This window comes from Leopardus geoffroyi, chromosome D1, assembly GCF_018350155.1.
Source record: "Leopardus geoffroyi isolate Oge1 chromosome D1, O.geoffroyi_Oge1_pat1.0, whole genome shotgun sequence".
NCBI lineage: Eukaryota > Metazoa > Chordata > Mammalia > Carnivora > Felidae > Leopardus > Leopardus geoffroyi.
Genome location: NC_059329.1, coordinates 73,987,541 through 74,543,177, shown reverse-complemented (window position 1 = coordinate 74,543,177; position 555,637 = coordinate 73,987,541). Strand labels below are relative to the sequence as shown.

Genomic DNA, 555,637 nt, shown 5'->3' with positions numbered 1-555,637 from the left:
CATTGCGTCTCCAAATCCTGGGTTTTTTCCACTGTATCAGAGCCTCTTCCAAGAGCCTATGATTGAGGCTGGCACTTGGCAGTGAGGCCTCACTGTGCAAGAGGCCACACCCCAGCCATTAAAGCTACAGGACTGGCAGGAGGCCACCTCAGCCTCAGCCTTCTCTCCAAGCCCCCCCCCCCCCCCCGCCCGCCAGCAGCAGACTCATGATATCACAGACCCTCCCCTTAATCTCAGCTAGTTCTGAAGCAACTGCATTTCTCCTCCTCCTTCTCCATCAGCCTCGGGTGGGCACAGACTGTGCCAGCATCTCCATGGTAACTGGGGCCACAGCTTCCTGCCTTGGGCAATAATCCAGAGCCAGCACCCTTGCAGAGCTCCTTTGTAGACGCCAGGATGGCTGACTGTCGCTGCAGGCCCCACCACACCTCAGTGCCATCCCTGGGGACAGCCCGGGGAGGCAGCCAGGCTGGGTTGCACTGGAAGACTTTAAACCCATCTGTTCTTTGAGAAAGGTCTTGAAATGGGGTAGGCTGGGAAGCCCACCCCCTCTCCCCCACGTGGAATTGTTTCCTCACGGCAGGCCGCGGGGCTCTGGTGTTAAACTCTCTTCAGGGCAATGGGTGAAAGTTGAAAATTCCACAATATGTTGGTTGGCTTTAGACTTTGCTCTCCCTGGCAGAGGGGGTTGTGGTGGTGCAGGAGACAGAGTGCAATAGATTAGGCAATAATCCCAGTTCCTTGCATCCCTCACCCCACAAAATGGCTCCTGGGGCAGGTGAGGGGCTGGCAGGCTCTCAACTAGAGAGGGTGGTTATCAACGGGGAGTCAAAGACTCCAGAGTGAGACAGTAGGCAGATCTGCTCCTTGCCAGCTCTCCTAGTGGGGGAGGAAGATGGGGGCTGGCAGCACACCCCGGAGCTGACCTCACTGCCACCATCCGAAGGACTGGGGAGAGTCTTCAGAGAGGTTCTGTCTCCAGGAGAAAAAGAAATCAGAATGCAGAGTGGAACTGCTCCTGGTTCCTCACACTTCCCTTCTCAGCCCTCTGTGCACATCTCTGCTTCCACAACAGCACTTCTGGCAGAGGAGAGGAGTGGGCTTGCAATTCAGTTGTATATACACAGTATATAGAGTTCACAGGGCCATTCCTGTTCACCTCCCCCCCCCCCCCAGTCTCAGAGGGGGGTTTGTCTTTAGCTCAACCTGTTCTTTGGGCTTTTTTGATGGGCTTTTTTGAATCAAGAGCACCAAGTTGGCCCTAAGACTATACAGGAAGGTTGAGGGGAGGATTTAGGTCTACAGGCTGTTAATCCACATAATAAAGAGGAAGAAGACACATCTGAAGGGAATTTGAGAGGCAGTGGGGATGGGAGATTTAAACAGAGATGCCCTGACTCTGTGGTCTGTTGAAGGTAGGTGGGCTGCAGAGGAAAGGCGATTCTCAGTTTGTGCTGCTGTGATCCCCACTCCCACTTTGCCGAAAGGCCAGCCTACGATTCGAGCTATTTTCAAATTCCTTGTGACTGCTGAAGGGTCAGTGCTGGGAGACCAAACCTTGTGGGTCCAGACTTGGTGAGAATTGCCAGAATAATCACTCCCATGTTTACTGAACAATTAATATGTACCTAGCCCTCCTACTAAACCCCTTAAAAGCATTACCTAATTTAATGCTCACAACTACCCTTTGGAATAGGGAACATCATTATCATCATTTTAGAAATAGGAACTGAGTCTTAGGGAGGTGCTGGCACTTGCCCACAGTCACACAGCCAGATGTGCTGTGGCTAGGCTTCGAAGGCAGGAAATCCAGGTGGCATCTGGGAAGGTCCAGCGTGGATGTCAGGAGCAGCTACTGCCTCTAACAGCAGGAACAACAGAGAGTTCCTCCCAGTAGGCTCTCTCAAGGACATTGCCAGGCCTTGCTGAAGAGGGCTCTCTCCAGAGCCGCAGACTCTCACTGACCTAATGAAGCAGAAAATGGATGAGGTTTACATGAGTTATTGGTGGTAGATGCTGCTCCCTCACTGTTGTGAGCAGCAGGAATGCACCCGGAAGGGTGTGTGTGTGTGTGTGTGTGTGTGTGTGATTATCTGGAGCAGCTCCTGTCAGCCTGTTTCTGTGCCATTTTGCTAAATCCTGAGGGTGGAGGAGAGTGAGGAACACAAAGCCCAAGTGACCTCCTCTGAGGAGGCCCTTTGTATCTTTCTCTGTCCAGGCCTTTTAGAATATAGGCATCTCCCTCCTGCCCCTTCCATACAGAGAAATGCTTTTCACATCTCCTCCAGGACAAGGAGGCACAAAGAGCAGGGCCTCAATCTGTGCAGCGTTGCTCTAGCTTATATCGAACCCACTATCCTTCAGCAGGATAGACTGTCTTAGTGGGAATCTCCAGTCTGGCAGCCACACAGACCTGGGTCCCAACCCTGACTCTACTCCTACTGCCCTTATGTCTCTGAGCAAGTCCTTTAATCTTTCTAAGCCTTATGCAGCTGTGAGATAGGAAAAATAATAGTACCTCTCTAATAGTTTTATTTTATGTTATAAAAGTATCATTATTTTTAGAGAGAGCGAGAGCATGAGGAAGAAGGGCAGAGGCGGAGAGAGAGAGAATCCCAGGTGGGCTCCATGCTGAGCATGGAGCCTGATGAGGGTCTCGATCCCACGAGATCAGGACCTGAGCTGACATCAAGAGTCAGATGCTCAACTGACTGAGCCACCCAGGCAGTGCCCCCCCCCCCCCATAGTTTTAATGCAAGCAAAGGGACTCAGCACAGGGGAATTGCTCAGTATACCATTTCCTTATCTCAGGAAATGAGCTGAGGAGAGGAGGGTTTGTGGTCACCGTTCTGACAGTTTGTCATCTATTTTGGACTGTAACTGGTTCACAGAATTATTCTTGGCCCTGCACCCAAGCCTAGTCTGACCTCTTCCTCAGGTGAAGGCTTTTCCATAACCTGTACATTCTGCCTGCCTTATCCAACTTTGTTTTTTTTGTTTGTGTGTGTGGACTTGTTTTGGCTTTTTTTTTTTTAGAGGAACGCTTTATTACTTAGAACTATAGTAAGTTATATATACTGGGCTAGGCTGGCCAGGGAGGGGCTACCAGTTTCCTAGTTTTTTATGGTGTCTCTAGACTATGATATAAAACACATGGGTGTTCCTGGCCACCCTAAAATGGCCATGCTGCCCGGCCATTGCCACACACGCCACATTTCTGCCTCTTGCATGGATTCAGAAAGGCAGCCTCTGCCTGGGAGGTCCTGGCTTTCTGCCATTTTCTTTTTCTCACACGTTTGAAGACAGACAGCCATGCAATGTCCAGACAGCCACCAAGGGAAGCATGCATCTCCAGGCAACAGGTTCTGCTTTGTGTCTTCCTGTCACTATGGCTCTTTGCTTTGGCCTCATACTACTCTGGGTTTGACTCCTGGCCCTGCCACTTATTATAAGAACTTGGACAAGTTACTTGATCGGGAGCCTCTGTAGAATGGGAATGATACCATTTGCATAGACCGTTGTGAGGTTTAAATGTAAAAAGCTCTGGGGCATAATAAATGGTGCCCAATAAATATTAGTTCCCTTTTCTATCCTTTTGTGTCAATCTGGAATGTTGAACTTTTGGGACACTTTCTGGGAAACTCTCAAGAGCCCAATCTAATAATGGGGACCAACCCCCAGGAGCCAGGAGAGACCTTTGATACCAGGTGTTTCCCAACCTGCACTGCCTTGTCTGGGCTGGCGATATGCCAGGGGCAGCAAGACAGGCAAGGAGCCAGTTGCCTTCCCTGAGGCTAAGAACTAAACATTCCAGCTGCCAATTACCCTCCATTCCCATATGCTCACCTTGCATCTCAGGGCAGCAGGAGAAAGGTGCAAAGGAAGGAAGGTCCCTGGGAGCAGAAATTCAGCCCTAAGAGGGAGGGGGTTTCTAGGAGGTCTGCTTTGCTATTGTAGTTCATATCCTCTGCACATAGCCTCTTGCAATTCAGAATCAGCTAACTCACACCAGGGCAGAAGCATTTCTACATTCATTCCACAGAATCAAACTTGATTTCTGTGGGGAAGGCCAGCACTGGGCAATCCTTAGTTTTCATTCCAGTTTGGGGACCAGCAGGTAGGAGAAGAGCACACGTCCAGGGCTTTCTGGAAAGAAATGTGCTTCTTGGGGTGCCTGGGTGGATCAGTCGGTTAAGCGGCCAACTTCGGCTCAGGTCACGATCTCGCGGTCCGTGAGTTCGAGCCCCGCATCGGGCTCTGTGCTGACAGCTCAGAGCCTGGAGCCTGTTTCAGATTCTGTGTCTCCCTCTCTCTCTGCCCCTCCCCTGTTCATGCTCTGTCTCTCTCTGTCTCAAAAATAAATAAACGTTAAAAAAAAAAAAAAAAAAAAAAAGAAATGTGCTTCTTCTTCTTCCCTTTTTTTTTTTTTTTTTTTTAGGTTTACTTATTTATTTTGAGAGAGAGAGCACAAGTGTGTGGGGGGGGGGGCAGAGAGAGAGGGAGAGAGAGAATTCCAAGCAGCGTGGAGCCTGATGCAGGGCTCCATCCCACGAACCATGAGATCATGATCTGAGCCAAATCAAGAGTGGGATGCTTAACCAGCTGAGCCACTCAGTGCCCTGGAAAGAAACGTGCTTCACAAGTGTCCTTTCTGGATCATGTAGCACTAGCTAGCTGTAACTCAGCAGGATTAGTGTTTACCACCTTTCAGTCATTGGCATATTGTTTGCCACTCCTGAATAGCACCTATGTTATTATTTATTCAACACTTTTCTTTAAATTGACTCGCTATTTTATTTAGACTCATCCTTAGCAAAATATGGTCCTGATGTGCTAGTTACATTTTATTTTTTAGTTTTGAGATCAAGAGTCAGAGGCTCTACTAAGAGTGCCAGCCAGGTGCCCCATGCTAGTTACATTTTTTAAAAATATATACAATAAAATACGTAACTGTTACAATTACAATTTTGAAATGATCATTCATCTAATACTTAGCCAAGCCCTTGGAGGTATGCTAACCACACTTTAGAAAACACTGGGCTAGGGGCACCTGGGTGGCTCAGTCAGTTAAGCCTCCGGCTTTGGCTCAGGCCTTGATCTCATGGTTCACAAGTTTGAGCCCCGCATTGGGCTTGCTGTCAGCACAGAGCCCGCTTCAGATCCTCTCTTCCCCCCTTTCTCTCCCCGTTCCCCATGCGCACGTGCTCTCTCTCAAAAATAAATAAATATTAACAAAAAAGAAAGAAAACACTGAGCTAGTGAAGAACTCAGTGGTAGAATCATGTGACATGCTCATGCCATGGGAAGAAGCTAGGTAACTGGCTTCCTGTATCACAAAGAGCTGGGGCTACCTAATAGGGTTTTGGGTGGTATTGATTTGGATCCATCACCTTATGGGGCCTTTAGGCATGAACTGATGAGCATTCATCTAGACCTAAAATAAAACATCTCCAAAATTCATCACTAGTGGCTCTCTAGTTAAGCATGGTGGATTGAACTCATACGTTTATCTTAGCTAAACTAAATTGATGGTATAATCACACAAAGATGAAGAGACTGGAAGAGGAGACGACCGCAGGTGACATCTGCCAACAATGTTTCAGAAAGCTGAGATCAGTGTAACTCACACTGGAGTGAAATCCAAGAGCCCACAGAAGGACGCAGTGAAGAGGTGGGAGCTGGTTTACCCTGCAACTAGCAACTGGAGGTAGCAGGTACTGTGGAAGGTAGGAGTAAAATTTGGGACTGGGACAAGGGATCTAAGGGACAGTTAGACTCCCAGACTCCTATCGCCACCCTTTGAAACAAAACACCTGCCTCTTGTCTCTACCCTCACTGAAAATGTGAGGTTTATTCTTTGGGAAAGTGAACCAGGACCTAAGCACAGGGAGAGGTGTAGTGAGAGGTACTAAATACAGGAGCGTAAGACCATGTCTACATGCTGAACAGAGAACCTCATTCCCGAGGCAATTCCGGAAAGCTAGCATCTCGGCTCACATTCCCAGGGAGAAACGCGGAGGCACCTTCTCTGGACAGACTGAGTGGCCTCAGAGAAAAGTCCCCCAATACGGACACTTGAAGAGTCCTGGGTGGAAAAGCAGGCTTCCCTCCCCAGTAACCCCTGGGAATCCCTCTACTTGACAGGCCTGCCTCTGCACATTGAGCTTCAAAAATCCACTTTAAAGTATCTCACTCGTATATAAGGGCTAGTTGAGGGGGTTTATAGTTCTTTCACTGTGAAGTACAAGTAACCATAGGCATGTTAGAAGATCAGGCAAACTGCAGACTGTAGTGAAGTTTTCCAAGAAAGACAAACAAGTTGGTCAGTGCTAAGTGACATAAGTCAGAGAAAGACAGACCATATAATTTCACTCATATGTGGAATTTCAGAAAGAAAACACACACGCAAAGGGGGAAGAGAGGGAAACAAACCAAGAAACAGACTCTTAACTATAGAGAACAAACTGATGGTCACCAGCGGGGAGGTGAGGGAGGGGGTGGGTGACATAGGTGATGGGGATTAATGAGTGCGCTTGTTGTGAGGAGCCCCGGGTGACGTATGGAAGTGTTGAGTCACTACATTGTACACCTGAAACTAATAAAACACTGCATGCCAACTAACTGGAATTAAAATGAAAACTTAAAAGAAAAGAAAAAACCGGTTGAGAAGGTGGAGGGAAACAGCCCCTCGGCCAGGCCGCAGCGCTAGACTTCTATTTGCCCTGCAGGTCCACTCTCCCCTTCCCTGCTCTGCTCTGGGCTGTGGGGGACTGACCTGAATGACCCACACAGCAGTGGTGTCCCATGCCCTCTGCCTCTGCCTTCACTGGCAGAGACTGGGAGAGAGGGAGGGGGAGCTCTTCCCGTGGGACCATGGGTGGGCTGCGTTCCTTAACTCGCGTCTCTTCTGTCCTGGTAACTAACGACTCCTTTCCATCACCTCATCAGGCGTAGGCCTAGTAAGCTAGGGTACTGCCCTATTCCTTATGGTTTCTCTATGCTCTGCCCCCACCTTTGGAAATAGTCTCCTTATGAATCCCCTCAAATTACCCAGTTTGAGGGTGCCATTTGTTTCCTGTCAGGACCATGACTGAGGCTGTACACAATATTTACATAATCAAAATGTAAGCACTGACTATTGATTATCAAAAAAAACTGAAATATTGGGAGGATGCAGAGAGGGATATGGGAATAATGGTATAAGAACACTAAATCCCCAGGGGCACCTCGGTGGTTCAGTCGGTTAAGCATCTTGATTTGGCTCAGGTTATGGTCTCACGGTTCGTGGGTTTGAGCCCTACATTGGACTCTGATGACAGCACAGAGCCTGCTCCTGATTCTTGCTCTCCCTCTCTCTCTGCTCCTCCCCCTCCTTCTCAAACTAAATAATTAAAAAAAAAAAAAAAAAAAAAAAAAAAGAACACTAAATCCCCAACTACCAAAATAGAAAGTCAGATAATAATAAAATTGATAAATTAAGGGGGCGCCTGGGTGGCTCAATTGGTTAAGTGGCCGACTTTGGCTCAGGTCATGATCTCACGGCTAGTAAGTTCGAGCCCAATGTCAGGCTCTGTCCTGACAGCTCAGAGCCTGGAGCCTGCTTCAGATTCTGTGTCTCTCTCTCTCTCTCTCTCTGCCTCTCCCCTGCTTGTGCTCTGTCTCTCTCAAAAATAAATAAACATTAAAATTTTTTTATTTTTAAGAAAAAAAGAAAATTTATTTTTAAGGAATAAAAAGACATTTTACTTTTATTTTTAAGAAAATGAAATTGATAAATTAAGAATGGTATATAAGCAAAAGGAGTTGAAAGTGACTGATTCTGTGAAGAAGGAATAAAGAACAGGGAGCAGTGGGTTGGTGGACATAATGTTCTGGTATGTGCCTTTTAGTGCTTTTGACTTTTTAAAATAATGAACAGGTTGGGCACCTGGCTGGCTCAGTCGGAAGAGCATGTGGCTCTTGATCTTGGGTTCATGAGTTCAAGCCCCATGTAGGGTGTAGAGATTAAATAAATAAAAAAAATTAAAAATTAAATTATGAACAGGTATAACTTCGCTTAGAAAACACAATTAAAAAAAAATCCAGTGTCAGGAGAAAATAGGGCAAAGGCCCTTTTATTCTTTTGAGGACCTAGCACATAATGGATACTTAGTGGCACCAACAGCAGAGTTCAAGCCCGTGTGGCTATCCCTAGCAGCTTTAGATCCAACAATCTGTCTCCTTCATTGCACATCAGGAGCATGAAGCAGTCTCTCAGCCTTAGAGCCATCTGTGCTTGTCAGTGCGTGGCCAGACAGAAATAAAATAGCTTTCCCTCTCTCCATTATTTATAGCAGGTAGAAGAGAAAGTTCCAGCCTGCCTGAGCAGGGTGGGGAGACAGTGAGTGGGGCAGGGAGAGGTCAACAGTTTGCAGCTACACAGATTTACATTCAAGAACGGCATTTGAATCCGCTCTCCACACCCAAGTTGGGAGTCAGGGGCTTTAGGAAAGTTGTTGCACCTTTCTGAGCCTCGGTTTATTCTTTTTTTTTAAAAAAAATTTTTTTTAACGTTTTTATTTATTTTTGAGACAGAGAGAGACAGAGCATGAAGGGGGGAGGGGCAGAGAGAGAAGGAGACACAGAATCGGAAGCAGGCTCCAGGCTCTGAGCCATCAGCCCAGAGCCTGACGCGGGGCTCGAACTCACGGACCGCGAGATCGTGACCTGGCTGAAGTCGGACGCTTAACCGACTGCGCCACCCAGGCGCCCTGAGCCTCGGTTTATTCTTAAGCCTGATTAGGGCACAATCTATTTTACCCATCATCTAGGACAGTGCCTTTTCATGATTGGAGATTATAAGGTGGGGACTGTGGACTGACACATAGTAGGAGCTTGGTAAATAATTGTTGAATGAATCCTAAGGATTAAATAAGAATATATTTATGCACGGCAAATGTTTGGCAAATAGACCTAATAGGTTTCCTTTATTCTCTGCCCCAGCTGCCTGTCTGTGTTGATATTATATACTGGCCTGAGTCAATAAGCTTCGAGCTGAAGCCTGGTGATGATAATGATGATAAATGCCAGGAAGAACATGTATTGCTTAATGTGTGCCAAGCACTGTTCTAAGCACTTACACTTATTAGCTCATTTAACAATAATAAATCTACAAGTACTATTAGTATGCCCGTTTTACAAATGAGAAAACTGAGGTGTGAAGAGATTAAGTAATCACACCACTTGTAAGTGGCAGGGCTGGAATTTGAACTCAGCTCAGCTGTACACTGTGTTTAATCACTTTTTTTTTTCCTTTCTATTCATGTAGAACAGAAAATGGATCACTATTATGCTTTGAAAGAAATTCTCTCTTGCCTAAGCTAGAATTGTTGAGATGTCAAATAACCATATTTAGCTCTGTGGATATGTTCACTGAAGCCTGTTAGTGACCTTGTTTCGCAGAGAAACCCTTTACACCTACCGAATCAAGTTTCAAGGTTGCTCTCCTGATAAATTTTTTTTTTTGCCTCAAGTTTGGGCCCAACCTCTTTTTATTTTTATTTTATGATTATTAGTATTTTATTGTTAAGGAGCCCAGTTCTATGACCATTATCCATTATCCTCACAATCACCTAATCAATGAAGTACTACTATAATGCCCATTTTACAGATGAAAAAATGGAGGTACAAATTAAATTGTTCAAGGTCACACAGCTAGTGAACTATACAAGTCCACCAAAGTCTGTTCTAACACCTCTGCTAGAATATGTCTCTACTGTTCATGAGGCTGCAATCAATCCCGGTTAGGCCTACGGGAACACTCTTTCTCTCCTCCCTGTATCTGTGGGTGTAAATGTTCTTGGTGATAAGGATCTTGATTGCACATGTAAAGCCCAAAGAATTTTTGTATTCAGGTCAGGCATAGCCTCTTCTTATGGATAACCAGGTGCCAGAAATAGCCCACTAACGGATAGGACCATAATTCACAAAAATTTGGCTTACAGAATTAGGACCATGAATGGATTCTGTAAGATGAGACCCACTGTCAAGGTTTACCTTAAAGGGCATGAATGTGTACACAGATATCTCTTGCCAGAAATATCTCAGGTTGTAGGTTAGAAAAATAATTCAGTGCATAGAAAAATGTCCCTAAGAAAAAGCACTCTCAGCAGAGTGAGATTTGGGGGTAAAGGTACAGAACCATCTTCTATCTTACATACTTCAGTACTATTCACCCCTTAAAAAATTATGGCTCTGTTCACCAGACAGCTGCTAGAATGAGAGAAATAAATCTGAGTAATAAAGGACTTTGAACTCTAATACCTAGTGAACCTGAATTTGATACTTGTTGAGTGGGCAAGTCCAGTGAGCTAAGTGATTTATATAATCATTTCTGTGATTATAACTAGTGTATAGCTGAGGCTTGTTTTTTAATCCAATCTGACAAAATCTTTGTCTTTTAAAGAGTTCAGTGTGTTTCCATTTAATGTAATTGCTAATAGATTGGGTTTAAGTACCATCTTGCTATTTGCTTATTTCTATGACTACAGAAATGTAAAATTTAAAAGTTAAGCCAGAATTTATCTTTAACTTGTCTGTTCTTATTATCAGCCATCCCAATGAACACAGCAGGTTATCAGGTGGCCAGAGAGAAAATAACATTTTTCAGGCTGTATTCTTAGTGTACTGCTGGGGGGGCAGTGCATGGAGAGAGAAGCTGGATCTGTGGCTCTATCTCAATAGGTGCAAGTCCACGTTTGTTGTATTAGGAATTCCATGTAAGACTATGAACACAGGATTCTGTGGTTACAAAGTCGGAATTCTTAAGCCTTTTCAGGGACTTTAATATCCTCAAGCAATATGGACTACAAACTAAGGCTGATCACCCCTGAACCAATCCTCCAACTCTGGACAGTTTAAGAGCTGAAAATAACTTGGGTTTCCTTGGCCTCAGGAACTAGGAGAACAGCTGAGTCTTCAAGAAGCTAAACTGGGAAAGGGCAGAGGTAATGCACTGAGGAATCTCGTGCAAGTCTTGACACTGGAGACAGCAAATCTAAGTTTAAAATAGGCAGCTTTCCATCCCAGGGCCACTGTCAACTCCAGGTGGTGTGTGTGTGTGTGTGTGTGTGTGTGTGTGTTATATATATGCAGGAAATCACTTTCTGGACTCAACTCTCCCCCTGGATGAGTGGGCTACCTTTCTAGCACAGATGTTAAAGCATTCTTTTAATTTTTCAGACTGAAGTGGGGGTCACGATGTAGCTATTCATTTTGCAGTCTAAGTCCAAAGCAGACTAGTACTACTGACTTCCTGCTTCTCTCAGGGAGAAACTCATTCTCCTAAAGCAGGACATGCTGTATTACATTTTGCAGCCCTCTGGACCCATCAGGCAGACTAACTCCATAATATGATTTGCCAGAAAAGCAACGCAGAATAGAATCAGAGAGGCAGGAATAGCAGGGCAGTCATAAGAAAAACTAATCAAGGGGCGCCTGGGTGGCACAGTCGGTTAAGCGTCTGACTTCAGCCAGGTCACGATCTCGCGGTCCGTGAGTTCAAGCCCCGCGTCGGGCTCTGGGCTGATGGCTCAGAGCCTGGAGCCTGTTTCCGATTCTGTGTCTCCCTCTCTCTCTGCCCCTCCCCCGTTCATGCTCTGTCTCTCTCTGTCCCAAAAATAAATAAACGTTGGAAAAAAAAAAAAATTAAAAAAAAAAAAAAACAACAAAAAAAAACTAATCAATGGAGCTGTGGGTTGGGGAATAAAAGCTTCCAACTTCACAAGCATCTTATCCCTAAGGGACTTGCACCTTGCAGTTTGGGGCAAATCCCAGCTCTGCCACTTATTGGCTGTGTGTACCTGGATAAATTACATAACATCTAAACCATTTCTAATTTGTAAAATAACCTGTAGCACCTACCTGCTTCACTGGTTATTGTGGGAATGAAGTGTGACATAGCAGGAAAGGTATTATCGTTTTCCACAATGGGAAGGTAGGAAAATAATAGGGCTAAACAGCTGCCAAGATTCACTCTGAAAAGAGTCCAAAGATCAAATACTTTATTATTTTTATTTTTTTAATGTTTATTTTTTTTAAGAGAGAGAGAGAGAGAATGTGAGTGGGGGAGGGGCAGAGAGCAAGCCAGAGAGAGAGCGCGAGAGCGAGCGAGCGAGACAGAAAGAGAATACCAAGCAGGCTCTGTGTTGTCAGTGCAGAGCCTGATGTGTGGCTTGATCCCACAAACTATGAGGTAATGACCTGTGATGAAATCAAAGAATTGGATGTATAACCAACCGAGCTGCCCAGGCGCCCCCAAGTATCAAATACTTTAAATGCAAGCTAGACATGAAATTGACCATTAACTCTGGTGAAATCACCCTCAAATCCTTTATTTCCTGTGAGACTTGGTCACATACATTAGGAATGTCTTCACCCAACCCCTCCCATTTACCAGAACTACACTATAATTTGGACATAGTTTCCAGTCTGGATTGTTCCAAAGGCCTTTTAGGTTTGGCCTTCCTAACTGCCAGACTTTTTATCTATAGACCAACCAACCCAGACTCTCATAAAAACAACTTACTCAAAGTTTTCTCTGACATAACCCATGCCGAATGGATAAGGTCTGAATTTCTTACCTTGGCATACACAGCTATTTGCAACTTGATTTAAACTGATTATCCCAGTCACTTACTTGTCACTCTCAACCCTCCAATCTAACAAACACACTGGGGTCTTTCCAAGGCCTCACACTTTTATCATGCTTTTCTCTATTCAATATTTAGTAAAGCCTACCCAGTTCTCCAAAATGGTTTCTTTCTTCAGTCTCCGTTACATTTATCACTTAATCTTTAACAGAGCATTTTATTTGTTTATACCTGCCTTTCCCAACAGACATACTCTTCTATTTCAAACATTTTTCTACCTGCTCCATTGTTATTGCTTAGAGTAGCTGTAGTGATAATACACTTGAAAAGCACTTTGTAAAACTGTAAGGTGTAAGGGATTATTACACCATTACTATATTGATCTGAAGGAGAGATGGGAAGACTGAAGCCAAAAGGGATGTTGCCCCTTTTCTTTTACTAGTTCAATGTCCAGGTTTTTGACCTGCTGTAGCCATTATATGAAAGATAATCAGGATTTCCAGTTACGGAATCAATCAGCCACAAGGATGAAAGGTACAGCATACAGGAACAGTCAATGGTACTGTAATAAATGGTGACAGATGGTAGCTACACTTGTGGTGAACAAATAGCGTAACATGTCAAGTTGCAGAATCCCTATACTGTAAACCTGAAACTAATATAACATTGTAGGTCAACTACACTTCAATAAAAAAGTTATTTTTTAAATAACAGAAGAAAAAAAATAAAACGAGCTTGTACAATGGCTTTAAGAGTAGCCCACCCACGTAAATATAACATGTGAGAAACCATACGATGTCTTAATAGTTAAAGGAGTATCTATAAAAAAGTTTTACTTTTTTCTGTAATTTTTAATACAAGACATCTAAAATCTAGATAAACAGTGAGTTGATCCTATTAGGAACAAAATATGGCATGATTCCAGAAACAAGAATGAAACTTTTTTTTTTTCTTTTGCCATTTAGGCTTTTCAGTCACTATGCAATGATTATCGATTCGCCAAGGACAGTAACAGTCAGATACTCGAGAAAAGGAGATATGAGAAACATCTTTTATTTTTTTCTAAAGAGGTGAAAATAAGTAAGATTTCTTATATTTCTCACTCATACGATTTTTAAACTCTTAAAAATGCAATTTCCTCTTTTCAAAGCACATGCCATCTTAAAAAAAAATCTTAGCAATGTACATTTGCACTCAAAGAAAAACATGCAGCGCCATTGTCTTCTGACAAAAATCTGCATAAAAAATCCCACGCAACTTTCTGCAAATATGTTCCCTCTTAATCATTTAGGGACTCCAAACCACAAACATTCAGTGCAACATTTATTGTTTCTTATTTCCGTAGGAAACACAGGACCAATGATGTCTTCTGACTACAACTGTTTCCTGATGGTTGAGCAACAGTCTCCTGCTTTAAAGTACTCTCTTTAACTTGCTGATGTAAGGTACGACTAGAATTCAGTACAACTTGAGGATCCAAGTGGAGGATGGAGGAGAAATACTTAAGGTGTACCCTGTGCCATAAACTTAGGAAAAAAATTTACAAAGAAAAAAAAAAAAACCTCAGATTTTATCAATGCACCCTTTTAAAAAGTTTTTTTTTTTTAAATTTCTGAAAGCAGCTTAATGTGAATCAAAAGCAGTTCCTGAGTAACTGCAGTAAACAGTGTCTCTTTAAAATATATATATATGTATATATATATATTTGCAACTTAGCTCATTTTGGTTCTGCCTTAATTTACCTCCCCAGCTTCGAGTTTAGTCACAGTTCCTTTCCTTTCAGTTCACAATGTGCAAGTACAACAGCATCAGCTCCGAGAGTTGGCATGGTGCAGATGTTTGTCACTGCTGTGTGATCATCGGCATGTCTCAGGCCAGGTTTCCAGAGTCACTGCAGGTCACAGTTCTCTTACTCTCACAAAACCTGTGAGAGTCACAGACACTTCACGTTTTCTTCATCAGACGCCGTGACTGCCACTTGTGGAGCTTGTTGTAGGCTGTCTGGAGCATCTCCTCTATGTGACTTACCAACTGAAAAACAAGCAAGAAACTTCAGCAATAACTGGGCAAAGGCTGGGGAAGTTAATGCTTCTGATCCAGATCTGGCACATACTTCAGTGTAGTTTCTATGCTCATTTGTATTACCCCAATGAGGCAAAGGGCAAGCCCTCTGTGAAGGTATTACCAGACCCGTTTTGTATAAAAGGGAAGAGATGGTGGGAGAGATGGAAATTCACCTGCTCTATCTGGGTTGTAGTGTCTGCCCTGCCATTAAGCAGCTAAAGGACAACATGAAAGTTGAACCTGCCTGGAAAGGATATAAAAATAATTTACTTTACTGGATGGGCATAGTGGTTCCATAGTGCCAATTAGAAGAGATGAATGGCAAGCCCTCCTGTAAGACTGTACAGGTATATCTTGTTTTACTGTGCAAAGTTTTATTATGCTTCTCAGGAATGGTTTTTTTTTTTTTCTCTCTCCAACAAATTGAAAGTTTGTGGCAACACTGCATCAAGCAAGTCTCTCAGCACCATTTTACCAACAGCATTTGCTCACTTTGTGTCTCTGTGTCAGGTCACATTTTGGTAATTCTTGCAATATTTGAAACTTTTTCATTATTATTATGTTGTTACCCTAATCTGTGACTAGTGTGACTTTGATGTTTTTGCAATTGTTTTTGGGCACCACGAACCATGCCTGTAAGATGGTGAACTTAATAAATGTTGGGTGTATTCTGACTGCTCCACTGACCAGCCATTCCCCTCTCTCCCTTTCCTCAAGACTCCTTATTCCCTGGGACACAACAATATTGAAATCAGGCCAATGAATAATCCTACAGTAGCCTCTACATATTCAACTGAAAGGAAGAGTCACATGTTTCTCACTTTAAATCAGAAGCTAGAAATGATTAAGCTTAGTGAGGAAGGTGTGTTGAAAGCTGAGACAGGCTGAAAGCAAAGACTCCTGTGCCAGTTAGCCAAGCTGTGAATGCAAAAGAAAAGTTCTTGAAAAAAATTAAGTGTTATTCCAGTGAACACATGAAATGAAAAGAAAGCAATACAGTCTTATAGCTGATATGGAGAAAGTTTTAGTGGTCTGGATAAAAACTCCAACCAGCCACAACATGCCCTTTAGCCAAAGCCTAATCCAGAGCAATGCCCTAACTCTGTTCAAGGCTGAGAGAGGTGAGGAAGCTGCAGAAGAGAAGTCTGAAGCAGCAGAAGCTGGTTCCTGAGGTTTAAGGAAAGAAGACAACTCTGTAACAGACAAAAAAGTACAAGGTGAAGCAGCAAGTGCTGATGTAGAAACTGTAGTGCGTTATCCAGAAGACCTGGCTAAGATAATTAATGAAGGTAGCTACATTAAACAACAGATTTTCAACACAGACAAAACAGCCTTCTATTGGAAGAGGCCATCTAGGACTTTCATAGTTAGAGAGGAGAAGTCAATACTTGGTTTCAAAACTCCAAAGAACAGGCTGATTCTCTTACCAGGAGCTGATGCAGTTGGTGACTTTAAGTTTTAGCCAATGCTCATTTAACATTCTGATTATCCTTGGGCCCTTAAAAATTATGCTGTATCCCCTCTGCCTGTGCTCTATGAATGGAACAACAAAGCCTAGATGACAGCACATCTATTTATAACACGGTTTAGTGAATATTTACGGTCACTGTTGAGATCTCAGAAAGATTCCTTTCAAAATATTACTGGTCATTGACAATGCACCTGGCTACCCAAGAGCTCTGATGGAGACATGATGAACATTGTTTTTATGCCTGCTAACCCAACATTCATTCTGTAACCCATGAGTCAAGGAGTAATTTTGACTTTTAAGTCTTATTATTTAAGAAATACAATTCCTAAGGCTATAACTGCCATAGACAGTGATTCCTCTGATGGATCTGGGCAAAGTAAACTAAACACCTTCTGGAAAGGATTCACCATTCTAGATACCATTAAGAATATTTGTGACTCAGGGGGAGCCTGGGTGGCTCAGTCGGTTGAGTGTCCGACTTCGTCTCAGGTCATGATCTCACAGCTTATGAGTTCGAGCCCCACGTCAGGCTCTGTGCTGACAGCTCAGAGCCTGGAGCCTGCTTCTGCTTCTGTGTCTCCCTCTCTCTCTGCCCTTAACCCATTGGCATTCTGTCTGTCTCTCTCAAAAATAATAATTTTAAAAAACTTAAAAAAAAAAAAAAAAAAGAATATTTGTGACTCAGGACGCCCAGGTGGCTCAGTTAAGTGTCCGACATCAGCTCAGGTCATAATCTTGCGGTTTGTGATTTTGAGCCCCACTTCGGGCTCTGTACTGACAGCTCAGAGCCTGGAGCCTGGTTCGTATTCTGTGTCTCCCTCTTTCTCTACTCCTCCTCCCCCCCTCTCAAAAATAAACATTAAAAAAAAATTAAGAATATTTGTGACTCATGGAAAGAGGTCAAAGTATCAATATTAACAGCAATTTGGAAGAAGCTGATTCCAACCCTTATGGATAACTGTGAATGGTTCAAGACTTCAGTGGAGGAAGTAACTGCAAGCTGGTGGAAAAAGCAAGAGAACTAGAAATAAAAGTGGAGTCTGAGGACATGACTGAATTGCTGCCATCTCATGACAAAACCTGAACAGATGAGGAGTGGCTTTTTTTTTTTTTTAATATTTATTTTTGAGAGACAGAGAGAGAGAGAAAGCAAGCGGGGGAGGGGCAGAGAGAGAGGGAGACACAGAATCCGAAGCAGGCTCCAGGCTCTGAGTTGTCAGCACAGGGCCCGACGCAGGGCTCAAACTCACGAACTGCGAGATCATGACCCGAGTTGAAGTCGGATGCTTAACCGACTGAGCCACCCAGGAACCCCAGGAGTTGCTTCTTAGGGCTGAACAAAGAAAGTAGTCTTTTGAGATGGAATCTACTCCTGGTTGAGGATGCAGTGAAGACTGTAGAAGCGACAACAGAGGATTTACAATATTACGTAAACTTAGTTGATAAAGCAGCAAGCAGGGTTTGGGAGGGCTGACTCTGAATTTTGAAAGAAGTTCTACTGTAGGTGAAATGCTGTCAAATAGCATCGCATGTTACCCAGAAATCATTTGCAAAAGAAGTGTCAATCGCTGTGGCAAACTTCACTGTTGTCTTATTATTTTCTTAAATGTTTATTTTGAAAGAGAGAGACAGAGTACAAGCAGGGGAGGGGCACAGAGAGAGGGAGACACAGAATCTGAAGCAGGCTCCAGGCTCTGAGCTGTCAGCACAGAGCCTGACGTGGGACTCAAACTCACGAACTGTAAGATCATGTCCTGAGCCGAAGTCAGACACTCAACCAACTGAACCACCCAGGCACCCCTACTGTTGTCTTATTTCAAGAAATTTCCACGGCCACCCCAACCTTCAGCAACCACCACCTGATCAGTCAGCAGCCACTAACAGAGAGGTAAGGTGGATAGCAATTTTAGCAATAAAGTATTTTCTTATTAAGGTATGCACAATGTTTTTTTTTTTTTTTACATGCAATGCTGTTGCACATTTAACAGACTGCAGTACAGTGTAACCTAACTTGTACATGCACTAGGAAACAGAAAAATTCATTTGACTCACTTTACTTCAGTGGTGTGGAAACAAACCTGCAGTATTCTCCAAGTTAATGCCTGCACGTGGCCTCAGAATCCTTTTTACCATAGTGCTCCAGGCAGTTATAATCAAGAAAACACATGAACTGAAACCTATGTGTCACTCTTGCTCTGTTGTTGGGAAGATACTCCAAGTTTCTTTTCTGATTGTAAGTACTACTGTTATATTTTGAGAAAAATCACTGAGGACATTAGGGAATAAATACTTACTAAAAACCTTACTGATGAAGAATTTTTCAGCTTTCAATGATAAAACTCCCTCTTTTGATTATGCTACTTACTCGAATACTAAATCCTGAATTTGTATATACTCTTCTTGCCCAGTCATCTCAGAGAGGACTGCGTAACAAATGAAAAACCATCTCGTGTGGTTGCTTGTAGCCTTGCATTCAAAAAAATGTTAAAAAACCTGGGCACCAAGTGACACTCTGCACTCACTACCTCACCCACAGCCCTGCCCTGCTGTAAGCCATCAGGGAAGGCAAAGGCAGACCATAAGGCAGCAACTGTACAGTTTACTGTTACAGAGTAGCAAGTCTGCCTTTCTTTGCAGGGTTGGGTTTGTGTTTGCTAGTCAGGTTTTCTAAATAATTATTTTTTTAGGAACATACACACAGGTTGTCAATCTATAAAGCAAAACACGGAGATGATTGGAGCACTTGGCTGGCTCAGTGGGTAGAACAGGCAACTCGATCTTGGGGTTGTTGAGTTTGAGCCCCATGCTGGGGGCAGTTTACTTAAAAAAGAGAAAAACAAACAAAAACCATGGAGATGATGATGATAAATTCCTGATTAGTTGTGGTCCTGAAAGAGTGCGAAGGAGGGGTACGCAACTGGACAGGGAATACCTATGGGTACCGGTTTTGTTCCATTTCTTATGATTTGTTGGTAGATACTCGTTTCATTGTTTTAAAAAGTGTAAGTATTTTATACACTCTTCTGAATATATGATGCATTTTACAATTAAAAAACAGTCCTGTGAGAGGTGCTTGGCTGGCTCAGTTGGAAGAGCACGCCCCTCTTGATCTTGGGGTCATGAGTTTGAGCCCTATGTTGGGTATAGAGATTGCTAAAAAAAATAAAATAAACTTAAAAACAATAATACTGAGTAACAGAAAAAAAATAAGAGCCAATGTATCTACTCATTTACATGAAAACAAAGTTAATTTCATCATTTTGCTACACAGAGAATGAGAATCAGGCCAATCAGATTGTTGCCTTACGTTTGTGCTTAAATACTGTCTCCGAATTTTTTCTTGGAATGGGCAGAGCTTTGTAACTTGAAATCGTTCCAAATTACTTTTCATTTTCACTACCTAAAAAAAGATGAGAGAAATTAATAAAATACAGAGAAATCTCAAAGAACCTTTAAGAAGCAAGAGAAAAAGATAGATAGGAAGGTTACTTTTTTTTTTTTTTAATACATTAATTGCCTTCAGGCAGAGAAGCAGTATCTACCACCCCTCAGAGATAATTAACACTTTGGTTCATAATTCATATCCCTCTCAATATTTTTTTGTATATGTGTATAAATGCATTTATTATACTGTTTTAAAATTTCACTTGGTTTAACGTGAACATCTTTCGATCATTAAATACTCATCTAAGTCACTGTTTAAAATGGATGCATTGTATTCAGTGTACGGGCATACCAAATGCTTCTTTAACCAAGCCCCTTCTGGTCAAGAGTTAGGCCAGTTCCACATCTTTCGGAGACAGTGGTAGAGGAACATCTCTACTGCTAAATATTTATAAATATTCTTAATTACTTCCTTAGGTTAAATTTCTGAGTGTTGAATTTCTGGGTCAAACTTTTTTTTTAAAAGGTAGTATGAATAATAAAAGAAAGAACTCTCGGCAACTCAGCCATCACTGATCACTTAAAATTTTTTCTTTTAAAAATCATTGATAAAAAAATAAAATAAAATAAAAAAAATAAACAATTGATAAAAAAATGCTCTTTTGCTGTAGCGTTAAAGATGAACTTATTTGAATACTAGTGAGTATGAAAATTTCCTCTTAGGTTTCCTGAACCACCCGCATTCTTTAGTGAGGGGCCTGTTAAAAGTCTCTTGCCTATTATTTTTAATGGGGTATTTACCGTTCTCTTAAGAAATGTTTATAAGCGTAATCTATATAGTTAAGCTATTACTATTAAAGCTGTAAATATTTTCCCATGTATCAACTGTCCTTTAATTGATTAAAAGGGTTTTAGTGTTAAACAGCTAGTGCTGTATTTGTTGTCAATTTAAGTTTGAATTTAATTACCTCTAAAAAATATACCAAATAAATAATTTTACTGATGTGATTTGTTTTGCATCTGTGTTCTTCAATTATTCCCAGTGGCTTAGAGGTAGACACAAGTTTTAAGACGTACAATCATAAGTTATAGAACTGGCCTGTATCTCAAATTTCTTCATCTATAAAATGGGTTTTAATACCTACCTCCATCAGGATGCTGAAGGCTTAAATTAACGTATGCAAGTGCTTATCCCAGTGTCTAGCACATGGTAAACAATACAATTTTCCAATTTCAAAACAGTATCTCACTAAGTCACACTACCACTGAGCTGGCTGTGTTTGGAATTAATTCTGACCTTTTCTTCTAGGAATGGTGTATTAACGGGAAAGCAGGACCAGAAGTGCCGTAGAAGTTCCCCAACAGCCACATACAGGTGTTTCAACTCAGACTGAATATCATTTGGCACCATCTCTGCAGAAGAAACAAGAGGTCTATAGGATAAAGGTTATTTTTACATATGTATAGCTTCTGAAAGAACGACCACTCATAGAATAAATCTGAACGTGTGTTCTCGGCCAATGCCAAACCAGGATGTGCTATTCTGAGATAAGTTACCGATTTTGTGGCTAACAGATCCCAGAGTTTAAATTCCCTTGGATTTTGGAGCAATTTTCAGATTTCCCTTTATTCTAAGAGGTGTAAAGTAAAAAAGAAGGCTTTTGGTATGCTATAGGGAGACTAGCAATGCACCACTCTTTGTACTATTAAGACAATTACGAAACCTAAGCTCTTGTCTAAATAGATCTCAGGATCTATATGCACAAAAAAAAAATTTCAGAAAGCTCCAAACAAAAACCAATGTAACTTTAGCATTCCTCTCAAGCTGCTCTTTAGAGCTCATTTAAATAAAGGGGCAGCAACAGAAAGCCCAGCACATACGGTTTATGGCTTGCTGTGTCCCTCCCTGCATAAGTGCTCCTCCAGGTGACAGTGTTGTGATAGTACTGCTGGCAGCACTACTTGAGAGAACCTGCAAGAAACGAAGACACAGAAAGTGATTTCCTCTTCCTGTCATCTTTCTTACCTAACATTTCAGTTTTACAGCAAAATGGTCAGTGCATCTTTACTCCTGCATAAACACATAATCTACAGCCACTAGAGTGAACTACTTTGTGTGAGGCCAGAAACACAGTGTGCATAGAAACAGAATACCTACCAGTCTTCCAGTAATGCCTGGCACGTCTTTAGACCTCAAAAGTCACACTTTTGCCCTTCTTAAGTACCAACTCAACTTGTGAACTCTACAACTGAAGCTAAAACTGAGCTTAAGAAAACAACTAAAACAACATGTTAACATGTATACTTACTGGCAGCTAGGGGGAAACAAGAGAAAACTCAACAAGAGCAGAAATATATCATTTGTAGTTTTCCAAGGAAGTGAATACTTAACCAAAAGGGGAAAAAACACACTCCCCACTGTATCAGTATCAACAGTTAGGAAAATAATTCACATATCTGAATATTCAGTGAGTGCCTAACAAGTGCCAGGCACTGTGGTTATAGAGGAACAAGTCATTTGTTGAATAGCTCAAGTGCAGGGTTACCCTCTCTAAGGCTTTTCAATGGAGTTTTTATTAAGTAGAAATCCATGGTATATGGACTGGGTGAAAACAAAATTTCAACTTGGTGTAAGAGTACAGGATATGACCACCACAAGTTAAGGGGACATGGGAGTTCATGTTATTCTTATTTACTTTTGTCAGAAATTTTATAATGCTTTGGAACTAGAAGCTTCTGTGATTGCTGAGCTGGCTGACTAGCCACGGGCCGTACTCAGGTATATACACCCAGACAATTGATTTCTTGGGCCTTCCTAACTCAATTCATGTGTCTCAGATATGAAATCATTTTTGGCATGCAGGGTGAGTATGGGGAAGAATTTAAGTATCTAGGATTGACCACAGCTTGAAAAAGTTAGGAGGATCTACTTAGGCCCAAGGGCCAGATGCTGGGTTACACTACAGATGAAAAAAAGGAGTCAAATTATCCCACAATTGTTATGTGTACATATATGAACATATATGTATTTCCTAGCTCTGTTCGCGGAGGGGACGATAAACCAGTAGCAAATGACACCCCAAGAGCAACCAGTACACCACACCCAGATCTTGGTTTCTAAGTGTACCCAACCTTAAAAAAGATTCTGTGGCTGGGGCAGGGCAAGCATAAGACGAACCTGAAACATCTATCTCATCGTTCCATAAAGTAAGGTACTCAAAAGGAGGTGCTCAAAAATTGATGAGGACATTGTCAGAAAGCTATAGGAGCCAGTGTGAAGGGTGTGGGAAGGGTCTGATTGCAAAGAGGCATGAGTACATTTTTGGGGGTGACAAAATTTTTTTTTTAATTGTGTCAGTGGTTACACAACTGTGTTTATTAAAATTTGCAGAAGAGACTAAAAAAGGTACATTTAACTATGTAAATTATACTTTAGTTTAACAAAAATACAGCAACAGTTCATAACCCACAAAATAATGTAAAAACCCATGAGTCCATTCTATTATAAATAAACACAGAAGGAAAGGGAAGCTCTTTGTCTTAGCAAAGTGTCAACTGACAAATGTAGAAGGGATGACGGAATTAGAAAATCACCACTTCACCACCACCACCACAGAAGTAAGTGTTTTGGTAAGAATCATCAACAGATTCTAAAAAACTAGTGGGTAAAAGTTTGATAGGAAATAGAATATTTATATGGTCTTAAAATATCTCTCGAGATACTCATTACAGAGGGAAAAATATTAACTTTTTGGTGGAAAAACCAGGTAGATACTACCCTACCCAAGTGATCAAAAGTTAGGACAAATTAAGTATGTGCTCCTGATACGATACACTGAGGATGACACATCATTTCTGTGGTATTCTTGCCCAAAATGCTTAATGTGAATCTAGTCATAAGGAAACATTAGAGAAACTCAAAGTGAGGGTATTTTACAAAAACTGGCTTTTATTCAAATATCAAGATCATGAAAAACAAAGAGAGATTGAAAAACGATACCATTTTACCTTATTTATTTATTTATTTATTTATAAAATGATACCATTTTAAAAGAGACTAAAAAACATGAGAACTAAATGCAACTCAATGAACTTGACTTGGATGCTGGACCAAGAAAAAAAAAGTTTTCTTTTGCTCCAAGGGACACTGGTGGTACAACTGGTAAAATTTTTGTTAAGACTTATAGGCTGGATAATACTTTATCAATGTTAGGGGCACCTGGGTGGCTGAGTCGGTTAAGCGTCTGACTTCAGCTCAGGGCATCATCTGGTGACTTGGGAGTCTGAACCCCATGTCAGGCTCTCTGCTCTCAGCATGGAGTCTGCTTTGGATCCTCTGTCTCCCTCTCTCTATGCCCCTAACCTGCTTGCACTCTCTCAAAAATAAACAAATATTAAAAAAAAAATTCTTTATCAATGTTAACTTATCGTTTCTGTAATTGTACTATGTTATGTATGAGAATTGTACTGTGTTATTTATGAGAATGTCTTGTTTTAGGAAATACACACTGAAATATTTGAGTTTCTATCTCAAAACAGCCAGAAAACATTTTTTTGGAACTTTCTGTAAGTAAAAAAAATAAGTTCCAATATGTGGTAAGCACTACAAGACAGATGTGAACTCTGATTCAGAGTTTACAAAAATAGACAAAAGATGTGCCCCACCCCCTCCCCACCTCCAAAACTTGCTACTGGGCATGCTGAGGATTGCTTTACTGAGACAATGTAATTTGAGTTCAGTTTTGAATAATTATTATTAGGTCCTCAGGGTCAGGAAACAGGCTAAGAGAGAAAGTATGACTTTGTTTTCTAGGCAGTTTTGTGTGTTAGGCTGGAGAGAGGACTCTTGGTTGTGTGGAAAGGAATGGTGGAAATGCAGCTGGAGATGTGGGTTCGGGCCAGACGTAAAGATTCTGGCACACCAGATGAGGTATCCAGACAGTAACTATAGCAACAAAAGGGGGCAGTAAAGGATTCAAGCTACAGGGTGATAAATTTGTTTTTAGAAAGAGAACTTGTAGTGGCATTGTGGAAAACTACTCAGGTTTGCTTAAACCAAGGTGATAGGAGTCAAGAAATAATGAAGAATGGACAGAACTTGCTGATCCATTTAAGTATGAATAAGAGCAGGGAAAAATAAAGACTAGATAATAAGATCTATTTTATATATTCTAGTTTAAAGTCATGCAAAATATTTAGACAGTGATGTCCACAAGTTTTCTGGAAACCTGGGAAATTTCCCCAGCAACACTATGTATACAGAAGGGAAAAAATTGGCACAAAACTCATTATTTTATTCTTCATTACCACCTTAACTTCAGATGCTTCTTGAATATGCCAAATACCTTTTTCTTCCTACCTCTTTTTTTCAATTTATTTAGTGGCAATATGTCTTTAAACGCAATTAAAACAGTTTATATAATTCAATGTGTTTGTCCTCATAAATTGAGGAAATATCTAAGGGAACTTTGGTTTTCAAACAGTACAAGTCACCTACCTGAGTTAATTTGGGTGTATAAGCTTCCATTTCTTGCCTAATACTTTGAAAAGAATTAATAATGTCCTGACTTGTTGCATACTGTAGTGACTGGATTGGAGTTGGACCATGATAATACCTGAAGATTAGCAAGGAAGAAAGAAATGACTCATAACACAGAATAAAGGCATGTAACATTTGTCCTTCAAATATTTTAGCAGTCTCAATATAACATTATCCCCAAAGCAAAAAATAATATAAGCTAAATAGATTTCAATAAAGTAACTTAATTCCTATATGGGCAGTAAGCAAACAGTACAGAGAACACATTTTTATCTTGGCTTTGATCATTTAGCATCCTTTTCTGAAATGCACAAAGTAAATTCTCAAAGAAAAAGATAATATATTTTTATGGTAAAGTGATTTACAACTGGAATGCTATACTTGCAGAATATACTCTGCAGTGACTTGTGTTATAAAACTATTGTGTCTCAGGTTAATTTAATATTGACCAAACTTACCTATCTGACTTCTTGAGGTTTAGTGCAATTGTTTTTATGGAATTATTTTTTCCCAAGTCTTCATATTCAATGGACTCTTGTAACTTCGCCTATAATTATTAACACAGCACTTTATATGGAAACTTTTCCTTACTAGAGTAATGAACATGATTGAAAAAGTACAACTCTACAGAGAGTAAAATATGAAGTCTTCCCACCATGAGCTTCAGTTCCTAGAGATAACTGCTCTACAATTGGTTGAACTCATTTTCTCACCAACTATTTACAGAATACCTGTTTTCCTACACTCTGACCATATTATTACTGAACCTTTAATTTTTAATAGTCTGGCAGATGAAAATGGTATCTTTTACTATTTTTCCACCACATAAGACTATTTTTTTTTTCCTAAGTAGACTTCACACCCAGCACAGAGCCCAATTCAGTGCTTGAATTCACGACCCTGAGATCAAGACCTGAGCAGAGGTCAAGAGTCGGACATTTAACTGATTGAGCCACCCAGGAGGCCAAAAGACAAATTTATTGTTTAAGTGTTGTAAATACGTTTTCTTCCAATTGGGCGTTTTTTGGTTTTAACTATCCCTTTTTTGCTTATTCTTCTGTGGATTAATATTCTGCTTAAATCTTTGATCCACTTAGAATTTATTTTGGAATAAGAAGTAAGGCAGGGAATCTGAGCTTCCTTTTACTAAATTATTAATCAGTCCTCTTAACACTTGTTTGTAGAATAATCTGTCTTGTCCCATTAATTCTGAAATATCATGTTTATCATATATATATTTAATTCTTCCATGTATTTGGGTTTACTTCTGTACTCTTTACTTTGTTTTGCTCATCTTTCTCCTGTACTAGTAACAAACTGCTAAATTTCTACAGCCTACTTTATAAGACACAAGAAAGCAATCTACATGGACATTTGTGAAAATAATTCTACAACATTTCAGCCTTTACACAGCAATGAAACCTTTCTTTTTTAGTTTTATTTTCTTAATGTTTATTCATTTTTGAGAGACAGAGAGGGACAGACTGTGAGTGGAGTAGGGGCAGAGAGAGAGGGAGACACAGAGACCAAAGCAGGCTCCAGGCTCTGAGCTGTCAGCACAGAGCCCAACACGGGGCTTGAACTCACAAACTGTGAGATTGTGACCTGAGCTGAAGTCGGACACCCAACTGACTGAGCCACCCAGGTGCCCTTTTAACAATGAAACCTTCTGGTCAACCCTCACCTGTAGTACCAGGACTAGGATTAAAACATTTAGGTTATTAAGTAACTCTCAAAAAGGATTTGAAAACTTAGTATTTTAATTTTTTTTTTTTTTTCAACGTTTTTATTTATTTTTGGGACAGAGAGAGAGCATGAACGGGGGAGGGGCAGAGAGAGAGGGAGACACAGAATCGGAAGCAGGCTCCAGGCTCTGAGCCATCAGCCCAGAGCCTGACGCGGGGCTCGAACTCACGGACCGCGAGATCGCGACCTGGCTGAAGTCGGACGCTTAACCGACTGCGCCACCCAGGCGCCCCGAAAACTTAGTATTTTAAAGTGTCCCTATTTTGACAGTCTGAATAGTCCTCTTGTAGTTTAGGAACAGACCTGACAGTAGAATATTCAAAGTAACACATTCATCAGCCCCACTTTACCTGGACTCAGCCTAATTTTTTACTACTTTCTCAACTCTATACCCTTCAGCTAAATTCAAGGCATACCAATATCTTCATTACTTTCCATGTATGTCAAGCTCATTTCTACCCCTGCTGTTGCCTAAGTCATGTCCCTCCCTAACCTCCCGTAACAACCCAAATCCTACACCTCTGCTAAGGCCTCGTTAGGCATCCTGACTCACATACCTAAATGAAAAATCTATAAAGTAAGGACTTTGTCTATCACTACTTCTGAATCTCTCATTCTTTAAGACCCTTTTGCAGAACATAGAGCAGACTATTTCAAACTATTGATTTGAAAGAACAGAGTCAGTAATATTGAATATTGTGAAAACACAACAAACCATGACTTTTGACAACTCTTTAATTACCAAGAATCAAATGTACTTAGTGCACAGTACTGCAAAGAGTGTCACTTCCTGTATTTCTCCTTAAACTCCTCTCTATAACTTTCATTTCATTTTTTATTTTATTAACGTTTATTTACTTATTTGGAGAGAGAGTGCATGCATGCATGTGAGGGGGAGAGTGAGAGCGAGAGAATCCTAAGCAGACTTCCACACAGTTAGTGTGGAGCCTAATGAGGGCTCGATCTCACTAATCGTGAGACTATGTGACCCGAGCCGAAATTAATGGTCACTCAACTGAGTTCAGTCAACTGACTGAGCCACCCAAGCGCCCCTGTAACTTTAATTTTCATTTCACTTTTCTTAGTCATTTATTTATGGCTTAAATAAGTATTTTTTTTTCAACGTTTTTTTATTTTTTTTTATTTTTGGGACAGAGAATGAACGGGGGAGGGGCAGAGAGAGAGGGAGACACAGAATCGGAAACAGGCTCCAGGCTCTGAGCCATCAGCCCAGAGCCCGACGCGGGGCTCGAACTCACGGACCTCGAGATCGTGACCTGGCTGAAGTCGGACGCTTAACCGACTGCGCCACCCAGGCGCCCCTTAAATAAGTATTTTTTAAAGGAGTACACCAAGTGATGATCACCAAGCATTGTATGTAAGTACTGAATCACTAAATTGTACACCTAAAACTAGTATTACATTGTACGTTAACTAACAGGAATTTAAATAAAAACTTGGGGCGCCAAGGTGGCTCAGTCGGTTAAGCATTCAACTTCAGTTCAGGTCATGATCTTGCAGTTCATGGGTTCAAGCCCTTTGTAGGGCTCTGTTGACAGCTCAGAGCCTGGAGCCTGCTGCAGATTCTGTGTCTCCTTCTCTCTCACTCCTGCCCCGCTCATGCTCTGTCTCTCTCTCTCTCAAAAATAAATAAACATTTAAAAAAATAGTTAAAAACTTAAGAAAAAAAATAGTTTCTTGGGTTTGTTAATTTTAAAAGTGTATATGCCTGTAAAAACATATTAAGTTACTGAAACATGAACTCAAGTTAAAAATCACCCATAATCCCTTTATGGAAAGATAACCCCTTAGCGTATGTTTCTGAGGTCCTTTTTAAAAATTTCTTAAAAGTTTTTTTTACATATGAAATTGTGTCACATAGTCTGATCTGTGAACTTTTTATTTAATTCATTAATTTTTATTCTGGTTCCTATTGTAAATAACACTACTATACTTTTTTTTTTCACATTTACTTTTTATTTATTTTGAGAGACATACAGAGCAAGTGGGGGACGGGCAGAGAGAGAGGGAGACAAATCCTAAGCATACTCCACAGTGTCAGCACAGAGCCCGATGCAGGGCTTGAATTCACACAACGGGCGATCATGACCTGAATCAAAGTCAAGAGTCAGACGCTCGACCAACTGAGCCACCCAGGCACCCCCACAATTACTATACCTTATTTTGAAATTGTTCTTTTGATTTTGTCTTCCCTATAGACACTGAACGCTGAGAATAAGAACTGTTAAATTCATTTTTGTTTCCCACCCCTTAGTATTTTAGGCAACTCAAAAATGGTTTCTTGGGTGCCTGGGTGGCTCAGTCAGTTGAGCCTCTGACTCTTGATTCTGGGTCAGGTCATGATCTCATGGTTTGTGAGATCAAGCCCTACGTTTGGCTCTGCACTGAAAGCATGGAGCCTGCTTGGGATTCTCTCTGTCCCTCTCATGCATGTACGTACTCTCTCTCTCAAACAATTAAAAAAATTGGTGTCTTTAATTTTTTATGAACTACACTACTGTTATGGTAAATGTGAACTCCTTTCAATTCAGTAGGTCATGAATCCTTTTCAAGTTATTCATGGCTGCATCAATCTACATTGTTTGGACACACCACAGATATTATTAGGATATTTGTTATTTTCTCTATTATGGTACTGTAATGAATATTTATATCTAAATCTTTTCACATCTTTACCTTTTTAAATAAGTGTCCAAAATGAAATGCTGTCCCAAAATGGACAGGGCAATAAACCTTTAAAATTTTAATATATATTGCCTAATTGCCCTCTAAGAAAACTTTATCATATTCATTTTTTGTAATTGGGAAGGAACTTTAAAAAACTGAAAGAGTAGTTTGGCAAAGTTGCAAAGAAAGAAGAAATATGGAAGTAGACAATTGTGTCCTTATTCTCTCATAGCCCTAAATGATTTCTTCAATATCTAACGAGAACACATTTCTAGCGCTGAAATATATAAGAGCTTAATATATAAGAGCTCTAGCTCTTAATATAAGGCCCAAACCCTATCTTCTAAAATCATATACACAGACCTTTAGTTTTTATTCTTGTCATATTGCCTTTGTTGATACTCTTGCCCACAACACAAACTGTATGTGTAGATGTGAAGGAAAAAAAGAGAAGAAAGCCAATAAAAACAGTGAATAGACAGGAGTTCATGGAAAGGTGGCTGGCAAGTTAAAACCAAGAAAGTGTTCTTTTAAGTGTTCTATAACTTATGCCAAACACCTAATGTCTCGACCAGAAGAACGGAGTCATTTTAAATAATCAAGGATCAACATAAAGTACTAGTAAGTTATACAAGGTTTCTGGAGAAACCTGAGTTCTAAACGTTCCACACTTTTTACTCATACCCTTTTGACTGCTGGTTGGAAGCAATCTGCATCTCCAGAATTTCCATCAATGCTGCTGGGCTCACCATTTTGTTCATTTTGTGCTTCTCTTAAAACAAAGTGGGAAAAATGTTAAAAATCACAAGCAGAGCAACAATACAACTCCATCTGGCTATCTTGAAAAGTCCAGTTATTGAACCTTTGCATGTATACTTAACTGTTTCCTGAGACCTGCTGCCAGGACCATGGCACTGTGATGGTTAAACCTCTTGATGATGGCAGCATTACTATTCTCCTTTATGGATTTGGAATTAGAAGCAGATGGCACAGAAGAAATGCCATAGCCCTAGGAGAAACAATTTAGAGGATTAAAATTCAAAATAAAATTCTAGTTTTCTTACCCATTATGAGAGATATGCTGGCTGAAAACACTGGATGATGGGACTTCATTAATTCTGAGAATTACTTAATTTTTACAGGTAAACATTTAAAAATAAGTTACAGATTAAAAATATGACATATTCCTTCTGGCTTCACAAAAATAATCTTAACCTTAAACCATGCATTTGTTTTTAAGATTTTATTTTTAAAAGTAATCTCTACACCCAATGTGGGGCTCAAAGTTGTTCACATCCTTTAGATCAAGAGTTGCATGCTCTACCGAGTCAGCCAGGTGCCTCGAAACATGCATTTTTTAAAGACCAGTTTTAGATATAGCTAGCAAAATATTAAATGAAGTAATAGAATATGGTAGGGGGAAAAAAAAGCATGGACTTTGGAGTCAGATAGATATGTTTTCAAATTCTGGCTTTATAACTTTGCTAGTATTAGTGTAAGCAAGTCTAAGCTATGTAAAATGAGATACTGGAGAAATAGATATTTTCAAACATGTATTGAGTTTATGCTATGTGCTAGGCCCTATAGACAGAAACTTAATATGATCTTGTGCCAAAGGAGCCAGTATAGTAGTTAGTGGGATGCTGGGCTGTAAGTGTACACGTAGTTAAAACTTATATGATGTGCTGTAATAGAAAAAGTAGCCAATCCCACTGGAGGAGAGCAGAGGTAGATTCAAAAAAGCTTCAAGAAGCACCATAAGTTGAATAAGTGCTTGCAAGCCAGACATAGAGACAATGATACTTTAGGGAGAAAAATCTGCTTAAACAAAGGTACAGAAGCAACAGAATACATATTATGAGTTTTTTTCTGTATTGCAGTACACTTGGAATGAAGGGTGGGCCAGGGATTGGTAAGACATAAGACTAAAGATGTAAAAGAAAAATGACAAAAAGACTCATATACCATTCATTCATTTATCAAATAACTACTGACTGCCTAATACATGCCATGTATGGGTGACGAGCCAATACAACAAGAAGAGTCACCCTCTGACAAGATAAAAAGATCACTTTTGAAAATGACTGATGGTATGAAAAAAATAAAGAGGGGTGGCATGATATAGTGACTAGATGGAGAGGAGGAGCTACTTTAGATAGAAAGGTTAGGGAAGGTCTCTCTTGAGGAAGTAGCATTTGAACAGATGTCTAAAAGATGAGTAAAAGCTAGTTAGGTGGAAGAACAGGGGGGAGAAACAGTAAGTGCAAAGACCCTGAGGTAGAAAAAGCCTGGAACAGACCTGAAAGAAGGTGTAGCCCAAAGTGAGGTAGAAGCAGACAGAGTCCAAGTCAAGAAGAGCCTTGAAGGAGTTTTGATTTTTATTTTAATTTCAATGAGAATCCATCAAAGAGTTTTACATAGGAAACTATTATGATCTGATTTATAACTCTTACTGCTAGGGGAGAATAAATTATAGGGAAAAACAGTGGAAATAGGAATACCAATTAGGAGGCTAACGCAAGCAATCAAGACAAAAATGGTGGTAGCCTAATAGTGAGGGTGTAAGGGTACAGATGGACAGATGTGGACAAATCAGAGATGTTTTGTAGAGGACTTACTGATGAACTGAGTTTTGGAGGTGAAGGAAAGGAAGGAATCAAGGAGACTCCCAGGTTTTGGCTTGAGCAACTGTGTCTATGGCAATGTTTTTTTTGGTTTTTACTGAGATGGGAAAGACTCAGAAAGAAACAGATATATGAGGAATAAAAGGTTCCAGTTTGGACATGCTATGCTGAGATGTCTGAAATATCTAAGTGAAGATATCAAGTAAACAGGCAGATGTACGATTTTGGGAGTTCTGGGGTTAGAGAGACCACAGCTACCTGGGATTCATCATTTCATATTCATCATCATCAATATTAGTATTCAAAGCAATGGAATGAAGAGAATGTATTCAGAAGGTGGCCCAAGGCCATACCTAGGACAGTTATAACACCTAGAGGATGAAAGAAAAAGGCACCAAAGGAAAAAGTGAATCAACCAAGATCTCTATTAAGGGGTTTGGTTATATATATGTTTACATATCCATACAATCAAATATTGTATAGCACTAAAAACAGAAATTATAGTAACACCTATTATTTGTTGAGTACTCACTGTGTACCACACTCTTTTAACTCTTGTAGCAATCCCATAAAGTCCGCACTTTTTTGGTTTTGCATTTTTTCCAGAGATATAATTGACATGTAACATTTTAGAAGTTAAAGGTATAAATGTGTTGATTTGATACTTACGTGCTCCGACATGATACCCTACAGCTAACTAACATCTCTATCATGTCACATACTTACCATTTTTTGTTTCAAGGTAAGGGCAATTAAGATGCAGCGACTCTGAAGTTTATAACACAGCACTGTTGACTCCGCTGTGCATTAGATATCTAAAACTTATTTATCTACTAGTGGCAAGTTGATACCCTTAAACAACATCTCAACTTTCCTACTCCCTACTAAGATCAGTACTATTAACCTCATTTTATAAGAAAACTGGGCTTGAGGGCAGGGGGAAGCACTAAAATCTTTTCCCCATATTAAGCTTCATTTTTTTCGGGATGACTTCAGAGGGTCATATTTTAATGTGTTGAAATTCAGCAAGGAAGTGCCTGAATGTGGAGAATTACCAAGAAAACTAAATTTCATTAAGGAAATGACTTATCTGGGCACCAAGGGTTATTTTCTGTTAATTTATAATCTAGACTGTAGGTCAAAATTTTAACATTAGTTTCCTCACTTGGAGAGTACATACATGAAAATAAAGGAAAAAGTTAAGAAAAATAAGATAGGAAGGTATAAGCATGTGTATATGGCCAGCAGAAGAGAAACCAAAAGAAAGGTAAGAAAATGAAAATATAAGTGTGAAGAGAATACCTGAGGAAGGCAGGTTCCTACCCTAGAAGATACAAACAGGAATGGGATTTGCCCTAATCAGAAGGGATCATATCTCTCTCCATGACTGGATAAATCTGTAAGTCTGGAGACACGATGCAGGGGTAGGTAGCTCACACTTGATGGTCTAGTTGTTGAAACATATTGGAGCTAGCATAGGGTAAGGGTCATGAGTGTGTTCAAGGTCTGCCAAATAGTGGGCTATGGAAAAATGCTTGTTATCTTTTCTTCATCTACTAATATTTATCCGCATTTCTTTAGATTAATGTCAGCTAGAGCATAAAGCTGGACTCACAAATACATGTTAAGCCTTCACATTATTACCTAGAGAATTGCTATGTGGAAGCTAGAAAATTCTTTTATTTTTTATTTTTTTATTTTTTTAAGTTTATTTAATTTTGAGAGAGAGAGAGAGAGTACAACGGGGGAGAGGAAGAGAGAGAGGGAGACACAGAATCTGAAGCAGGCTCCAGGCTCTGAGCTGCCAGAACACAGCCTGATGCGGGCTTGAACCCACAAACCATGAGATCATGACCTGAGCTGAAGTCCAACACTCAACCGACTAAAATTCTGTTACAAAAGTTTTAGCAACGCCTATAAGTTCAATTCTCCAAGGCAATTTTAATAGCAAACAGTGCTAAGAAGCACTTCTGATAAATCACTCCAAGTAACAGTACTTTGTGTATTTTATTCTCAGAAGTGGAATATCTACACGGAAGGCAATTTTTAAACTAGTTGAAACTAGGAAGACTGTTTTTTCTCATAAATTCCTTTTTTTAACTAAAATTTATGGGGCACCTGGGCGGCTCAACCAGTTAAGCGTCTGACTTCGGCTCAGGTCATGATCTCACAGTTCGTGGGTTCGAGCCCTACATCGGGCTCTGTGCTGACAGTTCAGAGCCCGGAGCCTGCCTTGGATTCTGTGTCTCCCTCTCTCTCTGCTCCTACCTCTGTCTCATGCTCTGTCTCTATCTCTCAAAAATAAACAAAAGTTAAAAAAAAAATTTTTAATTTGTTTGTTTTTTAGTAGGCTCTATGCCCAATGTGGGGCTCAAATTCACAACCCCTAGATCAAGAGTTGCATGCTCTACCAACTGAGCCAGCCAGGCACCCCTCTCATATTCTTTTGGTACTGCTTACCTCATCTAACGGTTTATCTTCCAAAGCTGTCAAGTCAAGCAGTGGGTTTTTTACTCCTAGTGAAACCATGGTTTTTAACCCTACAAAATCAATGAAATAAAAGTTGGTCAAGTCTTACCTTTCTCAAAAATAAAAAAAGTCATTAACAGCACTATAACTAGAGGACTAGAGAACAGCAAATTAAATTTTAGCATGTGAGGGATAAGCAGTTACCTTTTTCATCTATTTTGGCACATTCTGCAAAGAGGTCTTTTGACCCTGTATTCAGCCGGTCCCTGTGAAAATAATGGGACTGAAAAAAACGTGTCCAAAATTCCTTTTCTGTCATGTTGTGGGGAACATTTTCTGCATATTTCATTTTTACTGTGGAAAAAAACCGTAATAGTTACATGCAGAGTTTCCATTTCTTAAAACTTCTTAAATTAGTTGAAATACAGAATAGCAAAAACTAGATTACTAAACTGCTCAACTTTACATACCGTATATAATAATCTAATTGTAAATTTGAAATATAACTTGAGAGACTAGGTGAGGCACTCACTACTGTATAAATCTTAACCAATTACAAACGAAACCTTATTTTGCACCAGAAGAATTAACAAGTTTCAAAGTTTTAGTAGAAATACCAAGAATCAATACCCACTAGGACTATCAGTTCAGCACACCCCAGAAGCTCACAATCCAGTGAGCAAAGAGGTTAAGAGCATGGTCTCTTGAGCCAGAGAGCCTGGGTTTGAAATTCTAGGTCTGCCACTTACTATCTATAACCTTGTGTAAATTACTTAATCTTTCTCCATCTCGGTTTCCTCATCTGTCCTATGAGGGTATTAACACTGCCTACTTCATAGGGTTACTTGTGATGACTAAATGACTTAATATATATCAAGGCCTCGGAATGGCGTCTGGTATGTAATATGCACTACAGAATTACACTCTTATCAGAAAGATATAAAAATTACAACGTGATAACTTGTTGAGGCAGACACAAGCCCCTACAGAAGCAAAGGGGAGATGTATACCTGCCCAAAGAAGTCAGGATTTTACAGAGGTGGTAGTGAGGCAATACTCGTGTTGAATCCTATGGGGGAGTTATGTTTGTGAAGGACTAACGGGGCACAGTGAGGAAGTGAGAAGAGAGAACAGCATATGCTTTGAGACAGAACTGTTTGCTCAGCAGAATGACTGAAGTGGTGGGGTTCTCAACCTCAGCTGCACACCTTCAATTAATAAAGCTGGGATCAAGTCATTTATACTTTTAAGATGGTTTCTGCAAGGGTAATGATTTGTGGGTTAGAAAGGTCACTTTGGAGGCAGCATGAAGATGGATCTGAGTTAGCATTGTAGAAACTATGTACTGATACCTCTGGAGTAGGCCATCTTGTGCAGGTTTGCTGAAGGGTAAATAGAGTTTAAGAACCACTGATGGAAGAATGGAAAAATCATCATACCAATGAACTGATGACAGCACATTATATACTAAGCCCTTAATAACTATTATATGTCAGACGTTGGGTAAGTACTTCACGCGTATTTTATTGCACTTCATCAGGAATAAAGGTAAAGCTTTCTTTTTTTTAAACTAACAACTTTGACTTTTAATAATGGAAACAATTTGCCATTCCAGAATCAACTGTAGGGAAGAAAAATCTCCCCTAAAACAATAAACTCAATAAAATCGTAAGTACTGTAACTTTTTTACTTTGGCTATTTAAAATGCTCCCTTGCAATACTTGTTTTTCACTTAAGTATTATTACTGAATTCATCCAAATATTTCTACTATGTGGAAAGACTGATTCTTCTTACCTGCTGGATAGGTCCTAAATATGGACTCAATGATATCAGAGGTTAAATTGTATCTCAGACCATTACATCCGTCTGTTTGGGGCCGGACATCAGCCTAAAATAAAGACCACACGTATATATTTACTAGAATATTGGGGGAAGACGTGTAAACATACAATAGACACCGGACAAAGGTGGAAAAATAGACTTTCTGAATAAACTAGAGAGACAGAATACGTCCCTCACCTTTATTTTTGGCATAGAGATAGGGCTCAAAGAAGCCTGGCTTGGTTTCACATAGTCTTACTGATGTGAAATCAGTTTCCTTGAAAATTCAACATGGTCAAATAGGTATGTGTAAGTGTGGCCAAAGGAAGATAGCTAGTGGAGCTTTAACATAACACTTGTACAGTTACCAAAACAACTATAAACCTTGGTTACTAAATAAATAAATATTATCTGATTGGTTTCTTTCTTTTTTTTACTATTTTATTTGTTTTAATATGAAATTTACTGTCAAATTGGTTTCCATACAACACCCAGTGCTCATCCCAACAGGTGCCCTCCTTAATGTCCATCACTACTTTCCCCTCCTTCCCACCCCCCATCAACCCTCAGTGTATTCTGTTTTTTTAAGAGTCTCTTATGGTCTGACTGGTTTCTTTAGGAAAGGCCTCGTTCATTCAATTTACTACTAAGTGCCCAGAAAGATGCTAAACATATAACTGGTACTCAAATTCTTGTTAAATGCATAAACACTGCTTTGGTTCCACCAAAGTATAGACTAAATGAATACCATTTTCTAATTCCACAAGTAGGGTATTCTCAATCTTTCACTAAAATACATTTTACAAGTCTTTTTCTGTCATACCATGGTCATTCCACATTTAACTCTGCATTTATATATATAGCAATCATAAAATAAAGTATCAGAAAGCCCTAACTTTAAAAGAATTTGGGGAAACAAGTATTAGTCCAATTGCTAAAAGATTCTCTTTTATTAAACTCCACTTAATTTCCAGCATATTAGGGTCAAGTCCAAAAACCAAAAAAAAGTTAACTGGCAAGAAGAAGCATCTATTTAAAAAAAAATTTTTTTAACGTTTATTCATTTTTGAGAGAGACAGAGTGTGAGTGGAAGAGGGGCAGAGAGAGAGAGGGAGGGAGATGCAAAACGCAAAGCAGGCTCCAGGCTCTGAACTGTCAGCATAGAGCTTGACGGAGGGCTGGAACTCTTGAACCGCGAGATCATGACCTGAGCCAAAGTCGGACGCTTAACCGACTGAGCCACCCAGGGGTCACAAGAAGCATCTATTTAAAAAATACTGCATCTATTTTTAAAATACTTTAGAATACCATGGATACCAAAGTAACTACTGATTTGCTTTAAGGAAATGCGAAGTTTTACAAAAGAAATGGCATTGCTAACATATCTATCAGTTGTTTTTTTTTTTTCCCTTCAGAAGTCTAGAAGGGTCACATACCAGAAATGCTGCAGAAATGCCAACATCCTGCTTATGATTGGATGTAGAAGAACTCTCTGTCGCATTTATATTTAAACGATTGGCCCAGAATTCCTCAGCACTGATCACTTGACTCACAACAAGGTCTTTATAAAGCTGAAACAAAACAGGATCTTCTTGCAGCATTCTGGTGATAGAATATATTGAATATATTGAACTTCTAGAATAAAACACCATTTATGTTAACACTTTAAAAAGACTTAAAAAAAAAAAAAGACTTTAACAACACAAAACAGTGAGACCCACAACTTTCATTTTATGATGATGGAGCAGCAGAGGTCATTTAGTTCATCTCTTAATTCAAACTAAAAAAAAAAAACTTTTGGAGGAACAAATGAAGATAAATGGAAGTAAGTCTTTAGAAGCAAAGCCTAAATTCTCTGAGGGTTATTGGTGTTATTCATCTCAATATCCCAGTGATACAAAGATCACTATGTCTGTACTTGTATTGTACTGTATTCTCTTTTATAAATAAAGATGAAAGGGGAAGAGAAAAGGTATGCTTGAGATTTTCTGGACACTAATTTTTCATGGTGATAAGCACTTGGAGACTTAAGCATGGATGGCCTGGAAAATACTGGCAATGGAGTAATTCACCTTATCAGAAATTCTCATTACTTTACACGCTTTCTCAACTTTTTTATAGTGTGATTTTTCAGGTTTCTCATTTACAAACACATTCCTAATAGTTCAGTGTCTTCTCTGTGACGGAGAACTGGGAGAAGGAATTAAAGGCCTTGGCACCTCTGAATCTCAGTTCTGTTCCTCACCCGATTATTAGAGTTGAGGCAGTTAATTTAATGTAGTACAAGGGTTGAGACATAACAGCTGTTACTCTACTAAGAGACTGGAGAGAATCTAGTGTCCCTTCAAAAGGCTATTCTTTTCCTCCTTCACCTGTTTTTCTCTTCCAGTTCTTTATTTGCTTTCCTCTTGAATTTGGGCAGCAGCTGCTGAAGAAGGTCTTTCACTGCATCTCGCTCTTTCACAGCTGTGCTTTCATTGGAAAAATGGAAGTTAGTTGTGTCCCCTGCATGCAACACCAGCTGAAGTTGAATTTTAGCTTTTCCTTCTGGACTAATTTTCTGGCCTAAAAAGAAACATGAGACAAATTAGATGAGGACACCCACATTGTGGAAATCGTCCTACAATACGCCACTTCTCCTCCCAAGAAGATTCAGAATTCCTTTGGGCTTTAGCTGCCCTGTTCCAATCTTAATGCTTTTGCAGAAATGAACTCTTCTCAAATAATCCCATATAATCAGAGAATAGTTTAACAAATTCACCGCTAACACTCTGCTTCCTTCTTCAGCACCCTCTTTGTGTGGCACTTCTCACCTACTGCTTCCATCGCCAGATATTAAAGGGCTTTTGTTTCCACTCAACTGGGGAAAATCTCCAAATAGCCAACTAGGAGTCCTGACCGTGAACAGCTACCTCCAATCATCATTATCATAAATAAAAATGATTTGTCCTAATTCAAAAAGCTCCAAATCACAGCCCATGTCTTACTAACTGCAAAGAAGAATACATAATTTTACATTTGAGAGATCTGGTGTCATCACTTCAACCAAGTGATCAAACTTCATCTCATCCAGAGTCGGACAACCTGACACTACAGGCTTTCTCAGGGAATAGAATAGTAAGTAAAGACCACCACCTATGTGTTGTTCTTGCTGCAAATGTTTAACTTGAGTATAATCAAGCCTGTAAACTTTTCAGTTTATAAGAAACACAAGTATGCATGAAAATAATTTTCAAAAAACCTTGAGAGGATAAGCAGACATAATCAGAATGTATGATATTTGACAAGTCTATAAAGACTGAAGGTACTACAACTACATATGTGAACCCAGACTGGATAGGGTTTAAAAAAAAATCATTACTACAAAAGAACATTACTGGGACAACTGGGGATGTAACAATGTCCTGGATGTTTACTATTAAAATTTTCTCAGTGCGAAATATTACAAAGCAGAGTGTATGCACACGTAAGTCAGATATATTGTATAGTATGCATTGTACCATTCTTAAAATTTTTCTGTAACTTTGAAAATTTTCATAATAAATAGATGTTGGGAACCTCAAAATACATCCACATTATAGACAACTTGTACTCTTAAAGAGTGGGCCTCATGGCAACAGTAGTCCTTGTCTTCCACAGAGGGAGAGGGATGGAGGGGTTCTGTCTCATGAAATGGGAGACTCATGACAGTGTGAACATGCTGCCTAGAGCTCATGGTCCAAACCACCTACTAATCCCTAAACAAACTTTTTCAATCAAGATGCTGCTTCCAGACCAACAGTCTAGATGAAATATCTAACTACCAAAAGCAGCAATACGGAGCAATGTAGGCTGTCAGCCAGCCTATTGTGTCTTTCCATTTCTCCAAAACAAACCATCACTCCTTTTTATGCATCTTTTCTCAGTTACTGCTGTAGCCTGGCTCTTGCCTCTAAGAGGCCTATTTCTGAAGTTTTGTAATTAGCTAACCTAACTGCTGATTTTCACCTTAGTAATTTATTACTGATAATTTTCAATGGCTTCTTTCAGAAATGGGCTTTATTTCAAATATTCAACTTAAAATGAATACTGATCTGGCGCAGATCTAGATTTGAGTATGTGCTCTCCTTCCCAATAACAGAACTGTCAAGAAATAGGAGAAGGGTATATTCTTTACTGTACGTTGTGGGTATCACAATGAGTGCATGTTTTACAGAGCTACAGGACCAACTTCCTGTTGAAGAGAAATGCTAACAGAGGAAGTTCCTAATTTATGAGTCTCTTCTGGTACAAATGTTAGTTTGTAAGAGTACTATGAGGAACTTGGTGAGTCACTTTTCCACAGAAACAAAGTTTTAAAAGGAGGTAATATTATCAGAATAGCGGACAAAAGACCAGACAGCTTAGGCAGTACTTAATTATGATGAATTTCAAACAGTCTTTCCTTTTGAAAGTAAACATTCTAAATTATTTCAGTGAAAATGGATAAAAATCTTGGTCATTTCCAGTAGCAAAGTTGAGGTAAGTCCTTAGGGCAACTGTTCAAACACAAAGGACATTTACAAATCTAGCACCTGCAAGGTGAAGAGTGTCTTATTTTTTGAGGTATCACATTCCTTGAAATCTACATAAGATTTTATCTTGGAGAAGAATTTTATATCCAAGAAAATAAATGAATCCATATTAAGGTCACAGTTCAGACACCACAACATGTTAAGGATACTGTGCTCTGTATTTCTCCTATCTATATCCAATAAAAAATTGAGTCTATCTTCTCAACAGACAATGGCCACATAACCAAAGATTAACTACACAACTTTCTTAAACAATACAATTTCGTTAAAGGGCAATCTGGCATCAACCAACATTTTTTTTTTTTTTTTTTCCAACATTTATTTATTTTTGGGACAGAGAGAGACAGAGCATGAACGGGGGAGGGGCAGAGAGACAGGGAGACACAGAATCGGAAACAGGCTCCAGGCTCTGAGCCATCAGCCCAGAGCCCGACGCGGGGCTCGAACTCACGGACCGCGAGATCGTGACCTGGCTGAAGTCGGACGCTTAACCGACTGTGCCACCCAGGCGCCCCTCAACCAACATTTTAAATGCATGAACCATCTGAATCAGTAAATCCACTGCAGGGATGTATCCCACATATACAACCTCACAAAGATATTAGTACACAGACCTATACTGCAATACTGTTTGCAATAAAAAGAATTCTGAAAACTTCCTAACTGTCCTTCAAGGAAACTGATTAAATTATGATTCTATATCCATTCAGTGGAGTATTATGCAGCTCTTAAAAGTGGCGATGTGTGGAGACTTTTACATGATGTAGATTCACATGTGTAAAACTATATAAACTTTTATTATTATAAAGTGGGAAAGGCGGGTTACAGAATAACATATGTTCAGCGATCCCACTTTAACATTATTTCCATACAGCTGGTTTTTTGGACACTATAATAAAAAAATCCACAAAGATCATATAAGCAATCTTCTTATAAAATTATTAGCAAATGTTACATCAGGCCTTAGTATAGCTGACTTACATTTAATATCTGCATACATATGGCTGATTGTAAATCTATCTTTGCCTTCAGGTGCCCAAGCAATCCTTTCTGCCATGAGGTATAAAGCTCCATCTTGCTTCTTTTGACGCACCTTCTTTACAATTAGCAAAACTTCTTCAGATGAAGTTGCCATGATGCCTAGAAAGTGCTAGGAGAGACAAAAGATTTCACATCTCAATTAGGATCAAATTTGTTGACTTTTGGAGTCCTTTCCAAATTAAAAAAAAAAAAAAAGGTTTTAACATTTATTTATTATTGTGAGACAGAGAGAGACAGACCGTGAGCAGGGGAGGGGCAGAGAGAGAGGGAGACACCGAATCTGAAGCAGGCTCCAGGCTCTGAGCTGTCAGCACAAAGCCCAACGTGGGGCTTGAATTCACAAACCGCAAGATCATGCCCTGAGCCGAAGTCGGATGCTTAACTGACTGAGCCACCCAGGCGCCCCTGAGTCCTTTCCAAACTTAAACCTAAATTGATACTAAGGAAGAAAAAAGTCCCTGATTCAAAGTTGAAGATAAAGTTGTCTAGCATTATCCTTTAAAATAAAATTTAATTTGCTCATTATCACAGGTTTGAATTTACACAACAGTTTATGACACTTGGCAGTTTTTAAACCATTTCTACATATTCTAATCAGAGTATTTTCAATTTACTTTAGTTCCTTAGTAATATTCTTAAATCTTAAATCTTAAATGTATGATTTGACTATAGATATGTTGTCTTTAACCTACATTTAAAATTGTAGAACTTTAGGGACGCCTGGGTGGCTCAGTCGGTTAAGCGGCCGACTTCGGCTCAGGTCATGATCTCGCGGTCCGTGAATTCGAGCCCCACGTCGGGCTCTGTGCTGACAGCTCAGAGCCTGGAGCCTGTTTCAGATTCTGTGTCTCCCTCTCTCTCTCTGACCCTTCCCTGTTCATGCTCTGTCTCTATCTATCTCAAAAATAAATAAACGTTAAAAAAAATCATTAAAATTGTAGAACTTTAGAATTACGACTCTACTGAATATTTAGTTCAATTTTGTTTCAACTGAAACAACTAAGAGCCACAGGGTTTGTGTGACCTTACCAGAACCACTCTCAGAGCTGAAACCACACCCACATTTCCTGATTCCTGGTCTAAGTTTCTTCCTGTGTACTTTAAAAGAAAACCATTAATACTTAACACCTCATGCAACAATGTGGATGGAACTGGAGTGTAATTATGCCAAGTGAAATCAGAGAAAAATAAATGTATGATGGAATCATATGTGGAATTTAAGAAACAGATGAACATAGAGAAAGGAAAGGAAAAATAGACAGGGAGGCAAACCATAAGAGACTCTTGAATACAGAGAACAAACAGGGATGCTGTAGGGGTGTTGGGTGGGTAGACAGGCTAAACAGGTGATGGGCATTATGGAGGGCGCTTCTTGGGATGAGCACTGGGAGTTATAAGTAAGTAATGAATCACTAAATTCTACTCCTGAAATCATTATTGTATTATATGTTAACTAACTTGGATTTAAATAAAATTTAAAACATTAAAAACAAAATAAATAAACATTAAAAAAATAATTCTACTTAAAAAAAATTAACACTTCAGATGCTACTTCCCCCACCTTTTAACAATCAAATTGTCTTCAACTGTTCTCCAGGTCTTGGCCAAAGATTCACTTGTACATGGCTAATTCATTACCTAGGAAACAGCCTTTAGTTACCTCCACCTCCTTCCTCCCCAGTTCTGGGGAATCTTAAATATTCAACTGAAATCCTAGAGGCTTAAGTGTGGCTGCCTGGAATATGAGGCTAAAAGGGAACTGGAAGCTATAAGGCCTTAACAGGAAAGAAGCCATGATTGATGGTGATGTCTGCCATGGGATGAGATGGGAAAAAGTGGTAGCACAAATACCCCATATAGGTCATTTCCGGTGAAGTTATGACTAAGATTTTATTCCCAAAGAAATGATTCAAAGTATAATTTTAAAACATTAACTTCTTCAGATATAGTTTAAAATATAATTTTAGAGAAATTTGCATATCTAGATATTTTAAGAATTAAATTTGCCCTGAGAAAACAAGTGAAGTCTTATTGAAACATTTTTCCTGGAGGTTAAAACAAATGGGAACAATGAAATACTGGATCTGCCATTAGTTATTCAAAATAATTGAGGAATGTTTTTTTTTAATTGTTTTAAGTTTACATCTGAGTTAATTAGCATAAAGTTCAATAATGATTTCAGGAGTGGAATTGAGTAACACTTCTATTTGGATTAAGTGGGAAAGTAAGCATCAGAAGAACGGCAGGCATTAAAAATAATGGAAACCAGGGGTGCCTGGGTGGCTTAGTCAGTTAAGCATCTGGTTCTTGATTTCAACTCAGGTCATGATCTTGCCATTTGTGATATTGAACCCCGTGTTAACTGGCGTTGACATGTTACATTAGTTTCATGTGTATAACATAGTAATTTGATGAGTCTATATGTTATTTTATGCTCACCACAAATGTAGGTACAATCAAAAAAGTCATTCAAGCAGGAATTTAGAAATAAAAAATACAAATTAAAAAAAAAGCAAAATCTTAATTTCTCTGAAGCTGATTTCCTCAATTTTGAGTAGTCAAATATTCCCTTTCATAGGTACCCTTACAGGCTACTCTACCCCAGGAATGGAAAGAAAAATGGTCAATGTGAACACATTTATTCAATAAATGTGTGCTGAGCCAACAAGTCTAGGGTTATCAAAGATGAATGTCTGACAATAATGATTTCTGCTTTCAAAGAGGTTCCAGTTAGCAAGATTATTTGTGTGTCAGTGTATACAAATAAGAACACGTGATGCTCCAAAAGGGAGATAAAAAATGTTCTGAATTAGGACTCAGAGGCCATTTCTTCACAGAGGATACTTCTTTTATAATAGATTTTTTAGTGCAAATAAAAAAAATTGGGGTATAATTAACAAATCATCAAAATACATACATCTTAGGTGGTCTGTTTGATGTATTTTGACAATTGAATACACCCACGCACCGTTACTTGAAATAAGAGAACATTTCCACCACTCCCCAAAATTCCCTCATGTTCCTTTCCATTAAACTCTCTTCCTCTCCCCCTCCAGCAACTATTTTCTGATTTCTATCACCACAGACGAGCTTCTGTGTCTTCTGGGTTTTCACAGAAATGGAATCACGTACTATGTATTCTGTCTCTGGCTTTCCGCCTAATCTGTTTCTCGAAATTCACCATATTATTACATATATCAGTAATTTGGTTTTTTTACACTTAATAAGTTAGTTATGAATTGGGTCTTGAATGAGGATTTTGACAAAGAAAGGGAAATAGGCATCACAGGCAAAGGGAATGCTTTGGGGCAAAGGCTTGAGACTCTGGGAATGGTAAGTAGTTTGCGCTGGATGTAGTATAAAGTTCATGATAAAGATCAGTGGGCTGTGGAGTTCGGTGGTTAAGACGGAGACAGTGCAGAATGCCACCCTATGTGGTAGACAAGAAAAAACCTCTAAGGACTTTTGAATAGGGCAGCAATTTCTATTTTAGGAAATGAATCTGTGGACAGTATGAGAGAGACTTAAGAAAAGGACTAGTAGGGTCTGAACCAGGCTGGTGGCAGCAAGAATGGAGAGGAGGGAACGAGGAGGAATACTGAGGAAGCAGGATAAATAGGCGAGTGCTGAAGGAGGTGTCACAGCTGCTTGCTCACACCCCACTCCTAAGCCCTACTGACACGAGCACAGTGTAACAGGTTTGAAAGTGAAGACAAGGAATTCAGTTCTGGACATGAAGAGTGTGAGGTGCTGTTGAGTCATGCAGGTGGAGATTAATTAACTTGTTTTTCACTTGCCACTGAAAACACTTCCTTATGTTGTTTTATAATCTCCAGTTTAGATATCTATAAAACATATATGATAAAGGTTAAAATTCTTAACATATACATAATGCCATCTTTTAAATGATACACTTATTTAATATTCTCCTAAGATTTTCATTAGAGGGTTACTGCTGCTTAAAAAGTTTAAAAACCACTGTTTCAAAACACTATTTAATGATATGAAAAGAAACATTGTCAGGTGATCAAAGAAAAAAAAGCTTGTAGTTTGATTCTATATTCTTAAATTAAAAAAAAATAATCTAAAATGTACTCAAGAGGCGCCTGGGGTGGCTTGGTCAGTTAAGCGTCTGACTTCGGCTCAGGTCATGATCTCACGGTTTGTGGGATTTAGCCCTGTGTCAGGCTCTGTGCTGACAGCTCAGAGCCTGAAGCCTGCTTTGGATTCTGTCTCCCTCTCTCTCTGTCTCTCCCCCGTTCACGTTGTCTCTCAAAAATAAATAAATCATTAAAAATTTTTAAAACATAAATAAAATGTACTCAACGTGGCGAGCCTGACTGGCTCAGTTGGTAAAGCATGGAACTCTCGATCTCAGAGTTGTGAGCTCAAGCCCCACACTGGGTGTAGAGCTTACATTTAAAAAAAAAAAAAAAAAAAAAGGGCGCCTGGCTGGCTCAGTCAGTTGAGCCTCCGACTTTGGCTCAGGTCACGATCTCATGGTCCGTGAGTTCGAGCCCTGCATCGGGCTCTGTGCTGACAGCTCAGAGCCTGGAGCCTGCTTCGGATTCTGTGTCTCCCTCTCTCACTGACCCTTCCCCGTTCATGCTCTGTCTCTGTCTCAAAAATAAATAAACATTAAAAAAAAAAAAATACTCAATGCCTAGTATGTGCCAGGTACTGGGCTAATTTCTTTGTAGGTATTAACTCATTCAGCCCCAGTTAACAATCCTGAGGTAGGTTATCAGTCCCATTCTGCAGATAAAGGAAACTGGGTCTAAAAAATAAAAAAAAATAAATAAATAAATAAAAAAAAATCAAGATGCTTTCCCAAAGCATCAAGGAAGTAGCTAGGTTTCAATGTGGGTCAGTCTGACCTTGGACTTCCACCATGCTATTTTGCAAATACGTATGACTTGGAGGAATATACACCCAACTTCACAGTGGTTACTGATGGGTGATAGGATTACAGATGACTTAAATGTTCTTTTTGTTTTCTGGATTATCTATATTTTGTAATGAGAAGAGTAGCATTTTAAAAAATATTTATTAATTTATTTTGAGAGAGAGAGAGCATGCCCATGTGCATGTGGGGGAGGGACAGAGAGAGAGAGAGAAAGAGAGACAGCGAGAATCCCAAGCAGGCTTTGTGCTGGTGGCGCAGAGCCTGACATGGGGCTTAAACTCTCCAACTGGGGCTTGGACTCTTGAACGGTGAGATCATGACCTGAGTCGAAATCAAGAGTCAGATGCTTAACTGACTGAGCCACCCAGTTGCCCCAAAAAGTAGTTATTTAAAAAGTCTTTCCAAGAGTTTGTTCCCTATCAAACCACAGGCTTATAAGGTAACACAGGAAAGTGTTGCAGGTATTAGTGTGGGTAAGAAAACAATTGTTATTTTCAATTTCTGTAATAAGTGTATGTGAATTTATTTTTATTCACTTTAAAATTTAATGTACAAAAGAAATTTCATATATGTATGGAACTAATTAATACCTTACTATTAATTTTGATATTCATTATAATAAAGATTATAGTAATTTAAAAAAATAATCTGTATTACTTGAAATTATACTGCATATTATATGAACCACATTTTAGGAAACGTGAATTAAAATCTGAAAGATAGGAGGGGAGGTTTTGTTGACACAGAGAAAGCAGATAATTACAAAACAATTTTAAGTATGTCCATATACAGAGGAAAAGCACTGAAGGAGTTTCCAATTAACTGGGCTTATAAGCACAAGTAAAGTATAAGCTCCGGAAAAGAACAGAAAAACTTCTAAGATAGGAAGGTAAGAAAGAAAAGATGAGTGAAGACAGAGAAACTGTAAAACGGAGAGGAAGTTAGATGGAGAGAAAAAGCCACTTGGGAGAACACTGAAAATAAGTCAGGGGTAAGTAACTGAACATTGGAATGACTAGTCAGTGGTCTCATAGCTAACTTGCTTGGCAAATTTCCTTGTTCGTCCATAGCACCTGTTAATTGTACGAGGACCAGTTTTAGAAAGTTTAACAGAATCAGTGGGGCTATCCTACAAAGCCCTACATGGTTTTCAGATGTTTCTTGAAGATGGCTCCTTGGGTGGCAAAAAAATTCTTCTTCCCAGTAGAATTCTAGAAGAGCCACAGAATATTTGTTCATGAAAAATATCAGTTAGTTCCATTTAAACAAATTGACCCGATGAAGATCTAGCTTTACTTAAAAGATTTACATTATGAAATCATCTGCCACTTCTTTAAATACCAAGATCCTCCAGTAAAGACATTAATTCATTTGCAGTTAAATATTTGCCTGAAGGTAAATGTACATGCTTTGCTCTGAGCCTTTGCACATTCTCCTCCTCCTTTCCTATCACCTGGCTTTTACTCATTTTTTTGTCTACTCTAAGTTTCAAAGTTACTAGGCAAGACCTTCCATTCTTTTCTTGATAGCACTTACCACAACTATAATTAAATTTTAAAGTAGTTCTTTGAATGTCTGTCTCCCCTGACAGACTGCAAGCTTCATAAAGGGAAGAGGATGCATGTGTTGTATTCACTGCAATACAGCACCCAGCAGCATATTTAGCCCATAGGAAGAGTCCAATAAACATCTGTGATTATCTATTTAAGATATTTGGTGTTAAAAGAACACCATCCTGGTAAGATACATAAGACACCTTCGTACATATATCCTTGGCTAAACTCCAGGAAGCATTATAGCTCTCTACTCAGAGATCACAGTATCATTCCTCAGGGATTCCAATAACTGGGTTTTAAGGAAACAGGGATAGGAAAAATTTCAAACTATTCAACAGAAATCTTTAAATTGCATTTCTCTTCTAATATGCACAGATAAATGGGGCAGAAATAAGGACAACAAGTGAACTATAAACTCCACATCACCCTCTAAAAGGAGGATTATTAGAGAGAGCTGCTGTATCTGCCAGGATACAAAATGGAGATCTGGAATGCTGCTTGCTGTGAGGCAATCCAAAAAAATTTTAACAATCCAGCATTACAGAGAACAGGACCTTGGAAGTATGTAAAAAGTGACCAAAATTTACCATTTCAATGGAAGTTACACACACAATGAAGCTATTAAGGGGAGTAACTGATGTAGCAATTTTAAGACCAAGCACTTTTTCATTTTTACAGCAGTGCAGGGAGAGGCAGAAGGAGGAAAATGCGACAGACACAAGACAGAACGAAATGTATGCTCATATTCACTAATAAATACTGCATGCTGACAAGAGTATAATATCCAAATCAAGAGAAGAGCAATCAGTCTGTAATCAAAGTGGGGAAGAGAGGGACTTACTAGTTATTAGCTGGACGCCAGATACTGCCACACTAAAGGCAAGCTAAGAGAGAAAAGAGGAAGGGCACAAGGGACCTCCTCCAGCAGTATCCACAAGGTAGAAACACTGGTCAAAATGCTAGGAAAGCTCAATGGTAGGGGAAAAACCTAGCAGCACAGAAAAGTAAGGCTAAAAAGTGAAAAGATTAACCAGCAGGGAGAAGATATATGCCTCGAGGGCAGTATGTGCAGGAAACTGATCATTTGGTTTATTAAACCGATTTGTCTCTGCACCAATCTTCCTAGTATTTTTAAAGAGCCCTCTCTGCATTTGCATGAATAATTTTTTTACAGTTGCACTACCATATATATTTAATATCACCTAGGAGAAACTCAAACTTTCAATCTGCTGCTAAATGTCAGCTGAGTGAGGGTAAAGGACAGGTTTAATAGCCCCAAATTATCTCTCCCTCCTTCCCAAATGAAGGATTTAGGTCTGCTAAAAGGTACAAAGTTCTCTCCAGAGTCCATTCCTTCTGCAAGCCATAGGCCTGATACTAGAGGTTATCTTCTTTTCTGTCGTGACTTCTCCATCTCCTTTGTTCTACTTTTGACTTTAAAAAGCTACGTTAGGATTGGCAATTTTGGCTTATTTACCAAAGCCCAGTTCAGTGGTTTTCAAACTGTGTTCCAACAGGGGAGGCCGACTGGGTGGGGCTCGGCACTCCCAAATTCAATTCCATCAGAGCATGCTGTTTTGTATAACGGAGTTCCCAGTAAGAATTAGTGGGGAGAAATTGTTCCACTCCTTTATGGAGTTAATACTTACTACAGTATGTATTTCAAACCACTTAGTTTTTGTATGTTTTTCACATTGTCTTCTAATGGGCTAACGATTAAGTTTCTGGATCTTTTCCCTCTCCGCAACCATACAGACCCCAAAATGAGTGTTTAAGAATCAATGGAACACACTGCCTTAGTCGACTTAGTCTTAGAACACTGGGGGCTTTATAAAATAATTACATATTTCCATAGGTTAGTGGTCTATTTTTCATCATTACAAGACATTCAAATTGGGCAAGGACCAAAGCCGGGGGTGTGGATTGGCACATGTGTTAAGAAGCTTTTAGGAAGCCGTAGAATTGACAGGTCAAGCAAAAGATGTGTGGACACTACAGTGAAAGGTGTTCTCCTACAGAAACCGAAAGACTTAAGAGCACATTTCCTAACGGGAAGGGCTCCTCTGTCACTCAGAGGCCTCCACGTCCTTCATTCTCAAAAGCTAAGTCTAACCCTTGCTTTGGGGAAATTTTCGAGTCCCTGCTCTTAGTAAAGGGGCAGACTTCCTATAGGCCAGCAGATTAGGGGTCGCCTATTCCTCGCTTCAGGACAATAAAAGGCTACCGAGATGGCAGGCGTAGGAGCTGTGGCGACGGCAACAGGGACACTGGGAAAAGGGGCAGAATCCGCGCCGTCCAGCGGCCCCCAGGCCTGTCAGCTCCTCACCCACCCTCCCACCCGCCCCCATTCTTCGGTCTAAACTTACCAAGTGAGAGCTACGGCCCTGGGCAGGGAGTAACTGGGCTGGGTCGGGTCGAGTTCCGCTGCGCTTCTTAGAGACGCTGCCGGGAAGAGGCTGAAACCCAGTAGCCACCACCGTCGCCACCGCCTCTGTTACTGGGGGGTCTCGCCTCCATCGCTGGCTGCGAGGACTCTGAGGGCACGTGACCGGACGTACCAAGGCGGGCCTGCCGGGCACGTGACCCAGAGCGCGGCCGCCATGACACCTTCCGCTAGTTCCCTCCCTCCCCCGCCGGTTCCCGCCTGTTTCATTTCCTTTCGCCGGCCTCAAGCTGTGAAAGGTCCGAGGATCCTGGCTGGCTCACCCCTTTGGCCTAACGCTCCTCCGGTCTCCGACGGCGCTGTGTCTTCGGCCAGCAGCAGCCCGCTGACTGCAGGCCGCAGAGAGCGTAATTGCGACCGCGGCCGGAGGGGGAGGGACCACGCGCAAGCAGGGGGCGTAACCCGTCACGTGACAAGGAAGTGCCGTTAATAGCGGTGTCCCTGCGTCCCCGTCGCTTCTGGATGACGTAAACGCGGGAGGGGCGGTACGGAAGGAGGGAAAGACTCTCCGGTATCGTTCTTAGTTGCTCGTTGAGTGTACGGCTTTTAGTTGCTCGGTGAGTGTCCCAGCGGCCATCCGTGAGAGAGGGTCTGATCTATTGAGAATTGGGGGTTTCCGGCCTTGGAAGTGGTGGAGCGGAGCCGAGACCTCTGGGTTGCTGGTCTGTGAGCCTGGCTTGGAAAACATGGTTACCGAAGCTTCTCTCCTCAAGAGATCTGAATACAGTGTTAAAGATATCGCTGCAGAAAAGTTACTAGTTCCGCTAGGGAGCTTCTTGTGGCCAGGGACTGTGTCCGTCGATGGGTACAAAGAATGTGGACTGCATGATGCATGTATGAATCGCCATTTCTCTGTGGTGTAGCGTTCTCTGATTATTACTTCTCGGGTAGAAAGATCCCACTATGGAATGGTGGAATCTCGTATTTACCCTTCGCATAGTATCTTTACTTTTTGCTTGATTCCATCTTTTCCGTCCACCTAGCTAGTGGGGGGAGAAAGAATGCTGTGATTTGCTTTTAATGTGTAAGCAGCAAACACTGTGGTCCGTTGGTGAAATGAGTACTAGGGCGATGATAAAAAGCCTTTTCTTAATCCTACTACTCGTTTATGTTACCATAAAGGATTGCATGAAAGTGGGAAGGTGATTAGATTAGGACTCAGGAGAAGTGGATTCTAGTCACAGCTCTACCTCTCAGGAGCTCTGTAACCTTGGGTAAGCCAACCCCTCAAGAAGTTGTTTTACTGACTTTGGTAAGCATTTATAGCCACCTTCTAATTGTTTAGTTGTTTGTTTGTTTCTGGCTAGAGGTGTGCAGGCTTGACAGAAGTAGTATTTAAACCCAGCTTTGCAGAAAGGTAGGATTTTATTAGATGGATGAAGATTCAGAAAACAGTATCTATTGAACCACAGAGGCACAGGAAGTTTATACAATGAAAGAGAAACAAAAAATAGCAAGGGATAGTTGGACAATAGGGGTAGAGTGGAAGATGGGGCTGGAAAAATAAATAAGGATGAGATCATAGATTAAGAGGGGGAGCTTTGGAAGGTTTGTACACTGACTGATTTCTTTTTAAAAGTAGGTACTGAAAAAATCTTGTGATTATGGAAAATTGCAAACATAGACACAAGTAGACAGGATAGTAAAATGAACACCATGTACTCATAACCCATTTTTAACATTTGTCAACATTCTACTGTTTTTATTACAGAGAATTTAAATGTGTTGGTACTTTTTATATGCATTGTCACATTTGATTAATAGTAGATTTTTATTTGAGCTAAATTCTATGGTATTTAGGTACCAGCTAGGATGATTATATTTGTGTGAAAATTCCTTTGGGTTTTAGTTGAATCAAAAGTGTGACATGGCTACTTTAAAAATGGTGCTGTTTTAGGTTATAACATAGAAATTTAATGTCCAGATCAAGGAAGTTACTGTTTCTATTCTAGTCTTTGTTATTCAGCCACTTAAGGTGTATTATGTTCAGTTCTAGGCATCATATTTTTGGGCAAACTAAATGGCCTTTGTAGAAGGTTGACAAGAATAGAGGAAGTTAGTAATTGTCGTGTCAGAAATTATCGAAGAATTGGGAATGCTAAATTTTTAGAAGACCTGATAACACTTTTCAAATACTGAAGGGTTGTTTTGGGAGAAGTAAACATTCCTTTAAACTGCAGAAGACACAATTAGAAATAATTAGTAAAAGCTCTAAGTGAGCAGATTTTAATATTAGAGAGAGAAAAAGAACAAAGGAAAGTATAAATATAGAGTTGGCTTAACTCTATACCATCTTATTTTTTTTTTTTAACGTTTTATTTATTTTTGAGACAGGGAGAGACAGAGCATGAGCAGGGGAGGGTCAGAGAGAGGGAGACACAGAATCCGAAACAGGCCCCAGGCTCTGAGCTGTCAGCACAGAGCCCAACACGGGGCTTGAACTCACGGACCGCGAGATCATGACCTGAGCCGAAGTGGGCCGCTTAACCGACTGAGTCACCCAGGCGCCCCATATACCATCTTAATTCTTAACCATCACCCCGCAACTTCTCCTGAGAACTGACATTGCTGACGCTGTTTCTTTTCCGTTCTCATTTCCCATTAAATATATATTTTTTGAAAATTAGGAACCTGTTAGTTTAGTTTTTTTTACCTCATTAAATTATAACTTGCAGGACACTGAGATCAAGGCCCGATGGCCTATCCACTTCAGAGTTTAAGATCACAAGTGGAAGAGATAGACAATGTGGACTTGATGTCATTCCTTTCCAGCTTCTTTAGGATCTTATACCATGGTTTTATCTTTTTCTTGTGTCTTCAGTCTTTTTCATTCTTTTTTTTTTTTTTTTTCAACGTTTATTTATTTTTGGGACAGAGAGAGACAGAGCATGAACGGGGGAGGGGCAGAGAGAGAGGGAGACACAGAATCGGAAACAGGCTCCAGGCTCTGAGCCATCAGCCCAGAGCCCGACGCGGGGCTCGAACTCACGGACCGCGAGATCGCGACCTGGCTGAAGTCGGACGCTTAACCGACTGCGCCACCCAGGCGCCCCAGTCTTTTTCATTCTAAAGACTCTTAGCTACTATTTACAAATCTGTTTGAGTCTCTCCTGGTCAGAAAGTCCAGAGAGATTTTCTCCTTTTCCACCAGATTTCTTGAGTAATTGAAAGGCCTTGTCTTTACTACCTTACTACCCACCACTTTTCTTAAGTCTTTGTTTTCTAGGGTGTGCCCACAGCGCTTCACAGAAATTATGTGATTGCCTAACACCAAATCCTTTGATGTCTTTCTGTTGCCTACCAAATTAAAATTTCTTCAGGTTCTTTGGTTTGAAATTAGAAGTGTTTCATGCTTTGTGTTGAATTACTATTCCACTTTTATTTTTCATTACTCTGTTCCTTGTATCCTGTGTCTCAACCAAAAACTAAACTTGTATTCTCCAAATGTATCCTCTGTATTTTTGCTTATTGCTGCCCTTACCCTTTTCCTTCTGATAAAAGCCTATTCAGCTCCAGTGCTGCTTCCCTTAGGAAGTTTTCTACAGTTCCCTTTAACTCAGTGTGAAATATGATTCTTCTGTCCTTTAAGTTCCAACATAGCATTCTGCTTATGTTTTCCTTATTAGGTGTGTGTGTGCGCACGTGCATGTTCTTTTTCTCCCTGTTTATAAAGTGACTGATTTCCAGAATTATTTTGTCATTTCTACCACTGTGTCTCATATTTCACAAGGAACTCAATAAAATGAATGAGTGAAAAGAATGATAGTTTTTTTCTTAGGTCAAGAATTCTCAAAAGAAGTCTTTTTCAAAGATTTTATTTTATGTTATGTTATGTTATGTTATGTTATGTTATGTTATGTTTATGTTGGAGAGAGAGAGTGAAAGAGGCAGAGAGAGGACACAAGAGAATCCCAAGCAGGCTCAGCAATGTCAGTGCAGTGTAGCTCAAACCCACGGACCATGAGATTATGACCTGAGTGGAAATCAAGGGTCAGGATGCTCAACTGACTGAGCCACCCAGGCATCCCTAAAGATTTTAAGTAATCTCTACAGCTGACATGGGCTTGAACTCAAAATTCCAAGTTCAGGAGTTGCATGCTTCACTGACTGACCAGCCAGCTGCCCTGGAATTCTTAAATATTTTGAGTATAGGACTACTAAAGATTTGGTTTTCTTTTTGGAATATTATTCTTATACTAAGAATAGTATAACGAAGAGGAGATAAGACTATATTATGTGTATGCAATAAAAAACATCGTAAGCTTATGTGTGTTTTGCCACTGGAAGGTACACTCCATGAATGTTAGGACTTTGTTTTGTCCTCTGTTTTATCTCTCCAACCTAGAACAGTGCACAAGTTGGTGCTATTGTAACTGAACAAACATGAGTTCCCTCCTGTGAGTCAAGGTAGAAACTACAATGGGTAGAGTTGTTGCACAAAGGAAACTTCATTTGCAGCAAACAAGGAGATCACAGGGAATAACTTTCGAAGCCATGACTCCCTGAGAAAGAGTGAATGTTTGTTTGTTTTAGAGTTAGAATGAGTATTTGGATAAGGGAGACTTGTCACCTCTGTGTAGAGGCCCACGCATGCTCCTTTAGGAAATATGCTTATATGTACATAGTATATCATGTAAAGGAGGCTTGTGCTTCTGTTTAGGTGGAGATTTTCATATTCAAATGAGGTAAAAGTAACTGTCGGTCACTCCACTCCCTGGATTACTCCGTAGTCCATCTGCACTGGCGTGAGTCGGGAGGTGAGCTCAAACTGGTCAGGGTGGTTTGGGCCACCAGAACTCCTATCCAGGCACTTGTTGCTTGAGGGGTTGTTTCAGTTTGCATCACATGATGCTATGCCCATCCGGTCTTTTGCCTGAGTTAAGAGGTAAGCTGGAAAGAAGGGCTTAAGGAAAAATGTGGGACAGAGGTTGGTAGGAGCAAGCAGGTGAGCAGTAAAGGTCGAGGTTTGGGGTCTTGCTGGTAACACTATGTACATATTTGTTGAATAAATAAATAAGTGAATACATGTTCTGAAAAAAACCTGTAAATTAAAAACAAGTATAAGCAGTTGTTTCTGAATTTTTCAGTAGTGTTCGCTTTTTTTTTTTTTTAACGTTTATTTTGAGAGAGAGAGTGGGGGGGGGGGTGGGGAGAGGCAGAGAGAGAGAGAGGGAGAGAAAATCCCAAGTAGGTTCCGTGTCATCAGTGCAGAAGAGCCTGACACAGGGCTCGATCTCATGAACGCTGAGATCATGACCTGAGCTAAAACCAAGAGTTGGGCACTCAACCTACTGAGCCACCCAGGTGCCCCTGTAGTGTTTGCTTTTATTCTTAATTTGGCATGTTACAAAAAATGGAGAAAAGTTAAATTAACGGGTAAGAATTTTCTTGAATTTTGTTTCTTTTCTGGAAGCTGGTGCAATTTGACAAAAATATACACTTGAGAGTTGCTGAACAGATAACTCTTGTGTTAGTGTACAAAGTCTTCATTGGTTATTTAGCATTTGCTGCTTTGTATTCCTATTCCTATTCATTCCTATCAGTTTTCTTTTTTTTTTTTTTTTTGTATATACCCTTTATTTCTTTTTTTTTTTTTTATAATATATGAAATTTATTGTCAAATTGGTTTCCATAAAACACCCAGTGCTCATCCCAAAAGGTGCCCTCCTCAATACCCATCACCCACCCTCCCCTCCCTCCCACCCCCCATCAACCCTCAGTTTGTTCTCAGTTTTTAACAGTCTCTTATGAGACAAAGTACCAGAGACATCACTACAAGCATAAAACATACAGACATCACAATGACTCTAAACCCGTATCTTTCTATAATAACACTGAATGTAAATGGATTAAATGCGCCAACCAAAAGACATAGGGTATCAGAATGGATAAAAAAACAAGACCTATCAGTTTTCTTATTGAAGCTCTTACTTTGAACTTTAATTCTCTGTACCTTACTTCCCACTTAGTAGGTGCATTCATTCATTTAACAGATACTTACTGAGCCCTTGATAGTGTGGAGAAAGAGATCCAGAGGTGTGTTTCTATTGAGCACAGTTAAATTATTGGCTGATAACTATTGAATTTGCTCATAAGGGTTTATAGTTTGAAGCCTTTACAGAATGTTGCCTTTTAATGAGAGACTCTGAAAGGTAGAGGAAGATTTACAACTCAAAAAGTACAACTGAGGTTGCTATTTTACCAAAGAGGAACTTGACCAATTTTTCTCTTACATCCTCCGTTCTACCTACTCACGCTGTTAGATAAATAGAGTGGGACAGGATTATGGAGGGACCTTGAGAATCTGGGCTTGATTCTCTGGGAGCTTCAGAGTCAGGGAATGATACAGTACGTGCTGATGGTTGCATATAATGTTATCTATGTGTGTTTTCTTTTTTCGTAGATGCTAAGTACCTCCAAAGTAGGGATCCTTGTTCCTTTCTCCTGTTTCTCCATGGTCTCCATATATCCATTAAATGCTTGCTAACTAAGCAAGGAGCTTCTAAAAATTATGTTTTTTTGCAGGTTTTATTCAGGAATACTGTGCCTGTCACTCAACGCAGTTTCACGATTCCAGCTAAATGACTTTTGTGCCAGTGATACCGGAGTCCTACAGCCATGTACTGGCAGAATTTGAGTCTCTGGATCCATTACTTTCAGCCCTGAGGCTGGACTCCAGTCGTCTAAAGGTGAATTTCTTGATCCGTGTATCTGTTTCATGTTCATATTTGTATATTTTGTGCACACTGTTGTATATGCTCCCTGCCGTCTAGTTCTTTATGTTTAATGGAATCATGGGTATTCTTCCCTGTGCTAGTAATACCTTACATACAAGTAGCATGTTCATAGGTCTTTCTTTTTTCTTTTTTTTTTTTGTATTAAAACAATTTTTTTTTATATTTGAGAGAGCGAGAGGGAGACAGAGCGTGAGCGGGGGAGGGGCAGAGAGCAAGAGGGAGACACAGAATCTGAAGCAGGCTCCAGGCTCTGAGCTGTCAGCACAGAGCCTCATATGAGGCTCGAGCCCACAAACCGTGAGAACGTTTCTGGAGCCAAAGTTGGATGCTTAACCGACTGAGCCACTCAGGCGCCCCAACTCTTTCTTTTTCTTTTTTTTTTTAACTTGTTTTATTTTTTATTTTTTTAAATTTACTTCCAAATTAGTTAGCATATAGTGCAACAATGATTTCAGGAGTAGATTCCTTAGTGCCCCTTATCTATTTAGCCCATCCACCCTCCCAAAACCCCTCCCGTAACCCTCAGTTTGTTCTCCATATTTATGAGTCTCTTCTGTTTTGTTCCCCTCACTGTTTTTATATTATTTTTGTTTCCCTTCCCTTATGTTCATCTGTTTTGTCTCTTAAAGTCCTCAGATGAGTGAAGTGATACGATTTTTGTCTTTCTCTGACTAATTTCACTTAGCATAATACCCTCCAGTTCTATCCACATAGTTGCAAATGGCAAGATTTCATTCTTTTTGATTGCTGAGTAATAAATACTCCATTGTATATCTATACCATATCTTTTTTATCCATTCATCCATTGGTGGACATATGGGCTCTTCCCATACTTTGGCTATTGTTGATAGTGCTGCTATAAACATGGGGGTGCACGTGTCCCTTCGAAACAGCACACCTGTATCCCGTGGATAAATGCCTAGTAGTGCAATTGCTGGGTCGTAGGGTAGTTCTATTTTTAGTTTTTTGAGGAACCTCCATACTGTTTTCCAGAGTGGCTGCACCAACGTGCATTCCCTTCCCAACTCTTTCTTGATTTACTTTCTGAGCTATCATTTGAATTCTTTCCCATTCTTGAAAACCATGATATTGATTGTTCAGATTTTTTTTTTCCTTTACAATAATCTTGCTGTTTTTCCTACGAAAGTAATGTATTTGGTTGAAAATAAATAGTATAAATGAGCATACCATGTTGCATTTTAAGCAACATGGACCACTGCAGTTATACTAAGCTCATTATAGAACAAGGAGTTTGATGTACCCTCCATTTTAGGGAACAGAGCAAAAGCCATTAGCTGTGTGGGATAAAGTATGTGCTTCCCTCAAACCCTGAGTTCTTTTGATAAACTCAGGAATGACATAGTGAAGAACAAATCTTATGACCAATTCCAAAATAATTTCATTCTTATACTTTTGCTCCCCCACCCCAGTAATTTTCTAGCTTTTAAGCAGAAGAATAGGATGTAATAGGCAAAGTGATATGAGCAACACTCATGAGGGGTTGATTTCAGTTAGACTTTTTTTTTTTTTTTTTTTTTTTAAGTTTATTTTTGAGAGAGAGAATGAGCAGGGGAGGGGCAGAGTGAAAGAATCCCAAGCAGGCTCTGTGCTGTTAGAACAGAGCCTGACACAGGGCTTGAACTCATGAATCGTGAGATCATGACCTGAGCTGAAATCAGTAGTTGGATGCTTAACCTTCTGAGCCACCCAGGCGCCCGTCTTTAATCCATTTTGACTTTATTTTTCTGTAGGTGAAAGAAAGTGGTCCAGTTTCATTCTTTGCCTGTTGCTGTCTAGAGTCCTCAATACCATTTGTTGAAGAGTATCTTTTTCCCATTTATTCCTCCTTTGTTGAAGATTAATTGACCATATAATTGTGCTTTTATTTCTGGGTTTTCTGTTCTATTCCCTTGATCTGTGTGTCTATTTTTATGATAGTACTATACTGTTTTAATTACTACCATTTTGAATATAACTTGAAATCTGAACTTGTGATACCTCCAGTGTTTCCAAAATTGCTTTGGCTATTCAAGACCTTGTGTAGTTCCATGCAAAATTTAGGATGGATTGTTCTAGTTTTGTGAAAAATGCTGTTGGTGTTTTGATAGGGATTGCATTTAAACTATAGATTGCTTTGAATAGTATAAACATTTTAACAATATTCTGCCAATCCATGAGCATGGAATATCTTTCCATTTCTTTGCATTGTCTTGAATTTTTTTCATCAGTGTTTTATATAGTTTTCAGAGTACAGGATTTTCACCTGTTTGGTTAAATTTATTCCTAGATATTTTATTGTTTTAGGGGTAGTTGTAAACGGTATTGTTTTCTTAATTTCACTTTCTGCTGCTTCATCGTTAGTGTATAGGAATGCAAAAGATTTCTGTACATTGATTTTGTATCCTGTTAGTTTACTATTCATTCATTTATCATTTCTCCTGGTTTTCATTTATCAGTTTTAGTGGTTTTTTGATGGTGTCTTTAGTGTTTTCTCTATATAGTAACATGTTATCTGCAAATAGTGGGAGTTTTACTTTTTCCATACCAATTTGGATGCCTTCTATTTTTTTATGTTGTCTAATAGCCGTGTCTAGGACTTCCAGTATTATGTTGAATAAAAGTGGTGAGAGTGGATATCCTTGTCTTGTTCCTGACCTTAAGGGGAAAGCTCTGTTTTTCACCATTAAGTATGATGTTGGCTGTGGGTTTTTCATATAAGGTTCTTATTGTGTTGAGGTATGTTCCCTCTAGACCTACTTTGCAGAGGGTTTATATCATGAATGGATGTACTTTGGCAAATGCTTTTTCTCCATCTGTTGAAATGATTATATGGTTTTATCCTCTTATTGATGTGATGTCACATTGTTTGTGAATATTGAACCATTCTTGTATCCTGGGACTAAGTCCCACTTGATAAAGATGTAATATTTTTTTGATGTGTTCTTGGATTCAGCTTGCTAATATTTTGTTGAGGATATTTGCATCGATATTCATGAGAGATATTGAACCGTAGGTTTTTGTTTTTGTTTTTGTTTTTTTGTGGTGTTTTTATCTGGTTTTGGTGTCAGGGTGATACTGGCTTCATAGAATGAATTTGGAAATTTTTCTTCCTCTTGTATTTTTTGGGACAATTTGAGAAGAATAGGTATTAACTCTTTTTTTTTAATGTTTGACAGAATTTGCCTGTGAAGCCATCTGGTCCTGGACTTTTTGTTTGTTGTGAGTTTCTTATTACTGATTTAATTATTTTGCTGGTAATTGGTCTCTTTAGATTTTCTATTTCCTCCTACTTTAATTTGGGGAGGTTATACATTTCTAAGAACTTATCCATTTCTTTCAAGTTGTCCAACTTGTTGACATACAGGTTTTTGTAATATTCTGATATAATTGCTTGTATTTCTATGGTGTTAGTTGTGATTTTTCCTCTTTCATTAGTGGCTTTGTTTATTTGGGTTCTCTCTCTTTTTTTTAATGAGTCTGGCTACAGGTTTGTCAATTTTGTTGATCTTTTCAAAGAACCAGCTCCTGAGAGCCCCTGGTTTGAGTGTCTGACTCTTGATTTTGGCTCAGGTCATGATCCCAGGGTTGTGGGATCAAGCCCTACCTTGGGCTCTGTGCCGAGCATGGAGCCTGCTTAAGATTCTCCTTCTCTCTCTCTCTGTCTCTCTCTCTCTCTCCCCCTTCTTCTCTCCCCCACTTGCATGTATGCACTCTCTCTCTCTTAAACACACACACACACACACACACACACACACACTCAAAGAACCAGCTCCTGGATTCATTGATCTGCTGTATTGTTTTTTTTAGTTTCTATGTCATTTATTTCTGCTCTGATCTTTATTATTTCCTTCCTTTTCCTGGGTTTGAATTTTATTCTTCTTTTTCTAGCTCTTTTAGGTATGAGGTTATTTTTCCTGCTTCTTGAGGTAGGCCTGTATTGCTATAAACTGCCTTCTTGGAACTTATTTTGCTGCATCCCAAAGATTTTGGACTGTTGTGTTTTCATTTTCATTTGTTTCCATGTAATTTTTAATTTCTTCTTTAATTTCTTGTTTGATCCATTCATTGTTTAATAGCATGTTATTTAACCTCCCTGTATTGTGCTCTTTCCAAATTTTTTCTTGTGATTGATTTCTAGTTTCATAGTATTGTGGTCAGAAAAGATGCATGGTATGACTTCAATTTTTTGAATTTGTTGAGACTTGTTTTGTGGCCTAATGTGTAATCTATTCTGGAGAATGTTCCGTGTGCACTTGAAAAGAATGTTGCATTCTGCTGTTTTAGGGTGGAATTTCCTGAAGATGTCTGTTAAATTCATCTATTCCAGTGTGTCAAAGCCCCTGTTTCCTTGTTGATTTTCTGTTTGGATGATATGTCCATTGATCTAAGTCAGGTGTTCCAGTCCCCTGCTATTATTATGTCACTGTATGTATATATAGTGTATATGTATTTGTATCCACACACACACACACACACACTATTAATATATATATTGATTGTTTCCCAAAGGCTTTCTTTTTTCTGACTCTTCCTTTTACCTGGTAAGGTAAACCTTTCTAAGAAACCCCAGCAGGCTTAGTTTTATTAGCTGGAGTTTAGTCAGATAGCTCTCACTAGCTTCAGGAAAAACTGAATAAATGAATATTTAGATTTTCCAGCTTCTGTGGTGGAAAGCAAGGTTGAAGAGAGTTGGGCGTGTCTGTTCATCAGCAAAGCAACAAATTTTGCCACAGGGTGTTGGGCACAGCATGGCCACTGTTTTCTGTGGTAGATAAGGAAAGGAATTAGCAGGCTGAGGGTCTAACAGCATAGTGACCTGCATCTGTGTCCTCTATAGTCTCACCCATTCTAAAAGCTGTGGGTGATTTGTGTGCTAATTATGTGGACTAGAAATGATTCAAGTGAGTAAATGGTTAAAGCAGTTGCTTTATCTCCTGGGGACTTACTTGGTCTTTCATCTTTGTGGTCAGCAGTGAAATGATTTAGCCAAATTACACAAAAGATGAATGATCTGATAACTGGATTTTGCCAAGGGAAAATTACTCATTTGTATAATTGAGCCTATTCAGTCATTTTGAGATTTAATTAAAAATTTAAAACCACAATGTACTGTCTGTGTCTTGTGCTCAAATGAGAAGCTGAGTGCCGTAACATGGTGTCCAGCTGGGCAGGAAGTGGGGTGGGGGAGGAACCTGCTACACAGATCTTAGTATTTATGTCTAGTAGTTTCTTTTATTTAGTTACGTGACTACGATCATCTCACCCTTGTCTGTTTACATGTTTTCAGTGCACGAGCATAGCTGTGTCTCGGAAATGGCTGGCTTTGGGCAGTTCGGGAGGAGGACTCAATCTCATTCAGAAGGAAGGCTGGAAGCACAGGCTTTTTCTTTCACACAGGGTAAGCTTAATTAATCATAGTTCTGTCATACCATTCAGAGTATCTTTCATAAATCCCAATTTCTCCATTATGAATAATCATTTGGAGTAAAAGAGGAATGTAAATCTTGAGATTTAAAAGTAAAAAAATTACCATTTTTGAGAAGCCTAATATTTTTCCTTTTGTGTTCTAGGAAGGTGCAATTTCTCAGGTTGCCTGTTGTTTACATGATGATGATTATGTTGCTGTAGCTACCAGGTAAGAAACTGCTTTAAAATTATCTGATCTTTTCTAAGTACATTTTAAATGGCAAGCCCTAGTTATGTGTTTTTTAGGGTGGCTAACCATCCTGGTTTATCTATGACTGTCCCAATTTTAGCACTGAAAGTCCTGAGTCCTAAGGAAATCTCTCAGTTCCCAGCAAACCAGGACAGACATTTGGTCACCCTATGGTTTATGGAAAATGTCAGTATGACACAACAACATTTCAGTGGCCTTAAAAGCGAAAGGTAACAGATAATTTAGAACATCTTAAGTTCTCTTGTACTGGATTTGTGGACTAAAGAAAGGAAATTAGTACCTTGACTTCCTACTTCCTTTTTTTGACAAACAGGAGTTTGCATATGTATTTAATATAACTGATATTGTGATACAAATATATTGTACCTTTTTGACCCTTGCCAAAAATTTGCTTCTGTGATTCAATTCTTACAGTCAAGGTCTCGTAGTTATTTGGGAATTAAATCAGGAGCGTCGTGGGAAACCAGAACGAATTTATGTGTCTTCAGAACACAAAGGCCGAAAAGTTACAGCTCTCTGTTGGGATACAGCTATTCTTAGAGTTTTTGTAGGTGATCATTTGGGGAAAGTTTCTGCCATCAAACTCAACACTTCTAAACAAGTAAAGGTGAGAGCCAGTCCAATTCTTTGTGTATGTGGTGAGATAGAAGATACTGTCTTAACAGAATTTCAGTTGAGGGACACAATTTTATCTACTCTTTCTTGGGGAACTGATCTAGAGCCCACACTATTAATTTTGTGGAGAACTGTTTATGTGTAGCCTGGTTTAGCTTAATACTGTTGCAGGATGGCTTCTGTGAGCTAACTTCAATAATTTGCACATTGTCTATTACAGTACTCTGTAATTTACCTATATGGCTCACTTAAATAAAGCATTACTACTAAACTGTTAATAAAGATAAGATGCTGCTTTATTAGTTGTGTGAATAAAATGACAAACATAGAAATGGTACTACTTGCCCAGGCTCCTATTCCTTTGGTCCCTGATTAAAAGAAACTCATGAGTCTAGGTATATTTTTTTTTTACAATGGATGTAACTTACTGTGAACTGAATCTTAAAGGCACCTCCTGGATTGTGCTCAGCTGCACGGGTCCCAGGCTTCCTGCCAAAGTTGTTGCAGTAGAAGGGTTGAGTATCAGGTTACCCTGACAGAATGCTCCAGTCTCTCATTAAGGCAGAGCAGACCAGGGGTGCCTAGGTGGCTCAGTCGGTTAAGTGTCCGACTTAATTTCAGCTCAGGTCTTGATCTCATGGTTCATAAGAGCTCCGCGTCAGGCCTTGTGCTGATAACACAGAGCCTGGTTGGATTTCTCTTTCTCCCTCTCTCTCTCTGCCCGTTCCTCGCTTGTGTTCTCTCTCTCTTTCTAACTTAAAAAAAAAAAAAGGCAGAGCAGACCAACTTCTTACAGTGCCTCTCCTCCAGGACTGTTAAAGTGGGGAACTTGGCTTATTTCCATGTAGGATCTTGGCAAAAAAGAAGAAATCTAACTACCATTGGCTAAATTATTTTATTTTAATTAACATATCAGAATATTCTTCTGGTTTGGTCATGGTGACCCTTCAAAGTTGCCACTTGATTCCTAACATATTTTTGATCCCAAATATAGTTGGAACGTTATAGGTAGTATAGTCCTAATTTGTCTTTTTTCCGAAGGAAGAAGTACTGTCTTCTGTGTGACAAAATTCTCTCACATGTTCCAAAACTTGTTTCACCTTGTTATTCCAATTTCTAAGATTAGATAACCAGAAACAGTCTTAAGAGTTGTCTTCCACAGTTACGTAACAAATTATTTCACAGAACCTTTAAATGAGTGAAGCTTTGATATCCTAACAGGCAAATTAAATTTTGACCCATTAAAAATTTTTCTTTTGCTGTCCAAAGTTATTTTCACTTAAAAGGTAAAGGAGATCACATGTATATGTAAAGATAAATCTTCTTTCCTTATCATGTCTTTTTTAGGCAGCTGCTGCTTTTGTGATGTTTCCTGTTCAGACAATAACAACAGTTGACTCCTGTGTTGTCCAGTTAGATTATTTGGATGGAAGACTACTTATATCCTCACTTACTCGATCCTTCTTGTGTGACACTGAGAGGTATATTGACCAACTGTGGGTCATAGGTTATGCAGAATTCTAGAACTTTCGGAGACTTAGAAGTCATTTAGTCCAAACCCCTCAGTTCAGTAATACAGATGTTAATGAGGAACAAGCTGTGTGCAAGCTGATGTTAGGGAGTAGGAAAGACATAGAGGAGACTGAGCCAGTGGGCGACGAAGACAGATGTTCACTTAACTCTCCATGAAGTGTGGTCAAAGAGTCATGAGGGAAGGCCAAACAAAGGCCTGTTTTGATATGGGGAATCAGGAAGTCTTCCTTGATTAAATTTGTTGTTGTTTAGATTTGTTGTGTGTTTAGTAGAATGTTACTAATGGGTAAAACTGGGTGAAGAATAAGAACTTTGTGAATATCTATTTTATTGAAATCTCAAGGGTGGAGTTAAGGTTCAGTGAATGGCAAAGACGTGTATTGGAGGTAGCTGTGAAACACCAGAACAGAAACATCTTGAAATCAATATTATGTGTGACTGTGCTGAAGTTCCTCAGCCATTCTCACTGCAGGGAAATTTTCACTGGTGGTTCTTTTTTCCCCACTACCATATTCTTTAGGACCAGCCACTCTTTAAACTATTTATTAAGGAGAATTTTGAGCATACATAAAAGAATTGTATATTGAACCCCCATGAACCCACCAGCCAGCTTCAATAATTTTGATGATGATTTTGGTAGGCTAAATTTGGAGTAAAACAGGAAGGAAGGGACATTTTAGCAGGAAGGAACAGTCTCTTGTGGAAAAGTGAGAAAGAATTGGGCATATTTTAAAACCTTCCAGTCTGGCGTAAGTAGGGGAGTTGTGGAAGATCGAGTTGGTAAATTGGTTCCACAGTGAGAGTGACAGCCTTAAATGTCACATTAATTAGGTGGGGTTTTAGATCATTTTAAGAAGTGTGCTTAAAGAATATCAGGGTTTGAGGGGCGCCTGGGTGGCTCATTCGGTTGAGCGTCCGGCTTCGGCTCAGGTCACGATCTCGCGGTCCGTGAGTTCGAGCCCCGCGTCGGGCTCTGGGCTGATGGCTCGGAGCCTGGAGCCTGCTTCTGATTCTGTGTCTCCCTCTCTCTCTGCCCCTCCCCCATTCGTGCTCTGTCTCTCTCTGTCTCAAAAATAAATGAATGTAAAAAAAAAAAAAGAATATCAGGGTTTGAAAATTGATTTCATTAGAACTATCCAGGCTTGGAAAGTCTTTATGTAGTTCCAGGACTTCATGTATCTGTTAGAAGGCTGCTATTTTAGAAAGCAGGAGTTGTTTATTACAAAAGGTTTGAAGGAGTGTTTGCTGACTGTCAGGGATGGTAGAGGGAAGGTTGGGAAGAAGGTGTACTTTGTATTTTTTTGGATGGGGAAAGGCAAGTGGGAAGGAGGCCAGTTATAGCAGGTGGTAGGTGTGTGATATCAGAGAACCTAGCTGGATAGCAGAGAGGCAATGGTCAGTTTACATGAAATTCATGGGAAGGAGGATGTATCTGGTTCTGACTTATTTCAGACTATATACATCAGTGATGAAGTTAGATTTGGAGAACTGGAGATCACCTAGTGCCACCCTTTCATTCTTGGAGCTTGTCTGATATCACACAGCTGAGAAGAGACAGGCGAGACTACAACGTTTCTGTCTTGATTCAGTGCCCTTGCTCTTAACCTCACAGTTACCTCATACATCCTTTGAACATTGGACCTTTGGTCATTAACTCCACGCTTGAGATTTTGGGGAAGTATTTGTTAGTTTCACCAAATTGGTAACTATTCTTCATCTGTAGGTTTCCAAGTTTACAAAGTGGCCCTGTGTAGAAAGCTATATGATAGACTTTATAAAAAAAGACCTAAGTAAGTAGAGGTTTATTTTTCCTTCTGTGCAGTGGAATTGCTGATCTTCATTTTCCCATTTCACAGGGATGTAGCTAGAGTTGGTTATGAGAATAACATAGATTCTGCTGCTAAAATAACACATTCTAGAAATGCCCACTTCCTGTTAGCTAGAATTCAGTTTGGGGGGACATGAATAGTACAATAATTTTAAAAATTCATTTATGTTTAATTTTTTTTTTGTTTGTTTCAACTTATATTCCCTCCCAACAAATAGCATTAAAAAAAAACAACAAAAACCAATGGGGGCTCCTAGTAACTAACGGAAGTGATAGATAAGAATTTGCTTCTCTTGCCAGCCACTGGCTACTTTGTCAATATCATTGATGAGCAAGGTGGATCCTGGGAAGAAATAGAAGAAATAGAAACAAAGAACTATGGTATAGTGGAGAGAACACTGACTAATGGAAACGGGCAATATGGTTTCAAATTCTGGTTCTGCCACTTTTTAAACCTTGCTAAATGTTGGTTTCCCCATCCCCCATCCAGAATAGTAGAAGTAGTATTAACTAAGATAACATATATGACATACTTCATCTTGTGCCTGTTACACATTGTTTGAAAATGTAGAAAGCAAGGTTAATGAGTATACAAATAAGAACGAATTGCCTGTATTTGTTCACTCAACAAACATTTACTGCACTCTTCTGGATCCTTAGTATTGTATTAAGCACCATAGAAGATATAAAGTAAGCAAGGAATATATTTTATTTCCCAAATAAGGAATATAAGTAATAAATCCATAACTTCTTAGATTGCTCTGTATACATTTCAAAGCACTTTCATATCCATGTTCTCGTGGTACACATAGTTGTCACAGTTTTTCATAGTACTAAAGCTGTGTTACTTTTTACCCATGAAAACAGATAAGTACAAGGATATTGAATTATCTAAGGTCACCTAGTAAATTCACACTAGAGGGCATATTAGGTCATTCTCTAATAGAAGAGTTTGAGAGCATGGAGCACTATAATGTAGTTAATGCTCTCTGTGGGTCAGACACTGTGCTATATATTGGGAATTTAACTAAAGAAGAGAAGCAAATGGCCTTTGTCTTAAGGAAAGTCATAATCTATTGTTCAAAGAGACACAGTTGCCATATATAAGGTAGTAAGTGCCATGGGAAGCGTGTAATTCAGCTTACGGGCATCAAGGAAGTGTCTTGTGGAAGAATGGTGAAGTCATGAAGAATACTTAAGTAAAGCAGGTTTTAGGAAGAGATTATCACCTTCCATTGTTCCCAGGCAGTGTACTAAGCACTTTTGTGTATTTAGTTCATGTAATCATAAGGAAACAGAATGTTCAAAGTTAGAGTTTCAGAAGGACTTGGCATTTTGAGGAAAGAGCAAAGAGTTTACTGGGTGTTTGTGGCAGGAGAATGGCTGGAAGACAGGGTTGCAGAGGTAGCTTAGTAACTTCCACGGAGTGTCCAAAGAACCTTTTGCAAGGTGATTTGGGATAGATTTTAAACCACTTCATAATAGGATTTAAGGATGTATGAAATGGTTTGCTAGCACTCATTTTGTAGATTTGAAAGGGGCCTTCACATGAATTCTGAGCCCCTCATTCTGTGGATAATACACTGAGCACTAACGTGAAGTGGTTTGCTTCCTGTTACAGAAATCGTTAATGGCAAATCAGAACCAAAACCCTATTTTGACCTTTCCATGCTGCTGTTCTTTCCAATATATTGCTGATATGAATACAGAGAGGATATTGTGGGTGTGGTTATTATGGCCATAGGGTTATTATGTCCATTAGTAGTGCCATTTGTTTTTGATTTTTTTATAAGTAAACGTGCTTTTTCTTTTGGGGGGACTAGAGAAAAATTTTGGAAAATCGGAAGCAAGGAAAGAGATGGAGAATATGGAGCTTGTTTCTTCCCTGGAAGATGTTCTGCAGGCCAGCAACCCCTAATATATTGTGCTCGCCCTGGCTCTAGGATGTGGGAAGTGAACTTTGATGGGGAAGTTATAAGCACACATCAGTTTAAGAAACTCCTCTCGTCACCACCTCTCCCTGTGATTACTCTAAGGTAATGATTTGTATTGCTGATAGGGACTATCTGAGGAATTTACATGCAGGAGTTCGGTTGAAATCTCTGATATTCTAGACGCATTAAAGATTATGCTTTCTAAAAGTGAAGTCGAATTTTTACTCAAGATTTAGAGAAACCAAAAAAAGCCTTTAACCAGCTATCTTTGATACGATTAAAGTAGATTGAATAAAGGCAGATGAGTTAGATGCTGCAAAACTTTTCCTACGTAGGGAACAGCATACTTTTTTGTTGTGGTTAATTCATTAACAGACTGTTTACTTCCTAGATCTGAACCTCAGTATGATCATACAGTTGGATCTTCCCAGTCTTTGTCTTTCCCCAAACTCTTGCACCTTAGGTAAGTTCTCCTTTTGATCGTTCAAAAAAAAAAACACGAGCACTTAACTTTGTCTCTTTGTTTCTTGTTCACGGGTGGGTTTTTAAACGTTGTTTTTGTACTAAGATATTTTTGGAAAATCAGGAAATGACTATGTTACATGACGTGTTCTAAGAGGAATAAAAAGATCATAGAAGTATGCTTCTTTTTTTGTTGTTTCAAATTGACCTAAACCAATTGGACAGTCTATAATTGTCAGGGAACTTCTGACAATTAGAGCTAAGAACTGTCAGTACTCTTTTCTTTTCATAACCTCCCCTGCCTGGTGGGAGGTTAAAATGAAAGCAAGTCTCAGACTGAAGTCAGCCACACAGATGTATGCTTCTAGCAAGTAGGCACAAAAATAATTGTAGAACTTGTTCTTGTAAGCTTGGTGAACTTTCAGCTTCTGTCCTTTAGGTGCTCCGACAAGTACCTTGCATGAAAGATCTGCACATTCAGCTGTATTCTAACATCAGGGTTTAGCTAGCCTTCCAGTTGGATTAGGTGCTAAAGTCCTCTATTAAGGGGCAGCACACAGTGTCACTAAAGGCTGGGTTTGCCAATTCTTACACCTTGTTCTTCAAGCATGGGGGTGCCAGTGTATGATTTCTAGCCAGTCTGTATATCTTGAGCTCATTTCATCAATGGATATTATTTCCAGTATCCCTTAAGCTAACATGTTAAGATCTCTAATGCAGATTCAGAGAATGTTATTTAGAGATTGTTTTACGGTGGTCTGTTATAGGGACTGCTGATTGGGTTCTTTCAAAGGCTAACTAACCGCTCTTAGAATGTGATTTTTTTTAAAAAACTTTTGAAACGCGAACTAATTGCCCCTAACTAATGTAGGTATATGTCACACTGCCTACACTGACGTATTTCACATTAAATTATAAATTCATAAATCACGTTAGTAAATTCATGATTCTCCCTGAAAATTAGGTAAAGCATATTAAAAACTCTTCCTTTATGGTACTTTTTACTATTTCTAATTACATATTCATACAGCATTTACGTTTGTCTTACTCTTAGAGGGTAAGTTCTATAAGGGCTTTGTTTCTGTTTGGTTCATTATATTATTCTTAGTGCTTGGCATAGCATCTGGCACATAGACACTTCTGACTGTGATGTGATATGTGAGGAAGTCCTTTACTCAAGGGTGTGTTTTCTAATGGCAAGACCATGGTCTGCTTGGCTCTTCTGGTAGAGTTACTCTTTTGAGTTAAGCTATTTAAAGCTCCTGTTACAGTTTCTGCCATAGCAAACAAAGCCCTTGATGATCTGGCTGTGCCTACTCTTCAGCTTAAGCAATAATTAATGCCAGTTTGAAGCCTTTGCAGACTCTTCCAGCAGGCTTAGATTAGACACTTACTCCTGGGCACTATTGTCACCCTTTTTCATTACTCTGTCACCACCCCTATTTCACTGTACTTTGAATATCCATCCCAGCACCAGATTGTCAACTCCTTTGCTGTGGGCACAGTGTTACTCACATAGTAAGCTCTCAAGTAATAGCTCAGTTAAAGAATTCAATGAAGATTTTTTTTTTTTAAATCATGAGTAGGAGGGCTTTTTGTTGCTGTTTGTTTCCTTTTCCCCCCTCACCTATACACTTGTGTCCTATGGTAACCTTTACTGTTACACCCGCAAATCCCACAGGGAGGCAAATTTATATGCTTAGTTTTATTTTGGGTAAATAGTATCCCTTTTCCCTCCTTGAGTTTTTAACCAATGCTCTTAGGCTACCTTCTAGTCCCTTTATTATCAAAGAAAGGACAAGGGGATGAGGGATGTATAAATTACAAAGTATCAGCTTTTACCTGAACCTCTCTCCTAAGATTTCCTAAGGAATCTTTTCAAGCTGAGTATCACTTTCAGTGTCAAAATCATGATCTTATAACTCTACTCAGGGGTCCTCTGGCCTCTTGCTTTTTTCTCCTCTGGCTCCTGAAGGTAGCCTTCCAATTTTTCTTCCTTTGGATTAGCATTCTGACCATTTCTTCCATCTTTGTGTCAAAGATTATTTTCCCATAGGGACAGTGATCTGGTCTTATATTGGCAAGATGTTTAATATTTGTGTGAGGATCCAGTTCCTGTTAAATACCACTCCTAGTTTCATAGCCACATAGTACCATGTTTAGTACTCTTGGGGGTATAAAGAAAAAAAAGGTTCCTGTTTTTAAGATTATAATTTGTTGGAGAGATGTGGTATTTCTACAAAAATCTGAACAATAATAAAAAGGGTTCCAACAGTACAGTTCATGACTAAGTGCCATATGAACAGGGTTGAGAAGAAGTAGGATGAGTGCAGGAGGAAGAGTAGTTGCCCTTGGCTCTCGGAGGATTCCAGAGGGGCGTGGCACTTCTGTGATCCTTGGGAAATGGCTAGAGTGAGAGTATTACAAGCTCGGCTGCCCTGACCAAGGGGAAGAAACAGAGTTTACCAGTGGTATATGAGAAATAGTAGCAGCCTTGAGAGGGTAAATGAGATACATAAGCAAAGGAGTATGAAAGAAATGAGAGACGTGGAGAGGAGCAGAGGACTGGGGAAGGAGGTGGACCAACAAAGTGCAGTGTCCCGGAGTCCAGGGAGGTGAGATTCAGGAAGGAACAGTCCGTGGGGTTTGGCCCCTGCATGAGGATCAAGAAGAAAGGATAAGGAAGAGTTATTTCATTTGGCATTTAGGAAATCTATGACTTTTTGAAAATGCAGTTTCGTGGAATAATCAGGATTCTAGATAATAATAATTGGTAGATGGGTCAGTGAGGATAAATGAGAGAAAAAGTACATCCTGTGAGGTAGAGAGAGAAAGGTCCAGGTTTTGGAGACAGACTGTCCTTGGGCATATTATTTAAGTTTTAAGTGTTTATTTTTATTTTTATTTTTTTTTTTCAACGTTTATTTATTTTTGGGACAGAGAGAGACAGAGCATGAACGGGGGAGGGGCAGAGAGAGAGGGAGACACAGAATCAGAAACAGGCTCCAGGCTCTGAGCCATCAGCCCAGAGCCTGACGCGGGGCTCGAACTCACGGACCGCGAGATCGTGACCTGGCTGAAGTCGGACGCTTAACCGACTGCGCCACCCAGGCGCCCCTTAAGTGTTTATTTTTAAGAAAAAAAGAAAAAACACTTCTATCTTGATGGGCTGCCACAAGGTTAGATAATAGGTAGGGACTTTGATAAAGCTCCTGGCAGATAGTGGACCAGGAGTTTTCAACCTTTTATTGCCTGCTCACTACTACGGACATCAAAATATTACCATCCCTAAAAGTGTTTCACTAGAGCAGTGATTTGTGGTGAGGTATGTCATCTGTTTTAAATGTGCCCATTTCATACTAGTTATGGGGAATTCGGCTGCTTTAACAAACATTAGTAAGATAACAGCCTTTTCTTTTTCTAGAAGATTTTTAGTGTATGTATCTAAATTTTTCCCAGTTTGGCATCATATTTTTTAGGGGGCCTTTGCTACAGACATAAAAGGGGTGTCAGGACTTGATTAACTGGATCACTGTTGTGATTTTTTTTTTTTTTTTTGTACAGTCTCAATTTACTTTTATAGCTGATGTGAGGGTCTGAGTTCAGGGAATTGTATCACAAACTTCTGTATCCAAGCAAACTAGAATTCTCTTAACTTCTCTTTTCTTTTGCAGTGAGCACTGTGTGGTGACGTGGACAGAAAGAGGAATTTATATTTTCATTCCTCAGAATGTTCAAGTTCTTCTTTGGAGTGAAATCAAAGGTAATTGTATTTTTCTTCCTTATGTAATTTTTAATCTCATGCTTGTGAAGGATTCAGTTATTGTAGGAGAATTCATTTGCAGTGTGAAAAGTAGAGAAATAGAATGAGGTGACACATCTTATAAAGGTTAACATCATAGACATTTCCCACCACAAGGTATAATGCAAGCATCCACTTGTGAATTTGTGGTCAGTTATTTAGTTTTTCATGGGTAGTTTTAAATACAGTTTCCATTTATTCTTTAATATTAGTAACCACTGCTAAGGATTGAATGAGTTAATCTTTTCCTTCTGTTTACCCTGAATTTTGATGCCTGTTGGAAGTCTTGCTTGAACTTCCATTTTGTGTCTTAATAGTTTGAGGTTCAAGAAGTCCTTGTGAGAGCAACAGCATTTTATGTGGCTGAGGCAGAGAAAGTCAATCTCTCTGTTTTTTTAGTTTAAACCAGAAATAGAAGACATCTAGCCGTGTTAGCATTGCTACTCAGAGAGTGTATCTTATCTTTTTGGGTCATTTTTTACCTTGTAGAAATATAAAAAAGAGGAACCATTATTTACCAATCTGATCAATATTGATTTCTTGTGGATTAAGTTCACTAAGCTTGTCCCTTTAAAACGAGTTTGTTTTTTCAAAAATTGACATATACACTGTATAAGTTTAAGGCATACAAAGTATTGACTTGATACAGTTACACAGTTAACCCCTGGACAACGTGGGAGTGAGGGGCACAGACAAGTCGAAAATCTGCATGTAGCTTTTGACTCCCCACAAACTTAACTACTAATAGCCTACTGTTCATCTGAAGCCTTACTAATAACATAGTTTACATACTTTGTATGTTACATGTATTATTTGCTGTATTCTTACAATAAAGCTAGAGAAGAAAAAATGTTAAGAAAATCATAAGAAAGAAAATAGATTTACTGTAGTATATTTTTTGAAAAAAATTCACATATCATTGGACCTGTGCAGTTCAAACTCATGTTGTTAAAGGGTCAACTATATATTGTGATGATTACTATCTTTTATGATGAGAACATTTAATATCTAGTCTCTTAGCAGCTTTGCAGTATGTGATACGTTATTGTTAACTATAATCACAATGCTGTGTGTGCGTTAGATCTCTAGAACTTATTTGTCTTCTAACTTTGTACCCCTTGACCAACATCCACTACCCCTCCAGCCCCTCCAGTTACCACCATTCTACTCTGCTTCTACTTGTTTGGCTTTTTTTAGATTCTACCTATAAGTGATATCAAAAACTAGTTTTTTAAGTCCTTTTGTGATGTTCTGCCAAGACAGGTATTTTTCTCATGAATTGTTTGTCAATTTACATGCTGTGTTAAAAATCCATTCATTGGGGCGCCTGGGTGGCTCAGTCGGTTAAGCGTCCGACTTCGGCTCAGGTCATGATCTCACGGTTCGTGAGTTCAAGCCCCGCGTCGGGCTCTGTGCTGGTGGCTCAGAGCCTGGAGCCTGTTTCAGATTCTGTGTCTCCCTCTCTCTCTGACCCTCCCCTGTTCATGCTCTGTCTCTCTCTGTCTCAAAAATAAATAAAGGTTAAAAAAAAATTAAAAAAAAAATCTATTCATTGACACTAGATTGTAACTCTCAGAACTGTTGTAGTCTGGCCTCTAATGTAGAGTGCTCTTTTAAAGTCCCAATTCCTTTTCATAGAAAGTAGCTTTTTATTTTTTTATTTATTTTATTATTACTTTTCAAAATTCCAGTGTAGTTAACATACAGTTTAATATTAGTTTCAGGTGTACAGTATAGTGATTCAGCAATTCCATACATTACCCAGTGCTCATCAGGACAAGTACACTCTTTAATCCCCATCACCTATTTCACCCATCCCCCACCCGCTTCCCCTCTGGTACCCATCAGTGTGTTCTCTATAGTTGAGAGTCTGTTTCTTTGTCTTTCTCTCTTTCCTTTGCTCATTTGTTTTGTTTAGAACAGTAGATTTTAAACATAGAATTTTAGATTAAACAGATGCGTTTGTCTCTTATTTTTTTAGAAGTGTCTAAAATATGATTTCTTCATTGAAATGCAAGTATAAGTGAGACGAAATTCAGTCAGGTCAAACTCATTGTAAAAAATGAATTTCTTAGAATAATTGCAGCCCTTGCCAAAATGGAAAAGGAATATTTGCTTAAACTTCTGTGTGTTCACCCCTGTGGTTTTTGTAGATATTCAGGATGTGGCCGTCTACAAGAATGAGCTGTTCTGTTTGCACCTGAATGGGAAAGTCTCACATCTTTCTCTGTTATCTGTGGAACGCTGTGTGGAGCGCCTGCTGAGGAGAGGCCTGTGGAACCTGGCGGCTTGCACCTGCTGTCTTTTCCAAAACTCTATCATTGCCAGCAGAGTGAGTCAGAGAGCTTACATACTCATATCAGTTGTTAAAACCACCCTAGCCTGCAGGATTGTGTTACAAAGTTGCTTGTCTTTATTAGCAAATGAAGCCCCCATAAATCCCTACAGGAGGCATGGCATATAAATCTAGGGGTGGGTGGAGGGTAAGAAAAAGGGAATACTTCCCACGTAAAAGAAAATTAAATTTTCTCATAAACTTACTTGAATTTCAGACCTTGTTTTAAGGGGGAATGATTGTGTGTACAATAGCATTTAATTCTTAATTTCTAAGATAATTCTCATTAACTCTTTTACTACCTTGTTAAACCTTTTTAAAGCAACTTTGAGGTTTTATGGTCTCTGTTAGATCTCTTTCAGTATATTGGCCACTGAATTTAGATTTCATTATAAATAGTAAGCTATTCTACTTGGTTTCTACTTACCCTTTCATTAGGGAAGAAAATCTTTGACTGTGGATAAGTTGGAGCATTTGAAATCTCAGCTGGACCTCACAACCTATAGTGATCTGATTTCTCAACTGGAAGAATTGATCTTAAAATTCGAACCTTTGGATTCAGCTTGCAGCAGTAGAAGAAGTTCCATTTCATCACATGTAGGTGTTTTTACTTTTCAAAGGGTTTATCTGTACAGTAAGGCTTTTCTTCCTCAGGTTGTACTCCTATATCTCCTGAGATCCCAAAGCTTATCTTCTTTCCATGTGATAGATTTAGAGAGAGGGGAGAGTTGTCAAGAGGGCTTTCTTTCAGCTGTTGGGCAGCCCTATGAAGCCTCCACTTAGGTATGTCTTGGAGCCATATTTTGTTTCGTCATTGTTTATTATATTCTGTTTTAGTACCTCATATAGCTTCCAGCACAAGTTAAGTTGCTCCTAATCTTTGATTTCAGATGCTTCGTGCTAATGTGAGTCATAGTGCAGCTCAGGGTTGTCTTCGTGACTCCCCGTTCTCACAGCCAGGATTCATGGAGGCAAGCTAGAGAAAGATATGTTAGTGTGACGTCATCAGCATGTGAGGGTGGTCCAGCTGCCAGAAGCCTAAACCTTGCTCACCAGTCTGTTCTATTAAGCCATAATTGTTGTTATTGACTTGCTACTTACTCGTGTTGGTTTTTCTCTTTAAAAACCATTTTTTGTGTTATGAAGGAAAGTTTTATTTTGATTTTTTTGGGATTCTTTTTATTTTTAGGAAAGTTTCAGCATCTTGGACTCCGGTATTTATCGTATCATTAGTAGTAGAAGAAGCAGTCAGTCAGATGAAGACTCTTGTTCTCTTCACAGCCAAACTCTCTCAGAAGATGAGAGACTCAAAGAATTCACCTCACATCAAGAAGAGGACCAACCGGATCAGAGTTGGAGCTCACACGGGAATGAAGGTGATAACGGTGCATTTTGTTGGTTGCTGACATGAAGCAGTTATATTCTGTGACTTCTCTTTGCCAGGATTAACTTGTGCATTGAGTTTTCTCCATGGTGTTAATAATTTTAATTATGTTGACAGACTTTCCACTCAAACATGTCGATCTGTTTGTCATAGAAGAATGAGTTTAGGTTTAGTTGTGTTCCCCCTCCTGTTTAGGTGAATATTGATACAGTCTGTAATTTTAATCACACGTCAAAATGCTCCAAGAGTTAAGAAAGGAAGTCATTAATCAAAGGAGCAGAACAATTTTATCTTGACTAACCAAATTATTTTCCATCAGGAATGAAAAATTACTACAGTTTTGGAGGCCATTGCCTTCACTTTTCGATGTTCGAGTATTCCTGTGACTCAACTGTTGAGAAGAGCTTAATAAAGACTCTAAACTTCCTTTTTGACTTATGGGGATTCAGGGTTAGTAGGCAAATGAAGGTACCTGCCTCAGTGTTTTATATGTGGACCATCCCGTGCATCTTGTAAACCTGTGTTCTGCTCATTTGTATCTGGCTCAGTTGTGATTTCAGTATTGAATCCTTCATTTCCTTTGGTTTATTCATTTTAGAATTTTTTTAAAGATTAAAAAAAACTCCAGTGTGATTAAATTTTGTTTCTTTTTCCCCTGATTACATTCATCAGACAGTGTTTCTCATGTTCCTGTGACGTTTGAGACAGATAAGAATGAAACATTCCTTCCCTTCAGCATTCCATTACCATTTCGTTCTCCTTCTCCTCTTGTGTCTCTTCAGGCGGTCAAGGAAAGGTAAACTAATTAGTCCTGTCCCTTAATCCTGTTTCTGGTTTCATTTCAGTTGTCACATTAGGTACTTTTGTGCTGAGGATGGAAAGACATTTTGAATAAGAAAAAACAAGTCTTTAGGTTATTTCTCATACGACCTGTTATTTCCATCTTCGACAGTTTGGCTTCCCTCTTTGGGTAGTTGGGTATTTGGGTTGTTACAAATGTGTCTTCCATCCCAGACAGAGTAAAATTTTGAAAAATCTGTTTTTTCCTCATCCCTGATAGTAACAGTTTCCATATATCATTAGTCATTTTTTTTTTATCCTTTTAATTTGCACTTAGAATTAGAGACTCTTTGGAAGTCTTTCCAACTACTCCATGGGCCTAGAATTGGCATTCCAGTTTGAGAGCAAAGACTTGTATAGCTACTTAACCACTTATCTGAGTCTTACTGGATACTGTTTTTTTGTTTTTTTTTAATTCCAGTAGAGTTAACATACAGTGTTGTATTACTTTCAGGTGTACAGTATAATGATTCACTTACCAGATACGGTTTTGCTTGTAAAGGAGGTTATAATGTGACTAGTTAGCCACTGAATTTCATGAAGAAATTCTGTTAATTTGCTGGGCAGTATGGGGCAGGTGGTTACATGGCCTCCTTTGCCTAAGTTATAGAAACATCGCAGACAGAGCTGGAGTTAAAGACTTTTTCTTTAGCACTGAATCAAGGCAGTTTAGTAAATGAAGTGAATTTTTATTGTATGTTTTATGTGGGCCTTATATGAAATATGTAGCTGATTAAGGAAGTTGCTATAAATATAGTCTTTCTTTTTATTAAGTCCAAGTTGCTTTTCTAGGACTAATGGGAACAGAGAGAACTCAGGTACTGAATTTTTGTTCTTGGGAGTAATGAGGTGTTTTTCATATTAGTCTTTTGGTATTTGACTTCCAGTGTCTCTAGCTTTGTACGTAAAACTACTGAGAAGATTGGCACCCTTCATACAGGCCCTGATTTGAAAATAAGACCAGAACCCAGGGGTGATGAGCAGTTGTGTGAAGAGGATATGAGTCCAGTCACTTGCCCAAAAGAAGAAGACACTGAGTAAGCTCCTACATATAAATCTGGGTAAATTCTAGAGGACTGAACTGTCATCTTGAAGAAAGCCATAGACTGTGTGCTATTAGAGAAGGCACACATCTGACCCTGTTCATTGTAGATTGTGTAGCTCCTAAAAAATGTGAACACCGTAAAGTAAGTTTTGGAAAATGACACCTACCCATAGCAAGTCTATTGAGAGAGAGTTTTAATTAGGACCTCTTTCATCTGTCCTCTGCACAACATCCCTCCCCTCCAAATCCCTTCAAACTTCTGGGATGTTAGAGAAGACTATTAGATTAAGAGTAGGATTACCAAAGATCTAGGCCTTGTCCTTGCTGTGCTTCTGACTAGTGTGTGGCCTTGGGTAAGTCACTAATGCTCTCTGGCCTGTAGGATGAGAGCATTGGCATTGATGTCATGTCAGCATGATATGCTGGTGGCATAGTCCTTATGTAGTGGGGTTGTAGCAGAGCCCTTGGTCTGGCACAGTGTGAAATGTCTTGTCCATCTGGTCTCTGCCTTAACTCACAGTTCGTAGGATCTGAGCATTAGAAGCACACCAGCTCAGTACTCACCCAGGAATTGAGAGACCCACAGGCCCAGTTGTAGGTAGGCAGTCAGATAATTTAGGATAATTTCCTGAATGCTTACATTTACAGGACAAAAAGTACAGGTATTGTTGTGGCATTTAAGGCAGTCCTCACTCTGACCTTAGCCCACCTTTCCAGCCTCATTTCCAACTGCATGCTTCTAAGTGTTCTCTATTCTGGTCCTGTCAGAGCATTGGGTGGGTACACTTCACTACCTTTGTTCATGCTGTTTCTTTCACCTGTGCTATTCCCCCCCCCCCCATTCTTTTTATTTTTAAGTTTATTTATTTATTTATTTTATTTTATTTATTTATTTATTTTTTTAATTTTTTTTTCAACATTTATTTATTTTTGGGACAGAGAGAGACAGAGCATGAACGGGGGAGGGGCAGAGAGAGAGGGAGACACAGAATCAGAAACAGGCTCCAGGCTCTGAGCCAGGAGCCCAGAGCCCGACGCGGGGCTCGAACTCACGGACCGCGAGATCGTGACCTGGCTGAAGTCGGACGCTTAACCGACTGCGCCACCCAGGCGCCCCTATTTATTTATTTTGAGAGAGAGAGAGGGTGCACATGTGAGAGGGGAGGGGTGGGGGAGAGAGGGAGAGAGAGAATCCCAAGCACGCTTTGGGCTTGAACTCATGAACCATGAGGCCATGACCTGAGCTGAAATCCAGAGTCGTTTACTTAACCCACTTAACCACCCAGGTGCCCATCCCCCCTTTCTTCCTAATACACATACCACCTCCTTGGGAACACTTCCCTTGATTGCCTTATCAGAAAAATTACTCCTTTTTCTGTGCTTTACGAACACAGTGTTTGTGCCGCTCTTTAGCGTTCATTTTATTCTCATTTATGTTATGGTTAGTTGTTTGCATGCCTTTCTTTCTCTCTTGAGTTTACTCATCTTGAAGCCGTGGATCATTTTTTATATTCATCTGTTTGTGTCATGTAACGTTCAGTACAGTACGTGTCACTTAGTAAGCACTTAGAAATATTTGTTTAAGGAAGCTCTGATCCCCTCTAACTCTTTTCACACTTCTCTAGGGAGAAAAAAGAAGTAATTAGTCAACCTCCAGAAGAGGACAAGTTCCAAGACCTCAAAGTAGCAACAGCAGAAGCAATGTGAGTATTTATGAACAAGAGAGGTTTTTTTTTTTTATGTTTGTTTATTTTAGAGAGAGAGAGAGAGAGAAAGCCAGCGAGTGTGAGTGGGGAGGGGCAGAAAGAGAGGGAGACAGAATCCGAAGCAGGCTCCAGAATCCGAACTGTCAGCACAGAGCCTGGCATGGTGCTTGAACCCACAAACCATGAGATCATGACCTGAGCCGAAGTTGGATGTTTAACCGACTGAGCCACCCAGGCGCCCTGAATGGGAGAGTTTTATAGTGAATGGGAATGACTTCAAGGTCATCAGGAGTGGTCCTGAGACCATGTGGGCAAAGGTAGTCTCATTTGTAATTGAAATTCAACAATTAGTATTAAAGTTACTCTCGTATTGTCATCTTGCTGAGATAATTGTTAAAAGAGTTGAAAAGTAACATTTATTCCAGATAAGTATGTTATATCCAGTAGGTTTGCTTAGCATGAAATAATTTGTTTTAAAAAAAAAACACATGAAACATAAATTTCATACTTGTCTGTCTTGTGTAGGACCAAGCTACAGGACCCACTGGTTTTGTTTGAACCCAAGTCTCTGAGAATGGTTTTACAGGAGTGGCTTTCGCAGTTAGAAAAAACATTTGCCATGAAGGACTTTTCAGGCGTTTCAGATACTGGTAACTCATCCATGGCATCAAACCAGGATGTGCTATTGTTTGATGAGTCAAAAAAGGGAGTATTAGATGAAGATAATGAAAAAGAAAAAAGAGACTCTTTAGGCAATGAAGAAACTGTTGATCAAAGAACATGTGAATCTACAAGTAGTCTGAGGGAGCCCTTGGATGACCTTTTCCAAGTGTGTTCTCCATGCAGCATAGCTAACAGTCTTCAGAAGGATCTGGCTGAATTGGCAACGTTGTGTTTGGAATTGAATGTATTGAATTCTGAGACCAAAAGCACAAGTGGACATGTGGACCACACTTTGCAACAGTACTCTCCTGAAATTCTGGCTTGTCAGTTCATAAAGAAGTACTTTTTTGTCCTGGACTTGAAAAGAGCAAAGGAGAGTATCAAGCTTAGTTACGCTAAAAGTCCTTGTGTTTGGGATACTTTTATTGAAGGATTGAAAGGTAATAATCAGATTGCCTTATCAAATAGAAATCAGTATAGAGGACAATAGCATCTTAGCATTTTTGCATTTTAAAAAAAAGACTTAAGTACAAGATTATTTCCATTTTGGTCAACCTCCATTCTGTTTCCCACTCAATTTAATTTTTATGGTTTAATTTGCAACTGTATTATAAGAAATTCATTTTATTTCTCTTAAAGTCATACTCAGAAAACATATATATAGCAAAATTGGAGAAGTTGGGATTCAAATGAAATGTGTTACAAATGCAGTCATATAAAAACAAGAAAATCATTTATGTAACTTACTAATGTAGAGATAATATATGCCATATTTTGAGTACTTACTGTGTGTCACATATTGTGCTAAACACTTTAAGGAGGTTTCATTTCCTATCTTAGAATTATTTTCAGAGTGGAGGGTGTTACTCCATTTAACGGGTGAAAAGAGTGAGGCACAGAGAGATTTTTTTTTTTTTAATTTTTTTTTTTCAACGTTTTTTTATTTATTTTTGGGACAGAGAGAGACAGAGCATGAACAGGGGAGGGGCAGAGAGAGAGGGAGACACAGAATCAGAAACAGGCTCCAGGCTCTGAGCCATCAGCCCAGAGCCCGACGCGGGGCTCGAACTCACGGACCGTGAGATCGTGACCTGGCTGAAGTCGGACGCTTAACCGACTGCGCCACCCAGGTGCCCCAGGATTTTAATAATTGAGTAGTCTAAACTGTTGTGATAAATGTGTCACAATAACTCAGATGTAGAAGTTTATTTCTTGCTCATATAATATCCAGGACACGTTCCAAGTCATTGGGAAACTCGCTCCCATGTGGTAATCTAGGTTGATTTTAAGGTCCTTAAAAGTAGAGATTGTGTCCTGTCCTTTTTTTGTTTGTCCTCCAGTGCTTAACCATTGTGCCAAGCACCCAGTAGGTCCATAACTAATGACTGTTGAATGAATGTGTTCATGAACTGTGTATTTACAGCTACAAGATGAAAGGAAAAGGGTATGCTTTATCTTTCAGAAATGGCAAGTTCCAGTCCTGCGTATATAGAGATAAAGGAAGGAGACCTACCAACAAGATTAAAGTTAGTGAATGACTCAGTCCCCTTTGACAGTCCTTTGTTGATTGCTTATGCCGCCAGGTAAGTTGTCCTCTGCCATTTATATGAACTAAAGTCATGGTGTTTTGTTTTGGTTTTGGTCTTAATCTCTAAAGTTTTACTCAGTCGTATGGTGGGCAGCTTCTTGTCATTTTTTTTTCTTTTTGAAAAAATTGTTTTTTCTTTTTGAGAGACAGAGAGAGCACGCAAGTAGGGGAGGGGCAGAGAGTGAGGGAGACACAGAATCTGAAGCAGGGTCCGGGCTCTCAGTTGTCAGCACAGAACCTGACTCGGGTCTGGAACTCACCATGAGATCATGACCTGATCCAAAGTTGGAAGCTTAACCACCTGAGCCACCCAGGCACCCCGATTGTCATTTTTATTTCTAATAAATGCTTAGATAATGTAACCAAGTTACATCATCTCATTGAAGTTGGAGACTAACTGGTTTTGTTTTTAAATGCAGATTGTATGAAACGTTTGGAGAATCTGCTCTTCGGTCCTTAATCAGGTTTTACCCATCTATTTTGCCTTCGGATGTCATGCAACTTTGTCATCATCATCCTGCTCAGTTTTTGGCCTATTTAGACAGTCTGGTGAAATCAAGGCCTGAAGATCAACGGTGAGAAGGCGAGAATATTTGCAGACTCTCTTTTCTTTTGATAAGGCATTGTTTCCCTTGTATAAGCTGTTGTTATGTTCTTACTGACACCTGCCACACATTTGACACACCTGTTATGGAAAGGATGATTTTGGCAGTCATGTACCGTTCTTTCACAGTCCACAACACATACCATAAATGTGCACATAGCTAGTGTACTTCTCTTCACTCTGTCTCAGGGATTCTCAGTGAATCAGTGATGATCAATGTAAAATTAAACCCCTGCTTCACGTCCTACACTAAGGCAAATAAGCTTCCTTGTTGTCTCTGCTGGTGAGTGGATTTATTGCCACCTCTTTGTTGATAATATCCCAGCTTTTTGTGGATCTCAGTCCCAGATCTCATCTCTTTTTTAGACTGAGGTCTCATTTCCTATTTCCACATGGCCCTTGGTTTCAACACCTGCCCCCCCCCCCCGCCCCCCGCCGTTTCTTCATCTCATTGATTTACATTTGCCCTACTGGCTTTCATTTCTCTTTTTGTTTTAGGCCTTTTGGTATTTTCCTTATTATCTTGAGCTCAACTGTTCATTTAATAGGCTATTAGATTTTCACCAGCATTTCTAGACATTTTGTAGCGGAGGGTTTTCAAGTCATTTCATCTACTATTTTGGTCCCCTAATAACATTTTCTTCACATTCCTACATTTTATGTTTCCTTTCTCAGCATGAAGATTGGTGATTTTTCTCCCCAACTTTCTTTTAGGCCATCTTTCCTTGAGTCCCTTCTACAACCAGAATCTTTAAGATTGGATTGGCTGCTTTTAGCAGTGACCCACGATGCTCCCCCAAGCACAAGTACTATGGATGATGAAGGAAACCCCAGGTATAAAAGTTCTCCTTCCAGCTCCGATGTTCTCCTAGAATGGAACTGCTTTATTCATTCATAGCATTCTGGGCTTACTTCAAGAATAGCTATGGAAGAGACTGACCCAAGTCATAGTAGTAAGGAAACTGAGTGTACTTCTTAGTGGTTCTGAACATTTTTTGAGTTACAGATTTCCGATGATTCCTCTCAGAAAAATGCACATCCCTGCACAATTTTGTACATGATTTCAGATAATTAAGCTCTTTCATGTATCCCCATTAAGAGTCCTTGATGGTTAAACCATTGTATTAGAGGGAGGAAATTGTATGTTTTCTTCCTGGAAATTTCTTGACATAGCTTGATTTGGGACTAAAAAAAATAATCCATAAGAAATACATACTGATACATGTAACGTATTAGAAATGTCTCTTGTGTTTACCTCTAAGAGAAGCTTTTTAAAAGCCCCCCCTCCCGCCCCGCCATATGCCTATCATATATGCCTAGACAAAAGGTCTAGAAGGAGATACAGTGGCTATGAGTGAGAATTATAGGCTTCTTTCTTTTGCTTTTTATTACCTAAAATGTCTAATTTTAAAAAATAAACAGGTATTTGTTACAGGAAAAATAGCTATTTTTAATTTTTCAAAAGCCAAGTAAAAATGTTTGAAAAATATAATAATAATTGATATAATGATATAATGGATATTATAATATAAAAATATAATAATGGGAAAAATAAGTGACAATATGTTAATTATGTGACAAATATAATTAAACTCTATACTTCTCTATTAGATGGTGCATAAGCATTTTGTAAAAAGTGTTTCTTGTCTAATTCACTGAGAGTTGTTCATTTCACAGGCCCCATTCACACTTGCTTTCCTGGGGTTACAATCAGCTGCTGCTCCATCTCATTAAACTCCCTGCAGATTTTACAACCAAAGAGAAAATGGCTGACATCTGTAGGTCTCATGGGTAAGTGAGAATTGTTTTAGAAGCTAAAGATTAGCTTCTTAGTTCATAACTTTATAGTGAAGGACCTGAATTGATATGCTTTATCATTTGGGAATTCTCTTTACTACAGAGAAGTGACTTTTATTTTAAGTGATAGTAAAGTAGACGTCTTTTTCTTTTAAAATTTTATACATATTTTTCTTTTGTGTAGAAGACATTGGCCTTTACTAATTCCTCTCTCCCCCTGGTCCTTGGTAGCTAACTCCAGTTCTCAGGCACTTGGATGGTATTTAATTAAGCACCAGACTATGTGCTAAGAGTTACAGTTGATACAGGGTTCCTGAGAAGGGAGAGATTAGAATGTGCTCAATAGAATTGTTGGTGAAGGACTTAGGGAGGAGGGAGGAGACTTTGGAGGTAAAGCCTTGAAAGCTGGACAGGATTTGTATTGATAAAGGAGCCCAAGAGGAGGGTGGGTCAGATGAGAGAAACAGCAAGAACAAGGGCATGAGAAACTGACCATTGCTTTTTATCCATACCGCATATTAGTTAGTTATTGCCTGGCAGTGTTATCTTATGGCTCTACCTGGATTATAATCTTTTGGAGATAGGGACCTAGGTCTTTCTTTTTCTTTGTAATTCCTAATTCATACAGTGATAGGTACTTGATACATATTTGTTTATTGATAATAAGGGATGAAACTAGCCAGGTGTGGTAGGTGATGAGATCATGTAGGACCTTGAAAGCTCATCAGAAGAATTTATTGGTACAGAAATGACATGATAAGAATGGAGCTTTCTGAAAATCATCTCTGGTGTTGGAGATAGGAGGGCCAGCTAGGAAGCTGTCACAGTAATTCAGGCATGACTGAATTGGTGATGAGTATGGCAGCAGAAGAAGCACATCCAAGGGACATTCTGAGGGAAAATACAGTGGGACTTATAAACCATGGGTATAGCAAATAAAAGAGAGGGAAGAGTCAAGGAGAACTTACATAGTTTGCATATTTGGGGAAGAAATCTGAAAGTTTATAAAGTATATATAAGCTTACACATCTCATAACTAGTGCTTGGCCTCAAATATCAGTATTTATCTCTAGCTTTTATTCTTTTTTTCGTACACACTCTAGATCGAGGCTGTCTAATAGAATTGTCTATTAGATAATAGGAATATTATCTAGTTATTTCTAATTATTTCTATTATCTAGTAGATAATAGAATAATGCTACCACATTGTCCAATATGGTAGCCATTAGCCACTTGAAAACTTGAAATATGGATTAGTCCACTGAAGAACTGACTTTTTATTTAATTTAAATTTAAGGCTAATGTCTACTTTATTGGACAGCACAGCTCCAGATAAATTCCTTTTTATTCCTTTCTTCAATTTTTGTTTCTTTAAAGTTTCTGGCCTGGGTATCTTACTCTTTGTTTGGAGCTGGAGAGAAGAAGAGAGGCCTTCACCAACATTGTGTGTCTTAACGATATGAGCCTGATGGAAGGGGACAATGGTATGTAAGTCCCAGTTGGTTACTTTTGGTTGTAGTATATTAGAAGCCACTGCAGAATTTTCAATAAGGATACTTGGTTGAACATTTCGGTGATCCTGTATGTAATCCTGGTTAGCTGTCAAATTTGTGGAGGTTTGTTTTGTTTTGCTTTGTTATTTATTTATTTATTTACTTATTTTTTATTTATTTAATTTATTAAGAGAGAGAGCATGAGCTGGGGAGGGCAGAGAAAGAGAGAGAATCCCAAGCAGGCTCTGCACTCTCAGTGCAGAGTGCATCTCAGGGCTTGATCTCAAGAACCATGAGACTGTGACCTGAGCCAAAATCAAGAGTTGGACGCCTAAGCAACTGAGCCACCCAGGTGCCCATTGTTTTGTTTTGGTTTTTATCAGTACCACTTAGTATATTATAAAATCATAATTAGAATAAACTATAGGCAATTTTTCTATTAACAAGTGCCTACTATGTGTTAGTCACTACACTAGACACTTTTCCATCTGCTGTTTAAATAACAAACCTTTGGGATATTTACTGTTATTTCTGTTTTACAGAAGTTATAATTGAGGTCTGGGGGAAGGACAGTTAGTTTCCCCAAAGCTATACAACTGGTGGAGCAGGTGTTCAGACCCAGGTCTCACTGACTGTCTTTAAAGTTTATGCTCAGAGTCTTTTCTTTGCACCATGTTGCCTTTTACACAGCCAACAGTTCGGTATCATTAAAATGAACTTAAAGTGGAGTGGCAGCCAGCTTTCCCAAGTATTTAAATACTTAAAAATTGTTTTTAAATTTTTATCAATCCAACACAGATAAAATGACAGAAGGCCAGGGCTTTGACACACTGATATCTGAGGTCTGAGAGTCCATCTTGGTCTGTTTTCTCATGTTGCTTTATTCCTCTCAGTGCAAAGATGCCAACTGCATGACATCAGGGTCCTTCATTCAGCAGTGTGACCTATAGCCTTTTGCAGCTCTATTGGTGTGGGAGAGAGAAAGTTAGAACAGAGCAAAAAAGCCAGTTCACTGGCAAGTGTTAGTTAGCTTCAGATGTCCCAACTATTGCAAAAATAATTATCATCTTTGTTTCAGAAATGAAGAGGAGGGGGGCGCCTGGGTGGCTCAGTTGGTTGGGCGTCCGACTTCGGCTGAGGTCATGATCTCGCGGTTTGTGAGTTCAAGCCCTGCATTGGGCTCTTTGCTGACAGCTCAGAGCCTGGAGCCTGCTTCAGATTCTGTGTCTCCCTCTCTCTGCTCCTCCCCACTCACACTCTGTCTCTCTCTCTCTCTCTCTCTCTTTCAAAAATAAATAAAGCTTAAAAAAAATTTTTTTTAAAAAGAAATGAAGAGGAGGGCCAGGTGATTCTGCAGTACTAAAACTATAAACATACATATCCTTCTGAAAAATAACAGAATAGTTAAGATGATATAGTTAACAGATAATAGTTAAGATAATATCTTAGCAGAATAGTTAAGATATACGTGGTTTACATTTTTAAAGTCATGATACAATGTTTGTTATAGATAAAAACTGAAAATTCAAGAAGCATAAACAAAATAAATCCCACTTAAAATCCTTTCTGCCCATTTTGTTAATAAAATAATAGCTGTTCTTACCCTTGGTGTGTTAAATGGGGGTCTTTTCTTGACACTTCTCTTTTCCCCATAACTCATATTAATTGCTCTTCAAGGCGTTGTTAGTTTTATTGCCGGATGTGTATCTCATATATCTGTCTACATATTTTTGCTCCACCACCAGCTCCCTGGTCCTAGCTACTCGCCTAGATGGCTGCAGTCACCTCAGAATAGTCATCTGGTTTCCATTCTCTCCCACCTTTAATCCATTTTCCCTGGAGCAGCCAGAAGGGTTCTTAAAAACAAAAATTGGATGACGTGGCTCCCTTCCTTGAAACATGGTACATGGAAATCAGAATAAAATCCAGGCCTTTGTGCACTGTAGGCCATTCTTTGAGTTCCTTGAATTCCAGTTCTGTTCTGTGTCAAGTTGCCTTCCATGTTTCCTTTGTCAGAAATGCAGGCTCCTTCACCCTCCATTCCCGACACCCTGCGACCTCACGCTTGTCCATATGTGAGGCACAGGCATGTGCATCTCTGAGCTTGCCCGGTCTTTCAGCTATTTGCTCATCTATCCCATCCTCACAGAGCCCTTCTCAGACTCCCCCTAAACATGCCATTCTCTCTGATGGTTCCCTGACCTTTTCCTTTAATGCACTTAGCCCAGTTTATAAGTATAGATTTAGGTCTGTGTTTACCTCCTTTACTAGACTGAGCTCCAGAAGAGTGTAGGGGTCATCATGTCTGGTTGGTCTCCCACTGCACATCATGTGCCTAGCCTAGACTGTACCCAAGGAGTCCTAAGTGAGCGAAATGAAGAATTTTGAAGCTAATGTTGTGACCTCTCCTTATCATGAATTACTTATTCAACAAATGTTCAGAAAACAATTTTGTGTTAGGATGATATTATGTTCTTATGTTTTGGTTTTAAATGTTTTCACAATGGTTCTGACTGTCTCCTATATGCAGGCAGAGCATTAAGAGCCATTAGAGCCAAAATTGTGTGTTTCTGTGTGTTTGTGTAGGTTGGATCCCAGAGACTGTGGAGGAATGGAAGCTTCTCCTACATCTCGTACAGAACGAGAGTACAAAGCCAGCCCCCCAGAAGTCACAGAATGGGAACTTCAGTGATGGGCCTTCTCCCATCAATGTGGAAAACGTGGCACTTCTGTTAGCTAAGGCCATGGGCCCAGATCAGGCCTGGTCATTGCTACAGGAATGTGGTTTGACCCTTGAGCTGTCACAGAGGTTTACTAGAACCTGCGATATCCTAAGGATTGCGGAGAAAAGACAGAGGTAATAACCTGTCATGCCCTTGTCATGCCGTCTCCACAGGTGCTTGGGGAATGTGGAAGCTCAGAGATTTTCAGAAGGGGGTGGGGCTGTACAGATCATTCAGTCCCAGCCCCTCACTAACAGATGAGGGGAGTGAGACGCCTCTGCTAATGAAGGTGATTGAGGGAAGAGGCTAAAAGTAATTATTGTGTCTCATACTTGTGACCAAGACACTCTGTAAGTTCATGTGAATACCCAAATCTGGTGTGTACTCAGTTCTTGAAGACAGTTATTAGTACCAAATATCAAGTTGTCTCAGGGCTTTTTTTGCTTTTGTTTTAATTTTGGTAACATACAGATAAAATTCACCATCTTACCCATTTTTAAGTTTGGTTCAGTAGTGTTAATTATGTTCATATCATCTTGAAAACCTTAAACTTTACCTATTAAACAACAACTCCTCGTGACCCCCTCCATGTAGCTTCTCGTAACCACCAATCTATTTTCTGTCTCTATAATTTTGACTACAGTAGTCTCTTTGAGACCCTGCTTTCAATTCTTTTGGGTGTATACCCAGAAGTGGAATTGCTAGATCATATGGGATTCTAGTTTTAATTTTTTTTAGGAACTGCCATACTGTTCTCCATAGGGGCTACACCATTTAACATTCCCACCAATGATGCACAAGGGCTCCATTTTCTCCATATTCTCACCAACAGTAGTTATGTTATTACTATTATTTTTTGATAGTAACCATCCTAATGGGCATGAGGTGAGAAGTATTTTGGTTTTTATTTGCATTTTCTTAGTGATTAATGATGTTGAACATCTTTTCATATGCTTGTTGGCTGTTGTATATCGTCTTTGGAGACATTTCTATTCAAGTCTTTTTGCCTGTTTTTAAATCACGTTTTTTTGTTATTGTATGAATTTTTTATATATTCTGGATATTAACCCTTTATCAGATATATGATTTGTGATATTTTCCCCTATTGGATAGGATGCCTTTTCACTGTGTTGATTGTGTCTTTTGATGCACAGAATCCGTCAGCTTTTTGAATCCTTTAATTCTTTGTGGGTTCAAAAAAATTTTTTTTTGTAAATAGAACAATGAAAACTAAATGTGCTTGTTTCTTTTCTTTGGGATTTCAGAGCCTTGATACAAAGCATGCTTGAAAAATGTGATCGGTTTCTCTGGTCTCAGCAGGCCTAGTGGAAGAAGATTCATCACAATGTCATAATATTTTGAGAAAAACTGAGTCATGCTCCTGAGCCTCCTGAACACATTTGCTGTGGAAGGAAAGGTACCGCCTCAAAACCCTGCCACCTTCCTGGGAATACTTTTGCCAGTGTCCATAACTTCTGTATCTGTGGCTCTGTGAACTCAGTGTTTGTCAACCAGGGTTGAATTTTGAAAGGAATCAGTCCTTGTTTGCTGAATCGAAGTGTCCTGGAGTCAAAATGTGAAAGTTCACAGCTGAATTACAGTATTATTTTCCCCTTGCTAGTGAATCGGGGGAATTATTTTCCTATTGTGACTCTTCATGTAGGAACAGAAGTTTCTCATCCTGCTTGTAATGAAAACAGATAAAGTCATTGACAGGAGTTGAATTTTTTTTATATCTTACCTGGGATAGTTGAGAAATTTATTGACATAAGACTGGGCATAACGGAATTAACACATAAAATACGCGAAACACTGAAGATTCAGATTAGATATTTACATGAAATGGCCCCATATTTAAATTGAGCTAATTTAAAATAGATTTTTCTCCAATATTTGACATTTTCTAATCTGAACATATATACAAATGACTAATTTATTACCAGAAATGTTTTATCTCTAATCTTTCCTAAACAGTGGTCCAAAGGAATCATGCACTTTTAAAAATTATTTTTTTTAAAGCCATAATAAAGGAAAGCTTAAGTACTAACAAAGACTGCAGCGAGCACTTGTGTCATTGAAGCCATGCACTAGAATGCCTCCCATCAAGCTCCTGTATGTTTGCATAGCATGTCACATTAATGATACATGTAAAATCTGGTTAAGTTTTTATTTGAATAGAATACAGACATGAGGTTTATTGTGAGCAATTTGCAGGAAGGTGTTGGAGTAAGCTCAACGTGGAGTAAGAAAAGTGTTGGATACGTTGAATGATTCGCTTCTTTTTTTCATTCAGAACACAGCCAAAGAACTATAGACAGAAATTGCTGTCATGCTTCCACATGATATTCAGATATCATGTCACCAGATGGGTTGAAGACATTATCAGAGAAAGGAGGCTTCACAAAGTTTCTTAGAGTTTTGGGAAGCTTGGAAAACCTAACAATTGTGGTCTACAGTGGGGGTGGGGGTGGGGGTGGAGTGTGTGTGTGTGTGTGTGGTGTTTCCCCTTACCAAACAATTTCCTGACACCAGTTGGGTGTCCTATAATGCAACCCAATTCTGACACTATTGACCCAAAGGCAGCATCAGATCCCACAGGTAAAGGGCTCAGTCCCAAAAAACTCTCCTCCACTTTAGACACTAATTCCAAGTCCAGGTTGTTAACTATACTTCTGACCAAGAAGAAACATTTTATTTACTAGATTGCCAACTTCTTATAAAAGGATGTAATTTAGGAACAGCCAGATAGAAGACACATGTAGGGCAGGGTACGGGGAAAAGCATAAGGAGCTTCCATGTCTGCTCTAAGCGCCACCTTCTCCAAGTCTTTATGTGTTCCCAATCTAGAAGCTCTCTGAATCAAGTTCTCTGCGGTTTTTTTATACCTTCATTACAGGGGCGTGATTAATTAAATCATTTGTCGTTAGCTATTGAACTCAATGTCCAGTCCCTTTCCCTTCCTGAGGTCAGGGGTGGGGCATGGGGGATGAGACTGAAAGTACAAGACACCTCTATGGCACTCATCACTTGGGAAATTCTAAGGGCTTTAGGAGCTCTGTGCCAGAAAAGGGAGGAAGACCAAATATATATTTCTTACTGTAAGTCACAATATCATACCTTCCCACTAGCATTAGCTGGATTTTGGCTGTATTGGATTATGTTGAATGTGAGTCGGTACTAAGGTAAAGAGCAAGAACCCTCCCTTCACTGTCTCTCAGCTTTTGTCATTACATAATGACATACTGTCCACAAGAGAACAGAAGAAATCTCAGGAGACAGCCTGAACTGGCACAGTTGTGCAGTCATTTCCTAACAGATTATTCTAGGGCATATTACAGCAATCCTCATTTGCCAAAAGGGTACAGAGAAATTTATAACACTGAAAAACATAATCGCATCATCTGAATTTATCTTCCAAAGTAAACCAAGCAACAACAACAAAAGTCCCCTTCAGTTAAACATTTAAATTTCATCAGTCTAGTTGGCTATTAGGCAGTGTTTTCAAATACAACTTGTATCTTTGACTTCCCTGAAGATGGCTGGACAGTGATTCATGGTTGCCTCAGTTTTAACAGGGCCACAGATTCGCATAGTGGCTGAGAGCTTGGGTTCTGAGGCACACTGTCTAGCTTTGAATGTTGCTGTGTGTCTTTCTAAGTGACCTTGGGAGAGTTACTTTGTTTTTCTGAGTTTCAGTTTTCTCATCTATATTATGGGGACAGTAGTAGCACTCAGTCAGGATAGTTTGAGAATTAACTGAGGTCATAAATGTGAAGCACAAAACACAGTGCCTGGCGCATAGGTTAGAGCCAGCTGTTAGTGACACATGAGACTAGAGTGCAGGGCAGTAGTGCTTGTGACCAGTGCACGGGTAATAAATATTAGCTGTCATTTGAAAGGTATGGAATATCCTTTTACTGCTTTTACCCTGTAGTGATCAGACCCATGTAAACTGGTTTGTATGAATCTGAGAGAGTGAGAAGACCAAAATTGAAGTTAGTAATTTCCTTGTATGTGTTAAATCTGTCCCCGTTCTGCCCAAGGCTCAAAACCTTGTAGTCATCCCTGCCTCTCCCGCTCCTCAACCCTCACTTCCAGTCACCAGATAAATCCTCTCAATACTGTGTTGGTGGTGTTCTCCAGAGGTCGTTTTTTTCTCCAGTCTCTGTTGCTGCCCATCCACATTCTCGTTACTCCTTGCTTGCCTGAATGCTTGGAGCAGTCTTAGTGACCTTTCTTTCTTCACGTCTAAAGTCTTGCCTTCCCCACTGCCGCCACTCAGTCTCAGCTCCTCAAAGTGTAAGCACCTAGGTATCACCCAAGTGAGGTGATTGACAAACTTGCTATATGTCAGAGTCACCACAGGAGCACGTGAAAGATAACTGATTTCAGGGATCCTGGCCCAGACCTGGAGTCTGTACATCTAGGGTCTAATTTAATCCTCAATTGACCTCCCACCCCCATATCATTCCTAGATTTAGATACAGAGTTATTTATCCTGGCTTATAGATGAACCCCTGTCTTGGTCCCATGGGAAGTTAATTAGACATCCACTGTCAGAATCCTTGTCCTCTCGAGACAGCCTTAATCATGCCTCTTCCCAATCAGAAACTTTCAGACTCCCCTCTGCTTTCAAAATAAAACCCAAATCCTTGAGCCTGTCATTGAAGGCCCTCTGTGACTTGTTTCCAAACTCCATTTCTCGGCTCCAGAGTTTGTCCTTCATCCTGGGTTCTCTGTTTCTTGGATACACTCTGCACTTGGACCTCTGGTTGTGCCTCTGCTTAACCTTGACATGTTCTTTGCTCCAGTCCCCACCTGCTGAAACCCACCAGGGTTCTGTGCCTTCCAAGTTCTATATGTCAAGTTTGGTTGTTTTAAAATGTGATAACATACAGGTAACTTAAACCTTACCATCTTAACCATTTTTGTAGCAGAAGAAGGGGCTGAAATCTCTCCTCCTGCCAGGAAACAGTAACTTTAGAGTGGGTTCAGAGCTTTCCCTACCCTTTCATTTAGAAGAAACCTGCATACCACTAAACTTCCCGAATAACACTACAGAATTACAACACACGCTGCTGTGTGAGATGGGGAGTCTGGAGTTTCCAGTCAGCCCTGGTCTAATGGATCAGATACAAACCACAGAAGAAGGCTGGGAAAATTTCCACTTGATAATTCTTTCCAGAGGGCTCAGAGAAGTACTACCTGGCACCACTGTGTCCTAAACAGAGAATGTTTTCCCATCTTGCCCAAGTAATACATTATTCCAGCTGGGCGACTCTGAGTCAGTGTGAATATTCAAGGTGATGGTTCCCGCTAGTGATGTGGCACTGTTACCGTTAGGCAGAGCCTGGGTTTAGTGACATCGTGTCAGTGGTCTTGATCCCCCTGTAGCTTTTCCTAATAAACCGCCTGTCTTTATAGCATGAAGCCTGTGTAGTTCTGCAGAGCCCCATACTTAGCCAGGGCCCTGGGCCTGCTTGAATGCCCTGCTTTCATCATCTTGGAATTTTTAATAATTTCTGAACACATTTTTAATTTGCATTGGGACCCATTACGTTAAGTAACTGGCCCTGGCTGCCACAGTAGATCTGAGGTGGGGCCTGAGATTTTGCATTTTTTAAAAAATTTTTTTAATGTTTATTTATTTTTTACAGAGACAGAGCATGAGTTGGGGAGGGGCAGAGAGAGAGGGAGACACAGAATCCGAAGCAGGCTCCAGGCTCCGAGCTGTCAGCACAGAGTCCGACGTGGGGCTCGAACTCACAGGCCGCGAGACCTGATCTCACAGATCGTGACCTGACCTGAAGTCAGATGCTCAACCGACTGAGCCACCCAGGTGCCCCTGAGATTTTGCATTTCTAAGGGGATCCCAGGTGATGCTTCCTTGAATCACCCTTTGAGTAGCAAGGCTCAGTCTGAAGTCTGGTAGCAACTTAGAAGGAATCTGAAGGACAGTATGGATCCAAGGCCCCTGGCAGCTGGATTACTTGCCACATTAAGGGAAACGTGAATTTTTGTATTCCTTAAGCTTCTGTGTTTTTGTTACAGCCAGTTAGCCTTACCCTAATTAGAGGAAGTGAGGTAGAGCCAGTCTCACAACTTGTTGCGTTCTCAGTTTGTTTAGGCTTAAATAATTTTGGAGAAAGAGCCTTCTCTGAAGTATGCCTGGAAACTTGCCTCCAAATGTGTCAAACACAAGCTCAGGCTCTCTGGTTCCTCCTCCAGTGTTGGTGGGTGCCGATTGGAATGGCCTTTTTAATCTTGGAGACTGGAGTTGGAGTTTGAAGTTAGAGGAGAAGAAGATGAGGCAGTGTGGCCCAGGTTTACCAGAATTTGGTTTTGATGTTTGGAGGCAAATCCTAACCAACAAAAACTTGCTTCTCCTTGTCCTTCAAACCTGTCTCCCGTGGGGACCTTGTGGCTCGTATATTCCTTGGATCCCCTAACCATAATGGTCATTGTATCACCTTAATTTTACTCCAACCTCTAACAAACTACTTTTGTTGTAGGAAAACAAAAATAAGTTATCTTAACCAAAATATGAGGTGGAATGTAGCAGATCCAACCCCGTTGCTAAGAATGTCTCCATATCCCTACCAAGCCCCGTAGCACTCAGTCCCTCAAAGAGCACTGTGCTCCAGATCACATCCCCCTGGGGTGGCATCTGGTTTGTGGCAGTACCAGGCTCATGGCTGGTTCATTCCACAAGTCCGTGGTAGCTTACATTTCTTTGTCCTTCCTAGTGTCCCTGCCTGTCTCCCTCTTTTGGCTAACCAGCTTCTTTCCCTCTTCTCTCTTTTATCCTCAACCTAAGATCCAATCAATCCCTTCATTCGTGAGTGAATTTACTGTCCATATGTTGGAGATGCCTGTGCTTTTCTTTTTTCTTTCCTTTTTTTCAATTTTTATTAGTATAAGCGAGAGGGGGTAGAGGGAGAGAGAGAGAGAGAGAGACAATCTTAAGCAGACTCCATGCTCAGCACAGGTCTTGATGTGGGGTTCAATCCCATGACCCTGGGGTCATGACCTGAGCCAAAATCAAAGAGAGTTGGATATTCTACTGACTCATTCACCCAGGCACCCAGCTGCGTATGTTTTTTCCATGAGCTTTAGAAAAGCACAAGGTTTTGGTATATCAGATATGGCTTACGTACTACTTCAGATCCTCTGGCCCCCTCCTTTTCCTGCAGCCACTTCTACAATGATGATTCCATCGTTTATGAGCATTGATCCATTTCATGCAGGTGCAACCTGCTTTGGGTCTGTTCCACAGCCTTCTGTTCCATACACTAGGGAAATCCACAGGGCACTGAGCATGTGCACAACCATGGAATGTAGAAAGGTTAATATTCAAGGGGTCACACTTAACCACTGGAGATGGAAGCCAGTTGATAGGTGCTTTTCTTTTTGAATCGTGGTGGATAGTGCTCAGGTATCTTTTATGACATTCCTCAGAAGTCGCAGTGGGATTGAGCTCTGGGTATAAGGCTCTTAATTATGGCCTGCTCCGTTATGCATCCTTATGTTGACCATGCTCCCTCCCTGGTCTACACCCCTGTCTGTCACTCCTGCTCACTGGAGTTGTTTCCAAGTAAAGTACCAGAGAACCTGAGGTGGTGGGGGTGAGGATGGCAGGAGGTGAGGGGATTCTATTCTTTGAGGCTTTATCACGTAGACTTAGTCTGTTATTGAAGTGAAGGATCCATTAGGTAAGAAATAGCAGGCATCCAGCCATCATTGCTGGTTGGATTGTCTCTCCCCTGACATGACCTGCTTCCTTAACCTTCCCCCTACTCTGATGTCCTCAGATTCCCACAGCTAAGCCCCCTGACTTCCCTACCTGCAGGTACAGCTCAGCTCATGGCTTGGTGTAGAAAGCACTGAAGAATCCTCAATCTAACCTCCAGGCAGCCCTCCAACTACAGCCTGGGGTACCGGGGAGAATGGCACATCCATACTCACTCAATAGTGAGAGACCGCACGGGCCCAGGGCCCATCAGATGGTGCCCCAGATGCCAAACAGAGTCCAAGTTGTGACACAGCTGGGGCTCTATACGCACCCTCACTGCTCACCTGCCCACAGACCCTAGCTGGATCTTGCCTAGACCAAAAATGTTTCCATTTCTCCCCAAACAATTATCTCAGCAGTGGAGGCTTTTATCTCACTGACCTATTAACTGTAAATCCCCATCAGAGAACTAGGGACTATTATTACTTATTAGTACTGCTCAAGGAAGTAGTGTGGGTGAAGGGAAAAGCCTTAAGCCAGACTGCCTGCATTCAAATCCTGGCTTTACCACTCACTAGATCTGTGATCTTGAGCAAGGTACTCAGTCTCTCTGTCCCCCAGTGTCCACATCTGAGAAATAATCTACATCTGTAGAGTTGTGGCACAGTGTGGGAATAGAATAAGCTCAGTAAATGAGCCATTATGACTAGTGTTATTATTCAATAATCTTCTGGCCAATCCCAGTAATCCTGGTTTTTATTTTTTAACTGAAATATAGTTAACATTTCACACTAATCATAGCAAGAGTTTTCCTTTTTTTTTTTTTTTTTTTTTTTTTTTTTGTTTATTAAAAAAGCGCCAGCATACGCGAGCAGGGGAGGGGCAGAGAGAAAGGGAGACAGGATCCCAAGTGGGCTCTGCGCTGACATGGAGAGCCTGATGTGGGGCTCAAACCAAGAAACCACAAGATCCTGACCTGAGCTGAAGTTGGACATTTAACTGAGCCACCCAGGCACCCTTACTTTTCTTTTTTCATAAGGAGATGATAATAGTATTTTCTAGAAAATTTCCCTATGCATAAGATAAACAACAGATTCTTTTGTTGTCTTACCAAGATAATATTAAACAGAATTAAAAAAAAAAACTCTCCTATGTAACATGGATATTATCTGAGAAGACTGCATAGTATTCCATCTTATGTGTGTGATACACATTACTTGATGACTGTTCTTTTCCTTTTCCCCGCTAGGCCCTAATCTATTATTTACATTTTTTTCCTCATACAGTTTTTAACTGAGATATAATTCACATACCATAAAATTCACCCTCTTTATCCTATTGAGGGGTTTCTTAGTATATTCACCAGGTTGTGTAGCCATCACTTCTGTGCAATTCCAGAATATTTTCATCATCCCAGCAAGAAACTTCATACCCTTTAGCAGTCACTCCCTCTCCCCCACTCCTTCCAGGCCGTGGCAGCCACTAATCTCTCTGTCTCTGGACTTGTCAAGTCTGGACATTTCATACACATATATTCATATTATAAATAGCCTTTTATGTCTGGATTTTATTTAGCCTAATGTTTTCAAGGTTCATCCTTGTTTTCAAGGTTCATTCTGCGCTGTCAGCACAGAGCCAGACTTGGGACTTGATCTCCTGAACTGCGAGATCATGAACTGAGCCAAAGTCAAGAGTCAGATGCTCAACCGACAGAGCCAACCACGCACCCCTACACAGTATTACTTCTGATTAAGGAACTCATTTTGCAACAGATAAAACATGACAATGGGCCTATACTTATGGAGCTCACTGGTTTAACCATGTTCCCCATGATCTTGAAGTAGCCGGCTGGGTAGAATGGTGGAATAACCTTTTGAAAACAGTTACAGTGCTAGGTAGATAGCAACACCTTGCAGGGATAGGGCAATGCCCTCCCCACCCTCACCAAGGATATGGTATGTGCTTTAGATCAGTGTCCAATATGCTACTGTTTCTCCCATAGCCACAATTCATGGGCCCAAGAATTAAGGCAAGGAAGGGATAGTGACTTCTCTCACTAATACCCCTACTGACCCACTAGCAAAATTTTTGTTTTCCATCCTTGTGACTTGAGGTTCTGGTGGTCTAAAAGACTTAGATCCAAAGAGAGAAACCACCCAAGGGTGGGAAGAGTCCACCTATGGACGACAGCTTGCGCCCATGCCTGTGGAATTCCAACCCATTTGTGATCCTCCCTGCTTGGTTGAATGGAAAACAGGTCTTCTTTATAGACTTTGAACCTACTTAGTCAGCCCTCACCGTTGCATAAGCAAATTCCTTGTGAGAAATCTAAATCTGTCTTTATGATCCTGTTCCTGTAAACAACTTATAGTACCAAATTCTGAGTCAGAGTTCAACCAGAGGACCGGAACCAATAGGATATGTATATGTATATATTAGTGGACTTATTACAAGAACTGGCTTACACTGCTGTAGGGGCAGGCTAAGCAGTCAGGATAGGCAGTCAGGATGGTGCCATATAGAAGGAAGGAGAGCAATTGTAGGCGACTACTTGGATACCAGTTTGGGGAAGACCTAAGCCGCCTTCTTCTTCTTCTTTCTTCTTTCTTCTTTCTTCTTTCTTCTTTCTTCTTTCTTCTTTCTTTCTTCTTTCTTCTTTCTTCTTCTTTCTTTCTTTCTTTCTTTCTTTCTTTCTTTCTTTCTTTCTTTCTTTCTTTCTTTCTTTCTTTCTTCTTCTTCTTCTTCTTCTTCTTCTTCTTCTTCTTCTTCTTCTTCTATCCAAGTTAGTTAGCATATAGTGCAACAGTGATTTCAGGGGTAGATTCCTTAATGCCCCTTACCCATTTAGCCCATCCCCCCTCCCACAACCCCTCCAGTAACCCTCTGTTTGTTCTCCATATTTAAGAGTCCCTTATGTTTTTATCCCCCTCCCTGTTTTTATATTATTTTTGCTTCCCTTCCCTTGTGTTCATCTGTTCTGTGTCTTAGAGCCCTCATATGAATGAAGTCATATGATATTTGTCTTTCTCTGACTGTCTAATTTCGCTTAGCCTAATACTCTCTAGTTCCATCCACGTAGTTGCAAATGGCAAGATTTCATTCTTTTTGATTGCCGAGTAATACTCCATTGTGTATATATACCACATCTTCTTTATCCATTCATCCATCGATGGACATTTGGGCTCTTTCCATACTTTGGCTATTGTTGACAGTGCTGCTATAAACATGGGGATGCATGTGTCCCTTCGAAACAGCACGCCTGTATCCCTTGGATAAATATCTAGTAGTGCAATTGCTGCGTCGTAGGGTAGTTCTATTTTTAATTTTTTGAGGAACCTCCATACTGTTTTCCGAAGTGGCTGCACCAGCTTGCATTGCCACCAACAATGCAAAAGAGATCCTCTTTCTCCACATCCTCGCCAACATCTGTTGTTGCCTGAGTTGTTAATAATGTTAGCCATTCTGATAGGTGTGAGGTGGTATCTCACTGTGGTTTTGATTTATATTTCCCTGAGGATGAGTGATGTAGAGCATTTTTCATGTGTCAGTTGGCCATCTGGATGTCTTCTTTGGAGAAGTGTCTATGCATATCTTTTCCCCATTTCTTCACTGGATTGTTTTTTTGAGTGTTGAGTTCGATAAATTCTTTATAGATTTTGGATACTAAGCCTTTCTCTGATATGTCATTTGCAAATATCTTCTCCCATTCCTTCAGTTGCCTTTTAGTTTTGCTGATTGTTTCAGAAGCTTTTTATTTTGATGAGGTCCCAGTAGTTCATTTTTGCTTTTGTTTCCCTTGTCTCCAGAGACGTGTTGAGTAAGAAGTTGCTGTGACCAAGATCAAAGAGGTTTTTGCCTGCTTTCTCCTTGAGGATTTTGATGGCTTCCTGTCTTACATTGAGGTCTTTCATCCATTTTGAGCTTATTTTTGTGTATGGTGTAAGAAAGTGGTCCAGGTTCATTCTTCTGCATGTCGCTGTGCACTTTTCCCAGCACCACTTGCTGAAGAGACTCTTTATTCCATTGGATATTCTTTCCTGCTTTGTCAAAGATTACTTGGCCATACGTTTGTGGGTCCATTTCTGGGTTCTCTATTCTGTTCCATTGATCTGAGTGTCTGTTCTTGTGCCAGTACCATCCTGTCTTGATGATTACAGCTTTGTAATACAGCTTAAAGTCTGGGATTGTGATGCCTCCAGCTTTGGTTTTCTTTTTCAAGATTACTTTGGCTATTTGGGGTCTTTTCTAGCTCCATACAAATTTTAGGATTGTTTGTTCTAGCTCTGTGAAGAATGCTGGTGTTATTTTGATAGGGATTGCATTGAAAATGTAGATTGCTTTGGGCAGTATTGACATTTTAACGATATTTGTTCTTCCTATCCAGAGCGTGGAATCTTTTTCTTTTGTGTGTGTGTGTGTGTCTTCAATTTCTTTCATAAGCTTTCTATAGTTTTCAGTGTATAGATTTTTCACCTGTTTGGTTAGATGTATTCCTAGGTATTTTATGGGTTTTGGTGCAATTGTAAATGGGATCGATTCCTTGATTTCTCTTTCTGTTGCTTCATTGTTGGTATATAGGAATGCAACCGATTTCTGTGCATTGATTTTATATCCTGCAATGTTGCTGGATTCATGAATCAGTTCTAGCAGTTTTTTGGTGGAATCTTTTGGGTTTTCTTACCTAAGCCTTTTTCTAAAGGCCTTCCAACTGATGAAGCCAGTCGCACGTAGGATAACCCCTCATTTGATTAAAGAGAATTTATTAAGGACTTTAATCATGTCTGCAAAAAAAACCTCACAGCAGCATCTAAATCAGTGTTTGAATAACTGAGGGAAGATGTGTGTATACAACAAAGTGACTCCATTTCCCTTCATCCTTTCACTCTGGACAGAATAGCTCTTACAGCCCATCCACCTGGACTCACAGTCAAAGGTGTAGTTCAGCCTAGCCAAGTTGACACATCGAAAAGCCATCACTGGGCCAGGGCAGGGATGGGGGGAGGCAGGTGGATGGGGGGATGCAGGTGGATGGGGGGATCGAAATTTTCATGTCTAATGAGAAAGCTTGCAAAACATTGCTAGGAAACTAATTTTTTCTAAGATCAAGTGAAATTATGTCCACCTTAGATGGTACTTTAGTATAGATTTTGGTATAGATTTGGGTATTCATCTTTAAGTGAAACATTTCCACATTCTGCAGACCAAAACCTGTATCAAATCTCCCCACCCTCTACAAGTCCCAGACACCACTCCCAGATCTGTCATCCTGTGCAGAATACTTTTCTTTCTGCTTCATTCATTCACTCAGTGAATGTTTACCGAGCCTCTACTATGAGCCCGGAGCTGTGGCAGGTACTCTGGATACAAGGATGACATACAGCAAGATAGACATGCTTTTGCCCTTTGTGATGAGTCCTGGGGACAATAATGTACAACCATAGCAGGTACAACTGGACTCCCTCAGGTTCCTTCTCCCTCTGAAATGTTAGGTATCTCCTGACTACATTCTCTTTACCTTCCTTCCTTTCTCAGGAGTCACTCCTTACTCCTTTTCAGGTTAACCCATCATCTATGAGCCTACCCCATCCCCTCCTTTTTACTAATTAGTTAAAAAATAAATTATTTCAATCATTCATTTATTCAGTAAGTGTTGAGGTTCTAGTATGTTACCAGATACTTTGCTCAGTGCTAGATATTTAAAGTTAAATAAGACAGAAATTGTTAACTAGGATGGAAGACAGACCAAGAAAACCAAACAAAAACAAAACAGAATAACAGAAAAATGTAAAGCAAAAAATAAGAAAAATCATCCTAGATATTGATGCCTGGTAGGAAGGGGAGAATAGCATGGTAGGTGACTCAGAGCAGTCAGAGAAGGCCTCTCTGAAGAGCGATTTCACGCGAGAGACACAGGATGAGAAAGAAGCAGCCGTGTGAAGAGCAGGTGAATTGAGTGTTCTAGGCAGAGGGAACATCACGTACAAACATCCTATGGCAAATTAGAGCTTGACTTTTTGGTGGAACTGAGGGAAGACCAATGCTGGAGAGCAGAGGGCGTAGAGGGTGTGACAAAGAGGGTGATATAATGAAGACAGTTGACATCTCTCAGGAAGGTGGGAGAAGGCAGGTGTGCTGGACTTTGCTCAGAGGCCTCTTGATACGAGGACGAATATGTCACTTGTTTGGGGCCACACCCCAAAGTCCGTGGTGGACAAGAGCTACTTTCCCGGAGCGGTGGGTACAGAGGCCAGACTGGAGCAGGTTCAAGTGTGAGTCTGAAGGCAGGAATCAGACAGTGTAGGTGGGTGGCTTTTTCAACAAGTCAGACCAGGAGGAGGAAGAGGAGAAGGTGCAAGAGTGAAAAGTGAGGTGGGCTGAGTCCGGGTTTTCAATGTGGTAATTTTATCGGGGAAACGGTTGGTGAGTGCCTGGACCGTGCGAGGTGTAGCACATTCGATGATGAGCAAGCTGCGGTGCCCGTCCTCAAACAAGTCAGGCATCTCCCGATTATAAGTGCTCTCCTGCCCGTTTAAACCTGGTGCTGAGATCCAGGAAGGAGAGAGAGGCCTCCTCCCTCGCCCCGCTGAAGCCCTTGGCCTTGTACAGCACATCCCAGGTTCTGGAGGCAGACACACCAGCCTGCAGTCCTGGCTCTGCACCCTTACGTGGGCAACACTGCACAAGGTCCTAATTGTGTGCCTCTAAACCTGGTTCTCCAGCTGAGAACTGCAAAGACTTTCTGTGGCTTAAGTCAAATAAGGCAGGGACAGAATAGAGCACAGTTTGGCATTTGCAAACGAGGAAAATGGCAGCTACCTTATTAATTAGTATTCACCAGCCTCCCACACCCCAGCAGAGTTTGGATTGTCACCAGCGTGCGCTTCAGTGGAGGCTTTTATTAAGTTGTAAGTGTTTATCTACAATCTGACTTTCTAGAACATTAGACATCATCAAAAGAAAAGTTATGTAGAAAGTAGAAAGGGGGTGCCTGGGTGGCTCAGTCGGCCAAGCATCTGACTCTTCATATCGGCTCAGGTCATGATTTCACGGTTCGTGAGTTTGAAGCCCACATCGGGCTCTGTGCTGACAGTGCAGAGCCTGCTTGGGATTTTCTCTCTCTCCCTCTCTCTTTGCCCCTCCCCCGCTTGTACACACACTCTCCCGAAATAAACTTTTAAAAGTAATTATCTTACTAAAAAAAAGAAAGTAGAATGAAAATGTTTTATGAACTGTAAACTACTGTTCAGATATGAGTTATGTTAGAGAGACTTGAAATCTATTAGGGGAACTGACATATTGAAGAAGCAGAGGGAATGCGATAAAGAGGCCAGGAGGTGTGAATGAAGCTCTGTGAGAGCCCCAAATTCTGCCCCAGAATGGAGTGAGTGGGCTACTGGGATGGTTCTTCAAGAAAGTAGAAGTTTTATCTGGATCTGAGTTCAACGACAGTAGGAATAAAGATGAGAGAAACTACTATGAGAACCATTCCTCACGTAGGACCAAAGGAACTGGTTAAAACTGTCACTGGGGACAGGGGTTGGTGTTCGGGAAGGCAAGACATCAGTTGCCGGAACCCCTGGGATTAGACTTCCCAAAGCCTAATGGAAAGAGGCCACTGAGGGACAAGGTGCAGAGGCAGAAGAGAACACAGTGACTGGGCAGTGAACAGGTGGGGACACAGAGAGGCCTCAGCATGATAAGGGTAGGAAGTGGAGAGAGGTATGAGAGGAGATATCAAAGGAGAGATTCCATGTAGAACTTCCAATATATTGGAGACCCCTTATCAGTCAGGGGGCAGTCAGCAAACAGAAACCAGGCAGTATTTTCAAGAGGAAGGTTTATGGGTTTTGTTTTGTTTTGTTTTGTTTTAATATTTATTTAAGGGGCATCTGGGTGGCTTGGTCAGTTGAGCATGCGACTTCAGGTCACGATCTCATGGTTTGTGGGCTCAAACCCCATGTCAGGCTTTGCGCTGACTACACGGAGCCTGCTTTGGGTTCTCTGTCTCCCTCTCTCTATGCCCTTCCTCTGTTCACACTCTCTCTCGCTCTTTCTCAAAAATAAACATTAAATTTTTATTACAGTTTTATTTATTATTAAGTAACCTCCACAGCCAATATGGCTCAAACTCACACTTCAAAATCAAGAATTACGCTTTTCCAACTGAGCCAGCCAGGTGCCCAGAAGGAGGGTTAACATTAAGAATTATTAAATAGTTACAGGAGTTGAGCTATAAAGCGGTAAAAATGAAGGAAGGAATAAATTAAGGGAAGGGCCTTCACGAGGCTGGGATTAAGGTCTGTTAGGAAGTGTGTGTCGATAGTCCAGGTCTATAATCTTGTCAAAGTTGACAAGAGAGCCTCCGCTGAGGTGACAACAAAACCTGCTAGAGGTTGATGTTGTCACTATGCCACCAATTTGCTGACGTATTTTGTTCCTGGGAGCTTTTGTGGAAGGCGTGATATATGGCGAGAAAAACTGCTTTGGATGCAGGTCTCAGATGGCATGGACAGGAACTGGTTTTCACTGGATTTGAAGGTTCGGCTGGGAAACCAACACAAGATCAAGATGGCAGTAGCTGGAGCAGGATTCCACAAACCCATCCTCCCATGGCTGTGTCCCCTGTCCTCAGGGATAGAGACCATGAGGAAAAAAACCAAGGGGGACTGGAAGCTGAGGACAGAGAGGGAGACAGGACACAACTGGCAGGAGAGAAGGGTCTGGACATGGAAGAACCTGGAGAGAGCACCAGGGCAACCAGAGAGGAGTGGACAGGGCAGCAGATGTGATCTGGGAAGGGTGGGTGCAGGGCGTCTGCCCTGTGTGACACTGACATTGTCTCCCCCACACCAACCGCATGGGCACTCCCCCGGCCTGCACCTGGGTGTCCGTCCATCACCCCTGAGAATGAACAAACAGTCCTTACACCGAAGAATAACACACACTTTCCAACAATCTCTTAAGCATTTATTAGACACCTGTCAGGTGCCCTCCATCAGCCTCTGTGGACAGAGAACTCAATGACTCCGCGTCCCTGCCCTCAGAGGGCTCCCAGCCCCTCTCCTGAGTGCTGAGCAAAGAGGAAGCTCAGTACTTGCTAGGCAGGCCAGCAGGTCGAAAGTGGTTGGGGTCTTTGCCGCTCCGGCCCCATTCATTGGCGGCCTGGTCAGCCTTGGAGTCCTCTGCTCCGTGGCCGCTGCTTCCGTGCCTGAAAAAGTCTGTGACTCTCTGAGAATTCTCTCTGGCGTCGCTGGAATGGAGGAAGGCAGGTAGGAGATCAGTTAGGGAGCTGATGAGGAATAGCCCCTTCCCCCATCACTCTTCTTTGCAAGGGAGAGCTGACTGGAGCCAAGGAAAGAGGGGCTAAAACACTGACCCCCTGGCCCAGAAACAGAGCATCTCAGCCCAGGCTCATCCCTTACTGGGTGAACAGCACCCATAGGGGGAGGATCGGGAATCACCCATTGCCACTGGCCTTGCTCTGACCCCATCAGCCACTCAGGCCAACACTGGGCGCAGAGGGGAGGGTGGGCAAGAGAAGGAGGAGCCACAGTGTCTACAGGAGACTTCTCCAGGGCTTGGCCACTCCTGGCTGTCCAAGGCAGCCAGGCTCAGCTCACCCAGCCCTGCATCCCCAGGAGCCCGTGTTACCTGATCACTTTGGCCGCCCAAGCGCCCCCAGGTCCCCTCTGTGCGGCATCATAGTTCCCCCGGGCGTGGAAGTATTTGTCTGCACCTTTGTAATTGGCTTCTCTCATGTCAGAGTAGGCTCTCCACATGTCTTTAGTCCCTGGAAAGGAAACCAAATGATGAGATGAAGGTGATCGTGTCTTGGCAAAATAGAGGAATAAGACATTTTCCTGCCACCGATTCTTTTTTTTTTTTTTTTTTTTTCCTCCCACCGATTCTAAGATCTCAGTCTTTGACAAAATCCTTGGAGAGGATGTTGGCTGGGATGAGTATTCCTTTACATTCACTTCCCTGGGTGAATGTTATGAGAAGCACCCTTGGTGCATTTTATTCTGCTTGATTCCATTCTGAGTACTGTTTCTACTTTATGTTTGGCTGTGTGATGTGTGTGAACAAGAGGTGGGATGGTCTTTAAGCGATGCTTTCTCCTGCGATGACCTCTACCTGGACAGATGCAGGGAACCCTGTGACTGGGGCCCCTGCGACTGGGGCGTGAGAACAAAGGCAAGTCAGAGGGAGGCTGCTGACACAGAGGGCTCCCAACCAGGTCAAGGGGAGAAATTCATCCCTGTGGGCAGCTTGAAGACAACTTGGTGCTAAGTATTTCTGAAAGCCTGGGGCATATTTGGCACCCAGGCAACTGTCAGAAGTCAACCAGCAGGTGGTAAAGGGGAGTTCCCCTAGAGAGATTTATAAAAACAGGTCATCAGACGCAGAAAAAGTACAACTGGTCCCCCACCTCTAAAGTTCAGTGTCCTCCCAGTAAATGCAGGAGTATATTGCCATCCGCAGGGTGGTTATGCAGATGTACTGAGACAAATGCACGTATAACTTCTAGAAGATTGTAGGTGTTCAATATGCTATCACTTCTCTTGGCCTTCGGAGGGCTGGGACAAAAACAGTAAAGCGACTAAGCTAAGAGGAAGATCAGACAGTTACAGACTGAAGGAATCTGAGCAGGCTACATAAAATGCAGACCCTGAAAAAGTAATGTATGGGGTGCCTGGGTGGCTCAGTCAGTTAAATGTCCTACTTCAGCTCAGGTCACGATCTCACGGTTCATGAGTTTGAGCCCTGCATCGGGCTCTGTGCTGACAGCTCAGAGCCTGGAACCTGCTTTGGATTCTGTGTCTCCTCTGTCTCTGTTCTCCTCCCCTGCTCACACTCTGTCTCTCTCTCAAAAATAAATAAACATTAAAAAAAGAATTAATGTAGTAGGCAAAAGAGAAAGACCTAGTGTCGAGTGTAATCATAGTTTATGTAATATCCATGTAATGCCTTATCTTCATTTTATGTGTTATTATTTCTACTGTTTAGGATTCATTCATACATGTAAAGCTCTTAGAACAGTGCCTGGGACAGGCTGAGCTCAGTTACTGTTGGTTGTAGTTACTAAAAGCACAAGTTTGATGCACCGGCTTCATGACTGAGACACAGCAATGAGCTGTCCCCGGATTCCCACTAGGTGGCAATGGAGTCCCACTTGTGAGTGGGGAGCAGGCGCCCTGGGCCCCAGATGTCTTCTTCTCTGCTGCAAGTTAAAACCCAAAGCTTATGTGACCTTCGTCCTGGGGATCCCCATTGAACAGTGCAATGCTGGCCAGAAGGGCCAGGGCTGGAGGGATAGGACAGATGTCATTTAAGGGGAAAAACCACCAGTAGAAAATAAGCTCTAGACATCTAGCGCACAGTAAAATGAAGGCAAATCAATACCATATCATAATTAGGAAACTTGCTACAGTCTAGAACTTAATTATCTCAACTACTAAAGGGAAAGGATAATTATGTCACGTGATAGAGGTGCTCTCTAGAGCCAAAATGTCAATCATATTACGTAAACAAATGTGTCATTAACATGCATTCACCTTAAATATACACAAAGTTATAATGCCAGATGTGGTTCAATTGTTCAAAAAAGCCTGGGAAACTGCTATCTTGCAAACCGTGCTGCTTTTCGTCCCACTTGTGGCCTTTGCCCTGTGGAGATGTGGCCTCCACTGTGGTCAATACTGGTGGGGGGCCAGTTGCTGCCTTCCCCGGACCGCCATCCTTTGGTCCTTACCTTGACCAGCTTCCTTGAGGAACGTGAGCCATCTTTGGCTGCTGACGCCCAGGACCAGGGAGCACAACAGGATGCCCACGAAAAGCTTCATCCTGCAGCAGAGTCACAGAAACACACAAGGACGACACACTTTTGGTTTGGTTTGGTTTAGGGTTTTCGGGGGGAGGCACGTGGACCCACACCTGTATCTTACCTATTACCTACATCTACTTATTATTAGATGTTACCGATATCTATTTATCTATACACATACCTGCATATATACACACATATGTGTACGTATACACCCGTGTATATACACATGTGTGTATAAATGTAGGTAGAAAGAAATAGGCAATGTGTATACACATATATACGCAGGTGACACACGATACATAGAACAGAGGGTCCAGTTCTCCGTTGCCATTTGCCCCATAGGAATCCCAGTAAGAGAGATCGCGCTGCACTTCTAATATAAACCACTTGCCATTTCAGTCGTCCCCTAGGAGCCCTGAAACCCGCTGTCCGGAAAGTTTCCAAAGAGGCCTTTGGGGATTTAGTGACCATGCACCCATCTGTAAAATGAGGATTGTGGGACATTGCACACATATTTGCAGAACGCCTGCTCTACCCATCCGTGAACTCCCACAGACAAAGTACACGACCAAATCCCAATCCCAGAAAGTATTCACATCTGGAGAATTCAAATTGCCAGGAGAGTGTATTCAGGAAGGAAGCAGAGAGTGAGGACACAGCCCAAGAATGCCTTCAGGTAAGAGAATCTGCAAAGAAGGAAAGTGTAGGCAAGTCTAGCACCTCACCTTTGGCTGTCCCTTCGTGCCGAGGCTCCTGGTGAGGCTGAGCTGCCCGTGTCTCCTGCCTGCGAGGGGGGCTGGCATTATATATACTGACACTGTGCTAGGGGAGTGGGTGGGAAAGCAGGTGTGAAGCAAAAACACTGAGATTTGGGAAATTCCTTTTGGCCAGCACACAGCATCCAGAACATCAGGCTCCTTCTTCACGCCCATCTACTTTCCAAGGTTATGCAATCTGGCAGCTTTGAGGCAAGTAGCAAACTTGGAAATTTCTGCCTCTTTCCAGTGTCACTCCTGGTAACAAAGGTTTTCTTCCCCACACAATAGTGTATTGAGAAATGCTGGGCAGGGTAATCAAAGTTAGAAAGGAGAATCGATTGCCTGAAGAATGAGAGAACAAAAGGCAAATGGGGGAGCAGCAGGGGCTCCATTAAAGGGGTGGCTCAGGATAAAGCTGGGACCCCAGGGAGCAGAAGTTGGAGAGGAAGGACAGACAACCAGGAAAATGGAGCGTCCAGCACCTAGTGGGTGGACTTGACCCTGATCGGTTGCTATGGAAGCTCCTAATGGCAGGTTACAACTGAGGAACTGCAGTGTAGAAATGTGATACAGTGTCACATGGGAAGGGCGCATTATAAAATGGTCAGGAAAAGGGCATCTGGATGACTATGTCTGTTAAGCATCTGACTCCTGACTTTTGCTCAGGTCATATCTCCTGGCTCATGAGTTTGTTGAGCCCTGCATTGGGCTCTGCACTGACACTATGGACCCTACTTGGGATTCCTTCTCTCCTTGTCTCTCTCTCTGCCATTCTCCCTCTCTCAAAAATAAATAATAAACATTTTTAAGGAAATGATGAGGAAATAGCCCACCAGCTGCTAAGATATCAGACTAGAAGATTCAGGAAGGGTGCAGAGAAAGCTGGGATGCTGCCCAAGATGGGCGGTTGTGATGATACAGCTGTTTCAGCTGGAAAAGCAGGACTGGGCTTCACTGTGGGAGTTGAGGAAGATTATGCTGGGAAGAAATTGCACACAGGCGCTATTAGCCTGGCGGAGGCCATGGTCCACTCACCAACCTACCCATCACTGCCCCTTCACGAGAAAGGGAAAGTTTCAGGTCATTGGATTTCCCTGGAGGTGAGAGAGTTATGGATGTGTAATGTGTCAGCAATGATGGGGGACCTAGAGGACAGACCTGCATCCAGTGTCCTTCTTACAGTGGGCTCCAGGGCTGGACACCTGAGGACAGTAGTAGGGCAAGGAAGGCCCCTGGCAGGGAGCGCCAGCTCAGGGGTTCTGCCCCGATTGTGTCTGGGAGAAGAAGTATATGAGCAGACACTGGAGATGCTAGGGCCTCCAAGCTGATGCAAGCAAATCCTGGAGACTGGACAGCGCAGAGCTGGGAAGATGGCGAATCACAGCCAGGAAGGAGGTGGGCCCCGTGCTCCCGAAGTCACCCAGAGAAGAAGCAGGACGCGGACCTTGGATTTGTTACAGGACAGGAGGAGTTCTGAGCAGGACGTGGCAGAGGGGAGGCTGACCCAGGACGAAGCAAATCAGGCAAGGACTGCACTGGTGTGAGGATGTCACTGTCTTAGATTGGAGCCTGCCACTCTGGGAGTGATGCCTCTCTCTGGGTCTGGCGTTATGTTAATTCTTGCAGATACAATGAGATGAATGTTGTAAGGCAGACAACTGTCAAAGGATCTCTCTGTCCCTGTGGTTCTCTTATCCAAGGCAATGCTAAGCGACATTTAGATATTCTGCATATAAATCATTACCTGGGAAAGGTGGGGTCCATGAGCTCTGCCCAGGCCAGGACCCTCAGCCGCTTTGGCTCCCTGGGTCCTAGGAGTAGACATGTGGGGAGAGGGGCAGTTATCAACCTTCCACAGCCCTTGGTGACAGGGAACTTGGGGGGCCGCTTCACAGAGGAGGCCATGTGATGCCCACACCCCTCCTCCTGCATTCCCCAGGGCAGATATCCTGGTCCAGTGGTCACCCCCTCTGACAAGTCTTTCACTCCCTTTGGGGCCATTCCGTGCTGGAAAGCCACTGCCCACTTTCCGACATCATTCAAGTCATTGCTTTCTTTGGTAGAAACATTGCAGAGAGAGCAAAGACAACAACATCTAGACACGAGCGGGGCCCCTCACAGGGACCTGGAGAAGCACTGCAAGTTCTCCTCCTTTGTCACTTGTGTACTGTAGCTTCTTGGAGGGACACTCCGTTCCCTGCAAGGCCATGCTTACAACAATAGACAATAGTGGCAGGTGGCTCTTTCCCCTTGTGTCTCCTGCAAAAGAAAGCCGTCCTGGCATGGTGGTATGACACTCTCCAGGCCTTAAAGAGACACCCCCAAAGTCTCCCATGAGTCCCTGCGTCCCAGCTTGCAGGGACTGTCTCCGTTAGGGCCCGATGTGCCGGCTTAATACATAGTGACAACCCCCTTCACTCTCAAAAGTGACCTGGTTTCCATAATACATTAGATGCTACCCCTCCTCTATTGGCCACGTGTGACCAGGCTGTCGAGAGGCCTCAGACACCTCCCTTTTCTGTTACAATTAATTTAAGTGGATGAGAAGAACGCCAAGGTTATGAAGAGTCAGAAAACCAAAGTCAAAAAAGAAGCCCCACAGGTACCGTGGCCAAGCATGGCATGTGAAGCGTAGGTCCCACACGTGCAGGGACAGAGGAAGGAATGAGGAACAGTTTCATGAATTTAAAATGAGAAAGACAGTGATATCTACCTCAGATACTGTCGTGTTTGAGAAATAAAAATTTGGTCATTCAGATGATAAAAATATGTGTGGTTTTTATCTGGTCTTTCACAGTGCCTGCCTCCCAAACCCTTGGAATTTCCTGAGTGTTGAGAGTGACAGTGGTGTCTTTAGTTAATGAGGTGATCTTTGACCTCACTAAGGATGGGAGCTGATCACCAGGAGGACCAGCCATGTGATCGGAGGAATGGACCTTTCATTCCCTCCTCCTGACCTCCAGGCAGGGGTCAACGGCTGGAGGGTTCAATCAGTCACCAATGGCCAAGGATTTCATTAATCCTTATGCATTGAAGCCTCCATAAAAACCCAAAAGGGCTGGGCTTGCAGGGCTGCTGGGGTTGGTGAACATTGGGAAAATGGTGGGCCTGGAGGGGGCGTGGAAGCCCGTGCTATCTTCCCAGTCCTTGCCCTATGTATCTCCTCATCTGGCTGTTGATTTTCGTCCTTTTTCGTATCCTTTAATAAACTGGTAAATGTGACTAAGTGTTTTCCCCAAGTTCTGTGAGCCACTCTAGCAAATAATGGTACCCAAGAAGGAGTCACTGGAACCTCCTCTGATCCAGTGGGTCAGTGAGAAGCACACATAACAGCCTGGGGTGTAGTCCTATAGGACTGAATCCTTCCTGGGGTGTAGTCCTATAGGACTGAGTCTTTAACGTGTAAGATCTGAGCCATCTTTGGGAAGAGAGTGTCAGAATTGAGAGGAATTCTTGTACAACCTGTTGGGGTCTGAGAACTGCTTGCTGATGCATGTGGAGAACGCCCCCAAACACGGGAACTGGGCGTGGGAGCCCTAAAAGTCTACCTCATCAGGTTGTATCAGGGTGGAACGCTTAAGGCTGTAAGGGGCTTGGATTAATTCTGAACACTTACAGAGCACTTTATACATTGAACTCTTCTGGCTTCGCCAAGAAAATTCATAATCATTTATACTTTGCCGGAGACAGGAAGATTAATTAATATAGTGTTACCAAGTCCACACATTATTAACACATTAATAAGTAAGATTACCAATCAGAGCTGCAGTTTTAATGGTCTGGGATTAATTTTTCAAGACACAGGAATATTCTTTCAAGTATGGGTGTCTGTCAAGGTTCCTTTGTTAGAGGGGCGCCTGTGTGGCTCAGTCGGTTAAGCATCCGACTTTAGCTCAGGTCATGATCTCACGGTTCCTGAGTTCGAGCCCCACATCGGGCTCTGTGCTGACAGCTCATAGTAGCCTGGAGCCTGCTTCAGTTTCTCTCTCTGACCCTCCCCTGCTTACATTCTGTCTCTCTCTCTCTCTCTCAAAAATAAATAAATATTAAAAAAAATTTTTTAGGAGAAAAAAATTGAGTCAAAAATTTCTATATATTTGCATGGGACCCTGACTCATTTATCAATTGGTAACTTAAAATCTTCATTAATTTGGGTAAACCGTTGTTGTGCACGGAGGTGTTTGCACATTTAGTGCTGTTGTGGGGGGGGGTGTTTATGTGATGAGAGACACAGGCACATACATGTAAATTATATGATGCATAGACATTTGCTGCTCTTCCTGATCTCAACACTGGAATCCCAATCAGGATAGGAACTGGGCTGTTGGTTTTTTCACCACTAACGCTCAGTGCCTAGGAGATGCCTAGAATATAGTCAAGCTAACAAAAGTTAGTTGAACGAACGTGTTTACTGAAGAGAACTTGAAAAGTATTAAATAAATATAAAGAGAAAAAGAAAAGGCAGTAGTAATTTCACCAGCCTGGATTGGGGGAGGGGGCGGGAAGAACCTCGTTAGATCCTCCACTTTGGCCTCCAGGCTACTTTCTAAGTGTCTGTACATATGCGAAGACATAAACTAAGACAGGGATATAATACTCGTCATTTTATATTCTGCTTTTACCCTGAACGACTTACTGTGACCATTGGTCCTTGTTACTATGCTTACCCACCACAAAGTCAGTGACAAAGCTGAAGTTCACATCTGGTCTGCTAAGAGTGAGCATTTGGAATCTTAGCCATCTGCTATGCAGCTGCCACCTGAACTTGGCAGAATACAATAATTGTACGATACCATTTATTTTATTTTATTTTAATTCAATTCTAGTAAACATGCATGAGCTTAAGAATGGCTCTCTCAGGAGAGTGATCCCTACCAGGGAACGCCGAGGTCTTCTGTGCCATTGCCTGCTCTGTTCCCAGGGCCTGGCTCAGTTCCTGCCACATAGTGGGAGCTCATTCAAGAAGTAGTGGATAAGGGGATGGGTGGATGAATGAGTTTTGCAAGCATCTTTGCTGACAGTGCAAACAGTTGGAGGCTTTTGAAGGCTCTGAGTTAAACTGTTTGGACTTTCCAAGGTCAAGGCGTGCATGGGAGGAAGGGAAGACTTGCAGTGCTGAGCGGCTCCCTCTGAGGTTATGTCATTCAGGAGCAAGGCCCGTTGGCCAGCCTGGAGTTCTTGTCACTTTGCCCAGCTCTTTCAGCAGAGGGACAAGTGGGTCATTAACAGGAGGCTTCGTAAACATGTTTTCAACAGCATGGTTTGACAGGACTCCATAAATCATGAATTGTGTGTAAAGCACACTTTTTTTTTTTTTTTTTTTTTCAGGAAAGACTTGGATTTTCCTCCCCTAGTTACAGATTCCAAAAAGCAAACCTGGGAAATTAGAGAATTGTGAAAGAGCCCCCTTTGCACCTGAGTTTGAAAAGCAGGCTGTTGAGCGACACTTCTTCCCTGCCTCCCACACCTTGAGGCCCAAGAGGCTCCATGTACCCCACATCCCAGGGAGAGCATCCAGGAGGCACCAGATCTAATGAGCCGCCACGATGACTAGGTAGCACTGCAGACCTGGGCAATCGCCACCACCTCGGCCACCCCTGGACCATATGGGAAAGGCCTGGGCAGGTGGAGAAGAGGCCCTCGGTCGCTCTGGGGGTCTGCCGGGAAGACCACTGAGGTTAGAGGAAAGGCAGTGACTGGGCCAGCTGAGGCAACACCTTTCCTAGAGAGGGGCTCGGAACATGGGCCACTGTCAGGACCAGTGGTGGATACACCAGCACCTCTTGGGGGAGGTCCTGCATGGCTGGGGGTGCTGGTGTAGAGCTGAACTTCACCTCAGGGACACTGCCGGCACACTTTGTGATTCACAATAAGTAAAGCCTATTACTTCTTCCTGGTCAATACAATGAGAGCAAACCTGTATAGGCTTAAATGGTATTGGCATATTTCATTATTTCTAAGATACGCATTTCTTGAGTATAATTTCCTGAGATTAGGACGTGTCTTACAGTCACTAATGACCAGGCAGCATTCATAAAATAGTTGTCATTGCTTTAGGAATCCGTTTTGTGTATTTTTTTTCCCCTTTTTTGCTTATACACAAGGGTGAGAGAAGATATAAATGTGCGCCTAAGGAGGTCCAAAGGGTCTCTTTCAATAGGTATAAAATAAGAATGGTGAATGATAAGAAAAAATGTTACATCTTCACTTAATTAACAACACTTTTTTCTTGGTGGTTGATAAAAAAGAATGCTTCTTGCAACCCATGGTGTCTTGCACTCAGGGAAATGCAGTGTGCCTTTTCATCTCCTCTGTTCTCACAGAGTGCTCTCTGCTAACCTGACCCTCAAGTTACTCTGGACGTTTAAAATATGTATTGCTGGGGCGCCTGGGTGGCGCAGTCGGTTAAGCGTCCGACTTCAGCTAGGTCACGATCTCGCGGTCCGTGAGTTCGAGCCCCGTGTCGGGCTCTAGGCTGATGGCTCAGAGCCTGGAGCGTGTTTCCGATTCTGTGTCTCCCTCTCTCTCTGCCCCTCCCCCGTTCATGCTCTGTCTCTCTCTGTCCCAAAAATAAATAAACGTTGAAAAAAAAAAAATAATAAATAAATAAAATAAAATATGTATTGCTTTCTCCCAAGGCTTCTCCTCAGAAACCGTACTAAGAATTTATGTACACCTGAGGTATCTAATTTGTATTTCTATGAGAGAGAGCACAAAGCACTCCTAGAGAGTGTTACATACTTTCTGTGATAAAGTAAAATTTGGTATTCTTTGTGTATCTTAGCAGAGATTTTGGTGTAGATTTCTGTAGTCACCTCCGAGTGCCTCATGGCCACATTCTGCACATCAAACCCTGTAGCAAACCTCTGTACTTTGTACAATCCCAACCTCCCTCCTGGTTCTGGCTACCTTTGAACACTACTTTTCTACATCATCCATTCATCTCAACAGAAATTTATTAACCCACTCCTATTCGCCAGGTGCTATGACAGGTACTGTGGCTACAAGGCTGACATACAAGAGGAGAGCCATGGTCTTTGCTCTTGGGATTCCTACCTGCTTGCCCTAAAGACAGCCACGTCCACAGACAAGCACGGGCGAGCATGATGAGTCCTGGGGTTGGGGTACAGCAGGAGCAGGTACAGCTGAGTTCCTGAGGTCCCTGTCCTCCATCTCAAGTGTGCTGCCCGCCTCTTGTCAGCTTTCTTCCTTCTCAGAGCACAACATGTTTCTTCTCCCTCCGGGGTTACCACCCCTGTGGGCTTGACCCCACCCCCTCCTGCTTCCCCTTGACTTTGATGCATCTTTTGTCCCCTCCACTTTATCTTTAGTGTGTACAAGCAAGAAGAGAGCGGAGTGAACTCTTTAAAGTGTTTGGAGGGAATAAAAAAACCACCAGCATACCTTCTGTATGCTGTGTAATTATCCTACAAATTGAATGAGAAATAAAGACTTTCTCAAAAAAAAAAAAAAAAGGTGTGGTAGGGGGTGCTTGAGTGGCTCAGTTGGTGAAGCGTCTGACTTCGGCTCGGGTCGTGGTGTTGTGGCTTGCAGGTCTGAGATCTGCTGTCAGCACGGAGCCCTCTTTGGATCCTGGGTCCCTCTCTCCCTCTGCCCCTCCCCCATTCATTCTCCCTTGCTCTCTCGCTCTCTCTCTCTCTCTCTCTCTCAATAATACACAAACATTTAAAAATTTAAAAAAGGTAGGTGAGGGGGGTTGTTGGCATACACCTGCCTTGAAAAAATGTTAGAAGCTCTTTAGAGAGAAGTAAAAGAAACACTGAGATCCTCAGGAAGAAAGGACCAGCCTTGAGGAAGGAGTAAATAAAGGTAAAACAGGGGTAATAACAGCCCGTACATCTCATTAGGTCCCTTCAGGCTGGACACACTGCACACCCATCTCCCCAGCACGTGGAGCCTGCTGTCACTAGCCAGTGGCCATACTGTGGCCTTCACCTCTTTCTCCTGCTCCTGCCTCATTTTGACGTAGACTCACTCGTGTCGCACTAAGCCTCAAGCCTCCCACACCTCCTCCACCTGCACTGCCCCTAGTGCTTTCTGAGGGGCACCAGAAGTCTGTTGGGACTAACCGCTTCCCAGCCACACTTTTATTTAACAAGAATGAGATTTGTCATTGACCCTCATCCATTAGGAGTTCTCATCGGTTCCCTTTTCAGAGACGAGTCGCATTGCAGTTATCAATTTCAGAGACGAGTCGCATTGCAGTTATCAAGCTTCATATCCGCCTTTCTTTGCCCTGTTTGTGATACTGGAGCTGGTCCCTGTTATAGTTCTCCTGTGCCACCCAAGCACGATGCCAATCTTTGTCAGTAGAGGGCGCGGGAGGGACGAACGGGAAAGAAAGACTCTCCCAGGCCTGAGCTTTGCCTCCTTCTAGCTCCTGGGCTGCTGTTCTCAAGTGCGGGGTACCCAGTGACACTCACCACAGGCAGTTTTGTTGGTATCCCACTGAAGTTTCTGGACAAGTTCCGGGATACCTCCCTGGATTTCCAGGGTGTTCTATGGCACTTCGCCTGTGTTGGGGGGCTGCCTATCCATATGCCACAGACTGAGTGACTTAAACCACAGAAATGTAGTTCTCATATTTCTCGGAGCTGGGAAGTCCAAGATCAAGGTGCAAACTAATTTGGTGCTTGGTGGGCGCTCTCTTCTTGGATGGCAGATGGACAGACAGACACCTTGCAGCTGTGTCCTCACAAGGCAGAAAAGAGGGAGCAAGATCTCTGGTATCTGATATTACAAATACATTAATCCTATCTGACCAGCTTCCACACTTCTGTCTTATTTATCCTTAGTTACTTCCTTATAACACCATTAGGAGTAAAGCCTTCAACATATGAATTTGATGCGTGGGGGATGCAATTCAATCCACGGCACTGCCCCTTCAGGACTGGCCTTGGGCCATCAGCAGCATTGTCCCTCCTGCCCCCATGGGGGCTGCCTCCCGTGAGTTTGCGACATCCCCCGCTGTGTCCCAGTTCAGCTGCATGCCCACGCGGTTTCCTGCCAAGTACCCTTGGCACCTCGGTGGGAGAGTCCTTGCTTGTCAGCTTTGGCTTGGGACACCCAGCAGTCTTTATCAGCCGTCCAACGGGCTGCAGGATTTCCAACCAATCTACATCTCAGCTTTGTGTGTTCTGTGCCACTTAGAACTGAATCGTGTACCAGTTAAGAATTCCTTACATTATAATTTCCCAACTCCAGTTACTAACTGGTTTCTGTCTCCTGATTCCGCTCAACTGATAAGAGAGGTCTTCTCGTTCTGCTGGCTCTTCACTAGAATTTCCCTAAGTTGACTGGTTAACGTGCAGAAGCTGTGAGGGAAGAATCACAAGTGAGGTGGATTGATGCCTTCATTTAGGCTTGAGTGAGGCAGTGAGGTGACGCAGAGAAAAACTGCTTTGGACACAAGTCTTACATGGCATGGACAGAACTGGTTTTAATCAGATTTGAAGGCGCTGCTGAGAAACCAACACGAGGGCACCTGGGTGGCTCAGTCAGTTAAGCGTCTGACTTCTGCTCACCTCCCGATCTCACAGTGTGTGAGTAGCAGTGCTGCTTAGGGCTCTGTGCCAACAGCTTGGAGCCTAGAGCCCGCTTTGATTTCATCTCTCTTGCTCTCTCTCCTCCTCCTCTCAGGGAGCAGGAGTTGGAGGACAGACAACCAGGAAAATGGGGCTTCCAGCACCCAGTGGGTGAACTCGACCCTGACCAGTTGCTATGGAAGCTCCTAATGGCAGGTTACAACCGAGGAACTGCAGTGTAGACATGTGATACAGTGTCACATGGGAAGGACGCATTATAAAATGGTCAGGAAAAGGGCATCTGGGTGGCTCAGTCTCTTAAGCGTCTGACTTTGCTCACCTCCTGATCTCTCGGTTTGTCAGTGGGAGCCCTGCATAGGGCTCTGCGCCAACAGCTCAGAGCCTAGAGCCTGCTTCATTTCGTATCTCTCTCTCTCTCTCTCTCTCTGCCTCTCCTCCTGCTCTCTCTCTCTTTCTCAAAAATAAATAAACTTACAGAAATGTAAAAAACAACAACAGCAGCAGCAACACAAGATCAAGGTGGCCGTGGCCAGAGAAGGATTCCATAGTAGCATCCTCCCATGGCTGTGTCTCTGCCCCCAGGGACAGGTACCACTGAGGAACAAATCAAAGGGAACTGGAAGCTGAGGACAGAGAAGAAGACAGGACACGATTGGCAGGAGAGAGGGGTGTGGACACGGAGGGACCTGGAGAGAGCACCAAGGTAAGCAGAAGGGCCTGGACAGGGCAGCAGGTCAGATCCGGGAAGGGTGGGTGCAGGGCGTCTGCCCTGTGTGACACTGACATGATCCTCCCCACACCAACCACACGGGCACAGGCCCGGCCTGCACCTGGGTGTCCGTCCATCACCCCTGAGAATGAACAAACTGTCCTTACACCGAGGAATAACACACACTTTCCAACAATCTCTTAAGCATTTATTAGACCCCTGTCAGGTGCCCTCCATCAGCCTCTGTGGACAGAGAGCTCAATGACTCCGCGTCCCTGCCCTCAGGGGACTCCCAGCCCCTCTCCTGAGTGCAGAGCAAAGAGGAAGCTCAGTACTTGTCAGGCAGGCCAGCAGGTCGAAAGTGGTTGGGGTCTTTGCCGCTCCGGCCCCATTCATTGGCGGCCTGGTCAGCCTTCGAGTCCTCTGCTCCGTGGCCGCTGCTTCCGTGCCTGAAAAAGTCTGTGACTCTCTGAGAATTCTCTCTGGCATCGCTGGAATGCAGAAAGGCAGGTAGGAGATTAATTAGGGGGCTGAGGAGCAATTGCCCATAACCCCCATCTCTCTTCTTTGCAAGGGAGAGCTGTTGACAGGAGCCAAGGAAAGAGGGGCTAAAACACTGACCCCCTGGCCCAGAAACAGAGCATCTCAGCCCAGGCTCATCCCTTAATGGGTGAACAGCACCCATAGGGGGAGGATCAGGAATCACCCACTCCTCCTGGCCTTGCTCTGACCCCATCGGCCACTCATGCCAACACTGGGCGCAGAGGGGAGGGTGGGCAAGAGAAGGAGGAGCCACAGTGTCTACAGGAGACTTCTCCATGGCTTGACCCCTCCTGCCTGTCCAAGGCAGCCAGGCTCAGCTCACCCAGCCCTGCATCCCCGGGAGCCCGTGTTACCTGATCACTTTGGCCGCCCAAGCGCCCCCAGGTCCCCTCTGTGCGGCATCATAGTTCCCCCGGGCGTGGAAGTATTTGTCTGCACCTATGTAATTGGCTTCTCTCATGTCAGAGTACGCTCTCCACATGTCCCAAGCCCCTGGGAGAAAAGGTCACAGCAAAAGGGATATCACGTGAACAGAAAGCCTCTGGCACACCTCAGAGAAGAATCAGGGACGACAAATCTGCCACCGACTCCAGATTTCTGCCTGGTCCCCTTGGATAGCACAGGCTGAGAAGAACAAGTCTGCATCCTAGGTGGTTTCTCCAGCTTTCTCTAGTGGGAGTCGTGTGGGTGGGGCACAGCTGTGTTGTCCCTGCGGGTCTATGTCTGCATCTCACTTAGGGCTCTGCCTGAGCTGTTTAAATGAGAGAAAGGAGGTATCACAGAACAGGACTTGTCAACTTGAGCGCCCCTGAAATTTGGGGCAATTCTTTCTGCTCAGGGCCATTCTGATATTGTAGGATGTATAGCAGCATCCCTGACCTCTCCGCACTAGAGGTGGGCAACATATTCCCTGAGGGTCACAAGCAGAAGTGTTTCCAGACATTGCCAACCGTCCCCAGGGCCCAAAAGTGCCCTCGGTCAGGCAGCACTGCTGTCAAATGAAGCCGCGTGTGACAAGGTCCAGGGGACGTGGTAAGTGAGGAGGTGACAAGAAGGCACCTTCTGGGAAAGGCCCAGGCATACAGCACTTCTGCCCTGAGGCCCAGGAGATGTATACTTGCAGAATGAGGGCGCGTAACTGGGACCTGAGTCCCTCTGGGTGTTAGGGGCATAAACGGCATCCTGAAAACCTTCTACACAGGCTGTACCGATGATATCGGCAGCTTGAGGAAGCAAGGGGTCGAGCCGTGGCCCATCAGCCCTGCTTGGCTGCACCTTCTAATGACCTGGGAGCCTCTGAAGTCCCGGTGACCAGGTCACACCCGGCCCAAGTACCTCAGACTCTGGGGGTGGATCTCAGGCATCACTAGTTTTCATGCTCTCTGAGTGATTCTGACCCGTAGCTGAGATCGATAGCCACCCAGCTTTAGGAAGCTGCCTGGCAAGGACTCGGGCCTCACGCGCAGCTGGGTTCCAACCTCCTCTTGGCCACCTGCTGACTGGCAGTTAGTCCCTGGACAATGGACTCGGCTGCTCTAAACCCGTTTTGTCCCCTTCAAGTGGACGACGATGTCTTCCTCCCCGAGGTGTTCCGAATTCAGAGTAAGTGACCACGTGTCTCAGCTTGACCAGAAGTGTCCCTGTTCGCCTAGAACTATCCCAGTGAGCCCTGAGAGTGTCACAGAAAACTCCTCAGGCCCAAACAAACCAGGATAGTTGGTCATCCTAAATTGCCTAGTGCAGGCTTGGTAGATGTTATTAGTTCCTCATTTTTATTTATTTTTTATTTTGGTCAAGTAAAATGCTAGGCAGGGGTAGGGAACAGGGGCAGTGTCACTGAGGATAGGAAGCATCAGTGAGAGCTGAGCTGAAGGTGCCTCTGGTTCGATCCAGGTAGGAAATGGAAGGAAGGATGGAAGGGAGGAAGGAAGAAAAGGAGGAAGCAATGAACGAAGGGAGAGGCAAAAAAGAAGAAAGGACAAACGGTTTTAATCATACTTTGTGCAATGTGTCTGCGGAAAATTCTCTGCCATTGCAAGACTTACTCTGTTTCTACTATCCAAACTGAAGCTTCAGCTGGGAATGATGATTGCTCCTTCTCTAGTAACTGACGGACACAAATCCTCTGGTTTTCAATCCGCTTGATCAAAAGCTCCCCAGACACGGGCACCTTCTAGCACTTAGGACAACACACCTAAGGCAGTAGGTCCCCCCCCTTGCATGTGCTCGGGGTGAGTCCCAGTGGCCCACGGATGCCACCCCCCCTCCAGTGCTTACCTTGAGCAGCCTCGCTAAAGAACGAATACCATTCGCTGCTGACACCCAGGACCAAGGAGCAGAAGACGAGGCCCGTGAAAAGCTTCATGGTGCTGAAAGGAAGGAGAGGTCAGGGGGCAAGGACAGGGCCCGCGCACCCCGCTTTGGGAGTTGCATGTCACAGAGCCACTGCTGCAAATTCCAGTGGTTCTCAGGAGACTCTTAGGAGCCCGCGTGGGAACCCTGTAGCAGGTCCTCACTCAGAGCCGCAGCCCTAATTCTGGCCCCGTGAGCCCTGACTGCCCGGCTGGCTGAGAGTCCCCAGGGTGGCATTGATGGAGGAAGAGGGCAGTTGGGACCAGATTGTCCCTGCCTGGAGCGGCTTGTCATCAATCAACAAGCATTTACTGTGTGTCATCCTGCCAGCTCAGACCTCATACAGGACAAATACAGAAGAGAATGATTATTTTGAAAGGAATTTTCAGTCAGTTCTTTTCCACAAATCAGTCCTTGGAGTCGCCCCTCACCTGAGTCCCAGTGGAGCAGAGCTGCCGGTCCCTGCCTGCTGGGAGAGGTGGCCGGGATTTATACTGTGCCCTCCCCATTGGGCGCCCCATGGGGACGCAAGAAAAGTCAGACCTGGTGCCCGGAAAGGTCCCTCCAGGTCATGGCCCCGAGAGACCTGCAAAGGAAAACTTACCGGACACCTGTGGTTTTCTTCATCCACGGGTCAACTTCCAGTTGTGCAACTGTGAGGAAGCAAGCTTGGCTGGTTCTGCCTGGAAGCTGAGTCGGAGGGGCTGTGGAGAGGAAGGATTGGAGCACCGGGATGGGGGCTGGGGGCTGCTGGCAGGTGTGTGGTTGGGGCAGGTCCTTGCTTTACTGATCATTTCCTCCTGAGCATGAAGCCTGGTTAAGATTCTCTTTCTCCCTTTGCCCCTCTCCCCTGCTCATACACTCTCTCTCTGTATCTAAAAATAAAAAGAAAAGAAAGAAAGAAAGAAAAAAAGAAAGAAAGAAAGAGGAAATGTTAAAAGTAAATAAATAAAAATAAACGTTTTTAAGAAAATATAAATTCCAAAGTGGATCTGAGAAGAAATAGAGAAATTAAATAGAACAATGTATATAAATAAATTGAAACGATGAAGACTGTCCCCTCAAATTCCCAAAATGGAGTTCAGTTTTGCTGATGCCTTTTATCAAATGTATACATATCATTTAATAAATTAGAAAAAGAAGCAAACCTACCACCCCTAAGCCTGCTTTCCCTGCTTCGCTGCTCCTTCCCTTGGAAATCACAATAAAGGCCCTTGTCCACATTTCGGAACCTCACTCCCTCTGCCTCCTGACCTGGGCACATCACTGGGTGCTGCCAACCCCACCCCGTGGCATGGGGTGCCCCATTTCTTTGGGATCTGTGAGTAAAAACCTATTTTGTTAATGGCAGCATTCTCTGATCTGTTGGTCTTGCCATACCTGAATAATACTAAAATCTTTATTTTAAAAACAGAAATATTACTGTTACAAGTGTTTCATGCAGAAAAGAGAGCCCAAACTGTTGAGAATAGAAACAAAACAAAACAACAAACACAAAAGTCCCCCCTCACATCATCCGTGGGAGGGGAAGCATCTTGAGTCAGCCAGGCAGGAGTACGAGTTGAGAGGCAGGGCAGGGTGTTGACCCTGATGCATTGAAGAAAGCCAGGATTTGGAGCTCTTACAACTCGCTGGGGATGCAATGGGGCGAAGTCCTGAGGAAACTCAAGGTATTTCCTTCCCTGATGACTCCCCACCTGTTGGGAAGTCCAATCCCACAGGATTGGAAAAATGTTCCCACAGAGTTGGAAAAATGGGCAGTTCTGATGGAAGCTGGGAAGCAGATTTGGGACATGCCAGAGGCAGTTGGGCTATAGGGAGCCATAGACTCACTTCTTCACTGACCCTCAAACCCTTCTCACTGGTCCAAATACCAGCAATTCCAGACTTTCCCCCCAGTGTGCCAGGCCTGGAGGTGAACATGTGTGTATGCGTGCCAGGCCTGGAGGTAAACGTGTGTGTGTGTGCGTGCCAGGCCTGGGGGTGAACATGTGTGTGTGTGCGTGCCAGGCCTGGGGGTGAACATGTGTGTGTGTGCGTGCCAGGCCTGGGGGTGAACATGTGTGTATGCCAAGAAGGGCAGATGCCAGCAGCTGAAGTCATCGTCATCCCCACTCTTCCTGAGTGGCTTGCCCTAGTTTCCCTTCCAAGATCTGGTGGGGACGGCTCTCCTTGCTGGGAGCTCCCCAACCCTGGTGAGCCTGGAGCTCCTGAATCAGATTGAAGTCTTCTGAAAAGTGGGGGGCCCTGCTCTGGGCAGTATGCCCATCAAGCATGTCTGGCAAGAATATATCCTAATGGAATTATGGAAAGAGACAATGTGTCAAGAGAAATGGGAGTCTCCACGTAGGCAGAGAATCAGCTTTCATTAAAGGAAAACTGGAAGGCAAATCACTTGGGCCTGAAAGTACTTTCTGTTTATTGAACAGAATTATCATATTCTGCTATTCTGAACAGAATTATCATATTCTGTAATTCTGAACAGAATTAATCATATCTCTATGAAGGTAAGAGAAAGCAGGGAGTTCCAGAATGTTTAGGACACAGAGAGCTAAACATGCTCTCCTTATTTTCCTAACTAATCAGATTGAGACAGACTGTCCAGTAAATCTAAAAAATTGACTTTGCCCAATCACAAGCGGTAAGTTTCCCAAGTTGGATGTTCCTGCCAAAGAAAGGAAAAGGAGCCTCTTTTTGACATAACATTTTATTGTCCCTCTAGGATGAAAACTTTTTCTCTTTTATAAGACTGAAAAACATGCTTCATGATCTAGAGGGTTGAATAGCCTGATGAGTACCAAAGGTTTAATGATGATGTGTGAGGTGCCCTTCTTATTAACACTTGAAATTTATTTATTTATTTATTTATTTATTTATTAATATTTTAAGTTTTAATTCTAATTCCAGTATAGTTAACATGCAGTGTAAAATTATTAGTTTCAGATAAATATAGTGATTCAACACTTCCATACAACACCTGGTGCTCCTCATGACAAGTGCACTCCTTGATCTCCATCAGTCACAGAAAGGTAAATACTATATGATTTCAATCATACGCGGAATTTAAGAAACAAAACAAAGAATCCAAGGTCATCACTTGAAATTTAAACAAAACTTAAGAAAGATTACCAGGACTTAAAAAACTTCCCCTCCCCAGAAGAGTTCTTAGTTTCGCCAACACTGTCCAGTTCCAAAAGAGATTTGGGGTTTTGAGTTGTCTCTAATTCACTACTCCCTTTTGCAAATGTTTAAAAAGAAAGGGAATAAAATATTTTATTTTATTAAAAAACCTTTTTAATGTTTATTTATTTTTGAAGGAAAGAGAGAGAGAGAGAGAGAGACATAGCGTGAACGGGGGAGGGGCAAGAGAGAGGTAGACAGAGAATCTGAAGCAGGCTCCAGGCTCTGAGCTGTCAGCACAGAGCCCGACGCGGGGCTCGAACTCATGAGCTGTGAGATCATGACATGAGCCGAAGTCAGACACTTAACTGACTGAGCCACCCAGGGACCCTGAGAATGAAATATTTTAAAACATGAGGTAGTGGGGGTTTTTTGTATGTTAACAACATCAGTTCCTAACTCTGACTCACTGTTGCTGACACTGGCTCATGACTGAATCCCACCATGTCCCACTGCGTGTCCTTTTCCTTTATCCATTCCATCAGGTAGAGGCCAGGAGGCTTCAGAGGCTCAATAAGCCCCACCTAACAGTCCTTGGGGGAAAAGACCCAGACCTGAGTACAGACAGTTTTGAATCAGGGTTTTCTGGTGCCTCGAGAATGCAAATTGGGAACTCCAAACTAGGTGGAAAGGGTTCTGTCTTCAGGAGGATGCGTGGGCTTTGTAAGAAGGGACGCACACCAAACAGAATTAGGAGTCCATGTCTTTAATTAAAAGGGTTAGTTATTTTACATTCCTGATGATTAGCTTGTTAAGTAGAAGTGATGGAAGAGAAATCATTTCTCTTGCCCTCTCAACTGCAGCAATCAATAGCCTGGTGAATAACCAGTAAAGGGTCAGGTGATCTTTTGACAGCTGAGCCATTTATGATTTATTAATTTTGAGGAAGACACAATGGGAATCCTCAGGAAATAGGGTCTGGGGTTTATTGTTCTTTGAGGGAGACAAAAATCTTATGAGGATTAGTGACACCTTGCCTCTCTTTTCTTTCATTATATTTTCTGTACCCATAACCTTTTCCATTTATTTATTGGAATCTTATTGATTTTACCATTACATAAGTATGAACCTTCTCTCTATGCATGTATAATATAATCATTTTTCTCCTTTGTCACATGACTCATTTTCACAAAGGCATAGCCTGGATCTGGTTATTTCTCACCCCACCCTTAACCCCTAATGTGTGCCCAATAACTAATCTAGTGATTGTTGCATAGAAGGCACTCAATGAATAGTTGATAAACGAATATATGAACAACATGTTATCATAGGGAATTTCGAAAACCTAGAATAACACGAACAAAACCTACTACCTGGAAACATGGAGACTGTCTGATGTGGAACTTCTTAGGCTGTGTGTCACTGTGGGAAAATGTCCTTGAACGTTTGAAAAATGGAATTGTATTCTATTGCACTCTTTCTCTCTCTCGTTTTTTAATGTTTATTTTTTGAGAGAGAGAGAGACAGAGTGTGAGTGGGGGAGGAGCAGAAAAAGAGGGAGACACAGAATCTGAAGCAGGCTGCAGTCTCTGAGCCATCAGCACAGAGTCCAACCCGGGGCTCGAACCCACAAGCTGTGAGATCATGACTTGAGGCGAAGTCAGACGCCCAGCTGACTGAGCCACCCAGGCACCCCTGCATTCTTTTTCTCTTAAGACATTATCTATGCTTCTCCAGGTCATCAAGTGCTCTTCCACAATATAAGTATATGGCAGACCAGAAAGCATACTAGATATGTCTGAATCCAGGGCTTGGCTCTTGACTTCAATGCCATGCTGCCTCCAAGTCCAGGAAGCTGGGATTTAGGATTTGTAATGGGAACTCAGTGTCACAATCTGTACTGGAAAAGTGTACATTCTGGTGTTTTGTAAGGGGAAATTCTGTTAAAGATAAGCATGGAGTAGTAATGGAATGGGGCAAAGTCCAGATTTGTACTACCAGAAGCTGAGATTGCTGTGTCCGATGGCATTCTCCCAAATCAAATTATCCAACCTAGAATTACCATAAACCACCTTTAAAATTTTTAAGGGCTGTACAGTTTCCCAGAAAACAACATTTGCTAAGTTATGGAGGCAAGGAGCTAGAGTAGAGAGAGCACTGGCCCAAGGCATTGTGTGGTTCTGGTCCTTGAGTGACCCATTTATATTCTCTACAGCTTCTCCATCAGAAAGGGGTTTCGAGGTGGTTTGTTTCTTAATGAGCAAAAGAGAGTCACTCCTGGGATCTGTGGTGTGTGTGTGTTTAAAAGAATAAATTGGCTATGACTCCATAAAGGATGAATTTATAGATAAACAAAGCACCCCTATCCTAGGGAGAAAACTTGGATCCTCTTTTCAGTAATTAGAGATCTCAAAAAGTAGAAAGACCTGGCCTATTATGCCTATCATCTCCAAGTTTGAAATCTGTGTGTCAGCTTAAAAAAACTAATTTTTTATTTATAAAATTTTCATATTAAACATGTAATGGGAGTATCCCTTATCTATCCTACTAACCACTCTTTCCCCCACCCTTCTCCTTTGTTCCTCCATTCTCTCTAGAACTCGTGTCAATAGTAGACTCATCACCTTTGGGAGGAGATCAGAATAGCATCCCCATTGTTTCTCTTTACAGTCCATTTGGGCTTTGGGGGGTAGTTTTACTGGCTCAAAAGCATCAGCCTTCCACTGTACACACCCCACACTCAGCCCAAAGCAATAGATAACCCCAACCTGCTGTCACTAACCCATGTGCTAAACCACTGTTTCCTTTACCCCTGTTCTTATGTCCCTGCTTTCACTTAACATAAACTAATTTTTTATGGGTCAGTCTCAACCCTGTCTATACTCTATCTGCTTATTCACCACTGCCTTCCAATGAGCCCTGGGTGAGAAGGCTCTGTGGTGAGTATTCCCCTTTATCTTTGCTTATTTCCTTCCCCTGTTACAAAAAGCTGAAACTCGCCTTTCCCACGTTGGTTCCATTTGATTGTCATCCTTTCCCATGGGGTAGACCTCCTGTAATTCCTGAACAATAAAATGGGAAAGAGGGGTCTACATCCTCTTTGCCCCTCACTGCCATCCCTATATCCCTGTTAGAGTAAGCAGTTAGGTTTTAACAGGATGCTTGGAAGCCAGCAAAAGGGAAGTCATGGCCCACTAGCTGGGGGGTGGGGTTGGGGGAGTTAGAGACCTGTCCTGGCAGCACTCCAAATACAAAAACAGGAAGTTGGGGCGCCTGGGTGGCTCAGTCGGTTGAGCGTCCGACTTCGGCTCAGGTCATGATCTCTCGGTTTGTGAGTTCGAGCCCCGTGTTGGGCTCTTTGCTGACAGCTCAGAGCCTGGAGCCTGCTTTGGATTCTGTGTCTCCCCATCTCTTGGCACCTCTCATGCTCATGCTCTGTCTCTCTCTGTCTCTCAATAATAAATAAAAGTAAAAAAAAAAACAAAAACACAGGAAGCCGGATCAAACCAGACAGGCCCAAGACAAAGATGGCCAGAGACTCTCACCAAGTAAGGGAGAAAAGATGCAAAATCCTGCTCCCCCCAAAATCCCCTACCCAACTAATAAATATTTCCCACCCCTAATTAACAACTATCAATATAAGATAGAGACCCAAACCCCAGGCGCACAGCTTTCCCTTGAGCATGCCTGTTCTCACATCTTGTGAGTGTGGTCTCACTTTAATAAACTTTCCTTCTTACACCACTCAACTGTTGTGTCTAGTCTCTCTTTGAATTCTTTCTTGTGACAGGACCAAAAGCCTCTGGCCACATCCTGGGGTGGGCTGAAGAGGCCTCAGGGCCCCGGGGTCTCCTTAAGTTCACCTGGCAACATCCCCAGTGCTCTTTGGAATGCCTTCTCCTAAGTCCCCATCAAATTCCTTACTACCCACTCTCCACCCTTACCAATGTAATTTATTTTCAAACACAGGCATTCCTAAAGTCCACTCCAAACTTGCTATATCAGAATTTTCAAGATTCTGGCCCAAGAATTGGCATTCATAAAATGCCGACCAGATGCTCTTGATATAGACAATCTAGTTACTACTATTTAGGGACAAAGCATCTCTCAATTATACCTGTTGATAGATCTCTCCACTCTTCTCCCACCTTTGTGGAAAATTTTCACGTGTCACAGCCCTCCTGATATACTCACTGCCAACTCTCTTCGTGATGTTAATAAGATTGCTGAACCTTCCAACACCCTGAAATCTAAGTTCTTGCTCTTCTTAAAACCCCAAAATACAAATATCTGAGCAAAGAATATTCTAGATGAAAGGAATAGTTAATCCAAGCCCCTGAGGTGAAATATGCTTAAGAGTTGGAAGAACAGGGAGGGGGCTAGTGTGGCTGGAGCAAAATGAATGAGAGGAGAAAAGTAGGAAATGAGGTGTGGGTAAGACAGAGTAGAGTCTTATAAGCTACTGTAAGGGCTTTTAGCTTCACTATGGGTAAAACTGAGATCTTCTGGAGGGTTTTGAACAGAGAGTGACACGGTTTGTCTGGTGTTTTAACAGTCTGGTTGCTCTATTGAGAAGATACTAGTTGTGGGCAAGTGTGGAAACGTGGAAACCAGTTAGGGATTCATTACAATAATCCAAATGATGGTGCATAATAACAGGATGGAAGTGGCAGAGGAGGTGATAAGTGTTTGCTCTCTGGATATATTCTTTGACAATGAATTCAGTCACTCCAAGTAGGCTGGGATTTTACTACTTATAAACAATGTCCATGTTCATCTCTAAATGACACATCATGGTTTCAAAGTTTTCCCATTCTTCTTAACCTCCAAACTCCACCATCACCCTACTTCTACCCATCCATGCAGTTGCTTCTCCTTCATTCACTCACTGATTCATTCAATCAATAAAAATTACTGAGAACTTATTATAGGTGGGGTGCTCTGCTACATGTAAGAGGTTTAGCAGATTGTCTGTCAGTAAACCAGACAGGGTTCCTATCCCTGGGTTTTGTGCACTGTGGGGCCAAACTCCAAAATGCAAACAGGTAGAGACTGATGAATCCTGAGAGAGGTGAAGGATGGGTGGTTCTGGTTTCTTTCAGCTCTCTGTCCTTCATCTCAAAATACATCTTCCTCATCCTCTTTCCTTTCTTTCTTCTATCAGAGAAAGATCTGCTCCTGCTACATTCTAGGTAACTCCATCCTCAGTGGTCCGGTGGGCCCTTGGACCTTGGAGTATATTTATGCCCTCACTCACTCTCTCTTTGTTAATTCTCTCCCTATCCCCTATAACCCTCCCTCATCTTTAAATGAATCCTCCTTTGACTTTTGCATGTGTTAATTCATTAAAAAAATGTTTTGATGTTTATTTATTTTTTGAGAGAGAGAAAGAGACAGTGCACAAGTGGAGGAGAAGCAGAGAGAGAGGGAGACATAGAATCTGAAACAGTCTCCAGGCTCTGAGCCGTCAGAGCCAGACACAGGCGTTGAACTCACAAAGGGCAAGATCATGACCTGAGCTTAAGTCAGCCACTTAACCGACTAAGCCACCTAGGTGCCCCCTGCATATGTTAATTCATTTGATAATTTAACAAGTATTTACTGAGCGGTAAGATCCAGTTTCCCACTGCTTCAAGTCTGCACTTTGGCAACTGAATGTGGTCGAGGAAAAATACAGAGCCGCGGTGATTAGTTTCACTTCAAGTTCATGATCCTTATCCTCCAGCCTCCTTGCAATCCTACTATGCTTCCCAAGCCTGTTCACCTTGCCATTCTCCTAGATGACCACTTTTCACTCCTCTCCTAGAACTTCTACCATGTGTCCTCCATCCTCCTCTCAGTTGATGACTTTGCTTCCTATTCCACTGAAAAATGGAAGCAATCTGAAATGAACTTCCATGGGCTCCCACCACGCATTTATTCCCAGGAAGTCTGCTGTCTCTCCTGTTATTGGGTGGTGACCTGCCACCCTTAGGTTTAAATCACGCAGACAATGGTGACACATGTTGCTAGTTGAGTGACCAAGACATAAACACTAATATCCATTCAAAACTTTAACTGCAGGGGCGCCTGGGTGGCTCAGTTGGTTAAGCATCCAACTTTGGCTCAGGTCATCATCTCACAGTTCGTGAGTTCAAGCTCCGCGTCGGGCTCTGTTTCGGATTCTGTGTCTCCCTCTCTCTCTGCCCCTCCCCTGATTGTGCTTTCTCTCTCAACAATAAATAAATAAACATTAAAATAAATTTGTTAATAAAAAAAGAAAATAAAAATAAATTAAAAAAAAACTTTAACCGCAAACCCAGTCTCACACTATCAGGACTTGGGTGATAGAAAACAAAGGAACACAGACATCCATTTTACCTGCGTGTTTCAATAATTGCATCATCTATAGCTTTAGAACAGTGTTCCCAGCCATCTGGATATAGAATATGCAGTGCCAAGCGGAAAAGACTATCACTCAGCCCCTCGAATTTGGACATAGACAAATCTTAGATGTGTAGTTTTTCATTTACTCTGCCACCCAAATTCCGGTATATTTTATGAAGCAAAAATTATTTGCATTCAGGATCTCTGACATTTTTTATTTTATTAAATTTACAGTACATATTTGTCACAGTATAGAAAGGAAACAGAATTCATGTCCAACTTTCTAGAGTATTATTGTATTGCGGACAGAACACCCACAAATGGGCTCATTAGTTATTAAATAATTAGGTAATTGGTGTTTTAATTGTTTTATATTGTATAGCTATCCTTCACAGATTGTTGAGCAGGTATTTGAATGGTTCAGATCATATTTGTGAAAATTGGCTAAGAAGGGATTCTTATTTTTTTCTCTTGTAAAATAAAATAATTGGCATTCAAAAATTTGCTGTCTTTAACCCTCTCCCCCCCAAAAAAATTGCTATAGGGATATTTTAGAGTTAAGGAAACAGAAGTTTGACTTGACATATCTTAAACCATCAAGGCTGCTTCTGAAGTTCACGACAGGCCTCTTCTGCTTTAATCCATCCCGACCTGGTGCTGACCTTAGCATTACCAATAAGACAGTGCTGTGGACACAGTGCTGATTGCATGCCCTCGAGAACATGGTGAACATTCCCCAAACCCACTCGACTTTCTGTTAGAAAGCGGCAGCACCAACTACACAAAGTGACACAGCACAAGAAGGGCAAGGATCCTCTGCATGGCTACAGAGAGTGGTATTATGACCCTAAGCAGCGTGGCTGTGGAGGGCAGATGACGCAGATTTTCCTGAACAAGAGAAAATCAACCAGGAAGATGGTGCTGAGGTTGGAATGCATTGAGCACAACTGCAGATAAAAAGTAATTAAAAAAACAATTGCTACCCAACACGCTGTCGGGGGGAATGGGTGAGAATTAGATAATGTGGGATGTCACTGTGTTTATACTTACAGATCGATCGCTGCAATGTAAACACATGAGGCTAGACACATTCCAGCACATGGAACAGCACTGGAGTGTATGAAAGCTCAGCAAGTACTCGTGAAGCACGAATAAAACAAAGAATGAGTGCCGGTTATTCACCAGAGTGTGATAAACACTGCATATACAAAGGTGACAAAAGAGACATAGTTTCTGTTTTTTGTTTTTGTGGTTTTTTAAAAAAATGTTTTATTTATTTTTCAGAGAGACAGAGACAGAATGCAAGTGGGTTAGGGGCAGAGAGAGAGGGAGACACAGAATTCAAAGCAGCCTCCAGATTCCAAGCTGTCAGCACAGAGCCCGACATGGGGCTCAAACCCACGAGCTGTGACATCATGACCAGAGCTGAAGTTGGACGCTCAACTGACTGAGCCATCCAGGCGCCCCATTTTTTTTTTTTTTGAGAGAGAGCATGCACTCGGTGCAGGAAAAGGGCAGAGGGAGAGAGAGAGAGAATTTTAAGCAGGCTTCACACTGAGCATGGAGCCTGACGGGGGGCTCGATCTTATAACCCTGGGATGATGACCTCAGCTGAAATCAAGAGTTTACCCAGGTGCCCCTAGTTTCTGTTGTTAACTTTAATTTAAATCAGTCTTTTGGGGCACCTGGGTAGCTCAATCAGTTAAGCAACTGACTGGCTCAGGTCATGATATCGAGGTTCGTGAGTTTGAGCCCCTCATTGGGCTCTGTGCGGACAGCTCAGAACCTGGAGACCACTTGGGATTCTGTGCCTCCCTCTCTCTCTGCCCCTCCCCCCTTCATGCTCTGTCTCTCAGAAATAAACATTAAAAAAATGGTCCTTGGAAGTTTTTTGAAATAGTCTTATAATGTCAATGGACTTCAGAGATTGCATTTCCTGTACTCTGGACCCCCCCAAAAAGAAGTCAGCTTGGTTGTCTGGACCCATGATTTGTCACCCTGTCAATAATGTTATAATGGATGTAATTGATATCCTTTGTTCCCAAATGGTTCTGGAACATACAAGATATCTTTGTAAAGTTGAAAGAAAACTTAGCATATCACTCTTCTCCCATATGCTAGATTTCCTATTCAAACCAAGAGTTTGAGAATTTGAGATTATGTATTTCATTTACAAAGCAATAACAACAAGATATAATAGTTGAATAAAGAGGCAGGGCATTGAGAGTCAAAAAGAATAGTTCTTACTGGCTTGTCCAAAAAAATCCAGTAGAGGGAAAGAGTAATAATAAGTTTCATTATGTTTCAGACAGAGAATCAGCTTTTTGTTCAGTCTTTAGACAGCTTGGAACAATGTCAACTGTCTATGCTGAACTACAGTCTCAGGCGTTCTCTTTCTAGAATCGTTACAGTTAGGAGGCACAAGGGATATCATCTTTGAAGAGTAGGAGGCTCTGTTCATTTATACACAGGCCTCATCTTGCTGGACAGACCCTGCTGATATTTCTGACTAACAGTGAGAAGAGGGCAGACAGTGACCCCCCTGCACCCTACAAAACATAGCAGACAGTTTTCCCTCAACATTCCCCTCACTGGGAGCCTGGTACTTATCCAATTGGACTGCCATTTTCCCATAACAGATGGCCTATTATAGGTTTCTAAGAGTTTACATTTTAGTTCCTTGCACCACTCATTTCCACTCTGATGTAATTCCAAAATTGAGTGAGGGGAGACAGAATCCCTCCAACTAGATACATCCAACCTGGGACCCGGCTGAGGTAATATACTTCCTCATGGGCTCAACCAGCTGAACGGGGCTTTTCAATGCCTCGGTGCTGAGAGCTTAGCATGGGCACACAGACCGTTGGAAGGATCTTCCCGAGACACTTGTTGGGAAAAGCCATCAGTTGGGAACTCAAGACCTTACACATGAACTCAAAGGGTGTCACATCTGGCATATGGACCATCTGACCCGGCAGGGACCATCCTGAGGAAATGATCAGTAAAGCAAGGCCCTGCCTGGAGGAGCCGTCCCCAACCACACACCGGCCAGCAGCCCCCAGCCCCCAGCCCCCAGCCCGGTGCTCCAATCCTTCCTCTCCACAGCCCCTCTGACTCGGACAGCAGAGCCCTCCTCCTGAGTCCCAGCTTCCAGGCAGAACCAGCCAAGCTTGCTTCCTCACAGTTGCACAACTGGAAGTTGACCCGTGGATGAAGAAAACCACGGGTGTCCGGTAAGTTTTCCTTTGCAGGTCTCTCGGGGCCATGACCTGGAGGGACCTTTCCGGGCACCAGGTCTGGCTTTTCTTGCGTCCCCATGGGGCGCCCAACGGGGAGGGCACAGTATAAATCCCGGCCACCTCTCCCAGCAGGCAGGGACCGGCAGCTCTGCTCTACTGGGACTCAGGTGAGGGGCGACTCCAAGGACTGATTTGTGGAAAAGAACTGACTGAAAATTCCTTTCAAAATAATCATTCTCTTCTGTATTTGTCCTGTATGAGGTCTGAGCTGGCAGGATGACACACAGTAAATGCTTGTTGATTGATGACAAGCCGCTCCAGGCAGGGACAATCTGGTCCCAACTGCCCTCTTCCTCCATCAATGCCGCCCTGGGGACTCTCAGCCAGCCGGGCAGTCAGGGCTCACGGGGCCAGAATTAGGGCTGCGGCTCTGAGTGAGGACCTGCTACAGGGTTCCCACGCGGGCTCCTAAGAGTCTCCTGAGAACCACTGGAATTTGCAGCAGTGGCTCTGTGACATGCAACTCCCAAAGCGGGGTGCGCGGGCCCTGTCCTTGCCCCCTGACCTCTCCTTCCTTTCAGCACCATGAAGCTTTTCACGGGCCTCGTCTTCTGCTCCTTGGTCCTGGGTGTCAGCAGCGAATGGTATTCGTTCTTTAGCGAGGCTGCTCAAGGTAAGCACTGGAGGGGGGGTGGCATCCGTGGGCCACTGGGACTCACCCCGAGCACATGCAAGGGGGGGGGACCTACTGCCTTAGGTGTGTTGTCCTAAGTGCTAGAAGGTGCCCGTGTCTGGGGAGCTTTTGATCAAGCGGATTGAAAACCAGAGGATTTGTGTCCGTCAGTTACTAGAGAAGGAGCAATCATCATTCCCAGCTGAAGCTTCAGTTTGGATAGTAGAAACAGAGTAAGTCTTGCAATGGCAGAGAATTTTCCGCAGACACATTGCACAAAGTATGATTAAAACTGTTTGTCCTTTCTTCTTTTTTGCCTCTCCCTTCGTTCATCGCTTCCTCCTTTTCTTCCTTCCTCCCTTCCATCCTTCCTTCCATTTCCTACCTGGATCGAACCAGAGGCACCTTCAGCTCAGCTCTCACTGATGCTTCCTATCCTCAGTGACACTGCCCCTGTTCCCTACCCCTGCCTAGCATTTTACTTGACCAAAATAAAAAATAAATAAAAATGAGGAACTAATAACATCTACCAAGCCTGCACTAGGCAATTTAGGATGACCAACTATCCTGGTTTGTTTGGCCTGAGGAGTTTTCTGTGACACTCTCAGGGCTCACTGGGATAGTTCTAGGTGAACAGGGACACTTCTGGTCAAGCTGAGACACGTGGTCACTTACTCTGACTTCAGAACACCTCGGGGAGGCAGACATCGTCCTCCACTTGAAGGGGACAAAACGGGTTTAGAGCAGCCGAGTCCATTGTCCAGGGACTAACTGCCAGTCAGCAGGTGGCCAAGAGGAGGTTGGAACCCAGCTGCGCGTGAGGCCCGAGTCCTTGCCAGGCAGCTTCCTAAAGCTGGGTGGCTATCGATCTCAGCTACGGGTCAGAATCACTCGGAGAGCATGAAAACTAGTGATGCCGGAGATCCACCCCCAAGTCTGAGGTACTTGGGCCGGGTGTGACCTGGTCACCGGGACTTCAGAGGCTCCCAGGTCATTAGAAGGTGCAGCCAAGTAGAGCTGATGGGCCACGGCTCGACCCCTTGCTTCCTCAAGCTGCCGATATCATCGGTACAGCCTGTGTAGAAGGTTTTCAGGATGCCGTTTATGCCCCTAACACCCAGAGGGACTCAGGTCCCAGTTATGCGCCCTCATTCTGCAAGTATACATCTCCTGGGCCTCAGGGCAGAAGTGCTGTATGCCTGGGCCTTTCCCAGAAGGTGCCTTCTTGTCACCTCCTCACTTACCACGTCCCCTGGACCTTGTCACACGCGGCTTCATTTGACAGCAGTGCTGCCCGACCGAGGGCACTTTTGGGCCCTGGGGACAGTTGGCAATGTCTGGAAACACTTCTGCTTGTGACCCTCAGGGAATATGTTGCCCACCTCTATTGCGGAGAGGTCAGGGATGCTGCTATATATCCTACAATATCAGAACGGCCCTGAGCAACAAAGAATTGCCCCAAATTTCAGGGGCGCTCAAGTTGACAAGTCCTGTTCTGTGATACCTCCTTTCTCTCATTTAAACAGCTCAGGCAGAGCCCTAAGTGAGATGCAGACATAGACCCGCAGGGACAACACAGCTGTGCCCCACCCACAGGACTCCCACTAGAGAAAGCTGGAGAAACCACCTAGGATGCAGACTTGTTCTTCTCAGCCTGTGCTATCCAAGGGGACCAGGCAGAAATCTGGAGTCGGTGGCAGATTTGTCGTCCCTGATTCTTCTCTGAGGTGTGCCAGAGGCTTTCTGTTCACGTGATATCCCTTTTGCTGTGACCTTTTCTCCCAGGGGCTTGGGACATGTGGAGAGCGTACTCTGACATGAGAGAAGCCAATTACATAGGTGCAGACAAATACTTCCACGCCCGGGGGAACTATGATGCCGCACAGAGGGGACCTGGGGGCGCTTGGGCGGCCAGAGTGATCAGGTAACACGGGCTCCCGGGGATGCAGGGCTGGGTGAGCTGAGCCTGGCTGCCTTGGACAGGCAGGAGGGGTCAAGCCATGGAGAAGTCTCCTGTAGACACTGTGGCTCCTCCTTCTCTTGCCCACCCTCCCCTCTGCGCCCAGTGTTGGCATGAGTGGCCGATGGGGTCAGAGCAAGGTCAGGAGGAGTGGGTGATTCCTGATCCTCCCCCTATGGGTGCTGTTCACCCATTAAGGGATGAGCCTGGGCTGAGATGCTCTGTTTCTGGGCCAGGGGGTCAGTGTTTTAGCCCCTCTTTCCTTGGCTCCTGTCAACAGCTCTCCCTTGCAAAGAAGAGAGATGGGGGTTATGGGCAATTGCTCCTCAGCCCCCTAATTAATCTCCTACCTGCCTTTCTGCATTCCAGCGATGCCAGAGAGAATTCTCAGAGAGTCACAGACTTTTTCAGGCACGGAAGCAGCGGCCACGGAGCAGAGGACTCGAAGGCTGACCAGGCCGCCAATGAATGGGGCCGGAGCGGCAAAGACCCCAACCACTTTCGACCTGCTGGCCTGCCTGACAAGTACTGAGCTTCCTCTTTGCTCTGCACTCAGGAGAGGGGCTGGGAGTCCCCTGAGGGCAGGGACGCGGAGTCATTGAGCTCTCTGTCCACAGAGGCTGATGGAGGGCACCTGACAGGGGTCTAATAAATGCTTAAGAGATTGTTGGAAAGTGTGTGTTATTCCTCGGTGTAAGGACAGTTTGTTCATTCTCAGGGGTGATGGACGGACACCCAGGTGCAGGCCGGGCCTGTGCCCGTGTGGTTGGTGTGGGGAGGATCATGTCAGTGTCACACAGGGCAGACGCCCTGCACCCACCCTTCCCGGATCTGACCTGCTGCCCTGTCCAGGCCCTTCTGCTTACCTTGGTGCTCTCTCCAGGTCCCTCCGTGTCCACACCCCTCTCTCCTGCCAATCGTGTCCTGTCTTCTTCTCTGTCCCCAGCTTCCAGTTCCCTTTGATTTGTTCCTCAGTGGTACCTGTCCCTGGGGGCAGAGACACAGCCATGGGAGGATGCTACTATGGAATCCTTCTCTGGCCACGGCCACCTTGATCTTGTGTTGCTGCTGCTGTTGTTGTTTTTTACATTTCTGTAAGTTTATTTATTTTTGAGAAAGAGAGAGAGAGCAGGAGGAGAGGCAGAGAGAGAGAGAGAGAGAGAGATACGAAATGAAGCAGGCTCTAGGCTCTGAGCTGTTGGCGCAGAGCCCTATGCAGGGCTCCCACTGACAAACCGAGAGATCAGGAGGTGAGCAAAGTCAGACGCTTAAGAGACTGAGCCACCCAGATGCCCTTTTCCTGACCATTTTATAATGCGTCCTTCCCATATGACACTGTATCACATGTCTACACTGCAGTTCCTCGGTTGTAACCTGCCATTAGGAGCTTCCATAGCAACTGGTCAGGGTCGAGTCCACCCACTGGGTGCTGGAAGCCCCATTTTCCTGGTTGTCTGTCCTCCAACTCCTGCTCCCTGAGAGGAGGAGGAGAGAGAGCAAGAGAGATGAAATCAAAGCGGGCTCTAGGCTCCAAGCTGTTGGCACAGAGCCCTAAGCAGCACTGCTACTCACAAACTGTGAGATCGGGAGGTGAGCAAAAGTCAGACGCTTAACTGACTGAGCCACCCAGGTGCCCTCGTGTTGGTTTCTCAGCAGCGCCTTCAAATCTGATTAAAACCAGTTCTGTCCATGCCATGTAAGACTTGTGTCCAAAGCAGTTTTTCTCTGCGTCACCTCACTGCCTCACTCAAGCCTAAATGAAGGCATCAATCCACCTCACTTGTGATTCTTCCCTCACAGCTTCTGCACGTTAACCAGTCAACTTGGGGAAATTCTAGTGAAGAGCCAGCAGAACGAGAAGACCCCTCTTATCAGTTGAGCGGAATCAGGAGACAGAAACCAGTTAGTAACTGGAGTTGGGAAATTATAATGTAAGGAATTCTTAACTGGTACACGATTCAGTTCTAAGTGGCACAGAACACACAAAGCTGAGATGTAGATTGGTTGGAAATCCTGCAGCCCGTTGGACGGCTGATAAAGACTGCTGGGTGTCCCAAGCCAAAGCTGACAAGCAAGGACTCTCCCACTGAGGTGCCAAGGGTACTTGGCAGGAAACCGCGTGGGCATGCAGCTGAACTGGGACACAGCGGGGGATGTCGCAAACTCACGGGAGGCAGCCCCCATGGGGGCAGGAGAGACAATGCTGCTGATGGCCCAAGGCCAGTCCTGAAGGGGCAGTGCCGTGGATTGAATTGCATCCCCCACGCATCAAATTCATATGTTGAAGCCTTTACTCCTAATGTGGTTATAAGGAAGTAACTAAGGATAAATAAGACAGAAGTGTGGAACCTGGTCAGATAGGATTGATGTATTTGTAATATCAGATACCAGAGATCTTGCTCCCTCTTTTCTGCCTTGTGAGGACACAGCTACAAGGTGTCTGTCCATCTGCCACCCAAGAAGAGAGCACCCACCAAGCACCAAATTAGTTTGCACCTTGATCTTGGACTTCCCAGCTCCGAGAAATATGAGAACTACATTTCTGTGGTTTAAGTCACTCAGTCTGTGGCATATGGATAGGCAGCCCCCCAACACAGGCGAAGTGCCATAGAACACCCTGGAAATCCAGGGAGGTATCCCAGAACTTGTCCAGAAACTTCAGTGGGATACCAACAAAACTGCCTGTGGTGAGTGTCACTGGGTACCCCGCACTTGAGAACAGCAGCCCAGGAGCTAGAAGGAGGCAAAGCTCAGGCCTGGGAGAGTCTTTCTTTCCCGTTCGTCCCTCCCGCGCCCTCTACTGACAAAGATTGGCATCGTGCTTGGGTGGCACAGGAGAACTATAACAGGGACCAGCTCCAGTATCACAAACAGGGCAAAGAAAGGCGGATATGAAGCTTGATAACTGCAATGCGACTCGTCTCTGAAATTGATAACTGCAATGCGACTCGTCTCTGAAAAGGGAACCGATGAGAACTCCTAATGGATGAGGGTCAATGACAAATCTCATTCTTGTTAAATAAAAGTGTGGCTGGGAAGCGGTTAGTCCCAACAGACTTCTGGTGCCCCTCAGAAAGCACTAGGGGCAGTGCAGGTGGAGGAGGTGTGGGAGGCTTGAGGCTTAGTGCGACACGAGTGAGTCTACGTCAAAATGAGGCAGGAGCAGGAGAAAGAGGTGAAGGCCACAGTATGGCCACTGGCTAGTGACAGCAGGCTCCACGTGCTGGGGAGATGGGTGTGCAGTGTGTCCAGCCTGAAGGGACCTAATGAGATGTACGGGCTGTTATTACCCCTGTTTTACCTTTATTTACTCCTTCCTCAAGGCTGGTCCTTTCTTCCTGAGGATCTCAGTGTTTCTTTTACTTCTCTCTAAAGAGCTTCTAACATTTTTTCAAGGCAGGTGTATGCCAACAACCCCCCTCACCTACCTTTTTTAAATTTTTAAATGTTTGTGTATTATTGAGAGAGAGAGAGAGAGAGAGAGCGAGAGAGCAAGGGAGAATGAATGGGGGAGGGGCAGAGGGAGAGAGGGACCCAGGATCCAAAGAGGGCTCCGTGCTGACAGCAGATCTCAGACCCGCAAGCCACAAGACCACGACCCGAGCCGAAGTCAGACGCTTCACCAACTGAGCCACTCAAGCACCCCCTACCCCACCTTTTTTTTTTTTTTTGAGAAAGTCTTTATTTCTCATTCAATTTGTAGGATAATTACACAGCATACAGAAGGTATGCTGGTGGTTTTTTTATTCCCTCCAAACACTTTAAAGAGTTCACTCCGCTCTCTTCTTGCTTGTACACACTAAAGATAAAGTGGAGGGGACAAAAGATGCATCAAAGTCAAGGGGAAGCAGGAGGGGGTGGGGTCAAGCCCACAGGGGTGGTAACCCCGGAGGGAGAAGAAACATGTTGTGCTCTGAGAAGGAAGAAAGCTGACAAGAGGCGGGCAGCACACTTGAGATGGAGGACAGGGACCTCAGGAACTCAGCTGTACCTGCTCCTGCTGTACCCCAACCCCAGGACTCATCATGCTCGCCCGTGCTTGTCTGTGGACGTGGCTGTCTTTAGGGCAAGCAGGTAGGAATCCCAAGAGCAAAGACCATGGCTCTCCTCTTGTATGTCAGCCTTGTAGCCACAGTACCTGTCATAGCACCTGGCGAATAGGAGTGGGTTAATAAATTTCTGTTGAGATGAATGGATGATGTAGAAAAGTAGTGTTCAAAGGTAGCCAGAACCAGGAGGGAGGTTGGGATTGTACAAAGTACAGAGGTTTGCTACAGGGTTTGATGTGCAGAATGTGGCCATGAGGCACTCGGAGGTGACTACAGAAATCTACACCAAAATCTCTGCTAAGATACACAAAGAATACCAAATTTTACTTTATCACAGAAAGTATGTAACACTCTCTAGGAGTGCTTTGTGCTCTCTCTCATAGAAATACAAATTAGATACCTCAGGTGTACATAAATTCGTAGTACGGTTTCTGAGGAGAAGCCTTGGGAGAAAGCAATACATATTTTATTTTATTTATTTATTTATTTTTTATTTTTTTTTTCAACGTTTATTTATTTTTGGGACAGAGAGAGACAGAGCATGAACGGGGGAGGGGCAGAGAGAGAGGGAGACACAGAATCGGAAACAGGCTCCAGGCCCTGAGCCATCAGCCCAGAGCCCGACGCGGGGCTCGAACTCACGGACCGCGAGATCGTGACCTGGCTGAAGTCGGACGCTTAACCGACTGCGCCACCCAGGCACCCCAGCAATACATATTTTAAACGTCCAGAGTAACTTGAGGGTCAGGTTAGCAGAGAGCACTCTGTGAGAACAGAGGAGATGAAAAGGCACACTGCATTTCCCTGAGTGCAAGACACCATGGGTTGCAAGAAGCATTCTTTTTTATCAACCACCAAGAAAAAAGTGTTGTTAATTAAGTGAAGATGTAACATTTTTTCTTATCATTCACCATTCTTATTTTATACCTATTGAAAGAGACCCTTTGGACCTCCTTAGGCGCACATTTATATCTTCTCTCACCCTTGTGTATAAGCAAAAAAGGGGAAAAAAAATACACAAAACGGATTCCTAAAGCAATGACAACTATTTTATGAATGCTGCCTGGTCATTAGTGACTGTAAGACACGTCCTAATCTCAGGAAATTATACTCAAGAAATGCGTATCTTAGAAATAATGAAATATGCCAATACCATTTAAGCCTATACAGGTTTGCTCTCATTGTATTGACCAGGAAGAAGTAATAGGCTTTACTTATTGTGAATCACAAAGTGTGCCGGCAGTGTCCCTGAGGTGAAGTTCAGCTCTACACCAGCACCCCCAGCCATGCAGGACCTCCCCCAAGAGGTGCTGGTGTATCCACCACTGGTCCTGACAGTGGCCCATGTTCCGAGCCCCTCTCTAGGAAAGGTGTTGCCTCAGCTGGCCCAGTCACTGCCTTTCCTCTAACCTCAGTGGTCTTCCCGGCAGACCCCCAGAGCGACCGAGGGCCTCTTCTCCACCTGCCCAGGCCTTTCCCATATGGTCCAGGGGTGGCCGAGGTGGTGGCGATTGCCCAGGTCTGCAGTGCTACCTAGTCATCGTGGCGGCTCATTAGATCTGGTGCCTCCTGGATGCTCTCCCTGGGATGTGGGGTACATGGAGCCTCTTGGGCCTCAAGGTGTGGGAGGCAGGGAAGAAGTGTCGCTCAACAGCCTGCTTTTCAAACTCAGGTGCAAAGGGGGCTCTTTCACAATTCTCTAATTTCCCAGGTTTGCTTTTTGGAATCTGTAACTAGGGGAGGAAAATCCAAGTCTTTCCTGAAAAAAAAAAAAAAAAAAAAAGTGTGCTTTACACACAATTCATGATTTATGGAGTCCTGTCAAACCATGCTGTTGAAAACATGTTTACGAAGCCTCCTGTTAATGACCCACTTGTCCCTCTGCTGAAAGAGCTGGGCAAAGTGACAAGAACTCCAGGCTGGCCAACGGGCCTTGCTCCTGAATGACATAACCTCAGAGGGAGCCGCTCAGCACTGCAGGCTTCCCTTCCTCCCATGCACGCCTTGACCTTGGAAAGTCCAAACAGTTTAACTCAGAGCCTTCAAAAGCCTCCAACTGTTTGCACTGTCAGCAAAGATGCTTGCAAAACTCATTCATCCACCCATCCCCTTATCCACTACTTCTTGAATGAGCTCCCACTATGTGGCAGGAACTGAGCCAGGCCCTGGGAACAGAGCAGGCAATGGCACAGAAGACCTCGGCGTTCCCTGGCAGGGATCACTCTCCTGGGAGAGCCATTCTTAAGCTCATGCATGTTTACTAGAACTGAATTAAAATAAAATAAAATAAATGGTATCGTACAATTATTGTATTCTGCCAAGTTCAGGTGGCAGCTGCATAGCAGATGGCTAAGATTCCAAATGCTCACTCTTAGCAGACCAGATGTGAACTTCAGCTTTGTCACTGACTTTGTGGTGGGTAAGCATAGTAACAAGGACCAATGGTCACAGTAAGTCGTTCAGGGTAAAAGCAGAATATAAAATGACGAGTATTATATCCCTGTCTTAGTTTATGTCTTCGCATATGTACAGACACTTAGAAAGTAGCCTGGAGGCCAAAGTGGAGGATCTAACGAGGTTCTTCCCGCCCCCTCCCCCAATCCAGGCTGGTGAAATTACTACTGCCTTTTCTTTTTCTCTTTATATTTATTTAATACTTTTCAAGTTCTCTTCAGTAAACACGTTCGTTCAACTAACTTTTGTTAGCTTGACTATATTCTAGGCATCTCCTAGGCACTGAGCGTTAGTGGTGAAAAAACCAACAGCCCAGTTCCTATCCTGATTGGGATTCCAGTGTTGAGATCAGGAAGAGCAGCAAATGTCTATGCATCATATAATTTACATGTATGTGCCTGTGTCTCTCATCACATAAACACCCCCCCCACAACAGCACTAAATGTGCAAACACCTCCGTGCACAACAACGGTTCACCCAAATTAATGAAGATTTTAAGTTACCAATTGGTAAATGAGTCAGGGTCCCATGCAAATATATAGAAATTTTTGACTAAATTTTTTTCTCCTAAAAAATTTTTTTCAATATTTATTTATTTTTGAGAGAGAGAGAGACAGACAGAATGTAAGCAGGGGAGGGTCAGAGAGAGAAACTGAAGCAGGCTCCAGGCTACTATGAGCTGTCAGCACAGAGCCCGATGTGGGGCTCGAACTCAGGAACGGTGAGATCATGACCTGAGCTAAAGTCGGATGCTTAACCGACTGAGCCACACAGGCGCCCCTCTAACAAAGGAACCTTGACAGACACCCATACTTGAAAGAATATTCCTGTGTCTTGAAAAATTAATCCCAGACCATTAAAACTGCAGCTCTGATTGGTAATCTTACTTATTAATGTGTTAATAATGTGTGGACTTGGTAACACTATATTAATTAATCTTCCTGTCTCCGGCAAAGTATAAATGATTATGAATTTTCTTGGCGAAGCCAGAAGAGTTCAATGTATAAAGTGCTTTGTAAGTATTCAGAATTAATCCAAGCCCCTTACAGCCTTAAGCGTTCCACCCTGATACAACCTGATGAGGTAGACTTTTAGGGCTCCCACGCCCAGTTCCCGTGTTTGGGGGCGTTCTCCACATGCATCAGCAAGCAGTTCTCAGACCCCAACAGGTTGTACAAGAATTCCTCTCAATTCTGACACTCTCTTCCCAAAGATGGCTCAGATCTTACACGTTAAAGACTCAGTCCTATAGGACTACACCCCAGGAAGGATTCAGTCCTATAGGACTACACCCCAGGCTGTTATGTGTGCTTCTCACTGACCCACTGGATCAGAGGAGGTTCCAGTGACTCCTTCTTGGGTACCATTATTTGCTAGAGTGGCTCACAGAACTTGGGGAAAACACTTAGTCACGTTTACCAGTTTATTAAAGGATACGAAAAAGGACGAAAATCAACAGCCAGATGAGGAGATACATAGGGCAAGGACTGGGAAGATAGCACGGGCTTCCACGCCCCCTCCAGGCCCACCATTTTCCCAATGTTCACCAACCCCAGCAGCCCTGCAAGCCCAGCCCTTTTGGGTTTTTATGGAGGCTTCAATGCATAAGGATTAATGAAATCCTTGGCCATTGGTGACTGATTGAACCCTCCAGCCGTTGACCCCTGCCTGGAGGTCAGGAGGAGGGAATGAAAGGTCCATTCCTCTGATCACATGGCTGGTCCTCCTGGTGATCAGCTCCCATCCTTAGTGAGGTCAAAGATCACCTCATTAACTAAAGATACCACTGTCACTCTCAACACTCAGGAAATTCCAAGGGTTTGGGAGGCAGGCACTGTGAAAGACCAGATAAAAACCAAACATATTTTTATCATCTGAATGACCAAATTTTTATTTCTCAAACACGACAGTATCTGAGGTAGGTATCACTGTCTTTCTCATTTTAAATTCATGAAACTGTTCCTCATTCCTTCCTCTGTCCCTGCACGTGTGGGACCTACGCTTCACATGCCATGCTTGGCCACGGTACCTGTGGGGCTTCTTTTTTGACTTTGGTTTTCTGACTCTTCATAACCTTGGCGTTCTTCTCATCCACTTAAATTAATTGTAACAGAAAAGGGAGGTGTCTGAGGCCTCTCGACAGCCTGGTCACACGTGGCCAATAGAGGAGGGGTAGCATCTAATGTATTATGGAAACCAGGTCACTTTTGAGAGTGAAGGGGGTTGTCACTATGTATTAAGCCGGCACATCGGGCCCTAACGGAGACAGTCCCTGCAAGCTGGGACGCAGGGACTTATGGGAGACTTTGGGGGTGTCTCTTTAAGGCCTGGAGAGTGTGATACCACCATGCCAGGACGGCTTTCTTTTGCAGGAGACACAAGGGGAAAGAGCCACCTGCCACTATTGTCTATTGTTGTAAGCATGGCCTTGCAGGGAACGGAGTGTCCCTCCAAGAAGCTACAGTACACAAGTAACAAAGGAGGAGAACTTGCAGTGCTTCCCCAGGTCCCTGTGAGGGGCCCCGCTCGTGTCTAGATGTTGTTGTCTTTGCTCTCTCTGCAATGTTTCTACCAAAGAAAGCAATGACTTGAATGATGTCGGAAAGTGGGCAGTGGCTTTCCAGCACGGAATGGCCCCAAAGGGAGTGAAAGACTTGTCAGAGGGGGTGACCACTGGACCAGGATATCTGCCCTGGGGAATGCAGGAGGAGGGGTGTGGGCATCACATGGCCTCCTCTGTGAAGCGGCCCCCCAAGTTCCCTGTCACCAAGGGCTGTGGAAGGTTGATAACTGCCCCTCTCCCCACATGTCTACTCCTAGGACCCAGGGAGCCAAAGCGGCTGAGGGTCCTGGCCTGGGCAGAGCTCATGGACCCCACCTTTCCCAGGTAATGATTTATATGCAGAATATCTAAATGTCGCTTAGCATTGCCTTGGATAAGAGAACCACAGGGACAGAGAGATCCTTTGACAGTTGTCTGCCTTACAACATTCATCTCATTGTATCTGCAAGAATTAACATAACGCCAGACCCAGAGAGAGGCATCACTCCCAGAGTGGCAGGCTCCAATCTAAGACAGTGACATCCTCACACCAGTGCAGTCCTTGCCTGATTTGCTTCGTCCTGGGTCAGCCTCCCCTCTGCCACGTCCTGCTCAGAACTCCTCCTGTCCTGTAACAAATCCAAGGTCCGCGTCCTGCTTCTTCTCTGGGTGACTTCGGGAGCACGGGGCCCACCTCCTTCCTGGCTGTGATTCGCCATCTTCCCAGCTCTGCGCTGTCCAGTCTCCAGGATTTGCTTGCATCAGCTTGGAGGCCCTAGCATCTCCAGTGTCTGCTCATATACTTCTTCTCCCAGACACAATCGGGGCAGAACCCCTGAGCTGGCGCTCCCTGCCAGGGGCCTTCCTTGCCCTACTACTGTCCTCAGGTGTCCAGCCCTGGAGCCCACTGTAAGAAGGACACTGGATGCAGGTCTGTCCTCTAGGTCCCCCATCATTGCTGACACATTACACATCCATAACTCTCTCACCTCCAGGGAAATCCAATGACCTGAAACTTTCCCTTTCTCGTGAAGGGGCAGTGATGGGTAGGTTGGTGAGTGGACCATGGCCTCCGCCAGGCTAATAGCGCCTGTGTGCAATTTCTTCCCAGCATAATCTTCCTCAACTCCCACAGTGAAGCCCAGTCCTGCTTTTCCAGCTGAAACAGCTGTATCATCACAACCGCCCATCTTGGGCAGCATCCCAGCTTTCTCTGCACCCTTCCTGAATCTTCTAGTCTGATATCTTAGCAGCTGGTGGGCTATTTCCTCATCATTTCCTTAAAAATGTTTATTATTTATTTTTGAGAGAGGGAGAATGGCAGAGAGAGAGACAAGGAGAGAAGGAATCCCAAGTAGGGTCCATAGTGTCAGTGCAGAGCCCAATGCAGGGCTCAACAAACTCATGAGCCAGGAGATATGACCTGAGCAAAAGTCAGGAGTCAGATGCTTAACAGACACAGTCATCCAGATGCCCTTTTCCTGACCATTTTATAATGCGCCCTTCCCATGTGACACTGTATCACATTTCTACACTGCAGTTCCTCAGTTGTAACCTGCCATTAGGAGCTTCCATAGCAACCGATCAGGGTCAAGTCCACCCACTAGGTGCTGGACGCTCCATTTTCCTGGTTGTCTGTCCTTCCTCTCCAACTTCTGCTCCCTGGGGTCCCAGCTTTATCCTGAGCCACCCCTTTAATGGAGCCCCTGCTGCTCCCCCATTTGCCTTTTGTTCTCTCATTCTTCAGGCAATCGATTCTCCTTTCTAACTTTGATTACCCTGCCCAGCATTTCTCAATACACTATTGTGTGGGGAAGAAAACCTTTGTTACCAGGAGTGACACTGGAAAGAGGCAGAAATTTCCAAGTTTGCTACTTGCCTCAAAGCTGCCAGATTGCATAACCTTGGAAAGTAGATGGGCGTGAAGAAGGAGCCTGATGTTCTGGATGCTGTGTGCTGGCCAAAAGGAATTTCCCAAATCTCAGTGTTTTTGCTTCACACCTGCTTTCCCACCCACTCCCCTAGCACAGTGTCAGTATATATAATGCCAGCCCCCCTCGCAGGCAGGAGACACGGGCAGCTCAGCCTCACCAGGAGCCTCGGCACGAAGGGACAGCCAAAGGTGAGGTGCTAGACTTGCCTACACTTTCCTTCTTTGCAGATTCTCTTACCTGAAGGCATTCTTGGGCTGTGTCCTCACTCTCTGCTTCCTTCCTGAATACACTCTCCTGGCAATTTGAATTCTCCAGATGTGAATACTTTCTGGGATTGGGATTTGGTCGTGTACTTTGTCTGTGGGAGTTCACGGATGGGTAGAGCAGGCGTTCTGCAAATATGTGTGCAATGTCCCACAATCCTCATTTTACAGATGGGTGCATGGTCACTAAATCCCCAAAGGCCTCTTTGGAAACTTTCCGGACAGCGGGTTTCAGGGCTCCTAGGGGACGACTGAAATGGCAAGTGGTTTATATTAGAAGTGCAGCGCGATCTCTCTTACTGGGATTCCTATGGGGCAAATGGCAACGGAGAACTGGACCCTCTGTTCTATGTATCGTGTGTCACCTGCGTATATATGTGTATACACATTGCCTATTTCTTTCTACCTACATTTATACACACATGTGTATATACACGGGTGTATACGTACACATATGTGTGTATATATGCAGGTATGTGTATAGATAAATAGATATCGGTAACATCTAATAATAAGTAGATGTAGGTAATAGGTAAGATACAGGTGTGGGTCCACGTGCCTCCCCCCGAAAACCCTAAACCAAACCAAACCAAAAGTGTGTCGTCCTTGTGTGTTTCTGTGACTCTGCTGCAGGATGAAGCTTTTCGTGGGCATCCTGTTGTGCTCCCTGGTCCTGGGCGTCAGCAGCCAAAGATGGCTCACGTTCCTCAAGGAAGCTGGTCAAGGTAAGGACCAAAGGATGGCGGTCCGGGGAAGGCAGCAACTGGCCCCCCACCAGTATTGACCACAGTGGAGGCCACATCTCCACAAGGCAAAGGCCACAAGTGGGACGAAAAGCAGCACGGTTTGCAAGATAGCAGTTTCCCAGGCTTTTTTGAACAATTGAACCACATCTGGCATTATAACTTTGTGTATATTTAAGGCGAATGCATGTTAATGACACATTTGTTTACTTAATATGATTGGCATTGTGGCTCTAGAGAGCACCTCTATCACGTGACATAATTATCCTTTCCCTTTAGTAGTTGAGATAATTAAGTTCTAGACTGTAGCAAGTTTCCTAATTATGATATGGTATTGATTTGCCTTCATTTTACTGTGCATTAGAGGTCTAGAGCTTATTTTCTACTGGTGGTTTTTCCTTTTAAATGATATCTGTCCTATCCCTCTAGCCCTGGCCCTTCTGGCCAGCATTGCACTGTTCCATGGGGATCCCCAGGACGAAGGTCACATAAGCTTTGGGTTTTAACTTGCAGCAGAGCAGAAGACATCTGGGGTCCAGGGCGCCTGCTCCCCACTCACAAGTGGGACTCCAGTGCCACCTAGTGGGAATCCGGGGACAGCTCATTGCTGTGTCTCAGTCATGAAGCTGGTGCATCAAACTTGTGCTCTTAGTAACTACAACCAACAGTAACTGAGCTCAGCCTGTCCCAGGCACTGTTCTAAGAGCTTTACATGTATGAATGAATCCTAAACAGTAGAAATAATAAACACATAAAATGAAGATAAGGCATTACATGGATATTACATAAACTATGATTACGCTCGACACTAGGTCTTTCTCTTTTGCCTACTACATTAATTCTTTTTTTAATGTTTATTTATTTTTGAGAGAGAGACAGAGTGTGAGCAGGGGAGGAGAACAGAGACAGAGGAGACACAGAATCCAAAGCAGGTTCCAGGCTCTGAGCTGTCAGCACAGAGCCCGATGCAGGGCTCAAACTCACGAACCGTGAGATCGTGACCTGAGCTGAAGTAGGACATTTAACTGACTGAGCCACCCAGGCACCCCATACATTACTTTTTCAGGGTCTGCATTTTATGTAGCCTGCTCAGATTCCTTCAGTCTGTAACTGTCTGATCTTCCTCTTAGCTTAGTCGCTTTACTGTTTTTGTCCCAGCCTTCCGAAGGCCCAGAGAAGTGATAGCATATTGAACACCTATAATCTTCTAGAAGTTATACGTGCATTTTTCTCAGTACATAACCACCCTGCATAACCACCCTGTGGATGGCAATATACTCCTGCATTTACTGGGAGGACACTGACTTTAGAGGTGGGGGACCAGTTGTACTTTTTCTGCATCTGATGACTTGTTTTTGTAAATCTCTTTAGGGGAACTCCCCTTTACCACCTGCTGGTTGACTTCTGACAGTTGCCTGGGTGCCAAACATGCCCCAGACTTTCAGAAATACTCAGGACCAAGTCGTCTTCAAGCTGCTCACAGGGATGAATTTCTCCCCTTGACCTGGTTGGGAGCCCTCTGGGTCAGCAGCCTCCCTCTGACTTGCCTTTGTTCTCACGCCCCAGTCAGAGGGTTCCCTGTGTCTGTCCAGGTAGAGGTCATCGCAGGAGAAAGCATCCCTTAAAGACCATCCCACCTCTTGTTCACACACATCCCACAGCCAAACATAAAGTAGCAACAGTACTCAGAATGGAATCAAGCAGAATAAAACTTGCACCAAGGGTGCTTCTCATAACATTCATCCAGGGAAGTGAAACGTAAAGGAACACTCATCCCAGCCAACATCCTCTCCATGGATTTTGTCAAAGACTGAAATCTTAGAATTGGTGGGAGGAAAATGTCTTATTCCTCTATTTTGCCAAGACACGATCACCTTCATCTCATCATTTGCTTTCCTTTCCAGGGACTAAAGACATGTGGAGAGCGTACTCTGACATGAGAGAAGCCAATTACATAGGTGCAGACAAATACTTCCACGCCCGGGGGAACTATGATGCCGCACAGAGGGGACCTGGGGGCGCTTGGGCGGCCAAAGTGATCAGGTAACACGGGCTCCCGGGGATGCAGGGCTGGGTGAGCTGAGCCTGGCTGCCTTGACAGGCAGGAGGGGTCAAGCCATGGAGAAGTCTCCTGTAGACACTGTGGCTCCTCCTTCTCTTGCCCACCCTCCCCTCTGCGCCCAGTGTTGGCCTGAGTGGCTGATGGAGTCAGAGCAAGGCCAGGAGGAGTGGGTGATTCCTGATCCTCCCCCTATGGGTGCTGTTCTCCCAGTAAGCGATCAGCCTGGGCTGAGATGCTCTGTTTCTGGGCCAGGGGGTCAGTGTTTTAGCTCCTCTTTCCTTGGCTCCTGTTAGCAGTCCTCCCTTGCAAAGAAGAGAGATGGGAGTTATGGGCAATTGCTCCTCAGCGCCCTAATTAATCTCCTACCTGCCTTCCTCCATTCCAGCAATGCCAGAGAGAATTCTCAGAGAGTCACAGACTTTTTCAGGCACGGAAGCAGCGGCCGCGGAGCAGAGGACTCGAAGGCTGACCAGGCCGCCAATGAATGGGGCCGGAGCGGCAAAGACCCCAACCACTTTCGACCTGCTGGCCTGCCTATCAAGTACTGAGCTTCCTCTTTGCTCTGCACTCAGGAGAGGGGCTGAGAGCCCCCTGAGGGCGGGAATAGTTCCTAAGTATAATTACTGAATTCTAGATTCCCTCCTACAACATCCTTTATAAAAAGCACATAGAAGCATTAATAAATGGTTGTGAAATCCAATTTGTCATTGTCATGTGGAAACATCAAATGACAGCCTTTTGGGTCCCTTTAATGCCATGAAGATGATCAATTTACCATATCACTTTTTTTCCAAGGAGATAAGGCACTAAAAAACCATAATACTAATTTCGAGTAAAATATATGCCCATAATAGGGAGCATACAATGCAGACTATATATTGACCCTACAGGTCAGGCCCTGGCCAGAGAAAGTTCTGAACCCTTGTTTTCAACAGGCCAGTGCTGCAGCCATCCCCACCCTAGCTTTTGGGTATATCTGCGGATAGTTTTGCTTGACGTGTGATTGGAGGTCATTGCCATATGGGCCAGAAGTACACACAGCTTAGGATGTATAGAACAGTGCTGCCAACAGAGAATCATCCTGAGTCTTGCTTGACCTCTGCAGTGTCCTATCAGACATGTATTTAGACAGAGTCACATTTACTGTGAATCTGATGAAGCTTCAGCTTCAAAGTCTCTTCACTTCTACAGAACTATTCCAAGACCCATGGAGATGCCCTTGGAAAGGATTCATATGGTCAATTACTTTGTAAAATCTGCAGAAGTGAAACATTTTAACTGAAGCAGTTAATGCCTCTGTGTTCACGCCAGCATTCTACCATCACTTTTCCTCTTGTGTTGAGTGGGACTGGAGTGGGCACAGGCATTTTGGGGATCTGACTAAGAAGAAGTTGAATTGGAAGTAGAAGTTGTTTGCATTTAGTGAGACATATTTCTGTGATATTTAAAAAAAATGTTTATTTATTTAGAGAGAGAGAAAGAAAGAGAGTGCATGTGTTTGCATGACTGGGGGGAAGGGCAGAGATTGAGAGAGAGAGAGAATCCCAAGCAAATTTGGTGTTGTCAACATGATGTGGGACTAGGTCTCTCTAACCAGGAGATCATTACCTGAGCTAAAATCAAGAGTCAGATGCTTAACTGACTGAGCCACCCAGGCATCCCTATTTTTGTGGTTTTCAGCTACTTCCAAGTATAATTAAAGGCAGAATTATCTTTTTATTTGTCATTATAAAAAATTATCTTACGAAGTCATTGTCATATAAAGAGAAGATCAAAGATAACTCAGAAAACACTATATTAAAAATGTTGTAAGGGTGCCTGGTGGCTCAGTTGGTTAAGTGTCTGACTCTTGGTCGTGACTCAGATCATGATCTCGTGGTTCATGAGTTCAAGCCCCACATCAGGCTCTGTGCTGATGATGTGGAGCCTGCATGGGATTCTGTTCCTCCTTCTCCCTGCCCCTCCCCTGCTTGCGTATTCTTTCTGTCTCTCTCAAAAAAATAAACGTACAAAATTTTAATAAAATTGTTGTAAACATGCAAAGCTCAGAGGGTTTTTAGAGCATGGTGCAATAAAGATGGATATACATTATTATAAATTTGCCCAAACCCATACAGGGTACAATACCAAGAATGAACCCTAAGGTACACTCTGGGTGATAATGATGTGCCAGTATAGATTCATCAATTGTATCAAATATCCCAGTCTGGTGGGAATGCCGATAATGAGGAAGCTATGCATGAGGTCAGTTTATATGGGAAATTTCTGTACCTTCTGCTCTTAATATTGTTGTGCACCTAGAACTGCCCTAAAAATAAATCTACTAAAAGAAAGAAAAAGGATTGTAGAAGTGTTTTGGGCTGTTTATTAATATAAAATATTTGGATATTTTTCTGGATTTTGTGATGTTTTATTTATTTAAAAAAAGTTTTTTTAACGTTTATTCATGTTTGAGAGACAGAGAGTGAGTGGAGGGGAGGCAGAGAGAGAGGGAGACACAGAATCTGAAGCAGGTTCCAGGCTCTTTGCTGACAGCACAGAGCCTGACACAGGGCTCAAACTCGCAGACTGAGAGATCATGACCTCAGCTGAAGGCGATGCTGAGCCACTCAGGTGCCCCTTTTTTTGTGATGTTTTAAATATTATTTGGCTATTTAAAATTGATCACTTTTTTCCTATTCTAAATAAATATTTCCTATTGTAACTAATTTAATATTTGTAATTTTATATTGTTCTTCCTAAAGGAGGCTCCCCAAATTGCATAATTCAGGCCCCACAAAACCTGGGTCTGCCTTTACCTACACACACAGTGAAAAAAATGTTTGTAATTATTTGAACCTGGGATCCAACTGTATTTTACATGTTAATATAGAGGTTTAAAAAAATTTTTTTTAAACGTTTATTTATTATTGAGAGACAGAAAGAGAACAGAGCATGAGCATGGGAGGGACAGAGAGAGGAGTAGACACAGAATCTGAAGGAGGCTCCAGGCTCTGAGCTGTTAGCACAGAGCCCGACGTGGGGCTCGAACTCACAAACCCAGCGAGATCATGACCGGAGCCAAAGTCAGACGCTTAAGCGACTGAGCCACCCAGGCACCTCAGCATGGATTATTTTTTGTCCAGTTTTAATATACCTTAGAATTTTCTGGAAGTGCAATTGCTATGTAAGCTGGAACTTCGTTTTGGTAGAAATTTTATCATTTTTTGTGTATGATTTTGAGAAGCACAGTCTGGGGGGTGCCTGGGTGACTCAGTCGCTAAGCGTCCGGCTTCGGCTCAGGTCATGATCTCACAGTTTGTGAGTTCCAGCCCCGCGTCGGGCTCTGTGCTGACAGCTCGGAGCCTGGAGCCTGCTTCAAATTCTATGTCTCCCTCTCTCTCTGCTCCTCCCCTGCTCACGCTTGGTCTCTCTCTCCTTCAAAAATAAATAAAAACATTAAAAAGAAAAAGAGAGAGAAGCACAGTCTCTGATGCAATAACACCTCTGTCATTCTGCATATCTAACTGGTGGGTCCACAGTGATTTGATGTAGCTGTGCTAACACTGGAGACTTCTATTATGTCTTCTAGTATTTAAAATATTAAAATACGTGTCGTTTTATTTTAAATTAATTCTACTTCCTTTAGGGAATCATTAATTTAAAAATCTTAAAATACATAATTTTAAATTAATTTTATTTTTCCTTTATGTGAGGGAATGATATTAATATTTTTGAAATTACATGTTGAGGTAGATAATATCATCTATAAACGTCTTTCATCAAAGTAAAGTAGATATGGGAAAATATTTATTGCAGGGTGGGGGTAGTAGCGTTGGGTCTGCGGTTGAATACCACCGAACTAAATAGAAACACGAACTGAAAATACATGGAGTTGTAGTGTTGACGATCTTCCTGGTAACTTATATCTTTCCCAGGATTCCAACCACACCTGGGAGAAGAATGAGCGCCTGATGTCTTTAAGAATGCCAATGGTGCCCAGAGATCAGGGGGTCTACGACAGCTTCGAGATTCATGTCTGTACCAGAGACCGCTGTCCCCCATTGCCTGTCCCTTCCAATCTGGCTAAGAGCTCCTGGGGAGGTGGAATATCTGGTCCGCTGAAACTGGCAAATAACAGTTATGAATATGACCGCGGTTGGGTCCCAGAAAGGGTGGGGTCGTTGGAGATTAAGTCATCTGGGCTCCCAAACCTGTGGGCACAGAGCAGGTACTCAGGCCGGCAGGGCTCCGGGCAGCAGAGGGCGCTGTAGCGGGAGCCGCACCAGGCGTGCCGGGCCCTCTGGCGCCAGCAGGCCTATCGCCTCCTCCGGCGGCTTCCGGCGCGGCTCCTCAGAGCGAGTGGCGGGGAAGTCATGGACCGCAACCCTTCGCCGCCGCTGCCCAGTCGGGATGAGGAGGAGGAGGAGGGTGCTGGGGGAGACTGCATAGGGAGCACGGTCTACAGCAAGCACTGGCTCTTCGGTGTCCTCAGCAGACTCATTCAGGTGTGGAACGTCTCGCCTCGCGTGGGCTCCCTCCCTTTGCCCCAGCCCTTCGTCCACGCCTCTGGCAGCCCCCTCGGGCCCAGGGAGCCGCCATCCCCTCTCCCACCCCGACGACTCTTCTCGGGGCCTCGCGCTTAGAGTCCTGGCCGCCTCTGCGGACCCCAAAACTTCGGGAGCCTTTCCCAGTACCTCTCAACATAACGGGAGATAAGTGACAGGGAGACTAGAATGCCTACGGTTAAAATATTTTACTTTTGGGGCGCCTGGGTGGCTCAGTCGGTTAAGCGCCCGACTTCGGCTCAGGTCACGATCTCGCGGTCCGTGAGTTCCAGCCCCGCGTCGGGCTCTGGGCTGATGGCTCGGAGCCTGGAGCCTGCTTCCGGTTCTGTGTCTCCCTCTCTCTCTGACCCTCCCCCGTTCATGCTCTGTCTCTCTCTGTCTCAAAAATAAGTAAACTTAAAAAAAAATTAAAAAAATAAAATATTTTACTTTTACAAATTCTCCGAAAATGTCTGACCACGTACATACATTGCTCGTGTTTTTGCTCTCCATTCCCAGTGTCGTTTCTGAAGCCTAGGGCCCAGTTTATTTCGTGGACGTTTGTTGTAGAAAAATAAATGGTGATTTGGAAGTCCTTCAGCTCTGATACCAATAGCGTGGCTTCGGCACCTGTTTTGGGCAAGTCACCTAACCGTTCAGAGCCTCGGTTTCTTTCTCAATTTCTATAAAGTGGGATGAAAATACCTTTGTTATTGTATATAGCGTTATTGGGTAAGTTAAATAAGATTATCGTGGGCACAGAATGCTCACCGTAGTGTTTGGCTTGTAGAAGCTCTCAGTACATGTGAACTTTCTTCTCCCACGTTTCACTGACTTCTTCCAGTCTCTGTCCTCTCCAGTGCATCTTCTGTCTAGATGCCAGAATAATCGTCCTTAAACAAACCAACTAAAGAAAAAAAAAACCCAAAATGTTTTTGGGAACTCCTTTTAGTTTCCTTTGCCTGCAGGAGAAAAATGCATATTTCTTAGCTTGCAAATACAGCTTTGCAACCTTCCCAGACACATCTGCCCATAACACACTCAACTACTCACCATTCCTCAAACATTGCCAGGCCATTTTCTTAAATCTGAACTCTTGCACTTTCTTAGGTATGTTCTTTTCCCCCTCTTCACAAACTCCTGTTCTCCCTCAGAGGTTTAGCTTAAAGATTACTTCCTAGGAGAAGTTTGCCCAAACTCTCCAGGCATAGGTCATTGGTCCATTGTTTTGCTTTCACAACTCTGCCCACAATTCACTTGACTCCCATGGTCTTTTGCTGTGATTATTAGTTTACATGTGTTTTCCTCTCTAGGGCCTAAACTGCTTGAAAGCAAGGGCTTAAATTAATTCATTTGTGTATTTCTACCCCAGTGCCTCGTAACAGTATTTACTCCACGAATGTAATTTTTTTAAATTTTTAAAAAAATGTTTATTTATTTTTGAGACAGAGGGAGACAGAGCGCAAGTGGGGGAGGGGCAGAGAGAGAGGGAGACACAGAATCTGAAACAGGCTCCAGGCTCTGAGCTGTCAGCACAGATCCTGATGCGAGGCTGGAACCCATGAACCGTGAGATCGTGACCTGAGCCAAAGTCAGACGCTTAGCTGACTGAGCCACCCAGGTGCCCCAGGTAGTAATTTTTTTTAAACAAGGTTTCTGCAAGAGAAGATACTTTGAGGACAGGATAATATTACTTGATGAGTACTACGGGCAGCTTTTATCCTTGTCTTTTCTTCCTTTGTGTTGAAGATGGTTAGCCCTGAAAACCCCAAATCCAGCTCAGACGAGGAGGAGCAACAGATGGAGCTTGATGAAGAAATGGAGAATGAAATTTGCAGAGTCTGGGATATGTCCATGGATGAGGTATGGGGTTGGAAATGAAACCGAAAAGACTGTTGGGGAAGGAGATGGTGAATGGATTTTTTTTTTTTTTTTTAAGTTTCAGTTCTTAAGTCTCTGGGGAAACACTTTAGTGTCTGTAGTCATATGGTACAGGGAATGAGCTGTAAATGCTAAACTTTTGTCTTGGAGGGTAGACGATCTGAGCTGTCACTAGATTGGGGCTAAATATATAGTTCTCATGAATGCAGGAATGCTTGTAGTCCAGGAAAGTTCTGATATTTATCTATGTAAAGAGAATGCTGACCTTGTGTAGGAGACCACTGATGTACCATAATTAAATTAGAAAGGGACAAGAGGGAACCATGTGTGTATAAATTGCAAAATAACATTTTAACATTTGCATTGTACTCTGTAGCTCAGTGGCATTTTCATATGTATTATTCCATTTGTTTTTCACAATAACCCTGTGATACAGGTAGTACCCTTATCTTACAGGTAAGAAAAGAGGTGAGGGTTGCCTGGGTGACTCAGTTGGTTTAGTGTCTGACTCTTCATTTTGGCTCAGGTCATGATCTTGCAGTTTGTGGGATCCATCCCTAAGCTGGGCTCTGTGCTGACAGCGCAGAGCCTACTTGGGATTCTTTGTCTCCCTCTCCCTCTGCCCGTGTACACACGCTCTAAAAATAAACAAACACTAAAAAAAAAAAAAGGCGAAAAGAGATTGACATACATAATCTCTCACTTAATTACTTGACTTTTCCACTAGCTTCCTGATTAAAATCCTTGTTCTGGTCTTTTTACTTCCCTCTGTCCTCCACATTGCCATGAAAGCTCTCTTTTTCCTAAACACAGATTTAATTGTGTTCTGTCTTAAAAATTGTCCATGGCTGTTCGTTATCTTCAGCTGTTTTTTTGATACATTTTTATTGAGGTATAATTGACACCAAAAAAAGTGTGTATTCTTGAGGTGTAATTGATGTACAGAAATTGTTCATATTTAAAGTGCATAATTTGAAAAATTTTGATGTGTATACATGCATGAAGCCATCACTGTAATTAAGAAAGAGACATATCTAGGGGCGCCTGGGTGGCTCACTTTGTTGAGTGTCCGACCTCGGCTCATGTCATGATCTCACAGCTCATGAGTTCGAGCCCCGCTTCAGGCTCTGTGCTGACAGCTCGGAGCCTGAAGCGTGCTTCAGATTCTGTGTCTCCCTCTCTCTCACCATCTGCCGTTCATGCTGTGTCTCTCTCTGTCTCAAAAATAAATAAACATTAAAAAAAATTTTTTTAAATAAAAAAAAAGAGAGAACATACCTCTCACCCCCAAAAGTTTCTTTGTCTCTTTGTAATCCCTTCTTCTTGCCCTTCCCAGCCTCCACCCTCTCTGGGCAATCACTGATAGTCATTCTCACTTCAGAGCAATTTGCATTTTCTAGTGTTACATAAATGGGACCCCTTTTTTTGGAGGGGTCTGGCTCTTTCACTCAGCATCATTGTTTTAAGATTCATGCATTTTGTGTCTTTCAGTAGTTTATTATTTTTTTATTGCTGAATGTTATTTCATTTTATGTGATTATCATGATTTATTCATTTATTTCTCGGTTGATGGATATTTGAGTTGTTTGTAGTTTATTATAGTTAAAGCTGAATTTTTGTGTATAAGTATGTTATGGACATGTGTTTTCCTTCCTCTCGGCTAAATATCTAGAGTAATATGAGTCGTATGGTAGGTGTATGTTTAACTTTTTAAGAGAGTCTGAATTGTGTTTTTTACAGATTGTGTAAAAAAATGTGTATTTTACAAAGTGGTTTTTATATTTTACATTATCATAAGCAGTGTATGAGATACAGTTCCACTTTCTCCTCTTCCTCACCAACACTTGATGTCAGTCTTTTGATTTTAGCCATTCTAGTAAGTGTGTAGTGATTCTCATTGTGATTGTGATTTGGATTTCGCTAATTACTAATAATGTTGACAATATTTTCATGTGTTTATCTGCAGTCTGTGTATCTTTTGGTGCCTGTTTGAATCTTTTGCCCACTCTTTGTGTTGTTTTCTTAGTTGTTTTTATTTTTTTCTAAAATTTTTATAACTTTAGGTTTTACTGGTAGGTCTGTGATCCACTTTGAGTTAATTTTTGCATGTGATGCAAAGTATGGATTGAAGTTTACTTTCTTTGCATATGGATGACCAGTTGTTCAAGCTCATTTTTTAAAAAGACCTTCCTTTCCCCACTGAATTGCCTTTGTACCTTTGTCAAAAATCAGTTATCTGTATGTACATGTGAGCCTCTTTTTGGATGCACTCTTCTGTTTCATTGATCTATTTGTCTGTCTTGATTCTGTTTTGATTGTTTTGATTTTTGTTGATTTATAATAAATCTTGAAATCAGGTAGTGTTAATCTTCCAACTTTGTTCTTTCTCAGAGTTGTTGTGGTTGTCCTGGGTCCTTTGTATTTTCATACTAATTTTACTATTTAAAAAAAAATTTTTTTTATGCTCTGGTTTCTCTTCAAATTGCATAAATCTTTCGCCTTTCACTAAAAAAAATTTTTTTTAATGTTTATTTATTTTGAGAGAGAAAGAGAGAGAGAGGGAGAGCGCCTGAGTGCGCACGCAAGTGTGAGGGAGAGGCAGAGAGAGAGAGAGAGAGAGACAGAATCTAAAGCAGGCTCCAGGCTCTGAGCTGTCAGCACAGAACCTGACGTGGGGCTTGAACTCAAGAACCATGAGATCATGACCTGAGCCGAATTTGGAGGAGGACTGAGCCATCTAGGCGCCCACCATACTAATTTTAGAATCAGTTTGTCAGTTTCTACAAAATGCCTGCTAGGATTTTGGCTGAGATTGTGTTGAATTTATAGATCATTTGGGGAAAGGATTGATAAATTGAACAGGTATATCTTTCCATTTATTTAGGTTCTCTCTAATTTCAGCAAAGTTTTATAGTTTTTCATGTATAGGTATGTCACATCTTTTCTCAAATTTATTCCCAAGTATTTCATATTTTTGGATACTATTGTAAATGGTATTTTTAAAAATTTCAATATCTGTTCATTGCTGGTATTTAGAAATATGGTTGATTTTTTGTGTCATATCCTACAGCCGTTTTTCATTTATGAAGAGAAGTTTTACTACTTTTTCAATTTGAATTGCTTTTATTTCTTTTTCTGACATTTACTCTGGCCAGAACTTCCAGTATGAAGTTGACTAGAAGTGGTTAAGGGGGGCATCTTCTTGTTCCTAATATGGTGGCAGAACACCTGGTCTTCCACCGCTAAGTATGATGTAGTTACAGATTAAGAAAGTCCCCTTCTTTCCCTAGTATGCCTAGAGTCTTTATCAGGAATGGATTATGTATTGTGTTACACTTTTGATGAGTCAGTTGAGATGATCACGTAGTTTTTCTTTTTAGTTTGTTAATATGGTGTACTGAATTGATTGATTTTCAAGGTGCTAAAATCTTGCTTAGAAAGTTTATCTATCTTCGTGAGAGACACTCGTTTTCTTGTCATTGTCTGGTTTTGGTACCAAGGTAATGCTGTCCTCATGGAGTGGGAACTTTTCCCTCTTCGTTTTCCAGAAAGAGTTTGTGCAGAATTAATAGTATTTCTTCCTTAAATATTTGGTGGAATTCACCAGTGAAGTCATCTGAGCTTGGAGTTTTCGTTTTTTGTTGTTTGTTTACTTTTAGTTTTGTATATTTACTACTTTTAAAAAAATAAGTTTTTTTTTTTAAACAACAGTTTCATTAAGATATAACTCACTACAGGGGCGCCTGGGTGGCACAGTCGGTTAAACGTCCGACTTCAGCCAGGTCACAATCTCGCGGTCCGTGAGTTCGAGCCCCGCGTCGGGCTCTGGGCTGATGGCTCAGAGCCTGGAGCCTGTTTCCGATTCTGTGTCTCCCTCTCTCTCTGCCCCTCCCCCGTTCATGCTCTGTCTCTCTCTGTCCCAAAAATAAATAAACGTTGAAAAAAAAAATTTTTTTTAAAAATAAAAAAAAATAAAAAAAAAGATATAACTCACTACCATAAAATTCACCATTTAGTGGTTTTTAGTATATTGTAGGAAAGATTTTAAATTCAATTCCTTTAAATAGGTATAAGGCTATTCAGGTTACTTTGGTAGTTTATGTTCTTCAGGGAATTTATCCATTTTATCTAAGTTGTCAAGTTTATTGGTGTAAAGTTCAAAGTATTATGTTATTGTTATTTAATTATCTGTAGCATCTGTAGTGATGGCACCTCTCTTCATTCCTGATCTTGGTAATTTGTGTCTTCTGTCTTTTTCCCTTCATCATTCTGGTTGGAAGTTTAATTTATTGATTTCCCTAAAGGCTTTGTTTTGTTGATTTTCTCTGTTGCTTTCCTGTCTTCTATTTCATTGATTTCTAATTTGCCCTTTTTTATTTTCCTCTATTTACTCTGGTTTAATTTGTTGTTCTTTTTTAATTTCTCAAGGTGGAAGCTGAGGTCATTTGATTTGAGACCATTCTTCTTTTTTAATATAGGTGTATAACACTATAAATTTTCCTCTAACTATTGCTTTGGCAGTATCCAACAGATTCTGATATGTTGGGGTTTCCTCTTCATTTAGTTTAGTTCTAACTTTCCTTTAATTCTTCTTCAGCTGCTGAGTTATTTAGCAGTACATTGTCTAGATTTCAAATATTTGGGGGTTTTCAGTTATTTATCTGTTACTGGAGTCAGTGAACACTCTGCGTCTTTTTAAAACTATATTTAGGGGCGCCTGGGTGGCGCAGTCGGTTAAGCGTCCGACTTCAGCCAGGTCACGATCTCGCGGTCCGTGAGTTCGAGCCCCGCGTTGGGCTCTGGGCTGATGGCTCAGAGCCTGGAGCCTGTTTCTGATTCTGTGTCTCCCTCTCTCTCTGCCCCTCCCCCGTTCATGCTCTGTCTCTCTCTGTCCCAAAAATAAATAAACGTTGAAAAAAAAATTTTTTTTAATATATTTAGACTTGTTTTATAGCTCAAAATGTGATCTTGGTAAATGTTCCATGTTCACTTAAAACAAATGTGTATTTTGCTCTTGCAGGGTAGAGTGTACTATAAATGTCAGTTGGATCAAGTTGGTTGAGAGTATTGGTCAAGTCTTTTTTTCTACTTTCTCTACAATTATTGAGAAGCTATGATTTTTAAAAAATATTTTTTTAAGAGCTAGAACCCATTTTTTAAAATGAAATCTTAATGCGAAATCCTCAAATACATAATCGGTAAAACAGAGCTGCTCTTTGGAAAAGATTGTTGGTGGAAAGGAGGGTCATGTTCTTGGCCTCCTTTTCACCTTCTTAGGATAGCTCTTGAAGCACTGCTAGAGAACTGAGCTGTCCACCAATAACTGGTATAAAGTCCTTCCAGTGTCACAGCCTTATCCCCTACCATTAGCATTTGAGCAGGACCAGAGACTTGCAGATGCTTTCTGCATTTTCATGTGTTCATGCTCTGTTCATGCCACTGTCTGCCTGGAATGGCCTCCAGCCAGCAAAATCTTTCTCATCTTATATGACCCAGCCTAAATGTCACCTCTCTGTGACACCTCCACAGACACTCCAAACAGAATTCGTCTCTTCTGGGCTCTCATGAAACCTGTTCACTCTGTTGCATAACACTTACCTCGTTATTTGGCCTTTGTGTCCTCTGATAGATTAAGTTCCTTTTCTTAAAAACTTAATGTCACCTCTTTAGAGGTACTTTTCTCTGATACATCTGAAGTAGTCCCCTCCCATCTTGGCTTCTAGCACATACTATCTTGTTAATCTTATTTGTAGCACTTAGAAATTATGTAGTTCAGTTGTTTATGTGTTTATTGTTTATTTATCTTTCTAGAATAAAAACTCCATGAGACTGGGAACTTACCTAGCTTGTTCACTGTTGTGTCCCCCAAAGCCTCAAATAGTGCCTGTTACTTGTGTTTTTCAGTAAATACTTGGTGAAGAGTGAATGAATGAATGCATGAGTTGAGTGAATGAATGAATAGCTGAGAGGTAGCATTGGTGTGCTGGTTAAGAGTATGACAGTCACACTCATCTGGATTCTGTTCTTCTGGATCTGTTCTACTGATTGTATAATCTTGGGCAGGTTGCTTAACCTTATAAAACCTGTTTATTAGTGGAATGGGGCCAATAATAATGACTACTTCATAGGGTTTTGAGAATTAAATGAGATAGTGTGCAAACCACTTCACTGTACTTGGTATTTACAACTTGCTCAATAAATGTAAATTGCCATTATTATTATTATTATTATTGCTGTTGATATTGTTAGGTCACCTAACTCTTTGCTACCCTAGGAATTATTAACTGTCATTAAATAAATCAGTCCCTGCATGCCCTAAGAGTTGGCCACGTGACAAACAGCACTTTAAACACTTAGAGTGGGGAGCATCTGTTGCTGTGACTTTCAGTTTGGAGTGTATCTTTGAAAATACTGTTTTCTCTGACTGTGCTCTCTTAATAATTATAGGATGTCGCTTCCAGTCAACAGTCATGCAGGTTACCTTGGTTCCAGCTGCTATGAAGGATTACTGCCTCTCTCTTTGAGGTGCCTCCAAGTCCCTTTGAAGAGCTTTTTCACCATAGCCTGGGTTTTAAGTTAAGCTATCGCAAATATACACTTCAAGTTTGGTGAAAATCTAAGGCAATAGACCACCAGAAACTTAATTTTGTTTAAATATTGTGCAACACAGACATCCACAGCAAGGTGATTCAGTCTTGGAACATGCAAGATTGGGTCACATGTCCACTCCAGGTTCATTCACCGGTATGGTGTGTCCCTCTCGGCAGTGTGGCCTGGGCAGACTCTAGGAAGGAGGTATGAAGCTGTAGTAGTTACGTCATGATCAGAATTATTTTCTGTTGAGAATTTTGAAAACACAAATTCTCATTTGGGGCATGACCCAGTAGGAGTTTTTACCTGTTTCCCCCATTGTGTTTGAAGCTCTTAGAAGACACTAGTTAATGAGTTTTACTCTTTTTCCTTACCTCGCCGTCTATCAAGATACCTGGCAATCAGCAAATGTGTTTGAATGAGTTAATGAACATTGCTGGTAGATAGAAAGATCATTAAGGTAAATACATTTAGGGCAGAAAAAGAAGACAATCCCCTGGAATATCACAGTTTAGATTTGTTATGGATTTATTCCATTGCCTTGGGACCAGATAGCACAAAGACTCTTGAACGCTACTTTTGCATAATGATACAGTTCCTAACCTATGGCTTTTTTCCTTGAGCCTGAAAGGAGTTACACATAGAATTATTTTTTTTGGGGCGCCTGGGTGGCGCAGTCGGTTGAGCGTCCGACTTCAGCCAGGTCACGATCTCGCGGTCCGTGAGTTCGAGCCCCGCGTCAGGCTCTGGGCTGATGGCTCTGGGCTGATGGCTCGGAGCCTGGAGCCTGTTTCCGATTCTGTGTCTCCCTCTCTCTCTGACCCTCCCCCGTTCATGCTCTGTCTCTCTCTGTCCCAAAAATAAATAAACGTTGAAAAAAAAAAAAAAATTTAAAAAAAAAAGAATTTTTTTTTTTTTTTATGTTTGTCTGTACTATGGGATTTAAAAAGGACTATTCAGCATCCAAATTAATACTCACTTTTTAATTTTCAGGATGTGGCTTTATTTCTCCAAGAATTTAATGCCCCTGACATATTTATGGGAGTATTGGCCAAATCCAGATGTCCTCGATTAAGAGTAAGTATGTACATTTTGAAAGCTTCCCCTTTAGAGCAGTAACAGTAGAAGTGCTAGAAAGATAGTCTTTAGGGACGCCTGGGTGGCTTAGTCAGTTAAGTGTCCAACTTCAGCTCAGGTCATGATTTCACGGTTCGTGGGTTCGAGCCCCGCGTGGGGCTCTGCTGTGCTGACAGCTCAGAGCCTGGAACCTGCTTTGGACTCTGTGTCTCCCTCTCTGTCTGCCCCTCCTGTGCATGTGCTCTCTCTCTCTCTCAAAAATAAATAAACATTAAAAAAAAAATCAGTAAATCAGGAATCAGGTTTAAGAACCAAAAAATTAACTTTGTAAAAAAAAAAAAAGATAGTCTTTAGTTTTCTTACTGGCCACAAATCAGTCTACAGATTTTTATTGAACATTGCCTGGCACTAGGTAATATGCTGTTTGAAATTATTAGAGTCAAATCTTTAGATTTCGGTTGGATCAGGGAGATCAGTACTTTCATTTAACAGCTGTGGAAATCAGGCATAACCGAAGTTATGTTGCTAATATGTGGCAGAACAGGGAACATTGCCTGGACCTCCCATTTCTGTTGATTGCTCTTTTTTATAAATAAAATCCTCTATTCTTAAAAACCTTCATTCTGAACTCAGCCTGACACTGAGGACTTTTCCATAATCTGAATCTAATTCATCTTTCCAGCATAAAATCTACCCTACAGATGGTCCTTCTAATTTAGCAAGGCCTGTCTACTCCTTGTCTCAGCTTACTGTGGTCATCACCATCTCCATGCCTTCCTTTATACGCCGTCCATCCCCTCTCGGTATTCACATTTGTTATCCCAGGGGTTCTTTTCATCTAAGCCTTCCTAAATAAGTAAGCTCTCAGTGGCCATTGCTGCTGGTCAACTCCTCAAAAGAATTATCTGTGCTTCTTCTTTCGTCTTTATGTTGTGTTCTTGTGTCATTTAGGTTGCCATATGCTATGCATATCATGGGTGATTAAGAAGTATTAAGTAATTATACTTATGAATAACTGCTGTTCACTGGGTATTTGGTTTTACTACTCTATGAGATAGGAACTTATCTTCACTTTATAAATAAAAGAACTAAGTCTTTGGTTAATTTTTCCAGGGCCATACAGCTGGGAAAGCTGGGGTGTGAGCCTAGGCCGCTTGACTTCAGTATAACCACTCTATTTCTTTGCCTCTCTTTTTTTGAAAGTATGGAGAATTCTGTAGTATATTTTTACAAATTGAATGCTGAATTCAGATTTTATTTAGGGCAGTGTTTACCTGAATTGGGGCCTAATGAACTGATGAACTGTCTTTTTCTTGGGTCATTAATATAATGACCCAAGAAATTAATTAACAAAGATTTGACAGTTACATGATTTTCTCCTGGATCATTCTAATTTAAATACATTGACTCATGATTAGTACTTAAAGAAAATAAGCTAATGTCAGTAATGGCACCTTTCAGGAATTAGTCATATCATTATATATGTCTGTGAGTCACACCCTATCTACTGCAGTGGTCCTCTGACTTGGCCATATGTTAGAATCATCTAGAACACAGGCTCTCAAAGTTTGGCATGTCCCAGAACCACTGATTACTGGGCCCACCTCCAGAGTTTCGGATCCATCAAGTTTGTGGTAGAATCGAGGGTTTCTAGTAAGTTCTCAGATGATACTATTGCTCTGGACCAGGGCCCACATTTGAGAAGCTTTGCCCTTGGGACCTTTTAAAAAATCCTGAGTTAGGCCCTACCCAGATCAGTTAAAACAGAATCCCCAAGGGGGGCCTGGGTGGCGCAGTCGGTTAAGCGTCCGACTTCAGCCAGGTCACGATCTCGCGGTCAGTGGGTTCGAGCCCCGCGTCGGGCTCTGGGCTGATGGCTCAGAGCCTGGAGCCTGTTTCCGATTCTGTGTCTCCCTCTCTCTCTGCCCCTCCCCCGTTCATGCTCTGTCTCTCTCTGTCCCAAAAATAAGTAAACATTGAAAAAAAATTTAAAACAGAATCCCCAAGTGTGAGACTCCACACAGCTTTTAAATTTCCCTCAAGCTGATTCCAGTTAGCAGCCAAAACTGAGAAACTTGGTCTTTGATTGGAAGTTCAGTTATTCTCTCTTTAGTTTGTAAGGGAAATTTATGTTTCTTTGCTGACCCTATTCTCTTTTAATCTTTTCCCAACATTTGACAGCCGTCGTTTTATTGAAACTTTCCCTTCCTGGAGCATTGGTGCCACCTCATTCTTCTAGTCTCTGACCTCTTCAGTCACTTCTCTGTCACTTTTACTGGCTTTTTTCTTTCTTCCTACAGAGTGTGGACTTCTTCTAAGGTGTAGACCCAGAACCCTCGTCCTCTTTGAATTCATTTCCTTAGTGAGCTTATCCACACTTTACAATCTTTAAGTTGTGAATCTGTGCCTGTGGGATCAAAGCTGTGACATTCCTTCTGACTTCTGGTGCCACATCTTCAACTTTCTTCAGGCGTTCTTTGCTCGCATGCTGCATTTTCCTGTCCAGGGTCCTGCATGTTGTAACTCAGTGATTAACACACTTACCTGGTCATAAAATTTATGTGTTGTGTTTTGTAAACAGTAGCCTCCTAGACCCTACCCTGGAGATTCTGATTCTGTAGCTCTGAGATGGGACTCAGAAATCTGTATTTTTAACACGCTGCCTGCCCAAATGATTCTTATGTTCCAGTAAGTTTGGAAACACTATCCTAACTAAACTCGTGTCTTTTCCAACACTTCTTTTCCAGTTTTCCTGTCAGGGGGATCAGTATCTCCCACTGGGGAAATGAGAAACTTGAAACCTAAGAGTCATGTAAAACTGCCTTCTCCCTTTGTCTCCCATCAGATTATTTTGCTTTCTACCTTGAGTCTTCTCAGCTTCATCCCTTTCCATGCCTTCCAGCATCACCCTCATGTTGCATCTTGATTACTGAGATGCAGTATGGCATAGTTGATAAACGCTCAGCCTCTGGAACTCTGCTGTTGCCTAGTTGGGGATCCTGACAAGTTGCTTAATTTCTCTGTGCTTTAGTTCCCTTGTCTGAAAAATAGGGATAATAGTACCTGTCTCATAAATTATTATATGAAATTGTATATGGAAAGTGCTTGGAGTAGTACCTGGGCATAGTAAATGCTAAGTAAACATTGACAGTTATTACTGAGATTATTAACTTCCTTTAACATATTTTCACTATCATGCATTATGCATTTTGCTGCCAAAATAATCTTCCTAAAATAACATTACAGAATGCTGCTCCCCTCCTTGAAGGTCTTTATGGATCCAAATAGCTTCCTAGATTAAATCTAACCTCTTCCAACATGGCATTCAGGTCCCTTAATCCTGATCCTTTTTGCCTGCTGTATTTATTTATCTTGTGCTATTCTTCAATTTTGTGCAACAGCCAGGCTGCTCCCTTGGTATTCAGTGTATGAGCCATGTGCATTACTCCCTCCCTGCCTTTGCTGATCTTTTCCCCCTTGTCTGAATGACTTTCTTCTTCTTTGCATGTCTGAATCTTACTAATCATTGAACGCTCAGTTCATCCATAAGATTTCTTCTTCCATAACTTGTGACTGCCTTTGATCTTTCTTTTTCTTGTCAAATACTGTAATCTTGTCAAGATTAGGGTGCAGGCAGTATATATATTTCTATATGCTACCTCTTCTCCCCCCAAACTTGACTCAGTGAAAGTTTTTTTCAAGTTATTATTTTTGTATGTGTCTTTCATCTTAGAGCCATTGTGACCTGTGACGTTTAATTTGGCAGGAAATCTGTGTGGGAATTTTAGGTAATATGGCCTGTTTCCAAGAGATCTGTGTGTCCATCAGCAGTGATAAAAATCTTGGGTAAGTTTTATTATATAAGAATTATGTTTTTACAAAATAAATTAACATTTCATATCTCTTAAGAAATCCTAATACATAAGAGATATAAGAAAATTGTATGAAATGTAGTGCTTCCTTTCTCCTGATGAATAGTATCTAGGAACTTCATATATTGATGGTAGCTAGGGCTTCCACAGTGTTTATTGGCTGATTGAGGATTTAGGCCTGTTTATTGGTAGTAAAAGGATCTAAACAATCAGCAGAGGGTAAGCCTGACTGGATAAGACCCAGCAGGGCAAAGCTTGGTGATGGGGCACCTGACCAGAGTCTCAAACAAGTTAGGCTTAGGGAATCCAAGGGCCCAGAGAGCCAGTCTGGAAAAACTAGATTTACTGACCAGGGTGACCCTGAGAACTCTTAAGATTGGGGAACGGGATTTACCAGTAAACTAGAGAATACAGGGCAGCCTCTGTGATTCAAAGGCTTTCTTACTTTTTTTTTTTCAATGTTTATTTATTTTTGGGACAGAGAGAGACAGAGCATGAACGGGGGAGGGGCAGAGAGAGAGGGAGACACAGAATCGGAAACAGGCTCCAGGCTCTGAGCCATCAGCCCAGAGCCTGACACGGGGCTCGAACTCCCGGACCGCGAGATCGTGACCTGGCTGAAGTCGGACGCTTAACCGACTGTGCCACCCAGGCGCCCCAAAGCTTTCTTACTTTTGCTTGGAGGCTAGTTCTCTTTCCTGTGCAGGAAAGTTTTAGGCAGAGGGTTTTTTAGTGGTGGAAACCCTAGTGGTTACTTTAAGAGGTCTGAGAATACTCTAGAATTATATGCTAAATATTATGAGTGTATACATTTTCTAGGCAGAGGGTTCATGGCTATTAAATCAGAATTTTAAAGAAATTCATAATAGATAAGTGTTCTGGATGGTTATTGTCAGCTAGGGCTGTGAGGCTTTATCATAGGATTTAAGTACCTGGGTCTCTAAAATAGAGCTGACTACCTCTTCTAGGTGTGGAATGACTTTAAGATCCTTGTTTAAGGGGCTCCTGGGTGGCTCAGTTGGTTAAGCATCTGACCTCGGCTCAGGTCACAATCTCATAATTCGTGAGTTCGAACCCTGCATTGGGCTATGTGCTGACAGCTCAGAGCCTGGATCCTGCTTTGGATTCTGTGTCTCCCTCTCTCAACCCCTCCCCTGCTTGCGTGCACGCGCACGCGCTCTCTCTCTCTCTCAAAAATAAGTAAACATTAAAAAAAAAAAAGATCCTAGGTTAAGGTATTTATTCCTCCCTCAGTAATTTAACAATCATTCATGGTGTGAATGACCTAGGATTATATTTGGTCTCTAGTGGTTCCTATCAAAAATCTGAGGACACGTAGGGCACCTTGGTGGCTCAGGCTCAGGTCATGATCTCGTGGTCCATGAATTCAAGCCCTGCATTGGACTCTGTGCTGACGGCTCAGAGCCTGGAGTCTGCTTCGGATCCTGTGTCTCCCTCTCTCTCTGCCCCTCCCCCACTCACACTCTGTCTCTCTCTCAAAAAAAACTAAGAATGAGTCATGTTAAAAATAATATGAAACAGTTTACTTTGGTGATAGGATATAAATTTGTTCAGCCACTTTAGAACAGTTGGGCATTATTTAGTCAAGTTGGAAGATAAGCAACGCAGATGTTGTGACCAAGCAATCCCATTCGTGTATATGGTAGGATAAACCGTGCACATGTACATCAGAGGAGAAGTGTTACAGGAGCATTGCTTGAAGTGGCCCTAAGTGGAATTAATCCATATATCCATCAGTAGTAGGCTAGAAACATAAATTGTTTTATATTCATATGATGGAATGTTCTGCAGCAGTGAATCAAAGAATGATCGCTATAGGAAAACATGGGTAGATTTTTTTTTTTTTTTTTTCAACGTTTATTTATTTTTGGGACAGAGAGAGACAGAGCATGAACGGGGGAGGGGCAGAGAGAGAGGGAGACACAGAATCGGAAACAGGCTCCAGGCTCTGAGCCATCAGCCCAGAGCCCGACGCGGGGCTCGAACTCATGGACCGCGAGATCGTGACCTGGCTGAAGTCTGACGCTTAACCGACTGCGCCACCCAGGCGCCCCAAAACATGGGTAGATCTTAAAGACATGGTGTTGAACAAAAGAACTAGACTCAAAAGAATATATATAGTATAATTTTTTTCACAAAAAACTTAAAGCCAAAATATATGGAATAATACTAAGAATAAAGCAAAGAAATAATTGCTGAAAAAGTCCAGAAAGTAGTCATTTCTAAGTGAGAAAGAGAATTGGGATTTGGAAGGGACACACAGGAGCCATGGAGATGAGACACTGTTCTGTTTTCTGTAAACATAAGTGTTTGCTTTGTAATTATTCATTAAGTATAAATTTGTATTTATAGGCCTTCTTTTATATGTACTACACAATGAAAATGTTGAAAAAAATTAAAATGAAAACCCTACCTTGATATTTGAAATGAGAGAAATGATGCATATTGGGTTAACTTTTTTGTTTTTATAGACAGGTGTTACTGCACTGTTTGTATGATTCAGACCCTCCTACTCTGCTGGAAACAAGCCGGTATGCTTTCTTCTTTCTATGTATTCTATATGCTCATTCATACATGAATCTTGGACAATAGAGTTAATTCTTCATTCTTGAATTTCCTTTAATGTTTTTCAAAATAGATACTAAGTTCACATTTATTTTGTAGGTTGTTGCTTACTTGTCTTTCCCAGACAGAAGTGGCCAGTGTCTGGGTTGAAAGAATCCGGGAATATCCAGCTATTTATGATAGTATTTGTTTCATTATGTCAAGTTCAACAAATGGTAAGTCACCATGTAATCTTGGAAAAATTTTTGGTTCTATTTAATTGTTAGGAAGCCATGTAACTATTTCTGGAGGTTGCTTAAAAAAATACATCTAGTGTCAGGTGAAAAAGTATTTCGATTCAAGATATAAAATTTCTTCTTAAGCTGCCAGGATACTGATCAGTCCCCCATTTAAAAATGAAGGAAGAGGTCACCTGGGTGGCTCCATCATTAAGCTGAGCTGACTTTGGCTCAGGTCATGATCTCACAGTTTGTGAGTTCGAGCCCCACATCAGGTGAGCTTGAGCCCCACTTAGGATGAGCTCAAGCCCCGCTTTGGGTGAACCCTGCTTCTCTCTCTCTCTCTCTCTCTCTCTCTCTCTCTCTCTGGCCCTTGTGTGATTCTCTGTCTCCTGCTCACTTGAGCCTTCTCTGTCTCACTCAAAAAACAAAAAAAAGGAAGACAAATTTAAACAAAGGAGGTGAATAAATCTCCCTTAATAAGTAATACTTTGGTAAGATTTGGTTTTCTTGGAATAGCTTTAGGAATGTTGGTTAACCTTACTGCTTTTTAATTTTTTTTTTTTTATGTTTATTTGCTTTTGAGAGAAAAAGAGAGACAGAGTGTGAGCAGGGGAGGTGCAGAGAGACAGAGACACAGAATCTGAAGCAGGCTCCAGGCTCTGAACTGTCAGCACAGATCCCATTGGGGGTTTCAAACCCACGAGCTACGAGATCATGACCTGAGCCGAAGTCGGACATTTGACCAACTGAGCCACCCAGGCACACCTAACCTTACTGCTTTTAAAATTTTGCTTCTCATTTCAATAACTATTTTATCATCTGCAGTTGACTTGCTGGTGAAAATAGGGGAAGTTGTGGACAAACTTTTTGATTTGGACGAGAAGCTAATGTTGGAATGGATTAGAAATGGGGCTGTTCAGCCTCTGGACCAACCCCAGGAAGATGCTGAAGAGCAGCCAGTGTTTAAAATTGTGCCCTGTGTACTTGAAGCTGCCAAACAAGTACGGTAAGCGAGCTTTTTGTGCAAAATGTTTTGGGAAAATCCAATTGCTGGAAATATCCATAGATGTAAGTTTTAGTTTCTTTTTGACAGGATGAATAACACCCCATCAGTCTTTGTCAGGTTGGATTCACTACTAATATTTGTGGTAACCCTGTGTTTGCTCTTTTTAAGAATCATAATGGTTACAAAGTACCTATTCTAATATTAGTCAGCTATAGGCTATTTTCCAGCATTAATTATGATTATGGTCTTAAAATCTTCTGCAATTTTGTGTAATTTAAGTCAAATAGGAAAGATTTTTCTGGTGTTTATTTTCCCTTAAACATTTAACAACTTTTTTCAGTTAACGTCAGACGTCATTTGTTTTCTTGCTTCTTACGTTTACATGTCAGTCTTAGATAAGTGACTGAATTTTGGGCTCTGATGTCTTGCCAGGAGTGATTACTAGGTGTTGTAGGTCATTGAAACGGTTTCTTGCTAGTCACTAGAAAATTAACTTGTGAATTGATCTGCTTAATGTTCAGTCGTATGACGTTGGTGGTTAATAACCCACCTAAAGTCTTTTATGTCCTTTATCCAGGTGGATTAAACTTAACATCTTTTCTCCAAACCTGCTTCCTCACTATTCTCAATGTCAAATATCAAAGTAGAGTTTTCATTTAATTTTTTCAACACTTTCATTGTGAAGTATGGTATATATACAAGAAAGCCTATAAAAACAAATTTATACTTAATGAATAATTACAAAGCAAACACTTACATTTACAGAAAACAGGGCCTCATCTCCGTGGCCCCTGTGTGTCCCTTCCAAATCCCAATTCTCTTTCTCACTTAGAAATGACTACTTTCTGGACTTTTTCAGCAATTATTTCTTTGCTTTACTCTATAGTTTTATTATTCCGTATATTTTGGCTCTGAGTTTCTTGTGAAAAAAACTATACTGTATGTATTCTTTTGAGTCTTAGTTCTTTTGTTCAACACCATGTCTTTATGATCTACCCGTGTTTTCTTACAGTCATCGTTCAGGCCACTGTCTCTCAGCTAGACACCTATGGCATTCTCTCACCTGAGTTCCCTACCTCAAGGCTTCTCCTTCCAAGCCTAGACTCTAGAACCATCTTTCCAATACACATACTCATCATCTCACTCGCGTGCTTCAAACTCTTCCATTGTCTTCCTTAGGATGAGGTCCAAATTTTTTTTTTTATATAGAGAGCATGCAAATGCTTGAGCAAGTTGGGGAGGAGTTGGGGGGGGGGGCAGGGAGAGGGGTAGAGAGAGAGAAAATCGTAAGCAGGGTCCACATTTAGCATGGAGCCTGATGAGGGGCTTGATCGACACCCCTGGGATCATGACCTGAGCTGAAATCAAAAGTCAGATGTTCAACTGACTGAGCCACCCAGGTGCTCCAAGGTCCAGGTTTTTAACAAGCATGGCTTACAAGGCTCTGCAGTACCTCCCCATCCTTATTACTTGTTCTGTGTGTTTCAACCATGTGAAGTTTCTTTCATCAAGGGAACCAACCTCTCTTGGCCTTCAAGCCTTTGCGTACCATGTCTCTTTTACCTCAAACATTTCTCCTTCATGTCTGTGCTTAAATATCATTTCTCTCTCTCTTTTTTTTAATGTTTATTTTTTATTTTTGAGAGAGAGACAGAGCATGAGCGGGGGAGGGGCAGAGAGAGAGGGAGACACAGAATCGGAAACAGGCTCCAGGCTCTGAGCTGTCAGCACAGAGCCCGACGCAGAGCTCGAACTCCCGAACTGTGAGATCATGACCTGAGTCGAAGTCAGATGCTCAACCAACTGAGCCACCCAGGCGCCCCATAAATATCATTTCTCTTAAGATGCCTTTCTCAACTCTCTAAACTTAGTTAATACTGCTTGCCATGTGGTTCTCTGGTACCTTAGACTTCCTTTAGTGTTACAGTCCTATCATTTTATCATGATTGCTCCTTTAATTATCTTCTTTTCTTTAGACTGTAAACTTTGTGAAGATACAATGTTTTACACGTCTCTTTTCCCATCTGCTAACATAGTGCCTGAAAGTAGTAGGTACTTAAATATGAGCCTTCTTTTTTATTGTTCACTATATTTTCACTTAATCATTTGAAGAACTAAGATTGTGAGCTTCTAGGAATCCAAACTGTTGATCACAAAAATTATACTTATGTGCTTTTAGTATTCTCAGCTAAGGGAGCTAGGGGAGTCCTCTGAAGTTTGGAGGACATTGTTACTGTTGATGCTTGCTTGCTGCAGTGGGCCTATCGTTCATTCTATAAAAGTTTCAGTCATTTTTCATCCTGATTATTTAAGTAAACCAGGATGATAAAGTATCACCTCAAAGGTTTCTGCATTGTTGCTTTTGTGGGACAGGGCCAAAAGGAATTTTTACTTCTCATTCTCGAGTGTTGATTATATTCCATAGTATCTCTTTGTTTTTTGACTGTTTTTGCCATTAACATGTAAGCTCTGGTGAGCACCAAGTCTTCGCCCTTTTCTTGTTTTATCCTTAGCACCTGGGACAATGACTAGTACAGAGTGATAAGTATTTGTTGAATGAATGAATGATTGCAGTCCCACAGAGTTGTTGACTCAGTGTTTTTGTTTTTTGAATTTAGTTCTGAAAATCCAGAAGGGCTCGATGTTTACATGCATATCTTACAGCTGCTTACCACAGTGGATGATGGAATTCAAGCTATTGGTAAGGTGTTTTATAGGGAAGCACAGGAATTACTCATTGAATTGTTTTGTTTTTATATAACTACTTTTTTTTTTTTTTATCATTTCTATTAAGTACAGTGTCCTGCTACTGGAAAAGACACTTGGAATTTACTTTTTGACCTGGTCTGCCATGAATTTTGCCAATCTGATGATCCACCCATCATACTTCAAGAACAGAAAACTGTGCTAGCCTCTGTTTATTCAGTGTTGTCTGCCATCTTTGCTTCACAGGCTGAACAGGAGTATCTAAAGATAGAAGAAGGTAAGTATCATTTTCGTTCACTAGAGTAAATTCTAGTCTGTTAGATTTTAGAGCCCTGGCTTGGGATTATTGTTCATTTGGTTTGTTTGTTTGTGTTGGTACTTTTATTCCCCTGATTATAAAAATATTACATGCTCACCACAAAAAAAATTTGCAAAATTTATAGAAGGAAGCATAGTGCTTATAATCCCACCATCCAGAGATAATTACTATATACTCACATGCATATATATTTTTAAGTCCTGCTTTTTAGGCGACTTTTTAAATTTAGAAGTATAATATGAATATTTTCTATGTAAACGAATGGTTTTTCACAGAGTGATTTTTTTTTTTTTATGACTACAATTAAATTCATGATCCATTTAGAATCTAATCACTTGTTACATGTGAGGTATGGCTTCAGCTTTTTTCCAGATTGCTATTCCGTTATCTCAACATCATTTAGTGAATAATCTGGTTTATCCACACTGATTTGAAATTTTGTCATTTACTGTGTTCTGAGTTTCCCTATATGTTTTATTCCCTTCTATTGCTCTATTCATGTATCAGTAGCTATAGTTTTTAAATTATTAAAACTTTACGTTTTAATGCCGAGTAGGGCTAGTCTCCTTTCATCCTAATTTTTCAGAATGTTTTTGACTATTATTCTTGTTTAACACTGAATTTGACAAGTTACAAAAACAAATCTTTTTTTTAAATTTTTAGTTTTTATTTATTTTTTATTTAGTGTTTTTTATTTATTTTTGAGAGAGAGAATGCTCTCTCTCTAAGCCTAAGCCACCCAGGCACCCCTAGTTTTATTTTTTATATTCATTAAAAAAAAATTTTTTTTCAAAGTTTATTCATTTTTGAGAGAGAGAGAAAGAGTGTGAGCAGTGGAGGGGCAGAGAGAGAGACACAGAATCTGAAGGCTCTAGGCTGTGAGTTGTCAGCACAGAGTCCAACGCGGGGCTTGAACTCATGAACTGTAAGATCATGACCTGAGCCAAAGACAGATGCTTAACTGACCGAGCCACCCAGAGGTGCCCCTGTATTCAGTTTTTACTGTAGGCTAATTTAAATGATTATTCAGTTTTTGAAGAAATCACAATCTTTTTGAAATTTAACTTAAAGAAGCATACAATTTAAAAGCTTTGTTTAGGATTTTATTGATAAAGTTGAAAATTCAAATTCTTTTTCTCTATGGCCTCCAAAGGCACTGCATGATAGGACTGTTGCCCAACTGTTGAAATTTGTTTTGTGCCCTCCTTCCCCCTTGCTCACTTGGCTTGAGCCATAATGGCCTTTTAGTTCCTCAGACCGTTTCCTCTTTGGGGCTTTTGCACTTATTGTTTCCTCTACCTGAAACGTTTTCCTGGGCTCTTTACCTTGATGCTTCTCTATTAGTTCTCCCCTCAAAGAGCCTCCTCTGCTGGCCGCTTTATTATATTCTCTTTTAATTTTCTTCCTAGAACTCACCCAGAGTTGAAATGATCTGTTTTATTCATTAGTTTATTTGAGAGCCTCTTGAAGGCTATGGCCTGAAAGATCTTGTTTGCCACCATATCTGTAGTACCTGAAATAAAATATCTAGTAACTAGTAAGTTGTACTTAACTTACAGTACTTATAGTACTTACAGTACAGTACTGTCAGTACTTTTTTTTTCTTTTACTTATTTCTTTTTATTTTTTGGTAAATTTTTTTATTTTTTAAAATTTACATCCAAATTAGCATATAGTGAAACAATGATTTCAGGAGTAGATTCCTTAATGCCCCTTACCCGTTTAGCTCATCTCCCTCCCACAACCCCTCCAGCATCCCTCAGTTTGTTCTCCATGTTTATGAGTTTCTTCTGTTTTGTCCCCCTTCCTGTTATATTATTTTTGTTTCCCTTTTCTTATGTTCACCTGTTTTGTCTCTTAAAGTCCTCATATGAGTGAAGTCATATGACTTTTGTCTTTCTCTGACTGACTAATTTCACTTAGCATAATACTCTCCAGTTCCATCCACATAGCTGCAAACGGCAAGATTTCATTCTTTTTGATTGCCGAGTAATACTCCATTGTATATATACCACATCTTCTTTATCCATTCATCCATCGATGGACATTTGGACTCTTTCCATACTTTGGCTATTGTTGACAGTGCTGCTATAAACATTGGGGTGCATGTGTCCCTTCGAAACAGCACACCTGTATCCCGTGGATAAATGCCTAGTAGCGCAATTGCTGAGTCGCAGGGTAGTTCTATTTTTAGTTTTTTGAGAAACCTCCATACTGTTTTCCAGGGTGGTTGCACTAGCTTACATTCCCACCAACAATGCAAAAGAGATCCTCTTTCTCCACATCCTTGCCAACATCTGTTGTTGCCTGAGTTGTTAATGTTAGCCATTCTGACAGGTGTAAGGTGGTATTTCATTGTGGTTTTGATTTGTATTTCCCTGATGATGAATGATGTTGAGCATTTTTTCATGTGTTGGTTGGCCATCTGGATGTCTTCTTTGCAGAAGTGTCTATCATGTCGTTAGCCCATTTCTTTACTGGATTATTTGCTTTTTGGGTGTTGAGTTTGATAAGTTCTTTATAGATTTTGGATACTAACCCTTTATCTGATATGTCATTTGCAAATATCTTCTCCCATTCCGTGGGTTGCCTTTTAGTTTTGCTGATTGTTTCCTTCACTGTGCAGAAGCTTTTTATTTTGATGAGTACTCTCAGTACTTTTGAATGAATGAATGAATCAACACAAGGAGGAGAGACCAGATTTAACTGGCTAATTCCATGCCTCTTTTGTACACTAGATCTTCCTCTAATTGACAGCTTGATTCGTGTCTTACAAAACATGGAACATTGTCAGAAGAAGCCAGAGAACTCAGTAGACTCTAACACAGAAGAAACGAAAAAGTCTGATTTAACCCAAGATGATTTCCACTTGAAAATCTTAAAGGATATTTCATGTGAATTTCTTTCTAATATTTTTCAGGGTTTAACAAAGGTAGGAAAGAAATATTGATGGTTTCATCAGCAAAAGAAAGTGTGGGTTGCTTAATGCTTCAAACATTATTATTACTGTATTGTTTTTTTAATATAAAATTATAATTATGTTATATAAATTTGGGAAAATAGAGAAAAAAACTTATCAGTGTAAGCTTATAATTATAACCCAGGAACTGATGTAGTTTGGTATATTTATATATGTGTTTTTCACATGCTTTTAACCCAGTATATAGAATTTTTATAGACTGCTGTTTACACCAAACATTATATTATGAGCTCTTTTCCAATTTTAGTATATATGCTGTTGAAGCAAGCACTGTGAGCCCTTTTCCAGACTCTAAATTTACTGACAGACTTTTCACCCAAAAGCCAGTTTATTTAATACCCAGTTTGCCAAAAAGCCAGTTTTCAAAATTTACTGCAAACTTGTTTTAAGGAGTATTCTTCCTGAATATGCTCAGGATTGTTAGCATATTATTCCTTTGGGCATACTTTCTTTCCATGTATTTTAGAAAAAAATATAAATATAACCATTTAGAATATATTCATATTCATTGAATTTTTTTAAGAAGAATATTTCTTTTTTTTTTTTTTTATATTTTTTTTTTCAACGTTTATTTATTTTCGGGACAGAGAGAGACAGAGCATGAACGGGGTAGGGGCAGAGAGAGAGGGAAACACAGAATCGGAAACAGGCTCCAGGCTCTGAGCCATCAGCCCAGAGCCTGACGCGGGGCTCGAACTCACGGACCGCGAGATCGTGACCTGGCTGAAGTCGGACGCTTAACCGACTGCGCCACCCAGGCGCCCCAAGAAGAATATTTCTTAAAAGAAGTTTCGGTTATTCTGGTAATTTTCTTTTTTTGGAGGGGGGTGTGCGGGGTGTCAACTATCCTGCTTCCTTTTCCAGATTTGGGTTATTAGTTTGGCATAGATTTTCAGAAGTCAGATTACTGGGCTTAGCATTTTTAAAGTGAAGATGACTGAGGCTTAATGACTACATACTACCAAATGCTTTCATATGAAAATGCTGGGTTTACATGATTATTACTATTGGGTATTACAATTTTTATATTAAAGTTCAGTGGGTGAGAAATTATGCCTTATTTTGACTTGCATTTTTTTTTTATTAGTGAAGGTGAACGTCTTTCCATGTATTTGTGTATTATTTGTGTTTCCTACTTTATAGATTTATCTATTTTGATTATTTACATAAACTCCTTGGGCAATAATATGTCTTGCATATTCATTGCAAGTATTTTTCCCATTGTTTACTGTCACTTTTATGTGATTTTGTTTTTAGAGGGATTTTTTTTTAAGTGGCAGGAATGTAGAAGGAAGGTGGACTGAGAATAAACCAGGGATATGTCATGAAAATTCTTATGTATTGTACTTCATGGAATATGGATTTAATCTTGAGGAAACTGAGGAGCTACTGGAGAGTTCGGTTTTAAGGATCAAGTGATATGATCTGTTTTTTAGAAAGATTACTCCAAAAGCAAGAGAGAGGATTAGAACTGGAGACCTACAGACCAACAGGCTCTTATGGGTGGTAACCTTTAAGAGTAATCTGAAAAATATTGAGAGCCTAAACAGTGAAAGTGTGGATGAAGAAGGAAGGATGGGATGAGAGAGATTTGGTAGAGTAGAATTAAACTCTTAGGAGGATGGGTCAGCAACAAAGAAGGAGGAAAAATCTTGGCTGTATCCCAGGTTACTGCTTTGTGCAGCAGGGTGGGTGGGTGGTGGTCTCCTTCCCTAAAATAAGATTACAGTGAAATAGTGTTTGGGTTTACATAAGGGGGGGATGATGCTGGGTTCAGTTTGGGACATCTGAAATGCCCATAGGATCAGTAGGGAATTATATATACTGATTCATATTTATTAATCAGATAAAGCTTTAGAAATTTTCCTCTTCTGGGGCACTGGGTGGCTTAGTCAGTTTAAGCCTCTGACTTTGGTTCAGGTCACGCTCTCATAGTTCGTGAGTTCGAGCTCCACATCGTGACAGCTCAGAGCCTGGAGTTCTGTCTCTCTCTCTCTCTCTCTCTCTCTCTCTCTCTCTCTCCCTCTCTCCCCTACCCACCCCCCCACCCCCATCTCTCAAAAAGAAACATTAAAAAAAAATTTAAAGAGGTTTTCCTTTTTTACCAAATCTTTTTTTGTTTGTTTTAGGAGACTGTGGCTCAGGGAGTAAAGGAGGGCCAGTTAAGCAAACAGAAGTGCTCCTGTGCATTTAAAAACCTTCTTCCTTTTTATAGTCCTGTGGTGAGTATGAATAAGCGTACAGGTGGCTGAGTTTTAGAGGATTACTAAATGTTTCTATGTAAGTGCTTGATCTCTGAGACCATTGTCAAAAAAGATCGTGCCTGCAATTCACATGACTTAGTGCCCTTGTCAGATAAATGACTGCTGGGTAATTCACGAGACTAGCCTGAATAGCTATTCTAATTTTAAGAGAATGGAGTCAGCACTGAATTTATTGGACCCCTCACTGTTATGAAGTAAGCATATATATTAAAGATAAGATTCTTAGGTGAGAATGGTCAGTAGGTTTTTATCATTCTTCAAATTATATCACATTTGCTACCATTAGAGGCAATTTCAAAATAGGAATTTTTTTAGGAAAATGAAGTATGGAATGTGGGAGGGAGAGGCCATGTCAGAAAGGAAGAGGATAAAACTCCAGTAGTGGACCCTAAAGGGGAAGCATTGGGAGTATAAATACTCAAGAATTTCAAGAATAAAACAGAGTGGTATGAGCTAGTCCCTTCTTTGATGTTTCAGAGAACTGAGAATGACTGTAATAGTCTTTATTGTCATCTGGGGATTTGTCAACATTTGTTTTTCTTTGGACTGTTTAGAAACCACGGGTAGAACATTTTTATAGTCACCAATCAGTATCGTAAACCACCTTTTCTTCTACTTCCATTTATTTGGTTCTTTTGTTTGACTCACAGATAGAAGACTTTCTCAAAATTCTACATGAAGTTGATAAAACTCTTGCTGATGACCTGGAGGAAAGCTTCCCAAGTTTGAAAGTTCAGACTTAATAACTGAATTAAGTTTCCTTTGCCCAATAAATGAACTTTATTTTCTTCACTGACCGTTGATATTGACATATAGGAGATGTTAGGTAAAGCCTTTTGGACCCTTATTGTCTGGTGCTACACTCATGCTCTTCTCCCTGCCCCAGTCTTACCTCACTTCCATTTGGCATTGGAATCAGGAGTTTCCTCTGCCATCAAATCCCCACCTCCCTTTTATGTATGGTTTTGTGTTTATTTGCCCTCTTCAGGTAAAGAAAACAAAAATACAAGCTTATCACTGAGGTTCTTTTTAGATTGAGGAGTTGGTGAAGATTTTCTTCATACCTCTTAATTTGATTTTTATGTGAGAAATTTGTATTTGTATCCACTAAAGTACATTCAGCTGCACTATAGAAAACCTTATTGTAACAACTTAATCTGATAGCTTTTATGTTTCTAATGCAATAAGAAATCCAGAGGTGGGCAGTCTAGACCTGATTTATTTGACTCAGGGATCCTGATTCTTTTCCTCTCCACGTGGTCTGCTGTGTAGGCCTTTGTGTTTGTATTTATTGTCTTGTGGTTAAGGGGGTTATAAGACTAAAGGACAGCCCTCCATGGCCAGAACTGTGTGGCAAGGCCATTCCTAACTGCATGTATTTGAAATCAAGTACATACTTTTTTTTTTCTAAGATCTGTACGAGAGAGAAAGGCAAGAAGAGAAGGGAGATGTGAAAGGCTTTTTGATAGTCTGTGGTGTTTGCTACAGTATGAAAACACATCTTAGCCATTCTGTGACTCTTAATTGTGTCACTTAACGTGCCAGATTGTCAGTAACAATTCAAAGGCAGTTTTTAGTTTAGCTTTGTTACAGTTCAGTTTTTCTTCAAAGTTGTAAGTATGAAGATAAAAATTAACATTTTGATGAAAGTACATTAGCAAAATTCTCTATTTTCAGCGTAATTCCAGTGGTTGAATTTCAGAAAATGATTTGCTTGAGTGAATTCACATTTTTAAAATTAAGATAGAGGGAGCTTAAGAACTTCTGATTGAATACAGACTGCTATACATGATTTCCCTCACATACTTTTATCATTCTTTATAGTGCTCCTGAATTAAATATATTCAGAGAATCAGTCAGGTACACTTAGGGAAGCATTCAGTTTGCATTATTTTAGTTACTGAAAATAGAATTTTTAATAAGTTTTCAGAAAATATCAGGAATAACAAAGCCAGCTTTTTACCAATCTTCAGGTTTTTTTCTGGGTTATTTACGCTAATGTGACTATTAATCTAGTGTTACTTGTGGGATGAAGTGAGGTTAGGATCCTCTTACTCTGCCATCTTCCCAGCCTCCTCTGCAAAGCCAGCTCTTTAAACCTCTCTTCTGGTATAGCCCCTTCCCAATTTACTGCAGAATCTTCTTGGCTCTAAAGCATTGGCCTTGTCTCACATTTTGTATTTTTTCCTTAAGTGACTTTTACTGATAAAACAAAGGATGTAGCGTTATTGAGAAGAGTTACACCCTTTCCAGTTTGGTGCTCGTTTTATTATTGAAAGTGTCCCTGTTGGAAAGAATTGAACTATAAAATTAAAATCTTACTATTGAAACTGTAACTGGTAGGTTTACTCTGTATGTTCTCACGTCTTCCATGCTGACCTTATGCTAGGCTGAATGTCACTATATTTAACATGAGATCTCAAAGGCACTGATGAAATCACTCGTGCCTGGGTAAAAAACTAACGTGAATTTGCTCCTTGGTAAGTTATGGGTAGAGACTACACCAGGTGGAGCTGTCTCACAAAGTAATCTTTATTTGCAGCAGATAAAGAGATCACAGAATAATTTCCAAAGCTGTGATCCCCAAGAAGGGGTGAGCGGGTTCTTTTTATTTAAGGTTTAGGATGAATATTCATAAGGGGACCTTTATCATCGCAAATAGAGGTGGGTATAAGGTCACATGTGTGTACTTAGAAGATATGCCTATATGTACATTGTGTGTTATGTTATGAAGCTTGGGACCCTTTTTTGAGCAAAGATCTTAATGTTATAATGAGGCAGAGGTAACTGATAGCTTATGACCCATCTGCACAGGTGTTGGCTTGGTGGTTGAGCCCAAACTGGTCAAGGCTAGCTGGAACTCATTTCTTTTCCTTTTGTTAGTTTCTAAAAGGTAAAATGAACAGTTCCTGAAGGGTGAGCTCAACGGATCTGGCAGTGACATCTGCTAGCAGTGCTAGGAATTCCAGGTTATTTCTTAAAGTTTAAGGCTAAAGATACAAATAACCCCACAAGAATAATAGTTCCAAGTTATTAGTCATGTTTTACTCCAGTGCATATGAATTTCACATTTGTTTTAGAAAGAGCACATTTTAAAAGGGGAACACAAGGCCCCTGGGTATCTGAGGGAAAGAGTGCCACGCAGAGTGGGTAAGAGAGTGTTTCACACCAAGGGAGAAACAGGATATACCTGGGAAGGCTAGGGGTGTCCAGGTTATTTTCTGTTTCCCATTTCTGCCTTGGACCTGCCCTATTACTTGTTACTAGTTGCTACTGTAACATTATGAGGTAGTGTATATTTTCATATTTTGATGTATTTGAAAACTTCTAAATCTATACATTATAGTAGTTTTTTAAAGAAACAAAGCATAAACAATGTTAAAACTTTTTTAATGCTGTGCAGTCTGATGAATTCACCTCCAACATTTAGCACTTGCATTAATTACAGTGATGTTTTGAAATGGTGCTTCCTCTAGGAGCCTAACTGAAATTTGGAATTATATGTATAAATCAAATTGAAACTTTTCCCTATACTTTATTGCAGAGGAGGGGAGAAAGTACAAAATGAACTTGAGTTAGCATGTTAGATGTATTATTCTATTTCTAATTAAATTTGAGTTTGATTTTTGAAGTACTAAACCACTTAAAGACAGAACACATAAGATATCTTCCCCTTCTAACTCTCCCCCCTTTTAAAGATATTTTATCTTCTACAGTTAATGGAGTGTAGCTAAATTGTTTTCTCAGCTGATCCAACTTTCTAGATCAAAGACTTTTTCTACTCTGTCTTTAACATTTCTCATTGCTTTGGCTTTGAATTAGTTACCCTGAATAACTGGAAGTAAGTGTAAAAAAGTTTAAAAGGCACCTGTAAGCATATATACATTTGGTTATGAGGCACGTGCAGAAACAAACATATTAAGACATTAGAAAACAATCTCTGTTTGGGATTCAGAAAATCTTAAATGCATTAAATGTTGAACACATTTTCTATTCTTTAGGACTGGGTTGTAGTGGTACTGTGTCTGAGTTATTTGAATAAATTGAAGAAAAGGAATATTGAGGTTATAGATTAATTTGCCCATTTTAATTAGTATTTAAAATCAGTAGCTTTTTTTTTTAAGACATAGGTTCATATTAATTTAGGAGTGAACTGTGTATTGTACTTGAGCTTATATTCTTTTGCCACTTTACAACTCCAATCTTTCTGCTCGTGATAGAAGTTTTTTTTTAAATTTTTTTTTTTTCAACGTTTATTTATTTTTGGGACAGAGAGAGACAGAGCATGAACGGGGGAGGGGCAGAGAGAGAGGGAGACACAGAATCTGAAACAGGCTCCAGGCTCTGAGCCATCAGCCCAGAGCCTGACGCAGGGCTCGAACTCCCGGACCGCGAGATCGTGACCTGGCTGAAGTCGGACGCTTAACCGACTGCGCCACCCAGGCGCCCCTCGTGATAGAAGTTTTAAGAAAGAAATAGGTAACGACACATCATGTGTTAGACCAGACTAATAGTTTTCTTTTTATTGCTGGTATGAGATCTAATTTAAAAACTGTTATTAAAAGTCATATTTATAGTGAAATGATATGATGTCTTGGATCTGCTTCAAAATAGTTTGGGGCTAGGGGAATGAAATGGGTTATAAGAGTAGATGAAACAAGATTGACCATGATTTGGAATTGCTGAAGCTGGATGATGATTATACTATTCTATTTCTGTATATAGTTGAGGATTTTCTATTAATTTTTTAAGTATTAACTTAAAAACTAAAACAATCATTTTACCAGGAAGAAAGGGTTTATTTGGGAATAGCAGAGACTTGAAGTTTGGGACATGCAAGCTATAGTGAAGTCATAGGCAAGTCCAACAAACAGAGGAGAGGAAGAGAAGGCTGTTTTATGGAAGAGGAGGAAGTTGGGAGGGGTTTTGAATGAAAGTCCACTGGAGAAAAGTAAAATCCAGGTGATGATAGTTTCTCATTGGCTGACTTGTAGTTGATTTCTTGTAGAAGATTCTATGTGCATTTTTTCCTGTTGGGACCTGTAATTGAGCGTTCTTTCCTGTTGATTCTTCTATTGGAGTCTGTAAGTGACGCACAATGGTGGGGCTCCTCCTCCTAGCCTCCTATTCCACTTTAGTGAGGTTTCCCTTTATTAATTTTCGCAAAAGCAACTCAATCATACACACAGTTTTAAGCCTGAATTTAATTATGAATGGTGCTTGCTCCTTTTTGTCTAAATAATACTCGAAATATTGTATTAGCATTAAATACTTTTGAATTCAACACAGTTGAAACCAACACAAATACTTGGCTTGCATTATCATCATTATGTAACCAATTATGTAAAAATTACTATCTTCATTGTTTTAGCTGACTCAGCAAGGCAACTTTTGTCATGCAGTTAGTGACTACTAACCAGATAGGAACTGATGTCGTATATGTTTTACCACCATAGTGGGGTGTGTTTACTAACAAGTTCTTATTGGTGATCTTCAGTGGTGTATTTTGTAGGTAGAGGTGACTACAGGAGAGAGACAGACTCATAGAATTTTAGAGATGGAGAGATTGTTAGAGATTAGTATCCAGTGCTAATTCATTGGACTAGTCAAGCCAACAATAGTCTGGACCAATAAAGTGCCAGGCCAGATCTAAAGCAGCAACCAAAGGAAACTAGGTAAGACTGGAAGTAGGAAGACACCTTGTGGTGGATGCTTCTAGCTTTTCACTCACCTCATGGTATTTGCTCATCACCTTGACTATTCTGTATCTCTGTATAGAATGCAAAGTTTCCATTGCTAAAATATTATGATGTACCTTAAGTTAATATACATAAAGTCAGATTTGCTTAAATCCAGTTTTGTGAGACTTAGGGAACATTTGTAACATAAAGGCTAAAGAGCCTTCATAGGTTGCTAGTTAGTTTTCAAAGCCAGAGAGTTTGGAATATTAGGCTACTCTTTATACCATGATTATCATACCCATGTGACTGCTCTTTTTTAACAGCTGTATATTCCCTGGAGGTCCATGCCTCCAAGACTTAAATAATTTAGTGGCATCATGGACTATACCATTCTCGTTTTACTCTAATTTTCCATGTCACAGGGCCCTGGCAAGGAACAAAAATCTGGGGAAAGGTCATGCCACACTGAAACCAGACTTGGAAGAGAGGATCTGTACTTCAGGCAGTGTGGGTCACTGACTAGCCTGTGGATTGGCTACTATAGGCTAAGTGTGCACATCTAATGCAGTCAATTGAAGTTGAAATTAAAATGAATGTGATACAAAATTTGCCTAAGGACACAAAACGGATACCTGGGATACCAGCTTATCTGTGTCCCCCTCTCTGAGAATTGTCCCTAAAACTACCTGCATTCTTTCTCTGGTTACAGTATATGGCTAAACAAAGGATGGATTCCTGATCCAAACTGGGCAAATCTCGTTGGTTCAGGAGTACTAGACTGTAAAGATCATGTAGCCTATGGGGCGCCTGGGTGGCTCAGTTGGTTAAGCGGCCCGACTCTTCATTTTGGCTCAGGTCATGATCTTACAGTTTGTGACTTTGAGCCTCGCATCGGGCTCTGTGCTGATGTGTAGCCTGCTTGGGGTTCTATCTCTCTCCCTTTTTCTCTGCTCCTCCTGCTGTCTCTCTCAGAATAAATAAACTAAAAAAAAACAAAAACAAAAAAAAAACATACAATTTGCAAGGATGAGCACACTGAAGGTAGCCAGTCATGTATTATCTACTGTGTACCAGGCATTGTTCTAAACATTAGGAAGATAGCAATGAACAAAGCACTGGAAATACTGTAGTGGACAGAGACAAAAGTCTTGCCAAATAGAGCTTGCATTCTAGAGAGTCACGTGTGAGGGGTACAGAGGAAGAAGCTGGTCTGCACAGAGGGACAGATAGAAATCATGCAATCTGCAGCAGATTTGATCTCAATTTTTCACCTCTGTGTACCCATTCTCATGCCATGGATTCTTAGTGGATAGTAGATTCTTCCCTGTTCCTTGACTTTGAGCTTGGCCAAGTCATTTTGCTTTGGCCAACAGAATGTTAATGAAGCTGGTGTAAGCAGAGTACATGTACCATTCTTTTTCTAAGGCTTAATATTCCTTTGTATGCATATACCTCATTTTTTTTATCTTTTTGTTTGTCAGTGGACATTTAGGTTTGACCTGTGCCTTGGCTTTGTGAACATGGGAGTGCAAATATCTCTTTGAGATCCTGATTTCAATTCTTTTGGATATATACTCAGAAGTAAGATTGCTGGATCAATGGTAGTTTTATTTTTTATTTTGTTGAGGAACCTCCATAATATTTCCATAGTGGCTACACCAGATTACATTCACAGTAACACTATACAAGTGTTCCCTTTTCTACACATCTTCACCAATACTTGTTATCTTTGTTTATTTGTTTGTTTTAGTAATAGCCATCCTATAACTGGTATAAGGTGATATCTCATTTTGGTTTTGGCTTGGATTTCTCTAATGAGTAGTGACAATGACCTTTTCATATACCTGTTGGCAATTTGTATATCTTTGGAGAAATGTCTGCTCCTTGTCGAATTTTTTACTCAGGTTATTTGGGTTTTTTGCTGTTGAGTTGAAGGAGTTCCCTATATATTTGGATATTAACTCTTTATCAGATACAAGGTTTGGTAGTATTTTCTCCTATTCCAGAGGTTGCCTTCTCATTTTTTTGTTTCCTTTGTTGTGCAGAAGCTTGTAGTTTGCTGTAGTCCTGCTTACCTAGTTTTGCTTCTGTTGCCTGTGCTCTTTGTGTCTTTTTAAAAAATGATGGCTGATGTCAAGAAGCTTCTCCCCTCTTTTCTTCTTGAGTTTTACCATTTGGGGTCTTACATTTATGTTTTTATCCATTTTGAGTTAATTTTTATGTATGGTATAAGATAAAGGTTCAATTTCCCTCCTTTTTGTGGGTATCCAGTTTTCCCAACACCGCTTGTTGAAGAGACTATCCTTTTCCCATGGTGTATTCTTGGCATCATTGTTGAAGATCAGTTGACTGTGTATGTGTGGGTTTATTTCTGGGTTCTCTATTTGGTTCCATTGGTATATGTGTTTTAAAACAATCCTATTTGTAATAGCATCAAAAAAACAAAACACTTAGGAATAAACTTACTCAAGGAGATGAAAGACTTAAACATTGAAAACTATAAAACTCTGACCAAAAAAATTAGGCAGACACAAATAAGTGGAAAGACATCCCATGACCATGAATTGGAAGAATTAATATTACTAAAAATACTCCTACTTCCCAAGTAATCTATAGATTCAGTGCAATCCCTATCAAAATCCTAATGGCATATTTTACAGAGATAGAAAAAAAAAAATCCCTCAAATTCAAATGGAACTATAAAAGACTCCAAATAGCCAAAGCAATTTTGAGGTAAAGGAACAAAACTGGAGGTATCACACTTCATGATTTCAAAATATATTACGATATTACCAAGCTTTTTAGGGTTTCATGAGTAAGATTCAGAAAGTCTCAAGCATCTGAAAATTCTACAACTACATTTATTTTTCACTAGAGATAAATTAAGTGAAGGCATACCATACTTGATACTTCACTGCAGATACGATTTGTACTAGAACATGAAGAGCTCTTTGGCTGCCGCCTGCTGTATATACCTTTTGCTGCCTCTGAATACCTTTCTTTGTGAAATGATTTTAAATTTACCTTGGAAATACCAGTTTCCTGTGTTCTGCTAAGGGTACGGTATATATTTATAAAAACTTTTCTGTTCACTAGCACACCTCGTTCATTACATATTGAGCTTGTATCAATATTGGGCTTGTTTGCCTGCAGGCTGTTGAGAAGTTGAAGTCCTAACCAGACCATCTGCCAAACCCTGCCCATTGGAAATGTTTTTCCCTATTACTGTAATGAAATCACTAAAATCATTTCCTGTTCTCGGTCCTTGTTTAGATCTTCTATCTATTGTCAATAAGAGGATATTAAAGTACTTAGGAAAGTCCACATATCCTTTTCATCCTGGTCAACGGTGTAGCACATGGCTTTGTGTTTTAGTGCTGGAAATAATAAATAATGAAGTCAAGCCTATTGTAATAAAAAAGGGCTGCTTATTAAACTCTTTCTCCAGCTGGTTTTCCTTTGACATCATGGGATCTGTTTATAATGACTTTTATGGGTTTTCCCCCTTACTGTTCAGGGTTTACGTGATTACATGAGAAATTGAAATGTTTTGGGAACACTCCTTTTATACAACTGAGTTTCCTGCTCAATCAGTCCTGTTGTGCATGCAGATTACAACAATGGGATCGTGGGAAGAGAGGATGAAGAGAATTTTTATATTCTCCTGGAGAGTTTGGTTTCCTGAAGTGTGGGCTTGCTTCTAGGAAGGAGTATACATTGAAATCATGGTGGGTGGGTGCATGGGGATTATGTATTTATTATAGTCCACAATTCAAGAAAATGCATGTACATGGATGGCATTATTATAAGTCACTCAGTCAGTGTACAATCACATAGTTTTGAGTGGTGTCTATTGACCCCATGCCATTTGAGGAATTCGGCATCTCTGGAAATTCACTCTTCCTTTGGGTCTATATTTGGAAGGCTGGTGGCATTTGTAAATCCATGAGTATGCTTTCTTGAAAATGCAACTGGCGTTGGACTTTTCCTTCCTGTACCCTAGAGGAAGCATTCATTTGGCCAACACTAAGTACTTCTTGGAGAAACCGAAATCCTTTAATTCCTCCATCACAGAGAAGTCTGTAGAGTGTTATCATTGGGAGAAGAAAATCTGATATTGTGGATTCTGGACAAGGTCCCTAAATTGAATTCCCTAATTTTTTTAAATGTTATTTTTAGGTTTACATGAACCAGGTAATGTCCCGTTTGTTCCAAATCAGTTCTAGAAGTTACTTCGTTTTTTATGATTTTAGTATTCAATATTTAAAGTGATTTGGAGACTTCTTGGTCCAGATCAACCTTTTGCTTGTTGCCCACTGCAAGTGATATATAAGTGGTCTTCAAAGACCCAGATTGCACATTTTCAGATGAGCCTTGAGTAATCTGAAAATCTTAGAATTTTCTTCATTCTGTTTGGATATATGTTTTTAAATATAATTTATTGTCAAATTGGCTTACATACACCACCTAGTGCTCATCCCAACAAGTGCCCTCCTCAATGCCCATCACCCGCTTTCCCTCTCCCCAACCCTCCCCATCCACCCTGTTTGTTCTCTGTATTTTAAGAGTCTCTTGTGGTTTGCCTCCCTCCCTTTCTGTTTGTAACTCTGTCCCTTTCCTTTCCCCCATGGTCTTCTGTTAAGTTTCTCAAGATCCACATATGAGTGAAAACATATATCTGTCCTTCTCTGACTGACTTACTTCACTCAGCATAATCCCTTCCAGTATGTCTTAATGTGGGTTGCTATTTCTTTAGAACAACTGTATGAAAACACACGATTTTTCATAACAATTCACGAAGCATTTTCAAGGATTATTTTATGTTTGAGGAAGTGGTCACAGGTTGTACCCTGAACTCTCATGGCCCCTAAGGGAAACCAGGAGGATCATGCTGCAGAAGCCCTTTGGAGGAACGTGCCGATTGCTCCGTAGCCAAGAGTTGACTCTCCTTTGATGGAGAAATTAATAGTTTCCATAATCATATCATCCTGGTTGCTCTGTGCCCAGAGTTTACTCAGACCTGAAAGAAATGGAAATTAATTGAAAAAGAAAAAAAATTGTTCCTCCAAAGCCTCTCATCTGGAGAAGGGATGAGAAAGAGATTCAAGAGTGTGTTGCCAGTGGGAACCAACATGTTTGTTCTCTTTTGCAACTCTGGATGTAAAGGTCCAGAAGAAAGCATTTGGTCGGGGGAGGAGATAGGCATGGGAATTGGGGCACAGCTTTGCATAAATAATTCCAAACAGAGGAGAAACATTTGGTAGTGGACCCAACATATACATGGAGAGTTGTCCTATAAAGCTGTGAGCATCTGCTGCTGGAAGTAAGTGCAGAAGGAGCAGAAAAGGGGTTTTGTAGCTCATGTGATTGTCATCAGACAAATTGAATTGGTCTACTTCTGTTCCAGAGGGGCTTATTTGCCATATCCTGGAGTTTGAAAAATACTCTTTGGTTAACATCTATTTTTTTCTGGCTCTGAAGTTTGAGCTCAATTCTTTTTTAGCTCCCTTCATCACTCTAACCAGTTCTCTCACCCTGTATACCAGTGCTGATTTCTATAATGTTGCTGTTAAGCCTTGGAGTTATTTCAGTGGCAGAGAATTTGGTTCTCCATGGGAGCATTGGGACATTAATAGAACACAGGTCTCTTGTCATGTCTTCAATCTGAAGTGAACTTCCAATAGGTGCTCAGTAAGTGCTTTGTTTAAGTTTATTTAGCCAGTAAGAGAGAGACTGAATTGTAGATGAACACTTCTCATTTATTCATTCATGCTGCAGTATGTTACGATTTGTTGAACTTGACATGTGTTAAGCTCTGTTTGGTTTGTGGGACTAAGAAGATGACAATTCAAAATAGGAAGAAAATGGGAGCTAGTTAATAGGTATTCATTCCATCAGCTTCTGAAAGTCAAGGTCCATGTCACTTCCCCTGAAGTGATGTACTTTTGTTACTAGACAGAGAACCAGTTCCAAACTCAAGTTCAGCTGCTTGCATTGCATTTTGGGAGGAATCCATAGGGACCACCTAATATATATGCCATGAAGCATCTTTATCTTGGAGTAAACCCAGAGTGTCTTTGAAAGCTGACACATTTAAAGGAAAAGAAATTGGAGAATTCCAAATCTAGTTTATAACCAGTCTCCAATGTAAAACAGGAGAAACTACCTAACTAGTGTTCATTTATATATTCAGCAAGTAGATATTCCCAGATACACGTCAGACACAGTGCCAAGTGCTGGGGATACAGTGCTTGGAATATGGCAATTGTTTCACAAATGTTAGTTATCTAAATGAATGAAAGCTATACTCCCTATCCAGAGACAGAAATACCTGAAGCCAATAAAGCTTAGCCTTTAAGCAGTGGTTCCCAAAGTTTGATGCACATAGGAATCACCTAAGATCTTTAAAACATACTGATAACTGGCTCTCATCCCCAGATATTCTGATTTAATTGATGTGGGATACAAACTGGGCATCAGGATTTTAAAGCTTCCCAAGAGGTTCTAATGTACAACAAAGTTTGGGAACTACTATGTTAAAGGCCTCAGACTTGCTAAAGCCCCTGGGAGGTGCTTACAATTTCAAATGTGAAATTTTGTATTATTTTTTCTTATATTTAATATTTTTATATTTTAAAAATGATTTTGTTAAGGTTTATTCATTTTTCAGAAACAGAGACAGAGCATGAGTAGTGGCAGAGAGAGAGGGAGACACAGAATCTGAAGCAGGCTCTAGGCTCTGAGCTGTCAGCTCTCAAGCCTGACACGGGGCTTAAACTCACAGACCGTGAGATCATGACCTGAGCTGAAGTTGGATACTTAACCGGCTGAGTCACCCAGGCCCCCCTACTTTAAAAACAATTTTTTTAAGTTTATTTATTTTGAGGAGAGAGAGAGTGCGCGCACATGAATGGGGAGAGTCAGAGAGGGAGAACGAGATTCCCAAGCAGGCTCTGCACTGTCAACACGGAGCCTGACATGGGGCTCAAACTCACAATCCGTGAGATCATGACTTGAGCTGAAACAGTAAGAGTTGGCCGCTTACCCACTGAGCCACCCAGGTACCCTGAAATTTTGTATTCTTTTTCTTGAGCAGGTTTTCCGAACTGAGTAAGTTTCAGGTGGCACAAAACCTGGATCTGACCCTCTCTATCCTTGAGGTGGTCTTAGTCCAGTCAGTGGGTTACTTAGCCAGCATGAACTTTTCAGAGATAGAAGTTGCCTGAAAGATGCAGATTAACAGTCCTCTTATGGCTATCACCACGTGAAAGCTAAACTATTGTAAGCAATACATTCCACTTTTTGTGGGCTTGTTCCTCTTGGGTTTTTTGGTCCATGACCTTGGCGGTAATTTGCAGCACTTTCAGAAGGAACTCCATTTCGGAGCAGAAGAACTGATTGCTACAAGTGGCAGGGCTCCATAGGTTTTTGGATTTTGCATTATGATTGGATTTCATGGTTAGTGCAAGGTTTATAGCATTTCTGGCACCAGTCCTTTGCAAGAGACTCACTGGTCCTTTTCTGTGTCCCTGGAGCTCTGTACCTCACCATCCCCCCTATCTTTCCTGGGGGAGTTGCCTGGTGATTCTTATGAGGCTGATTTAAAGCTCTACAAAATTTAGTCAGTGATTTTATTACAGAGACAATAACCATTTCTGCTGTATATGTGGGCCAGTTGGCAAACAGAATGGCCACATGTGGAATTTCCGCTTCTTTGCCTTCGGCCAGGTGAATACCCAGGAGTGTTGTTTCCTGGACTTTTCAATGGGATGAGTATGAACACAGCCTGAAGAGGAAAGAATGGGGCAGCTCACTACGCAGGAGTGTTTTGAAGTGGCTCTGAACTTGCTAAGTGGGCGTGTGAGGTGATTTATCCATATCTACAAAGTACAAAGGCTACTCCTGGGTTCTTTGAGGCTTCTTTTACCTGGCCATGTTTTGTTGTGAGTCCTGTTGGCCCCTTAAATGTATCGAACACCTACTTAGCAGGTCATTTCCAGGTTATTTACACATCTAATTGTGAGTGGCTTTGTTACCCTCCAAGGAAAATATTACATAATACATACGCCAGAGTCCCCAGTGATGACTAAAGGCAGATTAATTGCCTGGTTGCTTCTCTTTGTAAGGAAAGAGTAGGGCTTTCTAAAATTAATTTCTGTCACAATGGAGCCTGTAAAGTCTTCTAATATCTGACCCTTAAGAAAAGGTGCCTTCCACTAACCTCTTCCAGTGTAGAGTCCTGGGGTATTAATACCATGTAAGTAGGATTTCCCCAAAGATGAAAGGATGTGTCCATTTGGAACTCCAGGAGTGGCATTCCTTTTTTTCTCTATATGGTGTTTTATTCTTGACTTTTCCAGATGGTCACATTTAGATTCTTACAGAATCTTCCTGATTATTGTAAAACCTTGGCCACACCACCATGAGCTCAGTTAGAAATACAAAGGAGAAAGAGGCTAATCGCATTTGCTTATTTTCCCTGCTGTAAACTCAGTGATACCATTTCATAAAAGCTTCATTAATTAGACAAACATTCCTGGCTTTGCTTTTTGCAGCCCCAACAAATGCTGTTTGACTTGTAGGAGAAATGACTGGTTGCACTGAATGAGAAGGGTGATAATGCCTCTGAGCAGTGCAAAGCAAACATTAAGACAGCAGACACTGGAGAAACCAAGTGCACCTGAGCAGCAGGGCCCATTTCTCCAAGCACCATTGTTTCCTCATACTGTAAGACAGCCTCCTTCCTCCTTGAAAATATGAATAACCAGCACTTCCTAATGATTTAGAATGCTCCATATTTCCATTGTTAGTGGCATTTTCTCATAGTTTGCTTTATTAGTGTGAGCAGGAATGCTGTATTGCACACCTCCAAGGGGCGGCATTCACATGGTTTTGTATGAAAGTCATGCCTTCTGGACCTAGAATGTCATTGGCTCTTTTGGGTGGTATTGGGTGCTTCATAATTATCTCTTAATAACAGACGAGGAGGCTTCTGTATGACTTAAAACCCAAAGTCAAAGAAGGCTAAAAACCTGAGGAAAGTAAAAAGTCCTTTGGGTTCCATAGTCCATTTATTGAAATTTTGTGATATGCTGAGGTGAAATATTCCCTGGGATAAGCGAGGCCTTGGATTTTGGTCCGCCTCTGTCACTCTGAATTTGGGTAAGCTATAATATATAGCAAATGGAAGGCTTTGTTGTGGCCAATACTAATTGGGCTATTGTGCTCAATGTATTTGAAATGATCACAAGCCAACATTTCTTGGAGTAATATGGTGAAACAAAGTTGTTCAAATAAAAAATAGGGTTTCCAATTGTAATTTTTATAAGTGTAATTGAGAATTGAAGTAGATATGGAATGAAGCTTGCATAAATCTGTGTGTAAACAGACTTGTACCAAGCAGCTCTTCCTGTAAAGCCATTCGGGTGTTATCATAGATGAGTGTTGACTGAAGGTATCATGTGAAGATTACTGTGCTTTTTGGAGGAAGATTTAATAGATTTGGATCTTGAGGACTCAACTGATTATGTCCTGGCCTGATCTCTCTCCTTCATCCCTTTGCCTCATCAGATTACTTTCCATTTGAGCATGGGTGGAATCCCATATGGCCTGTAACATCTGAGGTATTGTAGAAACAGCCTCTGATTCATACTCAGATACACACATGAGGCTTTGACCTTTCTGATTAAGGATTACAGACAACATTTTGTTTTATCATCATGTTTCCCATTTCTCTCACATCCACTTGCTCATTTTTGTATTCATTCTTTCTCAACAAATATATATTGAATAATTATTTATTGAGCACCTCTGTAACAGGTGCTGTGCTGAATCCTGGGCTATAGGGATGAAAAGCATGGTCCTTGCTTTCAAGGAGTTTATGGTAAAAGAAACAAGGAAACAAATAATTGTAATCCATACAGGAATAAGCTCAGGCGGCATTCCTGCTGCTATTGTAGCTTCTGGAGGACGGTTGCAGTTTGTTTCAGAGATTCCCCTTTAATTAAATGGCACAATCTGAACTAAACACATATTCATTCATGGGAGTTGAAACCTAGTTTCCTCTTAGAGGTGGTAGCATGGCAAATAGCACAGCTGAGCAAGAGAACAGCTAGTTTCAGGTTTTTCTTATGCCATTTACAAGCTGTGTAACTTTGGAAACAGTAGCAAAGAACCGTTCTGAGTCTCTGTTACTCTAAGGACAAGTAAACAATATAGGGGTGCCTGGTGGCTCAGTCCGTTAAGCGTTCGACTTCGGCTCGGGTCATGATCTCATGGTTTGTGAGTTTGAGCCCTGCATTGGGCTCTGTTTGGACAGTGTGGAGCCTGCTTGGGATTTTCTCTCTCTTCCTCTAACTGCCTCCCCCACTTGTGCTCTCTAAATAAATAAATAAATAAATAAATAAATAAATAAATACACACAAAAAAGTAAACAATATAAATAAATGTACTTTGTGAAATGGAAAACACTATATAAATTTAAGAATTTTTTAAGGAGAAAAAAGCAGTTGGCCACATGCAGGCACAAACCAAAGACTAATAAGCACAACTTTTACTTTGGGCCTAATTTTTTTTTTTTTTTTTTTTTTTTTTACCTGAAAAGACATTCTTTTTCTGTCTGAAAGGATCTTTTAATCATACATATAAACCACACTGTGATAGGCAAACCAGTTCTTCCTTTTGCCTAAGTCTCCAGTCACATGGGAATTAGGAAGTATGCATTTTAGACCCTCAGTTTGTGTATAATACAGTATTAAAATCCCCATAGATGAGCCTTAGAATAACTGCAGAGAATGATTTTCCCTAAAGGGGTGCATACTGTATAGCTGGGCTGCACTTCAGTCTTACTGCACACACACAAAAAGTTCTCCATACATTCTGTACAGTATACACCCACATTTAATATATTATTTAATAACTCAGCACTAAAAATTCAACATGCCTGTTGCCATCTTAGAAGTGTAACATCTTGGTACTACAACTTTTAAAAGATAAATGCTAGTTATCTAGTTACATGAATGCTAGTGTGACTTTTCAAACTTTGATGAGGTATTTGTATAAGGATTTGGAGTTAAAACATGTAATAAAATAAGTGTTCTTGCCTGTGGTGATAGTATTCTGTATTGAAGAGCCACAAGGAAAGGGAAAAGGAAGGAAACTTGCAATTACCTAGTGCTTCTTATATGCTAGGACCTGATCTAGGGAATTTACATACATAATTTTACGTGTGTATGTGTGTGTGTGTTTAATGAAAGCACCTGGCTAAATCACATATAAGAATAATGAGAATTAAGATGTATATAGGGCTAAATGTTTTATATCAGTTTTTGTGTGCACTGCTTTAAAATAGGACAGGGGGGAAATAGGAGTTGCCAACATGTGGGTCAACAGTTGTATCTAGAAACATCATTGTAGACAAAACTGCATTAGCACAGCATTAAAACTATACATTTCAACTTTGTTCTCTCTCCTGAACTGCCATGCATGTAGCATAGTTGCTGGGATGAAAATAAAATGATGTTACAGGCTAATCTCAACTGCTTGCCAAACACCTCCCTAGAATGATCCACATACAATTCAAAATCAAAATACAGCATGTTCATACTGAATTCATCTTCCTCTTAAAAACTTTTGCTCTTGTTTTCACCTCTTAATTAATAGATTCCTATCCAGTGAGGTGCTTAATTTAAAATTTAGAACCATCTTTTAAAATCTTTCTCCCTAGGGGCACCTGGGTGGCTCCATCGGTTAAGTGTCCGACTTCGGCTCAGGTCATGATCTCACACCTGTGAGTTCAAGCTCAGACGCTGTGCTGACAGCTCAGAGCCTGGAGCCTGCTTCAGATTCTGTGTCTCCCTCTCTCTCTGCCCCTACCTCACTCACGCTCTGTCTCTCAAAAAATGAACAAATGTTAAAAATTTTTTTTTTTAAATCTTTCTCCCTACCCAAATCTCCAATAAAATATACTGGGCAGATTTTATACTATATAACGCCTGGACATCTTTTGCTTTCCTGCAGTCCTTCCTTAAGGTGTCATTACGTTTCTTCAGGGTTATCAGGATGGCCCAACTTGACAAGCAACTTTCCTCTCCACCACAGTTTATCCTTCATTTGCTAATTTGCCCAAATCTCAGACTGACTACAGCCTTTCTTTGGTTTACAGCCTGTTTGCAGAGAGAAATTTGTCCAATCGACCAATGATTTTGAGTCCAGCACATCTCTTATTTACCACTCCAGCTACAGGCATAATCTTATTAATACAAGAGCCTCATGAGGGAGATAATAATATTTCTATTTTCTGGATGAAGAAAGGTTCAGAATGGTTAAGAAATTTGATCACACAGTAAATAGAGTAGTTGGAATTTGAATTGAAATTTCACTGTAAAACCCACTTTCTTACCTAAAAATGCTTCATTTCCTATACCTATATTGCACAAACACTGAACTGTGATCACACAAAATGCTGTATTAGTTTTACTTGTTATTTTCCTGGAAGAGACACATGAAAGGACAAAGACAGCAAGTTTCCAGATTTGGAACACTTTTGGTCACAGGAGTATTCTGAAGGTATGATACCCATGCAGTCTTCCAGAAAATTGTTTTTTCAAGGATTTACCTCAAGAAAATAGAAAGTTCATGGCATAGAAGAAACAGTAACTTATGGGTCAGAACCCTTTTGTTTGATTAAAAAAAAGGGGGGGGATCAACCTTCAGGTGTGGCTGGTTCCAGATACTCAAACAATGTCTTAAGTCCTGCTTTATTTTTCAGTGTGCTCTTCTCCTTGTTGTTATCACTCAGTAAGTCTTCACTGGATGACCTCCATTAGCTACAGGCTTTTATCATTCAAGTGTAAAGATAAAAGAATCTGTCTTCTTCTAAATTATAAACAAGTTCTTGGGCCTGATTCTCATTGGTCCAAACTGGGTCATATGACCATCACGGACCCCACCCCCACCCCCACCCCATTAATCTGGCTAAAGGCTGGCAATCCTCTGATAGGCCAGTGTAGAGCGATGAGACTACCCTGGGGCTAGGTGGGCAGGATAGAATCAGGTTCACCAAAACCAAGTGGACTGCGAGTAGGAGTCAGGAGGAGTCTCCAGAAGCTTCTGTTAACAGAGGAAGAGGGAATAGATGTAAAATATAAGGAACAGCATTATCCTTTATAAGCAATGAACCAATAAGCCAGGAAAATTGTAGTTAGGATCAAATAATCACTGGTAATGTGGCATTTGATGCAATTATTAGATGTTAATGTACTAACAATTTGCAAATGAAATTCCAGATGATTTCAACACAGAGTTGAGGCTCAGTAAAGATTTGTTGAATGAATGCATGAGACATTTGGAAGTTTGGGATAGAGTGGGCAGGGGAAAAGAGAAGCAAGGACCTTCTAAATTCCTTGTCTTGTTAAGGAGAGAGTTGTAGATACTGATTAATCTTGGTGCTGACAGGATTATGTACATTGAAGTGTGTTTATTAAGCATTTAGGGATAATCACTATTAAAATAGGAAAAAAGATGTGGAATTTCTAAACCACTAGAATACAAAAGGGAGGGGAAGCAAAGAAAATTTGGTCAATCCAGCAAAAATCTGGTTGGAAAAGAAATAGTGCATTTTAAAACTAAAGATATCCATGATATAAATGTGTTAAATTCTCATTATTAAAAGGTAAAGATTTTTCTGTTGAGACAAAATCAAGTTTTATGTTGTTTAAAATTTTTAAGTTTATTTTTGACGCACAGAGAGAGGGAGCATGAGCTAGGGAGGGGCAGAGAGAGAGGGAGACACAGAATCCGAAGCAGGCTGTAGGCTCTGAGCTGTCAGCACAGAGCCTGATGTGGGGCTTGAACTCACGCACCATGAGACCATGACCTGAGTCAAAGTCGGACGCTTAACGGACTGAGCCGCCCAGGTGCCCCAAGTTTTATGTTGTTTAAAGGAGACAAATGTGACAACACACAATAAAGGGATGGATAAAGAGAAACTAGGTAAGTGATAAAATAGAAGGCAGGAATCGAAAAACAGAATTCAAGGCAAAAAAATTAAAGGGACTTTTGGTCTAACTTATAAGTGATACAACTAATATGATAGCATGCCTGTCTCAAAGGCTTGTATGAGGATTACAATCCTTTGAGAAAGGCTTGCTACCTAATCTTCATTTTACAGATAGAAAAGCCAAGGCATAGAAGAGTTAAGTAACTTGCCTGAGGCCACCGAGCTAAGTAAATGGCAGAACTGCATTTGGCCTCAACAGTGCGTGCTCTTAATTCCTATGCTCTAAATGCACACATGTATAGATCTTTGTATCCTACAGTGGAAAAAAAAAATATTTGGGCTCTTCATATTTTGTTCCCATCTTCCTGGATTTCTAGGGAGATGGTAGCTATCTTGCACTAAGGAGGGGCATTGTGATTAGTTGTAGTCAATGAAAGAAAAGCCATAGCATTTAAGAGCTGGCATGCCACCTCACAGCTCTTTTCTCTCTGGTGACAGCCACAGATTGAGACAGTAGAGGCACAAGGTGGAAGTTACCAGAGTCCCTGAGTAAGCACCCACCCAGAGAAGCACATGGAGAGAAGCTGCCCTGCAGGGTCTTCCAGTGCATGTTGGATTTAGAGTGAGAGAGAAATGAACCTTTATTGTGTCAGCATAAAAAAAGGATAACTTGTTATTGCAGTTATCCTGATTATTACATACCCCCAAATGAAGAATTCACATTCTTTTCAAATTTAATGGAATATCCATAATGTTTGATAATGTGATGAGGCACGAAGAACATCCTCATAAATTTCCCTAAGTAGAAATAAGATAGGCACATTCTCTGACTCCAGTGTAGTAAATAAAAACATTTTTTAAGGGAGAAACCAAAAGAACACAACCACATGGAAACCTTTAAATAGTGGATAACTTTCTAGGAAAATAGTCAATACTAAAATACTCAAAAAGAGACAGAAAACCTTGAAAGGTTAATAATATTCACACTGGAAAGATAGTAAAAGAACTACCCTTGTTTCTATCTCAAGGCAACAGAAAATGGTGGGAAATTTCTGAATGCTACAGAGATAACAAAATGCTGTTTACAAAACTCGGTAAGAACAGTCACACACACAAAAGAACTATAGGCCAGTTTTTCTATTAATATGGATGCAAAAATTCTAGACAAAATGCCAGCAAATAAAATTTAGCACCATATTAAAAGATATATAAAAATAGACATTTTAAATAGACATAAAAAAAAAAGATATATAAAAATAGACATCATGACCAAAGTGAGTTTATCTCACAGGTGTACAGATGGTTTACGTTAGGAAATCTTTTTTATTTTTTTTTATTTTTTACATTTATTTATTCTTGAGAGACAGAGACAGAGCCCAAGTGGAGGAGGGGGAGAGAGAGAGGGAGACACAGAATCCAAAGCAGGTTCCAAGCCCTGAGCTGTTAGCACCGAGCTCACAAACGCTGGGCTCGAACTCACAAACCATGAGATCATGACCTGAGCCGAGGTCAGATGCTTAGCCGACTGAGCCACCCAGGCGCCCCAGGAAATTTTTTAATGTAATTCACTATATTAATGCATTAAAAAAAGAAGAGCTGTGTGATCATTTCAGTAAGTGCCAACAATTCATTTGATAAAATTTAACATCTATTTCTGAGAAAAACCCCTTTGTAGTCTGAAATAAGAAAACTTCATTAATATGATACCTATAGCAAATATTCTTAATTAAAACATTAGAAACATTCCCATTAAAACCTGGAACAAGGGGTGCCTGGGTGGCTCAGTTGGTTGAGCGTCCGACTTTGGCTCAGGTCATGATCTCGCGGTTTGTGGGTTCGAGCCGTGTTGGGCTCTGTGCAGACAGCTCGGAGCCAGCAGCCTGCTTTGGATTCTGTGTCTCCCTCTCTCTCTCTGCCCTCCCCTGCTCATGCTCCATCTCTCTGAAAAATAAACATTAAAAAAAAAAAAACCTGGAACAAAACAGGATATTATTATATTAAACATTGTTCTGACAGCCCTACCTAATACATTGGATGAAAAACAAATAGGTATAAGGTATAAATATTAAAAAGAAAGGATTAAACAATGCTATTATTTTTACAGTTTATTTTGTTTTTCATTAATCTTTTTCTTGTCAAATAAAACACAGAAACAGAAAACTGCGTGAAACCAATGTGCATCTTATTGAAAAAGCAAATACTGCGGTATCCATCACCTAGCTCAAGAAATAGAGAACTTTGTCAGTCAACCAGAAGCCCATCTATATGCCTGCTCTCAGTCGTAACTCCTGCCTTCCCCCAAAACAAACCACCCTGCTGACTTTTATGATGATCACTTATTTGAAAAGTGCTGTTATTTTTTTTTCATGTGCCTTTTCAGAGGATATGACTGTGTACCTATGAAGTCAAGAGACTCAGCTGACTGACCTATTAGAACTAATGAGATCACTAGGATGGACTTTGCTCCTACAGTTATTCTCTGACTTTCTAAATCATCCATTTCTTCTGCCCTACTGGATCATTCGTTCTTTAGTATTTCCTATCTTAACACAACAACAAAAATTCTTCTCTTTACCCCATATCCCCCTCTAGCCGCTACCACATTTTTCTGCTCGTCTACAACAAAACTCCTCTGAAAGGGTTGACTCTGTGACCTAATATCACCTCTGCTCATGTAATCTGGATTCCCTCTGTCCCACACCACCAATTCCCAATTGTCCCACAATTGCTCTTATTGGTAATCCCAGACTTCCCTGTTGCTGAATCCAGTGGTTACATTTCTGTCCTTGAGTTGAAGTAGCATTAAATGCAATTGACGATTCTTTCCCTCTTCTTAAAACACTTTCTCCTCTTGGCTTCTGGACACCACCTTCCCCTGAGTTTTCTCCCTCCCTGGTGTCCATTCCTTCAGCCTCCTTTTCCTCCTCTTTCTGGCCTCTGAACATTGGCATGCCCCGGGGCCCAGTCCTGGGCCTCTTTCTTGTCTCTTGACACATTTTCTCCCTAGAAGTTTCATCCAGCCCTGTGATTTTATATACTATCTTTATATATGATCATTATACCAGTGACTTATAAATTTGTATCTCTGCCTGTGATCTCTTTCTGAATTTTGGACTCCCACTGCTTGATGCCTACCTGACATTGTCATTTGGAAAAAAGGAGGCATATCAGACCTAACAAGTTCAAAACAGGATTTCATTTTCTACCCCTTACCAAACCTGCTCCAAATGCCAAGCAAAGAGCTTATACATCATCCTTGAAACTCAGGTTCCCTTACCAGGTCCACCACCCCTGTCATCAGCTGATCCTATGGACTCCACCTCTGAAGTTGGTGGGTATTTCATTCTTTTTGTCCATACCCACCATCATATCTCTCAGCTGGACCCCTTCAGTAGCCTTTCAGCCAGTCTCCCTGCTTCTACGCTTAACTCCTTACACCACACCCACAACAAATCTCCCCTTGTCCACCTTAGAACTGGAAGGAGGGAGAAGGGGGTGACCTGGGGGCCCCTTTAAACTCCAGCGTAAAAGATTGATTTGACTTTATAAAAACAAAAACAGTTGCAAAGTATAAGACATCTGTAATGAAGTTAAAGACGAATGAAAGGCTTAGGGGATAATGATGCATATATAATAGTTACTATCCATAATATTTAGACAGCTCCTCCCTATTAAGAAAAATATAGCCTGATTAAAGAATGAGCAGTGACAGGAAATTCACATGTGAACAAATGTCTGAAAAGATGCTCAGCTCTGCTAATAATTAGGAAAGAGCTAATTAAAAATTAGATACTTGTCTTTGCTACTCAGATTATCAAAATTGAGATTAATTGCATCCACTGTTGGTTGGGATGAGGATGTTGTTTTATATCCTTGGGAGTAGGAATGTAAGCTGATACAATCTTTTTGGAAGGCAATTTGGCAGTATTGCACATCTGGGAATGAGTTCTACAGAAATGCTAGATCGAATGCATATATGGGCACATATTTGCAAATAAGTTCTATCATTCAGTTGTCATTAATTGAACAAATATATTGAGAAACCCCTATGTGCCAGGCACTGGGATAGCCATTGGAGACTTAACAAAAAAACAAAAGCAAAAAACAGAAAATTTTTTCCTTGTGGGAGATATAAGTAAATAGAATCACACAAATAACGGATAGCTGTTGTTACAAGTGCTCTGAAGTAAAAGGGCAGGGTATGAAGAAAGGGGCAGATGAGAGCCTAGTTTAGACTGGGGGATAGTTTACTTCAGGGAAGGAATTGATCCTTACGTGAAAACTTAAATAAGGGATGAGAAAATATAATCAGGTGAAGAGTCAGGGTTGGAGTGTGAGGGTGGAGATCTTCAGAGTAAGGATGTGGGAAGGTCCTGAAATGGGAAGGAGCTTTGCAGAGAGGACTAGAATGCAATAGTAGAAGGAATGTGGTGAAGAAAGGGAGAGTGAAAGGGCAACAAGCCAGAGAGGTGCATACGGGCCAGACTGGAGGCCTTTGCAGATGATGAAAGACTTTAAACTTCATCATATGAATAATGGGGAGCCTTACATGGTTATGATCAGTGTAGTGACATGATTGTGTTTGCATTTGTAAAGTGTGGCAAAAATTATTGTGTAGACTCGACAATAGTTTTTGGCATATTTAAAAAATGAGAATGGAGCGGGGCACTTGGGTGGCTCAGTCAGCTGAGCATCTGGCTTCAGCTCAGGTCATGATCTCACAGTTCATGGGTTTGAGCCCCACGTTAGTTTCTGTGCTGACAGCTCAGAGCCTGAAGTCTGCTAAAGATCCTGTGTCTCCCTCTCTCTCTGCCCCTCCTGTGTTCACGCTCTTTCTCTCTCAAAAATAAACATTAAAAAAATAAAATAAAAATGAGAATAGAGGAAGAGAAAGGAAAGCCAGTGAGGAGACAATTGCAGTATTTCAGAGACAAGATGGTGGATTGGACTGGCAGAGTGGCAGAGGAGATGGGGAGGAATGCATGAGTTCAAGTCTGTATTAGAGATAGAAGAGACCAAATTTCTTCATTTGTGAAATGAAGGAGATGAGAAAGAAGAATATGCAGGAAGGACAGAGACTTGAGGGGGGGCAGGGAAATCATTTACCTTTTCTATTGAGGTGAAGTTCACATAACGTAAAATTAACCGTTTTAAACTGAACAATTCAGGGCACCTGGGTGGTTCAGTTGGTTGAGCGCCTGACTTCAGCTCAGGTCATGATCTCACGGCTCATGAATTCGAGCCCCGTGTAGGGCTCTGTGCTGACAGCTCGGAGCCTGGAGCCTGCTTCAGATTCTGTGTCTCCTCTCTCTCTGTCCCTCTCCCTGCTCATACTCTGTCTCTGTCTTTCTCTCAAAATAAATAAACATTAAATTAAAAAAAATTTTTAATTGAAAAAGAACTGAACAATTCAGTGGCATTTAATAAATTGACAATGTTGTGTAACCACTACCTCTGTCTACTTCCAAAATATTTGGAATCAGATCATTCCAAAATAAAACCCTATACCCATTAAATACTTACTCCTTAGCTCCTCCTCCCCACCCTTGGCAGCCACCACACTGTATCTGTTTCTCTGGATTTACCTATTCTGGATATTTCCTATAAATCGAGTCATACAATATGTGGCATTTTGTGTCTAGCTTCTTTCAGGTAGTGTAACATTTTCCAGGTTCATCCAGGTTGTAGCATGTATGAGTACGTCACTGTTTTTTGTTGTTTTTTTTTTTTTAAATCACTGAATAGTATTTCATTGTATGTATATACCACAGTTTGTTTATCCATTTATCCACTGATGGGCATTTGGATGGACATTTGTTTCTACCTTTCGGTTATTGTGATGAATGCTGCTGTGAACATTTGTGTATAAGGATTTGTCTAAGAATCTGTTTTCAGTTCTTTTGGCTGTATACCTTGGTGTAGAATTACCAGGTCATATGTTAATTCTTTAACTTTTTGAGGAACCACCAACTGTTTTCTGCAATGGCTGAGTCATTTTATACTCCCACCAGCAGTGTGCAATGGTTCAGATCTCTCCACATCCTCACCAACACTTGTTACTTTCCCAGGGTCTCTTTTGGATATGTTAAGATGCCAGTGTGTTACAGAAGTGGAGATATAAAATAAGCTATTAGACATAGAAGATCTGGAGTTCAGAAGGAAGATTTGGGCTTTGAATATATATTTTGGAATTGTTGGCTTACCAAGAGCACTTAAAGACACGAGAGAAGATGACATTGGCAAGGAAAAGTGTATAGACTGTGAGGAGAAGAGGGCCTTAGATCTTTGCTCAGAAGAACCATGGGTATCTGGAGGGAAGAGGAGAAGGAGCTGGCAAAGATCAAGGGGGGGCCAATCCAAACATACCACCAAGTCAGCTTAGCAAATGAGAAGTGGAGTTGGGTTGTGTCCTGTCTCAGATAGGTTCTGCTGAAGATCCAGGAAGTGCAATGAGGTGTTTCTTCATTACCATCCATGGCACCAGTACTTTTAATATCTCAAAAGGCACATCTCAGGATCAGAAAACTCCTTGCTATAGATTTCCACAGAAATACAATAGTACAAACATAAGGAGAAAGACCCTTTCCCATCTTCTAATTTTGGTACAGATACGTCCACATCCTAATCTTTGGAACCTGTGAATATGTTATTTTACATGGCAAAAGCGACTTTGCAGATGTGATTAAATTAAGGATTTTGAGATGGAAAGATTATCCTGGATTATCTGAGTAGCCACAAAGTAATCAGAAAGGTCCTTACAAGTGATAGGCAGGCCAGTCAGAGATTTAAAGATGCCACATTGCTTGCTTTGAAGATAGATGAAGGATTAAGACAAGGGAACTTTTTTGAGGTGATGGAAATATTGTATATTTTGATTGTTTGGTAGTCGCACAACTGTATATGTTTGTCAAAACTCACAGAACTGTACATCTCAAAAGGGTGAATTTTACTGTGTGTAAATTATACAGCAATAAACTTGACTTGACATGATCTCAGTTTGCAGGACAGAGTCCTTCCGGCTCCGTGCTTTTAGCAGAGCCTGCTTGGGACTCTCTGTCCTCTCCCTCTCTCTCTGTCCCTCCCCTGCACGCGCTGTCTCTCTCTCTCTGAATAAATAAACTTAAAAAAAATAAACTTGACTTTAAAAAAATTGAAGAAAAAATGTCCTACAACTATAGTCTTCAGTCCCTAGACTGAGCACCCAACCAGTAAATAACTTCGTCCAAATTTTTGGCTTCTGTGCCATGTTGTTCACATATTTTTTTCTACTAATACAGCATGCTTATCTGCCTGCAGCTTTAAATTTTAATTGGAAGAGTAATGAGCATTTCCCTTCTAAAAAGTTCAACAATTGCTCTGCCTCAAGGAATAAGGGAAAGCACCAAAAGAATGGTGACGAAATAACCTAGAAGCACAGAGGCTTGTGGGAGGTGGGGGAATCCCTGTCTGGTGCCAATCTGGAGAAGCAGGCAAGCCTATAGGAAGGAGGTCATTATGTTGAAAATAGACGTCATCTTGGTTTGGAGGGAATTTCCAACTCCGGATTGTTTAATGTTAGACTTATGTAGTTAAGGATGGCCTGGCATTAGCTTAATTAAAACACCAGTCCGTTGTACCTAAAGGCTAAGGCGCGCGAATCTCTGCACAGGCTGGCAGGGACGGTCCCCACCGAGCAGGGGTCAGCTCTCGGCCAACTCTCTCCAGCCCGGCAGGCGAACGGCCTTCTCATTGGCCACTGTCCGGCTGCCTCGGGCGTTCATTGGCCCGCTCCGAATCCCGTTTACTATAAGAGGCGGGCAGCCCTGGTCCGCCGGCAGCACTAGTTTATCGCCGGCGGCAGCACCACAGGTGAGTGGGGTGGCTCCTACTGGCGGGGATCTGGTACCACCGTCGCGGATCTGGGGACGCTGGGCCGGCACGGGGCGGAGGCAGGGTCACTCCCCCAGGAGGTAACTAGTCGTGGGAATCTGGATCTGGGGAGTGGGAGTTGTACCCCTGTGATGACTTTTCTCCTTTCCTTCTACTCTCTTTGGGGAGAAAAGGCACAATTTTTGAGGGCCTGCTGTGTGCCAAGAACAGGCTCTTTACACATCATCTTATTTCACCTTCACAACAAATCTTGTGAGGTGGGTATTTCTTGCATTTTACATTTCTCAGCAAGTTCACAGTTGAACTGAAATCTGTATGTATGAATCCTTTATGTTAGCAAAAACAAATGCATTCTTCTTTCTTTCCTTCTCAAATAGCAACATCTCTTTCTTCCTTCTTTCATTAAAGGAACCATCCCTTAGGGGCTCCTGGGTGACTTAGTGGGTTAAGCGTCTGGCTCTTGATTTCAGCTCAGGGCATGATCTCATGGTTGGTGGGTTTGGGCCCCAATTTGGGCTCTGTGTGGATAAGCACGGAGCCTGCTTGGGATTCTCTCTCTCTCCCTCTCCCTCTCTCCCTCTCTCTCTCTGTCTTTCTGCCCCTCCCTTCTTGTGCTCTTTCTCAATAATAAATACACATTAAAAACAAAAAAGGGAACCATCCCTTAGACATTTCCAAAGGAAAGAGTATTTCAGCTGCAAAGCCTCTCAGGCTCACATCCATCTTTATCGCTGGCACCCTAACACAGTACTAAGAGCTTTGGTACAAAGTTACAACTGACAAACAGTGCTAGTGGTTCAGATTCAACAGGTAAGCTTAACCTTGCCTCTGACCGTTTAGTTTCAGTGGTTTAAAATTAATTCCCAACTGATGTTCTAGTCTAGTTGGCTTGAGGGGTGGGGTGGGAAACTAGAGTTAAACTTTCTGGTCCAGTAAAAGTTTGTGCCTGTCAATTAATTATTAAAGAAGAATGGAATTCATTTATGTGCTTTAAAAGGAGATGCGAGCACAGCTTAAAGTAACTACAAGTGTTTGCGTGAACCCATAATCTGTGGTTTATGAATTTCAGCGCTGAAGTTCACTTGTATACATGTTGTTATCATATTAGCTTATCTTCAGATAAAGATGTGGCTTCTATTTCCATTTTCTTTGCCAGTGCCTGTATTCCCTAGAAAAATGCTTTTCATGGACACTGTTTTCTTTTGTGTTTCATTTCTACTTTCATTTTTATTCCCTTCCCCCAGTCAGAAAAGAGAATCAAGATTCTCTGGAAGATTCTCTCCCTCCATACCAGTCCTTCCCACACAATTTAATTCTGTCTTCAAACAGCATCTGTGCTTCCAAATATTTTAATTTGATAGTTCTTTATGATTATTAGATCAGATAAATTTAAATTATACTTGTTACTGATTAAACTGAGGGGAGAAAAGAGTTAGTCAATGTAAACACTTTGACCTCTACTCTTTAAAGAGACTGTTGATCTTCTGACCTCCTTCTTGGGATGTCCTCCATATTTCCAATGGTATATCCTCCACACCAGTGCATCTTCAGTCAAGCCAGGAAATGCAGCAGGAGAATGACTCCCTGCCTTTTTCAGGAAAAGGGAAAATACCAGTTGGCATTGGCTCATTAGAGTGTTACTTTAAAAATAAAATCTATACTTGTCTTGATGAGATATGGGTTTAAACAAGTGTGACCTTTTGGACACTCGATAGCTTTTATCTTACCAGTCTGTGCTGTGGTTTTTCCTTCTGAAGGAGTAGGAGGGGATAGGGATGTTAAAGGGGGGGTGGTGAGGAGGGAAAAAAAAGTGACAAGAGAAAATTTTGAGGTTCTGAAAAGGCTTTGGGGTAATTGAATAAAGGAAAAAAGAACTTATGCTTCATAAGCTCAACCAGGCAAAATTATGGCCAACTTTCAGTGGAGATCAAACCCCTGTGCTCTGTCAGCTTATTTGGGGGGATCTGGTGGTGGGTGGAGGGTGGCAATAGGGGAGTGAGTGAGAATTGTTTTCTTCTAGTTTCTTAGCAAAAGTTCCTTTTGAGAAACTTCATTCTTATCTTGACTTAAACAAGAGGGATAGGAATGTTTCAAAATCTCAACATAAAATGCCTTGTACATAATAAATATTCAACTAATGTATCCTTCACCCTTCTCTGCCCCAACCCACTAAAGAGATATTGGTAGCAAAACTAGATCCATTCCAGAACCAGGGAAAGAAGAGAGAATTATGAATCCCAAAAAGATGGAGTGAGATCAACCATGAGTGTTAGTGCCTTTTTACAGTGGTTCCCCGAGGAACTTAAGGATTGGTTTTGAAATGTGAAAGGAAATCTTTATATAGTTTTATATGAAGAGTTGTATTCTAATCTCTAAGAGAGCATTGAAGGGTGAACTGTCAGGCTATCTGAAATTCTGTCAGTTTTCCCACTGACTGGCAAAAGTCACCTTTCTTTGCTGTTCCCTGATCCTTGCTCCCAGTTGTTAAATTTGCTTTCATTATGAACGTGGTGGTGGTCTAGGAAGTAGCTTATATTTGCAGAATCCTCTTCCTTCAGCATGTCATGGTGACAATATCAAGGAAAATGGGGACTTAGTAAACAGAGGCTGACCGGAGTCTTCATCTGTTTGTTTGCAAAAGAATTGCTAAATTCTTCACTTGTGATTTGGAACAGTACATTTTAGGAGTTTCATAATAAAAGAACTAATGAAACTGAAAATCACCTCAAGACAAAAGAATACTTACATTTTATGTTGCAAAACAACCTTTACCCTCTTGTAAAATGCTTAATTCCCAGAGCAAGAAAAATTCTTAGCTAAGGTAGTTGAGAATGTCAATTTTATTACATTTAACATTTTGTCTTTTTTGGAAGATGGGGAAATTTGGGATGCACTTCCCATTGGTACAGCTAATATTTATTGAGTACTTGGTGTAGGTTAACAACTGTTCTAACAGTTTTATACATTATATATATATTTACTCCTCCTTATAACCATGAGATTGATATCAATTATCCTCCCTCCAATTTTGTAAATAAGGAAACTGATGCACATAGAAATCAGAACTTGTCTAGATAAATTTGTAGATGAATTTATTACTAGCAATTTGCTATCTGGTTTTATGTCTCTCTTATTGTTTGTATCTGCATATAACAGGACAAAATCACCCATGCTCTGGGTGGAACAAAAAGAATGACAGTTAGATAAGAATGTTTCCAAAGATTTTCACATCTCTAAAAGCAGTGTGAGAATGCATCCCTGAATTTTTAGCCCAGAGCCACCAGTTCAGAATTTCCTGTGTATACTTAAAGTTCACCAAAGGGTCAGTTTCTTTGAAGCCGTAAGTCTCTCTTAGGATCTCTTGTTTCTCATCCATCAATCCTTTCTGATCAGACTTATGGATGGGCCAGAAGCCATCTCCAATTATCTTTAGGATATTGGTCATGGCGTGGGGGAAATGAGGGGGTGATGTGCTCCTCAGATATCATAGCTGGATCTCAGGGTCCCATTCTCTTCTGCTTATTTGTACTTATTGGGAAGTCTGCCTCTCCTTCCCCCACCCCTCATACATAAGTCTGTGAATTCTTTGGAGGCAATTTGTCTTATTTTTTAATCTTTACTGCCTTAACACTGACTATGATACTTCATACACTTGAATGCACCTAAGTTGAAATTTCATTTACCATTAGTAAACAGTTGAGCTACAGAACAATCCAGATTATTATTAAATTTAACTGGAGTGTTTGGTTTTAAAGTATTTGACATAGAGATTGTTTTAGTTATAGAGAATAAATTGACACAATTAAAAATATTTAGGGGTGCCCGGGTGACTCAGTCGGTTGAGTGACTGTCTTCAGCTCAGGTTATGATCTCACCATTCATGGGTTTGAGCCCTGCATCGGGCTCTGTGCTGACAGCTCAGAGCCTGGAGCCTGCTTCAGATTCTGTGTCTCCCTCTCTCTCTGCCCCTCCCCTGCTCACACTCTGTCTCTCTGTCTCTCAAAAATAAATAAACATTAAAAAAATAAAAAAAAAAAAAACTTAAGCAGTTTTGATTTTAAATCCAATGAATAAATAAGTATTTGTTAAATGTTGAATTATATATCTCAGTCTTTTCTTGGTGCCCTAAGTAGCCTAGTTTCTTTCTTCTGTGGGGAAAACATCAGGATGCCAAGTCACATTTTGTGTTTTAAAATGGGTGAGAGAGTACTGGGTTTTTGAGTTCCAGTGAACTGTTTGGTAATTTTGCTGTATTAGAAAGGTTAAAAGGCACCTGGTTGGCTCAGTCGGTTAACCATCCAACTTCAGCTCAGGTCATGATCTCACCGTCTCATGGCTTGTGGGTTCTAGCCCTGTGTCAGGCTCTGTGCTGACAGCTCAGAGCCTGGAGCCTGCTTCGGATTCTGTGTCTCCCTCCCTCTCTGCCCCTCCCCTGTTTGCACTCTGTCTATCTCTCTCAAAAATAAATAAACATTAAAAAATAATTTAAAAAAAAGGTTAAATAACATGCCCAAGGTCATATACTGATAAATATCAGACCAATGAATAGATATGTCTGACTTCACCTTCCAAATATTTCTGTACACTATTTAGCAATGTAAATAGGTGCTCGAGAAGATGCCAAGGTAGATCTCTAGTTCATCTGAGAAGACAGCTCTCAACTAGATGCCAGGAATTTTATACTACCTTCTATGTTTCTGAACATAACCAAATACTCACTGAAACCGAGCTACAACTGCATCTGTGACCATTGCTATAAACAGGAGGTATATGTTGTGGCGATCTTGAACTCTGAGGGGAATGGACTTGGGGAGATCGGGGAAGGCTTCCATGAGTTAATGAAGTTTGAGCTGTGGGGGATTTGACACAGTCTATGTGACTTCAAGCCACAGCATCATTCTATACCTGTTCTGGGTGGTACCGCTTCAGACTTGGATCCATGAGTGTGAGCAGCTAAAAGGCAGTGGAATTGGTCACATCCATCTAAGTTGTTAAAAGTTAATTCCACTAGAACTGCAACACAAAACTGGGCAATTAGGAAGAATTAATAAGAAAACTGATAAGAATAAATACTCCATATACTGTTTCCATTTATTAATCCAGATCTTATTTTTCAGGTGAAAGTTATTATACTCCACTTTCATGCCCACAATATCTTTACCTCCCCCAACACACATACACAGAGTTGGATTTATAATCACATAGCTCTTGTAGGCTAATAGGCTAAATGGCCTTTCAGGGCCCACAGCCTGGGGGATTCCAAGTCGGAGAAGAAAGAAGATACTTAATGTGGAACCAGAATTCTCTTGGCTAGCTGTTATTCTTGTAGCCCCCATGTGTCCAGAGCTGCCCAGGCTCTTGAATTTATGGAAAAAAATAGAAGGCCTTGTCCTTGTTCTAAGGGGCTTGCTGCCCTGTTAAAAGACAAGACGATGGGAATGCAAGCTGGTGCAGCCACTCTGGAAAACAGTATGGAGGTTTCTCAAAAAACTAAAAATAGAACTACCCTACGACCCAGCAATTGCACTACTAGGCATTTATCCAAGGGATTCAGGTGTGCTGTTTCGAAGGGACACATGCACCCCAATGTTTATAGCAGCACTATCAACAATAGTCAAAGTATGGAAAGAGCCGAAATGTCCATCGATGGATGCGTAAAGAAGTTGTGGTATATATATACAATGGAGCATTACTCGGCAATCAAGAAGAATGAAATCTTGCCATTTGCAACTACATGGATGGAACTAGAGGGTATTATGCTAAGTGAAATTAGAGAAAGACAAAAATAATATGACTTCACTCATATGAGGACTTTAAGAGACAAAACAGATGAACACAAGAGAAGGGAAGCAAAAATAATATAAAAACAGTGAGGGGGATGAAACATAAGAGACTGTTAAATATGGAGAACAAACAGGTTACTGGAGGGGTTGTGGGAGGGGGATGGGCTAAATGGGTAAGGGGCACTAAGGAATCTACTCCTGAAATCATTGTTGCACTATATGCTAATTTGGATGTAAAATAAAGAAAATTAAAAAAAAAAAAAAAGACAAGACGTGTGCGAATAAAACTTGAATTTAAGACCCAGTATAAATAAATGAAGTGCTGAAATTGTTGCGGGAGAGGAGGTAGGCTTTAACAGAGAAAGGGTGGCCAGTTCAGGCACAGTAGGAAGACTGTAAGAAGCCAGTAGGCATGAATCATGCCCTGAAAGGATTGAGTTAGAAAAAAAGAAAAGGAAACTACTAACATGCATTGTATGCCTATTATATTCCAGGCACAGTTAGGCAATGTTTTATCTTATGTTGGTCTCATTACAGTCTTGCAAAGCATATCTACAAATCCATGTTTCACAGGTGAGGAAACTAAAACTTGGTTAATGTTATCAAGTATTGTCTTTCGTTTCAAATATTGTCAAATACAGCCTCTCTTGCACAGCTTCTTTTTTAGACCTCTCTATTTTCATACTTTGTTTTTAGAGAAGTACACCAAACTCATCATGATTGAAGACAATAAGGAAAATAAAGACCATTCCCTAGAAAGAGGAAGGGCGACTCTCATTTTTTCCTTGAAGAATGAAGTTGGTGGACTAATAAAAGCACTGAAAATTTTCCAGGTAAGCACTCTCCATATTTTTATACTTTTGCATAAAATCCTTCTAAAAGGAGTCTCCAGAATTACATTTAAAGTGTAAATTATTGTAAATTCTTCTTAAGCGCTTAAATTTCTAAAAAACTGCTCAATTCTCATTTATGGAAGAAAAGATACAAATAACTAATAAAGGAGCCGAGAGGAAAGAGTCACTTCACGGATTTCAGAGAAGCAAATTTTCATTTTATTTTAATTAAATAAAATATTAAAATTTAATATTTAATGACATATTCATAATATATTTAATGATATTGTTAAGATAGCAAAATAACAAAGATTCTACAGTTATACTGTTCCCTACTGTCAAAGCTTTAATGCATTTGGGACTTAAATACACCTTTGGTATGAGGGTAACTTAGTATAATGCATAGGGAAACAATAGGCGGAAAAATAGGTAATGCCTTAAAATGTTCTTGTATTTTGAGGCACCTGGGTAACTAACTGTCTGACTCTTGATTTGGGCTCAGGTCATGATCTCACTGTCTTGAGATCAAGCCCCATGGGGTTGGGCTCGGCACTGGATATGGAGCCTGCTTGGGATTCTCTGTCTCCTTCTGCCCCTTCCTCACTTGCTTGTATTCTCTCCCTCCCTCTCTCTCTCTCAAAAAAAAAAAAAAAAAAAAAAAAAAAAAAAGTTCACATATTTTGATCCAGTAATTTCACTTCGATAAACCCATCCTAAGGAAATAGGGGTCAGTCAGGCAGATCATGAATATTTACTGAGTACTTACTGTGTGCCAAGTGCCCTGCTAGAATCTAAGGATGTAGACCTGAACAGAGTAGACACAGTACCTCCCCTCACAGTGTATATAATCTAGGGAGAAAGACAGAAAATAAACAAATAATGATAGTAAATAAATAGTTACATGTGTATAAAGTGACCTAAAAGAAATACCAGATAGTACTATGATAGCATTGAACTGGGGGACCTAACCTGGTTTATGGGCTTAGGGACACAAAGACTTATTTATAAGAACTAAAATTATAAACAAAGTACTTGTCCAAGGGGAGGGAGCAGGTTAAATTATGCTAATAGAACTTCACTGGCATTAAACTCTTACGCTCTGGAGGCAGACCACCTGAGTTCAAATCCTTGCTCTGTCACTTATTGGCTGGGTGACCATGGAAAAATCAATTGGTCTCTCTGTGCTTCAGTCTTTGCATCTATAAAGTGAGAACCCTGCCTCCCTCATAGGGTCATCGTGAGAAATAACAGAGTTAACATATGTAAAGAGCAGATGTTAGCTCTTTTAAAAATCAAGTTTATATCATATGACATGCTTTTTTATAGCCATGTGAAAATAATACTTCAAGGAATTAAACATTTTACATAGAGACCAGTAGTGTAGAAGAGTTTGCAATGAAAAGCATGTTTCTCTACTCAATACACCAACCATATCCTAGTCCCATTCCCTAGAGGCAACCATTTTCAACTATTTCTGGTGTTTAATTCCTTTGACGCCAAATTTATGATATCTAAATATTGTTTTGATCCCTCTCTTGGAGTTATCAACTTTACATGATATTCATTTATTCTCTCTTGTGAATGATACTGATAACCATCACTTCTTCCTCTTCCTTCTCCCTAAATTTGATAATTACATGATTATTTTAACTTCTTTATTGATTACCTTTGAGTTTTTAAATAACATACCTTTATTTCTTCTTCTATCCACTGTCTTTTTTATTTTATTTTTAATCAAAGAATGTGTGTGCATGGTTTAAAAAGTGAACCCACACCATAAAGCTTATAAAGAAAATAGTAGTCTTCTGCTTCATGTCGTTTCATTTTTAAGGTAAGTTTAATTTATTTTGTTAACCTTAGGGCGGAGGGTTGACTTAGTCATATATCTTAGATCACCTGTAAACGATCATCATCGACTTATACAGCCTCCTCCTGTTTTTTTTTTTAATTTTTAAAAATTTACATCCAAATTAGTTAGCATATAGTGCTAGCCTCCTCCTATTTTTTATTTTTTATTTTATTTTTTTTAACGTTTATTTATTTTTGAGACAGAGAGAGACAGAGCATGAACAGGGGAGGGGCAGAGAGAGAGAGGGAGACACAGAATCTGAAACAGGCTCCAGGCTCTGAGCAGTCAGCATAAAGCCCGACGCGGGGCTCGAACTCACGGACTGCGAGATCATGACCTGAGCCGAAGTCAGACGCTCAACTGACCAAGCCACCCAGGCGCCCCTCCTCCTATTTAAAAAAAAATTTTTTTTCTAACGTTTATTTATTTTGGGGAGCTAGAGAGAGCAGGGAAGGGGCAGAGAGAGAGGCAGACACAGAATCCAAAGCAGGTTCCAGGCTCTGAGCCTGTCAGCACAGAGCCTGACGCGGGACTCGAACCCACAAAGTGTGGGATCATGACTTGGGCGGAAGTCATTCAACCGACTGAGCCACACAGGAGCCCCACCCTCCTCCTGTTTTATTTTATTGTTCCATTCGATCTCCATTTCTCCCGCCTGATACACAACTGCTCTGATATGTTTGATCTGTACACTGAGTTATTTTCATGTGCACTTTACAATATGTGGAGTTTTTTGTGCGTGTCTTGTAATGCCCGAAGTTCCTAAACCTCCCACAAAAGACCACCAGAGTCGTGAGTCAAAGCCAAGCGGCAAGGGGCGTTTATTGCAGGTTCGAACCTGGACCTCTGCGCACTCGTTGCCGGTGACGCTAAGAGGCCTCGATCAGAGTTGGTATAGGGTTTTTATAGACAGGGACAAACAGCATAGGTGAGTGAGGGTCCTGATTGGTAAATTCTAAAGTAAGGACATTTGTGGTTTTCTGATTGGGCGTCCTTTGTCTGTCCTTCGGCGAGAAGGCTTTGTCCGTTACTTGTGGTGGGAGGAGAAAAAGGGGGAAGGGGAGGAATGTGTTAAGCAAGCAAGATTACAGAAGCGAAGGACGCCAGTTAGTTTGTGTACAATTACTATAGTTACTCATTTCATTACATATCAGACTACATTCATTTAGGGAGATTTACAACCCATTCTACTACACGGCGGGTTACATCCAGGAAAGGTCTCACAATGCTCATAGCAACAGCAAGCAAAACAGACTTCTCAGCAATTGTATTTCTTGTCAAAGATCCACAATACGGGAAGAGAGAACTTAGCTTTAAACTATTTGGTTTGTTCTTTTCATTCCCCCCTTTTTCTTGTGCCTAAAGAGCCAATCTTGGATCTTCAGTTTTTTATTTGTAATGTCTCGAGTGGTTGGTATTGAGTTCGTAAGACCATTAATTGTACAGCATTGAACCTGTCTTGGACAAAATTAATAATTTTGTTTATGATGCAGGGGCCGAATGTGAGAGCGAGAAGTAGGATGGCCAGAGGCCCGAGTAAGGCGGAGAGCAGGGTAGTTAACCATGGGGACGCACTGAACCAGGATTTAAACCATCCAGCCTCTTGTTCTCTTTCCTTTTTTCGTTTATTTAGCCCTTCTCGGACCTTGGCCATAGAATCTCTTACTATTCCTGTGTGGTCAGCATAGAAACAACATTCTTCTCCTAGTGCTGCACAGAGACCACCCTGCTGTAGGAACAGCAGGTCTAATCCTCTCCTGTTTTGTAAAACTACTTCCAAGAGGGAGGTTAGGGACTTTTCAAGCGAAGTGATGGCAGTTTCTATTCTTTCTATATCTTTGTCAACCGCTTCTCTAAGTATACTAAATCCCTTGTTTTGTATAGTTAAGGCCGAGATCCCTGTCCCGGTTCCGATGGCCCCGAGTCCAAATATGGTTGCCAGAGTTAGAGCCCCTGCAGTAATGAGTTCTCTTTTAGTCACTTTTTTAGGTGTTATCCACATCTGGTCTACATACTCAGCTGTGTGGTATATGATTTTTGGGAACACAATTACCATTACACAGAATTCTGACTGATTGAACATGTCCTTATAGAGGCAAGGGGTTAATCCCGCATGAGAACAGAGCCACCATGAGTTATTTGGTGGAATAATCCAGTTTTCTGAAGTATTGAATATATTCCTGTTACTTATGCATAAGTGGCTATATTTTGTTGGCACTGTTCCTATACATGTCCCATTTCCCGTAAGTACTGGTAGTGTGAGGCCGGGTTTTCTCTGTCCCCAACTGCAAGCGTCTGAGTTGTTTGCAGTGCTATAATTTCCTATTATTGCTACTGACTCGTAAAATGGAGGTTTTATGGAATAACACAGCCAACAAGCTTCTGTTTCCTTGGGTTTAGTATGGTTTAAGGCCTTATAAGTGGTATTTATCATTACCCATAAGGGGTCATCTTTGAATGGGATTTGAATTTTTGGGGGTTTTTTCGGGGTCACCTGAGTGGTCGAAGAACTAGTACCCTTGCCCGTGGGGTCAGTAGGCTTACTAGTGGGCCCTGGAGTAGTAGTAGGCTCACTTGTGGCCCTTATTACTGGATTCGGTCCTACTAACACTGGTGGAACCTTGGGTTGTACCTTTAGTTTTATCTGAATAACAGTTGCATAGTAGGGTGGTCCCCGATATAAATAGATTCCCCAATTAAGCCCAGTGGTCCATCTAGTATCTTTTTTCCCGTCTTCTAGAAATTTAATGCGGATAAGGTTACAGGGACCTGTTTCAAAATATTGACCTGCTAGCTCGCGTTTGGGGCAGGGGCTAGCAAATGTCATGTCAATATAATGGGGGTTTACTTTCCATTTGGAGTTCCCATCATTGGAAGTGATGCAACTCCAGGACTTACAGTAGTACTTTAAAATTCCTCCACATGTGGTGTCAGCGTTCTGTCCGAACCCTGGGCATGCATAGAATCCCTTCTGGCTTAGAGATCCTCGTTCCCCAGGTATGCCGGGGAGTAATCCCATGGAGACAGCTACATCCTCTAGGTTGAAAAATAGGTCGGGCCACCAAGAATTTAAGGGGGTATCTGGTTTTGTGGTGGTATTATAGACTTCATGGGTTTCCCAATTAGAAACTTCCCAAGTTAAAGTATAGGGTATATGGGGGTTGCTCGCAATACTTATCAGTCCGTAGGAGGTGAGCAGGAGCACGCTAATGAGTGTTCCTCCGATCATTGTGGGTCCAGAGCTGCTGCAACAGTCTTGGTATGGGACACCCAGGCCTTTGGTCTTAGCCGGTCTTCGGGATCAGGTTTTCGACGCAGAGTCAATTTTAAAGGATGGGTCTTACTCTGGTCAACCGTCCAGGCGGTGTTGGCTTCCGGCACGAAGTCTTTTTGAACCGCAAAGGGATCAGCTGGTCGGGCGTGGGTGTAATGGATCCAGGTAGCAATCTCGTCGACTTTGAGAGCAGTGGGTGTGGTTAGGATCACAATGTAGGGTCCCTTCCACCGTGGTTGGAGGGTCTCTTGCTGGTGTCTCCGCACGTATACACAATCTCCGGGTCGGTAGTGATGCGGCTCAGGAGGGGGCCCGTTCTCATAAATAGCTCTCAATCTGGGCCAAACTTCCTGGTGGGTGTGCTGGAGTTCCCTCAGGGAAATAAGAAGTTCATGATCATCAAATTCAGTTAACACATTAGACTGTAGGTTGGGAATTATAGGGGGGGCACTCCATACATGATTTCAAAGGGGGTTAATCCAAGTTTATAAGGGGAGTTCCGTACCCTGAACAGAGCGTAGGGGAGTAAGACTACCCAGTTAGCGCCAGTCTCCATGGTCAATTTGGTTAGGGTCTCTTTTAGGGTTCTATTCATTCTTTCTACCTGTCCTGAACTTTGGGGTCTATATGCACAATGTAGTTTCCAATCGGCCCCAATAAACTGCGCTATCCCTTGTATTACCTTTGAAATGAATGCTGGTCCGTTGTCTGATCCTATTAGGGTAGGGAATCCGTACCTGGGCATGATGTCTTCCAACATTTTCTTTGCTACTACCTGCGCAGTCTCATGCTTGGTGGGGAAGGCCTCTGTCCATCCTGAAAAGGTATCTATAAACACTAGCAAATATTTGTATCCATATTTTCCAGGCTTTACCTCGGTGAAGTCTACTTCCCAATAGGCTCCCGGCCTGGTTCCGCGAGTTCTGGAGCCAGGGTTTTTCCCGTGGTTGGTGGCGTTAGTTAGTTGGCAAGCTTTACAGCTAGTAACTATCTGCTCAATTTTTGTCCTAGAGTTTTTAATGGTGATCCTAGCATGTCTTATTAAGTCTTGCATTTTTCTCGTGCCCATATGAGTGGCCCGGTGCATTTTGGATAAGACTTTATTTCCCATTTCCTCTGGGAGGATTATGCTGCAGTCCGCTGCTCTCCACCATCCGTTAAGGCACTGAGTCATAGGCAATTTTTGGATCCAGTCTAGGTCTTTTTTAGTGTAGGTGGGACTTTCTGGTAAACTAGCTGGACCGGGGTCTGGTAGGGTGGTCATTAAAGCACAGTCCACCTGTAAGGCCACCTCTCGGGCCACCTGGTCAGCCAGATTATTTCCTCTGGCCACCGGTGTGATCGGTTTTTGGTGGCCTGGGCAATGTATGATGGCTAGTCGTTTAGGCAGCCAGAGTGCCTTTAAAAGAGCCAATATTTCTTCTTTGTTTTTGATGGTTTTCCCCTCTGCAGTTAACAGTCCCCTCTCTCTGTATATAGCTCCATGTATGTGGGCCGTAGCAAAAGCATATCTGCTATCGGTGTACACGTTTAGTCTCTTGTCTTTTCCCAAAGTCAGTGCCTTGGTTAAGGCCACAAGTTGAGCTCGTTGGGCAGAGGTGCCAGCTGGCAAAGGCTCTGCCCAAACAGTCTCAGTTTCAGTTGTGACTGCTGCCCCCGCGTACCGTTGACCCTGATGTATAAAGCTGCTGCCGTCAGTGCGTACCTTTGACCCTGATGTATAAAGCTGCCGTCAGTGAACCAGGTAACTTCGGCGTCTGGCAGTGGATAATCTTGTAAATCTTCCCGAGCTCCATGAACCTGTGCCAATATCTCAGCGCAGTCATGGAGAGGGGTATCCAAGTCCGGGTCTGGTAATAGGGAGGCAGGGTTTAGTGTTCGGGTGGGAGCATAAATGATTCTGAGGGGATTTAATAATAGTCCCTGGTAGTGAACCAGTCGGGCGTTACTAATCCATCGGTCAGGAGGTTGTTTGAGGACTCCCTCGATGGCATGAGGGGTTGTGATATGTAACTCTTGTCCCATAGTTAACTTATCAGCATCCTTTACCATTAGAGCTGTAGCAGCGATCATACGGAGGCAAGGGGGCCAGCCAGCCGCTACTGGGTCCAGTCTTTTTGAAAGATAGGCAATGGGCCTGGGCCATGGGCCAAGGAGTTGCGTCAGCACTGCTTTGGCTACCCCTTTATTTTCATCTACGAAGAGATGAAAGGGTTTGGAGACATCGGGGAGCCCTAAGGCTGGTGCCGACAACAGGGCGAGTTTAATTTGCTGGAAAGCCTGCTCAGTTTCCTCTGTCCACTCAAAGGGCGCCTGTTCTCGGGTGACCAAGTAAAGAGGCTTAGCCATCTCGGCGAACCGAGGTATCCACAAGCGGCAGAACCCGGCTGATCCCAGAAATTCTCTTACCTGCCTTCGGGTTGTGGGTCGGGGGATGCGGAGAACGGTTTCCTTCCGTGCATCAGTGAGCCATCGTTGGCCTTCCCTTAACAGATAGCCCAAGTAGGTTACCTCGGATCTGCAAATTTGGGCTTTCTTTGCTGAAGCCCGGTACCCCAGGGCACCAAGTGTCCGGAGGAGATTTTTGGTGCCTTGCAAGCAAGCTTCGGCAGTCTCAGCGGCGATTAAAAGATCGTCAACGTACTGCAAGAGAGTCACTTCGGGGTTTTGATTCTGGTACTCACCCAGATCTTCGTGAAGTGCCTCATCGAACAAGGTGGGTGAGTTTTTAAATCCTTGGGGGAGCCGGGTCCAGGTGAGTTGCCCATTTATGCCTCTCTCATGGTCGGACCACTCGAAGGCGAAGAGCTCTTGGCTTTTGGGGGCCAGAGGCAGGCTGAAAAAAGCATCTTTTAAATCAAGGGCAGTATACCATTGTCTTTCTGGGCTGAGGGCACTTAGGAGGGTATAGGGGTTGGGTACTGTTGGGTGTATGTCCATGACTCGGCGGTTAACTTCTCTCAGATCTTGTACCGGACGGTAGTCTGCACTGTTAGGTTTTTGTACAGGCAGCAGGGGGGTGTTCCAGGCTGAATGGCAGGGACGCAAGATGCCTAAGTCTAGGAGGCGACGGATATGTGGTGTGATGCCATTTTTGGCCTCCATTGACATCGGGTATTGTCGGACCCGAACTGGATCTGCCCCCGGCTTCAGCTCTATGAATAGAGCTGGGCGATGTTTAGCCAACCCCATACCCCCGGTTTCAGCCAATGCTTCTGGAAACTGTTGGAGCCAGGGCTCTATGTTTTGATTTTGTGAGGGTGGCCCCTGATGGAGTCGATATTCATCTTCTAATCTTAGAGTAAGTATGGTAATGGGTTGGTTGTGAGGGCCAGTCACTTGGGGGCCCCCTGGCGTAAAATGAATCTGGGCCCCCATTTTAGTGAGTAAGTCTCTTCCTAATAAGGGGCACGGGCTGTCAGGGATGACTAGGAAGGAATGGGTGACCTTCCCATTTCCTAGGTCCACAGTTCTTTGGGTGGTCCAGGGATATTTTTTTATTCCAGTAGCCCCTTGGACCCAGGCAGATTTTTCAGAAATTTTTCCATGGGGTCTGATCAAGACCAAATGTTGTGCCCCTGTGTCGACTAAGAATTGAACTGGGTCCCCCTCCACTTGTAGCGTTACCCTAGGTTCGGGGAGGGGATCCGAACCCCGTCCCCCCTATTCTGCATCTTGAGTGAAGAGGGCGGGTGTGGTTTTTGGCTGCCACGGTTTTTGACCATGATGTGGCTTTTTTTTTTTTTTTTTAGGGCATTCTCGGGCCCAGTGGCCTTTTTTTTTGCAATAGGCGCATTGGTCCTTATCTAGGGGCCTGTGTTTATCCAGGGACTTTTGGACAACAGTAGCCAGGACTTTGGTCATTTTCTCGGTGGCTTTAAGTTGCCTGTCCTCTGGAGTCTTTCTATTATTATAGACACGCTGGGCAATGCGGAGTAAGTCCTGAATCTGTTTTCCCTCCAGGTCCTCTAGCTTCTGGAGTTTCTTTTTAATATCAGTGGCTGCTTGATTTACAAAGGTCATTACAACAGCAGCTTGATTTTCGGGGGCCTCGGGGTTCATGGGGGTATACTGTCTGAAGGTTTCCATTAATCTTTCTAAATAAGCGGCAGGGCTCTCTGTCTTACCTTGTATTATTGAATACACTTTTGCCAAATTAGTGGGCTTGCGTGCAGCAGCCCGGAGACCCGCCATTAGAGTCTGGCGATAAATGCGCAGCCGTCCCCTACCTTCTGCCGTGTTGTGGTCCCAGCTATCCTGTGGGGGTCGGGTCAAGGGAAAAGCTGCATTAATGAGATCAAGGTTAGCAGTGGGTTGGCCGTCATCTCCAGGAACCAGCTTTCTTGCCTCCAATTGAATTCGTTCTCGCTCCTCGGGGGTGAACAGGATTCGGGGGAGCTGCTGACAATCATCCCAGGTGGGTTGGTGAGTAAACATAACGCTGTCTAAGAGACTTATTAAATCTTTAGGGTTGTCAGAAAATCGGGCATTCTGGGTTTTCCAGTTGTATAGGTCACTAGTAGAGAAGGGCCAGTATTGAAGTCAGGGATTCCCCGTATCATCGGGAGGCCCTATTTCCCGTAAGGGTAAAGCTACGGTGGAGTCAGGAAGGCGGAGTCCTGGCTCACGTGGGGCCCGCCTACGGGTATGTCCAGCCGGCCTTTGGACTTCGCCCCCACTAGGCATCTGCGCAGGTTGAGCCTCCCTATTCTCCAGTTCTCCTATGGGTAAGGCTACGGGAGGCTCTGCTGGCGCAGCAGGGATAGGGGCAGCTTGCGGAGTACGAGGAGGAACCTGGTAAGGGGGAGGGTCAAGGAAAGGTAAATCTTGGCTGTCGGGGAGAACAGGGGGAGCAGCTGGAGTTGGCGGCTTGGGAGGGCTGATAGGTTTAGCCGCTAGGATTTGACATGACTCTGCTATTAAGGAAGAGGCCATCCAAGGAGGAGGGTTTTCTACTAAATCTTGCCACACCAGAATATAGGGAATCTGATCCGAGTGACCTTCTTTCCCTGGTAGGAAAATTTTTGATTTTACTTTAAGGACCACAGGGAGGCAGAAGGTTCCCTCTGTAGGCCAGTTAACCCCAAAGGTGGGCCATTCAGAGCGGCAATAGGTAATTAACTTCCTTTTGTGAATGTCTAGGCTTAAGCTGTGTCCTCTAGCCTTTACGTCCCTGAAGTTGGCGAGAAGGAGGGAGAGAGGGGTGCTCTGCGTTTGGCCCATATTATGATTCTGAGGAAGAGGAGAGGAGAAGGGGGGCGCCACTGGCCAGGGGGTGAGAAGGAAAGCCGCAGGGAGCTGAGAAAGGAGGAGAGAGGAACAAAGGATGGAATAATTAATTTTGATCAGCCGAGAAAACACTTAATTCCAATAAAACATCCGACCCATGAAAGAAAAACAAGAACTAACAAAAATCTTTCGCAGCGGTTTCAACTTTCTGGTGCCGTCTCGGCCAGCCCAACAGAAAGGGTTATGGCTAGGACGGCGGTAATTACAAGGGCCCAGGGGTGACAATACATTTAGACTGACAAAGAAGCACTCTTTAGACTGACAAAGAAGCACTCGCGTACTCGCCCTTCCGCGTCCCTCGCGGGAACTTAGGTGCCTCTTAGCATGGGCGGGCAGGTATAAACCCCCTGCTCGGATCAAAAAAAATTTTGACCGCCTTAAGCCGTATGAGGATCACCGCGGAAATCAGGTTGGAGCCCACTCGAATCCCGTAGCTTATGCTGTGGGACTACACATAGGGTAAGTCAGGCGCGTGCCCCTGACTCCCAACAATCATTCCATTCAACAGACAGACACACAGACATACATCACATCAAAATACCGGTAACAATTGGCATGCCTAGATGGTTTTTCCTTTTTTAGATGCCTAGAGATATTTCTTAGCACTCTGGAAGTTCATAGAGAAAATGAAAGTATTTAGTTCGCAGGCGCGTTGGGCGTAAGCAGCCCACAGAAAAGAATCCTGATGGGCCAAAAAAGGCCCCCCGATGGACCAAGCAGGTCCCCAGATGGGCCAAGAAGGCCCCCAGATGGACCAAGCAGGTCCCCAGATGGGCCAAGAAGGCCCCCAGATGGACCAAGCAGGTCCCCAGATGGGCCACGAAGGCCCCCAGATGGGCCAAGAAGGTCCCCAGATGGACCAAGCATGTATCCCTTCTAATTATTGTTTTTGTATCTTTTTGTGTCAATACCCAGTAGTGTCATTACCGGATTATAGGGTAGTTCTGTTTTTAACTTTTTGAGGAACCTCATACCGGTGGCAAGTGGCTGCACCAGTTTGCATTCCCACCAGTAGTGCAAGAGGGTTCTTTTTCCTCCACATCCTTGACAGCACTTGTTATTTATTGTGTTTTTATTTTAGCCATTCTGATAGGTGTGAGATGATATCTCATTGTGGTTGTCGGGTTGTTTTTTTTTTTTACAAACTTTATTTATTATTTTTTTTACGTTTATTTATGAGACACAGAGACAGAGCACAAGAGAGAGAGGGAGACACAGAAACCAAAGCAGGCTCCAGGCTCTGAGCCGTCAGCACAGAGCCCCATGCGGGGCTTGAACTCACAAACTGTGAGGTCATGACCTGAGGTGAAGTTGGTCGCTTAACCAACTGAGCCACCCAGGTGCCCCTCATTGTGGTTTCAATTTGCATTTCCCTGGTGATGAGTGATGTTGAGCATCTTTTAATGTGTGTGTTGGCCATCTGGATGTCTTCTTTGGAGAAATATCTGTTCATGTCTTCTACCCATTTTTCAATTGGATTATTTGTTTTTTGGATGTTGAGTTGTATCAGCTCTTTATTATACATTTTGGACACTAACCCTTTATCAGATGTATCATTTGCAAATATTTCCTCCCATTCAGTAGGTTGCCTGTTAGTTTTGTTGATTGTTTCCTTCACTGTGCAGAAACCTTTTATTTTGATGTAGTTCCAAAAGTTTATTTTTGCTTTTATTTCCCTTGCCTCAGGAGACATATCTAGAAAAATGTTGCTACAGCCAATGTCAGAAACTCTCCTGTACCTCTGATCAACTCCAGTATATTTTGTAACTGGCTTTCTTTCATTGATTCCATGATAAAGTCTATATTCCAGGATAAACCTTGCCCATTCCAATTTTCCAATATCCCTGATACTCTTTTTTTCTTGTCAGTTCATGTTCCTAATAGTTCTTACTGCATCCCTACCTTTACATATGCAGTTCCTCCTGTTTTGAATCCGCCTTCTTCTTTTCTGTCTTCCCACTCTATCTATTTCTTAAGACTCATTTCAGTTCCTATCTGCTCCATGGAAACTTCTACTTTCTCCAGCCCATAATGCTTTTTCCCAGGACATCTCTGCACCCAAATGCTTATTACTTCTATTTCTCTTAGTCTTTCATGTGTTAGCTAACCAGATTATAAACTCCTTGTATATCTTACCTTTCTTTGTATGCTTCACAGCCTTTACCTGGCTACGTAGGTGTTCACCAAGTTAATTCAAATTGAACTGGTTAGTGTTGGAGATTAGCTATTCCAACCTTGTAATTTTTTTTTTTTTTTTTTTTTTTTTGATGGAAAAACTGTTGGGTAATTGGTTCTTATGTTTCATTATTATGTCACCGGTGCTGGTCCTCAGCTATCCAAATTGGTAAGAGAAGATATCCTCCTCCCACAGGCTTGCACATATGGCACCCAGCTCAGGCTGGCATGGGAAGAGAGCAGAAGAAGCAATCTGCTTCAGCTGGTTACTAAGTTTGTAGCTTAAGAGATTTGAGGTATTAAATACTCTGTTCAAGCTGTTCAGCTAATTTTATTAAACACGTATTCGCAAAGGAAACTTTTCTTTCTAAAGGACTAACATTAATATCCCTTTTTGAAAACTAGCTTTTATTTCTGAGAATCTTTGAAAAGTTCTTTTTATCTAGGAGGTTTGAGAATTCTACCACTGAACCACCAGTGCTCACAGGTTTGATATTTTGGTTTGAAGGCCATTCATTTCTGGCAATTCGAGGGACTTTCTAGTGGGTGATTAATTTTTTTTTTTTTTTTAATTTTTTTTTTTCTTCAACGTTTTTATTTATTTTTGGGACAGAGAGAGACAGAGCATGAACGGGGGAGGGGCAGAGAGAGAGGGAGACACAGAATCGGAAACAGGCTCCAGGCTCTGAGCCATCAGCCCAGAGCCCGACGCGGGGCTCGAACTCACGGACCGCGAGATCGTGACCTGGCTGAAGTCGGACGCTTAACCGACTGCGCCACCCAGGCGCCCCGGGTGATTAATTTTTCAAACTTTTTTGAACAGTACCTAATATTTAGGGGGAATTACTTTGCTTGTTGCATCAAAAACAGCCTCTTTCTCCTTTGATATTATGGTGAGTGTGGAATTGATTTTTAGTGGTAATGAATGTGATGAGCTCAGTGACTAATACCATTTGAGGCTGTCATATGTGTCTTCACTCTCTGCCTTACACAGGAGAAACATGTGAGCCTGTTACATATTGAGTCCCGAAAATCAAAGAGAAGAAACTCAGAATTTGAGATCTTTATTGACTGTGATATCAACAGAGAACAATTGAATGATATTTTTCATCTGTTGAAGTCCTACACTAACGTTCTCTCTGTGAATCCACCAGATAATTTTACTGTGAAAGAAGACGGTAAGTTCGAAAAGTGAAAATCCCCCTGAGAAGATTAAGTACATCATGTGTGTCCAATCTTGTATTTCTCTTGGAGGCATGAAAATAAAAATAAAACACTGTCTCCTCAAATTTCTTACAGTCTAGTAGTGAAGGAAACCCCAAATGTAATTGCTTAAAATACTACAGAACAATTATAAAGCAACATTTTTATCAAGTGTGAGGGAACGTGAAAAGGAAACGTTGGGTGCAAGAAAGAATTCAGAATAGTTAGAAATTGATTAAGTTTTCTCAGTTTCCAAATCATCAAACATTTCTTGATTTCACAAACCTTCAATTTACAATCCCCGAGCCCTTAGAGACTCCCACAGGGCCTACCATCTGGCAGATATTAAGTGAATGTTCAAATTTGTTGAGAATGTTGACAGTTGCTGATGATTATGGTATGAATACACTCTTTACATACTCCTCCCTGTCCCCACTCCCACCAAAAGCAAGTGAAAAGCAACACAGCCTTCTAAGGTTTCAGATGGCTAAGATCTTCTGTTGTGAAAAAAAATCCTCATAGTTTACTTGGGACAAAAGACAAAAGGATAATCCAACCACATTATATATATGTTACTTAATTTAAAATAGTCTCTTTAGATTATGCACGACATTAGGGTATAATCAGGACTGATGCCGATCTGTTATGCATTTGCATGGCTGTGTAAGTTATTAAAATACTAATATGCTTCCATTTCTAAGTGGCAGATAGCTGCTTCCCCAAATCCCTTGAGTGTCCTCACCACGCCCAAAGTCCCTGTGCTCCAGATGCTATCCTAGGTGTCCCAGGCCCACCACAAACAAACAAAGGATTAACATCTGGCAGAGCAGGAGCCTAGGACTGGTGCCCCTGTGGTATTCGGGGTTAAATCTGACTATCAATTCTGGGTATGTTACAAAGAGCATTAAATGGCTAGAACAAGAAGGATTGAATTCTAGTCCTCTCTCTTCCAATAGAGATGAGTTACCTTGGATAAATTACTTCTCATCTCTGAGCTTTGGTTGCCTCATCTATAAAATGAAGAATTTTTTAGGGGCTAAATGGTTCAGTTGGTGTTTAGGGAACACCAAGTTGTGTCAGATGTCTCTACTAAGAAACAGGGATACAGATATACATAGTCCCTCCCCTAGAGTCCTTCCCATTCTTTCCTGTAAGACACAGATATGAACAGATAATGTTTTAAAGAATCAGAAACAGTGTCACAGGAGCCCAGAGGACAGAGAAATAGCTCAACCTACAAGGTCAGGGGAGGTTCATTAGATCTGAGTCTTGAAGGAAGAGAAGGATATTTTCAGGAAAACAGAAGGATGGGGTGGAGGAGGAAGTGGGGGTGGGGTATAGGTATTCCAGGGAGGAGAATAGCATATGCAAAAACCCCGAGTTCTCAGAGGGCCTGTATGTCTCAGGGAGGGTGAGAGATCAGAGTGGCAAAGACATAAATGGTCTCTAAGATCCTTTGCATCAACAAAAATAAACATTCATTCTTATTAAATTTGTACCTTTGGTCTGCAAAGTTGTACATCCTTACTCTGCTTTTTTAAGGATAGCTGGGTTTTAGTTTTTTTTTTTTTTTTTTTTTTTTGTACTTTAGGTCTATTTCTAAAGTACAGCATTTCTCCAACACCTAGGAACTCAAGGAAATCAAAAAAAGTTTTAAACTCAAAAATTGTGGATAAACTTTACTTATTAAGAGATAGAGCAATATACTTATATAAATTTTGCCTCAAAGTACAAGCTAAAATTAAAAATCTCCTCCAAATGTATCCATGACTTTCTTAATTTCTTCTTCCTTCTTGCCTTATTTAAGATCATCTATTCCACATTCAGTGGTTTTGTATTTTGCAGGTATGGAAACTGTTCCTTGGTTTCCAAAGAAGATTTCTGACCTGGATCATTGTGCCAACAGAGTTCTGATGTATGGATCTGAACTGGATGCAGACCATCCTGTAAGTATCTTAATAAATCTTTTCAAGAGAATATTTTAAAGCAAACTAAAAATTAAGGGAAATTATTTTCTCTTTTGGAGATTGTGGTTATTCTAGACTAAATAGGATCTTGTTTCACTCTGGATTTTGGGAAGTTCCGGTAGTCTTCTTTGTTGGTGGAATCCAGACTAAAGGCCTGAAGAGCATCCAACCTCAGTGGCTCCAAAACACCTGTAGTATGCCTGGCATTCCTATTACTAAGAGCTATTCCAAAAGTTATTCTAAAATGAAGACAGAATCTGAAGCAGTTTTTATTTATTTATTTATTTATTTATTTATTTATTTATTATTTTTTTTTTAATGTTTTATTTATATTTGAGAGAAAGAGACAGAGCATGAGGGGGAGAGGGACAGAGAGAGAAGGAGACACAGAATTAGAAGCAGGCTTCAGGCTCTGAGCTGTCAGCACAGGGCCTGATGCAGGGCTCAAACTCACAAACTGTGAGATCATGACCTGAGCTGAAGTCGGACGCTCAACTGACTGTCCCACCCAGGCGCCCCTGCAGCAGTTTTTACTAAAGTGGGGCATGGATTGTTGGAAAGGCATGTAAAGATAGGAACGAGAAAGACTGCCCAGCACGATTGATTTATTAGGTGGTTGATGAACTACGAAATTGTTTCTTTGGAAAATTACCTGGGAGACAGTATAGGCATGAGTTGGAGAATTAGTAAGCCCAAAGCATCAGGGTTGTTTATGGAGCTCTTCGGTCCTGGGAAGGTGGAGAAAAAAGATCGCAATTCTGGAGTCAACACCAAGGTTTTGATCTGCCACTTACTAGCTGTATACATTGACTGTGTATTGCCTTAGCCAGTCCTCAGCTGATCTGCCTATTTTTTTTTCTATAATATCTTATTAGGCAACTTATTAATTGGGATTAATACATTGCCGTACTTGCTCAGTTGGAAAGATAAAGCACACATATATGAATGAACACAAGATCAAATTGTGAAAAGTGCTAAGTGGCACGGATAAATTGCTTTGAGCTGTACACAAGAGGACAAACACGTCTGGTTGAAGAGGTCAGAGGTCAACCTCTTAACTAGGCTTTGAAGGATTTCTAGGCAGGAAAGAGATGGAGAGGAAAGATAATTCATTGCAACATGAGCAAAGGGTCAGAGGCAAGAAAATCTGGGTCATATTTATGGAGAGGTGACTAAGTCAGTTTTACTGATCTACTACCAAGTACTGCTGATTTTGATATCCTAAATATTGCTTAAATTTGTTCCTTATTTATACCACACCTTTAACTCATCTCCCAGCTTCCAGCTTGCCACCTTAAACCCATACTCCTCATAGTCACTAGAGCAATCTAAAACCTCAGGATGAAAAAAAAAAAAAAAAAAAAAAAAAAGGAACGGGGCACCTGGGTGGCTCAGTCGGTTTAGCATCCGACTTCAACTCAGGTCACGATCTCGTGGTCCGTGAGTTCGAGCCCCGCGTCGGGCTCTGGGCCGACGGCTCAGAGCCTGGACCCTGCTTCCGATTCTGTGTCTCCCTCTCTCTCTGCCCCTCCCCCGTTCATGCTCTGTCTCAAAAATAAATAAACGTTAAAAAAAAAATAAAACCTCAGGATGATCATTATCCCTTTTCTGACTAAAGATCACCACTGATACCTAGGTACACATCTAAGAAAATTGAAAACATATGTCCACGCAAAAACTTGTACACAAATGTTCATAGTGGCAAAAAGTGGTCCATCCACTAGTGAATAGACAAGTAAAGTTTGATATGTCCCTAAAATATAATATTATTGGCCATAAAAAAGCATGAAATACTGATATATGCTACAATATGAATGAACCTTGAAAACTGAAAGTAAAAGAAGCCGGTGACAAAAGACCATATGTTATATGATTCTTTTTATATGAAATGCCCAGAATATGCAAATTCATAGAAACAGAAAGTAGATTAGTGGCTGCCAGGGTCTGAAGGTGAAGGGAAATGGGGAGAGTTTGTGAATGAGTATGGTGTTTCTTTTGGGGATAAACATTTTTTGAAATCATAGTAGAGGTAGTTGCACAACACTGTGAATGTACTAAAAATCACTTCTCTGTACACTTTAAGATTTTATGGTGTGTGAATTATATCAATAAAGCTGTTACTCACTCACTCATTCACTGATTGATTGATTGATTGATTTATAGAAATCACCAGTGGCTTCCTATTACCCGAAGATGGAATCCAGGCTGTTTCAGACCTTTACTAGCAGACCTCAAACCAGTCCACTCCATGCCCCACCTCCTCCTCCAAACTCCAGCAACACTGGATTGCTCCTGTTTCCCTAGGCCCAGAATGCTGTTTTTCAGCTCTGCACTGTCACTGCTGCTGTCCTTTCTGGACTTTTACATCCAGCTATCTCCTTTCCTCTTTTGAGACTTAGCTTAGGAGTCATTGTTGGGAAACCTTTCCTGACCTACCCCCCGTCCCCCATACTCTTTCACATACTGTCTGGGTTGGGACTTTCTCTCTCTTTCAAAGTTTCTCTTTTGAGTCCCAGTGGCATTTTGTGCATATCTCTAATAAGGCAGTTATCATATTGTTTCATAATAATTGGTGGATATAAACTCCTTGAAGATTCAGATTGTGCTTCATTCATATTTGTTTCTCTGGATTTTAGCACAAGGCCAGGTGCATAGTAGGGGTTTGTTAATCTGTGTTAAAGAGAAGGAGACTCATTCTCCCCTTTCATTCTCCCCTTGTTTCCTATTTTGCATTATTGGCTGCTTTCTCCTGGGTTTTGCATTTTGATGTCTTATTTTATCTATTTTTTAAAAAATTTTTTCCTAGGTATAGATTCTAATGTTACTATTTTATCTTTTTATTATCATTGTTTGCCTTTGCAAATATGATTATGTTTGCATTTTGCGATAAAATCTAAGGCTAGATTAAGTTGTCATGATTTTGTGTATTAACTACTATTTTATTAGTAATTACTATTACAGGAGACTATAACTGAAGATGTAGTCAAACGATCAAGAAAAAAAGAATCTCACCCTTGGTAAAGAGTCGTGTATTTAACTAGGATGCTGCTTTTCTTATTCCTCAAACTATTTTATTTTTGTAGCCACTATAGGATTTTTGTGTCTTTGTATCTATAGAATCTTTTGTCCTGGTAGCAACTATCGCATAAAGCTTTCATGTAACATCGACTTTAAAATAAAAATGATCATCAATTTCTAAACAATGCTTACTCAAAATAATTCTGTAGCCCTTTAATTTCATAGCTTGAGTAAAAGTGAAATGTTTCCTAAAGATCATTTGTCAAGTATTTTTTAGGGTGGATATTTAAAAACTTTTCTTTAATTATCAGGGCTTCAAAGACAATGTCTACCGTAAAAGACGAAAGTATTTTGCAGACTTGGCTATGAACTATAAGCAGTAAGTATATTATAAATAACACATATAAAATAAATGAATAGAACAAGTTATACTCATTTAGCAAATAGAAAGTGAGTGCTACTATTTATTGAATGCTAATTCAAAATAACATCTGTGTCTCATTAGTGGAGACCCCATTCCCAAGGTTGAATTCACTGAAGAGGAGATTAAGACCTGGGGAACCGTGTTCCGAGAGCTGAACAAACTTTACCCAACCCATGCCTGCAGAGAGTATCTCAAAAACTTACCTTTGCTTTCTAAATATTGTGGATACCGGGAAGATAATATCCCACAATTGGAAGATGTCTCAAACTTTTTAAAAGGTAATAAGTGAATTACTTTTTTGTAAGGGGAATGTTGAACTCTGTTGTGATCATGACAGAATTAAAAAAATTTTTTAATGTTATTTTTGAGAGAGAGAGAGAGAGAGAGAGAGAGAGAGAGAGACAGAGCTTGAGCAGGAGAGGCGCAGAGAGAGAGGGAGACACAGAATCCGAAGCAGGCTCCAGGCTCTGAGCTGTCAGCACAGAGCCCGACATGGGGCTTGAACTCATGAACCGCGAGATCATGACCTGAGCTGAAGTCGGACATTTAGCCAATTGAACCACCCAGGAGCCCCATCCATGACAGAATTTTTAATAAAAGAATAAAGTCAAGGGGCTCCTGGGTGGCTTAGTCAGTTAAATGTCCGACTTCAGCTCAGGTCATGGTCTCATGGTTTGTGGGTTCAAGCCCTGCATTAGGCTGTGCACCAACAGTGCAGAGCCTGCATGGGATTCTCTCTCTCTGTCACTCCCCCCACTTACATTCTCTTTCTCTGTCTTAAAATAAATAAATAAACTTAAAAAATTATTAAAGAAGAAGAAAGTCAAGTATATAGGAGGTCAGATTTTCCTTACTCCGTCCTGGAGTATTGGATCCAGTATGGGGCACCCCATTTGAAGAGGGACAATCATAACCTGGAGCCAGTGTAGAGGAAAGTGAGCAGAATTATAAGGGGATTGGAAAACATAGTATATAAATAAAATTTGGAGGACTCTTAGGATATTTAGCCTGGAGATTTAGAGGACATTATAGCTTTATTTAGGTACCAGATGATCATCTTATATAAGAGAGGAATTACTATGTGGTCCTAAAGTAAATGACAATTGGATTGAAACTGCAAGCTTTTGGCTCAAAATGGAGAAGACCTTGTGTTAAAAGAGCCATTTAGAAATGGAACAGGCTCGTGAGATGATTATTTCTGCCTCCCCAGAGGTTTTCATACAAAAGCCCTATACCCACTTGTCTGGGATATAGTAGAGGAGATTCAAGCTCCTTAGGGGAAGATTGGTGTAAATGATCTCTGAAGCTCCTTTCCACACTAAGACTCTCAGTTTCCCAAGGAAGATGTGCAAGTAGAGGCATTAACAGAGTAGGTTAATTTTTTTCCTTTTAGTTCTTCATGCTTCTTTGGTTCAGGTTTCCTTATTTTTTCTAGCTAGTTTAGGATGTAACATGATCAGTAATTTCCAGGGTTTACAGTGTGTAAGAAAAATATATATCCCCTTTGATCTCAGGGAACAAATAGAAGTTATGCTTTTCACTCAAATGGTTTAGTTTATTTCCACCGTGGTCTGAAATTCCTATCACTGAATTTCTTACATAGATTGTCATAAAAGTCTATGAATTTACTCAGCTCCATAATTCTTATTAGTCAACCACTATGCGCAAAACTAAGAACTAAACAGGAAAAGGCATGATAGTTTTACAAGGGAAGATTTCGTGTACATGGTTCCTATAAAAACCAGATTTAAAAAATAGTGATGAAGGATGACAGAGAACCAATGCACATGACCTCGTGGGTCTTACAAAGATGGACAAGTATATGCTATGGAAGTTATCAAATTAAATTTGCTTGAGATTTGGAGGAAATATTTTGTTATGGGTACAAAACTGAAAGCTGTTCACTTGGGGTCTGGAGCTTGAATTGTCTGCAGAACATGTTGCTACAGGTGTTTCAAGAGAAACTGCCAAAGAGGGAAACCAAACTTAAATGATACTTCAAACAAAACATCAGTTAGAAGGAGCTCTCTGCACTGTCAAATATGGTAGTCCCTAGACACATGTGGTTGCTTAAATAATTCAAATTAATGTAAAGCAAAATGTTAGTTTTCTATCCACCCTAGCCACATTTCAAGTGCTTAATAGCCATATGTGGTTAGTGGCTACCCTATTGGGCAGCCTAGATATAGAACATTTCCATTATCATGGAGAGTCCTATTGGACCATGAAATCTACCCATCAGAGTGGGAGAATCCAAGTACAAAGCAATGGGGTGGAACTGGAAGATCAGAGGGCGAGGGTTTGAAATGAATGGAAAGAGTAGAGCTTATAGAGTTCCCCTGAGCCACTGTGGCCTACTGGCTGGTCTCTTTTTATAGAGGGCATACGCAGTTATAGCTGTTGGGGAATAAACGAGCACCATCCAGTTTAGAGAAAGTATAGAAACTACTTTGCAAGAGGTAATACTGGCTAAAAATGGCATAGATTAAAAAATCGTTCTGATTTCAATTAATAGATCTTCTTAGTTTTTTTTTTTTTTTTTTTTTTTTTTTGCAAAAGGAAGTAAGATTGTCTAAGAGATGTTCTAAACCCTTTAGGGAGACAATAAGGTGTAATATAAGGAGACCTGGGCTCCCTTTCTACCTTTATTATCTACTGTGTGACCTTGGATACTTACTAAGTCTCTGAGCCTCAGTTTTATAGTCATCACAATGAGGAGAACAAACTTTAATTCAAATTGCAAACATCAAAGGGGGTATGATGTATAAGGTCTAACTCATTGCCTGACCATAGTAAGTGCTTAATAATTATCACTTCCCCTTAGTGCACACATGACACATTTTAGTCTCCATGTTCTCCCTCAAAGTGTTACTTGGTACCACTGGCAGTATTAAAGCGTGGTGGTAACTGGTCTGTTTGGGTGAAGATTTTCTTCATTTTCTCCTTTGCTTTGCAGAGCGCACAGGTTTTTCCATCCGTCCTGTGGCTGGTTACTTATCACCAAGAGATTTCTTATCAGGTTTAGCCTTTCGAGTTTTTCACTGCACACAGTATGTGAGACACAGTTCAGACCCTCTCTATACCCCAGAGCCGTGAGTACTTCTACTTCAGTCTTGATTCATCAAATAGTATTTGTCATAGTGGTTCTCACGTCATGAGTTTTGTGTGAAGATTAAATGAATGAACGCATGTGAAGCATTGAGAATAATGCCTGGCACATGATACATGCTCCATGCTCTGCATATGTTAGCCATTAGCATTACTATTAGTAACTGACAACCTGTTAGGTGCCAGGTGCTATTCTAAGCATAGGGAGTGTAGCATTGAAAAAAATCAGGCAGAAATTTCTGCCTTCATAGAATTTATATTCCAATGGGGGATAAGGATAATAAACAAGTAAATAACAGATTATATTTGATGGTGAAAAGTGCTATGGAGAAAAGTAAAGCAGAGCAGGAGGAAAAAAGTGTTATGTGTGGAGTGTTTCTGTTTTGAAAAGGGTGATCAGATAAGGACTCACTGAGAAGGTGAAATTTGAGCAGAGACTTGATTTGGTGGGGGTGTGGGGGGCACATGTCTATGGGTATCCTATGTGTGTATGTTTCTGAGTGGCCTAGGTTTTGAACCAAAATAGTTTCTCTACTAAATTGTTAGTGTCCTTTGTGATCTATTTCCAAGTAATACCACCTGAATAGAAGGAAGATGAGATTCTGGCTTGATTGAATTGTTGATTTTGCATTTATGTGTGACATAAGCATCACAGTGTGACAAACTTGTACCTCTTTTTCAGAGATACCTGCCATGAACTCTTAGGTCATGTCCCCCTGTTGGCTGAACCTAGTTTTGCTCAATTCTCCCAAGAAATTGGCCTGGCTTCTCTTGGAGCTTCAGAGGAGGCTGTTCAAAAACTGGCAACGGTATAAATCTGAAAATAGCTGTGTAGATCAGTAATTCTTATCTGGGGTGGGATGTGAGTGTCAATTTAAAAGTACAGATTCAAGATGGCTGTTAGATTTGTCTTTGTTCATATTTAATTTAATTTAAATTATTTCTTATTTATTTATTTATTTATTTATTTATTTATTTATTTATAATATGAGATTTATTGTCAAATTGGTTTCCATACAACACCCAGTGCTCATCCCAACAGGTGCCCTCCTCAATGCCCATCACCCACTTTCCCCTCCCTCCCACCCCCCATAACCCCTCAGTTTATTCTCAGTTTTTAAGAGTCTCTTATGATTTGGCTCCCTCCCTCTCTAACCTTTTTTTTTTCCCCTCCCCTCCCCCCATGATCTTCTGTTAAGTTTCTCAGGATCCACATAAGAGTAAAAACATATGATATCTGTCTTTCTCTGTATGACTTATTCCACTTAGCATAACACTCTCCAGTTCCACGTTGCTACAGAAGGCCATATTTCATTCTTTCTCGTTGCCACATAGTATTCCATTGTGTATATAAACCACAATTTCTTTATCCATTCATCAGTTGATGGACATTTAGGCTCTTTCCATAATTTGGCTATTGTTGAAAGTGCTGCTATAAACATTGGGGTACAATTGCCCCTATGCATCAGCACTCCTGTATCCCTTGGGTAAATTCTTAGCAGTGCTATTGCTGGGTCATAGGGTAGATCTATTTTTAACTTTTTGAGGAACCTCCACCCTGTTTTCCAGAGTGGCTGCACCAGTTTGCATTCCCACCAACAGTGCATGAGGGTTCCCATTTCTCTACATCCTCTCCAGCATCTGTTGTCTCCTGATTTGTTCATTTTAGCCACTCTGACCTGTGTGAGGTGATATCTCAGTATGGTTTTGATTTGTGTTTCCCTGATGAGGAGTGATGTTGAGCATCTTTTCATGTGCCTGTTGGCTGTCTGGATGTCTTCTTTAGAGAAGTGTCTATTCATGTCTTCTGCCCATTTCTTCACTGGATTATTTGTTTTTTGGGTGTGGAGTTTGGTGAGTCCTTTATAGATTTTGGATACCAGCCCTTTGTCTGATATGTCATTTGCAAATATCTTTTCCCATTCTGTTGGTTGCCTTTTAGTTTTGTTGATTGTTTCCTTTGCAGTGCAGAAGCTTTTTATCTTCATGAGGTCCCAATAGTTCATTTTTGCTTTTAATTCCCTTGCCTGTGGAGGTGTGTCAAGTAAGAAATTGCCGCGGCTGAGGTCAGAGAGGTTTTTTCCTCCTTTCTCCTCTAGGGTTTTGATGGTTTCCTGTCTCATATTCAGGTCCTTCATCCATTTTGAGTTCATCTTTGTGAATGGTGTAAGAAAGTGGTCCAGTTTCATTCTTTTGCATGTTGCTGTCCAGTTCTCCCAGCCCCATTTGTTAAAGAGACTGTCTTTTTTCCATTGGATATTCTTTCCTGCTTTGTCAAAGATTAGTTGGCCATACTTTTGTGGGTCCAATTCCGGAGTCTCTATTCTATTCCATTGGTGTAGGTGTTTGTTTTGGGGTCAATACCATGCTGTCTTAATGATTACAGCTTTGTAGTAGAGGCTAAAGTCTGGGATTGTGATGCCTCCTGCTTTGGTCTTCTTCTTCAATATTACTTTGGCTATTGGGGGTCTTTTGTGGTTCCATGCAAATTTTAGGATTGCTTGTTCTAGCTTCAAGAAGAATGCTGGTGCAATTTTGATTGGGATTGCATTGAATGCATAGATTGCTTTGGGTAGTATTGACATTATAACAATATTTATTCTTCCAATCCATGAGCACAGAATGTTTTTCCATTTCTTTGTATCTTCTTCAATTTCTTTCATAAGCTTTCTATGGTTCTCAGTATACAGATCTTTTACATCTTTGGTTGGGTTTATTCCTAGGTATTTTGTGATTCTTGGTGCAGTTGTGAATGGGATCAGTTTCTTTATTTGCCTTTCTGTTGCTTTATTATTAGTGTATAAGAATGCAACTGATTCCTATACATTAATTTTGTGTCCTGTGACTTTGCTGAATTCATGTATCAGTTCTAGCAGACTTTTGGTGGAGTCTATTGGGTTTTCCATGTATATCATGTCATCTGCAAAATGTGAAAGCTTGACTTCATCTTTGCCAATCCTCTTACCAGGCTTCTCAAAAAGAAAAGGGAGATGACCCAAATAGCTAAAATCATGAATGAAAATGGAATTATTACAACCAATCCCTCAGAAATACAAGCAATTATCAGGGAATACTATGAAAAATTATATGCCAGCAAACTGGGCAACCTGGAAGAAATGGACAAATTCCTAAGCACCCACCTGCTTCCAAAACTCAAACAGGAAGGAATAGAAAACTTGAACAGACCCATAACAGCGAAGAAATTAAATCAGTTATCAAAAATCTCCCAACAAATAAGAGTCCAGGACCAGATGGCTTCCCTGGGGAATTCTACCAGACATTTAAAGCAGAGATAATACCTATCCTTCTCAAGCTGTTCCAAAAAATAGAAATGGAAGGAAAGCTTCCAGACCCCTTCTATGAAGCCAGCATAACTTTGATTCCCAAACCAGACAGAGACCCAGCAAAAAAAGAGAACTACAGGCCAATATCCCTGATGAATATGGATGCAAAAATTCTCAACAAGATACTAGCAAATCAGATTCAACAGTATATAAAAAGAATTATATACCATGATCAAGTGGGATTCATTCCTGGGCTGCAGGGCTGGTTCAACATTTGCAAACCAATCAATGTGATACATCACATTAGTAAAAGAAAAGACAAAAACCATATGATCCTGGTAATCGATGCAGAAAAAACATTTGACAAAATTCAGCATCCTTTCTTAATAAAAACCCTTGAGAAAGTTGGGAATGAAGGAACATACTTAAATATCATAAAAGCCAATTATGAAAAGCCCACAGCTAATATCATCCTCAATGGGGAAAAACTGAGAGCTTTCCCCTCTGAGATTAGGAACAGGACAGGGATGTCCACTGTCACCTCTGTTGTTTAACATAAAGTTGGAAGTTCTAGCATCAGCAGACAACAAAAGGAAATCAAAGGCATCAAAATTGGTAATTTAAATGATTTCAATAACATTAAAGGACGATGTAAGATTTTTAAGGTTCATCAAAAGGAGACATGGGCCTTAAAAAATGGTAGAGAAACACTAGAGTTCAATAACAATAGTTTGTAAATATTTCTTTGGTAAAAATGATAGGCCCTCTAAAGATGATGCTAAAAATATTCTTTGAGCACTAGGTACAAGATGTCGTGCTGGAAATACAAAGATGAGGAAGGCCTGGTTCCTGCCTTCAAGGAATTTATACGCTACTTAAGGAAGCTGTTGTGTTAGGATGGGATGAACTGTACAGCGAAGTTCAGGCAGAGTGGTCTGGGAGGACAGAGAACTGCTTGGGGGAGGTTTCATGGAAGAGGAACATCTGGACTAGCCCAGGGAAGATGAGTCATGTTTTCACCTGCCAAGAAAGGGAGGAAGAGCATCTCTGGATGAGTGCACACAAGGGAAGACAGGAGGTGCTTGGTGTGTCTGGGGAAATGATGAGAAGCTGGAGCAGAGTGTGTTAGGGTCGGGGAGATAGTATGAAATAGGCTAGACAATTAGAACAGTGCTTCTCTAGTTGTGGGTCGGGGACCCCCTAGAGTCCCTGCAACCCTTGCACAGAGTCCTTAAGTGAAAGACCCACTCAGAGTGCAAAGTGGCTTTCAATATAAGAAAGGCTAGAGTTCATTGATATAGTTTCAGACTCCACACTACAGCTGAACTCTAAGAAATTGCCACTTGTTGAGTTCTGATGTGTCAAAGAAGAATACCCACAATTGTCTGAAAAGGCTATTAAAATATTTAGCCTTCTTCCAACTACTTTTCTGTGTGAGGCTGAATTCTCTTTGTATACTTGAACCAAAACAACATATTGCAACAGGTTAAATGCAGTAGCAGATGTGAGAATCCATCTTGCTTTCCAGCCAGACATTAAATAATATCTAGCCAGATGTTAAAAAAGATTTAGAGCAATGTAAAACAATGCCTTTCTCCTGACTCTTTTTTGTTTTATACAATATAAGTCACTTTGCATTAAATTGTTATGTTACCATAACATGGTTTATTACATTTAAAATTTAATCAGTAAACATGTAAATGTTTTCAGTTTTAACTTTTACTGCCGTAAATATAGTAAGCTGTAACCCACATAAACAAAAAATCTTTCAGGTCCTGAGTAATTTTTAAGAGTGTGTAAGAGTCCTGGGAACAGCAGTTTGAGAGGGGCTACCTTAGAACAAGCCCAGATTGTAGAAATACTTGTGAACTGGTCTGGGGGTCTTGAACTTAATTCCAGGACACTTTGGGTCAATCTCTAAGGGTTGCAGTTTGTTTTAAATTGAGCTAATTCAGGATGTGAAAGTAATATCAATGTCCTTTTGCAGTGCTACTTTTTCACTGTGGAGTTTGGTCTCTGTAAACAAGATGGGCAGTTGCGAGTCTTTGGTGCTGGATTACTTTCTTCGATCAGTGAACTTAAAGTAAGAGCTGTAAACCTCTGCATATAGTCATGTTCACTTAGTATGATTGATACGACCAGAAAGAGTTTTTGGATTTGAACAAGTGTCTACTATGGAAAATACTTGGGGTGGCAATAAACATTACTTAAGAGACAATTTTCTCTATTTCCCAAGTTTATAGCGATATCTTAAATTGTTTTTTTTATTTATATGTGGACTTTAATTACTTAATTTCTCTTTTTTGAGTATAGATGACACACTATAATATATCTTTTAAATAAAAAGTACTTTAGAGCTTTTGCTTGCAAAGTCTTGCTGTTCTCTCACCATTTTTAGTGTGCTAGCAATAACTTCTCCTAAATTCTAGAGAATTCTTTGAGATTGATTATTTATCCAATAAAGGAATGAACTAAGTATGTTTGTTGAGTAATGGGTGTGTGTGAAACACTGTCCATGGTACTGTCTTGCTCTCAAGGAGCCTATGACCTGATGGTGGGTACAGTCATGTATAGGAATAACTAGTACAGGATGGAAAGTAGGTGTCCTAATGCAGGAATATATAAATAAAGATCACTGGGGGGCTCTTACATGGAAAGTGTGTTAGAACAATGCTATGGGATGATCTTGGGGCACTTATGGGGAACAGCAGTTTGTTTTGCTGAAGTATATTGTGGGTTAAATAATGCTGTAGGAAATAAGTTTGGAATTGTAGGTTGGGGCCATTGCATTAGTACATTCAGAGGTGTGCTGATTGTGGTGGTTGTGTGTAGGATGTGATCCATAAAATTAGACAATATTCTTTGATTCACTGACTATCTTCTAGCATTCACTTTCTGGACATGCCAAAGTAAAGCCCTTTGATCCCAAGATTACCTGCAAACAGGAGTGTCGCATCACAACTTTTCAAGATGTCTACTTTGTATCTGAAAGCTTTGAAGATGCAGAAGAGAAGATGAGGTAAAGTATATCTTCCTCATGCCTAACTTTCCTCTGCAAAAGATAAGTCTAGGGGTGCCTGGGTGACTCAGTCAGCTGAGTAACTGACTCTTGATTTTGGCTCAGGTCATCATCCCAGGGTCATGGGATCAAGCCCCATGTCAGGCTCTGTGTTGAGCATGGAGTCTGCTTGGGATTTTCTCTCTCTCTTCCTCTGCCCCTCCCCCACTCACGTGACCTCTCTCTCTAAAATAATAATAAATAAATAAATAAATAAATAAATAAATAAATAAAAAGATTAAAGAAAAATATAGGTCCAATAATGGTAACAAATCACAGAAGTAAGCAGCTGGATAATTAGAAGCCTACTAGGTACCTTCTGCCTGTGATGTATCTCCCTTTCACAACAAATATTTAGAGTATGTTGTTTATGGTGATGTTTGGTGACTGCATATATAAATCAGATACGTTGAGAAATTGGTTTCTTCTCATCAGAGTTTATAATCTAATAGGAAAAATAAACTATATACAAATTGCTACGTAACAACATAGGAAGCCTTACAGCGATACAGATGAAACTTTGTTCTCCATTTTATTCAGAAGCAATTTGTTCCAGATGGAGGAACAGGGAAAGCTTAATGACATCTGAAAAAGCACTTGGAGGATAAGTAGGATTTAGGTATGTTAAGTTTTAGGCTAAGGAACAGCATAAAAAAGGTAAGGAGATGGAAACATACAAGAGTGTGATGCAATCAAGCTATGTGTTATTTAACTATTGATCAGCTAAGTGTATTGTTAAGAAAGAAGGACATTGGAGGCAGAGAAACTACTTAGGAGATTTTTGTAATACTTCAGGTGAAAATAAGGGCCTGGGCCAAGACTGTAGGACTATAGAAGCAGAATTAACAAAACATTTGTTGGAAGGTGTCATGAGGTCACATTGTGAGATTGTTGTGGGATAGATGGGGGTTTAAGACATGCTCCTTGTCTTCCAGGGATTTTCTGTTACTCGAGGAGTTAGGCCATGCACAGAACTAAATAACAATACTAGCAGGGCTTCCTCTAACACATATGACCCCTTTGTGCAGACTAGAAAAAGGGGTCCCTTCTGGGTAGACCAGTTGGATTGCAAGCTGCATTTCAGCCCTTACTCCTGTACAGCTGTCTTCAGGTGTGTTCCTAGGGGTCCTGAACACAATTGTTCTTGGGGGTGCCAAATGAGAGGTTCAAATGTTGGCCTGATAAAGAAGGCAGAACTTTAATGTGTGAAGAAAGGGTAGAAGTTAGGTCATTTGAGAAGAGGCTAGAGGATGACATTCTAAACAGAAAGAATGTCCATGTGCAGGAGGCAGGCCTCCTGGCCTGTTTCTGGCCTGTTTCCATGTATGTGTGTTTGTGTGTGTATAGCTGTAGTTATGTAAATCACAGCTGAGGAGTCTGTTACTAGGTGGTCAAGGGCTACCGTTGTCTACTGATAAAGCTACTGTAGTTGGTCTCCTTAGTGTAGCCAAGAGATATATAAAGGAATACATCATTAATACAGTCATCCACAGGATCTTTCCCTAGAAATGCAGGGGTGGATGTGTCTATGACAATTTTAGGTTTCCTACCTGTGTAGGATTCCAGGGGATCTCTGCAAAGGCAGTGTAGGGAAATAGGTCAAATTGGCTGTGTCTTTTGTCTAGTGTGTGAAATAGGTTTGCTATTGCTCATTCCGTTTTCATCATTCTGCCTCCTAGAAATTGATTGCCTCTTACTTGTTTTCTTCAATAGAGAATTTACCAAAACAATTAAGCGTCCGTTTGGAGTGAAGTATAATCCATATACACGGAGTATTCAGATCCTGAAAGACACCAAGAGCATAACCAGTGCCATGAATGAACTGCAGCATGATCTTGATGTTGTCAGTGATGCCCTTGCGAAGGTCAGCAAGCAGCTGAGCATCTGATCCTGAGAGCATCTGAGCGCCAATTCAGAGAGAGACCTGTGGGCCAGCTCCTGCTTTTCTTGAAGACCTGGTCATGGAGGGACAGTAGCCAAACAACATTCTCTACTCCCATTCCTTAATTAGTTCTTTGGAAATTTGTACCTGGATACTCTATACCAGTACCTATTTTTTTTTTTTTTTGTAACAGCTTAGTGAAATATGATTCACATACCATACAATTCATTGACCACTCATTTAAAAAATTTTTTTTAAACATTTTGTTTATTTTTGAGAGACAGAGACAGAGAGTGAGTGGGGGAGGGGCAGAGAGAGAAGGAAACACAGAATCTGAAGCAGGCTCCAGGCTCTGAGCAAGCTGTCAGCACAGAGCCCGGTTTGTGGGGCTTGAACCCACAAACCGTGAGATCATGACCTGGGCTGAAGTTGGACGCTTAACCAACTGAGCCACCCAGGCGCCCCTGACTGACCACTCATTTTTTACAGAGAAGTTTTTTAACCCCATGGATAGATCTAATACCGGCTTGATTCTCTTTTCCCTAATTTTTCTTGAGTAAAATGACCTTTATGATCATTTAAAATGCCTTGGTGGGTATCATGGAGCTGACCCATATTGACACCTAAGATCCTTTTATTTCTAAAGTATCTTAGTTATCATTGGATTTGTGCCAAGCTTGATCCCATTCAGAGCCATAAAGTTAATAGGAGACCCACTGTCTCCATTGCTAGCATGGGCAGAAGTATAGAGACCTTTCCACATGAAGCACACCTCATAAAGAACAAGTAGTCTAGTTTCAAGTATGGTATCTTGTAAGGAAATAGGAGTAGCTAAATCTGGAAAGATTGATTAGGGCATCATCCTCAAGACCAGGTTATGAATTTGGGACTTTATTTGGTGGGCACTAGGGAGCCCCTTCCCATGTGACCATCCTCCTTGAGTGAGACCCTTTGTTTTCTAAGGCACTGCATGATGCTGGTTTTGTTTTAAAACTTTTTTTAAACGTTTATTTTATTTTTGAGACAGAGAAACAGGGCATGAGCAGGGGAGGGGCAGAGAGAGACGGAGACACAGAATCTGAAGCAGGCTCCAGGCTCTGAGCTGTCAGCACAGAACCCACTGTGGGGCTCGAACCCACGAACCATGATATCATGACCTGAGCCAAAGCCAGATGCTGACTGAGCCACCCAGATGCCCCATGCTGATTTTGTTTCAGATTATCTGTTCTACTCATGGGTCCAACGGGGAACTTGGAGGCCGGGCATTTGCAAGGCCCTATACTCAGACGTGTAGCGTATCATGATGGGATTTGCCCTTAGGTTAGCAGAAGATGATATTGTCAAATGGAGAGTTCAAACTGAGACAGGTGAGAGAAGCACAAAGTTAATGTTGGAAAACTGATGTTGGGCACTTCATTTCCAAGGTTTAAGGTGAGACTGTAAATAGGGAGTCAAGGCATAAGGGCGGAGGGTGGGGAAACGGCTGAGGAAATGGGATGTGAGAAAGGTCAAGAAGACCATTTTAGGTCTGACACTAATAATGCAAGGGTGCAAGGACTGGTTTTTATGTGGTGTCTGCTGTGTAGTACAGGGAGTGGGCCTGATACAAGCAGGTGAAGCTGGACTCCTTAATACGTGCTGTGTCTGTTTAATTTTCTCCTTTTCTCTTCCCCACTCCCTCCTCAAGTTTCTTCTGTCTTTGGTCTTCTCTTTCTGCCATCTCTTTATGGGAAATGTTATCCACATCCATGACTTCAATTATTATTTTGTATGACTCCCATGTTTGCAATTCTAACCTTGAGATCTTTGTTGAATTTTTGCCTCTTAAGTCCATCTGCCTGCTAGATATTTTCCATCTAGATGTCCCATAAATCAGGCCAATGTTGTACAACTTCTTGTGGTACCATCCACATAGAACGAAACGGGTTTATACAACACGGTAGACCTGCCAAGTATTTCACACTCAGTAGGTTAAAAAAAAAAGAACCCATGAATAAAAACCTCAGGATCACCTGAATATTACACCCCACCAGCTTCCTCTCCCAATGATGTCATTTCTGTTAATGATATATTATGGGTCATATTTTTAGCCAATTCTTCATTCTTAAGTACTTACAAAACTGTCTTTACTTTTTTTCACATTAATAGTCAAATGGTATACCATTTAACACATTGTATCTCAACAGACCACTAGATCTTTTCATTTATTTTAAGGCCACAAAAGAAATTATAGAAACTTAAAAAAATTTCTTTTATTTTAGGTCATACAAGGAAATAGAGCTGGGAAGAGTAATTCATGCTATTTCAGATTTTTACATTACTTATAATTTTAGTTAAGTATAACTTAATATACCTTTGATAGTAATAGATCTAAGTCAGCTAATCTAAAATCATTTAAAATATTGATTAGCTAGTTTATAGTTAGTGTATTTGGTTGCAAGGAAATCTGTAAGAAAACCATGATAGATAACAATAGCAAGTTATGCATATCATATTTGGTTATTTTCATATAACTTTGATCATGGTATAAAGAATCATAGTTTTTGAATTTTAAGATTGTGGTATTTAAAACCACTCTGCATAAAGCACACTAAAATCAGTGTTAGAGCACAATCAATATTACTTATAACTTCAGAATAATGGAAATATTTAATGATTGATTTTAGTTCTTCTAACCTCTGGGCTTGTGATATTTATTTGGTACATCAGGAGTCCTGAGAGTCTTAGAATTTTAAATAAATATTTTAAATATATGTCTTTAAGTCATCTAAGAATATGTTAATATTTACTCCAATATGAGAATAGAATTGAGTCGAAAGTTTGGTTTATAATTTTTTTTTTTTTGTAATTATCTCAGAAGGCTAGGGCTTCTTTTTTAAAAAATTTTTTTAATATTTTAATTATTTTTGAGACAGGGAGAGACAGAGCATGAACAGGGGAGGGTCAGAGAGAGGGAGACACAGAATCTGAAACAGGCTCCGGGTTCTGAGCTGTCAGCACAGAGCCCGACGCGGGGCTCGAACTCACGGACTGCGAGATCATGACCTGAGCCAAAGTCGACCGCTTAACCGACTGAGCCACCCAGGTGCCCCTGGTTTATAATTCTTAATCAGTGACTTAATACTTAAAGATGTAGGTGGTATCTTTCTGACTTTTTGAAGAAAGCTCTAAAAGCTAGCTGGTTGTCAGAATACCTATATTTCTTAATCTGCCTATGTTGTAATTTGGAGTTATATATTGTAATGACACACCAGAATGTACACAATTATACTTAATTTGTAAGTTGGCTTCAAAACTGAAAAAGGAAAAAATTCTGGAGTTCTTTAAAGGCACACATAATAGAGTCCATATAGTAATTTCTAGGAAATGTATAAAGATGCTGTGGTCCATTTCAGTCTAGTGTTTATTGTACTATGTAATATACATTTATGATTTGCAAGTTTGTTATTCAACCAGATAATAATAAATGGACACAAAATTCATGTTCTTAATAAGCCTTTTTTTGTCAAACATGTTAAAAACGGATTTAAATATATATTAGCAATTTTATAAGTTTAAGAAATTTATAACATCCTATACTTCTTGAAAAGCTTGTGAATATGAGATATAAGGGAAACCCAACACACTTGGAACTTAGTAACTACTTTTGGAATTTTTGATAAAGTCTCAATCTCATGTTTCTCATCTGAATCATTAGCTAAATCTACTTCATTGAGTTATTGGAGGAATTATGTTGTAAAAGGACATTGTAAAAAGAAACTTGTTATCCAGATGTAAAGAATCATTAATACACTCACTGTCCTGATCCAGGATCTCCCATAGCTTCTGGATGACTTTATCTTCTTCCAGAAGGAATTCACTTTTGCTTCTAACAGGCAGTATATAATGGCATGCAAGATCTTCTTAGTCCAATTAGGGATTAAGCTAATTTGAAGCTGAACTTCAGTCTTTGTGAGGGCTGGTCTATTTCCAGTTCACTCTACTCTCAGGGTGCAGTGCTTTAGGGATCCCAAAGGAAAGCTATGGGTGTGTACGAGGGCTTCTCTTTGGGGACCCTGGATGCCTACTTTTGTCCCCTCCTCCTGTCATTCTCCTCACCCGTATAAGATTGCTGAAAGTACTGTTCAGCTTCTCAGCTTCTCAGCTGCAGCTTTCAGCCCAGTTTCTTAGCCTCCAAGTCACTACTTGCTAATTAGCAAACACTTCAAGTGGAAAAGCAGTGCCAAATATAAACTCTCAGCTTCCAGATCTTGGCCCTTCAAGTTCTGGCTGCTTTGATAATTTTCCAATGACTTGAAATAGATTTTTAAAATACTATCCCCCAGCTTTTCTAGTTGTTCTTGTGAGAAGCTTGATCTGCAGCTAACTAATTCGCCTGTCTCAAAAATGGAAATCTGGGGCGCCTGGGTGGCTCAGTCGGTCCGACTTCGGCTCAGGTCATGATCTCACTCTTCGTGAGTTCGAGCCCCGCATTGGACTCTGTGCTGACAGCTCAGAGCCTGCAGCTTGCTATGGATTCTGTGTCTCCCTCTCTCTCTGCACCTCCCCTGCTTGCACTCTGTCTCTCTCTCTCTCTCTCTCTCTCTCTCAAAATTAAACGTTAAAAAAAAAAAATGGAAATCTAACCTGGGAGTAAATTATCTAACTTCCTTGAGCCTCGGTTTTTCTCATCTATAAAATAACATAATCTAAAGGAAAACATTTCTTAATTTGCATGGTACATAGATATAGTCTAGGTGGTCCCAAAGTACTTTATACTTTCCTCTTAAGGGGAAAAAAGGCATTTGAAATTGATATCATCAAATAGTTTGGCCCCATTCAGGAACTGCAACTCAACCAGGCTGCTAATGGGAAGAGGCGCTCAGTGACATGTATGTAGTTGAAATAGTGACAACATCTCAACACTTCCAAGAAATTGTATTAAAAGATATAATAATATAACTGTAAGTTAACTGAAATATAGATGCATGTACATTCAAGGGGTGAAATTGTATCCTTCCAGATCCTCTGTCTTCAAAACTGACTCTGTGGATAGTTCTACTTGCCCCTTCAGCTGAAATCTCAGGTCCTGGCCTCGAATTTTCTGCTCATTTTCAGTCCTTGGCTTCTAATTTCTCTCTTTCTTGTTCCTCTGTGCCCACTCACTAGGATGCCTCTGGCTCCTCCAGGGTTTGGGAATGGTGGTGGGGAGGAGAGGCAATGAATAGAAAGTTCTGTTTGGTTTGATACTGTCGTGAGTTGGCATCAGTGCTTTCTGTACTTGGTAAGTATTTAACGCTGACTCATTCTCTGTGGGTGTTTTGGAAGACCTTCCCACCTCCTTATTTCTTGGGAATCTCTGGATGTGGGTAAATCTACCTCTCTGACTGGGCTGTTGTATTCATCTCCCTCACTCTCTAGGAATCTAGTGGTTAACTCTATGGGGGTGTCCCTTCACCCTTCCAGAAATTCCTCTGGACAGGGTCTAAAACCACCCCCTGGCCAAACTGCTCCAGAGTGGGAAATACTTGCCTGGGAGATACTCTGGGTATGAAAGACCTGTCCAAAGTATCAATCTCTCTTTGCTCAACTATCAGAGTAGTTATCTGACCACAAGCCACCAGATTTCTCAGCACAAATCTACAGACTGCCCAGGCTTCAGACTGGAGGGTTACATACCAAGCTCTCTAAGTGGTTCTGCAGAAGCACCCTTTCCTGAGACATGAGATGGGTGGAGCTCAAAGCACATTGACAACAGTCCCCCTATATCCTATCAGAATTCTCTCTGCCTCTCCAACCTCTTTATAGACTGGAAGTCATATGCTGGTTTCTAGACATCTCTCTCACAAATTTGTATTTTTCTTAGCATGGTCATGGATGTTCTCAAGATGCCTCAGTCTGGGAGAGGAAAAAGTGAGGTGCTGCCCTCAAGTGGACTTACAGGCAGAAATGCTAAGGAATGGTTGGTGTGAAAGAACAAGAAAGGTGTGTTCAGAGCTCCCTGGAGATACATACATTCCAGGGCTCCCAGGCATAAAGGGTGGTGAGGACTGGAGGCTTATGTCAGCAGAGGAGGTCAAGAACTAGTGAATATGGATTATCATCTTAAAAAAATTTTTTTAATGTTTATTTTTGAGAGAGAGAGAGAGAGAGAGACAGAGACAGAGACAGGGAGCAAGCAGGGGAGGGGTAGAGAGAGGGAGACCCAGGATCTGAAGCAGGCTCCAGGCTCTGAGCTGTTAGCACAAGCCCGACATAGGGATTGAACCCACCAACTGTGAGATCATGACCTGAACTGAAGTTGGAGACCTAACCGACTGAGCCACCCAGGTGCCCCTGAATTATCTTTAATGTGACCCATTTGTACCCACAAGATTATGTATGTCTTGGAAAATGCAGGTTATGTACAAAAAAAGTACAGCAAAGAAAATAAAATTCAGCTGTAATCCACCACCCTGAGTCTATGTGTTTGTGTGTGTGTAGAATTGCTATAGTATATTGCTATAATACTTTTATGACATATCATGAACGCTTCCCTTATTTAATATTTTCCAAAACATATTTTTTTTAAATGGCAACCTAGTATTCCACTCACTGTATGGCTATGCCATAATTTAATCAATTTAATTTTGGACTTTCAGGTAATAAGTTCTTTCCTATTATGTACAACTCCCTAACAAATAACTTGCATTCTAAGACTTAGTGCAAGGCTCTGATTATTTTCTTGTGATAAATTAACAGATGTGGAATTTACTGGGTAGTTTACATTCATATTCCTAATATGCATTACCCCATTTTCCTTCGGAAAAATTGTACTTGTTTAGCTCCCACTAGTAGTGTAGAAGGGTATCTGATAAAAGCCATTTTATATGAAAATCTTTGGTGGGTGAATATTATCCAGTATTGATGATCGGAATCAGGGCAGGACCGTGCTCTGCGCGCTGAGGGTTAGAAGGCTGCCCTGGCAGGAATCCATGAGAACCAGCCTCTTCAGTTCAGTGTCCCGAGGTCTAAGTTCCTACATACTCGTTTATCAAAGAGCTTTCTCAGATTTTGCAAACACACACCAAAGCAGATCCAAAGGCAGCTCCGCTAAGACACTGGAGAGGACCTTTTCCACCTGTCCCAGGCTCAATTTCTTCCCGGTCAAAAGGTGATACAATCCCTGCCCTGTCTGTCCTTCCAGGCTATCTTGGGACTCCAAAGAAATAAAAACGTGAAGGAGCGTAGTGCACTCGTATATTACTAAAAATAGAGTGCAAGGGAAGGGAGAGAGAAGTAGAGAGGCACTGCAAGGCTGGAGGCGGGAGGCTGACTCACTCAGAGCGCGCCCGGGCGGAGCGACTGGGAGGCGACTTCACAGCAATTAAGGGGCTCCCGCGGGCCCTTCTCCGCTCCGGCCCCGCCCCCACAACAGACCACGCCCCCGCGACGGCCCCACCCCCGCGCCCGTCCCTCTCCCTCTGCAGACCCTTCCCCAGCGCCCGCCCCGCGCCCACTATAGACCCCCTCCCTCGGGCCAGCCCCGCCCCCACCTCATTCCTCTTCCCAGCTATGGCCTCGCCTTCGCCGCAGACTCCGCCCCCTCATCGGCTCCTCCCAACCACAGACCCCTCCCCCGTCAACCCCACACCCCAGTTACTAATCCCTCCCCTGGCGGGCTCCACCTCCGACCCCTCCCGGAAGCGCCGGCATAGAGTCCACACATGGAGCGCGAGCCAAGAGCCTCCGAGGCCGCCCCTGAGGGGGCCGTGCTCTTCGCCTGGGTACGTGACTCCGCCCCCGGGCCGGGGCCGCTGGGACTGAGGGGCGCTGAAGGGATGGGAGCTGGAGGCCTCCGCGTGGGCTGTCGTGGGCTGTCGTGGGCTTGGTGGCTGAGGTCCCGGCCGGGCTCTGGGCTGGAGGACCCTGGGCTGGGGCCTGAGGAGGAGAGGGTCGGGAGGCAGGGGTCCTCACGGGTGACTTAGGGGCCTGCTGGCTGGTGGGGTCCGAACCCAAGGGGCTGCGGCGCCGGGGGAAGCATCTGCCTCCTGGGCAGAGCGTGTGGTTCCGCCAGAGCCCTCAGGCCGGGCTAGCGCCTGGAGAGACGGCGTGGAGGTATCGCCCCGTCCCGGAGCCATTGTAAGGCCACCTGTGCTCCTCACCCTCTCGTTGCCCAGAGGATGCCGGCCCCTTCCCAGCCCCGCCCCAGCCTGGCGGGAGCACCGTTTGCTGCGAGGCCTGCAGTATTTGGCCGTGCACATTTGCTGATCTTCGTCTGTGACCGGATCTTGCCTGTGTTGGGGGCGTGGGTGTCTGCTTAATGTCAGTCTCTTTCGCTAGAAGCGTCACGAGGGGGGATGTATTGTGCCTGTCTTGTTCACGGTGCCTAGCAGATATTTGGACGGATGAATGAATGAGACCCTTTTGTATGCCTATGTGCTGGTCTTTGGGGGAAAAACACAAAACTGAAAGACCCAGCTCTGGCGTTGAGAGAGCGGGATAACACCTAGATTACTATTAAAACTACCATGTATTTGACTAGTCAAAAAAAGGTAATGATCAGCACCAGGCAGCACTTGTTGAGTGTAAGCCTGCATGTAACCGGCAGAAGGGAGATCGTGGGGCCTGAGGTTGGCTGGCTGGCTGAATACTGTCTTTGGGGTGGCACTTGAGCCGGGGGTGGAGTTGGGGTTGAATGTGTGCCTGCGGTGGGTGCTGGTGCTGGCTTTTCCCAGGCGGGAGACTGGGGTCTGGGTGTCAGATAGGGCCTTGTCTACTGCTTGGAGGCCTGATGGCCTTCCCGCTGCATTATATGTGTGGAGGGGTGTGTTAGTTTGCTAGGGCTGTCATAGAAAAATACCAGAGACTGAGACGTCTTAAAAAATGGATTTTATTTTCTTGTAGTTCTGGAGGCCAGAAGTCCAAGAGCAAGGTGTCTGGCAGGTTTACTTTCTTCTGAGGCCTCCTTCTTTGGCTTGCAGATGGCCGCCTTCTTGCTGTGTCCTCATGTGGCTTTTTCTGTGTTTGAGAGCATCCCTGTGTCTCCTTCCTATATTGGATTAGAGCCATACCTTTATGACCTCATTTAACCTTAATTATCTTTTAAAAGGCCCTATCCCCAGATACAGTCACCTTCTGAGGTACTGGAGTCTAGGGCTTCAACAAATTAATTTTAGGGGAACACAATTCCCCTAACAAGGGGAAATTTACCTCCTTGGGGTTGTGTGTGTGTGTGTGTGAGCGTGTGTGTGTGTGTGTGTGTGTGTGTGTAGTATGTCTGGAGTGTTTGTAAGGAAGGGAGGCAAGTATGGCTAACATGTTGTATTGAATTTTTCTTTGTTTTGCTTTATCCTGGATTTTGGGCCTCTTGCTGTGTTTCAGAAATTGAGTGCCATAATTTGAGCCCCAAGTGCATGTGTCTCTCTCACTTTCTGTTCAACAGCTTGTAGTCCTGGTAATGGGGCAGCCACAGAGATCTCCGGCCTGATGGAGACATCCTGTGTATATGTACTCCACAGCATGCACATCTTTCATTTGATCTTTCCTAGGTAGGACCTCATCAGATCATATATTCATTCACTATATTCATTCTAAAATATATATACACTTTCTCTGGGGCAGCATAGTTTCAGATGCATTTTCAGGGAAAATGGCAGTGAACAAAACAAAGTTCTTGCCCTCATTGAGTTTGCTTTGCAGTAGGGGAGGTAGATAGTAAACAACTAAGCAAATGTAATGTCAGGGAGTTCTATGAAGAAAAAGCATAAAAAGGGAATAAAGTGATGGGGTGCTATTGTAGATACAGTCATACAGTTAGTGTCTTGCCAGGTAAGCTCCGGGCTGAATTTCACCAAAAATCCTTAGGGACATGGTATAGCTTAGTGAAAGGAGGAGGGCATATCTGACTTCTTGCCTTCCCAGCTATGCAACTATGCAACTTAACCTCTCTGAGACTTAGTTTCTTCATCTGTAAAATGAGAGCCATAAATGTCTATCTCCTCTGTTACTGTGAGAATTAAGGGTGAATACTAAGTATTGAGGAAGCAGTCAGTAATTGGCAGCTAATACTGCCCCTGAGGGCCTCTTGGACCTGTGCCCTTGCCATAGCTTGCTTTTTCAGCTTGGAGTCCTTGCAGCCCAGGATGGCTATGAAATAGACCATGAGGGGCAGGAGTTTGTATGTATGTATGTATTTTGGGTAGTTATTTTAAATTATTTTTCCTCATTAAAATATCTTAGAAAACAAACACATTTGGAAGGTTTTACTACTTATCTCTAGGAAGAACCAGCCAGGAGTAATTATAAGGAATTATGAGGACTTCTGAAATCTAAAGATTTTTCTGCAGGTCTACAATTCTTTATCTTCAAGTTTGAATACAAAAAACAAAACAAAACAAAACAAAAACCTCCAAAACTCAAACTGACCTGCCATAATGCTATTTATAGTCTATGCGCAGTTAATGTATTTGTACCTTTTACTGCAGAAATAATACTATTTTGCTTATGGGGTGCTGCTCCTGGACCTTGCAGCAGTATATATGATTTATATACAGTACTATTTTTTTTTAAGTCTATAAAATCCTGAATCTGAAATACATCTGGCAGCAAGAGTTTTGGATTTGGGATTCTGGACTGTTATTTCATAATAACAAAGATAGACATATTGCCCACCAAGGGGAAATCTGTTCCCTTACAGGAATCTCACCATGTGAATCTTAGAGTCTCAAAACATTGTACTTGGAAAGGCCCTTAGAGATCATTGCCAACCTCTTTCACTGTACAATGAAATAACAGTGAGGTGACCTGCTTGAGGGCACAAAGCCCTCAGCTAACTTTGATTAAAGAAGTCCTTGCCAGTTTTCTCAGTGAGGGCATGAGAAGGGACAAGTCCAGTGCATTTCCCACCCACTTGGCTGCTATTTCCTTTCTTTATTTCTTTTCTTAGCCTCCCTAGAGAATTGGCTTTTATCACAAGGAACTCCCATGCTGTCTCCCAGAGGCAACACATGTGGGCTGGGGCATTAGAAGGAGAAGGCGAGGAATATCTTTGGATAAATAGTGGATGCTAAGAGCTCCTCTCATGTGGAAATCGTCGTGTTCTGGGTATAGGGCCACTGTCTAAGTATGGGTTGCATATAGCAACCTCTTAAGAATGAGCTTATGAAATCTCATCTGTTAGAGGCTCTGGGAGGTATGTCAGGATGAGAAAGATAGGGACAGGTAAATGCACATTGACAGTTGTGTTTCCTGTACTCTTTCATCCTTGCCTTATTTATCCCTAGGGTGCAAATAGCTACGGGCAACTTGGCCTTGGCCACAAGGAAGATGTGCTTTTGCCCCAGCAACTGAATGACTTCTGTAAACCTGAATGTGTTAGGAGGATCACGGGAGGAGGGGGCCACTCTGCTATTGTCACAGGTAACATCCTTCTGGAGTAGATATTTCTTATTTAGACATTTCTCCCTAGCGTATTGTATTGCCATCTTTCATCCTTTTGTATTTTGCAGAGGAAAACATTTTTTGTGAAAAAGCCAAGTTACCAGTAGAGAATTCTAGATTGTCAGAGCTGAAAGCCCTTCAGAGATCTAGGCTCTCCACCCCCATTTATACAAATGAGGCTTGGAGAGGAAAACCAGTTGCTTAAGGTTACAAGACAAATTAATGGCGGAGTTGCAACATATACCACATTTCATACAATATATTGCCATTTAACTTTCACATGTTAGAGTTAGAAGTCTTTGCAGTTAGAGTGAATATTCCTTGAGAGCAAGAACTTTGTATTTTCTTTAATTTCCTTCATAGTACCTATGATAGTACTTAATGAGTACTCCAGGTGCCATGATATTGGAAAGGATGGTGTATTGAATCCTGATTAAGAACATGAGTTCTGGAATCAACTGCCTGGGTTCAAATCCTTGTTCTGTTATTAGCTGTGTGGCCTTGGGCAAATTAATTTCTCTGTGCCACTTTCCCCTCTGTTACATGGGGATAATAATGATGAATGAAGCGAATCAGTGAACTACAGGGCTGCATTATGACTTTCATGGGTCCTTGGCACTCTTGCCTTTGTGGACCCCTTCTTCCTTAAAGAAATATTAAGAACTATATTTTACAACAGCTTTGATATAAAGATTAGTATAATCCAGGCTAGATTTAGCATTGTATATTCATTATTATTGCATTTATTAATTTTTTTTATTTTAGAAGAATATAAGATTAAAACATTTTTGTGGGCCTCTGAAAGTATTGTGGGCCCTAGGCATTCTGCCTAAAGGATAAATGGGCCCCACAGATAAAGCTCTTACAAGAATACCTGGCATATTATAAGTTCTAAATAAATGTTGGCTTTTCTTATTATAGTAGATGCTCTATTTGGTGATTGGCCACTGCTCTAGGACTTGGAGTTTTCATGTAGATGCTAGACTTGAGCCCCTTCGCCCTATGCCATTTGGGCCAGTGCATATTAACGTACATGGCTTATTAACGCGGGTGGGAAAAAATTCATTGGGTTTGTGACTGCAGCTAATTAGTAAAATCCTTTTACTCGCTTTGACAGTTGTAATTTCCCCTGTGCACACCATCACCAAAGCTTTTGCTTTCTGCAGATGAAGGAGGCCTTTTTGTTTGTGGCCTGAACAAAGATGGGCAATTGGGGCTTGGTCACACAGAAGATGTTCTGTATTTTACCATCTGCAGATCCCTCCTTGGCTGCCCTGTCCAACAGGTTGCCTGCGGCTGGGATTTTACCATTATTCTCACAGGTGAGTTCACTCATGGGTAAATCTTTATCACCACAAAGGCATTGGGTGAGAAGAACTCGATGGTGGTGATACTGATTAAGTGAAAGTCTCTTTATGTGTAAACACACATACAAATTTCTCTTTGGTTGTTGAGGAAAGTTGTGGGTGCCTTTTGCAAGGAGAGTTTGAACAGCAAAATTTTGGGCTGGAAAACTTTTACTAGAGACTAGGGAAGAGACTGGATCACCTTTGGTGGCTACTTCCTGTCCCAGAAATTCATGATAGCTGTGTGCCTGGGCTAGCTGGCCATTAGTACCGGTGAAGGGTTACTCATGGGGACATGTGGTGGGGAAGCAGGAGGAAGTCAGTGGTCACACAACAGTGATGGCAGCTTTTCCCCCACTGAAGGATTAAAAAAAAAAAAAAAAAAATGGTTGGGCACAACTCTTTGCTCTCTGCAAAGCCGGATAGCAGAATAGGGTGTAGAGGGATATGGCCAAAGGGCTAATAGGATAATGCTCTTGGGAGCAGCTAGCAATAGTTACTTTTTGTCAGCTGACTTCTCCCCAGAAGTAGTTTTGTCCTGTCTAGCTTGCCATTCTGGATGGGGAAGACCATGTATAGTTTATGACTAGACTCCCTCTTTGACACAGTCATCTGGCAAGGGCATTTTCTGACCAAATCCTCCCCACCCCACCCTTGTAGATTCTTATGTGCACAGCTCAGATCCCAAACTTCCACACATAGCTTCAATTACTGTTCCCTACCTATCCCTGTTGTTGCCTTGTCTTTTATTCTCCACATTCTCCATACTTTTCTTTCTAGAAATACCAAGCAGAATGTTGTTCTCTCTCTGGAACAGTCCCTTTTTCTGATGACTCATATCCTTTCTTCAAAACCCAGCTCAGGCATCAGCATCTCTCTTTTGCAGTGGGATTCTGTAATAGGTGCTGAATTCGGTACTAATAACCCTGAATAGTAGCCATCATTTCTGAAGTGCTTTTTGTGGACCATGTTGGGGTTGTAGGGAGTCTTTGAATAACACTCTATTTCCTGCTCACTTTTGGAACCAATTGTGAGAAAGGTGGAGAGCAGTCAGATAGCTGGAGATCACACTGTTGGCTTTTCACTGACAAAGGCTATGTTGGAGAACAGGGTTAATGGTCAGGCCAAGTGCTTCTGCTAATGCTCCTCTGATCCAGAGTTATTCTGCAAACAGTAGGTTATCTCTGTAGGGGAAACACTTACTGTGCATCAGTCTAGAGTACCTGAGAGGAAGGTGCCAAGCCACACATGCTATTCCTTCTCCCAAACTTATCAGTTGGTTAAGTTACCCCTTTTCTCCTGGAAAGCAGGGAGCATACGAAGGGGCAGGGAGAGAGGCCTGGAGTGTTAAAATAATGAAAATTATGTCACATGGAAACATGAAAAGTGGGGCGTGGGGCATCAGTATCCCATCCCAGCACCAGGCTAATGTTCTATAACAGATAAGCTGCCATTAATTAGGTAGTGTGATAGAGAATCTGTAAAATGCTTAGCCCAGTTCCTAGTGTTTTTTTTCCTAGAGGAACAATAAAAGCAGGGACTGTGGTTTGAATGTGCTAAAGTGTAAGCCCCTCTTCCTCCTCTCATTCCCTTTGCTCCTCCCATCCTTCAACATTTACTCACTGGTCAAAGTATCTTACTTCTGAGGTTATGATTTAAATATTTGAATTTTGCAGAAAATGGTCAAGTTCTGTCATGTGGATCCAACTCCTTCGGCCAGTTAGGAGTTCCTCATGGACCTCGAAGATGTGTGGTTCCCCAGGGCATTGAGGTAAGGATGGCACCTCATATATAGCTGACCCACATACTATTGAAGCGTTTCCCTCCCCAGACTAAGAGACTGGCTGGGTCCCTGAAAAGCCATGGGCCACTTAGAATTTAAGTTGAAAAACTTAGGTTCTTCTGGGAAGGATTAGGTTGGGGAGATGGAAGCTGTTAGTGAAAAACCTCTGTTAGTCCTCATACACATTATGAATGTTTGTGAAATAAAACAATGAAGTTAATATATGTCATAAAGGCATATTAATGACATTTTACAATACTAAAATTAGTAATAATGGGAACTATGTTAGAAACAGGTCCTGATAGAAGCGACTTACCTAAAGACACTAAGCTTGGCAAATAGTATATAGGCCAGTAGCGCCCAATAAAAATATGGTGTGAGTCACATACATAACTTAAAATTTTTAGTAGCACTATTCAAAGAGTAAAGAGAAACAAATGGAATTAATTTTTTAAAATAACAGCTTTATTGAGATGTAATTTACATGCCATAGAATTTACCCTTTAAAAATGTATAATTCAGTGGTTTTTAGTAGATTCACAGAGATGTGCAGCCATCAGCATTATCTAATTTTAGAACATTTTCATCACCAAGAAAGAAACTGTGTACCCAATGGCAATTACTTCCCATTCTGCCCTCCCCCAGCCCCTGGCAACCACTAATCTGTCTCTGTGGATTTGCTATTCTGGGCATTTCATATAAATGGAATCATACAATATGTGGCTTTTTGTATCTGGCTTCTCTCATTTCATATGATGTTTCAAGTTTCATTCATATTGTGGCGTGTGGGTGAAATTAATTTTAATAAATCCAATGTATTCAATGGATTATTTCATTTTATATGTCACTAATGTAAAAATTTCCTAATGAGATACTGTATATTCTCCATTTTTTTAAAGATTATTTATTTTGAGAGAGAGAGTGTGTATGTGTACATGCTAGTGGGAGAGCGGCAGAAAGAGAGGGAGAATCTTAAGCATGCTCTCTCCTATCCGCATGGAACCTGATGCAGGCTTGATTCCATGAACTGTGAGAACATGATCGGAGCTGAGATCAAGAGTTGGACGCTCAACCAACTGAGCCACCGAGACGCCCCTATATTGTCTACTTTATACTAAGCTGAACTCTGGTGTGCATGTTGTACTGTGAGTGATCTCAGTTCATACCTACTCACATTTCGGCTCTTTAGTACCTGCATGTAGCTAGTGGCTTCATAGTGGACAGCACAGGACTAGACAGGACTCCTGGCCCTAGTTCAGAGCCCTTTCCTCTGCATCATATTTAAAATGTACACATTTTTGTGACATTTATATGATAAGTAGTCATAAGAGGGCTGTGGAATTTTGAAAGAAATATGCTGGGATCTAAAATGAGTTCACCACCTAAGCTGCTCACGTCTAGCTAATTTTCTTGAACTCTGACTCAGAGTGGGAGATCTGTTTTCACTGGAGAGAGCTTGGTCAGCTCCTGTCATGTTGCTGAATTACAATTGCTGGTCTGTGGGATAGTATTTGAGGTCATGATCTCCACAGTGTTGTAGTGTGTTTGGGCTGCTGTAACAAAAATACCATAGATTGAATGGCTTAAGCAACAAACATTTATTTTTCACATTTCTGGAGGCTGAGAAGTACAAGATTGGGGTATCGGCAGATTTGGTGTCTAGTGAGGACCCCGTTCCTTGTTCATAAACACTTATTTCGCTGGACAGAGTTGCCCTCTGGGGCCTTTCTTATAAGGGCATTTATCCCATTCATGAGGGCTCCATTCTCATGACCTAATTAATAACCTCAAGAAGACCCCATTTGCAAATACTATCACATTGGGTAATAGGTTTCAATATATGAATTTCAGGGGCACGGAAACATTGAGAATGTAGCACATGATATGCACAGAAATCTAGACTCTATAGTCACTTGTAGGAAGTGCTACAGTTGCCAATTACAAATGGATGGTTTTTTTAAGAACCTATATACATTGTAATTAATTTAGCTTGGGTCACATGATTAAAGAAGACAGAGGAAACAATGGTTAAAATATGTTGGATGACAGAATCAGGAGGTGAAAACATTTGGGATACATCAATGGGAGGAATGTGGCAAAGTGAAATATAGTAGAAATTCATTCATTTATTTAATAGCAACTATTGGGTATATAGGTGCTGGGTTTAGGCAGTGGGGACAAAGGTGAGGGTCTTAGTATTTGAGGTCTTAGAATTTAGTGGTACATGTTAGCATTTGAGAGTCTTAGAGTTTGGTGGTACATATTAGATATAGAGACACCTAAATATTAAACTATGGTAGATGCAGGTGTAGCCTCAAAGGAGGGAATATTTTAAGTCTTTCTAGGGGGAGGTGGAGTGAGAACAGGCTTATGCAGAGTCTTGAAAGTTGAGTAGAAATTTACCTGACTTGAGATAGGATGCATAGAATAGATACAAAAGAAGAGCATTCCAGACAGAAGGAACTGTGTAAGCAAGGGTGTAGAAGCATGAAATATCAGGGTTTGAGATACTGCAAGCAGTTTAGTATGACTGGAATATAAGGAAGTGGTAGAAACTCTATTGGGGAGGGGACAGTCAGGGAGGTGGTGCATGCCAAATGGTAAGAACAGTGTGTTAGGTCGGGGCCCGAAGGGGTAGTGAGGAGGAAGATTATTCAGGACACTCTTGCTAATAATCCAGACAAGAGGTGATCCTGGTCCAAACTAAAGCCATGGCAGTGGAGATGGAGAGGAAGGAATGGAGGTGAGTTGAAGAGATGGAAGAGATTGAATCTACGTGTAAAGCCCTTTAGTTGTTGTTGTTTTAAAGAGAAAATACTTAAAGGACAATATGTTCAAGTTGTATTAGTAACATTTGATATTCCCCAAAGCTAATGTGGTTGTGGGTTGTATTAACAGAAATATAGTCTCTAAAAGAAGGGAAGCCAGAGTCCTGTCCTTTTTTGTGCTAATCAGACTGCATATGGGATGTTGTATTCTGTTGATTTAGTGCTTAGGTCCTGGGCATAAAGGTGAATAAGACTTAGATCCTGCCATCGAGGGTCCTAAAGTTTAGGAAGGCCATGTGGATCTGTAAATAAACACATGTAGTAAAGCTGCACAGGGGCCATGATTGATGCATATACAACCCCCCCCTCCCCCGCCCCGCTTTTTTTTGACAGAGAAAGAGAGAGAGGGAGCATGCACACGCACACACACATGCACGCATGCCCAGGGGAGGGGCAGGGAGAGAGAGAGTCTTAAGCAGGCTCCATGCCCAGTATGGAGCCTGACTTGGGGCTCGATCTCATGACCATGAGATCATGACCTGAGCCAAAGTCAAGAATTGGACGCTTAACTGACTGAGCCACACAGGTGCTCCTATACAGTCTCTTTTAAAAGAGGGAGATTGAGTAACCAGAGCACATTTAGAGGAGAGAAACCAAGAAGGGAATGGAATTTGAAACCAGGGGATCACTGATGGAATTGGGGATGTTTGGCCAAAAGAAGAGATATGTATTAGTTATCTATTACAGTGTCATAAATTACTCTAAATTTAGCAACTTTAAACAACAGGTGTTTACTATCTTAGTTTCTGAGGGTCAGAAATCTGGGCACAGCTTAGCTGGTCTCATGAGGTTGCAACTCATGAGGTTCAGTGCCTTTCTATGGGGTTGTTCAGACATGGCATCTGGCTTCCTCCAGGAGTGATTTGAGAGTGAGGCCAAGCAGGAAGCCTCAATGCCTTTTATCACCTAGTCTCTAAGCCACTCATCACTTCTTTATTCTTTTCACTAGAAGCAAGTTGCTTAGTCCAGACCACATTCAGCAAGAGGGGAATTAAGCTCCAGCTCCACATCTTGAAGGGATGGGTCTCAAAGAATTTGAAGACTTAGTTTTAAAGTCACCACAAGATATCTTAGCGAGGACATGACAGTGGTCTTCATGTCTTTGGAAAGCATTGTGAAAAGCTGTAGGCAGATGTTTGGCTCCACCTAAGGAGATAAATGGAACTGCACAAAGATGGAATAGGCACCTGGGGAAGTAGTGAGGCTGTGCCACAGGAAGTAGGTGCTTGGCAGGGGTTGGATGATGATTTGTGGGGGGTTGTGGAAGGGATCTGGCATTGAATAGAGATTGGACTAAATCAAAGGTCGTCCAGCTAGAACCCTTGGTAAATAAATCTTCATTGGAACGTAGCCATGCCCATTCATTCATGTATTGTCTGTGGCTGCTTGTATGCTACAATGGCAGAGTAGAGTACTATGACATAAACCATATGGCCTGCAAAGTCTAAAGCATTTACTATCTGGTCTTTATTGGAAACATTTGCCAACTCCTGGACTGGATGACTTTGAAGGTCCCTTGCCGCCCTGAGACACATTGTGATATATTATTTTTAAAAGATTTTTCCTTTTAGGGATACATACAGAAGTATGGAGGGATGGAAATGTTGGGAGTTGGGGACTCTAAACCAATCAGACATGTAATGAGGGCTGTGCTGCATTGTGTCAGGGCATAAATTCCAAAGCATTTTGCAGATGGGTGATTCTAAGACCTCAGCCCTTTTCTTTGTTTTCACAGCTCCTGAAAGAGAAGGTTGTTTGCATTGCTGCTGGACTGAGGCATGCTTTAGCTGCTACAGGTGATCATTTTGCTTTTATTTTCAAAATAGGGACATCACTAGGAGAAGCAGCGCTTTAGAGCAAACAAACTTTAAGGAGTAATTCAGAATGTCCTGCTGTGCTGCATTTCTGATTAAAAGGAGAGGACATAAGGCCAAAGTCATGTGGGAAATCTTTAGCAGGTAGGGTGGAAAGAAATGAAGTTTTCTAGCTCTTTATTATGTTCTAGGCATGATGCTAGGTTCTCTTGATTTAATTAATACCTTATTTAATCCTCACAACCCTGCAGTGATGTGAGTTACATTTTTACATGTGAGGAAACTGAGGTCCGAAGAGGCTGAAGTGCTTGTCTAAGGTTACACAGGGGGTAAGGTAGTAAAAGGTAGAGCTGGGAACAGAGTCTGAGGTGGTATAGTTTCCAAGGCCCACATTCTTTGCTGTGAACTCCACTGCTTGCCTAGTGCATTTTAATGTTTATTAGTTTAAAAGCTTCAAATGAGCTTGTCTCCTGTACTGTGAGAGGGTGGTGATGGACGTAGGGCTGACAGTGTGTGTGAGGTTTGAAGGTGGCAAGTGGAGAGAGGTGGTCATCTGCAGAAGAGCAGTGGCCCTTTCTTCTTCCCCAGGCTCATTTTTCTGCTCCCACTCTCGTGGGGTGAAGTGCAGCCCTAACTGGCTGTGGCAGCTGAGGCTCAAGTGTGGATGCATCCAGTCGTGGCCTGGGGAAGGTGGAGGAGGGGAGGAAGAGTCTGGTGCAGCACTGTACTGGTGTCGTCTGGGGCTTAATGTTGCTCATATAGTAAACTTTTTCTTAACCCTATTATTTTGAGATATTTGTCGATTTACATGCAGTTGTAAGAAATAAAATACATCTCATGCACTATTTTCCCAGTTTCTCCCACTGGTAACATTTTGTGAAACTGTAGTGCAACAGCCCAGTCAGCCTTGATACGGTCAGGACACAAACAGTTCATTGCCACAGCCATCCTGCCTGTGGCCCTTTTATAATACCCATTGTTATACACCCTTTTATATGGCTTTTATACACTTTTATGTGTCTATTATACATCCACTTTCTACTTACCCTCACCCCTTCTTAGCTCCTGGCAAGAACATTATATAAATGATATCATACAATATATAATTCTTTAGGGTTGGCTATTTTTGCTCAGCATGATTCCCTGGAGAGTCATCCAAGTTGTGAGTATCAATAACTTGTTCCTTTTTATTGCTAAGTAGTAGTATTCTATGGTATAGATGTACCACTGAATTAGTCATCTCAGGCTGCCATAACAATATACGACAGACTGGGTGGCTTAAACAACAGGAATTTTCTCACAGTTACAGAGGCTACAAGTCTGCGATCCAGATGCCATGAGGGTTGGTCTCTGGTGAGGCCTCTCTTCCTGACTTGTAGATGGCTGCCTTCTTGCTATGTCCTTACAGGGCATTTCCTCTGTGCGCTCATGCAGAGAGGGAGACGTCTGGTGTCTCTTCTTTTTTTTTTTTTTTTTTAATTTTTTTTTTAACGTTTATTTATTTTTGGGACAGAGAGAGACAGAGCATGAACGGGGGAGGGTCAGAGAGAGGGAGACACAGAATCTGAAACAAGCTCCAGGCTCTGAGCTGTCAGCACAGAGCCTGACCCGGGGCTCGAACTCACGGACTGCGAGATCATGACCTGAGCCGAAGTCGGCCGCTCAACCGACTGAGCCACCCAGGCGCCCCATCTTCTTTTTTATAAAGACACCAGTTCTGTCAGATTAAGGCCTCACTCTTATGACCCATTTAACCTTTAGTACCTTCTTACGGACCGCTCCAAATACAGTCACACTGTAGATTAGGGCCTCAACATATGAATTTTTGGGGGCACAACTCAGTCCACAACAACACAGTTTCTTTCACCATTCACCCACTGAGGGACATCTGGTTGTTTCTAGGTTCTGGCTATTAAGTATAAAGCTATAAACATTGTGGGCAAGTTTTTATGCAAACATAAATTTTCATGTCTCTGGATAAATGCCCAGGAGTGTGATTGCTGAGTTGTATGGTAGTGATTACATCTTATAAGCAGCTTCTCCTCTTAGATTAGTGGGACTGGAGAATGGCCTATTAATGGTTTAATTCCCCCTTTCCTACCAACTTTCTGTGATTGCTAGTCTTACGTATACATTTCTGTCCAGTTACAAAGCAGTACAGTTTCCATTATGCGTTTGATTAACTTAATTATAAATCCTCCTCTCCCATTTAATCTGTAGATATTTCTGCAGGCATCTCTAAATGATAAGGACTCTATTGAAAACATTAACAAAATACCATCATCATACCTACAAGAAAACTAACAATAAATCTGTAATTTGATCAAGTATCCAGCGTTTACATTTTCTTGACCGTCTCAAAAATATATTTCTTAACAGTTTGTTTAAACAGTTCTTTTTTTTTTTTTTTTCAACGTTTATCCATTTTTGGGACAGAGAGAGACAGAGCACGAACGGGGGGAGGGGCAGAGAGAGAGAGGGAGACACAGAATCGGAAACAGGGTCCAGGCTCTGAGCCAGCAGCCCAGAGCCTGACGCGGGGCTCGAACTCACGGACTGCGAGATCGTGACCTGGCTGAAGTCGGACGCTTAACCGACTGCGCCACCCAGGCGCCCCTCTTAACAGTTTGTTTAAATCAGGGTTTGAACTATGTCTCTACACTGCAGTTGGTGGATATGTATGTCAGGTATCTCTATTTTAAAAAATATATATTTATTCCTCTTAATTTTTTTATTATGATAAAATATACATAACACAATTTACTGTCTTAGCCATTTTAAATGTACGGCTGAGTGATGTTAAGTACCTTCACGTTACTGTGCAGCCGTTACCACCGTGTATCTCCAGAACTTTTTTTATCTTGTGAAACTGAAATTATATCCACTAAACAATAACTCTCCATCCCCCCTTTCCCCCAGCCCCTGGCAACCACCATTCTACTTTCTGACCCTGTGATTTTGACCACTCATACAGGTACCTCACATAAGTGGAATTGTATAGTATTTGTCTTTTTGTGGCTCATTTCACTTAGCATAATGTCCTCGAGGTCTGTCTATTTGGTAGCATGTGTCAGAATTTTCTCCCTTTTTAAGGCTGAATAATATTCCATTACTTGGATATGTCACATTTTGCTTATCCATTCACCGGTTGACAGACACTTGTGTTGCTGCCATGTTTTAGCTATTGTGAATACTGCTGCTATGAATGTGGGTGTACAAATATCACTTTGAGATCCTGCTTTTGGTTCTTTAGGATATATACCCAGAAGTAGAATTGCTGGATCATATAGTAATTCTATTTTCATTTTTTTGAGGAACTGCCATACCCTTTTCCACAATGGCCGTACCATTTTAATTTCTGCCAGTAGCATGCAAGGGTTCCAAATAACTTCACATCCTTGCCAACATTTGTTACTTTCCGTTTTTTTTTTTTTTTAAATAGTAGTCATCCTAATGAATGTGAAATGGTACCTTGTTGTGGTTTTGTTTTGCATTTCTCTTATAATTAGTGATGTTGAGCATCTTTTCATATCTGCATTTCACCATTTGTATATTTTCTTTGGAGAAATGTCTATTCGAGTCCTTTGCTCATTTTTGGAATCAGGTTTTCGTTGTTGAGGGTTTGTTTTTTTTTTAAAGTAGGCTTCATGCCCAGTGTGGAGCCCAATGCAGGGCTTGAACTCATGACCTGAGATCAAGACCTGAGCTGAGCTCAAGAGTCAAACGCTTAACGGACTCAGCCACCCAGGTGCCCCTGTTGTTGTTGAGTTTTAAGAGTTCTGTATATATTCTGATTATTAATCCTATATCAGCTATCTCAAGATTCATTTTGCTCCCTTTTTTACCCTTTTGCAATTTATTTGTGGAAGAGATGGTAAATTTTGTATTCAACAATTGTGTTTTTTTTAATGTTTATTTATTTTGAGGAGAGAGACAGAGTGTGAGCAGGGGAGGGGCAGAAAAAGAAGAAGACCCAGAATGCAAAGCTGGCTCCAGGCTCTGAGCTGTCAGCACAGAGCCCGATGTGGAGCTCAAACCCAAGAACTGTGAGGTCATAACCTGAGCTGAAGTCAGATGATTAACTGACTGAGCCACCCAGGTGCCCCTGTATTATTTGAGTATTGTGTTTTGCTCACATTGTGCTCAGTCATCATCACTTATGTTTCACAAAGCAGACTTGTCTGTTTACAGCCTAAAGGACTGTTGTTTGTAGGATACGTTGAGAGGAGTGCAACCTTAATGTGCTGTTGGGTGACGGATCCTAGTTACACACATCTGACTGTAGATTAAATATATAAAATGTCATCTACACATTTGTATGAGGTTCAGAACATGGGCACATGAATTAGATTCAGTGGATAGGGAAATAAAAGGCCATTCCGCTGAAGTAATGACTATTAAGAAGCTATCTTGCAGTCATAAATATGTATTTATTTGGTAATTAGGAGTCATTGAATTTATCTTGGTGTAGTGGAAAAGGCACTGCATTAGGTGTTAGGAGAGCTGAGTCCTAGTATTTTCTCTGCTACTAGCTCCCAAGGATGACCGTGGGCAGATCACATCCTCTCTTCCAGACCTCAATTTTCTCACCTATTAAATGTGAGGAATGGACTTGATAATCATCAGGGTTCTTTCCTGCTTGGTCTGGAGTTTGAGTTGTCCTTTCAGGTTAGTCATGAATAAGGTGTTGTTCTAGTAATTTGACTCTGAAAGAGCCATATGTCCTGGAATTTTTTGGAGGGAGTTTTAGTATGTGGGAATTTTCTTGAATGGTCTTAAATTGCCCTGAAGATTGGACTTGTGATTGGCTTGGTGATAACCAAGCCATAGGGCCCCTCGAAGCCCTGAGCCTGTCCCTAGTAGGCATGTTAACAAGAATGAATTGAGAATCTCCCATGACAGCGAGGCTCAAAAAACAATCTGGTAGTAATCCCATTAAGCATTTTCTTCATTTCCTCCTCTGTTCCATTGGGAAGCAAGTGGCATTGTGTTCCAGTGGGGAACTGGTTTGGCATCATCTGGACGGCGGTTATGCCCTGGGCAGACTCTCCCATTGTTTTTGACAGCAAAGGAGCCAAGCAGAGTGACAGGTAAGGCCCTTATTTCTTGAGTCCTATATTTATTCTTTGTCAAGAAATAGTGACACACACAGGCAGGAAATGGGTAAATGGAATTTTGCTTTTGCTGTTTCTTAGTTCCTCTGTCTTAAGTCTCTGTGTTGGCTGGTCTGTTAGTCTTGTTAGACTTTTTGCGAACCCAGTAAAAGTACCCTTCCTCGATGCCAGAGTTTGCAGCCCGTTGAGAGATAGATGCGAGTCAGTTAAGTGGAGACCAGAATAGTAGCACTAGAACTGTTAATAGTTAGGTTGGAAGACATGACTTAGGTGTTTGGAGATAATGTGTAGCAATAGTGAGCCTCTAGATTCTGAATCCCAGATTGGATTTACTCACCAGGCACTGTAACAGCTGCATGGCGTCAGCCCCGCTAAGCTCACTGCATGGCTGGGAGCACATGAGGAGGCACCCTCTCTGCAGGTAGGCACATCCCAAAGGGAGAACCTAGAAGGACTGTGCCTCACATGCCCAGTTCCTCTTTCCCAAAAGGAGAGCAGGAGTGAGTGAGGAGGTAGAGAGAGGGGCCAAGAGTGTTACTCTAGGGAAATCTCTGTACATGGGCACATGCGTAGGTAGTGAGCACTATGCCCATGGGTCTGTTGGTGTGTCTGTGTTGGTCATTTAGCCTGTAGGCTTTCTCTCCTGTTTTTCACTCTGGGGCCCAGCCTCTTTCGGCTTCTCTCTCTGCTCACCTCTCCCTCTGCTCTGTGCTCTCACTGTGGGCCCCTCTCTTTCTCTGTATATAGCACCATGTCTGTATCTCCTCTTCTTCCTTTCTTGCTCTCTTACTTTGTGGCCCAGTCTTCTGAGTGTTGGCTGTAGGAAAAACTTGCACAGGAAACCTCTACTCTCCTCTAGGTGAGAGCAAAGGAGGAATTTTTGAGAGTGGGATAGGAAGTGGGGAAAGAAGGGAAGGGAAAGCCATGGTGGGAGTGATGCACAAGGTGTTGGGGTCGTTCTGATTTTCCTAAGTCCTGGAGTCTCTCCTGTTCAGCTGGTGGTGAGATTGGTCACCCTGAAGCCCAGTGGTGGAGTTGGGGAGGGTACTCTTAGAGAAGGAGAAGGGGGCACTGGGTGCTAGATAGGCAGTTCAACTCACATGACCTTGAAAGCATTCATTAAATAAACTCATACTTCCCAGACATTTTTTCCTGCCTCATCTAGGTATTCACTGCTCCCTGGGCATTTCCTGCTTTCTCATTCCTCTGTGTCTATGGGTAAGCTGTTAACCCTGTCTGAAATGTCTTTTCCTTCCTGTTCCTTCTGGTAATCTTTATTCTGTTGTGATCATTTTTCAAAGCATAGCTCAGATACAGCTTTCTCAGTGAAGAGTCTTCCCTCTTCTGACACCATTGCATTTTCTTCACATGCCTGGATAGCACAGTGTACTGCATTATTATGAATTGTTTATATGTTTTCCCACATGCCAAAGACTGAGCTTTTTCAGGGTAGGAACTGTGTCTACTTTCTCTTTCAGCATAGGACTTGTAACTGGAAGAAATCAGAAATGCTTTTATTTGATTTAAATGACTTGTTTGGGTTCTGATTAGGGCACAGCTTACGTTCCAAGTTGATTGGGGGAGTTTTATGATGAGACATTAGAGTAGATCGTGAACTTCCTGCCCTCAGTCTTTCCCTTTTTATTCCTCCATCTTTACTTACTTGCCACTGCTTCTGGAGCTGCAGCCCTGGGTGTCCTTTCCTTGCCTGACCACAAGGCCTCTTGCTTCCTCTCTGATGAATGTGTTGGAAACACCTGTTTTGTCCCTTTCTCATTCTACAGGGTACTTGAAGGTGTGAAGGGCATTTTATTAAGACACTAGTTAATTGAACAGAAGTGTCAGAAAAGACTGGGGCACCTTGGGTGGCTCAGTTGGTTAAGCATCCGACTTCAGCTCAGGTCATGATCTCACGGCTTGTGAGTTTGAGGCCTGTGCCAGGTTCTGTGCTGACAGCTCAGAGCCTGGAGCCTGCTTTGGATTCTGTGTCTCCCTCTCTTTCTGCCCCTCCCCGCTCGTGCTTTGTCTCTCTCTCTCTCAAAAATAAATAAACTTAAAAAGTGTCAGAAAAGAGTTGCAGAATAGACTGTATTTCTCTGCCTGTTAGACTCAGTGACCACAGTTTCTAGCAGAGTTGGTTGGGATTATAACTTGTCAGTGAAGACAGTATAATTAAGGGAGAAAAAGTGCTGGATTTGGAAAGCAGGTTCAAATTCTTAGATCTGCCTGTGTGTTCTTTGGAGTTTTGGGTTTGCCTGCATGTGATGGCAGCTGAATGTATGAGATCTTGTTGCTTCTAGGCCTGCTGATGGACAGAGCTAGGAGATAGACATGTGCACACACATATTTACACATATGTACACCCGTGTCTATTTGTCTGCTTCTACCAGGAGCTATGATGGTTTACAATGATTTCTCTAAGACAATCCACTATCCCATGGTCGATTTTAGCCTTCCACCTTTTTATGTCTGTACCTTTCCTCTTCTCTCTGCTAGTGAGAAATCTGGCTTCTTTATCTCCAGTACACTTACTTATTTGTTCAATCCCTTGGTAGGTAACTAGTCTCCCCACCATGTCGTTCGTGTTCTTGGTCAGCGCCACCAACTTAGACCAGCCTGCTCTGGCTGCAAGTTTCTCCTGGGCCCTGGTGGTGCTGCCTGAGCTCCTTCTCTGCCCAGTTTGTTCTGTTGTGAATGTGATTTCAAAAGATTTTTTTTTTTTTTTTTTTTGTAGGCCTGGAGAATTCTAAAGCAATCTGTGTTCTTGCTGGCTCAGATCACTCAGCTTCGTTGACGGGTTGGTATCAGCTCTTTTAGTCTAACATGCCATTCAGAGTTCTGCACCATTTCTGCCTCGCGTGGTGGATGTTGGACATGGAGGGAAGAGCTGAGTCAGAATTCTGCTGCCACCCCTGGTCTTATCTTAGGAAGTTTCTTTACCTTCGGAGACTGTTGTCTTATCTATCAAAATACTCTGGATAGTTGTGAGAAGTAAAGATGAAAATACATGAAGGAAATACCGGCTCACTTCCTTTCCTCTCAACTGTACAGTAGGGATAATATCTTCCTCTGAGCATAATTGTGATTGCCAAATCACACAGCCAATAGTTAGTTTATATATCACATTGTTATCTTATCTATCAGATCCATTTTGGTGTCTAATTCAACTGTGTATTTTCTCTAGATGTTTGTTCTCAGATTAACCTGTTTTATCCACCCCTATCTTCTAGTCTATTTATCTACCTGTCTGCTCTGTCTGTATTCATCTATTCTTTATTTATCTACTTGTCTCCATTTTTATTTACCTTTCATCTTTGTATCTTTCTATCTAATCTATGTGTCTGTATATCTTTCTAAATCGAGTTATGCACATAATTCTCTAATTTATTTGTATTTTTATGTATTTTTCTAACCTATTTTGTATTTTTATGTATTTCTAGTCTGTTTCGTCTCTTTGATCCCTCCATCTCTGTCTAATCTGTTTTACTCTCTCACACTACATCTCTCTTTTTGACTATGCATCCTTTCATCCATTTGACACCCCCCCACCAATACAGTACAAACTTCCCATTGGCGATGCAACATATTCTTGGAAGTGAAGGTGACCTCTTCCAAAGGTTTTCTTTCAAAGCCAAGATTGCCCTGATCCCTACCAGTAGACTGAGACAAGAGGTCTGAGAGATTTATTTTGCTAAGACTGCTCACATGGAGCTGAATGCAGGGCATTTTTTAAGCAAAGGGGAATGACTTTCACACATAGTATTTTCAGTGTTTTATGTGGAAATTAAGGTGTGTACACAGTACGTGTAAATTAACAGTGACGTGCGTTCTTCAACATCAAATTTGTAATGCAGTCCAACTGAGAAGCTGCTACTGTTTCCAAAATACAAGAACCATAGTGTGAGAGTTTAAATACATTATACATTCTAAACTACAGATAACTGGTGATTTAACAAATTCAAAATAACCAACCAACAAAAGAAAAATCTACTTTTAGCCTATGTCTCATATTAGGTAGACTTACATATATGTTGAAAGTGTTGAGTTGAAGTGAATGCCAACTATAAAGGACTCCCCTGGGCATCTGGCCCCACCTCTCCTTCTATAGAGGAAGGACTGCAGGCCCCAGGGTGAGAAGTGACTAGTTCATGCCCTATAGTCAGTGAGGGTTGAGGAAGGCATTCTTTTCTTTTCTTTTTTTTTAATGTTTATTTATTTATTTTGAGAGAGAGATGGCATGAGCAGGGTAGGGACAGAGAGAGAGAATCCCAAGCAGGCTCCACACTATCAGTGTGTAGCCCAATGTGGGACTCTATCCCATGCACTGAGAGATCACGACCTGAGCTGAAATCAAGAGTCGGACACTCCACTGACTGAGTCACCCAGACGCCCCAGCAAGGCATTCTTTTCTGAGAATAAGAGTATACTAAGAGATGTTTCTAATCTGTCCTGATTAATTTGATATCAAGTATTATGTAAACTTAGAGATTCTCTAATTGCTTGCTAACAGTTTCTTAGAAAATCTTATGATTAGTGAAATTATTTATTATTTCATATGTGGAACACTTTTATTGTATTTTTAAAACGGATGTTGAATTTTTATTTTATTGAGATGTAATTCATACATAAAATTTGTCTCTTTAAAGTTATAATTTAGTGATTTTTAGTACATTCAGAAAGGAAATTGGTTTTTGATACTTTAAAAGTGGGTTAAAAATGATCAAGATTAATATCCCTTTCTCCTGGTCTAGTTCGAGCTGTCACACACTGGATTTTGCTCATTGCTCTTTAGACCTTTTCTCTGGAGTTGTGGTGGATTATATAATTATTTGGCATTGCAGGAGAATTTAATTTTGTCTGCTGATGCAACAGTGTAATGATCCGCATGTGGAAGACAGTTTGTCTTTGCAAAAAAGCTGGTTTAGACTTACTAAGATAAATGAAGGCTTATTACAGACACAGGCGCACTATGCGTGGCATCTTGGTAGCTAACCAGTCCATTAAATGGGTTGAGACTGGCTGAGGGGGTCCTCATAAGGGATCTTCATACTTTGTACACTCTGGTGAAGTCCAGGGAGGTTGCCCTCTCTCAGGGTATGAAATAGACCAGATTCACATCATAGAACTGCAGAATGTCAGTGCTGCAAGGTCATCTGGGTGATAAAATGGCTCCACTGGTTTACACTCCCTCATTTTAGACCTGATGAAACAGAGGCCCAGAAAGTGAAGTGATGCACCCAGTATCAAAGAGCTATTGAGGGGCGTCCGGGTGGCTCAGTCGGTTTAAACGTCTTGGTTTTCAGCTCAGGTCATGATCTCACAGTTCGTGGGTTCAAGCCCTACATTGGACTCTGCACACACAATGCAGGGCCTGCTTGGGATTCTCTTTTCCTTACCCTCTGCCCCTCCCCCACTCATTCTCTCATTCTCTCTCTCTCTTTCTCTCTCTCTCAAAATATATAAACTTAAAAAAAAAAAGATTGAATAATAGCTCTGGAACTTGAACCCCGAATCTTGGTCTGATGTCTTTTTCATTATACTGTTTGGCTTTCTACAAGACTGCCCTATGGCAAGCAGCACTGGAAACAGAGGGCTTGGTTTCCACTTCCACTTGACTTGTTATTAGCCATGTGATCTTGAAAGTCATTTAACATCTCCAACCCTTGATTAATTTATCTTCTAGAAGAATGCTATCTAATAGAAAATATAATGTGTGCACCATTTCAAAAATTAAAAAGCAGGTAAATTAATTTTAATAATATATTTTATTTGACCCAGTGTATCTACAATATTGTTTAAACCAGTAATCAATATGAATTTTATTAAGGAGCTACATTCTTTTTTTTTTTTTCAATGTTTATTTATTTATTTTGAGAGGGAGAGGGAGAGCATGCACACGAGAGAGAGCGTGGAGGAGGGGCAGAGAGAGAGGGAGAGAGCAAATCCCAAGTAGGCTCTGCACTATCAGTGCAGAGCTTGATGCAGGGCTCGATCTCACAAACTGTGAGATCATAACCTGAGCTGAAATCAAGAGTCGAGTGCTTAACCCACTGAGCCACCCAGGCACCACCCCCCCTTTTTTTGTGTGCTAAGCCTTCGTAATTTGTTGTACTTTTTTGGTTTTACAACACTTCTCAATTTGGACTGTCCACATTTCATGTGTTCAGTAGCTACATGTGCGTGCTGTGTGCTACAGAGTAGAGTGTAGAAACTTAGAATGTTAGGGTTGGTTGCAAAAGCTCTTAGAGACCATTCAAAGAGTCACAAAGTATAGGTTCTTGGGCCAAATTTTGTAGTTTATGGCTCCATTTGGTGTGGCTTCCAGTTAAAAATGTTTTAGAACGTGAATGCCTCGTAGACTAGCACGTGCCCTCTAGCTTGCCACTGTGGCCCACAAGTCTCTCTTGTGGCTGGTATCATCAATTACACTGCCTGCCCTTCTAGGCCAACCGCCCTCCCCTCTGATTTTCAGCTGGTGAAACTAAGGCTTAGGAAGTGATTTGCCCAAGGTCAGTAGCTAGTTAGCAGGTCCAGGAATAGAAGCCAGCATCACTTGACTCTGAATTTGCTGTCTTTCTGTTAATTCACATTGTCAGTCAGTCGCATTGCTGCTTATACCTCAGGAGGACTATGAGGTTCCAGTGAATTATGGTGCTGCACAGAAGGCAGGCAGCAGCATGATGTTTTCTGCTGGACAGGGTGTGTAGAGAAATCCTCCCGGGTCTGAAAAGTTTAAGCTTAAATAATGTATCTTTTAACCTGTTATTTAAAAAAGTTAATACATATTTTTCCTAACCACAGGTAATACAAGCATACATTTAAAAAAATGTAGAAAATGGAGAAACATGTTTTTCTTAGGGTAGATGTTCAAGAAATATTTGCTGAATGAATTAATGAAAAAATAAACTCATACGTTCCTATTCCTTGACTGACTAGGAAGAACATTTGGCCTCGTTTCCTATTTATAGAATTAAAAACAATCTTCTACGTTAAAATGCCGTACATGAATTTTGTATCCTGCTTTCTGTAGGCCACGTTGTAGCATAAGAATAATACAACTTCTTTTAGCCACTTTCTTTTTTCAGATTGTGTTATTTTCCATCATTTTGAACTAATGTTCCTTCACCTCTTTTGTTCCCCTTCTGTTTGTTTAAGATGCAGGAGAGCTGTATGTTTGGGGAAGCAACAAGCACGGGCAACTGGCTTCCTTGGCTGCTTTCCTTCCTCTGCCCCAGAAAATAGAAGCACATTGTTTTCAGAATGAAAAGGTCACTTATGTCTGGAGTGGGTGGACACACCTGGTTGCTCAGACAGGTGAGAGAGCAGCAGAGAATTTGTGGTTGGTGAGAGCAGTTTTGGCGGGAGGGGACAGCTGTCTAAACAGCTATGAATGCTCAGGGCTAAGTAGGTAGGTTTTGACAACGAAAAGCTTTAAGGGCTGGGATGGGGAGGATCTGGGATCGAGTTCTGTGGTCAGCCAGATGTGGAGCTTTTCCTCTCTGGATCAAAGGGCTGCACCCAAAAAGGCAAGGCTAGGTTAGATGAACTCTTTCTGGTCCTATGAATTCCTTGAGGTTTTGAGAAGGAACCTGTTGTAGCAGACGTTCCCAGAAATTTGTCCAGGTTGTTGGGGAGGTGGGGAGTCTTTGCCTTGTCATAGCTGAAGAGATGACTTTACTTGCATTTCCACCTGAGTCTAAATTAAAGGTTTCAGAAACTTGAAGATTGGTATTTCAAGATTGAGGCAGGAGCGTTATTTTGAATTACGGCTGGCATGATATTTTGATTTAAATTTCCATTAACCCTAACAAACCTTTGGTTTGGACATCAGCTGTTCCCTTATGGTGCCATGCCATCCAGCTGTTGGCATCTTTATCTTCTCTTGAGTCTCCATTTCTTTCTTGTCTTGTCTGTGGGGCAGTTCTCCTTTTGTGGTCTCCATATCGCTGATTTTGTTCTCTGGGGTTGTTGTTTTGTGGCCTCTCTTCTTCCCTGCCTTCCCACAGCTCCTGCTGACTTTGGTAGGGTTTCTCAGACAGGCAGTTTGTGATTCTCAAGATCTATAATCATGTCAAAGTCTCTTGAACTTCAGGGGTTCTCAGGAGTCCCTTTGTCTGCCTTTGGCCTGCTTGTTAGCTACACGCAGATCTCTAGGCTCCCAAATACCTACCTAGTGACTGTTAGTTACTGCAGTGCTTTCTGGTTTTTGTAGGTGCTCAGGTGAGCTTCAGTTATCCTTGGGAAGTCCCACATACTACACATGTGAACACACATACGCTTGTGAGTGTTCATATCGATGATGCTTTTAATTGGTCTTTTAAAAAATTTTATGACCATTTTGGAACAGAGGCCTGTGTAACAAAGGCATAAAATAAACTTTCTGTACTGACCACTTCAGAGGCTGCTCTAAAGGGGAAAAATCATGACTTTTCTCAAAGAGGTTTAGACTGCTTGAAGATTGGGACTGTCTACACAAAGTCTTCTTTCTTTCTTCTTTTTTTTTTTTTTTAAATTTTTTTAAATGTTCATTTATTTTTGTGTGTGTGTGTGAGAGAGAGACAGTGTGAGCCGGGGAGGGACAGAGAGGGAGGCAGAGTCTGAAGTAGGCTCGAGGCTCCGAGCTGTCAGCACAAAGCCTGACACGGGGCTTGAATTCACAAAGCGTGAGGTCATGACCTGAGCCAAAGTCGGACGCTTAATGGACTGAGCCACCCGGGTGCCCCTACACAAAGTTTTCTTAAAGCATAGTAGTTGTTTATTTGTATAATTGTTAATATTTGTCTATTACCCCAGACACTGAGCTCTGTGACCGGCACCATTATTAGTCTTGTTCACTTCTCTATCTTCACTTTCTAGTTGAAAGAGAGTAAATATTCAAATGCATATGAGTCAGGGTGGACAGCTAGGATTTCTGATCTCTCTTTCCTTGGTGTCACTGGTTCTCTTTGCATTCATGACTCCAACCAAATCAGTTATTGTTTATTGGGAACCTATTGAGCAATGTGGTGAGTGTGGGAGAAACAGAGGAGAAAAGAACTGGGCTGTACCCTCCGTAAAATGTGTAGACAGGCCTAAGTCTAAGAATATAGACATGGAAGACTTTACCCTCCATCCATCCATCCATCATACGATGGTGAGGATCTGTTTATGTACCATACCTTGTAGTATATCTAAATCCTGCCCTCAAGGAGCCCCTTTTCCATTAAGGGAGAGAGACCTGTTATCCAGCTTCGGTACATTACAGTAGGAGATACGCAACATGGAGCTAAGACAGTGCACAGGAGTGCCATAGAAGGTAGCAGTAGTATGAGTAATTGGGTGTTAACAGGTGGCTGTTTCATGGTTAGTCAGTCTTCAAAGAACTACGGTGCAATGAAATACACTTACTACCAAATGGCAGTGAGTTTGGTTGAGTTTGTCAGTAAACCCCTTAACCAGTTATGTAGCTGACCAATGAAAGACACAAAGATGCTGCTTCTTGGGTGCTAACTTTGTAGCATTGTAACTGATACTGATTTCCACTTCTGGGCTAAAGCCCAGCCCTCCCGGTGGGAGGTTGGAACCCAGGGCCCTAACACTGTTTGAGTCACCCCAGCTGCTCTGGAGCTCAGCTTCACCTCTCCACCTCCACTTGACAGCAAGATTTTTTGGTAATGTTTCAGCTGTTTAATTAGCTTGTTAATTCAGATCTCTTGTGTGTATACTCTGTCACTTTCCCCTTAGTCCAAGAATGGTCGTAAGCTGGTCTGTCTGGGTGTCCTGGCTCTTGTATTGAATTTGGGTAAATGGGAGTCTCCTGCTTTTTGATTCACCAATTTTGCACTCTTTCTAGTGGCAGTAGAAGCTTTTGCTCTGGCCCAGTGTCATTGAGAAGAAACACCCAGGGCTCCTGGTTTAATCAGACTCAGCTGCTCATATTAATGGGGACAAGATTTGCTCACAGGGTCAGAAGCAGCTCATTAGTGGAAAAAGGAGTTACTTGACTGTAGTTGTACAAGCTCCAGTGGTGAATTGCTCTTGGGACCTGCTGGCAGGCCACATCAGCACAGGGCTGCTCTCAGTCTAATTCTGGAAGGCATTGGTTGTGTGATCCTGATTAAAAGAAGGATCTATGCACACTGGCCATATATCTGTCCAGTGAGATGGGATGGAATGGAGTGGGTTAGGACGACAGACAGAGAAGCGGACTCTGCTTTTCCCCATCTCCATGGTCCCTAGACCAGTGATTCTCAACCATAGGCGATTTTGTGCCCCAGAGAATGTTTGCAATATCTGGAAACATAGTTGGTTGTCACAACTGAGGGGTGCTGCTGGCATCTATTTGGTAGAGGTCAGGGATGCTGCTGAACATCCTGCAATGCAAGGGCAACACCCGACAACAAAGAAATACCTGGCCCTGAATGTTATTCTCGCCAAGATTGAGATATGGTGCCCAGGACTCACACACATCCCTGGTGGTAGGTGCTTAGCTAGGGCAGTTCACGTGCTATCAGGATAACTTTAGAGCTTGTCTGTATGGGAATCTGGGATGCAGTCTCTGCCCTCCCCCTTCAGAAGACTGGTGCCTGCCTGCAGTGTTTGCGATGGAAAAATACTTTTCTCTGTTAGTCAGAGGCACTTGGAAAGAGTCCAAGAGAACCTGTTCTAATCTGGGAAAGTTGGCAAGGATACCTGTGTCTCAGGCTGGAGGAGCTGCATTCTAGAAACCTTTCCTAAGCTGCTTAATATCCCTGATCATTGTTCTCAGGAACTTCGTGGGACTCCTGGGTGTCTTTATCCAGGCCCAGTGACCTGCAGCTGTCTCATCCGAGAGTCATGATTTCCCGGCCCGAGGTGCTTCTAGTAAGATTTGGGTGGCAGATCTGGGTGCCTTCCTAGCTTGGCGACCTTCACCTTTCTAGGCCTCTATTTCCTCATCTCTCACTCAGTGTGTTAAAACCTGCCTGCATTCTACATGGGGCTGCCGTGAGGTTCAAATGAATGAATCTGTGTGAAAGATCCCCAGTAATTGTAAACTTCTGTAGACACCTAACTAAGTGAGGGGTGCCTGAAGCTGGGATATGTGAGTATATTAAGGAATAAGCAAGACTTTTAGAAAGACTTCCTTGTCAACAGAGTCTGTGCAGGGCTTGAGACATACCAGCTTTCCCCGAGGGCTTATGCGCTGTCCAGAGAGGCGATGCTCAGTGCCCAGCTCTGAGAGGGAAAGGTTCCTAAAGTCTTTCAGTTACACATAGCTGGCAAGTGGCTGTTTCGTTAGGAAGAGTTAGGAAGATCTATCTTTGTGGTCGCCCAGGTAGTTTTTCTGTGAAAATCTCTGATCACACTATTGTTCCTTCATGCTACTCATCCCAATTTGTAATCATACATATCCATCTGTGTTCTTGTAATGCCTAGACTGTCCACCCTGTGAGAGCCGTGTCTGTTTTGCTTGTGGCTGTGTCCCCAGCACCTGGCATAGGCCTGGCACATAGTAGATGGTTAGTAGCTAAATTGCTGAATGAATGAATAAATGGCAAGGTAGAAAGCAACGTGGACTTTGAAGTCAGACGGGCCTAGGTTTCTGAGTCTCAGCTTTGCCCTCTTCGTGAGTGTGTGGTGGTGGGCAGCCCCGCCTCTCTCCACCTTTGTGGCCACCACCGTAGGTCAGGCCCCTGAAACCTCTTGCCTGGATCCTGCAGTGGCCTCTGACATCTTCATCCTCTACACTCACTCCCTTCCCCCCAATCTGTTCTCTACACCTCGGTTGGAAGGTCTTTACAAACCCATCGTTTCACATTCCAGTGGCTTCCCAATGTTCTTATGATGAAAACACACTCCTTAGTGGTCCCGCGAGACCCCATGTGGTCTGCCCTCTGCCTGCCTCGCTAGCCCTGTGTCATACCATGCCAGCTCTGGCTAGCCAACCAGTCTCCACTGTGGCCTTTCCCTGGTATCTTGAATGCATCATGTATTTCTAACCATAGTGCCTTTGTACCTCATGTTCCCTCTATTTGGCACACTTATTCCTATGCCCCTTCTTCATTTTGACGTAGTTATATCCTTTTCTTCTCAGATCTCAGCTTGGTCATTTCCTCCCTAGGGAGGCCTTCCCTTGCTCTCCCTGACTAATCACTTTTTCCTTTTATCTGTCTCATAGCACTACAACCTCTCCTGTGTGCTGTTTTTTGTAGATTCCTCCTCCCCTTAGACTGTGAGCTCTATAAGGGCAGGAACTACAATTGGTTTCGCTCAGCATTATATCCCCAGTGCTTGGCAAAGTAATTGGCACATATGAGTTTGGTACTCAGTAACGTTGGGCAGATGAAAAAATGAGCTTATTTTCTCATCAGGAAATGGGGAAATATTGCTGACCTTGTGTGAGGATTAAATGAGATGATGTCTTAAATCTTCCAGTATCCATGGGGACTGGGCTCATGTGTCGGTTCAGTACACATTAGTTTCCTCTGCTCTTGAAAGCTCTGGAGCTCTCTGGAGGTCACATGCCCCATATCTTCTCCTTCCGGCAGAAGTCTCTGTGGGACTTATGTGGATGTCTCTGGACAGGTAACAGGTTGATTCAGGACTCTCCTGGAGAGTGCGGAAAGATCAATGCTTACAAATGCTAAGTGCTGGTTGCTGGTGATTTATTAGAATCTCAAGGGGAATGATTTACACAAGATTCAGACCTTAATGTGGGATTGGTCAGAGTGTCTGGAATCTGGTTGCTTCCCTCATACTGGAAGTTTTCCCTGAGCCGCGCAGTATCCCAAAGTAGCCTGTGGTCTCACAAAGGCTATAGACTGAGAAAGTGAGCCCACATACGATTGTTGACATTCTTCACTTTCTTCAATGTCACCAAAGAAAGTCCTAGAGAGTTGGAGGTTTTAGAGAATCCGAGATGGAAGAAGACATCTCCTTACCTTGCCGATGGGAAAACTGAAAGAAGAGAGAAGGTGACTTTATGGCAGCATTTAAGCTGGCAACCTGATTCGACTTTTCAGTGAATTTTCCCCCCTCCCATCACAGTGCTCCTGGTTCTTGGTTATATCCTTTTAATTGAGATATGTTTTATTCTTTTGTTTCTTTAAAGTGGAGAACTGCATGGCACACATGGAAGGGACCAACTCTTAGCCACTCTCCTTTCTTCAAGTGTCACTGGCCAAGAAATATTTTATTCTATTTGATGTCTAAGCATTAGTGAAATCCAAGCCCAGTAATTGATTCACACTATTTTTTTTTTTTTGAGTTTATAAATATATCTAATGCTGATTTTTCTGTTTTGAGGCCAAGATCCTTTCTAGAGTAGGGTGACAGTGTATATTACTCCATCTTCTTTGGGACCATGTATCGTGAAACCTCAACCGAGCTCAGGAGATTCTGACCTCATGGGCTCTATTTAAAGCAGATGCTTTGGAATTCATGATGTTTATGCTTTAGAACTCTGAAAACACAATGGTTGAAAGTCAAACCGAGCCCAAAGGACTATTTTGAAATGAATAGTTTTTGCTTCTCATTAAAGTCATTAGTTTTTATCCTAGAATCCTTAGAATGTCAGGAATGGATGGGAAATTAGAGCTCATCAGGCCCAACTCCTTCAGCTTAGAGATGGGGAAACTGAGGACTGATGAAGGGAAGGGCGTGAAGGAGGTAGGGCAGAACTCAGATCCCAAAGCTCTCGGTCCGGTGCTCTTTCCACCTTGTCATATTCTTTCCAGAGATGATGAGGAGATGTGGATGGCTTTACTAATCAACCCAGGGACGTGAACCAGGAATAGCAGTTCCTTCTGTACATGAAGTTGTTTCAAGAAAACTGATTCTTACCTGAAATGTGTAGCCGTAGATTCCCTTAACAGATTTGTGTGTGGAGCAGAAACTAGGCGATGGTGCTCAGGAGCAAGGGTCAGGAGGCCATTCTAGGATTCAGAGAAGCAGCTGCATTTCTGCTTATGATAATACAATCATAGTTCTTTTTTTTTTTTTTTTTTTTTGAGAGAGAGAGGGCACAAGTGAGTGAGGGACACAGAGAGAGAGAGAATCCCACAAGGGGCAGAGAGAGAGAGAGAAGTGGGGCTTCTCTGGGGTTCACGTTTTACCTGAAGCGGGGCTCGTGCTCACTGGAAGTGGGACTCAAACTCACCCAAAGCGGGGCTCGAACTCATGAACTGTGGGATCATGACCTGAGCTGAAGTCACATGCTTAATGACTGAGCCACCCAGGTGCCCAGTCATAGTTCTTACGGACCACTTTTATCATTATATAGCGCTTTTGTATCCATTTTCTCATGTGAAGTGGCAACATGGGTGTTATCCTTGTGTCACAGACAAGTCCCTAATTGGTTAGCTGCCTTTCCTTGGTCTACTAGACTGGCAGAGCTAAAACTTGAATCTGGTCCCTAAGCCTGCTATTCTGATTCCAAGCATGTATCTCAGAATGCTCTTACTCATTAGCATCTTTCTCCAATTTTTAATTCTTCTAAACAATAAGGAAGGAAATTCTTAGTTATCCTTGATCCTTCAGCAGTTATTTGTGGAATGCTTACTTATATGTATATAGCACTGTGCTACAGGGGCGCCTGGGTGGCTCAGTCAGTCTGACTGGAATTTGGCTCAGGTCATGAACTTGAAGTTCGTGGGTTCGAGCCCTCCATTGGGCTCTGTGCTGGCAGTGTGGAGCCTGCTTGGGATTCTCTCTTTCTCTGCCCCTCCTGAGTTTTTTCTCTCTTTCACAAGGTAAATAAATAAACTGAAAAAAAAATGTTTAGCACTATGCTATAGAATACAGGGGAATATAAAATCTGGAATATAAAATACTTCAGGAAGCTTGTGGTTGGATGAACAAATGAAATACTTAGTAGAAGAATAAAAAAGAATGTGGCAAAGAGTCAGAAGAGTGGCCAAGACACTGAAAGCTCTAGGGTTTCGAGGGAAGGAGAGGTCAGTGTGGGGGAGGGTGGTCAGAGAAGGGTGTGAAATCCTTTGGGAAAGTCACATTTTAATGGGTGGAGAGTTTGGGACTTGGTTCTGTTGCTTTCTTTTTGTCCTCTGGCAAGACACAAACCCCCCTGGTCCCTTTCTTCCTATCTGGGCAATAGGAAGTTGTGGATGTAGTGATCTCTAAGGACCATTATGGCTCTGAAATTCTATCCTATATTCAAATAAAACTGGCCTAAAGAAATAATTATGGAGCTGTTGGAAGATTAAGTATAATGCCATTCATTGCAGCCTGATTTATAATGACAACAAATGTGTGGACACAAAGAGGGATTGTAGGGGGATCAGTTAAAATAAATGATGATACAAACATATGTTAGAATAGATAGCTGTTAAATAGAATGCTTTAGAAGGATATTTAATGACAGAAGAATATACTCATTATATAGTAAGTGAAGAGTAGTTTACAATAAGTTACCTCATTATAACTTCTATTTTTTTTTGTAAAGAATGTTTGCATAGGAAAGACTGGAAGGAAACAACGAGAATTTTCTCTCTGATGGTGAGATTATGTGAGGCTTTTATTTTCATTTATATTTTTATGCTAAATAGTTTGCAGTCTGGTTAAGTCTGATTGAATGTTAAGGTTAATTGAATAAAATTTCTTGCCTGTCTGTGCAGGGAACTAGCCCCTTCACCGCCCTTTCCTGGGTGTATGTCCTTGACAAGTCACTTCCATGGGCTTCACTTGGGAGGCATGGAGGTGAGGCAAGAGACTATAGAAGGAGGCAGGAACGCAGAGATCTATTTTTGGCTTAGTCATGAGTCAGCTTTGTGACCTCGGACAAGTCCCTTCTGAACATCCCTGAGCCTTGGTTTCCTCATCTGAAGAGGGAAGTTGGAGGTCACAAAAGGTCCTTTGAGCTTCAAGCTATGCTTGTTCTGAAAGATGGGGATTTCTCCACTGTCCTGGATTGGCTCCGGGCCTCATTGGTTCCTGGTGGCCTTGCTTTCTTTGCTGCTCCTCTGCACTGAGTGCGAGCTGATTTTTTCCTGTTCAAAGTCGAGGCGGGGATTGAATATACTTTGTTGATAGGGCTTGGAGCTGAGAGGGTGTAGTGACAGCGTTACACCACTAGAGGGAAGCATTGTTTGATTCCTCTTTCCCACTGTGCTATCTGCTCTTCAGGAGAATTGCCTTGATTTGCCCTGATTTGGTTTCAAATTCTAGAATTTTAGTATTAAAAGGACTCTGAAGATCATCTGGTAGAACCCCTATTATGTTGCAGTTATGATATGATAGAGGCAAGAAAAGGCAAGTGACCTATTTAAAGTCACACAGTATGTTTTTTTCAGGGTCTGCACTATAGCGTTTAGGAGAAGGCTGCAGACAAGAGCCAAGAATGTGGTCACATGAGTCCAAAAAACGTAGACAGTTCCGATGATTGTGCAGGAACCTGAGAGATCTGCCTGGATATACTTTACCAAGCTGCTCTGGCCAGGTGTTGAGAGGCCTGGATATAGAGAAGAAAAGATATAACTCTACCCCAAGGAGTTCATGTCTGGTGGGAAAAGCACATGCAAACACGTGGTGCTGCCCCAGTGTGTCTTCCTTGTTTTCTGGTTTCTGCCTCGATTGGGATGTGTGCTGTGGTGGTGACTTGGAGGCTGGCTTATGGAAGGCCTGCAGGTGTCTGCATGAATGATGCCCTCCAAGGTTAGGAGATAGATGCCCCGAATACCTCCAGTTTGTTATTTCCAGTGCATCATTTCAAGCAGTGCTCACATGTTCCCATGCCTGGTCTTACCATTTCTTGAGGTTTGCAAGGAATCCTGACAGTTTGTTTCCCAACTTTGAAAGGCTTTGTTTCCTTGGCCCTGGGCTGGCTTTATTTTTGGTTTCCAGGGTGCCCATCAGCCCTAAGCATTGTGGTTAAGTGGAATTATGGCTGATCTGTGCAACCTTGGGCAGTTCCTTCCTCTCTCTGGGCAGGGAGGTCAGGTTCTCAGCTACAGTGGTGTCATCTCTGCTTGAGAGATGAAGTTCTGGTGTTATTTTTGGTTTTTATGTTTGGCAATGACTACCCATTGATCTGTGGTCCATAGAAGTATAGAGTGTGTCCAGCTGAAGCAGAAGCAAGATCCACCCTTTGAAGCAGGATCATTCGAATAAGGGGCACGCCGGGCGGCCTGGCCAAAGCCAAGTGCAGCTGGGCCTACAGGGCCACCAGATGGCAGCAGTGGGCAGGCAGACAGGCTTGGGATGAGGTGAGTAGGGCCAGCATCCAGAGTCAGAATTAGCAAGGTCAGATCTGACCTAGAGGTCACCCAGGCCCTCTTTTTATGGATGAGAAAGCTCAGGTCCAAGGAGAGAAGAGGTTACCTAAGGTCTTGCTGTGAGTTAATACCTGATTGTCTCCTCGCTTGTGAGGAGAACTGAGATTGGTTTGGCCTCTAGCTGGCTGCCCCCCAGGAGAGCCAGAAGACAAGGGCCTGGGCCCTGGGCCAGTGAGCCAGAGGTGGGAAGGGAAGAGGACACAGTGAAGTGTCCGCCTTGATCTTGGTTTCTTTGAGTGTCTGGTCCTGGTGATTTTCATCCTTGCATGTGCAGTAAGGGTCGTGTCTGTTGTCTTCTCCTGCCTGCTGGCCCAGTTCTCTGGGCCAGGGCCCTTCCATAGGCTGTGCCGTGATGGGATCTTCCTCAAGGGTCATCTCACAGCCTCCACACCCAACAGATAGGTAGGTGCAGTAAGACACGAGTTGACACGATTGGTTGAACAAAAAACATTGTTTTAATTTCCAAGGGGGTCAGGTAGGGCAGGGGACCAATCTTTGCCAAGCACTTACCATGTGCTAGGTGCTCTGCCAGGTGCTGCTGCTTACATACTCCTCATAACTCTGTGAGGTAGGCTTCACTTCCCTTGCCTTGCAGGTGAGGAAACTGAGGCTCAGGGAGGCTGAGTGGCTTGTCCAAAGTAACACAGATAGTTAAGCAAAACGGACACTTCAGCCAAGCTCTGTGTGGTGTCAAAAGTCCGATTCATTTCATTGCATCGTGCTGCCGCCTTTCAAAGTGTGCTGGAAATGTGGCAGGTGACTCAAGCTTCAGGGCAGGGAGGAGCAAATGTTGTTCTCTCATCCCGGGAGTCAGGGAGTCATGGTGGTGGGCTGCTGGGGAGGAGGCCTTAGAAGCAGTGAAGGGCAGGCAGTTCTGGCAGGTTCGGGTGGAGGCTGAGGGGAGGCCGAGTCTCTGTGCCTGTGCTCCAGCAGTTCCTCTGCCAAGAGTGCTCATCTCTGGTCCCCATGAAGCTACTGCTGCACTTGGGCGCTTTCTGCCCATCGTCACCTCGCATAGCGGCCCACCCTGTCCCCTCCCCCCCGCCCATCAGAAGTAGCCACCACCATCTTCTCAGCACACTCTTCTCCCTGCCCTGCCTTATTTTGCACTGTAGCAGTTTTCACTGCCTGAAACCATGTTATCTTTATTTGTTTACTTGTTGTCAGTGTCTTCTCAGCAAACGTGACCCTCCTGGGTGAGGGACTTGTTCTGTTTTATTCACCTCTGGGTCTCGCCTGGCATAGAGGAGAGGCTCAGCGAGTGTGAATTGCATGGGACAGCTGCAGTTTTTGGGTGGGGAAACTGTGCCATTTCAGTGGCTGTGCTTGGGAGACCCAGCCTGGGGCCCTGCCCTCTTCCTGCCTTCTTGGAGGAGCCCAGGGCAGCGAGCCTCAGCTCCCTGAGGCTGACAGTGATGTCTGGTGCCCTACGGTCTCAGGGCCAGCTTTGACCCTGTGTGTCTCCAAGGCCTTGCCTTGGGTCCTTGGTTTCCCTTTCTGTCCACAGTGGATGGGGACACCAGTCATGCTGCGAGCTCACCAGCTGGTTCTGGGAAGGGTTCAAAGGTCCCAGGCAGAGGGTTCGGTTTCCATTCAAGGAATCCTTCTCCTCTTTCCTGGTGGGGATTGATTTGTTCCAGGAGCTTTCTAAAAGTGAGCATGCCTTAAGTGACTGGCCTGTAATTTCACCATCATTTTTAGGTTCTTGACATATGGCACTGTGCTTGCCCTTTCTCAGGGGACCTTGCCTGTCTCACGGGAGCTGTCAATAATCATAGTGACAGCCAGTGCCGTAAAGTGCTCTCAGATGTGTGCCAAGAGGAAAGTGGCCCATTTTGAGGAATCTTGGGTCAGCTTTTTCCTAATCTGAGAGTGGCTTTTTACTTTAGGAGGAAGCCTAATCTGGCCAAAAGAGCCTGAGGAGCCAGGCACAAGTTCTGTTTGGCTGCTTTTTGGCTGTGTAATCTTAGGCAAATCATTTAACTTCTCTGGTCCTGAATTTCCTCATCTGTTAAATGAGATTCAGAATTTCTAATTCTTCTGCCTCACAGAGATATATTATGTCATTCGTTCATTCACACATTCCTCCCTTCATTTCTTCACCCTGTTTTTCAACAAATATTTGTTGAGTAGGCAGAGGTGAGGAGAAGGCGTTCCAGGCAGAAGGAATACTGGAAACGAAGGTATAGAAGTGGGAGGCTCCCCTGGGCATCGTTTGCTTAGCTTGGGGCCAGGTAGAAGGGACTGGAAGCGTTCAGGTATAATAGGCATGGGTCCTTATTCAGGCTTTATCTGTGAGCAGTGGAGGGAGAAGCCGAGGTTTCTGTGGGGGTGGGGGTGGTGGTGGTGACAAGTGGGAGCGATGAAGGAAAGGCCCTGCCTCCGGGAGGCTCTTGCAGGCCTCTCTGTCGCAGCCTCATGCTTGCTTTCCTCTTCAGGTCTCATCTCTGTGGCTGATTTCTAGGTACTTTGGACTGTCGGAGTGGGGGCCCCATCCCCCATGAACGAGGTGACTCTTGGAATGTACGAGATTGGTAGGGACTGGCATTAGCTGGCTCATTGGTCTACCTTCTGGGGAGCTGTCTCGGACCACATGGAAGGCCACTTAGGAAGCCGTCTTTTTGCCTTCAATAAGCATTTTTTAAAGGTCTAAAAATGAGCAGTTTTGGGGCTTATCCTAATCTCCCTGAGGAGATGGGGGTGTGTGGGGAAGGGCTGTTCACATTTACCAGAGACACACTGTGTGTCGGGCATTCTGCCAGGGCTTTACAGAATCATCTATTTAATCCTTACACAAAGCTTGCTGAGTAAGGCTCGCTTCATTTTACATGGGAGGAAACTGAAGAGAGGTTAAGAGATGTGGGCTCACCCTACCTGGTTACTTAGCCTTAAAGTGCTCAGTGTGCAGTGGGGGTCGGACAACATCACCTTGTCAACTCGAGGGTGTTGTGAAGACCAGATAAGATCCTGGATGTGAATGCACTTTGTGAGCTGGAAAGCGCTGTGTGCACAGGCAGGGAGTCAGAGTAGTACCACTTCCCAGTGAAATTGCCGGAGATTTGCTTGTGTCCTTCGTGCCTGGGCAGATAGAAAGTTCCAACCTTTGGCTTCTCATCTGTGTGCTTTCCTCCAGGCAGCCCCAGAGCCAGTGGCTCCACTCAGCACTTCTCCCTTTTAAGCCCACAAATAGGCAGGACGCCTCTTTTTTTTTTTTTTTTCTAAAGCAAATTAACCCTGTTGTACAAAATTAACATCAAAGTCAGACTTTTTTGCCATGTTGGTGAAAACAATAATAAGTTGTGGAATTTTAATGCTGCAGGGGACCATCTTCTCCTTATTAGAAATGTGGGAAAACAAGCCCCAGGGAGATGGTTCTAAAGCTAATGGATGCAGAGCCAGGGTTGGAACCCAGTGGGACCTGTGCCCAGGGCCTCTTCACTGCCCCATATCACCCCTCTTAAGAGAGACTTCAAGTGCTTCATTGCCTTGATAGAGGAAGAATCCAGCTTAATAAATTTCATTACACCAGCCCCTTTATGTAACCAGGCTGTTTCCGGGTCCTGGCAGATGGTCCATAGTAACAGTGCTTTGCTGATTTGGTTGGAGCTGATCCTATGAAATGAAAAATCCTGTGCAGCAGATGCCTTTCCCAGTCTCTGGCCATGGAAAAGTCAGCCTCTCCAAGGAAGGCACTGTAGCTTTGGTTACTTACTGTCTCTGGTGTGACCAGAGGTGAGTGACACTGGAAGGAGACTTCAACAATGTCAAGTTTTCACAGAAGGTCACACTGGAGACTTAGAGTTTCTTGGCAGGTGGGGCACTGGTAAAGAGTGTTTCTTCTGGTGCCTGAAGGACAGATGGGAGCAGAAGCAGAGTGGGAGGGTAATGAGCAGATGTGGAAGGGAAGGACAGGCTGTCCCACCGTGGATCTGGCCTGGCGGACCTTCACACATTCCGAGGCCACGCACCTGCTGATGAGCAACTTGAATATAAATGCAGTGTTTGTCACGCACGTCAGCCTTGACAGTAGTCTTTGATCTCACGCCTCTCCCAACCCCTTCCATTGAAATTACCAGGCCTCCAGGTCTCGTGATTATCTTGCCTTTTCTGGTGGCTGCTGGATCATAATGGGTTCTCCTCAGTGGCCTCCTCTGGCGATGCTCATTACTGACACTGTTTGATGCGAGTGGCAAATCCCCGAGCCATTGTGTGTGGAGTGGGCGTCACTTCCACGGGTCACTCCTTACCTTGTCCTGCTGCTCAGTTCTTGCCCTTGAAGGGCCCTCAGACATGGCGGTGGGAGAGTGCTCCCCTATTTGTGAGTGCAACTCTGTTAGGATCCCTACAGGTCTTTTATGCTCACCTGTCACGAAGAGCCCGGGAGAGTTCCCTGCGGGTGCACTTGGAGGAAATTTGAGAGGCACCAGCCAAAGTCATGTCCCAAGACATTCTCACTGGTTGAGCACACACTGGCATCCCAGGACAGGCTCCCTCCCCTCTTTGCTCCTGCCCCTGGTGAATTATTTGCCCACTGAAAGCTTTGGGGCAACCTTTGTCTCCCCCTGTTTGAAGATCTTAATCTGCACCCCTCAGTAACCAAAAGCCAGTTTCTCTTTGGAGTGCAAGTAGTGTTTCTGGGAGGTTGTGGGATTTTTTGGGGTTTCAGAGGTGGAGCCCTAGCTTTCTACATGACAGTTTTTTTTTTTTAAATTTTTTAACGTTTATTTATTTTTGAGACAGAGAGAGACAGAGCATGAATGGGGAAGGGTCAGAGAGAGAGGGAGACACAGAATCGGAAGCAGGCTCCAGGCTCTGGGCCATCATCAACCCAGAGCCCGACGCGGGGCTCGAACCCACGGACCGTGAGATCGTGACCTGAGCTGAAGTCGGACGCTCAACCGACTGAGCCACCCAGGCGCCCCTCTACATGACAGTTTTAATACCATGGTGAGCTTTGCAGGATTCACGTCCCAGTTTATGGTTTGTCTCTGGGCCTGTTCCTGCAGGGCCTCAGGGTGGTCTGCAGGGGGAGCTGTGTTCCCACAGCCAGGTGCTGGGATTTCACTGAAGGACTTAAGTGTTCTTCTCTGCAGGCCAGTGTGCTTGGGAACTGCGTCTTTCCTTTTCCTCGGCAAACCAGCCTCTCAGGTCTCATTCCCAGCTCCAGCCTGCAGCTTGGGCATTGTGAGTCATCATCGGCAGCAGAAAATGCGGCCTCGCCAACAGCTGGGTGCAGCACCTGGCCTTTTTTCCCTTCTCTTTTTGTAACTTCGTAGAGATGGAAGCTGCTGATGACCTTTTGTAATGGACGGTGACTGAAGGTGGAGGCCAGGGCTAGGGCAGCAGCTCTAGGTAGGGAGAGGAGGACCCTGAGGAGATGGGGTGGGGAATGTGTGTCTTTCTTTCACCCAGCCCTTGGGCCTTCCAGAAAGTCATTCCAGGGAAAAAGGCAGTGAGGGACTGCGTGGGCTTCACCCATCTCTCTTCTTTTCTGCCAAGGATCCCAGAAAGCCTTAGTTGATGCAGGTAGCAGTGGGGGCTGTGAAACGTTACTGGTGCCTTTCTCAGAAGCTGTGGACAGGATGTAGTAGAAGTCAGGGTAGTCTGGGTTCTAGACTTGTTTTGCTTCTAACTCACTATTTACCCTTGGGCAAGTAAGTCACTTTTCTTCCTGGGCCTCATTTTTCCGGGCCTCACTTTTCCCCATCAGAAGCAGACAGGATAGAGTGCTCTGAGGTCCCTTCCTTCTATGAGTGAGTCTGTAATGAATGTAAAGAATTTTGAGCCTTGTTCCCTTGATCATCTTGAACATCTGAAACCTGTAACTACTTCTCCAGATGAATAGCACTAACTGCAGAAGGACAGAGGTATGATTCTCACTGTTGAAAAACTTAGGTCTTCCTCCTTCCTTCTCCCCACAAGGCAGTACAGAGGGAAGCAGGGAAGCAGAGGGATTCTAGTTTGGGCTCTGCCAAAACACATTGTGTGTCCTGGGGCAAGTCATTCCTCTCCTTCAGCCTCACTCTCGTTTTCTCGAAAGTCAAGAGATTAGACTTGCTTCCTGGCTCCCCCCCCTCCCCCCGCCCGCCCCATTCCCCTGCCCCCATCCCCACTGGAGCCTCCTACTAGCTCTTCTGCGGGGTGTGATTCTTAGCTGCAGAAGCCCTGGGGTATAGTTTCCTTCCTTGCTGGGAGGGAGAGTAGCAAGATTATTTTTTTTAATTACGCAGCTAAGATTAGGCAGCAATCTGCATTTTAAAATGTTATTAATAAGAGTCTAAAAGTGTGCGAAGAAGCTCTGGAGTTTGAATGTGACATGAGCTGGGAAACATCTGCAGAGCCCCCAGCCTCCACCAGAGAGTTCTCTCCGGGCACCAAGCAAGCTCTGGGTATGACCAGCGGCCTGGTGTGTGCCTGGACCCTTAGAGGAGCAGGGGACCCACTCATTCAGCCAGAGTAACCCTCTGAGAGCTGGGACTCACAGACCAGCCTCTCTTGATGGTCCTTCACAATCTGGCTTTAGAGAAAAAGTGATGGTTTTAATATTACTAACACCTCTGCTAGAGTTTACAAAATACTTTCATGTCTATTGTCTCCCTTACTTTTCATCACAGTCCTGAGAGGTAGTTAGAGCAAGTTTCATTGCTCCTACATGGGTTGGCTGAGTTCTCTTAAACTTAAGATTCTTCATTTAAGCAAGGTGGTGTGCAACAGAGGAAAAGCACCAGATGGGGAGTCGGGAGCTAGGTGCTGGTCCTGGGCCTCTGCCACCCTCCCCAGCTCTGCCTGTTCCTTTTCTCTACTTTATATTCTCTATAGCACTTAGAGTCATTTGCTGGGGCATATGTTTTGTGTGGTTTTTGGTCATTTGCCTGTCTTCCTCCTGCTTTAATATTCCTTGAAGGAAGGACAGAAGAGTTCTGTTTTGTTCATGGCTGTGGCCCCTAGCACCTGGGACAGCACCTGGCATATAAATAGTGGGCAATAATGATGTGTTGAATATTGTGAATACCTGGTTCTGCCTCCAAGTAGTTAGTGTGACTTGGAAAAGTTATTTTCTTCAGTTTTGTCTTCTCTTTGGGAAGTCAAATGGGATGGTCTCTGATGTCCTTGGTTGCATACAAAAGTCCGTGGTAAGAGCAATGCCTAGAACTCTTCTGTCAGCAAACATTGAGCCCCTGCTCTGGGTCAGGCCCTGTGCTAGGTGCTGTGAGGAGTACAGAGAAAATGTGAAAGGATCACTGCTCTTCACTCTTTAGTGGGTGTGATGGTTAATTTTATGTGTCAACTTGACTGGGAGATGAGGTACCCAGTTATTTGGTAAACATTTTGAGTATTTCTGTGAAGGTGTTTTTGGGTGAGATTAACATTTATATTATAGACTGAGTAAAGATTGCCCTCCCTAATGTGAGTGGGCCTCATCTAATCAACTGAAGGCCTGAATAGAACAAAAGGCAGATCCTTCCCCAAGTAAGAGGGAATTCTCCTGCTTGTCGGCCTTCTAACTGGGGCACCAGCTCTTCCTGCTGGGCAACCTTTGAACTGAGATATTGGCTTTGCAGATTTTGGACTTGCCAGCCTCCATAATCATGTGAGCCAATTCCTTGTAAATCTCTCTCTCTCTCTCTCTCTCTCTCCTATTGGTTCTGTTTCTCTGGAGAACCTTGACTAATTTAGAGGGCCACACAAGGCATCTCATCAAATAATCTTATATTTGGAGGCATAGAATAATTGTTGGTGCAACGGTACAAGCATCAGGCCAGTGGCTCCTAAAGCAAGGGGCGTCAGAACAAGGGGATGATGGGAGACTTTGGCCGTGGCATTTGAGCCAGGACCTGAAGGGTGAGAAGGAGTTCTGTAGGTGGAACAAGTAAAACCCACCAGCGTTATGGGATGACCAGCCTTGTGGACTGGAGCCCAGCATGACCTGAAAGCCTGGGAGGGAAGAAGCAAAGTATGCCCTTGACAAAGGGGCAGCCATCCAGCATTGAGAGAACATAGGTGTTTACGGAAAAGGATTGTGTGGAAGGCCAAGGAGCCACTTAAATAAACTAGAACCCAGTTTGGGAGAAGAAAGCATTCCTCCCTTTTGTCTGGGAAGCCCCAGCCCTGCATGGTCTAGATAGTCCTGTGGCTGGTCTAGGGCCGCCTCGGGGTGCAGTCTGTCTTGACCTCTATTATCAGTGCTCCTGATTTGACAGCTAATAGAGTCAGTGATGAAAATGGAGCAGCTGTGTGGAATGCCTGGCATGTTGTAGGATTCTGATCTCTGCCATGTAGGCCAAGGATGAAGCTCGTGCAGTCACTCAGCAGCTAGGCTCTTTGCATCCCTGTAACCCTGAACAACCTCCAGAAGTCCTTGGGAATGTTCACTTTTGAAGAGGCACTGTGACCCAGCAAAAAGCGGTATATCCTCTGCAGGGTAGTGAGTGAGGGCACCAGCTCTGGTGCCAGGCTGCCGGATTCCATCTGCACTCTGCCACTGAGAGCTGCGGGACCCTGAGCCTGAGACTTAACCTCTCCTGTGCTTTAATTTCCTCGCCTATAATTTGAGGATTATAATAATGCCTACCCATGAGGGGATTCTGTGGACCGAATGGGACAACCCATGTAGAGTACCCTCAGAATATTAGCTGTTATTATCATCATCATCATGATAGCTTTGTAGCATACTAGTTGTATGATCTTGAGCAAGTCATTAAAATCCTGTGATGTTTCTTTACTGTAAGATGGGGCTCACACCCATCATTCAGGGTTGATTAAGTTAGAGAACAATGGCAGTGCCTAAAGCAGAGTGGTTTTTTTTCTAAATTAGAAACAATTTTTTAATGGTGAAGGAGAAATTAAAAATATTATCATTTTTTTAATTGAAATGCAGTAGACTCACAATGTTGTATTATTTTCAGGCATATATCGTAGTGATTCCGTGTGTATACATTATGCTTTCCAGATACCTATACAAGTGTAGCTATAATGCGAAAGCATGCAACACTTTATTACAGGATTAACTATATTCTGTAGGCTGTACCTTGTATCCCAATGACTTATTCATTCCATAGCTGGAAGCCTGTAACTCTTTCTCAAAGGTGTCAACTGTTGTATTTAACCCAAGTATTTTGGTGGTAAACACCATTACCTGTAGTTCAGCATGTGTGACCTCCTCGTGGCCGATTTGGATGCCTTTTATTTCTTTGTGTGGTCTGATTGCAGAGGCTAAGACTTCCAATACTGTGTTGAATAACAGCGGTGAGAGTGGACATCCCTGTCTTGTTCCTGACCTTAGGGGGAAAGCTCTCAGTTTTTCCCCATTGAGGATGATGTTAGTGTTGGGTCATTCATATATGGCTTTTATGATCTTGAGGTATGCTCCTTCTATCCTTACTTTCTTGAGGGTTTTTATCAAGAAAGGATGCTGTATTTTGTCAAATGCTTTCTCTGCATCTATTGAGAGGATCATGTGGTTCTTGTCCCTAAAGTAGAGTTTTACCCAGAGTCAGGTCTCAGTAAAATTCTCCCCAGAAAAGTCATTCTCTTTGTAGGCTTCTTCTCCCCTTTTCAGTTGGGCAGCGTATGGGGGAAATTTTATTCCTACACTGACTTCTCAAAAATTTCAAACCTTTTCCATGGTGGTATTGTGCATGATACAACTTTGGAGACTAAGGAAATTTCACTAAGAGATAACAGGATATACAGTCGATGCCAATCTTTATTTGAATTGATAACTATCCGACTGGTGCTTTCTTTTAGGCCACTGGTCAGACTAAATATTACAAAGATACTAATAAAATTGGATTGTACAGCACTCATTTTGATAGTGAAGATTTTTAGACATCCTTGTTGAAGTTAGATCAGGAAATGGCTCCAAAGCCATTTATCCCAGTCCTCTTATTTTATGTATGGGAAGCATAGGCCCCTGGAGGAGAAGGGGCCTGTTTATGGTCACACAGCATAGAAGAGAAGCCAGGAATAGGATCCAGGTCTTCTGAGTCTTAAAGTTTCTTCCCCCTTCCCCACTGCTTTTTTTTTTTTTTTTCTTTTTCCCTAGCTTTAATCTGTTGGTATTGCATGATACTTCAGAGGCCTCTGATGTGCCAGACGCCATGCTTGAATCTTTTCAAAATCCAAAATTTTAAGACAGAGCACTCAGTGCTCTTCTCCTTCTTTGGTTGTCTGTAGAGACATTGACCCCAAGACATTGGTAGGTGGGAGTTGACTGAGAAGATGTGACAAATTGGTAGACACTGTGGGTGGACACTGGAAATCCTTCATAAGGCTATAGAGTTCAGCCAGGAGAATGAGAGTACTGGTGGCTAACATTTACTATGAAATGTCACATACTTTTTGCAAAAATATCCTTACAACAACCCTACAAGTAGATGTTATTCCCATTTTATAAATGTTGAGTAATTTGCTCAAGATTATGGAACCAGTGAATGATAAAATTCAGTAATTAATTTCATTTGTTCATTTGTTTATTCAGGCCACAGATATTCATTGAGCACCCGCTTTGTGCTGAGCATTATTCTAGGGTGCAGGGATGTGCAAACACAGGCAGTCCCTGAAGTCATAGAGCTGACTGTCTGAAGGGGAGACAAACATTAATCAAAAGTGTTCCTAATGAGTGTACATTTATAAACTGAGATAAGTGCCTCAAGATGAGGAACGTGGTTCTCCAGGGTTGTTGCATAGAGGAACCTGACCTGAGCTGAGGGCTCAGGAGAGTTGAAGAGGCAGTAGGAGTTAACTAGGTGAAGGGGGCTGGGTAGTGGAGATAGCCAGGGACAGAAGGAAGCAGTGTGGCGGCCTGTGGAGGAGCAGCACGGCATGTGCATGCACATTCATGGCCTGGCGTTTCTGCTTCCAGCACCTGTGCTCTGAGCTCTCTCCCTCTGCACTCTTCTCCTTCCATTGGAAGATTAGGCTGGGAGACTCCAGTTCTGTGCTTGACCAATTCTTGGTTATTAGTGCCTTTTTTTTCCTAATGTTTATTTATTTTTGAGGGGGGGAGGGGCAAAGAGAAGCGGGGACAGAGGATTCAAAGCCAGCTCTGTGCTGACAGCAAAGCTGCCCTATTAGTGCCTTTTTATAAAATCTCTGTCCATGTGGCGGAACAAGGGATGAGTTATAGAAATCAGGTTCTTCTACGTTAAGGCCTTAGAATTAATAACCTGAGAGTAACTGGTGTTCGTCAGCAGATGAATTACAAATGTAACAAGTTCCTGACTGGAGGATGGCTCACTTCTTACATGTGTGTGCTCTAGGAGGCTTTAGCACCTGGAATATGCTATGGGAATATGCATATGGAATATGCTATATATATGAGGAGTTGTGTGGCCTTTTCTCTGCCTTGACCCAGGGGTGTTCTTTTTATAACATCTACCTCTGTTTGCTAACTCCCTTTGATGCCTTCAATGATACTCTTCCCTTTTGGGACATTCTTTTAAGAAAGGGTGAAGGTTCCTTAATTTACAGTAATCCATCTTCCTCTCACCTTTAGGACCCCTTTCCCTGGAATGGGGTAGAAATTCCCCTTAGCTGAAGAGCTTAGATGTTGCTGGAGTGGCTTCTCACCTGCCTTTACCACCATTCCCGACAGCCCTCCTATGGATGCTAAAGGAAGCTACCTCCTTGAATATTCGCCACCTCCCCAGCCTCTTGAGTCTCCTCTGACTTCCTCTGCCCCTGCCAGGGCTTTGCAGAGAGTTGTCTTTTTCCTCACTTACTTCCTCTTTATTTATATTTGACTATTTGTTTGCAGAAGGCCCCAGAAGAGTTAACTCATTTTAGTAATGAAATAATATTTCATGATTCCCAGCGATGGGACCCCGGATCTGGCATTTTAGCCCTTTTGTCTATTTCTTTTAATGTACCACCACCTTCCCACCAATCTTGAAATCTGAAATCCTGAAATCTCAGAGTGGTGTTCATCTCCTCCTGTTCCCTTTCTCTGTCATCTGATAGGATGGCACGCCTTGCAAATTCCCATCTTGTTTTCCCCCCTGTGACTTCAACCCTTGGTTCAGTCCTGATCCATCTTAGGCTTGTGTAATTGTAGTGGCTTTCTTTCTTCTTTCCCCTTTCACTTACTACTGCTGTGCCTTTGGCTAAGCGCCTAGTTTCTTGTCCATCAACTAGGGCTGGGAAGAGTGATAAGCAGAGTACCGTATAGAGAATGCTTAGACCAGTACATAGTACACAGTGGATGCGATGCAAGTGTTGGCATGAATGTTGTTATTACTGGTGCCTCCACCTTTGTCTCATGCACCAGCCCCAGACACTCCTTTGACCAGACGTCACCCCTGTTCCCAGTGTGCAGTCTCCCCATGGTCTAGTTAGCAGCAGTCTCTAAAGTGAGCATGTGAGACTAATTGCCAGGGTATGGGAAGAACAAATCATGACTCCTTTTATGTGTTTTTATCTCGTTCTTTAACATTTTCTACTTTGTGAGTATATTTTACACTGTATATTTTTAAATAAGGGCATATTTATAATTTATGTATATAGGTAATACAAGTATATATTTTAATAAATAGATGAATATATGTGTATATGTAATGTGTGTACATGTGTATATGTGTGTATGTATATATGTGTAATACACATATATACATGTAATATACATATAATATGCATGTATATATACATGTAATATACACATATATAACATATATATACACACACACATACACACACGTATACCTATACATACATACATACATATAATTACATAGTATGTTAAAAAATATTTTACTAATAGGTGAGTACAAACCAGCCAGTTTGGGAATCCCTGATCTGGAAGGTGAGATGCAGACCCCGAGCCTGGCATTTCCCTGTGGTGGCCCCAGCCTGCAGTTCTGACCTGCTTTCCAGTCCCTCTTCCTCGTGACCCTCACTCTCTCTCTACCTGACCCACCCACCTTGTGCCTTTTGGTTTCTATCATCACTTGTCCCCTCTCCCTACTCCTAGAATATTCTTCCTCATTCTCCCATTTTCTTTTCCTATCTAGAAGTTCACCTTGAATGTTGCTTCTTCCATCAAGCCTGCCAGGAGAATTCCAGCTTGAAATGGTTTCTCCAAGTTCCTTAGGCATACTTTGTCAATGCTACTTACTTGGCCCCTGTTGTTTTCTGTGTTGTGTTGGGATCTCTTGCCACCTATACTTAATGTCTTGGCTCCATAGTGATTTTATGTCAATTTGCACATGGGCATACCTTGAAATTATATTTTACTTGCTAACTTTATTTTGTGCTGTTGGTCATTTTTCTCATTTATCTGAAGATACACACTTACGCTTTTTGGATGCCATTAATGTATCTATCTTTTATCACAGTAATACATAATTCTTTACTATTAGTAAAAAATTCATTTGTTACATTTGTGCTCTGAATCTCCTTGGATTTGATAGTATACTTCTGCTTGAGACATATTTTTGTCTACATTGCATTAGTGAACATTTTTTTGTATGTGGATTCATTGTTTTCTTTTACTCTGGGTGACCTAACATCATTTTCCTGTGTTAGACGCCTTTATTTAAACACTTACAGTCCTGAGTTCTGCGAGGTGTCCTGGGAAGTGAGCTGGTATGCAGAACATACCCATCTGACCTGGGCTTTCCCCCTCCTCAAATACTGTCAGAATTGACAGCAGCTGGGCAATCACTGGAGCTACCAATGGTGTTGGAGTCAGAATACACAGATTTTAATCTTGATTCCACCACCTGCTGGTTGTTTGGTCTTGACCAAATCATTTACCCTCATCTGTGAAATAAACTTAGTAATCTGTACCCCCTAGAATTATTTTGGGGATTAATTGAGATAGTGGCCCTGAATGTGCTGGGCATCTAAGAAGTGGTCAGTATGTGTCTGTTTAAAAGAAAAGGAAAAATAAGAATCTCCTTTTTTTTTTTTTTTCTGTGAGCCTTCTGATGCAGAGTGTATTTTGGGGAGAAATAGACAGATAGCGTCAGAGAGTGCACCTACCTGACTGAGCAAACCTAGGCTGGAGAGTGAAGGCTGGACATCCAGTCAGCCTGGTTTTGGGGCTTGTCTCTAATAGAATGTCTGTGGCTTCCCCAGGGAACACGAGAATTAATTAGTTAATCTTTGTAAAGTGTCTTGAAGTTGAAAAGTGCTATGTAAGTAGAATGGTTGAATTGCTATTGGAGATGGAGTAATGGCGGCAGTCTTGCCTGTCTTCACATCAATAATCAATAGGAGAGAAGATGCTAAGATGTTTTACTTGATAAGAAAGGATTCATTGTGGGACTTGTGATAACATAATTCTTCGATAGTCTTGCAGATAGCAGCGTGCTGGTTCTTCCCAGCAGAACAATGCTAGGGTGAGTTCAGAAGTAACAGTCTCCTCTTTTAGCTTCTTGGGACTCTCCCTGCTAAGGCAGTCTGGTTGTAAATCCTACCCAGCTCATGTAGAGGGACCGTTTGTCATTTTTGGATGCTTTGTGGGTCCTGGGAACATGGGCTTTTTTGTGGGTCCTATAGAAGTGAGGGAAGGATATTGAGTGTTGAGTGTTGGTTATCCAGTGATGCAGACCCATGTGAAAAGCCAATACAGAATAGTACCATGGGCTAGTAGAAGGAGATGTGGCTTAGCTGTGTGACCCTGGGCTAGTCACTTCTCTGAACCTTAGTTTCTCACCTGTTAAATGGGAACATAGTTGTTGATGAGGACAGTAATAAAGGTGGCTCACAGGAGGGTGGGTTTCACCCTTTCTGTGGAGGATTGAGGGGTCAAAAAAGCCTTCACAGAACTGGTGGTACATGAGCTAGACTGTACAGGTGGAGCCATAGCTTATCAAATGAATAATGTAAGGAAAGGGCTTCCATGGCAAAAGGAACAACACATGTGAGGCCATGAAATAGCATATCCGAGGGAACCCACTCCTAGTTCCTGTCATATACATGGTACCCCATGGGCTGCACAGATTTTTTTCCCTCTTTGAGGAAGCTCAGAACTTCTTGTGCACTTCTTGGTATCTCCATTGGTGTCCATGAGCAGATTGATTCTGAGGACTGTATCCCTTCAATATTCCGACATTTCCCCTATGAGTCTGTAGTTGTATTCTAGCTGACACTATAAACCATATGTTGAATGTGGGGCCAGATGAAGCCTTGATACCAAACACAGTAGTATCATAGTAGTAGGTTTGTCTAGAATTTAATATGCATTGCTTGGTGTTTTGTCTCTTAAGCAAAGTTTTTCTTTGTTAAAATAAACATGTATAAAGAATTTATACAGCGCACATGGTTATGCATATTTATTGCGGAGAATCTGTTAATAATCTATGCCTCATCGGATTTTGCATTTCTGTTGAAATAACAAATGTGGCACTTGGTACAACTGAATGAGTTCGGTGAATTTTTTCTTATCTGGGAGAAGAAAGGCGTTTCTCTTTTTTCCAAATTCCATTTTCTTCAATCATCTTTTGCACTGGCCAGCTTCCCAGGTGGTGCATCTGGGGAACTGAGGCTTTCCTGGCTGTAAATGATTTTGTCTTTTTTCCCTTCTCTCACTCCCTTCCTTCTCGCACACGTAGACACTTGCCTTGGGACTATGAGAATTGCTTTTTTGGGTAAGAGCTTAGACTCTGAAGATTCTTTTATGTTATATGGAAAGAAAACACATGAAATTGGCTTTAATGGTGCTAAGAGATTATGGCATGGGGCAGGTCAGGAGCCTGGGGGACTTCTGGGTAGCTGATGGGCCCCATATTGGGTGAGAGGGAGGAGAACCTGAGAATAGAGATCTGGGCAAAGTGCAAGGAGAGATAGAGAGGCCATAAAGTGTGGTTGAAGAATTCCCTGTAGCCTGGTCCCTGTCTTTTAAAATGCAGGTGCACGGCTTTAGAATCTGCCCTCTGCTGGAATCCAGCTCTGGTGCTCACTGCACCACAGCTTGATCTTGGTCATGTCATTTTACCGAACGTCAGTCCCCACATCTGTGAAAGTGTGAATAGTTGTGCTTCCCCTGTAGAAGATAGGATGGTTCCTGGTACATGGTAGTTGGTCCTAAAATAAATGTTCACAGTTTCTCTTGTAATTCTTTGCCTACCCATGAGAGTATAGCTGTGGAATATAGCCTTAATTCAACTAATGTTTGTTTTTAGAAACTGGCAGAGTGTTTACCTGGGGCCGAGCGGACTATGGTCAACTAGGGAGGAAGTTGGAGTCTCGTGAAGGCTGGAAACTACAGAGTCATGATTCATCCCTCCCCTGCTCAGGACCACAGAAGAGCATGCCTTCCTGTCTGCACTGCTTAACAGGAGCAGCTGAGGTAGGAATGACTTTCCATAGATGTGATACATGTCTTTTCCTTGTCTTTCATCGAAACAGTTACTGAGGTCCTATGGTGTGCTTATAGTGAAGGCATTATGGTATGGGTTCCATGCAGGACTCTGAGGGGGTCCTTGCCTCAAGTTGCTTGTGGTTTAACATGGTAGAAGAGGGAGTTACCTATACCTCAAGGCAGACTGTGTGTAACTCCTTTAGAGAGATTCCAGATACTCTGTGTCCACTTCAAAGAATGAGAAATGAATCCAGGCTACTGTGATCGGGTTAGGCTAGTGTCATGGAGGCCACAGCTTTGAGCGGTGCCTTGGAGGATGGATCATATTCGAGTAAGTGGCTGTAAGAGAGAAGAGGACTTTCAGGTAGGCACAAAGGCCGGAACAGAGTCACAGGGTAGGAAAGTAAAGAAACTATTTGGGGAACCACTGGTGGGTCAGTTTGGCTAGAGCGTGGGGTGTCTGTAGTATCCAAAAGATGGGTTGCAGCCTGATCACGGGGGCTTTTGTACTGAGCTAAGTGTTTTGCACTTCAGTTTATATTTCCCAGTGCAGAAAATACCGTAGTTCAGTTGCTTATCAAGCCCCTTTAATTCCCTGAAATGTCTTGAATTTCTACATTTAAGGCAGGAGTCTTAATTTCTCCAGGGTGTGTGTTTCTGTTACTAAATTTTACTTCACTGTTGTCCTTAAAAAAAGAAAAGGCTAGGTTTTTGAGAAGAATGAGGATGGCCACGGAGGAAATGTGCCTCTGAACCCAAGTTGGCTTAATGAAGGAGTTCAGTCTTCATTCAGAGTCTGTGAAAAAAATTAATAAGCCAGCGAGACTTCTGTAATTAGCATCAGACTAATTACAACCCTCTTCATACCTAGAGGGCTTCCCTTCCCCCGGGGCCTGCCTGGCCTCCTCCTTCCGGGTATGTAGGACGGTTCTCAATTTCTGCTTCACATCCCAGACCGCTCCTCCTGGGCCTTTCCTTAGTGCTGGGTTAAGTCTGTCTGTCTTTCTTGCTCTCTCTTTTTCTTTAATTGACAAGGCACTCATTAAACAAAACCAAAAAGGCAATTTAGACATGGTGGTAATAATAATAATAATAATAATAATAATAAAACCACCCTTAATCTTAACCACCTTAACAACATTCCCTTTTGCATGTACACATGTACATACTTTCCAAAGTTTCAGAGATAGTACTTATGATATTTGGTATTCAGTCTTCATTTATTTTATCACAGATGCTTTGCTTTGTTTCTTTCTGATCTCTGAGGCCATTTAAAATGGCTATGTAACATTATATGATTCGAAGGCTCTGGGATTTTCCAAACCATTCTTGGAATGTTAGACATTTATATAATTTCTTCTCTTTTGTCACTGTGGTGGATTCTGCAGTGAATACCCTTTTGAAGTGTTTTTTAAGATACAGTCTTAAGGATGAAATTGCAGGGGCAAAGGCCATGAGCATCTTTATGACCTTTGCTATATTTCTCTAGATTCTGTTTGAGAGAAGTTGACCTCCCCAGCTGCGAATGAGGGAATGCAGCATTGTAGCTAGTACTGTCTGCTTAGCCAGTGAAGGTGCTGAGAGCTTGGTACCAAGTGCATTAAACCCTTTATTCTTCTTTGTCTTTTCCAGAACATTTAAGACTCCATGGTCAGGTAGCACAGCAGAGGCACAGAGGCTTCACGGATTTTTCTGAGTCTCTGGTTTTATTGGCAAGATCAGGATAATAATACTTACCACAAAAGGTCATTGATGAGGATTATGCCCAAGGTTCTTGGCATATCGCAGGCACTCAGTAACTGTTGGGTCCTTTCTCTTCTTTGCCTTTTAACACCCTGTGGTGGCCATCGTGTGTGGCAGCACTGTGACAGATATGGCCAGTGGAAACATACAGCCTAAGAGCCTGACATTGATGTGACTTTTGTTTAGCTTCTTAGTAGAGCAATCTGAGGAGGTGGCTTGAGCCTGGAGTGCCATGGCCACTCCATTTTAGTGCTCCCTCCATCTCTGCTCCAGTCTCTGGAGTACTGGCATGTCTACTTGCTGGTCCCACTGCAGGTTCAGACGCCAGGCTATCTCCCTTTGGTAAATTGGGTCTGGGGATTATCTCCCCTGTTGATGTCCAGGTCTGATCCGTCAGACATCTATTTGCCTGAGGCCCAGAGCCAGGCCAGTGGGCAGCTATAAGCCACTAGGAGTGGATTCACCTTGGAAAAGATAAAAGCCATCCTTGAGTAGGTATTGCCCTGGGAGGGACTTGGCCAGGGAGGTGCAGAGACACCTGGGGAGACAGGAACAGCCTTGAACTAAGCTGATGATTCCTGACCTTCAAGGAATTAAGAGTGGCCCCGTAGCTGACCAGTTGCCTTCTTCTGTGTCCAAGGGATAAGCAGAGTGAGGAGTGAGGTGTCTGGGCTGGGATCCAGAGGACAGCCCACAAGAGGAGAAAGCACAGGTGGTTTAACCATCCCATCTTGTGAACAAAAGAAAGCAAACAAACACAATGTTACTTGGTGGTGATTATGGTCCAGGCAGCATACTAAAAACTTTACGTGTATTATTTCATCTTCTCAATAAAACTGGGTGCTGGTGTTATAATCACTGCTTTATGAATAAGGATACTCAGGCTCACAATGGGGAAGTCACTGGCCCCAGATCACACAGTAGGTCAACAAACAGTGGGGTTGGGACTTGAACTTGAAGTACTTGAAGCTTACATACTTTCTGTATAGATGAAATAAAGTTGCATCTGTCCTTTTGCATATATACCCTCACCTGGATGAAAGTTCTGGGAGTCTGGAAGGCAGAGTCTCTGATTCCCTGAGAGTCTCAATTCTTTCTTCTGAGCCATGCCTCATCTCCAGCCTGAGAAGGACTTTGAGATTATAGACCTGGCAGGCTTCCCTTTAATGTTCTCACAGTGGTGAAGACTATGTGTTTCATGCTCTATCAGCTTGGCCTTAGATACTCGGCCGTTTTGGCCACTCTTAGAAAATTCCAGGGATAGCAGAATAATCAGGATTAATCCCCCCCATGTACACATCAGGGCAGAGTGTGTGTGAACCACAGCAGCTTCCCAGACCCCAGTCAAGGCTGCCATGTTTCCCAGGGAACCTTGGCTCTAAACTCTGCCCAAAGATGGAGGCAGAAGTACTTGTGCTCACTTAGTGGGTCCATAGGGGCTCCCTAGGATTCTGAAGCAGCTAGAGCTGGGCACCTGGTGTGTTAGTGGAACCATCAGAAGACCTGCTTGACTGAAGGTAAACAGCCTCTGAGGGGACAAGGTCTGGATTAGGAGTCGGAAGACCTGGGTTCTAGCTCTGGTTCCGCCCTGATTGAGTGAATTTGGGAAAGCCCCTTTTCCTCCTGTACCCTTAGTTCCCCCATACGTAGGTGGGGCATGTTAGACCAGGTGATTCCTGATGTTTCTTACAGATCTAAGAGTACCTTCCATTTCTGATTCTTATTTTATGGAAATGATCACTACTTAAATTTATAATGACTCTTGCCCCTGGAGTACCTCAGGGTCATAGCCAAGATCACTTGACCCCTAGCTGCTGGCTCAATTTTGGCAGACCTGAGCATGTTAACTGATCCAGAAGTTCTAGGCTTTAGTACCACCTGAGCCTTGCTCTGCCTTGTTGCCTTGGCTCTGTTCTCTGCCCTTGTTCCTTGTCCCCAGGGGCTCCTGTTCCAGTTTAGGTCATTGGGATTTTAGTATGATGCTGCCGCCTAGTCCTCCCAGGACTTGTCGTTCAGCTTTGATTCCTGTCCCCGTGGCCGTGACCTTATTGCCAGGGGCAGGCAGACGTTTGTGACACTACCTCCTACCACGTGCCGCCCTTCCCACTGGCTCTGTGTGTGCTGTCCCACATTTCCTGCTGTCCTGAGTTTACGTTCTTCTTGGCTTTGGGATCTTGCCTATTCCATAGTCAGCCTAGTAAATGTTGGTTGATGTCTGCCACGTGCCTATGTTGACCACACGGTGGTGGGGAGGGAGGTAGATACAAAGATAAAAAAATACATGTCTGTGCCCTCAAAGAACTTCCAGGTTTGTAAATCCTTACTGTATAGAGTGGATGTGCTATTAGAGTTGCATATGAAAGGCCAAGGGAGCAGGGAAGATGGAATGATTTATGCCGAAGACAGCAATCGAACAGAAATGTTGTTTGAACTGGGTTCTTAAAAACAAGGAGTTTAGCAAAAGGAGGCTATTCCAGGCAGAGGGGATAACATGAACTGAAGCTGTGAATCTAGATCTGTTCTAACTCCTGGAATGGTCAGGATGCCTGCCCATCCCAGTGGGCCAGCCTCGGTTTGTGGTCTAGCTGCCTGTCTAGCCTGTCCCGTCCCCACCACCCATCTTTCTGATAGGATTACTGTCTGAAGGAAAATAACTTCCACAAATGTTATCTCATTTGATCCCAGCATGATGCTGTGAAATAGGCCAGACTTGGAATGATTATCCTCCTTTTACAATCGAGGAAACTGAGGCCCAGAGAGGCTAGCTAGGAATTAGGAGACCGCCAAGACAAACACCGATTCCCAGTGTTTCTGAGGGCCTTGTTCTGGGCTTATTCTGCAGCCATGGTCCTGAGTCATGTTCCTGGTTTAAATTCTGCCCACGTTTGGTTGAGGAGCACCAAATCCCAGTCAGGGAGCTCAGTGTACATGTGCATGTGCGTGCACACACACAGCTATTGGAGCAGGAGCGGGAAACGTGGAGATAAACAAGAGTGGAACCAGGGATTGGGTAATTGTCAAGCCCGGATGCCATCAACCCTCACTTTGCTGCAGGACTAAAGCTGTTTGTTGGAGGATCTACCTGTGCACTGGGTCTGGGTGAAATCTGTCAGAATGAGTGGGAAAGAAGCTATTTTTAGTTTGCAGAGTCACTCACTCGGCTGTGCTAGCTGAGGTTTGAGCCAGTCCCCTACGCTTTCCACAGTGTTATTTCAGAAGGAGAAATACCACTCGGATGCTGTGTAAAACCCATTAACGAACCTGGAAGTTTCCAGGGCGTCTTTGTCCTGCAGCTCCCTCGGAAGGCTGCCCTTCCTGAATGACCTTCCTCCTTTCCTATATTTAATGCACTTCTAATTTTAAGTTTGTGTCAAGACCGTGGGACTTCGGTGCCCTAAATAACACAGAGATCTACCACCAGCAATCAGCTGAGTCCGGAGGGCTCTGACAGAATTCAATACAACCTGAAAAAGCATTCCCAAGTAGCTCTCTGGTAAGTAACCTCTAGCATCATTGCCGTTCTTGGAGGAGCATGAGGTGTCTGAGACGAGGCAGCCCCGGCAGCCCAGACCTTCCAGGTGTGGCAGGTTTTAGAGGCCACCCCAAATGGGGTAGCCGTGTTCACCCAAAGACTGTTTTTGTTGGGAGGTTAGCACAGCTAGCATATCTGTGCTGCAGCTGCTGACCTGGCAGGAGGAGTAATCACACAAAACGAACATCGAAGCAGTGGACTGGATTTGTCCGTGTGAACACTCGGAAGAGACCGGGCTGTTTTGTTTGAGAGGGATGCTGAAGGACATGATAACAGCAAGCACTTCTTTACCACCTGCCGTTCTCTTATTTATTCACATTTATCATCTCTTCCCACTAAAATATTGGACCTGGGAGTGCAAGGGCCTTGTCTGTCTCGTTCAAAGCTGTGTTCCCGGTGTCTAGAATAGCTCCTGCACTGTGTTGGCCCTCAGTGGATGTTTACTGACTGAATAAATAAAAACAGAATGAAAGAAATGGTTTCAGTGGTACGTGACCCTCGTCAGCTCCTCTGCACTCTCTCCCTACAGTCTGTGCTGCTCAGTCCCAGGCCAGCTCGGGAATAGGCATTTCCATGTGTTCAGACATTTGGGCATCACATGTCCTGCAGAGCCAGAGAACAGATAGGCTCTGACCCCGTCATATGTTTGAACAACCCAGAAGTTTCTTACGGAATCTGTTGATAATGAGGCTTGTAGTCCTTTAGTGCTTCACAATTTACCAAGTGCTGTCACACATGTTCATCTTCAGTTTTTTTCTTTTATCCAGCAGATGCTTATGTATGCCTGTCTGTCCAAGCACTACGTTAGGCAAATGGGGGAAGCAGAGAAGGTGGAACAGTTCCTGTGTCAGATGCTCATGAGCTACTGGCGGGGCTCAGATCAGTTCATTACGGGACAAGCTGAATGTGACAAAGGCTGGAAAAGAGTCTGATAATGATCCCATCCTTTCCCGTGTCCTTGGGGACCTTTTCTTTCTTGCATTTGCAGCCCCTCTGGTTCTGTTGGATCCTGTAGGGTTGGGGTGTGGGGTGGTTGGGGTGGGAGGTGGTGACTGGAAAGGCTTCCTAAATTGGAAGCTTTGACATTAAATTATTTCTCAAGGGAGCTAACGCAAAATAACAGGGGAATCTTGGCAAGAGCTTGCATTAGGAGGAAAGCAGAGGAAGAGCAGCCAGATAGAGACTGTGTATTGACAAGAGAGGGAGAAAGCAAGCCAGGAACTGCAGTGTTCTCAGAAGCTAAGGAAATTTCAACAGGGAGGTCAGGGAGGTCGGGGGCTGAGAAAAGATGGCTGGGTTTGGCGATGGGAGGTTTGTGGTGTCACCTCTGAGGGACTGAAGCTGGGACATAGGGAATGAAGAGATGGCGAGAAATGCAGACTGCGGGTGCATTTCCAGAGATTCTGTGGCCAGAGGAGGATGAGAACAAGGTCGGGAACTGGGAGGAGAGCTTGGCTCGAGTTAGTTTCGTGAGCTTGGGGAAACTGGAGTGTGTCAGAAGGCTGAAGCAGAGGATTAGAGAGAGGGAGAGCGCACTGTGGGTAGAGATGCAGGAGGCAGGGGGTTAGCGGAGCGGGCGCCCAGGGAGAGAAGAGAGGCTCGAAATCTCTGTGAAGGGGTTAGTGATAAGACGGAAAGATGCTTTCTTGCAGGACAGGAGTAAAGAAAAAAGGGGACATGCGAAGATGGAGGTTTGGAGGTGGAGAAGAGAAGTACTTTCATTAAAGTGTGTCCATCTTTTGTCGTTATGTTGCATCTTCCTTTTATTTATTCAGTAAATGTTTACTGCATCCCAGCATGACCCACACACAGTGCAGGTGCCAAGAATTCACAGAGCAGTGACAAAGTTGGTGCCCAGTGCTGTCACACGGTACTTATTAGTTGCTACAGTAATTATTAATATGTCTGTCTCTAAACCAAACATTGAGTTCTTGGAGCACAGACACTGTCTTATTTATCTATGCGCATTGAGGGCCCAGCTTGATCCACAGTGAGGCATTGGTGCAACTGTGCTGAGAAAAGGATGAGAAGCCCTGTTGGGTGGCTAAGTCTTCCTGGTTAGGTTGAAAGTCAGCTTGTCTGCTGGAGTGATGACGTTAATGTGGGCAGGCCTCCGGGCAGGGATGAGTTGGCTTTACTCTGTAGTGAGTCCATCCGGCAACTACTGGGAAATGGCAAAAAAAAAAAAAAAAAAAAAAAAAGACAATTTTACTGGCTCTGACCCCCAAGTGGTGGGCAGGACAGTTGTTGCTGCCCTCATTCTGGGGGCGAGGGAGCAGAAGTTGAGAGAGAAAGCTGGCACGAGCTCCAGGTTACGCAGCACATGGTTACCCGGTTCAGGGCCTGGAACCCGGCTCACAGAGCCCTCACTCTTCTCATGGCCAGCTCTGTACAGCAACAGCTTCCTCGGGACGGTTCTGACCAGAATGTGGCCCTGTGCTCTGGCTTTGGCTCTCACTAGGTGGTAGTTCTGTCTGACGGACACCTAGCAGCTCTCTCCAGACTTGCAGTCTAGGTCACTGTCTAGTGAGGAACAGCAGGAGGACAAAGATAGCCCCAGCAAAGACAGGGGCAATGAGGTTCACTCACGACTGTGGTCAACCATAGTCCTGGCTGGGGTGGCGGGGCTGACAAGCCAGTGTTGAATGTAGAGTGAGACCTAGGTCGGAGTTTCTGCTCTGTCACCCACAATCCGTGTGACTTCGGGTCAGTCAGACCTCTCCAAATTCTGCTTTAATCTTGCCCACAGGGCTATAAAAATATGCAAATAAGATCTATAAGGGTTTCTGTAAACTCTAAAGTGACGTACAAGTGTTCTATTGGGTTCATTGGATATGAGCCACTCTGTGCTTCAGACACGGGTTTTGTTGTAAGTACGGGTCAGAGCTGCTCGTCTGTCTTAATCACTTGGGATCTTAGGAGCTACATAGAACTGTCCTGGATCTTGTGATAAACACTTCCTAGAATCAGAATCAGTGAATGTAGTGGAGGCCAGATGCTTGGTAATCCATGACCAGTCTCCACGCAGTGCCACAGAGTGTGGATTCCTGTCGAGGTTAGCCATCAGTGTCGACAGCAAAGATGTTTCTGGCTGGCTTTCTCCCAGCTGCAGAGCAAATTCATCAGCCCTGATTTAAAGTCCCAGTGACCTCATGTGTCACCACCATGCTCTGCAGCATTACGACTGGCCCAGGCCGCACTCAGAGTCACCCTAGAGCTGACCAGCTGTCTTTTGTTGCATTTGACCTTGAAAACTGGGCTGTCCCAGGGTGAAAGTAAATCATGCAGAGGTTTAGAGGGAAAGCAGAAGCCAATGAGAGTTTAAAGGAGGCTGCGGTGGTTTGATGAGAGAAATGTGAGCTCTGTGAAGACCGGTCGGCCAAGGGACTAAAACTGTCTCCATCTCTGCCACTGTCCCTCTAGCTTGGACCCCCATTATCTACCACCTAATTTCAGTGGCATTGTCTCAAGGGAGAACCTGTTGTCTCTAGTTTGGCCTCATTCCAGCTGCCCCCACCCAGCTGCCAAAATGATGTACTAAAATATAAATCTGATTTTGTTATGCCCTTAAACCTTTTTTTTTTTAAAGATTCTTAATAATACAGAAAAAAATTAATTCCCACAATAAACATTTATTGGAACCCTACTATATGGAAGAAACTTAGCGAAGTCTTTATGATATAGAGGAGGATAAGACCCAGCCTCTTCCCTCAAGGAGAAGGAGAAACACAGTCTGTAATCCCCACAGCCAGTGTGCAAAGAATGGGGTTACTAGAGCTTAAGTTTTGGGGTTGCTGTTGGCCTTGTTCACCACTGTATCCCCATCACCTTGATTAATGACTGGCACATAGTAGGTGCTCAGCAAATAATTTTTATAGGGATGAATGTGTGCCCTTACTTTTCAATGGCTTCCCACCCAGGATGAAGTCCAACATCTCTGGCTTGATATAAGAAGCTCTTCTTGGGGCACCTGGGTGGCTCCATCGGTTAAGTGTCCAACTTTGAACATGATCTCACAGTTCAGGGGTTCAAGCCCCACGTGGGGCTCTGTGCTGACAGCGTGGAGCCTGGAACCTGCTTCATATTCCCTGTCTCCCTTTCTCTCTCTCTCTGCCCCTCCACTGCTTCTGCACACATGTGGGTGCGCTCTCTCTCTCTAAAATAAATAAATAAACCTTAAAAAAAAATTAAAAAAAAAAAAAAGTTCTTCTTGATCCTGTCCCTGTCAGAATATCCAGCCTCACCTCCTACCAGTCTTTCCCTTGCATTCTGCATTTCATCTGTACTGAACCAACAACATTATCATATTGTTTGATACTTCTGAGTCTTTGCACATGCTGGTTCTTCTGCTTCCCTTTGCCCTTGGCTGCTGGGACAATTGCTACCCGTCCCCCAGTGGGTAACAAGGATGATGTCTTACATTCATCTCAGTATTCTGCCATCCGGCCTGACAAACCTGCTTCTTTTTTCTTTCTTGATTGAATGTTTCTTTGCTTGGTGTCATTACCCACTTTTCCTTGACTGTTGAGCTGCTCTCTCTGAAGCTCTTTTCCACCTTCCCTCTACTTTCCTTGTCCCTCATCCTTCTTGAGATTCCAGATCTGGAGTTTGCTGTGTGCTGGCTAATGGAACCTGGCCTTCCTTTTGTCTTTCTGAAACACCTTCTCCCTTCCACGTGGGCCCTGTCCAGACAGCTGGACCTCTCTGCCAGTTCCATTGCACACGAGCTATACCCTGAATAGGGCATGGATTTTGCCAGTCTCATTACCCAGGGACTGGACTCTGTGTCCTGGATCCTGATCACTGTCTGGGACCTTGTTCTGAATGGCTGATTCCTCAGTAAGATGCCATCTGCTTTATTTTGAGGGTTGAGGCTGCTTGGAGCTTCCTGCTTGGAGGCCCTTTTTGGTATTGGCACTGGCCCAAATCAGCCCTCTCACTGCCAGGCCCCTCACTTTATATTGGATGGCTGTTTGAGGAGCCTGCCCTGTAGTCACCCCTCTTTCCCAAAGGTTATTTCCATCTAGTTCCAGCCTCTTCTTGGCCTGAAGTATCCTGAGATGCTGAGGCCTTGCCTGGTAGGCACCTTTTGCAGTAGATAAAGAGAAACACTCTGGTTACTTCCAAGGAAGCAAAACCAGGCCATTCTTTTGGGATGTGGCTCTCAGAACCCCAAGACCCCCATTGGTGGAGGGACCACTGAATTATGACTAGAAGGGAGAAGTTAGTCTTTGTGTGATTACGTAACTCTCTTTTGTGATGCAGTGGCTCTCTCTGTGGGAGCACTGTCAGTGGTGGTAGGGACCTCCCACACCTGCAGATTGCTGTTTGGAAGGAAGCTCTTTTCCCTGAACGCCTGGTATCATCCAACATTGGGGGAGACTGGCTGTGGGTAGCAGAAATGGAAGAAATCAGAGATGTCTTTGCAAAAAGACAGTTTCTATGACAATCAATTGTGAGGCTTTTGGCTTTTCAAAGAGGTCAGAAGTGTGAGAGGAAAGGGAAGCAGGAGGCAGAGTGGAAGCCTGCTTGTAGGCGCTGGGAGGCTGCCTGTAGGTCCCATGAGGACCTTGCCATATGCCACTTCAGGAGACCTAGCTGGCTGGGGACGGTTGCTCACGGCTGCTGAACAAAATGTAGGTCGTTGTAGCCAGTGCTCCCCAGGATTGTGTGAGGAAAGTTCCTCACTCCAGAAAGGCAACTTATAGTCATTCTTGAGGATCTTCTTTGTGGTTTTATTTCCACGTGATTCCTTTTGAGTGAGATTTTTTTATTAATAGTCTGGAGCATGCATATCATTTGAAGATAGAATATGTATGAAGGAACAATAAACAGAAGAAGGACTTGGAAGAATCAAGAAAGTTAATGTTGTGGTTTCATTCTTGGACAAACTGCTTTGCTTCTCTGAGCCTCAGATTTTATGTCTGTATAACAATAATTATTTGGCCTACGTCTTCAAGTTGTTGTCAAAATGAGGTTGTGAATATGAACAACATTTTGTAAACTATGAAGCAATAAATGTAAGTTATGTTGGTTGATTTCTTTGTCATATCCAACTTTCTCTGGGTTTTCAGGAAACCTCAATTTCCTATAGCTCTTTGGAAATTGTTATCTGTTATCATAGAGCTGGAATTGATGTGAATCGTTTCCATGATTCTTCTGTTCCTCTTAATCCATCAGTACTTGTTGAGTACCCAGGTTGCTGTGGACTTAGAATATGACAATAGGGAGGACACAGTCCTAAAGCTCTGTAAAATGGGATGTGATTGATAGTATAAGTCTCCTACAGGTAAGAGCTGAGAACTTGTGAACAGAAAGATCTAGAGGTGGTGTCAGGGAAGAGTAGTTGGTTAGGTCTCTTGAGTCTTTGGGAAAGCCTCTTCAAGCAGATGACATTTGAAGGCTGGGCCAGACTGAATTTGAAGGGGAGAAGATCAAGTCTCTTTAGGCTCCTGAAGGATCTATGGGAGCTGGTTCCTTAGAGGTGATAAATGTGGGGATGTTGTTGGCAGGTTTGAGTACTCAGTTAAGAAAGACTTAATTGGGAACAATAGGAATTTTTAGAAATGATAATGTTAGCTCCTATATATTGATCATTGTGTACCATGTATTGTGTTAAGCACTGTATAAATATCACTTTCTGTGTTTTCTCAATGTTTATTTTTTATTTTTGGTAGAGAGTGTGAGTGGGGGAGTAGCAGGGAGAGAGGGGGAGACAGAGAATCTGAAGCAGGCTCTGTGCTGACAATAGCAGGTTTGAACTCAAGGACCGCAAGATCATGACCTGAGCTGAAGTCAGATGCTCGACTGACTGAGCCACCCAGGAGCCCCTAAATATCACTTTCACTTCTTACCACATGCTGGTGAAGCATATACTATTTTATCCCTATTTTGCAGATGAAGAAACTGAAACTTGATGAAGTAACTTGTCTAAGGACACAGGAAATAGAGCTAACATGGTGGCGTGTGATGGACTAGAGGACATGCAGGTGCCTAGATAGTGGTTTTCCAGGTTGGAGGACAAAAAGGTAACTGTGAATGGTGCTCACCTCACCACCACCCCTAGAAGTCCAGGTGGTTCCAGAAAAGGTAGAGCCTGTGACAGCTCATTATCTGCTTCAGGGCCTGGGTGCAGGCTAGGGGAGGTGAGCAGAGCCAGAGTGGCTTTCCTTCCTCAGAAACTGCCACTTTAAAGCTGGGACAATGAAGTGTGCCTTTGAAGAGCTGAGAAAAGATATTTTATTTCCTTATGATCCCTTCTTGGGCTTCTGTTCTCATTCAGAGTGGCAGCAAGGATGAGTTTCAGAGTACCACAAGCCCAGCTCCCTTGCTTGCAAACCCAAATTGTACCACTTCACAAGGTTCAGGTTACAGTTTACCCAGTTGAATTCTTTTTGGACAATGCCAGTTGCCATTTCAAATATAAGCTACTTGAGGACAGGTAAGGTACCATGTCTCGGTTGCAGCTGTATCTTTAGGGCATGGCACAGTGTCTGTCAGAGAGCACGTGGCTAGGATTTGTTATGGAACTGAATGGAAACTTTTTCTCACTTAGAGTCTGAGTCACGTGTGGCTACTTTGATTTTACTCTAATATCTGATCACCTCATCTGTGGTCATCTTCCAGAGGAGAGCATATGGTGCTACAGAGTGGGCACTGTATTTTAGGGTTGTTTTGGATCCCATGCCTGTCCTGTTGGGCAGGGGGTAAGGGGCTATTCACACAGGAGGCACCTGGAGAAGCCTTGGGAGAGCTCCACCCACTCTGAAGCCAGCTTGGAGAGACCTGCTGTGGGATAGCTGTGTTGGTAGCTAACAGAGTTGTGATACATTACTTCTGGAAGGAGAAGAACAAAAACAGAATGCTGACTCCTCTCGTTGTCTCAGCATGAGGGTCGTAGAAATATAAACATCTTCCTTCATCTGCAGTGCTCCATCCCTCAGATGCCTTTTCAAAGGTGAGGACACAGAGGCATGTAAATGGTACATTTCCCTTTGCACTCCTCAAGGTGAAATTTCTGCTACTGCACGGGGACTTGCAGGAGCAGTTCTGTAGTTGCTGCTTTACAATGCATTTATCATTCTGCTCCTCTGGCACATTTTGCCAAGCTGCATAATTCCCCCGTTCCTTCCTACACTCACCAGCTCTGTGATGATGATGCATCTGGTGGCCAAAGCCTCCCCGATCAGCCTGTGTTATAGTGTAAAGAGCAATGTATTAGCTAATGATGACAGCAGGTGGCATTCACCAAGTCCCAGTGGGGTGCCAGGTTTTCTGCCAAGCGCTTTCTAGACATCATCTCTTTAATCTTCATGACAATCCAGCAGAGTTGAAATTATTCTTCTTCAGTTTGCAGGTGATGAGAGTGAGGCTTGGCGGTGGCTACTTGTCCAAGGCCACATGACTAATAAGTGACATAGCAAAGCCTATGCTATAAGATACGAGTTTCCATTTTGAACTCTAATGTGAGTTCACTGTGGGATCTGGGGCCAGAGACTCTGCTTCCCTGGGCTTCAGTTTCCTAATCTAATGAGAAGCATTCCAAGGGTCTTCCAAAGCTCTAAACCCAGTGCCATTCTGATTTGGTTAGATCTCTTTACCTATCTGGATTTCCTTAAGCTTTGAGAATTTTTATTTTGTTTTATAGTGGCAGGCTAGCTGCTATGTATTCATTCTTCACTAAAAACATTAATATCAGGCAATTAAGAGTATACATGACGTAAAATAGCATGGGTCAGTACTCTCCAGTAAAAATGGATTGTATCGGTCCAGTCCAGTAGCTGATAACCACGTGTGGCTACTGAGCACTTGGAATGTGACTAGTGTGACAGAGAAACTGAATTTTATTTATTTATTTAAAAAATTTTTTTTAAACGTTTATGTATTATTGAAAGACAGAGAGAGACAGAGCATGAGCATGGGAGGGGCAGAGAGAGGGAGACACAGAATCCAAAGCAGGCTCCAGGCTCTGAGCTGTTAGCACAGAGCCTGGCATGGGGCTCGTACCCACAAACCGTGAGATCATGACCTGAACTGAAGTCAAACACTTAACTGACTGAGCCACCCAGGTGCCCCGTGAATTTTAAATTTTATTTTAATTTAAATTTAAATGGCCACATGTACAGTAGCTACTGTATTGGACAGTGCAGGTATACATAGTATAATAATATAAAACCAAATAGAGTATATAGATTCTTCCATTCTCCTCTCATTTGTAACATGTCTCCTGTATTCCAACTAAGGCTTCTGATTACCATGGTTAATTTTTCTGGAGGTTTAATACTTGATATATTGTTCCACTTGTATTCTGCTTTCAAATTTTAGCATACTCAAATATGCAATATTGCATCATTTTTCTCCTGCTTATGAGGAAAATAGAAAAGATGGATAGTGCTATGTCATTTTTCAGATAGGGAAACTGAGGCATAGAGAGCTTAAATACGCTACTAGGAACTGAATAAATACTTTCTGCGTGGATAAGTGATTTACCTAAAGCCATTTTTGGAGTTTTAGACCCAGGACTAGAAACTTAGGTCTTTTGATTCCTGGCCAGAGTTTCCTTTATATTTCCTAACACTGGTCTGCCAAGCATAGAGTAGAGAGACTCTGCTCATTGAAATTCTTTCAATGTTAGTGGGGGAACTTTTTATTTGATTCCTTTGTGTACTATTTGATTTTTTAATTCTATGTAGGCATCACTTGATTATAATAATAATATAGATATTTGAAAAAAATATATGAAATGCTGAGTCTGCATAATGGCACTGTCCCTGTTTTGTAGTTGTTGAGAGCTGTCATGCTAGTCAAACAGACAAGCATGTTTTTCATGTGGAATCTGTGGTCAGAAGAGGATTGAATCCTATCCTGATTCCATTTCTGGTAATGGTGAAATAGTTCTTTTGGACCAGCCCTCTCACAGAAAACAAGTATAAATTCAGACAAAATGTAAAAAAGAACTACCTGATCGAACTGGAGAGTGACCAAAATCAGGCCCATTCTTCACAAAGATATCAAGGTCCTGAAGGTCAAGGAAAGACTGAGGAACAGTTCCAGATTGAAAGGATTCTAAAGAGACAGGGCAACTAAATGAAATGTACTATCGGGAACTAGATTCTTTTGTTGTAAGGGACATTACAGGAACTAAATAGAGTCTCAAGTTTTGTTGGTAGTTACATACCAATGTTAATTATTTAGTTTTTTAAATTTAAATGTTTATGTATTTTTATTTATTTTTTAGAGAGAGAGGGCATGCGTGGGGGAGAGAGGCGGAGGGAAAGAGAGAGACAATCTCAAGCAGGCTCCATGCTCAGTACAGAGCCTGATGCGGGGCTTTATCCCATTACTCTGGGATCATGACCTGAGCCAAAATCAAGAGTTGGATGCTCAACTGACTGAGCCACCCAGGTGCCCAGCTTTTTAGTTTTGATGATTGAATTGTTGCAGTGTAGAGTGTTGACAGTTTGGTTGACAAATACTCTAACATATTTCTGAGTGGTAGGGCATCGCTTTGCCTAATTCTCTCAGAGATCATTCAGAAAAAAATAGAGAAAGAGGGAAGGTAATATAGAGCAAAGATGGCAAAGTGTCAATATTTAGGGAATATGGACGAAGGGTAAACAGGAGTTCTTTGTATAGTTCTTGTAACTTTTCTCTGAATTTATTTCAAAATGAAAAGATTTTTTAAAACTTAATATTGAATGGTAATGAAAATAGAACACATAAACATTTGTAGGATGTAGCTAAAGCAGTGTTTTGAGGGAAATTTATGTCTTTAAATGAATATATTAGGAAGAAAGGACAAGATTCAGTGCCTTAAGGTTCCATCCTTAGAAGCTGAAGAAAGAAAAATTAATCCAAAATAAGTAGAAAAAGGGAAATATTAAAGATAGGAGCAGAAATTAGTGAAATAGAAAAAAGACAAAAATAGGGAAAAATAATAAAACCCAAACCAATTCTTTGAAAATGTCAATAAAATTGATGAAGCCCTAGCTGGACTGATAAGAAAAAGGAGAAAAAGATTGTAAAGTACCAGCATCAGTAATGAAAGTATGTATGTCACTACAGAGTCTACAGACATTAAAGGATACTAAAGGAATATTCTGAACAACTTTGTGCCAATAAATTTGGCAAATTAGAGAAAATGGATGACTTAAAAAAAATACAATTTACCAAAACTGACACAAGATGAAATAGAAAATCTGAACAGTTATACATCTGTTAATTCATTATCAAAAATTTTCCCACAAAGAACCTTCTAGGCCTAGATGGTTTAACTGGTAAATTTTATCAGATATTTAAGAGAAAAACACAAGTTTTACACAAACTCTTTCAGAAAATAGAGGAAGAGGAGCGAATGCTTCTCAAATCATTTTGTGAAGTCAGCATGGTTCTGATACCAAAACTTGACAAAAACCTTACAAAAAAAAAAGAAAATTATAGACTAGAATCTCTCATTAACAAAGATGCATATATATCTTTAACAGAATATTAGCATATCAAATCTGGCAATATATGAAAATGGAAGTTCGTCATGACCAAGCTGTGTTATCCCAGGAATAAAAACTTGCTTTAACATTTGGGAAAAAAAAATGTAATTTTCCATACTAACAAAATAAAGGAGGAAAGCCTTATGATCATTTCAACAGATGTAGAGAAAACATTGAGAAAATCACAATGTGCTATCACTGTATACTTCTTAGGTATAAGTAAGACAAGACAATAAGATGAGAGATAACAAATGTTGACAAGAGTATGGAGAAAAGGGAACCCTTGTACACAGTTTAGTGCTAATATAAATTGGTATATACATTATGGAAAACAATAGGAAGTTTCCTCAAAAAAATTAAAACTAGAAATATCATATGATTCAGCAATTCTACTTCTGGTTATATATCCATAGGAAATGGAATCAATATCTTGAAGAGATCTCTGCACCTCTATGTTTATTGCGGCATTATTCACAGTAGATATGGAAACAACATGAGATATGGAAACAACATAAATGTCCATTGATGGATGAATGGATAAAGAAAATGTCACACACACACATGCACGCACACACACACACACAGAAGAATATTATCCATCCCTAAAAAAAAAAAAAAAAAAAAAAGAGGAAGTCCTACCATTTGTAACAATATGCATGAACCTGGAGGACATTATGCTAAATGAAATAAGCTAAACACAAAAAGTCAAATGCTGCTTGATCCCACTAAAATGTGGAATCTAGGAAAGTTGAACTTATAAAAGAGTAAAATGGTGGTTGCTGTGTGGGGAATCAGGGAGTTGTTGGTTAAAGGGTAAAAATGATTTAGCTATGTGAGATGAATAAGTTCTGGAGATTAATGTATAGTATGGTGACTATAGTTAATAATACCGTATCATATACTTGAAATTTGCTAAGTGTGATCTTAAGCATTCTTACCACACACATGCACACAAAAATAGTAACTGTGTGAAGTGATGGATGTGCTAATTGGCTTATTGTGGTAATCATTTCACAATGTATGTCAATATCAAATCACTTTGTACATCTTCAATATATACAATTTTTGTCAATGATACCTCAATAAAGCTGGAAAAATTTGACATCCATTTGTGATAAAAACTCTTGGGAAATTAGAAATAGAAGGGAACTTCTGCAATCTAATAAAGGGCATTTTTAAAATGCAAATGTCATAATTAGTGGTGAAAAATTGAAAGTGTTTCTTCTAAGATCATAGTAATGCCAGTGTGTTTTCTCTCATCATTTTTGTTCAACATTATACTGAATGGTTCTAGTGAGTGCCTTCAAGTGAGAAAAAGCAGTAAAAGCCTTAACAATCAGAAAATAAGCAAATCTATTTTCATCCACAGATGGCATGACTGTTGACATAGAAAATCTTAAGGTATCTATAAATAACTATTAGAACCAAGAAGTGAATTTAACAGAGTTCAAAGTCAACATTCAGAAATTGATTATATTTTTTATATAGCAGCAGCAAGTAATTTGAAGATATTTAAAAAGCAATTTCTTTTATAGTTATATTACAAACCATAAAATATTTAGATAATAAATTTGACAAAAAAGTATAAAAGACCTGTACATAAAAACTACAAAACTGTGCTGTGAGAAGTTAAAGACCTAAATAAGTGGAGAGATATATCATGTTCATGGATCAAAAGACTCAATGTTGTTGTCTGTTTTCCCTAAATAGATTTGTAGATTTAAAGCAATCCCATGCACAATCCCAGGTGGCTTTTTTAGGGGTAGAGATTGACAACCTGACTCTATCTAACGTATACGGAAATGTAATGGACCTTGAATAGCCAAAGAAATCTTGATAAAGTCGAAGGATTCACATTACCTGACTTGAAGATTTGCTATAAAACTACAGTATGTCAACAACAAAAATACAAATAACTTGATTAAAAAAATGGGCAAAGGACTCGAGTAGATATTTCTTTAAAGAGGATATACCAATGGCCAGTAGCATGTGAATAGATACTCCGCATCACTAATCAGTAGGGAAATGCAAATCAAAACCACAATTACCTATGACAATTACCCACGTTTATTGTAGTGAGCATTGCATAATGATTAGAATCGTCTAATCACTATGTTGTACATCTAAAACTAATATAACCTTGTATGTCAACAATACTTCAAAAAAAAAAAAAACTACAACGAGATAACACCTCACATTCATTAGGATGGCTGCTATAACAAAAACAAAACAAAACGAAAAACAAACTAACAAGCATTGGCCAGGATGTAGAGAATTTGGAACCCTCATGCACTGTTAGTGGACATGTAAAATGGCGCAGCTGCTGTGGAAAACAGTCTGGTGGCTCCTCAAAATATTAAATATAGAACTACCATATGATCCAGCAATTCTTCTTCTGGGTATGTGTTCCAAGGAATTGAAAGCAGGATCTTGAAGAGTGTTCATAAGAGCATTTCACAAGAGCTGAAAGATGGAAGCAACCCAAGTGTCCATTGACAGATGAATGGATAAGCATAATGTGGTATATACAGTCAATGGAATATCATTAAGCCTTAAGAAGGAAGGAAATTCTGACACATGTTACAACACCGATGAACCTTGAGGAAATTGTGCTAAGTGATATAAGCCAATCATAAAAGGCAAATACTGGATGATTTCACTTACATGAGATGCCTCGAGTAGTCAAAAATAATAACAACAGATAGTAAAATGTTTATTCATAGTGGTCCCAAATTGAGAACAGTTCAAGCATCCATCAATAGGAGAATGGATAAAGAAATGTAGTATAATCATACAGTTCAAAAGGAGTGAAATGATTCATCCAACAACATGGATGACATCTCAAAAACATTATTCTGAGTGAAAGAAGCCTTACACAAAAGAGTACACACTGCATGATTCCATATATGTGAAATTCTAACAGGCAAAACTAAAAGCAATAATATTAGGTACACATCATCTCTGTTTCATAGATGGGGACACTGGCACTCAGAGAAGCTAAACCCTGGTCCAAGGCTGCACAACAATCAGTGGCAGAGCTGGGCCTGCCACACAGATGTCCTGACTCCCAGTGCACCATGTTTTTCACCACCCTGGGTGGCCTTGTTAGCATTCTGGGATGTTAGTACATCAGTACCTTGAGAGGAATGCTGAGGGTGCAAGATGGCTTAGATTTCCTCTGACTCCTCTTTTTGGCCTGAGAGTGCTCTTCCAGCTTTCCTGTTGACCCTACTAGATTGGACTCCATTGATCTCATAGACCCCTTCAGCTCTCCTCTTCTTTGCTAGACTGGAATAGGGAAGGAGCAGTCAGGCTGGAGAGTGCACTGACTGGGTTATTAGAAAGGACTTTTTTAATCTTTTTTTTTTTTTTATGTTCATTCATTTTTCAGGGAGAGAGAGAGAGAGACAGACAGACAGACAGACCAAGTGTGAGCTGGGGAGGGGCAGAGAGAGAGGGAGACACAGAATCTGAAGCAGGCTTCAGACTCTGAGCTGTCAGCACAGAGCCCAATGCAGGGCTCGAACTCATGGACTCTGAGATCATGACCTGAGCTGAAGTCGGATGCTTAACTGACTGAGCCACTCAGGCGCCCCTAGAAAGGATTTTAAGGACAGTGCACCGACTGGGTTATTAGAAAGGATTTCTCTGGGACTCTTTCCTCTGCACCTCTAATTAAAAATAAAACAGGCAAATAACTATGCTCCTCCTCCTTTCCAAATATTGCTGAGAATCTCTGTGATGTTGTTCTTGGTTGCATGTCCTGGTGATATCTGAGCATTATGTGCAAATTGAGAAAGGGACTGACAACACCACTACCAAAGGGGTTTTCTCAAGGGAAATGACCACGTCTAGAACAGAACAGCTATCTGCTGCCAGACAGACAGGGTTCCGCTGACTGTAAATTTGACCTGGAGGCTGGCCTTTTCTGTGTGTTTTGCACTCTGGGGATACCCTTTGGGTCTTTGTTTCCCCCTGGCTCATCCACCCTCCCACTCTCGCCTCAGGCTAACTGGTCTCCCAGGAGTCCTTCAGGAGTCACACAGCCTGTGATGCCTGGGCACCCCTGATGATCCAGAGGAAGCCAGCAGCACACTGTATTCATGCAGTGAGGTGGCACCTCAGCTTCTATGCAGTTAAATGGCCAAATTAATTCACTGTTGTTAGCAGTCCTCCCAGCTGAGAAGACTCATGGCAGTTCAGAATGTTCTGGTGCAAGTGGGGGTGCTGAAGAAAGGTGGATTTTTCTGTCTACACAAATGCTCTTGCCTGATGAACCTCGATACATCATTACCTTGGAAGCCAAAGGTCTGGGGAGGTAGATGGAGACAGGTTGGTGGGTAGATAGAAATCAGAGTAATAAAGTCCATCTTCCTTTTTAAGTTAGAAAGAAAAAACTCTTGTTTCTACCTTGTTGTCTAGCTTGTTTATATGTTTTTCTACTCTTCCTTCTTTCCTCTACACTAATCTTCCTTTCTCTTTCTCCTTGCCTCACCCCTCTGTTCTTCCCACCCTTGTCCCATTCTCCACTCTTTTATCTTATGTTTTCTGACAATATGAAAACAAGGAATGGTAGGGAAAATACAACACATCACCAAACTCTTGCCCACTCCCCAGGTAACAGGGTCACTATTTTGGAGAAGGAGTCCAGAATGTAATGTTCGCTGATTCAGAGCTTATCACATTATTATGCATTGTCCCACACAGTTTATGTTGATGAAAGCAAGGCTGTAGCCAAGTCAGGGAGGACCAAGAAACCAAGGCAGAAATGGATTACCTTTCCCTAAACTCCTTCATTTCATCAGTTTACTTTCCCTTGATACCCCCATGTACTCCTTCCTGTCTTCTCTGGTGGGCAGTATAGATGATTGCAGCTTTGTTCAAGCATCTACTTACCATTGAGGTGCTGTGTGTTCACTTTCTTTAACGTGGTTCTGTGTCATCCGTCCTAAAGAAGCAGGGGCTTTTCTGTCTCCTCAACCTATTACTAGCATGTCCTGTCATTTCCTGCTCGCTCACTGTCCATTATTTCCAAGTCCCAATGTTTTGGTCACTGACAACCTAAAATAACTAAAGTCTCCTGTGATCTTCAGCAAAAAGACCCACAGGAGGTGGAAGAGTCTGGGGCGCCTCATGATATCAGGGGTCTAGAGTCCCTGGAGAGCCAGGGTTTCTCTAATTTAACATGTTGAACTGGAAGTCAGGACACCCATGTTCTACACCTGGCTTGCCAATAACTTGCTGCATAGCTTTGAATAAATCACTGTCCTTTGAGTCCTGGTTTCCCCATCTGTCATAAGCTTTGGTGCCTGTAGGGGTGTAGATAGAAGTTAAGCTTCTTATACTGTATTGTGACCAATCTACACCCCTACTCAGGTATATTGTCTTTTAAAATGCTTGGTGGGCCAAACAAAAAACATCTGGGGGTTGTATTTGATACTCTCACTTGTTCTTTCCTCTCCCATGGCATACCTGGGACCACAACTGCAGAGTAAAGCCTTGGGACCAGTTTAAGCCCCCAGGGATGTTACCATGAGCACTGTATCCCAGAGCCAATAGCAGAGGCCCTAGCAACATGTTTGCTGGCCAGAAGGGCCTTTACCACTTAGAGAGTTAGTAGCTGGTAAGGGCACAGTGGCCATTAGCTTCTAGGGTTGGTCCCCTTTAGGGTCTCTCTTTCTTGGCCACTGACTGCCTGCTTTATCCTTGAGTGTTAGGGCACTGGTCAGGAAGGGTACGACCAACCCAACCAAGCTTTACCCTGCTAACAATGTAGGACACATCTTGTGGATGGAGGGATTTCACAAAGGGCTCTAGAATCCCAAGTTACTAATGTCTTACCCAATCAGGGGCCTTGTGGTCATACAATGCTGCTTGGGTCCTCTCCCCACGGATTCCATTTTAAGGTCATCCTTACTGTTAGAAAGCTCATCCTTCCTATTTGTTTTTATTACTACTCTGGGAGGTAGTAGGACAAGGACTTTTTAAGTATAATTTTAAATTTCTGGTTATAAAAATAGTGCATGCTCATTGTAGGATTATAGAACATCAAAACCATCCATAATTTCACAACCTAGAGAAAACCACTTATAACATTCTAATGCATTTCCCATCTTTTATATTTATTTTTTAGAAAATAAGATACTGTGTGTATTGTGTGTTTGCTTTATATCTAGATTTTCTACCTGCAATTATATTGGGAACATATTCTCCATATTATTAAATATTCTGTAAAATAATCACTAACATTAAGAAATAATATTCCATTATTTGAATATTCCACAATTCATGTGATTATTTATGGAAATTTAGATCCAAATTTTTCCTACTAAAAATTGTGTCATGATCAACATAACTACTTCAGGGATATTGAAGGTTTGGCTCTGGACCAATAAAGCAAATATCACAATAAAGTGAGTCAAACAAATTTTTTGGTTTCCCACTGTAAAGGTTATGTTTACACTATATTGTAGTCTGTTAAGTGTGCAATAGCATTATGTCTAAAAAAACAATGTATGTACCTTAATTAAAAAACATCTTTTTGCTAAAAAGTGCTAACCATCATCTGAGCTTTCAGTGACTTATAATCTTTTTGCTAAAGTGTCTTGCCTCAATGTCAATGGTTGCTGATTGATCAGGGTGGTGGTCGCTGGAGGTTGGGGTGGCTGTGGCAGTTTGATAAGACAACAGTGAAGTATGCTGCATTGATTGACTCTTCCCTTTAGGAACAATTTCTCTGTAGCATGCGATCCTGTGTGATAGCATTTCACCCACAGTAGAACTTCTTTCAAAAACGGAGTCAATCCTCTCAAGCCCCGACCCGCTGCTTTATCAGCTAAGTTTATGTAATATTGTAAATCCTTTGTTGTCATTTCAACAATCTTCACAGCATCTTCACCAGGAGTAGATTCCATCTCAAGAAACCACTTTCTTTGCTCAGCCCTTAGAAGCAATTCCTCATCTGTTCAAGTTTTTTTGTGAGATGGAAGCAATTCAGTCATATCTGCAGGCTCCATTTCTAATCTCATTTTCTTGCTGTTTCCACCACCCTGCCGTTATCTCCTCCACTGAAGTCTTGAACCCCTCAAAATGCATGAAGATTGGAATCAACTTCTTCCAAACTACTGTTGATGTTGATATTTTGACCTCTTCCCATGAGTCACGAATATTATTAATGACATCTAGAATGACGAATCCTTTCCAGAAGGTTTTCCATTTACTTTGCCCAGAACCATCAGAGGAATCACTGTCTTTGGCAGGTGTAGACTTACAAAATGTATTTCTAAATAATAAGACTTGAAAGTCAAAATTACTCCTTGACTTATGGGCTGCAGAATGGATGTTGTATTTGCAGGCATGAAAACAGCATTCATCTTGTTGTACATCTCCATCTGAGCTCTTGGGTGACCAGGTGCACTGTCAATGAGCAGTCACGTTTTGAAAGGAAGCTTTTTTTTTTTTTTTTTTTTTTTTTTTTTCTGAGCAGATCTCAACAGTGGGCTAGAAATATTTAGTAAACCATGTTGTAAACAGATGTTCTGCCATTCAGGCTTTGTTTTCTATTTACAGAGCGCAGACAGAGTAGGTTTAGCATAATTCTGTTTGTTTGTTTATGTATTTATGTATTTATTTAGAGAGGGTGTGCGCATGCACACGTGCACATGAGTGGGGGAGGGGCAGAAAGAGAGGGAAAGAGAATCACAAGCCGGCTTCTGCACCGTTGGTGTGGAGCCCTCACGCAGGGCCTCTGTGAACTGTAAGATCATGACCTGAGCCAAAATCAAGAGCTGGACGCTCAACAGCCTGAGCCACCCAGGCGCCCCAGATTTAGTATAATTCTTAAAGGCCCTAGGATTTTGGGGATGGTAAGTGAGAATTAAGTTCAACTGAAGTCACCAGCTGCATTGCTTCTAACAAGAGGGTCAGTCTGTCCTTTAAAGCTTTTTTTTTTTTTAAAGAAATGTTTATTTACTTATTTTGAGAGAGAGAGAGAGAGAAAGAGGAGAGAGATCCCAAGCAGGCTCTGTGCTGTCAAACCATGAGATCATGACCTGAGCTGAAATCAAGAGCTGGACACTTAACTGACTGAGCCACCCAGGTGCCCCTGTCCTTTAAAGTTCTGAAGCCAGGCATTGACTTCTTTCTAGTTGTGAAAGTCCTAGATGACACCTTCTTCCAACAGAAGGTTGTTACGCCTACAGTGAAAATATGTTCTTTGGTGCAGCCATCTTAATTAGTTATCCTAGCTAGATCTTCTGAATAACTTGTTACAGCTTCTACATCAGCAGTTGCTGCTTCACCTTGCACTTTTATGTTATGGAGACATCTTCTTTCCTTAAACTTCATGAACCAGCTTCTGCTGGCTGCAAACTTCTGCAACTTCTTTGCTTTTCTCAGCCTTCATAGAATTGAAGAGTTAGGACATTGCTCTGGATTAGGTTTTGGCTTAAAGGAAAGTTCTAGCTGTTTTAGTCTTCTATCCAGACCACTCAGACTTTCTCAGCAATAAGGCTGTTACCCTTTCTTATCATTTATCTGTTCACTGGAGTAGCACTCTGAATTTCCTTCAAGAACTTTTCCTTTGCGTTTACAACTTGGTTAACTGGCACGGGTGTCTTCACTTTCAGCCTGTCTCAGCTTTTGACATTCCTTCCTTGCTAAGCTTAACCATTTCTAGCTTCTGATTCAAAGTGACTCTTCCTGGGGCACTTGAGTGGCTCAGTTGGTTGAGTGGCTGACTTTGGCTCAGGTCATGATCTTGTGGTTTGTGAGTTTGAGTCCCGTGTCGGGCTCTGTGCTGACATGTCTGAGCCTGGAGCCTGCTTCGGATCCTATGTCTCTGTCTCTCTCTCTGCCCTCCCCTGCTCTCTCTCTCTCTCTCAAAAATAAACATTAAAAAAAATTAAAGTGACTCTTCCTTTCACTTGAGCATTTAGAGGCCATTTTAGGGCATTCAGTGGCCTAATTTCAGTATTTTTGTGTCTCAGGGAATAGGGAGGGCCTGGGGAAAGGAAGAGAGATGGGAGAATGGCTGGTCTGTGGAACAATCAGAACAAACATATTTATTAAATTCACTTTCTTATATAGGTGCAGTTTGAAGTATCCCCAAACAATTACAGTTAGTAACATCAAAGATGACTAACTGTAGATCATCATAACAAATGTAATAATAGTGAAAAAGTTTGAAATATTGCAAGAATTGAGTAGAGTTAGGAGAAGATGGTGCCCTAGGAGGACACTGGGCTCTCCTTGTTCTTCTGATTGCTTGGATTCCACCCACATCTGCCTAAATAACCCAGAAAACTGCCGGAAGACTAGCAGAACGGACTCTCTGGGGCCAAGCGTAGACAAGAGGTCCACAGAAGAGGGTAGGAAGGGTGGAGAGGTGGTGCATGCTACACGGACTGGCGGGAGGGAGCCGGGGTGGTGGAGGGGCAGCCCGCCAGGCAAGGCAGAGCCCCCGAAGTCTGGCTTGCAAAAGCGGAGGGGCCGCACTCCGTGAGTTCTGACAGCCAGCGGGACGTAACATCTGGAATGTTCAAAGTCAACAGCTCTGCCCTCAGAGAGCAGGGAGGGTGAGAGGATGCCGGGAGGGAGAATTGTTGAGCCCCAGAAGGACAGAACTCGGTGAGGGAACAAAGGTGCTGGCAAATGCCATCTCCCTCTCCTGTCCCCCAGCCGAAATTCCAAAGGGAACCAGTTCCTGTCACTGAACTTGCTTGCACCGTGCAAACGCCCAATGCTGTGCTTCTGTGGATCCATCACTCTGACGGGTCTACCTCCCTCCCGGTGCTGCAGGGCCCCTCCCACAGGGGACCACTGACTGCAAAGCAAGCTAAACCTGTCCCTCCCACCCCTGTGCACCTTGCGGATCCACCCCGGCTAATATGCCTTTGGCCAGATCCCATCGAAGCAGCACCACAAGCCTGGCAGTGTGCAAGCTGCCCAGACAGGGGCCACACCACTCCACAGTGAGTCCTGCCCCTGGGAGAGGGGAAGATAAGGTACACACCAGTCTGACTGTGGCCCCAGCGGTGGGCTGGGAGCAGACATCAGGTCTGACTGTGGCTCCGCCCACCAACACAAGTTTCTCTGGACAGCGCAGGGGAAGTTCCCTGCAGTTTGGAGCTACCACAGATACTACCCAAAATGACGAACCGGAAGAATTCTCTGCAAAAGAAACTCCAGGAAGTAGCAACAGCTAATTAATTGATCAAAACCGATTTAAGCAATATAACGGAATAAGAATTTAGAATAATAGTCATAAAATTAATCACTGGGCTTGTAAAAAGCATAGAGGACAGCAACGAATCTATTGCTACAGAGATCAAGGGACTAAAAAATAGTCAAGAGGAATTTAAAAAAATGCTATAAATGAGGTGCAAAATAAAATGGAGGCGGCCATAGCACGGATTGAAGAGGCAGAGGGGAGAATAGGTGAATTAGAAGATAAAATTATGCAAAAAGAGGAAGCTGAGAAAAAGAGATAAAAAAAAATCCAGGAGTATGAGGGGAGAATTAGAGAACTAAGTGATGCAATCAAACGGAACAGTATCCTTATCATAGGAATTCCAGAAGAAGAGGAGAGAGAGAAAGGGGCTGAAGATGTACTTGAACAAATCATAGCTGAGAACTTCCCTGATCTGGGGAAGGAAAGAGGCACTGAAATCCAAGAGGCACAGAGAACGTCCTTCAGACGTCACTTGAATTGATCTTCTGCATGACATATCGTAGTGCAACTGGCAAAATACAAGGATAAAGAGAGAATTCTGAAAGCAGCCATGGATAAATGGGCCTTAACATACAAAGGTAGACACATAAGGGTAGTAGCAGACCTATCTACTGAAACTTGGCAGGCCAGAAAAGAATGGCAGGAAATCTTCAATGTGATGAACAGAAAAAATATGCAGCTGAGAATCCTTTATCCAGCAAGTCTGTCACTCAGAATAGGAGACATAAAGGTTTTCCCAAACAAACAAAAACTGAAGGGATTCATCACCACTAAACCAGCCCTACAAGAGATCCTAAGGAGGACTCTGTGAGTGAAATGTTACAAGGACCACAAAGTACCAGAGACATCACTACAAGCATGAAACCTGTAGACATCACAATGACTCTAAACACATATCTTTCCATAGTAACACTGAATGTAAATGGACTAAATAAATGCTCCATCCAAAAGACATAGGGTATCAGAATGGATAAAAAAAACAAGACCCATCTATTTGCTGTCTACAAGAGACTCATTTTAGACCTGAGGACACCTTCAGATTGAAAGTGAGGGGATGGAGAACTATCTATCATGCTACTGGAAGTCAAAAGAAAGCTGGAGTAGCCATACTTACATCAGGCAAACTAGACTTTAAAGGCTGTAACAAGAGATGAAGAAGGTCATTATATAATAATTACAGGGTCTATCCGCTAGGAAGAGCTAACAATAATAAATGTCTATGCACCAAATACGGGAGCCCCCAAATATATAAAACAATCACAAACATAAGCAACCTTATTGATAAAAATGTGGTAATTGCAGGGGACTTTAACACCCCACTTACAGAAATGGATAGATCATCTAGACAAAGAATCAATAAAGAAGCAAGGACCCTGAATCATACATTGGATCAGATGGACTTGACAGATATATTTAGAACTCTGCATCCCAAAGCAACAGAATATACTTTCTTCTCGAGTGCACATGGAACATTCTCCAAGATAGATTACATACTGGGTCACAAGACAGCCCTTCATAAGTATAAAAGAATTGAGATCATACTATGCACACTTTCAGACCACAATGCTGTGAAACTTTAAATCAACCACAGGAAAAAGTCTGGAAAACCTCCAAAAGCATGGAGGTTAAAGAACACCTTACTAAAGAATGAATGGGTCCACCAGGCAATTAGAGAAGAAATTAAAAAATATATGGAAACAAATGAAAATGAAAATACAACAATCCAAATGCTTTGGATTGCAGCGAAGGCAGTCCTGAGAGGAAAACACATTGCAATCGAGGCCCATCTCAACAAACAAGAAAAATCCCAAATAAAAATCTAACACCACACCTAAAGGAAATAGAAGCAGAACAGCAAAGACAGCCCAAACCCAGCAGAAGAAGAGAAATAATAAAGATCGGAGCAGAAATAAACAATATAGAATCTAAAAAAAGTGTAGAGCAGGTCAATGAAACCAAGAGTTGGTTTTTTTGAAAAAATAAACAAAATTGATAAACCTCTAGCCATGCTTCTCAAAAAGAAAAGGGAGAGGACCCAAATAGATAAAATCATGAATGAAAGTGGAATTATTACCACCAATCCCTCAGAAATACAAGCAATTATCAGGGAATACTATGAAAAATTATATGCCAACAAACTGGACAACCTGGAAGAAATGGACAAGTTCCTAAGCACCCACACACTTCCAAAACTCAAACAGGAAGAAATAGAAAACTTGAACAGGCCCATAACCAGTGAAGAAATTGAATCAGTTATCAAAAATCTCCCAACAAATAAGAGTCCAGGACCAGATGGCTTCCCTGGGGAATTCTACCAGACGTTTAAAGCAGAGATAATACCTATCCTTCTCAAGCTGTTCCAAAAAGTAGAAAGGGAAGGAAAACTTCCAGACTCTGTCTATGAAGCCAGCATTACTTTGATTCCCAGACAGAGACCCAGCAAAAAAAGAGAACTACAAGCCAATATCCCTGATGAATATGGATGCAAAAATTCTCAACAAGATACTAGCAAATCGAATTCAACAGCATATAAAAAGAATTATTCACCATGATCAAGTGGGATTCATTCCTGGGCTGCAGGGCTGGTTCAACATTCGCAAATCAATCATTGTGATACATCACATTAATAAAAGAAAAGACAAGAACCATATGATCCTGGCAATCAATGCAGAAAAAACATTTGACAAAATTCAGCATCCTTTCTTAATAAAAACCCTCAAGAGAGTTGGGATAGAAGGAACATACTTAAACATCATAAAAGCCGTTTATGAAAAGCCCCAGCTAATATCATTCTCAATAGGGAAAAACTGAGAGCTTTTCTCCTGAGATCAGGAACACGACAGGGATGTCCACTCTCACTGCTAATGTTTAACCTAGTGTTGGAAATTCTAGCATCAGCAATCAGACAACAAAAGGAAATCAAAGGCATCAAAATTGGCAAAGATGAAGTCAAGCTTTCACTTTTTGCAGATGACATGATATTATGCATGGAAAACCCAATAGACCTCACCAAAAGTCTGCTAGAACTGATACATGAATTCAGCAAAGTCACAGGATACAGAATTAATGTACAGGAATCAGTTGCATTCTTATACACTAATAATTAAGTAACAGAAAGACAAATAAAGAAACTGATCCCATTCACAATTGCACCAAGAATCATAAAATACCTAGGAATAAATCTAACCAAAGATGTAAAAGATCTATATGCTGAAAACTTATGAAGGAAAGTGAAGAAGATACAAAGAAATGGAAAAACATACTGTGCTCATGAATTGGAAGAATAAGTATTGTTAGAATGTCAGTACTACCCAAAGCAATCTACGCATTCAGTGCAATCCCAATCAAAATTGCACCAGCATTCTTCTCAAAACTAAAACAAGCAATCCTAAAATTTGTATGGAACCACAAAAGACCCCAAATAGCCAAAGTAATATTGCAGAAGAATACCAAAGTGGGAGGCATCACAATCCCAGACTTTAGGCTTTACTACAAAGCTGTAATCATCAAGACAGCATGGTATTGGCACAAAAACAGACACATAGACCAATGGAATAGAATAGAAACCCCAGAACTAGACCTACAAAAGTATGGCCAACTAATCTTTGACAAAGCAGGAAAGAATATCCAATGGAAAAAAGACAGTCTCTTTAACAAATGGTGCTGGGAGAACTGGACAGCAACATGCAGAAGAATGAAACTAGACCACTTTCTTACACCATTCACAAAGATGAACTCAAAATGGATGAAGGACCTGAATGTGAGACAAGAAACCATCAAAACCCTAGAGGAGAAAGGAGGAAAAAACCTCTCTGACCTCAGCCACAGCAATTTCTTACTTGACACATCTCCAAAGGCAAGGGAATTAAAAGCAAAAATGAACTATTGGGACCTCATGAAGATAAAAAGCTTCTGCACTGCAAAGGAAACAATCAACAAAACTAAAAGGCAACCAACGGAATGGGAAAAGATATTTGCAAATGACATATCAGACAAAGGGCTAGTATCCAAAATCCATAAGAACTCACCAAACTCCACACCCAAAAATCAAATAATCCAGTGAAGAAATGGGCAGAAGACATGAATAGACACTTCTCTAAGGAAGACATCCAGATGGCCAACAGGCACATGAAAAGATGCCCAACATCATTCCTCAGCAGGGAAATGCAAATCAAAACCACACAGAGATATCACCTCATGCCAGTCAGAGTGGCTAAAGTGAACAAATGAGGAGACTATAGATGCTGGCGAGGATGTGGAGAAATGGGAACCCTCTTGTACTGTTGGTGGGAATGCAAACTGGTGCAGCCGCTCTGGAAAACAGTGTGGAGGTTCCTCAAAAAATTAAAAATAGATCTACCCTATGACCCAGCAATAGCACTGATAGGAATTTGCCCAAGGGATACAAGAGTGCTGATGCCTAGGGGCACTTGTACCCCAATGTTTATAGCAGCACTTTCAACAATAGCCAAATTGTGGAAAGAGCCTAAATGTCCATCAACTGATGAATGGATAAAGAAATTGTGGTTTATATACACAATGGAGTACTACATGGCAATGAGAAAGAATGAAATATGGCCCTTTGTAGCAACGTGGATGGAACTGGAGAGTGTTATGCTAAGTGAAATAAGTCATACAGAGAAAGATACCATATGTTTTCACTCTTACATGGATCCTGAGAAACTTAACAGAAGACCATGGGGGAGGGGAAGGAAAAAAAAAGTTAGGGAGGGAGCCAAAACATAAGAGACTCTTAAAAACTGAGAATAAACTGAGGGTTGATGGGGGGTGGGAGGGAGGGGAGGGTGGGTGATGGGCATTGAGGAGGGCACCTGTTGGGATGAGCACTGGGTGTTGTATGAAAACCAATTTGACAATAAATTTCATATTAAAAAAAAAAAAGAAATATTGCCAGAATTACCAAAATGTGACACAAAGACACAAAGTGAGCAAATGTTGTTGGAAGAGTGGTGTTGATAGATTTGCTGAAAGCAGTATTGCCTCAAATCTCCAATTTGTAAAAAATATAGTATCTGCAAAGTACGATAAAGAGAAGCACAAGAAAACCAGGAATGCCTGTACCTGAATTTTTTTTATCACATCTCTGATTATTTTCTCAGGAGGCTTTTCTAGAAATGAGATTCCTGTTTCAAGGGATATAGACTTTTTAAGGTCTCTTGACACATAGTATGGCAAGAATTATTAAAGTTTGCATTTTAGTCCTTAATCCTGATGCTGAACACTGGTAGAGTGACAGATGCCTGAGTGTCTGAAGCATCTCACTTGAAAATTGCCTGTACCCCTCAAATGAGGAACGGATTTTATTTATTTATTTAAAAAAAATTTTTTTTAATGTTTATTTATTTTTGAGACAGAGAGAGACACAGCATGAACGGGGGAGGGGCAGAGAGAGAGGGAGACACAGAATCGGAAGCAGGCTCCAGGCTCTGAGCCATCAGCCCAGAGCCCGACGTGGGGCTCGAACTCACGGACCGCGAGATTGTGACCTGAGCTGAAGTCGGACGCTCAACCGACTGAGCCAGCCAGGCGCCCCGAGGAACGGATTTTAAAATGCTTTTGTCTGGGCGCCTGGTGGCTCAGTTGGTTAAATGTCTGACTTTGGCTTGGGTCGTGATCTTGCTGTTCGTGAGTTCGAGCCCCACATTGGGCTCCATGCTGACCTCACAGAGCCTTGGAATTCTCCCTCTCCCTCTCTCTCTCTGCCCCTCCCCTGCTTGTGCTCTCTCTCTCAAATTAAATAAATAAACTTTTTTAAAAAAAGTTCATAAAAATAAATAAGTAAATTGCTCTTCTTATCCTCAACCCTGTTGAATGGCACTCCTAAATCTGTGGGTCTGTCTTGTGATGGGTCTTGCTGGTTTCCTTGGCCAGAGCGACATCAGGACCAGAATGTAGGCCCTGGAGGTCAGGAGGCTTCCTATTACCTTGCATTGACTAAGAGGCCAGCCTTCCTTATTAGAATATGGAAAAAATGCTGCCTTGTTACTTGTCACATGAGAATAATGCACATGAAAACACATTGAAAACTGTGAAGAACTCTGTAAATGTAATATTATTAAGGTTACTTTGGATTCAAATAATAATGCTGATATGACTACTAGGACATTATATAATGCTTTTGGCACATTAGAGGGTATGATATTTGAATGATGGCATGGGACTTCAGAGAATGTTTACCCTGGCCTTTTATTTTACAGATAAGGAAACTGAGGCTCAGGGAACTTAATTATCTCCAGTGTCACACTGCAGAATAAGCGTGGCAGCCAGGTCCCCAGACTCCTATCTCCTTTTGTTGCCACATTCGTGGACTTCTAGAGCCAAGTACAACAGTTAATATGTTGCCAATGTGTGCTTCTAATGTACTGTTTCACACTTTTTTAAAACTTGAGGTATAATTGATGTACATTATTTTCAGGTGTACAGCATAGTGATTTGATGTTTGTATATATTGTAAAATGATCACCACAGCATGTCTAGTTAACATTGTCATTGTACATAGTTACAGAATTTTTTTCTTGTGATGAGAAACTTTAAGATTTACTCTCTTTTCAACTTTGAGATATGCAATACAGTGTTATTAACTAGAGCCACCACGCTGTATATCACATCATGGTGTTGTTTATTTTATAACTAGAAGTTTCTACCCTTTGACTCCCTTCACCAGTTTTTCCCACTCCCACCCCCTGCATCTGGTAACCACTAATCTGGTCTCCATATCTGTGAGCTTGGTTTTTGTTTTGTTTGTTTTGCTTTTTATTTATTTTTTAATTGTTTATTAAGAAAATTTTTTGATGTTTACTTATTTTTGAGAGAGTGAGAGACAGAGCACAAGCTGGGGAGGGGCAGAGAGAGAGGGAGACACAGAATTCAAAGCGGGCCCCAGGCTCTGAGCTGTCAGCACAGAACCCGACATGGTGCTTGAACCCGCGAACTGTGAGATCGTGATCTTAGCCGAAGTTGGAGCTTAACCTACTGAGCCACTCTGGCACTCCTGTTTTGCTTTTTAGAGTCCATGTATAGGTGAGATCATATGGGATTTGCCTTTCTTTGACATATTTCCCTGAGCATAATGCCCTCAAAGTCTATCTACATTGTCACAAATGTCAACATTTCTTTCTTTTTCATGGATGAATAATATTCCATTGTGTGTGTGTGTGTGTGTGTCTGTATGTACATACTTGTGTGTGTGTGTGTGTGTGTGTGTGTGTACACACACACACACACACACACACACACACACTACATCTTTTTTATCCATTCACCCTTTGGTGGGCACTTAGGTTGTTTCTATATCTTGGCTATTGTAAATAACGTGCAGTGAATGTAGGGATGCATTTATCTTTTCGAGTTATTAGTTTTATTTTATTTACTTCAGATAGATACACAGAAGTGGAATTGCTGGATCATAGGGTAGTTCTGTTTTTAATTTTTTGAGGAACTGCCATACTGTTTTCCATAGTGGCTGTACCAATTTACATTCCTACCAACAGTGCACAAGGGCTCCCCTTTCTCCACATTCTCACCAATACTTGTTATTTCTTGTCTTTTTGATAATAGCCATTCTGACTGGTGTGAGGTGATACCTCAAGGTGGTTTTGATATGCACTTATGATTAGTGATGTTGAGCATCTTTTCATGTACTGGTTGGCCATTTGTATGCCTTCTTTAATTTTTTAAAATGTTTATTTATATTTGAGAGAGACAGAGAGACAGAGCATGAGTGAGGGAGGGGCAGAGAGAGAGAGAAGGACACAGAATCCAAAGCAGACTCCAGGCTCTGAGCTGTCAGCACAGAGCCTGACACAGGACTCAAACTCATGAGCCGTGAGATCGTGACCTGAGCCGAAGTCAGATACTCAACCAGCTAAGCCACCTAGGTGCCCCTGTATGCCTTCTTTAGAAAGATGTCTATTTAGATCCTCTGCCAGCTTTTAAAATGGATTGCTTGTTTTGTTATTAAGTTATATGATTTTTAAAATATATTTTGGATATTAACCCCTTATCAATACACGGTTTGCAAATATTCTTCCATTTGGTAGGATGGCTTTATTTTGTTGATGGCTTTCTTTGCTGTGCAGAAGCTTTTCAGTTTGTTGTCATTCCACTTTTTAATTTTTGCTTTTGTTGCCTTTGTTTTTGGAGTCCAATCCAAAAAACCATCCCCAAGATTGGTATCAAGGAGCTTATTACTTCTGTTTTCTTCTAGGAGTTTTATGGTTTCAGGTCTTATATGCAAGTCTTTAATCCATTTTGAGTTAATTTTTGTGTATATTGTAAGATAGTGGTCCAGTTTCATTCTTTTGCACGTGGCTCTGCACTTTTCCAACACCATTTATTGAAGAGACTGTCCTTTCCTCATTGTATATTCTTGGTTCCTTTGTTAGAAAAACCATATATGCATAGGTTTGTTTCTAGGGTCTCTATCATGTCCCATTGATCTATGTGTCTGTTTTTATGGCAGTACCATACTGTTTTAACTACTATAGCTTTGTAATATAGTTTGAAATCAGGGAATGTGATACCTCCAGCCTTGTTCTTTCTTAAGATTGCTTTGGCTGTTTGGGGTCTTTTGTGGTTCCATGCAAATTTTAGAATTGTGTATTCTATTTCTGTGAAAAATGTTTTTGGAATTTTGTTAGGAATTGCATTGAAACTGTAGATTGCTTTAGGTAACATGGACATTTTAACAATATTAACATTTCCAATCCAATAGCATAGAATATCTTTCCATTTATTTGTATCTTCAACTTCTTTCATCACTGTTTTATAGTTTTTAGTGTGTGGGTCTTTTACCTCCTTTCCTAAAACTATTCCTAGGTATTTTACTCTTTTTGATGCAGCTGTAAATGGAAGTGTCTTCTTAATTTCTCTTTCTGCTACTTCATTATTAGTATGTAGAAATGCAACAGATTTCATTGTACATTGATTTTTTATCCTGCAACTTTACATTGTCCATTTATTTTGTTCTGACAGTTTTTTTGGTGGAGTCTTTAGGGTTTTCTATAAATAGTATCATGACATCCACAAATAGTTACAGTTTTACGTCTTCTTTTCCAATTTGGATCCCTTTTATTTCTTTTCCTTGCCTAATTGCTCTACCTAGGACTTCTAAGATTATGTTGAAAAAGCTAGTGAAAAAGGGCATCCTTGTCTTGTTCCTGATCTTATAGGAAAAGCTCTTAGTTTTTCATTGCATATAATTGTAGTTGTGGGCTTGTCATATATGGCTTTTATTATGTTGAGGTATATTCCCTCTATACCCACTTCGTTGAAAGTTTAATCATAAATGAATGTTGAATTTTGTCAAAAGCTTTTCTTTGCATCTGTTGAGATGATTATATGATTTTCATCCTTCATTTTGTTAATGTAGCATATCATGTCAATTGATTTTTAGATGTTGAACCATCTTTACATCCCTGGAATAAATCCTACTTGATCATGCTGTATGGTTTTTTTAATATATCGTTGAATTCGGTTTGTTAATATTTTGTTGAGGAGTTTTGCATCTATGTTCATCAGGTTATTGGCCTGAATTTTCGTTTTTTGTGGTATCCTTGTCTGGTTTTTATATCAGAATAATGCTGGCCTTGTAAAATGAGTTTGGAAGTATTCCTTCCTCTTCTATTTTTTGGAAGAGTTTAAGAAGGGTCGGTATTAATTCTTTGAATGTTTGGTAGAATTTGCTAGTGAAACTGTCTGGTCCTGTACTTTTGTTTGTAGGAAGTTTTAAAATTATGATTTGATATCCTTACTAGTAATTTATCAGTTTAGATTTTCTTTTTCTTCATAATTCAGTCTTAGAAGTGTTGTGTGTTTCTAGGAACTTATCCATTTCTTCTAGATTATCCAATTTGTTGGTGTGTAATTGTTCCTAGTAGTCTTTTATGGGCTTTTCTATTTCTTTGATATCAGTTGTACCGTTTCCTCTTTCATTTCTGATTTTATTTATTTGAGCTCTTGTTTTCTTAGTGAGTCTAGCTTGTTTTTACCAATTTTTGTTTATATTTCCAAAGAACCAGCTTTTGGTTTCATTGATCTTTTCTACTGTCTTTTTGGCCTATATTTCATTTATTTCTGCTCTGATCTTTGTTATTTCCTTCCTTATACTAACTTTGGGCTTCATTTGTTCTTTTTCTAGTTCCTTGTGGTGTAAAGTTAGATTGTTTGAGATTTCTGTTGCTTCTTTAGGTAAGCATTTATCAGTATGAACTTCCCTCTTAGATCTGATTTTGCTGCATCTCATAAGTTTTGGAGTGTTGTATTTTCATTTGTCTCAAGATGTTTTTGATTTTTCTTTTGGTTTATTTATTGACCTTTAGGAGCATGTTGTTTAGTGTTCACATATTTGTAAATTTTCCAGTTTTCTTCTTGTAATTGATTTCTAGTTTCATACCATTTTGATTGGAAGAGATGCTTGATGTGTTTTCAGTATTCTTTAATTTGCTAAGAATTGCCTTGTGACCTAAAATATGACGTTTTGGAGAATGTTCCATGTGCACTTGAAAAGAATGTGTACTTTGTTGCTTTGGGATGACATGTTCTGTTTATATCTCTTAAGTCCATCTCGTCAAACATGTTGATGTTTCTTTATTGGTTTTATGTCTGCGTGATATATCCATTGATGTAGATAGGGTATTAAAGTCTTGTACTATTAGTTTATTTCCTTTTTTCCCTTTAGGTTTGTTAACATTTGTTTTATATATTTAGGTGCTGTATGTTGGGTCCATAAATATTTAAAATGTTATATCTTTTTGTTAGATTGACCCCTTTATCAATATGTAATACCCTTCTTTGTGTCATATTGTAGCCTTTGTTTTACAGTCTATATTGTCTGACATAAGTATAGCTACCCCAGATTTCTTTTGGTTTTCATTTGCATGGAATATCTTTTTCCATGCCTCACTTTAAGTCTGTGTATGTTCTTATAGCTGAAGTGAGTCTCTTGTAGGCAGCATATAGTTTTTAAATCTGTTCAGCAACTCTGTGTCTTTTGATTGGAGAATTTAGCCCATTTTCATTTAATTATTGATAAGTATGTACTTATTGCCATTTTGTTAATTATGTTTTGACTCTTTTGTAGTTCCTCATATCCTTTCTTCTTTTACTCCATTTCTCTGTTGTTTGATGACTTTTTTTTTTTTTTAACCAGGATGCCAAGATTCCTTTCTCATTATCTTTTGTGTATCTATTATACATATTTGCTTGGTGGTTACCATGAGGCTTACATATAACAACTTACACAGTAAAACCTTGGTGCAAGCGTAATTTATTCTGGAAACATGCTTGTAATCCAAAGCACTTGTATATCAAAACGAATTTCTCCGTAAGAAATAATGGAAACTCAGATAATTCATTCCACAATATATTCATATATATTGCCACCTTAGTGGCTGGTATGAGGGAGACCAGAGAGAGGAGGATTATTATGTAGGATGACTTTCACTATCACCAATGGAATCACTGCTCTCTATTGATTCAATGGAATCTTTTTCTTTTTGTGCAACTTTACAAGGAACCTATCCAATGACACTTGATTTTGCCTCATTTTGAGGATTTCACATAAATGTGACATTGTATTGTCATTACACAGATTCATCGCTTGCACTGCTACAGCCTTATTTGGATGGTGCTTTTCTACAAAATTTTGCACTGTTTCCCACATTTTACACATCTCCTTGATCTCATTTGAAGTGAGGGATTCCAACCCCCTTTTCTCCTCCTCCTTTGCAGACAAGATGCAGATATAGACTTATAAAGTCTTGCAGTTTCGACCACTTGCATATCTCGTTCATACTTCTCGATGATTTTCTTAACTTCCACTGTAATCATCTCCTTCTTCTTACCACCTTTCTTTTCAACCTTTTCCTGCATGGGGGGCCATTGTATACACTTGCACGGATATGACTACAGTACAATGTTAATAAACTCTTGTCATATACTGTATTAATGTAACTGGCAGCAAGGGTGCGGAGGAAAGGGTTTATATATGCAGGCAGCCTGACCTAGAATGAAACAATACTTCATGAAGCTTACTCGTGTATGGAAAAGCAAAGGACTGACCATAGGTGCTTTGAAGTAACAAAAAATACACTAGTGCCAGTTGTGATCGCCCCCCAACATTCTGAAAAGTCACTGATTTCTGCCAGACACCTTGGCCTTAGACTGAGCATCCAAGCATGGGAGATGATCACCCACAATCCTACAGCAAAAGAGAGAGAGAGAGAGAGAGAGCGCCATTGGCTCAGTTGTGATCATGTGACATTCGGTGTCATGTACTACTCATATTGCAAGACATCAGTCATTGATCAAATTAAAATTTATTAGAAATGTTTGCTAGTCTTGTGGAACACTTGCAAAACAAGTTACTTGCAATTCAAGGTTTTACTGTATTTATAAAAAAGTCTATTTTAAGTTGATAACTGAAGTTTGAATGCATTTTAAACCTCTACATTTTTACTCTCCCCTGTGCCCATGTTTCATGTTTTTGATGACACGTTTTACATCTTGTTGTCTTGTGTATATCTACCTAATTATTGTAGTTAGTTCTTTTTATTAATTTTGTTTGTTAGCTTTCATATAGCTTTATTGTTTTCTTAAAGCTTTATATGTTTTCTTCTTACTAATTAGCACCCTTTCTTTTTAGTTTAAAGATGTCCTTTTAGCATTTCTTGTAAGGCTGGTTTAGTGGTGAAGAACTTCTTTAGCTTTTGCTTGTCTAGAAAACTCTTTATCTTCTTCAATTCTGAATAATTTTGTTGGGTAGAGTATTCTTGGTTTTTTCTTTCAGTACTTCGACTATATTGTGTCACTTTCTTCTGGTTTGGAAAGTTTCTCTAGAAAATCTGCTAATAGTCTTCTGAGGGCTCCCTCATACATACATAACAAGTTGTTATTCTTTGGCTGATTTTAAGATACTATCCTTGTCTTTATCTTTCGACATTTTAATCATAATATCTTGGTGTGGGTCTCTTTAGGTTTATCTTTTTTGAAACTCTCTAGGCTTCTTGGATCTGGATGTCTATTTCTTTTCCCAGATAGGTAAGTCTTCAGCCATTATTCTTCAAGTAAGTTTTCTGCCTTTTTCTTTCTTCTCTTTCTGGGACTCCTATAATGCCAATCTTAGTTCCATAAGCCGCTTAAACTATCTGTACCTTTTTTCATTCTTTTTTCTTTTTGCTGCTCTAATTCGGTGTCTCTGCCTGGTCTTCAAGTTCACTTATCCTTTCCTCTCTTTCATATAGTCTGTTATTGAACCTCTCTAGTGTATTTTTCAGTTCAGTTACTGATTTTTCAGTTTCTGTGACTTCTGTTTGGAACTTTCTTACATTTTTTCTTTTTGTTAAAGTTCTCATTGTTTATCCATTCTTCTCCCAAGTTCAGTGAGTATCTTTATGACCATTGTATTGAATGCCTTATTAGGTAAGTTACTTATTTCTGTTTTGTTAAGGTTTTTTTTTTCCTGGTGTTTTATCTTATTTTTTCATTTGGAACCTATTCTTTTTCCTCATTTTGCTTGACCTTCTGTACTGGTTTTTATGCATTAGATGAAACAGCTACTTCTTCCAGTCTTAAAGGGTTGGCCTTATGTAGGAAATGAATCTCATTGTTCAACCCTGCCCTAGCTCTTGGTTGTCTCTGAAACCTTTGTGATTGTCCAGGCAGTCTATTTTATTTTTAATAGCTTCCAGTAGTTGAGGGTGTGTCAAAACCAGTTGGTGTCCCAAAGGGGAAGATTTTAGTCAGCACCTAGTTTTAAGCTTATTAGAAGTCAGACACTCAGGCAACAGCTTTTAAATAATGCAAATATGTACAGTGCTTTGGGACTGCAGGTGTAAATTCTGCTGGCCCCAAGGGTCAACCAGTCTGGAGGCATCCCCTGGGCAGCACAAAATCAGGGCTCCAGACAAATGTACAAGATCTTTTCTGGGAGATACTGGTAAGCTGTAGTGAGGCAGAAGGAGAGCACAAAGATGGCATCCTCTGGCCTATGTTCCCTGACTCCACCTCCATGGCCTCTCAATGTGTGCCAAACCCAAAGCCTACCCGTAAAGTTGAGGGTTTAGTGCCCTGGGATGGTAGCCTGCCAAAAACCATCTCTCTGATTGTTACAGTCCCATGGAACTCAGGAACACAAATACTCCTAGTGACCAGAGCAGGACCTTCAAGGGGTATCCCCGGGGCAGTAGCCATAAAGAGTAGGGCATGAGATGTAAAAACTGAGGTACCAGACATATATAAGATCTTCCCTCCAAGAGATTCTGGTACTCTGGAGCATGGCAGAGGGAGAGCACAAAGATAGTGCCTGTCCTTTGAGGTCTCAGGAAAGATCTACAGTCAGTATTTAGATGTATGTTTAATTAGAAACCTGCCCCTCAGGCTATAGTTATGATGATAAGCTAATAGGCCTCCTTCCAGAAAGATAGAGCTTCTGGGTCTGTTGCTTCTTGCTGTGTTCTGGTTAGTAGCTGTTTAAGAACTGTTTCTCTATTGGTTACAGTCCCATGGGACCCAGGAGCAAAAGCCCCACTCACTACCAGAGCCAGGCAATGTAGAGGTGTCTCCTGACAGCAGCCACAAAAATCAGGGCACCAGAGACAGGAGCAAGTTCCTTTCTGTAAGATACTGGTGAGCTCTAGGGATGCAGAGGGAGAGCACAAAGCTTGAACATCAGGCTCTATTCCCTGAGAGGCCCTCTGTAAGCCCCTATAAGTGTGCCATACCAGAGGCCTGGCCTTCAGGCCAAAGCTCCTGGACAAGCAAATAGGCTGCTTTCTCAGAAAGGCTGGGGTAGGGCTCTTTTGGTCTTTATCTGTGCAGTGCCCTGGGAGTAATAGCCTGCCAAGAACTGTCTCTTTGATTGGTATAGTCCTGTAGGACCCAGGAATGCAGACCTCCTAGTCTTCAGAGCCAGGTGATCGAGGGGTATTCCCCAGGTGATAGCTGTAAAAACTGGGTCACCAGGGATAAAAATCAGGGTACCAGATGTGTGTAGAAGCTTCCCTCTGGGAGATACTGGTGCTCTGGAGTGTGTCAGAGGGAGAGTGGGAAGATCATGCCTACTGGCTGGAGGGAGGCAGAAGGGGAGCACAAAGATGGCACTTGCTGAGAAAAGAAAAGAAAAGAAAAAGAAAAGAGAAAAAGAAGAAAAAAAGGGAAATACAAAGGAGAAAAAAAAGATGGTGTCTGCTGGCTTTAGCAAGGCAGAGGGAGAGCATGGAAGATGGTGCCTGCCAGCTGGAGCATAAAGATGGCACCTGCAGGAAAGGGAAAAAAAGGAGGAAGAAAACCAGATGGCACTTGGCAGGTTTAGCAAGGCAGAGAGAGGGCAGGAAAATGGTGCCTGCCAGCCTTTGTTCCTGGAGAGTGTCCCAGCAGGCCCCTGTCCCTCAGTCCAGCACTCAAAGATTAGGGAATGAGTGCCATTCACATAAAGTCTGGGCACTTTTCAAAGTGCTCCTTCTGGGCCCTGGGACAGGTCAGTCTGTGTGTGGGCCCTTATGAGAGAGTCCTTAGTTCACCACAGCCCTGCTGGTTGTCAAAGCCAGGTATTTTGGGGGCTTATCTCTCAGTTGCCAGTCTTAAAAGTGGGGGTGCCTGGTGTGGAGTATGAACCTTTTGCTTGTCTGGGAGAAGCTCCAGGTTTTGAGTTCCCTCCTGATTGTAAGTCACCACACCAGGGGTGGAGTTTATTCATTGTGTCTCAGCCTTTCCTACCCGCTTTGATGTGGCTCCTTCTCTTTTGCTCAGTGTGAAGGGATCGCTCTGCCAGGTTTTAGGTTTTCTTCAGAGGAAATCGTTCCACATACAGCTGTAGATTCAGTGTGTCCATGGGAGAAGGGGAGTTCAGGATCTTCTGACATTGCCATCTTCCTGTTTAACATTTTAACCAAAAACCTTTAACACCCTGTTTTTTATATATATTTTTTCAACGTTTATTTATTTTTGGGACAGAGAGAGACAGAGCATGAACGGGGGAGGGGCAGAGAGAGAGGGAGACACAGAATCGGAAACAGGCTCCAGGCTCTGAGCCATCAGCCCAGAGCCTGATGCGGGGCTCGAACTCACGGACCGCGAGATCGTGACCTGGCTGAAGTCGGACGCTTAACCGACTGCGCCACCCAGGCGCCCCGCTGTTTTTTATATTATACTGATTTGTTTTGTAGGTCATTTTAAAAGAAGTGGATGGAGTTCTGGGAAATTTCACACAAACTTACCATTGGATTATGTCTTCTGAATTAGTGAGCCTGAATTAATGAGAGTTATGCACACATGTTTTTCTTAAGTCCATGAAGACCCCTAATGGCAATGGTCTCTGAGAAAATTCACCACTTGTTGGGGCGCCTGGGTGGCGCAGTCGGTTAAGCGTCCGACTTCAGCCAGGTCACGATCTCGCGGTCCGTGAGTTCGAGCCCCGCGTCGGGCTCTGGGCTGATGGCTCAGAGCCTGGAGCCTGTTTCCGATTCTGTGTCTCCCTCTCCCTCTGCCCCTCCCCCGTTCATGCTCTGTCTCTCTCTGTCCCAAAAATAAATAAACGTTGAAAAAAAAAGAAAATTAAAAAAAAAAAAAAGAAAATTCACCACTTGTAACCTCAAGCTCTTTCTCCCCTGGTCTCCCCATCCTTCTTCTTCATTGCCTTGTAATATACTGTATACTCATTTCTTATATTTATTATCTGTGTTCCTCTACTAAATTAAAAGTGCCATGAGAGCAGGATTGTTTTGTCCCTTTTAATTTCTCAGTGCTTAAATCAGTGTTTGGCTCATAGTAGCATTTCATAAATATTTATTGAAGGAGTGAATGAATAGTTCTTGAATTAGGAATAGGGTCTTTGAGGTGGGTATGAAACCTGGGATCTAATTCCAGTTCCTAATTGCTATATGAGCTTGGGCAAGTCTTTCTTCTCTTTGGGTCTCCTTTTAGCATCTGTAAAACAAAAGCATTGGCTCTCTTAAGTTTCTTCCTAGCTCGAAAATTTCATAGTTCTGTGCATTCTTGGTTTTTAAATGCTTCATAGTAATGGAACTATTTTTCTTTATTTTCAAATAAAATGTTATGCAGAACCTCAAAATGTAAAATAGATAAAAATGGAACTGATCTGATTGAATTGGGAACAGGGATAGGAATGTGGGGGAAGGGAGAATAAAGCCTTACCACTTGGCTACCGCTCTTCATGGTAGCCCCTGGGGTGCATCCAGGGAACACAGGGCTCTGTAGGACACAGTTTGAAAACCTTTCTCTACATTAAGTGAGAAATGGGAACTGGGTCATATCTCTGAGTAAAATTTTGTTTGTTCTCAGATGTGGATCTGAAAGAGAATGTTGTATAATGAAAAAAAAAGTGTTAAATGGTAGACTTGTAGATGGAGTTTTCTTTGTACAAATAACTTCCTATATTATTATACAAAAATAAAATTGGGATAAAAGTTTTTGATTATGTGGGTTTATTAGAAACTCATTTGGTTGAGGTTACTTAGTCCATGTTGGTCCCAGGGCACCTGGGTGGCTCAGTTGGTTAAGCATCTGACTTTGGCTCAGGTCATGATCTCATGGTTTGTGAGTTCGAGCCCCACATCAGGCTCTGTGCTGACAGCTTGGAGCCTGGAGCCTGCTTTGGAGTCTGTGTCTCTCTCTGTTCCTGCCCCGCTTGTGCACACGTGCTCGCTTGCTCTTTCTCAAAAAATAAACATTAAAAAAAAATACATGCTGGTCTCTAGTTTATCTTACATGGCTACAAATATCATGTAGCCTGAGGCCTGGAGATCTGTTTGTTTTGTAATTGCCAGAGGATTAAGTGTCTTTGTGAAGTTTTTATATTAAGATTCCCAGTCGTGGCCCCACCACTAGTCCCCTCACATTGAAGTGGACCTGGACCATCGTAGTTAATAGACCTAATGTTTAAACTGTGGGTCTTACTTGGAGGAGAGCTGTCAGGTATGTGGGTTTAATAGGATAGTGAATTAAATGACATGGGCAGTTTCTTTTCTCCTGAATCTGTAACTGGATTGAACTCTGTCTGGTGTACCAGCTGGGAAGCAAGCTAAGCTAATATTTGTCTAGCTCTGTGATCTGAATTGTTTGAAGGATGGTTTGGCTTGTTTGAATTTGAGTATCCACTAATAATCAGGAGAGATCGAAAGCTCTTGTTTTGTCGAGTACATATTTACCATGTATTATACTACCTTTTATTAATATAGCAGCTAAAGAAACATTCAGAGTAAATTGTCTATAGACTCATTTGATTGGTATTCCTTCCTGGATAAAGAGCAGTGATATATGTATTTAGACACTACCTTTCGTTCAAGGATCTCAGCACTTGAAAGAGTTGTTTTTTAGTGTTTTTTTTATTATTCGGTTTATTCTGAAGATCACTTGAATTTTGTTAATTCTGTGAGCATTTTGAACTGTATATTTGAAAGAAGTTATAAGCATAGTAGTAGAAACTTTCTTGTGGTTTTCATAGGTAAAGCAGGTACACTTGTTGATGGCTCATTGGTTGCCCCAACTGAGTGGGCCCATTTGTTGCTATGGCAACTCTAGCATCACTTGGGATTATTCAAACTCGATTTTTCCAAAGATGCTTATTTCGATGGTCCAAAATTTGGGGATAAATCCAACAACACTGAGAACTATTTTTCAGTTTCTCTACCTGCTCACCTTGATATTTGTGATCCTTAAAGCAGCATATTTTTCTTTACCTAATTTTAAAAGCTTTTAAAAGTAGTTTGATCTTCAGTAGAAGTTTTATTTGCTTGTTTGATTTGGATTTAGGGGAATCTAGGTACTATCTCTTAGTAACAACTTGTTTTTTCATCTGCTAGTCACAACAATTTAGTGAATTATGGCAAAGATTATCATGTCATTTTATATATGAGGAACCTGAAGCCTGGAGTGCTAAAGTAACTTTCCCAGAGATGATAGCTGGTAGTGGCTAAGCAAAGACAAGAACCCAGGTCTCTCGATTCCCTGATTAATTCTCTTTCCAATAGAAGTCCAACTCAGTGCATATCATTTTTTGCCCCCGTTTGTCATTTGGATGTCTCAAGATGACATTAATCCATCAGTAAAGATTAAAATGAGAGAAAATCAATGGGAACTAGTCGTGAATTGGAACATTATTAAATTTACAACCTTCCACACCCAGAGAGTTGTTTATGCTTCCATTTAAAGTGAAAGATATTAGAAATGAACTATCTTTAGATGGATTTATGATTAGCCATGAATGTTTTTTCCTTTATGACCTTTAGAACATCAGGTCATCTCTACAGGAAATTTGCTGTTACAGTAAAGCTGCCTTTTCGTTATTATGTTGTTCCTCAGTATTTAACATTTGTGGTCTGCTGGATGAAAATCACATTTGGACTGTAAAATTAGACCTAACTTGGCTTTGAATTTCATTCCAGGAAAATAGGTGTTTTAAAATCAAATGTATTGTCTTAAAATTTAGTTGTTGTAAAATATTAATGTGTAACCTAGCATAGTCCTTGTCATCATGGGTGCTTTTTATTACATGGTTGTTCCCACATGTTGAAATATACAGTATTCCTAATTAAGGTCACTGACTGAATTAACATGCATAAAAATACTGCACTGCGCAGTATGCACTCTCAGCCCCCAGCCACCCAACTTGAAGTTGTTCTGCACTGCTTTTCCCACCCTATCGCGATAACTAAACAGGAAAAGGCAAAACACAGCTTTGGATAGCAACTAAGCTGTGCTGGGTTGGTTTAGCCGCCTGGTGGCAGAGGCCAAGAAATGTCTCAATATGCCTTCAGTACCTCTTTTCTCTTTCCGCTGATCCTGCCCTCTTCTCTCTTTTGTTGTTCAGAGCTCGGCAAATCCTACTTTAAATAATATCTTTCTCATATATATATACTCACATATGTCTTTCTCCCTCTTTTAATTCTCCTTTCATTTTTATTTTTATTTTTATTTTTATTTATTTTTGAGAGAGCGAGAGAACACTGTCAGCATGGAGCCCCACACAGGGCTTGATCCCACAAACTTCGAGATCATGACCTGGGGCCAAATCCAGAGTCAGAGCTTAACTGACTGAGCCACCAAGGTGCCCCTCCCTTCATTTTTGTAAAAAAAAATTTTTAGTTTGTTTTTGAGAGAGAAGAGAGAGAAAGAGAGTGTGAGTAGGAGAGGGACAGAGGGAGAGAGACACAGAATCCGAAGCAGGTTCCAGGCTCCAAGCTGTCAGCACAGAGCCCAACGCGGAGCTTGAACCCACCAACCACGAGATATGACCTGAGCCAAAGTTGGATGCTCAACCGACTGAGACACCCAGGCACCCCTCATTTTTTTTAATGTTTATTTACTTTGAGGGGGAGAGAGAGAGAAAGAGAGTGAGGGAGGGGCAGAGAGAGAGGGAGAGAGAGAATCCCAAGCAGGCTCTGTACCATCAGCACAGAGCCCAGTGTGGGGCTCAGTTTCGTGAACCGTGAGATCATTAGAGTCGGATATTAAACCGACTGGGCCACCCAGGTGCCCCCCACCCCTGTAAAAAAGCTGTAAAAAAGCAAGGAGCGATAAATTTACTGGCCTCACATTTATTGCTCCTTGCCTTTTTACTTTCTGTCCTCCAACTTATATGGGTCCAAAAACAAGTGACCTTAATTGTGGCTGCTAGGTCTGAGAGTCCTGTTAGTGAATATGTGGGAACATGCTCTGAAGTGATGAGCTGTCAGCAGAAGGGACTGAACAGGCCTATATTCAGAATGAAGTACTTCACAGGAAAAGGCCTGGGGCCTTTGCCTCAGAGGCTTCTGAATATGCGCAGACTGTCCTTTCTGCATCAGACTCAGCACTTCTGTCTCTTTCTTCCTTCTCTAATAAACCTGTTTTTCCAAAACACCATTTTTTTTTTTAATTTATTTTTTTAGGTAGGCTTCACACCCAGCATGGAGCCCAGCTCAGGTCTTGAACTCACAACCCTGAGATCAAGACCCAACCAAACTGGGATCAAGAGTCAGATGCTTAACTGACTGAGCCACAAGGGTGCCCTCATTTAAGATGTTTTGAAAAACTAGTTTCTTACCCAATTTTCTTGTTTTTCTGTTAGGTTTAATGGACAACTTAGTTCTCTACCATTTTTACTGCAAATGTGCAACAGTAGGTGCTCTAAGGAGGTGATTTCGCACACCTAAGCTTCAGAATCACCTGCAGGACTTGTTAAAACAGAGTGCTGGGAGTTTCTCATTCAGTAGGGTCTGGGGTGGAGCCTGAGAATTTGGGTCTAACAAGTTCCCAAGTGGCATTTATGCTGATGGCCATTTATGCTGGGGCCACATTTTGATAACTACCGCCCCAGGGTTATGTGGCCTTTATGGTATGGATACTGGGCAACACTTTACAATCTACTCTTTGGCCTAAGTGCTTGCCATGGCCCTTTTCTGGCCTATGAACTGGGTTCTAGTCTGCTTCTTAGTCTTCCACGGCTGGGACCACTTGACCTGTAGCCTCACACTTTGTTTAAGGACAGAAATTGCATGTCATCACTGTTTCTCCAGCCCTGTTAAGAATGGCCAGGATATATTAAAAGGTGCTTAGTGAATGTTGGTTATGTGTTTGCAGGTGAGAGTGGATGTTGTTGCAAAGCAGCAAGGCTGGGGTATTGAGTATCATTTATAGTATTGTTTCCATAATGAATGGGTTACATTACTCTGTGTGGCACTGTTTGTAAAGTAGACATATATATTGCCCCCATGTCCCTTCTAGTAGTTTTTTTGTTTTTGTTTTCGTTTTTGCAGTACAGGCCAGCAATTCATTTTAGCTATTCCTATTATAATGGAAACAAAGAAAGGAGAAATTGTTTTCTGGATACATTTTATTTGGCGATTTTATTGACTAGCCTTTGTAATAATCCAGTTGTCTTAAAAAAAAAAAAAAAAAAAAGAAACGAAAACAGTCTTAAATACCCAAGCAAGTGACAAATGGTAGCTGTTTTAGGGAGTGACTGTGATGATATTATCCGGTAAATTGCAAATGTAGAAGAAGCAGGTGCAGTGCTGAATCAGGAGACTAAATAGGCTCAGGAAATACTGTATTAGCTCTTGCTTATGACCATTTCATCCACTGTGTGAGGGTCAACCTAACATCAGATCAGTGTGTGCATGACTGAAAGGTTTTCCTTTTGCACACTGATCACAGTCGCTTGGCATGCATTTAGAATCTCAGATCTTTAGTGCTATAAGGGCCCTTACGTTATCCTAGTCCAACCCCTTGTATTTACAAAAGGCGATATGAAGCCTAGGTAAGAGAAAGACTTGCCCCAAAGCATGAGCCTAATAGGTGGCAGAGTTTGGATTTGAGCCCTGTCCTCTGATTCTAGGCCGAACCCTTTTGTCATTACACTGGGCTGCCTTCCCCCTCACTGGTCTTATGGTCTTTTTTTTTTTTTTAAGTTTATTTATTTATTTTGAGAGAGAGAGAGAGAGAGAGAGAACATGCCAGAGCAGGGAAGGGGCAGAGAGAGAGGGAGAGAGAGAATCCCAACGCGGCTCTGGGCTGTCAGCACAGAGCCCGACACGAGGCTCCATCTCACAAACTGTGAGATCATGACCTGAGCCAAAATCAAGAGTCGGACGCTCAACCATCTGAACCATCCCTGCGCCCCTGGTCTTATGATCTTACTCAGTGACTATAGCTTACTTGTAGACCTTCGGGTTCCCTTTAGTTTCCTAAGGACAGCATAAGTGGGGAGGGGAGTCGTGTATGCTTCTGTCTGAATGCTTCAAAGGCCATTTTCTGGCTTGAGGAATGGGCTCAGTCCCTGCCATTTTCTCCTATAGCTGCAGCCATTTGATCTCTACCTGCAGGCTTGGTCCAGGGCCCAGTGTTGTACTTTGGTCAGGGAGATTGAAGAAGCTCATGTTCAGAGCCTGGGAGTCAGTAAGATGTCACCTGGGCTGCTACCAGTTCCTGACCTGCCCCAGTTCCTGTCCTGTTACCCTGAGCCTGATTCTGTCTTGATGACTTATCAATTCCTGTAGGTTGGCATCCTGCCTTGTTGTTATCCATTATTTCTTCACTAGGGAAGAGTTGGTGGTAGGGGATGGGATAATGGGGTAATATTTGTTGAGCATCTATTTTGTGTTCACCGCTCGAGCCACGTTACATTATTTAGTCTTTGCCACATCTGTATGAGGTATTATCTCCATTTTACAGTTGAGGAAACTGAGGCTCAGATCATGAGACTTGGTTAAGACAACAGTGCATGGAGCTGGGGTTCAAACCGGGGTCTGTCGAGCTCCAAATTCCATACTATGCCCACTATACCTCTCAGGCCTGTAGTTTGTCCATAAACTCCAGTTCATTCATCTGTTCAGTGAGTATTTGTGGAGCACTACTACATTCCAGCCACTGTGCTAGTCTCCTAGATTGCCCACATGGAGCTTACCATCTATTGAGGAAGAGATGGTAGAATATTAAAACGGAGATGCCATGGGAGCGTGTAGCAGGCAAACCTAACCTGGTCCAGGATGTGATTGGGGTACAAATCAGGCAAGACCTCCTAGACGAAGAGATATTTAAGCTGAGACCTGTCCCAAAGCATGAAAGGACCTTGCACCTTGGACCTGAAGCAAGGCTAGTGTGGCAGGAACATATTGAGCAGATGTTCTGCCACTTACTAGAAATCCTCCTTTTGCTGCCCACCTGCCTCGCACATTACCTGGCATATAACGGGTGTCCAGTGAATGTTTGCTGACTGAGTGCATGAATGGATGAAACAGTAAATGAACGGCAAGGCTGATCTTATATAATAACATAATAAGTTACCTTGGAATGATTCATAGTTCCAAACAGCTTGTTCCTCCAGCTTCTCTTATCTTTTTGTTGTTTTGGGTTTCCTTGCTATATTTTGAATGTCCTCACACGTGTCCTGCCTTTCCTTCACAGCCATGGGGTGTCTTCCTGCCTCAAAGAGAGCAAAAGCTGAGCTGCCCTATTATCCTCTTAGTGGCTGCCTTGAGCATGAAGTTTGAAATAGCGTCAGTGATTTGATTTTTTCCTCTGGGGATCTGGCAATTGAAAATAAATGTAGAAAGAGCCCCAAAGGAGGTTTTTCTTGGGGGCATGAGAGATGACAGCACCAGTTATTGGTGCACTTTGACAATGCAGAGTTATATAAGTAGATGAAAAATAGAGGCTATTCCACCAAAGTCAGCTTGCCTTACTTAAATGCTTTTATATTCACAAAAGTGGGTGGCCCAGAGCGGTTGCTGGAACTCCACTATTTGCAAATTCCTAATTCGTGACATAGAGAAATAGAATTCTATAGATTGAGGTTTAGCAAATGTTAAACAATGATCATGTGCTAGGTACTTTCACACTGCATTTAATAGCTAAAATATAAACAATATCCCATTTCTAAAGAATCATTTCTGACCTAACAGTTCTGGTAAGAGTGGCATAGAATATTGCAGAGCCTGAGTAGGTGAGAATAGCCTACTTGTTAGTATATGTTGGTCCAGAAAAAATTCCAAGCCAATTTGAATCCCAATTTTTTCCAGGCCTCCGAGGTCTTCTCTTTCTGTTCTAGCTTCTGAACTGAGGAGGAGGTGTGGCTCACAATGAGTTTGAAGGTCAGACTTGATGGACACAGGTAAAACTGAGTAAATGATCTTTGATCCTTGCTTGTTTTTCATTGGTTGATTGATTCATTCATTCACTCATAAAATATTTGTTGTCGTTTTTGGCCTTCTATGTTCAGGCCACCATAAGTACAGAGACCAGTTTTATGCTACTGTTCGCAGAAAGCTTACAGTGCATGGGTGAGACAGATAAAAGCATGTGATAGAAGATGAGGTGGGGAGTGTTGGGGTGAGCACCTAGTGTGACATGGTCAGTGAGGGCATCCTAGAGAAGGTGAATCTTAGAGGCCTGCCGAGAGTCAGCTGTCAGTAATGACTCACACAGATGAGCCGCCATCCCTCCCTAAGTGAGGATTGAGGCAAGCTGTAGTCCATTCAGTTAAGTATTCAGAGTAATCCTGCCCATGTCCCCACCACAATAAGAGTAGGGCTGTTTAAGAAGGATATTCAGGAGGCCTGTTGCTTTTTCCTCTGGGTTCTGTATAAGGTTTAAAGGTCTTAAAGATTGTTTTTTGCAGGCTAAGTATAGCCATAGCCAATGGCTTATAGCGAATTTTATAGTCACATCTCCACTTGAGATTTCTGTCAGAGTTGTTTGGAGAAATCAGGTGGTTAGAAATCCTCCCAGACGAAGAATGTAGTTATTGTGTGACCCTGAAATCATAAGGTGGAAGAAGGCCCTCTGGCAGGTGCAGTGAGGAACTTTGGAGCTGGGCTCTGAGGGTTACAAGTTATTTTTTTTTACAGTGTGCTTATGATGTAAAATGGACACTATGATATGGAGAGTGCCTCAAGAAAAGGGCCCCTTTCTGAACTGCTGGTGACCTACACAGCCATCAGGTCCAGGTCGGACCTTCATTCCCCTCTGTTCTTTCTTCTTCCCCCCTTCCTCCCTCCTGTCCTGTCCATTGCTAGGGAAGCGGGCAGTGGAGATATAGTGCTTGCATAGTGGGTGATGTGGCCATGCAAACACAGACAAACAGTTCTACAGTGTGCAGTGGAATCCCATATCAGAGGAGTAAGTGGTGATTCTCATCTAGAGAGAATGGGGCGAGGGCAGGGAAGCTGCCTCCCAGGGTCACATAGCACGTTGGTATAGCCTGAGGACTAGAACCAAGGGCTTAGGATGTTTTCTCTGCTTGTCTCAGAGTCTCACTGACTCAATGAGACTTTCGCAGCTGCATGTCACCAAGCCAGAAGCTGGTCTTCTCCTTGGATTTGGAATCAAGGGCAAGGTTTGTTGAGTCTCTGCTATTTCCAGTCTGTACTCCTCCCCTTCTCTTTCTACCTTACGGGACTGACTTGTGTGGGTCTGTCACCCCAGAGGTTGTGGCCCTCTTTCATCTCTACCCTGCCGTATTGGTCTGGGCAGTGTTCCTGTGAGTGTGGCCTTGTCTGTGGGCTTCCAGCTGAAACTGAAATTCTGGTAGGTGAGGACCAGTCAGGAGACAGGTGGAGCAGGGAGAAATGCTGTGGTTTCAGAGGTGACCTCTTTGCTGATTTTAGAGTTCTGTTCAGTGCCTGCTGGCAGGATGCCAGTACCAGAAGGAGATCTGGACTCACTAATGCTTGGTTCATGGTTAGACTTCCGTGCATAATTAGTATTTTTAAAGTCATTTTGTCTAAAGACTTCAAATTTAGAGACTCTAAGTACTTGAGAGATCTTTTATGGATCGCAGCTGAGTCTAAAAGGATCCTGCAGCATCTCTCCCCAGCCCTTACTACTGGCCAGCTGCTTCTAATCACTTCAGTAAAGTCCTGTGACTGACTCATTCTTCTTCCAGCTTCTTGCAGAAGAGGTCATGCTCCAGGTTGGCTTGGTCTTTCTGAAGAGCTGCAGAACAGTGTTTCTCAAACTTCATTGTTCATGCAAAATCACTTAGGGATCTTGTTAAAATGCAGAATCTGATTCCATAGGTCCAATCAGTAGGTCTCCTCTGCATTTCTAACAAGTTCCCGGCTGATGCCAATGCTGTGGTCTCAGAACTACATTTTGAGTAGCAAGGAAATTACTGAATGTCAGGCATAGCCAGAGCCATAGAAATGGATCACCAGATCAAAGCCTGTGACTGCATCAAGGAGAATATAGAGACTCAGCCAAGGAGAGTGACTCACGTGAGGTCACACAACAAATTGGTGGAAGAGACCAGGACTAAAAATTAGTCACCACTTTCCCTTTGTGTTGGATATGCTTTTCCTCTGCTGACCTGGAGAGAAGTAGCAATAAAGAAGTAAAGAAATAGAAATTAGATTTCCTTTTTGCATTCTCAGGTTTAGAGCAACCTCACAGAGCCAAACTCTTACAGTCTAGACCTGACTGGGGCTCTTCTTTCTTAGGTTTTAGTGAGACATTTTTGTATTAGCCTCAGGATCTTCAACAGAGCTTCCCTCATTCTACTCTTGCTGCGCAGCAGTGCTTGTTGGACAGAGCTGAGTCCCTTCCACACCAGTGCCAGAAGGTGCCAGATGGCCCAAAATGCATCTTTAGATGGAATTCTTCGACACCAGGAGCGGAAGGTGGGGCTAGGACACTGAGCGAGGCAGCAGTCTGCAGACCTGACTTAGCACCTCGGCTCTTAGCATACACTCGTTGGCAAAGGGGACATACTGGGAACAGGGTAGGTAGGTTTGACCCGGAGACCCTGCCAGGAACCGACAGCAACCAGAGAACATGGCAAGAAACAACAGTACTTTTGTCAATCAAGGAGGTCGTGTGTGTGGGGAGGGGCATAGGAGCAGATAGTCTGCAGTCATGTAGGTGAGTGGGCAAACTTTCATCCTATAAATATTTATTGTGTGCCTGCAACATGCCAGAGGCTGAGCTGTGCGCTGGGAGATGTGGAGATGCATTCCTAGGAGCTCTGGTCTCTGGAGGCTCCTGGGCAGATTCTGCATCAAGACAATCTCTTGGAGTAATAGTAAGGCAGAACTCTGGTCTTGGTAGAATGGGTCACCAAGGGGGGGATTCAGATAGAAGAAACAGTTCAGGGTCATAGTCATTGGAACTCTAGCACAAAGCAGGGCTTGTTTCCCAGAATAAGGCAGATGCTTAGTAATGAAGACCAAAGAACAAGGTCAGAACAGGAATGGCAGCACAGTGAGCTTGCTTCTGAGTTGCTAACCTCAGATACTTTAAACCTTTCCTGAGGATGGTACTGACTGGTCAAGGCTGGGCTGGGGCCGAGCCTGTAGGTAAAGGTCACCTGGTGAGCACATGGTTCCAAGCACCCTGATACCAGGAGGGTATAGACACGCAAGCTTGCCATCTGTTCCCCTGTCTTGGCCCTGGTTGTAAGAAGCATCTTACTCTATGGTTATGGAGAGTCAGGTTCTGGAAGCTTCACAGGATCAAGCCCCCTAGAGCAGCAGAAGTGGCGAGCGGCCCCACTCCCCACCGTCATTTGTACTAACACGTCCCAGAGTCTCGGGGTTGAGATATCATTGTGATGGAGGCAAGTGCTAAGGCTTCAGTTGGGAAAGTACTGGGTGAGTGAGTACATGACTTGAGCCCACAGACTAGGCTGCATTTGAAAGTGCTATCCAGTGACTGAACTAAAGAGGTGCAGTGGTCTTAATGATGGGAACAAAAGTGAACAAATGCCTGGCACCTGGTAGCCCTCAGTAAATATTTGTTGATCGAGTAGGTGTTAACCAAATGCCTTATAGTTTCCAAAACACTTCCAAATACACTGTTTCCCGCAGGATCTGTGAGATAGGTAGAGCATTATACCCATTTGATACTGAGGAAGCTGAGGCTCAGGGTGATCACACAGCTGGTAAATCACAGAGCTGACACTAGACCTCAGGTCTTCTGAGTCTTTTTCTAATGTTCCCTCTTTGAAGACACTTCTTTTTTTTTTAATTTTTAAAAAAATGTTTATTAATTTTTTTTTTTAATTTTTTTTTTCAACGTTTATTTATTTTTGGGACAGAGAGAGACAGAGCATGAACGGGGGAGGGGCAGAGAGAGAGGGAGACACAGAATCGGAAACAGGCTCCAGGCTCTGAGCCATCAGCCCAGAGCCCGACGCGGGGCTCGAACTCACGGACCGCGAGATCGTGACCTGGCTGAAGTCGGACGCTTAACCGACTGCGCCACCCAGGCGCCCATATTAATTTTTAAGACAGAGAGAGACAGAGCATGAACGGGGGAGGGTCAGAGAGAGAGGGAGACACAGAATCCGAAGCAGGCTCCAGGCTCTGAGCTGTCAGCACAGAGCCCGACGCGGGGCTTGAACTCAGGGACCATGAGATCATGACCTGAGCTGAAGTCGGACACCCAACCGACTGAGCCACCCAGGCGCCCCTGAAGACACATCTGAAAATGCACACGGGTGCTTCCAGGTATCTTGCTGTTGTACATTTGGTTTTTGGTACTTATTAAACAGATTTCATTTTTTAATGCAAAACATTTTTTTTTATAGGAAATGTGCCTCTCTGTGTGCATTTTTACCAAATTGAGCCCTTGGGTGTCTTTATTTTTAATAAGGAAGAAACACTTGGGTCTGGAACAGCTGAACCAAGCACCATTGCTGCCTACTCATTAGCTCTGTCTAATTAGATTGAAACCAAGGAAGGAAGCAGTGGAGGCAACCATTTCGTTTCGCAGGAATGATCATGTATGGCCTTGAACCTTCCCTCCCTTTCTCCTCTCTCCAGGAGACCATTAGAATGCAGCTCCTTTCATAGGACAGTGGTATATTTCTATTGTAGAGAAAGACAGACAGAGATTGGGAGGGAGAGGGAGGAGAGAGAGACATTGGGGGGGGGGAGAATCTGGAGGAAGAGAGAGGGAGGAGGGAGAGGGGAGGGGGCAGGCAGGAGGGAGAGTATGTGTGTGTGTGTGTGTGTGTGTGTGTGCATGACAGACAGACAGACAGACAGACTGATTTCTGGGACCCTAGAGACTTGGTGAGTCATTGCATCTTTTTGTTGGCACCCAAGCATGTAGGGCAAAGAAGCTATTGTTTTTTCTTTAAGAACAAACTAGATAGAAACCATTTCTCTGAAGTACTTGAAGGACCTTGGAGTCCTGTAAACAGCTTTAAAAAAAAAAAAAAAAAAAAAAAAGTACACCTGAAAGGTTTTGTTGCTGAAACTTGGGCCCCAAGTTTGCATGTGAGTGGGAAAGTGCTGGCCCTGATCCCAGGCCTGTTGTAGGTGGTTTTGCCCCGTTGTCACTGGTGACTGTGACCTCTGGGCCTGCTCACCCCCAGTCACAGCTTTCAGCTGGAATTTTCCATATTCGTGCTCCTCAGTTGTTGCACAAATTGTGAGGCAGGCAATGTGGAGAGAAGGGGATTTATCTAACTCATAAAGCTGTAGTTTATGTGAAGGAGCCTTGGGGATCACCAAGGACCAACTGCAGTTTTTCTGAGTCTCCGTCTCTACCCAAGTCCTTGAGCTGGCTTCCTTCATTTCCCCCTTCTCTCCCCGTCCATCTCCGTTCCCTCCTGCACCCAGCCCACATCAGCTCCTCTCATTGCCCTGTGTGTCCCCGAGACTTGACCCCTTCTCCCACCTTCCACACAGCCACCAGAGTGCCTGTGCCATTCACTGCCTGCTCAGAACTCTGCAGTGGCTCTTCAGTGTTCCAGAAGCCCATCTCCTTGGCAGGGCAGGCAGGGAGTTGTTAGCTCTTCTCGATCGCTTCAGCCTGTGTGTTACTGCTGCTCCTGGTACAAACCCGGCTTGCACCCAGACCTGCAGTCTTGGGTGTGTGCCAGACTCTGCCCTGCCTGTGTGCCTTTGCAAATGCTGTTCCTTTGACTGGAGTTTAGTTCTTTAGATTTTAAGTCAAGTGTTATCTAGCTCCTCTGTGAAATTCTCTGTATCTAACTCAGGCAAAAGTAGGAGCTGTCTCTCCTTTCTGCTCTTAGAGCAGAACATCCAAACATATTCCTGCTGTATTGTTTATCACATAATTTTGCAGCAGTTTGTTTGAATGTGTATCCCTTTCTCTTACCCTCTAAGTCATCAAGCATTTGCTTTCAGTCTGCTCTGTAACGCCACTATCACCTAAAGATTTTTAAAGTACTGACTCTAAATCAGGCCCTGGGCTAATAAGTAAAGGGTTTATGTACATTGCTCATTTCCTCCTCCTTGGGTGTAGAGATTATCATTATCTCTACGCTGCAGACTAGAAATTGAAGCTTAGAGAGCTTACGTGACTTGGCAAGACCACAGAGCTAGTAATTGGTAGACCTGGGGCTTGTGCTGGACACAATGCTAGATGCTGTATATATAATGTTCATTATGACACAGCCTCTACCCTCAAGGAGCTTGTGGTCTAGCATGTGAGGCAAGTAAGTCAGACTGTCAGTCCAGGATGCTAATCCAGTGACAAGGAGGATCAGGGGGCTTCAGTGGGTTGCTGGGGCTGTGTGCATACCCACCTTGGCATTCCTAGCACTAGCGCTATGTTAAATTATTTTCCCCTGTGACCGGGACTCCACGTCTCTGTCATCTTTTGTTCCAGTCTATACTCTCCATGTGTTCTGCCACAGCACCTTCCTTTACATGGAGTCTGGAATCGGTACTGCCTACGCCCTGGGCCACCCTGTCCACACGAGCTGCCCCAGTGTGGGAGGAATGTGTGTGAGAGTGTGAAGGTTTCTGGAGTACCAGGAGTCTCTGGAGATTGCCTGTCCTCAGCTCATTTGTCATTGCCTAGGCTTCCTGGAGCATTTCCATCCTAGGAAATTTTTTTTTGGCCTCAAGACAGAACTTCTAAGAACATGTCCTAGGATTGGGCCTCTGGCACGGTGGCCCTCTCACCCCACCAGCTCTGGCCGGCCTCTGCTGTATGCTGGATTCTGTGCTGCTTGCAGAGTGGAGGGCACTGAGACGTGGCCCCAGCTTTCCAGGGGCTCAGGGTCCAGTAGCTGGAACCAGGTGAGGGGCAGAGGGCTGGCTAGCCCTGCAGGGGTCCCTGGGCCTAAGGCAGGGCTGGACCAGTAGACGGGACTCAGCTGGGAGGGGGAGGAGGGTCGCATGGGCAGGGCAACAGGCCAGCTGAGTCGGCTAGGGAGTCGCTTAAGCGGAAGTGTGACCAGGTGGGGTGGGCTGTCTGAGGTCTGAGTGAGGAGAGGTGGGAAAGGGCTGGGGTCATTACCTGAGTTTCCTCCAGTTAGGGTAACTCCCAAACGGGAGTTAGTGTCGAACCAGGCTGAGGCCCCCAAAGGATGCTGTTTTGATCTGACATCAAAAGAGGTGAACCCAGTGCCCCGCCAGGAAAACATTCCAATTTGTTTCAGAGGCACAAAGAAAAGGAGTCAGGGGAGTGGGAAGCAAAAGGTAAGGAGCCCCTCCTCACGTGTGCATTGTGCCAGGTTATTATTTAGTAATGTGTGTGTTATTTAATTTTCCCGACTGTCGCCCAAATCGACATTGACAGTAAGGAAACTGGGACTGAAAGCCATGCAGCTGGTAACCAGGAGAGCAGTCTTTGAGGCCAGGTGAGGTTCCAGAGCTTCAGCTCAGTGTGCTGCCTATTCCCAAGGGACTGACAGATACTCCCCCTCCCACCCCAGGGACACAATTGGATCAAGTCCTAAGTACCACACAGGAAGCCCCAAACTGACAGTGTGAAAATGTCAACCAAGGAGCAGAAAGTTGTTAATGAGCTCTTTGCCAGCATGCGCCGTTATACCTTGAAAAAACCCATGCTTTCCACAGAGTCAGGTTCTTTATACCTTCTCTTCCCTGCTCTGAGCATGACTGCCTCTTCCTAGGCCTCTCCAAAAGCTCTGGGTAATCATATGACCCTGCAACCTCTAAGAGAGCCCTCTGTCTCGTCCTGTCTGTGGGTGCCTTGATGGATAACCCCAGACAATTTAGGCTGGCCTGCCAGAGCCCTCTCTGTGAGTGTGTGTGATCCGTTTTACTGCCAGAGCTCATTTGGGTTCTTTTAATAATTGAAGGCCAGTGTTAAACGTTTCATGGTTTGTCCTTCATGGATAGGAGTGGTTTTCTGTGTGTAAGTGATATGCCCTGTCTCCCAAGGATGCTCCGTTTCCTGAAGTGCAGCTGATTCAGCATGTGCACACATTGCCACTGGGTGGCTTAGATTTCATCAAATCCTCGTTTAAGGAGAGATCTCTCCTGTCTCATCTTTGAGACCCAGCATGAGAGGCTGGGTGGCTGGGGGCCACAATCACTTTACTGGGAATTCAGACAAGGGAGGGTAGGCTCCAGGAGACATGCTCAGCCACTTCCCATTGTGCTGAGGAATCTATGCATTTTGTCACTTCAATGTGAAAGAGGGACCATTGCAGGTCTAAATACTTGTAATGTTAGCCCTGCATTGGTCATTCTAGGCCAATTCCCATTGCAGATTCTCCCAAGTCTTTCTTGCTTTTAGGCCTCCCTGCCCTCCTTACCTTTCCCTGTACTCTGTTGACTTTTTCCCCCTTTCTCGCTCAGCTCTGGCCTTGCTCTTCCTGAGAAAGGGCTTCTTCTCTGCACCCTGCCCCCAGCCCTGTGTGTCTCCCCCTCTTTCCTGTGTGAGAGTTAACTTGTTTGGTTGCCTTTTGCCAGTGGACCAAGAGCTCTTTGGGGATGATGGAATCACGACCAAATGAACAAATCGAGGTAGTTCATAAATTCTACTGCTGGGAAAATAGCAATAATAAGTAAGACAGTTGACATTAATTGAGAACCTGTTATGACTCAGGCACAGGGCTAGGTGTGCTATCTCATTCAACTGTCACAATGGCCTTGGATCGTGGAGGTTAGAGGTTATACAGAGAAGTCAAAATTCCTGCAGTCTTTCATCGTTATCCTTGTTTTTGGACTGACTCATCATAAACGACCTGCTTTATAATTTAATAATGAGTACTTTTGAAACTTAAAAAAATGCTTTCTTTTAATTTTGCAGTTTCACAGTTTAGCATTGAGTACAATAATGTATCAGATGACTGTCAAAATGCAGAACCAACTCTTTTGCTGGAAATAATTACACTCTGCCAACTCTGTTTATTTTGAGCAGCTCCAGTGGTTAATGTGCTGTGCTGTAAGTTGAGCCTGTGATATATGGATTATGTGGTGGTGGGGGGGGGTGGGGGAGTGAATCAGAGTGGCAATGAAACCAAGTGCAGACCCCAGACCCACCGGATGGGTGGTATAAAGGGAAATAGAACATGTCCCTTTGTTAAGTACATTCCCCTGAAGATAAGTTTGTGATTTGACAGTTGAGACAGCTGGAAAAATTAGGAGCTGCTTTGTTGGAGAAGCTGGCCTGATGCTTCAGACTTGCACTTAGGAAATGAAACCATTGGCCCTCTGGTCAGAGTGCTTGTTTCTCAGGCTGTAGGCAGTTCAGAGCCCACACACATAGACCTGCCCCCCAGCTAGGCCAGGTCTGCCTTCTTGGCTGGTTCTCTTGGCTGTATTCTCACATTTCTCACTGCTTGCTCCTTATGTCCTCCCAGATGGGTCACTGTCCCCTCAGAGGTGGCCTGTCTAAAGCAAGACCTCAGCCTGATAGGAAGTTAGAGCTGGACAGATTTGTGTTTGCATTCAGGCTCCCACTATAGACCAACAACTGTGTTATTTAGGGAAAGTTGTATTGCCTTTCTGAGCCTCCATTTTCTCATCTTAAATGGAGAAGCCTCCAATTTCTCATCTTACATTGAATAATTATTTTGAATGCCTGTTATGTACTAGCCACTGTTCGAGGTATTTGGGAGATAGAAATCCTTGTCCTTGTGGAATTTACATTTTAGTGAGAGGAGACAGACGTTCAACCATGAACATGATAAATAAGAAAATTATACATTAGAAGGTAATAAGTACAATAAAAAAGAAAAAAGAGCAGGGTATGGGACTTTGGGAACTCTAGAGGGGAGCTAGGATGTGTGGGTTGCAGTTTTCGATGGGCCTCACTGGGGTGGTAACACTGGAGCAAAGATGTGGAGTTGGTGAGGGACTTGGCTCTGCAGATATCTGGTGAAGAGTGTCTCAGCACAGAGGCTCTAAAGCAGGTGGCATGCTTCTGGCATGCTCAGGAACCCACAAGGAAGCTAGCATGGCTCAAGCAGAGTGAGCATGGGCGAGGATAAGAGAAGCTGAGGTCAGAGAGGTAATGGCGATAATATTCCCAGGGTTGTGAGGATTCAGTGAAGTGGTATCTGTAAAGCACCTTGCTTTTCCATCTGACTGCCCGCTTTCCCATCGGTGTTGCTATCTCCCAGCCACTCAGGCTCTAGACTTTAGTGAGACTATGAGGACTCCCTTCTCTTTGCCCTGTTGCCAATCACTTGCTAGGCCTGTACCTGGGTCTGTGTCTTCTGTCCCTATCTTCTTGTTCCTCTTGACCTTAACCTGTTGGTGGCCTCTCACCTGTCTCACCATAGTAGCTTCCTAACCATTAGATCTGCCGCCTCTAGTCTCTCCATTGCCACCCCTCCCTCCCCTTTCCTTTCCGCACCATGATGCACTATTGAGCCACCCTCTCCTGCTCATTAATGTACTCATTTATTCATTCCTTTGTTCATACATCAGCATCTTTTGAGCATCTACTAATGCTCATACTCATTTGAATTGAGTTTAATGGAGGAAGCAGACTTGAAAATAATTACAATACCAATTCAGAAATGTTTGTTTTTACCCTAGCTTTTTTCAAAAAGGATTTGGAGTTCAATAGATTTATTATATAACATGATGAGTAATGTGAAGCAGCTCTCTCTATATGTGCAAGGCAAAGTTCCGAGCTCTCGACCTACCATTTAAGTCTCCCTGCTTAGGCACAGACCTGCTTTCCTAGTTCCACCTCCCACGTCTGAAGTGAACCTTTTGCTTCAACCAAGGAGACACCATGCAGTTCTACACCATGACCTTCTCTTTCACAGCTCCATGCCTTGGTTCAGACTCTTCCATTTGCTGGGAGTGCCAGTTTTGGCTAATCCATGTTCTAGCTGTCTGTCCTTCCACACTCAACTTTAGATGGCACTTCCTTGGGAAGTCTTCCCTGATCCTAGACCTAAGTGATCTCTCCCTTCTTTCACCTTCCATAGCATTCTCTTCTGTTACTCACCACATTCCACCTTGCATGTTAGGTAGTGGTATGTGTATGTGTTTCTGCTTTTTTTCCTTACTGGACAATGAATTCCTTGAAGTATGGATCATTTTCACTTTTTATCACCCATAGCACCTGGCATAGCACCTTTTCCATAGGAGGCACTCAATAAATCCTTTAGTGAGGGAGTGAATGGATGTTTCCTGAGCCATAATGTCTGGGGATGGATTTGCTTTGGAGGGATGTTCTTCTCTTATGCTGATATGAACAAAGTACTAACGGGTTTCTGGAGCTCATAGGTATTGACCCTGCAGGGAGCTGCTACCATCTGGTGCCGTAACTCAGAATGCAGTTTCTTGTAGAAGTCATGATGTAAATAGTCTCTGCAAGTGGTTCCATCAGTGGTTCCAAATATCTGGCTCAGAAACACACGCTTTTGGAGGCTTGCTCCTTCATAAGTTGGGGGCTGCTTCCTTTTTGAATTTGCTCCATTTGTACCAGCAGGCAGGTGGTGTCTGCTTAGCCATACCGTCAGCCGCTGTTCACAGGCGCCACGGGGTGGAGAAAGACACACAGACCCACTTCACAGAGAGATGACCAGCTCTCCTGCTTCTTAGTTGTATTGCCTTCAGCAAATTACTTTACTGATTTAAGCCTCAATTTTGTAACCTGTAAAACAGGAATAAAAATACATACCGCTAGGCAGAGTGAAGATGAATGAGGTAACCTGTGTAACGGATAGCGCCTGGTAAGTACTTGGAGTGCCATTTAACAGCCATCAGGACAGTACATTTAGTTCCGTACGTCTGTGAAATTCCTGTGGTCTAGGACTGTGGCTGCTCAAATCATATTGTGTATATGAGTCACCTGGGCACTTCATTAAAATGTGAAATTTGATTTAGTAGGTCTGGGATGGGGACCCGATTCCGCATTTCTGATGCGCCATGTTGCTGATCCAGGGACCATACTTGGAGAAGGAACATGTTAGGTCGATGGTTCACAAATGATAGCCTGCCTCTGAATTACCTGCAAATCTTGTTAAAACAGATTTCTGGGCCCCACCTCTAATGATGTACTTATTCAGTAGGTCTGGGGCAGGGCCTGAGAATTTTCATTCTAATAATTTCTCAGGTCTTGCTGATGCTGCTGGTTCAGGGACCACACTTGTAGAACCACTGTGCTAGGGAGATAATAGGGGTGGAGTTAATAAGAAGCAAGAAATAAATAATGGTAGTTCTTCCACTGTGGGATACTTGTGCTCTCTGCTCTTTTAAGTGTAGATGTCCATATGGTAACTATTATTTGACCAGGCTCTGGAATGTCTTATTAATAATTAAATAACAGCAACAACCAACACTTACTGAGCACTTACTATGTGCCAGGAACTGTGCCAAGAGCTTTATATAGTTCCACTTAATTTTGATAATAATCCTATGCAGTGGATACTGTGATTTTCTAGCTTGATGTTTCTCATGCTAACCAATTCATAAGAATCACCTGGTGTGCTTGCTAAAAATACAGATTTGTAGTTCTCTACTTTGGTGATTTTAATTTAGTGAGGTCAAGTGCCCCATAGATGATTTTTATGATCAAGTGAAGCTGGAAATCTTTGCTGTAGTTAATAAGCTATCTGCTTCTTCATGTATGCCCAGTAGAAACTTGCCAATTTTGAAGAAATACCATATCAGTATTAACACAGTACGTTTGACATTAAAAGTTGCACTAATTCACATTTTTCTTTGAGAATTCATAAAACCCTTCATAATCTCCAGATGCTTTAGGGTTCCCATTTTGACTATCCCTGGACTATAGAGGTGCAGAAAGGCTGGGTGATAGGGCATTTTATTTACTAGAAGGCCAAGGAAGCCCATACTGACAATATAATACTTGATTCTCTTGAGGGAGAACATTTTGTTTGGAATGTTATTCTAGGAAATTGGTCTTCATTGCATCCAGATGGATTCTGTGTTTCCACAGGGTTTTAAGAAAAATGAAAAGAAAATGTTGTACTTGCTTCTTGTCAGGCCAGAGCTTGTTTGCCCACATCAAGGCCAGCTGGCCAACCACTTGCTTGGAGCACACCCCATCACACTACACCAGCAATCCCAGTACCTGCTGGTCTCCCTCACCTAGCCATCGTCTTCAGCTCCTGTCTGGTTTTCCAGCCACTGACTTCTTTGCATGACTTGCCCATTTAGCCTATGGTGGTGTATTCCATATTTTGTTGGAACTATGGCTAAGGTTGTAAAAAGGGAAACATTTTAGAGTTGTAGATATAGTTGGAAATTCAACCCCTTGCCTGATCGGGGAGACCCTGTCTGCATGCCTTGATGGAGGTGGACAGTGAGGTATAGTGAGGGTGAGGTTGGTTGTTGGTTAACTGTGCCATATTTTAGCCATCAGGAAAGACAGTTCTGAAACCAAAGAAAATTGAGGGTTTTTTGTTTGTTTGTTTTTAATGTTCTACTGATGCTAATCTGAGTTCCTTCTTGGGCCAGTTAACAGCCCTCAGAATAATTTTCTTTTAAAAACATTTTTTTAATGTTTATTTATTTTTGAGAGAGAGAGAGAGTGAGCACGAGTGGGGGAGGGGCAGAGAGAGAGGGAGACACAGAATCCGAAGCAGGCTCCAGGCACCGAGCTGTCAGCACAGAGCCCAACACGGGGCTCAAACTCACAAACTGATCACGACCTGAGCCAAAGTCGGACCACTTAACAGACTGAGCCATCCAGGAGCCCCTCAGAATAATTTTCTGATGCTGATGGGAAAAGTGTTTCAGTTTGATGAAATGAACGCTGTACCCGGAGTCAGAGGAGCTGAGGACTCAGGTCAGATCCCCCTCTGATTTCTTCTGTGATCTTGGCCCACTAATCACCTCTCTGGATATCAGTTTTATCTTTAAAATGAGGAGATTGGGCTCAGTAATCTCTGGATCAGCTTGCTATTCTACGATCTTGTGGTCAGCTGTTCCCAGGAACATGTGCCATTCACCCATTCAGTCAATATCTACTGAGCATCTAGTGTATTTCAAGTACTCTCCTGGGCACTAAGGGGGATATATCCACAGATAAGGAACTCTGATCCATTCACTCACTCCTGCTTTCATTCATTCATACAACAAGCATTTATTTTTGTGCCAAGCACTGTGCAAAAAGCCATGAGAGATACAGAGGTGAATAAGACATAGGTTTTGTTGTCAGGCAGTGTGCTGTCTTGAAGGGGTTCCTAACCACTTTTTCTGAAAGAAAACCTCTCCTTTTATTCTCCAACCCCTTCCCCTACTTTTAAAAGTACCACCTGACCTTACTGTGTATTATCTGTCTCCTTATCAGAATGTAAGCTGCATGAGAGCAGGGGCTTTGTTTTGATCACTGTTTATAATCTAGTACCTAGAATAGTGACATAAATAAACTGACATAAAATAAACACTCAACAATCTTTTAACAATATCTATATAAGAAGCTGGAAGTTATATGCCATAAAACATATTTAGATAAAGTGCTGTGGAAGTTCAGTGAAGAGAGAAATCACTTCTAACTTAGGATAATCGTTTTAAAATCTGGTTGCATATTACAAATACCTTAGGAACTTAAAAAAAATCAATTGCCTAATGTCCTACTCCATACTGAACAATCAGAATCTCTGTGATGATTGGACATCAGTATTTTGTAAGAGCTCCCCTGGTAATAATAATGGATAGTTAATATAATGTTGACCAGAATAATCAGGGCAAGCTGCATAGAGAAGGTGGGATGTGAGCTGGCTTGGAAGTCAGGTAGCATTTGTCTAAGAAGGAAGCATTTCAGATGGGCACACAGCATAAACCAAGTGCAGAGGCAGGAATCACATGAGTTCAGGGATAAGAAGCAGTTCATTTCAGCTGGAGCCTACAGGACACAAAGGGATGAATAATTAAAGCAAAGCTATAAAGGTTGGCTGGGACAGTTTGAGAAGGTGTTTGGATGCTAGGCTAGGGGATTTAGGCTTCATTTGGTTTTGCAATCAGTGAGAATTATGAATGATTTTTAAACAGATGTGATGTGATCAGAGTTCTCCCTGGCTGCCCTGGAAGATGGCTTGGAAGTAGACAGGGACACCCGCTAGGAGGCCATGTAGCATGGGTTCAGCTTTGGGCTGCATCACTGGCGTTGGAGAGGAGGGCTGAGGTGGAGCCAGGCTGCAAGGCCTGCCCACCTCCCAGCCATGGTTCTCCTTTGAGGGCTCTTGGTGAAGTCACTAACATTGCAGCGATCAGTGCCTTTTGACCAAGCCAGGGCATCAGGCTGTACTGACATTCCTAGCCCAATTTTTTCCTATGCATGACTGATGAACTGGTAGTACAGCCAGGCCTCCTTCCAGAAATGATAGGCCATTTTATCCAGAGAAGCATTTCTACAGGCAGAATTCGGTACCATGCCAACCTACCTTTGAGACAGAGGTTTCTGTTGTTTTAATATGGCAATGTGTGTCTTTGTTTTATCTCTGACTAATTCCAGCACCATGGACACTATGGGTTATGGCTAGTAGAGATCAACCCTAGCAGGATCTGGAGCTACTAATTTCTTTTCTTTTTTTTTTAACTTCATTTATTTTTTTTTTTTTAATTTTTTTTTTTTTCAATGTTTATTTATTTTTGGGACAGAGAGAGACAGAGCATGAACAGGGGAGGGTCAGAGAGAGAGGGAGACACAGAATCGGAAACAGGCTCCAGGCTCTGAGCCATCAACCCAGAGCCTGACGCGGGGCTCGAACTCACGGACCGCGAGATCGTGACCTGGCTGAAGTCGGACGCTCAACCGACTGCGCCACCCAGGCGCCCCAACTTCATTTATTTTTGAGAGAGACAGAGATAGTGCAAGTTGGGGAGGGGCAGAGAGAAAAGGAGAGAGAGAGAGAATCCCAAACAGGCTCCACACTGTCAGTGCAGAGCCCCACATGGGGCTTGAACTCACGAAACTGTAAGATCATGACCTGAGCCGAAACCAAAAGTCAGACATTTAACCAACTGAGCCACCTAGGTGCCCCTGGAGCTACTAATTTCTTAAGTTCTGGGTGTACTAAGGACATCCTGCCTTCAGCATGTTAGAGAGCTTTGAGCAAAGGCTGCGGGCCATGGGCCAGGGGGTATGTTTCCAGTAACCTCATAGCAGAATGCTCCTCTATAAAGAGCTGAGGCTTTTGGGGGCACAGGACATCTGCATAGGCAAGGACACCCTATGTGTGTGGGGCTGGGGGAAAGTGGGGTTGGTGGAGGAAGGATGGTGATTGGGTCCAGTTTGCTGATACAGGCTTGTGCAGAGAGGACTGCCTGCCCTTGGCCAGATGCTGCTGGTAGCTACTTCATCCCCAGGGTCATTTACTACCCAAAAGGACACAAGCAGGAGTTGCTAGTGCAGATATTTTTCCTTCCCTCTGTCTGTTTTGCCAAGGCTGACCTTATTCACAGTCAGTCCCTCAGACATGCACAGACTTGAACAGATTGCAAGGAGCTTTCACACTCTGTCTCATTGGAATTTCGCAGAAGTCTTGTGAATTATGACAGGAGTTGTTGATCCATTTTACTGATGAGAAAACTGGGGCTAGGATGGGGTTAGGTATCTTATTCTAAAGTCATGCAGATACCAAGCACAAGTAGTTGAGATTTGTCCATGTAGGAGCCAAAAGGCAACTTGTCAGAGCTGCTTAAGATAGTATTTATGCACATTGCAGTAGAAGTTAACAGTGTAGCTTCTTCATTAACTAAGTGGATGACTTTGGCAAGTCCATTCTTGTGCATCTCACTATTATCAGCTATAAAATGAGAATAGTTATATCTACTTAATAGGATTGTTTGAAGGTTAAATAATCATTTATTGAGAAGAGTGTTCAGTGCAATGTCTAGCATAAACTGGATGTTCAGTTAGTTCAGTTCCTTTATAAAAAAAACCCTTCTTCTTGAAATAATTATAGACTTACAGGAAGTTATAAAAATAGTACAGAGAATCCTGGGTGTCCTTCACCCAGCTCCCCCCAATGGTAGAGTCTTAAGTAGTTAGAGTATAGTATCAAAACTAGGAAATTGACATGGGTACAATACCTATTGTTAACTATACTACACATTTTATTCAGATTCCCTTGACCTTTTTAGATAAAAATTAGACTATATTACTCCTGAGTTTTTTCTAGCTCTGAAATGCTCTATACAGTGTCTTCATTGTCCTTGACTTTTCTGTGGCATCTGACTTTCTAGAGACTTTGTCCTCCCATGGTGTTTGTAGCACTGTGCATCTCTCGTTACCGCCTCACACCTTCTCAGCCTTCTTCACTGCTTCCTGTCTTCTATACTGTATGTCTCCCCAGATTATGTTCTTAGCCCCTGCTCTTCCCTGCTGGGGTTTTGCCTTGGGTGGAATCTTACTTCCGTCTTTACTCAAGGATTCGGAAGTCAGTATTCCCACCTCAAAGTGCCAAACCTCTCTCTAGTTCCTGTTTCTGCCTATTTGCTGAATGTAAGCTCTAATTTATCATATCTAAAGCAAAACTTGTCATTATTTAAACCCCAAACTAGTGCCCTCCTGCCTCTCCCCTGGGTACTTCCCTGGTTCTTTCAGTGAATCACCATTAAAACTGCCCAGAGCTGTATGAGGAAATTTTGGGGGGATGGATATGTTCTTTGTCTTGATTGCAGTGAGGGTTCTGCTGGCTTTATATCGATGTCAAAACTCATCAGATTGTACATGTTAAGTAAGTATATGTCAATTACACCTCAATAAAACTTTTTTTAAAAGTTAAAAAAAAAAATAGAACTGCCCAGAACCAGACAGCCTAGGTCTCAATCCTGGCTCTGCCACTCAGACAAGTTAACTTCTCTGTGCCTCATTTTCCTCATCTGTAAAAGGAGCATAGTAACAGTAACTTACTATATAGGATTTTTGGAGGAGTAAGTGAGTTAATTTAGGTAAAGTGCTCAGAATATTACCTGCTGCAGATTAAGCACTGCAAGGGTTTGTTGTGTCTTATTCATCTCAGCTTATAGTGTCTGGCACAGAGTGTTTGATAAGGTGTTTATTGAATGAATGACTGAATGAATGAATGAATGAATGCTGCCATAATCTTGAAGTGCTATTTTTTCCCCCTAGGTTTTTTTTTTTTTTTTAATTTTTTTTTTTTTAATGTTTTATTCATTTTTGAGACAGAGAGAGACAGAGCATGAACGGGGGAGGGGCAGAGAGAGAGGGAGACACAGAATTGGAAGCAGGCTCCAGGCTCTGAGCCATCAGCCCAGAGCCCGACACGGGGCTCGAACTCACGGACCGTGAGATCGTGACCTGGCTGAAGTCGGACGCTTAACCGACTGCGCCACCCAGGCGCCCCTCCCCCTAGGTTTTATCCAAATATTTCTGCTTTTCTAAGGTCCAGCTTCAGTTCTGCATTTCTTCTCCACTCCTCTGAGTCCACAAGGCCCTCCTGGCCTTCCTCCTTTCTCCCCTCCCTGCTGTTTTATGTTAGTGTTTTTGTCACTGAAAGCCAGGTTTCTTTGTTTAAGCAGCCTTGTGTGTGTGTGTGTGTGTGTGTGTGTGTGTGTGTGTGTGTGTGTGTGTATCATGTCTCCATCTCCACTGGATGTTTCCTGAGAGCCTGTGTCATTTCTAATTTTTTTTCTCTATTTCCCCTTTGCCAATGCCGGGCATACAGTATATGCTCTATAAGAGTGGAATGAATAAATGAATAGTATATTATTTGCAAGGTATTATGAAGGCTTCATACAATGAGACAAATTTCCACCAGCTCATTATTAAAACAAACCCAAAACTTACAAAATTTATCCCCAAAGGGAAAGTTTCCAAGTATGCGTAGGTGGCAAGTAGTCCCAATTCTGACCTTCTGATCTTACCTTTCCTTTTGGGTCTTGAGGGGGCTGTAGGCCTCCTTTAACACCTTGGCCCAAGCTCAGACACAGACCTTTCTCTGAGTCCCCTGAGCATAGCTGAGGCAGACTGCTGGCACTGTTCTGAAGACTTGTCTGGACCACAGTGAGGGAGCCATAGGGTACTCAGCAAAGGGGAGGAGAAGACCCTGGGTCTCTTGCCCCAGACATTGGGTACAATACCTCTGACTCTGGCCTGATCCTCTGTAGGATCTTGCTGCAGCCTCTTGCTTACATGGAGGGTCCAATCTGAAAACTAATTTGTTAGGACCTCCTTCTTGGACACCCTGACATTTTGTGTCTAAGACCAGAGAACTTGGTTTCTATTTCTCTTGATACACATTTCGTTTTTCCAATTTGAGAGACACACTCAGGATGACCACTATTTAGGCGACACTCTTGACACTCCATTTCTTATAGATGTAGTTCCATCTTGTCCTCTGTGCAAATCTAATAATATAATGGTACCTTAGCCATATCATCAATAAGACATACATACTGTGACAGTTACTCAAACAAAATAGCACATTATTCTGTGCCATCCCTGCTGGGCCCTGATCTAGCTTACAAGTTGATCATTACTAGTGCGATTCCTTTGGATTAAGCATTGCCTTTTCCAGCAGCATCTCCTGCTGGGGATGGTAACATCAGGTCCCTCATATCTTGGAGCACATTCATTTATCAACATGCATTCCTCCCCTTTACAAGAAATCTGGAACAATTTATAAGCACTCGATGCCTCGGGACAGAAGAGACACAGCTTCTGGTCAACATTCATAATAATAGGCTCTGATTACATTATTCTTTTCATTTACAAAGTGCAGCATGCCTCATATGTTTCTTTAAACAGTTCTATGAAATGGGTGTTGTGTTCCCATTTTTACCAATGAAGAATCTAAGGTTCCTAGAGAAAAAGCTTGGCTTGTCCAAGGCCATGGAGCTGGTAAGTGGTGGAGTGCCTGTTTCCAAACCCTGTTTCCTTTCCATTGTACTTCCTGGCCCCTCCTCCCAGTATCTTCTCTTTGATCTGCCTAGGGTTTTTCGGGCTTTAACCCCAGGTTTTTATTTGATTCCGAGATAAACTATTTATAACTTTCTCTGCTGCATCCATACCTTTTTAGTCTTGGGAGAGTTCCCTAGATTCCAGCAGGAAGTTTACTCCCCTCAGACCCTGAGATTCTGTTGTGACTTCCCATGCTGACTGCAGAACTCCATCTATTCCCCCTCGCTAGAGCTCCCACTGGTCTCTGCCTTTATTTTTCCCACTGTCAAGTTTATCTTTGGTCTGAACCTTAGACCCTGCTTTGTCCCTTGTCTTTTTTCTCTTGATCTGTCCCATAGTTCTTACGGTTCTTCCTGTGAGTCTTGCTTCTTTGATAGACTAAGGCTCGCCCTCCTATCAGGTAGGCTTAATTTCCCACATTTGTTTGTTTGTTTTTAATTTTTTTTAACGTTTATTTATTTTTGAGACAGAGACAGAGCATGAACGGGGGAGGGGCAGAGAGAGAGGGAGACACAGAATCGGAAACAGGCTCCAGGTTCTGAGCCATCAGCCCAGAGCCTGATGGCGGGGCTCGGACTCACGGACCGCGAGATTGTGACCTGAGCCGAAGTCGGACGCCCAACTGACTGAGCCACCCAGGCGCCCCTGTTTGTTTGTTTGTTTTACTCATTCATTTATTCATCAGCTATTTTCTGAGTACCTATGTCAAGCACTGTTACTTAGACATGGGGAGGGAAAGGGGCATGTTTCTAAGATGTTAAAGCATGGTTGAGAAGACTGAAGAATCAGGACCCTTTTATAATTCACTATGGTAATGGTTATGAAGGCACAAACAAAAGATGTTTGTGGGAACATAGGAGGAGGCACATGTAATCCAGATTTGGGGGGTCAGAGAAGTCTTCTTGGAAGAGATCATGTCTGCACTGTGTCCAAGGAATAAGTTCAAGTTGGCTTAGAGTGCGTCGCGGTGGTGGTGGTCATGGTGGTGGTAGTGGAATGAGCTGTAGGGAGGCCAGAATGAGCTATGTATGCGCAGACCCAAAGCTGTACGTTTAGGGGACTGCAAACATTTTGGCCTAACTGGAATGGAGATTGTAGGGATGGTGAGGGGTGAGACAGAATAAGTAATCTGGAATCAGACTGTGCAGGGCTCTTATTTTATTCTGAAGGTGATGAGGAGTCATGGAAAGATCTGAAGTAGAGGAGAGACTTGTTTAGAATAGTGTTTGAGAAAGATCAGTATAGTGCCAGGGTGAAGGGTAGATTGCCGAGAGACACAGATAAGAGGTGAGTCAGAAGACTCGGGCATTGATTGAAGCCTGAATTGAGAACTTGAACTAAGGTATGACAGTGATAAAGGAGAAAAGTAAATGGTTGCAGACTATAAGGCAAGTGGAATTTCTAGGGCTGGTAGCTGATCAGCTGTCCTTACAATTAACAGGACGCATACTGTTTTGCTTCACCCTTATGTTTGTCTCTCTTGTCTTCTCCTACATGCAGTCCCTTTTTACTGTCAGAAGAGAGACCTGATGTTTGATTCTTGGTTGGCTCTGTTTACCCATCCTTCTTCCCACGCACCATTCCCCCTACAAGGCCCTTCTCCTTTTGGCTAACCCTCCCGTTGTCATTGCCTGATCAATGTCCAGGGCATTCTTTCCATTTACATTTGGAAATCTGAGTGGCACCGCAAGCTAACTAAGAGGTGTCACTCAAGTTTCCATCTAGGGAACCTCCACTTCCCCTCTGCCTGGATAGTGCCATCATCTTTTCAGAGTGGTTACCTCGAGAGGAGTGACATAAAAGGTGACCTTCTTTGCTGAGTTACCTCTAAAGGAGGAAGAGGCAAGTATCTCCCTTGCAGTTTTAGAATAGAAGATCTTTAAATACAGTGGGAAAGAGCATGTAACTAGTTCCCAAGAAGAGAAGAGGAAGCCTGATGTGAGGAGATTGAAATGCTCCAGGTTGGTGACACTTGGCACTGTCCTCTCCATAGTAGTGCTGACCAGTTTAATCTTTTATGGAATAGAATAGAACACTAGCATTGGAAGGGACCTTAGAATTCATCCAAATCATCCTCCTCATTGTGCAGATGAAGACTTTGACGTCTCTAGGGGTGGTGTGGTTTGCCCAAGGTCACAATTAGCTATGGCAGAACTGGGACCAAATCAAGGCCCTCTAGTTCAGTTCTTGTTTCACAAGTCCCATGAAAGTACTTTTTTTTTTTTTTTTTTTGTCCTAAGTTTGACAGTTTGACAGACTGGAGAATAAAGAACAGGCTCTTTTAATGATAGTATAATTTGATAGTCCCCCTTTTCCCAGGAGAAGGGAAGTAGCTTATCCAAAGTCACAGGGTGAGTGAAGGATAGAGGGGTCTCCAGACTTGTAGACTATTGTTCTTTCTAGCACAGTCCAAGGTCTCACCCAGGGCCCAAGACTGGGACAGCTTGGCTCCAGTGACACTGAGCAGAATCATTCTTCAAATGCACCACAACCACAGTCAATTTCATAAGTTCAGAAAGACAATTTCTTTCTTTTTTCTTTTTTCCCTGTTTTTTTTCCTTATTTGATAAAAGTGTATGGCTGTGGAAATTACGTCAGTTTAATTAGGCTGCTTGACACAGTACTTTTCCACTGAATTTACTAGGAACTGGGAATTTGTTGTAGCAAACTGCACTGCAGGCTGCAGTATCTGATTGGCATGCCAGGAGCATCACTAGCGAACAGCTAAATAGAGATTGGGGAGAAAACTGGGTCAGGAAACAGGCCTCCTGTACCTGCAGCGGCTGTGCAAGGCGGCGCAGAGGCGGCAGGTGGCCACAGCATGGCACTGTCTCCCAGACGCTGAGCCACTGATCACCCTGCCCACCCCCCCAAGCTCTGCACTGCAGCCCCCCCCCCCCACTTTCCTTTGCAGGTGATTGTTCCCGTAGCCATGTTGCCTTCTATTTCTCTACAGACTGTAAAGCTTTTATACCTGACAGCTCAGGAATGTCATTTTCTCAGTAAAAAAGTCAAAGATTGGTTCAGATGGAATCTTAAACCACCAGAATTCCAAATCATGGAGCAAGTCGCTTGGCTCTCCAGAGCAAGGTTTGTCAGGGGGCTGGAACTGGGTTTGAGAGTTCCATACAGTGATGAGGAAAGGGTTGCAATGTTCCCATTTGTTTCTTTCCAGTTTCTCCCCCCTGCCCTCACCCTCCAATTATATGACATTAGTCTCTGAAAGTGTCAGTGCTGAGCACGAAGACAAATCGGGGGCTTCTAGAGGGAAGAGTAAGTGATTATATTAGAAGGATCAGGGGGAGCTTCTTGAAGGCAGTGGCATTTGAGCTAGGCTTTGAGCAATGAATTGTGTCAAGATACGAATAAATGAGGGGAGGACTCTGGTGGCGACTGCTTTGTGGAGGCTAGAGACCTCCCCCGTCATCTGGGGCTAGAATCTGCACATTGGAGCTGACTGGAACCTGTACATCTAAGCTCCTTGTTTTATAGATGGGCAAGTGAAGGCATAGAGAACAAGAGACTGGAACAGAGGCCAGCCCAATGCTATTATAACCATACTATCTATGCCCAGTTATGTACTTGTCCTCATTTTGAATGGGACTCTCAGAACATCTACTTCCTCCTTTGGGATTTCACTTCTGTCATCTCCTTTCTGATTCCTTTCATGTGAACTCAGAGATGCCCAGTGGTCTCCACCTATAAATTACCACTTGGGAGGGAACCTGGGTCCTGCTGGCACTGGATTCCTAGGTCACCCAGATCCCTGCTAGACAGTCATACCCCTTCCTTCCTCAGGCCAACCCACATTAAGCCAGGACTGGTTTTTCAGTAGGGCTGGTGCCTCCCCAAGAATGCTTGGTAGGAATGGGTCTTGCCTCAGAGCGGGGGCTCGAATGCTCACAGACAGAAAAGCTGAGTGCAGCAGGAATCCAGGCCATTGTACTTTTATGCTATTTTGTGAGAAAATTGGGCTTATTTTGACTGAAAATTGTTTTCAATGAAGTACACTTAAATTTACTGAAATTTGCTTTAAAGACAACTTTTGTTAGACCATTTAAATTCTGTACAGCATCTCTTTCCCTTTTGGGGAGAAATCAGAGGGTGGGAATAAAACAGTCTCCCTAGTAATTTTCCCTGAATCTTTTGGATGGTCTCAATTCAATATGAGGAATTCTGTCTTCAGACCAAGAACTGATGTTACAATTGAAATGCAGAAATGTATACCCATTTTCTGATACACATACCAGAGTTTGCTAATCAGATGAACCATTTGTGCAGGATCTTTCAAAGCCAACTTGAAAGCCAACATGCTTTGGAAGATAGTTGACCATTGAAATGTCAAGTAGTCTCTGGCTTGAGCTAAGTGGAGTGAACAGAAGAACATGCTCAGCAGACATCAGACATTCTGGCTGTGAAATCAAGCTTTGATGGCCCTAGAAGTCAGGTGGCCAGAACAGATCCAGACCTCCTCAAAGCAGAGGTTCCCTTATTTTATTTTACTTTATTTTATCTTATTTTATTTTGGGTTAGAGCATGTGGTTTTAGATGCCTTTAAATAATTTCCCTGGTCTTGGAAGGTATATTCTTCTGTAAATTAGTAGGCCTTGCATCTAGTTGGCATTTGCTGAAAGAGAGAAAGGGGAGAAGGGAAAGGAGGAAAGGAAAGAGGAAAGATGAAATACTTCTCGGTGCTTAGGCAGGTTTCTACCCAGAGGCTGACACATTCATAGAAATTTCCATATATTCTCATTTTGAGGTCATACTAGGACTTGTCCCCAGAGTGAGCATCATCTGAACAGTTCATAGAAGTGGTTGGAATAGACAGAGAAAAGCTGAAGAGAGATTATAATTTGAAGTTTGTCAAGGGTCACCTATCTTTTTTGCAGAGTTACATAAAGGGAGGCAAAAGGCAGGGCTTCAGTTACAGTGGTTGCCCGGGCATGATGGAAGCTCCCTGGATGGATAGTCTTTCCTGAACTTGTCCACCCCTGCCCATAGCCTCCTTGGTCAAGGATGCTTAAGAATGGTCTTTAGTCTTCAACCATTCATGTTGGCCATTGCCAAGGGCAGCTTGGAGAACCCATACTCTGTTCCCTGAGGACCGCCCCCTCCCTGCTGCACTGGTTCAGGCTGTGGCCCATACTCTCATTTCCAGCACTGGAAATGCTTTTCTGTTTCTTGGAGCCCTCATTAGCCCTCCCTAGGGAAGAAAGTATATGAGACACAAAACCGGGAAAGGGTCTAAAGCAGTGGACTTCTTACATTTTCTCCTCTTCCCTCTGCTTTGCTACTCTTTCAGCCCTTGAACACTTCCCTGAATGTACTTCCCTGGCCCTAGACACCCGCCCCCCTATTCTGATCATAGAGCAGATGTGGGCCGACTCCTGTGGTGCTGTGTGGTCATGCTTTCAAGGCCCGTAAGGCTGAGGTGAAGGAGGGGCTGTAGTGCTCACTGCTGATGGCTGTTGTCTGGTCCTTTACGATCGTCCATAGGACCTGGAGACTCCCTTTTCCTTCTCTCTCCATGACTGTCCTTTTGCCTACTTTGGTGGCTTCCTGGTTCTGATGCAGGTTAGGAAGATCACGCAGCTTCAGTGTACCTGAAATTCATTCCTTCCTTTCATATCCATCCATCCAGTTATCAAATCCTAGGATTCCACCCCTGCACTTTCCCACATGTCCATCCCCATCTACTCACTTCTGTTGTCACCTGAATGACTGCAGATAAGTTTCTCTTCCCAAAGCTCTGCTCTGGAAATGTCTGCCCTGGTTGTAGTTTCCACAGTACCAGCTTGCACTGCTTGCTGCCCAGGCCCCTCATCATTTACTTTTTGCATCTCAGGCTCTTCTATTAAATGTTCATTAAACGTTCTACGATCCATCCAGAGCAACCTTGTCAGAACAGAGAGCAAAAAAGCAAATATCTATCTTCTTTCTTGTCATTTCTCTCAGATGAATGAATTAAATATTTTTATTGCCTTGAAGATTAATTATCTTCTGTCCCTGGGCCAGCTTTAATATTCTAGCTGTATCTTCTTGTGACAGGGACCTGGCAATTGGAATTTCTGCCCTCACTCTAAATTTGTGCTTTTGCCAGATTTCTCCACATCTCCACACCATGCCGGCTTCTGCAGTGAGTCGCTGTCCAGGGGTTCTGAGAGAGCGATGTCTGACTTGCAGGATTTAGCTTAAGTACTAGATCGGAGATCTCAGCACTGCAAGACTTCCTGAAATATTCTGGTTCTTTCTGGCACGTGAGATACCGTTATTACACTTAAGAAATAAAACATCCAAGACCCAGAGTGTTCAAGTGACTAACCCAAGGTCACCCAGCTCATAAATTTTGGACCCTAATGCCAGACTGGATTTTAGGCTATAAATGCACTTTATCGTGTCCACATAAGCCTTTATTTTATTTGGATAAAGTACCAACTCTCTGAATTTCTTTTGCAGGTAAGACAACTTGAGACCTGTTTTCTCAGTACTATGCCTTGTCAGTGTAGAGAAAGGCAGCCTAGAAGAAGTGACTTCCTCCCAAGCAGGTGGTGTCTAGTGGGTAGGCAGACCTCCCTGTTTCTTGCTCCTCAGAGAACTCCTGGAGTCAGTGTGTGGGACACTTGGTCCTACATGATTCTTGTTCAGTGAATCCTTGTAGGCTCTCATGTACAAAAGGAGGTTTTTGTTTGTTTCTAAAGTGGTTTCTCAGTCCCTCAGGACCACCACGTGCTAACTCCTCATCTCTGCTTGTGTTCCACCTCAGGCTAAAAAAATTAACTTGTGTTCTTCCTGCATGTACTGCTCTCCCCAGGTTCTCCCCCTCCCAGCCCATCCCTCAGTTTTCCAGGTATTCCTCTGTCCTCCTCATTACCTAGGCTTGGAGCCCTCTGGGACTCAGCTTGATAGGTGTTCTCCAGTCATTTAGTCAGCACTCACCAACCCTGTCATTTTTTTCCTTGTGCCTGCCTTGGAAATCCAACCATTCCTGTGTGCTCCCTTGTGGCTGTCACCAGCCACAGCCAGGTGTTTGTGCCCTCTTCCTCAGACCACTACAGCAGCCTCTTAGTGATCTCCTGGTCGTTAGTCCTTCATCCGTCATGCAGACTGGTAGAGTCTTAAGTATTGACCCACTTTTGAGTTTAAAACTCCCTTAAAACTACCAAGCCAAAACATTCCAGTTCCTTCATAATCTACCCTTCCATTCCCAGTATGAGTTATTCATACCAGTCACACTGAGCTACTCATGTCTCCTACATATTTGGTGATTCTTTGCTCATTTGTTCCTTCCTTCCTTCTCTCCCTCCTTTGATGAGAAAATATAATAACCTTTCTTTGCAAACTATAAAGCATGCAAGCTTTTATTTATTCAACAAGTACACTGCTAATGTGAAAGGGAAAAAAGGGGCTTTGGATTTAGTGACTACCTATAGTATGCCAATAATTTGCATATATTATCTTATCTTGATTTTCCTGTGAGTTGGGTTGAGTTATGTTCATATTACAGACGTGGAAATGGAGGCCCTGAGAAGAAAGCATGTGCCCTTCTGCTAAGCTGTGGACTTGGTGCTAGAAGTGGAGTGGTTGGTAGAAGCTGAAAATCTCTAAGCTGGCAGGAGGGATTGAGCAAATACATAAACAACTGTCATGGAAGAAAGTGCTGTTGTCCTAAGATCTGTAGATACAATGCTATACAAATCCTGAGGATGGTGAAATTTCTTCTAGCTAGGAGATAGGGAAGACTTCATGGGGAAGGTAGATTTTCACTGAGTGCGAAGGATAGGCAGTAATTTGACCAAAAGAGGTGGGATGCCAGGACAGGAAAGGAGAGACAAGCATAGACAGAGGCACAGAGAGGGAAATGCCCTTGGTGTCATAAGAGATCATCAGTGAATGGTCCACTTTGGCTGGAACACAGAGATCTTGGTTGGGAGTGGGGGGAACGTAGCAGGCTATAAGGCTACAAAGGAGAGCTATAGCCCGTTCCCAGGTGGACTTAAATGTCTGGTGAGAAGACTCCAGGTTTGCTCTATAGGCACAGGGAAGACATGGGTAGGTTTTGAACAGGGAAGTTGCTACTCAAAGCTGAGGTTTAGAAAGGTTACCTTGGGCACCCAATGTATTGGAGAGAAGGGAAACAACAGAGAAAGGAAATAATTAGAAGCTATTATAATTTTCCAGTACAGATATTCTGAGGGTCTGAAATAACACAGTGGCAATGGGGATGGAGATGAGGGGCAACATGAGAGCAGAACCAGGGAGACAGGATTATAGAAATCGGTGGTTGGTAGGACCGATGAGTGAGATGGGGATTCCTAGGTGATTCCGAGGGAACTGTGAGGATGATGGCAGCAGCAACTGACAGAAAGAGGAAGGCCAGGAGGGAAAACAGATGTAGGGTTGAGAGGGATGGGGGGTGGTAGGTGGTGTGTTCCGTTTTGTTCAGGTGTGATTTTAGGTGCACGGAATTGCCTGTTTTTGCATCTGTGCTGAGTGCTCTTTACCACGATTGCCACCATTCCTGATCCCCTCTGTCCTTCCTCTTTTTCAAGACAACTTTTTGCTGCCTTTTATGGTCCAATTGAACGAAGCCCTCAAGGGGACCTTATCTTTGAATTTCTGATGCACTGTCGATGCCTCTCAGTATTTCCCGAGTCCAGTCTCCCCAGTGTGTGCCCCACACACATAACTATACACGGAAAGGTGGGATGAGCATCTGGTGGTTACAGGTGACATAATGACAACGGTAGTTTGTGTTTGTTTGAACGTTTATAATTGGTGAAGCGCTTAGGATGGTCAGAAGCACGTTGCATTTCCCTGCCAGACCGCCCCAGGCAGGGTCACTGAACCACTGACTCAATAAGCTGAAAAGGTTATTAGGGAATAAATGTTAGGTTTTACTTTACTAATAAATGCAGTTGAAGACATTAGCACATAGCATATGGGAGAGTTAGGATGATTTGTAGCTGCCATAAAGAGGTAGACTCTGTTAGAAAGAATGGTCAAGTCTGAAAATATATTTCAAATGATATCAATGCTAAGATTGATGTTCTCTGGGTATTAAGAATAAAGACTCTTAGCATTGTACCTGGCACACAGCACTCAGCAAATGTTTGATTATATTACTACTGATGGAAAATTTGAAATTGTAGAAGGGAAAAAAAGCCATTGTTTAAGATGGGACCAACATTTTGATTAGTATGGAAATAAATGCAGTGCTTTTAAAGTGCCCTGTAGAAGTTTAAAGTTGTTGTTAGTTGATGAATATAAAAGTGTTTGTTTGCTCATAACCTTATCATAGCTGACACTCTTAGAAAGGATCAAACTCAAAAAATTTTGGAAGAGTTGGTTTTCTCTTCTAATTTTTTTTTTTTTCTTTAACGGAAGATAAAAGAGGTCTGGGGAAAAAAGATTGCTCCACCCTCTTGTTTCTCTGGGCCATCAGATCTCCAAATGGATAAAGGGGCAAGTGAACTAGCATATAAGTGTCTACTTTCTCCAAGGTACTAAATATAGGTAATTGATTTTTTTTTTTTTTTCAACGTTTATTTATTTTTGGGACAGAGAGAGACAGAGCATGAACGGGGGAGGGGCAGAGAGAGAGGGAGACACAGAATCAGAAACAGGCTCCAGGCTCTGAGCCATCAGCCCAGAGCCCGACGCGGGGCTCGAACTCACGGACCGCGAGATCGTGACCTGGCTGAAGTCGGACGCTTAACCGACTGCGCCACCCAGGCGCCCCTAAATATAGGTAATTGAATTCAATCCTCATGATAGTCGTGTGAGGTTATTGCTTTAATTCCAGCTATGCAGATGAGGAAATTGAGGCTTACACAATCTTAGTAATTTGGCCAAGTTCACAAAACTAACAGGCAATAGGACCCGAAGTGAAGCCCGCTTTCACCCAGACTTTTGCAGCAGCCTCCTGACAGCCTGTGATGGAGAGCCTTGCTGTTGTATGTGGCAGAGGGCAGCAGCTTATGTTTACAGCTTCACACTAGAGCTGCTAGAACAAGTAATTCATTCAAAAATATTTGACCTCTGTTTTGCCTGAAGGCAGGGCCAGATTCCTGAGTTCCTCAGTCACCATTGCTGTCTGCTACTTATTTAAAAGTGTTAAATTATTTGGAATACTCAAGTCTCTCAGGATGGCCCTTCTATCAATGGGATGTATTGTTCCAAGGAACCGGACAAGAGAAATCTGTGTGGCATAGCTTTTTGAAAACTTGATTACTCCCTTCTCAGAATGTGTGTTCTAAGGTTTCAAACTGTTTTTTTTTTTTTTTTTTTTAGAACTTTTACTCACATTAGGAGCATTTAATGGGGACATCTGTCATGTTAGAGTGGCAGAGAAAGAAATGAATGTGCAGTGATACGTTTTGTGAGTGGGCCTCCTCAGCTCCAGTGCTGGACTGAGGGTTCAGGTGAAGCAGAAAAGTCAGACAGGAAGCAGCTGGCACCAGTCAACCCACTGACCCCAACCTCGGCTTTTTTTCACTATAAATTAGACTTGTCTATCTGCTCTATCACTATGAATTGGATTTGTTTTTCCTGGAGTCATACTAATGGAATCATATAGTATGTATTCTTTTGTGTCTGGTTTCTTTCATTCAACAGTGTTTCTGAGATTCATCCATGTTATATGTACCAGTAGATTGTTTCTTTTTTATTGAATAGTATTCCATTGTATGATGTACTGCAGCGTGTTTATCCATTTACCCATTGCATTAGTTTTCTCTTGCTGCGTAACAAATTACCACAAACTTAGTGGCTTCAAATAGCATCTCTTTAGTTCTATAGGTCGGAAGTCTGGGTGGGCTAAGCTTAGGATTTCACAAAGCCAACATCAACTTACCAGCTGGGCTGGATTCTTATGCAGAGACTCTAAGAAGAATCTGCTTCTAAACTCGTATAGCTTGTTGGCAGATTTCAATTCCTGTGGTTAGAGGACTAAGGGCCGTTTCCTTGCTGGTTGTTGACTGGAGGCTGCTCTCAGCAATTAGTTGCTGCTCCCCAGTCCTTGCATACAGCCCCTCTATCTTCAAAGCCAGCTACAGTGCCTCCAGTCCTTTTTGGGCTCCAGATCTTGCTGGATTCTTCTGCCATCAGCTGGAAAAAACTCTGTTTCTAAAGGGTCTGCATGATTAAATTTGACCCACCTGGAGATAGCCCTTCCATTTTTTGGTAGACTTTCATTTATAGAATGGCCTTTCTGATACGAAGCTGTATTTTGACATTTTAAGTATTTCTATCCATTGATCCTCATTCTGCAATCTCATTCTGCAACCTGATTCCCTTTCTCCCTATGCTGTGGCCCTTGTACTATCCAAGTTTTCTCTTCTCCAGGTTGAAAACACTCACTTTTCCTCTTTATTTCTTACATGACATGTCGCAGCCGAACAGTAAGTGTGCTTTCTTGGAATCACACGTCTGATTGGATTGAAATTCGGCTATGCCACCTACTAAGTATGATGTTGGACCAGTTAATATCTCTGAACCTTGATTTCCTTATCTATGCATGCTTAATGGAATTACTTCACAGATTACATGGGCTAATGCATGCAAAGCTCTTAAGCACCTTCCCTGTCACATTATAGACACCCAGTATATGTTAGCCAATATTATTCTGTCCATATTGTTACCCTTTCCCCAATTTGTTCTCTTTCTTCTGGATGTGATCTGTTTTGTCAGTGACTCTGCCTGAATCGTACAAGTGCCTTTAAGAGGTTTATAGTCCTTTACTCAATAATTCCACTTCAGAAAATTTATGCCAAGGAAATAATCAGAGATGTAGGCAACGATTTTTGTTCCAGAATGTTCATCGCAACACAATTTATAATGATAAAATATTGAAAGCGATCTAAGTATCCAACAGTAGGAAAAAAATGAAATTAGGGTACATTTCTATGATGCTACCAAGCCATAAAATCGCAATTTCAATGTAAGTAATGACATAGGAAACATTATGTTAAATACAAAAGTCATGATATAAAACCAAATATATAGCATGACCTCAACTGTGTTTCTGAAATTATATATATTTTATTCACACACAAATATTAGTAGGGAAAAGAGTGGAAGGAAATACACCACATGTTCGTAGGTGGTGGGATTATAGGTATTTTAAAATTTTCCTCATTATGGTTTTTTTTTTTTTTTTGCCATAACTGTGTATTACTTTTATAAACTGAAAAAATATGAATAAACTTTATTTAAAAATTATTTTGTGTGTGTTGTCCACCATAGAACCTCATAATCCATAACTTTGTCTTGAACCAAAAAAGGTGTAGAGTCACATCGTAGATCAAGAAGTTACCTCTGATGGTCACTTAGCTGGGAGCCGGAGTGAAGGCAGTGGGAGTCTAGCAAGCTGCCCCTGGGGACAGGCCAGCAGCGCTCATTAGGCTGCTGACTTGTGGGGCTTCACTGGCAGGCTGGGTCATGTGACACCAGTTGCTGGAGATGCAGTCGTCATTGTTAGTACTGTGCTCATTGTTACGCTGCACGTACTTGTTATGATAAGCTTTGATCGCTCTGTCACATCTTATTTGCATTCTTGACTTTTTAATCCCAGAAAGAACACAGCTTTAGGATACGGGCCTCTAGATTTTGTTTTGTTTCATTCTAATCAAAAAAGCAAAAGCGATCCGTTATGTGAGGAGCTCCACCTGACCTCTTGGTCAGGGGCCACGTTCAGGTGCTCTGACCCCATGCCTAGCAATGGACCAGCCAAGCTCTGCTGTGTCTCTGTAGTAAAGATGACGATTCCTGGACCTTGTATACAAATGGCTCAGGGTCAGCCTGTCGGCTTGTTTTTTACTGTTACTATTATTGGGGATAGAATCAAGATAGGAGGGGCTGTGCCCTCTCCCTCCACACAGTAGGGGTTCACTTTGTAATTGTTTCCATCCTGAGGTATCACTCAGAGGCTTTTCCTCGGGCCTTGTGGGAATATACCTGTCTTGTTTTGGGAGTCATTCTGTTTCTCCACTGACTCAAATTCTCAACATCTAAAGGATAATCTAGTTTCTGAATTCAATGGTTATTTACAGGGCTCCAGGCATTCAGAAGACTCTGATAAGGAGCTGAGAAAATTCAAGAATAAATCCAGCGTCATTCGTCTAGCATTTTCCGAGTACCTGCTCTGTGCTGGACTCTGAGGCAAGAGCTGTGGGAAAGAGGTACACGGATGAGTGACTTCAGCAATCATGTGTTTAGGACCTACTGTGTGCTCACTGTGTGAGCCAATGAGGAAAGAGATCAATGAGACACAGTCCTCATGTTTAAGAAAGTTATAATCTGTATAATCTGGGAAGAGACACACATGTGAACCACTTAATAATAGGAAGAATGAGTGCTATTTCTCTAGCAGAGCTATAACTGCTCCCTTCTGATGTAGCCTAGCCACTGACTAGCTCTATGTTTTTAGTCAAAATATTTAACCACTCTGTTCCTCAGGTAATCTATCAAATGAAGGTATAATGAGTTAATTCACATAAAGTGCCTAGAATGGGATTTAGTCGTCAGTAAATGTTAGCAATCCTTCTTGTTCTCCTTTTCTCCTCCCTCCCTCCTTCTCAAGGATGAATGGTAAAGGTTCCCTGCCCCGAGGGGACAGCATGAGCCAGGCATGAGGAGATAGTGGGATGCTGTGCATGGGGTCTGATGAGGCTGGCATACAAGTGTTTGTGGATGATTCTACTGGGGAAAGAGGCTGGAGAACCCCACTAGGTCCAAACCATGGAGGATCTTCAGTACTAGACAAAGGAATTTGGACGTGGGCAATGGAGAGCAAAACAGTCCATGTGTACTTCAGGAAGAGCATTTTGGCAGAGTAAGGAGAGATTGGGGAGGGTAGGGGGCACCAAGGAAGCTGCTGCAGCATTTCAGGCAAGAGCTAAGACCCAGACCATTTCTCTGACTCTTTCAGTGTGACAGAGGCTGAGGAAGAGACTTAATTCTCTTTCTGTGTGCCTGCCTGTGGGTTTCTTCCTGAAGGAACATTGGTTTGAGTGACAGTTTATCCCATGTGTGCATATGTGTCCTCTGTCTCTTTCTTCTGTGAAGATTTAACATTAATGGAATACTATTATCTAATGTACAGAGTGTCTTCGTAGTTTTCCAGTTGTCCCAGTGATGTCTTTGATGGAAATTTTTTACTTTAATCCAGGGCCCAACCCCGGATCATATATTGCATTTAGTTGTCCTATCTTTTTGCTTCCTTTAATCTGAGATAGCTTGTCTTTATCTTTTATGGCATTGATATTTTTTAAGAGTATAGGACAGTTGTTTTGTATAATGGCTCTGTTTGTTTTTTTCTGATTTTTCCTCATGATTGGATTTCACATAGGCACTTTGGGCAGGAATGCTAAATAAGTGATGTGTCTTTAATGCATTGCACAAAGAGACACCTGATGTCAGTTTATCCCATTATTAGCGATGCTGACTTAGATCGCTTGGGTAAGGTGGTGTCCGCCTCATTTCTCTGCTACAAAGTTACCACTTCTCCCTTGTTAATTCAGAAGTAGTCTGTGAAGAGATACTTGGAAACTATGTAAATATTCCATTCCTCTTCAGATTTTTGCCCTGTAATTTTAACATCCATTCATGATTCTTGCCTGAATTAACTATTGCTATTGCAAAATTATTTTCTTTCCCAATTATTCCTTTTACGTGTACTACTTTTGACATTGTACTCGAAGGAAGAGCTTTCCTTGCTCCATATTTATTTATTATTCAGGAAGTACTTATGAATTTTTATTTTGTTCTGTGAGTTATAATCTACTACTGTCATTATTCATTCTCATATTCAAATTCTCCCTGGTTTAGCCAGTGGAAAACCCTTCAGGAAAACCTGGCTCCTAGTATCCTTTTGACATCTCCCTGTCATTTTTTGATCACTTCCTTACTTCCTGGCACAAATAGATGTTCCAGGCTCAAATTGTTCTTTCCCTGTCCCAATCCTGGAAACAGCCACTTCTCCAGGAGTTCTGATTCTTTTTAGTCAAATAGTATTTAAAAGCCAAGATTGGTGTACCAAGTGAACTCACTGCTGCTGAGGTGTCATTGCTTCTAGGAAATTTCATATTGGTTGAACTCAGTGCGTGTGTGTGTGTGTATAAAACTGTGAGTTCATACTGATACCTTTCATTTGAATCCAATGTCCACAGGGTTTCTCTTTGCTATGTTTTATTCCGTATTTGTATTTCCTTTATCTACAGTGAAAACTCTGGTTCCCAGCGACATTAACATATTTTCTCAGTAGCATGGTCCTACAATACATCCAAAATGCTTTCAGAATTGATACATGTGTTCTACTATAAAAAAAAAAAAAAAAGAATCTACTGAGTAAAGTTAAAGATCTTTTTTACAGCTCTTTTTGTTTTTAAATAGAAGTTACTTAAAGAACTTTAAAAGTTACTAGTATTGGTTACTTTTTCCCTCTTGAGAACAGTTATATTATTCATTTGAAATAAGTTTTGCCTAGAGTCATACACTATTTACTCTTCTCTGTCTGGTTGCTTTTGTTCACCATTATTCTTGAAGATTTATCCATGTTGTGAATAGTAGTTTTTCCCCCATCGTTACAGAGTATTCTGAGTATACCACACTATCCATTCACTGATGATGAATATTTGGTTAATTTTATGTTTTTTATTTATTATGAATAAAACTGCTATGAATGTTCTTATGTTTGTCTTTGGATGGAAGGACGTAATCATTTGGGGTATGTGGGTGTCCTGGCATCTGAATCTGTATATCTGTCTTTATATCTGTATGTCTAGCTTCTTGGGAATGATTGTTTTCCCCATTCTAAGGGAATTCCTTTCTCCTCTAAGTTGTCCTGTGGATACCAGGTGTTCCTGCTTCCTGTGGCGACACCTAACAAAGTTACCACTTGGTAGATAATGCCAAGTCGTTTTTCAAAGCAGTCGTTGAATTTATGTTCCTATAAGCAGTGTAAGCGATTTCCAGTTGTTAGACATCCTCACCAGCACTTGGAATTGGCAGTCTTTTTTAATTTCAGCCTGTCTTGGCTACTAGGGCAAGGGTTAAATTGTTTTTGAGGAACACACTACAGGATGTTTGGCCTGAATCTATTAATGACCTGTATTTGAGATTGGTTGTTCAGCTCACGTGGTTTCATGCTGTTCTCAAGGGTTTAAGTAGCTTAATGGTGTGTCTTTTCTGAAATCTAGATGCATTGTTGTGTTAGGTGTTCTCAGTTTGTAAGGATCAGAGGTACTCCTAGGTTACTGTAATATCGTAAGGATGGATATAAGTGGAGAAAAGAGGTAAAGCAAATTATCTCATAAAAGAAAAACTTGAAGGTCATTTAGAACATAACCCAGCTCAGAAACCTAGACCTTCTTGTGCCATCAGCAGTAGGATCAAGAAATCCATTCTAGTGACTTTTAGCTGCTCTTCTCTACTTTGATTGTTCCTGCTGTTCTGACTCTTCTGCCTATAACTGCTCCTTATATTAACGCCTCTTGTGTCTATTTCTTCCAGCTACTGCTCCAGCTACCAATCGGAGGACTCACTCCCTACAAGCCCTTTCAGGCAGAATTTTCTCATTAGGCCACTTCGTAGGCTATGGCCAATCTCTGCATTAACCTACTTTCAGGCAGGTATCCATCTGTAGTCCATCCATACCAGTCAGGTGTGGCCACAGGAAGCAGGAGCATCTTGTATCAACATGGCAACTTAGAGGAGAAGGGAATTCCCTTGGAATGGGGAAAACAAGCATTCTCAGGGTGTGCTAGTTTAATTGTGTATATTATTTTCTAATTACTGTGTATATTGTATTCTAATTCAGCAGACATTTCTTAAGCCCTCTCCTTTTCTGCCAATAGAATAACTCTGTTGAAAAAGGAAATGAACTTGTTGTTCATTGTGAACCTATGCCAGTTCCTAATACTTATAGTTTCTTTTTATGTGTTCCCAAGTTATATATCTTTATATATTGTGGACACATATCTGCAGAACAGAGTTCGGCTCAAAGCAAATTTTATTCTGTAGACAGGGGAGCATGAAAGAATTTGGGGATGTATGAGATCTATTTGGTTGTTACTATCCCATTTTAAAGATGAGGGAACTGAAATCCAGAGTGGCAAAGAGATTTGCCCAAGGCCACACAACCGGGAAGTGGCAGGAACCACTTCTGATTCCATAACTAGAGCTCTTTCTCCTATTCTACACTGACTGGGAAGACATGCCCCACCCCCTGTGCCCAAATTATTAATAGTAGAAAGGAGATTTGACAAAAGTAAACTTCAGCCAAAGCAAATGGGAGGATTCAAGAGAAGATCTGGGAGGCTTCCTCAAGGCTGTGGGTTTGGAAGTGAGTCTTGTAAGGCTTGGTCAGGTTCATAATAGTATAGACAAGGGAGAACGGTGCAAATAAAGGCCCAGAAGTGGGGAAACAGATTTTCTAGGAACAGAGGAGCTACCTGTATTGCTGGGTTAGTGGGTTTATATATAGCAAACGAGAAAGAAATCAGGTATGGTAGGAAGTTAGGAGGCTTTGAGACTATGGCAACTTCCAAATTAAAAAAAAATCAGATCATGACATGACAAAGAGAAGAAAGCTTGAAGTCATAAAAGAGTCTTAAAAGAGTCCAGGCTGTAGTGAAAAGGATTGAAGAAGGTGGAGCAGCTGGAGATCAAGATATAGATTTGAGAGTCTTTGAGAAGGCAGAACTAATAGGATGGAGACAGTAGGAGATAAAGAGAGAGTTGCCACTTGAGAGTTTGAGCCTTAGTGATGGGGGCCGTCTGGTGCCAGTATCAGAAGAGAGGCAGTATGTATTATGGTGAAGCTCACAGGCTTTGGATCAAGGCTGACTTGGGTGTACACCACCCCCCCCCCCCCCGCCCCCGACTTGGGACCAGTGATTTAACTCCTCTGAGTAAGTTTGCTGATCTGTTGTTGAGTAGGGACACAGATTCCCACTTCCCAGAGTAGCTGTGAGGTTGTGAGGCTATGCAGGTAGAGTGAAATTCTGTGATGCCACATGCCTAGCATCCAGACACCTAACAAATTTTTGCTTTTCTCCCCAGCCCAACCTCTGTTTGAGGAAGTAGCAGAACCTACTTGAAGCCTCTTCTTATGTGTAATCTGCACTTTGGAAAAAAAGGAATTGACTTTGGAGGGAAAATGGGTTCTTTGGGAACCCAATCAATGGGACTTTGAGTTGGACAGATAGAGCCTCTTATTTTTTGGCCTCCTTTGACATCTAGACTTCAGTAAAAAAAAAAAAGACGAAGCCCTCACAAAGGAGCCAGAAGTATCTTTGCAAGGCTAGGTCCTTCCAAAAACAAGCAACTGTGCTGCCTCTCTGCTGCCACGATGACCTCCATTTGGGGCTATTTCTGAGCCGAGGGGTAAAAACCCATTGGCTGACAGGACTGCAGTTTGCGTGTAAAACACGCACAGCCTCCCAGCCTGCTTTTTTAACAGGTTTGGAAATTCCCGTGGTCTCCTCAGAGTTCTACACACATGACAACTGGGTTTGGGCGGAGTTGTAGCAAAGGCTGCACCGAGGTGCCCATTCCCTTCCGTTAACCCCCGCCGTGGGGAGGCTGCCTTTCTGGAGCTGCTCCCAACACGCTTCTCTGGGCCATGGTGCCTGCCAAAGACTCTCCCCGAGGCGCAGAGCCCAGGCTTCGAATCCCTCCTCCGAGTCCTTGGCAATGGCCCGCCTCCGCGCAACTGCCTCGTTGCCATAGCATCCGAGGGGCGCCCGGGCCCATTGGCACAGGGCGGGAACCAATCAGAAGGCCCCGCAGGCTGCTGTGCTCCTGGATGGTCCCGGGGCTGCTACCAACTGCTCCTAGGAAGATGAGGGTGGCTTCTGGCCAGTGGTGCGGAACTGGCCTAGATCCCACACACTCTTCTTGGGATCTTAGTGCTGTTTACCCTGAGCCCTGGTCACCCCCCATCTCCCCGCCCTGATATCCTCCTGTTCAGAGTTGAACTATCTGGTGGAGTTACCCGCAAGGTGATGGCTTCCACAGGGAGGGCAGGAGCAAAGCTTTGTTGCCACTGTACAGCCGTTTCCTCCAAGAGAAAACTCTGGAGCAGCTTCTTGATTGGTCCAGGCGTGGGCCTTCCTAGCCCCAGGAGGATGTTGTCTGGGCCTTGAAAGTCTAGGGCTGTCCCAGTTTAAGATCCCTTGGTAAATGGCATATGATTGCCAGCTATAAGGAACTGGAACTGGGTGGGCGGTTTATTTACATCCTGTTTGCCAACAGGAAGGTTAAAACGGTTGGGAAGACAGAAAAGTGGAATCGGAAAGATCATAGAATCCTGCACCTTCCCTAGCAGTAAGATACTGGGCAAGTGACTGTACTCTCTGAACCCCAGTCGCCTCACTTGTAAAACGGTTGTAACAAAAGAACCTATGTGCTAGGTTTGGTATAAGTTTAAATGAGATAATACAGGCCAAGCAGTCAGGTGCCTGGCCATAAGCACTCAGTAAGGGACAGTCACCTGTGTTTAGAAATGGTAGAACAGTACTGACCAGAGCTAGAGTACTTACATGTAGCATTTGGCAGATATTTTCACGTTAATGTAATTTTTGCTTATTCATTTAGTTATTCATTCATTTTAACTCATTAATACATTCAGCATATATTCTCTGGGCACCTACTCTCTGTATCATTCCAATTTTGGTATATGTGCTGCCGAAGCAAGCACATATTCTCTGGGCATCTACTACCAGTCACTTCATCCCTGTCCAACTGTATTTAGTGGGAGCCAGCCCCCAGGGGAGTAGAGACTTTCTTCCCAAGAACTGATGGAGTCTAGCCTGGCAGGAGGCTCTCTGGAGGATCTTGGCACCACGGGGAGGCAGTTGGGAGTTTGGAAATTGTTTTCTGCACTCCTGCCTCCTGTGGCTGAGGTGCCTGAACAGAGCAGACCCCTTTCACGTTTGAGCAGCACTGAGTCATGACAGGTTTCCACAGCCACTTTTGTTCCCCTCACCTGTGTGGAGGTGTGCCCCCTTTGCCTGAAGTCCCCGATCAGCAACCGGAACCTACTTTCTCTGTAGCGGGACTCCGTCTCCCGGGGCTGACCTCCTTTGCTGCTCTACTGCACTTTGCCATGCTGGAGTTCCTGAAACAATTCTACTCTACTCTTCATGCTCCTGTCACCTGTACACTGTGCTCCTGTAGTGCTGTTCCCTTCCTGCCTCACTGTGCATCTCAGTGCTTGTCTCCAGTTGGACCGGAGTGACCACACCCCTACTCATTTGTCTTGAGATCACCTAACTCCTCTGGGCCCCTCATCTTTTTACCCCTTCCCCCCTCCAGCTTCACGCCCTGTATACTTGGGCTGTGTGACAGAGACGTTACTGGGGAGGCACTCTGCTGGATGTCTGAGCAACAGAGGTGCTTAACACACGCACATTTCATAAATAGACATCTCGTATGTGATAAGGCCGTGATGCATAGTGCTGTGGGGGTAGGTAGGGTGGAGCAGCCTTGAGACTCAGGGAAGTCTTTACCAGGAGGTGATGTTTGGGCAGTCTTAAAGGATTTAGCTAGGTAGACAGTGGGAGAGAGGAGATTCAAGTCAAGGAAAAAAGCACTCATAAAAGCCTGAAATTGCCTCATATTCTGAGAAAAAATGTACTGTAATGTGAATGGGAAAAAAAAAGGAATATGTTATTTGGGGTTGAGGGTTCATGAGTAGCAGAGAGAAGTGAGGCCAGAGAGCTAAACAGGGGACTACTCATTGTGGGCTTGCAAGCCACTGCTGGGAGCTTGTGAAGGGCTTTATATAGAGGCATGACATTCAGATTCATATGTAAGAAAGGTGAGACAAATGGCTGTGAGGCGATGGAGTGTCTCATTTGTCCTCCGGCAGTTTTGTGAGGCAGACGGGTTGACGCTATTATCTACCTGTTACACCTGAGAACACAGAGGCCTGAGCAGTTAAACATCTTGCCAAAGGTCTCAGGGCCAAAAAGGAGAGGACCTAGGACTCACCTGGCTTCCTGGCTCCGAACCTCTTCCTCCTGGGCATGCTGCCATTGTTAACAGAGTCTTCTAGAAAGCTGCCTGCAGCTGGGTGGTTAGGTATATGCTGACAGGAGCAATATGAAGCAAATGGTCATTGATACAATCTTGTTGAAGGAGTGTAGCACTGGGATTTTGTGGCCTGTGGTGTTCGGTCTCCTGACCTCTATGCCATTGCACGTACAGCAAGAAGCAGTGGGGAGCTTTGAGTTTCAAGCTCTACGTTGCCTTGACAAAATCCATTCATCAGTGTCTCACTCATTAATTCAGAGCAGCGTCTGCTACCTGATACTGGCATTTGTCACTGGCTTGTTTCTGGAAGCCCCTGGTCCTCCAGGTTGGTCAGCTCTGCAGCCCGCAGCCCCAGGGTGAGCCCTGGCAGTCAGAGGCAGCCCCTTTCTCTGTATGCATTTTGTAAAATGAAATAGCTTTATTTTTTTAAAACAAAAGTAACATTTAGCAGTACAGAACATAAGCTTGGAGACCAGGCAGACCTGGGTTTTAGTTCTGCCACTGCCACCTAGCTAGCTATGAAATTTATTTAATGTGTATGGGCCTCAGTGTTCTTGTCTCTAAAATAAGCACAGTCAAGCTTCCCTGAAGGGACTGTTGTGATGATTAAGATGAGGTTACATTTGCAGAGTGCCTTGGCATGATGCTTGGCTTTTTTAAAAAAAAATTTTTTTTAAATGTTTTTATTTATTTAAAAAAAAATTTTTTTTTCAACATTTTTATTTATTTTGGGGACAGAGAGAGACAGAGCATGAACGGGGGAGGGGCAGAGAGAGAGGGAGACACAGAATCGGAAACAGGCTCCAGGCTCTGAGCCATCAGCCCAGAGCCCGACGCGGGGCTCGAACTCAGGGACCGCCAGATCGCGACCTGGCTGAAGTCGGACGCTTAACCGACTGCGCCGCCCAGGTGCCCCTAAATGTTTTTATTTATTTTTGAGACAGAGAGAGACAGAGCATAAGCAGGGGAGGGGCAGAGAGAGAGGGAGACACAGAATCCGAAGCAGGCTCCAGGCTCTGAGCTGTCAGCACAGAGCCCGACGCGGGGCTCGAACTCATGAACGGTGAGATCATGACCTGAGCTGAAGTCGGACGCTTAACCGACTGAGCCACCCAGGCGCCCAGGTGCTTGGCTTTTGTATATCCTCAGTATATGGTGACTTTAATTCTCGCACTTGTTGCTCCCCCCCACCGCAACTACTACCATCACAGTTAAAGACTATTTGAGAAACAGAGAATAGGAGTAAGTGTCTTATAATCCTACCATCACAATGCAGCTACCATTATTATTTAGGTATTATGTTCTTTAAATCCTTTTCCCCCACAACTTCAGAAGATACCAGATTTTATAACATATTTATTTTATAGCCATATTTATTTATTATTTTCACCTCTGTAGTAGGAGCTGCATTATGTTTATTTTCTATATTTTTAATAATTGTTTTCTGATTATAAGATTACCATATAAAATTCAGACAGCGTAGAAAAAGCAAAAGGAAAAACCATAGGAATGAGTGCATACCTCATTCCTAGCCCTGAGGCTATCACTGTTAACTTTTGATGTAGTTTCTTTCGGTCTTTCACTCACATTTTATTGTAGAGTTGAGACACAATTTTTGTGTAATTTTGTGTAATTTTTCAGTTCATAGGATATCATGAGCATGTTTCTTTACTGTAAGCATTATTTTTCAAAGCTGCATAGTAGTCCATCAGAGGGCTCCACCATAATTTACATAAGCATTCCCCTATTGTTAGACACGTAAGTTTTTCCCAATTCTTCAATCTAAGCAGCTTCCTATGGCAGAACATAGGCACCCAGCCTCAGTGTAACCAGAAAGCACATAATGAACTTGTGCTGTATGTATGGCCCTGGGCGAGACATGGTGGAACCCCTCAGCTAGACACTGAGCCTGCCCCAAGGGAGCTCAGAGACTAGACACCTGGAAATGCTGGGACGAAATATGCAGGTGGTTCTTTGCCAGATACTATCAGGGAGTCCACCTAAGAGCGGGTATCTCTGTTTCCTGTGGAAGCTGTGATCTGGAACACACAGCTTTTACAAAGACAAAAGTCTCAGAAACTTTGCTGACCTTTCTCACCTACCAGTGTGTTATTAGGCCTCCAATGCTCAAATGCCTTTTCATCCTGTTACCTTGACTGTCAGGGGCCTGTGCTAATGACCTTTGAATATCACTTCCAAGTGGTTTTCACTGGGAAAGAGTGAGAAGCTACAGCATCAAGAAAGGAACTTGCCTGAAGCTCCGAAGAATCAGAGATGCTCCAGTCCTTGTTTCAATGCACACTTGCTCTGGCACCCACGGCAAATTGTTTCCTCTTCCCAAGCCTGTGTTTTCTCCTTGCAACATAGAGAGATTGGACTAGATGATCTCCAGGGCCCTTCCAGCATTGACCTTCCATGGGGACCTGAAGCCTTCCTCTTGCTAGGAACTGAAGTGAGCATCCTGATAAAGGTCACAGGATCCTTCTCTGGAGTCCAGAGTTTCTTTTAATTAGTACCTGGGGAACCACTTATGCTCTTATATTCCCCCTTACTTCCTTCTGGTAGCAGTTGGGACATGTGGAGACTGAAAGGCAAGAAGCGCTGCTCACTTGGTGAAAACACTAGATTCTGAACCCCAAATGATTCTTTGTTCTTTTATGTATTGGGTATTTTTTCTTTTATGTGCTTGGTTTTTGCATTCACTCTCTCATTTGGCAGATATTAACTGAGTCCCAGACCCAGACAGTTAACCGAGACTCAGCCCTGTTCTCAAAATGCATGCAGTCTAGCGAAGAGACAGAAAAAAATGTAAAAGGCAACAAGAGAATTGCTACAGTGGGGTACATACAAGTTGCATAAGGAAAGGAGTGTTGAGTCGGCCTAGAAGCAAAGGAGTCTCAGTGGACACGTTGAGACTTTAAAGGATGAGTGGAAGTTTTCTAGGTAGACAGTCGAGGAGAGGGCATTCCAGACAGAAGAACCACACGTGCAAAGGCCAGGAGGTATGAGAGTACATGTCGTGTTCTTTGTGGGGCTAGGGGGTGAAAGGGACAAATAGCAGATGAGAAGAAGTCAAACATCTTTCCTTGAACAAGGAATTTTCTTTCTCTTTTTTTTTTTTTTTTTTTTTTTTTTAATTTTTTTTTTTCAACGTTTATTTATTTTTGGGACACAGAGAGACAGAGCATGAACGGGGGAGGGGCAGAGAGAGAGGGAGACACAGAATCGGAAACAGGCTCCAGGCTCTGAGCCATCAGCCCAGAGCCCGACGCGGGGCTCGAACTCACGGACCGCGAGATCGTGACCTGGCTGAAGTCGGACGCTTAACCGACTGCGCCACCCAGGCGCCCCTGAATTTTCTTTCTCTAATATAACTTATTTTTTTCTTTTTACAGGTCTCTTGTGGCTCAGAGCATAATCTGGCAGTGATTGGTAAGTAATGAGTAGCCTGCTAACTGTGATCTGAAAGTCCTGTGGCAGAGTTAGAGAAGACTTTCAGTTAACCCAAGGCCAGGGTGTGTGTGTGTGTGTGTGTGCACGTATGTTGGGGAACATGCTGGGAAATGGAAGTCTTTGGTTGACCAAGGCTTTACTAGAAGCCCCTTTTCTTTTCTTTTTAAAAATGTTTACTTCTTTTGAGAGAGAGAGAGAGAGAGAATGAGTGGGGGAGAAGGAGAGAGGGAATCCCAAGCAGACTCTGTGCTGTCAGCACAGAGCCTGACATGGGGCTAGAAGCCCCTTTTCTAAAAATTTCTATCCATATCATTGAGCGTCTTTTTAAGGCCCCTGAGCTGGCTCCCCTCCCCCAGGGAGTGGCATTTCAGGATATTAAAGATTTTATACACTATGAGGACAGCATGTGTAGAAAGCCAGACATGAAAGATGAAGAAGATTGGGCTGCTCTTGTTTCTTTGAATAAATCCCTTACTCCCAAGTACTTTCCTCTTTCTTTGGAGATACAGGGCTCTGCTCACTGCCCTAACTGCCTTGTATTTCGTGGTACTCAGGTACTCCCAGATGAAGCCAAGCTTCTGATTAATTGAGGTTTCCTCTTAATTGACTCTGGATAACCAGGGTTCACTGTTTTTATAATTAGGCCTATGAGTAATTCCTTTAAGAAGCTTTCTCATTACTTCTATAGGTAGACTAGTCTCATCTCACAGAGCATTAAAGAGACACCGGTGTGGGGCCCGACTGTCTGAGTTCAATACAGGCTTCCACTTCCTAGCCGTGTGAACTCAGACAAGGCACTTAACCCCTCTGTGGGAGGACAGTAGCACGTACCTCCTAGGGTTTGTTGTGAGGGTTCCAGGAGTTAATATATATAAAGCACATAGAATAGCACTTGGCTCCTAGTAAGGGTTTTAGCAGTGTTCACTGTTATTATCTGATATTTTTTGTAATTGCCCTCCTCTGGGCTCTAGCTCTCCATCTGTAAAATGGAGGGGTTAAAACAGAAAATCAGGGTTCCCTCCTGCTCTGATATTTTTGGATCCCATTACAAACCCATCACTGCTAGCCTTCTGTTGGTGATTTCTGTTTCTGGCTACTTCTCTCCCAGCTTCTGACTCGGCTTCTGAAGGGCAAGGCCCCTGCATTTTCCTTTTGTTTTCTGCCTGTTTGCAGTACCCAGAGCAGTGCCTGTTACCCAGCAGAGACTCGGGCTCTGTTTTCTGAATTGAGCTGAGACTGGCTCAGCCGCCTGCGGTGGCAGCAGTTTGAAGCACTACTTTGTAGGCCCAAACGTGATGTGCAAGGAGGCAGAACCAAGGACAGCTGAGGAGGTAGGCTGCCAGCCAGCAGAGGGGGGTGGGGAGTAAACTGGGCTGGAGTCAGAGAAGGAGCGAGAAAATGTAACAGCAAACCTGCATGCTTCGCAGCAGCACCACATACTCTATTCCGGAACTGCTCCAGCCTGGGTGTAATTAAGACAAGCTACTCGGAGAATCAGAGGTGGTGCCTAGGATGCTGCTGCTGCTGCTGTTGTAGCTGCACTGGGGGAGACGTTGGCTCCCTCTGGGACCAGCACAAACAAGAAGATTGTAGGGAATCTAACTATGAGAAAGAACACAATCCAGATGAAGGCGGGGCCAGAGCTCGCAGGGCGGCAGGCTGAGCTGAGAGAGGCAGCCTGGGGCTGTAGAAAGAGCATAGACTCTGCGGGCAGACAGCCTTGCTTCACACTGGTTGCATCTCTTTGTGAGCCCCCATTTCCCCCCCTCATCTGTGTAATGGGGATAATTCCCATTTTGCAGGATTGCTGTGGGGATTGGTGTATGTGAGGTACCTGGTCTATAGTGGGTATGAGAGAAATGTGTATGTGTGGATAATTCTGTTTGTTTCTCATTTCTCTTGGTCCGGGTGGGGAGAGGGGAGAATGGCTTGTTAGTGTAACTGTGCTAGTGAAGTAATTGTTACTTGGGAGAGAGGAATGATAACATTCTGGAAAGGTGTCCAGCGTTACCCAGGTGAGGAGAACATCAGAGGCAGCGGAGAGCAGGTGTGCCGGTGAGCTCTTGGGGGGTAAACCTGTATTTTTCTGTTTTGTCCTCAGTGCCCTGGTCCTGGCTCACAGTCTGTTAAATGAATGGTTGCAGAATCAGAAAAGGTGGGCCCAGTCACAGGGCTCTGGGCATATTTACCTGCCTGTGTGTGAGCTGGGAGCAGAGGCTCCCCACTGGAAGAATGGGGCCCTCCATGGGTGCCCTGCAGGGCTCAGGCTGTGCTGTAGGAAGTGACAAGAAGTGCCTGTTAGCCTTGGCAGAAGGCCAGAAAAGAGGGAGACAAGCTGGAGGAGGAGAGTTCCTATGGGCTTAAAGCCTGGTTCTCACAGCCAGCTCCTCCCCTCAGCCCTTCTGCCATTGCCGACTTTAGATGGATTTCTCTGCCTTCAGTCTCATTCCCTGAGATCTGGGCTCTCTGCGCCTGGTGCTAAGTCTCCCATGTGATAGGCACAAAACAGTTATAGAATAGACTGGAACAGAGTATAAGGAAGCCAAACTTGCCCCAAGTGTAGAAACAGCTTTGATGTGTAGTGAATGTGCAATAGACAGACCAGAAGGGGAGGTGAAATAGAGCCTGATGGAAGGACATGACTCAGGATCTGCTGTTAGAATGGACACTCCACAAAGTATATTTGTTGTACCCATTTTATAGAGGATAAACAGGTTGTCCAGGGACAAGTAGCAATGAATAGTAGAGCTGTCTGCTTGTCTTCCAAGACTGCTCTTTTGACTCTCATATCCTAGGACCTGATGCATTATGGGTGGTGATTAAGAAGAGCACAGACACCAGGGCCAGATTGCTTGGACTCAAATTCTGGCTCCTACACCTATGAGCCATGTAACCTTCTATAAGTGGCTTAACCCCTCGGTGCCTTGATCGCCTCATTTGATATGCCTTGATGTGCCTTGATCGCCTCATATAATATTATTGGCTTCATAAGGTTGTTATGTAGAGTGCTAACAGTGCCTGGCACAAAAGTAGAAGCTCAATAAATGTGAGCTGGTATTATTACCATAATCATTGTCATCGTCATATATTAAGACTTCAAGGAAGGAAGTAATTGTAAGATGGGTATAAGGAGGCCTGAGGCTCAGGATGGGAACCTCAAAAGCTAGAGAGGGAAGGATCTTCCTCACCCTTCAGGGACCAATGCAGGATCTCACCATAGCTGCAGAAGGGATTTGTAAATTGGAGCCTGGGGACCCCAATCTGGGGGATCTGGAAATCCCAACAGCCCTAGAAACAGTGCTAGCCCAGATTTGTTCCAGATCAGGATTCTGCTATCTGCTGCCCCAGACGGGGATTCAGAACCTGCCATGTTCCAGCCTGAAGCAAACCCCACAGCAGCCACATTTCTGCTTTCTTAGGGAATCAAAATAATTCCACTCTGCTACTTCATTTGCTTCCAGGTTTCTTTTTTCCCCTTCTTCTGCAGTTTGGTTTGGTTCTTTCCTTTGTTTTCCAATGAGGCTTCTCTTGACATATTCTGTGTTTGCCACCAGGTATCACCATGGCTAGACAGGATGGTGAAGTGGTGTGAGTTCCTGCTTTAGAAAAAGAAAGCCAGGGATCGAGAATCTCAGGTGACAATCAGGAAAGAGAGAGCTGAGGCCATTGGCCACAGCTGGCGTGGCCACTTCTAACCGTGTGCCTTGCCCTGTCAGTCCACCTCAGTGAGTCTGATTCCTCATCTGTAAAATCTACCTACCCCTAAAATTGTTCTTCCAAATGGCATAGGTATGTCAGGTGGCTGCTTAGTGCCTGCCACATAACAGGTGCTCAGCCGGTGCTCACTCGTTTGGCAGGTTCACTAGTCCTTCCTTCCTCCATATCTGACAGAGCTGGCTGGCTGGCTCCCATTCGTGGGCATAGACTGAGGTCAGCAGGAGTGACATGAGGGCATTTGACCACCACTTGCCCAGAAAGATCCCTGCCTGCCAGAGGCTGGCTCCCAGGCCAGCTCTGTCTTTGGGGCCCTCACCTCTATGTCTGGCTGAATTGGCTCCAGCTGTTTTGCTTCCCCTAGGAGCAGCTTATTTTGGCTTGAATGGGCAATTTGTTTGCCTTCTCTCCTGATGTGCAGTTGTTCAGCCTTCCCTTCCTGCAGAGAAAAAAGAGCTGACTGCATTTCCTCTCTCCCCGCTCCACACAGACCTTTGGAAAATATTTTTTTATTATTGGTGGCCTTCTCCTGGAGCATTCAGGCCTGCCAGACAGGCATTGTTAAAGGTTTAGATATTTGGCAGGAAAGTGTCGTGTCTCCTCCTCCTCCACCACCACCACCTCCTCCTCCTCCTCCTCCTCCTCCTCCTCCTCCTCCTCCTCCTCCTCCAAGCAAAGCCAGATCTTCTACCAAATTGGAGCTATAATCTATGTAAGGATCTTTTATTCTCTTCATTTCACTGATAATTTCCAATTATTGAACCTTTGTATCTTTGTAATATGTGTGGTACAGTGTCTGACCTTGGCTTGAAACCCATCAAACAGGGTCATGTAAGAATTTAATAGTGAGAACTAAATCTTTTTTGACAGTAGCTCTTCCTCTGAGAGGCAATACCTCCAAGCCCGAGGGCATTGCAGAGACCTTAGAGGCAAGTAAAAGCCTGTATGGTCCTATGCACAGTGTGATTGGCAAAGCAGAAGTGCTTTATATTATCTCATTTAATCCTAATACCAAATGGATGAGTTGGCACTACTGTTAACCCCATTTTCTAGATGCGGGAAGGGGAAGCGTAGGCTGAGCAGTTTGTTGGGAGGAATCTGCATGTCAGGTCTTTAACCAGGGCTTCTAACTTCAGAGCCTGTGGTCCACTACCCGGTGCTGCTTTCCTGCAGACCAGTGACAGTCCAGCCTATTTTTAAGGCCACCAGATAAGATGATGTCATCTCTTCATTTCAGTATTTAGTTCCCCTTCATGTTAGCAGTAACTTCTTCTGTCTTCCAGACTAAATGTCTTCTTCAGGGGCGCCTGGGTGGCTTGGTCGGTTAAGCGTCCGACTTCGGCTCGGGTCATGATCTCACGGTCCGTGGGTTCGAGCCCCGCGTCGGGCTCTTGCTGACAGCTCAGAGCCTGGAGCCTGTTTCAGATTCTGTGTCTCCCTCTCTCTGTGACACTCCCCCATTCGTGCTCTGTCTCTCTCTGTCTCAAAAATAAATAAACGTTAAAAAAAAAATTTAAATGTCTTCTTCAGATCCAGCAGTTCTCCATATAAGAACCAGAGAGAATTGTGAAGTTGATGACATTGTTTTGGAAAACCACCCCTTTTAGGATTCTTCTTCCCCTTCTCATTGTCCCTTACCTCTTAAAAAAACTACTTCACTTATTTAATTTTTGAATAATTAATACATGTACATGATTCAAACTTAAAAGGCATAAAAAGATTTAAAATGAAAAACTTCCCTCCTACCCTGTCCCCCATTTGTCCAACACCCCAAAATCCTTCTACCACATGTGCAGTTAATGCCTATTATTAGTTTCTTCTGTATTTTTCTGGTTTCTTTTTGGATATATTAAGTAAATGCTAAGATATCTTTTTATCTCCCCTTTTACATAAACGGCAGTATATTATACACACTTATTAGTGTCTTATTTTTTCTTTCAACAGTTTATCTGGGAAGTCTTTACATATCCGTATAAAGCCTTCCTACTTTGTTATTACAGGTACATAATATTCCAGTATACCTATGCACCATGATTCGTTCAACCCTTGCCCTATTGATGGGCATGTAGATCATCTCCAGTCTTTTTGCTATTCTAAGTAATAATGTAGTGAATAACCTTGTGTGTGTGTGTGTGTGTGTGTGTGTGTGTGTGTGTATATATATATATAATTTCATATGTGAGATGTTGAAGTATAAATATAGATTATTGTATCAAAGAGTGAGTATATCTATTTTGCAAGATAGGAACTACCTTCATAGGAATTATACCATTTTCCACTCCCACTAGCACTATATGAGTACCTGTTTCTGCAGCCCCCCTAATAGTATATTAAGAAACTTCGGGATTGGGGTACCTGGGTAACTCAGTCAGTTAAGCCGACTTTTGACTTCAGCTCAGGTCATGATCTCATGGTTCCTGAGATCAAACCCAATGTTGGGCTCTCCGGTGACAGTGTGGAGCCTGCTTGGGATTCTCTCTCTCTCCCTCTTTCTCTGCCCCTCCCCTGCTTACGCTCGCCCCCCCCCCTCCAAAATAAATAAACATTAAAAAAAAAAAAGAAAGAAACGTCAGGATTTTTGCCAATCTGATAAATGAAAAACAACTGAAGGTGGTTTTTGTCTTTTTTTACTTTTTAAATTGAAGTACAGTAAAGTGTACATATCTTAAAGTTTCAGTTTGATGAGTTTTTCATATGTGTATACCTAGGAAACCACCACCCAGTACAAAATACAGAACATTTCCAGCACCCCAGAAAGTATCCCTTCTCAGTCAATACCCCACCCCGAGAGTTAACTACTATTACAACTTCTGACTCTAGAAATGAGTTTTGCCTGTGGTTGAACTTCATATTAATGGTGTTATGCACTGTGTACTCTTTTGTGTCCAGCCTCTTTGCCCAACACATTGTGTCTTCTATCTTGTCATTCTTTTTTATTGGTAATAGTCCACTGTATGAACACGCCACAACTTGATCCATTTAACTGTTGAAGATTTGGGTTGCTTCCAGTTTGAGGATTGTGAAGAAGGCTGCAATGAACATTCTTACACACGTCTTTTGGTGAACATGCACATTGATTTCTCTTGAGTACATAACTGAGAGTAGGATTTTTGGATCCTATCCTTAGCATTAGTAGATAACTTCTCAACAGTTTTCCGTAGTAGCAGTGCCCGTTATATATTGCCCATCAGTAACATATGGGAGTTCCAACTGCCATCTCCTTGCCAGGTATTTTCAGTCTTATTGATTTAGGCCATTCTGCTAAGTGTGTAGTGTGGAGCCTCACTGTCATTATAATTTGCATTTCTCCGATAACCAGTGATGCGTAGCACCATTTCATACGCTTATAGGCCATTTGGGTAGCTTCTTTTGTTAAGTGCAAAAACTTAAGTGCAAACACTTTAAAGTGGATTTTGCCTATGTTTTTCTTACTGATTTTTATGCATCCTTTATCTTTCAGATTCAAGACCTTTGTTGGAGATAGATAGATAGATAGATAGATAGATATATATATATATATTGCGAACATCTTTTCCCAGTCAGTGGCTTGCTCTTTTGCTTTCTTAATGGTGTCTTTTGATGCATAGATATCCTTAATTGTAATGAAGTCCAGCTTATCAGTCTTTTATTTAGTGGTTTGAGGTATTTTTGGGGAGCCTGGGTGGCTCAGTCAGTTAAGTGACCGACTTCGGCTCAGGTCATGATATCGTGGCTTGTGAGTTCAAGCCCCGCATTGGGCTCTGGGCTGACAGCTCAGAGCCTGGAGCCTGCTTCAGATTCTGTGTCTCCCTCTCTCCCCCTCCCCTACTCATGCTCTGTCCATCTGTCTGTCTGTCTGTCTCTCTCTCAAAAATAAATAAACATTAAAAAAAAATTAAAACGTTTTTGTCTATTCCAAGGTCATGAAATGAAAATACTCTCTTTCTGTTCATCTTGAAACTTTATTATTTTGCATTTTACATTTAGGCTTAAAATCCATTTCGAATTAGTTAAAACACACACACACACACACACACACACACACACACACACACACACTGCTCCAAAACCATTTATTGAAGTTTGCCCTTTCCCCGTTGAAATGTAGAGGCTCCTTTGTTGTAAATCAAGAAACTGTCTATATGTGTAAATTTGTTTTTGGACTCCTCTTTCATTAGTCTATTTTTCTATATGTGTGCTAGTACCATATCACCTTGACTGCAGCTTTATAATAAATTCTAATATCTGGTATTGTTAAATCTTCCAACTCTGTTCTTCTTTAAGATGATTGTGACCTTTCTAATCCCTCTAGTTTTGGATATCATGAATGAGGATTGAGCACCTTTTTGAAAGTTTAGGAGCTATTTGTATTTTCTTCTTTTAAAAAAAAAATGTTATTTATTTTTAACGTTTATTCATTTTTGAGAGAGAGAGACAGAGTGCAGGTGGGAAAGGGGCAGAGAGAGAGGGAGACACAGAATCGAAAGCAGGCTCCAGGCTCCAAGCTGTCAGCACAGACCCTGACGCAGGGCTCAAACCCATGAACGGCGACATCATGACCGGAGCGAAGTTGGACACTTAACTGACTGAGCCACCAGGTGCCCCTGTATTTTCTTCTTTATAGGGTTAGGGTTAGGTAAGGGTTTCTCCATACCTGTATTAGTTTTTATTGCTACTATAACAGATTACCAGAAAACTAGTGGCTTAAAACAACACAAATGTATTGTCATAGGGTTTGTGGTCAGAAGTCTGAAATGGGTCTCACGGGGCTAAAATCAGGGTGTGAACAGGCTGCATTATCTCCTGGAGTATAGAGGGAGTGTTTTCTTCCCTCTTCCAGCTTCTGGAGGCTGCCTGCATTTCTTGACTGTGGCCCCCTGCCATCTCAAAGCCAGCAGTGGCTGGTTGAATCTTTCCTGTATCACATCATATCACTGACTTTTCTGCCACTCTCTTCCACATTTAAAAATCCTCATGATTCCATTAGGCCCCCTCTCCTGCCCTGGATAATCCAGCATAATCTCCCTATCTTGAGGTCAGCTAATTAGCACATTTAATTTCATCTGCTACCTCAGTTCTCCTTTGACATGTAACACTCACAAGGCTCCAGGAATTGGGACTTTGGGAGGACATTGTACTGCCTGTGCTTCAGGGTCCTTTGCCCTTTTTTTCCAGTTAGATTGTTGGTCTTTTTATAATAAATTTCTAGGACTTTTTTTTTTTTTTTTCAATGGTTATTTTATTTATTTTTAGGACAGAGAGAGACAGAGCATGAACGGGGGAGGGGCAGAGAGAGAGGGAGACACAGAATCGGAAACAGGCTCCAGGCTCTGAGCCATCAGCCCAGAGCCTGACGCGGGGCTCGAACTCACGGACCACGAGATTGTGACCTGGCTGAAGTCGGACGCTTAACCGACTGCGCCACCCAGGCGCCCCTCTAGGACTTTTTATGTACTACAGAGGTTAGGCCTTTGGGGGTTCAGACTGCAAATATATTTTCTTAGCTTCTTTTTTGTTTCTGCTTTGGTATTTTTGTTTATTCTGTGTTGTTTTTGCCATGCAACTTTTTCTTTCTCTGTAGCTGACATTTATCAATCTTTTCCTATTTGGCTTCTGGATTCTGAGTTAGAGAAGCCCTCTGCACTCTAGAGTATAAAGGAACTTCGCATATTCTACTCTAATACTTTAAAAAAAAATAAAAAAAAAATTTTAATGTTTTATTTATTCTTGAGAGAGAGAGACAGAGACAGAGCATGAGTGAAGGAGGGGCAGAGCGAGAGAGGGACATGGAATCCGAAGCAGACTGCAGACTCTGAGCTGTCAGCACGGAGCCTGACACGGGGCTTGAACTCACAAGCCATGAGATCATGACCTGAACCGAAGTCGGATGCTTAACTGACTGAGCCACCCAGGCGCCCCCCCAAATTTTTTTTAATGTTTATTTATTTTTGAGAGAGAGACAGAGTGTGGGCACGGGAGGGGCAGAGAGAGAGGGAGACATAGAATCCGAAGCAGGCTCCAAGCTCCAAGCTATCAGCACAGAGCCTGATGCAGGGCCTGAACCCATGAACCGTGAGATTGTGACCTGAGTTGAAGTCAGACACTCAACCGACTGAGCCAGCAAGGCACCTGATTCTAGTACTTTTTATGTTTGTTTGTTTGTTTTTTTTTAACTTGTAGGTCTTTGATCCATTTGGAATTTATCTTGGTACACAATGTCAAGTGTAGATTCAACTTCATTATTTTTCCAAATGGCTACCCAATAGTGTCTCAACACTATTGAATTCCCTTTCTTTGGCTGCCTTCCTGGGTCCCATTGCTCCCAGAGTAACCCTAAGGCCTAAAGAGAGGCAGTGACTTACCCGAGATTGCCAGCTAGTCAGTGGTAAAGCTGGGGCTAGATCTTGGGTCTAGCTCATGCTGCTCAATCTGAAGCTGGTAGCTGGTTCTCAAGGTGCTTGCTTAGATGGCTGTGACCTCCTGGGCTGTTTGCTGAGGCAGAGAAGCCCCTTGGTTCCATGGTTTGTCAGCACATGTCCTAGGTTGTGCTTCCCTCAGCTCCGGAGTGAGGTATAGTCATTGCCACTCTCACACCTGGCTGCTCCAAGCCCTGCATTTTCTTCTTTACCAGGCCAGAAATGTGATAAGACTTTTGGCATTCAAGAGAGATGTTTCACCGTTAGTACAGAGATGTTTTTACAGACCGTTGATTATTGTTTAAATTACATTTCTGTTCAGTCATTTGTTTTCCAAGGCATGGCCTCACATCACAAGGTGTGCTTTTTAGCTTTCAATAAAGGTGTTTTTTTCGCTATTAATCCTAAAGAGGCAGAGTTTGTATCAGTCCACAGGAGTCAGTCTATAGGAGACCACAGGTGAGGGTGCCAGGCTGTCAAAGAGGCTCACATACTTGCTAAATTACTCCATCTCTCATGCCAGCCTTTTTGGGCACAAGAATGATTGCCACATTTTAGCACAATGCTCTAGTCCTTCTAATGTTGCTTATAGTAGCAGAAACTACAGTTGTGACCCAGTGTACTTGTTTACAAATACTCATGGGCTTGGAGCCTGGCAAAGGTGGTGAGCCAAGGTAGAAATTACAAAGAGGTAGAGTGAGCCAGAGCAGCCTTCTGCAATGGAAGGTCTAGTCCCACTTTGCCTGCCACCAGCTCCCTGTGTGATCCTGGCCAGTCACTATCCCTCTCTGGGCCTGACGACCTCCATGAGAGAAATGTTTCTAAAGTCTGCTGTACCACTCCAGTCTGTCCTCATGTCCATAAATTACGTTGCACATCTTTTTAAAAAAAATTAATCAATTCATTTAAAAAATGTTATTGCGGTACGAACATTTAATTTGAGGTCACTCTCATAATAGATTTTTAAGTGTACAATATACTATCGTTAACTGTAGGCTCAATGTTGTACCACAGACCCCTGGAACTTACTCATCTTCCTTCCTGAAACAGTTACTTTTCTCGGCGTCCACGATATCCTGCCCTCCTGGTTCCTTCTGTTTCATTGGTGGCTGCTTCTCCTTAGTCTCCTCCATGGGCATCCCCCCTTCTCTGCCTGAATGCTGAAGGTCTGAGCACTCCGGGGCTCTGTGTTAGTCCCCCTTCTTTTCTCTCTCTGCAGGTTTTCCAGTCAACTTCATCCAGTCCCATGACTTTAAAAACTTTTTGTATGCTGAGGACTTCCCAATTTTTATGTTCAGCTCTGACCTCTCCTCTGAGCACCAAATTATATATCCAGGTTGCCCTTTGACATCTCCATATCAGTTTTAAAACAGTATCTCCAATTTAACATGCCCAGAATAGAACTTTTGTCTTTTTCAAGACCCATGCTACTGGATCTTTTTCTCAATATTTGGCATTACCATCAAGCCAGTCACTTAACCCAAAAATCTAGGAGTCCACGTGGATTCCTCTTCTTTCCTTATTCAGCCTCACATCTAATCCCTTAGGAGTCTTGCTGACTTTCCCTCTAAAAGTATCCTGAGAACATCCACTTTTGTCTGTTTCCACTGCTACCACTTAGCCCAAGCCATAGAGTCTGTCCTCAGAACTGTTTCTACAGTCTTAACTTTGGCAGGGTTCCCTTCTCTTTCCTGCCACCAGTACGAATGGAGTCCCTACAGGATGGTTCTATGGTAGCCAGAGTGCTTTTTGTGTGTTGTACCAACCATAATGGACCAGATTGTCACTGCTTGCCTTGCATGCAGGGAGTGCTTCACATGTCTGTTAAAAACTGACTGATTCTTACACACAGATTGTCCTCGTTCCTTGCCTTCGGCCCTTACTGGTGGCTGACAATATGCCACGTGGCATTCTGGGTGCTGTGGAGGAATACAGCCAATGCTTGTTACCTCACGGAGCTCACATTTAGTGGGAAGGAAACCTATGAATTAAGTCTGGCACATAATATGTACTTAATACTGAATGAATCCCAAGCAGAGAGTGATAAGAACTAGAGGAAAAGGTGAAGAGGAAGGAATGATTAATTCTGGGTATCCTCATAGAAGAAAGTAGTTTTGAGCAGAGGAAGAGAAAGAGCCTTGTGTGCTGAGACACCAACATGAACAAAGGGAAGGAAGGCTTTAAAGAGTGAATCGTGGTTGGGGGACAAGTGGCCAACCATCAGGACAGCTGAGGGTCAGCTAGGACCAGGTCTCCCGTGGCATGCTGAGTGGCATTGACTTTATTGTACAGACAGTGTGGAACCATTATGGGTTATTTAAGAAGACACTTCAGAAGCTGACAATTATAGCAGAAGATAAAGGCTTTAAAACAATAGATAATGCCTTTTTGCAGAGAAAAGAGAACAGACAGTAGTTGGGCACCTACTACATGCTGGCAGCATTCTGAGCATTTTGCATATATCATTTCACTTTGTCATCATCATGCAAGATAGAAAGTAGGCAGATGAGAATTGTCCCTATGTTTCAGATGGGAAACTGTAGACCCAGAGAGGTGGAGCCCAGGATTCAGACTGACATTTGTTGACTTCACGGAGGTCTGCACTTTTCACTCATCTTTTTACCTTCCTGCAGGGGTCAGGCTTTGGCTTAATTAGCATATCAGGCAGCACCAACCAATCTTATAGTGTGCAGGTGACTTTGGAAGCCAGGAAGAAGCAACAGCAGAGCTAGTACTGGTAGTACTTGTCCGCAGGGACAGAGAACAGCCCGTTCCATTGTCTGTCCTCAGAGCATTGCACCTAGAGGACACGTGCAGCATGGGGCAACTTTGACAATGACCAAGAAGTCAGGCACATGAGCCCACTCTGTCCTTCCTTAGGAACGGGCTTCCTGAGCCTGGGTGGCACTATGAACGCTTAGACTCAACTCACAGTGTTGCCCCTTAGCACCCACAGGGCTTGGCTTACCATTGTGTCCTAAATACCACCTACCCCATGGCTGCTGTCCCTGCTCCACTGGTCTCTTCCTCCCTCTTCCTCGTGGATACACCTAAAGCCCTTAATGCAGAATAGCTGTGACTATTCGTTCCAAAGTACTCTCTCTGGGCAGGGCTTCAGCAATGCTCTGTTTGCCCTTTTGGACATTCATGGATTTATTGATTCATTAAGAGGCCTGGGCCAAGGGACCTGAGTGCAAGACTAGCTCCTGTCACCTTGGGCAGGCCACTTTCCTTCTCTGGGCCTCCTTCATGGATAAAAGAAGAGAGTTGTGTAAGAGAATCTTCAAGGTCTGTTCCAGCTCTGACACTTTCTGGGTTTTGTTCTGTAAATTCACACCTTGCCCCTAACATGGCGTTAAGTGAACGCTTCTCAGAAGAGATCATGTTTAAGGTGGGTGGGTCTTAAACGATGAGTAGGAGGAGAAAGGCATTCCAGTGAATGGGATCAGCATGAACAAGAGCATGGAAAAGTCATCGCAAATTAAGGGAAAAGAAGGGATCACGAAGGGAACAGAGAGCAGTGGGAGACAAGGCTGCAGGATATCTGCAGCCCGGTCACAGAGGCCTTGAATGACAAGCCAAGGAGCTGGGACTTCATCTTGCACGGTAGCAGTAATGTATCATGATACAGCTCCTGTGCTATACCTTCTCTTTCCCTGGGTTAAAATTGCCCGTTTTTTTCCCCTCTTTCTTTGATTGATTTTCTATATACTTCAACAGAGGAATCATAGAGGAATGGCAATGGGTTTGATTTTGTGGCTTTGTAAGATACTAATTCAGTAAGCTTGTGCTTCTCTTCTTGAAATAAGAAAGATGCTGCTGACCTTCTGGTCCTTAGCACACTGAATGTCTGATTGCTCTGACCGGGTGTTTTGGCTCCAAAATCCCCATCAGACTCCTTGGCCCAGACTCTGCCCTATCTTAGGTGCAACTCTAGGCCCAGCTTGTGGCTAGTCCTTTTCCTTTGGTAGCCAAGAGGCTGACGGACAGGAAGCTCACAGCATAGCCCTCGTGTGGCATGTGTACAGACGTGAGTGACTCTTATGTGTGTTCATGGCTCACAGTGCCCAAAGGTCTCCAACTCACCTGTTTTCATTCTTGCAGCTGCTTGGAGGTTTTTCAGGGGGAGGTTCAGTCCCTATCATGCAGGTGAGGACAGGGAGTCTTAGAAAGGTTGCCAGATTTTCCCCAGGCACCGTAAGATAGCATAAGGAGCCTGAGGTGTTGGAGTTAGGAAGCCATGCGTTCCAATTCCACCTCTGCTCCTTAATATCTGTGTGACCAGGGGTAAGTCGCCACCCTCTCTGAACTGTGGGTTCTTCATCTTTGAAGATCAAGATAATAGCTTCTGTAAATGCTTGTCACTGGAGTGAATTGTGTGGTTTCTGGAAAAGCTCTTGGCACAAAGTAGGTGCTCAGCATGTTTGTTTCTGACTCACTTCAGGGCTCTTTCTGGTATTTCGCCTTGCTTCCCATATGGCCCTCTTTGTCATCTTGCTCCTCTCTTCTTAAGCCAATGCCACAGACATATACTAGTGAAAATACTCTTCCTGTGTACCCTTTGTAAAGCTGGGCCCTGTGACTGGGGCTCAAGGACACAGGTCATGGTCCCTGCTTATCGTCTCGTTGGGTGTGTGTTGAAGCACAGAGGGTTCGGTCTTCATTCCTGAAGCAGAACCAGGGTGATGTGACCATCACATGTGCCAGTGATATCCTTCCTTCTCAGGGAATTTACCACATACGTAGCAGGAGCCAGACTAAGCTCTTGCATACGCTGTCTCACAAAGCTCTTACGCACTCTCCTGCATACTCCTGTGCTTGTATCTTATATACACTTACACTGTAACACACAATCCTGTTTCACAGATGAAGCTTAGAAAAGTAAACATCTTGTAAAATCTTAAAACTGACATTTGGTGGGACTATTTGAACTAGATTATCTGACTCTGGAGCATGTGCTTTTTTACTAGATTACTGCTTGTTTGTAGCCAAATAGTATGTGTGTGTGTGTGTGTGTGTGTGTGTGTGTGTGTGTATGTATTGTGTATTGTGTGTGTGTGTGTGTATAGTGTGTGTGTGTGTATACATTGTGTGTGTGTGTGTGTGTTAAAAAGTAAAATAATAAAAGGCTTAAAAAATGGCAGTTTCTGCCTCAGCTTTTCCCATCCCCAGACCCATTCCCAGAGCCAGACATTTTGAATTCTTTTCAGGTATTGATACCTCTGTTTTTCCAAATCAAATGCTTACTTAAGATATTTTAATTTAATCTAATTTAATTTTTTTTATTTTAAAGTTTTTTTTTTTTAAGTTTATTTATCTTGAGAGAGAGCGAGACCATGGGGGAGGGACAGAGAGAGAGAGAGAGAGAGAGAGAGAGAGCATCCCAAGCAGGCTCCGCACTGTCAGTGCAAAGCCTGAGGTAGGGCTTGAACTCACAAACTGTGAGATCATGACCTAAACCGAAGCCGGATGCCTAACTGACTGAGGCACCCATGTGCCCCAAGATATTTTAATTTCAAATAAGGCAAATTTTATCCCTTGATTTTCCTAATATAAATAAAAATTTAATTATCTTACTCTACCACTTCCATTTCCTCTACCTCCATCCTCCCAACTGTACTGAAATCATTAGTCCGTTATTATGACCAGTGTGACTCTGTCACTGCTGAGCCAAGTAATACATCACGACATAGCATCTGTGCTGTATACTCTTTTTCTGGGGTAAAATTGCCTGGTTTTTCCCTCTTCCTTTGCTATTCTCTATACTAACCACTAATTTTTCCCAAATGCCCCCCAAATTACCTGTAAAACACCTGTTCACCTCTTGATACTCTTTTCCATAGGGTCAAGTACATCAACTCTGTTAGCAGTGTCCCCACCCCAGGACTATACAGGGGGTTATCCTGCGATTTCTGTTTACCGCTGTCCTGTCATAAACCCTCTTTCAACTCCCTGTCTTCCTCTTTCTTTAGATCGTTCTCTTATTTTAGTGGAGCACATGTTCCTGTAGCTTCCTGAGAAAGAATAGTTGGAGATAAATTTTTTGATCCCTTGAATTTCTGAAAATACATGTACTCTGTTTTCACACTTGATTGACAGTTTAGCTGTGTGTAGGATACTAGGTTGGAAATCCTTTTCCTTCTGATTTGTGGAGGTTTTTTTCCATTGTCCTCTAGCTTTGAATGTTACTATTGAGAAGTCTGTTTTTTCTAATTTCTGTTCCTTTGTATGTCACACACACCACACACACACACACACACACACACACACACACACACCCGCCCCCCGCCGCCTTTGAAACCTTCAGGAGCTTCTCTTTCTCTTCACTGTTTTGAAATTTTATGATGATGGAGGCGACTAGGTGGCTCAGTTGATTGAGTGTCCGATTTCGGCTCAGGTCATGATCTTGTGGTATGTGAGTTGAAGCCCTGTGTCAGGCTCTGTGTTTAGAGCTTGGAGCCTAGAGCCTGCTTTGGATTCTGTGTCTCCCTCTCTCTCTGCCCCTCCCCTGCTTGTGTTCTCTCTCCCTCAAAAATAAATAAATAAACATTGAAAAACAATTTATGATGATGTACCTTGGTGTGGGTGTTCTTTTATTCATTGTCCTGGTACTCATTGAACTCTCTCAATAGGATATTTGTGCCCTTTAGTTCTGGGAAATTTTTCTTGAAATAGTTTTTGGTAATTTTTGTTTTTATTTGTCTCGGTTCTCATTTTCTGGGACTTCTTAGATGTGTGTCGAATCTCCTGGACTTATCTTCTAATTTTCTCAGTTTTTCTTTCTTCTTGGACATCTTTTTACTATTTTGATCACTTTCAGGGAAATTTCCTTGAGTTGATTTTCTAACCTTTGTAATGGAATTTTTTTTGGCTATCATTTAAAAAAATGTTTATTTATTTATTTTGAGAGAAAAGAGAGAGAACACGAGCAGGGGAGGGGCAGAGAGAGAGGGAGAGAGAGAATCCCAAGCAGGTTCCACACTGTCAGCACAGAACCCCACATGAGACTCGAACTCAGGAAACCACAAGATCATCACCTGAGCCCAAATCCAGAGTCAGAGCTTAACCAACTGAGCCACCCAGGCTCCCTTAGGCTATCATTTTTAATTTCGAGGGGTTCTTTCTTCTTCTTTAATCCTCTTTTTAAAAAATAATTTTCTATTCTTGATCATATTGTAGCCTTGTCATCTATTATTTCTCGATGGATATTATTGTGGAGTTTTAAAAATGTTTTCCTTTGCTGTCTGCCTTGTCTCTGTTTCTTCCACTTTTTTCTTTTCTGTTTCTTTGTTTGGGTTTTGTCTTACCCGTTGGAGTCTGTGCCGGAAGTTGCTTGTTGCCCAGCAGATATGCTCTCTGCACCCCTCTGGGTGCCTCCCAGAGGCTGATCTCTGTGGCCTGCACCAGCAGGCTTCCTTGCCCTCTGACTTTTGGTAAGATTTGGCCAATGAGAGGCATGGCAGGAGATCTGAGGACTGGAAAAAGATGAGGTTAGGGTATTTATTTTACCAGCTTGGATCCCTGCTTGATTACCACAGCTCCTGCCACCTCACATCTCTCTCCATGACTCTACCCTCTCTGGTTCTGCTAACCACAACCTTCCCTTGCCTTTACTGGCTGAGAGGTGGTAAAATGCTAGCTTTACCTAGTAGTCCTGGGGCACTAAACTATCCCTCTTGGTTTCCCTAAACATTGTCCCTGGCTCTGAGAACGATTCCTTTATAAAACGCTTCCCTGCTACTCCTTTGATGTGGAGCCCGTCTTGTACTGAGACCCTGACTGTTAATAGAGGTTTTCCTCTGTAAAAGCTTCATGATCTTTGGCTGTTCGTATTGGGAAGTGAGACACTAAGTGAGGCTCTGTGTGCATAAGGAGGGCTCATTGACTGGTAGACTTCCCTGTAAAATGTAGGACAGAGGAGTGAGGGAAGCTTTTCATTTATAGACCTCCAGAGATAGTATTTATGGGATTTTTTTCTAATCTCTTGCCTTGGGAGTATATATGCCTGGTTGTTGACTTTCTAGAACAGGATGGAGGAAGGAGACTTGGGTCCCATCACTCATATACAGACTGTCACTGAAACCATTTGTCTCATCCTTATCCTCACTCCTACACTTCAGTGCATCTGCTGTTTCCTGAGTCCAGGACCTCCCTGGGTCAGTTTCTCCAGAGAATAAATATCTAGTGTTCCCTTAGGGATGACAGGAGGTAGGTTTCCTGGTTGTGTGCGTTGGGAAGAATCTGAGAACCTAACTGTCCCATACATGTGCTTTCATCCAGTCCCTCCGATTTCAGCTCTGCCTGTACCCCACTTTCAAAGGCACTTGGTACCTCTCGTCCATGAGGCTTTCTAGAGTTTTGCCAAAAAAGTGGGTTCCATTTTTACTGTCCCCTTCAGCCTGCACTGGGCTTCAGCCTCCTCCATCCACTCTGAGAGGTCAGTTACTTCCTCCATCTGTTCTTCCTCTGAAATGTGTTGCACTATCTTGTCTGCTGTTGTCTCCCCTTCTATTCCCCTTTCCTTGTGGATTTATACTTTCTTTAGTTCATTCCAGTCAGTTGAATGGGGCTTTGGAAGGGAGTAGAGATAAAAGACTGGGCTCGATCTTCCCTGATCAGTGGGATTCCTAGCTAGTTTTTGTAGCCCACAGCTGCAAAGGGCAGAGGAATTGGCCCCCGAGTGGCCCAGAAACTGAAAGGCAGGCTGTGAGCTGATGGAAGGTAAGCCACCCAGAGCTGGAGCCTCAGCACTGTGAGCTTTGTGATGGTGGGTTTTGTGAGTTTTGTATCATTTTATTCAGGCAGCACCACTTATATAACTTCTGCATATGAAGAGAATTTACTGCCATCAATTGGGAACTGACTAGTAAAATATTCAACAAATAGCATCACAGAGCAGAAGGCAAACAACAACAAACCCCGAGTAAAACGATAGGGATTATTGAACAAATACATTTTAAAAACTTAATTTGGGGGCGCCTGGGTGGCTCAGTCGGTTGAGCGTCTGACTTCAGCTCAGGTCATGATCTCACGGTCATGGGTTCAAGCCTCACGTCAGGTTCTGTGCTGACAGCTCAGAGCCTGGAGTCCGCTTCTGATCCTGTGTCTCCCTCTATCTCTGCCCCTCCCCCACTCTCATTTTGTCTCACTCTGTCTCTCAAAAATAAATAAATGTAAAAAAATTTTTTTAATAAATAATTAAATAAAAACTTAATTTTGCCAAATGAAGTGGATGGCCAGAGGGTTATGAGCTTCTACTGTGGGAGGTGCCTGCCTTCCCGAGGGAGGAGAGCAGAATTTTAGCTGCTGTAATCTCAGGAGAGGCCTGGGGTCACAGAACCACATACTTTAGAGGAGACTTTAGAAATGGTCTAATCTCCACAAAAGAGGAAATGAAGCCCTAAGTGAGGAAATGATTTGCCCTAAGTCACACAGCAAGTCAGAGGCTAAGCCCAGGATGACAGCCCCCTAGTCATGACTCCAGCTGGTGTCACCACACCTCTTTGGAGTTGGAGACAGAGCATCAGCAACATTTGAGGTGAGCTCCAAAGGCCCCACCCTTGTCACTGTGACTTGGCAGCCATGGCATGGGGGGCCCTTGACTTGGCTCATTTCTGGGTAATTCCTGTTGCTTGTCCACACTAGACACATCGTGTCCTCCATTTCCACCCCCTGCAGCAGCTTACAGGCTTTCAGTTCGTGCAGCCTGGTATAAGACAGAAATTAGACCTGTTTCCTTTTATTCACCAAGTTTGAGGCTCTCTCGGGGGTTGCTATATGAACTCAATTGCATTTAAAAAAAAGAAGAAGAAGGTAAAGACTTCAATAACTCAAGTCTGGGGTTTGGGGAAAGTAAGGGAAAAAAAAATAAGCCAACACAGTAAATTACCATCTCTCCAATATTTACTGACCATAATAGCAGTAATAACTGACATTATTGGCCCTTACCATGGACAGTGTATGATTTTATACATTTTATGTGCATTATTAATTGATTCTTTACATGAAATATAAGGTAGGTACTGTGATGCTTATTTCACAGATGGGGATACTAAGGCACAGAGAGGTTAAGTAACTTGCTCAAGGAGAAGAGCATTGTGCTGGGTGCCCTGCAGTATAAGGGGCTGGGTATCTAAAGTGGCAGATTCATAATTAGCAAGTGATATTCTCCCAAAGTATTCAGTAGTAGATTGATAAGAGCTGTAAAAAGATCTCTTGTAGCTGCCAAAGTCTCCAGCCTCAGACTGTCCTCACAAAGGCAGAGAAAAAGGATGTTCTACTTTCTGAGATATCAGAAAACTGGGAGGGTTTCTATGTGCAAAGAGTGACAAAATCAGAAACAAAACAAGAGTGGAAATGTGAGCTGAAGCCAACAAAGTAACATTTCACTAGGTATAAATGTAAGAGTGGGCTTAATGGTAGAAGTTGTGAGTCTTGGATGTTGACTGCCTAGATGTTTCCTGGCCAGCCTGCAGTGAGGTCAAGGCCAGGGAGCCAGCCATGGCTGTGGAGATGTGGACAGAGGGGAGAAGACAAATCTGGTGGCTATGTTGCCTTTAAACTGTCAATGGGACAGGTAGTGGACCTGTCCTGAAGACAAAAAGTAAAGGGGTCTCGTGAGAACATTTGTGGGCAGGGGTGGGGATGTGGTTTTGAGTATCTCAGGTCATAGCACCGCATCTGTGTGGCCACACTGCAGAATAACGTCTGTTCAGAGAGAGCCCGCAAGGTGCTAGTGTACTTGGGAATGGTGCGTTTATAGAATTGAAGTGGGTTGGAGCCAGCAAGGATCCCAGAGGCTCTATTCTACTCCTCATCTGTGAATGAAATACTTGAGTCTTGGAAGGGGCAGTGATAGATAGGTTCCAGTAGTGAGCCAGCCAGAGGAGAGGCCCAGGCTGATTGAATAAGTCAACCTACCACCACTCAGCCCAGAGCCCTATGCTTCAAACCATGTGTTCTCAGAAGGGAGTATTTGAAACTGTGGTACCTTGTAAACCCAGGACTGCTTGTCCCCTAGAGAAGATGTCTTTTTAATCTGGCTCTTTAGACTGTTCTGATGCTTTTGTTAATCTTGTATTCTTTGTGACTTTAAGTAATTTGCATGCCCTCCAAGGACTGTAATTGAACAACTATATAAATAAAGATAATAATCTGATTCCCCTCCCTTGCATTTATAGAGATTTCCTGATGTAACAAATATAAGTATGGTTAGAAAAGAAAGGTAATAATTTTGCATGAAAAGCAAAATAGAATAGCACAGTTTTAATAAATATTGTTTTAATATCATTCTCAAATGAATGCGATGTGATTTTGGGGGGACACTAAGTCCATGAAAGAAACTTACTAGGTTTCAAATGTCAGCTCTGCCACTTTCTATCTGTGTTACTTAGAGTGAATTACAACCTCCCTGAGCCTATTGTGTGGATAAAGAAAATGAGAATGCTCAAAGAGTTATTACGACAATTAAATGGGATAATATATGTAAAGGACCTACCTTAATGCCTGAGACATGATACCAGCAGTACAGGAAGATCTCTGTAGCCCCACATACTTGCCAAAACTTGGAATGATCCAGCTATCAATTTTACCACTTTAATAGGTTCTATCAAAGTAAGAATTTTGTTTCAGAGACAGGGTATATCAGCCCAGGTTCAACCAGAGAAACAGACCCAGTAGGAGATACATATTAAGAGATTTAATGCAAAGAATCAGCCTATAGGACTGTGGAACATGATGAAGGAAGTCTGAAACCCATAGGGCAAACCTTCAGGGTAGGCAGGCTCATGCTAAGTCAGTAGACAAAATCTCATCCTCAGGGAAACTCCATTTCTCTTCTTTAAGGCCTTTCACCTGATTGGATCAGACCCATCCAGATTTTCCAGAATAATCTCCTCTATATCAAGTCAACTGATAATAGAGGTTAATCACATCTACAAAATATCTTCACAAGCAGCACCTAGAGTAGATTTGTGTTTGATTGAATAATTAGGTACAAATTGCCACATAAAAGTGTCACATGGTCCAACTTGTATTTTAAGTTATTTATTGTGAAAGGGGGGTGGAGGGGCAGAGAAGGAGAGAGAATCCCAAGCAGTCTCCATGCTGAAAGCACAAAGACCGACTCAGGGCTCGATCTCATGAACTGGGAGATCATGACCTGAGCTGAAATCAGGATTCAGACACTTAACCAACTAGCCACCCAGGCGCCCCATCCAACGTGTATTTTAAATCATTCTGGAGTCAGGAGGGAGGCTGAACTGAAGGGGAGAGAGTCTGGAAGTGGAGAGATGAGTAAAGAAACCAGAGTATTACCTTAAGGGAGGGGAGATGATAACCTGAAGTAAGTCATGGCAATTGAGATAGAAAGTAAGAAGATATTTGAGAAACCAAGCTCAGTTTATTGGGTTTAAGTGACACAGTATGAACCGGGTTAAGATGGGAAGGGGAAAAACAGGCACAATCACGGATGGTATCTGGTTATCTGCTTGGGAGACTGGGTAGATGTTCTATCACTGACTGAGAAGGGAAATACATGGAAAGAGGAAAGAGTAGACTTTAGGCAAGGTAATGAATTTATTTTTGAGTATAACAGAGTGTGCGATGCCTGTGGAACATCCAAATAGAACTACCAGGAAGGAGATTGGGATGAAGACTTTTAAGTCTTTAGAGAGGTTAAGGAGTTTCTGTAGAGAAAGGTTAGTGAAGCAAAACCAGCTAAGTAGTTTTTTTTCATGTATATATGGAAGGTGTTTCTGCCAAGTGGCCCTGCTTTAGGGTTGTTTTGTCATGCCTTTGTTAATGTTGCGTCAGTCTGACTATTCTGTCATTATTCCTGCCCCCGCAGGGCAGAGACTGCTTTCCTGGCCCTGTTTTGCAGGGATCTCCCCATCCCTAAGACTTTCTTCCTAGATGTCAAAAAGCCATTGTGAGGGTTTGGTCTTCAATAGGAGCCCATACATGTGAGGGCTGTGTCTCCTTGAGGAAAATCCAGGACGGAGTCGCTAATTTCTGGGGAGTGACCTGAAAGCACATAACACAAAGTATGATTCATGACTTCGTGTAGCAGCTCACTATCCCCAGAAAACACAGCCAGCCCAAAACGGCTGCCTGGGAAGAAGCACCCTCTGCTCTCCCAATTTCCAACCCTAGACCTCCTCTCAACAGTTCTGCAGATGATGGGTGGGAGTTTCTGCCCTGGGAAGTACGGGAGCTTGGTGATGGAGAGGGAACACTATTCATTGAGCACCTCCTTTGTGCCAGGTAGGGTGCTGGGCACCTTCCTTCATGATGATCATGATGACAACAGTGATGATTGATTTAGTTGTTTGGGCAGCAATGTAAGATAGGTACTATTATTATCTGCATTTTACAAGTGAGGAAATCAAGGCAGAGAGATTAAGTGACTTGCTAAGGGTCACACAGTTAGTAGATATCTAAGGTAGGATTTGAAAAAATGTTCTGATTCCAAAGCCTAGAGTTTCAGACTTTATACTGCTTCTTTCTGGCCCTGACACAGCTACATTACCCTCCCCGGTCTTGTCATTCAGGGGAGTGAGACTACAGGGATTTTCTTATACAGACCTCACAGATTTCTGTCTTCACAACTTTAATGAGTGGGTGGGTTGGGGGAAGCTGTGGATGTGAATGAGGAGACATAGATTCTTATACCAGCCTCTGTCTGACCTTGGACCTTAGACATTAACCTTTTGCATCATCTATGAAGTTTTCATCATCTATAAAATGGAGAGACTAACATTTACCTCCCAGGGTATTATGAGCATTGGATGAAGAAATCGCCAAGAAAATGTTTTTGTAAATTTTGGGAGTTATTCTGTTATGTTTGTACCAACTGCCCTGCTTTTCAGAAAATCCTCTCCTATTATCTTCCCCAACCCTGACCCCTCTTGTCCTTTATATGATTTATGGCATTCTTATCACTTAAAAGTCTCTGATAATCATGCCTTGAGGCAGGAGGCCATTGAAATTCTTATATAAATAATTCTACTTCCCTGAGCCAGCAGGAGGGGTGGGGTGGTAGAGCAGATTTAGCAGCTGCCAGAGCTATAGCCAAGAGAAGTCTTGTCAGTCAAAGGAGTGAATCATTCAAATGGCTTCTTTGCTGCGTCCTTCCCAGAGCCATAAAGGTAAATTGGATAGCACTATTGCTTTCATCATTCACGAGGCTTAAAGGGAAGCTCGCCTTCTTTCTTTGAAAGGTAGCAGGCATGTGTGTTTGAAAGAGCATGAGTTCTGGAGCCAGACTGACCTGGGTTCTGTTCCCAGCATCACCACTTAATAAGCTGAATGACCCTGGGTAAGTCCTCTCACCACCCCAAGGCTCAGTGTCCTCATCTATAAAATGGGAACAATAACACCTGCCTCATAGGGTTGTCACACAGCTCAGAGGAGATCACAAAGGGTCCAGCATGATAGCAAGCGCTCGTTAGACTCTCAGTAACACTTACTTCCCCATGTCCCTGAGCTGTGGGAATGAGCACCTTGGGATGGTAGGTTTGATGAGTGAAACGGTCTGGTTTCCAGAGTGCAAAGGCAGAGGACTCAGCAATAGACACTGGACTCGTAGCTCTACTTTGAGCTCCATCGTGCCTGAGCATTAAAAATGTGCAAGTGTCCCTTCATCCTTCCAGTGTAAGAGTGGGGGGCCAGGGTGAGGGTGGCCAGGGGACTGTGCCGCTTCTCCAGAGGTGCCTATTCCACTTTCACCTTCCCCCTCATCAGTGTCCATCACGGTCACCTTGGGTATCAGCTTCGAGGAAGCCGTGCTGATGCTCAGACATGAGTGCTCTCCCTGGTCTTCAGCAGGGTTCTCTCACTGCCCAACCGGGCTTCAGCTTTCTCCAGCTATTACAACTTGGGAAGATTTCATCCACCCCCCCTGCCCATGTTCACTGTGCAGTTCACTTCACGAATTTGGGGAACGCGGCAGTAAATCTTTTTCCAACAGTTCCTGTCTCTCCCCTCCATTCTCAAGATGCACATGTTAACAGTAATAAATGTTATTTTATGTCACCTTGCAGTAGCTCCCTGTTAGTCAGGAATTTGGTTTGGTGGTGAAGAGCACAGGGTTTCAAATCAAAGAGACGAGGGTTTGAATCCTAACTCTGCAACTGAACACTGTGTGACCTGGGTGAAACTACTGAACTCTTCTGAGTGTAGGTTTCCACATCTATCAAATGGAGATAATAGTACCCATCTCCTCGGACCTCAAGGATGGGTGAAAAAAATGCATGCAGAGCCTCAGCGCAGAGCCAGGCACACAGCGAGTACATAACACATTGTAAATGGGGCACCATTGTTAGAGCAGAGGAGACAGCAGCCTAGGGAGGTTAACTCATTTGTCTAGGATAGGCATATCCCTATTTTCTGTGAAAGGAAACTGAGGCTGAGAGGTCACGGATCTTGCCCAAGGTATACAGCTAGTAAACTGCAGAATCTGAGCTATAAGCCAGCTCTCCTGACACCTCAGCCGGGTCTCCTGACATTTTACTAGAAGCCTCTGCAAAACTGGAATTAATGCCCCAACTCATTTATAACTGGCCCCCTGGCGGTGGAGTCTGAGCTCAGCCTCCCTTCTGCTGAATCCTGCTTTCTAGAAATGGGCTGCTGGTAAAAGACATATGTGCACACACAGGTTGTGTACAAATACATACATATAAATGATGGAGCAGGAAAATGTCCTGGGAAATCATGATTCCCTAGAGCGCTCCAGGAATGCAGTATTTTGGCTAATGGATTTTCTGAGTATTAACTTCTTGGTTTCAGGTCTTGTTATGGGGTCATTATGAAATGCATTGCAGCCAGTCACTTCCTGGGGCTAGAACGGGCTGTCTAGTGAATGTAATTAAATCCTTCTGAAATGACAGAGGATATTGGCAGGATCTCCAGTCATTGTCATAATGACCAGTTGTAATATTCAGGACTCTAATAATCTGTCTGTCTGGATCTCTTATACTCATTGTGCCATTCAGTCATGGCAACGGCTGTGTGTGTGTGTGTGTGTGTGTGTGTGTGTGTGTGTGTAGAATGAAGGCAGGATGAAGAGGTAATTATCCCCATCCCACAGGTGAGAAAAGTAGGACTCAGCATGAATCCTCATTGGGGACAATAGAGCTTGATCACAGCAGGGCCAGAATTGAAATGACATTTGCTGAGACAATGTAGTAAAGCAGAAAAAACAAACAAACAAACAAACAAACAAACAAACAGTTTTTTTGAGTCAGAGATACTGGGCTTTAAACCCCAGTTTTGACACTGCCTAATGGTGTTGACCTTTGAGCAAGTTACTCAGTCTTGTGGTCCCAACATTCCTCATCTGTAAAACGGCAAGAAGAATATTTCCCTTTTGGGATTATTTTAAGGTGGTTCTAGGTAATGTATGTGAAGCAACTAGCATCATGCCTGGTCAGAGTAGGTCCTCAGCACATGGAAACTATTACTCTTCCATCTTCTAGTCAAGCATCCTTTCCAGTCTACCAAGATGTCTGCTGCTATGATCTGGGACGTACAAGGGATTGGACTGACCTGTCTCGAGCCCATCAAACTCTAGAAGTGCCTTTTGAAGTAAATCTATTCTTTTTTTTTTTTTTTTTTTTTTTTTTTTTAAATTTTTCAACGTTTATTTTTGGGACAGAGAGAGATAGAGCATGAACGGGGGAGGGTCAGAGAGAGAGGGAGACACAGAATCGGAAACAGGCTCCAGGCTCTGAGCCATCAGCCCAGAGCCCGACGCGGGGCTCGAACTCACGGAACGCGAGATCGTGACCTGGCTGAAGTCGGACGCTTAACCGACTGCGCCACCCAGGCGCCCCGAAGTAAATCTATTCTTATTAGCTTTAAGAGGGTGGGGTTTTTTCCCCTTTACCTCTAATAATAGAGGCCCAAGACAGACTTTTATTCTGTAGATATACTTAAATAATTTTACATCAATACCATAGGTGCTGTAAAGCAATAAAATCAGTGTCATATATGGATGTTATAATGGTAAATGCCCACAGTCTGGAAATGCTTTTTGGATCATGTTGGTCTGTCTTTTATTTTTTTAATTTTTATTTAAAAAAATGTTTAATGTTTATTTATGAGAGAGAGACAGAGCATGAGTGGGGGGGGGGGGGTTGGCAGAGACAGAGGGAGACACAGAATCTGAAGCAGGCTCCAGGCTCTGAGCGGTCAGCACAGAGCCCAACGTGGGGCTCAAACCCATGAACCACAAGATTATGACCTGAGCCAAAGTCGGACACTCAAACGACTGAGCCACCCAGGCTCCCCTGTCTTTTAAAAATATGCATAGAATTTGAATAGGTAAACAGGAGACATTTCATGTAGGATCAAAGGTGCAGAGGTAAAACAGTGTAAGATATGCTTGGCTTGGTTAGAACAGAAACTATAATTGCTGGAGGAGCATAGATGATAAGGTCAGAAAAAAATAGACCCTCATATAGAGCTTCACGTGTGTATATATGTGCATAAACATACACACATTGGGGCGCCTGGGTGGCTCAGTCGGTTGAGTGTCTGACTCTTGATTTTGGTTCAGGTCATGATCTCACAGTTCATGGGATCAAGGCCCATGTTGCTCCAGCCCCACATCAGGCTCCATGCTGATGCCATGGAGCCTGCTTGGGATTCTTTCTCTCTCCTCTCTCTCTTCCCTTTCTCTCTCTCTCTCTCTGTCTTTGTCTCTGTCTCTCACTCTCCAAATAAATAAACTTGAAAAAATACACTTATTACTCTAATATCCTACCATGTCCATTGCCAATCTAAAATCCTTAGTTAGAAGTGATCATAAGTATTGGCTGAATAGATCTTACTGCTTTCAGCACTAACGTGAAGGAAAGCAACGTGCTGCACAAGAAAGAACCCTTGACCAGGAGTTAGGAGACTTAGGTATTGCTCTTGGTTTCACTTCCTTTCAGCGGTGTGACTTGGTCAAGACATATAACTTCTTAGGGCCTTCCTTACCTCCTCATTTACAAAAACAGGCCCCTTTTGGAAAATCCTTTGGAACTATTTATCAAGAGCCTTCAAAATGTCTGTTCAGTTTCATTCATTAATTCATATCCCGGAGTTGTCTCCTAAGGAAGGACCTTAAATATGGAAATAGCTTTCTGGTTAAAGATGTTCGTCCTAGTGTTTGTATGATTTAGTTAAATTAGAAGCTGCCTAAACATCTGGTAATTGGGATTGGATAAATTAAATAAATAAAATAAATGTAAGTAAATATAACATATAAATATAAAAATATAAAATAAATATAAATAAAATAAATTGGGATTGACTAACCTGCAATATTTACTAAGAGTGACAGCATTGGTCACTTTGTAAAATAAATACAAATAAAAACAAAAATAAAATAAAAACAAAAAGGCATGTATAAAAAAAAGTACTGGACAATATCGTACTTTCCAATGTAGGCAACATTGTTGATGTCATCCAGGATCCTTCATGATCTGGCCCCAGTTGTTCACACCAGCTACCCTGTGCCACCACTATTTGCCGCACATGGTGACCACACTATGTTAACCTTAGGGCATTTTCCCAACAGACACTGTGTGTGCTTTTGTATGTCCTTTTCATTCTTTCTGAAATACACTTCCCTCCCTTGCCTAGCAGGTGAATACTTCACTCTCCTTCCAGTTCAGCTTTGGGTTTCTCCGACTTCCTAGAAGAAGTAAATTGTACCTTCATCTCTGTTCTGTACATTTTGTAAGAGGGCTCTAACGTGTCTGTAATGGTGTTAGTCTTCCATGTCTGCTTCTGTTTCCACGCATAGACTGGAGCCCCTTGAAGGTCAGAAATGTGTTATCACCAAATCCCTAGTGCTTAGCAGACAGCCTGGCATTTAATGGGCACTCGATACATGTTGGTTGAACTGTTTTTCACTTTTTACTTTTACTTTTTGCTTTTTCGTGTTTTCTGCATATTTTATAATTATGCATTATCCTTATAATGGATGAACAATAACAGTAATTCATCCACCCATTTATTTTTGAGGTGACTGGCCTAACTCAAAAGTTCTCAAACCTGTCAGTGTATCACAAATACCTGGAAAGCTTATTAAAATGCTGAGTCCCGTGTCCTGAGACACGTGTCCCGAATCCCAAAATCTACAGCAAAGACCTGGAATCAGTATTGTCAACAAGCCACTTTGGTTACTGTGATGTTTAGCCATGTGTGAGAATCTTTGAATTAACTACCTCCAAGGGGCTTTCACCTTAAAAGCTGTCTAGTTCTCAGAGTGGTTCACTCGCCCCTGTTCCCACTGCCATGCAAGGCTTCAGCTTGAGGGCATCGTGGAGCAGCAGGCCAGACAGTAGAGATTAACTGTCCTTGCGTCATTATCAAGCACCTTTTTTTGCCAACAACTGCTTTACATACAGCATTTTTTTTATCTGTAAACACCGTGAGGTCAGTTTTATTATGTCCATTTTATGGATGAGAAAATTGAGGCAAAGGAAAGTTAAGTATCTTGCTCAAGGTTAAATAATAAGAATGTAGTGGAGCTCATCTTTGAATTTAGTCCTAACAGATTTCAAAGCCCAGGAGCTAGAACCTCTGTTATCGCCCCTTCTCTACGTTCTCACCCCCACAAAGCATCCCGTCAGGGCAGCCTTGCTGTGTGCAGACGTGCCCAGTGGAGCAGGGTGAGCACTGGAGCCCTCTGCCCTCTGCGCGGACGTGTGGGATTAGCATGCTTGGTGGACAGCCATGTGCCACATAAGCAGAAGCTCCTGCTCACCAAATGTGCTCTGATGCCCACCCACCTGCTTCCAGGGTGCAGTGAAGCAGTGGAATTCAATTTGCAGCAGTGACCTAAGAGGGGCTATTTTTAGTAAGAAAGTAGGTCAGGGTCTGCAGCGGTGCTGCCTGAGAAATGAGCATCCTCCCCTCTCACCAGGAGGCTTCTTCACTTCTCACGCAGCCAGCGTGGAGGTGAGGAAGGCAGATCTGACATCCTCACATGACTGCACTTGTAATCGTCACTGTGGAACCACTTGGGGGGGCGGGTAGGGAGACACACATATATATCTGAAACACAGAGGTTCTTGTCGGGGATTGCCCAGGGTCCTGGCCTCAATCTTCCTCAAGAGATTAGAATCCCTTCAGAAAACATCTCGAACATGGTAGGAGGTTCACGAATGGTACGGCCACTACATGCCAGCTACTATTCTGGGTTTGATATGCATTGTCTCATTTAAACCTTGCATATACCTCTACAAAGTAGGTATTATTATCCCCATTTTGCAGATGTGGAAACTAGTCACAGAGAAATTAAGAGACTTACTCAAGGTCACGGCTAGTATTTAGTTTGAGACTTCAAAGCTGATAATAGACGATCAGTCCATCAAACCATGTTGGGGGTGATTTTTTAATTCTCACTCTACCTGTGCCCCATTTTGTTTGGTACCTCAGAGAAAATGTTACAGAGATGGCTTGCTTTCTCTAGCCAGACTTGTCCAAGTCAGACATCCTTTTCCTTTCAGGACAGGAAAGGGTACCCAGGACACAGACTTGTTCCCCAAAGAGGAGAACATACATCCCTGCATACTGCTGCCCAATCACTGAGGCCAGGAGTTGCCAAAACAAACCAACCACCTGATTTCCCAGGGCCCGGAGTGTCTCGAAATCCTCTGCCCCGCTTGCTCTGTCACATATTAACTGCAGATCTGTGGCAAATTGCAGGGCACTCATTGGCGACGCACAGGCGAACACGAGCTTGTTAACAGAATGTAGTAATTGACATATCGTGATTCATTATGCACAGCACGGAGGACTATAGCAGAAGCCCACTTTGTGGCCAACCGCCGCTGGCACCACCAGCCTTGAGAATTTGTTCCTGGCTCTGTTCTGGCTCTCCAGCTGGAGAGCACCATACCTTTAAGGGCCAGAAGCAGCCTGAGGCTTCTGTCTTATCCTGCTGCCTCCCTCCAGGCAAGGAGCGGGGCTATTTCTCCCTGCCCCCAGGCTGCATGACCTTGGAGGTAGGTTATTTGTTCATCCATTCATTCAACAAACATTTTTTGAAAATGCGCCAGGCATGCAGTGGGGAATGAGGCAGATAGTCCCAGCCCTTACAGAATTTATAGTCCCTCTCTGAGCCTTAATTTCCTTATCGTCAAATGGGTGGGAAAGAAAGAACTGGATTGGTCAATCTCTTCTAGCCCTAAGACTTCAGAATCTGTAATTCTGGGTTATAAACATTTATTATTGAGTCACAGTGTCAATCTTAGTCATTCGTATCCAGTGCCAAAAAGAAAAAATAGAATTTCAGAATCTGGATGGGAACCATGGACATAAGCTAATTCAATTTCTTCACTTACAAATGAGAAAAATGAGGCTAAGAGAAGGGTGTGACTTGCCCGGCATATCGGTGACAGAACCAAGATGGGGAGGCCAGTCAGCTGAGCGACCTCTCCTGTGGTCCTCCTGAGGCCCCCTCCCCACTCAGCACTGCTGATGCACCCCTCCTTGGAACCCTTTCTACATTTAGCGTCTCTAACACAAAGCTCTGCTGACTCTCCCTTGCCGTACCTCTCTAACCACTGCTTCTGGGCTCCCTTACCAGCCTCAGAGCCTGAGACCTGCCACGTGGAAGAGAAGGAGTAGCTCTGGTAGCTGGGCCTCACAAGGTAAATGGAATTGGAATTCATTGTGCCAAGACTGCCAAAAAGCAGGACATGAGGAAGTTGAGGCAGAGGATGTGGAGTTTGCTGTCAGAGTTCTCGAACAAGCAGTATGGGCAAACCTCAGCGAAACTGAAAAAAGAAGGAGACCCAGTGGAGATGGCTGGTGAGAAGCTGCTCAGTGAGCTCACAGAACACCTGCAGAAAGACCTGCCTCCCCTCAAGCCTCAGAACCTCTACCTTGCCTGTTGCCTACATTTAACCAGTGGAAAGTCTAAAGCTGGAAGGACAGAGGATCTTTCTGATATTCTAGTGAGGCAAGGGAATTGAGCTGCCTATGGAGAAGTCAGTAGCGGGAGGCTCTTCACTTTTTCAGTGACCAGAATGTTCCCTCTTGGGCAAAGAAAGACGCTATAAGGTATAGCAAGGCTTTAGCCGACTACTGAAGTTCTTCTTTATCTGTTGCTCTTCCCTTCTCTCCATCACAGCCTGGGAACCCATACCTTGAAGCACTGTCCTTGATTAATTAATAAAGATTAATGCCCTATAGCAGTCCCTAAGATAGCGGTGGTCAGAGGTAGGAGAGGGTGGAGAATACTGTTTTTGATTATGAAAACTTATATCCATTCTATATACCCACTTTAGTCTCCTAAATCTGTTCTTCTCCACACTGTACTATTATAAAAAATAACTTTCCAGTAGGCACATAATATTGTTCTGAAAGAATTACCTAGCACATATGTATAAAATATGTCATGGGCATTTATGGGCATTTATGCCCATGACATATTTATATATATATATATATATATATATATATATATATATATATATATATATATATATATATATAATGCTTAGTAGTAAATCATTCTGGGATGCCCGGGTTGAGTTGAGTGCCCGACTTCGGCTCAGGTCATGATCTCATGGTTCATGAGTTCCAGCCCTGCGTCGGGCTCTATGCTGACAGCTCAGAGCCTGCAGCCTGCTTCGGATTCTGGGTCTCCCTCTCTCTCTGCCCCTTCCCTGCTCATGCTCTGCCTCTCAAAAATAAATAAACATTATTAAAAAAAAAGTAAATCATTCTGAATTTTTGAAAAATGACTTCAAGTCATTTGGCTGTAAGCCAGAGACCTGAGTCTGAAGCATTGACTCTTGTGTGCCCTTGGGCTAGTCATGTTCCCTTTCCACCCCTCTGCTCTCATGTCTGCAGAGTGCAGGTGATTGATTGATCAGTGGTTTTATTCACCTGGACTGTGAACCAGTTCTACCAAATCACTCAGGATAATTATTAAACGTACTGATTCCTGGGCCCACTTGCACATTTGTGGAATTGGGAATTGAGTGCTTGGAAATGTTTAGTTCTAATATGTCCCAGGTGATGCAGCCAGGTTTTGAGTAGTTGTCTTCCAAGAACCCCTCTGGTTCTGATGTTTTAGAATCCTCTGCCTTCTCTCTCTCGCTCAGTTTCCTGATTTTGTCTTAGCCTTTTTGCCCTGGAACCTCCCTCACTATACTGCGACCCTCTCAGGAGCAGGGGCCCTATCTTGCCCATCTCTGTTTCCCTGGCATCCAGCACAATGCCAGGGAGGTGCTCAGTGAGCAGAAGGAGAGAACAAATGGCTTTCACGGCCTTGCTACCACTTATGCACATCCAAGTAATTTCCAGAATTCTTCCTGCAGACTCAGTCATTATAAATCCTCTGATTTCAGAATCTAACAAAACTGGATTTGAATCTCTGTTTCACGTCTTACTGTGTCATTTAATCTCTTTAAAATACAGTTTCCTTCATTCTAAAATAATAGCACATCTTGCTCACAATACTTGTGAGGATTAACTTACTGTATGAGAATGCGCATGTAAAAATTCTTGACATATAGCAGGAACTTATTTACTTTGTCTGCTTTCTTCCTTTACATGGCCAATGGTGAGTGACGGGAAGAGGGGGGACTCAGAAGAGTAGATCATGCCCAGGCTGGCTGAGAGGATGACATTTGGTGCTTTGTCATCTCCTGGCTTCCTGAGATCCTGAGGCTCCTGACTGAGGCCCAGGCATCTTAGGTGGATCCCTGCTTGCTTAGCTCTGGGCACCTTAGAATTCAGACTTAGAATCTCACTCCAGATACAGCATGTTCTTTCTCTTACTCTGCTATAGGGATGTAGAAAAAGAAGTAGCAAAAGAAATCCAAGGAAATATTATAGGTTTAAGTTCCCCATGCAGGCCTGGTGTCTGGGCTTATAGTGAGAAACCCAAGTTCATTCAGAGAGGTTAGCTCCTGGGGCCAGAGATCTTAGGGCTGGTTTTGTTAACACATCAGCTCCCCTCTGCACATACTCTGTGTTGGAACTGCCACAGCATGCTGCTTTTCATAAAAGTCTCTTTTTTTCAAACCAAGTCCAACTGTTTCAGCCCCAGAAAGGCAGCCAGATTAGCTCTCTTCTGGGCAAAATGGTAAATGATCACCCTCTCCCACCCCACAATGCCTCCAGCACCACACTAATCATGACAGCCACCCCTTACCCAGTGCCTACTGTGCTTGAATTTTCATGACATCACTGTGAGTAGGTATGATTAGCTCCATTTTACTGGGCAGCAGGTTGTAATTAAGCCTGTAGACTTTAGAGTCAGACTGAGGTGTAAATCCTAGCCCCACTGTGTTTTAGCCAGCCCCCTCTGAGTCTCAGTTTCTTTATCAGCAAAATAGAATTAATAATGTAGACCCCATAGTACTAGGAGGACTACATGAATACCACATGCATGGTGTATTAAAATAATTGTGCCAGTCATGTAAAATTACAAACTAGGATAAATGCTATGAGAGAAAGGGACAATCTGCCATGAGAGCATATAATAGGGATCCTGACCTATTTGCTGAGGAGCTAAGATCTGAAGGGTCTTTAGGAGTTTTTTAGGTGAAGGGAGTGGGTGGGGTAGAGGGAAAGCTTTCTAGGCATTATGTACCAGTATGGCCCCTAAGGTGAGAGGCAGCTTAGTGCTTCAGAGAATGGAGAGGCTCAATATGACTTGAGTGTGGAGAGTGGGGAAGAGTATAAGAGAAGAGCCTGGACAGGGAAATTAGGGTCTTGTTAAGGATTTTTTTTTTTTCTCTTTATTCTAACAGCATTGGGACCATCGGAGCATATGGAACAAAATACATGTGTTGCACATGTGGATAGAGAGATGACTGATTTGGTATTTGCAAAAGATCTTTTTTTTGTTGTTGTTTATTTATTTTGAAAGAGAGTAAAAGCAAGCACATGTGAGTGGGGGAGTGGCAGAGAGATAGAGAGAGAGGGAGAGAAGGAATCTTAAGCAGGCTCCACACTCAGCACAGAGCCCAACATGTGGCGCGATCTCACCAACCGTGAGATCGTGACCTGAGCCAAAATCAAGAGTCGGATGCTTAACTGACTGAGCCACCCAGGTGCCCCTACAAGAGATCTTTTCGACAGTGGTCTTGAGAATGGGTTGGAGGGTGCAAGAGTAGTTGTAGGGAGACCAGTTCAGAGGAAGCTCTGCATCTGTCCCAGTGAGAAATAATATTGGGTAGAGCTAGAGTAGTGATAGCAGAGATGAGGCAATGAGGGGGGTTGAGATATTTAGAAGGTAAATTGCAGGACTTGATGATCACTTGGCTATAGTTATGAAGAAAGGGTATAAAGAGTAACCACCAGGTTTCCTGCCATTCTAAGCTTAAAAAACAAAAAAGGTGGAAGAAAACCTGGTTTGAGTAGAAAAATATTGATTTGAGAATTCAAACACACTGCACTTGAGCTGCCTTTTATGCATCCAAGTGTAAATGTTCCATGCCCAGGGCCATCAACGGTAGAACACAATGGCCTCGGGATGCCTTTGGACAGTCTGACCCAGATCCAGCTTCTTTGGGAGTCAGGCTTGTTTTAGTCCAGTTGGTCTGAGGACTCAGGTTTGCTCCCCACCCCTCGTGGTTCTGTTTCCTTACCAGAATATCCTGAAAAGGGACACATGACAGAATTCAGCCTATAATGTCTGACCCATGAACAGTCTGGGGAGAGTCTGCTTTTTCAGGGGAAATAATTCAGATATTGATGCATGTTGTTTGAGGTGCTTTCTTCCCAGATCTCTGGGTGAAATACTCGTGTTTGATGTGTGTCCTTTTATTCATTTCTTTATTCATTTATTATTAAAATATTTGCTATTAATACATATCTATGATGTGGGAGGCACAATGCCAAGTCAGAAAGGACCCCTGGTTCTTTGGGAAGTGACATCCCCAGAACCCGTTTGGCACTGCTGTTCTTGTGATCATAAAGATGCCAGCAGGAAGCTGCCCTTTCTCTGAATGCTAAATCTCCAGGATGCTGAGCTGCTGACTCTTATCAAGGGGGCATGTCCTTGAGTTCAGAGAGTTGATTTGTCGGGGGCTCCCTCTGCAGCTACAAGTCCCAGGTCTGTATCTGGGCCTCCTGTCTTTTGCAGACTCCCTAGACAGTAACTATATCAATGCCAGTTTTTCACTTTGAATGGGGCTCAGCCGGGCAGTCTGAGCCCTACCACCCAGCCCACGCCTGTGCCATGTGTTCTGGTTTATTGTCTGAGAGCATCTCTTTGTGTCCCTGTGAGGGGAGAGAAGTGGCAAAGCAGGCTTTGTGTCCTCCCATGGAATGGTCGAGGAAGTTCAACTAGCGAGCAGGGCGGTTATGGGGGAGGGGAGCAGAGGAATGACTCATCCGGCCTTGGCACCACGTGATTGGAGTTATGAATACCCGAGTGGAATAGATACATGCTCTAAGAACATGTTTGCCTTGTGAAAATCTAAACCCATGAGCTACATGAGTGATTACCATCATGAAGTGGAGCATGGTGTCCTTTTAAAAATCCTCTAGTGTATTTAATGTGCAGTGAGGGAGGGGAAGAACTATGCCAAGTCAGGCACTCAAGGAAAGCTGACATTCTTTGTGTCAGTGGAACAAAGAACTTCTTACAACTGGAGCAGATGGTGAGCCCCTGTTAGGGGAGATGTTCCTGCAGGGGGCTGACCATGTGTCAGGTGGGACAGAGAGACTGCTTCCCAGGGGTGGGATGGTAGGCTGAGAATTGCATCTCTGAGATTCTCTGGTTCTTGGCTTTGCCTTTCATCTGCACAAGTAAGTCTGTCAAGGACCTGAAGGGTCCTTGAGGTCAGAAGCACCTCAGCTAAATCCCAGCTCCACCTCTTCTAACTGTGTGATTTGGGCGAGATGCTCTCTGCATGTCCTTCTCCCAGCCTGCCAAACCAGGTCCGTCGTACCTTGCAGAGTTGTGTATGTACCAGGGTCAAATGAGTTAAGCCTAGCAGCCAGCACCCCAGGATGTAAGAGGAGGAGAAGCCTGTGGGGCCGCTGATCAGCTGTCAGCTCTGTGGCGTGTGCACATGGCCTGGATCTGCATGCTCGGCTCAGAACGTTTGTTGCTCCCAGAACACATATGCAGGCCATGCGTCAGCTCACTGGCAGCCTGGGGTGGGCTGGGACACACTGTCCTGTTTCTGCCTGAGGAGACACCCGCTCAGCAAGCAGTTAGCCCACCTGGCTTAAGTTTCCCCGAAGAATTCACTGAGTCTTCTTTAAAGAAAATCCTGCCCGGTGCCGAAGGTGGCACATTGCTTGCAGTTTGACCCCTTAAGAATTCTGGCTGTGTCCCTTTATCATGCCAGCTCTCTCCTAAAGCTGATTTTATGAGGAGTTATTTTCCTAATGTTTTGGATACAGTCCTGCAGCATGTTTCTGATGGTGTTTTAGGGAGTTCACACTGCTTTTATCTTCCAGGGGAACATTAGCAAGCTATAGACTAGTCTTTGAATGGAGCTGGTGCAGTCACTGTGAACTCAAGGGGATTTGCTGCCTGAAAAATCCTTGGCACCCCAGGCATCACTCTGGCTTCGTATGTCACCACGTAACATACTTGAATCATGCCAACCTGAAGATGCTCATCCCTGTTTGGGGTACCCATCACAGAGATCATGGTTCCCAACTGCACACACAAGGCAGAGTTAAGTTCATCGGTTATTTTCTCCCCTGGCATCCCTGTAGGCTCCATGGGGTGGCGTTCTTGGCCCCTGTATTCAGATTAAGAGAGCGTGGGTCTTGCAAGGTGCAGTAGTTTGTCTGAGGTCACACAGCTAATTATCGGCAAAGCTGTGTTTCAAATCCTGGTTTTCTAAGGGGCAGCCTGACAGTGAAAACACCATCTAGCGTTTGCATCTCAGCTATGATGTTCGTGAGCTGTGTGACCTTGCACAAGCTAGTGATTAATATTATAAGTGGTTATTAATATTAACAGTAACATTTACAAAGCACCTGGTACAGTGTAGGTGCCCTCCACCACATCTCCCTGCATCCTCACACTAGACTTGTGAGATAGGTTTTATTATCACCCATTTTACTGATAAGCAACCTGAAATTCAGAGAGCTAAAGTAACTTGTCTGAGCCTCAGTTTCTCTATAAAATGAGAATGTTGATACCTCCCTGGGAGGGCGATTGTGAGGACTGAATGAGATCATGCGGGTGCACTGCCTAGCTCAGAACCTGCCGTGGAGGAGGTGTGTGATCAGTGCTGCTTTGCTTTCTCTGGTTCCCCCTCTGAGGCTAATCCAGTGGTCTTTCCACTGCATTTCATTTAATGCATTTAGAAGCTGAGGTCATTCTGAAGTCCTCTCCCTAGCTTTCTTCATCACACTTCGCCAACCCCCAGAAGCTACTTCCAGTGTCTGAGCTGAGCTCCCTGTCAGATACCGCCTGTTTAGTCTTATGCCAGTTCAGGAAACACCATCCTTCCCTGGCATGCTGCACCACACCCCTGACATTTGCTCCAGGGCTGTGTTCTGGAACGCTAAAGCCTACTCTGGCCTCTCCAGCCGCAGGGCTCTCCCCCGTCCTGACTTTCTCTAAGGTAAATACAGGTTGTTTTCCTTATTTTGGCATCCTGCCCGGATCTTTCAGGTTGTTGTGTTGTTTCACAAGGGGTCACACATGGAAGTGACCTCAAATACAGGTCTCCTGACATCTAGCATCATGTCCTACAGCTTATCATAATTTAATGTTTAAGAGGAATATGCAGTAGGTCAGGGGGAAAAATAGGAGACCTATCTTTGGGGATCCTCAGAAATGTAGGCATTTGACTTTCAATAAATATTTATTTATTCAGCACCTACTTTTGGCCAGACCCCGTATTAGATAGTAGCTATGGCAGTGAAGGAGGCAGGTCTGTCTTCCATGGAGCTCACATTCTAGTGTAAGAGTGTTTTGTTTATAACAAAAGCATAAATAAGTCAGTAGGATGATTTTAGGTTTAAAGTGCTATGAACGGAATAAATAGAGCTCTGGGGTGGAGAGTAACTAGAAGATATGTTACGCATGTTGGATAGGATAGTCAGGGAAAGAGTCCTTGAGGAGGTGATATTTTGAGCTGAGATCTCAAATGAAAAGCCAGGGCAAGAGCATTCCAGGCTGAGGGAGCAATGAAAATAAAGACCCAGAGGTGGATAGGGCCTGGCCATCCGAGGAGTAAAATGGAGATCAGGATGGCTGGGACACGGTGCGCCAGAGGGAGGAGCCATAAGGTCATAGAGCACGACCTAGATCATGCTGGGCCCTGGAGGCCACAGAGGAGTTTGGGGTTTTTTTCTAGAATCAGTGGGAAGTCGTTGAAGGGCTTTAAGCAAGGGAGTAGTGTGATCTTAAAGAAAACTGAGGTGGCTAAGTGGAGAATGGATTGTAAAACGTGAACTGGGAAGCACAGATACCAATTAAGATGCTGTTATAGGGGCACCTGGGTGGCTCAGTTGGTTGAGCATCCGACTTCGGCTCAGGTCATTATCTCACAGTTCGTGGGTTCTAGCCCTGTGCCGGGCTCTGTGCTGACCGCCCAGAGCCTAGAGCCTGCTTCAGGTTCTGTGTCTCCCTCTCTCTCCCCCTCCCCTGCTCATGCTCTGTCTCTCTCTCTCAAAAATAAATAAACATTAAAAAAAAAAAGATGCTGTTAATAATAGCCCAGGAGAGCTGACAGTGGCCTGGATGAGGTTATGACAGTGGAAGTAGAAGCAGATAAATTTGTGATTATGTTGAAGTTAGGGCAACAGGGTATGAGGAAGGATTAGATGAGGTAATCCATTCTGCCCAATCTACTCAATATCCGATTAGTGTAGATCAAAGTGATACCTAGTTTCAGTTCCTAAACTGGGGGCAGGGGGAGGCCATCTGGCAGCAGGTAGACTTGACAGGTAACAGACCTGACTGCCGGCATGCGCCTCTGCAAGTTTGGGAGACTGTAGGCAGAAGCTACTTCTTGTATCTCGGAAAGACATCTTGGAGAAGTGAAAAAGGGAGACATTTTCAAAGAATTCATTCATTCAGTAGTCCTGCAGCAAGGGCCTTATCTGTGGCTGGTGTTCTACTTTTGGTGAATAAGATAGGGGTCTGCTCTTTAGGGCCTCCCCTCTTGGGAGAGGTAGAAATATAAATAGACAAATCTCAGTCTGTATAGTGGCAAAGAGGACAAACAAGGGGGTGTGGGAACATGAAGGAGAAGGTTAACTTTTTATAGGGTAAGGGAAGGGTTCATAAAGAAACTTGGCATTAAAAGAGGCTAAGGAGACAACTATACTTCAATAAAAAAGTAATTACAAATAGTCAAAATAATACAACTAATGGCCAGGAACAACTCAGTTTATGAACATAAATACCTAATTATTCTCTACTAAAACAAGGTGGGGTGGGATGTAGGGGTGGTAAGAAGAAAGAGCATTCCAGAAAAAAAGGAATAGCATTTGCAAAGGCCCGAAATCTGGAAGGAGAAGGGTGTATTCAAGAAATAGAAAGCACCTCTGTGTGGTTAGGGTATAGAGTGTGCAGGGCAGAGGTATAGGCTGGTGCCTAAGGTTATTGACTGCACTGTGAAGGGTCTTGTATGCCATGTTGACAGTGTTGGACTTAATCCTTAAAGCCAGGTGTAGTTGGTGGAAAGCAAATAGCTCCCCTATAGACCTGCAATCCATCAAGTCCCCATTTCCTACTGTATCTGGATGCAGCCTCAGAAACGCTCTGAACACAGGATCCCAGGCAGCCACTTCTAGTCAGCCAGAACTGGCAGAGGAGGAGGCCTACCCACCATTCCCAAAAGAAGATGCATCTGTATATGAGTTTAAAGAGGGAAGTGTTTAGGACCCAAAACTACCTTTTACAGTTGTCTCATCAGCTGCAAGCATAGGTTGGCTGCCTTGTGTAAGACATGGTGGAGGACCCTAGAGAGAGAAATAACAATCTAGTCTGAAGGAAGATATTTCTGAGTGTGGCTATGGTTGTATGAATTCCAAGGGGGCAGTGCTGAGGCAGAAAGTACTAGGCTTGCAAGGAATTCTAGTCCACTAACCCTTGAATGGATGCCCTTGACCTATAGGAAAGTGCAGTGCTCCAGCAAATGGAACGCTTTGCTGTTCAACTGACAGTGGTCCTTTCCCCAGGAAGCTGTCTTAAAGAGGCCATATAGCTCCTTTGAAGAAAATAAAATGTCCTGGGCCAAGGAACCAGGAAGTGACCATTAGTTTCAGAACTCAGTCATGGCTGTGATTGTCTATGCCGGTTCCATATCCCTGGCACCTAGCACAGGTCCTGAGTCAATGAATAGGGAAAAGAAAATAAGCAACCTACCAGCCAATCAAACGTGGATTCTAAGCCCAGCTCCTGCACCTCAATTTTGTCAGCTATGTAATGACCTGGTCGGTCTCCACAGCCCTTTATTGTGCTGTCCTAGGATACGAGGATGATGCATAGAATGGTTCAGAGCAAGCCGAATCATCACTCATATTTCTGATGTGCCACAAATACAATCAGAATAAAATATCAAAATTAAGCACTACTTTACAACATCTCAGATATGCCTTTAAAAACAGAACCTGTGTCTGTTTCTGAGATGTGAAGAAAATGTATTAGGTTATGTTAAACAGCAAGATTGTCCCTTTTGTAGGAAAAAAAAAAAAAACATGAATTAAATCTTGTCTTCCTGACTGGGAATTTTAATTGGGATTTGAGTCAATTTGATCTAAATTTGAGCATCCATCTAAAGAACATTTATTGACATCTGCTATGAGCAGGGCTTTGTGCTGGGCATGTGGGAGATAGGAGGATGAACAAGATACAAGATGAACATGATCCTTCCAGGCAGAAACTGACAGTCTAGACATGGAAATAAAACATATACATACTTGACTGTGACCTTAGCTGGGAAGAGGATAAGCTGGGACAGGCCAGATCCAGGGCTAGGGGAAGTCAGAGAGAGAAATCCCTTCGGCTACATCATTTAGGCAAGAAGTCTGCCTTTTACCACACTGTGTAGAGCTGAGAATTCACGGAGCCACCATGGCCGTGAGGTTGTGCTCAGTGGCCGCCTGGATCTTCCAGTCAGCCTGCTGCCACCAAATTGAGTATCTTAGCCCAAGCTGTTGTTGGCAGGGAAAAATTATCTCAGGTGTTCAGCCCTTGGTTTTTATGAGCAACGGGTATGCTGCCTTGCCAAGCTTGGTGGCTCTTTCTATGGCTCACATCCTTGGAGTTGATTTCAAGAAAAAGTTGTTGACTTTAATAGGGATTTCTATTCTTTCTTTTTTAAGATTGGAAACTGCCTGTGTGACCCTTATTGCCTTGACTACCACTGAAATTCAGGATCTAACTACAATGGGAGCATCTGCTTTCTGACATTTACCCAACAATGACTTGTCAAACCCTTCACTGTGCAGGGCCCTGTGCTAAGTGGGGAGCAGACTCGCAAGGCCCTGCCCTCAAGGAGGGCAGAAGGCTGTGTGAGCCGGACCCAGGAAGAGCTGTAATACCAGCTGTGAGAGAGGGCCAGATGAAGGACCAGCAGTCAGAGGAGAGAGTTTGCTTTTGGGCTGGGGCATAAAAGGAAAACCTGAAAGAGATCTGTGTGATTTGGACCTTGAAAAATGTAGAGATCATCCACATTGAAACAGGTGTAGTAGGCTTTCTAAAATAATGTCAACAGCGCTGAGGAAGCAGAAAACTTCAGGCATGTTTAGAAAACTGGGAATACTTCAGTTTGACTCCAACAAAGGGAACATAAAGGGAAATATGGCTTTCCAAAAAGTGGGGCCTAAGTCAGTTCAAACTGCTTTAACAAGATAGCCTAGATTGGGTGGCTTAAAAAAAACCTTTATCTCTTATGGTTCTTGACGCTAGGAATTCAAGATCAGAGTGCCAGCATGGTCAGGTTCTTGGTGAGAGCCCTCCTTCTGCTTCACAGATGGCCGTCTTCCTGCCATATCCTCACATGGTGGACAGCAGAAAAAGAGGAAGCAAAGCTTTCTTTCGTGTCTCTCTTTTTTTTAATGTTTATTTATTTTGAGAGAGAGAGAGAGAGAGAACATGCACAGGAGGGGCAGAGAGAGGGAGAGAGAGAACCCTAAACAGCTTCTCGCTGTCAGCACAGATCCCGATGCAGGGCTTGATCTCTCGAACTGTGAGGTCATGACCTGAGCCGAAATCAAGAGTCGGACACTTAACCAACTGAGCCTCCCAGATGCCCCTGCATTTCTTCTTCTTCTTCTTCTTCTTCTTCTTCTTCTTCTTCTTCTTCTTCTTCTTCTTCTTCTTCTTCTTCTTCTTTTTTTTTAATGCTTATTTTTGAGAGAGAGAGAAAGACAGAGTGTGAGCAGGGGAGGGGCAGAGAGAGAGGGAGACACAGAATATGAAGCAGGCTCCAGGCTCCGAGCTGTCAGCACAGAGCCTGACACTGACATGGGGCCCAAACTCACTAACTGCAAGATCATGGTGAGGCTCAAACTCACTAACTGTGAGATCATGACCTCAGCCAAAGTCAACGCTTAACCAACTGAGCCACCCAGGCGCCCCATCCTTGTGTTTCTTCTTATAAGGACACTAAGCCCATCATGAGGGCTCTACTCTGATGACCTAGTCACCTCCCACAGGCCCCACCTGCAAAAATCATCACACTGGGGATTAGAGTTTTGTTTTTTTTTTTAATGAAATTTATTGTCAAATTGGTTTCCATACAATGGGGATTAGAGTTTTAATATATGAATTCTGGGGGGACAAAAACATTCAGTCCATGGTAAAGCCAGATCACAGAGGGCTTCCTTAAATGTTCCAGGGTGAGGTAATTAATATATTTAATTCTACAGGCCATAAGATGTCACTAATAGGATTTTATTGGAAAGGACTTTGGAGATGAGCCAGGCAGCCCTCTGTTGCACACATAAAGACTGCATCTCAAAAAGGGAAGTTAGTAACCCAAGGTCAGACAATAACCCATGATGGAGCTGGAGATGGAGCTAGGGCTAGAACCAGATCTTCTGAATTCAGATACAGTGGTCTTTTATACTCCAGGATGAGATCCCATGCTCTGGGGAGATTAATGAGTCTTTCTAGTGGAGGTAGATTGAGGGAAAAGGAAGGGCTAAATGGAGAGCCTTGGGAAGCATTTATATAAAGTTCAGAAGAAAGGTAACACCCGAGGTCTTTAATTAGGGCCGTGGCAATGGGTGATGGGGAAGGGCTGATGGGAGAGGCAAGGCAGGGGTCCAATCAGCAGGGTGTGAATGTGGAAGGCAGACCAGAGGAAGATGTCTACTTGTACTTTCTTTGGTTGCTGCTCTTTACTGGATTGTCCAATTGGATTCCTTTCGTTAAGCTACCTTGAAGTGGGAAAGAAAGGGTACAAATCCAAAATAAATATGTCACACGCATTCAGTATTTCCTAAGTCGAGCCTTTTTGTAATTTTTTTTCTTCCCTTTTCCTTTTTTCTTTTTCTCCTTTTTTTTTTTTTTTAGTCCCTCTGTCCTTTTCTAGAACCTGGCCTTCCAGGTCTTAAGTCTTCAGGAATGTGATCCACTTCTCAGCTACCAGCCTGGCTTTCCGATTTTATACATGGGATATGAGAACTGCCATCATTGTCCGAGTGTCTCTGGTTTTAGGTTTCCTGCCAGGCCCCGTGAAGGTGCAATCCGTATGACTTGCCTCTCATCCCATGACTCTAGGCTTGGAACCAAAGCCCTGAAACAACCTCCAACAGAGACTGAGCCCCATGATATGCCAGGCACCCGGCCCGAGGAAGGCACCAGGCTGAGCAGTCGTCATCTGGGGGCCTGGCCCCAGGTCTGTATACCCTGTGCCTCAGAACCTGGAGAGCATTACAATGCAGATTCCTGGGCTCTGTCTTACACCTCCTGAATCAGAATCTCTGGGGGCAGGAGGTCAGGACTATTTTTTGACAAGTGCCCCCACGTAATTCATATGTACCTAAAGTTTGAGACTCTGCCTTAGATCACTTAATTATTTTTCTGGGCTTCAGTTTCCTTGTTTGAAAATGGGGAAATTATGTATTCAGTTACTATGAAAATAGAGGAGCACTTTGGAAAAATGCTAAAAACTTTATATATATACATATATATGTATATAAAACTAATATATGTGTGTATGAATATGTATAATTACTATATATATATATTACCAAGCTGGCAGTCTTGGGGTCAAGAAAGTTTAAGACATTTCTCAAACAAAAATATACTGAAAACTGCTAAAAGGTCTGAGTGTTGACACTTGGAGCATATATGTTTACCAAGAGAATGAATATGTAAATGAATACCTCCAGGAAAGATAAACCTTGAAGTGAGGTCATTAAGCTTTCTCCTCAATATCTTCCACCTCATGCACTCAATCAGCATCATTCACTGGGTACCTAATATGTGTCAGTGTACTGTGCCAGGCTGGGAATATGGAGATAAATAAGACATGGTCCCTGACCTCAAAGGGTTGGAGATCGATATGGAAATGAGCATTCAGTACAGTATGATAAGCACCAGCTCTGGGGGTGGGTTAGAGAGGCAGTTGTTAGTGCTTTGGCAACAATAGTAGAACCAGCTGTCAGGGAACGTGTCACCAAGGAGGTGACCCTGGAGCCGTACGTTGAACACAGGTGTGTTTTTTCCAAGAAGGAAAACATCTTTCACAGTCCTTGCCACTGGCTTCCTTCTTTCATTCCATCAAATTCTCTCATCAGTTTCCTCCCTTCCTCCTCCATCAAACCAGTCTCAGGGACCCAGTGGTCTTTGTCACTTCCTCCTTCCCCCTCCCAAAACCTGCCTTCACTCTAAGTCAAGACTTCAGTTTAGTCATAAACACTTTGGTTTTAAAAAAATGCCTTTTTTGTGTGTGGAGGGGTGCAGTTTACCTTGTTACCCCCTAAGTTTTCACCTGAAGTGATTTTAAGCTCTATGGGAGATTTGTTTGTTTGTAAATTTGCCTTTTACATCAGCCAGCTGATAGGAGAGGGGTTGTGCTTTGTTGGTTAGTTGGTTTTGGTGGGGAAGAGGATTGATGACAAGTGGTTTTCCCTAGCCTGTGTTATTTTACTAGATAAATAATCACTATTTGGCTTTCCTGTAAAGAACCAAGGATTAACACATAGTCTAAGTTCAGTTGTAAAATGACGTTCTTTGTGTGTTAAGGTAGAACAACACTGGGTAAGGAATCAGAACTTAAACTGACATAGCCCTTCACCAAGTACCCTGACCATGTACATCCTTTCTACTCAAAAAGCGATCCACAAACCATTGGCCGAGTCCTTGGCTGGCACTAATTAGAAATGCAGAACCTCAGGCTCGAGCTGAGATCTGCTGGGTCAGAATCTGTACTTTTTTTTTTTTTAATTTTTTTAATGTTTTATTTATTTTTGAGAGAGACAGAGTGTGAGTGGGGGAGAGTCAGAGAGAGAGGGAGACACAGAATCCGAAGTGGGCTCCAGGCTCTGAGCTGTCAGCACAGAGCCCAATGCAGGGCTTGAACTCATGAATGGTGAGATCAGACCTGAGCCGAAGTCAGATGCTTAACTGACAGAGCCACCCAGGCACCCCGAGAATCTGTATTTTTAACAAGATTCCCTGGCAATTCATTTGACATTAAAGTTTTAAAAAAAAACCATGAAAATAGTGACTTATCCCCATTGATTAAGACAGTAAAGTCCAGAGATTGAGGAACTTACCCAAGATCACATAACAAGCCCTGCTCTGTTCAATTCTAAGTTCAGTGCTGTCTGCTGTACAGCTGGGCTTCTTTGTGTCACATTAATTAAAGAGCACTTTAGTGGTTCATGGTCAGTGAAGAGGGGGAACAATGACAGTTTTTCAAAGTACAAGTGCATCTTCTTGAGAGCTGTAGGGAACAAGGAAAGTCTAAGGGAGCTTTGATTGTATGCCAGGCACTTGGACAAGTGTGCATTACAGATAGCCTTGTCTCCATTTTACAGATGGTAAGAAATCTTTGCATTTTCCTCAGTGTAACCAACCTGTAGGGACTCTTAGCAGAAATTGAAGGTGATATTAAGGTCTGATACTAGGACTTCCTGTGTCAGAGGTCAAGGAACCAGAGATGTTGTGAGCACTTTTTTTTATCCTTAAAGTAAGATCCAGTTCCTGTATAAAGCCAGCTTCTTCCTTGACTAGTCAGGTTTGGTGGCTTCCTACTCTTTCCAAAGTCAGGAATTCAGGTTTCGGTCACTTGGAACTCCTCATGATTTATGAACAACTCTGTCTCATAGAGTAAAAGAGGTTTTCCCAAAGAGGAAAAAATAGCTTAAAGAAGGCCTTGAAGAATCAAGATGACAAAATGTATTATTTATAAGGACCTAAAATAAGTGCCGGATCCTCCACTCAAAGTGAGCAGGCGACAGCCAAGTGCCGTTGTGGAGTGGAGCCCAGCGACTCCAGCTAGATCCATGTAGCAGGGCTGGTCAGCCACGGCCCCACTCAGTATTCCAGGGGTCCTTCTCAGGAAGTGGCTCCTGCTGCCGATACAGGGCAGCCTGTGTAGCTCATATGAATGGGTCCCAATTACAAATGAGTACAAGAGATCAGCTGAATGAGGAGATTGCTTGAAAGAGAATGGGAGAAAGGCAGTGCAGTGAGAGTCTGTGGGTATGAAACATACACACACACACACACACACACACACACACACACACACACACCATTTATAGGATTGTATGGAGTTCCTGACTTAATAACCCAAGGACACAGGTATGTACTGAGAGTAAGGTGGAGGCCAGGCAGAACAGGAGTAGATGCGGAGTATCTCAACCTTGCCTTCGCTGGCCCCTGGTTCCCTAATGGAGCGTGCAGCTGCTAGTGATGCTGTCTGTGCAGAGTAGGCCCTACTGCATCCAAGAAACAGCCACTTCTTGCTGCATTACAGATCTTTTTTTACTCAAGGCTTGGCTCATCATTCCTGAAGAGCTTAACAATAGTTTCTCTGTTTTAAGAGAATGTTTACAAACACCTCTCCTGCACACAGCTCTCCTGCTCTTGGAAGCAAACTCAGGGTCAGCAAGTCTACATTTTGGCCAGTGGGAAAGAAGCAGAGTTAGTGCCTAGGAATCTCTGATCAAGAGCTGGCATTACAGAAAACCCATTTCCCTGCCACTCATCCCTTGACTCTGCCATAAGACCTTTGTTACCTGGGTGCTTATGATACTGACTTAGACCTGAGGACCATATCCCAAATCCATTGTCCATAGAGAGCAAGATTCAGTGGCAGGAGGGAGGTCACTGAAAAATAGAAGGTGATGCCAAGGGACTTCTGAAGAAACACAGGCAGTCATGAGATTATACTCTGGCTTCAGAGTGACTACGAGTTTGCTTTTGCCAAGGGGACAATGGGCTGGGATTTGAACCGAACCCATAGCCTTCAGAACCTCTCACTTGTTTCTACTCCTTCCTCTACTCCTTCCTCTACTCCTTCCTCTTCTCCTTCCTCTTCTCTTCGTCTCTTCTGGGATGTGGTGACTACACTGAGGAGGGTTGGGGGGAGATGCTTTCAGTAGCTCTTGCTGTATCTGGAGCTTGCTTTGTGTTCTCTGCTGGCTGCTGGCCTCCTCCCAGCCATGAGAGCTGGCTGTGGTCCATGGGTCCTGATACCGTTCCCTGGTAGCATCAACCTGTATTTCCACTGCTTCTAATCTCGAAGGTCTTCTAGTTTCCTCTTACTGGAATGGTTACCCCTGGAGTACAGGGCACTCATTCAGTAGGGTTGGATTCACCTTCATGCCCTGGCAGTGCAGGCAGCCTTCAAGAAGATGAGCATCTGACCTTCCTACACCCCACACCCCAATTTGGAATAATAAGATTAAAAGAAATCAATTTAAAGATTTTTTTAAAGTTTATTTATTTTTGAGAGAGAGAGAGAGAGAGAGAGAGAGAGAGAGAGCACGAGCAGGGGAGGGCAGAGAGAGAGGGAGACACAGATTCCGAAGTGGGCTCCAGGCTCTGAGCTGTCAGCATGGAACCCGACGTGGGTTTGAACTCACAAACCATGAGATCGTGACCTGAGCTGAAGTCAGGTGCTTAACTGATAACCCACCCAGGTGCCCCTTATCAGCATTTTAAAATCCAGGTAGCTACTTAATATGTGAGTGAGAGGCAGCATGGTATAGAAGGACATGGTATTTTGAACTGGTTTGGCTCATATTCCATTTCTACTACTTTCTAGTTGTGTGATCCTGGACTAGTCACCTGATCTCTCCAAGTAAGAAATGCCTTGAAGAGCCCTACTGGAGAATAAAGACAATGCAGAGAAAGTGCCTACATATATGATGTGCTTGACTAGTAGTGGGTAATATCATTATTCTGAAAACCGGAGGTTTTTAAACTTATGCTTAAGAATACCTGGGTTCTTTCCTGTGATTTCCATCATATATAGGTTTTAAACCACTCACTACCCTGGTTTTTATAGTTACTACTACTACTACTATTACAACTGTTATTGTGGTTAAATACACATAATAGAATTTACCATTTTAATCATTTTCACTGTACACTTCAGTGGCATTAAGCACATGACATTGTTGTGCAACCATCTCCACCACCCCTCTCCGGAACTTTGTCATCTTCCCATACTGAAACTCTACGCATTAAATGATAACTCCCTATTCCCTGCTTTTCCCAGCCTGGTCATTCTCTTTTCAGTAACATGCTCCAGATTCTTCAGTGTCTTTCTTCCCATTCAATAGGGGTTGGAAGGGGCCTTTTGGTAGGGTTTTCTTCGAGTTCTGCAAACTCCCACTGGGGAGCCTGGGAGTTAAAGGTCTGTGCCATTTGCAGCAAACTTTGGGGACTGCAGATGGTTACAAAAAAGATGTCAATACAGCTGCTTTGCATAGGATGGATCTGCAAAGAGCCTTCCAAGGACTGGTACATTTCTTCTAAAAATATCCAAGGATGCGGCTTGGCATAGCTTTGGGAGAAACCAACAGTTTTTAAATTCTTCAATAGCATCTACCTCATGGTGAAGATTAAATGAAAGAATTTGTGTTGAGTTAGTATAATACAGTGCCTGGCACAGATAAGACCTTTATATGTAGGCTGTTGTTACTGTTATTGTGCTGTGCCAGAGACATTATGTATCATGTTTTGGTATTTAGTCCCCACAATAGATAGATATCATCTTCATTTTACATGAGGAAACTACTGCTCTGAGATGTTAACACTCCCAAAATGACCAAGCCTATAAGTAGCAGAGTAGCAGAGTGGGGATTCAAACCCATACTCTTTCTCCTATAAGAGGCCACCTGTTGTGGTATACCAAGAAAGGAACTCTATGGGTGAGTCATATTGACTTCATTCTCAGCATTTCATTTTTCCACCTGCCCTGGCCTTTCTCTGGATTACTTTCTTCTTGCTATTTCTTCATAAAGACATGTACCTAATGTCCAGAGCTTTCTGGATTTACTGGTCCCAAGTCTTTGCACCATTTTGAAGTGATCACTCAATAAACTCTCTGCTCTAGAAGAAGAAACTGAAACGTGTACAGAGCATGGAACTCTCTGGCTTTATTGGATGAGTATCTAAGAATTAACGAACTGTGTATGGAATTTAGAGCAGTCATTGTGGTTTTGGTCAGAAAAGGGTGCTTTCCAGGATATTTAAGTCACCCAGAAGCACTGGGTGGAGTTGGTTCAGAAAAGAAAATGCTTACATTTAACTTCCGTGAGTGACTAGGATTCATTGTTTTTTCAGAAAACAAGGCCACATCACTCTGTTTTGCTCTTCATCATGGCTCCTAAGAAACTCAAAGTCAATTTGAATGCTTAGGCACACACAGCATGTATATGAATTACCAGGGCTGGCATATTTGGATATTCCTCCTTGTCATGGTTTTAAATTTCCATCTCTCTTCTACTTAGTATATTATAGGAATTGCCCTTTGGGAAGTGATAAGCTTAGAGTAAGACAGTCAGTAAAGATTCTAACTGCTTAGAGGTCAGGGACCATGTTTGTTTATCATAGTGTCCCCAGTACATAGCCCAATATCTGGAATGTGGTAGTTGCTGAATAAATGTCTTTAAGTTGAAAAAATGAAAGCTATTACTGAATCAGCATTCAAAATAACTTAAAGCGTGGCATCTTTGGCACTTTTGTTTGGACTTCCAGCTCCCAATCTTATCAAGGTGGAAGCTTTAGACTTCCTTAGACTTTGGAGGTCTACCAGCAAGGCACTGTGTGTGCCTGCAAGTAACAGACACCAGAAATAGAAATGACTTAAACAGAAGTCAGTTTTCTCTCACCATTATGGACTTGAATGGTGTGTGCCCAAAATTCATAGGTTGAAGCCCTTACCCCCAATATGATATATTTGGAGATAGGGCCCATAAGAGGATGATAAAGGCTAAGTGAGGTCATAAGGATGGCGTCTTCATCTAATAGGACAGGTGTCCTTCTAGAAGAGGAAGAGACACCAGAGATCACTCTCCCTTCATGTGGGTGCAATGGAAAGGCATTCTGCAAGCCAGGAAGAGAGGGTTCACCAGAAACCAACCCTGACAGCATCTTGATTTTGGACTTCTAGCTTCCAGAAATGTGAGAAAATACATTTCTCTTCTTTGAGCCACCCAGTCTATACTATTTTGTTATGGCAGACTGAGGAAACTGATATATATGACAAGACTGGTGATATTTAGTCCAAGGCTGATGTAGTAGCTGTGTGAATACCAGGGGCCCGAGTTCTTTCTATCTCTCTATTTCACTTCATGCAGGCTTTCTTCTCCAAGGTTTTCTCATGGTCCAAGATAGCTGCTAGAGTTCTGGCTGTCACATCCCTAGTCAGGCAGGATGCAGGTAGAGGGAGAAAGGACAGAAAGTGGCCCTATTAGGGTACTGTCCCTGAGGTGATACCCAGCCATGTCCCCCACAACTCATTGGCCAGAACCTAGCTACATAGCCACACCTAATCGTAATGAAGGCTGGGAAATTAGTCTTTTAGCTGGACACATAGCTTCCCTGAATGAAATCTGGGGACAATGGCTCTTGAGTAGATAACCGGTAGTCTCTGCCTTGAGAAGCATGAGCACTTTGGGGAATGAGAAGAAGCATGAGCACTTTGGGGAATGAGAAATCTGGAAAGGACCTTCTCACACAACAACAGTCCTGCTCCTCAGAGCCTGTGAGCCCCCACCAGTACCATGTGGAGATGGCTCTTGTTGTCTGCAGAGTAACCCAAGCCCCTGCTTGGCTGGAGGGAACCACTCAGTTTGTTCTCAGCCACCCTGCCAACCTTTTCTTCCCCATTCACCAGCACTTTGTCCCCAGCCCCATTCCCTGAGTATGCCTGCACTCACCTGCCTTACTATTTCCCTCTGCCTGAACTATGCCCTGTGCCCTTTGACACCCCAGTATCTTATCCATGCTTTCAAACCCACCCAAACTCTTCCTCCTGAAAACACCTGAGGTGACATAGAGTGCTTCCTATCCTAGATTCCTGTGCACTTTGCCTGTGTGTCTATTTTAATATCCATTCTGAGCTTCTTGCAATTAAGTTATGTAGGATATTGTCTCTACTTTCGTGTATGTTTGAAAATTTCTGTAATAAGTTTTTCATGTGTGCCTGCCTCAGGGCAGGGATGGCATCATCTTGTTGCCATAGTACCAGGATTTTTACAAGTATTTATTGGGTACCTACTAAGTGTCAAGCATTCTGCTTGACCCTAGGGATATAGCAATGAGCAAAACTGTCCCTGAACTCATGATGCCTGCTAACCTGGGGACACAGGAGCAACAGACGTTAGGCAACAAATTGATAAATACATAAAACATTGACAAATGTATAATTGCAAATTGTGAGAAATACTGTCAAGGAAAAAACAGGATGCAATGAGAGAGGAAAGCAAAGGGACATATTTTAGATGGTATGTCACATAGACCAGAATTTAAATTCCTGCTCCCCCCATATAGAATAATTCCACACAATTCATGTAGATACTCCCCCATTAAGGAGCTGGAACTTAACTTCCCATTCCCCAAGTGTGGGCTCTGCTCAGTGACTTACTTCCAAAGAGTAGAAGCTGGGAGCGCCGGGGAGGGGCAGTGGAAGGGCACAGAACTTTACAGTGAAGAAACCCAGCAAACATTTCGAGGCCAGATCATCAAAGTTAGCAGCATCAGTGATAAACTGTGTTGATTGATATTATGTACCTGGTATATGACACGATGAGGTGGGCACTTCACCTCTGTGAATCCCAGCCTAACCATGAGTAAAACGTCAGAAAAAAAAACACATTGAGGAGCATTCCACAAAATACCTGGCTAGTACCTCTAAAGTGGTCAAGGCCAGCAAGCACAGGGAAAATTGGAAGCACTGTAACATACCCAAGGAGCCTAAGGAGAAACGAGAGCTGAACGTAATGTGGTGTCCTAGATGGTGTCCTGGAGCAGAAGTCAGTAGGGGAAAACTCACGAAATCTAAACAGAGTGTATCATTTAGTTAATAACGGTGGCCCTTCGTTGTGACAGATTGGCCACTGTTAACGTAAGATGTTAACAATAAGAAGGCCCCCCTATTGGAGGAGAGGCATTTGGGAGCTATGCTATCTTTTCAACTTCTCTGTAAATCTCACACTATTCTAAAATTAAAACTTGATTAAAATAAGTCCCTGCTCTCCTGCTCCCTGGCTTATATGAGTTGGGCGTGTCACTTCACCGCTCTGGCCTCAGTTCGACTATAGGATGGGGGAGATGGCACCCTCACTGCAGGATGGAGAAGAGGCTTCAGGGCGACAGTGTGTGGCAGCACTTTGGAAACGGCGTGCCCACAGTACTGCTCAGCGTGCAGATTCCCCTCCTGCCCCTGTAGTTCTGCACAGGGAGGCACTCCAGAGGCTTCCCCAGAGGCTGCTATGCCGTGGCACCCAGCGGGGCCCTGCCCTCACCCTTCTGGAGTGCCTTTATAGCCAGGCTTCTGTACAGGAAACGTCCCCCTCACTTCTCTTGACAGCTTGCTCTGAGGGACTAAGACTGCTTTTTTATTTTCGTATTTCACTTGATTTCTAACCCCCCCCTCCCTTGAATTTAGTGTTTCTCTTCAGGAATCAGCATATGATTCAAACCGCCAGTTCTAAATTTAGTATTGCCTGTGATATGGAGAATGCATTTAGTGCTGCCTGGGATATGTATTTGGAAATAATGGTTTTATTTATCCACATCCAGTAATTCTGACTGCCTGCTGGGTTCTTTCAGGAAAGAGTTTGTCATCTCTTTTCCTCCTAATGATGAAATGTTGCCTGCTCAGGTCCCAGAGGCCCAACCCGAGCCAGAGGCTGGTGACTTGAGTCTCTGTTTAATTAAACAATATCATCCCCAGGATTCTGCAGTCATGAGCTCTTTCCAAGGCTTCTGTTTAGAAGGAATTTGGAAACAAGGTCTAGAAATGACTTAAGGACTCTTTAGAGCTTGTAAGCTTATTTCTGGTGCCAGCATGATAAGATTTGCCCCTTTTTCAGAGAGTTGCCCCTTCTGTGCTAGAATATATGAAAGAAGGAGGTAGTTCCACATGTATAGAGCATGTGACTGTACTTTGGGTGCTGAGGATGCAGAAGTAAATCACATACAGCCCTGCCCTCTGAGAACTACAGTTCATTCATTTATTCAAAGAAATGTATTGAGCCTCTACCATGTACCTGACACCATGCTGATCATTAGGGTTGCAATAGTGACCTTTTGTCATTAGACAAAGTTCCACTCCCCAAAAGCCTGCATTCTTTTTTTTTTTTTTTTTTTTTTTTTATTTTGAGAGAGACAGAGACAGGGTGAGTGGGGGAGGAGCAGAGAGAGAGAGGGAGAGAGAGAGAATCCCAAGCAGGCTCCGCATTGTCAGCACAGAGCCCAGCGTGGGGCTTGAACCCACGAAACCATGAGACCATAACCTGAGCTGAAACCAAGAGCTGGACACTTAACTGACTGAGCCACCAAGGCGCCCTGGAGCCTGCATTCTTATACATGTGTTTTGTACGCATGTATAAGACACAAAGCAGGAGATAAGGGGTCATATGTGATACGTCAGGGAGATAGTGTGTGTTCGTTTCCCAGGACTGCAGTAATAAAGTACCACAGAGGGGCTTACAACAGATTCATTCTCTCCCAGTTCTGTCTGAAAACAAGGTGATGGCAGGACCATGCTCCCTCCAGAGGCTCTAGGAAAGAAACCGTCCTTGCCTTTTCTGTCTTCTGATGGCTCCAGGTGTTTTGGACTTGTGGCTGCAGAACCCCAGTCTCTGCCTCTGTCTTCACATTGCCTTCTCCTGTGTGCCTGTGTCTCCTATCTGACTCTCATAAGGACATCTGTCATTGGATTTAGGGCCCACCTGGATATCCCAGATGATCTCATCTCAAGGCCCTTAACTTAGTTACATGGTTACGTCTGCAAAGACTGTAGGGGAGAACGGGTCCCTTGCTTCTTCCACCTTGGGATGGCTTCTGGCATTCCTTGACTTGTGGCCACATCATCCCAGGTTTTGCCTCCAAGGTCACATTGCCTTCTCCTCTTTTCTCTGTATGTCAGAAGCCCCTCTGCCTTTCTCTTAAAAGGATATTTGTGATGGTGCTTAGGGTCCATATAGATAATCCAGGACCATTTTCTTGTCTTACAATCCTTAATCACATCTGTAAAGACTCTTTTTCCAAATAAAGTCACATTCACAGGTTCTGGGTAGGGGGGCGAGTTAAGATATGGATATATCTTTTGGAGGGTCATTGTTTAACCCACCACACAGTGCAAGATTGTGTAGCCTTTGGATATTCACCCTGTGAGGTAGGTTGTATTCCCGTTTTCCACATGAGGGCATTAAGGCTCAAAGAAATTAAATGCTTTACCCAAGGGCATTCAAAAAGGAAGTAGCAGAATCAGGGATAGATACCAGGAATTGTTGACTTTGAAGCCCATTCTTTTCCTCCCATAGCTCCTGACCAACAAGATTTTGAGGCATCTGTCCTTTGGTTGAAAACACCAGTGGCCATGGGAAAACCACACTTGGCTTTACCAGCATTAAGATCTGGTGGGAACCAGTCAAGTGTTAGCTGTAAGCAGGCTGCTGTGGAAATGGACAGGAAGTTTGGGAGAGGGAGGGGAGAATGGGGTGGGGGCTGCTAATGAAGAGAGAGGGCCTAGAAGCAGGGTCAGGGTGGGGTATGTACTAAATAAGGGAAATAACACCTAAAGGAGAAGTGGCCGTGCTTTGCCATGTCAGTTTTGCATAGTTCCTTCTCTGGTTCTTTGACGTCTGAGGGGCCCCTGTGCTCACCTGCAGCTGGGGAAACCTGGCCAGAGACTCTGGTACAAGCTGGGGGGCCTGAGAATGTCTAGGGAAGGGCTCTCTGGTTTGCGTCAGCTGTTCCCCCGACATTTCCTGAACCTTGTGGTCCTTACCCTGGAGGCAGAGTGGCCAAATAGAAAAGCATAGAAAGACAAATCCCACTCTGCCTCTCTTTCACTGTGTGACCTTGGATGAGGTATACTTTACCTTTCCAAGCCTGTGTTTTCTTGTAAAAAAAATTTTTTTTAATGTTTATTTATTTTTGAGAGACAGAGCAGGAGTGGGACAGGGGCAGAAAGAGAGGGAGACACAGGATCTGAAGCGGGCTCCAGGCTCTGAGCTGTCAGCACAGAGCCCGAGCTCGAACACACGAACCATGAGATCATTATTTGAGCCGAAGTCATATGCTCAACTGACTGAGCCACCCAGGTGCCCCACCAAGCCTGTGTTTTCTTATGTGGAAAAATATGGATTTTTTTTCTTTGAGATTTAAAGGAGATTAAAAAGCCCAAAATATAATAGAGTCAGTAAATGTTACTTCCATTGCTTCAAAAGGCCCACTTTCTGGGCCAGAGCAGTGGCTCTCAAACTGTAGACTCTGGCACTTAGAATCCAGAGTATGAACAAAGCCCCCAAATCCCTACGTACACCTACAAGTAGCACTGTTTTCAAATACACATAGATGGTGTCATATTGACTCAGATACAGTTAAGTTTAAAAGCTTTACTGAATCCATAGTGACTTTTTGTTATTAAATGTTGCTTTGATCAGTGTATATGGAAAGATCCTGAAGTTCTCTGGTATTGAAAAGGAATCTTCATACTCAGATATGTTGGCCAGCACTGCTATAGCATGGGAGACAGGTATAAAATGACCAGTCAGATTGTGGGTGAACAGTGCTTTACAGAGCAGTGTTTGGGTTCTACAGAAGCATTGAGGAAAGCTAGACAAGCTGCCTGGAGAAATCCAGGGAGGTAGAGAGGATATTTGGGCTAGGCCTTCGAAGATGAGTTTGATCTTTACCTCATTTGGAGAGCAGGCATTGCCGGTAGAGAACAGTAGGTTAAAAGGCACAGAATCCAGGTGGTGAGGACTAAGGTGTGGGGTAGGGGAGGGGAAAGACCAGAAAAGGAGATAGGAGCAGGTTAGGGCCAGGCCTGAATGCCGTGCCAGTGCGTTTAAGATCACCGTAGGCAGGGGAACCAGGGAAGGGTTTGTAGGACAGGAGTAACAATATTAGATTGGTTAGTTAGCCTTTTAGAAAAATCACTGCCTTGTTGGGCAATGGAGCTTAGGAAGCCGGAGAGTAGGAGGGAGGGATACTGGGGAGAAGGCACAGAGCTCACGGCAGAGTGGGAAAGCACAGGGTTTCTGAGCACCACAGCCTGGGCCTAAATCTCAGCTTTGCTCCCTGTCAGCTGAGTGTTCCAAGTACTTAGTCTGTATGTCCCTCAATTTCCTTTTTGTACAGTGGACGTAATAATGTGTCTACCTCAGAGGACTATTAGGAGGATTAAACAAGAAAATGCACTTCATGGGATATTCAGTCTTAAAAAGGAAGGCAGTTCTCATGCGTGTTACAACATGGATGCCCCTTTAGGGCATTAAGTGAAATAAGCCAGTCGCAAAAGGACAAGTGCTGTGTGACTCCACTCATAGGCGGTACTGAGAGTAGTCACACTCAGAGAGACAGAAAGTAGAATAGTGGGTGAACAGGGCTGAGGAGGGGGAGAAATAGGAAGTTCTTATTTAATGAGTACAGAGTTTCATTCTGGGACGATGCAAAAAATTATGGAGACGGACGGTGGTAATGATTGCACAACAGTGTGAGTATCCTTTGTACCACTGAGCTGTATGCGCTTAAAAACAGTTAACTTGGCAAACTTCACGTCAGGTATGTTTTACCATAATTTTTTTTTTTTTAAGAATAAGACAAAAATGCATTTCAAGTGCATGTTAGTTGATATTGTTGTGCTAGGTAAATGATGATGAGGGCCTAAATTAATACGGCAGAAATGAGGATGGAGAAGAGGAAATATCATCTGGATCTTTCTAGGTAGAGCCCATAGTGCCGGGTGACAAGGAGCTATGGGCACAAGGCAGAACCACAACAGCTACTAGGACTCCGCAGAGCCACTCTGAGGACCCATGAATTTCTGCGCTATGTCCTGCAGAGGCGCAGGGCCAGAGCCAGCTGGTGCTGAGTCACCCATTGAGCCTGGTGCTGCCAGAGGCCCATCTCTGCACCCGTCTCCCAGACAACAGCAGCTGCCACATCCCAGGCATGGGTGCTTAAGGCTCTGCAAAGGAAGAGCCTCTGTCGCCCAAAATCAATCCACAGCACTCTTATGATGGTGGCCTCTCCTCCTTCACAGGGGATTGGAAAGCCTAGGTCAGAATCCCACCAGAAACCTGAGAGGAGGCAGAAGGGCCCTTCCCTTTGATCACTCAAGTTTAGGCTTGGAACGTCCATTCATACGTCTCATGGAAACCCCGCAGAAACCAATACTGGAGACATCTGTGCAGCCTCAGCCTTGCAGGAGAGGCTAAGCTGTCAGGGAGAGGCCTGAGGAGCTCCCCCAATGGCACTGGGGAGACTGTTCTGCCTTTTTAGAGAGGTACTTGGTGTGGCAGTGAAGTTTTCGGGCTCCAGCCAGAGGGTTTAGGTTCACAACTCAGCTATGCCTCTAACTAGTTATATGACAGTGAACAAGCATTAACTTCTCTTTCATTGCCTTAATGATAAAGGGGAGAAAGCTATTTCATGGGACTTTGGTGAAATATAATTGAGATACATACATGTAGGGCCTGATATATGATAGGTGCTTAGTAAACATGTTTTCTTTCTCTGCTGTAAAATTTTATACTTCTTTTCTTCCCTCATAACCACCCTCAAAGGAAAAATTTCTTTGTTTGCTTTTTTTGTTTTATAGGTAAGGAAATTGAAATTCTTAAGGGTTAAGAAACATGGGGCACCTGGGTGGCTCAGTTGGTTGAGCATCCAACTTCGGCTCAGGTCATGATCTCGCAGTCTGTGAATTCGAGCCCCATGTCGGGCTCTGTGCTGACAGCTCAGAGCCTGGAGCCTGCTTCGGATTCTGTGTCTCCCTCTGTCTGACCCTCCCCCGTTCATGCTCTCTCTCTCTCTCTCTCTCTCTCTCTGTGAAAAATAAATAAACTTAAAAAAATTAAAAAAAAAAAAAAGCAACTTGCCTAAATCCCCACAGGAAGTGGGTGGTAGCTCTGAGTCCCTCTAAGCCTTTGCCCTTGTACTGGGAGACTCTGCTTGCTGTGTCTCACTCAGACTGTGATACAAGTAGGTTCATGTATGAGACCACTTCTAGAGTAAACACCCAGTAAGCTATAACCATATAGTGTTCAGGTATTATAACGGGGAAGTGTGTGTCTGGTCATGGGACTATGGCTCTCCTAGGCATCCTTTAGAAGGGAAAGAGAGAATTACATATGGATGTATACATATATGTATATATACATATTACGTATATAATGACCTTTACATGCAAAGTTATTTTTCCCTTTCTAAGGGAAAGGGAGAATTACATATATGTATGTATACATATATATGTAACATATATATAATTATCTTTATATGTAAAGATAAATATAATGTGTATATATATACACATACATATATGTATATATATATTTTCCCTTTCTATCTAAGGGAAAGAGAGAATTAAATATGTATATATGTATATACATACATGTAATATATATGTAATTATCTTTATATATAAGGATACACATATATATAGTGTGTGTGTGTGTATATATATACACACACACATATATATACATATAATGTATACATGTATGTATAAAGTACCTTGGAAACCTCACTCATTCAAAGCCACCTATTAGAAGAGCCTTCCTGATAGCAGTGGATATCCATTCCTGGTTCTGTGACCTTCCAACCAGAGGATAAATAAGTTAGCAGCCTCCCTGAATTCAGCCTGGAGTGGTTGCAACACAGTCCCTACCAGGGAGGGTTTGAGAAAGGATGCAGCCTTTGAGTTGACTATCCAGTTTGCCTCTTACCAGCTGTGTGATCTTAGTCGAGTACTCAAACCTCAAATTCCTCAATCTTTAAAACAGGATTAATAAAACGAACCTGGCAGAGTTGTTTGGATTAAATGCTATAGAGCCAGACTGCCTGGGTTTGAATCCCAGCTCTGCCACTTACTAGCTATATAATATTGAGCAAGTCATTTAATCTCTCAGCACCTTGGTTTTGTCTATAAAATGGGTGTAACCTCACTCTGGAGGTTGTGGAGAAGATTGATTAGTGAGTTAATACGTGGGAAGTGCTCAGAGTAGGGCATAGTCCATTGTACATGCTCAGTAAATGCTAGTTATTACTGTTATTATCACTAGCTTTTGTCTCTCCCCAGAGTGCTGGCTGATGGTGACCATGAGCTCTAGCGGCTATTGTAAATAGGCAGACAACTCTTTTTGGTGGGGGGGGGGGGGGCGGGGAGAGGGGTGCACAACAGCACCAGCATCATAGGAGGAGAGAGATCTCTGGTCTTTCAGTAGACACAGAAGACAATGCACCTGTCCTGGCAGGCTTCCTGGGGGAACATAGTACTTTTCCTGGTCCTCAAAGGAGGACCCTTTGGTCTCTAATGGGTAAGGCCACTTCTCTATTTGGGATTTCATCTGAGAGGTGATGTCATTTGCTTGTCACCACATTCCATGCCATTACCTGAGGAAGAAGCATGACCTCCAGACGGGAGCCCAGAAATAAAAGGATTAGCCTAGGTAGCTGGTAGAGTTGATTCTGGGTGTCCTGACTTGGGTCACAAGTGGAACAAGGCTCTGTGAGACAGATTTCCCAATCAGGGTATCAAGAACATGATCCCCTGACAGTGGCTGGCTGGGCTTGTGAAGCAGGAGCAGTTTTTGACTGCACAGTCACCTCTTCACCCGGTGTGTGAAACATCATCATTTCTTACGTATACCTTAACATGTTGGGAAGTGCTGCTCTGGAGGCCATGCCTTTGAGATGATAAGCAAGATAGTGACCAAGTGGAAACTGCCGGAAGTTCAAATGACAGGAAGCAAAGATGCATGTCCCAACCCCTTGGAGAAAGAGAGGAATTATTAGAGTCAGAAACCTCATCTTGGCTGCCCTGCCTGCTTGTAGATGTGTTTGGGATTGCCGGGATTCTTTCTTTCCAGTGCCCCTAGCATTTAGTAAACTTCCACCTGCAAATCCCACCCTGCCACTGCTGCACAAATGAGAACTGAGGAAAGAGGTTCTATCCATCCTGGGCTAATGCTGTTCTGGGGGAGGATTCTCCCACTTCCCCAGAGACACAGCAGGGGTGAGAGGCCTTGGGTGGGAAAAGGGCAGCCCAATGAGGAAGAGCAGAGGCTGCTTCCTCTGTCACCAGCCCAGAGAAAGCAGCCCCTTTAGAGAGAACATAATCTACCTACTCCGCAGCAGGAGCCAAATAGAAACCATCTCTGGCCTGGATCTGTCTTCAGGAGGAAGACCACTCATGGAATAACAGAATCCTCTTCTTCCCCTGACACTCAGAGCTCAGGTTTAAAAGCAGTGGGACCCTGAAGTATTTATGCAGACCTAAATCCAAAATCAGGTACTGATCCCAGGGAAGAATGGAGATCCTAAAGACCACGTTTTTGCAAAAGCAGGTTATCCTGCTTGAATGAGCAAACCTGTTCATACGCCAGTGCTTGTTGGTGTTAACTGCATCCCCGTGGAGAAGTCCGGAATCAGCAACACTATTTATGAGGAATTCTTGTCCCGGCATTGTTCAGAGAAATTCTACTTCCTCATGCTCTGTGATGAAACTGATAAAGCGTGGGCTTTGGGGTCTCCTATACCAAGTGACTCGACTCTGAACCTCAGTTTCCTTATCTGTAAGCAAATGTCGAATAGCAGAACCTACCTGTCAGGTCTTCTGGACGATTAAATGAAATAAACTAGATGAAGATACCCAACCACACATGTATTCATGTATTAGTTGGGGTTCTTCAAAAAAACAGAACCAATAGGACCAATCAATCCTATAGATTGATAGATATCTATAGGATTTAGATTTAGATGATTCAGTTGATTAGACAAGGCCCACCACAACTGATTGTAAATGTTAATCACCTCTCAAAAAAATGCCCTTACAGTAGCATCTAGACTGGTGTTTAACCAAACAACTGGTCGCCACAAGCTAGCCAGGGTGGCACAGAGTTAACCATTACACCATGAAAGGGTTAGTGTTCTCAACAAAGACATTTCCTTCTCTTTCTCCTTTTCAAAGGCATTGCTGAGGTCTGAAGAGACTTCACTCAGTGACACCTCTGGCATGTGGGCCTGGAAGCTGTTAGAATCTGGGCAATGGGACCTGTATGTCCCTCTTGTCTCTCTCAGATCTGTTTCTACTGACTTCACACCCTAGGGAATCAGTGTCTCTACTTCCTGAGCCAAGTCCTGGAGTAGCCTTCGTGATTTTCCACTGAAGTCTGCATTCGGAGCCATACCAGTTTTCCTCTGTATTCTGTCCAGGTTGTTTCTGGTCCACTTCTCTAGTATTTGCAAGGTTGTGTTCATTATTTTTGTTTCTGGGCTTGGGTCAGAAGACCTGGGCAAGACTGTTTTACCTGCCAGGATGGCCTTACTGCCTTGGGTTGGTTAGCAGTGATGGAGAGGCTGCAAGGAAAGGCTTGGTGGGCTAGTAAGAGTTAACTTCCTGCCTAGAATGTTTCAGGTGGCATTCTGCCTGGAAGTAGAGAGCTGGACTCCATTCCATCTCAGAGATTTATACATCGCAGGTGATCCAAAGTGCTTCTCAATTTAATGGAATGTGGCATTGCTTTTGCCAAAGAATGCCTGGATGGGACTTCTAAGGCAGCATACGTTTAGGGAAAAATCTCTTGACTAGGAATTAGACCTGGACCCTCCTTTGCCACTACTTCCCCCTTCCCCTTGTGATCAGGGGCAAGTCACTTCCTAAATTTAGGCCTCAGCTTCCTCTTTCACAGAATCCTGGAAACAACACTACACCTTATCTTGACACAAATACCAACTTACAGCCTTTAGAGCATCTTTACGATTGGTCATCTCATGTTCCTCATGCCCACCTTATAAGGTAGGCAAGATACACGTATGGAAATGTACTGTTACCATTTTGTTGACAAGGTTCAAAGAGATTAAATGACTAATCTAAGTTCACACAGACAGGAGGTGGTATGGCTAGAATTGAGCCCAGCTTGTTTGGAGATGCTCTTTTGACTATGGCAACATCTATGGAACTGTAAAAGAGAGTACACATTAAATAGAAAACCAGTGTGTGTGTGGGGGGGGGGGGGACCCAGTGGGAAGGACAGCAGCATCAGAGAGGGGGTGACACTGCCATCATGCTCCCAAAATACCCAAGGCTTTGGAGGGCCAACCTAGTCTCAGTGGACTCCCATAGACTGAAGGAGGGTTGGTCTCTACTCAAATTAAAATGTTTTCTCGTGCTATTGATTCAATTCAGAAAATATTTATTGAGGCTTTATCACAGACCAGGCTCTCTACTGGGGGGCAGAATAAGTAAGCAGAAGTAGAATAAGTAGACTGTCTGTCAACTTCTGCAAGCAGAAGTATAATGAAAAGTTTTATATTTGAAATGTAAACAGAAGGGTTCTCATTTCCAGTGGAAGGTGTGTGCGATTGAGTCATCTTGGGGAGATGAAGGCAAATACAGCTGAGCCCGGGAGGATGAAGCAGGATTTGACCATCGGGAAACAGAGGGGGGAAAGGGGTCTCTGCCTTGCTCTCCCCTCTTGGCCCCTGCAGCAGCCACCACTGCTGTGGTGGGACAGGAAGCCAGCTGCCACAGCCTGTTTGCTATAGGACCTGGCCAGCACCAGCCCCGAGGAGCCTCTACCCTTGCCCGTCAGATTTGATGCAGTGCCTGAAGCGTATAGTGCAAAGCAAGAGAGCTTGTGCCTGGCAGCTCTTGGAAGAGTACACAGTAGGAGGGGAGGCACAGGGGGCCCTTGGCAGGGGAACGGGCGGCTTGGAAGGAGGTACCTTTTTTAGTGATTGTGCCTACCCCTCCTAAGGGCCTGGGAGGCTGAGCTATTGCTTTGCATGTGTGATGTTAGACTCAGAGTGTTTTGTGTCTTTATTTTAAAACTGGCATCTCAGTCTCCTGTGCAGTTTTCTGTCAGCTCGTTGCCATGGAGAAGTCGGTTGGGGCTGGAAGCTCTTGTCCCTATCTGTGTCAGCATTTCTGGACCTGCCAGCTGCCTCATGCCCTTCTACAGATGGAGGGGGCGCAGGACCCTACTTGCTGGGCAGACCCTTTCTCTACTGCATCCCGATTGCCTTTGGGGTAGAAGTTTCATTCATCTGTGTACTGACTCAGCAACACTGTAGTGATGGCCTTTGTGGGCCAGGCATGGCGCTGTGCTCCGCAGGCACAAAGATGACTGTGGCTGGGGGCGCACGCATCTTCGGGCAGGACCCTGCCAGCCAGTCCTTTCTTGTTCTGTTCCTCAACCTCATTCTTTCTTAGAATACGAAGGACTGTGTTAGCTTCTCTTCCATTCTTTATAACTGCTCATTTAGAATCTCCCTGGAAGTTCCTACCAGTCTACGTGCTTCTGGATCTCATTTCCTCTCCATGCCTCCAGCACCCGACTCAGGACCTCAGGCCAAAGAGGGGCTCCCCCAGGAAGTATCTGTCCAATGGAATCCTTTCTCAGACTCTCAGGGTGTCTGTCTGTCCTTTCTTCTTCTCTTCTGAACCTAGAGGCAGTGTGGGTGGCAGCATGAGCCAGGGGAAAAAGGAAGGACTTTGGAACCAGATAACTCTATGCTTGAGTTTTGGCTCCACCTTTTTCTGGCTGTGTGATCTCAAGCAAGTGGCTTCTTCACTTGGAGCCTTCACTTGGAGCCTTAGTCAAACATAATACTTGTCTTTAAACCTGAATCGCCCAGCAGTCAGCAATTGAGTTTTGACATTTTAAAAAACAGAGTAGGAAGTATTGGTGGCCATTTAACCCTAGTGGGTGCTCTCCTTCCACACCCATGTGAGACCCAGTTGATAAAAGGTTCCTTACGGAGAGCCCTGGAGCTGTGTTCTAGCTGGGACCCCGAGGTATGGTATGACCTGATTAAATCTCTTTCCTTACCAAGACTTCAGATTTTGTACTTGAAAAAGCTGGGAATTGGATTGGGTGATCCTGAAGAGTTCTTTTAAAATTTTTTTTGTTTGTTTATTTTTGAGAGACAGAGAGAGATAGAGCACGAGCAGAGGAGGGGCAGAGAAAGAGGGAGACACAGAATCTGACGCAGGTTCCAGGCTCTGAGCTGTCAGCACAGAGCCCAATGTGGGCTTGAACCCATGAACTGTGAGATCATGACCTGAGCCAAAATCGAACGCTTAACCGACTGAGCCACCCAGGGGCCCCTTAAAGAGTTCTTTTAACTCTAAAAACCTGAAAATTCAACTTTAAAAGAAAAACCTTCCCACAGCTGGTGTGACCATCATCACCAGTGCCCCTAGGTTGGAGGCTGGCCTTAGTGTGACCCCTTCTGCCAGTCTCTCAAGCTACTCTCCCAGGAACCTCTGCACTTGGAACGCTGGCATTGGATGCAGAAATCTCTTTTGGATGTACAAGTCCTTTTGAATGCATCTTCTCTGTCCCACCCGAATCCAGAGGCTAGTCTTGGCTTGCGTCCCAGGAACAGTGGAGAATTGCTGGAAGGAGGGTTATTTTTCCTACTCCACCCGTGTCTTACTTTTCCTCAAGACCTGTGGCCCTCCTGAGACTGGCTACTGAGGGTTATATTTCCTCAGCTACCTGCAATCTAGGGCTCTGTGCCAGAGGAGAAGAGATACAGGAGTCAGTGCCCTACCAATGTCATAGACCCCAATCTGTGTTATGGACAAGCAAAACAAAGCAGAGCTATAAAGCCTCATAAGAGGCTTGTCTAGGGAATGTACCTGGTCCTAGTCCATTAGTCCTTCTGCCTTGGGCAGATTCTTCCCTTCTCCAGTGCCCAGTATCCTCTTCGTTAGAATTGAGAGGGTTGGGCCAGGGATCTCCCTTCCTGCTCTGGAACTTCTATTCTAAATGCTGTAGCTCAGTGAAGGAATGTTTGTTGTAGACTATCTAGAGGAAGGAGGACTTGAACCGAGCCTTGAAGGCTAGCCTAGGATTTGGACTCACCTAGGAGAAATGGTTGAAGAGCTTCCTGACTGGAAGAAATGGAAGGAGAAATAGTTGGAGACTCTAGAGCATAGGTCAGGGTGAAGCAGGGTGGGAAGCCCTCCTGACCAAAGCAGAGGGTTCATGTGGGTCATGAGGAGAGAGAGCAATGTTGGAGGAGGTAGCAATCTCTGAGGGCCCTCATCCCCAGGGACGTTGGGTAGCAGTGGTACCTAAGGACAGAGAAGCAAACAAGGTGGATTAAGACCAGGGCTCTCTCCCTATCTGGGGGCCCGAGCCTAATGCTTCTCATGAAAGAAAGACCCCCTCCAAGAAGGCACTAGGAGAGGTCCAGGTCCTTTCCTTCTCACTTCAGCCAACAGGTTCTTGGTTTATAGGATCAGGGCAGGGTGTGGAAGAGAAAGTCTTCCCGAGATAGTGCCCTTCTTTCATGGTCTGTTCCTCCCCAGAGTGTTCCTGGAGCCAGGGTGACTGTGTCCTTGGAATTGGATTCTAGATCCATCTGTGAGGCTTATGAAGCCAGTAGTCTCATATCCTAGAACCTGGCTTTGACCTCCATCCTCTGGCTAAGGCTGTCTGACTCCTGTCACCCCTCTGTACCACAGCTTCACAGATGCCAGGCCCTCTTGGTCCTGCCTCCTTGCTTTCTCTCCTGCTGCCTCTCTTCTACATCCTGCCACTTCTAGATAATGCAGGCTTTGTTCATCCTCTTTCTCCTGGACTCTGCCTCTGCCTCCAAGCAGATCTTCTTGTAGTCCCTCCTCTGTGTTCAGTCTAAGTGCTCCCTAAATGTTATCCACTGTGACAACAGCGACAATGATGATGACTGTTATTATCCAGATTTTGCTTCTGAAGCACAGCTCTGATTCTGCTACTCCCTTGCTCAAAAGTCTTAGTGGCTTCCAATAGCTGTTGGATAAAGTCCAAAATCTTTAGTCAGGCATTTTGAGGATTATATTAACTGAGCCATCTGCAGTGAAATGCCCCCTACCTATCATTCCAAATTTCTTTCCTTCTACTGCTTTTTGCTCTTCTTCCCCCAAACTGAACTACCACCATTAGCTCTACAAGCCCATCTACTTCCCCAGCAAGGCCTTTGTTCGAATTGTTCTTCGTACTCAGAAGACCCTTGCTCCCCCTCCCTTAATTTTCTTTTTCCATTGGGAAGTCTCCTCATATTACCTAGACTATATATTCCTTGATGGTTCATTCTGTATCCCTGATTGCATCTATCAAGGTAAACTCAATAAATGTTTTTCGAGTGACTAGAAAGACCTAGTTTAGCTCCCTGTTTTGAAGCAAGCTTGAAATTAGGGACTTTGGAATTAGGGGAGCTCAGTCATCAAGGCCTGTCCAGCCAGGCATCAGTGCCTATGAAATTCTTTGAAGGGATCTGGAAGTTACCCAGTGTCTGTGGGCACATGTTCAGCCAGCTCCACATGCTCATGGTTCCTCTATGCTGCATCCAAGCAAAGTGGTAGAAGAGGGTAGAAACCCAGGGGAATCATACTAGCTCTGGAGTTGGCTCTTGCTAGGTCAGGATAGGGGTCAACCATCCAAGTTGTAGGGGCCTGTATGATCCTTGGAATGCATCCTGGAGGGTCTATTTGGGGTCCTCCAGCAGGAGGGTGAGGAGTCTGACAGCAGGAATCTTAAGGTAATTATCCTGGGGCATTCATATTCCAAGGGGATCCAGCCAGACATCAACTTAGGGGACAGATACACGGTTCAGGCCCTTAGGTGGTGAGATGGCAACAAAGTGTAGGCGGAGTGTCCGGGTCCTGCCCATCCAGCTACATCTAACTCAGACCCTCTAGCCTCAGAAACCCCCAATTTGGGGGTCACTAATCCTTTGTCTGGGCATTTCCAGTGGGTGTCAGCGGGGAGGCTGTCAGAGGGAAATGGGCTTCCTTTCTGGTCAGGATTGACTTGGAAATAGGCATGACCTCAATTTGGAAATACCTTCTTCTTGTCTTCGGTTCCCTTAGGCGGGCACGACTAGGGGAGGCAGTGGCTGATGTTTGCCAGGCCTGGAGGTGAGTCCTATCTCTTGTCCTGGTTCACAGTCTGGCTCACCAGGCCCTTGCCTCCATTTCAAACTCAGGCCATGATCTAGCCACCTCTGCCCCACTGTTTGGAAAAGTCAATCTCAGGCTGATACTCACTGCCTATAAATGGTGTGGAATTAGGCTAATCAGTGACTCTTAATTCCCCAACAAATGCTAGTGCTGTGCTAATTGCCAGGGTCCACGCAGGCAGATCCCAGGCTGGCGGCATCAAACAAGAGAAGTGGTAATTTGGGGGCTGGAGTGGGGGAGGGCCTGCTTTGTTGGCTGAGCCAGTTAAAAACCATATTACCCCGAGTGAGCCATAGTGCAGAGAGCCAGGGCCTGGCCTCCTTATCAGCCAGCAGCCCCTTAAGTGGCCCACAAGTGTGTTTGCAAGAGCTGAACCTAAGCACCAGTGGGGCAGTTTCTTGTCCATTAATGGGATTTTTTTTTTTTTTTTTTTTTTTGGTTCATCGAGGAAGATTCCACCAGCAGCCTGGCATGGCACTGCCAGGGCAGCTCATTGGGGATAAAGCATCCTGAACCTAGGTCTGCTGTAACCATGGCAACATGGCATTCCAGACTCTCCAGGCAACCTTACTGGCATCTGCTGCTGTGAAAAATTCAGATGGAGAAGGGCCACTGCTCTTTCTCCAGTAGACACAGAGGAAATTGTGAAGACAGGGAGCCATGCACCAAGGACTAGGTATTAAAGGAAAATGCTGTTCCATTGGTATGGAGGCATCTTTTTTTCTTTCCTTTTCCTTTTTTTTTTTTTTTCTTTTTTCGTATGGGGGCTTTTTTTTCTTAATTTTTTAAAACTTTTTTTACATTTATTTATTTTTGGAAGACAGAGCACAAGTCGGGGAGGGGCAGAGAGCGAAGGAGACACAAAATCTGAAGCAGGCTCCAGGCTCTGAGCTGTCAGCACAGAGCCCGATGCGGGGCTCGAACCCACAAACCGCAAGATCATGACCTGAGCTGAAGTCGGACGCTCAACCGACTGAGCTACCCAGGTGCCCCAATATGGGGGCTTTTTAAAAAAGTAATGTTGGGGTGCCTGGGTGGCCCAGTTGGCTAAGCATCCAACTTCAGCTCAGGTCACGATCTCAGAGTCTGTGAGTTTGAGCCCCGCGTCGGGCTGTGTGCAGACAGCTCTCATGAGCAGGGGAGAGGCAGAGAGACAGGGAGACACAGAATCTGAAGCAGGCTCCAGGCTCTGAGCTATCAGCACAGAGCCCAATTGGGGGAGCAAAGACATTGGTTTGGTGGGAGAAAAGACGTTGGTGGAGGTAGACGTGTTAGTCATGCCTTTCTGAAACTTGCTGCTTTGAGCCGTATCTAAGCAAAAGCCTGACCATGGCCTCACTCCACCTAGACAGTGTCCTATGCCTTTCTTTCCTGAGGTATGGGAATTGATTGCCACCCCTCACCCCTCACCCCTCACTTTAGGTGGGCATTTCTCATTTTCTGTCTTGACTCACAGTGTTTGCCTTATCTCTTGTACCCACTAAAATCATTGAACCTCTGCATTTCATAGGGGAACTGAGATCCAGAAAGGAAGATGCTTGCCTAACGTTATCGGAGACACAGAGTCCATGGAACAAAGGGATTAAGAACTTAGGATCTGGAAATAGACTGACCTTGGTTTGAGTCCTGGCTCTACCATTTAGTTTTCAGGTGAGCCTGAGCCCCACCTTCTAGGAATCCTGAACATTCCCGCCCAACTAGGGTATTACAGGTGTGAAATGAGAGAATGGAAGTAATACAAGAGATTCCTGGAATGTTGTAAGAGCTCAGGAGGTGTTGGTTATTAAGAGATGGGAAATTCCTTAAAAATGAGGACTATCTTATTCATCTTTGCTCATTCCTCCTTCTTTCCTTGTACACATGGGGCACTCAGAAAGTACTTTATTTGCAGTTGGTATTAGAAGGATGTTTGTTGATGGGATGAAGGCCCAGAAAAACTGTCCACATTGACAGGCTCTACACTCCTGTCAAATGTGTTCAGCTTTGGTGCTGTTTGGTCTCCATAGGGCTGGAGTCAGGCCCAGAGTCCTATGCAGCTCAGCCTGCAGAGTAAAGTGACCTGCCCATTCAGGTCCCATATCCAGTTGCCCTGTGGTCTAGCACTTATACTTCCCAGGATTGTGGTGGTTTTTTTGAAGGACAGGAGTAGATTCCTTCAACCTTTGGGGTATATGGTGTTAATGGTAACTAATATATAGCTTTATAACATACAAAGGTTTCTATTCCCTCTCACACAAGCCTCACTGTAGCGTGGAATTGTCAGGAGCACTATCCCTGTGTTGAGGATGAAGTCACTGAGGCCCGGTACCAGGGAGTGGCTGGTCTAGAAGCACACAGCAGGAAGAGCTGGAGCAGGAGCATGGTCCCATCTTCTGACTTCAGCTCTGGTGGTCCCCCAAATGAAAGCTCTTTGGGTCCATATTTCTTCAGTGGGACTGAGCATTGGGATGTGATCCCCATGAGGTAAGGAGCTCAGAGCTTGAAGCCAAAATGCCTTGATTTTGGTCATGACCCTGTCACAAGAGCGCAGCTCCTAAGTGAGCCACCTCTCTTCTAGACATGCTTGCTTCCTCATCCTCCTGCTTTGGGTTTATTGTGGGGCTGAGGGTGCTTTGGAAAGTCTGAAACTCCAGTTGAGTGACTAGGGAGAGGGGCATTGTTTTCGGCAAATGACATCTCCATGAGCCACCTTGAGCTCAGCAAGACTCCGGCCTCAGCACGTCTAGATGTGCTGTGGAATGACAGACAGCCTGGGTATGTTGGAAGCTACACTCCACTGTCCTGAAACATTAACCATCAGAGCTAGAAGGGCTCTTGGAGATCAGTAAAGCTTGTGCCTTCAGTTTATAGGTGTGGAAACAGAGGACCTGGGAAGGACAGTGACTCACCCAAGTCCCCAAGTCCGTGCTGAGTCAGTGGCAGAGCTGGCCCCATGCTCCTCCCATAGGGCCATGCTGCCCATACCCTGCAGAGCTTGACATTTGCCCTTGCTCAGAGTGCCTCACCTGAATTCATTTTATTTTTTTTTATTTTTATTTTTTTTAATGTTTTATTTATTTTTGACAGAGAGACAGAGCATGAGCAGGGGAGGGGCAGAGAGAGAGGGAGACAACAGAATCCGAAGCAGGCTCCAGGCTCTGAGCTGTCAGCACAGAGCCCGATGCGGGGCTCGAACTCACGGACTGTGAGATCATGACCTGAGCTGAAGTCGGACGCTTAGCTGACTGAGCCACCCAGGCGCCCCAACCTGAATTCATTTTAAAGCAGCAGATAAAGACTTAAAAGTTTTTGAAAGAATTTTGTATATCAGTATTTTCAACAGTTTTTTAAAAATCTTTTATTAGTATATGATCAATGAAGAAATTTTGGAAAATAGACAAGTGTTCCACTTAGATAACAAACCGGGTAATATCCTTTTTTTTTAAACGTTTATTCATTTATTTTGAGAGAGAGAGAGAGAGTGTGTGTGTAGGAGAGGGGCAGAGAGAGGAAGAGAGAATCTCTGTGCTGTCAGCACAGAGCCCAGTGCAGGACTCGAACTCACGAACCGTGAGATCATGACCCGAGCTGAAACCAAAAGTCGGACGCTTAACCAACTGAGCCACCCGGGCTCCTCAAACTGAGTAATATTCTTCAATCTCAGAAATACCCCTGTGGGCAAGTTGCTGTCTTTCAGATGAAGCTTTCAGAGCGATGGCTTCCCCAACCCCTGTAACACCTTCTGGAAGTTTAGCTACAGAAAGTAGGAGAGTAACATTTACAGAGGCCTCTAAGGACTGCATTTAGTTCTATGACTTCCGAAGTAGTTACATATACCAGTGGTGGTGATGGTGGTCAGTGTCTGCAGAGTCTTTTCCAGGTAACATAGCACTTCTTCACAGGTGTTTTCGTTTGATTTTTGAGCATTAGAAGAATCCTGTCAGATAGGGAAAACAGGTATCCTTTTCCCATCTTGCAAATGAGAAAGCCCTGGAGAGATTAACTGGCCCAATATTACACATCTAGTAAGTAGTAGAGCTACTGACTTGCATAAAGAAAGCAGAAGGCGCCTCCTAAATATTTGTGAGCGAATGAATGAATGAATATTTGACTTCCCTTCTAGGGAAGGTGCTAGAAATCCCTGGGACTGGGGGTGGGGGGGTCTTCAGACTGTGCTCTGGGAAGCTCTAGGATGCTGTGGAGCCAGTGGGAGTGGAGGGGGGCTGAGCACATGGGGCTCTGAGCCCATCACCCCTGCTCTAACCAGAGCAGCTTCAGTGTTGCCTGTTTTGTCCCCTGGGAGACTGAAAACAATTTAGCTAGTCTGACTCCTACATCAGATGTTCATCATCACCTCCAAGGGAGACCCTGACGGCTGGTCTGATGCGGTACTGGGACCCTGTTAACAGATGCAGCGCAGATAGTTGTCAGTCCATGGTTTGAGAAACAGTGGCCAACTACCTAGAGTCGGGGGAGATAAGAGTCAGGAAGAAGCAGAGAGTTATGGCCGGTCATGCAGCCCATAGGTGCATAGGCTCCACCAGGAGTCTAATCCTCTGGTGCTTCATCCACTGCCCTTCCCCCTGTGCCGCAAGGCAGCTGAGCCAGGAAACAAGTGACACAGTGGAGAATAACTGCTATAGAGAGGCTTCCATAGCAATGCTCAGTGGCTTGCGCCTGTCAGGACACCTCAGTCACTGACTGAGGTCTCAGCTAGAACTTGTGTGAAGTGTTATCTACTTGCTCCATGCAAGGGGTCTTGGGGGATGGCCAGAGAGGAGGGATGTCATGCTTTTGTCATGTGCCCCTGCACTGGGGATCCTCCTAAATGTACTAACATCTGGAAGCAAGGAGGGCTGGGAACCGGATCCTGGGCAGGAGGCACAAGGCCACCCCCACAGCAGCTGGGGAGACAGGGGAGGGAACAAGTGTGGACCAAGCGTGTATCACAGGACAGACTCTGTGTTGGGTACTCTACACATATGTTCCCAGGGGGAAAAAAAAGGTAAAGGAAAGATGGCTATCCTTATTTACATATGAAGAAACCGAAGCTCAGGTATACACAGTAGGTGTCAAGCAAGATCAAATCCAAGCCTGTCTGGCTCCATAGCTACTGAGCAACAACAATGATTTGCATATTTCTGGCCCATCCAGTGAGCACTTGAGATACATGCTGCCCAGTGGGCTCCTCTTGGTCTTGGGAGGGGGAGAGGGTCTGCCTGCAGGCCACTGAGTAGGTGAGGGTGCTTATTCAGAGCTTGGACAGACTTGGCCAGGCCGAGTTAGCCAAAGGTTGAGTCTGTCCGGTCATTACCTATAATGTCTCTCTTCCCCACAGCTGAGGCTGCAGGCACTGTACAAATTGCGTGTGCCTTCAATACAGGCTGCCCTGGCTGCCCCCTCCACATATACTCATACAGCGTTCCTTTTGATGGTGACCCCTGGGGACAGCCTGCTCAGCTCTTTAACTGGGCTTTCCCCTCAAGGGAATGGGCATTCCCAAGGGAATGGGGCAAGTGACAGCTGTTTATTCCTAAAACAAATATTTATTGAGCACCTTTTATATACCTATAACTATTCTCAGTGCTGGGGTTGCAGCAGTTGAACAAAATGAAATTTTTGCTCTCATGAAGTTTTTCATTTCTTAGTGGAGAGACCTAAATATATGATGGGGTGTTATGTGACAGGAAAGAAAATAAAACAGGGTGAGAGGAGAGATGGATGGGGTTGACTGATCAGGGAAGGTTCTCTGAGAAGGTGAAAATTAAACTAAGACCCAAATGAAAGGAGGTAGGACGCCATGTGGATACCCAGAGAAGAGTGTTCCAGGCAGAGGGAGCAGACCCATGTGAAGCTAAAAGCATGGCTGACCAGTTAGAGGAACAGTAAGGAAGCCACTGTGGCTCAGGAGGAGTGAGTGGGGAGGGGAGTGGCGACAGCAGGCATCAGAGAGGTAGCTGGGACCCAGATGGTGTGGAACTGTATAGGTCAAGGACTAGACTTTGGATTTCCTTCTGAGCTGGGGTGCCACTGGAAGATTTGCACCCTGGGGACACATGCCCGGCCTCTACCTTAGAGCTTCTAACCCCCTCGTCTGGGAGGGGAATCTGTCCCTTTGGACTGAGCCCATAGGAGGCTGAGTAGTCCCATCAGGGATGTGAACAGCCAGTGGGACTCACCAGACCTCCCTAGCTGCGGTTGTGTGTTCTTCTAGGGCCAGGGCCACAGGGCCTCTCAGAGCTGCCTCCTTCACAGGCCCTCATTTCGGGTGGCCTCATACTCCCTAGGAATTAGAACATGTTCCAGAGAGAGTCTGGCAGCAGGGCTGCAGCATTTCTCATGCTGTGCAGACCCCGCATCCTCCGGGATTGCAACTTCTCCCGCTGACACCCGCCCCAGGGGAGGAGCGCTGGCTGGTATGTCCCAGCCCAGCAGGCCACTCCCAGGCTGAGGGGAGGGTGCTGCTTCCCACAGGACCAGCGGGAGACCTTGGGCCGGTTGGTTGTAATTATCCAAAAGGGCAATTTTGCTTCCAAATGTTACACATTTTTTTATGAAGTAGGGACATTTACAAAGGCCTGTGGAGTATGCATCATCCCAGTCATGCACTTCCTTCAAGAAAAAAAGAAAAGCAGAAGCTAGAATTCAGCATGACGAAGGCACCAAGTCAGGCCCCATCGAGTCATGAGCACACCATTACCTCTGGAGCTGCCCACTGTTCACCTGGTGGCTCCTGCGGTTGTCATCCTCAGTTTCCCAGTTCTCACTCAGGTTCGTAATCCTGTAGGCTCACCAGAAGCCTGTCTTTGGGGGCGTATTCATCCATCCATCCATTCACGTCTAGTAGGCACTTCCACCTTAAAATGTCCACAACAGAACTCCATTTGCTCCCTAAGCCCAGCCCTCCCCCAGGCTCCTCCACCTCATAAATGGCACTACCGGCTGCCATCGCTCAACGAATCCCCGTCACTCACTCCCTGTGTCAATCCGTCAACAGGTCCAAACACCCTACTATCAGAGTAGAATAAATCCGTCCGTTTCTGCCCATTCCCCTGCTCCAGCCCACTCCATCCTGCCCCCTCACGCCAGGTCCTCTGCCAGGCAGGAGCCTCCTGAAAGTCTCCCTGTGTTTCCCCCTTCACAGAGCAGCCTTTTCAAACGTAAGTCAGATCTTCTCACTCCCTGCTTAAAACTCTCCGGTGGCTTCTCAGCATCCTCAGAATAAACTCCTGACTCCTCACCAGGCTTCCCTTCCCTCTCAAGGCCTGCCTCTCCCCAGCTCTCTCGGCCCCACACACATAGAACGGGCAGAACTTCCCACTCTGGGATTTTATATTTATCATTGTCTCTGCCTGGAAAGCTCTTCCTCCAGGTGCTTGTAGACCTGGCTCCTTCTCACCCTGAGGTTGGCTCAGAGGCCACCTTATTGGAGAGGACTTCCTGACCACCTGTCCTTTCAATCATATTATTCCATTTTGTTTCTTTATAGCTCTTTATCACTAGATGCATCCTGTTGATTTGTGTCTGCTTGCTTGTTGTTGCCTCAGTAGAATGTACGCCCCTGGAGGACACGGGCCTGTGTCCTGTTCACTTCTGTATTCCTCCTGCTAGAGCCGTGCGTGAACCTTACGGGCACTCTTATGGGAGGAATAGCTATTCCTCCACTCATGCATTCACTCTGCTGGATAAAACCATAAATAGGTGGAGCACAGAGGACCTAGGGCAGTGGAACTGTTCTGTCCGATGCTATAATGGTGGATACATGTCATCGCATATTTGTCAGAGCCCATAGAATGTACAGCAACACCAAGAGTGACCCCTAATGTAAACTGTGGGACTTTGGGCCCTAATGATGTGTCAGGGTGGGTTCATCGATTGTAACAAATGTACCACTCGGGTGCGGGCTATCGATAGTGGGGAAGCAGTGAGTGTATGGAGACCGGGAATTTTCTGTACCTCATGCTCAATTTTTCTGTAACCTGAAACCACTCTAAAAAAATTAAAGTTTTCTTAAAAGGAAAAAAAAGACATTAATGTAAATTTAAAGGATTGATCCCTTAGTTTTTTCCTCTTTTGTACTATTGTATTTTCTTTCTTTCTTTTTTGGCTGTCATGGAGTTCAATAAAAATTTACTGTCTGAAAAAGAGAAGATAAGTAAGTGACAGGCTCTATTCCCAAAGGGGTTTGATCCTTCTGAAGAGTTGGCATGTGTCCCTGACCTAGCACTCGTACTGTGTGGGGGCCTAGTTGCCGTGTGCCAAATACATCGACCTGAATTGGGTACAGCACCAAACACAGAGCAGACGCTCATTAGTAAGTGATTGGAAAGCAAGGGAGAATTCCTTCTCAGGTTTGTGTCATCCAGTCTGGCTCCTCTCTAGAGCCCTAATCTTCTGATCTGCCTATAGATTCTTCTGCCCCAGACCCTCTCACCCCTACCCCCACTGTTGTGCTAATGCCCAGCCTCTTCTCACACACAGTGGTGATTCCCAGACAGGCACAGGGAGGAGAACAGCGTAGGGAGGCTCTGTTGGTGACCAGGACCCAGGAATGGCAGCAGTCCCACTGCCCCTGGTCCCAGAGCTGCATCTGTGCCCCTGCCCCTCCTCTAGTGCCCCTCGGGGATTTCTGTGTCCATTCAGTAAGACAATAATGGAGACAACTTGAAAGTTCTGGCCAGGTCCAGAACAGAAGCACACAGCCCAGGCCAGAGGACGCAGCATAGCTTCTCATGCACGGTTTAGGAGTCCACAGACCGGGACTCCAACACAGCTCCTGTGGCCTCGGCTAAACTGATGGAGGCCGCCTCCAGGACAAGGTATACGTCCAGAGGGGTGTATTGTCTCTAGAGAGCTGTGGCCAGCTCTGGGAACACACTTAAAAAGGGATGATGGCAACCTGGAACCTATTGAGAGGAGGGTCCCTGGCTGGCTGTGAGGACAGGCCAGCAGCTTGTCACCTCCAGTGAAGAAATCGTAGTACTTGAAACGCTTACCAGGAATTAAACTCCAGAGCTGCCACCCTGTGCCCTTAACACTCCACCCACCAGGTCCAGATCCCTGCTGGCAGGACCGGGCTGCACACCAGGCCTACTCATTTCAGGACCTCTCTGTGATCACAGAGTGTGATCCCAATACCGTCTTGCCAGGGCTGCTCTGTTCAACGGGATGGAGTCATGCAAAAGCCCTGGCACCATCCGTGGCCATAGTAGGCCCTCGAGAGGGTTAGTTGCCTTTTCTCTTCCCTCTCTCAGTGCAGCCAGGAAGCCCAGAAAGCCAGCAGTTCCACAGAGAACACAGCACTCAGAAAGACAGTCTGGGGGGAGGATTTCAGTTGTTTATAAAACAGGCCAACACGTTTCCACCTCGTAAGTTCTAAATCCATCATTCCTAGCTCCCTAGATCTAAGAATAGTCACCCAGTGGAGCCAACGTGCCACGTGCCACGGCACGCTCTCTGCGCAGGTGACTGGGAAAATGTGGCCACGGCAGCCCCAGCACCGCCTGCTCCGGGGTGGAAGGAAGTGGGGGCAGAAGGCTGGCCTCTGCCTCTCCCAGCTGAGCTGTTTCTGAACCTCTTCCAGACTCTCATGTTCTCTTCCATGCAGTGTTGATCCAAATACCTTCCTCACTGAGCTGCTCCAACCATCACATGCGGTGCCCGAAGTGATGCAAAGGGAGAGGCGGAGAGCAGTGGGAAGGTGTGTAGGTGAGGACCTCAGCACAATACTGCCCCACTCTGGGCCTCAGTTTCCTGTTACGAAACGGGACAGAGACTGACAAAGAACTGGACAACTTTTTGAGATACGGGGTTTTAAAAGAGGTTCTAAAGCAGCCCCAACATTGCAGCCTCAGAATAAGACTGATGAGGGTAAACCCAGAAACTCAGTACGTTTCTGTTTATCATCTGAACCAAGGCCATTCGTCTGTCTTGTCGGAGGGAGCCAGCCTGAAGGCCTGGGGCCTGCTTTCGGCCTCACCATCCTCCCTCTCATACACATCTACACCCACCCACACCGCCACACAAGCTCTCCATGGCCAGAGGGACTTTTGATTTGTCTCACCCCAGACTCTGCCCACCGTAAGAGGGCCTGTGCCAACTGGGGGCTCGGAACCTCCAGAAGAAGACCACCTGCTGCTCTTCTGGGCAGCCTCCTAGCCATCCCAGCCTTCTTCCTGACAGTGAGCTGCAGTCGGCCTACCCATGGCATCTCCTCCCCACATCCTCAGGTTCTCTTTTGCCCCTTCAGGAGAGAACGAGGCAGCTCTGTTATCTCACTGGCCATTTATTCATTCAGTTCATTCGTTCATTGGTTCATTCATTTATTCATTTGTTTGTTCATTCCCACAACAGGTATTTGAGTACTAATAGGTGCTGAGCACTGTTTAGGTGCTGGGATATGGCAGCATACAAAACTGAGTCCCTTCTTTTGAGGAGCTGATAGATAAACAGTAAAAAATAAATAAATAAATAAATAAATAAATAAATAAAGCAGATGAGGAGACAGAGATGGGGAGGGTTGTAGACTGCTATTTCATACAGAGTCGTCAGGGAAGGCCTTTCAGATAGATAAGGTGGCATTTGAACAAATACGTGCAAAACATGAGGGAATGAACCTGTGGATATCAGGGCAAGAGCATTCCAGACAGCAGGAATAGCAAGTGCAAAGGCCCTGAGGTGATTACTGTTTGAGGAACAAGAAGTCAGTGTAGCTGTTCTGATGTCAGTAGGGTGGAACACATGGGACTTGAGGTCGGAGAGGAAGCTGTTGTTTATCTGAGTAAGAGGAGAAGCCATTGGAGCATTCTGAGCAGAGCAGTGCCACGTCTGACTTGGGTTTTAATGGGATCACGCAGGCTCTGTGTGGAGGACAGATGACGAGAGGCAATAGAGGCCGCAGAGGAACCAGTAGGAAGCCCTCAGAGTTCTAGTATGAGGTGATGGGGCTGGTGAGACATGGCTGGTTCTGGCTATGTTTTGAATGTTACCTTCCTAATTCCTTCTTCCAGAGGCCCTCATCTTTTCTTCCATGTAGACACCCAGCCCTCCTCCTCCTTGCTTTCAACGTTCACCCCAGCTCCCCTTCTCAATGTATTCTCAGCACTTCCATGGATCCTGGTCTGGAAGGGCCCCTAGGCCAGCCTGCTTCCACTTACAGCCTTCCCTGAGGCAATTTGGGCCACAATCCCAAAACTTCCCTAGAGTGATTCTGTGGGTGAACAGCTCCACTTTCTGATTCTGGAACGGCTCTTTCCTGCTGCCTCAGCTCCTGCCTGAGGGCGTCATGGGCCCTGGAGAGTGATGGATAGACTGGTTATTGAAAGGGTCCTGCACTGTCAATGCCCCTTCCCTCAGCCTGGCCCCGTGAGGCCATTGTCCTCACAGCCATTCTCATGGCCATTCTCTGTAGGAACTGCTTTTCTGGGCAGTGTGACTGGGGACAGAGACTTGCAGCTCTCTGTTCTTGAGGCCTATGGCCAGCGGGCAGTTCTGGCCACAGACGAGGGAATAAAGGCAAGCAACCAGGCATACAACTGAGGTTGATGGCACCCAATTTCAGCATTAGGTGTGTTCCCCTTCTTGCTACTCTCTAGACAGAACAGGGGGCTCAGAAAGACTAGATGCATACATAATCTGAGTGCCTATCCCATGTGCCTAAGGACTACTTGATGAGTGTGCCCTGTTCTCAGCACCCAACTCCAACCCCAGCTCACAGACTGGTGAGACAAGTGCAAATATAAATACCTGTAGAACCAGGAGGGGTGTGGTGTGTATGCTTAGAGGATTCTGGGTACTAGGAGCTCAGACAAAGTGAAATTAATAGCCTTCCCACAGCCCAGTGGGACCCAGCCCTACGCTCAGCCACCATTCACTTCTGCAGCAAAAGGATGACACTGGGATCAATGAAAGCAGCTCAGAGTGGGCAGATTTCAATGGATACCCTCTATTTAAGACTGGTGAACTCCTGGAGCACCTGGGTGGCTCAGTCGGTTAAGCATCCAACTTCAACTCAGGTCCATGAGTTCAAGCTCTGTGTCAACCTCTCTCTCTGCCCCTCCCCTGCCTTCTCTCTCTCTCTCTCTCTCTCTCTCTCTCTCTCTCAAAAATGAATAAATGCTAAAAAAAAAAAAAAAAGTTAAATAAACCTTAAAAAAAATTGGTTAACTCCTACTCATCCTTCAAAACCCAGCTAAGAATGAACCTCTGAAACTTTCAGTGACACCCATCTCCTTTCCCCAACAGAGCATGCCATCCTCTCCTCTATGCTACCTCTGTCCCTTAGGAATACTGTTATTTTTTAAAATATATTATTGTCGGGGCGCCTGGGTGGCGCAGTCGGTTAAGCGTCCGACTTCAGCCAGGTCACGATCTCGCGGTCCGTGAGTTCGAGCCCCGCGTCAGGCTCTGGGCTGACGGCTCGGAGCCTGGAGCCTGTTTCCGATTCTGTGTCTCCCTCTCTCTCTGCCCCTCCCCCGTTCATGCTCTGTCTCTCTCTGTCCCAAAAATAAATAAAAGTTGAAAAAAAAATAAAAAATAAATAAAATAAAATATATTATTGTCAAGTTAGCTATAGTTTTGTGGTTTTTTTTAAAATCATCATCCTTTGTTACAACTTCTTAAAGTATTTGAACAAACGACAAAATCTTGGCCACCTTTCCCCTCCATTTCTCCCTCTGTTGCTCAGAGATTGTTCACAGTTGGGGATGTATTCTTCAAGATCTGTACCTATAGAAATATATAGGGGATCTACATAAATTGAATCATACTCTGTGTTGTTCTGCAACTGATTTTCTCTCTAGAATGTCTTAGATATCTTGATGTCAGGCCATAGAAAGCTATCTCATTGTTTTTAGTAGCTGGGTAGTAGGGTCGAGCCATCCTTTCTTTAAACACTCCTCTAGGGGCGCCTGGGTGGCGCAGTCGGTTGAGCGTCCGACTTCAGCCAGGTCACGATCTCGCGGTCCGTGAGTTCGAGCCCCGCATCAGGCTCTGGGCTGATGGCTCAGAGCCTGGAGCCTGTTTCCGATTCTGTGTCTCCCTCTCTCTCTGCCCCTCCCCCGTTCATGCTCTCTCTCTGTCCCAAAAATAAATAAACGTTGAAAAAAAAATTAAAAAAAAAAAAAAACACTCCTCTATAGATGAGTATTTGGGGGCTTCCCCCAGTCTTTTGCAGTGAACACTGTTGTGTGTGGCTCCTTGTGCACACATGCCATTGGTCCCCATAATCATCCTTCTCTTGGTTTTCTTCCCCAGTGGACCGGGAGCCCGGGGGCAGAAACTGAATTTTCTTCATCTAGGTCTTGTGTCCAGCACAGGGCCAGGAAGAAGAGCTTCCACATAAGTGGACTTGCCTGAGCAAATCATGACTGTGTGAAAGGCCTGGGTGAATTCGGGGAGGGACTCTTAATTTGTCTCAGCCCAGACTCTGCCCACCGTAAGAGGGCCCGTGCCAACGGCCGGGGCTGTTGCCTGCGGCCAAGCCTGCGGGGCTGGCACAGAGCACTGGGAAAGAGGGGTGATGCAGCCAAGAGGGACAGAGGGCTTGGAGAGCCAGCTGAGAGTCCTGGTCTTGGTCACCTTGGTGGCAGGAGACAGGAGGTTGTCCACAGGAGGACCTAGTCCTTGCTGTGCTTCAGCCTGAGTCCCCCACCCAGGCCAGCTGCCTCTGCGTAAAGGATAGAGTAGCTGTTGTAATTGTCCAGGCAAGAGAGCGTGAGGACCTGCACTAGACCCAAAACACTATAGGAGGCCTGAATTCTGGGTTCTTCCCTCGCCATTCCTCGCTCACAGCAGGACCCTAGGGATCACCCTGGCAATTATGGCCAAAGGGGTGGGATCCACGTGAGTTTGGTGGCTGGACACTCAGAAGTTTTTCCCAAATTTACCCAGCTCCGGGGCCAGCTGCGGCCACAATGACATCTACCAGCTTCCTGAATCCAGAGCCTTCTCTGTGAGGCTACTCAGACCTCACCCGTCCTTCTCTCTCTGCCTGGTATTGCAGAAGACCAGCCCCTCCTGATGCTCTAGGTCTTTGTGAGGCCTTTGACAGGAGACAAGGGGAACCATTAGTTGCCTGACTTTTTGCCCACATTCTTCCTCCCTTCCCCAGCCCACTAGATGCAGGAGGGACAGGGCCTTATGCGGCTTCCTCGGGCCTGGGCCCCAATGCTCACAAGGGCTCAGTGAGGTTTGTGCTTCCTGCAGAGTGCTTCTCTCACCAGCTATGGCTCCTGCCTTCCACCGCTGACCTTGTCCCCCACACAGGTGGGCTGCTACTCTGTACCTTTTCCTAATTACCTGGGAAGCAGGGTTTTCGCTAGAGAGGATAGTATATTAACAGAAGAGGCCCTGGAGTCCCAATGCCCGGGTTAGAATCCAGTTCTGCTTCTTACCTTATACAGTTCACGCCATCTCTCTGGAAAACGGGGATAATGTTAGATTTTACCTTGCAGGCTTGTTGTGGAGATTCAGTGAACTAAGTGTTCATCACAGGGCCTGGCATACACTAACCATTCGGTGATGTTACTACATTTTCACACAGTTTGGCACTCGTGAATGAGCCTGAGACTTGGGAGTCAGGGATTCTAGTCCTGGCTCAGCATGGCTGTGTGACCATGAACAAGTTTTTTCACCCTTTGAGCCTAGTTGCGTCATCTGTAAAATGGAGATCATAACACCGGAGTCATAAATAGAGGTTGCTGTGGGGATTAAGTGACATTTGTATGCAATTGGGAAGTAATATCCCTAGGTGATAGCCTTCTTTCTCATGGTTTGAGATGGCAGCTAGAGCTCCAGCCATCACATCCACATTCCCAGTGAGAAGATAGATGAAGGGGCAACGGGTACGTGCCATCTGTCTTTGAAGGCAAGGCGCCATAGCTATTACAGAACATTTTGGCTTACAGCTCATTCACACACCCAGCTGCAAGAGAGGTTGGGAAATGTAGTCTTCATTCCGTGGTTCAGAATGAAGCTCTACCACACTAGCTCTATCACACATGCTCGGGTGTTTGCCCCTCTTAGGCAAGGCCCTCCAGCAGAAATGTGTCCCCCTCCCTAGCATTGGGCTGTAATCCCAGCACCATAAGGCCCTCTAAGGACCCAGGTTGCCAAGAAGCTCAGGCAGGTGCCACGAGGCCTGGACAGATTTGAGTATTGTGTCTAGCCTGTGCCAGGACCCTGCCAGTCCCTGGGTTCCGCTGCCTGCAGGGCTCTTAGGCTGACGCAAGTGTGGTGGGCTGCAAGCCCATCACTTGTCACAGCCTGGATGAGGCCAACTCCATTGAGCCCCATGATCAGGGGCCTGAAGTCTTAAGAGGCTAGGGAATCCCAGTAACCATGGGCTCTCCACCCAAGGCCCAGCCATGTACCTCAGGGCCAGTAAACCAGGTCTGGATCAATCAGGTGGGTTTCAGTTCCTCAAGGACCTGGTAAGTGCCCGGCACACTGAAGAGAGCCCTCTGTAAAGCCAGGAATGATCCTATAACCTACCTATTTTGAAAACTGGGTGTTCCACATTCCAGTTAGCTTAGGGAGAGGCCTACCATAGGCCATTCTCCTTCCTCTCACTTCTGCATGAGAAGGGTCTGCGTAGTAGCAGCTTGGGGAATCCAGAGGGCCTTCCCACCTTCACTGTGTCCCTAAAAAGACCCTAAGTGAGGCTGGTTGGGGGGGCATATGAAACCGATTCTCAAATGCTAGAGGGGCTTCAGTACTTAAAGGTCTTACTGAGAGTCCCTTCTGTTCAGGGCACAGCTCATCTTTCTTTCTTTCCTTCTTTTTTTTTTTTTAACGTTTATTTATTTTTGAGAGAGTATGAGTCGGGGAGGGGCAGGGAGAGAGGGAGACACAGAATCCGAAGCAGGCTCCAGGCTCCAAGCTGTCAGCACAGGGCCCAACGCGGGGCTCAAACTCCCAAACCGTGAGATCATGACCTGAATCGAAGTCAGACACTTAACCGACTGAGCCACCCAGGCGCCCCAAGGCACAGTTCATCTTTCACTTTTGAAGTTCAGCAGCCTCGTTTTTGTTTTTGTTTTTGTTTTTACTTAGGAAGTTTGTTTAAAATGTTCAGAAACCCCAAACTTCGTGTCTTTCCGCCTAGGCCTTCCCATCTGCTGGTGCCCGTCCTTTCCTCCGTGCCATTTGACACTGGCAAGGCCTTTCTTAAAGCCTTTTCCTCCCCATCCTGTGGTCTGCCTCATACGTGGGTGTGGACCATCACCGTGTGTCGGGCACTGTGCTGGGGCATGTCACTTATGCAGTCCTCCTCCTAGCGACCTTATGATGTAGATGGGGACAGAAGTACCATTATCGCGCAGCCATTTGGTAGTGTGGGACCCGGGACAGCGGAGCACAGTCCACAGTAAATAGTGGACATTGTATATGTATGCCAAGGGCTGGCAAAGTGTGACCCGCAGGCCGGGTCTGAGCTATGGCCTGTTTCATATGGCCTTGCAAGCTACGAATGGTTTTTAAAGGGTTATAATAAAGAAGAAGAATATGCAACAGAAACCAAATGAGGCTCTCAAACCTAAAATATTTACTATCTGCCTTTTTAGAATAAATTTGGCAAGCCCTGGTATATAATATGCAAAGTTAGTGCAGATTCTGGAGCCACACTTCCTGGTTTCTAGTGCCTCGCCTCATCCTCTACGAAACGAGAATAATCTACGAAACATGGCTGCCTCACAGGGTTGTTGGAATTAAATGAGATAAAGAATATAAAGCACCTGACTTCGAGTAGGCTTCTTTGGAAGTATTGGGGGAAGAAATTTCTGGCCCTTTGTCAGACTTCTCGACCCAGTGGGCATGAAAGCCCTGGCTCAAGGCCTCTGGCTACCCCGGCCCCTCAGAGCGTGTTTCCTTTGGCAGGAGGAGAGGGACCTGCCAGCTGCCCGTTGTGCCGCGTCCTGGTGGTAGGTCAGCTCTGCCTTCCTCCCACCCCCATTCCTGCTGACCGTCAGCTGGTGCCACTCACCAGGCCCGGGCGCGAAGCCCACACCAGGTGCCGAGCAGGGCCCAAAGGTACCAAGCCTCTTCCACTCTCCCACTTTGTGCCTCACGTCAACTTGGCCGAAACTCCTGCGTAACCATAGGAGCTGCGGTCCGGGGCTCATCTTCTCTGTGTGCATTTCCTCGCTTGTGGGCCAAACAGGGAGACATCTGTGTTTCCCCAAACCCAAACTTTTGGCCAGTGATTGCCTTCCTACCAGGGAAAAGGAAAAGTGAAAGGAAGGGTAATCCCTGGCCAGCCAGCTTCCCCCTGTGGAAGAGTGGTCTGGGAAAACAGATTTTCAGTGGAGAAAGGGTGAAATGTAAAGATAGAAAAGTAAATAAGATCGTTGAAAAATCAAAAAGAATACATTCTGATCCAGACAGGGATGGGCTTTCAGTTCTTAGAAGCAGTAGAAGAAATTGTAAAAGATCAATGAAGTTTACTACAAAGAACCATAAAGCTTATGTTTTATATCAAAAGACCCAAGACAAAGTTTTAAGTCAAACTAAGAAAAAAATATTTGTGCTAGATATGGCAGAGAAAGAATATTCTAAAAATAAAAATCTTTAAAACAAGAAGGCTCTTAACATAACAAGAAGGCTCTTAAGAAGGCTCTTAATAACAAATATTTACATAATACTATGTGGCAAGTACCATTCTAAGTATTTTACACCTACTTACTCATTTAACGGCTTGCAAACAACTTTATGATAAAGGTACTATTATCCCCATTTAACAGATCAAGGAACTGAGGCACAGAGACACTAAGTAACTTGCCCAAGGTCACTCAGCTAATAAATAGAGGAGCTAGGATTTGAACCCAAACCATCTGGCTCTTGGATCTGAGCACTTAAACCCTTGTATACTAAACAGGAAAAAGATATGAAGCAGACAATACACAAAAGAGGAAATACAAATATCTGAGTAACGTAAGAATTATTTTTCAGGTTTTTAAAAAATTTGTTAATGTTTATTTTTGAGAGAGAGAGAGAGAGAGAGAGAGTGCAAGCAGGGGAGGGGCAGAGAGAGACTGAGACACAGAATCTCAAGGAGGCTCTAGGCTTGGAGCTGTAAGCACAGAGCCTGGCGTGGGGCTCGAACCCATGAACCATGAGATCACGACCTGAGCTGAAGTTGGACGCTTAACCGACTGAGCCACAGAGGCGCCCCTTATCTTTCAGTTTTGATGGCAATAATGTACAAATACAAACAATGAGAAATCTTTTTGTGTCTTCAAATTAGAAAAGATTTTTTAAACATTATAATGAGCACTAAACACTGGCAATGCTGGAGTAAAACGGAAACTTCCACAGATTGCCATAGTTGTATTCAGGTGGCCTTTCTGAAAAATATTGTGGAAGCATTAAAAACAGTACTCAGGAATCTCAAAAATGTCGATACCAGTTGACCAGGAATTCCCATTTTAAGAACCTAATTTGAGGAAGCAATTAGGTAGAAAAAGATACATGTGCAAAGATACAGGAATATTATTCAAGTTATTCAAAATAATGAAAAACTCGAAACAACCTGCATATCTGTTAATAGGATACAGGTTAAGGAAATTGTTGAATCTCCATAATGGACAATCAGACATTTTAAAGAAATTTGTTTAACAAAAGATACCGTAAGCAAAGTGAAGAGACATGCCATGGACGTGTGGGAGAAGACACAATGCATAGAATAGCAAAAAAGTAGAAAATAATACATCAAGAAAACTCACAAATCGATTAAAAAAAAAAAAAAAAAGACAAACAGCCAAAGAGAAAAACAGGCAAGAATGTACAGAGGCAATTCATAAGAGGAGGCGACTCAGGGCTATAAATGAAGTGACGCTCCCTCTCACTAGTAGTCGGGGAAATGCAGATTCGTTCATTGTACTTATCAGAATAGCAAGAGTGCGAAGGTAAAGATAGAGGGAAACACATATCCATCGCTGATGGGACTGGAAGTAACTGCAGCCATTGTGGCAGCTATTAGCCGTATCTAAATCTAAACGTGTGACTCCACTCCACTCACATCTGGGGACCAGCCCTGCGCAGACGCCTCTCTGTACAGGGAGACGTGCTCAGGGGTGTTCATGGCAGCGCTGTTTATAATAGCGACAATATTACTATGAAGTCCATGATATTGTACATTATATATTGTGTAAGAAGATAGCAACAATTACCATCATCAAAGAACTGTCCATCAGAAGGGGAATGGATAAGTCAAATAAGATTTATACATAAGGGGATACTGAGCACAGTTAAAATAAATGAACTTGATCTGTGTCCGCTCGGATAAATTTCCAAAAAGAATACTGAGTGTAAAGGGCACGTGTTATAAAGATAGATATTTCAACACTATTTATATAAATCTTTAAAACAGACTAAAAATGCTACATGGCATTTAATGACATATGTGTAGAAAGTATAAAACCAGTAGCAAACACCAACTTCAAAATAGTGGCTCCTTCCTGGGAGGAGAAATGGCTGGAGGGCAAGAACGGGAAGCAGGGCTTAAACTGTTATCTTACTGGTATATTTTCTTTTTTTTAAGGGAAGCGTTGAAGCAGATATGTTGACGAATGTTCTAAATCTGGACAGAGTATGTTTCTTTCTGCTAAGTTATTTCTTGTATCTTTCTGCATATTGAACTATTTCAAAATTTCAAACAAATTATTTTTAATTTTCTTTTTGAATCCTTTGCAGTTCTGTGGAGAAATATTTGTGTTAGTAAGGGACAAAAGCAGAACGAAATATACACAAATATTTACAAATTTCACAAATTAAAGGTTTAACGTAGTAGTGCCAAGATCAAAGTCTGCTTTTTCTTTACACTCATCCATATTTTTCATTTTTTTTTTTTTTTTGGTCAGGAAGATGTGTTATTTTTATAAATTTGGGGGCAAAAAATTTTTAATGACTACAAAAAACACAAGTGAGTTTAGGCCCTAGGAAAGGGTCTAAACCTAGGAAGAGATGCTGTGATGTGTGGGGGCATCATGCTGGTCTAGAGACTCTGGCTGTATGACTGTGTTCATTCAATCTTTTATCTCATCAACGAGCCCTTATTGAGCACCAGCTGTGTACCAGGCTAGAGATACGGCAGTGAAGGGGGGGTAGGAAGTGGAGATGAATAAGTGGAGGAAGAGATAGGACTTCTGGGAAGACCCGACAGTGAATGCAATAAAGTGAATGAAATGTACATGGTCCTTCCCTCCTTGTAGAGCACATCGGCTAGTGAGGAGGGGACAGTACACACATGACTACACAAGTCATCTATCCACCACAAAGTGCGAGGGCCCCCGTGGGGGTGAAGTCCAAGGGCAATATCAAGAATCTAAGTTAGATCGAGTGGCCAGGGAATCTGGCCTCAGAACGACATTTAACTTGAATTTAAAAGGTGAGGAGGTCTGGAGCCCATTAAAAAGAGGACCTCAAGAGAAAGAAGGCCCCACCAGGCATATGTAAGGAATGGAAAGAAGGCAGGGGTTTTGGAACGTAGTGAGGTGGGGGGAGAGTAAGGGGAGGGCAGCGAGGTGGTCAGGAGCCAGGTCACTCAGGGCCTCACAGGCCAAAGAAAGGCCTTTAAGGGCATTGGAAGTCACAGAAGTCTTTTAAGCTGGGGAGTGATGTGATCAGATTTGCAGTTGTCAGAGATCATCTAGACGCTCTTTGAAGATTGGGGCAGATGGTGAGCTGCCCAGTTAGTCCCTTGGCTGTCGGCACGGCCCAGCACGCGGGAGAATGGTGCCGGGATAAGGGGAAGGTAGTGGAGATGGAGAGATGGAAGGATTTGAGCTATTTCTCTAGAGGAAGAGCCGGCAGGTCTTGGATTATGAGGTGGGTGGGAGGGAGGAGGTTACGGTGAAGGAAGGAGGAAGGCCAGGTTTGGGACAGGGACAGCTGTGGGGTGGCAGGAGTGAGAAACACTGGGAAGGCTCTGGAGGGCAGGGTGGAAGCAAGGGTGGCGGGCAAGCCACCAAGTACGGTTGAGCTTTGGTCTTGTTACGTGGAAACCGGGGTTTAGGATATTACCTGTGTCCCCAGGTTGATTGTTTGAGCCCTGTTCTCAAAGCCACTTCTACAGCAGTCTTTTCTTTTCCACAGGAGGGACGTGCTACTCTTGGGGCTGGAACGAGCACGGCATGTGTGGGGACGGCTCTGAAGCCAACATCTGGGCCCCGAAGCCTGTGCCATCTCTGCAGTCGTCACTGGGACTCCTTGTGGGCTGTGGGGCTGGCCACTCCCTGGCGCTCTGCCAGCTGCCAGCCCTCCCTGTGTTGGGCCAGCACCCCAAGGTCACTGGCCCTTCCCCAGATGCCGCTGAGAGTGCCAAATCTCAGGAAGCCATGGACAGAGAAACTGGAAGGAAAGACAACCAGAAACTTCTACTGAAAGCCTGACAGGTCCAGAAATGGGGGGCTTGTGACAGAGGCCCTTTAATAAAGTGATTTTTTCCTACCCGAAGTGTTCCCAGAGAATTGCTTGGTCAGGTTGTGTGGTCGGCCTGAGAAGGGGGGCTGACCACAGGCCAGAACAATGGGAGGCGGCCGGCTCAGCGTCTGGGGTTCAAGGAGACAGACATCCTTCCTGCCCAGCAGATGGTGCTGGGACCCCCCCTGAGGGCAATAACAAGAACCTCACTTGGTTAACATGGCTGGGGAGTCTGGCCCCTAAGCGACATTTAAACCGGAATCCCCAAAGGACATGGAAAACAGCAGCTCCAGCCTGTCTTTACCTGGTGGGGATGGAATACCCAGCCCCATCCCCCGTGGTTATTTTGGTCCAGCAGCCTTCAATTCGGCAAGAGAAACGGTTCCCAGGCCATGCTCAGAGCAGCCAAAGGCCTCCCCTGAGGTTTTATTCTCAGCGCCTGGAGCATTAATTTACTGATTTGAGGATTAGTTTGCAGGTGGATACTCGGATGGGAAGGAGTTCTTGTCTTGGTGACTAGAAGAGAGAAGTCCCTGGATGGGGGGGGGTGGGGGGGGTGGGGGGGGTAGGAAGTGGAGATAAGTGGAGGAAGAGATAGGACTTCTGGGAAGATCCGACAGAGGAGGCACCTGAAACAGACAACAGAATCTAGAACCAGTGAACTCTCAGAGGATGGGTCTTCATCTGAGCGAGGCAGCACTCTGGAGCTGGCCTGTGTGACTAATTGCCAAGCTGTGTAGTTTCAGGTGAGGGACAGGCCGCAGCATAGGAAGGGGAGTCTGACCCTAACCCCTGACATCTGCCTCTTAGCCCTCCTTGCCTCTGGAGGAGGAGGAGGAGGAGGTAAAATGGGGTGTAGGCCAGACCACAGGCCCCAGGCCTCCCCAGGTGGCAGCTGTGACTTTGGGGGACATAGCACCTTTCTGCTGCCTAGGAAACAGCTTTCCCTGGGGACTGTGTGGCAGTGTCACCAGCTAGCTAGTGGTCCATCCCACACCACCTTCCCTTTGGGACTCAGGAGAGGATTGGGCCTGTGAGGGCTAGACTACGGTGGCTTCAGGAAGTTACACTCCCAAGATATCAGAGCTGGAGGACCTGTAATGACCTTCTCGCCTAGTGGCCTTCAAAGTGCACTTGTTAGAGCCCTAGAAGTCTCCTGAGAATTCAGTGGCCACCTGGCGGTCTATGGATGAAAGGAAGCCATGTGAACGAAGATCTGGGCCCACACCCTCCACCTTATTCACAGCAGCTTTATTTTAATTTATATTATATACTGGGCTCCACATAAGATTTCACTTGACAAGGGTTCCTTAAGAAAGTTTTGAAAACCATTGGTCTTATCCAACATTTTCATTATTCATGTGGTAAAACAGAGGCCTAAAAAGGGGAAGGGACCACACACCTCACTCCTGGCTCAGTGTCCTGACTGGGAGGTGACCCGTCCCAGGCCTTGAGCCAGACCAGGGTGGGCAGATGAGGCTCAACCCTGGGATCAGGAGTGGGTTCAGCTCAATGGAGTGGGGATGAAGATAATCCTGAGCTCCCCAGGCCTGAACCTAGACATCACCCACGGCCGTTGGCTGACCTCGAACACCCGTGCATGGAGTCCTGCTCCCGATACTGTACCCAAAAAACAGCACTGCCCTGGCCAGCAAAGGCCTTGGTCCCCCACCTCCCAGAACCAGCAGAGGCTACGACAGCCTCTAAGCACTTCCACAGTGGGAAGAAGGACATCTCTGTGCACTCTGAGCTGGTCTTGCCAAGGTTCCCATACCCTCGGAGATGGAGAAATTGGATGGTCCAGAGAGGACCACACCGGAGCAAGTCCAGAAAGCAGTCCCACACTGGAGACTACTCAGGCCCACACTTCCCAGACAGGCTTTCTACTCACGAGCAGCCGACACACGTGAGCTCACAGCACGCCAGTTCCGAGTTCCCTCCTGCCTCCTTCAGCTCCTATAGAAGAAACCCAGTTCCAAATCTTCTACTGCTGAGCCCTAGTGCCTCTCCCGAGGCCACCTGTGGGCACAAGAAAGAAGTGTCTTGGGGCTCCTTCCCAGCCTGAAACAAGGTCAGGGGTGCTGGCTCAGAACGTGACTCAGACCTTTCTTGATAATCCACGCATGGAAGAGCGAATGGCCCCTGGTACTAGGTGCCACCACAGACAGCCCTGTCACCGGAAGTCCCTGCAGCGGCAGACAGGCTTTCTCTAGGCCCGTTCACTGGACCTGATGAGTGCCTGAAAGCTCAAGGGGCTGTCCACAGGGTCGCCCAGATTTTTTTCTGGGCTCTTTGACTCCCCTGGTCATCCTCAGATCTGTAGATGTCCAAGCCCCTCATTCCAAACAGACCCTCAGCTCTTCGAGAGTGAGCGATCGGGTCTTGGTCAGTTCTGGAACCCTTCACCAAAGATGGGCCCTGATACAGAGGAAGTGCCCGGTAAATGTTAACGAACTGGTGTGTACACCTTCAGGGCCACCAAGGGGGTAGGGAGGTTAAACAAGGGGGTCATGATCCCCTCACACCCACCTGTCCTCTGTGCTTACCTCTTACAAGCGTGTGATAACTGTGCTGTGCAGATTATGACCAGCTGGGAGTTAATGTCAGCATCCCCCACCTGATTAGCTAATGAGCCATAGAAGCCAACTTGAGTAAATACCCACTCGTTTTCTTTAATTACTTTTTTTTCTGATAGACGAAGTAGATTGGCCTTTGTATTCCTCCCGTAAGGGGAGGGGGAAGGAAAAAGAAGAGGGGAGTGAGCTCCGCCTGTGCTCACAGCTCTTGGGCCCGGCCTCTGGAGTGATTGTGTGTGGTCACCACATTCCAGGTGATCGTGGGGTGTTTGCCTCCTCACCGACCTACCACAGGCTCTCCCCTCCTGGTCACAGGCACCCCCTCTCCCCTTGATACCCCCACCACCTTCAGTCCCAGAAGGCCATCAGGCCAGGAGGCCAAACAAGATGAGACTGTGCTTGCGAAGGTGAATCGGGGCCTGGGGCTCAGAGGAAAGCAAGCCTTCCACCCTGCCCCCAGGCACCTGCCACTTCCAGAGCAAGACCTCGTGATGGATGGAAATTGGGAGTTGGAAAGTTAGTCAGGAAGTGGTGGGACCATGGAGGGAGTTCCAGGTCCTAAGGTGCATGTGTGTGACCGCTACGGGCTCAGACTTACAGAGCAACTGAGGTACAGAGGTGAGAGAAGAGGAGAGGTGGCCAGGAGTGGGGCAGGGGGCATGCTGGCCAATAGAAGGAGCTTCAGTTTCCCTCCTAGGGCAACAGGTGTTCAGGAAGGAGAGTGAGGTGGCCAGATGTGTGTATAGAAGCTTTGAGCGGCCTGTGAAAAGCCCCCCCTTTGTCATACTCGTGGTGCATCATGAAGGAGGGCAGGAAGCCACGTCCTGAGGGTCCTGGGATTCAGGATGATCCTCTCTAGTGTTCCTATCTATTCTGCTCCTGCCCAAAGAAGGCCCTAATTAGCTTGAGTCAGCTTTACTTGAACTCTGGAGTCAGGCCTGACTGGGTTAAAATCTTGGCTTCGTCTTTCATTGGCTGTGTGGCTTTGGGCCAGTTGCTTTACCTCTCTGCACCTGTCCTCTAGCTCCAAAATGGGCAGAGTGAATTACTGTGGGCTGTCATTAGACAATGTTTCCCAGCTGCCCCTGGCGCAGCAGATGCTCAGTGTATGTCAATCCCCTGTCCCCATTAGCTAGTGTGTCCCGGAAAACCCACATTGTAAATGGCTTTGTGTTAAGTCCACTTGAGTCCACCACAGAGGCACTTCCTCCAAACTGGATCCCAGGTAGAGTGAACGTGACCTTCCCTGCAGCAGCTGAGGCTGTTTGGCTCCCACATCCTGATAGTTATGAATGGCTGTGACATACACAGTGTGTTCTGGCACCTCTATGGCCGCGTAGCCCCTTGGGCAGAGGCCTTACTGTACTCACTGCTCCACCGACCCCCAGCCCGTGGTTCCCGGACCACACAGGATGGAAGTTGAGGCAAAGGCTTTGAAGGGACAAGGAACAGTGAGATGAGACTTCAGCATCCACCTTCGGCCTCCCACCTGCCCATCTGATGGCTGACTCAGGCCATGCTGGGGGCAACAAGGGAACTGAAATGGGAGAGAGACACCCACTTGTTTCTGGCCCTGGGAAGATCATTCTCTGTGGACCTCAGCTCCTCATCTGTAAAAGGCTCAGAGGTTGACTACCATGATCATTAGATATTTTCCCACCTGAATATTCCTGGATTCTCCAATGGATAAGGAAAGGATAGGAACCCCCAATCCCCACTCTATCCCCCATGAGAAGCCAAGTGAATAATCGTCACAAATCAAGACCCCTGAGGGAGAGCTCCTCCCCTCCAAGATGCCTCCAGGCTGAGAGAGATGCATGGGTGGTCCCACCAGCTGAGCCAGCAGGGTGCAGCTGGGTAGGGCACCCGGAACTGTCGGTCAGCCCCCTGCCTCTGCCACTATCAGATTCAACAACGGCCCCAGGAGGGAGGTGACTGAAAGGTCTGCATGGGGGCTGGGAGCTCTGACATGGCCAGATTCAAGGAGTCATCAAAATGGCATGACTCACACAGAAGTTTCCATGTCAGTGAACCCCCTAGAGTATGTGCTTGTTTTAGGGTCAGGTTCTTGTATGCCCCATCCCTTCTGAGAGCTGCCTCCCCTCCCCAGACCCAACGGATCTGCAGAGGCGGGGGCCAGAGCAAAACTTCTTCCTTAAGGCCTGTTTTTTTTCCCAGCGGGAGGACAGCCAGCACCTTGCTATGTCGTAGAGACCAGAAGAGCGAGAGTTCAGGTTCACCCCACCCCAGCCCCGCCACAGCAGGCCCGATCACAGGCAGAACCAAATCACGACACTGCCCAAGGCAATAAAAACCCAAACCCGTGCTTCATCTCAAAAGTCAGCTTTTTATTATTGAGGGCCAGAGCCCAAGGAGGGGAGGGTGTTGAGCTAAAGCAGCATTGCTCTCTTTCCAGGAAATGTTTCGAGCTGCAGTGAAGGCTCGAGATGTTGCATTTTTTTTTTTCAACTCAAGCATGTGTTTTTCAAAAATATCATCCTTCCCCACCCCCCACCCCACCACTAATTTTAGAATCAGACCAAAGCCAAGCTACTGTCCTCTGTTTCTGTTGGGAAAATACTATATTTATTCAAGATGCAGAAGTGGGTCTCTGCAAACCTCCAATTGCTTCAGGAAAACAAATCTGCTTTAGACTATACAGAAACCATGATACAAAATTTATTTCATGCTAGAATCGCTTTGCATAACATTGGGCATGCAGTTTTTTACTCTGAAGTACTAAATTGCATACAATGCCAGGTTGTGCCTTAATAAAGGTGGAGGAGGGCCACCCCTCCTGTGGTCCTGATCTTTTGGTGCTCTAAAGTAACACTTGGAAAATCCGTACGGTGTTGATTATTTACTATGAACAATTTGTAATGAAAGCTGGTCACACTGGATCTACACACCGAGAAGATGATTGAATCAACCTAGACTAGCCGCTGTCAAGGGTCTTGGGGAGATGTCCGCTGGGTCACAAGCATGCCAGACAGAGAGGGAAGAAAGCAGCAGTGCGTGTTTCCACAATTCTATTTGGAGCAAAGTTCTCAGTTTCCACGTGAGAAATGAACTATGAAGGTGAGGTCAATATGACCGATGACTGACCGACTGCCCTTTTTGGAACCTTGACTCTCGATCTCGTGTACAAAAAGGGAAGCCATCCATTCCCCATCCCCACCCCTCCTCCCACCCCCAGAAATGTACAGGTTTCTACCGAACGCCGTTACAGTCTGGCTCCAACAACGTGTGTAATAAAAGTAAAGAACTTTGAAAGAAAATAGAGGACTTTTTCCTTTTTCTCGTCGTTGTTGTTGTTTAGGGTGATCATTACAGTTGCAGGGGGGTTGGTGGGTTTGGTTTGCTGGGTTTTCTGTTTAACTTCATGCAAGTCATGCTAAGGAACCCCTCCACCACCCTCCCCAAATAAAATAAAATTAAAAAAAAAAAAAAAAAAGAAAAGAAGGAAAAGAAATCCTCTACGGTCAGTTACCATTTGGCCGTAGAAAAAGCTACGTCCGTCCTAGTACAAGACCTGGGCCACTCGGACTCGTCCGGCAAACCTGCATGGCGTGAATTTACTCTGTCCGAGGGTGAGGAGGGGCTGCTGGTCCACCCAGATGCTTAATAGCCACCAGTGTCCTCGGCCAAGCCGCCTGGTCAAGTCACTCTCACAGCCTCTGTCGGCATATACTTAGCAATGACAGGGCTTTCTTTGCAAAGATCTGTATGTAAAGAATACAATTAACACTTGAGCTTCTCTTCTTGGCTTTCCCATCCCGCTTGGTACTTAGTTTTTAAGGAAGGAAGAGGAAAGACAGAACAGCCGCATGCAGAGGCAGGCAGATTCTTCTCCAGCGGGCTTGGTTTTCCCATGCAGTGAGCCGGCCCAGCACGCCTCTCTTTCTCCCTCTTAGGGACCGGGTTGAGTCCCTAACTCTCCTACTCTGCATGTGGCTTGTGCACTGGAATTATCCTGAGAAAATCAAGTCCTCGGCGCTGTCATGGCTCCATGAGAGCAGGGCCGGGTGGATGTGGGTGGGGGCACTTCACCCTTGGTGCCTCCCAAACACTCTGGCCCCCCACGCCTCTGTGGGATTGGGGAGCAGGTACCACCCGTGGACAGTGGTTGCCGCCGAGCTCCCTTGGCCACTACAGGGAGATGGGGCTTCTTCCGTCCCACACTCCCTGGGCTTCTGGAAGCACGGTAAAGAGACTCTCCTGTCTGTTCTTTTAGGCCACACAGATTGATCCAATAGTGAAGATGAAGGAGACAGGCAGCCCATGAGACCTTACCGGGCAGAGCACAGCCACAAAGTCTACCTGCTTTCCCCCTCACTCCCCTGGGCTGCCTCTGCTCCTGGTATTCTAGAGCCTCTACCCAGGAAAAAGCCAGGTGCAAAAGGGAGCATCAGGCCTATCCATGGAAGGTGCCAAGGATGGGCCCACCCCAGGCCCGCAGCCCTCCACCATGCAGCACCATGCGGGCAGCGGTTTGCCGCACTGGGGTCCGAGGGACCTCCAGGCAGGGCAAGGAAGCAGGGACCAGACTGGATCAGGTGGGCACACTAAGCACCAGTGACCAGAAGGACTTCCCCATCTCAGTATAGGCTGCCTCTCCTCTTCTGGGTTGGGTTTGCCCTTTATTTGGAATTCTGTGTTCTCTCCTTGTGTATTGTTGGACCACTTCAAGTACTGGAGCAGTTGTGAATGGCCACAGTCTACACCAACTATTGCTCTAAAAAACCAACTATCCCTCGGGCCCAGCCTGCTCACTCTGGTCAACATGCATCCCGTGTGAGCATGGGAGGCACTCCCAGACATGCACGAGTTGCCCAGCCAGCCCGATATGTCAAGGATGGCTTCCTCTACCTTCCAGGCCAATGCCTGAAGCCTGGGGCTAGGGTGCTCTGGGCCCCTGCCTCAAGCTTCTCTCCAGCCCATGCTCAAGCTCTAGTAGAAATCTTTTCCCCAGGAGGTCAGCCTAAGATAAGGGTCTGCTAACAAGGAGACCTTGAACAGAGGCCACTATGGGGCTCAGCCTTCACCAACCACAAGGGGGCGCTGATCACACCCGGGGCGGTGACCAGGGAACGAAGGTGCTGCACGGGGTGGTGCTTCACCTTCTTGGCCAGTTCTCTGACTGCCACTAGCAATATTCTGACTAGCACACATCTTACCTCTGCAATGACACTGGTCTCACCCCCAAGCCCTGAAGCCACCTCTCTTCATGCCTCTCCTCCAACTGGCCTACAGATTCTCTTTAAATGGTGCTCTTCCAGAACATGCATCCTTGGGTGGCTACGTCCACAGGGTCCTGGCCAGGCCAGGCCCACCCCACTGCCCTCCTCAACCAAGGGACAGGGGAGATCACTTTGCTTTCTGGGTCTCACCTGCCATCTGCCAGAGCAGCCTGGAGGAGTCCAGACTCCTCCCACATCCCTGGGTAACACCCTGCCTTAGGGTCACAGCCCCGTAGTCAGCCAGCCCATTCCGGCACCCCTTCCTTTCCCCTCGGCTCAGTCCCAACCCACAGCTGCCAGGACCTCAGATTCTCTGCCAGCCTGACATCCTACTTGGGAGAAAAGGACTCAGACCTCCAAGGGCCAACCCTGGGGGGGGGGGCCTCCTTCTGCACCTTGCCCCCCCTCAGCGTGCCTGCCTGCCCCTCAGCACCCCTCACCCGCCGCCCCACCCGCCCATCTGCAGGAGCGCGAGGCGGCCCAGCTGATGCAGAGTGCCCCCCGCCTCCTCTACATACCCTTTCTCATTCCTCCACCAGGTGGGCACGCGTACTCCCCGGTTGATAAGAGGAAGCAGGGTCCGTATCTCTCGCGGGTGCCCGAGCGAGTAAAGGGCAGGCCCTCATCAGGAGTGAGGGCCTGGTCTATGTGGGGGCAGTCTTCGTTCGCCAGCGCGGCCTTCGCCACCTCCCCATTCAGTTTGGAATCTTCAAACATATAAGCAGAAGCTATTGAGACACTGAAAACTGTTTAGTGGGGGAGGGGGACAGGCCAGAGGTGGGGCATTGGCAAAGGGCAGCCTGTCCCTGAGGACAGAAAAGTGAGTGGACCATGGAGGGAGGCAGGAGGCTGGGGGTCCCCGGCTCATTCGGGCAGCCTATGGGCTGCCCACAGTGCAGGGAAGGAGGGGGTCCTGGGTTTGCTCAAAGTTTGCAAAAAGATGAGTTAGTGATGGGTCCAGCAAGTGCGGTGCTGGGGGCCTGGCCCAGGGCCCAAGGCAGGGCCGATGAGACAGGATGGTGTGGATGCGTCATGGGTAGGGGGCCAGACACAGAGCTCAGGGAGAAGACAGACAAACACGCAGAAAAACTCCAGTCCAGAGAGGTGGCCTTTGCAGACCTCTCTCTCCTGCTGACCAGAGCCTGGCTGCCTCCCGTCCACATCTAGCTGGCTTCTCAAGGCTTCCCTAGCCCCATCTAGACCCATCAGTCAACTCCACCCCACCCCCATCGGGATCCCACCGCATCACACCCTTCACGCTGTCCTCCACACACACCCTATCTCATCACTCATCCTGCCCCGACCCATTTGGATTCAACCTGGTCACTCTGCGTGCCCCACCCCCTGTACACACCAAGCCTGGCCACACAGTCTCCTCTGTCCCCAGACTCACTTTGGTCACTCTGTATGCCTCATCCCCCACCCCCCATGCAGACTAGGCCTGGCCACACAGTCTCCTCTGTCCCCAGACTCACTTTGGTCACTCTGTATGCCCCCCCCCCCCCATGCAGACTAGGCCTGGTCACACAGTCTCCTCTGTCCCCAGACTCACTTTGGTCACTCTGTATGCCTCATCCCCCCCCCCCCCCCCCATGCAGACTAGGCCTGGTCACACAGTCTCCTCTGTCCCCAGACTCACTTTGGTCACTCTGTATGCCTCATCCCCCCCCCCCCCCCATGCAGACTAGGCCTGGTCACACAGTCTCCTCTGTCCCCAGACTCACTTTGGTCACTCTGTATGCCTCATCCCCCCCCCCCCCCCATGCAGACTAGGCCTGGTCACACAGTCTCCTCTGTCCCCAGACTCACTTTGGTCACTCTGTATGCCCCCCCCCCATGCAGACTAGGCCTGGTCACACAGTCCCCTCTGTCCCCAGACTCACTTTGGTCACTCTGCATGCCCTGTCCCCTATCCAGACTACTCATGGTCACCCAAGTCTCCTCCAAATTCAACCTGGTACTCTATATAGCCCACCCCACACCGTCCAGGCCTGGCTACACAGTCTCTCTTTCCCCACACAGGTCCAATTCAACCATTCAGTCTGCTCCATCCCCCACACAGACTTAAGCTAGTCACTCAGTCTGCTCTGAGCCCCACACAGACCACGCCGGTATCCACCATCCCGTTCCGCCCCCAGCGGGCCTGGTCAGCTTGCACAGGCACAACAGGGATGTATGCATGAGGCAGTGACAGCGGGCCATGATTTGGGAGGGGTTCCCATTCCTCTGCCTCCTCACGGCAGCATCCCGGCAAAGCAGAGCAAATGGACGTGTAAAGACAACAGCGGCGGATGGACTCGGGTGGGTAAAGGGGAATCTTGGCCTCTGTGAGAGCCTGAGAAGGAACCTGGGCAGAGGTTTGAGGAAACATTCGGGGGGCAAAGCACGGCCAGAACAGGAGCTCTCCCTCTCCCAGGTCCAGAAGCAGAGCCGTGGAAGTCTCTGGAGCTGGCAGAGGTAGCTTGTCTGACCTCGGGTCCCGCCCATCACTCTTGGAGACTGAGCCTGCCCCTTGCTCTCTGACCTCAAAGCAGAATTTTCCAGGCCAGGGTAGGGCAAGTCAGTCCCCACGGTGGGCTTCCTCAAAGACTTCATCTGGGGTGAGAGAACCTCAAGGGAAGACGACACCAACATGGGTGTGAGCACGAGGGGAGACTTCTCTGAAAGACTAAAGAGGGGACCCTCCTCCGTGACCCTGTTCACATCATGTAACTACACGCACAAGTGATCCTTCTCCGTGTGCACACACTCAGCGTGCCCGCGGGTGGGATCACGGCCCGTGTGCACATCATGTCACTACAAAGAGGCAGTCAGTCAAAAGAGAAATGGACCAATCAGGTTTATTCGTAAAGCAAATCCAAAAAAAATCCCATCATAATTTTGGAACTTAAAAAAAAGGTCTGTCGTACAAGATGGCAAAGCATTTCACGTACAGTGCGTTTCTCGACAAATCCCAGGGGCTTCGCTCCCCGATTTATTCTGAACCAGAAAGGCCAGTTACCAAGGTAACTCTGACACCACGTGACTGGGGCCTCTCTGGGGTCTGGGAGCTGCCTAGCACTTGGGGCGTGTCTGTGGGCACACACGTGTGCACACGGACAAGCCCCGGCCTGCCCCCCATTCTGGCCGGCCCCTGTCTTCCCTCCCAAGGGAGGGGCTGAGGGAGGAAGGCAGCGGGAGAAAGAGGGGAAATCTCAGGGAGGAGAGAGTGGATGAGGATGTGGAGTTGGGGCCCACGGTACCCTGCACAAATTGTCCTCAAGGGGAAAACGGCAAATCCTACCCGGCAGCATCGCCATCTGGGAGGGGAGCCAGGACTTGCTGTCTCTCTGTTGGCCATCATCTGTCTGTCACTGGAGATATCTGCAGAGGGTAGTTCTTGCCCAGGGGCGGGTCAAAGGTGGGCGGTAGAGCCTGAGACCCCTCCTTTCGCTCGGAGTGCTGAGCCCCCACCCACCGGCTCTGCCCCTCAGTGCTGCGCCCCTGCAGAATCAAGCTCCCTTGGCCTTTAAGGGGCCCAAAGTCGGGCTGGTCTTCCCTGCAGGGGCAGGGGGCAGGGGCAGCCATCAGGCATCCCGGGTGGGTGTGAGCTGGGCATCTTTCTCTCCCTGGAGGGACTCCAGGATATCCCTGGGGCCTGCTTCTTCTCTCAACCATGATGACCTTGAAGGGGAAGGTGTGTTTAGGTCTTGCTCTGTGAAGGAGCCAGCTTCCTTCTCTGTGGTTTGGGGTGCTCTCAGAAAACTGGGAGCATTCTCCCGCCCCAACTCCAGAGGGGTGTCTGGAAGAGAGGCCACAAGGAGGGGCCAACTCTCGAAACCTGGAGAACCCCTGAAAAAGACCAGAGGTGCCAGCTCACCCTCCTGCCCCCATCCTGTCCTTTGAGTGAGATGGCCACCAGGAGCCCCGGCTCCCACCTGCTCCCCAGAAGGCTCAGAGCCCTGCCCCCCCTGGCCCCAGGCCCCTCGGCCCCCACTAGACCCGCCGGCCTGCAATGATGAAATGACAGCATGGGCAGCGTCTCACGGAGATGGTTTCCAGGCTTTGAAATGGGCTGAGATAGATGAGCATCCGCAAGAGGGTCATTTTTTTTTAAACTTTGGAGCAAGGAGAACCCGGTGTCCGGGCCCTCAGCCAGCGGGGCCGGCTTTTCTGCCCTGCTCTCCGGGCCCCGCCGATGTACTTACTGTTCACACCAGCAGCGGGCGCCAGGGGGCGCACGCCGGGCTGGGGCAGGGTGGGGGTTGCTGGGCATTTCCTTGGGTTTAGCCCCGAGGGGTCTGCCCAGCTGGGGCTCAGGGAAAAAGTCCCAGGCTAACTGGGAACAGTCTGTGAGAGACACGAGCGGAGTATAATCACGAGAACTGGCACAAGTCATGCAACAAAACGAGGAGAGAGAGAAACATGATTAGTGGAGAGAGAGAGAAAGAGAGAAAATGTGAACAACACAGAAAAGAACACCCATGCCTGGCCCTCAGAGTGGGTTCATTTCTCTACTGCTTCCACCTTGGCCCACCTGGGGGCCACGAGGACCCCCCCTCCGGGCCGCGGCCACCCCCCCTCGCCCTCTAACACGAGCGCAAACTCGGTGAGCCCATGCGGAGAGGCCCTGCCCACACCCTGCCTGGTCACTTCTGCCCGACCCTGTGACCCTCCCCGCGCCCCCACCCCTCCTCACCCCGGGCTGCCACCACTCCCGGCACCCACTGCAGCTCAGCAGGGGAAAAAGTGGAGGGCCAGGGCTGGGGGCACTCCGGACTCAGCTGCTCAGAGGAGAATCCCCCTCCACAGATGCCCCAGAGGCTGCAGTGGTGGCTCCTGAGGAGCCCAGATAGGAGCTTCCTCCAGGACTTCATGCTGCCCTACATGCCCATGGGCAAAAAGTGAGTCTGGCCACCAACCCTCCCCCCTGTCAGCCCCCTGCTCACCTATGGTGGGACCCCGCAGCCCCGGACGCAGCACCACAGAGGACCAACCCGTATCACAGGAGCGGAGATGGACAAGACACGCACGTGAATGAACATGGCAGGACAGGGGGAGCATTCCGAGCTCTCCAGAGCAGGACCCTGGCTGCAGACGGGGGGAGGGAGACCCTTTCTGGGAGACAAGCAGCTGCTCCTGGGCCATCAGCCCCACGCAGTCCCTGACTATGTGGGGTGCCCTGCTAGCATCCCCCCATGAGGCACTATGATCCCCACAGGATGAACCCCCCCTCCCCCTCCCCGCCCAAACACTGAGGCCATGCTAGCCATGGTACAGAGGAGGAGACCAGATCATCCCTCACAGACACACAGACCTGAAGCTTCAGGACAGACCAAGAGGTGGAGGTGAGGGAGGGTGCTGTTGATACGACTGGGAGGCCTTGCTTGAGTCCTGGGGGTCTGGCCCTGGGGGGTCAGGGGTAGGGGAGGCGCCAGAGCCGGGCATTTAGCCTTCAGCCAGATTCTAAAAGTGGAATTGGAGAACCCAGGTTTCGTGGAGGCCATTTGAGTGCCCTTGGGGGCGGGGTGAGGCTGGAAAGGCCTTGGGGGCTGCTGCTTACCTCTCTCAATTCTTGTAGGGTCAGATCTCCACCCACGTTGGCCTCCCTCACCTCTGGCCACCCCACTCACTCACAGACACCCCCACACCCATCTAGGTGTGTCGGTGTGAGCAGAGAAGGAGGCAAACAGGAAGGGACTCAGTGATACAGAGATGGGGAGGCCACCCCTTGAGGACCACAGACCTTGGTGATAGATCATCAGGGTCTCACACATCAGCTTTTGGAGGGAGGAGGAGTGTTCTGGGGCGGGGGGGGGGGTGAGGCTCACAGGGGTCTGGGAACCACGATGGATAGGTCTGGACAGCAGGACAGCACCTCCAAGGGAAGTGAGTACTTGGGAAGGGAGGGAGGGCGGAGTGTGGGGCTGGGGAGAGAAAGGCAGGAGGGTGCTGGCATCTGGGCTCCAGAGGGCAAGCTTGAAAGGCCCCAGATCCCTCCTCAGCCAGAGATTGCCTGAGCCAGCGCTCTCTGGGTCCCTGAGATCTGGGGCCATAACAAAGAGGCTCCCGGGAGCAGAGCTGCCATGACTATGGGGCCCGGGGGATTCACCAGGAGTGAAAGGGTTCACAGGTCTGCTGCAGCACGGGAAGAGGGCTGTGTCTCTGGGATTAGCTGGTGCGCATGTCAGAACACAAACGTCTGTACTCGGTGTGTGTGTGTGTGTGTGTGTGCGCATGGGCTCTCAGCACATGGAGAATACTGGCATTTTCTAGGAGTACAGAGGAGTCTGTGCCTGACTGGAGTGACTGGGGGTCCCTGGTAGGCTGGCCTGGGCACCCAAGCCTGGGGCACTGATCCTGACAGATCCAGTGTTGGAGAGGATGTGACAGAAGGGCCAAGTAGCGCCATGGTGGTGTCACCCAGGTTGAGCTCTTCCTATGGGGCCCAGAGTGAAGGTGGAGGCTAGGCCAGGCCAGACCCTCCCCAGAGCCCCAGGAATCTTCCTTGACATGACAGTGGCTCCTGAGGTCAAACGTCCACCTAATCCAGAGCAGAAAGGTGGGGTGGGAGATTTCCACTGGCCTGTGCCTCACCTGGTGAGCAGGAGCCATGCCTTGCCCCACTCAGGGCCCCTGTTCCAGCCTCTGAGACCCTTGCCCAACCCATGGCCCAGCCCAGGACACTAACCACATTCCTTTTGGGTGCCTACAGGAATCCAGGAAGCGGGAAGGGGAGCGGTATGGGGCCAGATGAAGGGGCAGGAAAGCCCCCATGGGCAGAGAAGTGGGCCTTGAGGGTATTGCACTAGGCAGCATAGGTGTGGGGTGAAGCCAGGTTGGGAGCAGGATGGGGTGGTGGGTGCATCAGCAGGGAAGAAAGAATCAATCATCCACTGGGCGAGGCCACTCAAACCGGGGGAAACTTGCTCATCCAGGGCTGAGCTAGCCTGCCAGACCTGGGCACAGGGACCTCCTCCATAGACTAAATGCTACTTATCACTCACTCAGCCTCCCTCACCCCGGCACTTCTTAGCTCAGTGTTGTCATTCTTCTCTGGGTCATTCATCTCCTTGAAATCCCTGTGTCCACAGAATAAGTCGATGGTATTCCATGGGTAGAGGTAGACTATGGGCTTTATATCTTCGGACCAGAGCCCCGTGATCAACTTTATGTGCTATGTGCAGGTTCTCATAAAACTGAGATAGTCCCATAACGAACCACTAGCCATGGAATATGAGAATATATCCCACGGTGACTAGTATTGTTTCATGGCCCCCCTCCCCCCTGGACCCCCACTGGATTCACGGGAATGTGGTTGTACACTGGTCTGGATGTCATGTATTGCTGCTGCAGTCCCCACTGCCAGAAACGGGGAGAACCCTCGGTGGGAGGTTGTTGCTGGTCTGTAGTGCTTTCGTCTAAGCTGCCCGGGGTGGTGGCCCCCTCTAGTCCTTTGCTCACCAGTCGCTTCCATCAGAAGGCCACCGGAAACTCCCACTCGACCATCAACCCAAACAGACAACGTGAAAGCTAGAGTCGCTCCAACAGGTTCCTAAAGATAAATGCTAAACTCTAGAGTGGTGGAAGAAGATGAGTTGGTTCGGCATGCTATGGGGTAAGTAAGCTTGTTACGGAGGGCTCCAGACGTCTCCTGGGACGCACCTGGAGCTAGGCAGCCGGAATCAGAGCAGTTCTACTCAGCTATGGAGACAGGCTCTGTTGGGGGTGAGATTCCTGGCTACTGCCTTTGCAGGGACCCTCCTGCCAGATCCCATGCACCAACTGTGCCTTCTGCACAGCCTGAAGGGAGCTGAGTAAAGACCAAATCAGAAGCTGTCTGGCATTTCCAAAACTCACCCACCCCTGCCCTGCCCCGACACTGGGACAGTGGCCCGAGTCAGAGACTCACGCTTGACTCCTGCCCACCGAGCAGCAGCCCCCTGGGCTCCTGCTAAGAGAGTCCTCAGCAACCTCGCGGGCCATGTCGTCTCTTCAGAACCTCACGAGACCAGCGCGCCAACCTCCTTACCCAGGGCCACCAGTGAGGTTCCTCCAGCAGGCTCTCGCCTTGTGAATTTGGCTGCCCAGCATCTCCCTGGGCCCCCAGGCTCCACACCTCGACACTGAGTGCGGGGTCCGGGGTTGCCCACGGAACTAAGGAAGCAGTCTGACTGAATCTGGAATCATCGCTACAGGGGGCAGAGGTGAAAGGTCAGATCGACATGCCTCTAAGAGGTTTCCTACCTGCTCTGTTAATTTCTAAAATTTCTTCCTGGGCCAGCGGGCATGTGTCACTCTGAGTACTGTGGTGTGGAGAGTTTACGACAGATTTACAATAATTGGGAGATCCCAGCTGCGGTGGCCGTGGAATATGCTTCTTTTTTTTCTTTGGTAGTTTCTGCTTAGCCATGGCTAAGGAGTAATACATCCCAAAATTGTTCACGATGACGGGCACGGGCATGGCGATGGTCAGCACGCCCGCCAGCGCACACAATGCTCCCACCAACATGCCGGACCACGTCTGCGGGTACATGTCTCCATAGCCCAGCGTCGTCATGGTGACCACGGCCCACCAGAAGCCAATGGGGATGTTCTTAAAGTGGGTGTGCTCACTGGCGCTGGGGTCATTGGGCTGTGCCCCTATCCTCTCGGCATAGTAGATCATGGTGGCGAAGATCAGGACGCCCAGGGCCAGGAAGATGATAAGCAGCAAGAACTCATTGGTGCTGGCGCGGAGAGTGTGGCCCAGAACCCGCAGGCCCACAAAGTGGCGGGTCAGCTTGAAGATGCGCAGGATACGCACAAAGCGGACGACACGCAGGAAGCCCAGGACATCCTTGGCAGCCTTAGAGGACAGGCCACTCAGGCCCACCTCCAGGTAGAAGGGGAGGATGGCCACAAAGTCAATGATGTTGAGCGAGTTCTTGATGAACTCCACCTTGTTAGGGCAGAAGACCACACGCATGAGGAACTCGAAGGTAAACCAGACAACACAGACGCCCTCAATGTAGGTGAGGAAGGCCTCCGTCTCCGCCTCCCGGTAGTAGCGCACTTGCGTGCCATTCCGAACAGTCTCGATCTCTGTCTTGTTCACGATGGGATTGAAGCGCTCGTGGGTCTCCAGGCAGAAGGTGGTGATGGAGACCAGGATGAAGAAGAGGGAGGCAAAGGCCACATACTGCGGAGGAGAAACACAGCGTCAGAGGGAGGCCCTCCCATCCCGAGCAAAGAAACCTGAGGTACCTTTTCATTGGGTCTAGTCAGAGGCCAGGCCAAGGGAAGACGCCTGCACAATGCCCCCCTCCAACGTGGGCCAAACTGATGGGCCACTTTTCCCTCCTCAGAGCACCAGGTAAGGAGGCTCGGGGGCAGGTAAGAAGTTGTGGAAGAGGTTGCTTTATTTTCACAAATGCCTTTCCTTTCTTCCTGGATGCACAGCTAGACTATATTTACCAGGCTTCCTTGGGGGTTAGGTGGGGTGACGTGACTGAGCTCAGGCCAATGGACAGCACATAAAAGGGGCATGCACTGATGACAGGCCTGGCTCACAGAACCTATTCTACTCAATCTTCCAGGCTCTCTTTCTTCCCCCAACTGCCAGTTAAATGCTGAGGGTCTAGGGGCCAGTAGGGCCACCACAAGACTGTAGCCTCGGTCCCTGAAAAGAAAGATAGCCACTAAATACCTGAGTGGGAAATAAACTACTAATGTATTAAGCTGCTGTGACTTGGGAGTGATTTAGTAAAGCACTTAGCCCACCCTGAATAATAAAAGTGACGTAGCCTGCGGAGGCCGAAGGTGGCAAGGGAATGATGGGGAGTAGCTATGATGGAATCTGGTCTCTCAAAGGCCACATGGCCCATCTTTCCTCATTCCTACTGCAGTCCATTTGCTCTCTCAGGAACCTGTACCTCGTTGATGCGGTCTCTTTCAGGTTCTTTCCCATCTAGAACTGCAAAAGATATACATCAGCCCCAGGGTGTCGGATGACTTTTATACTCCCTCTCTGTCCCCCCTAGGAACTCCCACCACCAACTTGGAGGTGAGATCCCCCTTCCTGGAGGTATTGAAAGAGAGGCTAAATGGTCATTTGTCGGCGATACTGTGTGGCAGTTTCAGGCATCAGAAGGAGAATCGGACTGGGGTCCTTAAAGGCACCATAAACCACAGTGTCTGCTCCTCTCCAGTTGCCTGTCAGCACTAGGGTAGGGGAGTGGGTGGGAGGGAGGAAGGAGCTGCTGGGGGGCTGGGGCTTTCCAAACATATGTGGGTGCCTCCTCCTCTCAGACCCCACCAGTGAGAAGGAAATGGCTGGGGTGACCCAGCCTGTCCAGAACCACCTGCTCCGGCCCTGAGCCCCTGGAGAAAGGCTCAGGAGCTCCTTTGGTGTGGTTTGCCGGCCCCATCTCATGACCCTGGGCTTCTCTAGCTGCCAGCAGACACGGGTACCTGAGGGAAGAGAATGGAGCAGCTGTCTGAGTTCCAAACCCTCCTGCTCAGACTGAATTCCTCTTCTTCCAGGCTTCAGTCGGGCCTCCCAGAGCTCTAGAGGAACACTGGCCAGTGGGTTCTCCTCCAGGAGCCCGGCTGGTCATCCCTGCCTGCCTGTGCCCACAGCTCCCCTCCTCTCCGGGTGCCGCCTTCTCCCAGCCTGTGCAAGACAATGTCCAGAGCAAGACCATCTTTCTGGAAATGGCCCCAGGCTATACAGTCTGGAAGGGGTGGCCCCTGTGTTCTCCAGAGCTGCCCTCACAGATAACTTCAAGGAGTGCCAAGACCCCACTCTGTATCCACAACAAGAGGCAGCCGTGCTACTTCTAGGGACCCTGTAGTCTGCATGGACGCACCTCCCCACCTGTGGCGGTAGGCAGGGGGCAGCACTGGAAGTCCAAGAACAGCCCTGTCTGGGTTGACCATGGCCATGGAACCTGGCACCTAACATGGCATGCTTCTCGAAACCAAGAACTATATGGACCTTTCAAGTCACATTCTGGGTTGGAGAAAGGGGAGAGGAGAGGGAAAAGGACAACGTCAGCATTTTAGAATGCTAAAAAGTAAGAGCAGCCTTTAGAGATTATCTGGTCCAAGGCACTACATGCTATAGATGGGAAGCCTGAGGCCCCCAAGTAGGAAGAGGTCTCCCCGAGCCATGCACTGTAGTAGGCTCATGGTCCTGTTGGTTTTAGAGCACTGGACCATTTTCAAACATTTTATCCCAGACTACTATCAAGTGCGTCCTTCCTCCCATCCACTGATCGATCCCTCCTTTCTGCCACTCATCTATCCTTACTTCTTTCCTTCTTCCCTCCCTCCCTCCTTTCCTTACTTCCTTTCGCCCTCCCTTCCACTCCTCATCCTTCCTTCCATCCTCTCTCCCTCCCCCTTCTCATCCCTCATGCATTCATTCTTCCCTTCCCTTTTCTCTTCTATTTTCCTTCCCTCCTTCTTCCTTTACTTCCTCACTCCTCCCTCCTTAGTCTCCTCCTTCCTTCCACCTGTCTGCCCATCCATCCCTCCCTCCCTCCATCCGTTTGTCCATCCATCCATCCTTTCTTCCTTCCACTCTTTACCAGGCACTGGGTTATGCCCAGCAGAGTGGAATAAAGCCTCAGCCCAACCCTCAGGGAGCTCCCTGCCCAGCTGAGCGTGAAGGGCACCCACAGAGACACATACAATGCAGGGGACTGCAAAGTCAAGCTCCCTCAGCCCTATGAGGCAGGTGGGGTTTGGACAAGGTGGGGCAGGGTAACTACAGACTTAAGCCAGGTCTTCCAACTCCAGAAACAGCTCTTTAAAGATCCCTACAGAAGTGGGCCAGGAAAGCAAAGTGGAAGCAACTGGAAAAGGCCACCACCTCTGACCCAGGTTGATCCAGCTCCGGAGCTCCTTCCATCACCAGGGCTGCCAAAGCTCTTGGGGCTAAAAACACATTCCCAAATGCCGGGTATTTGCCTCCAGTACCTCCTCTGGAGGGCACCATCTTAGAGCTTGGCATTCACCAGATCCCAAAGGGCAGGCCATGCCCCTCCCTGGATTTTGTGAGAGAGGAGAACATGCACATTGTGAGTGTCCGAGGAATGCTGAGAGGCAGGGTCCACTGCACCCCTGGGCTCCTGATCCTGGCCAACGGCAGAAGGCCCGAGACACCTCCCCTCCCCACTCCATCAGCCACCCACCTCCCCCAAACCTCCCCCGATCTGTCCTCCTCTGTCCCCTCTGCTCACACATGACTCTCTCTCAACAGGACCCCTACCATCGAAGCTTTAGTAGGTTTTAGACTTAGAGTCTCAGCCACCAGTCCAGTCTCCACACACCTACCAGAGCTGGCATCCCAGCTCTTTGCCCAGGCCACCTGACCATGCTGCCCACAAAGAAAAACCCTGACTCCTCAACCTAACACAGGAGACTCTCTGTGCCTGGCCCCACTGACTTCCCAGGGCTCTCTTCCTACATGTACCCAACATTCTTGCCACATGAAACTCTCTGACATTTCTGACCCCTCTCTCCATGTCTCCCCTGACTCCATGTCTTTGCACTTCTGGAAAAACTCATTCATCCTTCAGTACCCCCCTAAGTAGCCCTACTCCTGGGACACTTTCTCCAGGTGAGGCTCCTTTTGGTAGCTGAGGCCCTAAGGAGGCAGCAAATGAAGGGATCCCCCCAAAGAGTCTCTAAATTCACCCCCAGGGGGGCAGCAAGACTCTGGCTCATTAGTGCTTGGGGAGACTCATGGAAACAGCCCAGACACGGCACTGACGTCCCAGGGGCCTTCTCACTCCCAGGGGCCTTCTCACTCCCAGGTGCCCCCACAGGCCCATAGAGCTCTCAACTTATCTGCCCCTCTCACAAGACAGGTCCTGATGGGAGCACTGAGGCCCTGAAAGACGGCAAGTCTTATAAAATTAGGGTAGAATAAATTATTGGTTCTCAGCAACCAGTGGGCATCCTGTCTAGATTCCTTCCTCTCTGGGCCCCAGTGCCCAGGGGGTTGGTGGGGGTGGGGTGGCAGTAGCAGCCCAGCCTAGAGCCAGGTGCTAGGCCTCCTTTCTCAGGAGGAACCAGGGGAAGTGGAAGCCAGGCCTGCTGCCCTGTCTAGGCTTCCTGAGCACCTGCTTTCTTGGCCTCTGCTGCTAGTAGGCCTGGTTCTTAGTCACAGGGCGAGCCCCCAGCAACATCCAGGTCCAAGTGGGCCCTTAGGAGGGCTGTGGAGGAAGGTGCCCCTGGTTCGCTCAGCCTGCCACATTCTCCTAGGCCCAGAGACCAGGAGGCCAGTCACAGCACACCGCCAAAGCAAGAGCTCACACCCAGCTGAGTCCCAGCTTCTTTTGGTCCCTCCTCAGGGAAGCCGAGCACAGGAAGGAGAGAGGAGGTAGCTACCAAAGCGAAGAACCCATTCTGCACCTTTTGTCCTCTCCCTGACCTAGTGAGACAGGTGGCCTTACCCCACTGTGCCAAGAAGGAAACCCAGGGACAGAGAGGTCAGGGACTAAACCAAGGCTTCAGAGCTAGTGATGAAGCTGAGGCTTGGACCCAAGTTTGTCCTGCTCCAAAACCTAAACTCTTTCTACCGCCAGAGTTGCCAAAGTTCTTGGGGCTAAAAATACAGTCCTGGACACTTAGTAGCTGGCCCTGATTGTATCTGGATGCCACCATCTTGGAGCTTGGCACCTACAACTCAGACTCCCTGAGGGAAAGTGATACCCACCCGCTGTAAGGGAGAGAACTGGGGTGCCTGACTCCTTGGGCAGGGGCCCAGCCATGTCTACATTGTTCTTGGGCCTTGCTGCCCAGGACTTGCTAGCTACTGGGGAAACAGCAACCCCGGGGGCAGGGATGGCCGAGCAGCCTCGGCAAGGAGTGAGATCAGGAGCCATCTCTACAGCAATCCTGGGCTGACACCCCCAGGACTGTAGGGGCTGTAGGCAAGGGCAGGGGCTGCACCCCATGTAAGTTGCCTGCCTCCCAATCCCCAGTCACCCAGAGACCACGGACACATACAATTACCCAGAGTACATACCTCCCCCCTTACCTAAACACATATGCTGTCCGTGTGGCCACACAAACTACAGCCCAGTGTCCCAACCACACATACATAGATGGATGGTACTGAAATGTATTACCGCACACGCAACATAAACACGCAGGTGCCATACTCTTCCGCAAGGTGCACACGGCTGCGGCCCCCCACAGCACTTGTGCACACACACTCAGAGCACACGGATAATGCAGCAGCCGTTACCACACAGCATTCTTGCTATGAATAGAAGAGACCCTAGGCATTGCCACTCAGCTGGCCCCTCCTCTGCCCACCTCACCCCCACCCCAGGTGTGACTGACTCAGTGTCTGTCTCTCCCACAGGACAACAGCTCCAGCCCGCCTTGCCTCTGCCTCATCAGCCTTTCCGTGCCCTCAGCCTGCTTGCCCTGCTCAGATGGTGCCAGCTCCTGGATCTCCAGTCCCTAGACTTGCCCTTCATCTATCAGCTTCCTGATTTCCTGCCATCTGCCAGACCTTGTCTCCTTTCCCACCCCAGCAGCAGCCTTGCCCCCCACACCCAGGATCCAGGCCGCAGTAAGGCCAGTCTCTCCTGGGCTATGAGTCTGATGGGAGCACAAAGGGAGCTTTGCCTGACATCCCAGGGACAGTTGTCACCTAGCCTGGCCACCTCAGAGGCCACCCAGTGAAATTTTAAGACAATGCAGGCAAGATCGCCTGATAATGCAGCATAAACCCAAGCTGGCAGTCCTGGCTTTTTTTTTTTTTTTTCCCCCAGAACCAAATCACAAACTGTGAGAGACCCACCAATTGTGTTCTAGAAAGTGGTAGCCATGGCAACGGAACGAGGCATCCCATTTCTATGGTAACCAGGGTGGTGAAGCTGTTGGCTGCAAAGTCAGACAAACCTACTAAAGATCTGTTGACTTAAGAAGATGTTTCATAAATCACCAAGTTATTTTTATTGTAACCCCACCCCTGAAACCATAAATCAGAAAAGCAATTTACTATCTATTAAAATGACCAATATGTGCTATGACTTCCATTTATAAATTATTTATGCCACAGTCATCTGTAGAAAATTGTGCTTGCCTTTCAGAATTGTTCAGGGGTTTGCCGTGGGGATCTGTGCTCTTGCAGTTTGGCATTCCAGGAACAAGACGATGGTTGTAGCGTGGCACAGGGACCACCATTCTGGCCCGACGTTCACTTGCTGGGTGACCTTGGCAAGTCACTTCCCCTCTCTCGGCCTCAGTTTCATCACTGGCACACTGAGGGATGGACTTGGTCCCTTCCGAGGGTTCTGAGACCAGGCAAGGCTACAGGCACTGGGGCTAATCATGGGAACCCTGGCTGCTGTCCAGGCCCCGAGCCCCCTGAGGCTTCAGGTCAGTTTTTTTCGCCTAATTAGATCTGCCCAGCGGGGGTACACAGCGTTTGAGTTGATCCATGCGGAGTCAGTGATGCAGAGCAGGCGGGATGGCCAATTGGCCTAAATAAATTGTCAGTCGAGTTGAGTTTGGAAACTGAATTACACTCATCTGGACTTCCTTGGACTGGGCAGGCCTGTGGTGTGCTGGGCTGGCTGAGGACCACAAGGGGGCGACCGGGGAGGGGGCTCCTTGGGGTCTAGTCCTTTTTTTTGGTTCATTAATAAATGGGGGGCCCTGAGCACTCAGTCCTGGCACCCGGGTCCCTGCCCCTGTTCCTTTCCACTAATCCTTCTCTAGCTCAGGGAGCAGGGGGAGGGCGGGGGGAGCTCCCCATGGTGCTACATGGAGGGTTTGAGCAGGAGCGTGTGAGAGTTTGCACAAAGAACATAACATGGCCAAGTGGGTGCCTGTTGGGGTAAGTCCATGTTTGGGGGCGAATACTGGGTGAGGGGGAGAGGCTGTGTAAATGTGGAGTAGGTATACACATGGTGAACATGTGTCACCGGTTTATGTGACCTAACTCCAGGCATGCATGAAAGGCTTGTGTAAATGGTCACTATGTGTAGGTGTGTGCTTCATACAGGTGGTAGAAGCGTGTGTGTATGTGTGTGTGTGTGTGTGTATTAGGACACATATGAGCTGTGGTGTGTGTGCTTGTATGCGTACAAGGACACATATGGGGTGTGATGTGTATGTGTTTGTGTGTATAAGGACACATATGGAATGATATGGAAGGGGGTGTGTACGAGCCATCTCCTAGGGGAATCAGAGTCTCGGCACTCCGGATATGTGTTCTCTGAGGTGAGACCCAGCCCAGGGCCATGACCAGAGATGGTCACTCACATACTAGTCTAGGGGTGTGCCCCTTTCTCTGGAACTATCTGTGACTGAGAGAAAGAGGAGAGAAAGGGCAGGGATGGGGAAAAGGCCACTGAGCCAGCCCAGGGAAGACCACAAGAGGTAGGGCTGTGTTCAGATCTGAATCCCCTCATGCTGCGACACCAACCCTGTCAGCCCTGGCACCCAGCCTGGGCAGTAGGGGGAACCAAGACCAGAAAAGGCAGTCCCGGGCCTCCAGACTTCCAGAGAGACACTTCATTGACTTCACTCATGACCCTAGGCCTTGGTGATATCCAGAAAGGGCTGCCCCAACAGCTAGGCTGGCAACTTTTGAGGTGGCAGGGGTTCCCATGTTGCTTTCATGCCAGGATGCACATTATTTCACATTTTGGAAATGATGTACACATCCTTAAAATAGTCTATCTTACCATATCACCAACACGCTGTAATTTAACTCATGTCATGTCTTAGATCGATGGTACCTTGGACTTGTGAAAACATGGTCAGTAGAAACCTAGAACTCCAGGATGGAGGAGGCCCTCAGAGCTTTCTGGTCTAAAAGCTGCCCCTTGTGGCAGGAATGGAGAATTGGAGAAACAGCAAGGGAAAGGATCCGCCCAAGGTCACAGAGCTCTCAAGGTAGAGCAGAGATGACAGTGTTAGTACTGGGCTGCAGCCTGGAGCTTTCATCAACATGGCCTCTGAGACCTTGCTCGAAATGCCCTCCCAGGCCTCTCTGCTGTCCAGGCCCTGGTGCTGGCCAGACCCCAGGTCAAAAGGAGGCAATGGCCGTAGCAGAAAGGACAGGACCTTGAAGTCAGATCAACCTGAATTTGGGGCCTGGATTGGCTGGTGACCTTGGACTAGTTACTGCCCATTTCTGAGCCTTCATTCTTGGATAGTAGGGGGTGGGAAGACATTCCCTGCCCTCCCCTCCCTTGGGGTGGTTGTGATGATGAAATGAAATAATACAGAGAGCAAGAAGGAGGTGTTCAAATATATCGCTTTGGTCCCCACACAACCCTTTGGCCTTCATGGGCCCTCCCCTCCTGGTCCTCTCCCATCACAACAAAGTGCTTAGGGTCACAGTGTCTCAGACGGAGATAAGTGAAGACTCTTACAGTCACGGGACAGAGACTACTGAGTTGGGAGACACCTGGGGGACTTGGGCAGACCTGCCCCCACATCATGAAACAGCACCACTGCCCTTCAGAGAGCCACGCATGTGGCATGAGTGAGGCTGGGTCCCTGCTCCTGCGTGGGCCTGACTGAGCAGCATAGTGACCAGTCTGCCCAACTAGGGCCAGCCCTGGTTCTGGAGAACAAGGGAGGAATGTTTCCTGACAGCCAGCCCCTAGCAGATCCAGTGGGACAGGGTCAGAGGAGAAGTCTCTGCATTTAGCACGAAGGAGAACTTACTTGGTGGTGGCCAAACCCAGACCCTTTAGGAGGGTGGACAGGAAAGCAGAGAGTAAGAAGCCCTCCCTGGAGGCGATCGGTGGGGCACGAGGGAGGCAGGAGTGGGCAGAGGCCTGGGTGATGGGGGGATGGTGGTGGAGCGTGCCGGGGGAGAGTGACTCAGTGGAGATACAAATGCAGAGTCCTTGGCCCCATGCCCAGACGGTTCAGTAGTTGTGGGTGGGACCAGAAATTTCCCTTTAACTTGTGCCCTCGGTGACTCTGATGCCGCCAGCCCCATCTTGGCATTTGAGATCCATGAGGTCAGATGAGACCCAGGTGCCAAGCAGCTCAATGTCTGAGCCTGAGACCACACTGGGGACTGGGAAGCCAGCAGCATGGCAGAAGGAGGAGTCCAGCACTTGGCTTTAGAGACCTGAGTTCGAATCCCAGCTCTGCCATTGGCTGTATGACTGCAGCAGGCAAGTTACGTCTAGGAAACTCAGTCCCATCATTTTTAAAGCGGGGACATCACAATAACAACAACACACCCAGGAAGCAAGATGCTCTTGGAGGTCCCGGAGGAAAAGGCCAGGTGTCTAGGGTTTCCCCAGATCCAAGGCAGAATCCTGGGATAGGAAGAAACCTCCAGACTGCCAGTTCCCTTGCACACTGGTATTCCAGGAGCTGGGCCAAGGTGTTCCTCCACAAAAATCTAAACACAGCATTTTTTCCCCTGAATTATTGGGGGGTGGTAGTTGCAAGGCGCAGCAGCAACAGCTAAATGGAGAAATGTGTTTAACTTTAAGTCTTTTTCCCTAATTTTTTCTGCTCCTGCTACCACTTGCCTGCTAACAGACCAGAAGCAAATGACAGCCTCAGGAGAGCCAATGGCATGGCCTTCAGAGCCTGTTTCCAGGCGCCACAGACCAAGGCAGAGCTATGTCCAAAGACCCAGCACTGTGGCCTCCAGCCCATGAGGGACACCCCTCAGGGTAATGGTGACTTAACATGCCCACTTCCACATGGTTATCCACGTGAGTCCCTGCCATGGGGCTGGGAGCAGATGAGGCTTGGCGGGAAAGGACACTCAAGGTCATACAGTGAGCGGGATGTGAGCCAGAGCTCCCGGGCTTTCCGGTCTAACTCTGGTAACAAGATGGAGGCTAATGATGGCAGCTTCCCAGTCATGAGGAGGCCCCGTCTCCCGTGCTCTCCACGCATTGGTGCATTTAAACCTCACGCCAGCCTCAGAGGTAAGTTCTGGTGTTATCATCACTCTTCAGATGAAGAGTCTGAGGTTTACAGAGATGAAAAATCTTGCCCAAGCTCTTAGAGGTTCTCAGTGGCGCTGTCGGCGCTGGCCGGTTTCGAAGCCCTGCCGTTCAGGCCTCCCGTAGGGCCCCGTGAACAGCTGAGCTGGCTATGCACGGTATACGTCAGGCTGGCTGTGCCCCGAGAGCCAGACCAGGCTGCTCTGGCCAGGTTTCAACCTTAGTCAGTCCCAGGGAGGTACAGAGGCCTGCATGCCTTAGGGGAGTGGGGCTGTGCTAACCCAGAGTGCCCCTACGGCCCCACAGGCCAGGAAGGCCGGGGGTCAGGGCCCCGGACGATCTCAGCAGGAGCCAACATCCCACCCACTCCTGTGACCTGGAAGTCCCCCCAGGAGACCAGACAGTGCATACCCTCACCCATTAGCATCTTCAGCTCAGACAAACACCAGTGTTCCACGTAGGAAATCACTCTATTTCGGGACTTAGAACTGGGTCGAACTGTGCGTCTCTGTGGGGTCTACTTTTCTGTTAGTAAACGGTCAGTTATGGAACCCTTCATATTTTCTCGTTTGCTCTGACTGCCAGGGAGCTCGGTTAAACTTAGTGCTCATTCTGAACTAATTTTTCACCTGGGGTTGAGGTATTACTATTTTTTCTCTTTATTATATACTACTCCAATGTTTTCCTTTCTTCTTTTTTTCTAAGGATTCTGTTGCATGTGTGCCTCACGTGCCCCAAACTTCTTTGTGCCACAGACTGGAATACGAAATATGTGACTGAGACTCCAAGATCAGGAAGCAAGTAGGACGGCACCCCATATAGGATATTTGGCCTCCCATGCAGGCAACGCAGTAACCCCTCGCAGGAACCCTGAGGCAGACGTCTCTGTTGGTGACCGCTGGTGATGGAGACTTCCCGAGGCCACTCAACCTGTCTTTGGATAGCTCCAGAGATGTGCATTTATCACGTGTTCAGGTCAATCTTCCTGCCTTTCTCCCAGAGATCCCAGGTCTGCCCCCTGGGGTCACCAGAACATACCCCCTCCTCTTCCCTGTGACAGCCTGCCCACACTTACAGATGGACCTCAGGATCCACCCCTGAGCCATCCCTCCTGCAGGCCAGGCTTTCTCTGGCTTCCACCACATTCCCTTTCCTAGGCCAGGCTCCCCAGTTTCAGAGCCTAATTCAGTTAAGCACTCACTGTGCATGGCTAAAGGGACCACACGCTTTGCCTTTACCTTTTCTGATTCCCCCAACAACTACCTCGGCGACAGGCGTCTTTAGCTTTGTTCAGCGTCATCACGCTCTGCTCTCAAGTCATAATGACCATTACAAGCGTGATCTCACTTATTTTTAAAAACTTCTCTGAGGGAGATGTCATTATGTCCATTTTTCAGATAAGAAAACTGAGGTTCAGAGGGGTTAAGACACGTGCCAAAAAAACCCCAAAATCCACATAGCCTGAAAGGGATAGGCAGAACTTGAAACCAGGTCCCTGACTCTAAAACCACCATGTTCCACGGCTTTCATTTATAAATCTCTTTCACATCCATCCAGGTAGCCTGGGAGGAAGAGATTAGTCTTCCCATTATTGGGGACACTGGGGACAGTTATCTACAGTTTCCAACATTTCACATACTGAACCCCAAATAAGTATCACACACACACACACACACACACACACACACACACCAATAGCTGAGCCATCAGCAGGACAGTCTTGATTGCCCCCATTAGGCAGATGAGAAAACTGAGGTTCGTGGTATACGCACTAGGAATCCAATGGGAAATTACCCCCAGACCCCCCCTTGTGTTTTTGCATCGAGTTAGGGGTCCTGACTCCCAACAGGGTATACATGTGTGCATATATATGTGTGTGTTGCGGGGAGGGAATTAAAAAGATGGCCCCAAGAGGGACAGCTCAGGGAGGGCAGTGGATGCAGAGTAGGTGGGACCACAGTTGACTGCCCCACGCCCTGCTCTCCCTCCAACGAATATTTATACCTTTTCCCAGGTCTGTGCAGGGCACTGAGCACAGAGTGAGCAAAAACAGCCATAGCCCCTGGCAGGGGTGACTGACATTTATCACATAACCAAACAAGCAAATATGTACTTATATGAAGTGATGAGGGCTTTGAGGGGAAAGCATAAGGCATTTGATGGGCCTTTAACAATAAGTCTTGGGGTCAGAGTGGCTTCTAGGAGGAAGTGGCAAGTGGGCAGAGGTTGGAAGGATGGATAAGAATCAACTAGGGGAAGACAGGTTGCAAGGAAGGGCATTTTAGGCAGAAAGAACAGGAACAATTTCCAGTCCTCAGGTCCCTGAACCATCAACAGCATCTGAAAGCTGATCCTCCTTTTTGTCACACTCCCAGCTTCCCACAGTCTCTTGATTTTCTTCCTACCTCATTGGCTGCTCCTTCTTGACATCCTCTGCCAACCACTTCTCCCAGCGTCGAACTATTGGGCTGCCCCAGAACCTTGGTCGTCTCCATCTCCATTCATTCCCTTAGCGATTCGCCTAGTTTCCGGGCTTAAATACCATCACTCATTCAACTATCATTGAATACTCCCAAACGTCTACCTGCAGCTCAGCCCGTCTCCTGAACTCAGTACTTCAGCAGCCAACACCTTAGCATCTCAGGTGGAGGTCTGATAGCGCTCTCTCCACCCCAAGTCTCCACCTGAGCTCCCGCACCACCCCCACTGCCCACGGCCTCTCTATCACAGGAGACGGCAACTCCATCCTTCCGGACATTCTGGCCCCAAACCTTGACACTTCTCTTTCTGCCACACCTCACATTTAATCTGTAAGGAAATCCCATCGGCTCAGCTGGAAATAAATCCAGAGTTTGACCACTTGCCCACTACCACCGTTACCACCTCTGTCCCCGCCAGGATCAATCATTTCGCCCTAGATTATGGGAAGAGCCTCTTAACTGGTCTCCCAGCATCCAATACTCCTGGTGCTCTGGGACTATTTTCAACACAGCAGCCAGATGATCCTTTTAAAATATAAATCTGATTGTGTCATTTCTCTGCTCAAAACCCTTGCACAGGCTCCCCGTTTCTCTCAGAGGAGAAGCCAAGCTCCTCACGTTCCCTGCAGCCCCTACGTGATCTGGTCCTGCACTGCCCCCTCCAAGCTCCTCTCCTGCCACTGTCCTCTTCGCTTGTTTCAGCCACACCCGCCTCCTCAAACATGTTCTTTAAACATGCCAGACATACGCCTGCCTTAGGGCCCCCGCACGGGCTGTTCCCCCCATCCGACGCCCTTCTCCAGGTATCCCCGCGGCTCATTCCTTCAGCATCTCCTGAGGCTTACTCTCAACCAGCACCACCCACTGATCTGATTTTCCTTCCTCTACTTCTCCTCATAGCAATACCATCTTTGAACACTAACTTCCCCAGCTCTACTGATGTATCATTTACATCCAGCCACATTCAGTCATTCCCGTGTCCAGCTGGATGAGGGCTAGCACCTCACACTATCTAATTTACTTACTTCTCATACTTACTCTTTGTCTCTCTTCCACCTTACAATGTAAGTTCCATGAAGTGGCTGGATCTGGGGATCAGGGCTTGCCTGCCGTCAGCTCTGGCCACACGCCACACACCACACACTAAAAGGGGAAGGGGGCCCCTTTCTCGGGAACCAGGAGCACGGCTTCCCCTCTGTGGGAAGACTGTGGATATACATCCTATGTCTGCCTGTCTCGATCCTTCTACCTATGCAATGGCCACAACAACGTTTACCCTTTTCAGCCTCCTTGGGAAGTGAAGCCCTCCTCCGGTGCCCACTTCCTCATCTGCACAGGCAGTGTGCACAGTCACGGATCACTGATTCAGCATCTGCATCTACACTGGCAACGTACACAGATGTTGACTTCACACTTGTGTTTACACCGGCACTGACCACACTCAGGGCAGATCTATGTGTACTCTCGTAAAAGAATAATCCCCGTCTATGCATCTTGACTCAACTGACCACAGATGGAGTCACTAATCACCCAGCACTGTCCTCACTGGCCTAATCTCCACAGAGATTGTTATACTGGCAGTGGGCAGAGTGATTGAGAGCAGATCCACGTCTACACTGGCAATGGGTACACCCATTGACAGCAGACTCACATATACCCTGGCAGCAGGCACAATCATGTTCACCCCTTGACAATGGACAAAATCAGTAAACACCTGAATCCCCACCTGCTGTGACCACGAATGACTGAGGACAGTGGGCACAAGGGCACGGAAGTTCCTTTTCAGGGAGGGGACAGGCCTACCCTCCCCACTCCCAGCAGGCTGGCCAGCTGAAGGCACTTATTGTGGAGTTCAACTGCCCGAGTCCTGCCCAGGGGGCATCGCTGGCTCCAGAATGTGGAATTCAAAACCTGCGTGCCGGGACTGGAGTGTGGCAACCGGAATCTGGGGCACATGGCGAGGACACGAGACCCTGTCTATTCCCAGAGCCTTGAGATCACTCAAGGTGAGGAGAGACTCAGGCTGTGTGACTCCCCAGTGTCACCCGCCCCCTCCCCATGCCATGCCCCAGCCAGGCCTAGCCGGCCTCGGCTTAAAAAAGCACCAGGAAATGTCACTTTCTTTTTGAGGAGGTGCGATGGGAGGAGATGGCCCAGGCCATTTAGCTGCCAACCTATTCAAAGGCTGGGAATGGTGACAGTAACTTTTTTTTTTTAATTTTAGAGAGAGAGTGCGTGCACGACGGCGGGGGGGAGAGGGGCAGAAAGGGAGAATCTTAAGCAGGCTCCATCCACACCCAGTGCAAAGCATGATGCAGAGCTCGATCTCACGACTGCAAGATCATGACCTGAGCCAAAAATCAAGAGTTGGATGCTCCATCAACTGAGCGGCCCAGGCGCCCCGTGACAGTACCTTTAGTGTTTTTTCAATTTTTACATTTATTCATTTTTGAGAGACAGAGAGGAGGAGGGGGAGAGACAGAGAGAGAGAGCGCGCGCACGCACAAGTGGGGAAGGGGTAGGGAGAGAATGAGACACAGAATCCAAAGCAGGCTCCAGGCTCTGAGCTGTCAGCACAGAGCCCGACGTGGGGCTCAAACTCACGAAACATGAGATCATGACTTGAGCCAAAGTAGGATACTTAACTGACTGAGCCACCCAGGTGCCCCTACAGTACCTTTAAATCCTGAATATTGGAGCACCTGGGTGGCTCAGTCAGTGGAGCATCTGACTTTAAATAATGGTTCAAGTCATGATCTCACAGTCACAGGATCAAGCCCCGTGTAGGGCTTCTTGCTGGGCATGGAGTCTCCTCGGCATTCTCTCTCTCCCCCTCCCCCAAATAAATAAACATTTCTTTTTGAAAAGAATATTATTTTTTAAAAACTTCTAAAGCTTATTTCCTACCCAGGCTGATTTCCAGCGCCTCCCCTGCAGACAGGGCCCTGCCTAGTGACAGCCCAGGGGCCCCAGCCTGCCCGAGTGCTCAGCTAGGGCCCTGACTGCTGCTGCATGACTACTGTGCCTGTCCAAGCTGAATGAGGCACCACCCGCTGTGCAGCCATTTCCCTGTCTCCAAAATGGGGAAGGGGCGCACCCAGACACCCTGGAGCTCCTCCTCTATCTCTAGGATCCCTATGTTACCCACAAGAATATCTAGATCCTACTGGAGCCACAGCCTGGCTAAGAGACAAGTGAGGGTGGATGCCTCCTCAAAGAAGAAAGCTCCAAGGACATCCGATCATCCATTGATGCAGCTCTCAGTGGTTTGCTCATTCACTCAATCATCAAATATTTACTGAGTGCCTATCATACACCAGGCACCACTTTTCACAACCACCTCCAGAAACGATAGCTTTAAATAAAGCTCCAAGCACAGAGCTAGGCACAGAGTAAGTATTCAGTAGTGAGGATACGGACCATGTACGACCATGTACTGACACCCACCCTGAGCCAGACCCATCCTGAGCACTTATACATGCCCCATCTCACTGACCCTGACCCCAACTCTGAGGCCTGCATTGTGGTTACCATCCCGACTGTAGAGAGAGGGACACTGAGGCACGGAAAGGCTAAGTTGCCCACGATCATAAACCTGGGAGGTGATGAAGTTAGGACCCAGCTTTGTCTGACTATAGAACGCATGCCCTCAACCACTCTCTCAGCCCCTCAACAGACATTCATTGAACGAAAGCCTCGGTGAGTGAACGAAACTCTGTGTTGGTGCAAGTACAAGTCCAAGGCCATCAGTATGCACGAGTGTGGGGAGCGTGTGCACGCAGATGTTTGTGTGTTTGCATGTGGAGCTTTCTTATGAAAAGACTTTCCCTTGCTGTCTTGGTCTTGTATGTGCTGGAGCTATACTTAGCTGCAGCCGTGACTGTAATGAGCAGTTAGCGGCACACCAGGCACTCTCATTGGGACCTGGTTTCCCAGGGAGATCGCTGGGGCCAGTGTATGTGTGGGGGGTGCAGCCTGGTGCTGGGGAATGCTCTGGGCTTTGGGAGGGAGGCTGGAGCTCACAGCTCTGCGTCTTGTGCAAATGGAGAGCCTTAGCTTCGGCCTGGTCCAGGCTAGCAGCATCTAAGCCTCCAGGCCCTGCCAAGCTCAACTCCTGGCCACCCATGTCTGCGGTCCCTCTACTGGCTCATGCCAGGTAATTAAAATGAGAGCCTTGGAGCTCACGTCTAGAACCTGGGGACTGATGACAAAAAGCAGTGGAAGATGGTGTCTTGGTACCCCCGAGCCAGGTGCCTCAGGAGGGCGCACCCCTCGGCCAGGAGAGCTGCGCTGTCCCCTTGAGTACATCCTGCCACAGCTATCAGAGCGGCTTGCTCACTGAAGCCGGGGACCTAGGGAGGAAGAGCAGCCTCCCTACCCCAGAACAGACTGAAATCACAGGTATGCTCAGTGCCACCCAGGGTTCAGAGGCCAACCTCCCACTCACCGTCTGCCCTCCGGTGGCCTCAGGGAGTCTGGAAAACCCCTGACCCTGAGGCTTCCCCATCACATGGCTCTGACTGCAACTTCTTTCCAGCCTGTCTTGGGGCTGCTTCATCAGAGCTTCTCACCCTTGGGAGGGTCAGTCTCTGAGGCCAGTCCCTGCCCCCAGCTCCAGGCTCCCTCACTCCACAAACCGTCCACCCCTGCATCTTGGAAGCCCCCTTTCTCCATTCACGGGCTAGGCTGCTCCGCCCTGCCTTCCACCCTGAAGTGTCCAGCTTCCAAGTCCTATCCTGTAGGATGTTTTCATTTAATGAGACATGAGACTTCCTTTCCCGCCTCGAAGCCAAGCGACTAGAAATTTATCCATCCATTTGTTCGCCCATCCGCCAAGATACACACCTAGCTGGGTGTTCACTCATATATCTTTCCTTCCATTCATTTATCTGTGTCCACCCATGTACCCGTCTTTTTGTCCATTCTTTCATCCACTTGTCCATCACCCATCTGTCCATCCAACCACCTCATTCTTGACCACAGAACCCTAGCATAATAGCGCAGGAAGGAACATGGCACTGCTCTAGTTCACCTTCTCGATTTCCCAAAGAGGACCTGGGATCCAATCCTTCCACCGCTCACTAACTGGACATCTCATACAAACAAATTAATCTCTCTGGGCCAGCTATTCCTTCATCAGTAAGGTGGGGATGATATCTCATCCTTCTACCTCACAGGGCTGTTGTGAAGTACATCACTTAGCAAAGATTTGTTGATCCCACATTATGTAACAGGAACTATCCTCCTTAAGCGGCTCCTTGTCCTCTAAGAGGCTGCAGCTGAGTTGGGAAGACATGTAACCTCAGTAGGACAGCTGGATCAAGGGTGGGAAAAGTTCTCTGGGAGAGCAGGCTGTTCAAGAGGGAACAGAGTAGGCAAAGGCAGGAGGCAGAGGGGAGCTACACAGCCTGCTGAGGGGAATGGCTGATGTGCCTAAAGGCCAAGTATGGGCTGTCTGGGAAGACAGGTTGGGTGGGGTTTTCCAAGGGTAGCACAACAAGGTTCAGGAAAGACCACAGACATGGAAAGACTTGGCCAGCCAGTACAAACCACAGTGATTCCTTACTCCGAGGATTTTACTCAGATGCCCGGACTTCCAGACAGAAAAAAAATATCTGCTTGGTGACAGCCAGGCCTCAGTAGACATGGTTCCTGCTGCCTAGAAGGGAAGCCAGTGCCTAGCATTTCTGACCTTTGTGTTGCTAAATATATCATTGGTGACAGTGGTTCATGGCCCTGAAGCTGTGGGGCCACCAGAGGAAGCTTCCACAGCTTGCTTCCTTGTCTCTGTGGATCAGCCAGGGCCTCGATACACGGACTTTCCCGGGGCATCTGAACCCAGGACCAGGTTCAGTGGTGCCCCAGGTAGCCAGATCCAACCCCTGGAAAGCGTGTCTCATGTGCCAGGCATGGTGCTCAGGCTTTGCCTTCAGAGACTCATCCCCACTTCACACAGGAGAAAACAGGTTTGGCCAGATGCCACCTGCCCGAGCCCACACTGAGGTCCAGCCAGGTCCAAGGTGTGTGCTTTCACCTCTACCTATGCCCTCCTCACAACCCCCTGCCCTCGAGACAGTGGTCTCCTCTGGCACATGGCCCTGCTTTGAACTGTATTTCCTCCCTCACAAATTATCTTTCTGCCTCTGTCTTAGCGGCTTCTCCCAGCTCCCCTGAGAGGTAGGTGATACCATTATGCACAATTTATAGATGAGGAAACTAAGGCCCCAAAAGACAAGGGCCATGCTCCAGGTGTGTGGGCTGGTCAGGCGCCAAGGCAGGAGCTCCCGTGGGAATATGAGGAGAAGCATCCTGCCCAGGGCTAGCTCTTAGCAGGTGGCAGCCACGTTAGCTACCAAGAGCCCAGCCCTCATCCCAGGGCTCTGGTTGGCTCCAGGCGGCCCAGTGGGTGACCGCGTTCCTCACAGCTGCTAAGAGAGCCCCTGAGGCTGAGCATAAAACATTAATCTCTAAGTGGTAAGATGTTGGCCCTGGCGGGAGGCCATGGTCTAAAATATGTTCACAGCCTTGCCCTGGTGATAAGGCCCAAGGGAGTCACGCCTCCCCACTCTACCACCCTCAAGGGCTGAGAAGATCCCTGGGGGGTCGCCGAAGCCTCCTGGTAACAGGAAGCTCCTGTCTAACCCCTTTCAGACATTGATTCTCAGAATCCCTCAGTGGGTGAGGCCAGTGTCTGCAGAGCATCCTAGAAAGATGCCTCATGTGCCAAATGGTGAGAATGATAATGCATAACTTGAACACATGTGTTGTGCCCTATACTGTGCTAAAGGGCCTTCTATAACTTATCTCATTGGGTTCTCATGGCAGCCCCTTGAAGTGGGGACTGTTCGTATCCCCCCTTTACAGCTAAGGTAGCTGAGGCTTACAGAGGTCACACAGCTAATAATCAGTAGGGCCAGGTTCGGACTCATGTGGGGTGGGGAGGGGATGGCCATGGAGACGTGAACACTGCCGAGCACCAGGCTAGCACGGGCCGAGGCCCACGGGGCAAGACCCTACTACCAGGAGCCCACTGGGGCTGTGGGGAGCTGTGCTCTTCTCTTCATGACCTACCATTGTCCTCTGGCTCTCTGAGTCCAGCCCTGGATACTGGCCTCTCACTGTGTCTTAAGCGAGACACATGTATTAAGATATGTGTCACATATCTCCCTCCATCACCTGCTCAGGGAGGCCTTCCCTGCCACACTAGTTAAAGTTGTCACCTCCCCAGCACTTCCTGGGCCTTATATATACATCTCCATTATACATCTCCATGGCCCTCGTCACCATCTGACACCCTATATGGTTATGTATGCATTTATTTCTTTGTATTCTCCCTGCGCTAGAATGTAAGCTTCTTGAGGGCAGGAATTTTTGACCGTTTTGTTCTTTGCTCTATTCCCAGGTTCTTGCCTGCCACCTAGTAAGTAGGTACTCAATAAATATTGGTTGAATGGAGGAATGAATGAATGAATGCTAACAGCCCCATCCCCACCCCACCCACACGCCCGGCAGGGAACTACACAGACTGTGTTCATGTATAGCGTAGGGGTGTAGGGAAAGAAGTCCTTTCCTGCTCTATGGATGGAGAAGGAAAGAGGTGAGGTAGAGGCACGTCATGGGCAGGGGGCCAGGGGCTTGTGGGCAGGAGCCAGGGCCAGGGTGAAGCAGCAGGACTGCCAGGCTAGCAGGGCAAGTTCTGGATTGGGCCAGTGTGGAAGGGGCATCCAAGGCCGTGCACAGGCTTGAGAAAGCTTCCTTTGGCTGCTGTGGCCCAGGCCGAAGCAACAGAGCCCCGGCCCAGCGAGGCTCCCGAGGCCCCCCAGGCTCAGCTGTCTGGGGCTGCCCCAGCTAATATTAGCTCGTCCCCACCCAGCCTGGCGTCGGCCTGGCGGGGCAGCCCAGCCCCAGAGTGGGCACCGCCCACTGACACCAACAGGCGCCCAGCCCCAGCAGCTTCTAGGGTCTGCCTGGCCCTTGCTGCCCCTGCTCACTATGCCGGAGGATCCCCTTGTAAAAGGACGCATTTCAAGGACCGAAGCTATGATCCATGGCCCCTGCCCACCAGTCCCTCCACACCGGTACTCTTGTCAGCATCTCATGCCACCATGCTCGGCTTCCGACCACAGATGTCAGTAGCCCTCCCTGCCCCTCCACCCTGCAGGCGGAACTTCCAGTTTTCATCTCCTTCATTCCCCTCTACACTTGGAGAGGGAGGCAGAGCAGGGACCAGTGGCCCATGACAACTGATGGGGAGACTGAGGATCAGAGGGGGCCATGATCCGCCCGTGACACACAGCGGGTTCGTGGCAGAGACCAAGACAGAATCCAGGCCTGCCGGGATGACACCCTGAAATCTGGCCCCTGGGAGATAGACTCTGGAAGGAAGGGCCCCTAGGGCCAAGGGAGGTGAGGTGCCCCCTAGACAGTTATTTGAAAGGAGAGTCAGTTGCTGAAATAAGGAAGTATAGACAATGAACAGCTGATGGTTTGGATCTTCTAGAGCCAAGTGCCGGTAAAAAGACAATAATGGAATGTACGATAATTAAGCACTTATTATGTTTCGGGTTCTGGGCTAAGTGCTTAACATATTCAAGCCTCTCGACTTCCCTATGAGTCAGGTGCTATTAATATCTCTTGAGATACAGACAGGTTAGGGAACTTGTCCAAGGTCACACAACTGGGAAGTGTAGGGCTGGGACTTGAATGCAGGCCTCCTGGCTCAAGAGGGTCACACTCAGGAAAGAACCGGACTCAGGTCACATCACAGCTGAGTGGGGCCTCAAGGCCCACCCACTTTCAGCTGAACACATGACTGAGGGTCAAAGCAGGGGAACTTGGGACAAAAGGCAGCCTAGGCTTTCAAGGGGAAGAGTCTGTGTTGAAAGCCAGTAACTAATAGAGGAAAGGGGGTGATGAAAGAGACAGGGAAGAGAAGAAGGTGGTCCAGGAAGAAGATGGGGAGGGAGAGGGAGAGAAAAAGCCTGGCTGGCCTATAGGAGGAGTCACAAGAGAAGGGAGACTTCACTTCCAGGCATCTGGCTGGACCACATGGACCTGCAAACTCGATCCCCTGCAACATCTCCGTCCTCGTGTGACAGCTCGTGTGTCCTGATTTGGGAAAATAGTTCCTTAGCCTCTGAGCTCTGGTTGTGGGAAGCGGGCCGGGGGCTCCCTGGGCTGAGTGAAGGAGGAGTTTGCAGAGGTGGGGGAGCTGGGATGGGAAGAGGCTCATCTGGCCCTGGGTGGCGACAGTGGCAGGTGGGACCTGCCCTGACTGGCGTTTGTCCCCCCAACCCCCAGCCCTGACCAGGACACGCCAGCATCCTTAGCGCTGCCTCATCCTCTTCCTCTGCCTCTCCACCACCACTCTCGGGGATGGAGGGATGTGTTTCCAGATGAGGCAAGGAAGAAAGGGGTCAGCCACAGGTGTGATGGCAGTGTCTGACCTAGGTCTGGCCTCCTTATCCATCCTCTCAATAAATATTTATTTAGTTCCCACTCTGTGCCAGGCCCTGTTCTAGCTTCCTCTAAGGAGGGAAATAGACAATATTCAAGGTAAATAAATAAAATACAGTTAGATGGTGTTAATGCCAAGAAGGAAAACAGGAGAGCACAAAACAGGGGCAGGGAAAGCCAGGGTGTGATCTGACCTGATGACGATGACATCTGAGTCCAGACCTGAAGCAGGTGAGGGAGTGTGTCGGCGGGGAAAGTGCTCCAGGTGGAAGGAACAGCAAGAGTAAGGGTCCTGAGGCAGAAGCACAACCACTGTGCTGGTGGAAAACCGAGGAGGCCAGAATGAGGAGTAGGAGAGGCAGGAGAGCAGAAGGGAGATCGTCGGCTCAAGGGGCTCATGTGCAGCCCAGTAGCCTCAGAAGGACTTGGGCTTCTTCCTGAGTGAGACTGGAAGCCAGAGTTAGCAGAGCACAGAGGTGGCTTCCTCTGACGAGCATCTTACCTTGGATGGCCCTGGCTGCAGGTGGAGAAGGAACTGGAGCGGGGGACAGTTCATAGTAATCCAGGGGAGAGAAGATGGTGGCTTCAGCTAGGGACTTAGTGATGGAGGTGATGTGACACGGCTGGGTTCTGGGAGGCTTTCAACATGGAGGCAAAGGATTTGCTGATGTGTGAGAGAGAGAGGAAGGAATCAAGCATGGTGCCAAGGGTTTGGTCTGAGCAATTTACAGATGCAGCTGCCATTTACCGAGCTGGGGCCTCATCTCAGGTCCATTACCTCGATGCTAACGTCTTAGGCACAAGGGAAGATCAGAATCACCCCCCTTGAAGCTCTGCCGACCTGCACACACCCATTCAGGCCTCTCTGTGTCCTGATACTTCCCCTCAGCTGGGAGCAGCTGCCCGCCTCAGCACTTCTCAGAATCGAATGTGCATATGATTCATCTGGGATCTTGTTAAAATGAAGGTTCTGAATCAGTAGGCCTCCGGTGGGGCCTGAAACTCTTCATTTCTAACGAGTGCCCAGGTGATGTTGGAGGACCACACCAAGTAGCGAGGGCCCCTATGTCCCAGCCCCCAGTGCAGATTCTCCCTCGCTGAGCATTAGTGTCGCCTGAGAGTGGACTAAACACCCTGAACACCCCCTGATCTAGGAATCAAATTCTCAAGGGACAGAGCCCAGGAGCCTGACCTTTTGGAAGCAGCCCAGGTAATCTGAGAGTCAGCCGTGGGTGGGAATCCTCCAGCAACCACCCTTGCAGCTCCGGGAGCAGCCACTATAAATACCCCCCTACCCTAGCCTGGCCCCACCCAGCACAGAAGGAGCTCACTGCAACCATCTCCACAGCGCCCCCTTCACCATCGGTGTTAGTCACCTTGCCCTGCTCTAGCCCCTACAGGCTGGCATAACATTTCCTCCCTGAGTTCACCTCTCTGCAACTCCCAGAGGGCAGACAGCCTAGGGAAGGGCCTGGAGAAGAGGGCAAACAGGTGCCACCTGCTGGGCCCGAGCAAGCACACCCTAAATGGATGGTACCCACAGTGGGTGAGTGGGCTGGGTGAGCCAGTGATGGTTCACAGTGGTCACAGTGACGACCCCAGGCAGGGCGTGATTACAAGACCTTGAATGAATGAATGAAAACAGGTTGAGAGAGCCTGAATGAATGTAGGAGGAAGCTCTTCAGGGCCTTTCCCCTGGGCTCCTGCCTGCTTGGTGTCAGGGCCCTTGCCAGGAGGGCTCAAATGTGTCCTAGAGAGGAGCTGGGCTGAAGACGTGGAAGGAGAGATAGGGAAGGACTAATGTGGCTCCCACGGTGCCTCTGGGAAGCCAAAGCCCGGAATTCTTAGACTCCTGGAATGTCAGAAGTGGGAAAGGACTTGGTGGTCATTTGGAATGACCTCGTATTTTACAGAGGCAACACCTGCAGACTGAGGGGGCAGTGGGACTTTCCCAAGGGAGCCCGGTTGGTATGATGGCCCGGTTACAGATCTCGCTCTGGCTCAGTTGTTGATGTCCGCAACTCGGGTCTTGTCTGTGGCCACATCTCTCCATGCACCTGGGCCGGTCCTTTATCCTAAGGGCCTGCTTGTCCCCAGCCACAGGCCTCCAGAAGTGACTCACTAACCTCCAGCTCAAATCATGCAAGCCTGCTGACTCCGTGCTCAACCCAGATCCCTCACTCCCAAAGGTGGTCAGCGAGGACAGGAGAAGCCAGAGTATGCATGAGCAGCCTTGCAGGATGGGTTTTCACATGTAACAAATCTAGAAAGGCCACTGAGAGAGAGGAGTAGATGAACAAAAACCCAGAGGTTGGAATGAGGGCTGAAGGCAAGGAGACCAGGGAGGAGCCTGGCAGAAAGGAACAGCTCATGGCCAGGTTCCAGAGCAGAAGGCCTCGAACGCCGAGCTGAGGAGGAGCCAGCATTACCCCCACCCCCACGTCCCCTGTGTATCACCTCATGCAAGACAGCTTCTAATCCTTCCTGAGCTCTCTGCCATTTCCCTGTAGACACATGGAGCCCCGGGCCCTGCCTGGATAGTGGGGGCGATGAGGCACCTCCTGAAACCCTCTCCCTGGGGGCTGCCGGAGCGCCCCTACCCCACCAGGCTAGACCCTCACCTGCCATTGTTCAGGGGCCAGAACTTGCAGAGCAGGATTCCCGGACAGGTTGTTGGGAAACAGTGTTTGCTGGGGCAGGGAGGGAACCGGATGGGAACCCAAACTGGGCCACAGACCCCACTATCCTGGCCCAGCAATGGGAGGCTGAAGTGTAGTTATGGACAGAAATCCAGTGTCAGGCAGCCCCAGGTTTGAAGGCTCACTCGTGAGCCAAGTGACCTTGGGTGAGTTAGTTAACCTCTTTGAGCCTCAGCAGCCTCATCTGCAACACTGGCACGATAATAATAATACAGTTCCTTGGGAGTTTTGTGAGAATTAAATGAGAATATGTAAATTAAGTCCTTAAGACGGATACATAGTAAATGATTTCGTAAATAGCAGCCGTTAGTATTATGATTCAAGAAAGGAAAGGGGTTCTAGAAAATCCTGCTTGGAGGATGATAAGAACAGAATTTGGGCCAACTCTGGGTTGAACAACCTGCAGAAATTTCAACCAGCTGTGCTGGGCCCTCTTGGGGGAGTGGAGAAGGGAGGTGGGAAGGCAGGTAACTGCTTAATCTCCCTCCTTCAGGGGAGGAAATAATGGGAGTAAGAGAACAGCAGGCCCAGGTGGGATTTGGTATTCTGTTAAATCTGTGAGCCAAAAGAAATGCAAAAGGCCAGGTCCAGGGGCTGGGGGTGGGAGTTTGAGTTTCACCTGTGTGGTCTTGGGCAAATGTCTTCCCTTCTCTGACCCTGTTTCTCCACTGGATGAGGATAGTGGCTAGAGGTGGCCCAGGAACATCCATCTTCTCCGACAGTCCCATGCATGTGGAAGGTGGTCCCTCCAACCCAAGTGGTCCCCATGAATAAGGCCTGGGCAACCAATAGTCCCAGGAGTCCCCAAGGCCCCCCTTTTCCTCTGAGCCTGCACCCAGGGAAGGGAAGCTCAAACCAGTGGGGTGGCCAGGCTGGCCTAGGGGCTGACAGGAGGCCCTGACCTTTCGGTCCAGAGTGAGCACACTGGTCATGGGACCGCTCAGAATAGCCATAGCGCTATAGTCAGCTGTCTTGGGAGGCCCCGAGATCCCTGGCCCAGGCAGCAGGGCCTGAAATGAGCCCCCTCCAGAATCCTTCCCCCAGCTCTAGGACAACCTGTCTGCCTCTCTGGGAAGCTCAAGCCAATCTTCCCAAAGCTTCTGGCAGATGCCAGGCCTCCCGCTCAGAGTTAAGGAGCACAGATACCTACATCCAAGGCACCAGCTTCCAAACACTCCCTGAGGCATCGGAAGGTGGATGACCGGCTCTCCGGCCACTAAGCCAGGAGTTAGAGATCTGGGTGCCTGAACCTGCCCAAGTAACCTGCTCACATTTGGCCTTGGGAAAGCACTCCTCTCTGGGCCTCAACTTCCTCCTCTGTCATAACAGTCACTCCTATTATGGAGTATGTAAGAAGCTTAGAGTCTGGAGGTAGAGACAAACCTGACTCAAGCAAGGCTGCTAACGAACATTTTATTACATACCAGATAGCTTCTCTGAAGGGAAGGACTCTGAACACTGACCCCCGCTGTGGGTTCTGGGAAGGCATCATGTAGAACAATGTTTTGAGTGGGATGTGAAGGATGAAGAGGTGCAAAACAGGAGGAAAGAGTGTTCCAGGTGGAACAGCATGTGCAAAGGCCCTGAGGCAGGGGCACCTGGCACATGCAAGGAACTGAAATGAGGCCAGGGTAGCTGCAGCTCAATGAACAATGGGGCGAGCCAGGCCAGAGGAGACTGAAGAGGGACGCAGGGCTTGAGGCACCACAGTACGGTCCAGGGAAGCACCGAAGGGTTTTAAATAGGCAAGGGAATGAGCTGACAGATTTGCGAGTTGAAGAGACCTCTGTGGTTGCCAAGTAGACAATGAACTGGAGGGGCCAGGGGCTGGAGGCAGGAGAGCAGTCGGGAGCTGCTGGAGGAGTGAGGGGAACGATGGCGGCTTGAAGCAGGATGGTGGACGTGGGGATGGAGGGCCAGGGACAGAATCTAGAGGGCCGTGAAGTAGAATGATAATACAACCAACAGGAGTGATGGTAGCAGCCAACATTTATCGAGCACTTACTGCATGCCGGACCCTGTGACTCGGGGCTCTCCTCACATCACTTTGGTTAATCTTTCCATTAACTCTCTGGGCTAAGTTCTATCATTATGTCCATTTTAGTTTAGTTTACTTTAAGTGTTTACTTATGTATTTGTTTAGTTTGAGAAGGAGGATCCCAAACAGTCTCCACTCCGTCTGCACAGAACCTGACGTGGGGCTCAATCTCATGAACCGTGAGATCATGACCTGAGCCAAAATCAAGAGTCAGGTGCTGAATCGACTGAGCCACCCAGACGCCCCTATGTCCATTGCAGAGGTGAAGGGGCTGAGAGACTGTAATGAGGAGACACTGGTTTCTGATTTTCATTACTGAGAAGGGAGCTGGGGGGCGGGGGGGGTGCAGGTACCATTCAGACATAAGGACATCTGTGAAAACATCACAGGAAGGAGAAAAACACTAAGTTGGGGACACACTGTGGTGGGGAACACATGGGGTGGTGGAGAGGGGAACACACCAGCCCCTTCCCCACTGCCCATGGGTCTCCTTCACAGGTTACCATGACTAGAGGTGGGGCCCTGGCCTGGGGGGCAGGCTCTGAGGTGGGAGGCTGTGTAGAAAGTCCCTGAGAGCAGCTCTCTCCTGAATCTCACCAAGACTCCAAGGCCCTGTGTCAGCTAAGACACAATGGAGGAACAGAAGTCTCTTGCTGGACTCTTCATTCCTGCCACCAAGTGCATTTCCTTCCCAGGGAGCTGAGGAGAAGCTGGGGCTGCATCAGGTCCCAAAGGGGAGGGGACAAGGCAGAGAGACAGAGAGTGGAGGGGTGGGCAGTGGGGTGGTGGGGCTTCCCCAGCTTGGGAACCACTGGAACTTCCTTGTCATTTGGAAGGTCAAGTGACTGTCATTTGCAAGGGGGACAGATGTCATCTCTCTCTCTCTCTCTCTCTCTCTCACACACACACACACACACACCACATACTAAAGATACTTTCTGACCTACAGAACAAGGACCAGCATTAGCCCTGACCTGAAACACAACAATGTTCCTGATGAAAACATGCAAATCATAGATAAAAGCCAAGGGCCTCAGACCTGCAAAGGCCCCAAGGCAGAGAGAAGGGCAGGTTTCAAGGCAGGGCCGCTCCAGACTTCACCAACAGCCCTGCCTGCTCCCACACCTTCATGGCTTTGCTTGCCAGGACTGCCATCCCCTGCCATCTGCCTGGCTTATTCCTACCTGCCCCCCAAAGCTTACCTTAGCGTTACCTCCTCTGGGACTGTTCCTTCTCTCACAAGCCCAGGAAGCCCCTTCATGGTCCTTACTGCATAGTGCCACCATCATCCTTTGCTTGTGTGCATCTGGGGTAGCACCCCTCACCCCAGAACACGAGCTGGGGTCATCCTGTCCCAACTCATTTTCCCACCCCTCACCCCCTCAGCTGGGTGCCCAGAAAAGCACAGGAGAGAGGGTCTGGGGAACAGGCAGCTCTAGCTCGCTGTCACCCCTGAAGAGCTCAGATGGGACTTCCCACCCCAGCCAAGTAGCCCTTTCTTCCAGGGTCAACAAGAAGGCCTGGGGGAGGGTAACCTCACTGTCTGGTCTGTGCACCAACAACCAGCCTGGGCTAGAGCAGTATTTCTATCGAGGACCAGAAATGAGGAGCAAAACCGCTCACTAAAGCAGCTCAGGAGGACCAGGAGACCAAGGGATCAAGCAGGAAGCTGGTCTGGAATTTCATCTTCCTCAAGAAACACCCACACCTGGGCAACACAGGGTCTCTCTCACACACAGCCACAATGACAGAGCCTCACACATCCACAGTCTGTGCCACATACACGGTCCCCCACCCCACATACAGACTCACACACAGATGGTCTCATGCACACAGCCTCACACACACACACACACACACACACACACGCAGCCACACATGCACAGCTTCACATGGACAATGTCACACTCGCCACAGACAGCAAGGTACTCACACAGTGGCACACCCCAAGTTTCTCAGACACACACAGCATTTCTTACACGTACAGGCTCCCTCTCTTTCTTATATACGCACTCTCTCCCACGCTGCCTCGTTCTCACACACAAAGTCCATCTGAAAACACACAGAATCTGTCTCTCTCACGTTCACACAGAATTTCTGATACAGACCCTCACGGAATCTCTTGCACATAGTCTCACCACACGCATATACACAGGCGCGCACACACGCATATACACATGCGCGCACACACGCGCACACTCCTCCCAGAGTCTCACTCACACGTATTTTTATTCTCATATGGGCTTTCTCACACACATGAAGAATCTCTCACACCCACACAGAATCTCTCTTACACAGATTCCCTTTCACACACATACAGCTTTTCTTTCACACACACGTACAATGCCACACACACGTACAACGTCACACACATCCAGGATTCTAGTCTAGAAACTAGAATGAAAATTTAAACCCTGACCCACCAGTTTGAGGAGGGGGGAGGGGTAAACAAAGGTGACAGCAGCAGCCGAGCAAAGATGGAGGGGGAGGAAGGCCAGGCAGCAGGCTGGTCCCTGCGCAGATGAGCCGCAGAGAGGCAGCGCAATGCAGCTAAGGCCAGCTTGGCGTGCAGCAGGAAGCCTGGGTTCTAATCCAGGCTCTGCCCTCAGTTCTCAAGTGCCCTTGGGCAGGTCCTTCCTCTGTGGGCCTTAGTGTCCTCATTTGTCACCCAGAGGAATTGGAGTGATTCTGTGAGGCTACAGGGAAAAGAAGGCGCAGACAGGGGGTGGGGGGTGGGGGCTTCTAACTCTCCTCCATCTCCCCACTACAGTCCAGCTTTTCCCTCAGAGTCTGTTCTTCAATGAACACTTGAGACAATCAGGAATTTTCTGCAAGGTTCAAACACCAACAAGACCCCAGACCACACTAATCAGCCCATTTATATGCATTGGGTAAAGACCACCCCATGGCCTAGGAATGTCAAGTGGAAGAAGATGGACAGTAAGGGAGTGGGGGTGGAACATACCCCACATGTCCCCTGTCTATCCAGAAAGTCAGGAACACAGGTCAGAACCCTAAAACTGAGCCCAAGGGGTAGGGTGAGGGTACCCAGCTTCTTACTAGGAAGCCAGGTGGCTGAGAGGACAATGAGAAAATTGGGCCTACTTCCTTCCTGGGCCAAGGGGGATGGTGGTGGTGGTGAGATGCTGTCCAAGGTCAAATGCAGGCTGAATGGGTGGCTGTCCTAACCCAGGCCTTTGCCGAGCATGCCCCCAGCCCCAATATGTGTTGGTTCAACCTCCCAGCCCCCCTCCTCCGGCCCCTCTCCACAGCTCAGCCACAGCCTCCAGTTACATAATTCCCTGGTTGTGGTGGCCTCTGTCAGGAGAGGAGAGGGGAGGGTAGATCTCCGAGGGTCCCAGTCCATTCTGGAAATGGCAGGGAACTGGCATCCAGCTCAGGAGATGATGGGGTCCCAGAGGACCTGGGTTCTAGTCTTGCTTGGCCTCTGGCTCCCTGAGTGACCTTGTGTAGGGTCTCTAGTGGCAAAACGAAGGGCTTGGTTCTGTTGCTATCCACCCTCCCCCACATCTGTTCTAGAATTTAATGCATAAGACTCTGACCTGCTACCCCCTCCCTTGCATGCTAAAACACTGAGAGTTTTATCGAAGTCAAAAATGTATCAGGCCTGTGCCTAAACAGCCTTTTTCTCCTCATGGACACCTCAGTGCCCCCCAAGTCCTCTTCCCCCACTGATCCTTAGCACTGATCCTGCCTCCTTCCCTGCCTAATCCTCCCCACCTCAGCTCCAGGGGGCAGGAAAGAAGGGATGTGGAGCAACAAAAGAGAGCAGTGGTTTGCCTGGTGGGGGGTTGAGGGTGGCTCTGCTTTAAATTCACAACTCTGACCCTCCCCCTCATGCCTTCGGCTCCCTTCAGACCACAGAGCCAGTGAAGGCAAGGGGTGTCTCTTCCAGGGTGGGTGGCTGCCACCACTGTCTCCCCTTAGGGCTCAGTTGATCAGGAAAGACCCTTAGATTCACCAGACACCTTCTCCCATTTAACAGATGAAGAAACTAATCCCAAGAAGCCTCTGAGAGGCCAAGGTCAGCAGCAGGGTGCCCTTTGTCTCCCGCAACAAGCTGCTGTTACTAAAGGGGAGTGGCTGAATGATGACACACCCACCTCTCACACCCCTTGGGTCATGTTACCCTTTAGGCCCCTACTTTGCCCCTGACAGGTCCCAGAGGAAGCATAGTATAAGCCGAGTGGCCCCTTCCAAAACCCTCCCCTTTAGTCAGGCCCTGTTCCCAGCACTAGGTCTCAGAGTGGCCACATCCTCCTCCCCACAGCCCAGCCCCACACCAACTACAAAGCTATTAATTAGCCATAAAGATTCCCTCTCAACCTTCTCTTCACAAGGGCCTGAGGCTGCTCCCTGGGGAGGGTGGTCTGTCTTAAGCAGCAGACCAGGCCTCAAGCCCTCCTCTGTAGGCCCTGCGTGGCTCCAGATGCCGCTTACCTGGGAGGGAGGGAGGGAGGACTCCCAGCTTCCCTCCCCACACGAAAATCTAAAGGGCAGTTCACACCTTCACAGTGTACATCTGCAAAGACACAAATATGCACACACAGGCACTCCTGCACATTCAAACATACACACGTTCACTCATTCCCACTACATACTTTACCCACCCAAATATACACCACCACACTTACATAAATATGCACACACAATCTACTCATACACACAAACACCCATTTGTACTCACTCATACATATTAAATTTGGAAATACAGACACAGACCTTACATACCTACAAAACTAGTCACCCTCGAAGAGCAACCTCTCTCTTATCCCCGCTTTTATGCACGTTCTCATATGTACACACACACACACACTCTCTCTCTCTCTCTCTCTCTCTCTCTCTCTCTCTCTCTCTCTCCTTTCAATTCTGATTCCCTAGGCGCCAGTTCTCCAATCCGCCCCTGCCCGAGGGAGGCAGAGAACCCGGCCTTTACCACCCAGCTCTCCTGATGGGCAGGTTGTCACTTACCCGCGCGTAGCGGGATGAGTAGGGGTCCTCGAAGAGCGCCCAGATGCGCGGCTGCCAGCGGCGCCAGAAGCCGCCGGGCCGGCCATCTGGGGAGTCGCTGAGCGCCAGGCGCTTGGTCATTTCCAGCTCGTCCTCACCGTCGCCTGAGTCTCCGGGGCCGTCGGCGTCCGCGTCGTCGGCGCTGTTGTCAAGGGGTGCGCCGCCAAAGCTATCAAGCGCCTCTTCTGCGTCGCGATGCTGGCGATAAGTCATCCAGCAGCAGGGTTCCACGTCGGTCTCGTCGATGCCCCAGAAGGCCAGCTCCTCCTCATAGAGTGGCCCGCACACGTCGGCTGGGCAGTGCAGCTTGCCAGTGCGGTAGTAGTTCAGGATGTGCGCGAAGACGCCTGGGTGGCGATCGAAAAAGAACTCATCTGCGCGCGGGTCATAGTCGAAATGGCTGTGGGCGTCGGGCTCCGCCAGCCAGGCGAGCCGCGTGCCGGGCAGCGTGCGCAGCGTCGAGCGGTACGTCTGGTGGCGCGTGCCGCCCACGTTGATCACGATGCGCTCGCTCTCGTCCCCTTGGCCCATCGCGGCGCCCCCTTAGGCATGGCGCGGCCCAGCGACACCCATGGGAGCGGCCGCCAGGGGGAGTTGGCGCCGGGGAGGGGGGCGCGGGGCCTCCTCCCCCCTCCCCCCAGCCGTCGGGGGGGACAGAGGATGGTGGCTCTGGCCACCCTAAGAGCGACCCAAGCCCCTCAGGGGCGCTTTCTGTCGGGTGCTGGTCCAGGGGCGTGTGCGCGGGATCCCAAGGGTCTCTAGGCGCCAGATGTGGGAGGGAGCTGGTCCGGCTGCGGAGGAGGCAGAGGAGGAAAGAAGGGAGGGAGGAAGGGAAGGAGGAAGGGAGGGAGAGGGACGGCGCTCAGCGGCGAGCCCCGGGAGGAGGGAAAAGAGGGTTGGGGGGCCGGGCTCCCGTCCCCATCTCAGCGGGAAAATGGAGAAATTGACACAAAGCTTTTTTGGGGGAAGGTCAGCTGCTCCAAAGGCCCGACAGATAGATCAGCCCCCGGAAGGGGGAGGGGAGGAGAGGGGGCCGGGAAATTCGCGCTCTGCTCTGCGGTGGTCGCCGCAGCGCGCTCTCTGCGCTGGGGAGATGGATGACCGCTGCCTTCCTCCCTGCGTGGCCGGGCTGCAGCTCGGGGCGCAGGGCGGGCTCCGGCCCCCTCCCTCTCTCCTTGCCTGGCTGCCTGCTCCCCCCGGCGGCGGGCGCGCCTGCCTGCCCGCCCGCCCTCCTCGCTCCTTCTCCCCGCCTCTCGGAGGAGATGGCGGGCCCCCTGGGCAGGGGCACCCAGGGCGCTGCTCGGTGCGGCGGCCGCGGAGCGCTTTGCTGGGTACGCTCCGGCTTGAGCTGGAGCTCCGCGGGGCTACGCTCCGACTCCGGCGGCGGTGCTGAAGGGACAGCTCCCGAGCTGTTGCGGGGCCCGCACTGGTTCTCTGGGCTGGGTTCGGTCTGCGAGGCCGGTGGGCACTGGCTCTGGCGCCTCTGCGCCCCGCGCTGCGCGCCCGGCTTCGGGCAGGCGGTTGAAGGTGCCGGTCAAGACGAAGGGGCTGCGGCGGTCGCGCCAGGGAGGCGGGGGTGGCGGGTCCAGGCGCGGCGAGGCGAGGCCGGGGAGGCGAGGCGCGGAGCGGCCGCCGCCGCCGCGACGCTTCTGCCGCCCGGGCTGCTGCTAGGCTCGCTTGCTCGCTTGCTCGCTCGCGCGGTCCGCGTCCAGCCCGCCGCTCTCCGGACACAAGCCCTCGGCGCGCGCAGCCGCACTCGCCCCCGGAGGGAGGCGCCGCGCTGGGTCCTAAAAAGCCCCGATTCCGCGCCCCCCTCCCAGCTCCGAGCGGAGCCAGCCTCCCTCAACCCCGGCGCTGGGGGCGCCCGCCCCGCGTGGCTCCTGCTGCTCTGGGGAGACCCGCCGACGCTCCGCCCTGGGGTAGCGCCACTCGATGGGCGGGGGCTCCAGGAGACGTCTAGGCCTGGCCCCCCGTATCAGACTGAAGTGAGAAGGGCGTCGGCACCCTTTCCTCTCCTTCCAAACTAGGAACTCTCTGATCCCCAAGTGAAACGAGATGCCCTCGACCGCTATCAGAGACACCTTGACCTGGACGAGCATGGGCAGCTCCAAGCAACCTTTCATACCGACCCTTTCGGTAGCGAAATCTGGAGCCCCCACGATCTTGTCATAGGTCCCTCTTGAATGGACTCAAAATAACATCCTCCAAACACAAAACACATACGCTGTCCTCTAAGCCTTCTACTAACAACCCAATAATCCTGGACCACTATGAACGCCTTTTGACCCCTTACTCACCCTGGGTCCTTCATAATTCCAGGCTGACCCTAGTCTCCCGCGAGAGCCACACGCTCTACCATACTAATCCCAGCTCACTGATCCTCCCACACTAGCGCCGGATCCCTAGGTGGGCATCCCTTATGAAAAGGGTATTCTGCCCTTAGAGGTCAGAAGGAGCAACTGCAACCCCCCTTTCTCCGTTGGGCTTCAGCTGCCTGAGTGGTAAGCTGATGGCTGTGCCTGGGAGCTAGACGGGTGCAGCTTCTGCTGTGATTTCCACAGCTTCACAGTTGATCTTGGGGGTGGGGGGTTATAGGTTGGGCCTCCAAGCCTTCCTGGCCCATGTTTGCTACCCGTGCCTCAGTTTACTCAATCACTCTTTTATTCCTTCCTTGTTCCACACTCTGTCTCAGGCACAAGAGACTTTGCCCTCAAGGGGCTCCCAGGCTTTTGGGGAAGTGGGCAGGTGGGTCTGGGCAGGGCTGGGGACGTCAGGCCCAGCTCCAGGGTTGGCTGCACCAGGAAAGAGGCTTATTGATCCCAGCCTAGCCCAATCGAACACAAGGCTGCCTGGGCAAAGGGCGATTTAATTAAGAAGACAGGAGGCTCTTATTTACCTGTCAGCTCTTGCTAACTGTGCAGACAGCTGTCCCTCTACACTGACCTGCAGACACGGCTGTGAGCCGGGGGACAAAGCTGTGCTTTGGACATCTGTCTCCTCATTTGGCCAGGGAAATCCCAGCCCAGGGAAGTCTGTGTGTGGTAGGGAAAGGTTTGGAGGAGTGGAAAAGGTTGGAAAGGGCAAGGGGCAGAGCAAAACATGAAGGATGGGAGAAGGACAAGGGCAGAAACAGGGGCAGTGATAGGCAGAGGCAAAGAGACAGCTGGAGTCTGGGACCAGGATGGCACCTCCTCCCACCAGAGATTGATCTAAACCAGAATTATTTCCCCTTCAATCTCAGGGTAATGCAGGGATGAGAATGCTTTTGAATGTCTCTCTCACCATGACCAGTGTGATCCCCATCCCCTAACCTGACCTGGTGCAGCTCAGCCTCACCCAAATTCAGATTCCCCAAGAAACAGGCTCTCAGAAAGCTCTGCCCCAATCCAAGGAGGTGATAAAACAGAGGAATGGGAAGAAGAGAAAAAGATGGACACAGAGAGATGCACACACACACACACACACACACACACACACACACACACACACACCTGGCTGGGAGAAATCAAGATGGGGAGAGACCAGAAAGAGGCCTCTCCAAACCTTCTCTTCCTTCCAGCCAGGCGTCCAAACTCTTTTCTCTCTCAGAAAGCCTTCTGTGTTTCCACAAGCCACAGGGGCCCAGGACTCCCCACTTCCCTCTCCTGCAGGAAGGATCACATTGGATCAGAGTATGGCTCCCCAACCTTCACTGTAGCTCATCTCTTTCCCCCAAATGGACTATCAGCTCCTCCAAGGCTGCTTCTTGTTTGGTTCCTTCCACAGTACCCAGAACACAGTAGCTCCTTGTTAAGGGCTAGATGATTTGAGGAAGACCAGGAGAGGGCCTGGGATCCTAGCATTCAAGTGTCAGGGGCCATGAGAACCTGGAGCCCTGAACCAAGGCTGAGTCAGGGGGAAGTACATAACCAGGGTCTCTCAAGGCATCAATGCAGAGCGCACTCAGGCTACTACCCCATGGTGAGCCACAGTGGGAAGCTGAAAGGTGCCCCACGTGGTGGTCAGGTCGAGAGGTGGAGAGACAGAGGCTGCTGGTAAGGGGAAGTTTGATGATCAGGAGCCCTGGTAAGGCCTGGCCCTGGAGGATGTACTAGAAAAAGAGAGGCAAGCAAGGGTTGGAGGGAGGAGAAATGTGAAAGGGTATCCACTACATCCTAAAATCCCCTACATAGCAACTGGAGAAGGCTTGGAGAAAGGATCCTCCCAGGTGGGGAGCTGTCCCTCAGGTGCCCCAGGCTGCCTCACTTTAGGATTCTCACCTTGATCCTTGATGGCAACCCCCAGCCCAGGCCGCAAAGAATGCCCCCCCCCCTTTCTCCATCCTAAGCAGGGACATAAAAGTCCCTTCTCTCACTTCCTTTTCACACTGTAAGAAGGCTGGCATTTGCAGAAAGCCCAGAAAAACTGAGAGGGCAACACAGAAAGAGAGGGAAAAAAAAAAAAAAAAGCCCCAGAGAAATGGGAGTGGGGGGAAGGAATTGCTGCATGAGCCTTAGCTTCTCACTTGCAACCACTAACCACAGCCCCTCAGCCCAGCCAAGACCCTCTCCCTTTCCGCTTGAGCAGGATGCCCTTATTCATAGCCATCTGTCCCTCCCTTGCAAAGGAGGCTTATATCCCATGCCAGAAGATCACTGGGATCAGTGGCTAGTGAGAAGTGTGGGCAATGAACTACCAGTGGGTTGGTATTGTTCAGTGGTCAAGAGCATAGCCTTTAGGGCCAAACTGTCTGTGTTCAAATCCTCACTCCATCGTTGACTTAGCTATGACCTTGGGCAAGTTATTCAACTTCTGTATGCCTCAGATTCTTTATTGTTGGATATGAATAATAGTAAGCCTTATGTTCTTAACACCTCAGCTCTGGGATTTCTCTTGTTCTGGCTGGAGGGGAGGGTGTGCCAGGCTCCAGTAAGCTCTGTGGCGAGAATGGCTCCAGGAGGAGCTGGGGCTAGGAGTGGACTAGAAAAAGGTGAAGGGAGTCCTGAAGCCAAGTTTGAACTATGTTCTCACACTTGGCACTTGTAAGCCTTAGATCTGGTCCTGCTAGGCTCTGGAACTGGCCCAAGTCCAGCCCCTGGGCCTTTGTCCAGCTTGGCACACCCTCTATGCTGCTCTCTCAGGCCTAGAATCTTAGCATTCCCGGTGGGTTGGGATGCCATCTTGTGGCCACCTCTGGAAACTAACCAAAACTGGGCACAAACTTAGCAGGCTTCGGGGATGACCCCACCATAAGAGTGAAACCAACTGGCATCTCCTGCCCTGACAAGAATCCTCCCTCCAATGGACAAGGGAGACTGAAATTAGGGGTGCAATAGTGGAAAATTTGGTGACTGTGGCTGTTGGGTCTGTAGCGTGAGCACTGACCCTGGTACCTAAACTGGGAATGGGGTAGGGTGTTTAGCTCTTCCTTCCTGCAACCCCTGGTGAGTGGAGCCCAGTTCTTTTAGGCCAGAGGAAATCTAGAAAAAAAGCCAAGGTAAAAGAATGCCCAGGGGAATTGCTAGACCAGGGTTTCTGAACCTTGGCACTATTGACATTTTGGACCAGATAATCCTTTGTTGTGGGGGCTCTCCCGTGCACTGCAGGATGTTTAGCAGCATCCCTGGCCTCTACCAACTAGATGTCAGTAGCACCCCTTCCCCACCTTCCCCAACCATGACAATCAAGAAGGTCTACAGTCACTGCCAAAAGTCTTTCGGGGGCTAAAGTTTCCTCTGGTTGAGAGAACTATGCATCTAGACAGATTTGGTTATAAGTCTCATTTGCTACTTATTAGCAACTGTTCACTTTCCTCTCTAGGCTTCTGTTTCCTCATCTGTATAAAGGAAATGACATTTTGTGAGGATTAAATGAGATAGTGTCTCATTTAACTTCCTCTCTTTACCTTTTCCCCCTTCCTTCAGACTGCCCATCACCTCCAACCCCCCCTGACCAGCCCTTACCCCACGTGTCTCATCTCTCTCATGGGCTCCTGCCGGTTCTGAGTGACACCTGTCCCTTAGAGTGTCAGTGGGGCCTTAGGGGGCAGAGTGTCACTGCTCCCTATGCTTGACTTTGGGGAAGATGGGGCCTCGATGCCTCGCATGCTGGTTGAGCAAGGCAGAGAGGTAGGAAATGATGAAGGAATGATGAAGCCTGTGGTGAAGGATGCATGTGGATGGTAAGAGATGCTTATGTGCAGGGAGGGTGAGTGGGCACAGACCCTCCTGTAAGACCATTCCCAGCAGGACTGGCCAGAGACCGCTGAGTTTTCCTTCCAGAAGCAGCTGGAGATGTGTCGCTCTCCCAAGGGTCTTCCTCCCTCTTCAGTGCCTTTGAGAAGAGCCTTGTGGGTTTTCCTGGTGGATGCCTGTGTGTGCATCATGCTGCAGGTAAGCCTGGTTGGCAATGTCTGGTGGGTGGGTCCAGGTTTTGTGAGGCCTGACATTTAGATATTTTGGGGGTTACACTTAAAAAAAAAAAGAACAGAAAATTGGGCAAAAAAGTGAATATGTATTCAGACTTAGAAATCAGGACCAAATGTAAATTTTAGAAAGCTGACAAACACCACAAACATTTAAAAATCCAGAAAAAATTGCTTAGCATTTTTATTAACTGCCTGACACACCAACATAAGACTTAAAAAAAATTTTTTTTTGAGAGAGAGAAAGACAGAATCAGAAGTGGGTTCTGTACTGACAGCATAGAGCCTGATGCGGGGCTTGAACTCACAAACCACGAGATCATGACCTGAGCCGAACTCAGGTGCTTAAGGGACTGAGCCACCCAGGTGCCCCAAGACTTTTAAATACATTATATTCACTTGGAAGCCAACAAAACAGTTGCAACTTTTTTTTTTTGCAACTACAGAACAATACTCAGTTAATAAAATCACATGTATTTTATTAAAACTGCATCAAAGCTGACTGAAAATGAAAATATCACCATCCCCTCCTATAACTATCTTTTCTGTGCACGCACATAAGAACCTGCTTTAAATTTCCGTGCCAACTTACAGCTACCATATTGTACCAGGCAAGGTTTGTGGCTACTTAAAATACCACCAAGACAGGGCTACTTAAAGACACATTCATGAAATGCAGGCGACCCAGAATAGCCACAACAATCTTGAAGAAGAACAAATTGGGAAGACTCACACTTCCTTCTTTCAAAACTTACTACAAGGCTACAGTAATCAACACTGTGTGGTCCTGACATAAGGATAGACATGTAGGTCAATGGAATAGAATTGAGAGCCCAGAAAAAAAAAAAAAACCATACATTCATAGTCAATTAATTTTTGAGAAGGGTGCCAAGAAAATTCAGTGGGGGGATGGGGGAAAGAATAGCCCTTTCAACAAAAGGTGCTGGGACAACTTGGTCTCAATACGCAAAAGAATCGAGGGGGATCCCTTCTTTCCCTCTATAGAAAAATCACTAGAAGTGGATGAGATATCTAAATGTAGGAGCTGACACTATAATACTCTTACCTGGGTTAGGTTATGGGTTTTTAGATATAATGCCCAAAACACAAGCAACAAAAGAAAAATATAGATAAATTGGACTCCATCAAAATAAATAATAATTTTGTGCTTCAAGGGACACTGTCAGGAATGTGAAAAGACAACCCATAGAATGGGGGGAAATATCTGCATTTCACATATCTGATAAGAGTCTAGAATCTATAATATATGCAGAACTCTCAAAGCTCAGTAATAAAAAGACACATAATCTAATTTTAAGAGGGGCAGAGTATTTGAATAGACATTTCTCCAAAGAAGAAATACAAGTGGCCAATAAACACACAAAAAGATACTCAACATCATTAGTCATTAGGGAAATCCAAATCAAAACCACAAGGAGATACCACTTTACACCCACTAGGGAGGATGGCTAGAATAAAAAGACAAACAGTAATAGTGTTGTCAATGATGTAGAGAAATTGGAACCCCGATACATTGCTAATGGGAATGTAAAATGGTACAGCTGCTTTGGGGAAGGCTTTGGCAGTTCCTCCAAATTTAAACATAGAGTTATGATATACCCAGAAATTTCATTTTTAGGTGTATATGCCCAAGACACTTAAAAGCATATGTTTACACAAAAATGTGTACTTGAATGTTCATAACAGCCTTATTAATAGCTAAAAATGGAAACAACCCAAATATCTATCGACTGATGAATGGATACACAAAATGTGATGTATCCATGCAATAACGCAATATCATTCAGCTACACAAAGGAACGAAGAAGTGGCAAACGCTACAACATGGATGAATTTGAAAACATTATGCCGAGTGAAAGAAGTCGTACACAAAAGGCTACATAGTGTGAGATTCCACTCAGGAAATGTCCAGAATAGACACATCTATAGAGACAGAAAATAATTCGTGGTTGCCAGGGGACTAGGAGAGGAGGGAGAGTGTGGAGTGACTGCTCATGGGTAAGAGTTTCTTTTGGAGTCGTGAAAATGTTCTGGATTAGATAGTAGTGGTGATGTTGCACAACATTGTGAAAATAGTACAAACCACTGATTTCGACACTTGACAAAGCTAAATGTTATGGTATGTGAATTACATCTCAATAAAAAGTTGGGAAAGTAAAGAAGGATATCAGTAAACCAGGTCATAAAGAATTTGCTTATGTGGAGAAAAATCTGTTTGTCATGGTTCCAGTTCCCTTATCTGTAAAGGATCTACTTCACTACCTTTTTCTTTTTCTGAAATGCTCTAAGCAAATTAATAAAAAATTTCACAATTGGTACATACCTTTTAAATTCACGGATCCGTGAATACAGAGAGCAAGCCCAGATCTAGATGGGTTCAATCACATTTCCAAGATGGCAGAGCTGCTCAGTGGCACAGCCAGGCTTAGATCCCGGGAATTATGTAGTCATTGACATCCTCTGGGACTCATTTACCCCTGCTACTGGGAAAGTTCTGCTTGAATTAAAACCTGCTGTTAAATTTCTAAAAACAAAAACAATAATAACTATGTGAAAATAACCCTGTGTAATATAAAAACCAATATCACATAACCTCACATTTTCATGTGTTTCCTTTAATAGTAGTGACTTGTGTGCAGAGGACTTAGAGTTTTTCTAGATTAGAAAACACTGAGCTAGAACCAACTTGTTCTTCATTAGCACCATCGTCATTTTTGTCATCCTCCTCCTCATCTTTTCATTTTTCTGCCTTCCTCCTCTTGCTCTTTTTTTTTTCTTGACTTTGCTCAGTCTCGTCCACCCCTTTCCACCATATCAGGCTGTATATTCTTTAACTGCTTCTTCATAGGACAGTGGTTTTATGACATCATTTTCCGTACAGAGAATTGAGAGATCGTTCAACTGGTTCAATCTTTCCTTCAAAAGATCGTGGTGATCAAAACTTGTTTTGTATATCACTGATAATTCAGGGAAGCTTTTTTCAGGCTCCCCACCATATAGGACACGTCATGCACAATTTTAGGATTTGTGTCAAATTGGGGAAAACTCTATCAAGTTTCTTTCATCTGTAGACTATAAGAGTTCAAGGCACATTGGTTTCCATGTAACACCCAGTGCTCATCCCGACAGGTGCCCTCCTCAATGCCCATCACCCACTTTCCCCTCTCCCCCACCCCCCATCAACCCTCAGTTTGTTCTCAGTATTTAAGAGTCCCTTATTGGGGCGCCTGGGTGGCACAGTCGGTTAAGCGTCTGACTTCAGCCAGGTCACGATCTCGCGGTCCGGGAGTTCGAGCCCCGCCTCAGGCTCTGGGCTGATGGCTCGGAGCCTGGAGCCTGTTTCCGATTCTGTGTCTCCCTCTCTCTCTGCCCCTCCCCCGTTCATGCTCTGTCTCTCTCTGTCCCAAAAATAAATAAACATTGAAAAAAAAAATTAAAAAAAAAAAAAAAAAAAAAGAGTCCCTTATGGTTTGCCTCCCTCCCTCTCTGTAACTTTTTTTTCTCCCCTCCCCTCCCCCCTGGTCTTCTGTTAAGTTTCTCAGGATCCACATATGAGTGAAAACATATGGTATCTGTCTTTCTCAGCCTGACTTATTTCACTTTTGAAAATAAATTATATTTAATAAAAAAAATCACTAGAAATTTTTTAAAAAGTTGCTGATCTGGCTTATGGCGAACATAAAAATAAAACAACAAAAAACGTTGTATCCATAAAAAAAAAAAAAACAGAGTTCAAGGCATTTTGTGGGGTGCCTGGGTGGCTCAGTCAGTTGAACATCCAACTCTTGATTTCAGCTCGGTGTCATGATCCCAGGATTGTGGGATCGAGCCCCGTGTGATCCTGAGCTGCGCATTGAGGATAGAGCCTGCTTGGGAATCTTTCTTTCTCTCCCTCTGCCCCTCTCCCCCTCTCTGTGCACGCTCTCTCGCTCTCTCTCTCTCAAATTCAAAAAAAGAGTTCAAGGTACTTTGATTTTTCTTATGTGGTGATTATTTTAAAATTTTAAAAAATTGACAGTGTTCACCGAAACGTTTGTTGATGTTGACGTCTTTTGAGAGTGGCATGTTATGAATTTTACTCTGTAAAATTTACTTTGTTGATGCCAGTACTTTGTGTTAGATCAGCAAAACATTTAAAATCACTTTCCAGTGTGTTCATACAATTCAGTCCTCATTGACTGGATTATCAAGCAATGCAGGAGTCTTCAATAATTCCATTCAAGTTATCACTTTATTTTAATACACTGCTTTTTGGTATGATCTAAATATATATTTTGGGTACAATTGTCTTCTCAATGTCCGATCATTTAAATTTATTTCATTCTTCATTATTATCGCTTCTGTTTCATTTATATTCTATTCTATTTATTTCTATTTCTATCTTCTGTTTCTATCTTCTATTTATATAAAACACATTCCACTGAACCCAACCAAATGTATACCTTTAGATTGGACCCCAACATGCTCATAAATGCCACCCACCAGAAGAGAGAAATCGGAGTGAAAAGGGACAATGGTCATACTAACTGGCCTTGGCAAATTAAGAAGGAGGCTGGACCAGGGCCTTAGAAGGGACCTAAGCTTAAACTTCATTGGTTTCAAGATGCATCAGCCCCTGGTGGTATGCTCTGGGTACATGTATGCTGTTGTATGAGCACACATGTGTAGACATGGACCCAGTGTTTCCTTAGATCCAGCCCAGGTAAAAATGGCCCCAAGAACAAGGGTCATTTCATCTATACTGCAAATGGAGTTGGCCTTAGCTAGATAGCACCCCCCCTCCCGCCATCAGTCCAGAGGACTGAGGTGGGAGATGGGCCAGGAGGGGGACCTCAAATCCCATCATCAATGGAGGGACCCAATCTCCAGCTGCTTCCTTCCCTCCCAACTTTCTTTCCTTCCTCTCTCCTTCCTTCTTGTGTAGAGATCCGGGGCAAGGCAGCAAAGAGTACAGTCTCTGGAGCCTCTCTGCCTGGGTTCAAATCCTGACTCGTGACCTAAGCTAGTCCAGTGAGCATTCTTCTCTGGGAATTTTCCAACTAGAGTTCAATGGTGAAATTCAAGGTAATCCCTGAGTTGCTGGAGAAAACTAATATGGACTTGGAGAGCGTGAACCAAGTAAAGGCAAGCAGGGGAATGGTGGAAGCCTAAAAGGGGCTCCAGTCCCAGGTGTCAAGGCTCATGGTGGCTGTAGTGCTGCTTCCATATGTGAACTGTCCCCTGTCCTTCCAACACACCCCTCTGGGGGTTAAGCTTGTTTGAACTGGGTTTCTGTCACCTGTAACCAGAAGTGTCCTGGACTAAATCTGTCCCCATACCTGCTTTTTCTTCTCCTGGTGTCTCCATCTTTGTGATAGCAGAACTGTCCACTCTGAACCAAACTGGAGCCTGAGTTAGCCTTGGCTCCCCCTTTTCCCTCACATCCTTAGGGCCTCCGTACACAAGGCTCTGTGAATGGTTATGCAGGTTGTGCACTGAACAAGTGAACCTGGCTAAGAAGGTCAGTGGGGGCTGAAGTCCAGCCTGCTTTTTGCTTGCCTAGCCATGAACCCTGGTGAAGAGCAGTGTCCTCAGGAAAGAAGGGATACCTTCTGGTACACCCGAAGCTGGTACACCAGCTTTTGGGCCTTTTTTCCTACATGCAGTTTGTTCCCTCAGTGCAGAAACTCTGCATCCTTCTTTCTGCACTTTCTTATACCCCATTATCATCTTTCATTGCACCCTTTACTTTTCCTTATAGTATTTCTCACCATTTATGCACTTGGTTCTTTGTCTCATGGCCATTTCCCCCGTGAATTTTAAGCTGTGTGAGGTAAGGACTGTGCCTTTGAGGTTCTCCACTGTACTGTCAACACTTTATCCGACACTACTGTCTCCACTCCCATGCTTTCTTTCACATCCTAGTCATAGCCCCAACTCAGGCCATGTCTCCTTTGAGCAACCTTCACGGCCTCCTGATAAATCTTTCTGCCTCAAGTCTTGTTGCCTCCTACCCATTCTGCCAGCCCAGGCTGGCCTTTCTAAATACAGATTTACTTGTACCCTTCCACTGGTTAGATTCCTCTATAGCTCCCTATTGCTCTCAGGATAAAGTCCAAATGAGGTCCCTTGGGGCCTTGCCTCTGCTTTTTCCCTGTCTCACCTCTGGGCTCTCCTGTGAACATTTTTGGTTCCATGTGACTTTCTGTCACATCAGGGCCTTTGTCCTTGCTGTTTCCTCAGCTTGGAGTACCCTTCTTTGGCTCCTCTTTCCTGACCAACTCCTTTAATATTCTTACCAGAGGTTACCTGCTTTTTTATATCTTCTGTTCCTACTGTGTTCTTCTACACGTACACCCCCATGATAGCACTTAATTCATTGTGATGGAACCAGCTGCTAAGAATTCAATCTTCCCAAAGGGTGCTTCCCAAGGTCAGGAACTGTCCACTGGCCTCTGTTTTCACACAGCATAGGACCTGGTAACTGTTGAATGAGTGAATTCATAAATGAGCCCCAAAGGGTCGCAGAGGAGTGTAAAGAACTCCAACGAGCATCTGGAAAAGTAGCCAGAAGAAAAGCCGAGGATCATTAGAAACAGGGCAGCCCTAGGCAGCTCTTCAGGGACCTGTGTTTTGGGGACATCACAGGCTCTTCTCAGAGTAGAGAGCAGAGGTCCTTCTTGCTGGCAACACATCTTCCCTACAACCCTCAGGGTCAGCCCACCTGGCGAGCAGAAGGTGGGCTTATAAGGTTTTTAGGAAAAAAGTGTCTGTAAGGGTGAGATGTGGGAGACATGGAGGTCCTAATGACAAATGTATGTGTTTGGGAGTGGGCTTGGGGTGGTATGTAAATGGGGAGGAACTTTTACCCTACCATCCTTCCAGGGGTGCCCTTCCAGCTGTGTGTGTGCGCATGGGTCTATGGGCATTGGGTTGTCTTTTCTCGTTTCTCAAGACACAGTTCAAATGGCACCTCCTTCAGGAAGCCCTCCTTCCACCTTGGCTAAATCAATGGCCCCTCCTCTGCTCTCAGAGCATCTATAGCCACCTGCGATGATGCAGGTTTGCACTGCCCCTGTCTCCTCAGGCCTCTTCTTAAGAAATCTGACAGGACCAGGATGCTCTAAGTGCCGGGTTACTGGCTGAGTAGAGACATCTGTGTCTTAAGATTACTCCTATCACTAAGCGCCTGTAAGTGCCATACAGCTTACATGGCCCCTTCACACTTACCTCGTTTCTCCTCACAATGCTGTGAACGCCTCATGACCTCTGCACCCATGAGGCTTCCGAGTGGCACCTAGAGCTACGAATTTCCAGTGATCCTTCTGGACACCACACCTGGGTTCACTCTGCGTATGGAAAGGCGTGATTCTCAACCTTGCATGCAGTTTAGAATCACTTGGGCAGCTTTTGAAAAATAACAATACCTGGCCCAGGATATCAGGGGCAGATATGTTAAATCAGAATCTCTGGAGAATGAGGCCCGACATGGATCTTTTTTTCCCCCACTACTCAAATCAGGCTAAAATGCATCCTGACCGCAGAACCACTGACCTGCATGAGATGATGGATCAAAGGAACCATCCCCAAGTATAGGAGCCAAACTCACCCCTCCCTTCCTAGCCCCGCCCCAGGTTCCTTTCTTGCAATCAGTCTTCCGCCTACAGGGGTCGCTGCGGTACAGCTGACCCAAGTCTGCAGGTTTTCCTCCCAGCCAAAAAAAATCTTGCCCCCGTCCCCAGGGAGAGCCGGAGCCACCGCGGTATAAATTAGCGTCTTTATTTCGAACACCTGAGCGAGCGCCCGCGGCTCGCCCACTTGTGGTATAAACGTACAAATTCCCTGTAGCACCGCACACCATGCTTCAGAGATAAATACAGCCCTAGGGGCTCTTGCTCTGGCAAAGCAACTCTTATTTACAGGAATAGATTACAAAAGTGTTACAAAAAGTGGTCCTGAAATGGGGGAGGAGGTGGAGTGGTTACTGTTAACACTTGTTAGACGCAGAACGCGAGCGCACCCCGACGGCGCAGGGGAACAACAAAGTCGGCAGGGCTCTGGGAAAGAGAGGCCACGCCCCCTCAAACAACAGGAGCGTCCGGAGGCGGGGCTTAGATCTGCGCGGGTTCCACCCCGCGTAGGGAAGGGGAAAAGGAAGAGGAAGGGTCTGGCCCCTCAAGGATCAGCTCTGGCCTCAGGAGAACTCCGAAAAGCCACTGCAGCGGGTCTCAGGGAAGGGTGTTGCGTGGGAAAAAAGGACTGTGTCCTTACTCTGGAGTGCGGGAGGCGGAAACACACATCAGTTCTCCCGCCTCTCCCAATTCGGGAGAGGGGTCGCTTTTAAAGCGAAGTTGGGAACGGGCGTTGGCATTTAAGCTCAATCTTTTGGGCACGAGGGACCCTAGGGGCACTATCCCTCCGGCGCGTGGGCAGCGGAGCCCTCCCATGCGGCCGCCCACCTCCTCAGAGCACCTGGTAGATGGGGTTGGGGTTTGCGCCCGCTGGGCACTGCGGGGCGGCGTCCGGGGAAGGGGTGGGGGCGCCGCGCTCGACCTCACTCTGGGCCGCCGCCTCTTGTGGGCCCGGAGACGACTCCGGCGGCGCATCCGCCAGCAGAAGGGAGGGCGCCGTGGGGCTCTCGGTGGAGATGCGCTCCACGATGCTTGACAGGCAGTCGAGGCTCGACACCGCAGCACTCTTCCCGGGCCTGGGTTCTGCGCGAGGAGGGGTAGGTTAGTAAGCAGTTGAGCCGCGGTCAAGTCTCCACCTATGGATTCAGTGCTTTGGGGCAGACAGGAAACTGAGGGCATGCCGGAATCCGCGAGGACCCAGCGTAGTCCGCAAGGACCCAGTGAGAGTGCGGAGCGTAAAGGGAGCTGCGCCCTTAGTTATTCCATTCCCTGTACCGTCTCCCAGAATTGGGGGTGCGGAGGGGGGTCCTGGGTAGAGGGAAGCCAGGGCAGCCCAAAGGGGATAACGCGGAAGGAGGCGCGAATACGCACCGCTGGGCGCCTCGCTGTAGTAGGTGCTGTCGTAGCAGTTCCGCCGCCGGGCACCGCTCGGGGGGCCGCTGTAGTCCATCTGCAAAGGGCAAGGGCGACCGAGTCAGTCTCGGGACCGCATGGGGCCAGAGCATCACTCCCTGTAGCCACCCCGCCCCAACTCCCTAAGTCTCAGCCACGAGTTCTGGGCCCTGACTGGGGGATAGGGGCGGACAGGAGCTGTCTGCAGCCTGCCCAGCCAACCAGAGGATGGACAGTCACCTAGGAGCACAAATCTGCACTTTGTAAATAGGGATAAGTGGAGAAACGCAGATCTTCATGCCGCTGCAGCAAAGTTCTAACAGAGCCCCTAATCGGGTGGATCGCATTTGTCCCGTGCGCCCCCAAGGCACCAGGCCACCCCAGTGACAGCTGCTCAGGCCACCGGGGTCCACTCCCAGCAAGGTTCCCAGCCCAACCCTCCCTCTGGAGGGCCAGCTCCCCACTTTCGGAAACACGTCCCAGATATACAAAGGTCTGCCCTCACTTCTCGAGCTGGGGGTCCCGGCCTT

General features: G+C 44.1%; 11 protein-coding genes across 36 annotated transcripts in view; 6 read left to right on the top strand and 5 right to left on the bottom strand.

The window, feature by feature from the left end:
* Positions 1-13,666: 13,666 nt before the first annotated feature.
* On the bottom strand, positions 13,667-51,138 carry GTF2H1 (general transcription factor IIH subunit 1). Its single transcript, XM_045484710.1, has 15 exons — positions 50,859-51,138; positions 41,971-42,139; positions 38,809-39,001; positions 37,873-38,038; positions 36,410-36,503; positions 34,819-34,968; positions 34,606-34,685; positions 30,403-30,530; positions 30,206-30,293; positions 25,546-25,634; positions 25,046-25,163; positions 21,430-21,520; positions 20,846-20,961; positions 19,472-19,564; positions 13,667-14,660 (listed from the first exon to the last, which is right to left on the bottom strand). Exons 2-15 carry the CDS (start codon positions 42,122-42,124, stop codon positions 14,574-14,576), a joined length of 1,647 nt encoding a protein of 548 aa, XP_045340666.1. The 5' UTR covers positions 42,125-42,139; positions 50,859-51,138; the 3' UTR covers positions 13,667-14,573.
* A 173-nt stretch (positions 51,139-51,311) lies between these two features.
* HPS5 (HPS5 biogenesis of lysosomal organelles complex 2 subunit 2) lies at positions 51,312-91,752 on the top strand. Of its 7 annotated transcripts, none has more exons than XM_045484703.1 (23): positions 51,312-51,420; positions 57,461-57,624; positions 62,960-63,070; positions 63,243-63,307; positions 63,764-63,956; positions 65,312-65,445; positions 69,149-69,361; positions 69,651-69,722; positions 73,396-73,484; positions 75,677-75,855; positions 76,297-76,455; positions 77,048-77,243; positions 77,915-78,038; positions 78,970-79,119; positions 80,753-80,830; positions 81,359-81,936; positions 82,959-83,079; positions 83,504-83,659; positions 84,403-84,522; positions 85,366-85,479; positions 86,863-86,969; positions 89,565-89,835; positions 90,967-91,752. In XM_045484703.1, exons 2-23 carry the CDS (start codon positions 57,517-57,519, stop codon positions 91,025-91,027), a joined length of 3,399 nt encoding a protein of 1,132 aa, XP_045340659.1. In that variant the 5' UTR covers positions 51,312-51,420; positions 57,461-57,516; the 3' UTR covers positions 91,028-91,752. The 7 variants fall into 7 exon arrangements, with proteins under 7 accessions (XP_045340659.1, XP_045340662.1, XP_045340658.1 ...); XM_045484706.1 differs by having other exon boundaries at positions 51,312-51,492; positions 77,048-77,234; XM_045484702.1 differs by having other exon boundaries at positions 51,312-51,492.
* Positions 91,753-106,378: 14,626 nt separating this feature from the next.
* Positions 106,379-110,098, bottom strand: LOC123601450 (serum amyloid A protein-like). The gene is made up of 4 exons (XM_045484697.1): positions 109,986-110,098; positions 109,186-109,277; positions 107,085-107,223; positions 106,379-106,683 (listed from the first exon to the last, which is right to left on the bottom strand). The coding sequence occupies exons 2-4, from the start codon at positions 109,274-109,276 to the stop codon at positions 106,521-106,523; spliced, it is 393 nt and encodes a 130-aa protein (XP_045340653.1). The 5' UTR covers position 109,277; positions 109,986-110,098; the 3' UTR covers positions 106,379-106,520.
* A 10,390-nt stretch (positions 110,099-120,488) lies between these two features.
* LOC123601451 (serum amyloid A protein) lies at positions 120,489-123,700 on the bottom strand. 3 transcript variants are annotated; one of them, XM_045484698.1, is made up of 4 exons: positions 123,576-123,700; positions 123,114-123,205; positions 121,190-121,328; positions 120,489-120,784 (listed from the first exon to the last, which is right to left on the bottom strand). In XM_045484698.1, exons 2-4 carry the CDS (start codon positions 123,199-123,201, stop codon positions 120,622-120,624), a joined length of 390 nt encoding a protein of 129 aa, XP_045340654.1. In that variant the 5' UTR covers positions 123,202-123,205; positions 123,576-123,700; the 3' UTR covers positions 120,489-120,621. The 3 variants fall into 3 exon arrangements, with proteins under 3 accessions (XP_045340654.1, XP_045340656.1, XP_045340657.1); XM_045484700.1 differs by having other exon boundaries at positions 123,620-123,671; XM_045484701.1 differs by lacking the exon at positions 120,489-120,784 and having other exon boundaries at positions 121,186-121,328.
* A 12,336-nt stretch (positions 123,701-136,036) lies between these two features.
* On the top strand, positions 136,037-139,211 carry LOC123601449 (serum amyloid A protein-like). Of its 2 annotated transcripts, none has more exons than XM_045484695.1 (3): positions 136,037-136,124; positions 136,495-136,586; positions 138,372-139,211. In XM_045484695.1, exons 2-3 carry the CDS (start codon positions 136,499-136,501, stop codon positions 138,512-138,514), a joined length of 231 nt encoding a protein of 76 aa, XP_045340651.1. In that variant the 5' UTR covers positions 136,037-136,124; positions 136,495-136,498; the 3' UTR covers positions 138,515-139,211. The 2 variants fall into 2 exon arrangements, with proteins under 2 accessions (XP_045340651.1, XP_045340652.1); XM_045484696.1 differs by having other exon boundaries at positions 136,057-136,080.
* A 10,380-nt stretch (positions 139,212-149,591) lies between these two features.
* Positions 149,592-153,293, top strand: LOC123601448 (serum amyloid A protein-like). Its single transcript, XM_045484694.1, has 4 exons — positions 149,592-149,713; positions 150,422-150,513; positions 152,436-152,574; positions 152,979-153,293. The coding sequence occupies exons 2-4, from the start codon at positions 150,423-150,425 to the stop codon at positions 153,139-153,141; spliced, it is 393 nt and encodes a 130-aa protein (XP_045340650.1). The 5' UTR covers positions 149,592-149,713; position 150,422; the 3' UTR covers positions 153,142-153,293.
* A 3,595-nt stretch (positions 153,294-156,888) lies between these two features.
* Positions 156,889-184,958, top strand: SAAL1 (serum amyloid A like 1). Its single transcript, XM_045484693.1, has 12 exons — positions 156,889-157,080; positions 158,869-158,982; positions 166,585-166,668; positions 170,435-170,514; positions 173,033-173,092; positions 173,226-173,341; positions 174,173-174,353; positions 176,972-177,054; positions 177,148-177,336; positions 180,117-180,310; positions 182,488-182,580; positions 183,273-184,958. Exons 1-12 carry the CDS (start codon positions 156,949-156,951, stop codon positions 183,363-183,365), a joined length of 1,419 nt encoding a protein of 472 aa, XP_045340649.1. The 5' UTR covers positions 156,889-156,948; the 3' UTR covers positions 183,366-184,958.
* A 23,064-nt stretch (positions 184,959-208,022) lies between these two features.
* TPH1 (tryptophan hydroxylase 1) lies at positions 208,023-247,461 on the top strand. 2 transcript variants are annotated; one of them, XM_045484691.1, is made up of 11 exons: positions 208,023-210,150; positions 216,651-216,787; positions 230,369-230,552; positions 232,423-232,523; positions 235,874-235,941; positions 236,068-236,264; positions 238,943-239,078; positions 239,777-239,903; positions 244,366-244,461; positions 245,264-245,397; positions 247,150-247,461. In XM_045484691.1, exons 2-11 carry the CDS (start codon positions 216,671-216,673, stop codon positions 247,322-247,324), a joined length of 1,335 nt encoding a protein of 444 aa, XP_045340647.1. In that variant the 5' UTR covers positions 208,023-210,150; positions 216,651-216,670; the 3' UTR covers positions 247,325-247,461. The 2 variants fall into 2 exon arrangements, with proteins under 2 accessions (XP_045340647.1, XP_045340646.1); XM_045484690.1 differs by lacking the exon at positions 208,023-210,150 and adding an exon at positions 216,171-216,527.
* A 7,352-nt stretch (positions 247,462-254,813) lies between these two features.
* Positions 254,814-491,265, top strand: SERGEF (secretion regulating guanine nucleotide exchange factor). 16 transcript variants are annotated; one of them, XR_006714113.1, is made up of 14 exons: positions 254,821-255,063; positions 258,562-258,697; positions 259,885-260,040; positions 261,741-261,835; positions 266,411-266,471; positions 267,604-267,651; positions 271,466-271,579; positions 274,338-274,400; positions 278,759-278,917; positions 304,977-305,143; positions 401,123-401,159; positions 471,353-471,492; positions 472,081-472,305; positions 490,912-491,019. XR_006714113.1 is itself a non-coding variant. In XM_045484677.1 (13 exons), the coding sequence occupies exons 1-13, from the start codon at positions 255,004-255,006 to the stop codon at positions 491,205-491,207; spliced, it is 1,545 nt and encodes a 514-aa protein (XP_045340633.1). In that variant the 5' UTR covers positions 254,820-255,003; the 3' UTR covers positions 491,208-491,265. The 16 variants fall into 16 exon arrangements, 12 of the variants coding, with proteins under 12 accessions (XP_045340638.1, XP_045340636.1, XP_045340639.1 ...); XR_006714112.1 differs by lacking the exons at positions 472,081-472,305; positions 490,912-491,019 and adding an exon at positions 470,295-470,545 and having other exon boundaries at positions 254,820-255,063; positions 471,353-471,459; XM_045484677.1 differs by lacking the exons at positions 471,353-471,492; positions 472,081-472,305 and adding an exon at positions 486,697-486,849 and having other exon boundaries at positions 254,820-255,063; positions 490,912-491,265.
* A 4,876-nt stretch (positions 491,266-496,141) lies between these two features.
* On the bottom strand, positions 496,142-541,308 carry KCNC1 (potassium voltage-gated channel subfamily C member 1). The gene is made up of 4 exons (XM_045484676.1): positions 539,643-541,308; positions 507,281-508,214; positions 499,573-499,761; positions 496,142-497,536 (listed from the first exon to the last, which is right to left on the bottom strand). Exons 1-4 carry the CDS (start codon positions 540,210-540,212, stop codon positions 497,472-497,474), a joined length of 1,758 nt encoding a protein of 585 aa, XP_045340632.1. The 5' UTR covers positions 540,213-541,308; the 3' UTR covers positions 496,142-497,471.
* A 12,534-nt stretch (positions 541,309-553,842) lies between these two features.
* The window catches only part of MYOD1 (myogenic differentiation 1), a 3,599-nt gene continuing 1,804 nt past the window's right edge, over positions 553,843-555,637 (bottom strand). The window contains exons 2-3 of the mRNA XM_045484675.1: positions 555,087-555,165; positions 553,843-554,798 (exon numbers count right to left, since the gene is read on the bottom strand). Coding sequence (XP_045340631.1) covers positions 554,548-554,798; positions 555,087-555,165 — 330 coding nt within the window. The 3' untranslated portion in view covers positions 553,843-554,547. The remainder of the gene's footprint in view (positions 554,799-555,086; positions 555,166-555,637) is intronic.

Coding starts and splice junctions, on each gene's coding strand:
- LOC123601448 (XM_045484694.1), top strand. CDS start 150,423: ATGAAGCTTTTCGTGGGCATCCTGTTGTGCTCCCTGGTCCTGGGCGTC. Junction 150,514..152,435: donor CCTCAAGGAAGCTGGTCAAG/GTAAGGACCAAA, acceptor TTTCCTTTCCAG/GGACTAAAGACATGTGGAGA. Junction 152,575..152,978: donor TGGGCGGCCAAAGTGATCAG/GTAACACGGGCT, acceptor CCTCCATTCCAG/CAATGCCAGAGAGAATTCTC.
- LOC123601449 (XM_045484695.1), top strand. CDS start 136,499: ATGAAGCTTTTCACGGGCCTCGTCTTCTGCTCCTTGGTCCTGGGTGTC. Junction 136,587..138,371: donor CTTTAGCGAGGCTGCTCAAG/GTAAGCACTGGA, acceptor CTTTTCTCCCAG/GGGCTTGGGACATGTGGAGA.
- SAAL1 (XM_045484693.1), top strand. CDS start 156,949: ATGGACCGCAACCCTTCGCCGCCGCTGCCCAGTCGGGATGAGGAGGAG. Junction 158,983..166,584: donor GGGATATGTCCATGGATGAG/GTATGGGGTTGG, acceptor TTTAATTTTCAG/GATGTGGCTTTATTTCTCCA. Junction 177,055..177,147: donor TGATGGAATTCAAGCTATTG/GTAAGGTGTTTT, acceptor ATTTCTATTAAG/TACAGTGTCCTGCTACTGGA.
- LOC123601450 (XM_045484697.1), bottom strand. CDS start 109,276: ATGAAGCTTTTCGTGGGCATCCTGTTGTGCTCCCTGGTCCTGGGCGTC. Junction 107,224..109,185: donor CCTCAAGGAAGCTGGTCAAG/GTAAGGACCAAA, acceptor TTTCCTTTCCAG/GGACTAAAGACATGTGGAGA. Junction 106,684..107,084: donor TGGGCGGCCAAAGTGATCAG/GTAACACGGGCT, acceptor CCTCCATTCCAG/CGACGCCAGAGAGAATTCTC.
- KCNC1 (XM_045484676.1), bottom strand. CDS start 540,212: ATGGGCCAAGGGGACGAGAGCGAGCGCATCGTGATCAACGTGGGCGGC. Junction 508,215..539,642: donor ACTCATCCCGCTACGCGCGG/GTAAGTGACAAC, acceptor TCTCCTCCGCAG/TATGTGGCCTTTGCCTCCCT. Junction 499,762..507,280: donor TTTAGAAATTAACAGAGCAG/GTAGGAAACCTC, acceptor ATATGTTTGAAG/ATTCCAAACTGAATGGGGAG.
- HPS5 (XM_045484703.1), top strand. CDS start 57,517: ATGACTTTTGTGCCAGTGATACCGGAGTCCTACAGCCATGTACTGGCA. Junction 69,723..73,395: donor CCCAAACTCTTGCACCTTAG/GTAAGTTCTCCT, acceptor TTTCTTTTGCAG/TGAGCACTGTGTGGTGACGT. Junction 83,080..83,503: donor TTGATTGCTTATGCCGCCAG/GTAAGTTGTCCT, acceptor TTTTAAATGCAG/ATTGTATGAAACGTTTGGAG.
- GTF2H1 (XM_045484710.1), bottom strand. CDS start 42,124: ATGGCAACTTCATCTGAAGAAGTTTTGCTAATTGTAAAGAAGGTGCGT. Junction 36,504..37,872: donor GCATTTCTGCAGCATTTCTG/GTATGTGACCCT, acceptor TCTTTATTTTAG/GCTGATGTCCGGCCCCAAAC. Junction 34,969..36,409: donor ATTTAGGACCTATCCAGCAG/GTAAGAAGAATC, acceptor TTTTTTCCACAG/TAAAAATGAAATATGCAGAA.
- SERGEF (XM_045484677.1), top strand. CDS start 255,004: ATGGAGCGCGAGCCAAGAGCCTCCGAGGCCGCCCCTGAGGGGGCCGTG. Junction 260,041..261,740: donor TTTTACCATTATTCTCACAG/GTGAGTTCACTC, acceptor TGAATTTTGCAG/AAAATGGTCAAGTTCTGTCA. Junction 305,144..401,122: donor GCTTAACAGGAGCAGCTGAG/GTAGGAATGACT, acceptor TTCTTTTTACAG/GTCTCTTGTGGCTCAGAGCA.
- TPH1 (XM_045484690.1), top strand. CDS start 216,422: ATGCATTGTATGCCTATTATATTCCAGGCACAGTTAGGCAATGTTTTA. Junction 216,788..230,368: donor AAGCACTGAAAATTTTCCAG/GTAAGCACTCTC, acceptor TGCCTTACACAG/GAGAAACATGTGAGCCTGTT. Junction 235,942..236,067: donor TTGGCTATGAACTATAAGCA/GTAAGTATATTA, acceptor GTGTCTCATTAG/TGGAGACCCCATTCCCAAGG.
- LOC123601451 (XM_045484698.1), bottom strand. CDS start 123,201: ATGAAGCTTTTCACGGGCCTCGTCTTCTGCTCCTTGGTCCTGGGTGTC. Junction 121,329..123,113: donor CTTTAGCGAGGCTGCTCAAG/GTAAGCACTGGA, acceptor CTTTTCTCCCAG/GGGCTTGGGACATGTGGAGA. Junction 120,785..121,189: donor TGGGCGGCCAAAGTGATCAG/GTAACACGGGCT, acceptor TCTGCATTCCAG/CGATGCCAGAGAGAATTCTC.